The sequence below is a fragment of the Stenella coeruleoalba genome (genome assembly GCF_951394435.1).
Source record: "Stenella coeruleoalba genome assembly, chromosome: 17".
NCBI lineage: Eukaryota > Metazoa > Chordata > Mammalia > Artiodactyla > Delphinidae > Stenella > Stenella coeruleoalba.
In genome coordinates this window covers 19764077-20340792 of record NC_137163.1, presented here as the reverse complement: position 1 = coordinate 20340792, position 576716 = coordinate 19764077, and the positions used below count along the sequence as shown (strand labels likewise).

Here is a 576716-nt window from a genome sequence, read left to right as displayed (position 1 = left end):
AAATAAATGCTCAGATACTTGTCAAGGAAAATATCAAGTAAGTATTTATGGGGTCTAGTTTTAAGAACTGCTAGATACATCTTGTTATGACTTTGAAAATTAACTTGATCCTTACTCAATGGGCAGGATTATATATTAGTGATGTATATATTATAGCTGAAGTCTTGATTCCATACATTGTGTATAGAAATTAAAAAATAACAGCTGCCTGAAATATATATTTAATGTGTGATATTTAATATCCACTATTATGTCTATGCATGCATTTTTACTATCTCAGAGGTCTAGAGGGTATTATTTACAGTTACTTATATACATGGATATTATTCACCTTTTGATTCATTCTTGTCCCCTGAGACACTATGCTCTTTTTAGATATTTGCAAACAGGTCCACAGCTACTATGAGACCTTTCTGAAGTTTAGAGGCTCCCACCCCATATAATTTCAAACATATAAAAATACACCCATGTCACGTGTTAAACATAGGCTCTCTAAAAATTTTTTGAAAGGTTTTTAAAATTTTTATGAATTTTTTTCCAGATCTTAAAAAAGCTATTGACAAGCTCATATACTAGTCTATGGCAACTACTACTAAGGCTGTAGTGCCTAATGGATAAAACTGCCATTTGGTTACCACTAACGATGCTGTCTTCTCATTGTACTTGGTATAAAACCAAGTTTTGTACCATGATCTATAATGCTCTATATGCATTTTAATAATCTTCTCCTCTGACCCCACCTCATGTACTATTCCATTTATTACTGTGTCCAAGTCACACTGGCAGTTTTTTTGTTCTAAGGACTCATCATGCATTGAAAAGAGAGAGGATAGCAGTTTAAGAAAGTATGGGTGTTGAGGGAAGGGTTAAGAACTGAGCATGCCTATAGGCAGGCAGGAAATAGCTTTGGAGAGAAAGACAATCAGAAGAAGGAGAAGAAGAAAGGACCTGTCTTTTTTTTTTTGGCTGTGTTGGGTTTTCGCTGCTGTGCACAGGCTTTCTCTAGTTGTGGTGAGCTGGGGCTACTCTTCGTTGTGGTGCGCGGGCTTCTCATTGTGGTGGCTTCTCTTGTTGTGGAGCACGGGCTCTAGGCGCGAGGGCTTCAGTGGTTGTGGCTCGCAGGCCCTAGAGTGCAGGCTCCGTAGTTGTGGCACATGGGCTTAGTTGCTCCGTGGCATGTGGCATCTTCCCAGACCACGGATTGAACCCGTATTACCTGTACTGGCAGGCGGATTCTTAACCACTGCGCCATCAGGGGAGTCCCAGGACCTGTCTTTTTTGATTTTTGAATTACTGCCTAGCGCAGTGCCTAGGTAGCCCATGGCAGGAGACCTCAAATAAATCTTTCTCTGAGGACACTGTGGTGCAGTGATGCCCTGGTATCAAAGAGACTGTGCTGGTTTCCTACTGCTGGGAAAATACCTTCTTCCAAGCTCCCTCACAGGCTTGATGATAGGATTCGGTTCCTCACAGACTATTGGACCAAAAAGCCTCACTTTCTCACTGACTGTTTGCCAGAGGCCGTTCTCAATTCTGTGTCACATGGGCCTCTCCATAAGGCAACTCACAACCTGACAGCTGGCTTCTCTCAGAGCAAGCAAGTGAGAGAGCAAGAGAGGCTGAGAACCCAAGACAGAAACCAAAGTTTTGTATCACCAAATCTTGGAAAGGTCATCCCATTCCTTGTGCCACACTTTTATTCTTTAGAAGTGAGTCACTGGCGCCATCCTCAAGGTCATATTAGGACAAGCAGCCTGTGCCTAGTCCTGACGATCAAGACCAGTCGGAAGTGGTGGCGTTCGCAAAGCCATTCATATCCAAGTTTCACCCTTCCTTTGAGTACTATACCCATTCAAATCCTTGGTCCTACAGCCCATTGGTGGCTGGGTCTCATGTCTATATCCCAGTGATGATGTCCAAAGGTGAACCGATGGAAGCCCAGGACACATAATACAAAGCTGAGTCTCTCAGAATGCCTTTCTGAATCCATTTGATACATCCACATGACACACTCCTTGGGTCATCGGACATAATGAGGTGAGTGTTGGCTGAGCCACATTCAACATCACATCCATTGTGGAGAGAAAGGAAATACTTTCATAAAGTATTGGGGCAATTCTGCATTTTATGTGGCTGAGTTTGACACAAACCATTAATACAATGTAGGAAAAGATAATGCTCAATGAATCTCCTATGTATTAACTTGATTACTAGAATTAAGTTGGATAGTTTCATTCTGAAATTAAAGTTTGTAGTTACTTATTAAAATTATAATTGCACAGTGCCGTGACTGGGGGTCTTTTAAAAATCAAATTATTATTTACCAAAGTGGCTCTGAGATTTTAGTGTGTGTGCGTGTGTGTGCGTGTGTGTGTGTGTGTGTGCGTGTGTGTGTGTGTGTGTGCGCGTGTGTGTGTGTGTGCGTGCATGTTTTAACAGCACAATATTTAAGACATTTTTCCTCATTAATCTGTTCTTGAAAAAAAAAAGAATGAGCTACAGCTGCTTAGTTTTAGTGGCAGGTTTGTGTGTTCTGTCCCCAAACGCTCTCCTATTAGCTTTTTCTCACTCTTCAGAAGCACCACTACAGGACTCTTGCTTACCTTCTCCAGATCCGAAACATCACACATTTTACAAAAAATTATGCATATTCCATCAGTTTCAATGTAGTCTATCCACTTTAACTTCACAGTTTGAACCAAAGATGTGTAATTCCTAAAAAGTGCCTAACACATTAATGCTGTCTCCTGATTGCTTGTCCAGTTAGACACTGTCACAAACCTACAATGGTTCCAACAATGACGGTAACTGAAGGAAAGGGGAACTGTGAATTTTAAAAAACTGTCTTCAGCATATACATAATTTCTCTTCCCAGCAAATGAAAAAAAGGGAAACATGGGTATGTTTTCAACTGTATGAAAAATAAGTGCCCCTAAAACAAGAAAATACTTTAAATGATGTAATGCGAGATAACCACTGGATGGTGGTGGAAGCTGAATTCAAGCAATTCCCTCGGTTTCACACTCTATCCAAAGCAATTATGAAAATTTGCACATTTCTTTATATTTAGACCTGAAAAATAATATAATAGACCGTAAAAGTGCATTTATTTAACTAGCTTTCCCTTTCCCTTTTATTCTTATTTAGTTGACTTTCCCATTTAGTTGACTTTTCATAGAAATGTGCTTGCAAACAAATTTTGATTCCTTAAGATTTTCTATTAATGCTTGAAATGCACCAGGATATATTTTCATCTAGATTCAACCTGATTGAAACACTATAGTAGACAGAGATTTTCAGTAAGAAATACCAGTAAAGGAATTTCTCAACACTGGAAATAAACTTGTCTATTTTATTCACTAATACACACCTAGAACACAGCAAAAGGCCTGGCATCTTGAAAGCCCTCAAAAAAACATTTGTTGATTTAAATAAATGAAGAGTGAATGAATGAATGATCAGGCTTCATAAATGAAACATGATCCTGTGTCCAAAACAAGTCAAGGAAGGGAGAGTAGATAGATACTGAAATTAGAGCTACCCACTATGGCCCTGGACAGCTGGGTGGCAAGGCCAAAATGAAGTGATAAAGTGTTGAAATGTACCAGTATAGGGAAAACAACCTGAAAATCCCAGAAAGATCAGGATTCCTTGGAAGAAACTCCAAGATGTGATACCAAATGTAAGATGGGTTTGCAGTGCTAAGGAACAAGGAAGGACAAAGGAGGCCAGTAACAGTGCATATGAATGGGAACCAAGGGCAAGGCTCAGTGGATCCCACTCTGAGTGAGCAGACTCAGGGAAACCAACCCAGTGTTTTCAGTTTGAAACAGAAAAGGGATAAAAACAGTATATTTCTGTTCATGTCACTGTGAATTAACTAGATACTTTCAGGAGATAGGAAAGCAAACTATGTAACATGTTAATAAAACCCAAATCACTTGGCTTTTGATTTCTGTCTAGTCTTCATTTCTATTAAAGTATTGACTACAGTACCAACGTGAGTTTGAAGCATCCACTCAATTAGAACGTGATTCTCAGCTTATAGATGAGGCCATACGAAACTTTCTTGGGGCATCTCCCCATTGGTGGCCCCATAACAATTCTCTTTCTGAGGACAATAGAGATTTTGAGCTAGAAGGAGACTCTCAACTACTAGAAACACTGTATTGTCAACTTGTTACCTTTTACTTTCCACCTTTCTCTCCAAGGCCTCTCTCACAAAAACAAGACAGTTCCAAGCCTTTCCCTAAGTCCTCCTACCTGTGAAAGAATGCCCAGAGTTACATAAGAAATGTTTACTAGCTATAGCACCCTGGGCAATTTACTTAACTTCTCTAAACCTCAGATTACTCATGTGTATAATAAGTAGGATGAAAATAGTACTTATATTGGTAGAATAAAATGAATAAAAACACATTTTTTAAAGTGTTCTGTAAAATGACTACCATCTGGTAAATACTCCATAAATTGTCATGATTGTTATCACTTCTTTTTTTTTTTTTTTTTTTTGCAATACACGGGCCTTTCACTGTGTGGCCTCTCCCGTTGCGGAGCACAGGCTCCGGACGCGCAGGCTCAGCGGCCATGGCTCACAGGCCCAGCTGCTCCGCGGCATGTGGGATCTTCCCGGACAGGGGCACGAACTCATGTCCCCTGCATCGGCAGGCGGACTCTCAACCACTGCGCCACCAGGGAATCCCTGTTATTACTTCTTGATGAAAACATTTCACCACAGTGAAAAGCTGCTGGAAGTCCAAGATGAGAAAGTAGATAAGAGACGCATTCCTACCAATGAGATGACAAAACCTCAGTTTCAGAGAGATAACTGACTGACCCAGAGGACAACAAAAAAGTCTACGAAGAGATCCAGAGGAACAGTCTAGCACCCAGATTGGGATAAACTGGCCCAGGGATAATACCATGTGTCCCAAGGTTAACTGAGAGGAAGCAGGGCAGTGTTATCCAGTCAACTTCCTACTTCTGCAGTCCTGAGAAAACTAGCTTCAAAATCATTTTTGCTCACATTAGTTGGTTCAGGGGTATCGGGCACAATACTAATGTAAAAACTTGGATTGTGAAATATTTGGATGTTTCAGCTCATTGGGTTGCAAGTTAACATGAGTCAGGACCATCTTTTAAATCACATCTCTCAAATACCAGCTTTTCTTCCCACCAATGATCTCAAGGCCTAAGAAATATTAAAAATGTTCCCATACCTCAAAGGATCAATGACATTTAAACTACCTTGTTTTAAGCTGAATTCACTCCCAAAGTTTTATTTTCATCTGTTGCCTTCTAACCTTCAGTTCTCTCTTGTGTTTCCACATCTCATTTATCATTGGGAAAAAGGGAGTTTTGGATGAGTGATATCTTCAGTCAACTGAAACTACTCCCTAAAGTGTTAAAACATTTATTGTAATTGCATTTGACTTATTTATTTTCCTACCTTAATAGAAGACATTGAAAATAATAGAAACTTTTGGATAACTCAGGAATATGATTTGAGATTTCATTATTAGAAATAACAAAATATATTATAGAATATATTGGATTTGAGTCAGAAAACCTGGATTTCAGATCTGGTTCTGCCACCTATGACTGTGTAACCTTAGCCAAGTTACTTAACTATTGAATACTCTGAGATCCCAATTTTCTTATCTGCAAAATTGGTAACAATAATTCATAACTCATGGTTGTTGCGATGCTTGGGTGAAAGAATATAAGAGACTGTAGTTCATGATTTCCTATTACTATATGCTTACTTGGTGTATATACTGCTTATTGATGTAAATTTTTTTCACAGACAGATACTCCATTTAATATACTATGTTTAACAATGGGGATGGTACCTTTTTTTTTTTTTTTTTGTGGTATGCGGGCCTCTCACTGCCGTGGCCTCTCCCGTTGTGGAGCACATGCTCCGGACGCGCAGGCTCAGCGGCCATGGCTCACGGGCCCAGCCGCTCCGTGGCATGTAGGGATCTTCCCGGACTGGGGCACGAACCCGCATCCCCTGCATCGGCAGGCGGACTCTCAACCACTGCGCCACCAGGGAAGCCCCGGGATGGTACCTTTTTAAGAACCAATGTAATGAGCTAAGCACAGGATTATGAGATGAAATCAATTCTAGCAACAACTAGCTTGTTAACATGTTGGCCTTGGTCTCTTCACCTTGAAAAATTAAAGACCTGAGAAGCTGACCCCTTCCAGTTTTGATTTTTCCCTGTAAAAACAATACTATTTACTATGCCTTTATGTTATGTGCCAACATGGTTTTAAATTTTTTAATCTTCCTCTTAACCAACTAAAATTTTGGCAATTAGAAGGAAAAATCAAAATGCACCTGGATCTCTGCCAAGGCACTCAGTCTTCCCTCCTCTTCACTCTGGATGAACTGCCCATCCTCTTATCCAAGGACAACTCCTCCACTTGTGCACTAGACTCCAGCCCTTCTCGCTCCTTTTGGCAGTAATTTTCCCCACTCGCTCCTGCACCACCATTTCTCTCTCTTTATTGGATCATTTCTAGAAGCATACAACCATGTTGTAATTTCTCTCATCTTATTAAATTAAAAAAAAAATCTCTTGACCTTACAGTTGCCTCCAGCTACCCACTATTTCTCTGCCCCTCTTTTAGAGGAAAATTCCTGGAAAGCATTCTCTATACTCACCAGCGACAGTTCCTCTCTTCCAATCATCTCTAAAATATTTTGTGACCAGTCTTCACTCTAATTAAACTGTTTTAATATGATCAGGATCTCCAATGACCTCCACGTTGCTGTTCCTCACCTTATTTGACCCGTGAGTAGCATCTGACATGCTGATTGCTCACTTCCTTGAAATACCCTCTTAATTTGGGTTTTAGGACACTCTCCTCTCCTCGTTGGCCTCCTACCTCACTAGCCTTACCTTCTCAGCCTATCGTCCTTATCGATCCTCATCTCCTGGATCTCTTAATTTTACAGCACTCCAGAAATCAGCAGCAATCTTAACCATCCTCATGGTATTAAACATCACCTATATTCTGAAAACTCTCACCATTATATCTCTAGTCCAACTTCTCCCCTAAACTCTGCCTTCTTGTGTTCAACTGCCCAGTATTTGGGTGTCTAATGGACATTTCATTCACACTTTACATATAGTAACTATATTATTATTTTTTCATAATATACTCTTCTCAAGGCCCCCTCTCTCTCAGTTACTGATGATTACATTGGTCCTGGTGCTCTGGCCACAATTTTGGATGCATCCCTGACTTCTCTTTTGCTCTCATGCCACTCAGCAGTTCCTTCCAGCTCTCCCTTCAAAACAAGTCCGGTATATGACCGCTCGTCACCTCTTCCTCTGTCGCTACCCTGGTCCAACCTTTCAGGATCCTGCCTCTGAATTATTTTAATCACCTCCACTGTTTGTTTGTTTTTGCCCTTCTGATCTGGGTCTTCTATAGTCTATTCTATTCAGAGAAGTCCTGCTAAAATCAAAGTCATACCATCTCCCTCCTCTGCTCAAACCAGCCCTCCACCCCCGTGTCTTTCTAGAATAAGTGCCTTACATGATACAGCAACCTCTGTCCACCAGCTCCGCACCTGCGGTTGCAATGTGCGGGCCCCATAGGCCTACTTGCTGGGTCTTGAACGTACCAGGCAGCTCCCTTCCCAGTGCCTCCCTGCTCAGGGTCCTCAAACCATTGGTCACGTAAGAGAGATGACAAGCTGTCACTCTCAAGCCATCTGGAATGTTTTTACTCAGTACATCAGAGCCTGATTCCTCATCTCCTTCAGGTCTTGACTCAAAGATTATCTACTATGTGATGTCTTCTCTGACGAGTTTAATTAAACAGCATTGTCTATCTCCTTTCTCTGATTTGTTTTTCTCCATAGCCCTTATCACCATTGACATAGTATATATTTCCCTCTGTTGTTTGTTATTTGATTCATTTATTAGTTTATTGTCTGTCTCCCCCACTAGAAGGTAAGCTCGTGTGGGCAAGGATGTTTCTCTATTTTCTTCACTGCTTTAGCTCCAGGGCTTGGAACAGCATCTGGCACGTATTTGGCGCTCAATAAATGTTGTTAAATGAACAATGAATGAGTCATAGAAAGAAAAATCCCTAGCCTTTTCAGAAATAACCAGGTTCACAGACACAAACAGAACGAAAATGTTAGGGAAAGAAAAGAACTCCTGGACATAAACCCCTATGTTTTTAACTCTGAAATATGTTAAGAAATGTTAAGAAACTTCTTAAGAATGCATAAAACTTCCCTGATTTTGGTATGTTTATCCATTAGTCCTCATCTCTTGTGAAGCAGAGCAAGAAAAAAAATCTTGTAAGTGAAAAGCAAACCATTGATCATACAAGACAGAGAACAAGCTGTTAATGAGTTTCAAGTTGTTACAATGTATGTGTTAAGGCACAGTTGAAGGTGCTAATAGATCTTAAGTTGTATATGATTTTGTACTGGCATGGTTATTTCCATGATTCACTTAATCTCCCTAAATGCTTTTCCAAGGACTCAATTCATTTCAACAAGCATTTATTGAAGGCTTGTGTGAGCAAATACCTGGAGTGTACTTTTTGATTAAAAAAAAAAAAAATGGGAAATGGGACTGGCCTTCCCTTTGTAATGCAAATACAGAATTTTCTTTCGGTTCCCAATTTTTGTTTAGATCTGGACATACCTTGCATAGATGGTAACCCCTCTGGGAGGGATCAACAGCTCCCTAAGTCAACAAAAGAAAATGATGCCATGTCAAAATAACAGGGAGAGGTAGAGACACTAGCACAGAATTCAAGCTTGAGAAGTAGGGTGATGAAGAGAAAGCGACAGGGCTTTGGTAACAGAAAGAAAAGGATTTGTGCTCCACTACTTCTAAACTATGATCCAAAATATCTATTTTGCGATGCTTAGGAAAACTGTGACCCTTCTGATCTCTCCCTCAGCCACGTCCCCAGCCTCCCAACTTCTGTTCGTCTCCTGTGTGCCCTTTCAGTTGTCTCGGCTATGCACATTCACGTAGAAGCAGAAAGAAAAATGGTGACCTGATCTCTAAGATCCTGCTCTGGCTCTAAAGAGACTGCAGCAAGGAATAAAAGAGATAACAGCAGATATGGTGGAGTTCCCCTTCTGATATGGTGGTGTATCTCCCTTACAGACCAGTCCTCCCACTTATAACAATTATAGACTCTGGAAAAAAACACTTAAAGATTTTGAAGAGTAAACAAAAGCAGGCAGGTTATGGAGGGAACTAGAAATCTGGAGCAGCAACAAGCATGGGGGTGAGTTTTGTGTTTTCCTATGGCTTTGCCTCAAAGTTGGGCTGCAGTAACAGAGTTTATTGCAACTCAGGAAGCTAAAACTGTAAGAGAAGCCCCACCATCTTTCTTGCTGGAAGACCAAGGAAAGAGCCTGGACAACAGCCACCACTGGAGAGTGGGAAGAGAATCCCAGAGGGAGAAAGCCAGAGGAGTAAATCCCCTAATTCTATGCATGAGAACTTTTTAAAAAGGTTAAGGATGACCCTGTTACCATGCATATGTAGGACAGATTTAAAGCACTACAGCAATGGCTTAAAGAATTGAACTAAAATTTAGATGACTGTCCACAGAAAGTAATAAAAGAGTTATAGCTTATGTCTTACCAGGTTAATTGATGGTGAAAAAGGAAACATCAAAAAAATTTCTCAGAGGACTATAATAGAACCCAGAGTCTATACAACAAAACTTTCAGAATGCCCATGATAGAATCCAAAATGTCTCAAAATACAAAGAACCAGAAAAATACAACACATTCTCAATGACCTAAAAGTCCACCGCAAGAAGCTAAAATCTGAAAATTACATCAAGCAAAGGACTTGAATCCGGAATATATAAAGAACTCTACCAACTTGCCAGTTTACAAATGGGCAAAAGATTTGACAGACATTTCACAAAAGAAGATACACAGATGCATAATAGCACGTGGAAAAAAATGTTCATCATTTGTCATCAAGAGAAAAAAATTAAACAATGATATACCTAAATTAAGCACTTTTCAAAAGAGCTAGGATTAAAGACACAGGTAATGCCAACTGTCAGGGGTGATACGTCCTCATAAACTGCTGGTAGGAATGTAAAATTGTACAGATGCTTTGGAAAACATTTTAGCAGATTTTTAAAAATTTAAACATACACCATGTATAACCCAGTGATTACACTATTACCCAATTCCATATGAAAACATGTTTACAAATGATCGTAGCAGCTTCATCTGTAATATTCTAAAAGTGGAAATAATGCAAATAGCCATCAGCCGTGAACAGATAACCAAAATATGGTATGACCATACAACGGAATAGTATTCAACAGCCAAAAGGCACCACCTACTAAAATTTGCAGCCACACGGAATGACTTTCAAAATTATTATATTGAATAAAAGAATCCAGGCAACAAAAAGTGCATGTACTGTATGTTTACATTTTTATAAAAGCCTATAAAATGAAATGTTACCTATAACGATAGAAATAGATCAGTGATTGCATAACATAAGGAATAAAGTGAGACATGAGGTACAAGGGCACATAGAAATTTCGGAGGTGTTAGAAATGTTCAGTACCTTGATTGGGGTAGTTTTGGGGTGTAAACATATGTCAAAAGTCATCAAATTGTACACTTGAAATATGTGCAGTTTATTGTATATAAGTTTTATTTTAATAATAAGTGAAACTAAATAAACACTACTTGCTTGAAAAAAAGAGGATATGGTGCCTGCTCTCGAAGACTTTTGTAAGCTAGATATGGAGATGAGATAAAGACGAAACAGTAAAATTTTTACTAATTAAGGTAGCTGGGTCCAAAAAGTAGAACGAAAAGCAATACTTAATGAATGTTGAATTCTCAGGCTTTAGGTGTACTTCCTTTTTTAGATTTTTTTGGTTCTCTGCTATTTTTACCATACTGTTTCATTTACATTTCCTACATGCTTTGTGCAAATGAAATAAAATTTCATTATACATAAAAAAATAATTTTATGCTAGTAAATGTTAAACTCTAATTTTTAGATGAATCAGCGGGGCTTTCTCACCATTTATGACTTTATTCATGCAAAGGTAACCAATGAATCTGATTATTAACATTCAAAGCATATGGGCTTCCCTGGTGGCGCAGTGGTTGAGAGTCTGCCTGCCGATGCAGGGGACACGGGTTCGTGACCCGGTCCGGGAAGATCCCACATGCTGCGGAGCGGCTGGGCCCGTGAGCCATGGCCGCTGAGCCTGCGCGTCTGGAGCCTGTGCTCCACAACAGGAGAGGCCACAACAGTGAGAGGCCCGTGTACCGCAAGCATAAAGCAGGTCTCAGTTGTCTGTTTAAGTTTTAATTAAAAAACATATTAGGACTATGTTTGTAAATGGACTTTAAAACTTCCCCTGTGCTTACTCTAGAGCTCTGCATCTGTGGGCCTTTAATTCTCAGTCATGAGGACAATGACGATGGAAAGTACAGTTCCTCTCCTGAAGAGCTTTTCCTAATGTGTGAGACTTAAAAGTAAGTCTCTGGAACTTCAGAGCACCCCACATCTCCATCTTATGGTGCATTCACTGAAAGGGACTTGTTTTAGGTTGCCAACTATTTATTAAATTTCATAACGTGTCTGGTACTGTGCTAGGCACTTTGTGGAAGGAGGGGATACATGGCACGAGACACTGTCCCTGCTTTCATCAGTGGATAAATTAACCAAGCATGCATAAAACAATTAAGGAATAACAGATGATATAATAATAAATGTCAAATGTGCTTGTAGTGGTTAAACTATAAATGTAATTAAAAGATAGGAGAAAAAAGCAGCACTGAGATAGAGAAAGGAGTGAAGGATCTTATGTCTAGACTTGAGAAAGATAGATGGGAATGAGAAGTAAGGGAACCATTTAATGTAATTCCTTCCTTCCTTCCTTACTTCATGCATTGGCTATTAAAAATCTACAATGTCCTAGGCACTGAGCTAAATGCTATGCATATACTCCTTACCCCATATGCTGCTTACAGACTACTGGAAGGAGCAGTCATCAAATAAATAAACGTGCAAATTAAAAAAATAATTGCATAAAGACGTAGACAATGGACTTGAAGACATGGGGAGGGGGAAGGGTAAGCTGGGATGAAGTGCGAGAGTGGCATGGACATATATACACTACTAAATGTAGGAACAGATAGCTAGTGGAAGCAGCCCCATGCACAGGGAGATCAGCTCGGTGCTTTGTGACCACCTAGAGGGATGGGATAGGGAGGGTGGGAGGGAGGGAGACACAAGAGGGAGGGGATATGGGGATATATGTATATGTATAACTGATTCACTCTGTTATACAGCAGAAACTAACACATCATTGTAAAGCAATTATACTCCAATACAGATGTTTATATATATATATATATATATATATAATTGCAAAATATGGTTAGTGCTATGAAAGGATGGAATGGGAAGTACTATGAATAAAAGAGGGATCATATTTCAGTTGGGAGGGTCCAAGAAAGTGACATTTCACCTGGGATTTAAATGAAAGGAAGCCAGCAGGGAAATAAAAGGGTTGGGAGTGAGTGGGATGGGGTAAAGCAATCCACAGAGAGAGAAGAACTTGTATGAAAACTCAGAGGACAGAAAGTACTTGGTACCTTTGAAAAGCTTCAAGGACAATGTGACAATGCACGGTGCATGGGTGCAAGAGAGGCAAGAGCTGAGGAAAGGTAGAACATGGACAGGATATGCAGGACCCCACCAGGCATGTCCAGGAGTCCAGATTTCATGCGCAAATTTGTGAGCAAGTTGTGTAAAACAAGCATGCCCTCTGAGGTCAAATAAATTACAGTAGAAAGATGGTACATGAGGTTATATGGTCCTGAAGCATAAGCTTCCTCCAATCACCCCTCCCAACACCGCCAGCCTCTCTCAGTCTCTACTTATCTTTGGGTTCACTTCTAAAGCTCTCAACCATCCTGTTCCCTTTGATTATTGCCTGATTCACTCTTTCTTTCCCCTTCAAAGTCCTGAGAAACACTTTCTGATCATCCCACTTTATTACCTTCATCCTTGTTTGGGCAGAGCTTTTTGTACCAAGCCAGCGATACACTGTTGGCCAGTTTATAAACTGGTTGCCCTTGGGTCACATCCCTGGTAGCAGGATGGACGAGGAGTCATATGGTCCAGAAATGGCCACCTAAGTAGGAAGAGCAGTTTCCTTCAGAAAGGACCCTGAGGATGGCAAGGTCCATGACTGATCTGCTCAAGACAGTGAGAAATAAGGTTGCTCAAGCAGAATAGAAGTGAAAAATGGGAGGCCTTCAGAAGTCAGGGAAACTGAGACTTTTTATGGAGATGACTGGAATCATATGAAGGACATAGACAGAGACTAACACGATGGAAGAGTAGTTTCAGGAAGACAGGGGGTTTATCTTAATTCTCTACTTCTTTTGCAATTAGACCATACGTTGAGATTTAAAGGCCATAATATTGCCTTTCTATTGCCTTTATTTTAACCATAATCTGCCTTTCTTTTAACCATACAGATCAGATGTGATGAGAAATACATACAGAACAATCAAAGGGACGAAGGTAAGATATCAGCCTTATTCTTGGTAAAGCTAGATAATAGAATATGCTTTCGCTTTGCCCTTCTCTTGTAACATCTGCCAGTCCCAGGCAGGGTAGGGGCAGCGCCTGAGGGAGAGGAGGTGAGGACACTGCACTGTGGGAGGGTTAGCCTAAGGGAGAGAAAGAAGATAGGGGGTGGGCAGGGGGGGGGGGGCGGGCGGGGGAGACTGATTGATTGATCCCAGACCCGGTCTCATCACACAATCACCTCTCTGACCTTGTGAAACAGTGAATCAAAGTAGGAGCTGTTTCTCGTAATTGGTCCTTTCCGAAAATTTGGCCAGTGACAAGAAAGTACTTTCTTCCAACATTATTTCTATCCTGAAGATTTGTGATTTCTCACCCCTGATTTGTCTGTTTCATCCTCTGCCAATACACGAGATGCCTCCCTCCTCTGCTGCTGCACCATTACCTGTTACTCCTCTCTCAAAAATCTGCTCAAAATTCAGGCTGTACATGATGTCCCCCTAAGAGAAATGCCCTGACTTACCATACCTTTATTTTTTTGCCCCTCAGAATGTGTGTAAATATTTTTAAATGTAGGTATTTTTCACTTTACATCATCATCCTAACTAAATTGGTTGTAAGATGATTCTCGCTAAAGCAATTGACAAAGGGCTCTCTTTTTTAGATCAGAAGTTCTCAATAGGGTAAGGTGGGAGGTGGGGGAAAGAAATTATATCAAAATACAAATGGAAGTGAGAGGCTAAGGGAAGAAAGAGTAAGAGAGAGAGGGAAAAAAAAGGTGTAATTTTAAATAGTTTTCCAGGCATCCCATTAGATACTGAAGCAGTAGATGTTATGCAGTTTGGGGCAGGGTGAATGTAGTCAACACTGGTATTTTTAAACAAGTATCCAATCTTCTAATATATTAAGAAATCTGAAGACCATGCTTTAGACCATGAACAGCAATGCAGAAGGCTTTCCATCCAGTACTCTATGAAAAAGTTTGAAACAAAAAAACTTCAAGAGAAGTCGTAGTAGACAAGGGTACAAGAAATTCTGGCAGGTGAATTATTCACTTTACTCTGCCTCATTTACTACTCACCATGAAGTATCAATGATCACAAAGCCCTTATAGTTAGTTTTTACTAGTTTGTTTGATGACCATAAAACTTGAAAAGGAGGAGTAGAATATTTGCTTCTAGCCCAAAAAAGGAACAACCATCATCAGGACATGTGGTTGTGAGACAATCAACCACAAACAATAGGCAAATTCATACACAGTTTGAGCCTTTTCATCCCAAAACATGTTTGTCTCTTTCAAGCCTCATGCTCTCATTGACGGTGTTTACAAATATCTCCTGATCCTGGCTAAGTGTGTCTGAATAGCAGACTTTGGTTGGCAATAACTGTGACGCTTAAGGAAAAAAGACATTAGGCACTTACATTCCCAAAACAGTTGACCAGGGCATACAAATTCTCTAAACCTGGGGGAGGAACCATTCTTTGGTGTGAAGTAGTGATTTAATTCATGCATTTCTTTATTTTTCCCCCCATACCCCCTCCCTCTTGAGCCTCCCTCCCACCCTCCCTATCCCACCCCTCTAGGTGGTCACAAAGCACTGAGCTGATCTCCCTGTGCTATGCAGCTGCTTCCCACTAGCTATCTATTTTTCATTTGGTAGTGTATATTTGTCAATGCTACTCTCTCACTTTGTCCCAGCTTCCCTCCACACCCGTGTCCTTAAGTCCATTCTCTATGTTTGCATCTTTATTCCTGTCCTGCCACTAGGTTCATCAGTACCATTTTTTATTTTTAGATTCCATATATATGTGTTAGCATACAGTATTTGTTTTTCTCTCTCTGACTTACTCTGTATGACAGACTCTAGGTCCATCCACCTCACTACAAATAACTCAATTCCATTTTTTTTATGGCTAATATTCCATTGTATATATGTACCACATCTTCTTTATCCATTTGTCTATCGATGGGCATTTAGGTTGCTTCCATGACCTGGCTATTGTACATAGTGCTACAATGAACAACTGTAGCATGTGTCTTTTTGAATTATGGTTTTCTCCGGGTACATGCCCAGTAGTGGGATTGCTGGGTCATATGGTAAGTCTATTTTTAGTTTTTTAAGGAACCTCCATACTGTTCTCCATAGTGGCTGTATCAATTTACAGTCCCACCAACACTGCAGGAGGGTTCCCTTTTCTCCACACCCTCTCCAGCATTTGTTGTTTGTAGATTTTCTGATGATGCCCATTCTAACTGGTGTCAGGTGATACCTCATTGTAGTTTTGATTTGCATTTCTCTAATTATTAGTGATGTTGAGCAGTTTTTCACGTGCCTCTTGGCCATCTCTATGTCTTCTTTGGAGAAATGTCTATTTAGGTCTTCTGCCCATTTTTAGATTGGGTTCTTTTTTTAATATTGAGCTGTTAATATATTTTGGACTTAATCCTTTGTCTGCTGATTCATTTGCAAATACTTTCACCCATTCTGAGGGTTGTCTTTTCATCCTGTTTATAGTTTCCTTTGCTGTGCAAAAGCTTTAAATTTCATTAGGTTCCATTTGTTTGTTCTTTTTTTTTTTCATTACTCTAGCAGGTGGGTCAAAAAAGATCTTGTTGTGATGTATGTCAAAGAGTGTTCTTGCTATGTTTTCCTCTAAGAATTTTACAGTGTCCAGTCTTAATTTAGGTCTTTCATCCATTTTGAGTTTATTTTTGTGTATGGTGTTAGGGAGTGTTCTAATTTCTTTCTTTTAATGTTGCTGTCCAGTTTTCCCAGCACCACTTATTGAAGAGACTGTCTTTTCTCCATTGTATATCCTTGCCTCCTTTGTCATAGATTAGTTGCTCATAGGTACATGGGTTTGTCTCTGGGCTTTCTATGCTGTGCCATTGATGTATATTTCTGTTTTTGTGCCAGTACCATATTGTCTTGATTACCGTAGCTCTGTAGTACAGTCTGAAGTCTGGGAGCCTGATTCCTCCAGCTCCATTTTATTTCCTTCAAGATTGCTTTGGCTATTCGGAGTCTTTTGTGACTCCATACAAATTTTAAGATATTTTGTTCTAGTTCTGTAAAAAAATGTCATTGGTAATTTTTTTTTTTTTTTTTTTTTTTGCGGTACGCGGGCCTCTCACGGTTGTGGCTTCTCCCATTGCGGAGCACAGGCTCCGGACGTGCAGGCTCAGCGGCCATGGCTCACGGGCCCAGCGCACGAACCCGTGTGCCCTGCATCGGCAGGCGGACTCTCAACCACTGCACCACCAGGGAAGCCCGTCATTGGTAATTTGATAGGGATTGCATTGACTCGTGTTGTTTTAAGTCACTATGTTTGTGGTGATTTGTTAGAGCGGCAATAGGAAACTGATACAAGTCATAATTTCACTGAAACATGTTTTCCTTCAGTGTACCGTATCTTGGTAAATGGCATAAACATCAGCTGTTTGTTTAAGGCAGAAACATGTGCCATCTTCTTCGTCTCCTCACACTCCCAAACCAGCCAACATCAAGTTCTCCAGATTCTACTTACCAAATACTTATTCAAAGTTACCCACTGTACTACTTCTCTAATACAGACCATCACCATCATTATCACCTTCCTTTGGCAGGGAACAAGGAGACAGTACATACTCACCATTCTCCATTTAGCCGCCACAATAAACCTTCTAAGTTGACTATTTCTGGCAATTATTCCTGTCTCCCGAAACTCTTCAATGGCTTGCTCTTTCACTCAGAATAAAGCCCAAACTGCTTGACATGCCTTAGAAGGTCCTCTGAGGTTTGCCTCTCTTCAGCCTTATTTCCTGACCCACCCTGATGCTAAACTTCTGACCCTGGAAGCATCTGGAGGTCCCCTTGCCCCATTATCCTCTCACAGAAGAGGCTCCAGTGTTCTGCACCCTCTGCCATTCACCATGAGGGCCCAACTTATTCCCTTCAGATTGTCCCTGATCCCCTAAATTGTTAGCACCTAGATATTAGGACCTTGAACTTTTGCTTCTAGACACTCATCACAATATTTAGTAGTCTGTCCCAGGAGTGCAGAGTTTTTGTCTGACTTGTCCACTACTCTATCGCCACTTCTAGCACCCATCACATAGTAGGTGCTCAGTAAATATTTGTCAAATGGCAACTGCTCACTAAACAGCTGTAAATCACTATGCTTAAAATCTCCACAATGGCTCCTATGTCATTTTTAATAACATTTTCCTGTGAAGTCCTTACCAATGGAGTGTCCACATACTATTTAAAACACAGTAATTTAGTGCCTATCACCAGTTTTCACATTCTGGACTTTCCTCCTCCTTTGGAAATGGACAGGAAGTGGTAGGAGAGAGAATGGCTTTATTCTAATTTTTCTTACATTTATAATGTCATACCATGTATTTATCGAGCACCTTCTATGTGCCAATCACTAAGCATTGAGAATACAGTAAGCGAATAAAACATAGTCTCTGTTTTTACAAAGTTTGCATTCTAGTGTGTGTGAATAAGGCGAGGAGAAGTCTGAATGTAAACAAACTGAAAATTATATACAACATAGTGCCAAAGTCAGAAAGGGGATGGGGGTGGGGGGATAGTGTATGTGAGAGAGAAGTGTTAATTTTATACTTCCGGTGATCGGGAAAGCTTCCCGAATAAACCGACTTTTCAGCAGGGACCAACAACAAATGGGGAGTTGGTGTCAGGTTACAGTGAAGCATGAAGATCAAAAACTCAAATTGCAGGTTATCAGTTGCAAGCTGTATGCGACTAAACATGTCAAAGTAGTCCCTCTGGGCCTGCCTTCTAGTTGTGAAAGAACAATACCACTACACACTTCGTACGCTTGTTATTAAAAAAAAAAATGATCAGCAAGGAAATTAAGACGAAGTAAGCGTTCTATCAAGAATTCTAACCATTGGCTGAGACTGGGAAACCAAGCGGTGGAAAGCCCACCGGCCTTCCACCACGCGCACCGCCCCCTCTGGCTAGAGTACAGCTGGTGATTGGCTACTCAACCCGCCCGTCCCGCCCCTCCCGGCCGTCCAGCCCAATCCCGGCCGACCTTGCGCTAACACAGGTTCCCAGGGACCCCGCCGAGGGCGCGTCCCCGTGACGTTTGATGACGTGTTACGTCACCGTGGCGGAAGTCACGGCAGCTGTGTTGAAATCAGTTCGCCCGGTCTTAGAAGCTTCTGCTCACGCCGAGGCCAGCGACGGTCGGGCGGACCCCCTGACGCCTACTCTGCAGCACTGCTGACCTGACGCCGCTGCCACGCCATGTCCACCCCTCCGTTGGCTGCGTCAGGGATGGCGCCCGGGCCCTTCGCCGGGCCCCAAGCCCAGCAGGCGGCCCGGGAGGTTAACACCGCATCGCTCTGCCGGATCGGGCAGGAGACGGTTCAGGACATCGTGTACCGCACCATGGAGATCTTCCAGCTCCTGAGGAACATGCAGGTGGGAAGGAAGGAGGGCTCCGGTCACGGCCGTGCGTGGAGAAAGCGGGATGTTTCTGCGAGGGAGGGGGCTGCTGGTTTAATTGTTACGTGGGGTCCCTGGGCGTCGACGCAGCTGCCCTGGCCAAACCTCGAGTATGTGGTCTCCCCCATTTACATTCAGAAGCGTTCCCCAATAATGTGTCTGTCCCCAAGATGTGGAGGTGATGTTTTCCAGGCCGGATTTCTGGAAGATTGAAGCCACATTTTCTAGATTCGACCAGGTTCTCAGGTTTCTAGGCGAACTCTTGTATCTTTCAAGGTAGAGGTGAGTCTCATTCCGCCATGCTCTTGGGATTATTTTAATCTCATCTTTTTCCACAGAATACTTTTTGAGGGTCCAAGGTGTTGAATTCAGATTCTGCTAAGCATTTTGTTAAACAGCTTTATTTTGGTATAACTGACGTACAGTACAATGCATTTAAAGTTTTGACACATGTGGACGTGTGAAACCATCCATCACCCCACAAAGTTTCCTCGTGCCCCTTTTAAATCTTTACTTCTGGCCTTCCATCCACAGCCAATCTCTGCTTTGCTTTCTGGCACCGTAAATTAATTTGCATTTTATAGAGTTTCATATAACATACACTATGATTTTTGGTACAGGCGGGCGGTGTGGCTCCTTTCACTCAGCATATATCAGTAGTTCCTTCCTCTTCATTGCTGAACAGTGTTCTACCGTATGAATATAACACAATTAGCGTATCCGTTCATCTGTTGATGGACATTTGGGTTGTATCCACTTTGGAGCTCTTATAAATAATACTGCTATGAGTGTTCAGCTACAAATGTTTGTGTGAACATGTGTTTCATTTCTCTTAAGAAGATAGTTGCCTGGGAGTGAAATTGCTGGGTTATAAGGGAAATGTCTGTTTAACATTTTAAGAAACTTTTCCAAAGTGGCCACACCATTTCACATTTTCATCAGCAGTGCTTGAGCCTTCTAGTTACTCCTCATCCTTGCCAGCACTTGTTATTGTACGTCTTTTCTTTTTTTTTCTGTATTGTATGTCTTTCTTTTGTCTCCCAGTCTGTGGCTTTTCATTCTCTTCATATTGCCTTTTGAAGAACAGATATTTTAAATTTTGATGGAATCCAATTTATTGATTTGTTCTTTTACAGATTTTGCTTTTAGTTCCATATCTAAGAAATCTTCGTCTAACCCAAGGTGGCAAAGATTTCCTATGTTTTCTTCTGGAAGTTTTATAGTTCTAGATTTTACATTGAGGTCTATGATCCACATGGAGTTAATTTTTTTATATAATGATAGATATGGATTTTTTTTTTTTTGCATTTGGATATCCAATTATTTCAGCACCATTTTGCTTATCCTTTTTTTTTTTTTTTTTTTTTTTTTTGCGGTACGTGGGCCTCTCACTGTTGTGGCCTCTCCCGTTGCGGAGCACAGACTCCGGACGCGCAGGCTCAGCAGTCACGGCTCACGGGCCTAGCCACTCCGCAGCATGTGGGATCTTCCCGGACCGGGGCACGAACCCGTGTCCCCTGCATCGGCAGGCGGACTCTCAACCACTGTGCCACCAGGGAAGCCCTTGCTAACCCATTTTTAATGCTTATCTTTACTACTATGGGATGTGGATATCATTCTTGTTTTATGGATGAGGATTCTATGATTCTGAGAGGTGAAGTGACTTGTCCAAATCTAGTCAGTATAGGGTAAATTTGAATCCAGGCCCTCAGACTCTTAGAACTTTAGAACTCTTATTTCAGTTGGTGCACTAAAGAATGTTTTATTGCCTTTCTTTTTTTTAATGGTTGAGGGGTTTTTTTCCTATTGATTCTAGAAGTAATATAGTTGTATGGAAATATTTTAAGACCATGTCAATAAAGCCAGCGTGAAATAAAATACAAAGGGAATCCAAGAGAAGATATGAAATCTTTGGCAATTGTTTTAAAAATTAATGGATTAATATATAAGATGATTAAAGTATGGGTTAAATGATCTCAGAATTTAGCAAATATTTCTTTATTTTCAACCTGCTGTATTGGACTAGTAGAGCTAATAGCTAATATCTATCAAGTACTTTCCTTGGTCAGGTATACTGTTATAAGAACAGTTCTAAGAAGTATTTTTATCTCTATTTTACAGTTAAGGAAATTGAGGCTTAAAGAGAGAAGACTTTACCCAACATCACACATGACTGGTAGCTCGTCCTACTAACCTCTTTATAATACTAACTTGCTGTCAAACAATTTGTACTATTAACAGAAATATAATACACATCCATAACTGACACTGAAAGAACTGAACTCTTTCAAAAAAGTATTATTAATAACTAGATTACCTGTGGACATATATTCTAAACCAATTTGTAAGGGACTACAATAGTTATTTCTTTGTGCTTCTTATATTGTGAATCCGGTGATTTAACTCCTCTAAGACCCTGTGGGCCATATCATAATTGGCTGGAAATGAAGCAACAGTGTGCTCCTTCATTTATAAAAAGCTGAGAGAAGTGGTACAAAGAAGACGACATATAAGCTATTTATTAATGCATTCTTTTAAGTATTTAAATTTTTAAAATTATCTTCTATATTATTAATCTAGAAGGATGAAGTGCCATAAATATCGACTGCTGAGGTTATTTCTGAGCATTTGTTTTAGAGAAATGGTTCTTTATTAGTTGTCCTTTAGCCTCTTGAAAATCTAATGAAAACCATGGACTCTCTTCTGAGAAAAATGCACATGTAAACATTTTGAATAAAATTTCAGGGGGTTAACAGATGTCTCCCTAAAGATCGCTAGATCCCAGATTAAGATTCTCTGCATAAGAAAGTATTGCTTTGGTTCTATTTGTTATGCTTTAAATCTTAAAAAAAAAAATTGTTTTGAATATATAATAGAATATATTCGTATATTCTGAACATATTCAGAATTCAGAAATAAAAAAGGACATTACAGTGAACATTCCCCCTCCCATCACTATCTGCTAGCTAACTTCTCTCCACAGGTGATGATTATTATTGATTTTTATTACTATCCTAATATATCCTTCCACATAGTCTGTGCATATTTAAGCAAATGTATATTCTTTCATTTCCTCCCTTTTTGCACAGATAATACTGGTATATTATACACATTTTGCACCTTGCTTTTTTCATTTGGTACATTTTGGAGTTTATTCATATCTATACAGAAAATACTTCCTTTTCCTTTTGAGGTGTATAGTATAGTAATCCACTGCATGGACATACTGTGCTTTATTTAGCCAGTCCTCTAGTGAAGGGCATTTAGATGGCTTTTAATCTCTCACTGTTATACTGTAGTGAATACCTTCCTACATAAATGCTCAAGTATACCTGCAGGATAATTCTTAGAAGTGGCTTTGTGCTTCTGTAATTAGATAAATTATGATGAATTGCGCTCCATGGGAGTTGTACCAGCTTATGCTACCATTTCCTGACCAACAATCAGGCTGAGACTAACAAGCAAATTATATTTCTGGATCTTTGATCATTTGATAGGTGAAAATCTACTTTACATTTCTCTTAGTCTTAATGAGTTCCAGCATCTCTTCATATTTTTATGAATCATTTCTGTTTCCTTTTCCGTTAACTGCTTGTTCATATTATTTGCCCATTTTTCTATCTTTTTTTTTTTTTTGGTCTTTTTTACCCTCTCCCCCAACTTATAAGATTTGGCTATTTACATATTAGAAAAACTTGCTCTGTATGATATAACTTGCAAGAATTTTTTCCCCCAGTCTGTTGTTTACCTTTTGCCATACATATATTTGTTTAAGGTAGCTGAATTTATCAGTCATTTTAGGTTCAATGTCTAAGTCAGGAAGTCCTTCCCCACTCCAAAATCAGGAAATATTCAGTTTTGTTTCAATTTTTATACTTAAAACTTTGATCTGTATGGAATTTATCCTAGTATGAAGTGTAAGGCATGGCCCCAGCTTTACTTTTTCCAAAAAGTTGATTGAATAATTCGTTTTCCTCCTCCATTGATTTCAGATGCTACTTCATATAAATGAATCAATTTATGGATGCTCTGTTCCACTTAGCTGCCTTCTTTTATGTAGTAATGGCAAACTTTCTTACATTTATTGAGGCTCTATAAAGTATTTACACTTATTTTTCAAAATCGCCTTGGCCATTCTTGCTTATCTTTCCACATATACTTTAGAATCACCTTAATAGTTCTGAGAAAATCCTGTTAGTGCTTTTATTCCATTGATTTAACCTAGAGAGACTTTATATTGGTATGATGTTAAGTCTTATTAACCGAGAACACAAAATATCCTTTTTTGTGTCTCTATGAAGTATTTTAAGTTTTCATATTTATCTTGACATTTTTTAAGTCAAATATTTTATCTGGATATTTTATCTTTACTGTTGCTGTTGTAAATGGGGTCTTTTTCCTTTCTCATTTTCTTTTGTTTTTATATATGAAAGCAGAGCTATGGTTTTCTGTGTATTACTTTTGTACCCATCTCTCTCTTGACTTCCTTTATTGATAGAACTTTATATCATTTGTAAATAGTGACGATTATGCCACAGCTTTTTAATATTTCAACTTTTTTTTCCTTCTCTGATTGCATCGGCCGGTACCTACGGAACAGTGTTCACTGGTAGTATTAGTGGTCTTAGTAGACACATCCTGTTCTGTTCCTGACTTTAGTGCAGATGCTTGTAATATTTCCAACATTCATCGTGGTGCTGACTTTTTAACTGAGATAAATGTATTTTATTGTGTTGGGGAATTTTTATTAGGAGTTTTATATTTGTTTTAAGAATGGATGTTGAATTTAGTTGAATGCCTTTTTAGTGTCTAGCGGTATGATCACATATTTATTTACAGATATTCAGTATTCATTAGTGAGATGGTTACTGATGAGCTTGTTAGCTAAGCATCTACATTATATAGTATATCCCAAGAGCTCCTAGGCACTATTATAACTTATACTCTATGGTATAGGAAACTTATCTCTCTCATGTTCACTGCTCTACCTCAGCTTCTAGAACAGTGCCTGACAACATGAAAAGTAAATTTTTTGAATGAATTAATTGCTCCCTTCTTTGAGAAGCTGATGCTCTATGTGAAAACTAATACCCAAACTTGCTAAGAGGGTGAATTTGAGGAGGGTGGTTCTTTGTATTTCAAAGGATTTTGTTTTCCTTTATGAAAGGATTTATCAAGAGTTCTTTTGCATAACACAGAATTCTTAGTGAATTTTAAGTGTCCATTTATGGAAAAAATAATTCATGAAAGTAAAATAATCCAGACTGTACTTCAAGACTTTCTATGTGTGTACACTATACTAAATACAGGGATATAAATGTCAGCTGCTTCTAGTCTTTATTAAGTACAAAATATGGGCAAAGTACTCAACGTAGTCAGTACCATAATAAAGGTAGAGCCTCCTTCTGTATGCAAGATGTAATCATTATACTTATTATCACCCAAACAAGAAAACAGTGACCCTTTGAAACTTTTCTCTTATTTGATAATGTTTGTGAAAGTTCATAAATTGAAAGGTCATGAGAAATCCTATGTTGTATTGGGGGGTGAACTCTTATAATGCTTTTCTCCTTTAAACTGTTTTGACTAATTCAGTCCTTGGTACTTTTATCGTATTTCTTTGAGATATAATCCTCAGAATGTTTTAATTCTTGAGAATTTCCAAAAATCCTAATAAAACTCATTTCAAAGAATTTCAGAAGATCTGTCTCCTTAACTTATAAACATAACATTACAGGATATTTGGAAATGAGAGAAAAGAAGAAAATGAATTATTAAGCCTACCTTCCTATTACATCTTTTATCAACTATTACACCTTTTAACAACTACGTATAGGCCTTTACAGTCTTTTTTTTTTTTTTTAGTGTTTATGGTTTTATCTACTTATGACAATAGTGTGTCTTGTTTTCTTTCTTCTCTGAACACTCTACCAGGCTCTTCTTTTTTTTTTTTTTTTTTTTGCATTCCTACCTCATCTGTTTAGAAAAGAAAAAAAGGATGAACTGAGGTTTAGAAAGACTGGACTGATCTTCTAGCTATTAGACAGTAGTTTGGGTTTTGGTTAAGTCACTTTATTCCCCAACGTAAGTGTATGTATGAGTGCTTATAATGAAATTACCTCGTATACTAGAAAACATGGTACAAATTTTGTTAATTCTAATTTCAGGATGATTTCACAGATCAAATTGTGGGAATAAAATACTGTAAAGATGTACAGAGAAAGGAAGATTTTGTTTGTGAGTTTCAGCACTGCACAAAAGGTGCATTTAGTTCTAAATAGGTAGTAGTTTTTCCATTTATCTGTGATTTTTGTCATTTCAGTATATATTTTTGGCTTCTTTTGATAAAATTCCTGAATTAAAAATATATAAGCATCCAACACAGAGTTATGATCATAGCAGTTACTTGTAATAATTTATTAATGATATTCAAGTACAGATTGATTTGCACCTATCTCCTGCTATTGATTTCCTTTTAAAGTAAAACTTCTGTACGCGGGCCTCTCACTGTTGTGGCCTCTCCCGTTGCGGAGCACAGGCTCCGGACGCGCAGGCTCAGCGGCCATGGCTCACGGGCCTAGCCGCTCCGCAGGATGTGGGATCTTCCCGGACCGGGGCACGAACCCGTGTCCCCTGCATCGGCAGGCGGACTCTCAACCACTGCGCCACCAGGGAAGCCCTTAAAGTAAAACTTTTGGTGACAGCTTTATGTTTTAATGCATACCTTGAGTATCTTAATTATCTTATCATATTTAAGGTATTTTGAGATTATTTTTGCAACAGTGGCAGCATACTCTTCTTTTTCTTCTGCTGAAAAGTCTTGATCTTAATTTTTTTCTTTTCTTCTTCTTTTTCTTTATTGAGAAGCTGCCAAACGGTGTCACTTACCATACTGGAACATATCAAGACCGGTTAGCAAAGCTACAGGATCATCTTCGCCAACTCTCTATTCTCTTCAGGAAGCTGCGATTGGTCTATGATAAATGCAATGAAAACTGTGGAGGGATGGATCCCATTCCAGTAGAGGCAAGTTTTAGTGGTAGAGGGAGGATGAGTCTAAGATAGTCTCAGGACATTTGTAATTTTTTCCTTTCTCTCTTCTGTTTTCACCATATTTCCAGATTATGAAACATACTGGTTTTGCTTTTGACTAGAGAAGATGAAATTGTGATATATATATATATATATATATATATATATATATATATACACACATAGAATTATTACTGTCTTTTCTTGTTAATAATTTCTAGTAGACTTTAATATCCAGGCTGATAGTAAATTTTTGTTGTTGGGAGGAGAGGGTTGTCTGTGGCAATTTTTATTATTGCTTCCAGTGTCTCATTTTAATTAAATCAGTGCATGTTTTAGTAGGCATATTAATAGTATTGTAAAATCCTTTTAAAGTGGTTTTCATGTAAGTTCTTTACAGATAAAAGGTTATAACTATTTTTATCATTATTAATTTAAATTATCTTAGTGGAATCACTCTAGTTTTTAAATATTTTTTAAATTTAATCTCGGATCATAGATATATTTTAGTTAATTAGGTATATGATGTTTTTATAGGTGCCCTTTTCCTGTTGACAAGTTATATGTCTGCCACCAAAGGTAGCTGGGAAGGTTTGGATGTTCTCTCATTACATATAAGGAACAGTTTCCTGTGATCAGTGCTTTCTTTTTTGAGTGATCAGCATGTAAAGAGTGCACAGAGAAAGAGTAAACTGCAATACAGCCTGAAAAGAAGGGGTCAGAGATGTGGAAGATGGGAAATGTGGTTGACATTGACAGATGCTGCAGAGAAGTTAAGGAAAATAAAGAATGAAAACTGTCCACCAGATTAATTGTTGGTATATTTGAGCAGAGCTTCTGTGAAAAGGTAGCAACAAGAAGTCAGATCACAGTGAGCTGAAGATTAAACAGGAAATAAGGAACTGAAGCCAGAAAGTGGATATCCATCTTTCAAGAAGATTAGATTAAAAGCAAGAGAAGAAAGCAGTAGATGGAAGGAGGGATAGAGTTGAGGGTTAGGGATTTTTTCCTCCAAATGGGAGAATATGTTTAGATAAAAAGGAAGAAAATGGTAGGGTGAGGTTGGGGAAAATAAATAATGAAGACAGGAGGGCAGAGGAATCAGGGCACAGGAATGGAGACAAAGTGTCTTCAGGAGGAAGGACCACTCTGCTTGCGTTAGGAGAGAGGAAAGGAAGAAAGTGGCTGTGAATGTGGGCAAGTTTATATTTGTCCCAAGAATTCATAGAAGTTTGGGCAGATTGACTCCTGATTGTACCAGTTATTTACCTCTGTCCTGTTCCTGCATTGGTAATATAAGATGGAAGGACTAGATAATTCCTGAAGTCTCTGTCACATCTACAAGAGGCTTCATCAAATAAACTTCATCACAAATCATACGTATTTAATTATAATCCTGCTAGAAGTTTCATTGCTATATAAATTTTCTTCTCTTACAAAAAAACTTTCTCCCAACTAAAAGACATCTAGAAATCTGCACAGATACTAGATAGTAAGTAAATGACATTTATATAATACGCATCCATGAACTTCCTTTCTTTTTAGTATAGATGAAGGAAAGCCTGTTCCATCTCAATGAACTGTAAATTTCGTAAGGGTAGGACTTATTTGTCATTTGTCTTATTTGTCATTATTTTTGCAGTGTCTCCCCAGCCACTATCTGCCAATTAAATATTTGCTGATTGACTGAGTAGGATATTACTTAATTACATGTGACAACTAATTTTGCTAAAAGGACTATTTTGCAAAAGAAATCTGAAAAGCTAATGTGTAGAGTGCACTGAAATGATAGACTTCTAAGGCTTCTAAGGCTTTTATTTTAGGCTGTCATTTGAATTAAAATATATTTTTGTACTATTAAGAGAAAAGTATAAAAAGTGATCTTAATCGGATGCATTATCTATACCAGTATAATTGGAAATTGTGTGTCATATGTTTGACTTTTTTAACTTTTGTCTGTCACTGCCAGCAACTTATTCCATACGTGGAAGACGATGGCTCAAAGAATGATGACCGGGCTGGCCCACCTCGTTTTGCTAGTGAAGAGAGGCGAGAAATTGCTGAAGTCAATAAAGTGAGTTGCTAGTCTGTATGTTTTATATTTCCGAATTATTGATACAAATTACAGGGGAGTCTGTGTAACTCAACAACATAATTTGAATTATAGAATTACCTGAAGTTGTTTCTGTGACAAATTTAACCTACTTAGAGTACAACCCAGGACTAAAAGGTAAGCAGAAATGCCATCTGAATAGTCAGAAGAGAGACCACAGAATTCAGGCAGTAAAGCTCTTAGAAAAGCCTCATAGGCACTCAGTCACAACCCATTTACTTTCTTCTTTTCTAGGCAGAATTGTAGCTCTCTAGCTTAGAGTGTATTTGGAGGAGCAAATGATAAAAATTTACAAGTAGGAGAGGTGAATGTCTCAACAGCTGAATAAGAAATTGAGTTATCAAAGCACTACCCCATCCCACCCTCCACCCCACAAAAGTTCCTAACTTGAATTTATTGCTGAGTACTTTTAGAAGTTTAGAAGATAATGTTCAGATAGTTCTCTAGAAACATAGGGAAATAAGGAATGTTGTCAGTTCATTCTGTGGTGGAAACAGTTCATTCTGTGGTGGAAACATGGTTACCAAAACCTAACAAATAGCACAGTAAATAAAACTACCAATCTCGCTCCTTCACTTACAAATACATGCTCCCACCTCCTGCCCCACTCCTGAAATTCTTAATGCTAGTTAATAGAATTCATCAGGGTATTAATTAATCCACCACAGCCACAGAGGGTTTTCTGAGGTAGAGGAGGATGACTCAGTTTACATATAATATCAGTAGATTAAATTGAAAAAAAGAATGCTTAAAACTATTAACAAGATAGTCTTTTTTAAAAAAAAACTTATTTCAGATAAGTAGCCAACATTTTTCATTGAGATGAAATATAGGCATAAAACAGGATGCCTTACACCACTGTGTTTGATACTATTTTAGAAGTTATAGCCAGTGAAACTGAAATAAACTTTAGGAAACGGGTTATAATATTATGTACAAATCTGTTAAGTTCCTTAAGCTTGTACATAACATTTTAACTCAAGCTTAAGCTCAAAGAAGCTCATTGATGAGAGTCAATAAGTGTTTGAAAGAAGAGCTTAATACAAGATTGATACCATTTTTCTATAATGCCATAAAGAAATTAGAATGTGAGATCCTATTCACAATTGCAGCAACAAATATTAAGTAGTTAGGAATTATTTCCATGATATATGTAACTAAACTTATTAAGATACATAAAAGAAGTTTTGAATAGTTGAAAGAACACATTAAGTTCTTATATGGGCAATAACTATTCTAAACAGTAACAGTCCAAATCCAAATATGAATTCTCTTGAAACTGCACAAAACTAGTAAGATTTTAGCGCAATACCAGTCAAAAAACAAATCCAAATAAAATGCAAATTGGATTTTCTTGAGAGCATACTAAAATACATATATAAAACAATTCCTATAAGAGTAATAAAATAAAGAACTCTTTGCTTCAAAAACTAAAACGTGATATCAAGTATATTGTAAAAACAATAATTAAGTGTGAAATACCGGCACAAGAATAGATTAGTAAAATAATAGCCAGAAAAAGTCTTCCTATTGTATATGAGAATTTAATATGACGTAAGAGGGATTGTGTGGAAAATTAGTCTTTCAAGAGAGACACTTTGGGGGAAAATTAAGCTAGCTTTTACATTACACCATGTGTCAAAATGAATTTCAGAGTTGAAAATAAGACTTCCAAAACAAAGTATTGGAAAATTAAAAGAAAAATGTATATCAAAACTCAGGAAAAAAGAAAAAGATGGATAGATTTTTCTAAAATAACATTTAAAACAGTTTTTAAGAGGTGAAATATAAATTAAGAAGAATAGTTCCAGCAAATTTGACAGTAATAAACATAAACAATTTACAGTAGGAAATTACGAGGGGATTGGGAACTTTTAATTTAGATCTTGAAGAATAAGTGGTGTTTGGTAGTACAGAGATACAAGACATTCATTTATTAAGTGTTACATGTTTCTGTTGATAATCTATGTATTAATTCACAATGGTTGTGTTCTATTATTTTTCTCTATAGTAAGGATATTATTTATAAAATACAATGAAATGTATATATAAATAAAACACAATTGTGATGGTATCTTTGATTTCAGAGTACCACATGTGACATACATATAGTTTGTTCTCTACCATAGAAGATATTATGATATTTGCGGGGGGGGGGGGGGGGGGGGGGTCGGGGGAGGGCGGGGGTAAGCTTGTGTAACTTCAGAAAGATGTAATTTTTCTAAAGGTAAGTTTCATTTCACTTTCCATTTCTCTAAGTTCCTCTTTTTTTCCTAATATGATGGTTTAGTCATAACCTATTATTGATTTTTTTAAAGACCTATCATATAATCAGACTATAGTAATACTTTGACAGTGTGTAATCAAAAAACTCTTACTAGCTATTGACGTAGAATTTTGTGAATTTTAAGTAAAGGATGTAATTGATATCAAGACTGTGATGTATAAGAGTATTTCTTTCTCCACATGAGGATGTAGCTCTCTGTACAGTCTCTCTCTGTCCTGGACCCACCTACATACTTTCCTTCCCCCAGTCCTTTCAATGCGGTTGTCGTAATTGGGGTTCAATAAATATTCTGTGTTCATATTATTATGGCACGTAAATACTGCTTATTGCTAAGCCACATAGTAAACTAGAATTACATTTCCTTGAATAATTATTTTGTTTTCCTAAAGTTAATAGTTCTGTAATTTTGAAAAATTTTGGTTAGTTCTTTATGCATCTGTGGCCGCTCCTCAGTACTGTTTTCCAACTTTGCAGAATCAAATTATCAGACGACTTACAGGTTTCCCCCCCACCCCCACCCCAAGTCCTCCCATCTCCTCAGGTCTTGGTTGAATGCTCCCTGGGCCTGCTGTTCATCTATTGCCCTGGGGCTTTCCTTCATCTCTTCTGTTGGTTTCACTATTTCTTCAATCTCCTATCTTTCTCTTTCTTGGTTTATTTCTCCCTCGGTAAGGTCCATGCGTCAGTGGCTTCTTTAGGAGGAATGCAGGGACTTTCGCCTTCACGTATCTGTCCAGTTGATCGTTTGGCTAGATATAAAATTCTATGTTGTAAATCAAGTTCCCTCAGAGATTAGAAGGTATTCTTCCATAATCTTCTCATACAGGGTTTGGCAAACTTTAAAGAACCAGATAGTAAATATTTTAGGCTTTGTGAGACATGTGGTCCTTGTTCATTTTTTTTTTAAATTATTTTATTTATTTATTTTTGGCTGCGTTGGGTCTTCATTGCTGTGCATGGGTTTTCTCTAGTTGCGGCTAGCGGGGGCTACTCTTCCTTGCGGTGCATGGGCTTCTCTTGCGGTGGCTTCTCTTGTTGCGGAGCATGGGCTCTGGGCGCACGGGCTCAGTAGTTGTGGCTCATGGGCTCTAGAGCACAGGCTCAGTAGTTGTGGCACACAGGCTTAGTTGCTCCGCGGCACATGGGATCTTCCCGGACCAGGGCTCGAACCCGTGTCCCCTGCGTTGGCAGGCGGATTCTTAACCACTGGGCCACCAGGGAAGCCCATGGTCCTTGCTCTGATGTAAAAACCATCCTTAGCTCGTGGGCCTTACAAAAACAGGTCACGTGCCATAGTTTGCCAACCCCTGTTATGTTTTGTTGTCTTTGCAGATGGAGGCTCTAAAAGATCTGGTGAGCATCTGATGCTTAAACGTGAGCCATTTATATTTGGGAGGGAAGCACTGGAAAGCCTATCGCAGGCTTTGTGAGTTGGCTTCATCATAGCAAGATCTGGAAGCAAGTTGGCTCTTCTCTTTGGGGGGAGCCCCAACTATCATTTACTGAGGCTTTTTTTCTTTAGGGCTATTCCATTTCTTCAGAGGAGAATCTTCCAGTGCCCTAAATAGAGTGTAGTCTCATGTCTTCTTGCCGTCTGCTGTGCTGGTGGCACTGAATCCCCAGCTGTTCTGGTTCAATTTCACAGGAAACAAACCTCTCGCTCCCTGAAACGTGGGACAGGACACGGGAGAGGGTACTCAGTCCCCCGTTGGTGAGGAGTGGGAGAGAGCACCTGGGCTCTCGCGCGTCCCTGTAGCTGTTTCCCTCCAGTTTCTGTCCCCGGGGCCTCACGTGCTGACTTTGCGATGGCACCTGTCTCCAGGTCTCCGTGGCGGATCAGCACGTTCTCACTGTCATCCTTCCTGCATCCATCAGGGTTGTACAGTAGTTTCCTCCCATGTCATTTATTGCGCCCCTTCTACTTTCCATTCTTAACATGTGCCACCTGACATCTACTGTTGTCTCCTTTCTGATCATTTTTCTCCACATGGATTTATATAGCTTTTTCATTCCTCTCCTGCCATTTTATTAGGGTTTGAGAAAAAAGAAAAGATAAACACATGTGTTTAGTCCACAGTGTTTATCTGCAACAGGCTTACTTCAATGAACAAAGTAGTATTTCTGAACGTTCATCTATTTATGGAATAAAAGCCCATATTTTAAATTCTGTGTTCCCATTTATACTTCAGGCATTTGAGAACTCGTTTTGATTTTGAATAAACCATTTGAATCTGTTGAATTTGCTGTTGTACATACTTCTAACTTTGGCATAAAACTTGTTTTAGTTAACATAGTATTGAACTGAAGATTATTACAAAGAGGAAAGAATCCATTACATGTTTTAAATTAAACAGATTTAAAGCTTAGCCCTGTATTTCCATGGGAATTTTTTTTTTTTAAGAGAATTTAGAGAGAAACTATCTTCTCTTGAATGGCAGAGGAAGTATTCATTTGATTGGCCTCATGGCTCTCTCTTACTTCCTGGGAATTGTTACTGTAATTTGAGACAGTACTGGAGAATTAAGCAGTAAACAGAAACCAGAAAAAAAAAAAGAGGGAGAGGACTAAGATTTGGTTAACTCAAATTGAAATTCCCCTAAAAAAGGCAGAAGAGAATAAAGTTAACAGCTGAAAACCAAAGTGGATTTTTTGACCCAAAGAGATTTTTGACTCATTCCTTAAATAAAACATCATAAATGTGAATTGAATATAATACATATTCTGACTGTTAACCAAGTTATCTTATGTATAATTAGTGGTACTAAGGTATTTTATTTTTTCTTTTCCCCCACTTCTTCCAACTTTGTACCTCCCTTCTAGAATATAAGATTAAAATATAATTGAAAAATTTTAAAACACTGAGTAAACTCATGATCAATTGATATATATTTTTCTGCCTTAATGGCACACATACCTGAGTGTTTCTGTGAAAAATATGTTTATTTTAAATAACCACCTTCAGATGGTAAAATGTTGGCCTAATTACATAGTCACACAGATGCTATTAAAAGTAGTTTAAATTAACTGAGTTAATTTTTCAACTACAGTTGACCCCTGAACAACACAGGTTTGAACTGTGCAGATCCACTCATATGCAGATTTTTTTCAATAAAATACTCCTGTACTACACAATATGCAGTTGACTGAATCTGCAGAAGCAGAACCATGGATACAGAGGGCAGACTGTGGGACTTGAGCATCCTCAGATTTTGGTACCGCGGCAGGTCCTGGAACCAGTCCCCCACAGTGTTTAAGGGTCAGCTGAGTATCACTGTGTACTTGAGATTGTACAGAACATACTGATGATCAGTCCGGTTTCTAACAACATATATATCACTGATGTCTACCATAGTGGCATGAAACTTTGGGGCATGAAATTTGTAATCAGTACTTGATATAAATCATCAGATGAAGAATGGCCTAATTTTAATAGTCAAATTTTTGGCTTTTTAAAATACTTCATTTTCTTTTCATATGTGCTTGAATCCATAAGCCTTAATACCCAAGTAAAGGATGAACACTTGTTTGAGACTGTATTTTAAGGATATCAGAATGAGTTCTATTTTGCTTAAAAGTATTCTGTTAATGGTAAAATGAAACTGAAAGAGATATGTGGGTAGTTTTTACAGAGTTGACATATAATTGAGTTCAAGCTAGAAGTTAAAGCATTTTTGACCAATTGTCACAGCCTCTGTATGAATAGTAAATTGTATGAATAGTAAATTACATGGTATGACTTAGCATAAACATTTTTTTAAGTATCTACTCTACTTACACATTCACCTGTTAATGTAACAAATTAGGCACAGATGATGGATTTTGATAACAGCAGCTGTCAACCTCTGTTAAAATCAATCAGTGGCAAGATTGTATATATCAAATCCTATATCATGTCATGAAAATTTATTTACAGTTTAACCACTAATAAGCATAACTGTCAGCTTTGCTGTTGATATTTTCATGATGTGTTTTGGCTCTAGGTATTTTACTTGTATGCTAATTCTTTTAATTTAAAACTTTGTGGCCTCTTTGAGACAAACTGTCCAAATGCCTTATGACATATCATACTTAAAAAAAGTTTTACTATTCCCTAGAGTTGAATATTACCTTGAAAATCTCCCACATTTTTTAGTTCTCTTACTTTAAGAGTTAATGACGCTAAATTTTTTAAATGAGTATATCAGAATTTATATTTCCAAATGAGTATTCTTGAAAGTAGCATTTATTCCAGTGATGTAACCATTGTGGGAGCCATCTGTAACCTCTGTTTGGATATTGATTTGAAAGTCTGTTTCTAACCACTCAAGAATATAATTTTATTACTTCTAGTTACTCCTTAATTTATACTGAAAATGTGATCACTAAGCTTCATTCACCAGACTTGGCCTCTGAATGGTCTTCAACTGTTTCAAAAACTTAAATACCTCCTCTTTCTCCTTTTCCATGGATACAGATTTGTCACTATTGAAGTTATTTAGGAGAACCCATTGCACACATCTGCCCAGTTAGCCTTTTTCATTGCAGTTTAAATCATATTTCTTCTTCAAGAATTTTAATAGATCCCCATTATCTACTAACAAGACCAAATTTATCCTTCCTTCCACTCTTTGCTCACCACCAACTTTTCTAGACCCCAAACAAAAATATTTTCCTTGTTTGCTGACCCTACCAGTTGGGGTTCCACAGCATCTGATATTTTTCCCCTGCCATCTGCCTTAACCAGGTTATGGTCTAGTCGTTTGGGCAGTAGCTTCTTCCTACTTCATGTGGAGTTTCTTCAAGGCAACGGACCGTTTCTTAACTCATTTTTCTTCCCTTACAGTGCCTAACCCAGAGCTGGGCACATAATATACCCTCAGTAAATATTTATGGAACAAAATGTGTTACAGGCTAAGAATTCCATTCCAAAGAGAAGTTCTGAATTTTTTTTAAGTGACCATATTCAAGATATGTTAGAAGGTACTAATTCAAATAATTTTTTAAAAATCAACTCATATCCTTTCTCTTCCTTTTATTCAGTTGCTCTTCTCTACTTTCCTCCTGAAAAATGAGAATTGAGCAGGGAATCATGGTAGCTGAAGTCTCTCACAGCTTAGGGGAATGATGGCTTGGTGGAAAAGGGCAGCTGACTGAATCATTTTGAAGCCTTGAATTAGTTCCCTGAACTAAGCTTACTGGTTTTCATTACATGTGTCTGTGTAACTGATTTTCATCTTATGTATGGGTATAAACAAATTAGAACTGGCAAGGGCCTAATAGATTATATAATCCAATTTCTTGCGGAAGAAAACTGAGATAAGGAATTTGTCTAAGATCAAATAGCAAGTTAGAGGCAGAGTCAGAACTGGAACTGAGGTTTTCGACCTCCCAATATACACCTTTATTCGTATATTCCTGTTTTGCTGCCACCCTTGATTGCTGGCAGAAGTTTCTTGGTCTCTAGGATGACAAAGACTTAATAGGCAGCTACCACATACTTATGACAACAGAACTTAGAAGATCGGGCGTGTGAAACTGAACAAGGAGACTGAATACCTAAAGTACTAATAGTATCTCTTTCCCCAAAACTATGTTAAAGTGAGCTTTATGGTACTGAATACTGTATGCTTACCCTGTGTACTCTACGGTCATATGTTTTAATCTGACTGTGTTAATTCTCTTTTCAAATATGAATTAAATTTAATTAATATTGAAGTCTCTTTAAATTGCTTTTCTGTTTTCCAATAAGAATTTCTTCTTCCCTTTTACCTTCTTACCTCCTGTTACCTCTCTAACTCTAGATAGAATATAAGCAGTTTATTTAATCTTAGTTTGCTCTTTAATGAAATCAAGATTAAGATTTTTAGGTCTCTTTATAATGAACATGTACTACTTGATCTGGAGGTATTTTAATATAGTATCTTTAAAATTATCTAACTAAATAATATTACTTCCAAATGTAATGTTTCCAAGAGGTTACTTAATAGTAATGATTATTATAATAACTAGTAAGCACTTTGAAATTCTCTATGTTTGTCTTGTTTTATCTACATAGACATTTACTACATAGGATTTGAAGAAAGGATGCTTAAAAAGAAGTTAACAAACTGTGGTCTAGTAGAAACCCAGATCTAGAGATACAGGGACACCTGCCACGTGCATTCAGGGCATCCAGCAAATCTCAGTTACGAAGACGCTTGTATCAGGGCTGTGCCATCTTGTCTTCAGTTTTCAGCATTAGGTCGCACTTCATGCTGACAGCGAACAGTGACTTCTGCCACATGTTTGAAAGACCAATTGCATCAGGCATTGCATTTTTATTATACTTTCTATTCTATATTGACGGTTTCTGTTCTGTGGCTATCAGTAACATTTGCTGAATGCTTACTTGTATGCCAGGCACAGTTCTGACACTTGACATGAATCAAATCTTTTGATCCTCATAAAAACTCTTCTGAGGTAGGTTCAGTTATTATCCCCATTTTTCTGTTGTGGAAACTGAGGGACAGAGAGCTTAAGTAATTTGGCCAACATCATATATTTAGTTAGTGAAGGAGCTGAGTATAAACCCAGAGAGTTTGGCTCTAGAGATTGTGTTCTTAACCATTATGCTACACTGCCTCTTGGAAAATCTATGTACTTAGGTTTTATAACAAGTAAATATTTAGCTTATTTTCTTTGGTGGTAGAAGTGGAGGAGTGAAGGGAGGTGGGGGATGGAGCTGTAGGCCTCTGGGGGCTGAATTAGACTTCCTCATGCCTTGCAGCGAATGTTTGCTGCCAGAAAAGGATTGAGACCTTCTGCCTTAAGGAAATTAGCTTAATTTGGGTCTGGATCACTGGAGTTCTAACTTGTGACATTTTAGTCTTCTACCTTCATGGTATATATTTCATGAAACGTTTCTGATAAATTCTTTTGTTTTCACAGAAACTCAAACAGAAGAATCAACAGCTGAAGCAAATTATGGATCAATTACGAAATCTCATCTGGGATATAAATGCCATGTTAGCAATGAGGAGCTAAACTGATATTGAAATTTCCAGCATTACACGTTATACCATCTTTTCCCCCTCAAGTATTTTTTCCCTTTAAAGAAGATTATTTTATTCTAGTCTCTAGAATGAAAGTTTCTTTCTTTTTTTTTTTTTTTGCGGTACGCGGGCCTCTCACTGTTGCGGCCTCTCCCGTTGCGGAGCACAGGCTCCGGACGCGCAGGCTCAGCGGCCATGGCTCACGGGCCCAGCCGCTCCACGGCATGTGGGATCTTCCCGGACCGGGGCACGAACCCGTGTCCCCTGCATTGGCAGGCGGACTCTCAACCACTGCGCCACCAGGGAAGCCCTCTGGCTATGTTTTATTCTAAACTCTAACCTGCCTGAGACAGACCCGGGTGGCTGATGGCTGCCCTTCAGAAGGCTCTGCTCCCAGCCTTTCCGTGTCACACTCTGGCAAATCCAGCACTGGCTTTGCCTCTTCCTCAACCTGTATGCCCTGTCCTCCCTTCCTTCTGTCTGGTTAAATCCTTAACAATCCTTCAAGGCTCCTGTGAACCCACTGCTGGCCCTCACATCTTTCCACACTGATTTCCACCATCTCTGAACTCTGCAGACTCCTGGGTCAATCACACCCTACCTTCTGCTCTTATGGTCCAGCTTCATGTGTGTGCTTTGTCTGCCCAGGTAGACGGAAAGCTCCCTGGGATTCAGATGAATTTTCCCTCTTCCTCCACCCAGCGCAATGCTATAACCATCACAGATATTCAGTTAATAGTGTTCAAACTTGTTTGAATCAAAATTCATTTTACTTTGTAAATTTCTACTGATTAGGAAATGATCTTTTTACTTTGTACGTTACCTTAAGCAGTTATTTCTCTTTTCTTTTCACTATTCTTGATGCAAGAAACAATACTTTTGAGGTCAAAATATTTCCATATTAATGATTAAATTTATACATTAATGAATGCATTATTATTAATGATTGGCACCCATAAAATTAAAGATAAACCAAAAATCTCAGAATAAGCTTCTATACTACAATATCAAGAGGAGTTCAAACTCCATCACAGATGGAGTGCCATCTATGAATAGACAGTACAGAGGGTGATACCTTCTATACATTAAGTCACTAAGTCATTAAAACAATCATATGAATAAGATATTATCCTTCCCTTTTTACAGGTGCTAGAAAGGGGGTGAGGACCGAAAGCAAAGAATATATTTTCCTTGGAGAATTAATCATAGAGGATCAACCAAAATGATAGATTTTGTGTGCCAGGCCCTGTTCTACACGTAATAACTCATTTAACCTTCACAACTTCGTGAAATAGTAACTATTAATTCTCCCACTTTACAGATCAGGAAATGGAAGCCCAGGGATAAATCACTTGCCCCAGGCCACGCAGCTAGAAAGTAGCTGAACTGGATTCAAATCTTAGTCTGGCTCCAATGTCCTCATTCTTAACCAGTACACGGACTAGAAGATTCAAAAACATGGGTAAAACATAGACAGATGCGCGTGGTATTCAAATCTGAATGGCCCTGGAAGATCTAGACCTTGAGCTCCTCTTAGCAATCAGGTGACCCCTCACAGACACACACACACACACACAATGAGATGATATCAGTACAGCCCTTAGCGTGGGCCTGGTCCAGACAAGCGCTTGGTAAATGTCAGGCACTCCTGCCATGGCCACCACTGTTTTCCCTTCAGGGGCAGTGGAAGGACCAGCACGACTTCAAGACTATGACTTCCTAGAACATGAGACTGGAATCTTGCTTGCTTTCACAGGAGGAGATGCAGCACCCTTTATCTTATTTTCTCCTTCTGCAGTGTTATAAAGGACTATTTGAACAGGCAGGTCGTGGAAAGGAAAAAGAAAGTAATATTTGAAAAAACAGAGTTCACATCGTCTTCCTTTTTATTTCCTGCCCCAGATATCCTTTGCACTTTCTTTCATCTATTTTCCTTGTCTCTAGTTACATACTTGTTCCGAAGCCACCAGGCATTTCACCATAAGGAGAATCCAAATGCATCCAGCAAATCGGACCAGTACTTTGGCTGAGCACAGCGCTCCACTCTGAGGCCTGTTAGCTAAAATTCAAGACCACCTGTGCTCCAAGGGCTCTTGGCGGAGTCCGAAATGCTCTTACAAGCCACAGTTGTTACAGAGCACAAAAGCTGGGCAAGAGGGGGGTTTACTTCCTGGCGGGGGGGTAGATTGCCTTCTTCAGCCAGGGCAGTGCTTTCTGGAGGAATCTCCTGAAGAAACAGCAGCATCTCAGAGGACATGAACAACTGACCCGTGATGGGGCTTGTTGGCCACGTGTCATTCAAGGTGAATGCATCATTCTGAACATCAACAAGAAGGGAATCTTCCTGGCACATAATAGGCACCCAATAAATATTTCTTGAATAAATGACTCATAAGGTTATAAAGAATTTATGAAAATAATACACACAGGTATTAACTTTTGTGCCCTGTGGTTTATAACCACTGCCTCACCTAATCCTTATAGACACTACTATGAGGTAGGTTTTATTAAAACCCTCATCTTACAAATGAGGAAACTAAGGTGAAATAGCTTGCCCGGGAGACATTCAGATAATCTTAGATTGAAACATATGCTCCTGGGACTTCCCTGGTGGCGCAGTGGTTAAGAATCCACCTGCCAATGCAGGGGACATGGGTTCGAGCCCTGGTCTGGGAAGACTCCCACATGCCGCGGAGCAACTAAGCCCGTGGGCCACAACTACTGAGCCTGCGCTCTAGAGCCCGCGGGCCACAACTGCTGAAGCCCGCGTGCCTAGAGCCCATGATCCGCAACAAGAGAAGCCACCACAATGAGAAGCCTGTGCACTGCAACGAAGAGTAGCCCCTGCTCGCCGCAACTAGAGAAAGCCTGCATGCAGCAACGAAGACCCAACACAGCCAAAAATAAGTAAATTAACTAAATTAGTTTTTTAAAAAAACAACATATGCTCCTAAGAATCATGCTTCATTGCCACTCTTGAAGGAGCAGCTTTGCTTGACTATGTTCCAGAATGTTCTGGAATGTAAATACAGAACTTTCTAAACTTCTGTTGGGGTTATGTCCCAGATAAGCCCATCACAAGTTGAAAATATTGTAAGTCGAAACGGCACTTAATACACCTAACCTTCCGAACATCAAGAGCTTAGCTCAGCCTACCTTAAACTTGCTCAGAACCATTCCATTAGCCTAAAGTTAGACAAAACCATCTAATACAAAGCCTATTTTATAGCAAAGTGTTGAATATCTCATGTGATTTACTGAATACGGAAAGTGACAGAATGGTGGTAAGTGTATCGGTTGTTTACCTCGTGGTTGACTAGGAGCTGGGGCTCGCTGCCCCTGCCCAGCATCACAGGAGAGTATCGAACCACATATCCCTGGCCTGGGGAAGAGATCAAAATTCAAAGTACAGTTTCTCCTGAATGCCTATCACATTCCATCATGAAGTCGAAAAGTCATAAGTCAGGGACCGTCTGTACTGAGCATCTGCCTCCAGTTCACACTACTCATGAAAGGGGCATCTTGAGCAATGTTTTGGTTCTGAATCTGGTGAGATGTCACAACCATATGACCTCAGCCTGCAAGGTAAATGTGGGTGTGGGGACCAGGGCTGCCTTCCTTGGCAGCTGGTCCAATTCAGCACCAGCCTATGCCAGATGGGCCTGCAGCCACTTTTACCAAAGACATGGGTCTCTGCACCTCGCAGTATAGTGTACTGCAACAAAGTAGATAAGAGGAGCATATAAGAAGTTGTCCACTCCAGCACTTGAAAATTTCCAGTGAGGAAGGGCCGTTCTGTACACTTCCTTGAGAAGGAAGGAAGACACAGGGGTACTTTAGTCAGGCAGTTCAAGAACCGAGCCTTGGGCGCTTTCTGGCCCTTTGGAAGTGGAAGAGACCAATGCCTTTTGAATTCCACTTGAAGACACAGAGGAGGCTGCAAGAGCCATTGTTGGCCTGACAATGGAAGATGATTCTCATAGACAAGTTGATTGCTTTCTAAGAAGCAGACAAATAAAGCCAATTTCAGCAACCACCAAAGAGTCTGTGAGAACAGCTACTTCTGAAATGACAAAGAGATGAGAAACAAAAGAGAGGAAGCTTTACCAGCCAATGCATTTCCTCCATCTGGGAGGAAGACGGGTTTCACAGTGATTTCATAGTAGATCAATGAGCATCCTGTCCAAGGTTCTGGTCAAGTCTGTAGCCTGCTGAAGCTTATACAAACTTGGAAAATGTTACCAGGAAAATCTGATATGATGAGGCTTAAACCAGTCTAACCAGCTGTAGAAAGAGTTCTTAAATGGAGAGGTATTGTTAAGTACTCAGACTGTTTTCTGAGCCTTTGAACTCTACTGTGATAATCTCCCTTCCTTCCCAGAGAAGGGAGAAATAGTCCGCTTCCCAACTAAGCAGTGAAAAAGATGTTAGGAGAAAAAAGAAACATGTAAGTGTGGGTATGCATATTTACACATACATGATATTTACAAAGTAATAATATAAAGCAATGTAAAGCAAAAAAAAATCATTGTACTGTTCACTCTATACATTCGAAGGTTCATAAAATAGCTGTAGCAATATTCATATTCAGCCCAAAGCAGTGCATCACACTTCCAATTTTTCTTTACATTTAACTAAAATGTGCTGAGTATCTATTCTGAGATGGCATTTTGTCAGGTGACTTACGTAGATCAAATTATTTAATTACCCCCAATTCTCCTAGGTGGTACTGACCTCACTTTTTAGATGAGAAAGTTTAGGTTCAGAGAGATCACATAACTTGTGTCTCACTTAGGATGCTTTGAATCTCAAGCAACAGAATACCTAGCAATGGCTTAAACAAAAACACTTCAAGTTATCCCCCAGAACAAGGAGTCTGGAAGTCTGGGTCCCAGGGTTGGGTCATTAAATTAACAACGACATCAGGGACCTTAGCTCTATCCATCCTTCCTCTCCTCCATCTTTGGCATGTTGGCTTCAGTCTTTAGGCCTCGTGTCTCATGGTTGTGTGATGGCTGTTGTAGTTCCAGACACCACATGTTTACACCACCAGACCACAAGCAAGATGGAGGGGAGCTGGGACTTCTTTGGCTACAGCACCGTTTTTCATCAGGGAAGAAAATTTTACCCTGAACTCCCTAACACACTTCTCCTTAAATCTAATTTGGCAGGAATGAATGGCATGACCACCTGTAGCCATAAGGGATACTGGGCAAGTGGGTATATAGCATTTAGTCATTGGCACTGGATGCTGGCTTTCCCAGGAAGGAAGCAGAGAAGAAGAAGAATTGGGCCAACATACACAGTGTCCGCACACTTACAAAGATTAGAGGTTGACAGAGCTGACTCTCACTTCAAGAAGCATGTACCGTTTATCCCACGGTATGCAGAAGCATAAGGAAGGAAAACCCTTCCTCAGATGGGAACAGCCCACAACTTTTAATACCAGTGCTCTATTCTTAAAGGAACAAATGGAAGGCTACCAAGAAGACTGATGGTGCTGTGGAACTGAGATTCCTTCTCCAGAGCGTGGGTGATCCGACTCCCTTTCCCGAGTGTCCCTTGAGTTTGAGGTCTGTAGGGAGCCAGGCAGACCTCTGCTTGAGAAGGCCTTGCCAGAGTTGAACCCACACTCCTGGGGTCTGAGAATGGGTGGGGATCTGAGAAGGGCATCTCATATCTGGCTTGATGCAGACTTTTCACTAGGTCAAGGCACTTGCCAGGCTTTTATTTTTATTATTATTTTTAAATTTTTATTTACTTATTTGCTATGTTATTGCTACCCCAACTTTCTGATTCCATTTGCACGGACTATCTTTCTCCATTCCTTCACTTTCAGTCTGTGTGCGTCTTTAGATCTGAAGTAACCTGTGGACAGTATATAGATGGGTCTTGCATCCACTCGGTCACCCTGTATCTCTTCATTGAAACATTTAATCCATTTACATTTAAAGTAATTGATAGGTATGTATGTATTGCCATTATGTTAACTGTTTTCTGGTTGTTTTTGTGGTTCTTCTCTGTTCTTTTCTTCTCTTCCCTTGTGATTTGATGACTTTCTTAAGTATTTTGTTTGTATTCCTTTCTCTCTTATTTTTTGTGCATCTGTTACAGGTATTGGTTTGTGTTACCATGATTCATATATAAGAACCTATATATAGCAGTCTATTTTAAGTTGATGGTCACTTCAACTCAAGCACATTCTAAAAGCATTACATTTTAATCCCTCTCCAATGTGTTATGGTTTTGGTATCATATTTTACGTATTTTTATTTTTTGTATCAATTATTTTAGATATAGATCATTTTATTACTTTTGTCTTTTAAATTTTGTACTAGCTTTATAGCTGGTTGATCCACTACCTTTACTATATGTTTGCCTCTACCAGTGAGATTATTTTCATTCATAATTATCTTGTTTCCAGTAATGGCCTTTTCTGTTTAAAAAAGGTCCTTTTAAGATTTCCTGTGAGGCCAACTTAGTGTTGATGAACTCATTTAGCTTTTGCTTCTCTGGGAAATACTTTATATCTCCTTCAATTCTGAATGATATCCTTGCTGGGTAGAATATTCTTGGCTGTAAGTTTTTTCCATTCATTACCTTCAATATATCATACCATTACCTTCTAGCCTGCAAACTTTGCAGAAAAATCAGCTGATAGTCTTATGGGAGTTTCCTTTTATGTACCTATTTTTGTTTTCCTCTTGGTGCTTTTAAGATTCTCTCTTTAATTTTTTCCATTTTAATTATAATATGCCTTGGTTTGGGTCTCTTTGGGTTCATCTTGTTTGGAAATCTATGCTTCCTGGACTTGTATATGTTTTCTTTGCCAGGTTAGGGAAGTTTTCAGCCATTATTTCTTCAAATAGGCTTTCTGTCCTTTTCTCCCTTTCTCCTCATTCTGGAACCCCTATAATGTGAGTGTTAGTATGCTTGATGTTGTCTCAGAGGTCCCTTAAATTATTCTTTTTAAATTTTTTTTTGCTATCCCAATTGGGTAATTTCTACTACTCTGTCTTCCAGATCACTGATCCATTCTTCTGCATCCCCTAATCTGCTGCTGATTCCCTCTAGTGCATTTTTCATTGTATTCTTCAATTTTTTTTTAATATTTTCTCTCTCTTTGCTGATGTTTTCACTGAGTTCATTCATTCTTCTCCCGAGTTTGGTGAACATGTTTATGATTATTACTTTGAACTCTTTATCTGGTGTTGCTTATCTCCATTTAGTTTAGTTCTTTTTCTGAGGTTTTGACTTGCTTTTTCTTTAGAGGGTATTCCTGTCTCCTCATTTTGCCTAACTCTCTGTGTTTGTTTCTATGCATTAGTTATTTCAGCTAAGTCACCCAGCCTTGAAGGAATGGCCTCATGTAGAAGGTGTCCTGTGGGGCCCAGTAGTGCAATCTCCCTTGGTCAACAGAGCCAGGGGCTCTAAGGGTATCCCCTGTGTGGGCTGCATGAATGCTTTCATTGTGGTTGGGCCACAACAGCTGCAGACACTCTGCTGGGCGGGGCTGGTCCCTGGCCCAGCTGTCTACGAGGTCTGGCTGTGGCTGCTGTGGGCGGCACTGGTGAGCAGCACTGATCCCCCTAGAGTGGGAGCTGCTTTGGAGGGGTACCAGTGCTGTCTAAGGCTGCCCATCAGGTGTGATGTGGCAGGGGGACACTTTGGAGGAGTGTCAGCTGGGGCAAGTCTCCAGGTGAGCAACAGGACAGGTGCTAGCAAGGTAGATGGCCAAAGTCAGAAATGATATCCACCAGCACTGGGCCAGCTAGGTAGAAGGAGAGCAAAAAGAAATGTGACCTGCCAGTGTCTCCATACCCAGAGGAAGTTCCAATAGACCCTTGTCCCTCTAGCACATGCCCTAAAATTAGTCAGTGACTCTCCTTGTACGAGCCAAGTGCTTTTCAAGCTGCTGCCTCTGCACTGGGACTCAGGGAGGGTAAGTTTGTGTGCAGCCCCCTTAAAAACAGAGTCTCAGTTTCCCACACCCCTCCAGCTCTCCCAGACATAAGCCCCACTGGTTTTCAAAGCCAGATATTATGAGTGTTCATCTTCCCAGTGCAGGTTTCCCAAGCTGGGGAGCCTGACGTGGAGCTCAGACCCCTTGCCCCTCAGTGGGGACCTCTGTGGTTGTGATATCCCTCCTGCTTGTGGGTTGCCAAACCGGGGGTGTGGGTTCTGATTAGACCACATCTCTGCCCCTCCTACCCATCTCAATGGGGCCTTTTCTTTATATCCATAGGTATAGAAAATCTGCTCTGCTAGTCTTCAGGTTGTTCTCAGAGACAGTTGTTCTATACGTGGTTGTAGTTTTGGTGTGTCTGCAGGAGGAGGTGAGCTCAGGATTCTCCTCCTCCATCATCTTGATCTGACCTTGCCAGGCTTTTCAATGTCTTTCTCTCGTGTGCCCACTGCGACGTACAGAGCTTCTCCAGCTCCATTCTGCTATTGGGTCTGTTAACTTCTCCTTGAGCGGTCTGCATGTGTGCTCATACCATACCACATACACACTTTCTTGTACATTATTAGCCAATTCTATCAGTTGCATATTGAAAACTATATACAATAATTATCGAATAGTTTGGAATTATTTGTAACACATTGACTGTGTGAACATATAAGCATATAAATAATGTGGATTTCACATTTTCATTTGCACAGTTATCAGTCCCCAAGAGCTCCAAGAAACAAAGCATTGTGTATAGACTTTTTGTGTATATAAACAACAGACGCACACAGACACAATCCTACCTGGGTATTCAATGATGAAATAAAGAGAGAAGGCATAATCCTTATTCACAAAAGTTTACAGATAAGACGCAAAAAGGACAAACATACACAGCAAATGCAGAAGCAGATTTGGGTTCAAATTCTGGCTCCACCACTTACTTGCCCTTTGACATCAGGCACATTGAATCATATCACTGTGCCTCAATTTCTCACTTGAGAATTAGGACAGTAATATCTTCCCTGTATAACTGGCGGAGGACTTGGAAAAAAAAAAAAAAACAGGCGAAACACTAGCACAATGCTTAACACCCAAAAACACTCAAAACACTCTATTCTTGTTCAAACGGAAGAGAGATTTATTGTCTCACTATCAAACTTGGTTTTCTTAGCCCCAAGAGCCAGTCCTAATCCTTAAAAGATTGTTTAGGAACCCTAAAGTGGTACATATAAAAGAGGGACATCAGGCAGAACCCCTCATTACAGTGGATGTCCCTGGTCCTCCCAAGTCCAATGTGGCCTCTATAGGCAATCGACTTATCATGTCTGCAGGCATCTTTAGTAAAGCAGATTTCAGAGTCAGCTTTTGTTTATGATCCCTATTTTCAGTCACACAGACAGGCAGGGAACTGCCCTTTGATTTTGGTCCCTAGGCAAAAGAAATCTTTCTACCCATTCCAATTACTCCCTTCCTGAGGAAGAACATTGTGGAACTGGTTAACCAAACACCAGGACAATTTTTCTCATGTTTGGAGCTCTCCATCTCTGTTTGCGCTGGTGCTAACTAAGGTATGACTTTTCAACCCCTTGGAATATAAGTTTTGAGGCTTTGATTTGCATTCAAGGGAAAGGGGCAAAATGAGTCAACTTGCTTTGACTCTCGGCTGACATTCTCAAAACATTCTCAAATCATCACTGCCTCACCTGGAAGCTTGTTAGAAACACAGACTCTCCGGCCACGACCCACAGCCTATGGAACCAGAATCTGCATTTTAACAAGATCCAAAGGTGATTCAAATGGACATTTTGGGAAGCACAGCCCCAGGTGTGTAAACTGGCTTCAGGTAAAGAAACCTTGCACCTAGCCCAACCTAGCTATCTGGAACACTGCAGTGGGATTTCGTATAAATGTCTATGTGGTTAAACTATATTAATTATATATATATATATATATACACACATATATATATATATACTTTTTTACATTTATATATATAATTATATTTAGATACATAGCTACATTTATATCTAATTCCTGTATGTACTGATAGCATTAACTGTTCCATGCACTTACATTTTCCTCTGGGACTGCTTTGTGAGGGGCTGCCTGTGGTCAGCTAGAGCCAGCTGGCACAGGCTCATGAGAGCCAATTCTTCATGTCCCTTCCCAACTTCCCATTCAGTGATGACATGTTGGTAGCAAGAAACTGGCCATGATGGGAGTATTTGCACCACAGAAATAGGGAGACACTACAAGTCATAGTATTTTTCCTCCCAGAGAACTGGCTTACAGGACAACATATGGACCTGGTCTAAGTCAGGGGTGCTCTCTCACTGGCATGATACTGTCATTCAAGGATCTCAATCCTATTGTCCAACACGGTCTCATTCTTTTTGCAGCAGATTAAGTGCATTTCTTTTTACTCTATCTTCAGTAGAAATGGAGAACAATCAGCTACCACCTAGCATTATCTCATTGAAATGCTATTGCCCTACAATTTTATAAATTATATAAATATAAATAATTATATAAATTATATTTATTATTATAAAAATGATCTGGAGTGTCTGTTAAAATTTCTTCATAGCTTCATTCCCTGGATTTTTATTTAACAGATTTGTAATCACACCTGGGATTCTGCATTTCAAAATACACTCCAAGCGATTTTAATGGAGGTGATCTTTAGACAAAGCCTTGAAAATGGTCAATTCTGAGGCACATCCCCAGGGAAGCAGCTCACTGCATTCACCTGGGGGTTCCGAGCCCTCCCACCCTCTACCACTGCTCACTCCCAATGCCTGGTGTCTCCCTAGAGAAATAAAGTTCTATCAATCAAACACCTCAACTCTGAACTCAGTTACATAACACCAAATTGCAAAGCTTATAGTAGCCACCTGTTCACATAGCAATGGATGGTTAAGTAGCGTGTTTTCCAAACCCTTGGATTCACCGTCAGAAAATCGAGACCCCGTAAGAAAACGGCAGGTTTCCAGTTTTCCAAGGGATATCATCTCCACCTGAAACCAGCGATGTATGCTCAGAGCCTTTGGCTCAGGTCTCCCAAGCACGTCATTATTATCCTCATGGATTTGGGAAATTACATGTTCTCTAATAATAACCCATGAAAGGAATGCACAAATAGAAATAGAGAGAAGTGACTTGCCACAGCCCTTTTAAGCAGTTAGTGACTGTGTAAGCTCAGCTGTTATTAGCTGATAGAATTAGATTTAGTCTACTGGGCCTCACTGAATAAAAATGAGAGAATTTCCCATTAAAATGTATGTTCCAGGCTCTTGAAAAAGTCAGAAGGTCTGACAATGCTGGGCCCACATTTCTGTGTGGCAACCGTCCAGAGCGGAGCAGTGATGGCTGTGTTTGAAAGCGGCACAAATTCTCCAGGTCGCAGTAGTTCCTATCACGCCCACTTTCCTTGTTTCCCATACTGGCCTTGTCCATGGAAGCATGTGAGTTTGCAACCTTCACTAAGCTTTACGTCCGTCCCTGCTTCTCCTTCCCTCTTCCTTCCCAGCTCCTCTCAGCATAAAATCCTTGGAAACTCTCCTTTCTGTTGCAAACTGGCCTAAACCAATCTCATGCTTCACAATTATTGGATTCTTTTTGGTATCAACAACTAGAGTCAGAGGTAGGTGAAGTCTGTAACAGAATGTGCATGAGTCGCCTGGGATCCCATTAAAATACTGACTTTGATTCAGTAGGTCTGGCGTGGGCCCGATTCTGTATTTCTAACAAACTCCTAGGTGATAACTACGCTGCTGGTGGCATCCACCACTGTGAGTGGCAAACATGTAAGTTTCTGCCCCCAAAACTTGGCTCCCAGGTTCTATCAGAAACAGGCCTCAAACCAAAGTCTGCAAAGGAACAAAAGAGGCGTACAACCTGCTCTATAAACTGGATGAACTCCCCAAACTTTGCCCTCTTAGTTGTTCTGACCGTGCCCTTGCATACGCCAAAGTGACGGTGTTCTGGAAGCGGAGATTCTGTTCATTTTAGAGGATGAATCAGGCTATCGCAGGACCCACCGCCAGATAAAGGGCAGTTTCAGAATCAAGCTTCAGGCACCACTGTGAAGAGTACAGACTGCTGAGTTCCCTGGACTGCAGTGCTCTATGCAATTACAAGAGGGGTTTTTATAATATGAGATTTCTAGAATCCACATATTTTGAACACCAGTAATCTCAATGGTAACCCATTATAACAATATGCTAATATCTGAAGCTCTGCCGCCCACTGGCGATAAAGAAAGCTGAGCATTTACGGCAACCATCCCTGCAGGGAACCAGCCCTGCAATGTGTGTCCCAATTACGGCAATTAGCAGCACCTATTTTTATCATACTGTCTTTGGTAATATACCTTAAATTATAGACTACATAGCACACTCTTAGTAAGAAGTAGGTGCTCCAAACCGGATTCTTCCTGTAATCTAAAGTAGGAGGAATTAATTTTGCATTTGAGAGAGACCACTGTGTGGGGGGGTAGGGGAGAACGACCCCTTCCAGCGAGACGCAGACCCTTCCTCTGCCTCTTCCTAAGCAAGCCCTGGGGGTTCCCTCAGCCAAAGCCCTGGTACCCTCCACACACTCATTTTTCCAATTTACTTCTCTCTGGGCCTTTTTCCCGCCGTGTGTTCAGCACACGGTACTCTCATGTCACCTCATGAAAAACAGAAACAGAAAATAAGAGGCAGAAGCAATCCTAGAGATGGCCGACGCCGGTGGGTTTTCAATCTTAGCCTTGAAAAGCCTTTCGCAGACCTAACATTGCCCTGCAGTGCAAACAAACAGTTCATGCAAGAAAAAGCTGTTCTCCACGGTGGCGGCGGGGCAGGGGATGAATGTGGATGTAAGGAAAACTGAAACACAACCTTTTCCCACTCTCCCTGTCCCAAAACCTTTGTCCTTGAAGCGCTTCCAAAGGACACCATTTAATAACACTAACCTGAGCTGAAGGCACTCTTCCATCGCCCGTTTTGCAGATTAGGAGGCTGAGCTGTTGAAGGGGTAAGCAATTTGCCCAAGTTCACATGGTGAGATGGGGCAGAACCTTACCTCTCCTTCGGCCGCAGGTCAGGTTCCAGGACCAGGATGTAAGCAAGCGAGAAGACGCACACTCCGGTCGGGAGACGGATGAAGCACCCTGGCGCTCAGTGGGATGGTGTGAGTCTGAGTCCCAGCCTGGTTGTCCATTTCCCTACCCCTCTCCCAGCCAGGGAGTCCATCCCTTTATCTCTAGGTAATGGCTCAGTTTTTTCTGGGTTTCAGGTCCATCTCCCCAGTTCCAGAAGAAAACGTCTCTCTCTGCAGTCCCTGGCGTCACCTAAAAACCAAAATAAGGATTCTTCACTCTCACCGATGCCATCCAGCACTGTAAAATGTACTGCCAGCAAGACATACTGTAGCTCGTCATGGCCAAGATGACACGGCTGCTGCCCAAAGATGGAGCGTTTTCTGACTTTCCTCCTGTGAGTCAGTGCTCTTTTTATCTACCTCAGATGCACCCCATTAGCTGATATTGTATCAACCTGCTCAGCCATTTCCCTAAAGCTTCCAATGTTCTCTTGGTCTCCACCTCCCACTCCATTTTTACATCTTCCCAACCTTTATGGTGGCCCATAAGGGCCTCATTCGTACAAAAGCAGGTTTTCCTGATGCATGTATTTATGTTGAAGTGTTAACTGCAGTAGTGCTTATAATCAAGGATAAATTATCCCCATGATAAGACGGTAAAGCACTTCAGGAAATAATTCATGTTTATGTTCTGTACATTGTGGGTATTGTCCCCCTCGGGATTTTCTGTGGCTCTTCTTCGCCCTATTCTCTTTCCACCTTCCCCCTCTGTCCTCCCCTTTCACGCCTCCCCTCCCTCGCCCCTTCCTCCACCCACCTTCCTTCTGGGCCAGGGATTGTAAGAGGGTGTGTTTATTAGCCTCTGTGTCATCTGTAAAGTACTAGCATTGACTCCGCCTACATTCCACTCACCATCATGCTGCCATATTATTTGCCAAAATCAAGTGGGTCTACAGCCTATTCTTGGGATACAATAACAATAATGACAGGATGAAGATTAATGATGGTAATAAGGGAAAAGAAGAAACAAACAACAAGAGAGAAATCTTAGAAGAAGGAAGAAGAAAAGAAAAAGGGGAAGGAAGGAATTAAAGAAAAATAACCAAACTATAAGCTGATATCACTAATTATATGAATAACTAGCATTAAGGAACTCTTTTTATCACACACCACTCTGTGTGTGTGTCTGTATTTACACTGAGCTCCTACAAGTACCCTATTATTTTCCCTCATTTTATGCATGAGGAAATCTAGGTACATCCAAGCCCAACCAGTAAATACAGAGCCAGGGTTCAGTGCCAAGGTCTAAATACGGGCAGCTCGATTCCAGAGTCTGGGCTCTGTAGACCCAGTTCCTGTGTTTCAGGACTGAGAATGACGATAGCAGAAGAGTCGAGGTATCAGGACTGTACACGTTGGTGGCTCGGAGATTCAAAGGTCCAAAGGTGTCGTAATACGAAGGGTTTCTCCACATCAAGGCCACAGTATTGGGAGGATTCTGAACCGTTAAAAGCAAAGCTATTCCTAATCAACACTCCAGAGACCACGGTTTTACAAGGAGAGCAACAAGAAGCAAAAGGCCAGAGCAAGGCTTGTGTTAACCTCCCAAGATCATTATATCAATAGTTTGCTAGATACCTGCCTATTTTAGGAGGAGGCTCAAGCCAATTTGTTTTCTTTTGAAAAATCGCTTAAAAAGCTTTGGAGGTTGTTCATCAAAACTGCTCTTTTATCTGTTGTATTTCAGTCGCTTGTTACTCACCTGTGGATTACCCACTTTGTGGGCCATTTCTAGGAAGTTTTTAATACTGGTGTGGCTTTCCCAGGCCAACCACTGGACTCCTGCCTCCTTTATCTATTGCCCTGCCATCGACACTAGTTAATTTTTATATGACTTTTTCAGACATTAGTCAAACAAACCCCTGCTTATTTTGAACTTTCTATGTACAATTTCTCCTCCTTTTGTATCCCCACAGCAGAGAGGGGTTGATGGACAGCTATCCTATCGTGCTTGAAAGCAGACCTCTATTGTGTAGGAATTATGTTCACTTAAAATCTGAAGGAATGTAAACACACCTCTCCTACAAGGTACCCTCCTCTTTACTGGCTCCTTTTCTGCACTAATGAACTGTTCCTTTTGGAATGTTTAGGAATCAAACATTCTGGCCTTCATCTTGGATGAAATGATACTATTAAAACATAAATGAGAAGTGAGACTTTTTCTCGCAGAAGACAAGTCAAGCTTCCCTGCCATCAAGTCCCGCCTGCTCTGCTTCCTGCCTCTGTCTGATCTTATCTCCTGCATTTTCCTTCTTGCCCTCTCTGCTCTGACTACCCCAGCCCCAGCCCACATCCCTCACGTGTCTGCCTCAGGGCTTTTGCACTTGCCTTCCCATCTCCTGGAATTCTCTTTCCCCAGATACCTGCTTGCTCATTCCCATCATTCTCTGATCAAAGATCATCCATCAGAAAGCCCTTCCCTGACAGCCCAGTTTATAACAGCTATCTCCAAACATTTCCTATGTCTTACCCTGCTTACCTTTTCTCCACACCATAGCCTGGTATTTTATTATGTATTTCTTTCCTTGTTTGTTGTCTGTCTTCTCTAGAATATAAGACCCATGAGCTTTGTCCACATTAAAACAAAAGAAAACAACAACGAAACACTATCATTTCCTTAGCACCTAGAACTCCACTTGGCATGTAGTAGTATTTGTTGCATGAATGAATGCTGAGCTATGGTAGGGGAGGGGCACATGCATTTGTGGGAAAGACACCAGATCTCCAGAAATGTATATTAGAAGTTCCTGGATCCAGCCCTGTTCCAAGGATGCAAATTGTTTAATGGCACATAAGAGGTTTTTTTCCCACCTCTTCAGTGTACCAGTTCTGCAGCTCCTTATATTAAGAGCCCTGATTCCCCCTTCTATTCTTCAGCTGCCATCTTTTTCCAGAGGGATTCTTCCCATTCATCCTTGACAAAAGAAGACTTTTGCTGAATGCACTGTGGTTCTCACAAGCTAAGTGACTGCCTGGGGAATCGCAGCTGAAGGTCAGGAGCCAGTTCCCACTTTCTACCTCCCAACACGCCTGGGCCAATCTCCCTCACTCGGGGCTTCTCCCTTGGGCTCCCTGTGCACTGAACACGATACTGGTAATTCAGACCAGTCCAGAATGGATACAAAAGCAATATATATTAGCGTCTCATTGCAACCACAGTGCCAACTTAAGAATTTAATTTACTCTCTTAAGTTTGGAATCTCACGTGAGCATTTGAGCAGTACTTGGGACACAGAGCTACAACTTTTTCGCATCTCTCTCTCTGCTTCGATTCTGCTTTGCACCACAGTTGCCTACGTTATAGTTGAGTTTGGGAGCAGGCGTTGGAGTCTGAGAGTACTGTGTGCAAATTTCAATTCTGACAATACTAGTGCATTCCACAGAAACTACTATGAATCCCTCTCAGGAAGGGGATAAATCAACATTTATTGACCAGTTACCTGGTTCTGGGTCAAGCACCTTTGAATCCTCACAATTCTAAGAGGTAGGTAGCATACCTGACCAAGTTTTACATGTGTAACGAAATCACCTGCTCTACCTTTGTTTAAAGGAGCCAGACTGTGTCCCACCTGTATCACTGTCAAGGCTCAAAACTGGCTACAAACTGAGGAAGAGTGGGCTTTCCATCCTGCAACCTTTTTTTCATAGGAGGACACTGTGGAATGAAAGACGAAGGCTTTCTGAGGGTCTCCTACTTTCTTGGGGGGCATGTCCTTAGGAAAAGTTGATCTAACCTGACCCCTCAATGTTCTCAACTATTCAAGAAGGCTTTGGACCAAAGTCTCCAAAATATTCATAAATGAATAAATCAGTAACACTTATTCTCCTACATTCAATGCTTCTGTAATCAACAGCCAACTTCCGATGGTTTCAGTTTCTGTAACCTCTCTAGGCTTCATTTGCAGGGCTCTGTTGACCCATTTCCTCCAGCACAGAAGTCCTCATTCAAAGCTGTGACACTTCACTTCAATCAGACAATATCGAGTCATCTGGTCACCCAACTGCCTCCTTAGATAAAGTGTAATTTCATCTCTCACGTTCTTGCTGATCTTTTGAATACTGCCACAGCTACTATGACTAAAGACGGCTAACACTCTTTGGGTCACACATCCTTCTCATCACCTTCCACTTAATTAATAACTCCTTTAATCCTCACAACAACCCCATGAAGCAGTGACTATTATTAATACCCAGCAGACGAAGGAGAAGGAATCGTCATCCCGAATCATTCGAGCTCTTCTCTTGCTGAACTTTCTCAGCCAGCTTTGGCTGCTGGCCTTGGCATCTGTGAGGGCCTTTGAAATTAGCAAGGGAAGGGGTGGGGGAAGGAGGGGCTGCCCAGGTTCACAGGGAAACTAGGCGGGAAGGCCTCTTCCTAGGTTCCCTGCAAAAAGAGGCTGCCCAGCTGCCGCTCAGGGCTCATACGTCCTTTCGGCACCGACAGAGCCAGCGGCTGTTTCTCACCGGCCCTGTGTAATCTAAATCTGCCGCAGAACACTGCCGGCCTCCTTCCTGCTACACTGGAATCTTCTCTCCCTGGTGAGATGCCTTAAAGACTCTGAAATGTCCTTCTGTTCTGCAATGGCAACAAAAAAGGCTGCTGCTTCGATTTTCTTGTTCTCCTTTTCCCCAAACACTCTGGGGGAACGGGATGCATCGGCCCACCTGGGGGTGGGGACGGGGATGCCTCGAGTAGACATTAGGATGTGCTGGAGGTACTGATGGCAGAGGCGGTAGCTTTCTAGAAGTCAACAAAGGTGAGAAAATGCACCGAGAGGGAGCTGTTCTCAGCCTCGCTCTTTAACCAGCTCCGTCATCTTATCACTTGCGGATGAATTTTCAGGCTCAGGTGACAGAAAAGGGGCTGGCTATCGCCAGCCACTCACAGAGCCCTGGGGACCTAGTCTTAAGCGAGCTTTGCCTAATGAGGCTTCAAGACGACCTACCCTTTGTGTTTACTTCCTCAAGACAGTACAGGTTGCTACTTTCCTGCCAGTGAAGGCAACTCTCACAGTTACATTATTTTTGCAACAAGAAGGGCCAGAAATTTTTCCAAAGTGATGTAAATTTCACCTTTAGCTCTGTTCAAGGGGACTGATTTTTCTTTCTTTAAAAAAATGTTTTCAGTGGTTTGGAAGTTTCTTAATCTCAGCAGTTTCCAAGTCAAGCTGGGAAGAGTTCACATGTTTGGTCATTGCACTCAACGACTGTAAATATGCCCCCTGCTTAATAAAGCCGTGGGTCTGCTCCTCACAAGCGGCACAGATGTCAAACTTTGGCGAAGAAAGTCTTCTCCTGTTAACTCACACTGCGTGCCAGAGCTGCTTTATCTTATCTCCTGAGAAATCAAGGAACAGCAGCAACTCCTAGCTTTTTAGATTTAAGTATCTCTTCTTTTGATCTTCCCTAGATTCTTGCTAGAGGTTGATATCTACTAAAACTTCAGTGTACCAGAGGAGGCTGCTATTTAAAGGAATTCTCACAAACACTTCAAAAAAACAAAGGAATTCTCCTTAATGCCAAAAAATCTCTTCATAATTTATTTGCTTTGTTAGTTTGGATTTAGTTCAGTAAATCTTTGACATTCATAGGGATATAATCAGAGATCTTCAAGAATTTCCAAATGCAAAAAGGTCATTATAACATATTCTCTGCTTCCTGCCCCAATAAAATTCAGCAAAGTATGACTGAATAGTCTGACATCTTCAGATGCTTGTTTGTTTAAAAATGCAGCATATTCCACTTTTTAATTGATCCTGGACTTCTATGCCGCGGATAAGAACCAGTCATCAGTGGCATAGATCTATTCAATACCTTTTAAAAAAATTTTATCCATGCTCTTTATTTTTAATGAACTTTGATTTTTATCAAAGCAATACATAAACATCGTTAAAAGCCAAATAGTGGAAAAGGGCTTAAAGAGAAGTATCTATTCTCTTTCCCAACAGCAGCTACTTTTGACTGGCTTAGCTGTTTTTTCTAGAATATACCTGCTTAATTTCATAATGCACTGATTTTATTTTTTCATGTTATCAATTTGAGGCACTGACTACTTATATTCCAGCAGTAAAGGCTAGCATCCCTCCTCACAGACACTAACACACAAAGTCTCACTCATAAGCCTGTCCTTTAAAATTATTTCTATCCACATTTTTGGTTAAGTCAGACTGTGTGTTTATATTTTATGACTATGTGAATATTGTTCTCTGCTCAGCAAATTTTCCATTCTTTTTATTTTTCCTGGAGTGTATATTGTCTTTTTTTTTTTTACTTGATTAATTTTCTTATGTGCTGATCAGTACCTCTTCCCTATGGCTCTGAAAGATCTACTCTACCACCCCTTCCCCAACACACACACACACACACACACACACACACACACACACACACAATTCTCCACGTTGTCAAATGCATCTGATAATCATTCAGCTGCAACTCTTTCCTGGAGCCCTCATCTTCCTGCCCAAATCTGAGCTTTTGCCTTCTAGGCCAGGTCTCTCACCGTTCTGGGACTTCTCTTCATCTCATTTTATTCTCAGTGGCCTATTTCTTGGTTTCGTGTCTTGAGCTTTCTTGTTTACTACCTTGTTTAGCAAGAGCACATCTTCCAGTACTTTTCTGAGTAATAGGGCCTAGGAGGTAAGCTTTTTGAGTCCTTGCATATCTGAAATTTTTTTTTTTTTTTTTTTTTTTTGCGGTACGCGGGCCTCTCACCGCTGTGGCCGCTCCCGTCGCGGAGCACAGGCTCCAGACGCGCAGGCTTGGCGGCCACGGCCCACGGGCCCAGTCGCTCCGCGGCATGCGGGATCCTCCCGGACCGGGGCACGAACCCGTGTCTGCTGCATCGGCAGGCGGACTCCCAACCACTGCGCCACCAGGGAAGCCCTGAAAATATTTTTAATGCTACTCTCTCACTTGATCAAGACCTGGGAGGATGGGACTTCCCTGGCGGTCCAGGGGTTAAGACTTTACCTTCCAATGCAGGGGGTGCGAGTTCAATCCCTGGTTGGGGAGCTAAGATCCCACATGCCTCGCGGCCAAAAAACCAAAACAGAAAACAGAAGCAATACTGTAACAAATTCAATAAAGACTTTAAAAATGGTCCACATTAAAAAAAAAAAAAAAGACATCTTTAAAAAAAAAGACCTGGGAGGATTTGGAATTTGAAGGTGAAGACATGCTTCCTCGGAATGTTTGTAATGTCCTTTTGTTGTCTTCTGAGCCAACTTCATTCTGATTTTAGGATCTTCTCTGTATATCCGGTATCTGAAATTTTATCATACTGTATTTGGTGTGGGTTTTCTTTTATTCACTGTGTTGGGCATTGTCCATGAGCCATTTCAATCTGGAAACTGATGTTACTCAGTTCTGGGCAATTTTTTTGTATTACTTCTTCATTTACTCACTTTTCTTCTGGAATTTCTATGTGTTGAATTTTTTAAATGTAATATTGGATTTCTAATTTTCTTATATCTTTTTCTTGAATTTTCTTCTCATTGTCCTTTGATTCTGTCTTCTAGACTATTTTCTCAACTTTATTTTCAAAACTTTGAATTGAATTTTTAATTTTAGCAATCATTTTTTTTTTAATTGATTGTTCCTGTTCCCAGGGCAGGGAGGCAATATATCCTTATATCTCCCTGAGGTAAATGTGTGTGTGTATATGTATTTTCTTCAGCATTTCTTTTTCCACTCACATCACTCTCATCCCAGTTCCTTTCTTCTGTTTGTTATACTGGCCTCAGTCTTTCATGTTGAAGATTTTCCTCAAATGTTAGGCAATATTTGGAGGAGGCACTAAAACTTCAATTTTGTGTAAGTAGGTGGGGCTTGTAGACTGGCAGTCTTTACCATAGGGTGATTGAGCAGTGAATTGAGTGAAAACATTTCAGGGTCTTTGTGTACCAATATCTGTAAGACTTTTCTCTGTAGCTGTTCAGTTTCTTTACTGGCAAATCCTTGCATCTCTTACTTGGCTGTTTGCTTGTCTGTGGAGATCTAGGACTGGGTCTCTCAGTTCTGCAGGCTTTCACTTAGCTCCCCTGCCCCAAAGTCAGCCTCACCTACGTCTACTTTTTCTGCTATGCTTGGTTCCACTTTGTAGTTCAGTTCTGTTTTGCTTGGTTCTGTTCCTATGGTTAAGTTTTTCCAAGGAATAAATTTCTGTCTATGGGGTGTGTGTGTGTGTGTGTGTGTGTGTGTGTGTGTGTGCGTGCACGCGCACGCGTACACTGGGGCAGGTGGAGGAGAAAACACCTGGTTGTAAGGACCCGGAAAAAAACCTGGGAATCCAGATGCCTAGTACAACATTTTCTATCAATCCACCTGCTTTCAGTCCTATGCCTCTCTCCTGCTTCCCAAGATACGGGGTGTCTAACTCATGCAGTGAGACATCTGCGGGCGCACACCACATACAGTCCTCTGCTTTGCTCAGTCAGTCACTACTCCTTAATCCACTCCCATTTCTCAAAAATCTGTTATCCTTTGCCTCCTATTGTCTCTTCTTTTGTTCTCTTGGTTCTTATTAGTTTCCACTTGATAAATTCCCTTCCTCGGCTTCCTCGGTTTCAGTGACATTTACAACAGGAAAGAAGGTACACACTTTGTATGTAATCTTCCACATTTAACTCGAAGTCCTCTTGACTTCCTCTCCGTTGCCATTTTCAATCCAGCAAATGGATACATTTCAGGACTTCCTGTTTCCAACAAAGAAATCAAGTCATGATTCTACCTTAAGCGCCGCTGTTCTTCTACAACAAAACTTCCCCGTGATGTGCCTGCTGCTCCGGCAGTTAAGTCCACTCAGCAGGTGGTTCAAACTTTGCAGGAAAAAATGTAAATGTGTGCTTCAGCCGAAGGGCAGATCATCCCCTCAGGAATCTTCAGGGGTTTGTGAGTGGTGAACACCTCCACGGCGAAGCCCCGAATGCGATCCTATAGGCCCAGTTCAGATGTGGAGAAGCACAAACACTAGAATACTTGTTTTCTCTAACAAGCGAGATAGCATTTGATGACATGTGTGAAATACACTGAGCTCTGAAACACCAGTGTGTGTGGAGTCGAGGCAAGCTTGTTAAGGGCTTATAATACACACACACACACACACACACACACGCACACACACGCACGCACACACACACGCACACACACACACACACGCACACATTTGTCCTAGGACCTAATAAGTAAAAGGTACACAGAAATCTGGTTTTGGTTCCCCAAACTTCTGAGAGGGAGGTTCCCTTTAAAAGACAAGGCACTTATTATCTACCCTGGGCCTGTCAGTTCTGTCTCTGTGGCTCGTAACCTTGCCTCTAGACATCTTTCCTGATTGTTGTTCACCTGGAAGGTGTCCTTGCCAAATGGGACCACATTTGCTTTCTACACCCTTCTTCCTCCGCCAAATAAGGATGCAGCTGCAATCAATAACAGGCTGCTTTCCAACTTCTGATGCGGTGCAGGCTTCCAGACGATGAGGCGCTTCAAAATCCAAGTGCCATGAAGCATATTTAGAGCCCTGAGGGGAGGATATAGCCCTCACATTGCTCAACCATCAGAGCACTCCCACCTCTTCCAGCTCTTTCTCTGGCTGCATTCCAGGGTCATGGATACACCTGGAGCCAAGGGCAGCTGGGGAGCAGTGGCAGAGAACTGCAAACAGGAGCCTACGGCTGTCAGTGGGGTGCTTAGAAAAATCACCTTGACCGCTGCTTCAGAGGATCATATTCCTCTTGCAATGAATCTTGTCTATTGATTCTAATGCATATTCTTTCGTCTTTCAGAAAGGAATTGGAATCATTCTTTTTATTTGCAGTTATCAAAGTGGGAGACAAAGAATGGACATGGTCCAGTGTTGAAATTGAGAAGAACTTTCAACTGGACACCAAGAGTTGAGACAGAATCTCCTGGAAGCCAGGAGCTGGGGAAGAAAGATGGGGAGGGACCTTGTCATCTGCTCAAATGGCCAAAATCAGGTGTGTTTTATAGAAAACCATCATAAAATGCTTTACCGATGAGGTTTTTTTCTCTGTCTCCAGTCTTGGTGACAGAGGTCTTTTTTTTTTTTTACAATAGTTTCAGTTGCCAGCCATTTAAATGGGATGATACATTATTTCACCATTGCGTTACCAATTCAGACTGAGTCAACAACAGCTTGATGAGGTACCTGATTTTACATACAGAACACAGCACCCTGAACTCTCTGTACTTTGAACATGCGGAGGAATCTCTTCCTTTGTTCATCAATATTAGGTGAAGTACCAAGGGCTCCATTTTAAACCATGTTTAGTAGCTCCTGAGACACACTGGAAATTAACCGGTCAATTAGACATGCAGCCTGGATGTATGTCCAATTGACAATGAATACATTTTGATCCTATATCTGCTTAGCAGATTACCTACAAATTGCTTTATGCACTGGACGGCTCCAAACTGTTATACATGCCATTTACAATGACAATTTTATCATTAACTGAAATCATGGCTTCACCCACCTTATTATTCTGTAAATTTCTAACTTTCTCATAAATACCTGGCACACAGTGTGTGTATGTGTGTGAGAGAGAGACAGAGAGAGAGACAGAGAGTTTTCTGGGGTGAAGGATTTCTGATGAAATGTGTCCCATTCATTCACCCAATAGAATGTAGTTGTCCTTGCTGTACATATGTATACTTTGCCTAAATTCCTGTCCTCATCTGCGTACCTAGGCTCTGACAATTTAAAGCTAGTTCAAGAAGTTCTCCTGGTGAAGCTCTCATGTGTTTGTGTAACAGTCTTGAGATACCAGAGAAGATCATCAGATAAACCCATATTAATAGATATTCTGCAAAATATCTGCTCACTACTCCTCAAAACTGTCAAGGTCATCAAAAACAAAGTCTGAGGAGCTGTCAAAGTCTAGAAGAGCCTAAGGAGACATGATAACTAAGTGAAATGTGGTATTCTGGATGGGATGCTGAGAAAGAAAAAGGGTATCAGGCAAAAACTCAAGAAATACAAATTAATTATGGAGATTTAGTGAATAATAATGCGGCCATATTGGTTCATTAGCTGTGAAAAGTGTATCATACTATGTAAATGTATCAAACCAATGTAAGACGTAAACAGCAGGGGAAACTGGGGTCAGGGTATAAAGGAACTCTCTGTCTTATCCTTGCAACTTTTCTTTAAAAGTATTCTAAAATAAACACTTATTTAAAAGCAAATTTTTAAAGAGATCTCATAAAGAGGGATTTCCCAATTCCTTCTGAGAGAGACACTCATCTCTAGGTGAAAACTGTAACTCTCTAATTTAATTTTTGTGCTGTTGTTGAGAGTGCACACCTGGTCTTAAATCACTCTGAAGAAATTAATTGCTCTGAAGCTCTTCCTCCTTATCTGTAGAATGGGAGGAACGATGTCTACCTCACAGACACCTCCAGAGAATCTATGAGACAAGGTTTAAAAATGCTACCACAGTGCCTGCAAATAGAAAGTGTTCACAGAAATGTCACAGGACCCTACAGGGCCTTCCCAGAACAGACCCCTCCCCTATATCCTCTGCTGTAGCTCCTGTCTGAAGTACCCAGGTAACAGTATCTGATGCACTTATCCTGGGTTGGTTTACTGATGCTAAAACCGCCACCATCGGAAGAAATTAACTACTTGATGATCATGAGCAATAGCCCCCAGACCTACTGGCGCCTAAGGATAGATAATGTTAACCCCACGACATGGCCCTGTTACCTCACCATCAACCAACCGCAGAACTGCGCACGAGCTGAACACGTACCCTGTGACCCCGCTCCCTCACCTGGCCTTTATAAGTGCTTTGCTGAAACCCATCAGAGATTTGGGGCTTTTTGAGCACTAGCCATCCCGGACTCCTTGCTTGCAGCCCTGCAATAAATGCTGCGCTTGCCTTCACCACGTCCCCGTGTCAGCAGGTTGGCTATACTGCATGGGCAAGCGGACCCAAGCGTGGTTCCGTAACAGAAACAGTAGCCGTTGTTACAAATAATAATAAAAGAAGGCTGGATCTTCCTATTGTGCAGCCACAAGCTTCCAGGTGAAGATCTTAAAAAATAGCACTCAGTTTTCTTGCCAACAGAGCTTCAGGGTTACAAGAAGCGGTTGGAAGGATGAGCCCGTATGTAAATGAGGATGACAGGAGGGATTCTGTGAAGGGAGGGCAGTTGTTGAAGGCAGATGCCTCTGCTAACTGAAATAGAGGAAACGGCTTAGGAGCTGCGTACAGATTAGTCACAGGTTATCACTTGACTTAAATTCACGGACACATTTCAATGACAGGTCAGGGTGGTAGGAGCAGGAGGCAGAGATAAGAAGTGGGTCAATAAAGCCACCCTTGTCTGTTCTTCCTCAAGCATTTCCTTCTCTGCAACGGTCTACTCACCATGCCACGGCCATCTACATGCTTGTAACTGTGATGGGTCATTGATTTTCACATTCAGTTTGATGCTTGCCTGGTGGTTTGTAATTTCGAAATCTATTCTACTCAGAAGGAAGCTACCAATGACTGTCAAACATAACAAATCTTGAACTCTACCCAGAAAACAACAGCCTCTAAAATTGATGACCTGATGGTCAAAGGCATTTTGTCTTCTGTTTCCAAAGCTCCAAGAAACATCAACTCTTTTAAAGGAAGAGTGGATATATCTTTCATTTTCCTAATCCACTGACAAACGGCAGTTCTTCTTGAAAACCTCTGTTTGCCTTTTCTAAAAGTCTTAGGAAGTACAAAATTTTTTTAATGCATCTATTACAAAATGATTACTCATCTGGGTTAGTACCTCACATCTGGTGGCTGGCTTACTGCACATCCAAATGGTCTGCTGTATCAATAACATAAAAAAATCAGTTGTTAGAATCAATATTTCAAAGAGTAAGTCAAAGCCAGTGGGCATCTAACAATCTACTTCCCCCCATTTTTCTATCGTTAACTAGTTGAGAGGCTCAGTAATTGGCCATTTCAAGATGATGCTGTCACCTGGGTTCACCAAACCTAGTCAGGAATAGCATTACATTGATTGATCTTTAGTTCAAGTTCATTCTAGTAAAAGCATCCCAAGAATACAAGTGACCTTTACAGATAGGCTAGGAAGAAACTGGTATGTTTCCTAGCTGAGGAAAAAGATACTAAAAATCCACAAAACTGATGCAAATCAATACTATTACTTTTGAGTAAATTAGAGGGTGGCCAATTCTATAAGAACACAAGCACAGTAGTCATAAAAGACGGAGTCAACTTATCAGTTAGGGTGAGCTAGATGGCTTATAGGTGAGAACCCATTTTTAACCAGCACCCATTGTAACAGAAACCACCATCTCATAAAAAGACTCCCAAGCTCCAAACAGTGTCCAATTATTTCAAGTCATCATCCATTCAAGAAAATTCCATTAAAGGGAAGAGTCTATGATACTCATCGGGTGTTTTATCAAAAACTATCAAGGGAAAAGAGGAATTGATTTGCAGAAGGGAGATTTTCAAAGACATTTTAGAAACATACCTATTACATGAGGTGAAATACACTTCATGCAGTTGCTGCTTAGGAAAGGATGACCCTCTTTTTCCCTTGAACTCTCTCTAGGTCACCTTCTCCTTTTGCTATGGGAGAGGAATCAGATGGGAGGAAAGGAGTAGTAACTGCCATGTTATCCTCAGTAAGTACCAGCTCACAGTTCCCTATAGCCTGGGCACCACAGTTACATTCTCTACCTCTCTGTACCTCCACTTATTCCACCTTAAGTGGACATCATAAAGAGTATGTAACTTCTGGTTTGTGGCGAGGATTACCCGTGTTAATGTATGCAAAGCCATTCAATAAACATTTACTATCATTATCATTACTTCCTAAACTGGAGTAGATAATGAGGTTGCCCCATGCAGTTCTAGCCTTATGATGAAGACAGAAAGTGTCATTTAGATAGTGAGACACTGGGGACAAGGGAGAGCTCGCCTCCAAAATATCAGCTTTGCTGGATGGCAGCAGGAGTCATTCAAGATTAACCTGGCTAGAGAGCATATCCCAATCCTCTGAACAAAGCAACGGACTCAGGGATACACACTCCATCTAAGTTCCTCCAGTGAGGTGCCAACCAGCAAGGTCAGAGGCTCCACCTGTCCTGCCCACTGCTGCATCTCCTACCACTTATTTGAGGAATGTTAAATGAATCTTGGGACTGAGGAAGAAAGAAGCACTCCCTTTCCATTGGGGTTGCTAAACTGGAATGTAAGTATTGAGCTACTGGTGGCCATCTTCTTCCCATGAAGGGAGAACCTGCTTGAAAATAAATCCAAACCAGAGGACAAAAGAGCCATATGAAAACGCTGTTGCAGCCATATTAGCACCTGGATACAGCTGTGCCTGAAGGAAAATTACTCTTGTACTTTTTAGTTACAAGTGACAATAAAATCAACCTCTTTCTCTCTCTGTTGCTCTTGTTATGACTGTTCTTTTAAAATCAGTTTGAGTAGGGTTTCTGAACTTGAAACTCAGAGTCCTAACTTTTACTGTCTCTGTGCTTGGGTCCACTCAAACACTGTGGATTAGATTGAACTGAGAAGCTAAGCAGAGTTCATAATCACAGTGGAGATGGGATAGGTGGTAGAAGAGGCAGGTGAGGTCTTTAGAGACCTGCTTCAGCTGGAGTCGCGAATGTCTACTTCCTCTGGTCTCAACAGGAGCCACAAAGAGAGGGAAGCTCACTCCCTACAGCTTCCGTCACAGAGTCCTAGTGGCCGGGATGCCTTCTAGGTGGTCAAATCCTACTCCCAATTTTTACAGAGAAAGAAGGACCCCAAGTAACCTTGCCCAACTTTACCTGGCCAGACAGTCTTTGCACCACACAATTTTTATTCTAATCCCTGCAAGGTGGCCATATTTGGAAACACATAGGTCTGTTTCTAAATAACACCTTTTTGAAAACCTTTATTACTTTCTGTTTGTTTCTTAAGCCGAGGTGCTGCTTTTGAACTGGCCTCAGTCCCTTCCACTTTAGTGGGAGGAAAACCCCTCAGTGGAATTGCTAAAGCTGAGGACATCTTGCTTGCATTTTAATTCCTGTTTGGCAGAGTACCAGGAAGCAAGAGCCTCCTTTAATCAATTCCTGCAGTGGCCAAGCCAGACATATTTCATCTTCTGATTGGGCCCTTAGGGCTGAATTTACAAAGAATGCACCCTAAGCCATTAAGCCAATAAATGAACCTATTTTCAAAAGGACCATTTAAGTAGTTAGTTCAGTTTTACTCACAGGGAATTGGAAGGTGTGAAATCACTAGTTTAGGAATGGAGGAGAGGAGCCACAGATCAGAGCTCCTCTGCCATCCGTACTGAGCTGTCGCAGCTCCAGCAGCCCCGAGAACAGTCACCCTGACCAGTCGCTCTGACCAGTAGCAACTGGAGACACAAAAAGACGCCCATGAGGCATCTGTCTCAATAGCAATGTATCTAAGTAGACGCTGAAGCTGAGGATCCTAGAGCTGCCATCACATGGAATTTCAATGGAAAGTGAGCGGTAGTTAATTTCTGCAAGAAAGATGAGAATTAAAAGGTCTGGTTCCACCCTGTTAATGTAAAAACAGATTACAGTCTTCTATTCTTCATGAGAAAATCCTTCTGACCTTACGCTTATTATAATTAAATCCATATTAATTATGATTCAATTAATAAACAGAACCCGATGTCCTGTCTTCTCTCTTGCACTGTTGGGAAAGTCAGGATCTCTTCACTGGGCTGTGTCTCGGCTCTCATTTCAAATCTGCCTCCTAAGGCTCTTGGGTGCCTGGAGTTTTCTTTCATGGATGCCCCCTTCCCCTACACAAGAGTCGTGTTTAATGTTCATGTTTCTCACGCAGAAATCGTTCGCATTAATTTATACTTCTCACCAGTATTCTCCAAAATGTATTCCATAGAAACTAGTCTTACAGATGCCCTGAAAAAAAAGAGTGGGGATTCCATGGTCAAGTAACTTTGGGAAACGTTACATGCTACTCTCTCCCCTCCACGCCTGGCATAGCATGCCAATGACTCAGAGAAGTTTAGCAGAAAACAACAACAATAAAAAAGCCCCTGTTTAACTGAGTCTCACCCCGTGTTTCAAAAATCAACTTTGTCAATAGATATTTTCCTTCATGGACCTTTATTAAGAGTCCACAAAGATCACGGTCTGGAGACCCAGGTTTGGTTGGATCTAGATTCAGAGACACATGCTAAAGCTTCCTTTATGCCCAGAGCTGAGGAAAAACAATTTAAAAGTGTATTAATGGTATGTCAGCATTTGTGCTTCAGGCCAGACTACTTTGGTTTAATTAAGACCGACTTGATTCAGAGGTGTGTCAGGATTGAAAATGACTGGCCTTCGTCGTTTCCTGGCCTTAAGTATAAGACCTTGGCCAAGACATTTGTAAGTGCGTATTTTGATTTACTAGAAAATACAGTTTTAGAAAATAGTGCTGGCAATACAAATAAGAATGCAGTTCATAAAAGTTCTTATCATTGATTTCATAGTTCCTCTCGGCAGGATCTGTGGTGGACTTCTTGGGAAGACGGAGTCTAACTGTGCCCCCCACCTTCCAGTTCAACCTGTATCCCCATCCTTATCCTCCACAGTCACCAGTCTGTGGTTTGGGTTTTGAGGGAGAAGCAAGGAGGCAACAGGCAAAAGATGGGAGGGCAGAAAAGGAAGGCACTGAAGGAGAAGTGAGAACAACGCAGGAGTAGGTAGATGGGATTAAAGTGGCAGGTAATTAAATTAAACAATCAGTTAATTAATTAATTAATGATGCCAAGTAATACCTCACAGGGGGAAGGACTATATTTGGCTCCTTACGGTATTTTTGATGCTAAAAACTCAAGGTCTTTTCATAAATGTTATATATATATATATATATATATACACACACACACATATACAATTTATTTTATTTTAAAATATCTTTTATGTCTAAAAGACGCCTGTCCCATTTGGGTGTGAATGTTAGTGTCCTCATTCGGTCCCTGAGATCACAAAGCTTACTCACTGAGTCAACAGTCCAAGGTTACAAAGGGAGCCGCCAGAAAGGGTGAGTCTCCCAAGTCCTCCTTCTGACCCGATATGCTAAATTCTATTGTTACATGCAAAATAAAGTTACACATGTGGCTTTAAAGTGCATTCTTACTTATGAGTGTGTGAAGTACTTGATGTGTATCTGTTTCCAATACGCCCTCCCTTTCTCCTGCTTCTCATTCTCCACCCCACACTCTTAAGCGATCATGTGTTTCTGAAAGAAGTAACAGGTTCGTATCTGTACGATACCTTCAATGTCTGAGGGCATTTTATGTAACAGCAGAAACCCTCATACAGAGCAGAGGAAATTCAATCTACGACTTGTTGTTCTGTCTACAAATGTCAAACAACCGAACACCTGGCTTGACTGATTTTCTAGACTGTGCTGATTGAGAGGACTGGCAGTTTCTATGTAATCAACGAGCCACCTAGTCCTTCTCTTTCCTAAATGTAGCTTTGTGTTCAGCACCAAACTCTATTTTCATGGACTAGGACGTCCATGTTTGAAAATATTCCCCACTCAGAATATGTTACTCCATTGTGGCAAGAGGCGTCTGTGTGTTTGGTAAACAGATCTGGGGGCTTGAGAGTCTCCGCACGACATCGTGGAAAAGACAAAGGTCAAACAGATGTGGCCTCTGCCTTAAGAACTGCAGAAAGAAGAAGATCCTGACGCGCAACTATCTTGAACAAGAGAACGATCATCAGAGGGCTTCGTGGAGACGTGGCATTTGACTTGAGCCTAGATGTATGCAAAGGATTTGAACTGGGTGAGAGGAAGGGAACAGTGTAAGCAAAATCAGAGAAGAGGCAACACCGTGGTCTGTTTGGCTGAAACGTGCGGCACATAAGACACCGTGTTTAGAAAGTTAGGTTGGGGCCCCGGCTCGAGGAGTCTTGCATGTTTGCCTTTGGAGGCTGAACCTCATGAGGTGCCCATGGAGGATTCCAAGTTCTCACACCTCTCTGAGGGGCATGGAGGAGAGTGGCTAAGCTGGGGTGGCGGGGGGGCGGCTCAAACCCCAGTGCCACTGCTTGCGGGGATGATTGCTTAACCTCTCAAAGTCTAAGTTGTTTCATCCGAAAAACTAAGGAAAACAATAGTCCCTTGCCCCTAGGGCTGATGTGAGAATTAGGTGAGTTTACTCATTATGCACAAATACTTACTGAGCACCTATACCATGTGCCAGACACTCTTCTAAGTGCTGGTGATACCACTGTGACAAAGAGAGACAAAGCCCCTCAGGGACTTACATTCTAAGGGGGGAAAACAGACAGTACACCAGATAAATTAAGCATGTAAATCATGTTAAGTGCTATGAAGAAAATCAATCAATCAAGAAAGGAAGATTTGAGTAACAGATTGGTAAGGTGTCCAGAGAAGACTTCATTGAGAAGGTCACTTTTGAGTACAGACCAGAAGGAAGTAGGTCTGTAGCCAGAGATATCTGTTGTCAAAACATTCTAGGTGTGGGGGGTAGGGAGCATATGCAAAGGTCCTGAGGCAAAAGTGTGCCTGAGATGTCTGAGGAAAAATGAGGTGGTCCAGTATGTCCAGAGCAGAGTGAGGGATGAGTTCATGTAGGTTACAGTAGGGTAGGTAGGAGCCTGGGTGGGAGAACCATGCAGGGCCTTTGAAGTTCATAAGAAGGACTCTGGCTTTTATTCTTTTGTTCTAATGGAAAGCTTTTGAAAAGTTTCATAAGCAGGTGACACAATCTTATGATTTAAATGATCCTTTGGCTACTGGATAATGCATATAAAGTGGTTAGACAGGTCTTGGATAGGGGATGGCCTCAATAAATGTTAGCTTTATTCTTATTATTTTTCTTAGTTCTGGTGTTATAGGGTCTAGGGAATACCAGGATCCACGGGACAAATCCTCTTCTCGGCCCTATTTTATGAGAAGGGCTGGCATGACTGACAAATGGGTTGCCCACATCAGTAACAGAATCCGACACACCTGGCTGCTGGGCACGCCTTCCTTGGTGATGGTAGTCCCTGGATTTGCAGGGCGAGGTGATCATACGTGTAAATATCAGGCTATTGTCAAGCTGCCATGTGCAGACCCAGTTAAAGTGTGTAGGTGGGAATTGGCCAGGAAAACACTTCTAGAAGTGCCAGAAGCTCTAGGATGCTGCACTGGGTTATTCCTAAGCCAGCTGATGGTAGCCTGCCATCACCAAGTAACCATCACCAAGCAGCCACCAACAGCTGAAAGCCCAAGAGTTACCTAGGGGTTGGGAGGGGGCCGCCTCTAGGATATGCTGGGAGCCTATTTTTCCTCCCTGTTCCCAGAAACTAATGATCGTATAATGAGTTAATAATAATAGCAACTTTAAGGTACGTCCTGTCCACCAAGACAGTCACTTCCATACACAGCCAAGTGTGTAAACTGGAAGTGTAAATTGGTAAAACTTTTCTGAAAGGTAATTTGGGTAATAGGTATCAAAAGTCTTCACAAAATTCATACCCCTTTCCCCAGCAATTGCAAGTACAGACAGAAATGTAGTGAAGTGATCTACGCATGTAAAAAGTAACCTAAAATATCTACCCTGGTTCTCCGTCACTTAAAAGAAAAGGGCTGGATTTTGTGTTTTTCAAGACGGTTTCAAATGCTTATTCATCATGAATATAACAATCAGTGTAGTCAAGTAGCCAATGAGTGGTATGAGCAGGAAAGAGATGTGGCTCTGGGATGGGGTCACCAGAGAAGCCATCATGGGCAGGGAGGATCTGAGCTGGGGCTTGCAGATAAGTGCCCAGCCGCTAAATCACCAGCTGTCCTCTCACTTGCTTGCAAGGCTCCTGGCCTGCCTTTTCCAGGCGAGTCCCACGTCTTTCTTTTCCTCTCGTTCCATAATTAGAGTTGCTGGGTCACATTTGGGAAACCAGGTTTAGGGAATGAAAGCCTTTTTCCTATATGAGTACTTTCCAAAATGCATCCTACACAATGTTAACAGATGTTAAAGGACACAATAGATGCTACTGGAAAGAATTCCACAGGCAATTACTTGGGGTCATGTGGTTGAAGTTATGCAAGCATCCCGGCTGCAGAGCATCTCAGAACTTTTATTATGCACCAAGAAACTCCTAGAATGAGGCATCGTGGGCCTCCTGTGTTCCAGACGTATTTGACTACAGAGTTCTTTCCTGGCACCCATTAACATTCTGCAAACCACGTGTCCTGAGGAATGCAATGTTAGAAACTTCTAGATGAGCCAGAATATTGGACCTTGCCAAAGTAGAGAAAAACCTCTCCAGACCATCCTTTGTTACTATGATTTCAGGAATTAGTGCCCTTTCATCAGCTCTGGTCAGAGAGGATTCATTGGTCAGTGAAGAACCCAAACTTACAAAGAACTCTGATGGTACAGGGAACCAACAGCTACGAAGAGCCCTCCCACTCGAGATCTTAAACCCTGTCTATAAACAATACATGTGCCAGTTGCCAGAAGACTTACATATTTAGATGACAAGCCTTCTGTGCTGTCAGTCAAGAGAAGCCTGGAGAATTCTCAAGAGAGTTTTAAAAAAAATGCCCAGGCAGAGGCACACCTGGAACAAAATCCCACATTCTATTCTCACCCTGAACGTTGTCTTGAGGCAAAGGGCCACATAGCTAAGAGGACTGCAGGGTTCACCTTGTATTGTCAACAGTAAATATGTCAATCACAACGAGAGAGTGCCTGACAGACTGTGATGCACATTTGCATCAAGTCCAAAATACCTGCCTACAGCTCGCCTTTGGATTAGTGTCAGTCTCAGGGACCACAAAGAGAAGCCTCTCCCAATTACGTAGTCCCTCTCCCTTGATTTCACATCTTGGGGATAGTGCATGTGGCAGTCATGACATTGGAAACTTGAGCCTCGGGTTCGGCTTCCCATATCAGAGCATCGCATGGCAGGACACTCCACCCAAGAAGAATGACAAGACACAATGAGAATAGCGTAAGTCAGCCCAGCCAGCCCCTTCCCCAACTGTGAACAAGCAAGGCTGCTCGGACAGGCCCTGCCTGCTGACACACCATCAGATTTCCGCAGAGTTAGTACCCATGAGCCTTGCTGACTACCCAAGGCCAACTGAGAGGATCTGAATTTGCAGCTAGGGTGAGAGCAGTCTTTCAAGTAAAACTTAAACTTCCATAAGAAGGTAAGCCCAGTCGACACTGTCAGGTACACAGTAAGTTCTCAACACATTGTTAGTCATTATCACAACTCAGTGGAGAATGTATATTTTTTTCCCATTCGAAAGACTGTAAAGTCAGGACCCCTGATACTTTCTCCAAAACAGAAATTCTATTTCTGAGCCAAGAGTCAAATGGAGGATTTTTCTTTACAAATATTTTCTCTGCTTCTCCCTCTTCCCCCAAGTACAATCTTCACAAACAGATATGATTCTCATGGATTTATGAATATGGCCAAACTCATCAAAATATATACATTAAAAATGTGAAGTTTTTTGCATATCAATAAAAAATAAAATAAAATAAAATCTGACTCATCTCTCATACAAAAATGATTCTCTGTGGACAAAACAACTATGCTGGCTTATTCCCTTTTCTGTCCAAAATGCATTTATAAACCATATGAAGTAGATAAGAAAGGGTTATACATATGGAAAGTTTCATGCTATTTCTGCATTTGGCCTTCCTGGTCCTTTGATTCCTGTCAACCTTTTACAAAGAGTCATTTCAAGGACTTTCATAAGCATCTCCCATGAAGTATTTGCTTCAGTTCAGTAGGGTTTTCTTGGGGGTTCGTTTCCAGAAAGCTAGTTCATTCCATCCCAAAGAAAAAGTCCATCCCATTAAGATAAAGGGATACAGTAAACAGAAGTCAGCCATGGCCAGAGGGGCTTGGTCATTCAGGGTGGGATCTGACAGCGAAGCCTTGTCCCTGGGGCAAGTGGAGACTGAAGAGACAGCCTCTGTGCCAAGGAGGACCCCAGAGAAGGCTGGAAAATAAATGCTGTGTCATGGGGATCGAGCCCAGCATCACAAAGAGAACCAGAAGAAAATGAGGAGGCACATGGAATCCAAAACAGGGAGACAAGGCTAAGTCATATAAGGTAACGCACGGCCAGTGCAGTGGCTGGAGAGTTGGAAGGCTCGGCGAGGTCAATGCTGAAGGAGCAAGAAACAGCACAGGCAAAAGGAGAGTGCAAATCTGTCTCAGGACAGATTATGAGAGCAAAACCTGTGGAAGTGGGAAGTATTCTGTAACACTTCTCCACAATGTGGAGAAAAGAGAAAAGCCACTCAAGATCAAGACGTCACAGAAACTGGGCTGAGACCCTGACCTCGAAAGGAGAGACTGGCCGCCCAAATCAGGATTACACTCAGGTCCTGAGTTTTCAACCAGTCATAATGCTTGACTTAACTATTTAGTAAGATGGGTAACGTTTAATTTATAGCATACAATCCGTTATTCACAAAGAGAGAACTCTTATTTGAGAGTAGGTTTTCAGTCCCTTTTGGAAATTTCCAGCTCAAGAGACTGAAACAGGGCAAATGAGCGTGAGCTCTGCCCACTTGTGGAGGCTGGAACATGGTCCACAAATGAGGCCACCTGGGGCCTCTCTGCACTTCTTAGCCAGATGGCTTCGAAAAGTCACTTTTATCTCTTAGTTCTCTGTGTTTTGAAATCTGAAATGCATAAACAATCATTAATCAAATGAGATAATGTATGTGAGTGCTTTGGAAATAGCTAATGAAGCAGAACCACATAAAGAATGGAGTGAGACTTTGCTGGGGAACTTTAAATTCTTATCCATTGTATGGATTAAACTGTGTCCCCTGCTCAAATTCATATGTTGAAGGCCCAACCCCGAAGGTGACTGTGTTTGGAGATGGGGCTGTTAGGAGGTAAATAAAGTTAAATGCTGCCGTAAGAGCAGGGTCCTAATCCAAAGGGATTGGTGGCCTTATAAAAACAGAAAGAGAATAATCTTTTTCTCTCCCTCTTCTTACAAGAAGGAGAATATATACATGCATTGAGGAAAAGCCATGGGAGGGCAGAGCAACAAGTAACCTAGGGAGAGAGTCCTTATCACAACCCAGACATGCTGGTACCCTGATCTTGGGCTTTCAGCCTCAGGCACTGTGAGAAAATAAACATCCGTTGTTTAAGCCCCCCAGTCTATGGTATTTTATGTCAGCCTGAGCTAAGACATCCATGTATGGTAATACCATTATCCATGCTTCCATTTCTATTTTTCCAGTTGAGGTAGGGCATTCAGAAATGAAAGCTGGCAAAAACACGAGAAGAAAACTACTCTTGTCATAAAAATACTCGGTGGGAACAAAACTGGATTTTTGAGAAGTGAGAGAGAAGATGAAATGCATAGAAAAAAAATTTTTTTAAAGAAAAGGTCTCCAGTGACACAGTGACCCCTGGATAGAACTCAGTGTAAGACTTCTAAGATGCAAAGTGAGGCTGGAAAGAAGGCAGGTGCCAGCGGGAAGAAACTGTGTGTAAAGCTACAGAGAACAACCTCTCTTGTACCAGTGCCAATTCAAGAAAAGTTAAGATTGATATGCTTTATATTTTCTCATTCAAAATAAAAATAACTGTTTTGAGACTCATGTTAAAAAAAACTATATTCCTAAATCTAAGACTATTTTACTGAGTATAAAATTATAAGTGAGAATATTGGTCAGCGTGTTTAACTCATTCTTTGAGAAATAGGCCAAGAGCTCTGAAACTACAGAAAATTTCTTATGATGGTAGTCTGCATTTTTCTTTTCTTAATTCTCCCCTCAAATTATAGGTTAACTTCATCTCCACATATACAATAGCATGAGACAACTATTGTTTTCATGCACCACTTTTGCTAGGAAAGATTCTGGTGGGCACATTATTATTATTTACTGAGGTAAAACATATGTAACATATAATTAAGCATTTTAAAGTGTATGATTTGACAATAAATGCTGGAGAGGGTGTGGAGAAAAAGGAACTCTCCTTCACTGTCGGTGGGAATGTAAATTGATACAGCCACTATGGAGAACACTATGGAGGTTCCTTAAAAACTAAAAATAGAACTACCATATGACCCAGCAATCCCTGGGCAATATACTGGGCATATATCCTGAGAAAACCATAACTCAAAAAGAGTCATGTACCCCAATGTTCATTGCAGCTCTATTTACAATAGCCAGGACATGGAAGCAACCTAAGTGTCCATTGACAGATGAATGGATAAAGAAGGTGTGGCACATATATACAATGGAATATTACTCAGCCATAAAAAGAAACGAAATTGAGTTATTTGTAGTGAGGTGGATGGACCTAGAGTCTGTCATACAGAGTGAAGTAAGTCAGAAAAACAAATACCATATGCTAACACATATATATGGAATCTAAAAAAAAAATGGTTCTGATGAACCCAGGGGAAGGACAGGAATAAAGACGCAGATGTAGAGAATGGACTTGAGGACACGGGGAGGGGGAAGGGTAAGCTGGGACAAAGTGAGGAAGTGGCATGGACATATATACACTACCAAATGTAAAATAGACAGCTAGTGGGAAGCAGCCACATAGCACAGGGAGATCAGCTCGGTGCTTTGTGACCACCTAGAGCGGTGGGATAGGGAGGGTGGGAAGGAGGGAGACGCAAGAGGGAGGGGATATGGGGATATACATATACGTATAGCTGATTCACTTTGTTATACAGCAGCAACTAACACAAAAATGTAATGCAATTATACTCCAATAAAGATGTTTAAAAAAATAAAATGTATGATTTGATAAATAAATAAATTTTTAAAAAATTATAAGGGCTTCCCTGATGGCACAGTGGTTAAGAGTCCGCCTGCCAATGCAGGGGACACAGGTTTGAACCCTGGTCCGGGAAGATCCCACATGCCTGTGCACCACAACTACTGAGCCTGCGCTCTAGAGCCCGTGAGCCACAACTACTGAGTCCACGCGCCACAACTACTGAAGCCCACATACCTAGAGCCAGTGCTCCGCAACAAAGAGCAGCCCCCGCTTGCCACAACTAGAGAAAGCCCACACGCAGCAATGAAGATCCAACGCAGCCAAAAATAAATAAAAAATAAAAAAATAAAGTGTATGATCTAATGGCATTTAGTATATTCACAATGTTGTGCAACCATCACCTCTGTTTCCAGAACCTTTTCAACACCCTCAAAGGAGACCCTATACCCATCAACAGATAGTCAGGTAGTCCCCAATCCTCCTTCCTCCGAGCCTCTGGGGCAAACACCAATCAGCTTTCTTTAATTAAGACAATTTTTTGGAGCAGTTTTAGGTTCACAGCAAAACTGCAGGAAAGGTATAGCAATTTCCCATCTATCCCCTGCTCCCACAGGTGCTTAGCTTCCTCCACTATCAACATCCCCCACCAGAGGGGTACCTTTGTTACAACTGGTGAACCTACATGGACACATCATCATCACCCAGAGTCCATAGTTTACAGGTCACTCTTGGTGTCACACATTCTATGGATTTGGACAAACGTAATGACATGGATCCACCACTGTGGCATCATACAGAGTACCTGCACTGCCCTAAAAATCCCCTGTGCTCTACCTGTTCATCCCTCCCCCTGCTCCACCCCCTGGCCACCAATGATCTTTTTACTGTCTGCATAGTTTCGCCTTTTCCAGAATGTCACATAATTGGAATCATGGAGTAAACAGCCTTTTCAGATTGGCTTCTTTCATTGGTAATACCCATTTCAGTTTCTTCCATCTTTTCAGGGCTTGATAACTCATTTCTTTTTAGTGCTGAGTCATACGTCACTGTCTGGATGTACCATGTTTATTTATGCATTCACTGGGGAAGTATTTTAACTTCTCTATGGGTAGCTGACTCAGTGGCTTAAGAGGATAAGTGAAACATCACTTTGGAGGTCATTACCCACTTCCTCCCACCCTCTTTCTTATTAATCCATGATACTAATTCATTGGTTCATTCACTGATCCATTTTTTCAGTAAATACTTATTGTTCACATTAGTTCCACAGAACTACATGGAACTCGTAGTATAAAGGAGAAGGGAGATGACCATCAGCTAAATTATATAATTAATTTTGTTTAAATACTATTATGATAATGGCTACAAAAGAAATATCAATTATTCTGAGAGTGTAAAATGGGATAAGCTCATCTAGCCTAAGATGGCTCAGAAAAGTCTTTCCTGAAAACATACTGTTGTAGCCGGGAATGTGAGGTCTTAGAATGTGGTAGGAAGAAAGGAAAAGACAGAAGGGCATCCCAGGGAAAGGGCTCAGATGTGGGAAGGGACAGGGGAATGTGGGAAGCCAGGAAAAAAACACGAAAAAAACAATGTCTCCAGCGTATGGAAAACAACTGGGAGTTTGACACAGGAAAAACCTGGTGCTGGAGGCAAAGACCAGATAATTTACGACCTTGTGAGCTTTGGCAAGAAATTTACACCTTAAGAACAAAGGGACGCCACTAAGAGTTTTAAGCTGGGAGTAGGATAATCATGGGGTAATCTTCCCCGGCTTCCTATAGCATCTCCTATGCTATCAAAGCTTTTGCTCTTCAAAGCATCATAATCTTGGTTAGAGAAAAATGGAAAGTGTTGTCTGGCATTTGATGATGTCACGTGATTGCCAATTTGGGGATTTTGTTGTTCTTTTCTGAACACAGTTAAATATTTAAAGGCAACGCGCTGAACAGCTATCAACTCTGATCAGAGAAGAGTAATTAGTTAATGGCTGCAAAGTGCTTTGCGGATGGAAAGCAAAACGGAAAATATTATTTAAATGACCCTGCATGAGTAGTGGCAGGTGATGGAGCTTCAAGGCAAGCATTTCTTCTGTGGTGTTTTCCCCAGGCCAGGTCATTTAGTCCTGCCTGTTGCTATAGATAAACACAGACCATTCTTGGGGAAGAGAACAACAGCATGAGTAAGGGTTTATTTGCTTCACTTTAATTTCAGATAAATGTTGTCCCATGGAGGACAGTCAGGATGCATACTCATACATAGTCATTAGATACCATGTAACTGACCTGCCTTCCTAATGCAGTCATTTCCTGGACAGTATAGAGCAGTAGGGCCAGGAAACCCTCAAACCACCACTAACTATGTGAACTTAGGCAAGTGGCCTTAACGTATTTTAGTTAACTGGACTTAATTAATTAAGCCAAGCCCTAGATTCCCCGAAAAGGGAGATTCACTCGCTCATTCATTCATTCATTCATTCAAGTACACATTCAATAATTTGACAGCTCTTTGCTGAATGCCAGGTTCTACCTGGAGATACAGCAGTAAGCAAGACAGGGTTCTGGTCCTCAAGAGGGAAAGATACACAAACAGTAGGTTAAGTCATACTGAAGAAGTAATGTAGTTCCTGTAAGAGCACATAGATAATACGAATACATTTAAAAAAATATTTTTCATTTTGAGTTAATTATAGTCTCACGGTAAGTTTCAAAAATAGTACAAGAGAAGTCTGGTGCACCCTTCATCCAGCTCCCACCGATGGTAGCATCCTATATGAATATGGTACAATATCAAAGTGATGACATTGACACTAGTACCATCCATGGAATTTATTCAGATCGCACCAATCTTTGCATGCTTTCATTTGTATATGTGTGTGTATGTATAGTTTTATGCAATTTTATCACATGTACACATTGTGTAACAACCACCACAATCAAGACACAGAATTGTTCTATCACTGCAAAAGAACGTTCTCATGCTATCCTTTAGAATAATACAACTTCAAAAAAAAATTATATGTGAAGCCAACTCCAAAGACACATAGAAGAAAAATAAAAGTCTTTGCCTTCAAAGAACCCACAGTTGAGTTGTCTGAATGACTGGGCATTTTAAAACTTTTAATTAGTTATATTGGGACTAAAGTTGATGTTCCTGAGTCTCAGATGAGGCCACTGCAGGAAACATTTGCTCATGTTTATCCAGCAAATCTCTTCCATCTCTATGGCCCTGCCCATTGCTGAACTCAGGAATGGACTCAGCCAGTTCTCAGCGTGAGGCCTTTTGTTCTCTAGACAATCAGACTCTTAGTGAAGGTCATGGAAAAGTCACTGAGGAGAGATGGGACATTGAACTCTTTAGCCAGAGGCTCAGGTTCTCAGACTCACTCCTAAACACCACCAAATTATAAATTCTTCTCTGGCAGGGACTGCACCATAGACATATTCATACCCTCAGTGACCGATAACCACGGTGTACGCCAACAGGGAGACGGCCAATGTAGATTTGCTGCTCTCTCTTACCCTGGCAGTGATTCTCAACCAGAACTGTAGAGTCAACCTTTTACATGCAGCCAAAGGGGTCATACGGGATGGGGTGATGCAGGAAGGAACTTTGCTATAAATCTACTTTTTGCCAGGAGCAGCAAAGAATCCATCACATTACCTTCTTGGATTCTGCGTTATCTTAAAGTATATATTATTACTCCTATTTTATTGATGAAGGTATAGGTGGCTCAGAGAGGTCAAGTAAATTCCCAAAGCCTACGCATCTCCTGAGCAGTTTAGTTCCATCAGAACCCATATCTCAGACAGCAGAGCCCCTGCTCCTCCACAGGGAGGCAATTCCAGAAGGACACTTCCTGCCCAGCAGCAATTCATTGTCCAATGCCTAAAACTCTACACCTGGCACTCCATTCCTTTTGGTTCACGCCATGAAAACGCATAGTGAGATTCCACGCATTTTGCCTTTAGCAGTCATTTTTACCCCCATTTTTACAAGCTTCTTTGCTAAACACTGCTGAAGGGCAGATCTGGAAAGTGAAAAATAGCTAACAGATAGATCAAAGACAGATGAGCAGAGTACAGAAACTCTGCCTATGTCCGAGAGTGACCACTCTACAAATTCAGTTCAGGAAGAACTGACACAGAAGTATTGATCCCTCCTACAAAGGTCTACTCTGATTTTGACTGGCTTATCATGAACCACTTGGTAAACAATTATCCTTTCACCTGGAACTTTTATGCACAATTGAGTATGGTACATTGACTGCAAAAATGGCTCCAATTCTCCATCCCTTTGTGATTCCGTGCCCTTTACAAGTGGTCTTGAAGCTCTTCCCACCCCCTTGAATCTGCGCTGCCCTTGTGATATGCTTCAGCCAAGAGCACACACCAAAGATAAGCACCTGCCAGTTCCAAGCCTACGCCTCTGCTGTGAGCTGTGAGCGCCTCCCTTTGCTCTCTCAGACCTTGCCTCCCCTGGCAAACAATCGTGGATTAGTCTGGGGGAGGATGAGAGGCCACATGGAGCAAAGCCAAGGCCACCTCAGACATCTAGCCCCAGACACCTTGCCAGTTGACCACAAGCACTGAGTGCGCCCAGCTGAGCTCAGCCAAGCTCGACCCGGATTCTTACTGCCACCTCACGACCCGCAGATGCGTGAGCAGAACGAAATGTCTATTAATACATGCCACTGAGGTTTGTAGTTGTCTTCAATGCAGCATTACTACGGCAATAGATGACTGATAGAGCAAGAGCAGTAATCCCTTTCCTATGTTGGGGCTCTAATTTTCTCTGCCTAGATACAGAGTCTAGAGCTTTATCTGAGTAATACTAGATTTTTGCCTTGTGAGAGCGAGCAACACCCCTCTGGTAGAAAGACAGTGATGTGTTTTGCTCCTGTGTACGATACAGCCCACAAATCTCTTGCAGGCTGCTCTTTGGCAGGGCTAGAAGCAGGTTGTTGCCATCATCCATCAACCTGAAAGAAGTTAAATCGAAAACTAGCTCCTGGGCCCGACAACTTCCCAGCCAATTCCCGGCAAGAGTAAGAGCTGACTAGGGAACTTCGGCTCTAGGTTTCTAGTTTCATAGGCCAAAGCCACAATATTTCCACGTGCAGAGATCTGTTACAGATATTTATGGGTGGGGGAGATAACCTCTCAGCACAGGCTGAATTGTGATACTCCCCACCGTCAGTAGATGTCATGTAACTCCATAGTTTCTCTGACCCTGATAGATTTTTTTTTTTTTTTTTTTTTTGGAAAAACATGCTTCATACAGAATATTGATCTTTCTAAATTCCTTTTCCAGGGCTGAAATTTTCTCCAATAGACCAGGAAAGAATGCATGATGATGATCTATTAAGAAGCATTTCACCAACTAATTCTCATTCACACTTTATGGCTAAGTGTAGCAAATCAACCAACCCTGTGTGCTCTAGTTACCGATTCCAAACACAAAGCCATCAGTAACTTCGATGACTACTTGCTTTCATTACCCATCCTCACAATAATCCAATAAAAAGCTTTCATTGCAAGGCAAGCCACAAATACAACTCAACAACTCAATACTGCCGCTGCCACACATCAGCTGACTCCAACTCGCCTTTAACAATCAATATAAAGACGGAGCTCTCTCTCCCTCCAGTGAAAACAGAGGCCAAGGACTCAGAATCAGCAGATCAGTCTGGGCTTGAACAAAGCTAAGAGGGCTTATTTGTACGTGGGCTCTTAAAGAAGCTAGCATTCCCCCCACCCAAAGTCTGCCCACTCCAGGGCTCAAATTGCTCCACATAGGCTGCACTTAAAGAAAAATGCAGATCAGTGGGCCTGGCTGGCACCTATGAAAATTTGGTACACTAGATTATAGACACCTAGATCCAGCTTAAATTTTACATCCAGCTACATGCATTAGACCTATTCAGAAGAGTCCAGAAACGGGCACCCCTGCACTCATAATCTGTGTTCTCATTTTTTAGAAACAGTAGTTGTAATGTGCTAATCTTAAAAATTAAACTGAAAAAATTTTAAAATTAATTTCAATAGAATAATATTCAACGCAGCAGTTAGGTTCTGTTTAGGCTAAGTTGTGACTGAGAAAACAGCTATGTCACACCTCCCACCTCCTACTAAGCTCAGGGAATGCATTCGCTGAGTTGCTGTTGGGCAAAACAGCCCATCCTATCTAAATTGTGAAATCTTTTTTGTTCCGAGTGCATATAGTTTGACCGGTGTTGCTTAATGCACACACAGTGCAACTCCATTGAGATGGTGGGGCAGTGATTTCCCCTACTAGGTTGTGAGCCCCTTAAGGTCAGGGACCACATCTTCCTATTTCACTGCTGTATATTCAGTGCAGAGAGGGGCAGTGTCTGCCATATAACAGGCATGCAATGTGGACTTGCTGAATAAACGCATACGTGAATACGTGAATGAATTAATGCAACACCAGACTAACTAGCACATCAAGGATCATGGTCATAATACTCACTCTTCTCAGGCACAGAGTCTGAGGCTCTCCATATTTATGGCAGCTCCTTTGACCATTCAGCCTGCAGAGACCTCTCTCACTACAACAGATTCATTGGCACCTTGCCCAGATCTCTTTACAAGGCTGGTGCACCCGTCCTCCAGCTTCTGCAAGTGTCAGCCTCTAAGGGCACATAGCTGTACCGTCCTCTAGAAAATTGTCCTTGGCTGACAAGAGCTGCCTCACCTGTAGACGTCTGGGAGGTTACATAACTCCTCCCTGGGAGTGGCAGACAGCCAATGACACAATGATTCAACGATACAAAAGTCTGGTCCCCTTGCCTCAAGGTGGAGCAATTCTGTGTTGTCAGTCACCACAGCTCCCTGTGGACACAGGATTAGACTCAATCCTAGCGGAACCCTCATCTTTGCTTGGCTTCGTCCCTTGTCCTATCCTGCATCCTCACGTCTCTATAGGTTTCTCCTGGGAGCACTTCTTTAATAAATTAATTACACAAGAATCCCATTTTCAGCTCTGGATGGTAATAAAAGCCCCATCCTCAGAGGTAGATAGATTACTGAGAGTCTTGGCATCTACAGCTGTGTACTATCATTTTTCACCTAGAATGAACTGGGCTGTGATATGGGCAGAAGGGCATGCACAGGTTTCTGGGTAATATCCTTGGCATCTTAGAGGTATTGAGGAAGTAGTAATCATAAGGACTATAGAATTGGGTAGCTGCGTTGTAAAGAGAGAAAATGCAGATTTAGGTGGATTAATCATCTGTTGAAAGCAAGGTGTGAATGTCAGAAAGCTTCTTGGGTGGTGTTTAAAAAGACCCCCATCTCCTGTCTCTGGAGGGCCAATTATGCTGGAAATTGAGCCCAGAACCTAATTGTAGGAGTTGGAAAACTTCAGAGGAGATTGAGTATCAGCCTTGACAAGGTGTCCTAAACCAAAGTCAGGATACTGACAGGGGAAATGTTAGACCCTGATACAGAGAGTAAGCCTGGGAGGTGAAATACACAGCTGGATAGGGATAACTTATCGATAGAGGGACACCTCTCATGACACAAGACTTAACATCTTGGTAACAGCCTGAGCACTGTTTCTGATATAGGGCAGGGATGGCCCTCAGAACCTTGGGAAACGTAATGTATATATTAAGTGCAGAAGAGACGCCAGAATTTCAGTGGCAAAGTATAAAGGAAAGGATCAAACAGCTCAGAGAAGTGCGCATGCAAGAAAGTATCTACTCTGTACGACCAGGAATCCATCAGCTGACTACTGGGAGGGCTCAGAGAAGAATTCGTTTTTTTCCAAGGCTCTGATGATGGGGAGAGCAGCATTGTTGAGAAGCTCATTAGTATCTGTCTTCTGTAGATCAGGACTGACAGTAGGACATGCTGTTAGAGAACTGGGCTTCCTCGAAGCAATGGGGATGATATCGGTACAGAATGACAGAGGCCAGGTGGCAGCACTTAACCATCAGAAGGAAGATGGGCATAACTGCCTTAATTGGCACTCAGGTTGATTCCTGCCAGGAGGTTCACAGGACTGCAGGGATCTAGAGATATGGCTAAAAGAACATGTGTTATTAATGGCAAAATAGCTGGACAACCAGCAAGGATGTTGCTTTATATAGATAATCAAACTAAATCAAGGATGGATAAGCAGAAGGCTGAGGTCAGCTGTCTCAAAGAAAAATCAAAATCCTTTGCCCAGTTTCCAGAGCACAGCCAGTTCTCAAACCTAGACTGCAGCAACTGAAGAAGGACCCTATGACACCACACCAAGAGTACACAGTCCTTCCCCAATGTGATCTAGAGTTATTTCCTTGAGTAATAATATACTGTGGAAAGGAAAATATCCATATCTTTTGAGGGTTGTTGGTCTGAGTTCAAGTTGATATACCTGGAGATCCAGAGCACTATCATAGTCCACATAACAGTGTAGGGTTTCCCAGGGAACCAAGAATAAGTGAACTCTTGGTACAGGGCAATTTCACAATGTGTCCACTGGAAACATGGAACCACACAGTGCTATTTACCTGGTTCTCAAATGTATAATCAGAATAGACGCATTGAGCAGTTGGCAGAAACCTCTCAGCCAAGAGAGCAACTGAAAAACAACATCAAATCCCAGGGCAAGGGCAGAAAGAGCTACAATGCTTTGTGTCCAACCAGTAGAATATACATGGGTACAGGAACCAAGGAATGCAGCATGAATGGTCTTGTTCTCCATCACTCCCAATGAGCTAGTTAGGAATTTGTGCTTCTCATCCCTGTAACTTTAGTTTGTGTGGTTATAGAGGTCCCACTTCCCAGAGAGGGGATGTTTTCCATCAGGGAAACATCAAGAATCTCACTAAACTTAAAACTATCGCTCCCGCCCACTTTGGGCTCCTTGTTCCAACAGACCAACAGAAACAGAAAGGATTCGCTATGTGACAGAGAGCTGACCCTGATTATCATGAAGAGACAGAGCTGCAGCTACATAATAAGAGCAGGTAAGAATATGTTTATAACTCAGAGGACAAACTGGGCACCTCTTGGTACTACCATGCTCAATTTTAGTTGTAAATAGGCAAGGACTGCAACCATAGCTAGATAAGGGCCTGGGAACCCAAGGCTTAGAACCCCCAAGCATGTAGATCTAGGTCACCCTACCAGGTGCCATCTTGACCAGCAGAGATGCTAGGTGAGAGGGAGGGGAATCTAGAAAGGGCAGTGGAGGAGAGATGACGTGTGCCAGTTATGATCTTGGGATATTACCTTCACTAACTCTCAGTCTATTAGTTTCCCTAGAAACTATGATCAGTCAGAAACCTAGAGCAGCTTTGCATGAGTGGCATAAACATAACGTGAGAATCAAGTGGATCTGAACAATGCAAGCAGGGGACTGGTGAAGACGATGGGGGTCCCACTTACATCCCCTTCATAGGAGCAGTGTACTCATCTCCCAGAAACTGTGAATGATGGCTGTTGATAATTCCTAGCTATATCCTTCTCTGGAGGACTGCCATTGGTCAATGGGAGCCATCTTGCACAGGAATGTCTGGAAAGTTATATACCTCACCTTGGGCGATGGTCCACAGTAATGACTGACTGATGCCTCAAGGTGGAATAATTCTGTGGTACCATTCATGCTTCAGAGCTCTCCATGAGATCAGATGGGGCTAGACTTCCCCTGAAACCATATCTTTCCTTAGCTTCTTCCTCTGCTTTATCTCGCTTCTCCCACTTCCTTACAGGTTTCTTTAAGAGAATAGCCTCAATAACGCACTTACACAAGAATCCCCAGTTCAGACTTGGCCTCCAGGGAATTGGACCTAGGCTACTCACCTCTCAATTCCTGTAGTTCTTATTACCACTCATCATGAACATCCATTGCTAAGACTTTTTGTACAGTTGCCCTGCCCTCCTGTACAAAATGAGCTAAGTCTTTGCTCCAGTGCCCTTAGTGTCTGCATCTCCCTCTACCTTAACGCTGGTCCTTTTACACTGAAATGAGAGGCTTGTTTATTACCAGTATTCCTACTACACCTGAATCTTAGATTCAAGACAGCTTTGTGTTCTTCATATAAGCAAGGGTATGAAATGATGAAAGGACATTTTGAGGAGAACAACATCTCTCACACTAAATATTATGACTGACCAGCCTGTAAGCAAATACTGTGAAATGCCTACATTTTAATCAAACCAATATTTTGGCATCACAAGAGTACAGACACACACACACACACACACACACACACACACACACAATTGAAACCATGGGTTACTTGATAGTGTTCAAGTGCAAACAGACTCATTTTACTCTCTTATGTTAAACTGTCTTCTGTTTGCAAACAGAAGCTGGAGGACACCCTGCAGTGTGTTCTTGTATTCAAGGCAATAAAGCACGACCTTGGAACCATCAGATATGTTAGAAAAATATTTGATTTTAGATCCTGTCTTGTGGAACAATGGCCGTATTAGTCAGGGAAGGCTAACTGCTGTCACAAATATCCCCAAATCACCATAACAGTCTGTTTCCCATTCACATCACAGGCGGAGGATCGTGTGTGGAAGGTTTTTATGGGCCAGTGCAGGAAACGGCATCCCTCCCTTCTGCCCACACTACGGCACGTGGCTCCACCTAAATGAGAAGGGTCGGGAAATGTCATTTAATACTGGGGTCAGAAGGAAAGGGAGAAACAAGGATGCTGGTGAGTGCCGCTGCCTCTGCCAGTGTGAGATTTCCACTCAGGCATCATGGCTCCGTGGTGCCTCCAGCACATTCACATGGACAGCTGTAGCAAGGAAGCTGACTCTCCTTTCTTCTCCAAAATACACACTGTCTTTACCAGTGGCAGTGCTAAGCAGCGGAGACAAACAGGTCTCAGCAATAGGTGTTTCTAACACTCACCATTCTGGAAACAAAATAGTACCGGTTAACTATTTAGACTCTCAAACTTTGGCAGTACGTTACTTTTTATGGTGCTTTGATCGTAATACAGGCATACCTCGCTTTACTGCCCTTCACTTTTTTGCACTTCACAAATAGAGTTTTTTACAAATTGAAGATGTGAGGCAACCCTGCGCTATCAGATGATGGTTAGCATATTTTAGTAATAAAGCACTTTTTTTTTTTTTTTTTGCGGTACGTGGGTCTCTCACTGTTGTGGCCTCTCCCGTTGCGGAGCACAGGCTCCAGACGCGCAGGCTCAGCGGCCATGGCTCACGGGCCCAGCCGCTCCGCGGCATGTGGGATCTTCCCGGATCAGGGCATGAACCCGTGTCCCCTGCATCGGCAGGCAGACTCCCAACCACTGCGCCACCAGGGAAGCCCAATAAAGCACTTTTTAATTAAGGTATTTATATTGTTTTTAGACATACTGCTATTGCACACTTCATCATAGAGTACAGCAGAGTATAAACATAACGTTTATATGTACTGGGAAACCAAAAAATTTCATGTAACTCGCTTTATCGTGATGTTCACTTCATTGCAGGGGTCTGGAACCAGACCCACAATATCTCCGAGGTGCGCCTGTCGTTGTTAATAGTGATAAACACGATTCACAACTGTCACACTGAAAATACCTCTGCTATTCTCAACACCTCTGGCTCAACACAGCTGGATATGAAATAAGTTTCTTTTGCTTGAGAACAGTCTGATTTAACTAAACTGTCATTTCTTTTTCTCTGGCCGGGCCTTTACATACACCCATCATAACCATGTCTGCCATCACCAGAAGGTAAGGCTGACACCCTGCATCTAGCTCAGGAAATACCCTGACAATGTATGCCCAGCCTCCTCCTTCACTGGATCCCCTCTGTCTGTCTCTAATTTGGTTTTATACCTTCTACCCATCTCATTGCCTACCCACACTAGGATGGACAGCTCAGTCACCAATTAACTACCTGGCCCGGACTCTTCAGCCTTTGTGTGTTAAAAGAATGGAAACTGTGTGTGAAACTCTCAAGAATATATTCAGCTTATTTACTGAATGTCTAACATATGCCAAAATATAATGATAAACAAAACGGTCATAGTCCTACCATCACAGAATTCACAGCCTATGAGGGAAGAAACACCCCTCCCTCAGAAACGTTAAGCGCACAAGTGAAAGCACTGTAAGTTATGATAAAGACTATAAGAGAAACGCACAATGGAACATCATTTGGAAATGCCCAGAGGCTAGGAAAAGCTTGGTATATGTCTGAGGAACTAAACCCAGAGGAGTATGGCTGGAGCATAATGTGCAAGGGTGAGGGGAAAGGGGTATTTCATGTGGGTGGAGGGATAAGCAGGGGCCAGTTCTCACATGGCATTTCCAGACATAGTTGGGAGCCTATAACCACTAAGTGTCTAGTTACATCCCAACTATTACCACCTGGGAGGGTGGACAATGGCTGACACGGGGCATGCATGTCACTCTCACTCACACACACACACACACACACACACACACACACACACACTCAAACTTCCATTTGTCATCATGACCACCATGACTCTGGCTCCCCTGGCCAGCAAGTCCCTTCCACCAGTGCATTCAGCACCTACTGACTGAAGACAAGACTCACTCAAGAGCCCCACTGAGATCACTGTAGCATATCCAATACTTCTGGCAATGCTAGGGAAAATTCTGGAGAAAATTCACGAGCTGCTCCTCAATGCTCAATACTCCAGAGCAGGCTGTTCAGAATTCATTTAGCTAACAGTTAGGTGAGGCTGCCATGTTGTTGATCGAGCATCTTGGGGATAAAGAGTTGGACAAAGCCTTTCCCATGGAGTTGATACAGTGAAAGTCTGGGGGCAAGTTTTGGGGACAAGCCCAAATACTCTATCAGCAGCCCATGAGTATAGCACCTAAGTACCAGGGACCCACCTAGCCTACCAGTGGCTGGACAGCCCTATTCCAATTCTCAGCCCAAGTTCAATTCTGATCACAGCAAACGGTGGTTTATGTCTCGGTGGGACCTAGAGGGGACAATCTTGCCTGTAAGACTGTCAGGCTTTAGAAGTTTCTCATCTGATTGAAGCAGACAACTGGCCTGCCCTCTGGGGCAGAGACCAGTCCCCATGAGAATGACTGCAGCAAATTAAGCATGGGGATACACTCCTTGTTGGTTATCCTCACCCTTGTACTGGCCTCCCCAACCTGCAAAGCATATCTTGAAATAAATATCCATAATATTTACCCTTCACATCAGGGCCTTCACTACTATTTGCAAGAAATTTTTGACATTTGCTTATGAATTTGCGTATGTGTTTACTGATGTCCCTCCCAGTACAGCCTTTGACATTGTTATTGCTGTGGAGGCTTCCTTCTTCAAATAGACTGGAAAATCCCAGTTGACTGCCTCAGTTATTAACCTCAGGATGGCTACTCGGGGCTAGAGCCGTATCACTCTTCCTCTAACACGATCACTGTGTGTATTCTCTCTATCATTTCTCCATACTGTGTCAAAAAGAAAGATACTTTAAGATGCCTTTGTGATAGACACCTCTAGAGCGGGTCCCAATGAGCCCCACCCCCTGAAGTTCGAGCCCTTGTGTAATGCCCTCCCTTTAAGTGTTGGCTGGGCTTTTGGACTCACTTCTAATGAAGAGAATATGAGTTCAGATTCTAAAAAGTTTAGTTTCTTAAAAGACTGTGGCTACCATCTGGGTGTTCATCTACTCTCTCTCACTTGCTTTAAGAAAAGCCGGCTGCCATGTAGTGAGCTGATTTATGGAGAGGCCCAAGTGGTAAGGAACAGACAGGGAATTCCAGCCAACAACCAGTGAGAAGCCGAGGTCTTCAGTCCAACAACCAATGAGGCACTGAATCTGCCAAGAGCCACACGAATGAGCTTAGAAGCAGATTATCCTCCAACCCAGGCTTCCAGTGATTCTTCAGCTCCTGCCCACAGTTGCCCTGAACACTCACGAGAGACCCCGAGCTAGATATACCCACCATTCTACTTCTGACCAATGGGGACTATGAGATAACAACTGTTTATGGTTTTTTTTTTAACTTTTTATTTTGAAATAATTATATATTCATAGGAAATTGCAGGAATGGTACAGAGAGGTCTCCTGTACACTTCACCCAGTTTCCCCCATGGTTATATCTTACATAACTATAGCACAACATCAAAACCGAAAACAAAACCAGGTTCCATGCTATGCAGAGTTCTATGCCATCTTACCCACTGTGTATGTGGTGTCACCACCACAGCAGTCAAGATGCAGAACTGCTCTATCACCACAAAGATATACCTCATGCCATCACTTTACGGTCACATCCATCCTGCACACCATGCCTAACGCCTGGCAACCACTAATCTGTTCTCCATCTCTATAATTTTGTTATTTCAAGAATGTTGTATGATTCAAATCATATACTATATGATCTTTTCAAGTTGCATTTTTCATTCCTCACAGTGTCCTTCATATCCATACGTTTTCTGTTTTAAGCCATTAAAGTTTGTAATTTGTTACACAGCGATAGGTAACTAATACAATCACTGCTGTGAGAAAAATTAAATCCTGATTAGAGTACGAGCTGAAAGCAGATTTCCCATTTGGGTATAGGAACATGAACACTTACTGAATGGCTCTTACAAATGTCCATCATACCTCAGAAAAGAAATTTACAGTAACCTCAAACTCCTATTTCTGTTCACACAGTGGATGAGCCAGAGGAGTTTGAAACTGCATAAATGTAAACCAGCAATTCTCAAAATGTGTTTCACTAAACAACAGTGCCATGAGAGATATCTCCTTGGAGAACACCCCCATTACGTTAAGCACAGAGAACAAATTAAGACACATTGGTGGTTATGGTTGGTTCCTAAAAGTGCATAAGAATATCTTTAGGTTCTTGGGGGGAAGTGAATACCCTAATATCCTGGAGCCCCACATCTAGAACTTCTATTTCTGTAGTTGAAAGTAGTAAGACCTGGGATTTTTCATTTTTAACAAACTTTTGAGGTGATTCTGAGGCAGGTGACCCAGGACCATACTTGGAGAAATACCGCGGTATAGGATTTTTCCCTCCCCTTGTTTTTTCCAGTCTCAGAACACTTCCCTGTTTCATTTCAGCCTTGATAGCTTAACTTGCTCTCTCAATAGTGTTCACTGAATAATAGAGAACAAATGGGATTACGAGTCACACAGATGTAAGACATGATCCCAGCTCTGCCACTCCTGCCTGTGCAACCTTGAGATGGTTACTTAAGCTTTCGCGGCCTCAGCTGCACATTCATCTCATGCAGTTGGTGTGAGGCTTTCAAAATACTGTATGAATTACACTGGTACGTGGTAGGAGCACTATAAATCCTAGTTGTTTTTGGTCCCATTCCCTTCCTTCCTTCTGTTTAATTACAGATCTTCCTCAATTTACAATGGGGTCTCATCCAGATAAACCCATCGCTAGTTGAAAGTACCATAAGTCAAAAGCGCAACCAAACATCATAGCTTAGCCTCACCTACCTCAGACCTGCTCAGAACACTTACGTTACCTAACACCTACGTTTCCCAGTTGGGCAAAATCATCTAACACAAAGCCCATTTTATGATAACGTGTTGAATATCTCATGTAATTTACTGACTACTGTACTGAAGGTGAAAAAACAGAATGGTTGTGTGGGTACAGAACGGTTGCCAGTGTACTGGTTGTGATCGTGATGCTGCCCAGCATCGTGAGAGGGTATCGTGCTGCATGTTGCTAGCCCGGGAAAAGATCAACATTCAGAACTGGAAGTATGGTTTCTACCAAATGCATATCACTTTCACACCATCATAACATTGAGAAACCATAAGTCAAAACATCATAAGTTTCGTAAGGGACCATCCATATTTGGAAGCCTAGCTGCTCCATCTTATGGTTCCCCAGCAAACCTGTCTCTTTTCTCAGCTGCTGGCAGCCTCTTGCTCCGCCATTGTGTCTGGGACACTGATACGCAGAATGCATTTTGTCATTGCTTTTACCAGTGTTCATGCAGTAGCTGCATGGTGAGACATTCCTCCATATAAATCATTATGTGTGGGCCAACTGCCAATAAAAACAACCACAAAGTACCTACAGCCTGATTTTGTTTTCTAATGTATTCTTCCCCTTTGTAAAACATTATTAAAACATTTTAACAATTTCTGGGACCAGTTACCTCTTTACAAGAGTCTCTGTTTGGCAATGAAAGAATGAACATTCAATGCTTTTACATAAGTGGCTGGGGGAAAAATAGCAATAGCTATGTTAAGAAAAACAGTTATTTAATTACGAGCATTTTATGGTGCCGTTAAGGTATCAGAACCCCGCAGGTTGCTTCACCAAACACTGCTTTTCTAAATGTAGCTTGTGCTGTTTTCCTTCCATTTTCGACATTTCGTTTCCTGGGCAATTTAAACACAGCAGGCCAGTTTAGGGATAAACATTAAAATACAAATACTTAAGCTCTAGTGATTTTGCAAAGTGGCCACACAAAGCACCTGCAGTTTTAAGCATATTTTTAAAAACACATATTGTTTGGGGACCTGCTGTGCCATAATATCTTACCCTGAATAGGCTGTTGACTCCCGGCAACACATTCAACGTCAATGCCTTTATTACTGTACATGAAATTCGGGCAACGGACCTGGCCCAGATTCAGCGGAAGGGAAAGCTGACAAGCTCCTGTCTTGCTGATAAGCTGCTTCCCTTTCATGCAGAACCTGGGTTTGTAAAACACAGAGACTTGCCACTTGCTGGGGCTTCCATGAGACCTCCTCCTTTGATGCAAGGCAGTTGTTAAGAGCTGTTTGTTAAAGCAATTATACTCCAATGAAGATGTTTAAAAAAAAAAAAAAACAGCTGCTTGTGTCACTGTGGTTATTACTTTTGCCAGTACAGTTACGGCCAAGTGTACTAATAAGCAGGTCTCATGTCCACTTGCGGTTTACAAAAGGTTTCCCCTTCATGTACCAGCTCAGTCCCCACAACAGCACAGTGGGGATGAATGCTGCTAACTTTATGCAGATGTGGAAGCGGAGGCTCAGACGAGTGCAGTTACATGTGCAGAGCTCCTGACTGGCGGAAACAGAACTTGAACTCAGATGCCTGACCCCGTTGTAGCAGTCCACTTATTTTGCCTAGTAAATATTTCTCCAAAATGTCAAAATGATTACACAATTCAGGTAAACAAGGGCTCATGTGGTAGCAACAAGTCAGACAGTTTAGTTTTTTGGGGAGCATGCAGTTGGTTTTAAAGGTTCATATATGTGTTTCCTCCATTGAATCTCCCTGTACCTTCAAACCCAGTTCCTCCCCTGTGGACCTTTCCCCAGTACTACTAGGTAGGACCCTCCTCTTTTATGCTATAAACAAACAGTTACAAAGTACTTTGGTGCTTGGCATTGTGCTAAGCATTGAAGACTTAGCAGTAAGAAGGGAAGACATGGTCTTGAGTTGTAGGAGGTTACTGTCAAGTGGGATGGGACAGGTATTAAATTGTAAATTGCAAAAATATATTTTTGAATTACAACGATGGGGCTTCCCTGGTGGCGCAGTGGTTGAGAATCTGCCTGCTAATGCAGGAGACACGGGTTCGGGCTCTGGTCTGGGAGGATCCCACATGCTGTGGAGCAACTGGGCCCGTGAGCCACAGCTGCTGAGCCTGCGCGTCTGGAGCCTGTGCCCCGCAACAAGAGAAGCCGCGATAGTGAGAGGCCCACGCATCGCGATAAAGAGTGGCCCCCGCTCACCGCAACTAGAGAAAGCCCACGCACAGAAACGAAGACCCAACACAGCAAAAATAAATTAATTAATTAATAAACTCTTACCCCCAACATCTTAAAAAAAAAAATTACAATGATGATAAAGGCTACAAAAGATAAAAACGTGGGGTTAGGGGATGTACAATAAAGATTCCTAAACTAGGTGGAGAAAGAGAAGGGAGGATAAACACGGGAGTTAAAAAGCCAAAGACGGGTTTCTCTGAGAAAATAATATTGTTCTTATTCTTTGGATTATAGGCAGTGGTTTATGTGTTCTTTCCTTCATTATTTTATATGGGACCTTGATGACAGGAACTATATTTGATCTATATTTCTTCCATCTCTGAGCTTATAGCAGAGGTTCAATGATATCTGTAGCTATACTGTTGTGCCCACTGAACCAGTGAGTCAACTACCTTCTGCCCAACCTCAAGGTAAAAGCTAGATAATGCCAAGTTTCCAGCTAATTGTTACCTGGTGTTCTAAGGAGATTAAATAACCCAAAAGATTTCTTGCAAGTATTTCTTCAATCGCTGCCTCTAGTAATATTACTATTACCGTTAACAATCTTATGTCATATTTATGTATCGTGGAATATGTGTTGAAGCATAATAGCGTGTCCATCCATCATTTCCTTATGTCAACAGGGTTTTCTACATTTACACAATATTAATTAGTCTTAGTCATTAGCATTGGTTAATAATGTTAATATTTATAGGGCACTTATTTTGTGCTACACCCTCTTTTGAGCCCTTCATAAATATTTCCTAATTTTATCCTTACAGTGTTCTGATGAGAGGGGAATTATTATTCCTATATTTTACAGAGAAGGAAACTGGCACAACAAAAGGTTAAATAACTAGTTCAAAGACCCAGTAAAGGATGATGCCGCAATTTAAACTAGTCCGTCTACGTGTGAAGCCTGCAACCTTAGGCACTGCTCTAAAGCACCTTTTCTCATGATTCGTCTAGCCTGGAGCCTGCCTAGTTCCGTGCTCTTCCTTATTCAATACAGATTACTGCCAAATTATACCACTTCATCTAAAAAAGTCACTCTGCAGATGTACCACACGAGTCAGTACATCTCAACATCATAACCTAAGAGGACTAGCAGGGGAAGCTGGCATTGCCCAGAACCTACAACTGAGGAAACACAATGGCTATATTCATCATATCCCACCAGTTAACCATCTGGACTGAACTGACCATTAACAGAATGGTTGACTAGTTGGCTGGCTGACTGAATAGGCTTCATGGACAACCAGAGGGCTTGAGATGTTTCCACTGGTCAGCCTATCCCAGGGAAATCAAAGCTATTCTCATATGACTCAAACCTTCAGCAATTATTGATAAGCACAAAGAGAAATTTCCATTATGTTTTCAGTTCCATTGATTTTTTTTTTTCTTCACATTAGAGAAACCCTATGCAGACTCAAATCTCTGGACCCAGCTCAGATGCTCCTCATAACGGTACATGTGTCTGATCTCTAATGGATTTAAGCCCATGAGGATCACACAGACGCTCCCTCTCCTTTACATACCTCACCTAGCTCAGTACCAGATTTTCCAAGACAAGAAATATCAAAACAAAGAAATCTTTGGTCCATTCATTCATCTCCTTTGAAGGCCATCAGTGTTCACTCCTTTTAATATCATTAAAACATTAACAGACTCCTTTAATTTTTACTTTATGCACATGCATATCAAATTCTTTTTTTTTTTTTTTTTTTTTGCAGTACGCAGGCCTCTCACTATTTTGGCCTCTCCCGTTGCGGAGCACAGGCTCCGGACGCGCAGGCTCAGCGGCCATGGCTCATGGGCCCAGCTGCTCCACGGCATGTGGGATCTTCCCGGACCAGGGCACGAACCCGTGTCCCCTGCATCGGCAGGCGGACTCTCAACCACTGTGCTACCAGGGAAGCCCTCAAATTCTTTTTACTTCTTAAAATTGTACTCAGTCTACAAAAATATATCTTGCTCAGACTTTAACTTTGCAGGCTTCTCCCAGTTTCCTTCATTCCTGCTGCTTGACTCTACAACTTTGGAGCATCCTGCTTCTCAAGCTAGGAATGCTAGAAAATACTTTGGCCAGGATGTCAAGAGTTTGGGGCTCTAGTTTGGTTCTGATCATAAGCCAGCTACGTGATTACATCCCTCCCAAGTCCTTATCTTTTTCATCTGTAAAATGAGATGTGAATAGGTAACTGGATCATCATAATGGACCTTGCTAGCTGTAATATTTTTTTTTCTGAGTTTAGTTAAGTGCTGGGGTTACATAAGGTCAGAGAAGGTGGAGGAAGACCTGGGACAAGGTAGATGGATATTTCCTTGTGTGACCTGACCAAATTGCATTAAAGGGTCAAGAGAGAGAAACTGTCATCCTAGCTCACAAAGACAGAGTCTGAGAAAACAAATCTCCCATCCCTCTGGGATCCTTTAAATGACAGAAAACTGGTAGCAAGGATAAACTGGAACTCAACGTTCGCCATGGCCACATTGACCTGGTTGGCGTATTCTATTCAAGCGGCTGTGTCTTTTTTTTTTTTAACATCTTTTTGGAGAATAATTGCTTTACAATGTTGTGTTAGTTTCTCCTGTATAACAAAGTGAATCAGCTATATGTATACCTATATACCCATATCCCCTCCCTCTTGAGTCTCCCTCCCACCCTCCCTATCCCACCCCTCTAGGTGGTCACAAAGCAGCGAGCTGATATACCTGTGCTATGCAGCTGCTACCCACTAGCTATCTATTTTACATTTGGTAGTGTATATATGTCCATGCCACTTCCTCACTTTGTCCCAGCTTACCCTTCCCCCTCCCCATGTCCTCAAGTCCATTCTCTACATCTGCATCTTTATCCCTGTCCTGCCCCTAGGTTCATCAGAACCTTTTTTTTTTTTTTAGATTCCATATATATGTGTTAGTATACAGTATTTGTTTTTCTGACTTACTTCACTCTGTATGACAGACTCTAGGTCCATCCACCTCACTACAAATAACTCAATTTCGTTTCTTTTTATGGCAGAGTAATATTCCATTGTATACATGTGCCACACCTTCTTTATCCATACATCTGTCGATGGACACTTAGGTTGCTTCCATGTCCTGGCTATTGTAAATAGCACTGCAGTGAACATTGTGGTACATGACTCTTTTTGAATTATGGTTTTCTCAGGGTATATGCCCAGTAGTGGGATTGCTGGGTCATATGACAGTTCTATTTTTAATTTTTTAAAGAACCTCCATAGTGTTCTCCATAGTGCCTGTATCAATTTGCATTCCCACCAACAGTGCAAGAGGGTTCCCTTTTCTCCACACCCTCTCCAGCAATTATTGCTTGTAGATATTTTGATGATGGCCATTCTGACTGATGTGATGTGATACCTCATTGTAGTTTTGATTTGCATTTCTCTAATGATTAGTGATGTTGAGCATCTTTTCATGTGTTTGTTGGCAATATGTATATCTTCTTTGGAGAAACGTCTATTTAGGTCTTCTGCCCATTTTAAGATTGGGTTGTTTGTTTTTTTGATATTGAGCTGCTTCTATATTTTGGAGATTAACCCTTTGTCAGTTGCTTCGTTTGCAAATATTTTCTCCCATACTGAGGGTTGTCTTTTCATCTTGTTTATGGTTTCCTTTGCTGTGCAAAAGCTTTTAAGTTTCATTACGTCCCATTTGTTTATTTTTGTTTTTATTTCCATTTCTCTAGGAGGTAGGTCAAAAAGGATCTTGCTGTGATTTATGTTATAGAGTGTTCTGCCTATGTTTTTCCCTAAGAGTTTTATAGTGTCTGGCCTTACATTAAGGTCTTTAACCCATTTTGAGTTTATTTTTGTGTATGGTGTTAGGGACTGTTCTAATTTCATTCTTTTACATGTAGCTGTCCAGTTTTCCCAGCACCACTTATTGAAGAGACTGTCTTTTCTCGACTGTATATTCTTGCTTCCTTTATCAAAGATAAGGTGACCATATGTGCGTGGGTTTACCTCTGGGCTTTCTATCCTGTTCCATTGATCTATATTTCTGTTTTTGTGCTAGTACCACACTGTCTTGATTACTGTAGCTTTGTAGTATAGTATAGTGAAGTCAGGAAGCCTGATTCCTCCAGCTCCATTTTTCTTTCTCAAGATTGCTTTGGTTATTCAGGGTCTTTTGTGTGTCCATAAAAATTGTAAATTTTTTTGTTCTAGTTCTGTGAAAAATGCCATTGGCAGCTTGATAGGGATTGCACTGAATCTGTAGATTGCTTTGGGTAGTATAGTCATTTTCACAATATTTATTCTTCCAATCCAAAAACATGGTATATCTCTCCATCTGTTTGTATTGTCTTTAATTTCTTTCATCAGTGTCTTATAGTTTTCTGCATACAGGTCTTTTGTCTCCTTAGGAAGGTTTATTCCTAGGTATTTTAATCTTTTTGTTGCAGTGGTAAATGGGAGTGTTTCCTTAATTTCTCTTTCAGATTTTTCATCATTAGTGTATAGGGATGTAAGAGATTTCTGTGCATTAATTTTGTATCCTGTTACTTTTCAAATTCATTGATTAGCTCCAGCAGTTTTCTGGTAGCATCTTTAGGATTCTCTATGTATAGTATCATGTCATCTGTAAACAGTGACAGTTTTACTTCTTCTTTTCGATTTGGATTCCTTTTATTTCTTTTACTTCTCTGATTGCAGTGGCTAAAACTTCCAAAACTATGTTGAATAATAGTGGTGAGAGTGGGCAAGCTTGTCTTGCTCCTGATCTTAGAGGAAATGGTTTCAGTTTTTCACCACTGAGAATGATGTTGGCTGTGGGTTTGTCATACACAGGCTTTATTATGTTGAGGTAGGTTCCCTCTCTGCCCACTTTCTGGAGAGTTTTTATCATAAATGGGTATTGAATTTTGTTGCAAGCTTTTTCTACATCTAGTGATATGATCATATGGTTTTTATCCATCAGTTTGTTAATATGGTGTATCACATTGATTGATTTGCATGTATTGAAGAAACCTTGCATTCCTGGGCTTAATCCCACTTGATTGTGCTGTATGATCCTTTTAATGTGCTGTTGGATTCTGTTTGCTAGTATTTTGTTGAGGATTTTTGCATTTATGTTCATCAGTGATATTGGCCTGTAGTCTTCTTTCTTTGTGACATCTTTGGTTTTGGTATCAGGGTGATGGTGGCCTCGTAGAATGAGTTTGGGAGTGTTCTTCCCTCTGCCATATTTTGGAAGAGTTTGAGAAGTATAGGTGTTAGCTCTTCTCTAAATGTCTGATAGAATTTACCTGTGAGGCCATCTGGTCCTGGGGTTTTGTTTGTTGGAAGATTTTAATCACAGTTTCAATTTCAGTGCTTGTGTTTGGTCTGTTTGTATTTTCTATTTCTTTCTGGTTCAGTCTTGGAAGGCTGTACTTTTCTAAGAATGTGTCCATTTCTTACAGATTGTCCATTTTATTGGCATATAGTTGCTTGTAGCAGTCTCTCATGATCCTTTATATTTCTTCAGTTTCAGTTGTTACTTCTTTTTCATTTCTAATTCTGTTGATTTGAGTCTTCTCCCTTTTTTTCTTGATGACTGTAATGGTTTATCAATTTTATCTTCTCAAAGAACCAGCCTGTAGTTTTATTGATCTTTGCTACTGTTTCCTTCATTTCATTTATTTCTGATCTGATCTTTATGATTTCTTTCCTTCTGCTAACTCTGTGGGGGGTTTTTTGTTCTTCTTTCTCTAACTGCTTCAGGTGTAAGGTTTTTTCTTGTTTGTTGAGGTAGGACTGTATTGCTATAAATTTCCCTCTTCGAACTGCTTTTGCTGCATTCCAAAGGTTTGGGTCGTCGTGTTTTCATTGTCATTTGTTTCTAGGAATTTTTTTATTTCTCTTTGATTTCCTCAGTGGTCTCTTGATTATTTAGTAGTGTATTGCCTAGCCTCCATGTGTTTGTATTTTTTACAGTTTCTTTCCTGTAATTGATATCTAGTCTCACAGCATTGTGGTCAGAAAAGACACTTGATATGATTTCAATTTTCTTAAATTTACCAACGCTTGATTTGTGACCCAAGATATGATCTATCCTGGAGAATGTTCCATGAATACTAGAGAAGAAAGTGTATTCTGCTGTTTTGGGATGGAATGTCCTATAATATCAATTACGTCTACCTGGTCAAGTGTGTCTTTTAAAGCTTGTGTTTCCTTATTTATTTTCATTTTGGATGATCTTTCCATTGGTGAAAGTGGGGCGTTAAAGTCCCCTACTATGATTGTGTTACTGTCGATTTCCCCTTTTATGGCTCTTAGCATTTGCCTTATGTATTGAGGTGCTCCTATGTTGGGTGAGTAAATATTTGCAACTGTTACATCTTCATCTTGGATCGATCCCTTGATCATTATGTAGTGTCCTTCTTTGTCTCTTGTAACATTCTTTATTTTAGAGTCTATTTTGTCTGATATGAGTATTGCTACATCAGCTTTCTTTTGATTTCCATTTGCATCGAATATTCTTTTCCATCCCCTCACTTTCAGTCTGTATGTGTCCCTAGGTCTGAAGTGGGTCTCTTGTAGACAGCATATATATGGGTCTTGTTTTTGTATCCATTCAGTCAGTCTATGTCTTTTGGGTGGAGCATTTAATCCACTTACATTTAAGGTAATTATTGATATGTATGTTCCTATTACCATTTTCTTAATTGTTTTGGGTTTGTTATTGTAGGTCTTTTCCTTCTCTTGTGTCTCCTGCCTAGAGAAGTTCCTTCAGCATTTGTTGTAAAGCTGGTTTGGTGGTGCTGAATTCTCTTAACTTTTGCTTGTCTGTAAAGGTTTTAATTTCTCTGTTGAATCTGAATGAGATCCTTGGTGTGTCGAGTAATCTTGGTTGTAGTTTTTTCCCTTTCATCACTTTAAATATGTCCTTCCACTCCCTTCTGGCTTGCAGAGTTTCTGCTGAAAGATCAGCTGTTAACCTTATGGGGTTTCCCTTGTATGTTATTTATTATTTTTCCCTTGCTGCTTATAATATTTTTTCTTTGTATTTGATAGTTTGATTAATGTGTGTCTTGGGGTGTTTCTCCTTGGATTTATCCTGTATGGGACTCTCTGCACTTCCTGGACTTGATTGATTACTTCTTTTCCCATGTCAGGGAAGTTTTCAACTATAATCTCTTCCAATATTTTCTCAGTCCCATTCTCTTTCTCTTCTTCTTCTGGAATCCCTATAATTCAAATGTTGGTGCATTTAACGTTGTCCCAGAGGTCTCTGAGACTGTCCTCAATTCTTTTTGTTCTTTTTTCTTTATTCTGCTCTGCGGCAGTTATTTCCACTATTTTATCTTCCTGAACTTATGTTCTTCTGCCTCAGTTATTCTGCTATTGACTCCTTCTACAGTATTTTTAATTCCATATATTGTGTTGATCATCACTGTTTGCTCTTTAGTTCTTCTAAGTCCTTGTTAAACGTTTCTTGTATTTTCTCCATTCTATTTCCAAAATTTTGGATCATCTTTACTATCAATACTCTGAATTATTTTTCAGGTACACTACTTATTTCCTCTTCATTTGTTTAGTCTGGTAGGTTTTTACCTTGCTCCTTCATCTGCTGCATATTTGTCTGTCTTCTCACTTTGTTTAACTTACTGTGTTTGGGGTCTCCTTTTCACAGGCTTCAGGTTCGTAGTTCCCGTTATTTTTGGTGTCTGTCCCCAGTGGGTGAGGTTGGTTCAGTGGCTTGGGTAGGCTCTCTGGTGGAGGGAACTGGTGCCTCTGCTCTGGTGGGTAGGGCTGGATCTTGTCCTTTTGGTGGGCAGGGCTACGTCCAGTGGTGTGTTTTGGACTGTCTGTGAACTTAGTATGACTCTAGGCAGCCTCTCCGCTAATGCGTGGGGTTGTGTTCCTGTCTTGCTAGTTGTTTGGCATGGGGTGTCCAGCACTGGAGCTTGCTGGCTGTTGGGTGGGGCTGGGTCTTAGTGCTAAGATGAAGATCTCGGGGAGAGCTCTCTTCGATTGATATTACGTGGGGCTGGGAGGTTTCTGGTGGTCCAATGTCCTGGACTGGGCCCTCCCACCTTGGAGGCTCAGGCTCGACACCCAGCCGGAGCACCAAGACCCTGCCAGCCACACAGCTCAGAAGAAAAGGAAGGAAAAAAAAAAAAACAGACAGAGCCCTAGTACAAATGGTAAAAGCAAACCTAAACAGACCAAATCACACAAAGAAGCATACACATACACACTCAAGAAACGAGAAAAAGGAAAAAAAAAAAAATCAAGTGACTGTGTCTTATCCAATTGACTGTCGACTAAGAACAGACAGAGGCAGAATTATGCATGTCTCTGGATTTGGGTGGTTCCCCCTGATATTAATCACTTGTCAGTGGATTTGTCCCTGAGCCCAGAGCTGGCACTGTGTATAGTATAAGAAACTAAAAGGACTGGTTTCATTTATTTAATATTTTTAAAACTTTACATATCTCCTGGCACAGCTGTAACCCTTGCAGGATTGAAGGCAACCCTTGATACAACCCCTAGAGACTCCTTGGCTGTTAGCTGTGACAGGCTTCTCATTTCCTTCCATTACTGACTCTCCAAAAATACCTATCCTGGAACTCAGGGACAGCACATCAAAACAGGCACTAATATCTACACTTCCTGCTGTAACCATAAGCATGTATTATAGCAGCTGGATCCATTCTTTCCAAGTCTTCCCAGTAATCTGAACCACGGGAGAAAGTTTGGCTTTGGAGCTGACAGCCAAAGTCCTCTGACCACTAGTCTATACCCTCAATTAATTTCTTGACACTTCTTGAATTTTAAGTTGTTAGAGTTTTTAATTAAATATTGAAGAATTTTTGTGGCATAACATGACATAATTTACATTATCACATTACATTATTTTTAAGCACTTTCCCTAGTATACAAAATCCTCTGAGACATGCCACCAACCAAAAGAACTAGGATTTTCCATAAATCAAATTTTAAGAAAAGATACTTGTAATTTTAGGTAGTATTTCTCCTTCTAAAGGATTCCAGAGAAAAATCTTTCCTTAGCATTTTTATTAACATTTAACAGTTCAACATATTTGAGGAATTTTTTTCTTTATATAAACATGTACTAAGCTACTGAACACATTTTAATACACTATCTTATTTAATCTTTATAAAAATTCTGTAGCACACTAGTTCCCCTTGAAGAGCTGAGAAAACTGAGACTCAGTTAGTATAACAATTTGTGTAAGGTCACAGACAGAGAAACTGGCAAAGCTAGGAATCAAACTGACTTCAATTCAGAACTCTTTCTCAAACTCTAGCCCTTTGCTTCTTTCTGTTAGACTGATTAACACCTTTAAATGTCACTTCTACGAGGCTTTTTGTTTGATTGGTTGGTTAGACTTGCTCTATACTCAGACTTTTTCTTGAGTTTAAGAGAAGGACCAATGATTTCACAAATTTCCTTCCAGTCTTATGATCCTATGCCATTAACTCCCATCCTCCCTCCTTTTCTTCCTTCCTTCCACTACATTTATTGAACACCTATTATGTGCTACATGCCAAGTATAAAAATATGAAAATACACTGCACCCACCTTGGAGTACCTTAAATATATTCTTTCAGTTCTATGGTTTTCTCTGGCATTTATCCATGTATCTGCTCATTCATTAAATGAGCAAATATTTTTGAACATCTATTCATGTATTATTCTAAGCCCTAGAGATTCAGCAAATAATTCAAACTTTGTCCCTGAACTTATGGAGCTTATGCTCCAGAGCATAAGAGAAAATCTCTATTTTCTCTTTCCTCTCTACATGCTTATTCTATAAGCGTTTTGTTCAGTCATAAGAGATCTGTAGGCTCATGAGTTTAAGGTGTACGTGTATATATATATATAAAATATATATATATATATGTATGTTTTTTTATTTTTTGCAGTACGTGGGTCTCTCACTATTGTGGCCTCTCCCGTTTCAGAGCACAGGCTCCAGATGCGCAGGCTCAGCGGCCATGGCTCACAGGCCCAGCTGCTCCGCCACATGTGGGATCTTCCCGGACCAGGGCACAAACCCGTGTCCCCTGCATCGGCAGGCGGACTCTCAACCACTGCGCCACCAGGGAAGCCCTAAGGTGCATATTTTTAGGTGGGAATTGAGTTTATGAGATGTTCTGTCAGCCACTCATTACCACTTATTTGATAGTAGCTATAGAAAACATGTTACCTAAAGATATTTTCACTTGTTTTCTTTGTTTTCATCTTCGTTTATTTTTATTTAACCTTTTATATGTGCAGTTCCCACCTCCTCAACCTGTCTGTAAGGTCCTTGAGTCACTCCATGGTGACTCTACATACAGGCTATAAAAATATTCATGGAATAAATTCCCAGTCCATTTCTTTGTTCGTTTTTGTTGCTATGTGTCTATAAATATGAAATAGCAACCCTAAAGCCTTGTTATAACAGCTGAGCCATGTTAGTCTAGTAACCATGAATAATACAGACATCCCAAGCAAGTTCTCCACCCTAGGCAGCAGATACTACCAGTGACTACAACTTCTTGATTAATACATCAAGTGCGCCACCAGAAATCACACAACTCTCCAAAGTGGATTTTAGACTTTTCTTCCTTCTCAATAAAAGCATTGTAGAGCTACATATAGAGAAGGGGCAGTAGAACAAAAGTTGCCACACTTGTATTCACCTGTGCCTTGGTTTCCTTATTTTAGATACATTCTTAATAGTAAAAGATGCTCTACCTGCATCTCTTGGGATCATTTTAACTATCCAATGAGATAACATGTTAAAGTGCTTCATAAACAAGAAACACTATTTATATTGAGAACAAAGTTTAAATCATATATTATGCTACGGACAAAAATTAATTTTTATTCCTTTATTTTTCATTCTGGGCCTTCAACTAACCAGGTTTGTGATCCATCCTCTCATCTCTGATAACTGTATTACGTCCAGATATTCGTGCTTCAAAACAGTTTAATTATCAACTATCTTCAGATACTAGGAATGTTTAATCACTAGGTATCAAGACTTTCCCAAGTAGGGGAAATATGGTAGAACAGAGAATAGGTGACACTATCCTTCTTGCAACATACAGAGAGGTGTCTGATTCACCTAATTACTCCTAAGGCCAACCTTGTTAGGAGATCAAACTTTGGAATGCTGCAGGACATTCATTCAATTTACTGATGTTTGAAAGGGAATGCACAAAACAGTTCATGGGTTTTGTTTTTTTTTTTTTTTTTTTTTGCACTGTGACACCTATGCTAGATATTGATACAATTCTCAACATCTTACGTGGATGAATTAAATCTTCACTACAATCCTGGGAAAGAGACATCCTCAGTTTATAGATGAGAAAACTGATGCCCAGGGAAGCCAGGTGCACTGTCCAGTGGCACTCTACCAGCAAGAATAGGGAACCCAGGCAGTCTGACCTCTAAGCCTACCCAGTTAGCTACCATGCCATACTGAGAACCACTGCCATGGTGGCTATAGAGGTGATTCAAAAGCTCTGAACTCCCCATGAGGAAAACCAAGATCCCTTACTGTGTAGACTAAAGGGAACCTGACCAGTCACATTTGGTTTCAATTTTTTTCTTCCAGCTCCACCACTTCAAGCCTCTTGTGTCCTCTCGTGCCTTCCTTTTGTGTGCACTGTGTACCCTCTGCAATTATACTCTCACCTTCACCTAAAGCTTATTCATTTTTCAGGAGTTAGTTTAAGGCTCACTTCCTATAGACAAATGTAGATGCTTCCCATCACAACCCTACAGGTACATTTCTCTTCACATACTGTAATCACTCCTCTTTCTGTCTGTCCATCAGTCCGTAAAGTTGGGATGAGCCTTTTCATCTCCACTTCACCAGTGTCTAGCATGCTGTCTGGCACATGTGGAAAGACTCATATGAGCCCATCAACTCTGAGTGGAGATAGAAGAAACAGATTTTCTATTAATGAAAACTACATCCAGAATCAGATTCACTGACAAATTTATTTCCAAAATTGAAGCAGAATTCTGAAAAAAAAGAATTCTGGAAAGCATTAAACTTTTTTTTTTCTTTTGTGGTTTTCCAAATCAGAAAACTATCTGGGAGGCATATTAAATGATTTTAAAGTTAAGAAATGAGAAACATTACTCGTTTCTTGTAATCAACACTCTGCCATGTGCAACCACGAGAAGCTTTAGGGGTGTGTGTTTCCTGCTTTCCCCCCGTTCCACCTCTCCCACTCACAAAGGGTGTCTTTTCCAGCCCAGGTACTAGAACATTTGTGATGCCGAATCTGGGGTTTGGCTGAAGAGGGGCGGGCCCAGAAAGAGAAGGCAGGAGGAAGGATTAAGCCAAAGCAACTACACTGATCGGCACAATAAAGAGCAAGGCTAAAGGGAGGAGGCCACAAAGAGGAAAACAAGTAGCCTGGACTGGGACAGAGAATATGGAGAGCTGCCCTGTGAAGGAACAGCTGTGGGATGAAGGAACTGGAAGCTACGAGAAATAAGATATGACATGGATATTCTCTCATTTTTATGAGACGTATGAGTAAAAACATTTTTTTTTTTCTTATTTGTGATTACTCAGCTGGAGTTCTCAACTCTGACTCCTGGAAGAAACAGCCGCTTAGGTCTCCAGGATGTTTAGCATTCTGAACATCATTTAATTCCAGAATTTGGGCTATGACTGCATGGGTGCTTTGCAAAAATGCTCAAAAGACAAATTAAAAAGTTTCCGCTTTTAATTTCACTTAAGGTCAATGTCTAGGAGTGAGATAAATTCACATTTTTTCAACTTAATTCAGTAATGTCTTAGTATTCCTTGTAGAGGGCACTCCAGGAAGTTGACTCTGTTCTACCCTTTAACCTTGCTTTGCCTAGGGCTAGAGACGTTATGGATCGAGAGAGATTTGTGCCATTCACTATGGGGCAGTATATTCAAAATTTTCCATATCCTGTATCCCTTTGAGAATCCAATAGAAAGCACGAACATTCCTCAGAAAAAATAAATGCAATAAGGAAATACAAATAAAATTTTGCTTATACTTTAAATAGACTCAGGAATATTCTGAAGTCTTTCCATGGACCTTCCAGGTATCTGTCCATGGACCCAAGTTACCATGGGTCACTACGTGAACCCAAATGGGGACAGTTATAACCTGCTGCCCCAGATGAGTTCATCTGCCCACGAAGTTTAACCATGTTAGGACATTTCATCTTACTTCCTGTCTCAAATAAGCAACAACTAGAACCCAATAAACTCTGGGAAAATCTGGACATTTGCTTAACCCTAGTGTGATTCTGCTATCTAGAAATCCTAAACTTGTGACTAGAGACCACCAAATCACTCGGTGATTTAACAAAGACTAATGTTGGTCTCGATCATTTCCAAAACTAGTGAAAGTCACTGTCCTGCACTGGACATTGTTTAATAATTGATATACAGTTTTGAGTTGTAGGTCTGTGAGAAACAGGTGAGGTCTGTAGGTAAGAAGCGTCACCCGTGAAGGAAGAGGTGATTTGAGGAGGTCAGAGATAACAGGCTTCTTCAAATTTCCTGGACAAAAGCCTTCAAGGGTACTCATGCTACTATGCCAGGTACCATCTGTAATTGATGAGTGGTTTTCAAAACCATCCCCAGCTGAAGCGTTTTGCAGTAATCCACTCTGGCAATACTTGCTTGCTGTCAATAAGTCCCATAATTCAGACTGTCCACCCGAGTCATCCCTCAAGGAGTGTAAGTAAAGGCTTCTTCTCCCTCTCCACCCCTCCCTCTCAATCATCCCTCTCTCTCAGGAACAGGCCAACACTACTGAAGGCCAGTTAAATTCATCTCCAGATCTGACTGCCAAATGAAACGTTAAAATTCCCTCAACTCCTCCGAAGAAACTTTGGACAATCAAATAACATAAAAATTCCAACCAGATGTCAAATACTTTTAGAGTACAATTTCTCATATCTTTTTACTTTCCTCTAATCATTTTTTTATGGGGGACATTTATAAAAATAAAATATTATGCTCTTAAGAATTATATGATACTGCTGTTTTTTTCCTTAAGCGAGGCATATCTTTCTTTTCCAATTAGATATTAGGAGCAAAAAAATTATTCAATGCACGAACAGCACTTAACACAATACTAGGCAGAAGTAACACCTCAATATTCTATTATGTTATATAATTACATTTATATCACATACTAAAACAAGGTCTGAGTGAGAAACAAAAGTATGTTGAGTCTCCGCTTTGCACTAGATGCGGGACCAGGGCTGAGGACTGGGTTTTCCTCTTGAGAGACAGGAACTGAATATCTTCTGAAGCAAAAATGGCAACCTTATATAAAATAACCCAATCACTTTTACAAAAAGAAACAGAAGAAGGGAAAATTTTAAAAGCCTGTGAGAGAGAACGAAAAAACAAATCAATGTTCAGAATAAAGACTACTGAGAATAAAAGCAATCCAACTGAAAACAAAGGGTCCAACTTTTCCATGTAATGTCAGAAGGTTAAATCTCATTGAGGATAATTTTCCATATTGACCCACACTATGAGTGTATGTGTGAGTTAGGACCCAACATCTGTGAGTATTTTACTCCTTCCATGTTGAAAGAAATACATTTTCTTTTGCTCCTACCCTTCAACAGAACAACACCCAGAATGTATTTTGACATCCTAAGAGACAGAATTGCAAACACCACCTTGCAATGGACATCTGTCATTTTTGTGGGTTGTGTGGTGTCTGAAACCCACTCCTTCTTGAAGAATCCCTCCCTCTGTGGCAAAGCAGGACTTGTGTGTCACTCTAGAGACTGAAAATTCCTGATACTCATTTTTACAAGCCTAACTGGTGCCTACGTAAAAGCCTGTGACTTGGGCTCTCTCAGTCTGATTCCTGCTGCCCGGACTTTGAAATTGAAAGTGAAGCTAAAACGCAAAGGCCCTGGAGACAAGTCCCTAGCAGTGGTCACCGTAGTAAAAAGACTATCTGCCTATGAATGGATAAAGAAGATGTGGCACATATATACAATCGAATATTACTCAGCCATAAAAAGAAACGAAATTGAGCTACTTGTAAGGAGGTGGATGGACCTGGAGTCTGTCATACAGAGTGAAGTAAGTCAGAAAGAGAAAGACAAATACCGTAAGCTAACACATATATATGGAATTTAAGGGAAAAAAAGGTCATGAAGAACCTAGGGGTAAGACGGGAATAAAGACATAGACCTACTAGAGAATGGACTTGAGGACACCGGGAGAGGGAAGGGTAAGCTGTGACAAAGCGAGAGAGAGGCATGGACATATACACACTACCAAACTTAAGGTAGACAGCTAGTGGGAAGCAGCCGCATAGCACAGGGAGATCAGCTCAGTGCTTTGTGACCGCCTGGAGGGGTGGGATAGGGAGGGTGGGAGGGAGATGCAAGAGGGAAGAGATATGGGAACATATGTATATGTATAACTAATTCACTTGTTATAAAGCAGAAACTAACACACCATTGTAAAGCAATTAAACTCCAATAAAGATGTAAAAAAAAAAAAGCTTATCTGGGGGCAGGAGCAACTGTGCTGATGGTGGGGAGAGCGTCAAGCACCAACCCCAGAAGCAGCGCGAACTACGATGTCCAGCAGCACATCACGGAGGTGGCGGTTCTGTCCACAAGGGCTGAGCTCCATGGAGGGATCTGGAGCACTGTTACTGGCTCTGAAGCCTTCTGGCCCGAACCTCTTGCAATCTAGGCCACTCTCGAGCTATTCACTAAATATCTTCCCCATTGTCTTGAGCGATTTATTAAAACAAGTTGCCGGACTTGATACAGCACTGAAACCTTACCTTGTATCTTTTTGCCTCATTAAAAGACAATTTTTTAATTGGATATGAAAACCTACACAAAAGTCACAAGAGTAGTTCAAAACATTCCTGAATACCCTTCAGCCAGTTTCCCTATTTTAATATTATTAGACACGGCTTTATCCTTCTGCGTGTGTGTATTTTTCCTAAACTGTTTAATAGTAAATTGTAGACATGATATCTTTTCCCTAAAATGTCATTGTGTATTTAATAAAAAGAAATTCTCTTACATAATCACAGCACAATTTTCAAAATCATCAAATGAATACAAATACGATACTATTATCTAATTTGCAGACTTTATTCAGAATTTGCCAAGTGTCTCCATGATGTCCTTTATAGCAGAAGAAAATTCAGGATCATTCTGAACTATTTAGTACATTTTAAATAAATTTACCTCCTGCCTAAATCAGCCAGAGTTGTTTTCTGCTGCTTGCAACAGATAACCCAAATTGATAAAAACACTTGGAACCAGGAATGAGGTTCTACAAGTAATGGACTTTAAAATGTGCAATTGCCCATGTGGGAAAGGGTAGAGGCAGAGGGAAGAGAGGACCTGGGATGCTGGGCTGGTAAGCTGTTGAGCTATTTACGCTGAACTCTTGAGACCATCTACATGCCTAAGGAGGCTGTTGTATGAATGGAAGGCATAGGAATCGTTCCAAAGGTTGCAAGCTAGTGATTTCTTACAGTTATCAATAGGATCCTATGAGAAAAAGACACGAGGAAAAATGGCCCTTCTTTCTCTAGACATGTAATGCCTGGGACTCTACCAGCCCTTTTGTGACCAGAGAGGGACAAGTCTGAAAGGAAGGACTAGCCTCTGAGGATGCCATGGCATAGATGCAGAAACACTGGATCCTTCAGAACGTGGCTGAGTTTATCCTACCTCTGGAATCTGAGCTTTGTGAGATACATTTTCTTATTACTTAAACAAGTTTCTGTCAGTTTTCTATTACATGCAGCTGAAAACACCCTAAAGATAAACATACTCAGTTAAATGACTCCAGCTCCACGTTGACATTTTGTTGGATGGGTTAGCTGTTCTCATAAATATAAAACTAGAGGAGGTGTCATTATCCTCTACTATATCATAAAGCTAGTTTCCTAGACGCTTCCACCATGGTATCTCTTTCTTCAGAGCACCAGAGAGGGTGGAATAAAATGTTGAAACCACCAACGATGTGCAAAATACCACTGGTGAAGATAACAACATGAAGAAGCCTCTTAAAACGAGCTTCTCGGTGTTCTTGCATAACAGAGACAAAATATCCCATCAACGTTTATTAAAGACTTAATAGTACTAAGTTAGTAAATAATGCTAAGTAAGTCCTTTGTGTGAATTAGTTCATTAATCTACACAACAGGCTACACAACAGTAATCAGTCTCATTTTGTAGATGAGGATCCAGGATTAGAGAGATTAATCAGTTTCATCAAGATCACAGAGATCTTAAGCAACGGAATCAAGATTCAAACGGAGGTAGTCCAGCTCCACAGCTGGCTTACTATCTTTTTGACAATTAAGCCAAAGTGATGACTCCCCCTGAGGGAAAATTAGTTTAACAGGTCAATTTGAACTGAAAAATAGGTGTTTGTGTTGAAGGAGGGGTACGGTGAAGGTGTTATTTCAAAACTCGAGATGAGATGCCCTCAGAGGGGCGAGGGGGTGTCAGTTTGGAGGAAGGGCGCTGCCCCATCTCCACCGGCGCTGACTGCCTACCCGACTCCAGGGTGGCCACTGCCACCCCACCGCCTCCACAGATGAAAGTGGCTGGCACAGAGGGACCATGAGGGGAACTGTAACCGTTTCAGAGGAATTGTTACGTTTGACAAAAACCTCTCACAGAGCAGCCAGGGCTAACGGCCTCATTTTCTGGAAAATGAATCCGAGACCCTTGCTCAATTATATCCCTGACCCATTCTCTTGGGCTTCAGAGGATAAGATAGGCTTGGGAGCTGCCCGAAGGTGGGGAAATGCCTGCTTATTTTAACAAAGTTCATGACCCCCTCTCGGCTCTGCACAGGCCCCTATCCCTACTTTATCTGCTCACTGGCAGCTTGACACGCCGCCAGGCCTGGATAATTCTTCGCAGAGAAGCACAGAGGTACGTTCCTATCATTCCATCTCTTAAGACATCACTTATCTGAGTTTTACACGTCCTGACTCAAAAGGACGAGCACGTGGGAGTGCGGGCTGGAACAGCAGGAGGCATTCAATACATAGTTGGAGTGACTGGCTCCTATCCTATTGCAACAGTGTGCAGACACTACCTCTCCAGCATCATCCTAAAAACAACCAGCAGCTCGTGTTCGCAGGATTACTCAATAGTGACCCATTTCTGTAATTAGCCGATCAGTATCTGGGGAAAAAAATAATAAAAGCTACCATTTGTGATCTAATTACATTTTTACCAGGCACTGAGCTTAGTGCCTTGTATACATTATATTAATCAATTCCCACAGCAAGCCTCTGATATGAGTACTGTCATCCCCAGAAAACAAGTGGAAACCAAGGCTCTGGGAAGTTAAGTAACCCTTCCACAGTGAGTAAGCAGTTATCACCAGTGATGTCAATGTTGGAGCAGAGACCCAAGTGCCTCGTTAACCAAGATACCACTTCACCCACTTCTTAATATAATTGACCAAAAGGGAATCATATTACAAACAATTACTATTCCATAATTAGCCTCCTTTCCAGTAGGATCAAATGCTAGAAAGAGGGGCATGGTATTGTGGGTGCTTGGGAGAAATATTAACCAGGAAGCTGGATTAGGGCATTTCATCAACTTGCAGCACTTGACTTGCTTCTCGCAGAAATACCTCTGCTTGGTTTTCACACCACCACTCACTCCTGATTTTCCTCCAACCTCAACTTTGCTCCTTCTTAATTTCCATTTCTGGTCCCTCCTCCTCTGCTAACCCTTAACTCTGTCGTCCACCCTCTTTTCTCTTCGAATTCCTTTTCTAGGTGAACTCATCCTCTTCTATGGCTTAAAATAACACTTTTGTACTGATGACTCATAACTCTCTATCCCTAGCTCTTAACACCCCCTGGGCTCTAGTTTTATATATCCCACTGCCTACTTGACATCGCCTCCTAGCTGTCTAATAGATATCTCAAATTTAGTGTGTCCAAAATAAAATTCTTGATTTACCCCTAGCTGTCTTCCTTATCACAGTTAATGATATCACTACCATCAAGTTTCTTAGGCCAAAAAACTTGAAACAACATTCATTTTCCTACTTTTCCTCATGTTTCTCAAACAATCTATCTGCAAATCTCACCAACTCTCGTCTCCAAAATATGTTCAAGATCCCACCACTTAACACCATCTCCATTGCTACAGCTCCAATCCAAGTGACCAGTGTCTCACACCTTGGCTGCAGTGGGCTGTTTCCACTCGTTTCTCGCCAGAGTTCATTCTCCAAACAGCCAGCCCGGGTGATCTTAAAGCATAAAACAGATCAAATTGATCTACTGCTGAAAAGTCTCCAGTGGTTCCACTGGGCTTAGAGGAAAACACCAACTCCTCAACATGACTAACAAAGCTGTACATGATACATCCTTGGCCAACCTTTCAGACATGACCACATACCTCCCTCCTCACCATTCTCCTCATTCCCAGGCCTTCTTTCTATCCTCCCAACATGCTGAGCCCATTCACACCACTGGCCTTTTGAACATGCTGTTCCTTCTACATAGAATGTTCTTTCATCAGATCTTCTATGATGACCCCTTTCCCCTCATTTGAGTCTTGGCTCTAATGTCACCGCCTAGAATGATTTTCACTGGCCATTTTAGCTAAAATATTGCAATATCTTCCTCCATTCAGTCCTCCAAGTTACACTACATCCCATCACCCAGGTTTATTATTTAAAATGCACTTGCATTATGTCCTAAGTATTATTTCGTGTTCACCATTTGTTGTTTGTCTCCACCTCCTAGAATATAAGCTACAAGATGAGATCCCTGTCTGAATGTGTCCCTCTCTATGTAAGTGCTGAGCTCTCTTGTGATACAAGGGAGGTCAAGCTTCTATAGAGACTGGATGAATTATTCCACAATGATATCCACTCATGATCAAGCAAGCAATCCATTAACACTTAGTAACCAAAAAACATTCAAATTAAAGTAATGGTTTCTAGAATTTCTTGACTCAGAATAATATGTTGTGGTTAGAGAACACAGATATTTTAGCTACTTAAATAGACTTTCAAATTTAAATTAACAAATCAACAACTTTACCCATCATCTTTTATCAATTTGAATGTGTTTTCCATTCAAAATGGGACAAAATCATTTGATGACAATAAAATTTCAGGGACCTACAAACTCTCTCTTATTCTGGTCAATACAAAATAAGTGCCTAGAACAGGAGTAACAGCATAGCAGTAAACTAAGGTACGTGGCATAGGATGAGTGGTCAGGTGACAGGCAGCAGAGCCTTTAGTTTGCAGCTAGAAAGATAACAATTTATGCACAGATAATCTATTTTGTGAAAATGTCACCTGTGGTAATTTGAAAGGAAGGTGATAAACTTTGTGAACTTGTAGCTTTACAGGAAGTGATTGGGAAACAGAACTTTTCTAGCAGATGTCGACTGTTGTTGGCCACCTTTGAAAAGGTACTACAATAAAAAGAATGAGCTAAGGACACAATTAACTGATTTGCAAGCAAGTATGGAAGGTAACAGAGATGGTCCAGAGAATTTGGAAAGCAGACATAGAAGAGGCAACTGTTTCTTATCAGCAGTTGGTGAAAGGCTGGAAGATTAAAACACAGCCTTGTGTCAAAGAATAAATCAAGGGTATGGTTTTCACACCCACTCTTAAAGTTCTGAATGAGTTACGATGGCAGTTAGCCTTTCATTTGGACAAAAGAGCCCGAACAAAAAGAGCCTGAAGTTGTGGCTCTTCCAATGAAGCCTGGTTGGTTTAAGATAACTGCAATAGAGATGAAACAGAGAGAGGGATGTCTCAATAAAGAGCTGCGTATGTGGCTATTAGCACGAGGAACTAACCAACATCAACTATAAAAAAAAAAAAAGTTGATAAAATTTTTTAGAAAGTTGTACAGCCAAAGAAAACTAAGAGCCTTCCAAAAATGCTGGTGACAGTTTTTTGTAGTCTAAAGACAGAAACTTTAACAACAGTTGGGCTTGTGAGCTTCTGAGAGCATTTTCAGGCTAAGCTTCTCATCCTGGAAGGGGGGCACATTCTGTAGTGCACTTTTCAGATGGAGCAAAGGCAAATAATAGAAAAAGAAAGACCTCTAAAGGGCAGATCCAAGGGCTACATGGAACAATGGATTGGAAAACCCTTTCCCAGGAGCCCAGTCCAAACCTAATCATGAAGCGTTCCTTATCTCCAGGGGATTGGGACCTGCAGTTAGATTTCAGGATTGATACGGACCAGCGACTTCCCCTTTCCAAATGGGAGTGCTGTGGACACCCTGCCACTCTTCTACCATTCTGTACTATGAGTTTCGGGGAAGAGATAATCTATTTTTTCAATTGGTTTGAAGATCAAAAGGAGCCGTATCCTGACCATCAGGCACCACCCAGACGTCACAAGCCTGGACTTTGATGCCCTGATTGGATAGGACTTTTGGATTGTCTCCCCAGAGACAGACAAAGTGAGCTGAATATTGATACCATAAGTGGTATCCTTAGTGCTGCTCACCAAACATTTCTAATTCTCTCACCCCAATTACACGGGAGGATTATAATTCCTTGCTCCCTTTTGGGTGGGTGGGACATGTGACTAGATCTGGCCAATGAGTTGTGAGCAGAACTGTCATCTTTTACTTCCATGTTACAGCATTTATTTCCCAGTGTGAAACCTTCCAGAGGTCTCTTCCATATGGCACAGTGATCAGCACTGATTGCGATGCTTGCTGCATTCTGGGAACCTGAGCAGCTATGATGAGCAGAGCTTCCCTGCTGATTCACAAAAGCCAATTGGCTACATAGTTATTGTTTCAAGCCACTAAAATTTTGGAGTTTATAAGGCAATACCTAAGCCTCCGGTAAACTCCCTTCTTTGACATCCTTTTAAAAATTCTTAGTTTATCATCTTATAACAATGGAGTAACACTCTAGGCACTGTTTTATGACCTACTTATAAAAGTCTCATGCATTCTTCTGTATCATTTATATACATACTTTGCAACATTATCACTTGTGGGTGTGCAATAGTCCATAGTAGGGATGTTATGTGATTTTTACTAAATCCCATAGTGTTAAACTTAACTGAGCTGTTTTGAGTTTTTAGTATGATAAAGAACAACAGAATGTATATTCTTATAGCTAAATCTTAACAGTAGATTCACATGATTTTTAATTCTTATAATTAAAATTTGGGCATCAAAGCATATGCAAAATTTTAAATATTTTAGGATTTATTAATTTATCCATTTATTCAAGTTGAATTTTAGGCACTACAGATTGAGTAGTAATCAAGATACACAGCACCTTCACGGATCATATTACCCAACTGCTTCCAGAGAGAGTCAACTGATATCCTCTGATACACCCTACTGCCAACAAAGTATGAGCGCCCACTTTCCCACACCCTTAGCCACACTGAGGATGATCATAGAAGCATCTTATTACCATCCATAATATCTATTCAGAATGTCCTGCCCCTATTTGAAGATGAGGAGAATGATAGTAACCTCATGTCATGGTCTAAAAATATGCTTATTTTCAGAAGAGTGTGCATCAGAAACTAAAATGAGTAGTCAATCTTCTTTATCAACTTGGAAAAGGGGGCAAATCTCACATGTGCTTTCTTTAGTCCACTTTATAGCACTCCTTCCATTGTACAAGTTGTCTACTCATGTCTGTTTCCCTCATTAGATTATCAAGTCCTTGATAAAGAACAAGGAACAACGTTTAAGGAAGTATTAAGGTAGCCAATTACTCAAGCCAAGCCTTCAGGAGATAAAGGATAAATCACATCCATGCTTATACTCTCCAACTTCACTTTCTCAGTAACAACAGGCAATGAATGCCCATGTTTTTCTTCTGTTCCTATCATTCCACTTCACTGAAAGGCAAGTTATTTATGCAGATAAAGGCAGCAACTGTTGTGCAGTTGAAAGAGCCTGATCACTGGTCATCTTTTGCAAACTCATAAAAAGAGTTGGATAAATAGCTGAAGGTTGGCATTATTTATGTATATATAAATTTTCTACTCACATTATAAGAAACAAGAAAGAAACAGAAGTAAAGAGCTATAGATTGTTTTTCCATACCAATTCCACATGTAAATGCAGTGGCAACGCACAGTGATGACACGGAACAGAATCTGGTATGCCGAACCCATGGCAGTTAAAATCCAAACCAAAAACTCCTGCCCTAAAAATTTACCGGCAAATTTGTATGATTAAGATTTAGGCATGATTATTTTTTAAGCTTCTCAAGGGAAACTTTTGGAAAGAGCCTAAACGGAATATGATTCCAATGCTTTACAAGAAAAAATATTATTTTTCAATAAGATATAAAATATTTACTATCTGCCAGTTATGGTGTTCTGAGTGATTTGTAGATATTACTGTGAAAATGTAATGTTCAAGGATGCATTTCATCCTATCTAAACCATAATTTGAGCAGTATATCAAAACCTTAAAAAAATCCAACCCCAGTGGAGTACAAATTGACTATTTCTGAAAGTAAATGTGTGCATATCCTTAATGTCATTAGTTTCCAAATATTCTCTTTTAGATTTTCCCACCAAACTAGTAAATTTTGATCAAACACCAGGAAGTGGTATGCAATATAAAGATATGAGAAAGGAAACATGATACACTTACTGCCATATTTATTTAATTTGCCAGAATGATTTTCTTTCCTTTTGGGTTTCTTGCTGGGCCCTTGAGGAATACTCTGTCTTTCTCTAGAGTGGGAGTGCAGTGTATAAATCTTCCCAAAACCTGGCTTACACTTTAGCCTCTTGCTAATAGAAAAAATTTTCTCCAGAAGGCATTCAACCTTCTAACATCGATGCTCTCACCTCACTGACCCAACCTCATATCACCAGCTTCTCCACAGTGGCCTCTGCTCCACACAAAGCCACCTCCACCACTTTTGTCGACTCTTGTCTAACCTAGTTGTTTCTCTTTCCCTTCTCTTCTGCTTAATTCCTCTCCCCTTGCATTTGTCTCTTTTGTTTGTCTTCTGGAATGTCTTCTCTCCACCGTTTATGATTCCAAGCTCTGTATTTCCTTTAAGTCCAGCTCCACACCCCACTCCACCTTTCAACCTTCCTTTCACCTTGATCAATGTTGGATATTCTCCAAAGCCCTATAGATCAGACTCATCCAGTGATCCCACACTTGCTTACATGATGACCTGGAATTATTTACTCTCTAGCCTTTTAGGTATATATATATATATATATATATATATATATATATATATATATCTGACTTACCCAACTGGTATCAGTAGAAAAATTATTAGACTAGGAACTAGGGTTCTGTGGCTCACCATACAATTCTTTGAGTATTACATTACACAAATCACCTAACAATTGTTTCTTAATGCGAAAGAGGCAGTGTTGAATTACAGTAACGTCATCGTCACACCTAGCATTCTATGAATCTTCTTAGATACATAGAATTGTCTTTTGTTTCCCTTGTATCTCCCATAACACCTACTACAGAGCTGGACAAATAGTACTTTAATAAATGTAATTCAATAAATTTAATAAGCAGCTGCTGGTAGATTGATAAATGAGTGGGTGGGTGGGTGGATGGATGGATGGACAGATTCAGCTCTATGATCTTATCAACTTTATAATCTCTCATTTCTCTGGACCAGCTAAAGTAAAAATTATCAAATATTTAATATTCTCTTTCTATACTGATCACATATGTTACTAATGAATATTATTCTCATTCTTCTTTTGTTTGCTTCCCAAATATGCTCTAATAAAAGAAAACTCTCTGCCTCCCTTCAGAAAAGCCCTGTGGAATCTACCTGCTCCAAAGAATATATCAAGTTGCTTTTACAACTTTAATTACTCAAAAAGAAAAGATTCAATTCAACACTGAGAAATGTTATGATTTTTAAAAAATGACTGGTTCTTATGAGATGAGATTATGTTGCATAACCAAGACCTGAAATTTGATTCTCATCTATGGTAACTCTGGATGTTTCAATTTGGTAAAATCATTTTCATCAACAATTTGACAGAGAAAAGCAGAAGAAAATGATTTTGTGCCTTCTAACAGCTGTAGATTTGTGAGCAGAGAGTAAATGACAGGAGTATATTTGGATCAAAGTGTGAAGATGTACTTAACTCTCTTCCAACACTCATTCTCAGCGCCATTTTTAAGATCTAAGAATTAATTCCCACGTATGCAAACCAATTCAGATTTCCACGTGATTTACTGCTTTACATTTCCAGGCAAAAACTGCCTGTAGGAAGCCTGTATGGGAGGAACCTACAGAAAAGTTGAATGTAGGAATCCTTTCTGGAAGATCAGGATCTCTTGCAAAAAGACTGAAATATTGCCTTCCCGGGAGTCTCTTCTTTGTTGGTCTTTAGCCTCCATCATCACTCTGCCCTCTAGTTTTCAGATTCCTTTCTACAATATCAACAGAGCACACATGGAACAGTAAAGGTAGTTATGACCTAAACCCTTAATCCCAAATATCCAACCTTCGAGACAGTTCTCTTTCTCACTTATACAACACTCTATCCTATTTCAGGCATAATTAAAATATCTCTGTCTACTCCAAAATCAAGATATTTCATGATGATGCAAGTGGGGACCATGTATTCTGGGCTTTTACAGGGTGTTCCAATTTTAAATGTTGTATATGACTTCTGTCCAGTTACATAACTACTTATCAGGTCATATTTCAATTTTTAGTTGTAGTCATATGGTCACCACAGCTGTGGGTTATAAAATGATGCTAGTGATGATCCTGCCAATATAATTCTCAAACTTGTATTCATTCAACAAATATCTACTGGTTAGACATTTATTTACTCAGCAGACATTTACTGAGTGCCAGGTATTGAGCAATGATTTGAGATACAATGATGAATAAAACACAATATCAGCCTTCTAGAACAGAGGTCAGCAAACTTTTCCTGAAAAGGGCCAAGAGTAGATGTTTTAGGCTTGTGGGCCATATAGTTCCTATCAAAACTGCTCAACTTTGCTGCTGTAGTGGGAAAGAGCCATTGAAAATATCTCAGTGAATGAATCTGGCTGTGTTCCAATAAAACTTTATTGACAAAAACAGGTGGCAGACCAGATTTGGCCCATGGGCCATAGTCTGCTGACCCCTGCTCTAGCTGTTTATAGCGTCTAGACCAGTACCATCCAATAGGAAAAAGATGCAAGGCACAAATATGAGTCATATATATATACTTTTAAATTTTCTACTAAGCACGTTTTAAAAAGTAAAAAGCATCAGGTGAATTTCACTTTACTAATGTATTTATCTGACTTGATATATCCAAAATATTATCATTTCAGCATGCAACCAGCGTTAAAAATTAGTAATTAAATATTTTGCATTTTTTGTACTATGTCTTTAAAATATGGTATTTTACACTCATGGTGTCTCAATTCATCCTAGCTACATTTCAAGTGTCTCATATCATGGGTACTTAGCGACCACCATGTTGGATAGCCAGGTCTAGAGAGATGAATAAACAGGTAGTTGATAGGGATAAGTATGAGGTACTTAGTACTTGTTATCCCTAACAAGAAGGAGGAAAAGCCAACCTCATCTCCATAGCGGTTGTGGCTGATGGCCAGGGAGGGTTTGTCAAAGGACAGGCATACCGGGAGCTCCTTAGTTGAAGACAGGGAGGAGGGGGGAAGGAGGATTCTGGACAGAGGAAAGATATGCATAAAAACCTGGAGACGGGGAAAGGTGCAGCTTCCTCAAAGAACGTAAAGTAGCTCGGTATGCACAGAGCCTGGCGGGAAGGGTGTTGACCCCCACCAAGGCAGGGGGAGTGGAGTGAGGTGAATTAGTTGTGAGAGAAATTAATGAGACAGAATTGACGGAACCTGGAGATTGATCGGACACGGGATGAAGAAGAAAGATGAGGAAAGGATGATGTTGAGGGTTCTGGCTTATACAAAATGCAAAGACAGAGACATCATTTGTCAAGATGGGACGCTCAGGAGCAGGGGCAGACTTGGGGAAAGATGAAGAGTTTAGCCTTCGACACTGAGCTTTGAGGCTTCAGGGAGGCATGCACAAACATAATAGGAGACACACACAAGCAGCCCCCACGCACAGAATATGCCTTCACACTCAGGAAAGCACTTCATGTCAGTAGCTGCCTTCATTTTGCGATCAACAGTCTCTCCCTTCCCTTCAATAAAGATTTTTTTTCTAGTGGCTCTGCCACGACGTGAAGGGGATGAAATCCTGTCTGCCAGGAACACTGACTCTCTCCTCTCCTCTTTACCTAATTAGCTCCTGTTCATTTTCAGGTCTCAATTAAAATGTCACTTCCCAGAGAGACTTCTCAGATGCCCCCAGAAGAGGTCAGACCCCCTTGTGAATACTCCCTATATCTTTTTCCTCAGTGGCAATTTCCACACTTGTAATTTTGCATCTATCTGTGTAATTAGTTGATTAATGACTTTCTGCCTGAAGGTAATATTCAGCAAGACCTGTGTCTGTTCTTACTCCACACTCTAATACTAGCCTCTGACTTCCCTGGCACATGGTAGAGAGATGCTCGGTAAATATTTGTTGAATGAGTGAATATGATATTAAAAGTCCCCACTGAAATCCAAAATTATCTGGAAAGGATTATAAATCTTAGCATGAATCAGTGCAGTGGATTCCAATTATTTTTCTATAATTTAACTGAATTTTTTTTCAATTCCTCATTCACAGCTGAGGTGGCAGAAATTTAATCACAGTCATTTCCCAACATTGCTAAAGGCATTCCCTGCCCAGGAAGCCTCTTCCGACTGGAGTGGGTTATGTCAGGAGTCCTATTCCCTCCTTTCAGGGCACAGGCTTTTAGAAACTAGAGCCAGAAAGACTGATCCTTCCCTCAATTTTCTGCCCTGTAATATCCTTCTCCTTAGGCAATGTGTGGACCAAAATTTAGCTGCATGAACGGAGGTATGTGGCAGAAGAGAGGGATAAAAAATAAAAGCGAGGGAGGGGCAGAAATGGGTCAATAGTTTAAAAATGTTATCCAATCACATTAGTTTATTTAAAAATTAAGAGATCACATAAATTAGGAGTTTGGGATTAACATACACATACTACTATAGATAAAATAATCAACAAGGACCTACTGTATATCACAGGTAACGCTACTCAATAATCTATAATAACCTATATGGGAAAAGAATCTGAAAAAGAAAGGATTTATGTCTAACTGAATCCCTTTGCTGTGCACCTGAAACTAACACAACATTGTAAATCCTCTAGACTCCACTATAAAATTAAATTAAAATAAAATTTTTTTTTAAATTAAGAGATCGGGCTTCGCTGGTGGCGCAGTGGTTAAGAATCTGCCTGCCAATGCAGGGGACACGGGTTCAATCCCTGGTCCGGGAAGATCCCACATGCCGCAGAGCAACTCAGCCCATGCACCACAGTTACTGAGCCTGCGCTCTAGAGCCCGCGAGCCACAACTACTGAGCTCACGTGCCACAAGTACTGAAGCCCGCGTGCCTAGAGCCCATGCTCTGCAACGAGAGATGCCTCTGCAACAAGAGAAGCCACCGCAATGAGAAGCCCGTGCACCACAATGAAGAGCAGCCCCCGCTCGCCACAACTAGAGAAAGCCTGCTTGCAGCAATGAAGACCCAACACAGCCATAAATTAATTAATTAATTTTTTTAAAAAATTAAGAGATCACAAATAACTATGAATGAATGGATTTCAGATCAGAGATGTCCACTGCAGGACAGAATATATACAGCAGCAAGAAACATGAAGAAGAAAACAAAGTTTTTCCCAGGGAGTCTAACTACTGAGCAGAACAGAACCACGTCTTCACTTTTGTGTCCCCCGTGGCATGCAGCACAGCCCAGGATGGAGTAAGCCCTCAGCTCATAGTTCCTGAATTAAACAGCAGTCTAAACTTCTCCCTCATAATTACTCATTAAGTGCCTGTTGGGTTGCCACCTCCAGCTCCGGATCACAAGTTGGATGAAGGCATGGATACTGAACCAGTGATGCTGTGCCCTTCTTACTTCCTGCTGCATCTCTAGCACCCACCACAGTGCCTGGTGCAAAAGAAGTGTTGGGTAAATATTTATGCAATAAATAAATATGCTGAATAAGAACAGGGCAGGTGAGAATGTGCAAAGCCAAAATCCCCCTATCTTTCAAGCCCTAGCTCAAATTTTAAGCCTTTATCATAGTAGCACTTCCTCCTAGACAGAAGTTTTCGCTCCTACCTCTGACTTCCTCAAGTATCTTGTTTATCCCTCTTGGAGCATTTATTAAGTAGCAGTACACATAGTGGTTAAGGGTGCAAGCCCTGGAACCAGAATGCTGTTGTTTAAATAGAAGCTCAGGCATTTACAAGCTATAGTACTTAGGGAAATGACTTAAGGTTCCTGAGTTCTGCTTCTCATCTACAAAATGAAGAAAACTATACTATCAGTGTATTAAGGGTTGGTGTAGGGCTAATGAAGTAATACATGAAAAACTCTTAGTTCAATATCCAACACATAGTAAGCATTCAAAATTATCTATTATATTTATCACTCTACTTTTATGAGGATAGTTTTTAAAACTGCTACGTTTATTGAATACATAATATATTCTGAACATGGTAGAAAGCATTTTATATGGGTTTTTACAATGAAGCCATAAGTGATCCTATGCAGCATTACTTTACCTACCATTACGAAGTTGAGGCTCAAATGGTTACACAAACTGTCCAAGGTCACATAACTAGTGATAGATTTGCTGTCATTTGAGCCCAGCCAATAAAGCAGCAGCCCTGCTCACTGTCTTCATGAATGTACACATCTTAAGTCTTACACTAGGTTATAAATTCCATTGCGGGCAAGGATTTGATCTGATTTATTTTTGTATCCCCCAAAGCATCTAGCTTAATGCCTTATATGCCAATGATCGGTAAATATTTATTAAATGACTGAACACAGAGTGAAGGGATCCCACAGTCTAATTTTATCAATGTCATCATTTTGTCCCAGCACTAGCTCTGCAAAAGTTGCTCCCATGCATTGTGAATAGAGGGAATCCTTTCCATGTTTAAGCAGCACCTACACCAACATACACAGTAAACAGAGCAGTGTTCCCCTAAAAGAAACGCCATGTAAATAAGTCCTTTGTACAACCAAGTCTAACTGCATGTTGGCTTGATTCATCAAATATGTAGTATCCAAAAAAGTTTGCTTTAAGCCATGTCAGCAACATAGTGACATATTTCATTAGTGCCCTCTATACACATTTGAAATTTTAAAAAGCATTTATACGTTCTGTACGACTTTGTTTGTACTAGACAAGCTGCCTTTGACAAGGGCTGGGGAATGGTGAGAGCAACAGCGATGATGATACAGTCTTGCTCAGAATACACCAACAGCAACCATCACACAAAATAATGCATGGAGAATTTGTGGCCCTGCAGACCCCAAACAGGAGCAGGTAGGCAGTGAGTCGCCAGCTCGGCACAGGAAATGACCTAAATGGGAAAGAGTCTTAAGTGTTTACAGGATCTTAAAAATGCTAGAGCAGCAGTTCTCAAAGTTTGGTCTGTTGACTATCAGCATCAGCATCACCTGGGAACTAACTCCACAGTAATGCAAACTCTCAGGCCCCAGCCCAGCCTTCACACTCAGAAACTCTGGTGTGGGGCTTTAAGAAGGCTTCATGATGATTCTGATGAACGCTAGAGTTTGAGAACCACCAATAAAGGGCATAGATATTCACACCCTTCTTTTCCAGAAATGAATGCTGAGGCCATAATTTTTCCAAGATCACACTACTGGTTAGTAAAGATCAGAACATCTACCTCCTGGTCCACAGGAAGCAGGGCTGGGAGAGGTGAAGGCAGATGTCCTTGGAGCCTAAGTTCCATTTATATCTGAAGATTGTGAAACAATTTAGCAGGGGTCTCCAGGTGAAGACTGCAGAGACAGGTTCTGACAACCACTGGATTAATGGCTGGAAGCACTGGAGTAAACAGAGTTAAGCCGGTGTTCTTTACTGTAGAACATTTAACGTGACGATAGGTAATATTCATCATCTTCCAGAGGATGGTAAGAGTATGTAGTAATTGCCAAAATTGTTTTACCACAACCTCTGTACTAAGTTATAAAAAAAAGTGTGAAATGCCAATCTATATTATGTCAAAATGGTAAACAATATTTGTTAGATAACTGATTGGTTCATTTTGTAAATGCAATCACATCAGTCAGACTCAAAGATGCTTAACTTATAGCCCATAGGTTCCTAAATGCTCTCTGGTTCCCAGGAAATTATAAGCAATTCCCTGGAATTATAAGCAACATTTTTATGAGTATGTGCAAATATGGTATTTTTCTGGAGGATTTCCAGAGATTTTTATTAAATTTACTAAGGGATCTATGGCTTATTCAATCACTTGATATGTTAGCTTCATGGAGACACAGCCAATGAAATCTGAGCATTTCCTTTAGCTTAGATTCTCAAGATTTCTCACTTTCACTACTACAAAATGCTCCTGATTGCTAATTCTACTTCCCTTCCAGTCTTTCTGGTCCACCATTTAATTTTCTTAAACGTCAAACCTATTAACATGCATGCTTAAAAACCACTGCCTACCAATTCGAGTATAAACATTTCAGACATCCACAATACGGCTCTCTGTTCCTGGCCTCATCTCTCACTCTCTCATGTATCCCACAGTCCGACAACTTGTTCTTCCCAGACACACTCACCTTGACCACCTCTGTATTTGGAACTACCAACCTCTATTTCCTTCCCAGACACTTTTTACACACTTCTCTAAAGCTGTCTCTTCCATGAAGTCTCCCTGATTCACCAAACATTCAGATTTTCTCCTTCAATCATGTCTCCAAGGCAAATACATGTCAATCTGTTATGATATGAATCATACTTGGAATATAAAGAATCACTACCGGTATGTTTCTCATCCCTCCTGTGCTTGAGCACAGTAACTGTTTTTACTCTTGTCTTTAATTTGTTTGTCTCTGGATGTTTTTGCTGGGCCACCCCACTCTGGGCTATCACCAGGAAAGCAATATTGACCTGTCATATATTTTTTTTTTTTTTGATTCTCAAGAGCTTTATCTTTTTATTTTTTATTTTTTTGCGGTACGCGGGCCTCTCACTGTTGCAGCCCCTCCCGTTGCGGAGCACAGGCTCTGGACGCACAGGCTCAGCGGCCATGGTTCACGGACCCAGCCGCTCTGAGGCATGTGGGATCTTCCCGGACCGGGGCACGAACCCACGTGCCCTGCATCGGCAGGCGGACTCTCAACCACTGCGCCACCAGGGAAGCCCGACCTGTCATATGTTTTATCCTGAAATGATTCAGATTTTTGTCAGGGAAAAAAAGCTCCTTTCAGTTCAGAAACAAATTCTTATACATTTAGAAACCAAGAGAAATTTAGATTTTTTTTTTGTACGATTTTGTTTGTATTAGAAGAGGCTGCCTTTAACAAGGGCTGGGGAATGGCAAGAGCAATAGGAATGACGTAGATTCAGAAGCATCCACCTATCCAGCAGGTACAAGCAGAAGCTTCTGCGCAAGCTTATTCCTGAGATAAAAGAATATAATTAAGGAAGATCAATAAAACAACAAAGATTTTCTCTTTCTCTTTGTTCATCTTTCTCCTAATGTTGAAGAACTATCACATATATTTTCAGAAGTCATGAATCAAAAATAATCATTTTGGGTTTTGATACATTAATCAACCTCCAGTAGTCATCATTCCTTATTCCCACTTTCTTTCTCCTTCAGTAGAAATGACTTTATTGGAAATAAAGGGATAAAACAAGATGTTGGGGGTAGAGAACAGGAGGCCAGAAAGACTTAATTCCATGGACAGAAAATTCTAAAATCAAAATTCCAGCCAAAGTTGGAATTTCACAGGAAGAAGTGCAGAGGATTAGAATCCTATTTATAGACTTACTGGCAGGGCCAAGTCTGAAGAAAGAAAGTATGCCCCTCCACAAACACAAACCTCAACCCAGAACTCTTAAGCAGCCTGCTTCAGCCAGAGACATAGGTCTGAAATCACAGCAGAGTTTGGGTTGGAACAGAGCAGTGGGCAGCCATGACCACGGACACAGCACAGAAAGAGCTCAGAGTCATCTCTGTCTATGTATGTTAGGGGTGTGGGGCATCCCAACTGGGAGACTGAAATCCTCTGTGATCTAGGATTCCCTTTTATTCATTCCAATCAGAAAAGAAGATTGTAAATAAACCCATTGGCTCTGGGTTTACTGACACAACCAAAATATAGAACTAGGCACGGAACTTTGAGTTTCCACATTAATTATCCATATCCATTAATTTATACATTAATTTATTAATGTATAATATGTATATTTAATTTATTAAATTAATTATTAATTTATCCATTAATTTATACACTTATAAAAGATAATCTGGGCTTACTACTTCCCTTTCCTGTCTCTCCCTTCTCTAGTTGGCTAGTGACAGACACCAATTGGCAGAGACGGACTGAGAAATGCAAACAGAATCGTAGCTAAGTAAATACAGGAGTTTAACCACCACCCCTCCAGGTGTTTATGCTTAAGCATCACAACTACCATTCCAGAGTTCAAAAATTAACTCTTCTTTTTCTCAATACATTTTATTTCTTCCTGATACATATTTCCGCAGCAAATTCAGCTTATGTACAGGTGAAAACGGCAATCTACTAAGGATTACCTAACTGGGTCCTACCTAATCTCCTTTCAGTATTTTCTGTCTGACTTTGAGCAAGTCTTTCTCCTACCCGCCTGTCTCGGTTACTCTCTCTATAAAGTGGGAATGTCTTGCTCTTCTCATTAAGTCTAGTGTCTGCTCTAAGGCATGTGATGCTATAATTCAATAAATGTTAAATGATGCTAACAATTTGCATCGTATCCTTCAAAAGCACCTTGAGTGCTTAGGATGAATCTAATAAGTAAACTAAAATAAATTTGATTCCCTAAAACTGCTTAATAGAGTAACTGAGATGCCCTCAAGTTAATTACTACCGATCGGTGGGTGCAAGAGATGATTCACTTTTTTCAACTTCAATTTGAGGGACTGATTTTATGGCTCCTCGGGTCTCTTTCACTGTTGAAATCCCATAAAATAAATGAAGAATCAAAAAAAGAAAAGTCTGCTGTTGCTTAAGCCTGGGTTACTGTTCCTTCCACCTTTTTTTGTTTTTCCAAAATCAGTGTTGCCATCATGATACACATCCCTCAGATTCTGTTCTGATCACAAATCCAGGTGCACAGTTTTCCTTTTATAATACAAATATGTGTGCGTAGTGATATTCATTACCATTGCCTTTTACTGTGCTGCACACCACCCCAGAACACCGAAAAGCTACACATGCAAATATCAAAACAGATGCCCTACTTGAAATATATTCTTATTTTCATTTGAGTGTATCTATTTAATAAGCCATTTGATCCAGAAGATCCTTCCGTTACAGTGTCTGAAATTTGGCTAACGTGCTGCCTTAGGAACCACTATAAAAGTGGTGATATTGCAAAAATAGTATTATAATTTTATTTTATAATAATATAGAAAATATGTTCTCCACCATACAATGGCAGACTCTGTAATACAGAGTACTGCCTCGTTTATCCAGGATGGTTGGGTAATGAGGTAGTCCACTGTGATTTGTCCTGAGAACTGAGGCTTATTCCCTCTGTACACCAAAAGGTTGTGTCTGAACTAATTTTTGATGGAAAGATTTCCCAAATGTATTACACCATTTCTGGCTCAACCAAATACATACATATTGTTAATGATGAAGTCAGCACATGGCTATCAGCCATCGCACTGCGCAACATCACAGTCAGATGGAGGCCTGGGAGGGCAAGGCTTGCTTTTGCTCCTTTGTTAAACGTTCTCAGCTGGTTCTGCTTTCAAAGTCATGTGTATGAAAGGCTTTATATTTCCCTTCTCACTATTAGTTGCCCTTTTATCATTTTCAATGTTCTTGCTCCAAGCAATTTTCATTCCTTTAAATTCCTGTTTTGAATTTGTAGAAAGCTCGATAACAAAGCCCTGCTAGGAGTCACTGCAATTTCTGCATATAAGCTAAAGGGGGCACAATGAGGAATCAGTCAGAATGAATGAGGAGCCCTGGGTGGTCAAGAAGTAGATGCTCCAACTGCCTGCTTCTTTCCCAGGACCCAGAGAGTGAGGTTGCTGAGAACTGTCCACGAGAGCAAGTACTCTTGATTCTGCCTCATATTTTTATCTCATTATTTCACCCTGATGGTGTCTCTTTAACTAGATTACATAAAGTCCATAAGGGCAGGAAACATATTGCATCGTTCATCTGGTTTGTCACACTACTTACTATAGTGCTGAGGACATAAAACGTTTTCGCGTGATTTGTCTGTGCAAATCCATATGTAAATGTTAATACAATATAATACTAAAATTTCTGTCATTTAGGATTAATTTTGCCAAACTTTCCCTCCAATAGGGTTGACTGACTTGCCCTAGACACTGCTGTAAATAAAGATTTCTTGTTTAATTCGTGGCACCATAATTAGAAACCAACCTCCATATTAGTTACTCTCTTTTCCTGATTCACAATTTTTTCACAGAGAATTTTTGTCTGTCTGTGTAATTTGTAAGCAAAATTTCCAGCTCTGGACTGACGCCCAGCTGTAGCCTTTATTTTCACATCTGCATGTCCAGTAACTCATTAACATTTCTTAAGCTGTACCTGCATCAAACTTTTCTTGGCTTGTCAAAGGATCGTTCCTTTGATCATGGCAGCAAAAAGAACTGTGAGCGGAGACTGCTCCTTGAAACAACATGCAAAGGCATCTCTGGCCCATTTAGATATTTATTCAGAAATTCTCATTTAATGTCCTATGTTATTTCAATTCTTTTCACCCTGCAAAAGTCACTTCAGGAAATCATCTTTCCTTATGATTACAATTTTCTCAGGATCAAGGTCGTGTTTGGCCCAGGATGTAAAAGTCCATACTCTCTTGGCCACACTGCAAACAGGTCTTGCCTCTGTCTATAATGTTTCAGTTGCTTCTGAAATCATTCTCTAAACCTGTAATGTGTCCATGCCACTTGTGTGGAGACACCTGGGAAGTGGGGTCACTAATCTAAATACAAAATTCTAACACCAAACATTGGTTATTATTCTGCACCTGCAGAGGGACTTGTAGAGTGACACAGCCTTATATATGCTACCTGACACCAAATCCTCCTGGGGACAGTAAGGTCTGCTCAGATTCTAATCCTACTGCAAGAATTCACTGAGTATCTCCTTTAACATGCCCTTGTTTTCTTAAAGCTAACTTTTTTTTTTTGTGGTACACGGGCCTCTCACTGCTGCGGCCTCTCCCGTTGCGGAGCACAGGCTCCGGACACGCAGGCTCAGCGGCCATGGCTCACGGGCCCAGCCGCTCTGCGGCATGTGGGATCTTCCCGGACCGGGGCACGAACCCGTGTCCCCTGCATCGGCAGGCGGACTCTCAACCACTGCACCACCAGGGAAGCCCATAAAGCTAACTTTTTAAAACACCATCTCATTTAGCTGTGAGAAAGCAGGTGCAAAAGCCACTTTTGTGCTCATTGCAAACATTTATTTTTCTTCCTGACACCCTTGAAAATCCAGAACGACTGAAGCCTATCCTGATCCTTAAGCCGTATTCTCTGTAAGCAGAACATGGGACTGACACAATATAGTCTCATGGCTGGATATATTTTACAGTATAATCTGTATATTGAAGCATGAATAAACATATATACATACATCTTACAGAGAAATAATAAAATGCTCATGTACTCACCAAAGACTTGAGATATTCAGCATTACAACCCCCTCAGTTCCCTGTGAACCCACCCCAGTCATATTTTCCTTCCTCCCCTCCAGAAGTGACCACCATTCTGGGTGGTCTTACAGACGTCTGTAGAACACTCAATGCAACAACAGCAAAATACGTTCTTATCAACTGAACATTGAACATTCTCCAGGACAGACCATATGTTAGGCCATAAAACAAGTCTCAGTAAATTTAAAAGTACTAAAACCATACAATATGTTCTTAGAACACAATGGACTAAAAGTAAAAATAAATAACAAGCAATTTTGGGAAATTCACATATATGTGGAAATTATACAGTACAAAACTAAATAACCAACGGACCAAATAAAAACAAATCACAAGGGAGATTAGAAAGAGATTAGTAAAAGTGGGAACAAAACATACTAAAATTTATGGGATGCAGATAAAGCAGTGATTAAAGTGAAATTTACAACTATAAATACCTATACTTAAAAAGAAAGACCTCAAATTAATAACCTAACCTTCCACCTTAAAAATATAAAACAGTAAAGCCAACTAACCCAAAGTTAGTAAAAGGAAAATAATAATAATAATGATGATAATAATAATAAAGAATAGAGTGGAAATAAATGAAACCAAAAATTAAAAAGAATAGAGAAAAATCAATAAAACAAAAGTTGGATCTTTGAAAAGATCCACAAAACTGACAAAATTTTAGCTAGACTGACTAAAGAAAAAAGTAACACTACAACTACTAAAATCAAGAAAGAAAGGACATCACTACCAATCTTACAAAATTAAAAGAATTATAAGGAAATTCTGTGAATAATTGTGTGCCAACAAATTAGATAACCTAGATAAAATAAAGGCCTAGAAAGACACAAACTATCAAAATTGACTCAAAAGAAAAAGTCTAATAGAGCTAAAGAAGTAAAAGGATTGAATTAGTTATCAAAAAATTCCCAAAAAGAAAAGCCCAGGGCCAAGATGATTTTGCTGGTGAATACTACCAAATGTTTACAGCTGAATTATTAACAATCCCTCACAAATTTTTCCAAAAAATAGGAGGAAAGGAACACTTCTCGAGTCATTACCTGAGGCCAGTATTATCCTGATGCCAAAACCAGACAAAGAAATCACTAAAAAAGAAAACTATAAATCAACATACCTTATGAATATAGATGCAAAAAGTATCAACAAAATAGTGGCAAACTGAATCCAGCAACATTAAAAAGGATTTATCCCAGGAATGCATAGTTGGTTCAACAAATAAAAATCACTCAAAGGAATACACCAAATTAATAGAATAAAAGACCAAAAAAAAAAATCATCTCCATACATGTAGAAAAAGCATTTGACAAAATCCAATATTATTACAATCGAGGATAAAGACACCCAACAGTAACAGAAGGCAACTTCCTCAACAAGATAAAGGGCATCCATGAAAAACCCACAGCTAACATTGTATTTAACAGTGAAACAGTGATTACTTTCACTCTAAGATCAGGAACAAGACAATGATGCCTATTCAACATAATACTAAAGGTTGTAGCCAGGAAAGTTTTTAAGGATGGCATCATCTTGCATGCAGAAAATCCTAATTCACTAAAAAAAGCTATTAGAGTTAATGAAACTAGTTCAGCGAGATTGCGGGATACAAGATCAACATACAAAAATCAACTGCATTCTTCACACTAGCAATAAACAAGCCAAAAGTGAAATTAAGAATGCAATTTCATTTACAGTAGCATGAAAATAACATTCTTAGAAATAAAATTAACAAATAAGTACAAGATGTGTATACTAAAAACTACAAAACTTCATCAAAAGAATTTAAAGAATACCTAAATACAGAGGAAGACACCTGTGTTCATGAAAGACTTAATATTTTAAGACAGCAATTCTTCCCAAATTATCCACCAGTTCAATGGACTATCAAAATTTCAGCCACGCTTTTCTACAGAAAGTAACAAACTTACCCTAATATTCCCATAGAATTGAAAGTGACTAAGCAAAGGCAAAATAATCTTGAAAAAGAAGAGCAAAGTTAAAGGACTCTCACTTCCCATTCTCAAGACTGGTGCTGGCAAAAGGATAAGACAAACTGAACAATGGAATCGAATTTTGACAAATAGACCCATTTATGGTCAATTTATTTTCAACAAAGGTACCAAGAAAATTCAGTGGGGGAAAACAGTCTCTGCAATAAATGGTGCTAAGGCAACTGGATGAAAAGAATGAACTTGGACCACTATGTCATACCATATACAAAAATTAACTAAAAAAATGAAATACCTAAATATAAAGGCTAAAATTCTAAAACTCGTAGTATAAAAACAGGTATAAATCTTTGAGATTTGGATTAGGCAACGGTTCTTAGATATGACACCAAAAGCACAGGCAACAAAATAAAAATTAAAGAGGTTGGACCGTGGAGAGAGCGAGGGTTGGGTATATCTTCCAGCTGAGGCGGGGCCCACCACCCATACTGGTGGTTCCTCAGGAGTCAAAGGGCCCGCCATCCCTCTTGCTCCTGTGGCAGGGCGCCGCCCGGCTTCCCTGATGTTCCCTGCCCGGGGTGGCTGCGGCCTTGACTGCGAGAGCGCTGGCGCCCACCCAGATGGAGCAAGGGACCGCTACCACACATACACCGAGCTCCTGGCCAAATTGCAGCGCTTCAGGCAGAACCCTAAGGAGCTCAGGATTACCCGGATCCCGCGGGTGGGTGACCGGAGGGGCCCGACCCTGTCCCTGAATTGCGGGGAACTGGAGCCGCTGGGTGAGCTGACCAGCGACGCTCTCAACTCCTGCTGCCAGGCCCTGAGGAATGGCTGCATGACGCGGCTTACCTGGCGGCCGCCGGCCTGGCGCCAGGGCTGGGAGGCCTTTCGACTTCGGGGCCACGGGGCTGCCCTTCCGCTCCTGCAGCACGCTGGGGAAGGGCATCCGGCACCCAGCTAGCGCGCAAGCCGGGCGTGCTCCCCTGCATCTACAGTGAGCCGCCCTCGCCCGCCTCGCCCGCCTCGCCCGCCTCGCCCTCCTCGCGCTCCGCGCTTGCTGGGGCACGTGACCTTCACGCTGGGCCTGCGGCGGCACCGGCTGCTGGCCACGCCCTCTGAGCTGCAGTTCTCCACGGTCAGCCTGCTGGTGAAAGGCCTGACGGCGCAGGAGGCGGTGATGTAGACCTGTGGCATCGCCAACGTCAGTCTGCTCTGGTTGCTCTGGTGCCAGAGCCAGCACGGCCGCGACAAGCTCACGCTGAGGCCCAACCCGACGTGAAAGGAACTCCCAGGCTGTCTCCCGAGCCTCGGCGTGCCCGAGGACAGGATGAGCGAGCAGCCCACCAAGGGCCTCCTGGGGCTGTGCATCAGTGAGACTGAGCTGCACCCGCAGCCATGCTGCCCACGGGTTCCGGAAGGAACTGCCGCCGTGACCCCCTCCTCCAACAAGGCCTGCGGGGAGGGGCAGCCGGTGCACCGTGACTAGGCCTCCCCTCACCCCACCCCCGGGACTGTCCATTGGCACTGGATGGAGATGGGGGCTCTAAATTTTAGGGGAGACCACAGGGCAGAGAGCTGGGGACATTGTAGGGGAGATGCAATGCCTCTGCCAGTGCCCCCCCTCCCTGAGCACCCCCAGGATGGACTGAAGGACTGCCCACCCGCTCTCCAGTCTAGAGTACGTGTTTGAGGAGTGTGGACAGAAGAGGCCCATTGGCACGATGGGTGGGCCCAGTGGTGCACCCACTCTCTGCCACACAGGCCCCAAGGCACTAGAGCCAAGCAGGGAGACCCCATGGCCCATGACGTGGAAGCATCCTGAAATTTGTACCCTTTGGCTTAAGGGAATTTTTGATGTAATATTTTTACTTAATGCTTTATTTTAAGCATACACAACACTTTGGTTTTAGGGGTGCTCATTTCCCCTTTTGTAATAGTTTCCCTCTTCAGATTTTTTTTTTTTTTTCAGTGTCTTTACGTTTTAAAGTGTACTTTCCTGGGGAAGGGGCGGGCAGTGTCTTCTGGTTTCTCTAGCTGCATAAAGTGGTCTCCAGCCGGTGTCTTTATACCACATCTGGGTTAAGGGTGTTGGGGCCAAGAATCACAGCTTTGTGAGGAGGGACAGAGGCCTAGCACGCGGTGCTGGGTACACCAACTCACATTAAATAGTGTGCACATCCAAAAAAAAAAAAATGTTAAGTTGAACTTCATCAAAATTAAAAACTACTTTTATGTTGCAAATGATACCATCAGTAATGCAAAGGGGAAACCTATAGAATGGTAGGTATTACTTTTTAAGTCATATATCTCTTATAGGTCTGTATCCCGAATATTATAACGAACTCTTCCAACTTAATAATAAAAAAGACAACCAGGGGCTTCCCTGGTGGCGCAGTGGTTGAGAGTCCGCCTGCCGATGCAGAGGACACAGGTTCGTGCCCTGGTCCGGGAGGATCCCACATGCCGCGGAGCGGCTGGGCCCGTGAGCCATGGCCGCTGAGCCTGCGTGTCCGGAGCCTGTGCTCCGCGGCAGGAGAGGCCACAGCAGTAAGAGGCCTGCATACCGCAAAAAAAAAAAAAAAAAAAAAAAAGACAACCAAATTTAAAAATGAGCAGAGGATTTGAACATTTTCATAACAAGATATACAATGGGCCAATAGGCACATGAAAAGATGTTCAACACAATACTCACTGGAGAAATGCAAAACCACAATGAGATACCACTTCACACTCACTCTGGCTATGATAAAAAAGACAGGAAGTAACAGGTGTTGGTGAGACTATAGAGAAATTGGGACCCTCATGAATTGCTGGTGGGAATGTAAAATGGTAGAGCTGCTTTGAAAAACAGTTTGGCAATTCCTCAAAAAGTTAAACATGGAATTACATAAGACCCAGCAAGTCTACTCCTAGGTACATACCCAAGATAGTTGGGTATATGTAAGTTTAAACATATACACCCTTATACACCCTTGGATATATACAGATATAAGCATATGTCCATACAAAAACTTGTTTATGAATGTTCATAAAACCACTATTCATAGTAGCCAAAAGGTTGAAATAACCCAAATGTCTATCAACTGATGAATGAAAAACAAAAGGTAGTATAGCCATACATGGAATATTATTTGAACATGAAAAAGATTAAGGACTGATACTTGCTACAGCATAGATGAAGCTTGAAAACATTATGCAAAGCGAAAAAAACCAGTCTCAAAAGGCCACATATTGTATGATTCCATTTATATCTAACGTCCCGAATAGGCGAACCCTTAGTGAGAGAAAGTAGGTTAGTGGTTGCCAGGGGCTGAGGGGAGGGAAACGTGGGGCATCACTGCCAGTAGCTGCAGGGTTTCTTTCTGGGGTAATGAAAATGTTCTGGAATTAGTGATGACGGTTGCACATATTTGTGACTACACTAAAGAAAACTTAGGTGAATTGTCCACTTTAAAATGGTAGACTTTGTGGTATGTGAATTATATTTCAATTTTAAAAATCAACCTTTGGCTTATTGATCCTCTCTAGTGTGTGTGTTTTCTATTTCATTAATTACCACTCCAATCTTCATTCTGCTGTTTTTATTCTAATTCCTTAAGTTAGAAACATAGTTCGTTATGTCTGGGCCCTCATTATTATTTTTCCCTCCAGAGCATTTTATTGATTTGATTTATATTTACATTTTTATTGGATTAGAGTTGATTTACAATATTGTGTTAGTTTCAAGTGTACAGCAAAGTGATTCAGTTATATATGTATTTTTCAGGTTATTTTCCATTATAGTTTATTACAAGATGTCGAATATAGTTCCCTGTGCTACACAGTAAATCCTTGTTGCGTATCTCCTTTATGTATAGTAGTTTGTATCTGTTAATCCCATACTCCAAATTTATCCTCACCCCTCCCTTTCTCTTTTGGTAACTGTAAGTTTGTTTTCTGTGTCTGTGAGTCTATTTCTGTTGTGTATATAGATTCATTTGAATTACTTTTTAGATTCCACATATAAGTGATACATAATATTTCTCTTTCTCAATACTTCACTTAGTATAATATTCTCTAGGTCCATCCATGTTGCTGCAAATGGCAATATTTCATTCTTTTTTATGGCTGTTCTTAAGCCAGTCATCTGTGGATGGGAACTTGGGTTGTTTCCATTTCCAGCTATTATAAATAGTGCTGCTATGAACATTAGGGTGCATGTATCTTTTGAATTAGATTCTGTCTTTTCCAGATATATGCCCAGGGGTGGGATTGCCAGATCATACGGTAGCTCTAATTTTAGTTTTTTAAGTCACCTCTATACTGTTTTCCATAGTGGCTGCACCAATTTACATTTCCACCCACAGTGTAGGAGGGTTCCTTTTTCTCCACACCCTTTCCAGCATGTATTATTTGTAGACTTTTTGATGCTGGCCATTCTGACCAGTGTGAGATAATACCTCACTGTGGTTTTGATTTGCATTTCTCTAATAATTAGTGATGTTGAGCATCTTTTCATGTGCCTGTTGGCCACCTATATGTCTTCTTTGGAGAAATGTCTATTTAGGTCTTCTGCCCATTTTTTGATTGGGTTTTTTTTTTATATTGAGTTGTATGAACTGTTTGTATATTTTGGATATCAATCCCTTGTTGGTCACGTCATTTGCAAATATTTTCTCCAATTCCATAAGTTGTCTTTTATTTTTGTTGATGGTTTCCTTTGCTGTGCAAAAGCTTTCAAGTTTGATTAGGTCCCATTTGTTTATTTTTGCTTTTATTTCTTTTGCCTTGGGAGACTGATCTAAGAAAATATTGATATGATTTATGTCTGAGAATGTCTTGCCTATGTTCTCTTCTAGGAGTTTTATCGTGTCATGTTTTATATTTAGGTCTTTAAACCATTTTGAGTTTTTGTACATGGTGTGAGGGAGTGTTCTAATTTCATTGATTTACATGTAGCTGTTGGCTTTCCCAGCACCACCTGTTGAAGAGACTGCCTTTTCTCCATTGTATATTCCTGCCTCCTTTCTCCTAGATTAATTGACAATAGCTGTATGGGTTTATTTCTGGATCCCTCACTGTTTTTAATGTTAATATTTAAGGTGATATTTTTTCCTATAAATACTGTTTTAAGCTGCTAGCACACATCTTGATAATTAGTATTTTAATTATTATGCAGTTTTGAGTACATTCTAATTTTCATCATTATTTATTCTTGTTACCTGTGTTGTTTTAAAAATGTGTTTTTAAACTTCCGAGCTTATAGCTTTTTTCTCATTATTATTACTTATGCTAAATTTTTAACCTAATTGCAATTTTGTCAGAGAATGCGGTTTACACAATACTATTTTAGTCAGCTACTTGATAGGATGAGAAGCTTTAAAATCTCAATGGCTTGACACACACACACAAAGTTTCTCACATCAAGCTACTGGTCAGTGGACTCTCCTGAGTGGCTCTCCTCCAAGTAACAACTCAGGGATCCAGGCAACATCTAGTAGCTTTGCCACCCAGGGCCTCACTGGACACCCTGCTACACTGAGCTGGCTGATGAATAAAGAGAGAGTGGGTAGAGGTCATATAGGATATGTACAGGGGTCAGGGCTGAAAACAGCATAATCACTTTCACCTACTTTTCTTTGACCAGAGTTAATTCCATATTCCCATCTAGGTACAAGGAGACTGTAAAACGTCGTTTAGCTGTGGACCCAGGAAGAGGAAGCATACTTAGCGAACATCTAGCTAATCTTTGCCACAGATGCCCATCCTTGGAAATCTGTTGAAACTAATTTTGTGGCTTAGCCATGGAAAATTTCATCAATCTTTTATGTTTAATTGGAAATAATACATATTCTGCAGTTGTTGGATACAGTGTTCTATACCTGTTCTATCAGGTTTCATTCAGTCTTCAGCACCCTTACTGATTTTTTTTATGTGCTTGTTCTGACAACTGAGAAAAAATATTAGAATTTCAGACTTTGTGAAATTGCCACTTTCTTCTTATAGTCCTATTGATTTTTTTGCATATATTTGAGGCTGTTGGGTGTGTACAAGTTTAGAATTATTACATCCTGGTAAATTGAATAATTTATCATTGTTTAATGGTCTTTATCTCCAGTAATACTTTTTTCTTAAAATGTATTTTGTCAGATATTAATATAATTGTATCAGCTAGGTGAAATCATATATATTTTCAACCAACACTGTAAGTTTATTAAGATTCTTTTACACTTGATGTACCATTGTTATATCAATAATAATAATTTGGGGAATTTAAAAATTTTAAGGTGAAACTTTTTAATTTTCATTAAAATATTTTATTCAAGAGCATCTGATCTTGCTATAAGTCTCTAAAAACCTCTAATAATTATGAATTGCTAAGCAACACACAATCATGTTCGTGTCTTGAATGTCTAAATTGAATGTCTAAATATGCTGACCTTTTTTTTTATTGAAGTACAGTTGATTTACAACATTGTTAATTTCAGGTGTACAGCGAAATGACTCATTTATGTATGTTCATATATGTTCTTTTTCATAGTCTTTTCCATTATAGGTTATTACAAGATATTGAATATAGTTCCCTGTGCTATGCAGTAGGACCTTGTTGTTCATCTATTTTATACATAGGAGTTTGTATCTGCTAATCCCAACTCCTAATTTATCCCTTCCCCACCCCCTTTCCCTTTTGATAACCATAAGTCTGTTTTCTATTTCTGAGTCTATTTCCGTTTTGTAAATAAATTCAGTTGTATCATATTTTAGATTCCACATATAAGTGATATCATATGATATTTGTCTTTGTCTGACTTACTTCACTTAGTATGATAATCTCTAGGCCCATCCATGTTGCTGCAAATGAATGCTGACTTAATTAACATCACAAAAAGAACCTTCTTAACTAATCAGCTGATGTGATAAAGTATTTTAGAAATTAGAATTACATAGGTATAAAACTAGGTTTAAATGTTTTCATTGTAATATTTTACATGTGCTTTGATATAGACATCAAATTAAGCCACTGATTTTCTTTTAATCTTTTAATTTTATTTATTTATTAAAAATTTTTTTTTAAATTTTTGGCTGTGTTGGGTCTTCCTTGTTGCGTGCGGGCTTTCTCTAGTTGCAGTGAGCAGGGGCTATGCTTCCTTTCGGTGAGCAGGCTTCTCATTGCGGTGGCTTCTCTTGTTGCAGAGCATGGGCTCTAGGCACGCGGGCTTCAGTCGTTGCTCCGCAAGCCACTGATTTTTAACCAATACTTACTTTGGACTTATACTTACTCTGCAAAATATAAACCTTGATCAGTACTTCAATCTAACAGTTGATTATTTTGTTACTTTTCTCTTCCTTGCCTGATCTTGTTGACCTGTGTTGTCTGTGCAATTTCAAGTATGGTGCCATAACAACAAAAATACTCCTCCTCTCATATGGTTCATTGAAGTATGCAAAGCACTTTTAGGCATATTAGCAGGCGCTCAATAATTATTTTTGGAACTGAATTGTCCTACTTCTTCCTGATTGCCAAATAGGAGTTTCATAAAGACACAATGAAGAATTTTCTGTGGGTGGCATTGAACACCCTGAAAGCTGAGTTTGTTCCCCATCTCTACATTGCATGTCTCCAGCCCCATGCACTTGAAACGTCTCCTCCACTCTCATTCTTTACTGTGTTCTAAGAATGCAGCCATGAAAGACTGCTCACTTCTATGAAGTACATCTAAGCCAAGGACGTTAAATTCCATCTTTACTTTTGAATACAGATTTCTATGAAAAGACCAATCCTTTTTTTTTTTTTTTTTTTTTTGTCTGTGTTGGGTCTTCGTTTCTGCGTGTGGGCTTTCTCTAGTTGCGGCGAGTGGGGGCCACTCTTCATCGCGGTGCGCGGGCCTCTCACTGTCGCGGCCTCTCTTGTTGCGGAGCACAGGCTCCAGTCGTGCAGGCTCAGTAGTTGTGGCACACGGGCCTAGTTGCTCCGCGGCATGTGGGATCTTCCCAGACCAGGTCTCGTGTCCCCTGCATTGGCAGGCAGATTCTCAACCACTGCGCCACCAGGGAAGCCCCCCAAGACCAATCCATTTTTAAAAGCTGAATAGATAACCTGAAAGTAGCTTACAGCTGATTAATATTTAGGGACCAAAAAAAAAAGCCAAAACCCAACACAAGAATTTTCCCAGTTTATTGAATGTTAATTTGATTAGGACTTGATTGAATTTTCATTCACTCAGTTCTTACCTTTCTTGGTTCTTAACTAGTCAATAGAATGTCACTGGCCATGTTGAGCTCCGCAATTCTGCCACCCGTATTACAATGATCTATTTCTATGGCAAGACTGACAGCTTGAGATAGTCTTTTTTCCTGCTGAGCCATTTTCAGTGATGGTTGATACAAGGAACAGTAACACTTTCCAATTTGGCATCTTTTAGGTATTAACTGGGTCTTTTATTCCACATCCTTTCAGCCCTACCTTTATTTTTCTTTGAGCTCATTGACTTCTAGACAAGAAAATGACACATTTCCTTAAGGAATCTCCCTTAGCTAGGAGTTGATGTCATTTTTTTTTTTTAAAGAACTTTTTAGAAAAGACAGACTCTTCTTCAATCTAATGTTCTTCCATTGGAAACAAGGTGGAAATTCTGTTAAAATATGTGAACAAGTATTTCTTTACCTAATAGAATATACTGAGTAGAGGGAACCACCGGAAACTTGAAATAGGGCAAATAGAGCATTTTATAAAAACTAAAAGAAAGTAAAAATTTACAACATTTGTAGTAACTTTATATCAATGATGGTTGCTGTTTGCCAAATATTTTCATTTTTACTTTCCCATACACAGGGCAGAATTGTACTTCTTAGCTCCCTTATACTTGGGTGAGGCCATGCAGCTAGTTCTGCCCAGTGGATTTTCTGGGGATGCGAGTGTATCACTTCTGAGCTAGATCATGCAATGTGAGAGCCTCAAGAGCGCTCTTCCCTCTGGCTGGTGATGGTGACTATCTTTTCAATCTGATTTCCTGAGTTCCTACCTTGAGGATTTGCAATAGACAGGTAACATGACCAAGAAATAATCTTATGCTACCTTAAACAACTGAGATTTGGGGGTTCTTACTGCAGCATAGGCTAGTTTTATACTTATTGGATAAGACATTGTAGAACTTGCTACCGCCAATAGCTAAAAATTACAAATAGGCTCTGAAAACTGTTTAGGTAAATTTAGAAATGAACCATCTTTTAAGAATTTCTAAGTTTTTGAGGTTCTTAATAAGAAAGGACAACCTCACCTTCTCATAAAATGCTACTTAGTGTTGATGAACAGAACTGTATGTTTTGGACACTCCAGATGTGGGTCCACTAGGGACACTTGTAACTTCTGAGAAGTAATGTAGATAAGAAGCATGGATTTAGGAGCATATGTTTTATATCTAACTATTCTGTGTTAGCTCTTGTTCTCTAACCTCTTGAAGCCTCAGTTTCCTCATCTGTAAAATGGAGGTAATAATAATAGTGCCCCGTGTGGCAGTTATAAGGAAAGCACCAGTGTGAATGATAGAGCCCCGTTATGAAAAGGAGTAAGTATTTGCTCCAGGGCTTGATAAATAGTAGTTCTCTTGTGTTGAAGGGATAACAGCACAAATCTAAACCATCTTACCAATACCGCAGGGCTGTTATACCACTTGACCACCTTCCTTGCTTCCCTTTTCTGTTCTCCCTGATTCTTTCTGATCCTGCTTCATTTTTCAAGGGAAAAATCAGCCTGAGTAGCAATCATCCCGTGGCCTCTGTACGCAATAAGTCATTGGTAAGAAGAGCATGGTGGTAATAACAACATCTCTGTCTCTAGTAGCGAGCAGTTGCTTTGTGTACCTGGTCCTTGCTCTGGACACTTTCCATACATTTTTCTCCTTACAAAGACCCAGAGAGGTAGGCATTTTAGCTCTCAGTTTGCAAACAAGAAGGTTGAAGGTAGATGTCTGCTTATAGTCATGCAGCTGTTCATTGATACAGCCAGAATTGGGTCCAGGATGATCTGAAGATCGGTCTCTTAAATGCCACGTAGGGGAAGCATATATCCAGGTTGGCCTTTATTTATGTCTCGTATCCTGGCACTCCATCTGCTTTACCATGTACCTCACGTTTTTCATTTTCATAAAAGTATTATTATTAATAATTGTATTAAAACATTCTGAATTTTCTAGGCTTCCACTTTTACTTTTAGCTTCTGCCAGGGTGTCAGCTAGTCTATATGTGAAATGCACATGCCATAAAAGGACTTCTCAATTTAATACTTGGTTGTGTTCGAAACCAACCAGAGGTGACCTTTCTTTCTTCTCTTGATCCTGTCTAGATGCAGTATAATAATACCTCTCTTGGAAGGAAATAGAGTGATCTTGTGCACTAGGCTTTGGGAAGCAAACTCCTTCAGTCTTTGGTGGCGTTAGTGACAGAAGTGTTCAATACCACTGCCCCTTCCAAGCTAATGAGCACATGTGCAAATGGTGCCATGGCCAGTGCTAACAGGCTGCAAGATGCATGAAGCCACCGGAGTACCAAGGCACAGAGGCAGGGGAAACTTGGGAGACTGTAGGTTTGGTGTATGTAATATGTATGGGAAATAGAGACTGAGAATCCTTCTATAGAGTATGTAGAGAATAATTTGTACTACAGCGGTTTTATCATTTATTACATGCTCTAAATCTACAACTTTTTATTTATATTAGTTTTTGGTAACTTTTTAAAAATTTTAAGATAACTCTTTAGCAGCAGTGAATTCTAGGGGAAAGAAATCACATGTTTAATAAAAATTTAAGTACTGAATTTCTTAAGAAAGTTGATGAACACATAACTTGCACAAAATGTTTGCCGGCATTTGACATCTAACTTGGGAGCCATAATGATATCTGTGACCATGTGAAACTGTAAAGTGCTAGTCTACTGGAGAAACGTCAGCATTGATTTCAAAAGCTAACAGTTACTTTTTGTAGGTTTTGCAGAAAGTAATTATGTAAAGAAACATCACTAAACTTATCTTTAAAATATCGAAGAAAGAAGTGAACAAATAAAAGGATGAATCCTCCTGCTGTGTATAATATTTAAATTTGAAATTCTATAATGTAGTTTGGAATGTTTCAACTTGTGGTGAGACTCTCGATGGACCTCTTACTTTTATTGGATAAATTTATATTCTGAACTGGAATGGAGTGAAAGTAACAATGCCTATGATTTTGCAGCATCTGAGTTTGGAGAAACATTCAAAAGAATCATAGAGACAACTTAATGGAAGAACTTTGATTAAAATATTTTTCTAAGAAAGATATTCTGAATGGAGGCAAAAAAGAGCATCCATGAAAATATTTGGGCTGACGTATTTACACATTTTGATTTTAAAAACATAAAGTGCATGTCCTTTGGTGCTTAACACCTTGTCAGGTAGATAAACAGTAGCTGTTACTATTTACAGCCTACATAGGAAATGTGAACACGTATGAGATCAGATCTTAAATACAAGTTCCACACCTCCCCCCCGCCATCAACATACACACACCTTTATTCCAGGAAGTTCTCTGCAGTATCCAGAATTTAAGTGATTACCTTAGTTTCAGGGTCTCTGTTAGTTCCTGACTCATTCTATTTCAAATGGGTTTAGAATTCTCAGTTTGAGGATCTGAAACTCAGAGGGCGAAAGAGAAAAGGATATAGGTATGCGTGGAATTAGTCTGCCTAGAAGACAGAATACTAGCCCTTTAAACAACTAGATAGAGGCTAATCCAAGTCCTAGTGGATTCTTCCAGAACCCAAGGAGCCCCACAGCCATCCTTTTAATTAAAGGAATAAATCCTAACAGCATCCAATGGCCTACTACCACAATTATCACGTCTCTTAGATACATCAGATATAGAAACACCCCACTGCTCTATCATTGTTCTATGTCTGGAGATTGCAAATAGGTTTCATTTTAAGTGCCAGCTTGGATCAATCGGCAGTGGTTGCCTGGAGTGCTGGGTGCAGAAAAAGTCTCAGGCCAAGTGCAGGCTCAGGGGGAGAATTAAGTGTTGTGATGATTAACAGCGTCTGCTACAGACAAGGGGTGAGGGGGAGCTCTCCCACACTTGCTACGTGTTTGCTGACCCTGCAAAAAAGTATTAAGGGATTTTCTGGAAGACAGCAGAATGGGCTGATGGCATCCCAGTGACTTTCACTGCTTCGTAACTAATGATACTCTTCTTTGCACCCTTCTCATGGAGAACCAATTTCAAATAAAAGGTAATGACTGAGATTACAGATAGATTTTCTCGTTTGGATCTTTCATCTTTATGTGCATTCGCATTCAGCAGTGAAATTATAACATGCATTTGGTATCTGTTGTAAGCATCTGGGGATGTTTTATATTAAATAAATTCAAGAAATAGAGCTCTCTACTGGACAGTGATTCCGTCAAAGATGTTCAGCATAGCTCACTGAACTCATCTCATCAGTGATATGTTCACGCAGCTAAAGGTAAATGTTTAAACATTTAGTTAATGCACCATATGTCTTAAATGTTTTAGTTCCATCTGACATTTTTTTAAATCCATTTTAGTGGAAACCTGCCAAGTAAATTTACTTCTCTGGAAGATGATTATTCCATTCATCTGAAACTCAATCCTCCTGGACCTCTCAAACGCAATGAACTCTTAATTTGTAGGCTTCCCAATCCAAAGGCAATGCTGTCTTCATGTCCTGCTTCCTGAGGTCTGGGAAGGTGTCAGGCCAGGTGGCTCCACGTGATAGGGTCTGTATCCTGAGGGCCACACAGCTTGGTGCAGGCAAATAAGGCTTTGAGAGGAACTGATCATCAACCATGGGGGCTCATTGGAGTGATTAAAAAAAGGACAAAATAGAGGACTAATAAGATAAAAGGGGCAAAATCAGAGAGATTAAAGAAGTAGAGGGAGGAAAAAAGGAGAACAAAGGACAAAGGCAAATAAAGAACATTTACGACAGGATTTATTTATTTATTTTAACATCTTTATTGGGGTATAATTGCTTTACAATGGTGTGTTAGTTTCTGCTTTATAACAAAGTGAATCGGTTATACATATACACATGTTCCCATATCTCTTCCCTCTTGCGTCTCCCGCCCTCCCACCCTCCCTATCCCACCCCTCCAGGCGGTTACAAAGCACCGAGCCGATATCCCTGTGCCATGCGGCTACTTCCCACTAGCTATCTACCTTACGTTTGTTAGTGTGTATATGTTCATGACTCTCTCTCGCCCTGTCACAGCTCACCCTTCCCCGTCCCCATATCCTCAAGTCCGTTCTCCAGTACGTCTGTGCCTTTATTCCTGTCTTACCCATTACTCGGCCATAAAAAGAAACGAAATTGAGCTATTTGTAATGAGGTGGATAGACCCAGAGTCTGTCATACAGAGTGAAGTAAGTCAGAAAGAAAAAGACAAATACCGTATGCTAACACATATATATGGAATTTAAGAAGAAAAAAAAATGTCAGGATTTATGTTTTAAGGCCACACCCTCCTATGGATGAAAAACAATACAGAGGCTAAAAATACCAGCCATATAACTCTGAGGTTTAGGTACAGGAGTGAGAACCACAAACTTTGATTCCAGATAAATTAAAGTCTTGGCTCTGCTAATTGCTAACTATGACCAAATTATTTAATCTCTTGATCAAATAATTGGATCTCTCTGAGCCTAATTTCCTTACAGGATTGATGAAAGTATTAAACAAGTACAGTAGATGAGTATAAAAACTCAGATTTGAAAAAAAAAAAAAGTACCTTTTTTTGAATCAGCAAATCCAACTTAATGTTTAAACTGCCAGTCTGTCTATAGCAAAAGATATATTTTATCACATTCTGGTACACTCCATTCTTATTCAGTGATTTTTATAAACCCAAATTAAAGTATAACTTTCTCAGTCTTTATCCCATTCAAATCGTAGACCCTTTGGGTAAGAATTAATTCTTTCTAAGCTTCCCCTTACTGCACCTCACCTTCTATCTGAGGGTCAATAAGTGTGTGGAAAGGAGTATTATATCATGTCCTAGCTTCTAACCCTTGCTGGTTTGCAGTTGAGGCATCTCATTATGCATGACCTTTGGGGGCTGTCCTGTTTCCCTGCTCATCTGTTCTGGCAAAGTTGGATCCACCAAGCCCTGGGCATCCTGATCTGGCATCCATTCAAATAGAGCTGGTCCTGCCTGAACTTTGTGATGTCTTGCTGGCACTCTCAGCCAATGCCTCTGTCAAAAGATCCTTGCCGGGCTTCCCTGGTGGCGCAGTGGTTAAGAATCCACCCGCCAATGCAGAGGACACGGGTTCGAGCCCTGGTCCAGGAAGATCCCACATGCCGTGGAGCAACTAAGCCCGCGCCACAACTACTGAGCCTGCGCTCTAGAGCTCACGTGCCACAACTACGGAAGCCCACGTGCCTAGAGCCCGTGCTCCACAACAACAGAAGCCACCACAATGAGAAGCCCACGCACTGCAACGAAGAGCAGCCCCCGCTCGATGCAGCTAGAGAAAACCCGTGCGCAGCAATGAAGACCCAACTCAACCAAAAATAAAATAAATTAATTAAAAAAATATATCCTTGCCTTCTTCAGCTTCTTTCTCCTGACTCCAGACATTTTCCTGTCCACCAGTCCTTTCTTCAATTCTGTAGCCCCCTTGAGAGTCTGAAGAACTCTTAGCTACTTCATTCATACCATACTAGAGCACATAAGACCCTGGGAGGCTACCTGCTGCTCTCCACCCACGCCCATCCCTTGGTCACTGCTACTCCACCCTTACTCTCCCATATTGGACACTGGATGTTGCCAATAATGGGATTTCTCTGAGAAAATGGCAGTCTCTGCAATCTCTCCCCAGGCAGTGAAGCAGGGACTCTGGACGAATCACAACCCTACACCACTCTCTTTACCTATTGAGGAACACTGTACAGAGGTAACCAAGAGAAAACAGAAAAGGATGAGCAGGGGAGGCAACTTTGAAGTGGATTTCTTGCAATCGAAATCTTTGAAAGAACTAAAACCTTTCTTGGAAAGGGAAGGGTGATGCTAGCAGCTGCAAGCCATATCATTAGTTCAGTGATCTGGACAGGCTGTGTCTTAGGGAAAGAAACGGATTCCAAAGTCAGGCTGGAAAGACAACCAGTAATTTGGGTTAAGTTTCAGGTTATGGCGTGGAGGCTGATCTCTCTCACTCTCTGGTGGCCCCTGTTCAGCCAGTGCCACCTTTTGGCTTCCTGAGACCAGAGACAAAACAGCAACTGAGGCTGGGAGGTGATGGAGATGGGGGTCAGAGTGACACGCTTCACTTTCTCTAGATTTTAACCAAAAAACTTGCTTAACACCCTCTAGTAACTCAAGGTCATTTCAAGGCTTATCTCTTCCCCCCAAAAGTTCTGCCTGCTATTGCTGTTTGAACTCGGTGGAGAAGAGGGGGATCAAAACAGAACCTAGAAAGACCTTAGCTCCCACTTTCTTTGAAGGGAGGGGCAAGATAAAGGCAAAAATACTTTGTGGGGAGGGGTTGAGTGTGGAAAGATTTACTAACAGGAGAGTACAGCAGCGAGAGTATTTTGAAAATATTTAATCAATGTATTGTCTTTTCTTTTAAACCCTTAATTATTGCTCATTTCCCTGTCACCCTGAGACAGTCAATATTTCAGGGGGAAGGCAGACTCTCCTAGATCAAATAAGTCATTACTTGGCTTTGAGCTTTAAAATATAGATTTCTTGTTGTTGTTCACTGTAGGACGACAGGCTAAAGGCAAGTGCCTTTACTTTTCAGAATCCAGGGTTTTGAGGAGGTGTTTTCTTTGAACTCCGAAAGCTGAGCTTTATAAATCGAGAGCCAAAGCTAGAAAGACCAGAGCCCAGGGTTTTAGCGCAAGCCTTGAGGTGGGAAAGGGAGAGGGCCGGACTGAAGGGCCGTTTCTGTAACTGGAGTTGAAGTGGAAAATGAGCAGATAGAGCCTGAGAACGGGAGAAGAAAAGTTGGAGGACCCATATAAGTGAGCCCATTTCCCTGGCCATCTGAGGTTAATGTTGGGCGGAATATAAATCCTTTAGTTCGAGTCAAGGGATACAAAGCAACATTCTTACTCCCTGCCTCCCCAGAGCTCATGGTTTTACAGATGACCTGAGTTTATACGGCAGCAAGACCCACATGGCGTCTAGATGTTGGAGTAGAAATGACCTAGGAAAGCACCAGGTGAAAGTGCTTGAGAGACGATTCTCCCAGCCTCTGCCCACATCCCTGCCCCCACCTCATTCCCAAGGTCGGCGGGGGACCTGACGTTCCCAGGAGACCTAGTGATGGGACAGGAGTCTCAGCCAGCCCCTAAGGACCAGCAGCCCCAGGGATAGCTAAGGTGAGACCCAGGTCCACCACGGAGGGAATCACCAGGCCCTAACTGTGACATACAAACAAGTTACTCCACTGCGGACACTTCAGCAGTGCATACAGCACAAACCCCCTCCCAGGAGAAGACCAGAAGGACCTCTTGCCCCAACACCTCAAGAAGAAGTAAGAGTCGCTGTTGGTGGGAATGTAAGTTAGTGCAGCCATGTGGAAAACAGTATGGAGGTTCCTCAGAAAACTAAAAATAGAGTTACTATATGATCCAGCAATCCCACTCCTGGGCATATACCCAGACAAAACTATAATTTAAAAAGATACATGCAGCCCTATGTTCATAGCAGCACTATTCACAATTAGCAAGACATGGAAACAAGCTAAATGTTCATTGAGAGATGAATGGATAAAGAAGATGTGGTACATATATACAATGGAATACTACTCAGCCATAAAAAAGAATGAAATAATGTCATTTGCAGCAACATGGATGCAACTAGAGATTATCATACTAAGTGAAGTAAGTCAGAAAGAGAAAGACAAATACCATATTATATCACTTATATGTGGAATCTAAAATATGACACAAATGAACCTATCTATGAAACAGAAAGAGAATCACAAACAGAGAACAGACTGGTGGTTACCAAGGGGGTGGGGGGGATGGAGTTGGAGGTTGGGGCTAGCAGAAGTAAATTTTTATGTATAAAATGGATAAACAACAAGATCCTATTGTATAGCACAGAGAATTATATTTAGTATCCTATGAGAAACCATAATGGGAAATAATACTAAAAAAAAAGAATGTATAGGGACTTCCCTGGTGGTCCTGTGGTAAAGAATCCACCTTCCAATGCAGGGGACACGGGTTCGATCCCTGGTCAGGGAACTAAGATCCCACGTGCCGCGGGGCAACTAAGCCCACATGCCACAACTACTGAGCTCCTGCACCTCACCTAGAGAGCCTACATGACACAGACTACAAAGCCCAAGCACGCTGGAACCCACACGTCACAACTAGAGAAGAGAAAACCCTCCGCCACAACTAGAGAGAAGCCCTCGCGCGCCGCAACGAAAGATCCCACATACCTCAGCAAAAATCCCGCGTGCCACAACAAAGACCCGATGCAGACAAAAATGAATAAAATAAATAAATAATAAATCTTTAAAAAAAGATGACAACATATCACATGACTCAGTTTAGTAACTGGATTAAATCAAAATAAACATTTAAAAACAAAGAATGTATATATATGTATAACTGAATCACTTTGCTGAACAGCAGTAATTAACACAACATTGTAAATCAACTCTACTTCAAAAAAAAAAAAACCCTCAGGTTTAAAAAAAAAAAGTGTCCATCTGCTCCCAGATGCTTTAATTGGCAGGATCAAGTGTTCTTCCCATCATTAGGGTAGGCAAGCAAGTAAAGTCACAGAAAATCAATTGAATTATGGAAAATAAAGGATTTGGGGGAAGGGTTGGTTTTTATGTCTGCTCAGGCTGCCAGACAGAATACCATCGACTAGGTGGCTTATACAACAGAAGCTGGTTTTCTCACAGTTCTGGAGGCTTGAAGATCAAGGTACCAACAGGGTTGGTTTCTAGTGAGACCTCTCTCCTTGGCTTGTAGACGGCGCCTTCTCACTGGGCTTTTCTCTGTGTGAGCAGAGAGAGAACTCTGGTGTCTCTTCTTCTTCTTGTAAGGACACCAGTCCTTTCAGATTAAGGTCTCACCCTTATGACCTCATTCAGCCAATTACCTCCTTTAAAAGCTCCATCCCCCAATATAGTTCTATGGGACGTTAGGGCCTCAACATGTGGATTTGGAGGAAGAGGGGGAGGGTACAACTCAATCTATAACAGCATATAAACTAAAGTTGTGGCATAAAGATGCTGTCTATATCACACAGATAAAGACCTACGTTCAGCCCCTAGACCTAATATAAGTGCTTAACAAGCGGGAACTATAATAATAATATTATTACTGTACTATATTAATAAAATTAGCTAATCTGTAACAGTTAAGAAAGCAAATGGAAACACAGAAAATAGGATAAGAAGAACAGTACTCAAAATGGATTAGAAGTTAGGATTATGGTTGGCGGTACAAAAGATAAAATAAAAAATAATTTTGGATTAATGGATATGCTGCAGGTGATATCACCTAGCGCCATAAATGTTCTTCTGGGAACTTAATCTCAAAGCACCTCACAGCTTTTGTGTCCAATGGTCAGTTGGTGAGTAGTCAATACCTCTGCAGATTTTCCCTGCCCTTCAAGAAAAATACACTTTAAATATGAAGTGATAAAAATTTTATTTGCAGATTTCACTACCTTTCTTTTTTCAGCCTTATTGGATATGAAGCTGCCATTCTTCTCCGAACATACCAAAGCCCTGAACTTAAAGGGAGAGATAAATCGGCAGCTCATCTTCCCACAGGTATTATTTTGTCGGGACTCCATTTGATGTCTCCTAGATAAAGCAGTCAGCCTGCAAAGGAATGAGCAGCCCATATACTAAAAAGTGACATATCATTATGATCATACCTATTGAGTGACTAAACCAGCCTGAGCCCAATTACATCTTTGCAACATACAATGAAACACCCCTTAAACGGTCCTTCAGCAAAGAAATAAACCTGTCATACAAGAAAAATTTGCTCTACATCAAGGCTGTGTATTGAGGAAGTAATGCCGGTGTCAGGGTCGTGCTGGCTATAATTCAATGTGCAATTAAGCGGAAATTAGAGGCAGTCCTCATTACATATATTTTACACTTTGTTTATTGTCCTACAAATTCTGTAGTGGAACCACTGACTTGTAGCAACAATAGCTCATTTAGTGGAAAATTAGAATGTGAACAAAGGATGTTTGATGGCTGGGGAGCAGAGTACAGCAATTTACATTTCTTGCCATGTGTCCCTTTTCTAAAGCCGGATCTTTGGATTGAGTTGAGCACCAAGTAGCCACAGGCAGAGCCAATATGACATATCTGAAATTCTTCTTGAGGTTCCAAAGAATAGCAAAAACAATTAAGACAGGAAACAAAAGTACATTGATGATATTTAGACCAAAGAACAAATTTCCAATCAATCAATCAGTTCACAAAGACCCAGAAAGGGAGCATACGGAAATGGCTAAGACACAGCTATGTTGGACTGAAACTCATCAAGAAGAAAATGCTGGTCTCTATACATCACTGTTGAAGGCTAACAGTTCCTTCAGGGAATACTTAATGCAAATTCTGGGGGCTTCCCTGGTGGCGCTGTGGTTGAGAGTCCGCCTGATGATGCAGGGGACACGGGTTTGTGCCCCGGTCCAGGAAGATCCTACATGCTGTGGAGCGGCTGGGCCCGTGAGCCATGGCCGCTGAGCCTGCGTGTCCGGAGCCTGTGCTCCGCAACGGGAGAGGCCACAACAGTGAGAGGCCCGCGTACCGCAACAACAACAAAAAAAAATTCTGTAAATCTTGATGTCTTACATATTATGTCTCAAAACCCCACAGTTGTGTAGAAGCCTGATTTCTACAAACTTCCACTGTTCAATCACAGGCAAACAGTAGAAATTGGAGCTATAAAAAAATGAATTGGAGGGTACTAGTGTGGTATTCAGATGAGCACCATGCTGGGAACCTTGGGCTTGCGGGGAAGGAGAGTAAATTGGTCACATGGAGTGTAGGTTCATAAACTGGCCCCATACACAGAGGGCAAGGAAAGACTAAAGAAAGAGGCCAGTCTGGATTGGTAGGTGGCAGTCTTAATAAGCAAGGGAACTCACATACAAGGCTTGTCTTGGGCACCACAAGATGCATAGATGTTTGTGCCCGCCCAGCAAAATCTTGAAAGTTTATATAGAGGCCTTAACTGGGTTCAGTCACATATACCGTCCATATGGTTTCAACAACACCTTACTCTCTCAAGGTTACATCCTCGGAACAGCTCCCACTGTGGCAACTGCTGGCAGAACAGACATTCCAAGAACAGGGGAGTGGGCGAGGAACCTCAGGTTGCTTGCCCAGGTCTAGCTCCAGTGTCAATTGGCTCGCACGTCCTCTTGATTCCTTCCTGCAGCACGGAAGCAGGTAATCATTTTACCTGCCTCTTGGGTACTGGATCACTTCGCAGACCTCAGACAGAGAGTGCGTGTTGGGTTACCAAAGTCAGATACAATTCATGGCTTCCCAGAGCCTCACTTATATGTCGGAGCGGAAGGCCAGGACTGTGGCAGTGGTACCAGTAAGGACAGCAGAAGAAATGGGACGAGGCAGGCTTTGGAAAGCCTCTTACAAGAAATAAAAGTCTAGGATTACTTCTGAATGAAATGTGTGCATCTGAGAAGTTTGAACTTTCTCCTCCCTGGGGCTTCTGCGCTCCCTGGCACCTTGAGGACTAACGCTCTCTAAACAAACCAGACATATGCATATTTGATGCTAACTACCCATGTAATCAGACTATACAGTTAACAGTGTTTTCTCTCAAGAAAAATTAAGAATGGCCCAATGACACTGGAACGCCCCTTGCCCCTGTCGCTTAGAAACTCTTCAAAAAACGGTGCCTGGAGCCTGAGGTCAGGCAAACCCACGTGCATGCTTAGTGAACGCACAGATGTGTGTGGGGTAGAAGGATGGTGGGGAGGGTCGGGAAGGCTGCAAAGAAACAACAAAGCACCTAAATCATTCCCCAGTTTCTCAAGGCGGGAAGGCTGGGCTTCTGAGCAATTAGAGGCATCCTCTGAAGTCAGAGCACCGCCAAGCTGGGGAAGAGGGGCTGTTTAAAATTCTGCTTCTCTTCCACGAGGAGAAAAGAGACAAACACATCCTTACCCCTTCCCCGGCCTCACAGAAACATTTATGAAATAATGATTTTTAAACTGTGTGTTTTCAGACTTCCTATATGCCCCTCTTTTAAAAGTTGGTTTACATTGCTGGCAAATTTTTCCCGTAAGTACTTCAATGTCTGATCTTAATTGGTTTTTTTTTTAAATTCATCAGAGGGAGTGGGTGTCTAAGGTTACCGGAAAGACTGAGTTGACCAAAGTGTCAGGAATTTTGTTCCACTTCCTCCCTACACTCTTTGGGCAAATTACTTAGTAGATATTTTCTATAAACACGATTTGGAAGTCTTTCTCCCAATAGTCCCTCTAGATGTGGCATACTGTCTGGCTCTGCCTTCAATCTTGGCTCTACCACTTTTTTTTGTGGTACGCGGGCCTCTCACTGTTGTGGCCTCTCCCGTTATGGAGCACAGGCTCTGGACGCACAGGCTCAGCGGCCATGGCTCACGGGCCCAGCCACTCTGCGGCATGCGGGATCTTCCCGTACCGGGGCACGAACCCGTGTCCCCTGCATCGGCAGGCGGACTCTCAACCACTGCGCCACCAGGGAAGCCCCCGGCTCTACTACTTTTAAGCTGTATGCCCTTAAGCCAAGTTATTTAATCCTTTGTGCCTCAGTTTCTTCACCCATAAAGTTAAAATAATAATAATGTTCTTTACCTTACAGGCTTGCTGTGAAGAATAAGCTAGTTAAACCATGTTAAGTTACTTGGAACTGTGCCTGGTGCACAGAAAAGTGCTCATTACATATTAGTTATTGTTTGGAGCACAGAGAAATGTGTGATTAATTATATCTTGGTTCACCAGAGAAGATTTTACCAATGAGTTACCAATAGAATTGTGTCTGGAACGTTAAATCGAAGTATGTCTGACAAAAAAGATGGGAAATTGCTTTCATGGTGGGGTGATCTTCAAGGGCGGAGATATGGAGGCTTAATCAGCAGAGCATATTCAGAAAGTAAGAAGAATTTTCAAAGAAAGAAATCATGACTTCCAGTCCCCCAACCTTGCCTAACTTCTAACCACTTTTCTCCAACTTTTAACTTAGGAGGATGTGGCAGATAATATTTTCCAAAGATGACAATAATACCTACCATCTAACATGCTCATCTTACAATGTGATCTTAAAACTTCCCTCATCAAGTATCCTCTACCTTGAGAGCTTGAATAGAACTTTGTAATTGCCTCAAGCAATAGGATAGGACAGAAGTGACCTCCAAGGCTAGATCAAAAATGTCATGCACTCCTGCTGTCTTGGAACACTCAGTCTTGGAAACCAGACACCACGTGGCAAGGAGACCCAAACTACTGCATGCCAAGAAGACCACATGGAGAAGTGATCATATGTAAGTGCCCCAGCCAACAGCTCAGCTGAGGTCTTATCGACAGCCAGCATCAACCTCTAAAGATGTAAGTAAAGATGCTGCCAGATGATTCCAGCCTCCATCTATATCACTCCCAGTCTTTAGGTCTCCCCAACTGAGGTACCAGACATAATGGACCAGAAACAAGCCACCCCTGCTTTGACTGGTCCTAATTCCTGACCTACAGAATCTGTGAGCAAAAAGAAAGGTTGTTGCATGTGTATGGCTAAGTCCCTTCGCTGTGACCCTGAAATTATCACAACATTGTTAATCGGCTATTCTCCAACATAAAATAAAAAGTTTAAAAGAAAAGTTGTCTTATGCCACTGAGTTTTGGGGTGGTTTGTCACTTAGCAATAGTAGCTAGCACAGGAGATATTCCTCTTTCTCTTACTGTGGGGACAGATGTTGCTTGCCATGACACCATTCATGGTCAGTTATCACTCCCATTCTAAGGGGTCATCTCTACCCAAGAGCTACAGAAGAAGCAAACAAAGGCAGGCATCATAAGCGTCCCTGGAATAAGAGGCTTATCCAGGTTAAAAGGTAGGGAAAGGAGGAAGGGATGGGCTATGCAGTCAGTCCTTAATGTCCTTCCCTTCGCCTCCTGCTGTTTCACTATCTTCCATTTATACTGCTTCTTCTAACATCTTATTATCACAGTTTTAATAATCATCCTGTCAACATGTTATCTTTAAAAACAGTGTTTTGAATGCATCCCTTTTGTAGAATGTACTTCCACCTAGAAACACACCACCTTGGTGTTCTTCCCAAGGACGCTTAAGAGCCTCACTCAGTGGATAGAAGTGAGGAAAGTGATAGATCGAACTGCCTATTATGTGTCCACTGCCACAGAGAACCACAATTAATAGTATGTGCTCACTAATATTTGCTGACTGAGTAGATGGTCAAGGCACTGCTCTTTTTGAACTAATGTGCTCTTTCTGTCCCTTTTCACCCAGGTCTCTAACTGGTCCAGAACACAAGTTCCAGAGGAAAACACAGAGAAGAGAGAAAGGCTGTGGAGAGGTCAAAGGTTGGCCAAGCCACAGTTTCAAGAACATCCCTACTTGGTGTAAACTGATGCTTCTACAGTGTTCTGAAGAAGACCGAGCAGTTGGGAGCAGGGGTCTGGTTCGGTCTCAGCTGTCTTCTGGGGGAGCCCTTTGTGTTTCATCACAGCTGGAGCACAGCTGCCAGTAAGAGAGCTGATTTCTTGACAGAGTCTAGACTTGGAAATCCCTGTATTTCACAGCTGTGCCCACCAGCTGCCTTAGCCAACCCTCTACTTTTGGGGCAAAAGCAGTTCGACTTCTGGTAGAAACTTGCAGACTAAGACAAGAGCTTGTCTGTTTAGCTCCAGCATACAGACATTCCTTGGAGGATTACTTGAGATGTGTTTGCATAAGGGTCTTGACTCTTAGCCAGACTGAATAACTTGTGGTAACTCAAGGTATGCCTAATAATCTTGAGACCCTTTGCTCTCTCATCACCACTACAGGCAAGAAAAGGCTCTGATAAGAAATGAACATTGGTTCAGTACTATTCCTGTCACTACAAAAACAGCCATAGTCCCTGCCCTCTAAGTACTTAATCTCTTAATAAATTCCTCACGCTGACTGACAACCTTCTGTGGACACAGCAGGAAAGGATGGAAGGTTTTCATCTATATCTTTTATGTGTCCATTGAGAAACCACATGAGTTTTATCAATGAAGATGCAATGATCCCTGAGTGGTAGGAGAAATGGAAATATTGGCAATAACATATTAATGGTGGTATTCTGAGAGGAGGATGGTACACTTTGCCTTGATCTGTGTATAAGAAGACCTGGTAATTCTAATGTGATTGATCTAAGAGTGGAGTGATTAGTCATCCCAATTTGCCCGAGACTATCCCCATATTAGCACTGAAAGTCCCACACCCTGAGAAATTCCTCAGTTCCAGCCAAATGCGGACGCACTTGGTCACCCTAGGAATCAGAAGACTCCTCTGGAAAAATAGGTCCTCTACCAACCTGTTAATAGAGGAATCTAAAATTCCTGCCTGCCCTTTTCTAATAAAAGGCAAACATTCCTAAAGGGCAAGACATTAACATCTGGGTACAGATTACTTTACTGAATCAGCACTCTTTTTTTAATCAAGTCAACAAATATTTATTGAGCACCTATTACACTCCAAGCACAGGATGGGTTACTAGGGATATGATGATAAATAAGCCACAGTGCCTGACCTTAAAGAGCTTAATGGGTGAGAAGGACAAATAAATGGGCACCGACAGCAGAACATGATAGTTCCATACTTCTGTTACAGACACAGTAATACTGGGACACACAGGAGGGCAACTCCTGGCCTTGGGGGACACAACAGGTGTCTAAATGAGGTGACATCTGAGCCATGAAGGCCACCAGGAGTTAGTGAGGTGAAAGGTAAAGGTGCTGGAGGGATATTCTAAGAGGAAACAGTGGGACAATGGCCTCAAGGGGAAAGAGATCTTTGTTTTTCCCACAAATGAATCACAAAGGAATAGGACAAAGGAAAGACTGGTTTTCTTGGCCTGGGATAGAACAGGGAAAGGATTACTTCTCAGTTTTATCAGAGAAGTAATTTATCAGAGAAGTAATTATGAAAAAGGATCAGCCTTTTTCATAATTTTTTAAGTTAGAAAAAAATGTTAAACATGCTATGAATATGATTCCTTGTTTTTCACAGGGAAAGTCAATTCTAGCCTTGAGAGAGAGAGATAGAGAGAGAGAGAGAGAGAAAGCATTTTCCACTCTGCCTTCAGATTTCTCAGTATTTGCCTTTGTCTTGGTCACGAAGGAACACAAACCCATGTAGCAACTCATCACTGCCACCTTTCCCCACGCTTCTCCACTGACCTCCTTAGTTTTCGGGACTAATCTCTGAGGTTAGGTCACAAGTTAGTTACGTATTGTTGAATGGATACAGAACACATTTGTGTTTTGTTTATCAGCGCTTAGGCATTTCTTGTGGATTTTCTTTTTCCACCAGAACTCACAGTATTTTAAAGGTATAATGACACAATAAAAGCAATGCTCAAAATTAGAGCAAATACCTGAAATAGAAAATACTAAAAATGAAAACTTTTCTCGATATTTTTATTATTAAAGTAACCCATTTTGGTAAAAAATTCAAATAGTTAAAACATGAATTAAATACTAAGTTCCTCTTCTCTCTATTCCTCCTGCCCGCAGCCAGAGGTACCTATGGCTAATAGTTCTCTACATATCTTTTCAGATATTTTTTACATATATACAAGGAAAGATGGATGGATAGATCGACTGATAGATAATTTAATTTTTATTTATTTATTTATTATTATTTTTTTTTGCGGTATGCGGGGCTCTCACTGTTGTGGCCTCTCCCGTTGCGCAGCACAGGCTCCAGACGCGCAGGCTCAGCGGCCATGGCTCACGAGCCCAGCCGCTCCGTGGCACATGGGATCTTCCCGGACCGGGGCACGAACCCGTGTCCCCTGCATTGGCAGGCGGACTCTCAACCACTGCGCCACCAGGGAAGCCCGATAGATAATTTTAAATGCCAATCATATTGATTATGTTGTTATGTAATTAACTCTTTTCATTTTTTCAAAATGTTAGCATATCCCTGACATTTTTTTTCAACATTAGATATATCGGGCAGGTTTTGCTGCAGTAATGCTATATAACAAAGAACCTCAAGATCTCAGTGGCTTACAACAAATATTTATTTATTGCTTATGTTACATGAGAGCAGTAGATCGGCTGTGGTTCTTGGGCTCGGCTTAACTTATTTGGGTTCATCTGGCTCTGCTCTAATGAGTTCTGTTCAACTAATTTTCTCTTTGGCACCCAAGCTGATAAAATAGCCACTATGTGACATTATGCTCATGTGATAGAGCGTTGGAGCTGAAGAGTCCCAGCCAAGCTAGGCAATCACATTTGAGAATGTAGGAAATATCATGCCCATTCACATCCCATGGGCAAGGTATGTTATCTGACCAAGCATGGAGACAATGGGGCAAAGAAATACAGCTAGGAAGAGAAGGAACTGAATTATTGCAAAGAAACAATGCCATTTACCACTTTGTACCTACCCCATTCTTCTGAACGCCTGCATAGTATTCTACTGAGAGATATAGAGATCGTAACCTTTATTTTTAATTTTTAAATTATTTTGCAATCAGTGTATTACAAAATCATGCATATCCTTTAAATACGCATTCTTAAATACTTGTGGAAACATCTGTAGATGTTGAATTACTGGGACAAATGGTATATGCATTTAATTTTGGGGCGGATACTTCTAAATTGCCCTCCAAATTATGGTATCAATCTATACTTTCCAAGGTGAATGAGGTTACATGTTTCCACAATTCTTCCCCAAATTCTTTGTATTATCAAATTTTAATTCAAAAGGTAAAACACTGGTGTTTTAAGTTGTATTTCTTTCATTAGTGATGCAGTATTTTAAGTGTCCTAAATTTGGAGATAATTTGACCACAGCTGCAGACTTCAGATTAGCCTAGCTCTCTTGGAAAATACCTTAATTATATCAATATCAATCCACCCCGCCCACCACACGTGCCCAGTTTCTCTGTACCTTTGGTTTTACTCTGGAGGAAAGCAGGGTAGGTCAGCTTGCTCTAAAACAGAGAAGGTAAAACGTTTTCAGCTGCAGAACCAAGTGCTAAAATTTAATCGTGGCTATGTTCAGTGCCATGATGAGAAAGACTGTTAACTGAGAACAGACTCAACAGGGAAGAGTGACGTGATCCATTGGTGATGTCTGCCATGAACTTGAGAATGGCAGGTGGCAACATGTATAGCATTTATTTCCCTTCCCAGCCTTGAAGCTGCTAGAACTCTGCCACCATTTTAATCTTCTCCTCTACCATTTCATTTGTCTCCAGTCACAGAAGATAAGTATTGAGCAAATACTTCGTTAAAAAGCCTACTTAGCGGCTCTTTCCCATGCCTGTACTACCTGTCTGGATCTTGTGACGCTTTCACGAAAACATCTCAGACAATGATTTTGAAAAGACGTACAGCCAACATTTTGGTAATATTTTGGCGTGGGCTTTGTTTGGCCTTTTTATCTTTGCTGAGCTAAGTGGCTTAGGCTTTTAAAGACACTTTTATCATCAGAGTAATATTATTTTGATAACTCACATCCTGATGATGTTTGAAACATGGTTAATTATTGTGGGGAGTATAAATACAGTGTTAAAGTAAATCACAGCAGGATTCTCTGGTTTGGCTCAAGGTTAAAGGCGACCACATTTCCCAACAACAGAGCAACATAATCATGCCTTTTCCCACAGATAGCTGTGGTCTTCCTGTCAGCCTACAGGAATCCCATTCCCTTTCCCCCAGTGTAACCAGACTCCCTGCCACGGAGAAACAACACTCTCCTCCTTAGCTTTGCCACAGGGCAATCAGTCATTGCTCCCCAGCCCATCCCCAGTGCTTCAGTCACTACAGAAACCACACAGAGCTTGGATGGAGCACGTGGTCATGGACACAATCATCATTTTTAACACAGAGAGACGAAGTCACTCAATCTTCTCTCCGATGAAAATAAAATATTGAAATACAACATCAGAAACAAACACTCTTCCTCCCAATGGAGACGTGGGTGCTGCAAAGACAAGACTCCATCCCAGGTCCCTGAAGAGAGAAAGGGAGACCCGTGGGACAAATTCCGGGAAACCATTGAAAAGTGGAGTGCTCCGGTCTCAGAGAAGGTAAGGGGGAGGTGACACTGCAGGGGTAAAGGAGATTGTCATCTGCAGGACAACTAGGCATGTTATCCCAGAAGAGAGAAAGATGAAGTCGCCTCAGTTGCAAAAAGGTGGGGACCCCAAAGGAAGAGAACAGCGAATTCAAAAGCACTGAAAAATAACTAAGCAAAGCAAAGCTTGGCTTTAAAATGGCAATTTTTTCTGGTGCCTGAACAGTAATCTTCTAAGAGGAATAAATAGCAAAGCCCCTTCCCAATAGACTGTTAAGCTTCAGCTGTAAAAAGGCTATTCTTGGCTCACCATCTCCGCTGATTTATTCTCACCTTGAGGCAACTCTCTAACCTTACTTTCTACCTCAGCTTCCCAGTCAGCCAAGTGGGACATCCTACCTGCAATCTGCTTCATTTGCTAAGATGTCATGAAGATTAATTAACAGCATTAATACACTAAAGGTTCTTTGGGATGGTCAGGGAGAAAGTGTGATTATGATCGTTATTGCTATGGATTACTAAATAGAATGTTATTGGAACTATTCCAGATGAGATAGTTGCAGGGATTATATTTGAAAGTAGAAAAAATAGACCAAATGGTGATCATTGGATGCTTTCAAATGTCCCTGGACCAAAAATACTTCTTTATATTCTTGCCCAGGGACTTAAAATGTCCATGAATATGCTAACAGAACGGAAAGTGCAATGGACTTGGAGTAAGAAAGTCTGTCTCTGCCACTTAGTAGCTGGGCAATCGTCTTTGTCAATCCCTTTCTAGAACTTGAGCACTAGGGATGATGGTACACAGTGTCACCCCCGTGGGGGGGGGGGGTGCAACCTCCTTAATTGCCCCAAATCTCAGTTTCCTCATCTGTAAAACAGACATACTGACACCCCCAACGTCGATGTGCCTCACAGTGTTTCCAAGAAGTCCACATGAAATGTATTTCTGAAAATTGGGCCAACTATACAAAGATTAAATATGATCATCTCTAACCAAAAAAAAATGCTTTAGCCATTACAGGCTATTTATTCCTTACTGCTAAATTAGTTTATGAGATGCCATCTACCAACACAGTACATCTAAGACAGATGATCTTTGACTCTGGAGAGGAATCAGAAAGTGTGATATGGTTGTAAAACTGAGGGTTTTGCTTAGCCAGGAATCTATTAGGGGTGCAAGTGCCAGTGAGTATTCAGAGATACACCAAACAGCAACTGTACCTTTTACTCTTCCTGATGTCAAGCCTCCTGATGGAGATGAGGGGCAAAGTTGTAATGCCTTAAAATCTTCCTATTTTAAAATGTTAGGCCTGGAAAGGAATTGGAGACTGTTGTACTTCAATTCCTTTCTTTCATAAAATAGAAAACTAAGCCTCAACCTTGCTCTGAAAACCTCTTTATTCTTCCTGATGTTTAGACCAGGGTTATTGCCATTACACACTATCTCCAATATGCAACTAGTTATTAAGTGCTCTGGGTGCAGTCACATTGGATTATTCCTCATACCCGCATCTTCCATTCCAATCCCACCACCTCTTCCCAGGTCCAGACCCCCAACATTACAAGTTTGGGATAATACAACAGTCTCATATTCTACCACGTTCAAATTTCTTTTCTTACCCCCAATTTTCTCTAAACACTGCTCTCAGATTAACCTTCTGAAAATGTCCACTGAATAATTCCTCCTCTGCTCAAAACACATTAATGGCTATTGTGTACAGGAAGAGCAACAGCCATGTCTGCCTACCCCACCTGAGTTAGAGAATACTCTCTGTTCCTAAGGGGGTGGCACTGTGTACCATCATCCCTAGTGCTCAGGTTCTAGAAAGGGGTTGACAAAAATGATAAATGTACCACTTCCCTGGGTTTGCTGTTCATCTTAAAAAGAAATCCAATTACAATTGCATTTTGGTGAAACATAATGAGCTCTCTTTGGAGTTGTCTTATTCAGATCAAATTACTTCTTGGTAATTTCAAGTACATTACGTTTCCCAGATACCTCTCAATATACCCACAGTGTTTGAGGCCCTGTGTATCTATTACACAAACATTGGCCAGTCAACTCTGGAGGAGTTCATAACCAAAGGACCATTTTGTGGTTACCCACACTCTTTGTTTCCCTTAGAAGAGAGGTCAAAAGTCATGTAACTTTTTTGTTTTGTTTTTTTTTGCGGTATGCAGGCCTCTCACTGCTGTGGCCTCTCCCGTTGCGGAGCACAGGCTCCGGACGTGCAGGCTCAGCGGCCATGGCTCACGGGCCCAGCCGCTCTGCGGCATGTGAGATCGTCCCGGACCGGGGCACGAACCCGCATCCCCTGCATCGGCAGGTGGACGCTCAACCAGTGCACCACCAGGGAAGCCCAAGTCATGTAACTCTTAAGGAGCAAGTTAATTCTCAGGGACTGCAAATAGGAAGTTAGGGAAAGCTTACTTCTAAAAAAGGTTATGGCAGATAGGTCTCAACCCTCGTGTATAATGATCCACATTATCAGTCAATGAAATTTCTTGCTCAGTTACTTTCATATATTTTGACATAAATGACACGGAGCCATCTGATGACTAACAAAAATGACAAACCCTGAAAACATCAACCAAAACTCTCCAGGATGACATTTTCTAAAGCATTTCATTTCAAAAAAAAAAAAAAAAAAAGGGGGCAAAGAAAAAAATAGGTGTGATCAAAAGTTATGACAGTAAGCGAGAAGTAGAACTGAAACTTCTAATGGCATGTTGTCCCCTGATTTCTCCAAGGAAGTTCAGCACATAAAACGTCAATAGATCTGAGTATCATTAAAATTTTCTCCACTAATTCTGACAGGCCAGAAAGGTCATCTAAGAGATTTTAAAGTGCAGCATGACCTGATTTTTCTGCAGTATTAGTGAGTCAGGAGTCTCATAAAGATACGTTTTCCCCCTTCCATACAATGAGAGCAATAGCCTTTATAATCTTTTGTTCTTGACATTTTTATCTTCATTTCAGAGACTGCGTGCTATTGAACTATATGAGCTCTTATATTTATCTTCTGATGACTTATCTTCTAGTTTTAAGCAAGAGTCTAAGGTTTAAAGGATCTTAATAAAACAGAAGCAATTTCCTCTCAACTCCTGGAATCACATTTGTACCATTTCTTACAGATAATCACAATATTTGAATATGAACGAATATTTTCAGTGGTGCACAGCATACATCACTGGACAGTGGTCCTTTGGGTAGAAGATCTCTGTGATTCCAAATTAAATTTGTGCTCTCTTTTGTCTACTGAAAAGACAGTAAACAATAAGTTAGGAGTACAAGAAGATGGAAAGCCACAATAAGGTGACGCCCAGCAACAGAAAAATAGATCTTCTGAGAGTCAGATTGCAACATAAGAACTCTTGGTCAGAACACACATATGTAGAGACCTTTGATGGAGGCAGGATAGCTTCTAGAACTTTGAGGTAACCTACTAGAATGTACTATCATAGCTTGGAGAGTATGTCAGTCTTGGGGTTGGGGATGCAGAAAGGGGGAAAGGTGGCCAATTATGAAAACAAACAAAAAAGGAAGTCATCAAGACCAATGTTGGCAGTGCCCAGACAAACACTGTCCGGGGAGAACAGAGTCTCGGCCATTGGACTCAGAGTATTCTAGTCTGTAGGGTAATATAATTCCAATACGGAGCTGGATAGAAACAATAGATTTTAAGTGGATCTCAGTTTCAACTTACTTATGATGAAATAGAGGCCCAAATATCATACAGCTGAATGGTATATGATATCCATAGCCCCCTGCTCCCTCAACCAGGGCCGCCACTCCAATTTATCGCCATCTCACTTTTGACTAGCTAAGGACTTTTTCACCTTCCGGTTTTAGATGAGAAGTCATTTCCTCCTAGAAAGCTTTCTCCAACATACCTAATGTAGATTTGATGCCTCCCTTGTAGGTTTGTATAGCATCCTGCACTTCCTTTATCATTGCCCTTCTTATCCAGTTTATTATCATCTGCTCCTCAGTATTTCGATACCTCCTTAAGATTTCTATATGAGAGGTCAGGTGTTTCTTTGGTCTCCCCTAGCCTCAGAACCCAGCACAGTGTCTGGCACATTATAGATGCTAAATGAAAAAGTGTTGAATTGATGAACACAGTTTGACTACAGAAAGGAGACGTGTCGATCAGGCCAGTGGTAATTATTCTGGTTGTGGGTCCGCCTCAGATTCCAGAGTGACTTAGTTGGTACAAATATTTTTTAGGCTTAGTCATCCCTGGGGCAATGATCAAAATAAATCTCTCCTTGGCCTTTTAAGCGTATCAGATTCATCTGGCCTCTCCCTTAGATGGTGTCATTTTTATACAGCTTAAACCTCCTTCTAACTTCCATTATCAACTCCTATGTATACCAGAAGCCCAGTCTGTATTTGTCTCTCTCAGTTTTATAACCTCCATGATAAACAACTTGATTTTTCTAAATTCTGTTTGTAGCTTTTACAGAAAGAGCTCGTGGCAACATATGTGTGTCTGTGTGTATGTGTGTGTGTGTGTGTGTGTGTGTGTGTGTGTGTCTGTGTGTTGTGGTGGGGACGGGTACAGTGGAGTGGGCAGGGGGAGAATTCACTAATCTGAGCAGCAAAATTATGAAAAAGAAACTGTTTTAGGGACCTTCAAAGTTCATGTTGAAGACTTAACTGCATTTGCTATTTATATAATCTGTTAGAGAAGAAAATGAATGAAAGGGTTGGGGAACGCCCTTCCACAGTACCCTTATAGGAGAGGGTGAGAGATTCTTAAAATGGAATGGTAGAAAGAATGCAAACAGAAAGCAATAAAGCAGTCCCCACCAGTAAGGAACAGAGAAACGAATGGTAAGGATTAGGAGAGTAGAAGAATGAGAGACTGAAGGAAAGATAAGTGGAGAAAATACAATAGAGTTTTCTCTTGGAGATTAATTTCAAAACTCCTGACGAAGACCATCCTGTACCGACTGCTAAGAAGAATTCAAAGGTTCATCCTTTGGGGGAGAACACAGCTAGTTCCTCAGAAAAGCAAGAGACTAATCAAGGTGGTTGGCAATTCCCTTCCTTCTGTGGTGCTCAGACCTGACCACCCAAGTGTAGGTTTGTGGTCTTGGAACATACATCCAAGATGTGGCAGAGGGGCTGAAAAGGCTCATCAAGCCCACAAATTGCTACTAACTTGTGAAGATTAACTGTGGGATAAGTGACAAAATTGGGGGGGAAAAGACAACTGAAATGTGTCTCTAAAAATTCTACTGTCCCGGTTAGAAATCTGAAGATGAGAAAACTCTAGTGGTTTTCTCTCTTTTATCCCTTTTTATTCCTTCTTCTAGTTATTTTTCGGACTGAGGAAAGAAAAGTTTCAATGTTTCACATAAGATCAAGGACAATGTCCATTTTGGTCATAACCCCCAGAGCCTAGGATAAAGCCTGGAAAATAAGTACTTTTTGGATTGAATGAATGGAGAAAGTGAATGGATGGCTACATAGATTATATAAAAGAGGAATGAGTTAGTTTTCTGATTTAACTATGGTTCAAGTTTTTAGAGTACAAGGGTGGAAATGCATATGGGGTGGAAATTACAACTTAAGATATCAACGAAGACAATTTAAAATGCACCTCATTCATTTAATACATTTGAATCAACAATACAAAGAGAACTACATTACAGGATGCTAAAGAATCTCATAGGTACAATCTCAAAGCTGCTGTTATTAACATTCAATCAATTGTGAAAAATGGAAGAGGCTTCAAAAGTCAGAGATGGGGAAATATTTAGAGTTTTAGAAGTGGGGAAAGGTGGATACTGGAAATAACATATAAGTTTGATGCCAACCCACAACCAAATTAACAAATATCTAGTTTCTCGGAATTTAGAAAAGATGGTAGTAATTATAAGAAGCCATCAGTAATAACCCCCCAAAGGTTGTAAGATTAAATAGAAAGAACAAGAGTACTGTCATTAAAGAATATTCTTAAAAGAACCATGACAAAAGATGAAATTTACGAGACTTGTTTTAAAACTTATTTTAAGCAATAATAAGGGAACCCATATGGTAATATTTCAAAATTAGAAAAGTTAATCCATGGAACATAGTAATTTAATATATGATATTAAAATACTTCCTATAATACTTCTAAAACAAGAAGAAAAAAGCATAATATATGGGGCTAAGATAATAGTATGAAGGAAAAAAAAGATACCTTCCAGTAAAACTAAAAAACCTAAATGTTTTCATTTAATCAAATAATCTGGGAAAAAGCAGCTTATAAAGATTTATGCCATTAAGAAGAGATGGTTACTTCAAAAGATTTGAAGCAATCAAATATATTTTTATATAATAAACATTTATTAATTTAATACTGCCAGGCACTACATTGTAGGTACTAGGGAGTCAGTGGTAAGCAGGCCACCCAGGGCCCGTGCCCTCAAGGAGCCTGAATTCTAAGGAGAAGAGCCGGGCACTAAACAGGTAAACGTATCAGGAAAGAAAACAATTCTGGTGAGTTGTGATCAAAAGGCCGTTATAAAATGTACATAAAATGAAAAGGAAACATAATTGAAAAGAAAATATTTCCATCAGAAACGACAGAAAGGAACGATTCCTTAATGATCTCAGAATGCATACATATATTTTTAGTAACTACCCGTAGGACTCCAATAGCTAAATGATCAAGTCTCAAACAAACAAAATATACACAAGAGAAAATACAAATAGAAAACAAATGTCTGGGAAAATGTTCAAGCTAACTTGTAATCAAGAAATGCAAATTTAAGCAACTTTGTAACATCTGCTAAGTTTAAAAAAAAAGTTTGAAAAAATAGAAAACAGACTTACAGGAAGGATGACAACATAAACACAGTCTCCACTCCTCCCCAGGGAAAATCACTGAAATGACCATGGAGGAGGAAGATGGGGCAGGGGTAGGAACATAGAGTCACCCACTGTGAACCAGGGAATGGTGCCAACCCCATCTGAACCACAAAGTGAGGAATGCCTGCCAGCTTCAGTACCAACTGTGAAAAGCAATAACTACCTTTCCGCTAAGGCACTTGCAGGAAGGAAAAGAGGGAAATTATGATAATGCTCATGAGCAGGTCATGAGCAGATGGAAGGAAGATGGCCACACCTGGAGTCAATTTCTCTATAGCTGGGCCAGGCCACAGCTCCACTGGCAATTAAGGAAAGAGAAATCATTGTGCCATTCCTAGCCATTTATCTCGTATTTGGCAACTTCATAGTGACACTAGTCAGATGACTATAGGCTTGAGGGGGAAAATTCTCCCAATTTGAAGGAGTAAGGTCTAGAAGCAAAGGCACACTGTGAGAGAGATGGGGATTAATCAACTATAAATGACAAAGAAAGGCAGCTGTTTGGGAGAATATATTTGTAGCCACATCAAGCAAAAAACCTATAGGCCAAAGATTCTTTTCTCTTAACTTATTTCTAATAGTGTCCCTTTGCCCTAAGCCTGAGCTCAATACATAACTGGAAAAATTCTCCCCAAGGAAATAGGTTCTCTCCCAGCTCTGTGAAGCCACCACTTCTGCAGTAGTTTCAACAGGGAAAACTTATGCAAAGTACCCAGGTTTCCAATGTCCTTGGCTCATGGGGCCTTTCTCCCTCTTTAGATTGAAAAAGACTTACCTGTTCGTATGATGTTGTTTCATCCAGCCTTCTGCTTGTTTCTTTGGGGAGAAACCAGGTAGCACCCAAATAACCACAAAAGGAAGCTTACCTGTGCATTATTTAGGGACAGCAGGTCTGCATAGAACTTCCCCCTTTCAAAGATGAGTAAGGAGAAAACCACCACTCCGAATCTAAAAAACAACACAAAGTAGGAAGCATTTAAGCATGCATGTTCTAGAATCAGAATCCTAGCTCAACCACTTTCTAACCATGCAATCTTGGACAAGACACTTGCTTTTTCTATGCTTCATTTATAAAATGAGGGTAATCATCATGAAGAAAATGAAGACTGTGACAATTAAGTGAGATAAATATGTAAAATACGAAAATGTTTGACACATGGTAAATGTTAGGTATTATTATGTCATCCCTATTTTATTATGCCTTTGCAAAAATTTTGTAACTAGTAAAATAGAAATAATACTGGATGCATCATTACTGTTTTTACTGAGTGTTTCTGGTTGTTCTCCCAGGCACATGTACTTCCCATCTCCTTTAGCATTAGGCAGGATGGTGTGAGTTGTTTTGATCATTGAAATGTGAGTGGAAGTCATATGTACCACTTCTGGGAGGAAAATTTAAGAATTAGTGTGTGAATCTGCCAACCTCTTTCTCCCTCTACCGGGAATCTTCCAGATGGTGGCTTCCCCATCACCTTATATCCTGGTGTAAGAATAACTTGAAGCAGAGCCCCAGCCACCTGCTGTATAGCATGAGTGAAAAATAAAACCTTGTACTAAGCCACTTAGAAGTCGACGTTTTTGTTACTGTAGCACAACTTAGCCTCTACTGACTTATACAGAAGTAAAAAGTAAGTAAGGGGAATGTTTTTGAAAACTTATCCCCAGAAAAAAGCAGGAAGTAGACAATAGTTGTTTTTTATACCTAGCGACATTAAAGGTCAAACAGGTCTGAGAAACAACAGTTAAAAGATGAGATGACAAAGCATCTGCTCTAGACTGAATATTTGTGTTCCCCCCCCCCAATTTTGATACGTTAAATCCTAACCCCCAATGTGATGGTATTTGGAAGTGGGGCCTTCGGAAGGTGACTAGGTCATAAGGATGCAACTCTCATGAATGGGATAAGTACTCATAAGTACTCATGCACTAGTATACCCATCTCAGGCTCTGCCTCTAGGTAGCCCTTTTAACTTTTTCTTTCTTTTGTAGTAACATAGTTCCTTGAATGTACCACATTTATTTATCGATTACTGGATATTGTGGTTACTCCCACTTTTCTCTATAACAACGCTGCATGGGACAGCCTTCAACAAGTCTCCTTATGTGAAAAGACACATACCTAGAAGGGAAACTGCAAGGTCAAAAACACTCAACTTTTTAAACATTTAAACCTGTATTACTGATATACATGTTTGAAGATGTAAAACACACATTTATCAAACTTGCAGATGACACAAACTCAGAAGGGAAAGATGATATGATAGTTGACAAAAATCAATGTTTGAACTTTACCTAAGTTAGAATTCGGGGCTATTAAAATCACCAAGATGGAATTTAAGAAAGATAAAGATAAAATCTTGCATCTAGTCAACTGAATTAAATGCCCTTTGCAGAAAGGTAGAGATAGAACTAGAGAGCAGTTTATCCAAAAAGTACCTGGGGGTGTTAGTTAACCCCTACTTTGCTGTGAGCTAACAGTGACACTGTTTAGACTCCAGAAACGTATACTAAAACAGCTAAATTAATAGAAGAATAAGTTTTACAGGGTCTCAACTCTAAACTTAATTCCACTCTACCAAGTCAGAACTCCATGACATTCACATGAAACCAACTCATAGTAACATAAGCGAAAAAGAGAGAGCAGTGACTGCACATGCTACACTACAGAGAAGATGGGGTTGGGGTGAGGTTGAAAGAACTCAGATCAGGGACTCAAATGCTGTTCTGACTCCATCCCTCTGCTTTACTATCTCTCATCAAGGCATCTCTCTGCCTGCTGGATTTATTCTCTAAGCCACCGGCTGCATGAGGCTGGTCGTGGCTGTAACAGATACGGGTAATCTTCATCTGAAGTTTCAATTCAGAAACTCCCAGGAGAGGTCTTTACTTGACCAATGCAATGGACTGAATGTATATGTCTCCCCCAAATTCATATGCTGAAATTCTAACCCCCAGTGTGATGGTATTAGAAGGTGGGGCCTTTGGGAGGTAATTAGGTCACGAGGGTAGAGCCCTCGTAAGTGAGATTAGTGCCCTTATAAAAGTATCCAGAGAGATCTCTCATCCTTTTTTTTTGCCATGTGAAGATAGGAGAAGTCAGCCATTCTGCAGTCTAGTAGAGGGCTCTAGAACCAGCCACACTGGTACACAGATCTTGGACTTCCACTCTTCAGAACCGTGAGAAGTAAATTTCTGCTGTTTATAAACCAGCGAATCTATGCCACTTTGTTATAGAAGCCCGAACTAAGACACCCAACATGGGTCTCGTGTCCACACCTTGGACAAATTAGAATGGCAGCCCCTTAGAATGGTTGGAGCAAGAGAGGAACAATTTTTCCATAGCCCTAGGGGGATCACTGTTGACCAGGAAGCCAATCTGTATCTTCTAAAGTTATTGTTTTTCACCCTGGAGTCATTGGGCATATAGTCTGCAAGCATGTTTAATCAACTTACTTGCTTTTCATAGAACTTTCCCGATTTTCTTTGTCTTACTTAGGCTGTGTGGACAACATTACATAGACAATGAGTCCGAGATATATGAGGCAGGTAAACCAAACTACGTGATATTTTTATTCACTATGTGATTTTTCTTCACATTGGTTTTATATTTTTAAGATTTATAAAAATAGAATAGTTACTGATTCGTCATGGCTAATATCAAGAAAAGTACTCCTATCAGTTGAAGGGAGACTTTCTAAATGACCGTGGCACGTATAATGAGAATACCTTCTTAAACTTTGTGTCTGGATCATTACTGAACTTGATACTTATTGAGCTCTGACTGTGTACAACCCCATAGGTATGGGTCTATACCAAGGGATTTATAATCTCACAGGGCAACCAAACTGTGCAAATAATAACCAGGGAAGATGAATCATATGTAGGGGAAAGATTTAATCAGCTGCTAGTTTCTGAGTATTAGTCCCTGATCAACTCATATCTTAAGAGGGAGACTCAATAGAATCCAGACAAGAAAAAGATGTTTGGAGAAAATGAGATTCTAGTAGGACAGAATGGAATAAAAGCATTGATTAAAAAGGGAGATAAAGAGACTTAGGACCCAGACTCACATTTAAGAATACTTCACTCTATGTCAGTGAGTCCAAAACAAGACCTAGAAACAGAATCACCTGGAAAGCAGAACAACAACAAAGAAGGATCCTGAGCCCCACCTCCAAAAATTCTCATCCAGTCCATCTGAGCAGTTTCATGATTTATAATTTTAATAATAACAACGGCTAATAATCTGTAACACTTACTACTTGGCAGACACTCCTTCTAAGTGTTTTATGTATAATACTAACTCTCTAAATCCTCATCCTAACTCTATGAATTAGGAACTATTCCCCTTTACGTTGAGGAAACTAAAACCCAGAGAGGCTAAGTAACTTGACTAAGGCCATGTACTGCTGGGATTTGAACGCAGGCAGTCAGCCTTCAGCGTCTGCCTTTAGTCACTTTGCTCTATTGATTCTCAAAAACAGAAAATGGTGGCTACAAGGCCCCCTTGGTGATTCTGATGAATCCAGCTGGACCGGCATTTGGAAAGCAAGGCACGGTGAAACATGTAGAAAAGGTGAAACATTTAGAAAACGATCATTTACCGAGCTCTACTGAAAAGAAGGGACTCTGTATTATTCAGTACCTGGAACATAGCAGGTACAAAATGTTGTTGAGTATATTCTGGGTTGAAGGATTCCATAGAAGCAAGGGTTTGCGAGGAAAAATCTGTCGAGCCTGCTACAGCAGGAAGAAAGCGGAACTGAGCAAGTCACACAAGTTTTCCCGTCCCCATTAAAGGAAAGTGCCAAGAGGGTAAGAGATGCGTCATTCTGGCCCCACCTTTAATGTCCTGCCCAGCCCCTTAATCTTGTGCTTATTTAAGTCACATGCTGTCTTAATTATTTGGAGACGCAAGGCTTTTCTCTTCTAGAACATCCTTCCTCTAGTTCTATCTTTTAGAAACATCACAGGATACTAAGGGGATACAAAACTCCAAGCAGCTAATTTCCCTGCTTGTTTGGAAAGTCCGTACATTGTCTGTACATAATGGATACTTTTTGGATAGATGGATGCATGGATGAAAGAATGGACAAAGCGATGGATAGATGTCTAACCATTATTCATGTCTCCTATGGATTTGGCAGGAATGGCTCTTCCTCTGGTGAGATACAATATGATGTTATGATTAAGTGCACAGTCCTTGGAATCAGGCAGCTTAGGTTCAATCCTGCTTCCACCCTTTACTATCTGTGTGACCTTGAGTAAGTGATTTATCCTCCATCAACCTCAGTTCATTCTTTTTTAAACTGGAAAGAATACTATCACTTAACCTCAAGAGAATAATAGTGCTTACTTCCAAAAGATGTTGTGAAACAATGTATGTGCTAAGCACAATGTCTGACACAAAAAAAAAGCTCAATTATTAATAAGGATTTCACAAGGAATGATATCAGATTTTGTTATTTAAAATTGCCCTTCTAATATCATTTCAGGGTAAAAATTTGAATTTGCAGGTGTTATTTCTTTTGCAAGGCAAGACTTATTTTGGAACATGAAAGGCAAATGATAGACTTTATTCAGATTGGCATAGCAGGAAAGAAGGGAGGGAGGAAGGAAGGAAGGAAGGGAGGAAGGGAGGGAGGGAGGGAGGGAGGGAGGGAGGGGGGAGGCGAAAATATTAAAGAAAACCACATCAACATTTCTTTATATTTATGTAATTCAGAGCGGCTACCACTGATGAAGTTACCCAAATTATAATTCTCAGCAAGGAAATGGAACAGTCGATTTCTGAGAAAATAGTTTGAATCTCTAGAATGTCCGAGCATTTAAATAGTTCACGTTCAGAAGAGGAAAAAAATCTCAAGATTATGTAACTGAGGTCACCTCAACCAGAGAACTCAGTTAATATCCTCAGGGTTAAGTTTGTTCTAGATATGCATATATTATTTATCTATTTCAGTATTTATGTTAGTGCATCAGAATCAGTATTTTATTTTATTTTAGTACTGTATTTTAGAGTTAGACAAACCTTAATTTGAATTCCAGCTCCAACAATGAATAGTTGCATGGCCTTCGGAAAATTGCTAGCAACAATACACTTCAGTCTCTTCGTGGATAAATGGGAAATCATGATATTACCTTTTGCATCTCCACGCTGGGATTGATTAAACAAAGTCATATGTGCAAAGCACTTGGCCCAAGATCTAGTATATGGTAAGCACTCAGTAAATATTGGCTATACTTATGTTCATTATTACTGCTATTGCCACAATATTTCCCGTTCACTTTCTTTATGAAGCATGTAATAACTCCTGGGCCTCAATATAAATGCAACATGACCTATAGTGGGGGAGCCCCTGGTTTTTGCTTTGCTTAGGATGGACACAGAGCCCACCAAATTCACCATTTCTTTCTCTCTTATCTTTCTTTTTCCTTTATTTATTTATTTTTTATTTATTGGAGTAGAGTTGATTTACAATGTTGTGTTAGTTTCAGGTATACAGCAAAGTGAATCAGTTATACATACATGTATGCCTACTTTTTTTAAGGTTCTTTTCCCATATAGGTCATTACAGAGTATTGAGTAGAGTTCCCTGTACTATACAGTAAGTCCTTATTAGTTATCTATTTTATATATAGTAGAGTGTATATGTCAATCCCAATCTCCCAATTTATCCCTTCCCTCTCTTTCTCCCCGGTAACCATAGGTTGGTTTCTAAAATATATAAACAGCTCATGCAGCTCAATATCAAAAAACCAAACAACCCAATCAAAAAATGTGTGGAAGACCTCCATAGACATTTCTTTCTCTCTCATCTTAATTTTTCTCTTGCTCTACATCCTGTGACTGGAAGATTTTTCTCTTTGCCAAAATGCCTTCAGGCCTTCTCTCTGCCTTGGTACAAAAGTCCTTAAAACGTCGCTTTTCCCAGAAATATTTTCCTCCAACTAACTGGAAATGAGAATGATTCACCTCCCTTAATCTAGCACTGATTTTTGACTTGTAATTCCACTTCAACAAAACCACTTACACTAATGCTTATACACAACGTAAATAATTCATTAGAAATGTACACTTGTTTGATCTTGACATACTTGCTGTGTGTCTGCAGAGTCTATTCTATCTATCAAGGAAATAACAGGACTCTCGGTCACCAAGGGTAAATGGAAAATCCTCCTCTTTAAATAGGTAAAAATGTAAGGGACATGTAAATCCGTCTTGGAAACTTGACTTTAGTATCTCCTGAGACAGAAGAGGGATGGAGTGGTTTGTTCTCTGCTGAGTTTCTCCAGTGAACATGGGTGCTAGTAGCCCTGGGTTTCCTGGGCCCAGGTCTCAAATCCATGTCAGCTGTGGCTGCACATGGAGTGCCCAGGGCTGGCGGATACCGCTCAGGTGCAGGCAGCATTAGTGCACCATTGTCCTCTCCACACCTGGCTGTGGAAGCCCCAGGGCAGAAACAGCGAGAGGGACTTGGGAATCCAGAGCAGAAAATTCTACGACGTGCTTACCATAACTTGCTTTCCACACAGCTGGCAACCACACAGCTGAGTGGAACTTACGTATGGAGCACTGTGGGAGTGGAAAGGGAATGTCCCTGTCCCTCTGGGAGAGGGACAAGCATTACTCCCTGGAATCCAGAGGCTAAGAAAATCCTATACCCTAAGACCTAAGTTGGAGAGAGCGGAGAGTGGGCAGAACTTGCCCATGGACTATGAGGGAGAAAAAAAGTAAGAAGAAAAAAGAAAAGAAAGGAAATTCCAGGCCCGAATGGTTTCACTGGTGAATTCTATCAGGTATTTAAGGAAGAATTTAAACTAACGTTACATTGTTTATCAACTCATTCCACGAGGCCAGCATTATTCTGATAACAAAACCAGAAAAGGACATTTCAAGAAAACTATAGACCCATATCAATATTTTGAAAATAGATACAAAAATTCTTAACACAGTTTAGCAACAAAACTTTATGGTTCCATAGAGCTATTGATCCAAAGGGGGTGGAGAGAAGAAGAAAATCCAAGAAAGAAGCAGCAAAAAGGAAATGTGAGAAACTCACTCCAAAGAAGGTTTGAAGCAAATAATGAATAATACTGCCTATAAGAATTTCCCAAACATTTGACTGCCGTGGAGAGTGTCTTATAAAGGGTCCTTATAGCCTAGCTCATGAAGTTTTTTACGCTGGGCTACCTAGAGGCAGAGCCTGAGATGGGTATTCTAGTGCATGTGATTTACTAAAGGGACTGCTCTCCAGGAAAAACGGATAAGAGAGCAACGAGAAAAGAAAAAGGATAGAAACATAGCAAAGATATGGTCTCAGATAGGCTACCCTTGGCCTGATCCAGAGTGTGCTGGAGTCCAAGTTGCATCACATAATTGTCCCACCTTGACATGAGGAACTGGACATAATTGAACTCCACGTCAGTCCTCAGATGCTTCTAGGGATTAAGAGGGTCTAACCTCCCAGCATCCCTCCATCAGCTGGATTGTATGCCGAGGATAATGCTTTGCAGAAGTCCACAGGTGTAAGCTGTTAGCTGCAGCACTCACTGAACTCACCCAGAGCAGCCATCAGGGAGCTCTGAACATGGCACCAAAAACATCTACCACAGAGAACGTCAGACAGTCACCCTACCCAGGACATTTGGGGTCTGAAGGAAGTATGGTAGTGGAGGTGGTTAGGATGGGATGTGTTCAGGAACTATTTAGATGATAGAATTGGGAGGACATACACTAATTGTATATGGAGAGCAAGGGGAGTTTAACTGAGGGACCATAAGAAGTATAAGACCAGACTAGGGTTTCTGGCCCTGGTGAACTAAAGGAATGACGGGACCATTTTCAAAGATAAGAAGAGCAAGGAAAAGAGCAGAACTTGGGGGAACATATCAATTCAGCCTTGGGGATTTTCAGAGTGAAAAGGGATAGATAGCCCTTGGATAGCATGCCTGGAGCTCCATAGGAGTTTCAGGCCCCAGCTGCATGAGGAGGCTGGGGCCAGGAGCAGGGGAGAGGAGAAAGCCAAGTGGTCTAGCTCTGGGCCCCTTACCCTGCTGTCTTGATTTGGTGCCCCCAGATGCAAACTCTGAGGAAAGGATTAAGACACAGGCAGTATATTGAAAGATGATTCCAGGAAGTACAGGTGGGGAAGGAGAAACTGGGAAGGGAGAAAAGCCACCGAAGGGTGTATTCATAAGTACATTATCTCTGAGGACAGCAGGGAAACAATCTGCTGGAGACCCTCCGAAGATTTGTGTAGAACTCACCTCAAATATTTACCACTGAGTGATAGAAAACTGGAGTATTTTTCTTCCATGTCTGGAACCTCATTGGTTGAGGGTGGCCCCTAGGGCATCACAAACCCCTCAATTCCCTGTGACCCTGTGGGCCAGCTGAAAGAGCCTCTATAGAGGCTGCAGAAGAAAAATCCTGGACAGAGAAGGAGGTACACAAACTGCCCACCCTGGCTGGTGAACTCAAGCTGGGCCAAGGCAAGATGGAACAAGGCATCAATGGCTCCGGCTACATTTGCTCATCTGTGTTTCATAAACTGAATTTTCATGGAGGATTTTTTTCAAGAGAAGATCATCTGTCTAGAAGAACAGACTGGTTACTAGTCCTACAATCAAAAGTCCACAGCAGAAGGCACTTTGAAAGGGGGGCTATTGTCTCCTCTGGCCTCACCTCCAATTCTCCATGTAATATTAATAGTGGACTCTGGGGACATCCCTCCTATTATCTAGTCTTGGTAAAAAGGGACAATGATAGAAGCAGGATAATCTCTGCCATATTGACCTCCTGTGCGAGTGCCTCATGCCTCCAGGGAGACATCACTGCTTTCAGTGCCTATTAGCAGTTGTGTCTTTTAACCTTCCGGTCAGCCCGGCAGTGGGAGTCCAACAGAGGCTCTGGCTTCAATTACTTCACGGGCACATAGCCTGGCTGAACCGGAGCTCATAGCCCCACACGTTGAAGATGGAAATTGCGCCTTCCACCAGTGAAAGGACAAACAAAGAATGGCATTCCACGAAGCTAGAGCCCGGTATGGCAAGGAGGCAGGAAGGACCACACACCGATTAGCCAGGAAGCTGTGGCCATCAATCAAGTGCAACCTGGGCTTTCAGCTGTAGGTCAAGCCTGGACCCTGCCATGGAAATCACTCTGAAACCCTGTCCCCAGAGGAGAATTGGGACAGCTAACCTCACAAGCGGCAAAGGCTACTGTCCAAGCAAAGTAGTTCAATCCAACAACCTGGAGAGGAAAGACCATACAACCAGCATATTATTAAAAATATGTACTAAGTATAGGAAAGAATTCTTTCCTTGAATTCATTTCTAGGAAATTCTTGGCAAAGACTCAACTTCTCAGGGAAATTAGACATGGAAATGGCAACAAAATGTATTGGATATTTATCACCTTTAGTGATACAGAGCCACCTTACCGTGGCTGAGACAAAGGGTCCCTTTCAATACTTTAACATTTCCTTTAGGTTGGCCTCAGGCCCAAGGGGAAGCTGTAATAATCTGCCACTTGTTTGTGTTTGGTTAAAAAAAATTCACAATGGAAATTTAGCTCAGTACTTACTGTAGTCCTTATTATGCTCTTTGTATTAACAGGCAACATCCTTGTTAACTTGTGAATTACGATTAACCTGCACCTTCCCCACTATTTTCAGTGCTTTGGCTTAGACCTCAGAAACACACCCAAAACACATGCTCCTGGGCCTATACTTGAGGCTTTCTACTGTGAATCTCCATTAAGTGTGATGTACATGGTGCTTCAGAGCAGGGCTCTGGAGCCAGACTGCCTGGGCTGGATTCCTGCTCTCTCATTTATGGACCATGTGACATTAGGCAACTTACTCAACCTCTCTGAGCCTCAATTTCATCATCAGTTACATGAGGATAGTAGTACCTACCTCATAGAATTGTTGCAAGGGCTCTCAGAACCATGCCTGGCACTGGGCTAAATTTTATCTCATTACTCTACTTCTCAGCTTTTTATGGCCTGTGGTTACAGGCATAGTTACCAAAGTACCCTTAGACATGAAGACCTCATCAGCTGTTCCGTGAGTGGGTGATGCAGAGTAGTTGGACCATAGTGCAAGGAGAAGAGTGAAGATTTCTGGGAGGCTGACAGGAAAGGTAGAATATGCCTCAAAGTTCAAAGCAGCCCACAGCGGAGGTGGCCCAAAGTACCCACCACACAATGGAGCAAATGAGTCCTTGCTTCTGGAGAGAAGAGCACAGTATCCACAGGTGATAGCAAAGGTGGTAAGCACGACCCTGGACCAGAGGAGCTAGGTAGGAACCCAAGCCAGCTAAGACTGCTTTTTGAAAACCATCATAGGGTCAGGACAAGTCATGCCATTCTCATTCTCCTCTTCCAGCCTGGAATCACCCCCACCTCCCTGCCCCAGCCATGCTGCTCCTAGAGCCTGCTCTCTGGGGAGGGCTTGGTGGAAACCTGGTCTTCTGGAGCAGGGGGAAACAGCCCAGTTATTTCAGTGCCTGGATACTTCCTCTTTCCTGACTTCACATTTCCAGAAGCAGGTCCATTGTTCAGTCCATTGTTTCAGATCATTGAAAACAGTGATCACGAGAGGGAATTTATCTTAGCCCAGCACAGACTAAGAAAACACTTAGCACAAGAACATTTGGAAGGTTCACAAAGTGTTGAAAAAAGGAGTCCCCTCTGCTAGGGTAGCTACAGGGGTTTCTAGCTTTTTTGGCAGATGAACTGTTTTTGCAAGCGAAATTTTACATGGAGGCCTAAGGTGTAAAAACACAAATTCAGGGCTGTTCTGTTGAAAAGGGAGGCTGTAGACCCATTGGTTTGTCCTCCTCTGGCCCCTGAGGCAGCTCCAGGGAAGCTCCCATCTCCAAGCAACACACTTTGGAGAAAACTGCTCTAGTGCATGAGGAACAAACAGAAGAGGAGCCATGGGCCATCCTCTCAGGTTCCCTGTATTAGTTTCCAGGGCTGCCATGAGAAAGTGCACAAACTGAGGAGCTTAAACAGTAGAAGTTTATGGTCTCGCGGAAGTACGAGATCAAGGTGTCAGCAGTGTCGGTTCCTCCTGAGTTACGAGGGAGAATCTGTTCTCTGCCTCCCTCCGAGCTTCTGGTGGTTTACTGACAGTCTTTGGTGTTCCTTGGCTTGTCAAAGCATCACCCCAATCTCTGCGTTCATCTTCACATGGAGTTCTGTGTGTGTGTGTGTGTGTGTGTGTGTGTGTGTGTGTGTGTGTATGAGAGAGAGCAAGAGAGAGAGGAGACTATCTCTGTGTCTACATTTCCCTTTTTTAATGCGGATTAGGGTCTGCACTAATGACCTCATCTTAACTAATTACACCTACAATGACTCAATTTCCAAATAAGATCAAATTCTGAAGCACTGGGAATTAGAACTTCAGCATATGAATTGAGACATGATTCAACTCATAACAGTCTCCTGCTTCGACTGTACTATCAATGCTTGTGTCTCATTTTCTCCTTTGACATCCTCCTCCCATTCTACCTCTATGGGATGGGTCAAGAGGAAAAGCCACAGGAGTGCTGGAAGCCAGGTCAGAGGGTAAAAGACCTTGAAGAAAACTGAGCCAGCCACCTAATATGGGATTGAAGAACAGGATGGAAAGAGGGAAGTGTGGTGGGGAGGTGAAAATAACATCCTTAGCTGAGAAATTACAGGATAAATGGATCAAGGCAGGCTTAAGGCTTTAAAGCTTCTTTCCCAACAAGAAAGCAAGCAGCAACTCTTCATAAAGGACACAAACGGGGCCAAAGTGGAACCATCTGTACAAAGAGCCTGGGAAACCTAAGGTTCAACAGGCTGCCCCTTCTGCTATCAGCTGCACATGAAGATCTTTCTCCTGGTTAAGGAGGCTTGTACCGCCACACGCCCTTTTCAAACTGGCTAACCATCTTAATAGGCTACCAGATGCCTGACAGGAAATACTAATTCTATGCTGGTTTGGAGTTCTGATATTTTAGCCAGCCAGGTAAGGAGCTATTTGGATGTCTTCCCCTTATAATGAAGAATAATGAGACTAAGGAGAATCCAGGTGCATGAAACGTGAACTATCCAGACACAGCACAGGATTCCTTTCCCATAAAGTAAAAATACAACCTCTCCACACTTTTACAGAAAGTATCCCCTAGGAGAAATGATAAAGGTCATTATCCGGGCAGACTTTGGAATTTTGGATGCCCAGGTTACATCCCAAACCATTTAAAGCAGAATTTCTGGGGGCAGTATCCAGGTACCAGTACCAGTGCACTACCAACAACCAGTACTGATGCTTTAGAAGTTAAGGAGGGAACCAGCTGCCCCACTAGGGCAGCACCAGTGCAGCACATCCTGGGACCCCTGTCCCATGCTTGGTCCAGCTCCAGCCATCCTACCAGAGTGGCACTGGCATGTAGCACCAGAGTACCCCCAGCCTATACCTGCTCCAGGTCCAGCCATCCTGCCAAGGTAGTCCAACATGACACATCCCAGGGGCCTCCCAGCCTGGGCCTGCTCTAGCTCCAGTTAGCATGCCAAAACCACCCAGCACACAGTTACACAGGAGATGATCCTATACAGGGCCATGTCTTCAAGATCAGGAGAGGTAACTGTTTCACCTATTTCATAGAACCAAACACAGAAAGTCAAACAAAACAAGGAGACAGAGGAATATGTCCCAAATGAAAGAAAAAGATAAAACCCCAGGAAAATAAAAACCCTAAAGAAACAGACAAAAGAAGTAATATGCCTGTTAAAGAGTTAAAATTATGGTTATAAAGATGCTCATTGACTTCAGGAGAAGAATGAAGGAAAACAGTGAGAACTTCAACAACAAAAAAAGATTTATAAAATATAAGACAGAACCAATCAGAGCTGAAGAATATAATAAATGAAAGTAAAAAGTAAACTAGAGGAAATTAATAGCAGATAAGATGAACATATCAGCAACTTGGAAGAAAGAATAGAAATCACCCAATCAGAACAGCAAAAAGAAAAGGAATTTAAAAAAATTCTTTTAAATTAAAAAAAATTTTTTTAAATAAGGATAGTTTAAGGGGACTTTGGGACAACATCAAGCATATTAACGTTCACATTATAGGGGTCTCAGAAGGAGACGAGTGAAAGAAAGGGGCAGAAAACTTATTTGAATAAATAATGACTGAAAACTTCTCTAACCTAGGAAAAGAAAAAGATACCCAGGTTGAGGAAACACAGAAAGTCCCAAACAAAACGAACCCCAAAAGATCTACACCAAGACATACTGTAATTAAAATGGCAAAAGCTAAAATAGAGAATTTTAAAGGCAGCAAGAGAAAACAACTAGTTACATGGAAGGGAACCCCCATAAGACTATCAGCAGATTTTTCAGCAGAAACTTTGTAGGTCAGAAGGGAGTGGCACAATATATTTAAGGTGCTGAAAGGAAAAAACTTACAACCAAGAATGTGCTACCTGGCAAGGTTATCATTTAGAAGTAAAGGAGAGATAAAATGTTTCCCAGACAAGCAAAAACTAAAGAAGTTCATCACCACTAAATAGGTCTTACAAAAATTGGTAAGGATCTTCTTTAAGTGGAAAATAAAAGGCCACTTTTCCAGTATAACGTAGGAACAGTAAAATAAATAAAAGGAAAAAAATCTCACTGGTAAAGGCGAATATAGAGGAAAGGCAGTGATCAGCCACTAAAAAGCTACTATGATGGTTAAAAAACAAAAGTAGTAAAATTAACTATAACTATAATAAATAGTTAAGGGATACACAAAATAAAAAGATGTCAAAAACATAAAACATTGAGAGGGCACATATGATACATGTAGTGCTTTTAGAACGCAATCAAACTTAGGTAAACGTCAGCTTAAAATAAACTGCTATATTTATAGGTTGATATCTATGAACCTTATGGTAATCACAAACCAAAACAATACAACAGATACACACATGAAAGAGAAAGAAACACAAACATAATACTAAAGAATATTATAAAACCACAAGAAGACCAAGAGAGGAAAAATAACAGAGAAGATCTACAAAAGCACCCAGAAAACAACTCACAAAACAGCAATAAGTATATACCTATCAATAATCACTTTAAATGTAAATGGACTAAATGCTCCAATCAAAGGACATAGGGTGGCTGAAGGGATAAAAAAGACAGGACCCGTATATATGCTGCCTATGAGAAATGTGCTTCAGATCTAAAAGGCACACACATTCTGAAAGTCATGGAATAGAAAAAGATATTCCAGGGACTTCCCTGGTGACACAGTGGTTAAGAATCTGCCTGCCAATGCAGGGGACTCGGGTTCGATCCCTGGTCTGGGAAGAGCCCAAATGCCACAGAGCAACTAAGCCAATGCACCACAACTACTGAGCCTGTGCTCTAGAGCCCACGTGCCACAACTACTGAAGCCTGTGCACCTAGAGCCCATGCTCTGCAACAATAGAAGCCACCGCAATGAGAAGCCTGCACACCACAACAAAGAGTAGCCCCCACTCACCACAACTAGAGAAAGCCCGCATGTAGCCATGAAGACCCAGCACAGCCAAAAATAAATAAATAAATAAATTTTAAAAAGAAAAGAAAAAGAAAAAGATATTCCATGTAAATGGAGAAAAAAGAAAGCTGGGGTAGCAATACTAATGTTAGACAAAATATACTTTAAAACAAAGACAGGAACAAACAAAAAGAGGGTCATTACATAATGATAAAGGGGTCAATCACAAGAGGATATAACATTTATAAATATTTGTGCACCTAACATAGGAGCACCTAAATATAAAAAAGCAAATACTAAAAGATGTAAAGGGAGAAAGTAATACAATAATACTATGGGACTTTAATACCACACTTACATCAGTGATTAGATCATTCAGATGGAAAATCAATAAGGAAACATTGGCCTTAACTTCACCTTAAACAGGATGAGCTTAATAGATATACATAATACTTTCCATACCAAAAGTGCAAAATACATTTCTTTTCAAGTACGCATGGAACATTCTCCAGGATAGATCACATGTTAGGCCACAAAACAAGTCTCAACAAATTTAAGAAGACTGAAATCACATCAAGTATCTTTTCTGACCACAGTGGTATGAAACTAGAAATCAATTACAATAAGAAAATTGTAAAAAACAAAAACATGTGAAGACTACACAATATGCTACTAAATAATCAATGGGTCAATGAAGAAATCAGAGAGGAAATCTTTTTAAAAACTTTGAGACAAATGAAGATGGAAACACAGTAATCCAAAATCTATGGAACACAGAAAAAGAGAGAAGTTCATGGTGAAACAGACCTCCCTCGAGAAACAAAAAAGAATTTTACCGAAAGTAACTAGAAAAATAACAAACACATGAAAAGATATTCAACATCACTAATCATCAGAGACATACAAATCAAAACCACAATGAGATATCACCTCAAACCTGTCAGAATGGCTATTATTCAAACAACAACAGATAATAAGTGTTGGTAAAGATGTGGAAAAAAGGGAACCCTTGGGCACTGTTGGTGGGAATGTAAATTGGTACAGCCATTATGGAAAAGAGTATGGAGATTCCTCAAAAAATTAAAAATAGAACTACCATACTATCCAGCAATTCCACTTCTGGGTGCTTATTAGAAGAAAACAAAACACTAATTTGGAAAGGTATATGCACTTCAATGTTCATTACAGCTTTATTTAAAATAGCTAAGACTTGGAAGCAACCTAAGTGTCCATCGATAGGTGAATGGATAAAGAAGATGTGATATATGTGTGTGTGTATATACATATTAGCCATAAGAAAGAGTAAAATCTTGCCATTTGCCACAATATGTATGGACCTAGAGGGCATTATACTAAATGAAATAAGACAGAGAAAGACAAATACCATATGATTTCCTTTATATGTGGAATCTGAAAGACAAAACAAATGAACAAACATGGCAAAGCAGAAACAGACTCATAGAGATAGAGATATAGTTACAGAGATACAGAGTACAAACTAGTAGTTCCCAGAAGGGAGGAGGGCTGGGGGAGGGGGAGGCAGTAATAGGTGAAGGAGATTAAGAGGTACAAACTTCTAGTTATAAAATAAATAAGTCACAGTGATGTAACTTACAACATAGGGAATATAGTCAATAATATTGTAATAACTGTACGGTGACAGATGGTCACTAGCATTATTATGGTGATTATTCTGTAATGTATTAAAATATCAAATCACTATGTTGTACACCTGAAACAAATATATATATTATAAGTCAATTATACTTCAATTAAAAAAAGAGGTTAGGTAGGCCATATATATATAGAGAGATAGAGAGAGAGAGAAATATATGTGTGCATTTGTATAAATGTATATTTTACTATATATATCATTATATATGTGTATATATACATAGCATATATAACACTGTATGTAATATATATAGTACATACATATACACATATATACATATGCACAGGTATAAAACATCAGTGTGTGTGTATCTTCGACACTTGGAAAAAAGAAAGTATGTCCTCGTCAGTGTCATACTACAACACTGCTTCACAGGCCTACTCAAAGATTTTTTAATTACCTAGAACATGCCTCTATTTGACTTGTTCATGCTATTGATTAGAGTGCATTTTCACAAGTTAACCTGTACATTTTTTTTTTTTTTTTTTTTTTTGCGGTAGGCAGGCCTCTCTCACTGTTGTGGCCTCTCCCGTTGCGGAGCACAAGCTCCGGACGCGCAGGCTCAGCGGCCATGGCTCACGGGCCCAGCCGCTCCGCGGCATGTGGGATCTTCCCGGACCGGGGCACGAACCCGCGTCCCCTGCATCGGCAGGCGGACTCTCAACCACTGCGCCACCAGGGAAGCCCTAACCTGTACATTTTTATATAATACATATGCAAATGATTTCTGTCCAGTAGTATAGATAACCCCTAAGGTTATGGTTATATTGCCCTATAGAGTATTATGTAGTTTTTTATTTTATCTAACAGTCTATTTCTAACCCAAATCCATAGTATTTTTTTTTTTTTTTTTTTTTTTTTTTGGCTCTGTTGGGTCTTCGTTTCCGTGCAAGGGCTTTCTCTAGTTGTGGCAAGCGGGGGCCACTCTTCATCGTGGTATGCGGGCCTCTCACTATCGCGGCCTCTCTTGTTGCGCAGCACAGGCTCCAGACACGCAGGCTCAGTAGTTGTGGCTCATGGGCCTAGTTGCTCCGCGGCATGTGGGATCTTCCCAGACCAGGGCTCGAACCCATGTCCCCTGCATTAGCATGCAGATTCTCAACCACTGCGCCACCAGGGAAGCCCTCCATAGTATTTTATATGAAAGTCTTTTTAAAAACTTCTTAACAATCATGCTTCGAAAGTAGGCAGCCACTTGCACAGTCTCCACTGACCCCCTCAATTTGCCTCTAATATGAGCACCCTCTAAAAAAACTTCTCCAAACAGCTCCCCTGATGCCAGAAATTCTCATATTGGTAACTCACTGTTAAGTCTGCAATATTACAGCACTTTAGGTGAACGGTTAACCAGACTGGACAGCGAGTCACTCATCAGCGTTCTGTGGGAACAGAAACAGGGAGGGGTATGTTTTGGAGAAGTAGCAAGAGTCAAGAGAAGCAATGCAATGTTAGAAGGAAGGAGAGAGCAGATATGATGGCCCTTAGCACCTGAGAATGGAGGGAAGAAGCAGAGCACTTCAACTAAAGAGGAGGTGATAGGCCCAAGAATAATTAACTACCTACTTCACAATTTGGTCCGGGGTTAACCTGGACCTGTTACATAAAGATGAAAAAATGAATGAATGAATGAGTAAAACAGATCTAAGTCGTTAGAGACTGGATCAAATAGGTTGTACTGATCTCATGTTCCACACGTTTCTGACCTGCTGGAGCTGCACAACAAGCAGCTTCAAGAAGAACGTCTGCCGCCCAGTGTATGCTCGGCTGGTATTCGGCACCCACGGCTAGACCCAAAGGTCATTGATCCTGTCTTGTCCATTGACTATGACCTTGACAAAGCCATTTGCAGGCTGATTCAAAGGAACCAAGCGTCAATTTGGAAATTCACCAACCTCTCTTACCATTTTCCTACTTAATGGTTGCATGGTATAATTTACCACGGAAAGCAACCCTACTTCCTCCTTTACTATAGCTAGGAGACCTCATTCCCTTCTACATTAGCTTCTGACTAAACTGAGCAAGCAAATTACAGGTCTGAAGTTAGGGATATGTCCCACTCCCATCCTGGACAGTTCACACACTAAGCTGATGTCAGCTTTTTTCAGATAGTTCATCAGCAATACCAGGAGATCTTTGCAGCAAGGCTGTTTGCTGTAGCACTAAAGCAATTGTGTGTGTGAGTGCCCCCAGCCAGACTGAGTAAATTTAACATGAACTAATCAGAGATAAGAAAAAGCCACAGGAGTTATAAAAATATACACATCAGGTATCCTTCCTGGGGAGGAAGGGGAAGTTTACTGAAGGTGAAGGGAGTGCATGAAAATGATTTAAAAAAAAAAAAAGTGAAGCAGAGAATAAAATGAAGATTTTATGAGATAAATAATAGAACTTTTTTTTTTTTTTTTTTTTTTTTTTTTTTTACTGTAAAAGGAATAAGAGATGAACTAAGGCCTCAGCAGGGTTTTGCCAAGATTGGAAGGAAGGTCACTTGCCAGAGGAGTTGGATGTTGCAGGAAAGATGGATGACTGTGTCTTTTCAGCATTCACCCGGGAGCAAAATACACTGTGAGTCAAGGCAGAAGCGCTCTCCTTAAGGAAAGAAATGCTATAGTGACAACCACTGGGGCAGGAACATCTCCAGGAAGAAGAGAGTCTGGAAGTCCACGGAGACTGGCTCTCCTGAAGAGGAAGAGAAGAAGTGATGGGCACAAAGGCCATGGAGAGAGACTTAATCTTCCATCTTCTGAGTCTCAATTCCAGGAGGTCAGGGGCCAGACACCCCTCTAAGAACAAACCTTCTTAGACATGATGACAGGACCTCAAGCATGAACGTCAAGGTTGGATATAAACCCCCTGCTTACTGCTGGTTTCATCACTTCTGCCTCTATTACCTGTTCATTCTGGGAGCATAGCTGGGATGAACACTTGGTCCTACACCAAGAATAACTAGTCAGAGCCTCTTAGGCTTAATCTATTGGCCTCAAAAATATTGGGCAGTTGCACTGACCGTCTACCTCCTCATTACTATAGGAATCGGTTATATTCTCTTACTTGGAATAAACACAGTGAGTGCCTCCCCACTCAACTCATTCATACAATCACAAATAATTATGTTAAAAATCAATAGCAGAAGAAATATCAAGAGGAGGTCATTCCAACATTGAGATATTCCTATTAATGGAGTAAAGCAAAAGTTCTTTCTTGCAGCCAAAGAACTATACACCAAAAATTGAATTGTATGTAGACTAACATCAAACATTTATTATAAGCTTTTGACCCAATACTTTTGACCATAATTATTTTGACTATCTCTCTGATTAATACCCAGTATTAAAATATATTTTTTAAAAAAATGTAAGTTGAACTTCTCTTACGTTAAGTTCCATTAATATTATAAATATTGTAAGTGTTCTCAAATAGTAGTTAGTTGAGACACAACAAATACTGCATTATACTAAAAAAAAATTAAAAAGCCTGTTCTCTCAACTTCTCTACCCAGATGGGTACCAAATAGCAATTTCCCATTTACTCTGGCCTCTGTAAGCCCTGGTGGTCTATTTCAGTGACCGGTATTGAGAAAACTCATTAGCCATTAGGAAAAGATCATATTATATTTCTACCTTATACCAGATAGGAAAATAAATTCCAAGTCGTTTTTTTAAGCCATAAAAATATTAGAAGAAAATAGGAGCAAATGTGGGAGACCATTTTTCTAACTCTGTGCCAAGTCCCAGGCAGAATGAAGCAAAAGGTAATGTTGTAGATGCTCTTGGTACTTGGTCCGGGTCCCCGGGATCTTTTCTCCCTTGGGAGTGCCATAGTCCAGCTTCTGCAGGTACTGCTACACAAGAGTCTCTGGAGAACTTAACTGACTTAACTGACTTAACTGACCTTTGTCAACTTAATCCAAAGTTGCTATGAGCTCCTCTTCCCATCCCCTTGAAGTTGAGGCTAGACCTAACCCCAGATCACATCGTTGCTTCTTCCCCTTCCCCATCCTAATTCCCTCACTGCACTTGCAGTTTTCTCCTGAGAGTGTTTCTCTAATAAAGCACGTGTATACAAATTGCCATTTCAGCCTCTGTTTCTAGGAGACTCAACTGTGACAACTGATTTAACTAAATAAGCATGTAAGTAAGTGTTATGCAGAAAGACATCATGAATATATTTTTAAATGTTTTTATTTATGTATACATGCATATATGTATGTGTATATTTTATATATCTATGTATATATAAAATATATCTATGTATGTTATGGGTGGAATTGTGTCACTCCACCCCCAAAATTCATATATTGAAGTACTAACCCCCAGTATCTAAGAATGTGACTATATTTGGAGATAAGGCCTTAAAAGAGATGATTAGGTTAAAATGAGGTTGTTAGCATGGTCCCTAGTCCAATCTGACTGACATCCTTATAAGAGGAAATTGGACACACGGAGAGACATCAGGGGCACATTTGCACAGAGGGTTGACCATCTGAAAACACAGCGAGGAGGCAGCTGTCTAGGGAAGACTCCCAGTGTTTCTCCTTTTCCTCAAACACAATATTTCTGACACCAGACGTGTGGGATTTTTTTCCCATACCAACCAATTCTCTGACACTAGCTGTGTATCCTACAAATCAATTCAATTCTGACACTAGATTGAGTTAGATTAGACCCCACAAGTTAAGGGCTCAGTCCCACAAGACTTCCCCCGACTTTAGATCCCTAATAATATGTCTCCAGGTTACCCACAACTTCGGTTTGACTTGGCTACAAACTGGAGGTTATCATGACTCCTCCTTAGATTTGACTATTTGCTAAAGGAGCTCACAGAGCTCTGGGAAACACTTACACTTAACAATTTATTATATAATAAAAGATATGAAAAGGGTAAAGATGACCAGCCAGATGAAGAGATACATAGGGCAAAGTCTGGAGAAGTCCAGAGTACAGGAGCTTCTGTTCCCATGGAGCTGTGTGTCACTCCCTGCACACAGATATGTTCAACCTGGAAGCTCTCCAAACCCCCTACCTTGGGGATTTTTTGTGGAGACTTCATCACGTAGGCATAATCAATCATTAACTCAGTCTCCAGTCTCTCTCCCCTTTCCGGAAGATGGGGGATGGAGCTGAAATCTCTGAGTTTCTAATCATGGTTTGGTCCATCTGGTGACCAGCCCCCATCCTGAAGCCATCCAGGAGGCCACCAAGAGTTGCTTCTTTAGAACAAAAGACACTCCTGTCACCCAGGAAATTCCAAAGGACTTAGGAGCTCTGTGTCAGCAGCCAAGGTCGAAGACCAAATATTAGAACAAAAGATGCTTGTAGTACTCTTATCACTTAGGAAATTACACGGGTTTTAGGAGCGTTGTGCCAGTAACTGGGGACAAAGACCAAGAATATATTTTTTCTATTATTATACAGCAGCCGTCTGCAAGCCAAGGAGAGAGGCCTCAAGAGAAACCAAACCTGCAGACACCTTGATCTTGGACTTTGAGCCTCCAGAACTGTAAGAAAATAAATGCCTGTGGTTTAAGCCACTCAATCTGTGGTATTTTGTTATGGCAGCACCATAACAAAATAGTTGAATCCTATCTCTATATAGATTTCTTTGTCTCTCTCATACGCATACAACAAAACATTTCAAAACATCATCAAAATGTACAAAGAGTATCAATAAGTATTAAAGTAAAAAATAGAAAAAAATGGACAAATGACTTAAATGGGCAATTCACAAAAGAATAAATCAGGGCTTCCCTGGTGGCGCAGTGGTTAAGAGTCCGCCTGCTGATGCAGGGGACAAGGGTTCGTGCCCCGGTCCAGGAAGATCCCACATGCCGCAGAGCGGCTGGGCCCGTGAGCCATGGCCGCTGAGCCTGCGCGTCCGGAGCCTGTGCTCCGCAACGGGAGAGGCCACAACAGTGAGAGGCCCGCATACCGCAAAAAAAAAAAAAAAAAAAAAAAAAAAAAAAAGAATAAATCCAATGCCAATAAATCTCCAAGAAGATATTCAGCCTCATTATGTCCTCTTCTTGGGTTGCATCTGCTGTACAGCCCAAGCCTTGTCTCTCCATCACTCCTCTGCACATTATTGTCCAATCCAGCTCTCTCCCATCATTATACACAGACCAAACGCTCAGACAGTTCTGTGCACAAGATAGGTACTAAATAACCATTGGTGACAATGTAATAGTGTTCTGAGGTAGAGAGAAAACTAGTTTTAAGATAATTCAAGAAGCTATCATAATGGTTCTAAAAAAAAAATCACATAAGAGGAAGAATAACTAGCTCTAGAAAGTAAAAGAGAAAACTATTCATCACAAAACTATTCATTCATGCAAATCAAAAGGTTATGTTTTGCAAGTCTGCATGATATTTATAACCGAAAGCTAGAACGCCTTGCTACCTAGAGTGCGGTAAAATGTATTTTCACCTTGTTGGTGGCGTTGTCAGTTGGTAAATGCAATTTGGCAATTAATTTCTGGTCCCAAACCCTAAGGAATAAGTCAAAATATGTAAAACACCATGTGAAAACAATGTTTACAATCATGCTATTTATGATAGCAAAAAATTAGAAACATCCCCAAATGTTCAATGTTAAAAGAATCATCACAGAAACTACTGGACATTCACTCAAGGCAATACTATAGAAACACCAGAAAGGCCAAATATAAAGACAAAATGTCAATATAAAATTAACATAACTGCATAAACTAGGGTTCAAATTATATACATGTGATGATTATAGCTATGTGAACACATGCAAATAAAGAAAGACTAGAAAGAATACAGAAAAGAATTGCAGTTTTGGATTTCTTTTTCTCTTCCTTTTTCTCTATTTTAAACTTCTAAATTTTTGTCGTGTACATTTCTTGAAAAACTAAAATTTTATTAAGGAAAACAAGTCATCATACATATACAGATAAATGAACCACAGATAATGCCTACAATCTTAAAAAAGGTGAAATCCCAACATAGGCTCCCCAAATAAAGACTTAGATATTTATAAGAACACCTGACACTTCCTGAGATCTTACTATGTGCCACCACTCTGCACAGAGCATTATAAGAACTGTCCCATTTGGTCTTCCAACAAGCCAGTGAGGTAGATATGATTATCTTCTCTAAATGATTATCTTCTCATCTGACAGATGAGAACATGGACACATAGAGAGGTGAAGTAACCCATCCAGGTGCATACAGTTTGCAAGTAGTTGTTACAAAGATGGCTCCCTGCCCCCCAAGACACGTACCTCCTCTTCTATAATGGAGAATCTTGGCTGGGAAGCAGTTGCTAAGCCAGGAACACTTCTGTCCTGCCCCCAGCCCCCAACTCCTTCACATCTAGGTGGAACCATCTTACTAGAAGGCACACAACACATCCTGTCATGTGTCCTCAGCCGGGCAATCCCTGATCTATTAAGAAAGATCAGGTCTATAAAGCAGACAAAAGTCTGAAGCTAAGGGAGTGATGAAAAGAAATGATGGCCCTTTTATTTTAAAAAGAGTGTTAAAAGATGGCAATACCATTCTTCAGCGATCCAACTTCCAACATTTAAAAAATGTTACTTCCCAGGCTTGAACAGAGTGCCAGGAAATGGGCAATTTCTGGTGGTGAAAAGTAAGATACTCCCTCTGTGGGAAGATTTATTAACATGTATCAAGAGTTCAAGAACTTCAGAATTCTGTAAAATCTTTGACTCAGGAATTCTTTTGGAAATTATCTTAATGAAATAAGGGATGTGAGTAAAGACATATAGCAGTAGCATTGTTTATCTCAGAAATTTGTATAAGACTAGTAGAAACCACCTAAATATCTAATCATAGGGAAGTAGACAAATTATACCTTGGCTACACAATGAGTTATTATGCAGCTACTTTAAATTATGTTGCAAAAGAATATGTAACAGCATGGGATGATCATGATACATTATACAGTGTGACTCCATTCCTTACTGGGTTTGAAAAACACATCTATATCAGGCATGAATTTGCTCCTTCCATACAGATGCAAGAATTACCACTTATCTTTATTTTTCTAAATCGGATGAAATCTGGCTTAGAGTCCCACCCTACCTGGCTGAAAGGAAGAACCATGTCAGGGACTGTTGGTTCATACCCCTTCCCCTGCACCCACATACACACTTGCCCTTGGACCTTCCTACTAAGCCAGGGCTAATGTGGTACTAAGAAGTGGAAGAGGTGCCTATCTCTAGATCATGGTCAAGTGCCTCTGTTGCCACAGTTCCTCATAGGACATCTTGATATTGACAAGGGCTGCAGTTCTGGAGATGGAAAGAGGGGGGTCCCTCATAGCCCTGGACTTGTCACAGGCTTGGCTACAGGAAGTTTCTGGCCCTGATCTCAAAGCAGTGATGTTCAGTGTTCTCTCCCCAGGGACACATCACCAGAGGTTTTGCCACTCCAGGGTGCGGATGGGAGGGGTGCAGATCTCTGACCCTTTCAACCTCCAGTCTCTCCTTTCAACCTCCTTTGGACACATCAGCTCTCTTCTAGGGCTACTCTACCCTTTATACTTAAGCTCCAGTTGCTCTCTCTCCTCCCCATGGAGCACATTTCTGTCTTAATTCCATGACAAGCCTAATCTTCCAAATTAAAGCCTTGGTTGGTTATTTCTTTGAAGACCCCTAAGACCAAATAAACTCTCAATCTTCATCCTTCCAACCCAATTCACATACACATGCACACTCAAGACGTACACAAACCCAAACACAAATGAGCTTAAATCTTGGAAGACAAAGGCGAGAGTGTTTTTTGATTTTTTTTTTTCCTCAGAAGAATATGAGCGTCTTGAGAGAAGAGGATAGAAATGGAAGGGGTGGAATGGGAAAGATGGGGAAATTAATTACCTTTTTATTCTCTCCCACCTCAGCTGTGATAATGAGTCATCTAACCTGCCACATATGTAGGTATTAAAAAGCCTGAAAGATGTTACAAGTGTTTTTCATTGTGGCTGGGATTACAGGAAAATTCTTTTTTCTTCTTTGTAATTTTTGACATTTCCTACGATGAACATAGGTTGTTTGATCATTTAAAAGAATGCAATTTATTTTGTCATGCTAAGATATCAACTGTATTTCTTTTTTTTCTATTTCCTTACCACCCTTCCTAATATGCAAATGTATTTTCAAACAAAGAAGAACTAGAATTATTTTACTGAGGAGCACAAATCATGGCTGTAAAGGCATTTTGAAGAAAATAAGAAAGATTCCAAAAATCCTGTTTCAGTGGTAGCTACATAGGAATTGGTGTGTAAATTTCTGAGGTGTCTAAGTTACTGGTACCACTGATTTTAGATATAAACATTTGGATTGATTGCTTTGCTTGGTGGATTTTATTTTTTTCCTCTCCCCCTACAGATCTTCCGAACTGGATAGCACTCTGGAGGTGTGCACTCGCAGTGTAACTAAAAGTTTCTATCCCTAAAGAAATCATTGTTAGTTCTTTCCCCAACTCAAAACACAGTCGCATTGAGATGGGTTAAAAGAAGACCCCGAAGTTCAACAAGAATTACTATTACCCTCCATTTTTCCTCTTTCAGAATCAGAGATTCTCTTGTCAACTGTCAACAGCCCAACCATCAAATAGGAATAGAGACAGTGATCATTCCACTAAAAAGCCAGCAGGTCCATAGAGGTGCCTAGAATAATGAGAATTCCTGCACCCTCTCACTTCATTTTCCATTCTAGAAACGTTCTATTTCAGGGCTCTCTCTTCCTTTTCATACTTTTTTCCACCTGGGCATCCATCAAGACATTAAAATTCATATCTTCTTTCAAGAAATCTCCATGAGGAAGCCATCCTCTCCCTTGGCTGTAGCATGGATAACTCTTAGATAGGTGGTTCAGAAGTACACCCTGGAGGGAGGTAGGAGGTGGAGGGAAGAACTGAAAAGGCAAGAAACAGAATGTATTCAGCAACATTCCCCCGATGTTGGGCCCGTCGGATTCAGGAATGTCTTGTGTTCATTACCAAATCTATGGATGATTTGATAGAGATGTGTTTAAGGGGTTCTTGTTCTTTTATTTCTTTTTTCTTTCTCGAGTTGCCCTTAGTCACCCTGAAATCACGGCCAGATATTTAGTACAAAAAGGCAACCCCGACAGGCCAAGGAATGAACTCAACTGCTAGTCACTGGCTCTATGCTCCTGTCCTGTTTCTTGCGTGGGTTCTGCATGTGCTTGGTTTTTAGAGCAGTTGCTACTCACAGGGAGCTCAGAGAAGCAGAGTGTACATGGGAGACGTTGAGAAGACGGTCCTGACTCTGGCAGCTCTTCACACCCAGCACATCTAAAGACAGCCTTTCAGTTCACAGCTGTAGCAAGTAGCATCCCTTCCCACATTCACATTGTTCTGAATCTGAACTAATAGACCATGAAGTCCCTCCCTGAGGGTTATGTCTTTAATTAATTCAATATTTATTGAGTGCTGCTATATGCCAAGCATTGTACTTGTCTTTATAAAACCAGTCTTAGTCATAATAGGCATACAATAAGGGTTTGTTTCAATGGATTCAATGGGGATTCAATTTCCCCACCGAGAATGTGAGCAATAAGAGGTCAGAGACTTGAGCCTGACACATCCTGGGTGCTTAAAAAACTTTTGTTGAAGTGATGGATCGATTAATTAATTAGTAAGCAAATAAAGGAATCAACTCACACCGAAAAAGTTGTAGCTGACAATGGTGGGATGTAGCGTGTTTGTACCATAGAAATACTTTGGCTTTTGGTGTTAGAAGTAAATTCAAATTCCAGGCTTATTTTCCCAATTTTGGTTTCCCCATATGCAAAAGGAAATAATATTTATCTGTCTGAATTGTGAGGACTTAATGAGTTAACAAACATTAAATGTTGGGCATATTTAATGAATATAAAGTGTCTGATTCTTTCTAATGGGTCAATAATGCTAGTTCCCCACCTCTATATCTTGTTTCTGAATCTCAGATTATTGTTTTTAAAGTGGGGATAAGCATGTCTATTTCATAATGGTGGTGTGAAGATTAAATTGCTGCAGAAAGTTCCTGGAACAGTGTTCAACAAATATTCTCTCTCTTCTCCTTACGTTTTCCCAGTTTCATAAGGAGGCTAATGGGTGGGGCTGGAAAAAGGAAGAAAATGGATTAGCCCTTGTTAAGGGTTTCAGTGCATGTGTTTCTTAGTCTTTAACCCCTCAACAGCCTCCTGGAAAAGGAAGTTGTAACAGAGACTGGTTGTGTCCTAATATTTATGCTTCACTTTTCCTCAAATCTAGAATCCCTGGGTTTTAACACACAGGTGCTCAGAATAAAACTACATTTCCCAGCCCCTCTTGCAGCTAGCTGTGTCCATGTGACTTGAGTTCTAGCCAGTGGAATATGAGCAGTAACGATGAATGCACTCCTAAGTCCTGCCTTTATAGGAGAGGGAAGTGAGTCCCCTTTCTTCTTTCTCACTCCCTGTATGAGATTCAAACATAGTAGTGAGCCATCTTGAACAACGTGGACAAGGGCACTACCCTCGAGAAAGCAGACGACAAAATATTAGAAGCTTAATTTCCTGAGCCCTGGAGAAACCACGTCAGCCCCCAAAAGCTTATGTGCAGTCATCTGAGTGAGAAATAAACATCTCTCTTGTTTAAACCACTGATATTTTAGGTCTTTGTTTTTTTCATCCTTGTAGATGAAAGTAAACTTGATCTAATATGGAGGTGTTCGGAGATCTCTGAATATCCAGGCTTTGTTAATGACAAATCCTCACCTTAGGATCTCCAGCCTCCCCTGAAGGGCTTCTAGCCACCAGAAAAGACTGATCTTCTTGGTTGAGGCCACCAGTACACCCTCTTCCTGATTTGCCTATCCAGATTTAAAGTCCCCAGCTGCATCATGTGCAACAAGTAAGAATCCAGCCTGGTCCTGAAAGCCCCTTCCAAGGCTAACATTTTCCACGAAGTCCTCCCGGATGAATGGTAGTTCTCTGGGATCTCTCCCTTGTCTAAGCTCCATAGCCACTGACTATACCACCATCCACTGGGTTCCAATCCCACACTGTTTTCTAGCATATGAGTTTTCATTTTTGTTGAATGCCTTTCCTTCTTATCTTAACAGCAAACTCAGTAACAGCAAGAACCATGTTTTAGATTTTTGTATCACTATCCGATTTTGGAAGTAATCTTTAACCATGAAGCATTATGCTCTGAACTCTCAAAACATTTTGAGACTTTACTTTAGTGATTTGTTTATAGGTCTTCCTAAATTGTAACGTCCTCAAGGGCAAAAAAGAATGTGACATAATAACTTCTGCCTCCACAGCATCTGATTGATGCATGTACCCCAGTCATGCTTATTGACGGATACTTAAATGAATCTTAGTAGCTGCTAACATCTAGAATAATGCCCTGTACTTAATGCCTAGATGGCTCTAGACTGAGTTAATGTGTGTATTGCCAAGTGGGAAGCTTTTTGATCTTTGGACTTGGTATTTATATGAGTTAAAACACTTTCAATTGCAACAAATAGAGGTTTGACAAACTAACTTATGCAAAAAAAGAATTTTAGTGTCTATAACAGGGAAATCAAATGAGTGACTTCAGATGTTACTGGACCCAGAGGTTCAAAATAAGGCATCAGGGCTCGGTCTCTCCCTCTCCATGTTTTAGGTATGTCTTCTATGGTGTCTCTTCAATGATGGTTTCCAAGAGCCCAGGATCTAGCCTAGCAACCCCAGCAGCCTAAAAAGACATGTTCCCTGTTAACTAGGTCAAAAGGGGATCAGGGAATGTTTTGATTGATTGGTTCAGCCTGGGCCATGTATCCATTCTTGAATCACTATGGCCAAAAGGTTTGGGTACTTTACTGGATGTATCTAGGTCACATGCCCACCACTGTGGCTAGAGCAGAGGGCCAGATGGGTTAGCCCTACTCAGGCTCCAGAGAAAAGAAGAGTTATATTACCAGAAGAAGACAGAAAGGATATAATGCAGACAAACCAACAGATGTCCATCACCATCCTACAGCTGGTACCTCAACCTCAATTCAGCCTGCTCGAGGCTTTTGGCTGAGATTCACACCATTCTGTATGCCTTCTTATCATTGTTATTATCTTGCAGTGACCTTAAAACATTTCCTCAGCGTCTCCCCCTGCCCCAGCCCCACCCTGCACCATCAAAGTGTGGTTAGGAGTTTACCAAACAGAAAAGGAGTAGGGATCCTAAGACTTTGGAAGTTGCTTTGCCTCCTGACTGCCTCAAACCTAGGGTCTAGACTAATTGGAGCAAGTCCCTGGAAAAGCCATACAAGGGGACTCTGCTTCTAGTCATTTCTTTCTGGCAGGAAAGAAATTTAGTTTGACCTTAATGACTGACCCCATCAGGCTGTCAATAAAAATTTGGTAATTACCCTAAGCAAGCAATTTGCATTTTTATTGAGATCAGTTATTCTCTAAAATCTTCAGAAGCACTGGATTGCTCCAGCCACGGTGAAAAGATGGAAACCTTGAATAATACAAGAATAGTAAGGTCTCTTTGTTCTTAGTTTGCCAAATTTTCCAGCACTTGTTGAACACAGGTGATTCCCAGGAGGAGAAAAGCCATTTAAGGTTGTGCACTAAATTGTTCAAAAACAATGAATTCTGGATATAATTCTGCCCCAAAGCCACCCCACCCCTTTCCATGCCCTTGCTGCCTTTTATCAAATCACACCCATGGCTTCTTTGAAATCGCAACCCAAGCCAGACTCTCTAGCAATGTCTAGGGTTATCTTTAACTAACCCTTTTGTTACTAATATGGACTTATAACTTTAGTTTGCAAATTGCTTTTCTCAAACATTTTGTATGAGTGTCATAATAGCAATGAGAGATAAACACTACCATTATGCCCCAAGAGATGAGCAGACTGAGGCTCAAAAATGATTATCTAATAGCTTAAAGTCATATGGCTAGTAAGTGGCAGAGCCAGGTCTCAAACCCAGATCCTTTCATTACAAATCCATTGCTTTAAGAATTCAGAATAATGATAGTGAAGATGATCTAGGGCCTCGGAAAAAGAATGGAGGCAAAGATCGAGAAGATGCAAGAAATGTTTAACAAAGACCTAGAAGAATTAAAGAACAAACAAACAGACATGAACAATACAATAACTGAAATGAAAACTAGACTAGAAGGAATCAATAGCGGAATAACTGAGGCAGAAGAATGGATAAGTGCCCTGGAAGACAGAATGGTGGAATTCACTGCTGTGGAACAGAATAAAGAAAAAAAATGAAAAGAAATGAAGACAGCCTAAGAGACCTCTGGGACAACATTAAACGCAACAATATTCGCATTACAGGGGTCCCAGAAGGAGAAGAGAGAGAGAAAGGACCTGAGAAAATATTTGAAGAGATTATAGTCGAAAATTTCCCTAACATGGGAAAGGAAATAGCCACCCAAGTCCAGGAAGTGCAGAGAGTCCCATACAGGAAAAACCCAAGGAGAAACATGCCGAGACACATAGTAATCAAATTGGCAAAAATTAAAGACAAAGAAAAAGTATTGAAAGCAGCAAGGGAAAAATGACAGACAAAATACAAGGGAACTCCCATAAGGTTAACAGCTGATTTCTCAGCAGAAACTCTACAAGTCAGAAGGGAGTGGCATGATATACTTAAAGTGATGAAAGGGAAGAACCTACAACCAAGATTACTCTGCCCGGCAAGGCTCTCATTCAGATTTGATGGAGAAATTAAAAGCTTTACAGACAAACAAAAGCTAAGAGAATTCAGCACCACCAAACCAGCTCTACAACAAATGATAAAGGAACTTCTCTAAGTCAGAAATACAAGAGAAGAAAAGGATCTACAAAAACAAACCTAAAACAATTAAGAGAATGGTCACAGGAACATACATATCGATAATTACCTTAAATGTCAATGGATTAAATGCTCCAACCAAAAGACACAGGCTTGCTGAATGGATACAAAACCAAGACCCATATATATGCTGTCTATAAGAGACCCACTTCAGACCTAGGGACACATACAGACTGAAAGTGAGGAGATGGAAAAAGATATTCCACGCAAATGGAAATCAAAAGAAAGCTGGAGTAGCAATACTCATATCAGATAAAATAGACTTTAAAATAAAGAATGTTACAAGAGACAAAGAAGGACACTACATAATGATCAAGGGATCAATCCAAGAAGAAGATATAACAATTATATCTTCATAGGAGCACCTCAATACACAAGGCAACTGCTAACAGCTAACAGCTATAAAAGAGGAAATCGACAGTAACACAGTAATAGTGGGGGACTTTAACACCTCACTTACACCAATGGACAGATCATCCAAAATGAAAATAAATAAGGAAACAGAAGCTTTAAATGACACAATAGACCAGATAGATTTAATTGATATTTAGAGGACATTCCATCCCAAAACAGCAGATTACACTTTCTTCTCAAGTGCACATGGAACATTCTCTAGAATAGATCACATCTTGGGTCACAAATCAAGCCTCAGTAAATTTAACAAAATTGAAATCATATCAAGCATCTTTTCTGACCACAACGCTATGAGATTAGAAATCAATTACAGGAAAAAAACGTAAAAAACACAAACACATGGAGGCTAAACAATACATTACTAAATAACCAAGAGATCACTGAAGAAATCAAAGAGAAAATCAAAAAATACCTAGAGACAAATGACGATGAAAACACGACCATCCAAAACCTATGGGATTCAGCAAAAGCAGTTCTAACAGGGAAGTTTATAGCTATAAAAGCCTACCTCAAGAAACAAGAAAAATCTCAAATAAACAATCTAACCTTACACCCAAAGGAACTAGAGAAAGAAGAACAAACAAAACCCAAAGTTAGCAGAAGGAAAGAAATCATAAATATCAGAGCAGAAATAAATGAAATAGAAATGAAGAAAACAATAGCAAAGATCAATAAAACTAAAAGCTGGTTCGTTGAGAAGATTAGCAAAATTGATAAACCATTAGACAGACTCATCAAGAAAAAGAGGGAGATGACTCAAATCAACAAAATTAGAAATGAAAAAGGAGAAGTTACAAGAGAACAAGAGACACCGCAGAAATACAAAGCATCCTAAGAGACTACTACAAGCAACTCTATGCCAATAAAATGGACAACCTGGAAGAAACGGACAAATTCTTTGAAAGGTATAACCTTCCAACACTGAACCAGGAAGAAATAGAAAATATGAACAGATGAATCACTAGTAATGAAACTGAAACTGTTATTAAAAATCTTCCAACAAACAAAAGTCCAGCACCAGATGGCTTCACAGGTGAATTCTATCAGTGGCTTCACAGGTGAATTCTATCAAACATTTAGAGAAGCGCTAACACCAATCCTTCTCAAACTCTTCCAAAAAATTGCAGAGGAAGGAACACTCCCAAACTCATTCTACGCGGCCACCATCATCCTGATACCAAACCAGACAAAGATACTACAAAAAAAGAAAATTACAGACCAATATCACTGATGAATATAGATGCAAAAATCCTCAACAAATTACTAGCACACAGAATCAACAACACACTAAAAGGATCATACACCGTGATCAAGGGGGATTTATCCCAGGGATGCAGGGATTCTTCAATATACACAAATCAATCAACGTGATACACCATATTAACAAACTGAAGAATAAAAACCATATGATCATCTCAATAGATGCAGAAAAAGCTTTTGACAAAATTCAACACCCATTTATGATAAAAACCCTCCAGAAAGTGGGCATAGACAGAACCTTCCTCAACATAATAAAGGCCGTATATGACAAACCCACAGCAAACATCATTCTCAATGGTGAAAAACTGAAAGGATATCCACTCTCACCACGATTATACAACATAGTTTTCAAAGTCCTAGCCATGGCAATCAGAGGAGAAAAAGAAATAAAAGGAATCCAGATCGGAAAAGAAGTAAAACTGTCACTGTTTGCAGATGACATGATACTATACATAGAGAATCCTAAAGATGCTACCAGAAAACTACTAGAGCGAATCAATGAATTTGGTAAAGTAGCAGGATACAAAATTAATGCACAGAAATCTCTTGCATTCCTATACACTAATGATGAGAAATCTGAAAGTGAAATTAAGAAAACACTCCCATTTACCATTGCAACAAAAAGAGTAAAATATCTAGGAATAAACCTACCTAAGGAGACAAAAGACCTGTATGCAGAAAATTATAAGACACTGATGAAAGAAATTAAAGATGATACAAATAGATGGAGAGATATACCATGTTCTTGGATTGGAAGAATCAACATTGTGAAAATGACTCTACTACCCAAAGCAATCTACAGATTCAATGCAATCCCTATCAAACTACCACTGGTATTTTTCACAGAACTAGAACAAAAAATTTCACAATTTGTATGGAAACACAAAAGAGCCTGAAAAGCCAAAGCAATCTTGAGAAAGAACAATGGAGCTGGAGGAATCAGGCTCCCTGACTTCAGACTATACTACAAAGCTACAGTAATCAAGACAATATGGTACTGGCACAAAAACAGAAACATAGATCAATGGAACAGGATAGAAATCCCAGAGATAAACCCATGCACCTATGGTCAACTAACCTATGACAAAGGGGGCAAGGATATACAATGGAGAAAAGACAGTCTCTTCAATAAGTGGTGCTGGGAAAACTGGACAGCTACATGTAAAAGAATGAAATTAGAACACTCCCTAACACCATACACAAAAATAAACTCAAAATGGATTAGAGACCGAAATGTAAGACTGGACACTATAAAACTCTTAGAGGAAAACATAGGAAGAACACTCTCTGACATAAATCACAGCAAGATCTTTTTTGATCCACCTCCTAGAGTAATGGAAATAAAAACAAAAATAAACAGTTGGGACCTAATGAAACTTCAAAGCTTTTGCACAGCAAAGGAAACCATAAACAAGACAAAAAGACAACCCTCAGAATGGGAAAAAATATTTGCAAACGAATCAATGGAAAAAGGATTAATCTCTAAAATATATGAACAGCTCATGCAGCTCAATATTGAAAAAACAAACAACTCAATTGAAAAATGGGCAGAAGATCTAAATAGACATTTGTCCAAAAAAGACATACAGATGGCCAAGAAGCACATGAAAAGCTGCTCAACATCACTAATTATTAGAGAAATGCAAATCAAAACTACAATGAGGTATCACCTCACACCAGTTAGAATGGGCATCATCAGAAAATCTACAAACAACAAATGCTGGAGAGGGTGTGCAGAAAAGGGAACCCTCCTGCAGTGTTGGTGGGAATGTAAATTGATACAGCCACTATGGAGAGCAGTATGCAGGTTCCTTAAAAAATGAAAAATAGAATTACCATATGACCCAGCAATCCCACTCCTGGGCATATACCCAGAGAAAACCATAATTCAAAAAGACACATGCACCCCAATGTTCATTGTAGCACTATTTACAATAGCCAGGTCATGGAAGCAACCTAAATGTCCATTGACAGACGAATGGATAAAGAGGATGTGGTACATATATACAATGGAGTATTACTCAGCCATAAAAAGGAATGAAATTGCGTCATTTGTTGAGACGTGGATGGATCTAGAGACTGTCATACAGAGTGAAGTCGGTCAGAGAGAGAAAAACAAATATCGTATATTAACGCGTGTAGGTAGAACGTAGAGAAATGGTACAGATGAACCTGTTTGCAGGGCAGAAGTTGAGACACAGATGTAGAGGACAAACGTATGGACACCAAGGGGGGAAAGCAGCGGGGAGGGGGTGGGGGGGGATGAACTGGGAGATTCAGATTGACATGTATACACTGATGTGTATAAAATTGAGAAAAAAAATAAAGTAAAATAAGCAAACAAAACAAAACAAATCCACTGCTTTTCTTCCCATAACACACTGCCTCTAATTATATTCCATTTGATGATCTTCACTTGCCAGTAAGTCAGCAACCTTCCTGAAGATAGGAGGCATATCTTTCAGCTGCTGGGTTGTACCTGCAGAAAGGCTAGCACAGCACTGGACTGGTATTCCAAAATAATTTGTTGGCTTAGGAAATGGGCATTTGGCTGCTGTCGGGTCATCTTGGGAATTCAGGCTTGCAGGCAGGGTGGCACACACACAGATAGGCTATATGCTCACTAGCATCTAGAGGGTGTGAAAAGTGTACCCTTTGTCTAAGAGCGGTTAGAACTGATCGTTCACATATTCATTCATTCAACTGATTCTTGTTTGTCTTCTGTGTACCAGGCAGAGTGATGGGTGCTGGCTATATAGTGGTAAATACAAGACACAATCTCAGCCCCAAGGAGCCTACACTTCTGTGAGAGTCTTAGAATCAATTAGGTACAACCTCATGATGAATTGTTCGTTGTTCTCATGTATATTCGTTTTCCATTCATGCAGAATGAATTACCAGAAACTTAGTGGCTTAAAGCAACACCCACTTATTAACTCCCAGTTCTGGATTTCAGAAAACTGGGCAGATTCAACTGAGCTCTCTGCTGAAGGTCTTGAAAGGCCAAAATCAAGGTGCCAGCCAGGCTGAGCTACTGGCTGAGGAGGTACTGAGGAGTTACTATCACACTTCGAGACTCCAAGTCCTGAAGACCCTCTGAGGGGGGTCTTCTCAGTCCCCAGCCAGCTATCAATCAATGTGTTTGATGTTCGTGTTTTTATGGGATTTTGTCCATCCCACCACTATAGAACCTCATCCGTACTATTAGTCTTAGTCATCAAACTGTGAGATCTCTGACAGCAGAGTTTATGTTTCATTCATCTTTGCTTTCCCAGGGCCTCCCATGGATCTTGGCACGTAGTAAGTGCCTGGTAAATGTTTGTGGAATTGAACTGAACCAGACTTTCAATCCTCTGTTGTGGGGACTCACGATTGGAAGAGCAGTACAGACTTGAAACCTGGTTTAGGCATGGAGTAGAACATCTGGAATTTTTGCCTCCCCAGCACACATTCGTTCAGGTTCTGCTTGCTGCACCCCAAGTTGCCATTAGGGAACCATCACAACATTCACTTTCATTCATGTTGCTCATATGGCAATGACCCTATTATCCCTTTCAAGGACAGACTCATCTGGGACTCAGGCTTTGCTAGTAAGAGGCACCATGATTGGTTCCAAGAGGTACACATGGCAGTTTAACTGATGAGGGTCCTTTACACTGAAACCTTTGAGAAAGGAGTTCCCTCTTTAGGCTGGGCTTGTGGAAGCTAGTAGAATAAAGCCTTAGAGCCACTAGTGGCTTTCTCTGCCACCTTCTGGGGGAAACCTCCCGCATAAAGAATAACATAGAAAAATGTAAAACTGAGGGATAACGATAGAGAAATACTGAGTCCTGAAGACATCACGAGCCTCTGGATTGAGCCATGTCCAAATCTTGTCATCCTCTGAATTTACCAACAAACAAAATCCCTTTTGACTTAAAATTTCACTGACACAAACAGTTTCTCATTTATTCATTTGAGTTGGGCTTTTCTCATTAACCCTAACCAAAGAAAACAAAACAAAACAAAAAAAGCCTGAAAAACATAGGGTGGTAATCCCTGGGTACGTAAGCAATTTAAAAATAGCAGGGCCTTGGATCTCTTAACTTATTATTAGTCTTCTTGAAAACCAAACAAATGGGGCCATCAGACCATGCATGCCTGCAAGAGGAAACACCACTCTCTATACTAACTTACTCAGTCCTTTGTACTCTGTTTTGGAATCCAGTGACCAAGTGTCTTGGGGCTGGTACTGTGACAGGTGATGGGACAGAGAGTAATTATTGTTCACAACCTTCAGAATCAGCAATCTAAGTCTTGTGGCCAAGATCTTCTGAGGGACACCACGTGGGCAATTTGCAAGCAAATGACAATCGATGTGACTATTGATTGCTCTGACCAGCTAATTATGAGCCTGTAATTTCTCGGCCCCAGGAGTTCTCCCCCACTGCCCATATTGGAAGTCTCCCACAGGATCTCATGTGTCTTCCCTCAAGTCATCCATAGAGAAGAATCTCTCCTCTCCTCAGCCTTCCCCATGCTAGTCTCTCAATAGCTGTGTCACCAGATTTCAAAGCAGCTTTCAGCTGATTGCAGAATCAGCTCCTCCTCTGAGTCTTCCACCACCCTCATCATTACCTCAGGGTGTTGGAACTTTGCTGTGAGCTGCTGACAGATCATTAAAGATCCCAGCTGTTCCAGGTCCGTAACAACCCCTTTCAACTGAGTCTTCCTCCAGGAACAGCTGCAAAAGCTCCAGAAAGGAAGGGAGGAGACGCTTTTAGCATGATAACAAATCAGTAGGGAGTGATCAGTTTACCCAGAAAAGCTGTGGTGCAGATGTATCCCCCCCCACAGCAACTCTCCCTACCCCCCAGGAGAGAAGTAAAAGGATGCTTTGCCTCCGTGTGAAAACTCTTCATAACCAGTGGAATGAGATCAAGAATCCCCACCCCGGGTCCCAGGAGAGGAGTTTGGAAAAGCTTCTTGTTTTCCCCATAATGATGTACAAAAAAGACCTGTCAGTGGTTACAAAAAGTTCATTATCTTGTACACCCATGCAAGTATTCTGTACTCATTTCTACCAAATTAACAACATGGAAGAAGTACTAGGGGCTGACATTTGGTCACATATAGGCACTGGGCAAAGTACTCTACATACATTTTCTCCTGTATAATCACAGCAAGTATTGATGGATGAGGAAACCAAGGCACAAAGAGATTGAATAACTTGCCCAAGTCTGCACAACTCCAAAGTAGTAGAGCTGAGATTTGAACTCAAGTATGTCTGACGCCAAAACCTATGCTCTGAACTTCTACCCAGTTCTGCTGCCTGCACGCCAGCCAGTCTGAATCCTTGCAGTTACACGATCGGTCCAGAGTCCGGCGATTAGTGGGAACTCTCTAAAGGTGACTGAATGAATTTTTTTTTTAATGAATACTGATTCACACCACTATGCTTTTGCACATGTCTCTTTTTGAAACACTCTTCACTCACAACTACTCTGTCTACCTGGAAAATATCGACTGATTCTTCAAGACTTATTTTAGTCATTACAGACGGTATGAAAAGACTTTACAGAACAGTCCCCTTCCCACATCCAGTGGACAGTCTTAATCATTTCTCAGTCATTTGCTCCACATTTTAGAATATCTTTTTGTGGCACAATTCCTTTATGTATCGCAGATTTTAATTATCATTATCTCCCTACCCTGTGAAAGCTAGGCAAAATTGTCTTGAATTGCCACTTGCATGGCCTCAGGAAGTGCCCCCTCAATATTTCTGCTAATTCCCAAGCATATGATCAGGCCACTAAAGATGACTATTCTCTTGCTCTCTGTACATCCCCGCTTGACCTGTCCCTGCCTCACCTATACCCTACTCACATGACTGACCTTCCCTCTTAATCATAGATCCTAATCAGTAAATGCCTACACACTTGCCCCCAGCCCCAGCCAGTGATTTTTCCAATCTTTAGATCAGAACACCCCCACCAGGATAGCTTATCAAAGGGGCAGTGAGAGGCTTGCTCCTCTGCTGGTTTCCCTGGTAACTGATGAGCCAACCTGACTTCAGTTTCCCCTATAACTGGTAACCTCTCTCTCCACTCCCCAACCCGCCCCAGGGAAGACTGTTGCCATATCTTCATGTCCTGCCTGTTATCTGCCGCACACAGCCGGGGTATCACTCCAGGACCTTGCTTCAGACATGTAAGATCCTCCTTATCCCTTAAACCATTGATGTCTCTGTCACTAACTCTGGGCTCTTCAGTCTTGAGGCTGGGCAAGTACAGGGCTTGCTAGCCTGTGGGGTGCAGCCCAACTCCAAGAGTTTTACGTCTCCTTCTCTGCTCTATCTCTCAAGCTTTAACTTCCTCCATTATTGCTTTCGTCCAGCATTAGACCACGCTGGGATGAAATTCAACACTTTGCTTTCTATAATCAATACCTGATACTCGTGAGTCTCATAATTTGGAGAGAAGGGCATCGAAAGGAGTCAAGTAGTGTAGCACTCTGCCTCTAATATCTTCTTTACTCCAACCCCTACCATTTTTCCCCTCTCTCTTATAAGTAGAATAATGCATCGAATTCTTCACACAGTCTATGGCAAAGCAGTTTTCCCCAGAATCCTGGCACCAACTATTATCAAAGCCTTGGAATGAAAGGACCACAGGAGAATGAGAATAGAGTATGGGGGGGGGGGGTGCCCGCCGGTCACATCCTAATCTAACCCCTCATGTATTCAACATCCACTATATGCAATGAAATTGGAACATAGAAATGAAGAAAAACAGATTTCTACTATTATGAAATTTACATCCTAGTAGAGGGAACACAAAACAAATTAATAAATGAGATGATTTCAGGTTGTGGTAATATGAAATTTACTTGGTGGGGTGGACAGAATAAAGATAGAGTGGTCAGGTGTGGACTGTCTATGGACATGCAATTACCATAGAGTTGAGGGTTGAAGATATGAAGGAATCAGCCTTGTGGTGAACTTGAGACAAATGTTGTAAACTGAAAGAACGATGAGGGCAGAAACTCTGAGGTAGCAATGAATTTTGTGTGTCCTGAGACAAAGCTATGTGAGAGAGTGGCCATAAAAGATGAAGAGAGAGACAGGTAGTGGCAGATCATGTCAAAGGTTTAGATTTTTTCTAAGTCTAATGGAAATCTATTGGAGATTTTAGAGACATGGGTGACCTAATCAAACTACCAAAACATTTTTCTGAATAAAATGAGAACTTCTTCATATGTTTGTACAGATGTTTTGCCTACTAGACTATGAGTTCCTTGAAGCCAGGAACTATGTCTATCTTATTTTCGTCATTTTATATTAAGCAATTAGCCCGGTACCTAAATACATGCTCAGTTGATGTTTTACAGATGAATGAAAAAATGGTTGAATAAATTATTCTATAAAAAATACATACTTAGCAAGCATTTCAATAGTTCTGTAGTAGTTACAAAAGATCTGGCAATTAGGAGTTTCAAGGAGAATTCCTATCAGAGAGGTCTTGGCCTTCTGCCATCTCACTAACTCCTGTTCCACCCCCACTCTCCCTCTCTTTCTTCATGTCCTCCTTCATCAAGCATTAAGCGAAGTCTTTACTTTGCAAGTAACAGAGTAATTCTGCCCCCACTCAGACCTCAAGCTTTTACCAGAAATAATCTGGTAACAACTATTAATATAAACATACATATTAACTATTTAAATTAACAACAATAGTAATGTCTTGTGGAGTCTATAACATATAATGTATTTACAAAACACATACTTGATTAATCTAAAAGAAGACAGGAAAAAGAAATAAGGAAAAAACAGATGTAATAAAATATAAGTAAGATGGTAAGCCTAAAATCTATATCAGCAATTACATTAAATGTAAATGGTTTTTAAAAGTCAAATTAAAAGGCATATATTTGCAGCCAATTTAACCAAAATTACATATAAGAGACAGACTTAAATATAAGTCCACAAAAAATTTGAAATTAAAAGAATTTTTAAAATATATACTATACAAACCTAATCAAAAGAAAGCTGAGGTTGCTACATTAATATTAGGTAAGGTAGACTTCAAGACAAGAATTAAAGAAGAGCATTTCATAACAGTAAAAGGGACAACCAAACAGGAAGATACAGCATTCTGAAATTTATATACAATGAACACAGCATCCAAATATATAAAGCAAAATTGACAGAACTAAAAGGAGAAGTAAGTAAATCTGCAACCATATCCAAGAGTCAAAGAAAAGTCATAAGGAAAATTAATTATTTTGAACCAAATGGCAATGAGACTACCATATGTTAAAATGTGGGGTATAAAGCTAAAATAACGCATGTATTAGAAAAAGATTTAAAACCAATACTTTAAGATTTGATTTTTCAAGAAGTTAAAAAATTAAGAAAAATTAAACCCAAAGTAAGTGAAACAATTAAGTAATAACAATAAAATTAGATATCAATTAGATAAAAATGGACATCTTTAAATAGAAAAGAGAAAGGCAATTGAGAAAAATCAACAAAAGCAAAAAAAATTTTCTAAAAGATTAACAAAATTGATATACTCCAAACAATACTGATCAAGGAAAAAAAAAAAAGAAAAAAGAGAGAGCCATCACTACAGCTCCTACAGAAACTATAAGGACATTAGATATAGATATAGACATAAGTATAGATATCAAATACTGTATAAATAAATACTATATACTGTAAAATACTCATAGTCAGGTGTAAAGAATTTCTACAAATAATAAAAGAAACAAATAATAATTCAACTTTTTAAAAGGCAAAATTCTTAAAAAGCAGTTCACATAATATATGAACTGAAAAAGCAGTTCGCAGAATATAAAAATGTCAATAAACAAATAAATTTATTAGTCATCAGGGAATGAAAATTAAAACCATGATTAACACCATCACACCTACATGAAGATGACTAAAACTAAAGAACTAACTAACAAAACCAAGTTTTAGTGAGAACGGGAAACTGGAATTCTCAAACATTGCTAGGGCAGGATACAAATTGATATACTTTGGATAACTATTTACCAGTACCTACTAAAGCAAACATATGTGTCCTTATGACCCAGTGATTCCAATTCTGTGTATAAGCCCTCAAAAATGAGTGCATATAGCCAACAAATGCCTATACAAGAATGTTCACTGTAGCTCTATTATAAAGTCCCCAAAGTAGAAATAACCAAAACATTCAAGAGTAAGATGGATGAATCTATGGCCACACTCAATAACATCAATCTTACAGACAATATTAGGCAATAGAAGCTAAACACAAGCAGGTTCATGTAAGTCCATTTCTATGAAATTCAAAACCACAAGACTAATCTATCTTGTCAGAGGTATCCTTTATGATGGTGCATATTGACTAATAAGAGGAATGATTAAGCCTTCTGGGGTGCTGGAAATGTTCTATATCTTGAACTGGGTGATAGTCCCACAAGTGTACATGTAAAAATTTATTGAGCATTATACCTAAGATTCGTGGGCTTCACTGTATATGAATCATGTCTCAGTTAAAAGGTACAAAAGTTGTGCATTACTCAGGCATTCTTTAAGTGAACCAAAACAAGTTACCTGTTAAAAACAATAGTCACATAATAATAATAGGCCTATTTCTCCCCTACAAGCTTATGGGCTCCCCCAGCACAAAACTGCAACTTATTCATAATTATACTCTTACTTCTTGGCACCTAGTATATGTTTAATATGTCATTGTTGAGTGGTACAGAATTACAGTAATGTGAGGGCATAAATTTATCGTGTTTTCCCTTTTGGAGTACTCAAGCTCATGTGATGGTGCAGTCCAGATGGTAAATCTCTAGAAATCCATTGTTTCCACTGTGCTGTGCCAATACATCATGCCAGCTATCACATGGAGTTAGTCAAGCTTCTGAAAGCACCAACCCCAAATAAGCCCAGGAGCTGGCAGATAACCTGGGAATGCTGAGATGTAAAAGAATGTCCAATGATGTCAAGTGGCCTCAGTAAAGGTTTGAAGGGCACAAAATATAACTGGAAATCAAAACAGGGAGACAATTAGTATGGGCAAAAGTCAGGTGACTTAAAAAACTTAAAAACAAGGCTATTCTCTGAAAATTAACTACTAATATCTTTCCCTCAAATATGACCCAAGCCATCTGTCAATGTAAACCAATCAGTTCTTAAGGAGTTTGGGGAAATGCTCAAAATTCCAATCAAGGTGACTAGGGAATAGCCTCAAGGAAGCATAATTTATACTAATACATCTCCAACTGCATACACATAACATCAATTTGGCACATCAGGGTGAATCAATGTAACAGAGAAAAAATTGATTCTTGGTAACTTGGTCAGAGCTTCTACTGTATCAACTGCTTTGGATCTCACTTGAAGAATGGCTGTGCAAGCACCATGGGGATGATGGGCATGCCACCTCTAAAAGGCTACTCCAAAGGGAACAAATGTATCAATGTTTACCTAGCCCTGTCTTGACTGGATCAGAAAGTAGAAGCATGATGGTCAATGCAAGTTCACTGTTGAGGAACAAGTGGGGTTTGTATTACTGTTTGTCAGTTGTCAGTATCACTGTTGCCTAGATGCAATTGCTTTTGGGTCTAACAACCACGTCCCTTTGTTCTGATTCCTTTGCTCATAAGTGTTTTGAGAAATGTACAGAGGCCTTATTTAATTTCTCATGTGGAGCCACAAATGGGGAGAGAATTGTGACCATGAGCATCATGGTCTGATTGCTGACGATGGTTATTAGCTGACATTCGTTGATCGTTTTGATCAGCCATATACTGTACTACACACACTAGGCTAAAAGTCCTGTTTCAAAAACCCTATATCTCAACAGCTTAACCTAATAAAAGTATTAAAATTTCTCCCTCACTTATGCTGAATTGCGGGTTTTAATTGGAAAGAACAGGGAGGCTCCAATCTACACTTTTAATCAGGAAACGTGGCCTCTTCTATCATTGGCAGTCTTGTCCCCTAAGTCTTCAGAGATTATTAAGGCAACTGGTGGATAGAGAAAAAGAGGAAAGATTGCACATGGAGGTTTGTTGAGCCAGTCTGGAATTGATGCACGTCACTTGTGTTCACATTCCAATGGCTGGAACTGTCACATCATCACATTTAACTGCAAGGAAAGCTGAGAAATGTCTTCCTGAGTACTCAGAAAGGAGAATCTAGGAATTGACATGTCTTCTTAGTTTCTGCCCCATGTACTAAGTGCTTTACATGATTTATAACATGGAATCCTCATCACATTCCTCAGAAGGAATCCTAATCTTACAGGAAAGGAAAATGAAGCTCAGATGGGATAAATAACTTGCCCAAGAACAGGCAGCTATGTCTGAGCCGAAGCTAAGTTAGAACACATCCCTGGAGTTTATACTCTTAACCACTACACTACACAGTGGTTATATTTTTTTGTGGCAAATTAATAAATCAGCCTTCAGATTTTTAAGTTTCAGCGCATTTAGGAAACTGGGGGTCTGAACGTGTAAATGGAGGACTAGACTCTAGAACACCATGCCCCACCAAGGTGCTTCGTCCAGTGAAGCTGTGATGGATAGCCAGTCAAATCATCCAGAGGACAGTACACCCTGACTGGTCACACTGCAATGAATAAGGATGAGTTAACAGTAAATACGCACTTACCACCAAGCCAGGCATAACTCTTAATGTCTTACATAACTGAACTTTTTAAATCTCTACAACAACTTTATGAAATAAGTACTATTATGAAGAAATTGCAACACTGATCAAGAAACTTGCCAAGGTCACAGCCAGAAAGAGTCAGAGGCAGGATTTGATCTAAGGCAGTTCTAGTTCTAGAACCCATGCTCTGAGCCATTATGTTAAAGAAATGTCCAACAAAGATGGTATCAATACCATTGTTGGTATATTGTTTTCCTCCACAGTGGCGCCCGTAACCACCCACATAGAACTAAACTGTGATGTATTTCAGTTATCACTTCATCTTCTCGGGAATAGAAGGCACTGCTTCACACAAAGTGGGTACACAGGAAATATTTGTGAAACTCAAATTATTTGAATGGTGTTAAATTGAAGGTTTCAACATGGCATCTTTTTTCCCTTTCGTCTACAGCCATAAAATTAGAAGTAGCTAAGCATTTAATATAAATTATCCCACTTAATCCTCAGAAAATCCTACCAAGGATGTAACTTTACTCTTTTTTATGGGTCATAACAACAAATTTTAACATAAGGAAACACAGTCCAATAATATCTGACAGATATGAGTATAAATCTCTTGGTAACACTTTCATAATGAGTTCTGAACAGCTCTCTCAATGATGAGAAATATCCTATCCTGGCATTCCAAGAATATAGGCTGTTGAAAATTCAGAACTTTGCTTTCACAATTATATCTTTTTGACTTCCAGGGAAGTCATTTCTGTAATGTACTGGTGTGAACAACAGTCACAAGTGGGAGGAGCCATGGGACAAGGAGGAGGAAGAAGGAAACGGTCCCATAATTCTAGAAAGAGTGTAGAAAAGAGAAGTTAGACTTCTAGGTTCTATTTCTGGCTCTGCCTCTGTTTTCTAGCCAGCCAGCCAGCCATCTCTCTACCCTCCTTTAATTGCAAAAGGTGGAGAAAAATACAGACTGGGTATAAAGCACCTTGTCATGCTTGGTTGAAAGATCCTGCTTTATGGCCAGCACACACCCAGAATTGATCATATTGGGAAATCCGCATGGTGTTGCAATACACTGGTTTCAAGTTTCACAGGAATACATTTACTCTGAATACATAAGGTCAGAGATGGCAAAACTGCATTTTGAGGTGGCAACACCAAAAATGGATGTAGCACACTAAAAACTGAGGATGACTGTGAGCAAAGCTTGCCCCACACCAACTTGTGATGTCAGTGAAATTTGTGATTGGTCCCATCCTTTCTCTTCCTGCATTCTTTCTTTCTCATCAAGTGCCCATTCCACTAAGTCCCATTTTTTCCCTATCATCTTATGTCCTCAGCATTAATGACTAAATAGTTTACCCATCTCAGGAGTACTGCATGATAGAGGAGAAGAATCCCAAGGAAGGAAGAGACCATGTGCCCAACACTGCCCACTTACAATCCCTCCACTTTACTATTCACATCAACATCCTCCTGTTTGGAGAGGATGGTGAAGAAGAACAGGGCTGAAGAAGGCTGAGGTCCTTCTCGATATTGTGATGTTCTCAATCTGTGTAGAACACTTGTTGAACTTAGATAACTAACCTCTTCCCTCGACTATCACCAGCAATGGTCATCCTAAATTGTATTGATTCTGGTGATTTTCAACCTGGAGTTTTATGAGACACCCTAAGAGTTTCCATGAAAGAAAGTGTGAGCATGGTGACATGCTGAGTGTGGACTTGGTCCATACAGTCTTGTCCAAAGGATGGAGTTCTGACTATAGAACATTCATTTGTCACAGTGTTCTAAGAATATCTGGTCTCTATTGAGATCCTCCTTTCTCTAACATAAACAAGTGGTCCAGGGGCATATCAACACTGATATCCATGACAAGGATTAATTCCTTGTGATCCATAAGCAAATCTTTAAAATGTCAAAGCAATGTCTTTCAGAAGTAGGAAGCTACCTCTTTTTCACAGTTTCCATCATATCATTATCTCATATTTCCCCCAAACAGGATTACCTTCTTCTCAAGTCTCACTGGTAGAAACGGGTCCTCTAACTTCTAGCAGAGCATCCCCTCTCCCCACCTCCACCCCACCCCACCCCAGGGCACCAATATGAATCCATGGGTCTGGGTTCAGACACTCCAATGTTTCCTCATGTCCCCCAATCCTCTTCCTTTCCATGGAGCGAGGCATCTACCTCTTTTTAAAAGAAACTGTCTAGCTTACCCTTCCCCCCATGAAGTCAGAGAGTGGCATAGACATATATACATTACTAAATGTAAAATAGATAGCTAGTGGGAAGCAGCTGCATAGCACAGGGAGATCAGCTCGGTGCTCTGTGACCACCTAGAGGGGTGGGATAGGGAGGGTGGGAGGGAGACGCAAGAGGGAGGAGATATGGGGACATATGTATAGCTGATTCACTTTGTTTTACAGCAGAAACTAACACACCATTGTAAAGCAATTATACTCCAATAAAGATGTAAAAAAAAAAAAGTACAGACACCTGGCTCATAGAACTCAGTGTCCCAGTGTCTTCCCAATCCTTTCTTATGTTAATTTCTAAAATATCTAAATATCTTAAAATATCTAGTATGTAATAAATAAAATTTTAATGTATCAATATCTAAAAAAATCTAAAATTAAAACAATTTTCAAAAAAATCCCTGAGAACCCCTCTTTGAATACCTTAATATGCTTTTTTTCTCTTTGCTCTACATGCAGCAATTCTCTACTCCCCAAACATGTGGATGTGGCTGTCTTAACAACTAAGCTTCCCCTCTTAGGACTCTTACTACTGTAGTGTTTTGTCTCAAATCTCTTAATAGTCTCCTGGTGGCTTTAAGAAGTGTTAGCAGACAACGTCTGCATTTTCACCCCTGCTTTGATGCTGTTTGGTCATGTCTTGGGGACTGACACATTTCACTGATCATACAGCAAAGAGAAAAACATAGTTTTTAGTTTAAACATGAGCAGTTGTGTCATACATCCATGTGTTTTGGGAAATCCATCATTAGAAAAAGAGAGAGACCTCAGTGGAGTTCAAGCCCTTTATCTTGTTATGTAGCATGGAAATTCTAGGACTAAATTAGCTGTGTAGCATCAAGTTCATGCTGGTTCCATGATCTCATTATTTCTGGGTCCTCATTAAAAGCTGGGCACTCGTTATTTTAATTTCCAAGTGTCTCCCAACACACACACACACACACACAAAACCTGGGTTAAAAAATAAAAAGGATAATCTCATTCAAATACACATGAAGAGGTTAGTCACTTTGGTTCATTATTTGTAAACAATGCAACAACCCCCAGAGATATTTTTGTAAACTTAGGATGGTTCTGCAAACCTATGTGGACTCTGCTTATCTAGAATCATGACTTCCTATTGTCTCTCCCTGGATTATTTAGGGATAAAGAGGTATTAAAATATATACTCATGGGGCTTCCCTGGTGGCACAGTGGTTGAGAGTCTGCCTGCCGATGCAGGGGACGCAGGTTCGTGCCCCGGTCTGGGAAGATCCCACGTGCTGCAGGGCGGCTGGGCCCATGAGCCATGGCCGCTGAGCCTGTGCGTCCAGAGCCTGTGCTCCGCAGCGGGAGAGGCCACAGCAGTGAGAGACCCGCGTACCGCAAAAAAAAATAAATAAATAAATTAAAAAACAAAATATATATATATATATACTCATGGATTATTTGGAGAAATACAGAACGGTAATGATCATGGATTAACTTTAGTGATTCAGAACAGTATGGGAGCTACACAAGTACCAGCAAAGACAGAGAGCCTCCTAAAAGCTGGAATACTATGAATAGTATCTCATCATCTTCAGATCCTGACCACTTTTTCTTTTATGTGCATATTTATTTAGCAAATATTGAGTATAAAATGTGCCCCCCAAATCTTCATAGACCTAGAAGTTATGACAGTGGAAAAAACGTGGTCTTTCTTCCAAAAAGCTCAAAGACTATTGGGGGATACTGAGTCATAAAGAGATAATAACTGTCTAGTAATATAAGGGATATAAATAATGTAAATACAAGGTACAATGGGAAATCACCATATTAATAGTTCAGAGGAGGAAATTCTTAGGATCCTCTCCACAGGTGCTAATAGGGCATGTGATAACATTCAGCCTCCTGGCCTCAAGGGGAGAAACCTCACTTCTTTTCCTCTAGAAGAGGAGCTTCTGTTTCTTTCCAATAAGGGGGGTATATGAAAATGAGCACTTAGCCCCCTTATTCCACCAACTGCTGCTTTATTCTATTCCCCAAAAAAAGAGGGAGTAGCCAGGCTAGTTAATCAGTTGCCATTCTTTAAGCCCCCTCAAAGAGGCCCCTTGCTCCCTTGGGCATTTGGGCTCTCAGGCAGAAAGGGTCTTTCTTCTCTGCTGCTTGTCTCAGTGTGGGAAGGGCCTCCCCACCATATAGGATCACTCTTTCCCACTCTCCTTATGTTCTCTCCCTCCCTTCTCTATCTCCATCTCCACCTACATCTCCATCTTCCTCTCCATCTCCACCCCATCTTGTGCCAGTTGCCAGATGTGTGAATCAGGCCCAAGGTTCTAGGTAGGCAAGCTTCTCTAACAGGGTTACCAGGAGCTCTGAATCACAGGAGATGACTGACTCTTGCTTAGCTTCATTAAGTAGACACTCTGGTCCTATTTGTCTGGTGATCCTTGCATCTCTTCTCTGCAGTTTAGTACACAGAACAGAGGAAGGAAACGTCTTTCCCTCTCCATCTCTAACCACTCACACAGGCTCACCAGGCCAGTCCTCTTTCCTGAGTCTTTCTGGACACCTTAATTATCCTGTCACCTCTAATCATTCTGGAATTTAACTACTGTCAACATTATTCATCCATTCATTCAACAGATACCTGAGTATTCACTTAGTATCTAGCTCTGTAAAATGTTCTAGCAATTCAGCAGGGAGCAAAACAGATATGGTCTCCGTCCTTGTAAACTCATAGCCTAGTCTGGGCAATTGTTAGTAAATAAATAATCATATGGAAAATGTATCACTTTTGATACATTCTGTGAAAGAAAATTTGAGTGAGCACGACATCATAAGCAGGACAATTTTAACCCGTTCAGTGGAATGAGGGAAGGCTTCCTCTGGAAAAATTGCATTTAGAGTGAGATATGAATTATCCAGATTGAGAGTAGGGAAAAAGTCCTTGAGTCGGGACAGAATTTAAGTAAGAGAGAAACAGGAGTTGAGGGTGGAGATTTATATCATAGGGCCTTCTAGATCTTTAGAACTTGATCCTAAAAGCAACGGAAAATCATTGAAGAATTTGAAGCAGGAAAGGGATGCAATAAGTTCTATGTTTATAAAGTTCACCTTGGCTGCCATGTAATGAGTGGATTGCAGAAAGGCTGCTGAGAGTCTAGTTGTGGGGCCACTACTTGCCCTAGTGTGGGAGCAATGGAGATGGAGAAAAGCAGACGTCTTCAAGATACATTTGTAGGTAGAATCAACAGCCCTAAATAATTGAAGAGATGCAGAGAATGAGGAAAAGGAAACTGACAAAGATGATTCGCAAATTTCTGGCTTGAGCAATTGCGTGGATGGATGTGTGCCTTTTAGAAATGGGAAACTCTGCAGAAAGAGCACATTCAGGACCTTAGAGGAGGATCAGGTGCCTTCTTCTAGACAAGTTGAGTTTGTTTGTTTGTTTGTTTTGCGGTACGTGGGCCTCTCACTGCTGCGGCCTCTCCCGTTGCGGAGCACAGGCTCCGGACGCGCAGGCTCAGTGGCCATGGCTCACGGGCCCAGCCGCTCCGCGGCATGTGTGATCTTCCCGGACCGGGGTGCGAACCCGTGTCCCCTGCGTCGGCAGGCGGACTCTCAACCACTGCGCCACCAGGGAAGCCCCTGACAAGTTGAGTTTCAGGAGCCAGCTACGGGAGCTGGCAGCAGTCAGGTGGATATCTGAGAAAAAGATGACTGAGATGAAGATATAAATTTGGAATTTATCAACGTTTAGGTGGTATTTAAAGACCTGTGAGTGAGGAGATCCCGTAGGGAGAGTGAAAATGGAGAAGAGAAGAGATTGAAGGGGAGAGATCCGGTTACAACCAGAATTAACTACTGTTAACTGTCACTGGGAGAGCTTGGCTTTGAGTCCTCAAAGAATGATGGGCAGATTTTCTTTCAGTTAAAATGATGGGATTAGGATGTGGGAGAAGGGAGGATGCCTATGACTTTTCCAGGCCATCTCAGCAGTTGCCATCTCCTCTCTCTCCTGAATCCAAAATTCATCCACAAAAGCACAGCACACTGGGACATAAGAAGACTTGTTAAGTGAGAGCAGAGAAGTACCCTCTTGGATGTGTGTTCTTTACTTCTGGGTATTAGGTTTTTCTCTCCACGAATGCCATCTGCAAATCCGTAGTGTTAATGCTCTCACTAGCCCTTTAACCAAGTGAAATCTTCATGCGAGAAGCCAGAGTAGCGATCAAGTCCTATCAGTCAGAAGCTTTATGGAAATTCAGTAAGTTCATCACAAAAGGAAGAGCCAAGTTCCAAACAGCACACCCGTCCCTAGGTTGGTATTTAGGCAGCAACCGGTGTCTTCATTTCAAAGACCTCTGGGTCTAGGACGTTTTCAGAAACTTTTCAGAAATCTATCCAAGGGTTACTTAAAACTTCACATCAAGAGCTAGTGGGTCTTTGTCATTCAGCTTGTTTCAAGTATGCCAACTTTAATATGTACTTATTCCTGTTCTCTCTTTTTTTTTTCCCCTATGACTCATAAATGATGCCCAACTCACCACAGGTCAAGCAGAAGGAAAAGAGGTCTCAGCGTGAGAAGAAATACGTGACAGCTGGTGAAGTAGGGCGCCAGCCAGGGGAAGAAACAGAATAAGACCAATTTCAACTTTTCCCACAGTGCTTTGAAAACATTGCCTCGTAAGTCAAATTTGGGTGTAATCCTGGAAAGCGCTTCATGGCACAGAATTATTATGTGCCTAAAACTCAACTCACTCAAGGTTATAGTATAACCTCCATTTCCCATTTACTCTTTCCTTTTAAAGGCCCAAAGGAACCAGAGTTGGTAGAAAAATACACCCAGCTTTTTGCTGTCCATGGGGACTAATTCTAAGGCATATACTATACCAGTGGTTCCAAAAATTTAATATACGTAAGAATCACCTGGAGCATTTGTTAAACTAGTTTAATGGACTCCATTCCCCAGAGATTCTAATATGGTAGGTCAGAGGGGAGCCTGTGAACTTGCATTTCTAACCTGTCCGCAGCTGATGCCAATGTTGCTGCTCCTAGGACCATATTTTGAGAACCACCTTCTACCCAGTCTCCCAGAGGTACCCAGTGAATTGAGCCCCAGATGCTCACAATGGTAACCTGCTCAAGAGTGCACTGTTTCTTGACTTCTTTCCCTTCCCTGTTAGGTGTTCCCATTCCCCTACCAGTGTTTTCAGGCATCGTCTCCCTAATAAAATACTTGCACTCAAATCCTAAGCTCAACATCTGCTTCTGGGACTAACCAAACCAAGACAGAGGCAGAACCAGAGGGCAAAAAAGCAGAAAAAATAATAATCAGAAACATCTCAGCAGGATGGCTACCTCTCCTGCTGACTCAGGGGTCCTGAAACATTGCAGAGGTGCATTGCCTTTGTGCCCCTAACTCCAGATTTAAAGTCTCAGAATAAAGTACCAGATGGATTCAGCATTGGGCACGTGCCTGTTTGGGCAAATGCCCAAGGCTAAAATCTTGAAATAATCTTGGGTTCCTCACTCTCCATTTACCTTCCTCATCCAATTAACTGTTAACATCTTGCCACACCAACCTCCTCGTTTCAAAGATGTCTCCTCATCCGTATTATGTACGTCCAGGTCAGGCCCTCATCCATTTTCATCTTAACAGGCAAGGGTCAAGTGACTGCTCCTCTTATCCTTAGTCGGCTTCCTCTTCTTTGCATTCTTCATATTGGTGCTACAGTGAGCTTTATAGAGTGAAAATGTGACCATCCCCTTAAACCCTCTAAATGGTTCCTCAGGTTAAAGGCCAATATGAAAGAAGGCTTTCTATGATCAAGTCCCTGGTTACTTCTCCAGCCTAATTTCTTCTTTCTTCAAAGCATACACTCTGTGCGTAAGCCGTATCAATTTACTTTCATTTCCCTAAATAGATGTTCTCTTTCACCCTTATGCTTCTGCCCATGTGCCTGCAATTCATTTATTTTACCGATATTTATTAAACTCCAGTCCTATGCCAGGCACTGTTCTAGAATCTAGATGGTAGTTACGAAGCTGTGAACAGACTTAAGAAAAACTCTGTTCTCCTGGAGCCTACTTTCTAGCAGACAGTAAACATAATCAATAAGTAAATTGTCAGATGGTGCCGGGTGCCAAGGAGAAAAAGAAAGAAAGGAGATAGGGTGTAAAAGAACGAGAAGTTCAATTTTACCCAGGATATGGGTGGAAGGACTTCATGAGAGAGAAGCAAAATTTGAGCAAAATCTCACTGGAGGAAGGCAGTGAGTCTCTCAGAGATTTGGGGATGGTTGTTCCGGCAGAGGGAACAGCAAGGCTGGAAAGTCCTCCTTGTGTCGCTCACTCTGCCCAGCTTCTAAGCTTTCATCCTTCAGGACTCCTATCGGGGTCTCTCCCATTACGGAGAGCCTTGGCTGATTCCAACTGTCCATCCTCCATTAAGGATCCCATCTCAGTGCTCTCAGAGCTTCCAAGCATATTACGACAACGTTTAAACATCGGTGATAATAAATTTCAGTTAACGTGTGTAAAGTGCTAACTGTATGCACTCTGCTGATATCTTACTCGGACGCTTTCCTTTCAATTGTCATCAACCCCATAAGAAAACATGTATTTATATTACCTCATTTTACGAAGGAAAAAAAATGACACAGAGAGATTAATTAACTTCTTTCAGATCACCAAGACTTCTAACATTTGCTCCCAGAGCCCTTGTATAATGGAGGCTGTGTGTCCCTCATATTTGCATGCCCCATAACGGGTTGGCTCTAAAAAAAAGGGCCTCCATCTCGATGCTTTGAATCGACCTTAGCGCTTTGTTTAATAAAATGGAACTGCTCTCTGTATCTTACCAAGTCATGCAGAAATGGCCAGATGAATTGGAGCACTTCTGGTGAGTACGTTTTCTGACAGTCTCACTTAGAAGTGAAATTCATTTGGTGAGACTCTGGGGTCACCTCACAAAGAAAGGCTAGGAGATTTCAGAGAAGTTCACATGGAATGTGATGCAAAGCGGGGTTTGGCTGCCAACTGGGACAGACCTACTCCATGTATGAAGATTCCACAGACTAAGGAAACCAAAGGTGGTTTCAGTTATGAGTTCCAAATGGAGAGTCATTTGGACAGATGTTCTGAATTGCAGGTGTTAATATCTTATCAAGCTGTTTCTCATACTCCACATTGCTCTGCAGGTGATTAGCAGTTCTCCAGATGAATAGCTTCAAGGAGCTATTTATATAATAGCTCAAGCTATTATATAAATAGCTCCCAAACAACCCCCTGTAGGCATCTCGTGTCTAATATTTCTAAAGTTCTGCGAACCACCCTTACCATTCTTCAGCTCCAGAATTGTTCCAAATGTCTTTCTAGCTCAGCATTTCGTTTTCTTTTTCTTTCTTTCTTTCTTTTTTTTTAGCATTTCTTAATTGAGGGTAATTTTGCTCCTTAGGGGACATTCGGCAATATCAAGAGACATTTTTGAGTTGTCACACCTGGTGGAGGTGAAGAACCACTGGTGTATAGTGGGTAGAGGCCAGGGTTTCTGCTAAACATCCTACAATGCACAGGACAGCCCCTTCATAACAAAGAAGTTATCCAGCCCAAATGTCAATAGTGCCATGATCCTATCTTGTTGCCATGTACAAACCCTAGTGTTTATCTTTGATTCCCATCTAATATGTCAGGGAGCCAATGATACGTCAAGTACTGTCCTTGTGGTTTATTTTGGAGAATCCTTGTTGCATTAACAAGAAATTCCCTGATATCATACTGGGATGAATCACTGGAGCAAAAACGCCCTCCAAGCCTGTCCATGAGAAGAACACTTAGTCCTCTTTAAAGCTCCAAAGTATCACTTCCAATATGAAGACTTTCCTGACACCCTATAAGAAGAACTGACCACCCTTTCCTTTGCACACCAAATATAACATACATATTAGTTACATGCCTCTGTCCTTTCCAGCCTCCCCATAAGCTCCTCATTGGAGCACAGTGACTCCATCAAATTTTGAATTTCCCAAGTCCCTAGTACAGCACCTGGCCCCTAGGAGTTACTCAATACAAGTCCTTGAAATGAATGCAGTTTCAGGGGAAATGGTTCCAGCAATTGTTTAACATTCAGCTACTCTAACTTGCACTGCGAATGTGACTTCTTCTCCAGTTTCCCAATAGGATAGAAGCCAAGCAAACCGCATGGTCCAGCCCTCTGCCCTCAGCCTCACAGCCCACCAACATTATTCAAGTTCAGGAGACATTACTCCAATGTCCTCAAAACAACATTATGATGTCCTGGTAATGATGGGAAAGGATGATAAAAATAGGCTGCTTAAAAATCAAGCATTTTGCCCAGAAGAAGGAGATGCAAACAGCCTCTGGCACGTTCCTGTGAGTAACAGAAGTTTCTATTTTGAAAGAAAGGCAGTCAAATAAGAAGCAACTTTATCACAATGCTGCTTCCCTAGATTTCTTGGCCAAGGCACACATCAGCCTGTATCAGGCTCTTGGCGTTCCATGACAGATCTGGCTCCAGGGATGGTGCATAGCTGCCATGTGAGGAATGAAGGTTTTCACAGGAACTTTTGCCCCATTAAAAAAAAAAAAATGCAGTCCAGTAAAAGGCCCAGCTCTGTCAATCATGTGTGCAGCACTTAGCTTCTCTCCCTGGCAAATAACAAGGTAAGCGATGAGCCTCGCCAAAGGCATAGCTTTCCAGCGATTCTGTCTTTCTGCTCTCAAGTAGCTAAGGATGTACATTTCCTCTCTTGGCTCGGATGTTCACGTCTCCCAAAAATTTCATGAACACAGAGGAGAAACAGGGTCCTCATCTTTTTTCCTCCTCCTTAAACTTTCTTTGGCTTTGAGTCCTCTGTAGGTTCTGAATGAACTTCGTGTTAAGGAATTTAAAAATAACTGTCATTACATCATCTTGACTTCCACATGTTGGGATTTCTTAGTGTTTATGTTTTCATTAAGTTAGGGTTCTTATCACCGTCTGCTCTTGATAGGATCCGAGAAACAATGCTAACCGTTTAAGAATAAAACAGAGGACAGTTCATCTGAAGGAAACAGAAGGGATATGTGCTATTCGTAGCCTGAATTGAGTTGATTATCATTCTTGGGCATAATGTTGGCTTCAAGTTTTCCTGAAGCTAAGCCAGAAGAAGGAACAGATTGCAAGTGTGTGCGAGTCAGTGCTGAGGAATTCAAATATTGAGAAGCTGGGAAGCGCCTTTCAGCATCTCTTTCCTGAGAGAGCTTTACGGGCAGTGAAAGGACTCTCCCGTCCAACCTGGGAGTGGGCAGGTCCACCGGCACTAAGCCTTGGAGAGTGACAGGATGAAGTCACCCCTGGGGTTTTCCTGATGATGATGGGTGATGCCAAACACCTCCGAATGTCTGTCCAAATCACGTGATTGAGGGCTTGGAGCCAAGAGAGGAGGACTAGAACCCCAAACTCAGGGCTTTGCGGCACGATGAGCAGTGTATTCTTTAGGTCCATTATGGTTGATTTCCAAAAGCAGTCCCATCACAGAATTTCTAAAATTCAGACAATTCCCTTAAATAGTCCCAGTTGCTATTACCAGTAGCTGTCACTTATGAAGCATGTCTCATAGGTCAGATGCTGTACTCAATTGATGATAATAAGAAGAGTAAGATAATGATCATAGAAATTATGGCATTTATTATTATTTTTTACATCTTTATTGGAGTATAATTGCTTTACAATGGTGTGTTAGTTTCTGCTTTATAACAAAGTGAATCAGTTATACATATACATATGTTCTCATATCTCTTCCCTCTTGCGTCTCCCTCTCTCCCACCCTCCCTATCCCACCCCTCCATGCGGTCACAAAGCACCGAGCTGATCTCCCTGTGCTATGCGGCTGCTTCCCACTAGCTGTCTACCTTACGTTTGGTAGTGTATATATGTCCATGCCTCTCTCTTGCTTTTATGACATTTATTACGAGTTTACGGGCTCCAGGCACTGTTCCATGCTCTTTGGGTACTTTAATGCATTCAATCCTCTCAACAACCCCATGGAGTAGATACTTTGATCCCAATCTTGCTGGTGAGGATGCTGAGGCATAGACTTATTTAATGACGTCACCATCGCACGGATATTGACTAGGAGAGGTCTGATAGGAACCAACAAGGCTTCTGTCCCCCTGACCACACTCTTTTGTCTATAACAGATTTATTGAGATATAATTCATATACCATACAATCCACCATTCAGTGGTCAATAGTATATTCACAGAGTTCTATAACCATAATCAATTTTAGAACATTTTCACCACTCCAGAAAGAAACCCCATACCCTTTAGCTGTCACCTCCCAATCTTGCCCATTGCCCTCAGCTCTAGGTAACCACTAATCTACTTTCTGTCTCTATAGATTTGCTCCTTCTAGGCATTTGATATAAATGGATCATATAATAGGCGGGCTTTTATGACTGGCTTCTTTCTCTTAGGATCATGTTTTCAAGGTTCACCCACGTAGTAGCATGTATTATTACTTCATTTCATTTTATTTTTCAAATAGGTCACAATCTTAACCATTACACTGTGCTCCTCTCTGAGGCTGGTATTATTATTCTTATTCTGTATACAAGAAAACCAAGGCTTAGAGAAATGAAATAATTTGCCTAAGGTCAGACAGACAACCAAAGACAGATCTGGCATCTGCTGATCCCAAAACCCTGCTCTCAAAACCTTGCTACACTGCCTCCAACGCAATGCATGTCTTTCCCTGGAGACATTCCTACACAAGGGAAATTAGTCTTCGGTGCCCCAGTAACTTTCTCCTTACTTCCATGAAAGGCAAAAAGGTAATGGTTGAAAAAAATGGACTTTAGAATTAAGCTCAGAACCAAGCTGTGTGACTTTAGACCAATTAACCTTTCTACATCCTGATTTCCGCATTTGTAAAAGAAAAATAATGACATCTATTTCTTTGAATTGGGAGATACTGCATGGAAGTAGCATTGCCCAGTCCCAGGCACATCGTAAGTGTTTGGGACCCACTGACTGAAACCGCCCACCCTGGCCAGGCAGGATAATAACCGCTTGCATGAGTTATCTCACAACAGGAGGTCCCAATAAGGAACACAGAACTGACAAGCCACCACCAGCCGAAAGAATTCAGGAGGGGCCAAAGGAAGGAGGAGACACCAGCCCATAATATGTCCTACCAACCTCCCAGAAACCCTTGTGCTGGAAATCATCTTGACTGAGAAATGCGTGCACCACCAGGAAGGGCCTTGAATCAGACCAAATATGGGCACAAGCAAGATGATTGGCCAGAGACAACCTGGAAAGCTAACCCCATTACCATAAACCCTGAGACTGCAAGCCATGTGGCAGAGCAGTTCTCCTGGGCTCCCTTATCCCACCGCTCTCCACCAGGGTGCCGCTTCCCATCGAAGTCTTTTGCTTTGTCAGCAAGTGTGTCTCCTCGGACAATTCATTTCTGAGTGTTAGACAAGAGCCCACTCTTGGGTCCTGGGATGGGTCCCCCTCCGGTAACACAAAGGCTTAATCGATAATACCATCTTTTAGAGTAACATGTATTGAGGCAGGACTAGGACAAAGAAGGAGGTTCAGCTGGAGGAAAAAAGGAGAAAGCAACACAATTTTGATTGTGTGGAAATGTTACAGTTGTTTTCATGCCTCTAGCTCCAGGAGAAATCGGCATGGAACATTTGCAAGCACTCCTTCATCCACACAAAGACATCCGGAGAGGACCCCAAGGGAGAGTTGCTCCATCCTTCCCTTCCTTCAGCCCGCCTGTGGGTGCCCCACTTGCTCTCTGCATGTTTCCACTCCTAAACCATTTGATGCCAAAAAATTCAAAAGCTTTTGGTGGGAGCAGAGACTTCACTACATTCCCTGGGAAGCATAATAGGCTAAAACAGTAACCTTAATACAAGCATGCCAACTACACATTCAACCAAATACATTTCTGCATTCCTCTTCATGCGAGAAGGTAAGTATTAGGTTCAGGATTCACAGTAGGTTTCTAAGTTTTGAAATGAAATCATTTATAATTAATTGAAAATTGTCTTTCTCAAAAGTAATGCAAGCCTATTTTTAAGATCTTACTAGCAGTCTCTGTATCAATTTGGAAACTGCAGACACAAAACAAGGGATACGGGAAAAGACAATTAAAACACGCTCTTTTTAAAAGGGGAGAGAAAGGGGGAGGTTAATTAATACTGCAAGCTATAAAAGAGCAAGTTGTTTCAATCACTAAATGGATTTTTTTTCACTTGCACATAAAGACTTTTATTTGTTTATCCAGGTAATGAGCACCTATCACTAAAATATAATGCTGCTGGTTTCAGAGAATTCATTCCTTTTCAATACAGTTTTTAAAAAAGTTGTTCATGCAGGGTGAACAGGGGAAGGTGAGCGACATTTTTAGATGGTTCAGCTCAGACTCACAAAAACTGCACATATTAGACCCAAATCATTGATCCACCCAGCTCTGGACTCCTTGTACATTAATCTAAAACATTTATAAATATTTTGGAAAATAAAGGGTGAAGGAAGCAACATATTAGCAAAGGCTGTTGGCGCCTCCCAGGGCTATTTGAAGATCACGTGTGCATTGATCCAAAGAATACTTCATAAGAATCTGTTACAGTGAAGAATAGAAGCTAGTGGATAGAGACTCTGCTCTGAACTCACAGAATTTGGGTTGTAAATTCTTACATCTCACTTTTTTTTTAAGTGAACCTCACTTTGGTGGCCACTAACAAACCATGCATGGTGGCATCCATGACTTGTGTCACTCCCTACTTCCTCCACCCCTTCACTTTCCTGGCCTTGGTCATGCAACTGGCTTTGGCCAATGGGACATCAGCAAGCTTGGTGTAAAGAGAGGTTTATCCTCTTGGATTGCATGCTTTGGGGATACACGTTCTCAAAACCCAGCCACCATGCTCTGAGAAGCCCAAATTAACCACACAGAGGAAAACAGAAGTCCTCACTGAGAGTCCCAGCCAAGCTCTCCACCAACAGCCAGCATCAACTCACTAGCCATCTCGGCTGAGTGAACCATCTTGGAAGAAGATCCTCCAGCCCCAGTTGAGCCTCTCGGGATGAGCCATGGTAGCCAATGTGACATGGACCAGAGATGAGCTGATTCTGCTAAATCCTGTCCAAACTGCAGAATAATGAAAATCATTAAATGTCATTTTAAGTCACTGTTTTGGGATAGTTTGTTATGTGGCTTTAGAACACCAAAACAGGAGTTTGGGCATAGTACCCAGCAAAGTGAACTCTGCTTTTCCAGTCCAATATCCACCTTTCTGAAATATCAAGAGGAAGAGAGCCTGCCTCTTCCTCTACACTGAGAGTTTGAGAAGGCTGGCTCATGCCCTGCTGTTCCCAACAAGGCTATCTTTTAGTCATAACCACAAAAGCATCATTTATTCAGCTCTTTCTAAGCCAGAGACTGTGCCAGGGGTATACACGCATAGGTATATAGCATATCGTTTTGTCCATGCAACAGCTCTTTGAGAAAAGAAATAACTCTGTAGAATAGATGAGGAAACTGAGTCTTGGAGAGGTTATGTCACTTGTCCAAGATGTTCCAGCCAATAAGTGGTAGAATTAGGCTTCCGACAAGTCCTCTACCACTAAAATCCCTTCTACCCAGGACATGCTGCCTCTACTCCAGGAAGGCATTGCTGACCCACCTTCACAGATTGGACCTTGCATTTCTTTATTTTTCCCCCTTTGTCTTTAGGCATTTATTTATTTTAAATTTTATTTTATTGTGGTAAGAACACTTAACATGAGATCTTCCCTCCTGAATGCTTAAGTGTACCAACATTATCGTTGACTACATGTAAAATGTTGTACAGCAGCTCTCTAAAGCTTATTCATCTTGCTTCACTGAAACTTTATGCTGATGGATTGGGCCTTACTTTTTTTTTTTTTTTTTGCCAGCAGGGATAAAGGGATTCTATTAATCTTTCCAGAGTCTTTAGACATTATCTTCCCAACCTCCCAAGCATACCTTTTTTTTTTTTTGAAATATAGATGCCAAGTACTAGGCAACATCTCTTTTCTGGGAGGGAAAGGAAAAATAACCGATTCTCTTCAACACATCACATTTCATAGGCATTCTCATCCCTGGTTTATCTCTCATCACAACCCACCCACTTCTGCTCCATTAGAGAGCTGGTGTCCCCCCGGGGGAAACACTCACCCCTGTCCTGTCATAGCCATACTAATTGATGTTCATAGATGACGGGGCCAGGAAAAGGCAGTGTTATTACTGGTTGAGGCTTGGTCCTCAGGTGCCAGTACTCACTCTTGGTGAGCTGGGCTAGATCACATGACATGTCAAGAATGTGCCTGTGTTGGCCTTAAAGTCCCTTAGAGTGTCCTCTTTTCCCCTTAGAACCACACCTACCACTGGCTGTGTGTTTTACCAGTGCTTCTGAAGGAAGAAAAAGAAGTCCAAGAAGAAGAGACCAAAGGAAAATGGAGCCCAGGGTGGGACTGGTCTTTATCATCTACTACCCCCACGTTGGCTCTGGGAATGCTTTGAGCAATCGAATTTCTACGTCCATTGAAATGTGTTATATACTTACAAATATTAAAAATTATAACTACAAAGAGACAAAAGAGGGCAAGACAGGAAGGAGTGGAGAATGGGGATGGGGTTTTAGGAGGGAGACTTTGGAGTTCTGCCTAACGGTTGCAACATGTTACAATACTCCTTTTCAATACAGCACTCCTCCCACTGATGGTAAATATTCATTTGTAAGTCTACTTGCCCTGCTAAATAGTGAGCTCTTCGACAAAAGGGATCCCATCTTAGGTAAATTTGCAACTCCATTGTATTCAGTGCCAACATATATATTTTTTGAATGAGTGAGAATGGATGAACAATTTTTCTTAATTGCTATGGTTCTCCTAGTTGCTGGCATCCTCGCCTTGTGTCCAAACTCTTTGTTCTGTCTCTTCAGTTACTGTGGGCCATAAATCATGACATGACAGGAAGACATTGAGAAAATTGTATTTGGCCAAGATACAGAATCCCAAATTCTTGAATCCTGCCCTCCTACAAACTCCCTCCACAAGGAACCCAAGAAGATATATACAGAGAAAAAGAGTAAAACACATACATTTTATTACATGAGAATTTAGTTCCAACATCAGTCTCCATCTCCAGTTCCCAATGAGCAAAACTGGACAATGTGAAGCTTGTCTAGGATAAAGGCGATTGTCTCCTCTTCTCCCCCTGGGCCCACAACCATGAAGAGGTAAAGCAAATCCACAGAAAATCACAGCAAGGCCAACACAAGCCAGAGTCAGCATTTGTCGTGTCAGCTGGTCTAGTGGTCAACTCCAGGGTATTCCTAGAGCAGGGCAATCACTGAACAGATAATTCAGGCCTTCTTTCTGCATATGTCTTAAGAAAGAGAGGAAAGAAAATTCCAGGAGATGCTAGAGGACTCCAGAGAAACTCCTGTCACATGGGACCTGGGACTCATCCCCTTTATTTGTTAGAAAAGATGTTTCAACTTCTAGCTTGAGGCACAGCAAATGATCTTGACCTTAATCCTTTACCAATATTTCTCCTTGAGGGTAGCATTTGAGGCTTAGAGTAGGAGAGGTGCTGTGAGCATCTCCTAGAGGCCAGGTGCCTCTGAAGCTACACTTATCCTGAGACCTGCTTCCTGGTTTTGATCTGTGGCACTTTTGCTCTACAATTTCTGGTTTATCTACCACATGTTTGGTCCCATTAGTCTTCACCTTGACTCTTGGTGTGTGTGCCTCATACAGTGTCCTCTTTAGGTCCAGTCTTGGGAAAAACTGGACTTTTCTTCCAATGAATTCTGGAATCTTCACATGTTCACCTTCCTTTCTCATGTTTTCCTTGCTGGAGGGTGGATACCAATAAATAAATACGCACGTATACAAATAATCATCAAAGCTACACATATCCTTTTGCCTTTAGTTGATAGTTATGATTTTTGGACTCAGAGCTCATTATTCTCTTGGGCTCTGCCTTTTTGTGATCTTTTTTATATGAATATAAAGTATCCTTGAAATCACTTGAAAGTTTTGAAACATTTACGCCTTCAAGGGAAGAGGCAAGGTGCCTCTCCTTGCCCCTCACGCCCCTCTCCATTTCAAGCACCTGGGTAAGGCCAGATGTCTAAAACTGATGTTTAAATTGTTGGGAAGTAGTCCTTACTGTAAGACCCTTCTCCAAAGCAGCGTCAGCCCTGTCTCCAGAGCACTGACTAAGAGCCAACAAGACTGAGCATTGAGTTAATACCCAACGTTAAGCAAAGTCAAAAATCAACTACATCAATTCTTAAAGCACATTTCAAAGGAAGACACAGCCAACTGGATAGCAGTCCTGAGCAAAGCTTGCCCTGGCGGGTGTCTGGTGAAGACACTGCTTTGTAACGCTTCCAAAGTCCTTCTAAGCAGGCAGCTTGGCAGTCCACAGTCTTATTGTAGAGAGATGCCTCCGGGTCCAGGAGACAAAGCTGAGGAAGGGGAAGGGAGACCACTCACAAGCAGAAACACTATGTCACACTTCCCTAATGCCACACCCACACTAGCACATTGATCATGCCTTTAGCCTTTATAGAGCTACATAAGGATCCCCCTGCTACAGTTGAAAAAACAGATATGCCTTTTCCTCTCACACTCAGTGGGTCAGCTTTGCCTTTGCATTCTTGAGATCTGGAATTCCCACCCGCTGGCCTCTAAGTCACCAGTGTACTCATCTCCTGTAAAGCAGGGCATTGTTGCAACTAAGAAATTAAGAATGAGGATCAGGGGGACAGGAGGGTAATGGTGCCATTGATACTTCAAGGCCTCTTTCATGCAGACATCTTCGGTGTTTTATATGCTGCATCGTTTCCCTCACCACGTCTTCCAAGGATGTTCTCATCCTGTGTCATCAAGAACCATCTGAAGGGGAGGATAAGTGAATGCTTTTCCTGAAGCCACAGGGTAAGCTGTTGGTGGTCTTGATTTGCTCCCCCAGCCCCACTTCCCAGACTTACATCTGAACTGTTTCATCCCAGTGGTCACACAGAGGAACAGGACACTTGATTGTGAAACAACAAAATACACCTTCTCTTTCATGAAGCAAAGCAATCTACCTCAGCCACAAAGACTGTCATGATGCTAAAACACAGTGCTAGAAACAAGGACAAGGAGAAGAGCCATAAGAAAGAATTTGAGAGATTATAAGGACTCTCAAAAGGAAGTATTATCCCTTGAGATTACTCCTATAAAGAATATATACCTGTCACTAAAGGATGCCCAAGTCACCCACCCTACAACAATTCCCATGTGTGGGTCTGCTGTAACCAGGGAGGGTCAAGATATTCAATTCCGTAAAAAGCAGCTTTTAAAAATAAAATTCAATTCTTGGCATGTGTTGCAATACTTCCTCTGTTCCAAACTTAATACTGAAGCCACCCACGGTACTGCTGTCTTAGCCAAATACAGTAAAGGAAATAAGCCTTCTCACAGAAGGCCCACATGAAGGGCATTAAACATGCAGGGTCAGGTAACACTTTAAATGGGCTGAGAAGGCTTCCATGATGCAGCACCATTGGAGACTGCAGGGAGGTAGACCCTGGCACTTGGACCTTCTGACTCCAGGGAAGACAATGCCCAGCTTTTACCTGCGAATCCAATCCGTATAAAATACAGAATGATGACAACAGAGGAAAAGACCTCTCATACAATCTCTATACAGTCCACATGCCCATTCCGTTGCCCTTGAGTATCTACTTTTTTATATAATTTACTAATATTTTTCATATATATGTAATCTTTATCTTCTCAGCTAGATCAAAAGTTGTATGAAGGCAAAGACCATCAGCTCTAGGTAATAACTTTAAGCCATTAGGACAGCTTCCTCCAATATGCCATACATTTGGCTTCAAATAAAAGATCACCTTCATTCAATGTTTTGCATTATTCGCTACTGAGTCCTGAACCGTTTGCTCTTGCTCATCTCATGTCTTTCTTCCTGAACTATTTCTCCTGGTTTTAACCTTCTAAACCTGGTTGTGGACCTCTCCTTGCTCCTTGCATTTAGCCTTGAACTCAAGACCGTCTTCAGCAGTGGGTAAGAGCACAGACTCTGGAGTCAGCCTTCCTGAATTCAAATCCTGACACCATTTACTAAGAGTATGACCCTGTGCAAGCCATTTAAATTCTCTAAACCTTAATGTTCTCAACTGCAAAGGGGTGCTCCTAATGGCACCTACCTCCTGGAGCTGTTGAGAAGACAAAATGGTTTCTATGAAAAACAGTTAGAACAATGCCTGACACCGTAGAATTGCTCACTAAACGGTAGCGATTTTGAGGCATTTTTCTGTCACCTCTATGGCCATGTGGACTCTTTAGTCAAAACGGTGCAGTTCATCCTCTCAGTGCTGTTCCTCTCCCAGGACCTTTACATCTGACGACCCACGCTGGGTTCATTCCAGCAGACAGAGAAGAGAGTATGCTCTTCCGTTCTGTGGACACATCGTGCCCAATGCAGAGCACTGCATTTTAGCGACTGCTAAAATCCAGTGATTAAGTTCTTGCTGGCTCCAGCTTATTTAAACTGAGCTCCACTGAGCCTTAGTTAAATTAAACACAAAAGGTATTTTTCTCCTTTTTAACTGGTTTCCTATCAGAGAAACATGTGCCTTGCTCCTCACTACAGAGTTAAACTCACAAATAAACCACTGTATGTCTAACATGTCCATTCCTGGTCTCCACACTTGAGAGAACACCAAGAAAGCAAGACTCATTCAGTCAACTAACATTTATTTGCCACGGACCCTGCCTTTAGATAGTTAACATCTGATTTTTAAAATAAGACCAACACATATGACATTATCAAAGAACAAGTATATAATTAAGTTCCAAGCCAAGTGAATGGTGCTGATTATAAATACAGAAGTTCTGAAAAGGGCGTATCAGGCAGTGGGTCACGTAATTCACTTAATTACTCAGAAAGCACTCATTGAGCCTCATCTAAGTGCCAAGTTCTGTACTAGGCTTTGGACATGGGTGAAGGACATCATGATCTTTCTTCCCTACAGTCCTCCGTGGGATAAGAGCCATATGGCTAGGGGAGCTGGTTCATCTAAGCCAGTCATGGTAAACTCATTCATCTTGATTGATTCCTAAATGGCCATTGAGACTAAGAAGGGTTGTCTGGAGGCTTCTGGGAAAGCTCTTCCTGGGTCTGAAGAAATCATCACAGCAAGACACTTCCCTTTTCCCTTGGTTATGGCCATGTATGGATGTGAAGTTCATAACTGCTGCTCACACCTCGCCACCAGATTGAAGATACAAAAGTGAGGGCCAAAAGAACTATAGGGAAACAAGGTCAGTACCACCAGATTACCTCAGCTTTCTGCTCTATGTCTGGGTTTCCAGTTATGTAATCTAGCCCATTTCCTTAAGTTTAAGGTTGAGGTTTTTTATTTTTTCTGTTGCTTGTGTGCTTACACATTCCAACTCATAGAACAGTTGAAGATAAATGAGACATGAACAACCCTCAAAGAGTTCACAGCCTAGCACTGACAAACATGTAATCATATAGCACTGCAATTTATTAGTTGAGTACAGCAGAAGAACGTTCCAGAAATAAAGGCAGATCAGAAGGAGGAGGAGTTGGCAAAGACATAAGAGAGGCAGCTTCACCAAATTTAATTAGTCCTTGAAGGGCAGTCAGCGAATGACGGTAAAACAGTGAGAAACTGGCAATATACCCAACCTATCACTATGGAAGTTGGCTTAGTTCTCATGTCTTCACCACTTTTTGTCATTATTCCAGACATCTGAAAAGAGGGAAAAGAGTACATCTTTCTAGAATTAAGAGTTAATGTGCTAAACGTGTAACTTCACATTGATTCCTGCTCCTGGAATCAGCCTGGAAGTTTCCCCCTTAAAGGCTATTTTTGATCTCTGAAGATGTGACTGGCTACACAATTACTGAAAATCAGAACACATTACCCGGTGTGCACAGACCTCGGTAATTATGTGCACATAAGAAAACAATTCTCCTTCTTTGGTATCAGATGGCTGAAACTACGTGTTCAGCCACCCTTCTTTAAAAAAGTGTTTTCTGTCAGTTAAAAAAGCCAGATACCCCTTGACTAGACTTGTCATTATTTATTTTACAGATGGTTTGGGCTTCACTGTGTGCCTGTAATGTTGGTGAATTCCAAACCAGATTTTGGAAACAACATTAGAGTCTTGCTATTGTTATGGATAGGAGGATCCACAGTATGGAAGCTTTGTTTAGCTCAGATCCTCAAATTAACTTCCATCTTTCTTCAATTTTCATTGAAGTCATTCCTAGCAGTCACGCTTCTGTCCTGGTATTATCTGAGGAGGCCTCTCGGGAGGCCACTCAGTTCCCCAGAACTAGTTAGCAGCTCCCTTTACAGTGTCTGGTATGCCTGGAAATAAATGTAAAGATGTAAAAGACACCAGAGTTCAGAACTAGACTGACTTGGGTTTAAATCCTAGTTTTGTAGCTTATTTGCTATGTTACCTTGAGCAAGTTACTTAATCTTCCTGAGTCGCTATGTAAACAAATATCGACTAAGAATTAAATAATGTAGGCAAGGTTCTTAAAATTGTGCCTGACATACAACGTCTTTCAACAAATGTATTGAGCTGGAGACATAAAGAAGACAAAAGTTCCCCCACAGATCTCATGTAATAAATATCCAGTACATAATCGCCACTGTTAATTTTAATAATACCTGTTCCTCTCCCATGATACATCCATTCTCAAGTACTGAGAGAGAAAAAGCAAAAAGTAATTCTAGATTTCTAGTTTGCCTCACGTCCCCCTCATCACCTCATATCTACTCCGACCTAAGTCATACTGGCTCCACTGTGACGTTTTCAGAATGCACCCTCTTCTCCCTACTTCTCCTGCTGCCACCTAGCCCAGTCACTATCATGCCAGTCCTAGCCCTTCATCTGAACTTACGGCCATCTTGGCCAGTTACAAAGCGTCAAGGTGGTTAGTAGTGGGATTCTCTGTGATGTTTCCAAGAAATGCACTAGCCCAGCAAACATGAAATTAAATATAAACTCTTCTCATATTTCTGATGATCTGGGTGTTGCCTACTTTTTCTAGCATCTTGGTTTCTCCATACCATCATGCTCTAGACACAGCAGGCTTCCTTCTGCTCCTTAAAGAAACCAAAGCCTTTGTTCTTATTTTTCACTGTCTCCCATGTCTTCATATAGCTGGCCCTTGTCATAATTAGAAAATCAGCTCAAATGGACTTCCTCAGACAAGCTATTCTTGACTTCCACGGTCGGTTTCAAACATAACATCCTATTTTATGTTCTTCATAATATGAAATGAGCTGTCTACTTATTTACCTGACTGTAGGTTCTATAGCCCCACAGAATGTAAGCTGTGTGAGGGCAGGAACCTCATCTGCCCTGTCAGCTGCTACATCCTCTATGCCTTATCAGAGCATGCGGCATACGGTAGGTGCATAATGAATACTAGTTGAACAGTACAATACTAAGATTCCAAATGCTGCTTCAGCTTATTCACAATTTTCCCAAGTCATTTCACTTCCTAGCAGAGGGGCATTTAGCACCTTAGTGTCATGAGTTGAAAGAACCATGGGAACCTTAGAGAGAAGCTACGTTGTACCTCATTTAAAGATAAGGAAATGGAGACGCAGAGATGAGATGAGGCTTACAGAATTAGTGTCAGACCCTGGACAAGAGCTCAGAGCTCCTAAGGTCTGGACATGTGGACACTATATGACCCTTCTCTGATGGACTCACGCCTCCTCTGACCCTCTAGATTGGCAGGAAGAGACCAATGATGTTTGAAATCACACCAACCATTTCACAGGAGTTAGACTGGGACTGGAGTGAGAATGGGAACTACGTTACTAAAGCCAAGGAAAGAAGAGGCAGGGCCAGAGGAGGCACTAGAGCACAGGATCACACCAAAAAAATAAATTACTTCTCAGATGCCATGAGTGAATGAACCTTAGATTAGGAGCCACAAGTTGTCAATATCAGAAGTATGTACTGAACTCTGTTCTGATTAATAGAATTATAGAATCTCAGCATGGAAAGAGACCTCTATGGTTCATCCAACCCCCTTCAGATGCTTGACATCATTTACAATATATCTGCCTAGAAGTCATCAGCCTTATTTTAAATATCTCCAGTGCCGGATAACTCGTTGCCTCCTAAGGAAGCTCATTCTGTCTTCCAAAAGCTTTGACTATATGAACATTCTTCATTCAATGGAGCTACAAGTCCACTCCTTTCAATTCTGTTGATTCTACTTTTGCCATTTTTTAATATCTAAAGGCATATTAAAAAGGCATATTTGGGGGCTTCCCTGGTGGCACAGTGGTTGAGAATCTGCCTGCCAAAGCAGGGGACATGGGTTCGAGCCCTGGTCTGGGAAGATCCCACATGTCGCGGAGCAACTAAGCCCGTGAGCCACAACTACTGAGCCTGCGCGTCTGGAGCCTGTGCTCCGCAACAAGAGAGGCTGCGACAGTGAGAGGCCCACGCACCGCGATGAAGAGTGGCCCCCGCTCGCCGCAACTAGAGAAAGCCCTCACTTTCTCTAGTAGAAACGAAGACCCAACACAGCCATAAATAAATACAATTTTTTTTAAAAAAGGCATATTTTTAATATCTAAAGTCATAGCATCCCTGAGTTTTTCTTTTGCCAGTTTATATGGAATGACCTTACACTGACACAGAGGATTTTCTTACGGATCTCTCCCTCTCCACATTGTTAAATGTAACAACATTCTTCCAAAGTATGGCTTCAGGTATAGGGTAAACAGCTTAGAAGCCAGAACTTTCCTTGCTCTGGAGATTATATCTGTGTGGTGTAACTAAAGTTTTTGGCCCATGAGTGCTAACAGCCACCCCCAGTCCACCTCCAGCCCCTTAAAAATAATCCTGAATTGCCTGCTCAGTTCCCACTCCTTCCCAATCCTACTAAGAAAGGACTTTTGCTTACTGAGAGAGAAGCTGAGATGACCTACATAATAAAGTGATAGAAAGAGGGGTATGGAGATGAGAGATTAAAAAACTTTGTAGCCTAGTTATCCAGGAAGAGTTTTTTTGGCGTTGAGGTTATAAAGAAAGAGACACTTGGGCAGCGACTGGGTGTGAGTGATTGGGAGAAAAAAAGGAAAAGTGATGTTACAAAATGTCAAGGTGGCTTAGTAATGGGATACTCTTTGATCTTCTCCACTAAATGCAAATAGAAGATTTCTATTGCTTTTAACTGCCTTTAATGTAGGACTGTGTAACCCTGGATGTGACACACAACTCTTTGACTAGACCACGTGCGCCACTGAATTCATTAGGTTATGTGCATTAAAAGTTAATCCTCTAACAATTATAATGATTTTTACTCAGAGTGATTTACCGTGTACCATGAACTATACTGAGGACTTTAGCTTCTTATCTTAATTCTTACAGCACCCCTTTGAGGTATATGCCATTATAATTCTCATTTTTCAGACGAGGCTATAAAACAGAGAGAGGTAAATGAAATTTTCCACAGATACACAGGTAAGTAATGACATAGTTTTCGGACCCACATTTTTCTAAATCTCTAAATCCCATACATTATCTTTTAGGGTAGCTCCTGGCAGAATGGTCTCCATGACTGTCCAGAAAGAAAAAGAAACAGCCAGAGTGGCGAGTCTGGAATCTCGGAATCTTCTGATGCACCCAGGAGATTCTACGACCTAAAGCTTGTCCCACAGCTTGACAGTCAAGCACTCATTCAATGCTGAGATCAGAGCCATATCCAAATGATGGTTGAGATTTCTGGCACATTCCTTAGAAAGAGACCCAAACTTGCAAAAACTTCAATCTCATTTCCCACAATGTTGATTATACAATTTTAGCCCATGGGTATTTTTTTTCCCTTGAGCACATCAATTCAAAAACCTTAAAAAAAAAAACAACTGGGTTTACAAAAAATGTAATTGATGAAGCTAACTCTTTCGTAGCTGACTTTATGGTTTTAGCTAAAATGCAAGCTAAACTGAATTCTGTAATGGACTAGCCTTCATAATAACTGTAGTCTATCTGTATGCAAATAACTGAATGGCATTTCTCAATTTCAGGCTCTGGCTGTAAACTCACATCGGTTTTGGGTAGATTCTAATTATGCATCTGGTATCATAGGTACTGAATCCGTGAGAAATTCTGACACCAGTTTTGAGAGTTTACATTCATTATTCACTATTCGAACCTTGGGTTCAAAAGGTAGGTCTTCATAATAAAATGTGTTGGGTTGTACCACTATTTAGTAACTGTTTAGTCTGTTTAGTAACGGGTTATTTAATTTTCTGGGTCACAGTGTCATAAAAATGGAAATAATAATGACTCCCATCCAGGATTATTGGATAATTAAATAAGATAACGTACACAAAGTACTTGGAATAATATTTGGATCAATAAATTACAGTTTTTTCTGTTCTCCGCTGCCAGATCTCCCTCAAGGTCATTTGGTATTTCAGGGGCCAAATCTTAAAGACTTCCTCGTAATTCACTGGCTTGCTTACAGGCATCCTACAAAAGGAGTTCCCCCCATGACTCCAGCCTAACCTTTAGTAAAAAGACAAAGACAACATTCATTAGGAACCGAGGGAGCAGGAAGCATTATCACAGGGCAGGGCCAAGTAGACACATACTACATAAGGTCTGTTCTAGGCCTACAACCCGCTCACCTAGTCTCACATGACATCCTCAGGCATGAATGATGCCCACCCAGCCCTGTATGTCTGAGGACAAGGGCCATGGAAGGAAGGACCCATTTACAGGAGATGTTTCTTTTCCCATTAATAAATGGAAATTACTTTGTTGGTTGGGAGCCCAGATTTGAAAATTACTCCCAGGACTGCATCTAAAACCAGTTCAATATTTTAAAACTCAAATGTGTTTGGCATGATAGACTTGAGGATGTCATATCTTATGACATGGTCAGCCATAAAGTGTTCCATGGGGACAGAAAGAGGCATACTGGGGGGAGTGGGAAGAGGAAAACTGTCATCATGTATGTCTGGAGGGGCATAGTGAATGCCTGGGACAAACCCAGCTTCAGAGAACAGGAGAACATTCATCCGAATGGGTGCAAGACGCTTACACTATTTGTTGACCATATAGTGTGATGAAAGAAGGTCAGGCTTTAGGTTGGCTAGGCAGATCTTGGCTAAAACCAGGCTCTGCCCTTGATTCTCTGGGTAATGTTGGGTAAGTTACTGACCTTGCTAAACCTCAGAGTCTTGTCTGTGAAACAGGAATCACAGTATTCATTTATCCTGGAGAGTATTCGGCTCAATGCCTCCCACATGATAAGTGCTCAATAAATCATAGCTATTGTTAGTGTCATTTTGTTGTTGTTGTTCATGTGTTAGCAACTCCTATGTGCTAGGTCCTCCAACATATTTGTCTATTTTGACAAATACAGGATGTAACAGTCTGCTATGCTATTACCATCCGCATTTTATAGATGAGAAAATTGACCCATATGTCTAATGCCACATAGTTAAGCAAAAGCTGAGCTGAAATGGGAACCTAGGTCTGGTTCATTTCAAAGCTCACCTTGTTTCCATCACATAACCACCCCCGTGGAAGTGAAAAGCCTCATTAATGATATGCAGGTTGTATAAAAAAAAAAAGCTTTTGACATGTGAAAGGAAGAGGTAAGAGGACATCCTGACAGGTGTTTGTAAAATCCAGTAGAAAAATCATTTTAGAGATCTGGACAAACAGGGTGACGATAGGGCATTCAAGAACATCCGTAAGGTGGATCCCAGCACTTAAAGGCTCAAGGCAAAAAGACCAGACTTGGACAAGAGCTGGCTTAGATGGTGGGCGGTACTAGGTTACACAGAAGCCCACTAGAGTTCTTAAAATCTCTGCTGACAGCAGGAAGGAATAGGCTCAAGGTATGGGGTGGCACCAGCTGAGCTGCAGGTGGGACTCAAGTAGTTCCAGCTCTGGGGAAGAACAGACATGAAGCAGGAAGTCAGGCAAGTCCGGACGTCATCAACCAGTTGATTGATTGGCACTTTTTTCGATCATCTAGCCTCTTCAAATTAGCAGGTACCTTCTCCATAAGCATTGGCAATTCTGCAAGTTATGTAACATTCCTTGGCCTCTGACTTGCATCTGTGACCCATGACCTCAGGGTCTATACAGAGTCAGCACATAGGGGGAACAGGTTAAGTCACAATCCTAACCATGTCCTGGGCAGACATCACTAATTAATCACAGCACTCCTTTCCATTTGGCCTAGAAAATCCTCACTACCGTGCCCCAGGTGGTCAATACCAGTGGATTAGATTTAGCATGTTATAAAATGTACTGACCAGAGAGACCAAGCGGTCTACCTTTCAACAAGTCACTTAATTAAACATAAAGCTAAATAACAGAAGATTTAAATTGACCTCCCTGGTTAATTGTATAAAGAAATGCCCAAAGTACATTGCAGTCTCGTGACAGGTTAAAAAAACAAAAACAAACAAACAAACAAAAGTCCAAAAACCTCATGATATAAGAAGGTATAAGGAGCCTTGGATTCTCTCTCTACCCATCTCTGAATTCAGCTATGTGAGTACCTACTATGTGCTGGCAACAATCTAAGAATTTTACATGTTTTTCTATTTAATATTCATAGCACATTAAGTAGGTACTCTTATTATGCCTTTTTACAGATGAAGAATGGAATATTAAGAGGTTAAATAACTCTGTAAATGTCACGTAAGATCATGAGAGGCGGTAATGAGATTCAAACCCAGGTCCACCTACTTGTAGGACCAGAGCCCTTACCCTCTACATTTTATGTTCTCTTATCTAGATATATGAAGCCAAAATAAAAACAGAAAGCTATGTTGGCAAACAATGAGTATACGCTAGAATATTCTTAAGGCTTCCTGTGAGTCTGCTGTCTTGGCGACCAGAGAAGAATAAAGAGTCTTGACAACATAGGACAATCACTCTCCACAACCCCAGTGGGGCCAGGACATCAGAAAAATTCCCCTTGGGAAATGTCATTACAGCAGTTGACTAAGAGATGAAAGAAAGATTACATGGGCAAATAGCCCGTTGATTCCCTCTGCGCTGTCAGGTTCACTGATTTAACAGAACCTGTCTTTTCTCCACAGCCATGTGCACAGCAAGCTCCCACAGCCTCACCAGATGCCCTTGCCATGGTGGAGAGGTCGGGTTATGACAGACAATGACAGCCCATCAATTATAATGTAGACATCAACCCCAGCGGCCTTGTCCTCCATGAGATCTGTTTCAGCCACCACCCTCTCCTTTCCTTGGCCCTTGGGTGGTTCGAGAGGGCATGGGAGCATAGCCCCAGCCCCACAGGGACCCCTCTCTGTCCAAACAGCAATTTAATCTCCCAAATCTTCTCTTGCAGTGAGAAAATCATGGCCACCCTAGCATGAGCTCCCATGACTTCTCCCCATCTCTCAGATTTTCTCCATTATTACCTTCTCTTCCTCTACTGTGCTCTCAAAGGAGAAGTATCTCCCATACTGACCAGTGCTACTGCCCCTTCTGGTGCTCTCTTCTGCGTTTCTGCTGAGACCTTACTCCATTGGTTATCCTCTCCCCGTCTTAAAGAGAAGAGAGGTAACTCAGGCAGTTAAAATTCTCCTTTAGCCTGAAAAACCTACCTTCCTTTGAGCCTGTTACCCTACTAATAAGATTTGCTGTTTTTACACCACCAGGACACAGCTGACACCAAATGTGTAGGTTTTTTCCATAACAACAACCAATTCTAAGTTCACCAACTGGGTGTCCGATGATTCAACTCAATTCTGACACTACCTGGAATTAGCTAGACCACGCAAGTTAAAGGGCCCAGTGCCACAAGACTGCCCACACTTCAGATGTCAATCGCAAGGCCAGGCCTCCTGTACTTCTGACCAACCAGCTATAAATCAGGGGTTCCCATGACACCCTCCTTGGGCTCAGTAATGTGCTACTACAGCTCACAGATTTCAGGGAAACACTTTACTTACTAGTAGTGGCTTATAATAAAAGATAATAGAAATGATACAAATAAATAGCCAGATGAAGAGGTACAAGGTCCAGAAGGATCTCAAGTGTAGGAGCTTCTGTTTCCATGGAGTTTGGGGTGTGCCACCCTCTTGGCACGGGGATGCATTTCACCATCCCAGAAGCTCTGAGAGCCCCTTTGTTTAGTTTTTATGGAGGTTCCATTTTGTAAATATGGTTGATTAAATCATTGACCATTGGTGATTAACTCAATCTCCAGCTCCTTTTTCTTCTCCAGAGGTCAGAGGGTGGGGCTGAAGGTCCCTGCCCTTTAATCACATGGCTGGTTCCTCTGCTAACCAGCACCCAACCTGAAGCTACCGAGGAGCCCACCAAGAGTGACCTCATTAGTACAAACCCAGGTATATATGTATTTTTTGCGGTACGCGGGCCTCTCACTGTTGTGGCCTCTCCTGTTGCGGAGCACAGGCTCCAGACGCGCAGGCTCATCGGCCATGGCTCACGGGCCCAGCCGCTCCGCGGCATGTGGGATCTTCCTGGACCAGGGCACGAACCTGCGTGCCCTGCATCGGCAGGCAGACTCTCAACCACTGCGCCACCGGGGAAGCCCTACCAGGTATATTTTTAAAACTCTATTAAGAATAACAAAAGACACTCTTCTCACTCCTGTCACTCAGAAATTCCAAAGGTTTTAGAAGTTCTACGCCAGGAACTGGGGAAAAAAGCCAAATATGTATTTCCTATCGTATCACAGCATCACATCTGCTATTGCCTGACCTCTTTCTTTCCTCTCCCCACCAACAATCTAGCAAGAGTAATTTGTACCACCAGCCTCTACTTAATCACACCCTGTGCTCTATTACCCACTGTGACATCACCTCTGTTACCAGAAGTCTGAGACAGATGACGTCTTGTTGCTCGTCTGTATGGATGTTTGTATCAGGTTTGTAAGGACTTCTGTTTGTGAGTGACATGACCTTGGAAAGGGCAGGAATGCACGGGCTAGAACATCTTCAATGATTTATATGACTATCCATCTATCTTGCTTCCATAGCTGTGTGCCAACAGGGAAACTGGGCTGCATAACACTCTGGCCTCACATTTTTTCATCGTGTTCAGCAGTTTGTTGGTAAAACCTAGAAGAAGGACAAAATTGGCCTCCCTTGAGTCACCTGGCCACCTCTTGAGCCATTTACTATGGTGGGGGAAGCTATGGCAGTTGGGGTAGCCTAGCACAGGGCTGGCTAGAGTCGGGTAGTGTCTGTGCTAGAGGAAGCTGGGGAAACACATACATAGCTGCTGGGAAAATCATGAACTGTGCAGCCACTGTGATTTGTGTCTACTGAGCAGACTTCTGTGTAATGCTGAGAATGGTGCAGAATGAAATAATAGATGGCAACATTGAGGCCATTATCAAAATCACACAGTCATTAAGGCTGAATAGAAATATTAAGCTATACTTGCCTTTCTAACCAAATATGCAGTTAAGACCTTGGATCAAATGGACCTCACAAATGTATGGTGCCTAAGCTGTGTGTTTGAAAGGTACACCCAGTAGGGCCAGTGTCTCTGAATATTAACTCCATCCATCTATTGCTCTTTCGCCTCTGGAAAGCATTTTGGTTTCAGAATCTTTCAATTGAAGCGCAACCCCCTAGGAGAGGGCTGCCACCACAGTTACAAGTTAATACCACTGGAAGGTGTCGCTGACAAATAACTCTGAACAAAAAGACCCTGCCGCACCAGAACCAGAAAACTCCTGGGAAATTGGGGCCCATAAAGCGTCTCCAGCTTGAATGTAGCACACAGAAGTGCTGTATGGCAGGACAGTGCTCTGAAGTCTTCCAATATCCCAATCAACAGTAGAGAAAATGGCTCAGAAAGAGTTGCTGAGGTCTTGCCATGTGTCGGGTGTGCTAAATACTCCCTCGAATTTAGTTCAACCCCATTTTACTGATGAGAAAACTGAGGCTCAGAGAGGGTTAAAGTATCCCCCCACCCAAGTTTACACAGCCAGAAAGTAACAGCTTTGGAATTTTCACCCAGCTCTAGCCGCACGGTTCCAAAGCACTGAAGATGGGTAATTAATAAATAGGAAAATTTGTGTCAGAAACGGGGTTTTCTGATTTCCAGGCTAGTGCTCTTTCTATGGAGCATACCACCTTGTTTTTGTATCCCATAGTGTTGAACAAAGCGTTTTGACAAGAGCAACATTCTTTTTTCTCTGCCTACATCGTTGTAGGCAGGAGGTGGGTGATTCTCCCTGCTTAACAGCTAAACGGACCCAGGCTCTGAAAGGAAAAACTTAGCCCAGTAAGGATGTCATTCTAAACCCAGCAGGGCTGGGAGCCCTGGGAACACCTTGCTTTTGCTTTTGGTCATCACACTCCCACAATTCAACTGACCCTGGAAGCAGCGCCAAGCTGGCTGTTTTCGAGCAGATTCATCTCTCTCCGTTTTTAGCTTCAATTCCTCATGACTGTTTTATATTCTGAGCCCTGCCCCTACTTTCAGTTTCTCATAAAGAAAAGTTGTTACGTTAGAATTGAGTGACTCTGTCCGCCTCGTTCCTCACCTCGGACTGTATTTTTACATTATCAAGTAAATTAAAAGCCATACATTATGTGTACGTGCATTACGGAAACTCATTTAAAATTCTGTTCGGCGCACATTTGAAGAACTTTTGCTGATTCAATGAATGCCACATTTACTAATCAGGTGTAAATCATCACTTTGCTGTGAGGAATACTTTAGACCTGGTCCACCTGACAGGGTCCATTTTGCACTTTGTCAAGTTTCAAGGTATCTCTTAGTCTCTTCATCGGAGCAGATAGAGGAGAGAAAGCTGAGTCTCAGAAACCAAGGTGGCCTGGGGGCTCTTGGCCTGATGTCACACTGCAAGGAGAAGGGGGAGACGACCATGCCTGGGTGGTGAAAACATCTACCACAGAATAACCACAATAATAGTAATACTATCAATACCCAGGGCCGCCTTTCCCAGGCATGCAACCGGTATAATCACAAACGGTCCAGCTCTGAGAAGGGCCCTTGGTTTAATACTCTTTTGTCACCACCTTGAAATTGTTAGTAATTTTTTTACTAACATTTGCATTTTACACTGGGTCCCACAATCAGGCACCCGGTTTTATCAATAGCTACCATTTAGTGAACATTTTCCCCAAGTCAGATGTTGAGCTAATGTTTCTCTTGTGTTATGTAACTTCACCATAATCATATTCAGTTATTCAACACATATGGAGCGACCCTTTAGGTGCCAGGTACTGTGCAAAGTCCCAAGAATATCAAATATCAAAGAAAGGCACAGTTCCTGCCTTCATGGAGCCTACATTTAAACAGTATAGACACTAGTAATTTCAAGCTGTAATAACTGCTCTCATGGAGAAACATAATAAACTGAGGTGAATGTCATAGGAAAGATCCATGTGAAGTCAGGTAGCCGGGAAGGGCCTTCCTGAGAGTCTAAGAAGCAAGAACTCTTGTACCCATTTTACAGATATCTCCGGTAGAGCAGGTGACTTAGCCGAGGTCACAGAGTCAGATGACAGCAGAACCAAACTTTGAAGTCAAGTCTGCCTGACTCAGTGGCCAGTGTTCTAGAACACAGCTTCTCAAACTGTAATATGCATAGAGATCACTGGGGAATTGTACGAAATGGATTCTGAGTCAATTGATCTGGGGTGGTGCTGATTCTGCTAAGCCCAGAACCACACTTGGAGAACAAGATCTTAAATGTCTGTGCTAGGGGCACGTGGTTGGAGGCGGCCGCCACAGACTCACGGGCACAGTGAGCTGAAGGACCAGCTCTCACCACAGGAAGTGTGATGGGACAGGATGCCTGAGGACAGGCCCAGATGGGCAGAGCAGGAACTCAGGGGCTGCAGGACCTCAAGGATTTCACGGCCCTGCCTAAACCTTGGGGAGAAGAATGAAAACATAACTGGCACAGTTTCTGACCAAGAACTTAGAAGGAGAGAACTGACCAACAGGAAAAGCTTTCCCCTCCTTTACAGACTCTGCCCTGATCCTCAAGTCTAGGTGTACCCCCTTGAGCGTTATGAAAGGTTTCCTTAAGTCCAGCCGCAATCTCTTCCATTGTGCCTTAAGCTCATTTTCTTTTGCAAAGTTCTCTATGAAGACAGAGCATGGCCAGTGAACATTTTCCCATATTCAAGTTAGTTTCAAGTCATCCTTAAGTTTCTAAATTCTAATTTGAGTACCTCACGCCCATTTATTTTTGTCCTTATAGGAATATAAGAGTCATTTTAAAAAATCGCTATAATAATCTTTTTTTCTGATTCGTCAACAGTTTTTATGAGCCAAATGTGACATTATAAGATCTGACTAATTCATAGCAAAAACAACCACCTCCCAGCCCTCATAGAACATATTCCTTTTATTCCCCCACAATGTATTGAATGTGTGGTCAACTCTGAATGCCGGATCTTTTTCTACCAGATATGTATGTGTTGAGTCTCTCTGTTCTCTGTAATTGTCTGTTTTGCTCATAACCATGATCATAAACACAGTAACTGGCACACAGTAGGTGATTAATAAATGTCTGTGGAATGGATGTATGAGCAACTTTGAACTAGTCTTCACTGAACTATACCCTGTATTTAAAGAGTATTCATCTTTCAGATTATTAGGAATCTCCCTGAAGGGGAAGGTGACTTCACTTAGAGCAAAAATGTGGATGTAGGATTGGCTGGTGGCATCTAATAAATATTTTTCATGAGTAGTGGTTGACCAAAGAAACTGCAGAACCTGTAATTGTTGAGAAGATATGGAGAAAAGAGAGACTGGAAAAGAGCTCTGCACTGGGAGACATGCAGCCAAGCTTCTGGCCTTGGCCCGACTCCAAACTAGCTGTGTGTTCTTGGGGAATTCATTAGATCTCTCTGGGCTTTAGTAATCTTAGCCAAGAAATGACAGGGTGGAACTAGGTGATCTCTAAGGATCGCTTTATTACTAGCAATCTGGGAGTCCAATCTGTGAACCCTTGGATTGGGTTTTGAAAACAGAAACCAGTGCCAAAAGGAAAACATTTGTGTAAGAATACAAGTGTCTGTCAGAAAGGCTCCTTGGACCAAAACAGCGCTTGCTCTCTACCCTGGAGTCCTATTTCCTACCTGGTGGTTACTGCAATGGTCTTTATACACACAGTTTCCTCTTTTACCATTTCTTTCTCCTTCAGCAATGTCTAGATGTACGCCGCTGTCACATCATTCAGCTCAGCCTTTGTCCGTGTCTGGCTGGAAAGTTCACAGTTTTCCTAGTGGTGCATTTGATCTGCCCTCAAAATTCCCATTGACTTTGCACATTAAACGCAGGATCAGGTCCATTTAACCCGCACAACCATTTGAAACAAAGATGGGTAATTAAACACCCTGTGGGTACCATTCTATTCTCCAAGATATTCTCTCCCCGAATCCCAGGTCTCCTTGTCATATCCTTCAGACAAACTACCCTTCTTCCCAGGGGGCAACTACTCCACTTGTACCTGGGCTGTGGTTGCCCGTTTCAGCCCCAGAAGAGTAACCACCAGTCAATCTCCATTTGCCTCTGTGCCTTCCTGCCTACCCTCCACCAGGAGCCCATTTTTGCCAAGCGATTTTGTTTTTGCCTGTTTCCGATCCAGCACCGAAGCTTCCCACAGGTACCTAACGTGCATCTGCATTTTAGCGAATATCATCCCTGCACTGAGACTGAATCGAGGGCTTTTCTCTCAGCATCTGGAATTTGTAGGTCTGCTGGGCGCACTGGCAGAGCAAACCGAGAGCCGAAACAAAACAGCATCTGTGAAATGGGATTATCTGGGGAAAGAGGCCAAGGAGCTTTGGAGTAAGCAAAGGAGAAAACTCCGGTTGTGATTAAAGAAAGAGAAGCAAATCAGCATGGATTGTGGATTGTGGTCATCTGCGTGCCTAGCAATGTGCTGAATGCTTTAATAATGCCACCTAACCATCTCAATGACTCTCTGTAGTGTTACTTATAATTTACAGATGGAGGAAGTGAGGCTAGGAGAGAAAAGAGAACTTGCCCAAAGTCAAGTTACTAATAAGTGGGTTTAACCTAGGGCATCTTACCTTCAAAATTCATGTTCTTTCCTTTTTTCATCCAACTGCTTTGGGTGGAGAAGAAAGAAAGAATGTGAGGACAAGTCAAGACAGGAGAAGGAGGTTCAGGAAAGGAGAGGAGATGAAAGGAAAAGAAAACAGGAAGGAAGGAAAGAGTGGAAGGACTTCTACATCTGCCTCAAGTGAACCCAGGGGGTGTCATCAATGCCAGAAACCACCTACTCCACACTTGGCAATTTGGTTCCAAAACAGCAAGAGTTATTATGCGTAAGTCTGTTAAGAGTCTTTCCTCATCAGGCCTCTTCTTGGGGCATTCGCCAAGTGTGGACAAGTGTCTGCGCATCACCTATGACCTACTCCATAGCTCATGTCTGGGGTGGAGATGACCCGTGGTTAATTTCTAGTGTGCCCACCTATGTACAGGCACTGTTATCCGTCACTGTGTGAGCAAACACCCCCAAATGTAATCGCTTACAACAACTACGTTTTCTTATCATCTCTCATGGTTTTGAGGGCACACTGGGCTAAGCTGGGCAGTCCTCTCCTGAGACCGTCTGCCAGAACATCTGTGACTCTTGCTTCCCCCCAGAATGGGGCTGGTTCCAAGAGTGAGCCTTCCAAGAGACCCTAGTGGAGGCTGCGTTGATTTCTATGACATAGCGTCCAATGTCTCAGAGCATCCGTTCTGCCACAGCCAAAGGCCTGCCCAGGTTCAAGGGGACCGAATACAGACCTCACTTCTCGATGAAAGGAGTGCACTTTTCACATTGTACAAGGGGCACGTGGGATGGGAGATCTCGTTGTGACCATCTTGGAAGCTACATTCCACCAGAATATGCTCTCTGACCACATTTCGCCTCTGTCTCACATACAAAATATATTTATCCCTTCTCCTAAGACCACCTAGTCTCATGCCATTATGGCATCTGCTCAACTCCAGGAGCTCATCAACTAAAAAAGGTGTAGCTGTGAGTGAAGCTCCTTGCTGCCTCTATGGACACCATTCCTCTATCTGATGATGTGTAAACTAAAGAGACAAGTTATCTTCCCCCGAAAGACATCGTTTAGTAAACATTCACTCTATATTAGGCCCTGCATCCAGCATTAGGTGAGTTATTGCATTTAATCCTCAGCAGGCCTGGGAAGTAATAGTATCCCTAATTCCAGATGATGAAAATGAAGCCCAGAGAGGCCAGGTAACTAGGATTTCACAGCTGCTAAGTGGGGAGCTTTAGCTCCCCAATTAAGCTAATTTAACAACCATTATACGAGATAAATTATGAACACCTGACCATATACTTAAACATAATTTATATTCAGTAACAATTCTCAAAGTGTCCACAGACTTATGGGTATCCCTGAGACACTTTCAAGGAGTCCAAGAGGTCAAAACCATTTTCATAATAAAGTTAAGACTTTAGTTGCCCCTTTCACTTGACATTGGCACTGATGGTGCAAAAGCAATGGGATCTAAAAGGCATCAGGCTTCCTTGAAGAAATAGCTGAGTCAGGGACTGGGCCAAGGTAGGTACAAGATGAGCTGAGAACTTATGCCAGAAAGTAAGAAAGTTTTTGTTTTCCCTGGTGGCACAGTGGTTAAGAATCCGCCTGCCAATGCAGGGGACACAGGTTTGAGCCCTGCTCCAGGAAGATCCCACATGCCGCAGAGCAACTAAGCCTGTGCGCCACAACTACAGAGCCTGCGCTTTAGAGCCTGTACACCTAGAGCCTGTGCTCCACAACAAGAGAAGCCACCGCAATGAGGAGCCTGCGCACCGTGACGAAGAGTAGCCCCCGCTCACCGCAACCAGAGAAAGCCCGTGCGCAGCAATGAAGACCCAACACAGCCAAAAATAAATAAATAAAATAAGCTTTTAAAAATTAAAAAAAAAAAAAAGAAAGTGCTCAAGAAAAGAGAAAGTGATTGGGACATGTCACAAAGACACAGAAAGGAGCTCAGAGGGCTCCCACTGGCAAGAGCTGGGACAATTTTAGCACCCAAATAATTAAGTGCAGGAATGTATTGTAAACAACTGGAAAAAATAAGAATGCATGAGTTTATATCAATAAAATGTAGATACATAGAGGAGATCTATAGAATAGGCATATACATATATATTTTGTAACCACCATAATAAAGGTTAGATCAAGCAAGAATCACCAATAGATGCAAAATCTCATCAATGGATAAGAAATAGGATATTTGCATGGTCTTAAGGTGTCTCCCCACAGATCACTAATTGAGGTAAAGGAGAAAAATAAAGCACAGTAATTATACAGTGGAAACCACACCCTAACTGGTGATCACAATTAACATTACCAGCAAAACACATATGGCTACAGTGAGCCCCAAGACATGGCTCCTGAGAAGGACACCTATGCAGGATTCAGGCCTAGAATGTATAACCGTGATCTAATCACAATGAAACATTAGACAAACACAAGATAAAGATCATTCTTTTTTTTTTTTCTTTTTAAAGGAGGCGTAGAGGAGTGTGGCCTTTACTCTCAAAAAATGTCTGTGTCTTCAGATGTAGAAAACAAACTTATGGTTACCGCGGGGGAAAGGGGAAGAGGGATAAATTGGGAGATTGGAATTGACATATACACACTACTATACATAAAATAGGTAACTAATAAGAACCTGCTGTATAGCACAGGGAACTCTACTCAACACTCCGTAAGGACCTATATAGGAAAAGAATCTAAAACACCATGGTATATGTATATATATATAACTGATTCACTTTGCACAACATTGTAAATCAACTATACTTCCAATAAAATTTTTTTTTTAAATGTCAGTGTCTTAAAAGAAAAAAAAAATTGTGGAAGTATATTCCAAATTAAATGAGGCTAAAGAGATAAGAGAATTAAATGCAATACCTGACTCCACACTGGATCTTGTGGAGTCAGGTATTGCATTTCATATTTGACTCCTCATTTAATAAACGACCTCATCAGGTCAACTGACAAAACCAGAATATGGGCAATAAAAACACGGTATCAATGGAACTTGATAAAGCTGATAAAAGTACTGTGGTTATTCAAGAGAATATCCTTCTTCTTAAGAAATGCAGACTGAAATATTAGGGATAAATGACAATTATATATGTAACTTACCCTCAAATGATTCAGGAAAAAAACAAAAAGGAGTGGGGGAGAGGGCAAACGATAAGGCAAAAGGAGCAAAAGACAAACAAATGGTGAATCAAAATAAAAAGTATATGTTCTTGGTATGATTATCAGTTTCGAAATTTTTTGAATTTTAAAATTACTTCCAGGTAAAAAGCGACCGCCCCAAAAAGCAATAATAAGTCAAATCTCTGGTACTTTGATATAAATTCAGGCACTGCCACCAAATGATACTAGTAGCCATTGTATTACTTTCTTCACCACCACATACTCACAATTCTTTTAAAAGCCAGTTTCATTTTAAAATATCATTGAAGCAATACAAATTATTAATTTATTAAGCCTTGGCCCCTGGGTACATGTCATTTTAATATTTTCTAGGATGAAATGGGAAGTCTGCATAAAGCACTTCTGCTGCGTGCAGAAGCATGATAGCTGTCTTGAGCAGAAGCACTTGTGCAATGGCTTGCGTACGAGTGAGCTGGATTAACTGGGTTTTTTTCCCCCACAGAATTCCCTTTTGGCTGAAAGGATGACAGACAAACTGTGGTTATTCAGACCTGAATACTGGGCACTTTCTCAACAATGAATGAAATGAGAATGTCATTTCAGAGACAATAACTGACAGTATTTTTGCTACTAATAAAATTTAAGTTTTCATGTGAAAATTAAGATAGAAAACTTAGTGTCTGCCACCATGAGCTGAACAGTGTCCCAGTGCTTAAATATTTTTCTGAAGAGATGGGTGGTGATATCGATCACTGATTTTGTATACTGTCAGTGAAGTGTGGGAACATTTGGAAGATCTGGGTCACTCAGGAAATCAATATTTCCCAAATGACCAGTGCACGACGATACAAAAATCATGCATGGGTAAGAGACAAAGTGCAAGAGATACTAATGGATCTTAAAGTATCTGAGCATGAAAATTTATGATCAAGTTTTCAGATTTCAAAAAACTACTACTTGTTGAGTTTGGGCATAATATCAAAGAAGAATTTCCACAATTATCTGAAAGACTTTTAAATACTCCCCCCTTTCCTACTTCACATCTTTTCTTCATTTACTTTAACCAAAATAACATATTACAACAAAGTGAATGCAAAAGCAGATATGAGAATCCAGCTGTCTCCAATTAAGCCAGATAAAGAGAAAGTTGCAAAAATATAAAACAACACCTGTCTTCTCACTAAGGTTTCTGGTTTCAGAGAATACAATCATTTTCATTTTTAAAACATACCATTTATGTTCATATGAAATAGGTTTCTTGTGATATTTAAATAAATTTATAATTTTTTTAATTTATCAGTTGTAATTTCTAATAAGATATCTACATAAACCAAAGCTCTTTGAGGTCCTCAATAATTTGAAAGAGTTAAAAGAGGGTCCTGAGATCACTTTGCATTCTTGGTGGAAAGGGTGGAAAGAAAACCCAGGTGCCTGCCCTCACACTTCGGCAGCCAAAGCTGCCCATGGAAGCTACCTCTACAGATGCTTTCATTAACCACTCCAGCCCGTCTAGGGCAGGCACATGACCTAAGCTGGGCCAACTGAACTTTCTCTTCTGGAGTTTTAATTCTCAAATGAAATGAAACCATGACAGACTGGAGTTTCCTGGTTCCTCTCTCTTCTAAGTCTGATTTCTCCAGCCCTCTTTTCCATCCTATAAAGTACCTTATAGCAGGACAAAGCATTTCTTTTCCCCCCTCCCGATTTTAGCCAGCATAGGATTCTGTTGCTTGCTACCCAGAATACTCAGTGATATATTAATTTCTCACTTTACCTTTGTGTTTTCTCCGTGCAGAAGTTCCGCTTTTTACATCGAATCCTTTGTGTCCTGATTCTGAAAGCTGTTCTTCGCCTCAGGGCAATGACCAAGAGCGTTGCAGCCTGCTCCTCTAGTCAATCTTAACGAGTGGGATCCAGGCTAAAAAACAACCAGCGTTGGTGAGAAACATGGCTGCTAAGGCACTTCCTGCTCATCACGGTTAAATGCTGCTTCACCTGGAGGAGCCCAGGCCATTTCCTGTTTAGCCAATTAAAGCCCGTTGTTCTGTTTTAATTTGAAGTATGTGGAAACATTCTCAAAACCAAAAGAGGCTCTAAAAACAACATGATGGTTTTGTTGTTATTATTATTATACAGTAAATGGAGAATCAATGGGACCTCCTGGAATCAGAAAACCAGAATTACTGTTCTAACGTTTCAACTCGCTCAAGGTATGTCATTGAACAAGGACTAAATGATCTCAGGAGCCCTTCCAGCTCTAAAGTTATATAATTTAAAGATTAGTAGAGCATCACTAGCTATCACTTCCCTCTCCACACCTCCCTAAACAAAAAATCAATGCCACCTTTTCCTAGCGGTACTGCTGGGTTGTTAATAGGTCCACGCAGAGCCCCAAACCTGAGCAAAGTGCCCTCACTTCTCTGAGTGTCAATTTTCTCATCTGAAAAATGGGAATGATGGTATCAAGGCATTGTTTTGTGGATAATGAGGTAGCGTGCATAACCCATTTAACACAGAACCTGTAATAGAACAAATGCTTAATGAAGGCTATCCACAATTGTACTATAGCTACAGCAGAACGTAATCTCCAGGGATTAGTCATCCTGTCACTGAATACATTTTTGCAGACAGCTTGCTATTTCTTCTTCTGTAATTCTAAATGCAAGTTACCTACAACTCGGAAAGAGTTAGGCTAAATTTATCACTTTGCATAGAATCAGCAAAAACAGTAATAGGATGTACTGTCAGTGAGTAATGGCATGTATTTGTAAAGGATCAGAGTTTCTTGCAAAGAAATGGAAGGATTCAGAGCCCCATCTAGAAAACCGCGTTTGCTGCTGAAAACTGATCTGTTTGCAAACCTTCAGTCCATCACTGCACTGAGAGGTGGCTCAGGAAACAAACCAAGAGAGCATCACGGGCAAACGGCTCACATTCAAAAGGAGCTGCCTCTTTGTCTTTCTTTTCCCCTGTTATGGACTCAATTGAGTAGCCCTGCCCTCCCCCCCAGATTCATATGCTGAATCCCTAAGCCCCAGTATTTCAGAATGTAAATATATTTGGAGATAAGGTCTTTAAAGAGGTAATTAAATTAAAGTGAGGTCTTCAGGGGGAGCCTAGCCCAATATAACTGGTGTCCTTACAAGAAGAGGAAATCTGGACACAGACACGTACACAGAGGAAAGACCACATAAAGACAGAAGAAGAAGATCGCCATCACGGAGTGAGGCCTCAAGAAACCAACTCTGCCAACCAGCCCCTGATCTTGAACTTCCAGCCTCCACAACTGTGTGAAAATAAATCTGTTGTCTAAGCTAGCCAGTCTGTGGTTTTTGTTATGACAGCCCTAACAGACTAATACAATCCCTAAGGCCTAGAAAAGTGTCTGGCACACAGTAGGTGTTTAATAATTATTTGTTAAATGAATACAAGAATAAATGGAACAGTTGGCAGCCAACATCCAGGTTCTAAAGAAAGCTAATCCCAGAGCACATCCAGCTACACTAGATATTTATTTACAGCCAGCAGAAAACAGCCACACAGGCACGTCTGGAAGTTCATCCAACTTCCAGCTCTATCCTTCCTGAGACTCAGAACATACTTTGCACAAAAAGTCTCCGGGGCAAAGGCAACATTATTCCAGCAGAAGAATTTGTCTAGCATCCACTGGCGTCAGGACCAGGGCAGTTTGGGAATCAAGAACATAAAAAGAAGCAGCTGCTTCTCATCTCGGAAGCAAAAGATGACAATTTTATTGTCATGTCACTGAGTCTTGTCCAACTAGAAACCTCTCAAACTATTTGGAAGCAGCCATGGGCATCAATGGAAATGCAGCATGAGAGCAGTCAACTCTGATGACTCCCAAAAGCACCACAGCTCAACTGGGAGATTGCCATCTTTTCTAAAAGTCTCCATTCCTTCTCATTTTCCCTTTCATGGATGTGGACCCTGAGGCTAGTACGGTGAAGCAATCGGCCTAGGTCCTAAATTAGTTAGCGGGGGTATCAATTAAGCTGCTTTCACAGGCAGATAAAAGCAGCAATGATTCAAGCAGCTGTAAACAATTAGGAAATTTACTAGTTCACAGAACTGCAAGTCCAGGAGTGATATATCATTTAGGATTACTCTATCCAGAAGCCCCAAAGTATGCTCAAGGATTCAGATTCCTTCTGTCAGCCATTCATGGTTTCAGTGTTACCCTAAAGATAGCTCCTTTCATGGTCGTGAGATGGTGGCTCCCTATTTCACGTTTAGTAGTCAAAAAGAATCACTTTAAGAAAGTGTCCCTAAAGGGTACGCAAGAACATTTTTAGAATTCCCAGCAGACTTCACCTCATTTCCCAGTGGCCCAGTTTGGGTTCACATGATCAACCAGTTCTTGGCAAAGGAGGATAGGATTGTCTTAAGCCAAACAGGCATATTCCTAAACCAGAAAGATGCTGCTCTCTTAAGGAGGAAGGTAGAAAGTATGCGAGATAGGCAATCAACAATGTCCACGAGGGTGACCCAACTGGAGTTTGAACAAGGTCTATCTCATACCAATGGCCATGCTCTTTCCTGTCTACCATGTTATTTCTTATCTGAAAAAACTTTAAAACTTACTAGCCTAGTAAATGAAAAAATGGTTAGTCCCATTGTTAAACAACTTTTTTCTCACACAAGAATGGCAGCATGGTTTCTTTAGTGAATTTCTCACTATTAAAAGAGGCTACAGGGCTTCCCTGGCGGCGCAGTGGTTGAGAGTCCACCTGCCGATGCAGGGGACATGGGTTCGTGCCCCGGTCCGGGAGGATCCCACATGCCGCGGAGCGGCTGGGCCCGTGAGCCATGGCCACTGAGCCTGTGCGTCCGGAGCCTGTGCTCCGCAACGAGAGAGGCCACAACAGTGAGAGGCCCTCGTACTGCAAAAAAAAAATAAAATAAAAGAGGGTACAGTATAGAAAGTTCTGATTCTCCTAGAGCTTTCAAGAATAACTCAAGATTCTTCTTATAAAAACCATCTCCTCCCTTGCCCCAACCTTGTGTACATTAAATGTAATTGGGGCGACTCTAGAACACGAGAAGCCACTATTTTATTACAAAGAGTATTTTGCTGCTCAGTAAAGTAGATACAGAACACTTAAGGAAAGCTCAGTAAATTATCGGCCCGGGTTCTCAGGAGGAGACCATCATGACTGCCAACCTCGTGCTCTGACCTGAGGGGCAGCCCTGGGGGTGTGATGGGGGCGTGCTGGGGAAGCTCTGGCTCCTCCCTCCAGAAGTCTTGGCGCTGGAGGCTGCTTCCTCTGAGCCCAGCACTCCAGGAAACTGCCTGATTGTTTGGCTCAGACAATCATGATCCTCTTCAGAGTTTGCAGCAGCTGAGAGCAAGTGAGACAAATGGAGAAATTAGAACCATACTCAGGCTTCACCAACCCTTGAGACCCAGCCCAGAAGGGTCCACTGCGAGAATCCCATGTACAACCCACAGCACTGGAGCACCTATCATATCAGGTTAGTCTCAAAAGTGTGGGCTTCCGTAGAGCAGAGGAACACGGTTCAGGAAGGAGAAAGGGCAACGTCCCCCCAAAGATAAAGGTGCCACAAGCAATCCCAAATCCAGACAAGAACCTAAATCCAAATTCCACCCTCAAAGCAGCTTCTTCCCCTCAGTTCTTTTATTCTATGGATGGCTTCACCATCTGCCCATCACTCAAGCTTGAAGCCTCACAGTCAGGATGAGGGAGTCCTGTCTCTCGTCCTCCAATCCTAACCAGCTGTCAAGACCTGTCAGTTCTGTCTCCCTGACACCTCTTCTTTCTGCCTCTTCCTCTTCATTCTATTTGCCGTCACCCTAATTCAGACCCTCATTAACTCTTGCTTGGATTATTGAAGTGGCCTCACAACTGGTCTATGCACCTCCCATCTCTCTGCTATTCGAGTCACTCTCCTGATTGCTGAATTGATATTCAGACAGCACAGCTCCAATTCTGTCATATCCCTGCTTGAAAGACTTCAGTGAGTCTTCTTTTCCTACAAAAATAAACCTCAACCCTTATCCTAGCATTTGAGATCCTCGGTGTTCTGACATCCCCAACTTCATCTTCGAACCCTCCTCTGTTTATAATCATTCATGCAGGGCTTGTCAGGATTGCTCAAGCATGCTTCCCATTTCCGTCTCCAGCCGCTACCCAGGAATCAGCCTGTACCTGGAACCCTTCAAATTCCCATTTCCAGCTGCCATCCACCCTCTGAGATCCAGCTCCAATGCCATGGCCTTTGAGGTCATTTACCAGTTGTGACCTTGCCATCCTCTGAAAATCCAGAAGGTGCTACCTTTCTCTTATTGAATTCACACTTCTATTTTTCAAATATAAGCCATAGTTTTCCCACTGTATTCAACTTGTTTATTCATTAATTCAACAAATATTTATTGAGTAGACTATTATTGTTGCTATAGACACTAGGGATACAATAATGAATGCACAGAATAGGCAAAAACCCTGCTTAGAGGTTACATTTTATTAAAGGGGAGAATAATAATATTGAAAAGAAAAATCTGTAATATATTAAATAGTGGTGAGTGGTAAAGAGGAATGATAAAGCAGAGAACCCTTCACAGGAAGGGTTTGACATTTTAGATATAGTTGTCAGGAAAGCACCAACTATGATGGTGACTTGAGTGAAATTCTGAAAGAAGTGAGGGAACCAACCATGCAGATATCTTGGGAGACGAGCACCCAAGGCAGAAGGAACAGAAAATGCGAAGCCCTTGAAGCAGAAATTTGCCTGGTACGTTCCAAGAAAAGAGATGAGACATGAATGGAATGAATCAAGGCTGAGTAACAGAGCGTCCCTGAATACAAAGATTGTGTTTGAAGGAAAAGACGGAGATACAGTAGAATCTTCCTCCAAAGTAGACATGAAATGATATTGACTGAATTAATGAATATCTTCATTCATTTTTTCATTTTTACACTTACACATGGACTCTTTTTTTTTTCCTTAAGAATTCTCATTACTTCTTTTCACGGAGGCCTACAGGAAATCAGCTTCCTCCGTTTTTTATTTGTGTTGAAATGTCTATTTCATTGTCACTTATAAAGGATATGTTTTTCAGGGTTAAGTATTCTATGTTGCCATCATCGTCTTTCAGAGACTTAAATCTCCTTTCCATCGCATCCTGGCTTCTGTACTTTCTGTGAAGAAGTCAGCTGATTACCTCATTGAAGTGATGCTGACGTTTGATCCTTTCAACTCTGGATGCTTTTCAGATTTTCTCTTTTTCTTGTTCTTTCAGAAGCTTATCCTGAAGCGTCTAGATGTGCTTTTCCTTTAGATGTGTTCTGCTTGGGATTCACATACATTCTTGCATCTTTGGGTTGATATCAATTATCTACTTGGGGAAATCCTTAACCACTTTCTCTTCAGATATTGTGCTGCTCACTTTTTACCTCTCCTTTTCTTGTAAGATGGCAGTTATACATATATTTGGTGTTTTCATTGCCTCTCATGTCTTTTATGCTCTTTCCCATACTTTACATTTTTGTTTCTCTCCACTCTCAATGAGAGGTTTTCTATTTATTTATATTTTCCAGTTTACTAATCTCTTCACCTATGCTCAATCAGCTGCTAAATTAATTTTTTAAATTCTTAAATTCAGTTATTGTGTTTTTTGGTTTCCATTTGATCCTTTTTTTTTAAATAGATTTCAGGATTTTGGTGAAAGTTTCCATACTGTCATTTATTTTCTTGAACACATTAATGACAGTCATTTTAAAGTCTATATCTGACTAGTTCCAATTTTGGATCACCTGTATTTCTGTCCTATTATTCATTTTTCTCTGTGTCCTATTGTGGGTAGGACTTACAATTTTTGTTTTTTTTGTTTTGTTTTGTTTTGGTTTTTGCGGTACGCGGGCCTCTCACCACTGCGGCCTCTCCCGCTGCGGAGCACAGTCTCCAGACGCGCAGGCCCAGTGGCCATGGCTCACGGGCCCAGCCGCTCCGCGGCATGTGGGATCCTCCCGGACCAGGGCACGAACCCGTGTCCCCTGCATCGGCAGGCGGACTCTCAACCACTGCGCCACCAGGGAAGTGCGGACTTACAATTTTGATTGAATGCCAGATATTGCATATGAAACACTGTAAACACTTTGGATGATGTTATTTTCCTGCAGAGATGATGTTACCCAGTCATATGGCAGGTAGCCAAATAGGACATGTTTCCATTAATTATTGCTGCTAAACAAAACCACTCCAAAAGTAAGTTGCGTAAGAAAACAAGAATTTATCATGTTCATGATTCTTGGGGCCAGGAATTCAGGCAGAATCCAGCAGGGATACTTAACCTCTGTTCCATGCTCTCTAGGGTCATAGCTGTGGTGGTTCAGATAGCTGGAAATGATTGAGATAATCAAATAGAACCATATGTCTGGGGCCTCTGTTCTTCTCTATGTGGTCTAGGGAGCTGGCTCCTTTACTCACATGCTTGTTCCCTGGGCTGGGATAGCTGGTACAGATGAGAGTAGCTGGAATCACTTTCCATACATTGTGGTATCAAGGTAGTAGGACATCTTGAGAAGCAACTGGCTTCCCAAAGAGTGGGCATGCCAGTAGAGAACATTCCAAAAGGCCCAGGTGGAAGGTACAATACTATTTTGTCTTAGCCTCAGAAGTCCCAGAGAGGGACTTCCCTGGTGATCCAGTGGGTAAGATTCTGCACTCCCAAAGCAGAGGGCCTGGGTTCGATCCCTGGTAGGGGAACTAGATCCTGCATGCATGCCGCTACTAAGAAGTCCACATGCCTCAACTTAAAAAAAAAAAGATCCCACACGGCCCAAAGAAGATCCCATGTGCTACAACAAAGACCTGGCGTGGTCTAAATAAATAAATAAATAAAAATAAATCTTAAAAAAAAAAGTCCCAGAGAGTCACTTGTATCTTTGCATCAATTGATGGAGCCGTTTCAAGGAGAGAAGAGTGGTGAAATTGGTGAAGTAGATTGTCTCAGTCCCATTAGCAGTCTCAAATCTAGATTTCAGACTTTGATAGTCTTCTCGATTTCTGTTTGCCTTTAGTCCTAGAGTCTAGCACTTCAGGGGTCCTAACTAAGAATCTGGGATATTTAAGAGGCCCCCCCCTTCCTTCATTGTGCCTGGATTATAATGTGTGTCCCCTCAGTACTGGGAAGCTACCAAAACTTGGTTTTCATCCTGTGAATTTCACTCGGTTTATTACCTACTGTCTCCTCCCTTCAGCATCTTATCTTCAGATTCTTGTTGTCTCAAGTCATGACTGCCTCCATGGTCCAAACCTGATTTTTTTCTCTGTAACGCCATGAGATTTCCAAGAGCTCTGCCAGATCTCTGCTTCTTCTGGCATTTCTCTACCCAGCTTCTCAGCCCCTTACCCTGCAAAGCTTAATGAATAGGCAAATGCTCCCCAGGGAAAAGTGGGGCACAGAATTATTGTGCTTACCTCATTAATTTCCCCTTTCCTCTCAATCTAGGCCCCTCACCCATTTTCTTGAAACAGATTTTTTGTGCTTTTCTAGTTGTCTTGACGGTAGGTTTGGGCCACTACCAGCTATACCACCATAGACAGAAGGGAAGTCCATAGACTTATTTGAATGAAGTGTCCTGGTTCACCACTCATACCACTGTATGTTACGTTCCTGATTATCCTATTCTCCTACCTTCTGACATATTTTCATAACATGGAATCTTCTTGTGCTTTCACTCACTCTCCAGTTGTGCCATGGACCACAATAGCTCTGGTCCACCAAGACCATGATGTCCCTTGTGCATGATACGGACACTGTCTATGCTTCTTCTGACCTCCCCAAACAAATACCTTGCTAGGAGACAACTAGTCCCCAGCCTTAAGTTAAGATAGAGATTCCTTCATAGCTCACCATGGTAGTGAGAGCAGGATGAGGGTATAAGCCACCGTCAGTGTCCTTCACGTCCCACCCATGGAGGGAGAAAACAATGAAACGTGTCCCAGACTTACCTAGAAGACTGCTTTGTGCTCTTATACTCTGATTCATAATTCACTGCATGGTTTTAAGGTTGCTGCTTTGCGTAACTACCCAAACAGAAAAAAATCTAACCTCTCTAATAATAACGAATTGAGTTAAAAAAAATACCATCCATACTCACCCCCTCCTCTCTCCAGAGTACAGTCATTTTTGTTCTAGGTTGCTAAATATATCAACTGATGAACCACTACCCATCTGGTGGTATGAAAAGGAAAGTAACTGTAAAAAACAGAAGAGGCAAAGGAGCCTCAGCTTCCTGCTTCACCTGTTAGCACTCTTCCCTGAGTGCCAGGTTTGCCAAGATTGATGTCAGAGGCAGCCTCAGAGCTCTTCTACATTAACAGAAAAGCATCAGGGCCTCAGAGAAGGAAGTCTTTCCTTAGTGACACCTCCTGCAGCCAGATCTGGTTCATGTGTGTGTGTATGTGTGTGTACTAGTGGTTTGGCAGATGGGAAAGAACTTTCTGGTGATTTTTAAATTAATTTTTGTAGCTTAAGGGCTTTTTCTAGAAGAGGGTAAGACTTAAGTTAGTCAAGGGTTAGTGCTAATGGACACCTCACAAATAAGTTTTGAATGAATGAGTGTGAATAAATGAATGACTAGTAGAGCTATGCATGCCCCCTTTAATGGAAATCAAAACACAAAACAAAACATCAATTCTCCCAAGACTAGCACGGAAAGGAGACCGTCCAGTTGGGGAGTGTGGGAGGGTGGAGAATATCCATTTGAACCTTTTGCCCTAGTTGTAGATTCTGCCTTTGATTTCTCAAAGCACAGTAGAAACAAGGGCCAGTATGATTAGAAATGATTTTACTGAAGTTGGGGGACAACAGAAGAAAAGTGAAAGAAGCATGAGATTAGGTATTCTGATTGGCAAGACACAGTGTTCCCTCTGCTTTCAAAAGTTCAGTTAACATTAACACACGATCCTCACCAAAAAAGTGCTTCCAACTACCTATTTTGCTTCCATGTTATAAAGGGCATTTTTAACCACTCCTACCTGAATTTATCTTCCCAAGTCTTCCAAATTTTTCCCAGATATTCAGTCAACAAACATTCATTGAATGCTAACTCTGGGTTGGCACTATCTAATGACTAGTTGACAAAATGACAAAGACACCCTCTCTGCTCTCACTTATCTCCCCATCTTGTGCCAGACAGGCACCTAAACAGAAAAGTCCAGCCTAGCATGGTATGTGCTATGAAAGAAATATGCACAGGATGCTATGATGGAACAGGTGAAGAGGACCCAATACACTTTGGGAATGGGACTAGGGAGAATGGATCAGAAATTCTGGAGGAAGGATTGCCTGAGTTCCATCTTCAAACATCAATGAATAATCACCTGACATAGGTTGGAGAAGGAAAGAGAAAAGGATCCCAGGCAACAGGCACAGCATGAGCGAAGGTAAAGAGGTTAAATACAGCAAAACATGTGAATGTAGCTATAAACAGTTCACTTTGCTTTAAAAAAAAAAGAGGAAACTTGAAAGGACACAACAGGCTGCAGGGGTAAGGGGGTCTTGGGAGACCGAGAAAGCCATGTAAAGGCGTCTCACCTCAATCAAGTATTCGAGAATCATTGAATGCTTGCAGGCAGCAGAGGGATGTTATCAGACATATTATTTAGATAATCCACTCCACATATCAATTCATTTTTGGGGGGTATATATGCATTTCTCTAAGAAATTGGCCCATAGCTTTCATCAGATTCTGAAAGGCATCAGTGGTGCAAAAGGATTATGGACACTGGTATAAGAAGTAATACTAAATATGAACATGCATCAGAAATGTCTGATCATATTTTAAAATATTCAGATGATAGGACTCACCCCATGCTTCTGAATCAGACTCTGGACGTGGGCTTAGAAATCCATGTATATTTTAAAATCTCCTTTATTAGTGCTGATAGACAGATAAGTTTAAGAGCCACTGGTCAGGTCTACGAGGGCTAGACCTTCACTTTTACCTACCTAGGACTCAACCACATGCTTCCATTTTCTGTTTCCTTTCACTTAGTCACATCATAAGTGACCTCAGCCCTCAAGTGAGGTCCTAACTCCACCTAAGGATGTGGCCTTACTCTTGAAGATTACAATATAGTAAACATAATTGAATAATTTTCATGCAAGAGCCATGACCTACCTTGAGTAATGCAATGGAGTTATCCTCCTGAGTGACCTGTGACCCATGCTAATTAGCAAAGGGTACTCAGCTTTTCAGTGACCAACCTGGAAGTAGTTTCAAGCATCCATTTCTAAGGTGTTCACCTAAATAACATGAGGACAGTTGTTATTGTAATTAAAGATTCGGGCATATAGTGCAGAGTCACTTAGTTGAAGCAGCTTGAGGCTGTATTTTTATAGACACTATAAGTAGATGGGTGAGGAAAAAAAGGGGCCTCAAAATAAAGTATTTAGACAATGTTATGCAAAAAATAGCTGAAGGAATTTGTTTCTGCCAATATCTTGAAGCTATAAATAAGGAGTTAGGAAGCAAAAAGAAGAAACTAGGGTGTAATGCTTCTGAAATGTGCTTAGCTTAAAGAGATTTTTTCTTCAAAAAAAAAATCTACATAGGTCGTAGATATAATATTCAGTGAAAAATTGGAATGTTCTCTTCCTTACCTAAGGCAGGGGGTGGAATACATACTCATTTATTGGAAAAACTAGGTCAGATTACATCCATTCATAGATAGTCTAAGATAGAGCCAGGCCAATGGTTTGGGATCATGAAGAAAAACACATTTTTCCCCACATCTACCAAAAATACAAATGTCTACTCTCCTGTAGCCCTGATCGTTCTTCCCATCTTCAGGAGCAGTTTTACACACCATGACATGCAGGCAATTACTTCTACCAAGTGGTTCATGGCATGAATCATATTCTTGGTAAGGTCTACACACTGACTGATCCCTTGACACAGAGCGGCTTGGATTCAGAGGTGGGTTCATTTTCCCACTAAATTCCCTAGGCCAATGACTTCAACCCCGTTTTAGGACCACAGGAAATTGATAATTTTCATCAGCCACTGGCACTCCCAGCAGTTTGGATAGCAAACAGTAGCAGAAGGTTTGGTGGGATTTGACATACTATAGTAGTGGAAATGTTGTATAAACTGGAAGATGAAATGTTCTTATAAAACTGTAATCCAATATTTGGAAAGACCACCTAAGAAACATGACCATCTTAATTAAACATTTTTAAAAAGTTAAAAAAAATAAACGTGACCATATTCATCGAAAACAGAAAAGTCTCAGAAATAGGAACAGCCAAGAAGAGCCTCAGGAAACAGGACAACTAAATGTAATGTGGTGTCCTGGATGTGATCCTAGGGTAAGAAAGGGACACTAGGTAAAAAATAAAGAAATCTGTAACGTATGGGTTTTCGTTAATGGTAATGTGGTAATGTATCAATGTTGGTTTCATACTAATGGAAGGTGTTAACTGGATTTGGAAAGTATGGGAACTCTCCTTACTAACCTTCTCCCTTTTTTCTTTTATAAATCTAAAGCTGTTATAGAAAAATACTATTAAGAAACATGACCATCTTATTTAGTAGTAAAAGGTAGGTTCTTGGTGCTTAAATTTCTATGGCTTTGAGGACTTAGAAAAACATTTCTCATCCTGGTATCAGTGGAATCCCAGGAGTCCATGGATAGCCTCCAGGGAATCCATGAAACTCCCACCTCCATGAAACACTTTTATACTACATCAAATATTGTGTGCATATAGCATATATATATATATATATATATATATATATATATATACACACACACACACACACACATATATATATACATATATATATGTGTGGTGTATGTATGTGTGTGTATGTGTGTGTGTATATATATATATATATATATATATATATGCCAGAGACCATAACTTTGATGGAATCTCAAAGGCATCTGAGACCCAAAATAGTTGAAAACAATTGCCTTCTCATCCCATAGTAGGATAAAACCTACATTTCTAAGTCCCAAATGTCTTACTATGGTGCACTCATTCTACTTTTTGTAAAGGTGCTGCTTTGTCTTCTTATTGGCTAATATTTGAGGTCCCCATTAGCCAGGGTTGGAATCTTTGCATGTTATTTAAATTATTTTCAAAACTGTGTTTCTCTTATTGTTAGTGAATTTGCATATACTCAACATTTTTTTAAAACTGAGGTATAAATAACATACAATAAAATTCACAAATATTAGGTATACAGTTCCTTGGCTTTTGAAAAGTATACACACTGATATACCCACCTCCCAAATCAAGGTGTAGAAAGATTTCCATTACCCCAGGGAGTTTCCTCATAATGCTTCTAGATACTTCTCACCTGTTCCCCAACCCAGAGGCAACCACTATTCTTAACACCATATATTAGTTTTGCCTATTTCAAACTTGACAGAAATATTTTCCTAATGGTGTCTTTTCATGAACAGAAACTTCCAATTTTGATGAAGACCAATTTTTTTTATAATTAGTAAATTTTTTAATCCCCAGAAATTTTTGCTTATTCTAAAGCCAAGATCAAAAGACAGTCTCCAATCTTTTATTTTTTTAACACCTTTATTGGAGTATAATTGCTTTACAACAGTGTGTTAGTTTCTGTTTTATAACACAGTGAATGAGCTACACATATACATATATCCCCATATCTCCTCCCTCTTGAGTCTCCCTCCCATCCTCCCTATCCCACCACTCTAGGTGGTCACAAAGCACCAAGCTGATCTCACTGTACTATGTGGCTGCTTCCCACTAGCTATCTATTTTATATTTGGTACTGTATATATGTCCATGCCACTCTCTAACTTCATCCCAGCTTACCCTTCCCACTCCCCATGTCCTCAAGTCCATTCTCTTCGTCTGCATCTTTATTCCTGTCCTGCCCCTAGGTTCTTCAAAACCTTTTCTTTTTATTCCATATATATGTGTTAGCATATGGTATTTGATTTTCACTTTCTGATTTACTTCACTCTGTATGACAGACTCTAGGTCCATCCACCTCACTACAAATAACTCAATTTCGTCTCTTTTTATGGTTGAGTAATATTCCAATGTATATATCTGCCACATCTTCTTTATCCATTCATCTGTCGATGGACACTTATGTTGCTTCCATGTCCTGACTACTGTAAACAGAGCTGCATTGAACATTGTGGTACATGACTCTTTTTGAAGTATGGTTTTCACAGGGTATATGCCCAGTAGTGGGATTGCAGAGTCGTATGGTAGTTCTATTTTTAGTTTTTTAAGGAACCTCCATACTATTCTCCATAGTGGCTGTATCAATTTACATTCCCACCAACAGTGCAAGAGGGTTCCCTTTTCTCCACACCCTCTCCAGCATTTACTGTTTGTAGATTTTTTGATAATGGTCATTCTGACTGGTGTGAGGTGACACCTCATTGTAGTTTTGATTTGCATTTCTCTAATGATTAGTGATGTTGAACATCTTATCATCTGTTTATTGGCAATCTGTATATCTTCTTTGGAGAAATATTTAGGTCTTCTGCCCATTTTTCGATTGGGTTGTTTGTTTGACATTGAGCTGCATGAGTTGCTTGTAAATTTTGGAGATTAATTAATTTCTTGAGGTAGGACTGTATTGCTATAAACTTCCCTCTTAGAACTGCTTTTGCTGCACCCCAAAGGTTTTGGGTCATCATGTTTTCATTGTCATTTGTTTCTAGGTATTTCTTGATTTCCTCTTTGATTTCTTCAGTGATCTCTTGGTTACTTAGTACTGTATTGTTTATCCTCCATGTGTTTATATTTTTTACAGATTTTCCCCTGTAATTGATATCTAGTCTCATAGCGTTGTGGTCGGAAAAGACAGTTGATATGATTTCAATTTTCTCAAATTTACTGAGGCTTGATTTGTGACCCAAGATATGATCTATCCTGAAGAATGTTCCATAAGCACTTGAGAAGAAAGTGTATTCTGTTGTTTTTGGATGGAATGTCCTATATATATCAATTTAGTCCATCTTGTTTAATGTATCATTTAAAGCTTGTGTTTCCTTATTTATTTTCATTTTGGATGATCTGTCCACTGGTGAAAGTGGGGTGTTAAATCCCCTACTATGATTGTGTTACTATTGATTTCCCCTTTATGGCTGTTAGCATTTGCCTTATATATTGAGGTGCTCCTATGTTGGGTGCATAAATATTGACAATTGTTATATCTTCTTCTTGGATTGATCCCTTGATCATTATGTACTGTCCTTCTTTGCCTCTTGTAGTAGTCTTTACTTTAAAGCCTATTGTCTCATATGAGAATTGGTACTCCAGCTTTCTTTTGATTTCCATTTGCATGGAATATCTTTTTCCATCCCCTCACTTTCAGTCTGTATGTTTCCCTAGGTCTGAAGTGGGTCTCTTGTAGACCACATATATACAGATCTTGATTTTGTATCCATTCAGCCAGTCTATGTGTTTTGGTTGGAGCATTTAATTCATTTACATTTAAGGTAGTTATCGATATGTATGTTCCCATCACCATTTTCCTAATTGTTTTGGGTTTGTTATTGTAGGTAGGTCTTTTCCTTCTCTTGTGTCTCCTGCCTAGAGAAGTTCCTTTAGCATTTGTTATATGCTGGTTTGGTAGTGCTGAATTCTCTTAGCTTTTGCTTGTCTGTAAAGGTTTTAATTTCTCTGTCGAATCTGAATGAGATCCTTGCTGGGTAGAGTCATCTTTGTTGTAGGTTTTTCCATTTCATCACTTTAAATATGTCCAGCCACTCCCTTCTGGCTTGCAGAGTTTCTGCAGAAAAATCAGCTGTTAACCTTATGGGGATTCCCTTGTATGTTAATTGTTGTTTTTCCTTTGTTGCTTTTAATATTTTTTCTTTGTATTTAATTTTTGATAGTTTGATTAATATGTGTCTTGGCATGTTTCTCCTTGGATTTATCCTGTATGGGACTCTCTGTGCTTCCCGTACTTGACTATTTCCTCTCCCATATTAGGGAAGTTTTCGACTATGATCTCTTCAAATATTTTTTCAGTCCCTTTCTTTTTCTCTTCCTCTGGGACCCCTATAATTCGAATGTTGGTGTATTTAATGTTGTCCCAAAGGTCTCTCAGACTGTCCTCAATTCATTTTTTTCTTTATTCTTCTCCACGGTAGTTATTTCCACCATGTTATCCTCCAGGTCATTTATCCGTTCTTCTGCTTCAGTTATTCTGCTACTGATTCCTTCTAGAGAATTTTAAATTTCATTTATTGTGTTGTTCATCATTTTTTGTTTGCTCTTTAGTTCTTCTAGGTCCTTGTTAAACGTTTCTTGTATTTTCTCCATTCTCTTTCCAAGATTTTGGATCATCTTCAGTATCATTACTCTGAATTCTTTTTCAGGTAGGCTACCTATTTCCTCTTCATTTGTTTGGTCTGATGGGTTTTCACCTTGCTCCTTCATCTGCTGAGTGTTTCTCTGTCTTCTCATTTTGCTTAACATACTGTGTTTGGGGTCTCCTTTTTGCAGGCTGCAGGTTTGTAGTTCGCATTGTTTTTGGTGTCTGTCCCCAGTGGCTAAGGTTGGTTCAGTGGGTTGTGTAGGCCTTCTGGTGGAGGGGACTGGTGCCTGTGCTCTGGTGGATGAGGCTGGATGTTGTCTTTCTGGTGGGCGGGTCCACGTCTGGTGGTGTGTTTTGGGGTGTCTGTGACCTTAGTATGATTTTAGGCAGCCTCTCTGCTAACGGTTGGGGTTGTGTTCCTGTCTTGCTAGTTGTTTGGCATAGGGTGTCCTGCACTGTAGCTTGCTGGTCGTTGAGTTGAGCTGGGTCTTAGCATTGAGATGGAGATCTCTGGGAGAGCTTTCACCATTTGATATTCTGTGGAGCTGGGAGGTCTCTGGTGGACCAATGTCCTGAACTTGGCTCTCCTACCACAGAGGCACAGGCCTGACCACTGGCCAGAGCACTAAGACCCTGTCATCTACATGGCTCAGAAAAAAAGTGAGAAAAAAAGAGAGAAAGAGAGAAAGGGAGAAAGAAAGGAAGGAAGGAAGGAAGGAAAGAAAGAAAGAAAGAAAGAAAGAAAGAAAGAAAGAAAGAAAGAAAGAAAGAAAGAAAGAAAGAAAGAAAGAAAGAAAGAAATTAAAACAAAAAGAATTATTAAAAATAAAAACAAGGGCTTCCCTAGTGGCGCAGTGGTTGAGAGTCCGCCTGCTGATGCAGGGGATACGGGTTCATGCCCCGGTCTGGGAGGATCCCACATGCCGCAGAGCGGCTGCGCCCGTGAGCCATGGCCGCCGAGCCTGTGCATCCGGAGCCTTTGCTCTACAACGGGAGAGGCCACAACAGTGAGAGGCCCGCGTACCGCAAAAAAAATAAAAATTAAAATTAAAAAAATTAAAAAGTAATAAAAAGAAAGAAAGAAGAAAGAAAGAAAAAGAAGAGAGCAACCAAACCAAAAACAAATCCACCAATGATAACAAGTGCTAAAAACTATACTAAAAAAAACAGACAGAGAGAACCCTAGGAAAAATGGTAAAAGCAAAGCTATACAGACAAAAATCACACAAAGGGGCATACACATACACACTCATAAAAAGAGAAAAAGGAAGAGAGCAACCAAATGAATAAACAAATCTACCAGTGGTAATAAACTCTAAATACTAAACTAAGATAAACATAAAACCAGAAACAAATTATATGTAGAAAGCAAACCCTAAGTCTACAGTTGCTCCCAAAGTCCACCACCTCAATTTTGGGATGATTCGTTGTGTATTCAGGTATTCCACAGATGCAGGTACATCAAGTTCATTGTGGAGATTTAATCCACTGCTCCTGAGACTGCTGGGAAGGATTTCCCTTTCTCTTCTTTGCTCACACAGCTCCAGGCAGCTTTGGATTTGGACCCGCCTCTGCGTGTAGGTCACCTGAGGGCGTCTGTTCCCACACAGACAGAAGGGGGTAAAACAGCGGCTGATTAGGGGGCTCTGGCTCACTCAGGCCGGGGTTGGGAGGGGTACAGAATGTGGGGCAAGCCTGCGGCGGCACAGGCCGGTATGACTTTGCAACAGCCTGACGCGGGCTGTGTGTTATCCTGGGGAAGTTGTCCCTGGATCACGGGACCAGCAGTGGCGGGCTGCACAGGCTCCCAGGAGGGGAGGTGTGGATAGTGACCTGTGCTCGCACACAGGCTTCTTGGTGGCTGCAGCAGCAGCTTTAGCATTTCATGCCTGTCTCTGGTGTCCACGCTGATAGCCACAGCTCGTGCCCGTCTCTGGAGCTTGTTTAGGCGGTGCTCTGAATCCCCTCCCCTCGCACACCCTGAAACAATGGTCTCTTGCCTCTTCAACAGGTCCAGACTTTTCCCCAGATGCCCTCCCGGCTAGCTGTGGCACACCAGCCCCCTTCAGGCTGTGTTCACGCCGCCAACCCCAGTCCTCTCCCTGGGATCCGACCGAAGCCCAAGCGTCTGCTCCCAGCCCCCACCCGCCCCGGCGGGTGAGCAGACAAGCCTCTCGGGCTGGTGAGTGCCGGTCAGCCCTGATCCTCTGAGCGGGGATCTCTCCGCTTTGCCCTCCGCACCCCCGTTGCTGCACTCTCCTCTGTGGCTCCAAAGCTTCCCCCCTCCACCACGCGCAGTCTCCACCCGCAAAGGGGCTTCCTAGTGTGTGGGAAACATTTCCGCCTTCACGGCTCCCTCCCACTGGTGCAGGTCCCGTCCCTATTCTCTTGTCTCTGTTTATTCTTTTTTCTTTTGCTCTACCCAGGTACGTGGGGAGTTTCTTGCCTTTCGGGAAGTCTGAGGTCTTCTGCCAGCGTTCAGTAGGTGTTCTGTAGGAGCTGTTCCACATGTAGATGTATTTCTGATGTATCTGTGGGGAGGAAGGTGATCTCCATATCTTACTCCTCCGCCATCTTGAAGGTCTCTCTCTCCAATCTTTTCTTAAATGTGGTTGATTTTGATATGTTGACCTTCCCCCCCGCCAGCTTTATTGAGATATAAGTGACATATAACACTGTGTAAGTTTAAGGTATACAACATAATGATTTGATATATGTAATATATTGCAAAATGATTACCATAATAAGGTTAGTTAACACATCCATCACCTCACATGGTTACAATTTGTGTGTGTGTGTGTGTGTGTGTGTGTGTGTGTGTGTGTGATGGGAACTTTTAAGATCTACTTTCTTAGCAACCTTCAAATATAAAACACAGTATTATTAGCTATAGTCCCCATGCTGTACATTACATCTCCAGAACTTATTTATCTTATAACTGGAAGTTTTTACCTTTGACTACTTTTCCCCATTTCCCTACCTTGCAGCCACCTCTCTATTGTCTATTTCTATGAGTTTGTTTTTTTCTTTAGATTCGACACATAAGTGAGATCATACAGTATGTGTCTTACTCTGACTTATTTCAGTGAACGTAATGCCCTCAAAGTTCATCTATGTTGTTGCAAATGACAGGATTTCCTTATTTTTCTAAGGCTGAATAATATTCCATTATATATAATATCTATATATAGAGAGAGATAGATACAGATATGTAGATATATATTTCATTTTCTTTATCCATTCATCCATTATTAGACACAGTCGTTTCCGTATCTTGGCTAATGTAACTAATGCTACAGTGAACATGGGGGTGCAGATATTTCTTTATGATAGTTGATTTCATTTCCTTCAGAAATAGACTCAAAAGTGAGATTGCTGGATAATACGGTAGTTCTATTTTTTTTTTTTTTTTTGCGGTACTTGGGCCTCTCACTGTTGTGGCCTCTCCCGTTGCGGAGCACAGGCTCCGGAGGCGCAGGCTCAGCGGCCATGGCTCACGGGCCCAGCTGCTCTGCGGCATGTGGGATCCTCCCGGACCAGGGCACGAACCCGTGTCCCCTGCATCGGCAGGCGGACTCTCAACCATTGCGCCACCAGGGAAGCCCGGTAATTCTATTTTTAATGTTTTGAGGAACTATACTGTAGATTGAGGTCTGCAGCTGCAGTTGCCCACCATTTCAAGATAAAAGAATTGAGTGTAAGGACCACTGTAAAAAAAAAGAAAAGAAAATTCATAAAGCTATCACTGCAGCTATGCCAGCAGGTGTCAAAACCTTGCACTTTTTATGACATATCTTTTTATCTTGTATTGAAAATGCCGCTTCTCTGTAGGTGCAGGATTGCTATAAGAAAGGCATACCTATAGACTCAACACAATCTGAGAAAAAACAAAGTCATTACATGGTAACTTAAAGCAAAATGGAAGGCGAAGGATCTAAAGCTGGAGAATTTAACGCCAGCAAAGGATGGTTTTAGAAAGAGGTTTGGCTTAAAAAAAAAAAAAAAACAAGACAGGAGAAGCAGCTTCTGCCAACAGAGAGGTAGCAGACCAGTTCCCTGACACCATGAAGAAAATCAGTGAGGAGAAAGGATATCTGCCTGAACAGGTTTTTAATGCAGACGAAAGTGCCCTGTTCTGGAAAAAATGCCACAAAGGACATTGATTAGTAAGGAAGAGAAGTGAGCACCAGGATTGAAGACAGGAAGGAATAAGAGAAGTCTGCTGTTTTGTGCAAACGCAGTTGTGTTTATAATCAGGACTGCCCTTACTTACAAGGCTGCTAAAGCCCCAGTCTTGAAGGGAACAGGTAAACACCAGCTTTCACTCTTTTGGTTGTACAAGGCCTGGACGAGAAAACTTTTTCTGGGTTGGTTTCATCGATGTTGTCCCTAAAGTCAGGAAGTACCTTGCCAGTAACAGATGGACGTTTAAAGTTCTTTTAATACTGGACAATGCAACTGGCCACCCAGAACCCCAGAACATGAGTTCAACACCAAAGATGTCGAAGTGGCCTACTTTGCCCCCAAACACTAGGTCTCTAATTCAGCCTCTAGATCGGGGGTCATAAGGAGCTTTGAGGCTCATTTCACACAGTACTCTATGGAAAGGACGGTCAACATTATGAAAGAGAACCGTGATAGGGAGAACATCATGCAGGTCTGGAAGGTTTACACCATTGAAGATACCATAGTTACTATAGAAAAAGCTGTGAAAGCCATCAAACCTGAAATAATAAATTCCTGCCGGAGAAAACTGTGTCCAGATGTTGTGCATGACTTCACAGAATCTACAACAGAGCCAGTGGAGGAAATCAGGAAAGAGACTGTAGATGTGGCAAAGGGGGGTCGGGGGTGTGTAAAGGCTTTCAAGATACGGATTTTGGAGAAATTCAAGAGCTAACAGACACCACACCAGAGGAATGAACAGAAGTCAACCTGGTGGAGATGGGCACTTCTGAACCAGTGCCAGATGACGAGGAAGAAGATGTAGAAGAAGCAAAGCGAGGAGACAAATGGACATTTAGACAATCCGGCAGAAGGGTTCTGGTTACTCAAGACTGCTTCTGACTTCTTTTATGACACGGACCCTCCCATGATACGGCACTGAAATGAAATCAGATGGTGGAAGAGGGACTGGTATCATATAGAAATATTTTTAGTCAAATGAAAAAGTAAAAAAGTCAGACAGAAATTAGGACGTATTTCCGTAGAGTTCCACCGAGTGTGCCTGCCTTTCCTTTCTCCCCGTCTGCTCCTGAATCTCCTCCACCTCTGCCACCACTGAGAAAGCAAGACCAACCCCTTCTCTTCCTGCTTCTCCTCAGCCCGCCCAGGGTGAAGGGACGAAGACGAAGACCTTTATGATGATCTACTTCTACTTCACGAGTGGTAAATAATGATCATACCATACAGTTAATAAACGTATTTGTGTGTGTGCGTGTGGATGTCTTCATGTGAAAATCTAACAAATGTTCGGCAAGGACTGGATGAGGTGTTTCTGCGTCATCATCATCACTGCCTAAGTATCCATTTGAACATATGTGCAACACTTGAAGTGTGTGTGTGTGTGTGTGTGTATATATATATATATATATATATATATACACTTAAAAAAAAAGAAAAACACTTACCTGCGATGATAGGCTGATACGTAGTTTCTCCAATTTTGAGAGAGAAGCATACTATACAGTGAGGTGATTCTCTGAAAGCCAAGTTATAAGGCAGTAAGAAAACTAACATATTAATTTTATATTAAATATCACTTACCTTATGTCTACGCAAGGATCTGCGGAGTTGCCTTGCGCTTGGTGGGGGTCCCATGAACCTGAGGGAGATTTTTCTTAACTTTCTTGTCTCGCCTCTAGCCTTTGGTTGGCCACTGCCGTGCACTCGGTGGAGGTTCAGTGGATCTTGAAGGGGGCTCTCTGTGTACTTCAGGAGGGATCTCTCTCAGCCTCCCTGCTTTTCCCTCCTACCTTCAGTGGGCCACTGCCTTGCACTGTTATGGTTCTCTACATCTCAGGATGGAAGGGATTCTCTCGGTGTCCCTGCCCTTCCCTTAGGTATTGGTGGGCCACTACCTTCTACCCAGTGAAGATCCAGTGTGCCTTAAGGGGATTTCTCTCAATCCTTCTGTTCTGTATTCAGCATTCAGTTTCCTGCTACATACAGCTGGTGAGGATCTCATGGTAAAGAACTGGTAGATGGGCACAAATCAACACGTGACTGGGTCCCCTAGGAGTCTGAACCCCTCATACCAGCCCACACATGGCCACTAAAAGTTTATGAGCAGCACACCTGGTTTCTCCTTACCCCACTCTCTGATGGAGTAACATTCTGGTGTTGCTAGAATGAAAGCAGCCATGGGATACTCTTCTTCTAGGAACGGATTATCTCTTCCTAAGATTTAGTTCATTTAACTTTCTTTGCATCTTCACCTCTCTGTCAGGCTTTAAATTACCATGATATTGTAACTTATCGGACTTGTACTCATTGCAAAGATGAGTGTGACAATCTTTTGCAACTTTCTACGTCTTAACCAGAAATGAAAGTTAATTTTTCCATTTCAAAAGTCTTTAGAGCCAGATCTTTCCTACAGATTTTGAAAAGCACATGCTTTCCGCTACCCTCTGCATACTTTCTCTGGTAAGTGCAGTAGAATCAGATATGACCCTCAATTCCAGTGTTTTGCACTGAAACTTTTGCATTAGGAGCAAAGAAAATGCGACTCAAGGGAACTATTATTATTACTTACGTACTTTACTTTTTGCTGGGAATACATGCTGTTAGCCAAGCAGTCATCCTGAGCTGAACCAACCAAATCTTTGTGTTACGATGATGTCTTTCATACAGATCTAGGCTCTCATTTTCCCTCTGTACATACTTCGGATGGAAGGTGTTTAGGTCCATGTCCCTTTGTAAGTAGTGCCCTTTCTACTCTTTTCTGTTAAATTGCTACTTATTTCTTAAGATCTCACTTAAATGCACATCTTCAATGAAGTCTCCCTCGAGATATGCTAAACGACTACTCTCCAACACATCTACCCTTGCTATATCGTTAGTGTGATCCTTACTGAAGTATATTATGCACATAATGCTAAAGGAAAGATGGTACCTCCTTCTTTTTTTTTTTTTTTAAGATTGTTTGATGTGGACCATTTTAAACTTTTTATTGAATTTGTTACAATATTGCTTCTGTTTTATGTTTTGGCTTTTTGGCCGTGAGGCATGTGGGATCTTAGCTCCCAGACCAGGGATTGAACCCACACCCCCTACATTGGGAGAGGAAGTCTTAACCACTGGACTGAAGGGGAAGTCCTGGTACCTCCTTCTTAAAAGTGCCAATACACGATCTGGAACTGGGTCTCAATGACCTGACGGGTACATAACTCCCCTGGAGTCAGGATAAAGGGTGGGATCAGCGTCATACAAATCATAGAACCTAAGAGGGAAAGAGGGCTGCGTTCCCCTAAAGAAAAGCAAGCTGATACTGGAAGAGAAGACTCGTCAGCTGCCAGGGAGAATGATATTTAAAATGCTTTTTATTAAAACTTAATTGATGTGGATATTGCCAGAAGGAAGAAGCCAATATTTGAGAAGGAAGCTTTATTTTAACTCCCTGTTTCAACCTAAAGACAAGATATAAGGCACATGTCATCTACAACAAATTTTTCCAACATCCAACAAGAGGGCTAGTACCAATAAATTTGTCCCTCCAGAAGAATAATATTCAACTTTTTTTTTAACAACTGAAGATTACCCTTTGTTATTTTGCTTCCATGGACCCCATTTTCAAAAACATTTTAGCTGCCAAATTGCAATTATTATGATTTTTTTTCTAGATAGTTTTTATTGGGTTAATTGAAATTTGCTTTCAGTAGCCATTATCATATATTGAAATATCTTGTGACTATGCAGCAAACATCTCTAAAATGTTTATAACATTTGACTTGCCAGTTTTATGTCTATGATTTATCCTAAAATAATGGTCATGGGTGTGAACGAAGATTTGTCTTTAAGAATATATACCACAGCATGGATGACATTGATCAAATGATGTTTACAGTATTTACCACATAATTGTAAGAAACTTAATACCTAAATATCCAACAGTTAGGAATTAGGTAAAAAAAAATATGGAATAGTCATTCAATGGCGTTCTATGCATCCATTACAATTTGATTATTTGAGATGATTTAATGCATGGAAATATGTTCACTATATATTAAATTTTTAAAAGCATGTTATGAAACAATGTGTATATATGGATCTTTGCGGAACAGTTAAAATAGCCTCCAAGTCCCCTCTTCATAGTTTAACTTTTTTCATCTACTCGAAGATGGAATGATCTGGTCCTATCTGATTAAATATGCATTTTAAGTTTGTTTCACAAGTAAATTTAGCCAAGGAAACCAGGTTATTTGCAGTTCAGTTTGGAACAGAAATCCAAAGTTGGCAAATAATTTACATATTGGCAAGAGCATGTTTTCTTTCTTAATATAATTGAAGCCACCAGGAAAAAAACGATAATAATTGGCACCCAAACTTCATTTTTGTCCTGAGCTACCTCAACTATATTCCATTAAATGAGAATAAAAATGATCCCTCAAAGTTCAGCCAGAAAATGAAAACTCAACTTTGCATAATTTGCACTGATGGATTGCCCATTCCCGGATGCTAGGATGATTTCATGATGATAGACATTAAAACATGATTGCAATCGAAAACAAGGGGTGCCTGTGACACTAGAAAAACAAGTTTGTTAGTATTAACGTCCTAAACATTAAACTAAGAACGTTTCCTCTTTAACAGGCTAAGGAAAAGATTCCTAAAATAAACCATTTTGGAAAAATATTGACTAATAATAATAGCTAAGAGTTATATCCTTCTTCTTATATACCGTGTGCTATTCTAAGAACGTCTTATTGATTAACGCACTTACTCCTCATGAGAACCCTATAAGGTATAGACCAGTACTAATCTGAGGAAATCAAGGCAGAGAGGAAAGGTAATTTCTGTAAGGTCACAGAACTACCAAGAGGCAGAATCAGGATTCAAACCCAGGTAGTTAGCTGTGTTCCAAAACTGAGACCTTACATAGCACACTTGGGCAGTTCGTCTAAGTGAGATCAAAAGGAAATAAAAACCTTGAATCCACTGCAGTAGGGACGTGTCTTCACTGTATCCTCCAAAGCATAGTTGAGCCTCAAACAGTAGGCAACGTAGCCTAATTTGTTCCCCCTATGTTCTGAGTTCCTGCAAATCAGAGAGTCAGTACAATGTTAGGGGAGACCAATGCAGAATGACTCAGGTGTCCACAAATAACTTCTGGTTTTCTCTTGTCATGAGTAGACCTGGTGGAAATGCTCAGATGATAAAGCAACACCATCTTTGATTTATCAAGTAGGTTTGCTCAAGGTATTTTTGCACCCTATGGCACGTGTTGAAACATCTGTGAGGCTGGGTTGGACCGAATTTAAAAGCTGCTTCTCATTTGTCCTCACACTTGGGAATGATTTTTACACCATCATCCGTCACGTTGTGAGGCCAGATTGTACAAAGTAGCGCTGTCACAACCAAGTTCCAGTTTGGAACCTGGGACTTGGCAAACCTCTTTCTGAGTCTCCTCTGCTGACTGGCCTTAGACATGCCTTGTCTGACCTCAGCCTGACTTCTTTCTCTCTTGCTTGGGAACAAGAAGTAGGATTTCTTCATCGTCATTCCTTCGGATGCACATAGAACAGTGTTCTATATACAGTAGTTATTCAGAAAATATTTGTCAATTAATATTCTGAAGTCACCATTTTAGCCACCATTCAGATGGACAAACTAAAATATTGAACATATAACCTGATTGATGTCTTAAAACAAATCAACACCCCCAAGCGCAATTTGGAATTTGCTTCTCTGCAAATACGTGAAGCTGGTGACTGATATCCTTTCTCTAAAAATGTCCAAAGAAAGAGGGTGGAAGGAAGGGGAGGAGAGCCCCCAAAAGGAGAGAGGATAGAGTGGAATGAGGTTTATTACTGTCATAAAATCTTACTACAGCGGTCCTGAATCAGGGAGCTGCATTCACACCTGGAGCCATTTGTAAATTCTTTTGAGAAATGCTAGTCTAATAAATGCTTTGCCAGCCAGTAATTCATGAGCCCTATGCAGCAGTTGAAACCAAAGGGGGTAATGGCCACAGCTGTCAGGCTCCAGATGCTCTGGGTCCTGGCCCTGCCACGTTGTCCCAGCGTCCATGTGGAGGAACACTGAGAACTGGGCATATCACCACTTTTCACCCTGGCCTGCTTGCAACAGTACCAGCTGCATGTGGCCTGGGAGATGGTAGCTGCTGGCAGCACCATGTTCCCCAGGAGGCTGAGTGCTGGGCTGCAGCCAGGCTGCAAGAGTTGGACCTCCACGCAGCGCACATGGTCCAACCTCATCTTCCAAACTCCCCCAGAATCTCCACACGAGCTTTGTGTTCCCCAGCACATCGAATCCTCCTTAGAACTGACATCTTTCTGTAGTCAACAGAAAAGATGAAATGAAAACCACGCAGATGAAAAGTCATGTCATTTATTAATAATGTCTCTCTCTTTTTTTTTCTTCTATAAATTGGAAGGAAAAATTCTTTGGTGACACTCTCTATAAAATAATCTATCTCGGATGGTAAAACCCAGACATAAAGTTACACAGGTCAGTGAAGTAAATCAAGATCCATGGCTTTGTATTTTCTCACAGGCTCTCGCTCACACACACTTCAGGGCTTAATTGCACTAACTCATTAATTGTCTGTAACAAATGGGGAAAGCACTTCAGAAAAGACCTGTGGTGATACTACAAAAACATTGGCAACATATTAGAAAACTGTCCCAAATGTACATCGTATACAAAATAAGGTATACTTTTTCTTTTCTTTACAACTTGCCACCTAAAATAGTTCCAGTTTTCCATATCTTTCTTCCACCCCTCAACATATCCTATACATATTTTTCTCTCAAAATAAATATACAAGGTTCATTACATGGTAACCAGGTCATCTGCATGGCCCTAATTTTAGTAATAATTACAACCAAAAGGAAAGGGATGTATTCCTATAAGAGGAGAACAGCGAACTATTGCAGAAATCAAATGGCCTTTGAGGTCTAAAAGGCAAATCATTACAAAAATAGAGTGACGGAAAGGCTAGCTTGACTTGATTTTAAACAAGGGTGAGACCCTGCTAATCTGCCGGCTTTCTTGATGGTTCCCACCCGTTTCTTTCCCAGAGGGTATTACAGCCTCCCTCACCTATTTAATTGGGCAAAATCTGGGTAGCTCTTGATATGGAACATCCTGGAACTTCATATTAGTGACAACTACAGTCAATCCCTGCTAAGTAAAAATCATGGAAATAAAATCCTTTGATTTTTGGAAAGGGGGAAAAGGGGAGATGGTTTTCAGGAGTCACCTTTATTATCAAGAATATATTGTAGGGACTTCCCTTGTGGTCCAGTGGCTAAGACTCTGCACTCCCAATGTAGGGGGCCTGGGTTAGAGCCCTGGTCAGGCAACTGGATCCCACGTGCTGCAACTAAGGTTCGCATGCCACAGCTAAAGACCCTGCATGCTGCAACTACAGATCCCACAGGCTGCAACTAAGACCCAGCACGGCCAAAAAAAAGACGATACTGTAAATAGCAGCTTTTCTAGCCACAGTTTCTGGACAGCGTTACTGAATTGACGGGTGAGATGGTGTTCTTAGGATGCTCGATCCCATTCTTTTAAAGTAGGATTGGAGTCAAGGAGTAATTGACTGTGTACTTGCTGAAGTTCTAAGACAGAAGGAGGCAAGTTCGGCACAGTCTGGTATTAATACCTATTCACTGAGAACTCAAGTCAGAACAACTATGTCCCCCTCAATCATGCCTGAGAGAATGAGGCCAGCAGTGAAAGCTTTCTTGGTTAAATCTGGCCAAGAATGACAAAGCCACCCGAAAGGTTCTTGTCCATCATCACTGCCAATGGAAACAAGGTAAAGGAATTCAGCAACTGAAGCCCTGTACTGGCTGTGCAGCAATGACCTTAACTATTAGAAGACAGGACATTTTAATTTGAGAGTTCATGGTAATAACGGGTCCTTTTTAAAACTGGAGCTCTCAGAGACCTAAGGGAACATAAGACACTTTCAGGTCTGGGAAGTTTGCCTCGGCTTTTGCATCCATAATTCAGCTGGTCCAGCAAGTCTTATTCAGATTCTAAGCTGCTGGGCTGCCTTCTCCTTACTCCCACTCTTTAAACAGGTTTGATGAATATTTCTTTACTTCTTAAATCAAGAGCTCTTTTTTCCCCCCCAATAGTATCTAGATCTATTCACATTCATTCAGCTCACCCCTGATAATTAAAGTTCAGTAACCTTTATGAAAGGCTACCAGCATAATATCCCTTCAAGTACCCAGGTTTCCAGAATCGTTGAAGTAAAGGCTAACATAGCCTACTACAAATGGAAAACAAAAATCACTCCAAAAGAAAAATTGAAGGAAGCAATTGAATTGATCCTTCTTTGAGCACCATCTGGAACAAGAAAAAATTAATGTGTAATGCACATAAAATTCCACCTAGCAGATATTCCACTTCTTCTGAAGCATCCTATTGCAAAGTGTGCCAATATGATGTGTCCAGGTAGGCCTACCTAGCTAGGTTATCTTTCGTGACATGACTACAATGATTATTTCATGGATTTTTCTCTACAGCCTCAATTTTGGGTCATTTTGTTGTTTTCAACAAAGATGATATGGTTCATGTATATGTAAACTTGACTTGTACAAGCCGTTTTGCATGAACACCTAAGTCAGCTTTAAAAAAATTATTTTTAAGATCACACATCCTAATGTGGAGCTGGAAAAAGATATTGTGCGGAAATCGTAAGTGGCCGAGTCCTCTATGGAGTTTCTGCATGAAACTCATTACATGGTTGGCAGGCACTGTACTCTCTGGTCTTGGCTTCTTCACAGCTCACGTTGGCTGACTTCGGGACTCCTGGTTATCATTGAAGTTGACTGAGATATAACTCCTGACGTCCTACAGAGATGGCTATGATTTGTCAACGTGCTGCAGTGAAATACAACTCTTGCCTAAGTGAATTAAAATTACATCTTACTGTTGGGCCTTGCTGATTTGCTAAGCATTGTTCTATTCCCAGACGTAGGTTCAAAATGGGAAAAGAACATACTGGCCAGCATTCCAAAGAGATGTGCTCTGAGAAGGACATAAAATAAAACCTTGGAGATTTCAAGTGGCTGAAAAGTATGTCAGACCCTGTTCTCATTTATAATTACCATCTTTTTTTTTTTTTCCACATAACATACATTGTTTGTGGAGAATATGCCCTGTGAGTTTTGTGATATCTCAAAACAGTTCCCTGAATCCATTCATGTGACTGACTGGTACAATGAAGGACACAGATCTGCAAGCCAAGACGACAACATGAGTCGCAAGTCGGCTTGGGGGTCATTTAACAAAAACATCACATTCATTTTTGCAAAGGAGAAAGATACAAGAATAATTTGGCACACCTAAATAATTAAATACAAACTTGCAAAGGCCAGATGAATAAGGATTAACTGCTAACCTTTTAAGTTGCTGAGTGTTGCAACTTAAACAGCATGAAACCTATTTGGGCATTTTATAGAAGGAAACGAGTGCAAGCACCATGGACCTAAGAATTATTTTTCAATAAATACTTAAGAGATAGTCATATCCACTTAGCAGAAAATGTCACATGTACGAGAGTGGGCTAAGGCTGGGTCAAATTGGATAAGAGAGAGATTTAGGGAGCTCTTCTGAGTCACCAGGCTGCAGAGAAAAGCCCGTCTTTCATTGAAGTTCATTGCCTGTGTACCACTCACAACACAGAATCAGGACATGTGGGCTCTGGTCCTTGCTGTCACTAGGTAGCATATTGAGTCACCTCTCCAGTGCTCAAAGCTCTCTCCCTCCTTGCATGCTCTTTGAAAGTTCCTTTCTCACTTCCAGATGTCTATAAAACAAGGATGAGTTAAAGTCTCCTGGATTTACGGTTTCCACTGACCTAAGCCAGGCACTTGAACATAATTCTGTGATGAGACTTTCTTCTAACCCAATGCTGGAAACACATTTATGAGATGCATGAGAGTTTAGGGGCAAAAAGAAAAAAAAAATTAAAGTGCTTCTTGTTTATTCAGCATAAGAGGACCCAATAATGTCTTTCTCTTCTTTATTCTCTCTTGCCTCTTCCAAGTAGAAGCAGTCTAATCTCAGAAGTCTCCATCTTTTATAACGGAGTTAAGGGATATATATTTTTTTTCAGTTTGTAATTGCAATTTTATAATGATCAGAAGCTGAAAGCAGCATTTCCAGGGATAGAAATGTTCTTTTTAACAAGAAGCACGACTAAACTACAGATTCTACAGATATAAAAATTAAAATGAAAGAAAACAGTATTCACATTTGTTTCTGATTATTTTGTTTGCCAGATTCTCGTTCAAAACACTGTTTGGCTAAAAGTGGTATCAGGGTCCCAACGGTGAGATACACCCTCCGTTTACTTCTCAGCAATCCTCAAGTTCAATGGTGGGAATGTCAACATTATTACTTCTTCTTCAATAGAGAAGCTTCTGAAACGAGGTTTTCACAACCATGAAAAGAGCTTGTCTTGTGACTCCTGCCGAGCCAACGATACACTCATTCTTCCTTTGCCTTGAAACCAAAGCCTTTCCCCAGCCCTAAGCAGACGTGTGTCAGTGGTTGAATGTGTAATCGAACCCACCCCCGTGAAAAGCACTAGGTTACTATTATGGGTCAATACTTCCATCTCACTAATATGCTGGTAGATTGTTTGCATGGTTCCTTGTGTAAACTGAACACTTCTTAAGTACACTAGCGTTTTCTTGGTACTAACTTCCCGCAAGCCCGCAATGAAAAAGATGATCATCTTTATCTCAAACATAAAGTTTTCAGTTAGAACCATCTACCTGGAGGTCATTATACTTCTTCTCATGCAGCAACATTTTAGAGATAAAAGTTCAAGTGGATCTGCAAATTCAAAATGGAAAACAATTTGCTCTGGCAAAGCTGAGTCATGAACTCGTCTTAGTTATGCTTGGCTATTTCTTGACATGGGGTAGAGTGACTTATGGTTTTTTCCATGAAGTCCGAGCTTTTCGAAACTGCAGGGCACCCCGCGTGACCGACGGCAATGCTGTCTGTGAAAGAGGAGCAGCAGCTTTGAAATATCCACAACCAACACAATTTTGATTAAAGAAAGAACTCTGGTTTTTAATAGTTTTGATCATTAAAAAAGTTTAAACCTGCATAGCAATCATTTCAAAAATAATTATTTAATGTTCCATAATTAAACTGTACACAACCTAGTCTTGGGACATAGAAGCCAGTGAGGTGAGTCTGGGGCAGTCCTGTGCAGTCCCACGAGTCAGGAGTAGAGTTTCCATTGGCCTTTTCATTTTCCTTTATATTCTTTTTTTTTGTCACTTTGATCATCTTAGTTTATTTGGATACTTGGCACAATCTAGCTCCGCTGCTGAGCGGATGTGCACGGGGAAGAGAGAGCCGCTGACCCCATCCTCTGGCCCTTCTTGCTCCCCTCCCCCGACTCGGCCAGGTTCCTCAAAGTCGCTCGATGTCTCGGTATTTCTTCCGCAGAATAGAGACCTGGTCTTTAAAGAGGACGGGGTCGAGCCTCATCTGAGAGTGGATCAGCGGCATGTAGCCAAACCAGCTGGCAAACGTATTCATGCAGCTCTGTCGCTGGGCAAAGTGGTCAGGGTCAGCCCAGCGGGAAGCCCGAGAGGTCTGGGGAAAGGGAGAGAAAGAAGGAAGACGATGAGACAGGTGCCAGGTGAGATGGACACACGGCCGAAAACGAAGTCAGGCTTAACGGGCATGCAGTAGGGCTCAGGGTCTGGCCTGGCCACCACGCGGCCCCGTCCACGTGCCTGGTGGAGACGCAAGCATGGGTCCGGATTTTCAGCCTCGCCAGAAGATTTTCCCGAGACCTGCCATGTTTCCCAACGCCCCAAACATACAAAGATCCATAGGGACTGACACATTCTCTGGTCCATGAAACTGCTGTGGTCACTAAACATAAAACTTTTCTTCGCACTTGGGAGCAAATGCGATGACTAATAATGTATTTATGGTTTCACAGATAATTTTCTGAAACCCTCCTGTTAATTTGGTTGATTCTGGGTAAGAAGAAAGATGGCTGCCGTCTCTTCAGCTCTCCATGTTGACCCTAAGGTTGGTTAAATATTTTTAGACCATTTAAATGACTGACATTGATTTAAAAGAATGCCTTAAGTGACTTGATTGCTGAAATTTAAATAGATCAACTAAGCATAATGTCTTTAAAATCGTGTTTTTATGAAACAAGGAAAAGGTGGGCTGCCCAATTATGTCGAAAAAAACCCACAAACTCATTTATGTCAATAGGCCGCTGTTGAATGGTGTATATATATGTATGTGTGTGTGTGTGTGTGTGTGTGTGTGTGTAATGTGTTTGCATCCTCATGCATTGTTAGAAAATACTTTCACAGGAAGGTACATTTTGCTGTGAGAATCACTGAGTCACTTCAAAACCACAAGTGTCAACATGCTTGAAAGAAAGCATCGAAGGTAAATACAAATGTCAAGTTATCTCGGAGCAGCAGAACAACAAACAAAACACTCTTTGTAAAGTGCTTTCATGAGCTCATTTGAGCTTCGCAGCAACCTGGTCGAGTTATCTACCCAGGTAATAACATCTCTGCCGTACAGATGAGGAAGCAGGTTCAAGGAAGTTAAAATTGTTTGTTCAGGGCTAGAAGGGGCAGAACTCAGGTTTCATTCTTTACCTTTTGTACCAGAGGAACTTTGCTTGGTAAATCAGAGAGAGCATCAAATTAAGCTGACCAGTTGAGTCCATATCAGAGCCGGAAGTCCCAAAGGTACCTCCATTTTTCTCCTAATTTGGGATGAGCTTGCAGGCCATTTCTGATTGGTCCACTTATTCCCAAAGGGCTAGACCCACTACATCCCGGTGAGTGTTCACATCCTCAAAGGGAAACACTGTCAAGAGCCTAAGCTCATTCTTATTCTCTTACAAATGAAAAAAAAAAAAAGAGTCCAAGTGAATCATTCAAGTCTCTTTTTTGCCTCTTGATTTTAACATTTATTTTGGGTCAACCAACATATTACAGAAGATATCTTTCCTGTGTTATAAAGGCGTAATTTTAGAGCACGATATCCATTTACTTCACCAGTCACACAAACATTCAATAAACTAGTGTATATGATGGGAAAAAGGGGGCAAATATAGCACATATCTAGCTAGATACGTCTAGTTAGACCTAAGCCTAAATTTAGATTTGTTCCAAAAGATGTGTAAAGTCACTAGAAATATTGGTTTGGTAGAATTAGGCAAATCTATGAAAAGAGTAAAAAACCAACCCCTAAGAAACCATACGTTATGAGTTCCACCCCTAATTTGTGTATAACCTCAGGGGAGTCCAGAGGACTCTGAGTTAACAACATTAAAGGAATGGTGTATCTTTAAATGAGATCATAAATATGACTATGCATGGGTACTCAATACATTTTGCTTGAATTTGCAAAGTCTTTCAGTCTTAAAAATGACAAATTCTTGTAAATCCTCTCGCCTGTCCTTTTAGTAGTTAGAGGGAAATAGAATTTTCTACTAGATTCTTTGCTTTGTCCAGTACCTAGTACCTAGACCAATGCCTGATAACCTGTACATATTTGGTAAATATTAAATTATTAAATTTTATAAACTTAAAATCCTGTAAATTTTTTGCTTTTACTAAATTCAGTGAATGAAAAACCATCAATTGTGTTAACATGAGGCCTGGTTACATTTTCCTCTGCAGAAGCTGGATTTATATGTGATTTTCAATAACTGTTAGAACAAGGTACATGGAAAACCCCCCAGATTGAACTGATATAACTACGTAAGTATGTCCTTTTAGGCTGACTCAAATCCTGCTGGATTCTCCATGATTTCACTTGGGTAGATCTAAATGATCTAATGGTTTTTGGTTTCGTACATAGAGTACTGGGCTCTGTCCAAGATGAATAAAAGGACGCTGAGCTGTAGAAGAATAAATAGTGGAAGAAACAGAGGCCGGGATTCAATTCCAAGTTGTCTCTAATCCTGGGTGACTTCTGGCAAGATGCTTAAATTCTCTGGGTCCTAGTTTTCTTACTTGTAAAAAGAGAAAGATTATATTTTGCTGAAAGTATCTTTAGCAGTAATCGTTTGTGACCCAACACTGTATTTTACTTTGGCAAATGCTTTCATACGTCTGACCTCAACGCTGTGAGGTAGACTTCACCATTTCCATTTTAAAGACGAGACAATTGAGTTTTGGAAGGTAACTGACTTGCCTACAGCAATGAAGTGCTGGCTCTAGAACTGAAAACCAAGTACTATGACTCCTCATCTGCCTCCACAATGTGCATCCGACTCAAGAGCAGCCATTAGGAGGCTGTGTTGAGAGCATTACTAGCCACTCAATAAAACACCTAAAATAAACTTGCATAAATTCTCTTTAGGTCTTTAACTCTGGAGAACAGACGTCTTTCTTATGCCACCTGGTAGGTCACATGAGCGCTTTTATTTCTTTATTCAACTTTTTTGAAGTAAAAATGTTGTGTTAGTTTCAGGTGTACAGCAAAGTGATTCAGTTATACAGATATATATTCTTTTTTAGATTCTTTTCCATTATAGGTTATTACAAGATACTGAGTAGTGTTCACTGTGCTAGACAGTAGGTCCTTGTTATTTACCTATTTTATATATAGTAGTGTGTATCTGTTAATCCTAAACTCCTGATTTATCTCTCCCCACACCCACTATCCCCTTTGGTAACCACAGTTTGTTTTCTATGTCTGTGAGTCTACTTCTGTTTTGTAAATAAGTTCATTTGTATCATTTTTTAAGATTCCACATATAAGCAATATTATATGATATTTGTCTTTCTCTGTCTGACTTACTTCACTTAGTATGATAATCTCTAGGTCCATCCATGTTGCTGCAAATGGCATTATTTCATTCATTTTCATGGCTAATATTCCATTGCATATATATATATATATATATATATATATATATATATATATATATATATATATATAAAATGTCACATCTTCTTTATCCATTCATCTGTCGATGGACACCTAGGTTGCTTGCATGTCTTGGTTTTTGTAAACAGTGCTGCTATGAACATTGGGGTACATGGGTATTTTCGATTTAGAGTTTTCTCTGGATGTATGCCCAGGAATGAGACTGCTGGATCATATGGTAACTCTATTTTTAGTTTTTTAAGGAACCTCCATACTTTTCTCCATAGTGGCTGCACCAATTTAGACAGCTTTTATACTCTTGACATAAAGATACTCTTGACTTACATCTTCCCAATTACCCACGCCCAAACATACACTCCCTCAGAGCTTTTGCATGTGGTTTGTTTCCTGATATCTTCTCATTATGCTTCCTAGAGGAACACTGAGTCCTCATTACCTCAGACTGAGTCACCAGTGAGCAAAGCAAGGGGGGAGAGTTCTCCTTCTCTTACCTGTCCCATCATTGTCTCCTTATACTGTTTCTTCTGGGTCACTTTGATTGGAGGCAATTTTGTCACAGCAGACACCAGGAAATTCATGAGTATGTCCTCACAGTTGGCCAGCTGGTCCACCATGTTCTTCAGGCTGGCTGGCAGGTAATGGGTGTAAAGGTAGTGATAATATCTGTACAAACCAAAGACAGGTTTCAGCAGGGGCCATCATTATAAAATAACAGGTGGTCTTCTTTGTCAGAAACCACATACTCATTCTTTGAATCCCTAAACATATCATGGTTGATGATGATGATGATGACAATTGTCATTTATATGGTATATACTATATACCAGGTAATGTTCTAAAGTACTTTACAAGAAATGCCTCATCTAATCCTTAGAAGAAACCTATGATGTAGGTACTACAGATAAGGAAACAAGGTACAGAGAAACACACAGATGGAGCTATTGCTTGCCCAGGCTAACTTTAATATCAGGCTGGTTGGTTAGAAACCGAATACTTAGATGGCAGGAGAAGTTACTTACATGTGATCCACATATCATTACAAGTTGCTTTACAATTTTAATTATTGGTTTAATCAGAACTGTATTCAATACTATCCCATAACTCTGAGTTCAACAGTATAACCATTCCATTTTTTCTGGCCTGTAAGCCATGTGTTTCAACACTGTTAGAGCAAAACCCCAATCAATCTGGTGGTCAATCATTATGGAGAATCCACAATTTATTTGAATTATTTCTCACCCTAGTATTTTTTTTGGAGGAACATATAGCATATGTTTATTGGAAAAATCATTTGAATGAATTTGATTCACTGAATGGTGGTGGCGGGAAGAAAGAGGTGGAGTCTTGAGATCAAAATTCAGTCACCCTAAATGCTTATACCTTGTGCATTTCCAACTCCATCCTTGAGATGACAGGATTCTCTATTTTTTTACTAAAAAAGACCAGGTTAAGATTGGTGTGTTCACCTGACTAAGGAGGGGATTTCAATAATGATTGAGTCAGGACCATCAGCCTTCTACACTCATGAATTTGGCCATCTTACCTGAGTCTCCTAGCTTTAAAGACCAAATCTATGCAAGCAGCTCCCAAATTTATGTCTCCATCCCTGACTTTTTCAACACACTCTTTTAAATGTCCCTACATGCCCAAGACTGAACTCCTATATTTTCCCTAATACCTATTCCATCTACGCCTTTCCCCAACTCTGCTGATGGCTTACTACTCTATACTTCTAGCTCTTCAGGTCAAAAACCCTAAGAGTCATCAAACTCTGTACCCAATCTGTCAGGACATCATGCTGGAGCATCTTCAGAATATGCCCACAATCTGATCACTACCTTCCCACGTCTGTTGCTCACTTCCTGACCCAGGCTCCATTATCTCTTGCCTAGATAATGTCAGTCACCTCCTAATAAGTCTCCCTGCTTCTCCCCTGGCCCCCTTATAGTCTATCTTCACCACAGCCTTCACAGTAGATGCCTAAAACATAAGAAGGATTGCTCTGCTCACACCCCTGCACCGGCTCCCCACGTAACTTAGAAGACTGTCAAGTCCTCATGATGGAAAGTAGGGTCCTGCATCTGGGATCCCATGACCTCTCTCACCTGCTTGCCCCTCACTCCACTCTGGTCACATCGGTCTTCTGGATATTCCTCCAGCATCCTGTCTCAAGGCATCCTTTCACACTGTTCCCCACGCCAGAGCACTCCTCCTACAGGTGTTCTCCTGGCTGACTTCCTTTCTCCTTTCAAGTCTCCACTCAAATCTCATCCGTTCAGTGAGGATCACCCCCAACCTGCCCCTTCTCCACCTTTGCCCTGCTCTGCTTTGTCTTATCTCCTAAGAGATATATATTTTAATTTATTTATTTTTATTTTATTTATTTTTGGCTGTGTTGGGTCTTCGTTGCTGCACGCGGGCTTTCTCTAGTTGCAGCGAGTGGGAGCTACTCTTCATTGAGGAGCACGGGCTCTAGGCACGCACGCTTCAGTAGTTGTGGCAGGCGGGCTTTGGTAGTTGTGGTTCGTGGGCTCTAGAGCGCAGGCTCAGTAGTTGCAGCGCACGGGCTTAGTTGCTCCACTCCATGTGGGATCTTCCCGGACCAGGGCTCAAACCCCTGTCCCCTGCATGGGCAGGCGGATTTTTTTTTTTTTTGCGGTACGCGGGCCTCTCACTGTTGTGGCCTCTCCCGTTGTGGAGCACAGGCTCCAGATGCGCAGGCTCAGCGGCCGTGGCTCACGGGCCCAGCCGCTCCGCGGCACATGGGATCCTCCCGGACCGGGGCACGAACCCGCGTCCCCTGCGTCGGCAGGCGGACTCTCAACCACTGTGCCACCAGGGAAGCCCGGCAGGCGGATTCTTAACCACTGCGCCACAAGGGAAGCCTCTCTCTTAATATATTATAGAATTATTATGTATATTGCCTCTCCCCTTGTTAGAATACAAAACCTGTATGGGCAGAAAATTTTTTTTCTATTTTACTCAGCAGTAAATCCTAAGCACCTAGGACAGTGCTGGAGGTGCTCAATTAAGCGTTTACTTTGTTGTTCTTCTACACATTCAGTTACTCAATACACCCTGAGCACGTCTCCACACCTCAGAGTCGCTGAAGATGCTGCTCTACCATAGTTTCTAAAGATGCCATAAGCCAAGAGGTTTTACTGATTTCAAAGATACACGTTGGCCACATCAACAGAATTGAAATGGGGATTTTCCAAACTAATTTCCATTAAGGTTGTTAACAAGATTTGGCCCAAGTTCCCATCTCTGCAGCAGCCAGAAACTCATATAAAAAGCAATATAAGTCGTCCAAACTCCTCACTTGTGGTAAAGAGCAGCTCCCGTCAACACCATGGAGTAGTCGTTCGTCCACTTGGACGTGTAGCCCCACCGCTCTTTCGAGTTGTCCCAGAAATGGCTGCGTGCAGGGTACCCTACGATCCTCTCGGGGAAGCTCTGCCACACGGTGAACGCAAAATCCACCTGCAGGCAGAACACAAGCCAAACAAGCAATCAACGGTGTTAACAAATGTCAACAAAACATCCCCTTCCCCCTGCTAATTCGTAATGTGAAATCCCGGGACTGTTGCGAAACATTAATTCCATGTCTTCATCAGCAAATTAAACTGACTGCTTGACATTTGGCCCCGTAATTATGCACATGTTAATGTTTTCTGTTAAAGAAACTTCAGATTAGTGTGGAAATGAAAGAAGGAAAAAAAATACATTGGTGGATATGTCCTTTAGAAATCCAGTCTACTCAAGCTAAAAAGTCAAAAAATCAGTTGCTTCCCCCCACCAACCTCCAAAAGATAAGTGACCACTGATTGATGGCAGGCAGAAACGCATCTGTTTTATAAACAGGAGCAGATTTTCTATATACATCTACAGTATGAATACAGAGCATACACCATCACCAGCACACAGCAAAGCCAGAGTGACTAACATCAAAGCATCCACTTAAAAGCCAGAGAAAAGATGTTTAAAAAGCACACGGGTTCTAACAGGAATAAAAAGCAGATATCATCAAGAACAGTCATTCAGGCCTCTCAGGTGTGAAGATGCTCAGTGCGAGGAAATTCGGAAAACACATCCACATTGAAGAATCACTAGGAATAAGTGGGGACAGGCCAAGATTATTTTTAAAGGAAAGGCAGTGAAATGACCTCCTAGTGCTCAAAATAACCCAAAGCAAGTACTTCGGAACCTGCTACAAACTAACATGTGTAATTAACAAATAGTCTGTTTTCAAATGTATAAACTCATTTTTGACTTCTATGATTTTTTGATGAATGACACATAAAACAACATACAGAAAGTAAAAACAAAACAACCCCCCCCCAAAAAAAACCAGTAACAGCAAACCATCATATAATGGTCATAATTGTGTAATGCGTATAATACAACAGGCATGGTTGTAAGAACTTACACATTTTAACTCATTTCATCCTCACAGTAGCCCTGTGAAGTAGGTAATTTTAGAGTGTCCAGTTTACAGAGAGGGAAGCTAAGGATATGGAGGTTCAAATAACTTTTCTGAGTTAGTAAGTGGCAGAGCCGAGATTTGAACCCAAGCCATCTGGTTTCAGATTTGGTGTGTACTGTTATCAGCGCTTCCCTTCTAGCTCTGTGGCTACAGTGTTGAAAACAATTTATCTTATACAGGTTACACGTGCACCCAACAACCTTTGCCCTGTCTCTTCTTGATAAGCAATGCATACGGAATTTTCATTTATTCCACAGATATTTCAAGTCTTGGCACTGTGATGGTGGCTGGATGGCTGAGTGATGTTGGCAAGTCCAGTTCCTGACCTCCCAGGGGTTCAAAAGCAGAGCAAATAACTGTGCACAATAGCCCAAAGGTGGAAACAACCCAAACGCCATCAACTCATCAATAAATAAACCAAACGTGGTATATCCATTCAATGGAATATTATTCAGCTATAGAAAGGAATGAAACACTGATGCGTATGCATGCCACGACATGGACAGACCTTGAAAACATTATGCTGAGTGAAGGAAGCCACACACAAAAGGCCCCATACTGTATGATTCCACTTCCAAGAAGTGTGCAGAATACACAAATCCACAGACGTGGAAAACAGGTTGGCGGTTCCAAAGGACAGGGACTGACTGATGAATGGATACAGGGTTTCCTTTTAGGGTAATGAAAATGTTTCAGAATGAAGTAGAGGTAATAAGCATACAACACTGTGAAGGTATTAAACGCCACTGAATCCTACATTTGAAGATGGTTCATTTTATGCTATGTGAATTTTACCTCAATTACAAGACAAAGCAAATAAGCCTAGATCAGTATTTCCCAAGCTTTCACCATATGCATAACCATCATCGCTCCTTTTCCCACATTCCCACCACATATTCGATAACTTAGTTAATATTTTTCTTTAAACGGCATACTCTTTTTTTTTTTTTTTTAAGCCTCATCCTAGGTAAACATGTCAGTGAAATCCTAGGTTTGGGAAACACTGGCCTGGGTGATCCGTAAGGGTCCTTTTATCTCTGAATTCTTGGGGCTTAGTTAGAAGACATGATTTTTGTAAACAGCCATGAATTTAAATTTTTATGGAGATTTAGTTTGGTGCCCTGACTCAAGATAAGAAAGCCTTAACAATATAGGTTTTTCCCCAAAGCTATAATACCTGGGGGGAAAAAAAGTAGGGTGTTGGGACACACATTAAGGAAGCGTGGTGGGGTAAGGGGCGTCTCAAAGTTAAAAGATAGCAGGGGAGTGAACAGTATTTGCCAAAAAACTGAAAGCAGGTCATGATAACCTGCACATCATCACTGGCGTTCAATACTAATGGTGCCAACTGATGGGATAGTACATTATGCAGCCCGGCGTCAAAGAATCAGCCTGGCTGTCAGCACTCTTTGGCGTTTTCCATTATCCTCTGAAAAGGAGACGCATACACCGATGGGGCGTTTTCATCACATGAATTCCTTACTATCTCAAAGCCATTTCAAGTCATTTCAAAGCAACTCAAAAGTAAATTCCAATAAAACTATGATTCTTGTGATAGTTCTGCTTTCACACAGCTCATTAACACATCAAAGGAGGCAAAGGTCAGCTTATGGCCTCTTAAAAACTAACATCGGTTTTCTTTTGAGAATTTGAAGCAACCCAGATAAATGTAAGTAACTATAAACCAACTCTATCTAATACCCTTTATAGGACACTGTTTAAAAATCTATCCTTAATACTACAGAGAGGCATTTAAACAAGCCAAGAATCCTTAGAAAGGAAATAAAATGAACCAACATCTATTCACCTAAAAAAAAGAGAAACCCTCGTCCTCCACGATGTCAGGCAACACGACTGCTCCACTGTTCAGCCGGAAAAGTAAACAAACCAGACGGCCAGCCTCTTAAATTTCCATCTCATGCTCAACCCATGCTGACTTCTAATTGCTCCACATACAGCACAAGTTCTTCCCAGCATGCACTGAGAGGCTGGAATTGCTATTCTTTGAAAAGAAATTCACCAGCACGTGGCTACATCACTGCAGCTGAAAGTTATTTCACCGTGGGACAGAGAGAAACAAATCCGAGTGTGAGATCAATTGCTCTGTGCCCAGCGGAAGATGAGAGATCAATCAATACTTCAGGTCACGGGGTAACGATTGAGGTCTATGCTGCAGTCTTGACTATACGTCTCACGTGGCAACGTGCTGCCTTTCCTCTGTTTGCTCTCCGAGATCCACTCTCCGCTCTTCTTGCCATGCCCTACGCCGGAACTCTGTGGACTGCATAACCTGGTCCTCCTTGCCAGCTGGTGGCTGATTGGCTTAGGTCAATGCGCGTTGCTGGCAGGAAAATGGAGGTGGGACAGAGAGAGGACAGTATTTCTCCCCTGCTTCCCACCCCAGCTTTGGCCCCAGAGTTCCGGTAGGTGCCACACCCCTCCATGGTCATAGCTCTTGTAGGGCAGCCTCTTCTCCCTAGTTCCCCCTCTCAGGGACACCAGAAACACTGTTTCCTGCCTTCACTTCTTCAGGCCTAGAAGTAGGAGCTGCTTCCAGCTCGTGCCACTCCCCAGGTGCCTCTCCCTCTCCTGTGTCGTCCTTTAACCCCACTCACCTCCCTAAGTCGTACTAAATCCCTTCATTTGAGTCACCTGATTTGAATTGTTTGCTGCCAGGACTCTGGCGGCTACAGGCAGGAACTGTGCAATCAAAGTACCTGGCAGAGACCAGAACAAAGACATCCCTCAATAAATACCTGTTGAATGAATTTGCTCCAGGGATGCCAGCCTCCCTTGCAGGAAGCAGGAGAAAAAACGCAGGCTGGAGCGACCCGTTCCTTGTATTCCATTGCAGTCATTCTCTTTGAACATTAAGCATCTCTCCCCTTCCCCCCACCGCTGCTTTCTCCTGCCGACTCACACATGACAAAACTGGCTGTGTGCTCACACTTTAATCTGCACAGCACGCATCCCTCCAACATCACTCATTCACCAAGTATTTATAGAGCTTTGGCTGCATAGAAAGCCTTTGACCAAGGTGAGGTGCAGGACATGTTGTCCTGGGGTGATTTTGGTTGCCCTTACACAGAACGTCTGCTGAACTCCATCTGATGGAGACTTGAAGCATCCACGGAATTTGAAGAGACACAGAGACTGCTAGCCCAAGTCACCACGAGTCCTGGCTATGTGGGCAGCGGGCCGTTAGAATCAGACTGCCAACCAGGAAAACGCCTGCTGGTAAGCGTCGACATTTAAATCGAAAAGAAAATGATTACGAATAAAAAGGAATAAAAGAAGGGGAACAGGATAAGTAGCTAAGTCTCCAAGCTTTTTAGCAGCTACCATGAATAATGTATTTGCGATCTACTACATTTTTGTGTAACTGTCTTTGGTCCCCTCTACGGTTTTAAGTGCGGTTTCAGAGATCAATACTCATTCGAGTTGTAAAAATTGGTTTTCCAGCATAGCTATCTTTCCTCTTCTCTCCCTCTCCCTCACACATTGCTCTGTGCAATCTTATTTTGGGGCACAAATACCTGAACATCTGAAATAGCAGGGATCTCCATCTCAGCCTTCAAGTGAAACCGTTTGCTCTCGTGTGGGTTGAAGAAAATGCACACTTCCAACCCAGATGGAAAAGCTGCCTTTAGAACCCAGAATAGTGTGTTCCCCAACAGAGTCAACACACGCCCACACAGGCGTTAGAAGAATCAGGAAAGATGGGCTCCCGGAGCGTGGTTTCAAGAAAATGCTAAACAGGTGCCCCTGCCCGCCTCCCCTGGGTCCCTCTGCACACCTGCCTGCACCTGCACTGTTTAAAAACAAACAAACAAACAAACAAAAGGAGGGAGGGATGAGGTGAGGTGCAGCCTCGCAAATGAGGAACCGATTAGCAGAGGAAACAAAGGGGAAAATGCCCTCATCAGGGCGCCAGGTGGCGGCAAGGTGCTCACAGGAACCGGGTGGATTCAAACCAACTCTGCAGGAAGTTTTGAAAAACGTTTTGGGCTTGGCCAAGGCAAGGGCAAAAGAGGCGCCGGCACCTTGGGGTTTGAGGCGACTGCCCGCAAGGCACTCCGCCCCTCCTTGGTGAGGCTGCTTACCTCCGTGGTTGAAAGCACAGTGTCCTCGTCAAGGCTGAGCACGGCGTCTGTGATGATGTTGTCATAGGGCAGAAAACGGCTGCTCATAACCTGGGAGGTGGGGGAGAGCAGGCAGGAGGGAAGGAATTGGGGAAAAGAGAGGTGAATGGACAGTCTTGTTTTCAGGAAAATTTCCCCCATCGTCAACTTCACAAAGGACGCTCCACCACCATGTCACCTCTCAACATAGAAGGCTTCCCTTTCCCATCCGTGGAGATTCATTTGGTCCCACCATTACTGGGCACCTACTGTGTACAGACACCTTGCTAGTCGAAGGGAGTACAGAGGTGAGTAAGATACATGCTCTGTCTTGGAGGAGTTCATAGTCTGCAGGGAGACCAAGATGACCAAGAGAACAAGACGCGAATGATTGGTCCTCGCCTGATACGAGAGATGCCGGGAGACCAGAGGATGCAGCCACCGGCTGCTTGGAAGAGCAACGAAAGCCTCAGAGTCACATTGAATCAGGACCTTGATGGCCAGGAATCCACCAGGGATAAACAGAAATGAGGCCCAACAGAAAGAGGGCTCAGTAGATGCAAAGGCACAGAGGGGAGAGCCAGCACTCTGAGGCCAGGGAAGAGTGGATGGACGGAGCAGTGATTCCAAGTGTGCGACACACACCACTGGAAGGCCAGGTCCTTTTAGGAGGTGCAGAGACAAACATCTAAAAATTCTACTCTTTATTAATTTTAGCTCAGAGAAGCAAAAATATATACACATATATATTAGTAGCTATAGCAATAAAAGGTACTAGTAGAATTATTCAAAAATAGTTTCATTAAAGTGAAAAGTAAGCTGATTTAAAGAAAAATACTAAACAATAGAACACGTGGTCCATGGATTTAGGAACATTGTGAAGGTAGTATGAAGTTTGGGCAACACCAGGATAAGGCATGGTGAGGTGAGTGTACGTGTGTGTGTGTGTGTGTGTGTGTGTGTGTGTGTGTGTGTGTGTGTGTGTGTGTGTGTGTGTGTGTGTGTGTGTGTGTGTGTGTGTGTGTGTGTGTGTGTGTGTGTGTGTGTGTGTGTGTGTGTGGGTGGTGTGAGGGTCTGGGGGGTGAGGGGATCAGTTGAAAAATTGAGACCGAAGAGACTACCCTATGACAGTCCCAGCATGAACTTCTGTGTTGAAGTTTCTGTAGAATACCTAATAAGAATAACTAACATTTTGTAAAACATTTACTCTGTGTCAGGGAATGTTCCAAGTTCTTATTTATTTACTTAGGCTGTGCCGGGTCTTAGTTGCAGCACGCAGGATCTTCATTTTGCGACATGCGGGATCTAGTTCCCCGACCAGGGATCGCACCTGGGCCCCCTGTATTGGGAGCGCGGAGTCCTACCCACTGGACCACCAGGGGAGTCCCGGAAATGTTCCAAGTTCTTTATGTACATCATCTCATTTCATCTGTATAACAAACCCGTTTTATAGGTGAGAAAACTAAGGTACAGAAAGGTTGTGTCTTGCTTAGGACGGACCCACCATCGTACCATCCCAGATGGTGTGATTCTATAGAGCACCTCAGCCCTATGCTGTACCTGTCTCGGGGTTGAAAGGACCTCAGAAGTGAATGTGGGCACCCATGGCAATCTCACATTCACCACTTCCTCTGGAAGGTATGTTAACTGTTGTGCCATCCTCTCTCAATTCCTACGCGGAGACTGAGAGAGGAGACACTTGCCATCAACTTTCAAGGCACAAAGGCCAGGGAATGAAGCAGTTGGATGCTAGAGACAAAGGGAAGAGGGAGGCACTTAGCCCGGCTGCCACGGCTCACAAATCTAAGGACCCCTCCCCACACCCCCCCAAAGAAGCCCAAGCTATATTTACATCAGGGAGCCAGCTCATCTGCGAGCCTCATCTCAGATTTGGTTTACATGCCGCAGAAGCTACTGGAGGGCTCACGTCATTAAAGGATGGAAAGTGCCCACTAGAACCCATCTGTGGGAGCTCAAGGGATATACCTACACTCCAGGCTCTGCTCCTACACATCTGCCACCTGGGTCCAGTGTTTCTGTCTCTTTCTCAGTCTTCCAAAGTAAAATACAAAAGCGATCAGCAATCCCGCATACACAGGGCTCAGAAATCTCAGCCTGAAGCAATTCTCCTGACACTGTTTACATGTCCACTAACTAAGGCAGAAGTTATTAGTTGCCAGCTTAGGGATGCCCTGACCTTTCCCTTGTTAAGCCTACAGGGGAGAGCTGCAGTGACAAGGCCTATAAATTCAAAATAGAATTTTCCAACCAAAGCAGCAAACACATCAATTTTAAACTCAAGGCTAGACATGGAAATTTAAAATGCGGGAGGAGGAGGATATATGACTTCTTTCGCCGTTATGGGCCCAACCACTGGGTTTAAAAGGATCCATTTCCTTTTTCTGAACTTGCTCCATCAATAAGAGTTAAGAGCCCATAAGTCAGCCACTTCTAAATCTAGTGTAGAAACCAGAGGCTCTCTTTCAAATACCCTGCCTCAGCTACGTTCCAAAAGTTCAGTGGATTAGCATGAAAGGAGCCAACGTCCTTACAAAGTCAATCCTGAGGGAGCTGGGTTTTCCTTGTTAGCTCATTTAAGAGCTACTTGGCTACCATGTAACAGCCCAAACCCTTCTAGAATGAACAAACACAACTAGGAAATGACCTAGGCTCAAGAAGTTCCCTGTCTAGTAGGGAAGATAAGAAAGGTTCATAAGTAATAATACAAAGCACCATGAGAGGTGACGTTTTTCAAGCACCTGCCATGTGCGTCCACACTCCTAAGCAGCAATACGTTTACATGGACAGGAGCAAACCCTTTGATCCTTTTAGCTGACCTGTTAGGTGTTATGACTTCTTCCACTTACTGAAGGAGGGACGGAGGCACACAGAATTAAACAACTTGTCTTAGGTCACATAGAGGAAGTCTGACCCCAAAGCCCGTAATACAAACCATCACTTTACAATGCCCCCCGCCCAGAAGAGGAGCTGACATTTACTGGATCCTGAGTGTAGACCAGGTACAGGGCTGAGCACCTGTAATGCAGTATCTCATTCCATCATCAAAATGGGCCCAAGTCTTAGCCCAGGTGCCCTAGAATACAGTCTAAAGCAAGACTTAAGTGCAAATGCTTTACCAGGCGGCGCGGTCCCGACGAGGGAGAAGGAACCACGTGACCGACTGGATTCAGTGGCCAAGGTGAAGTCTAGGACTCAACAAATGGCCAGAAGCCCAGACATAAATACGGCTGCGAGAATGGGAGGTATCTTATAAGACACATCTGATAAAGCCTACAAGAAAGGTACTATGATTATCATCTTCATCTTAGAAATAAAGAAACTGGGACTACTAGCTGGGAGTGAGAGTATAAAATCACTCAATGAGTCTGTGCATAAAAATGCAATACTAACCATAGGAGTCAGAATGGATCCTATTTGAATATCCTGACATATTCACAGAGAGGCTTATCTACCAGAAGGAGATCTAGTCACCCATGGAAGCATAAAAAAACAAAGAATTTCCAAGTGCAAAGTGAAGAGAACCCATCTGAGGACTGTTCGGGGCTTCAGGCATTGGAACTGGGGAGACAGATACATGGGGTTATAGGCAGGAGATTTTTCTGTGCCAGTCCCTTTTGTGAAACCATACCTATTGGTGAGATGAATTCATAAGGGTAAGTAAGACCGATGCCAAGAGGCATGTGATTATTCTCATTAAGTGCTTACCAATCAGCTCTCTGATAACCACACTGCTTGACTCCAGTCCTATGAAGGCTGTGACGGTATCTGTCACATTCACCACTGTGTTTCCTCATGTTGCCCAGCACACAGTAGGCAGCCTACACCGAAACTCAATAGATAATGCACGGATCACCTTGTCCACGCACGTGACAGTTACAGTTCTCAGTGCATCCTGCTGAACATATGAAATGGCCACTTGTAGCCACCCAAATGATGATTTCAAACGGTGCAACCTAATGCCTTGGTCGTTCTTATTCTGGCTCAAAGAGGGTTTACTTAGTGTGAGACAATCTCTCATGACCTAACTCTCTGGGGACTGACAGAGGAAGTCTCTTAGATGACAATTGCAGTGTCACTTAATAGAGACTAATTTCCTCACAATGGATAAGATCTATAAGAAAACCACCAGCAGAAGCTTGAGAAAAAAGAATTCACCTCTGGCAGCAAAGAGTGGAAGATATTTCAAAGAGGAGGGAGCATGTGAACCAGGGCTTAAAGAATATATGGGAATTTCAATAACAGAAACGAACAGCTGAGGAAGGATGTCAAGACTTACAGCAAATGGGAAAGACAACACTTAGGGGTAGGAAGGGACACAGTGCTGTTAACTGTGACTGATGAAATCTGTAGAGGAAAAGCAATGAGAGAGAAGATTGGGAAGGCCAGCTAAGGCCAGATTATACACGGCCTCTGATGTTAATTGAAAGCATTAGCAAAAAGACTCCCTTAAGGGCCATGAGATGATTAAGAAGATCATTCCGTTCTAGGCAAAATGAACTGGAGAAGGGAAGCAGGGGCCAGCTAGGCAGCCAGCACCCCTGAGAGTCTCTGATGGACACCTCAAAACAAAAGTAAGGTGGAAATGTCCTTTTTAAGATAAATGTTACGAAGAACCACTACTCTCAAAGACACAACTAACTCAGATTAATCAGCTAAGCAAACCTCATGCACCACCACCACCATCAGCAACCTCATGATTATCTTCATCACGTCCAGAAAGGTTACCATTGCCAGGCCCTGAATTTATTTACTCCTCAGAGTACCCCATGTGGTATGTGTTATTATTCCCATTTTGTAGATGAGGAAACTGAGGCTCAGAGAAGGAAGGTATAGTCAGGGTCACACATCTCCTGAAGAGTTAGTATTAGGACCCAATTCAAAAGCCTACGGCTGTCACTATGGAAAACAGTATGGAGGTTCCTTAAAAAACTAAAAATATAGCTGCCACATGATCCAGCAATCCCACTCCTGGGCATATACCCAGATGAAACTATAATTCAAAAAGATACACGCATCTCTACGTTCATAGCACTATTCACAATAGCCAAGACATGGAAACCACCTAAATGTCCATCAACAGATGAATGGATAAAGATGTGATTCATGTGTGCACACGTGTGCACACACACACACACACAATGGGATACTACTCAGCCATTAAAAAGAATGAAATAATGCCATTTGCAGCAATATGGATGGACCTAGAGATTATCATACTAAGTGAAGTCAGTTAGAAAGAGGAAAACAAATACCGTATGATAACACTTACAAGTGGGATCTAAAATACGACACAGGGACTTCCCTGGTGGCGCAGTGGTTAAGAATCCGCCTGCCAATGCAGGGGACACGGGTTTGATCCCTGGTCCCGGAAGATCCCATATGCCACGGAGCAACTAAGCCCATGTGCCACAACTACTGAGCCTGCGCTCTAGAGCCCACGAGCCACAACTACGGAGCCTGTGTGCCACAACTACTGAAGCTTGAGCTCTAGAGCCCATGCTCCACAACAAGGGAGAAGCCACCGCAGTGAGAAGCCCGCACATTGCAACGAAGTGTAGCCCCCGCTCGCCACAACTAGAGAAAGCCCACGCGCAGCAATGAAGACCCAACACAACCAAAAATAAATAAATAAATATCCTTTAAAAAGTTAAAAAAAAATGACACAAATGAACTTATCTACAAAACAGAAATAGACTCACAGACAGAGAACAGACTTGTAGTTGCCAAGAGGGCGGGGCGTAGAGGAGGGAAGGAATGGGAGTTTGGGATTAGCAGATGCAAACTACTATTTATAGGATGGATAAACAACAAGGTCCTACTGTATAGCACAGGGAACTACATTCAATATCCTGTGATAAACCATAATGGAAAAGAATATGAAAAAGAATATATTTATGTATAGTTGTGTCATGTTGCTGTACAGCAGTAATTAAAACAACACTGTAAATCAACTATACTTCAATAAAATTAAAAAAAAAAAGCCTATGGCTGTCAAAGCAGAGGACATTCAGAAACAGGTATGGTTTTGGAAAAACAGTCCAGGCCAGCACTTCCCAGGAGGAAGATGGCTAAGACCGACACCCATGGTGCCCCACTGAAGACACGAAGATTCCACACTGATTCCACAGTGAAGTCCCCTCTGGTCCTACCTTGCTTTCTCCTTCAATCACGATGACAGGCACGGCAGTGGCAGGCCAGCGGTGTTTGGCTGGGAGAGGCTTGTCACAATTCCATAGAACTATGATCTGAAAGGGACAGGGGGTCGTGAGATGGCTTGGTAGGGCTAGATTTACATCGGCCTCCAACCCAAAGTTTCTTCTTACAGACAGAGAGAGAGGAAATGGGGATATAAGCAAGGCAGGATGGCAGACCTCAAAACTGAATTTAAAGTGAGTCCACTCCCCTCTGTACACCCGAAACTAACACAACATTGTAAATCAACTATCCTCCGATAAAAATTAAAAAAATAAAAGTGAGTCCACTCCTACACAACCCTCAGAACCCGATCACTCTAACAACCAAAGAGAGGGGACAAAAAGAGTAACCTAAGGAAAACTGTGTCAAGGGGGTAGGACAAAGCTGGGGAGGAAAAAAGTCATTTCAGGGTTGCTGGTTTTTAACAAAGTGTTTTTCTGAATTCTGATGTCTTATGATGACGAGTAAGATAACAACGCCGATCCAATTGAATAAAAACGCACACTGAACGTCTGCGATGCATTCACGCTACACCAGGCAACATGGGAGAAAGAAGAGAATTCAAGATAGGACTGGCGTGAGCTCATGTTCTGGATTCTCCAGGATGGTTGCTGATTTCCTGTGATCCTGTTATTTCCAATAAAAACGTTTAGCTCCAAAATGCATACTTCCACGTGATTCCATTCTTTTGTCATGTGTAAACCTTCTTGTGTAATTTACAATTCAGAAAAACCACCGTTAAGAGTACGAGAGCGATACTAATTTGGAAAACATGATTACCATAGGTATCATCTTCCTTTCCCAATTTTATAATTAGTCACGGTGGCCGTGAAAGAAAAGTTGATGCCTCCTGACACCAACAAATTGGTTTCTGCTGTGGAATCTGAGTTTTCTGGGTCCTCTCAGTGGCCTTTCTGATGTTCCTTTATCACTCTGACACTTAAGAATGAAAGAATGTGCCTATGTATTCTTTAAAGAGTGTATTGGTATATATCAGGCTGGACAAAAAGTTCGCTCAGGTCTTTCCGAAAGATGTTAGAAGAACCCGAATGAACTTTTGGGCCAACCCAATATTTAACTTTACCCCAGGGCCAAGATCTCTTTGTAACCCACCCCTTACCTGTACCAGATTTCACTTCCAAGAACCTCTAAGCTGCTGAAAAGGGCGTAACGAGGCGTGACAAAGGAAAGGGGAGTAACGGGGCCGACGTGGGGAGCACAGTGTGTAGCCAGGAAGGCACAGGGAGGGCTGGGGGGCTCTGGTCCACTGAGAAGGAGGGCGCAGGCGCCGTGGTCAACACTGCCACTCACCTGAGCACAGTACTGGGATTTGGCGGCAGCCACGAGGAGTTTCAACACTGGCTGGGACTGAGAGACCAGGGGGGTCACCGCGTGGATGACTGCAGTGAATTTGGAGGGGGGCTTTAAACCTGAAACAGAAAGGGCAGAGAGGCCTAATGAAGCACTGAAAAACAAGACTTAGAAAATTCCTCCTCTCTGCTCTGCCTCGCCCTGGAGCTAATGTTCCCTTCCAGCGTATTTTTCCTCTGCCTCTTGTGTCCTGACAGAACAAAAACAAGGTGAAAAGCTGCTAGTTAACTGCCGCCTGAGTCTAGGGACCTGGATGATTTACAGTTCAATGCCCATTTCCAGAGTCTTCCTTTGATAGTCATTTCCTTCCTCCCTTGGGGAGGCATCTTTGATCTCCCTTCTGTTTTTTAGGCACCCAAAGTCTAATTATGCACACACACCACTACTCACCACTCTCTACCCAAGAAAGGATCTAACTCCAGTCACTTACGTCTTAGGATGGATTTTTGTAAACAGTGCTCTCTCTTCCAGGCTATGTGCATCTGTCTTACTCTTAATTATGTAGTTAAGGGGTTTTTGCCTGTTTGATACTATTTCAGATAATAACTAGCAAGTGGTAAGGGTTAAAAGAACAACGTCCAGAGCATGAGTGTCTATGTCTGAAGCTCAGTTCCACCACTGAGTGGTGGTGGGATCTTGGAAAAATTACTTAACCCTCTGTGCTTCCACAGCTGTGAAATGGGGCTGATAGCCACAGTATCAAAGTTACGGAGTTGTTATGAGAATTAAATTAAATGAGTTAATGCATACAGAGCACTTAGAACAGGACCTGCGGACAGCAAGTACTCAGCATGAGCTTACCGCTATCATAATCGCCATCATCACTATTTCAGAGTAGAAGCTGCTCTACTCCCAAGAATCTCTTCTTTGTGTACCAGTGACACAGCTGAGAGGAAAAGTATGTGGTCCAGACCTCTGCCAACTGTGCGCTCTAAGGCCCGAGGTGGAAAGGTACTATAAATGCACAAAATAACAACTTCCACCAAAGAGAAAGCAGCGAGATGGCTTCTCCCGCAAAATGAGTTTTTCCATGAGAACACACTAAGAAATTGGAGACAGGTTAAAAAAAGGCTCCTTAAGGGCTTTCCTGGTGGCGCAGTGGTTGGGAGTCCGCCTGCGATGCAGGGGACACGGGTTCGTGCCCCAGTCTGGGAGGATCCCACCTGCCGTGGAGCGGCTGGGCCCGTGAGCCATGGCCGCTGAGCCTGCGCGTCTGGAGCCTGTGCTCCGCAACGGGAGAGGCCACAACAGTGAGAGGCCCGCGTACCGCAAAAAAAAAAAAAAAAGGCTCCTAAAACTTCATTAGTTTAGAGACACTAATTTCACATTTTAGTAGTTTAAATATGAACAAGACAGTGCAGGGACATTCAAGTTAAGCTTTGGTAGTGACTGGACAAAGGCAAGAATCAGACTATATATATCTCAAAGGATTATACGAACGTTTTGCAGGGCAAATTATACCATCCGACTAGTACTTTAATTGCATGTTAGAAAGAAGCTAGCTTTCCCACTATCTAGATACACATTCAAGGCTTTGCCAAGTAAGAAGAATAAATATGATAGAGGGGGTTCCCTTTTTTAGCAGTGAGGACAAGTCAGTGCTTTAAGACTCTCCTCTAACAGTTTAAGAAGCATCAATTACACACTTCTAATGTGCTAACTCTGCTAACTCCACACAAAAATCTGGAGTCTTTTTGCCATATCGACTTGAAAGATGCTTTATTATCCCAGGGTTTCTCAAATTTGGAACTATGAATGAGGAGAAGTGTCCAAGATGTTACTAACACTAGAGCGAACGGGGCTCCAAATACGTATATGTCTATGGCGGTAACAGCCTTTTGTAAAGCTTCGTCCCTCTGCCGGTTCCCTTTTCCCCGTTATGACTAGACTAAAAGCTGCTTGAGAACAGAGCTTGTATCTCCTTTGACTTTTTATTTCTACCACCTAGCACTGCATTAACATGGCAAAGAAGATGAGCACAATAAATGTTGAATGAAGTGAATAAGTTTCTCCCCTATCATATATTCTTAAATCTTTTTCTTTTCCGTTTATTAGTTTGGTTTTTCTTTGGTCTGAGACAGAGAAGTTGGGATTGTGGAGAAAAACAAAAAGTAGGGAGAGCTCTCCTAACTCCATTTTATATAAGATGAGACTTAAAATTATAGTGAACCCCTTGTCGTGTTCAAAATGATCTGTAATTTGGGAAGCCTATTTCTCAAAAAGAAATGACCCTGCTAAATGCAAAGTACAGCGGCTCAGGTAAGAAAGGAGTTTCTCACTTTGCAATGCTCTGCTGGATTTATAATTCTTGACCTTGATACACCGTTTAGGACAGAGCTCTAGAAAGCAGTCTCCAACACAGGATGTTGCAAAGACACCGCGGTGGAATCGAAAAATCAAGGGACTTTAGTTCTGAATGACACCTGGCAGGTAAACCAGAATAACTCCCTGGAAGGCACTCACTTACCTAAATTAGCATAGTAGTAAGGGAAATCTCCCAGATAAGATGAATACTGTGGTAGGACGAACAATCCTCCAGGATGTTTGTTCCATATTAAACTGTTACGGGATATGTGCTTGAATATTCTGTCCTGAATAATCTAGAAAATGAAAACATGGCACATGGTGAGAGGAGACTGACGGTATCAGACGAGGAACACAGTCAATCCAAATTTGAGGGCTGATGGCACTCAAAGTAGTGAGTCTCCTCCCCCACCCCCAACCTGATTCTTCACTGAAACAGCCTGATTCTTCACTGATTCTCTGACACAGAGTGACAGAGCAATGGAAAAGAGTGAGAGAGAGAGAGAGAAGGAGATGAATAATGGCTAATCCAATTTCCTAATTAAACTGCAGTTTCACCATAAATTCTATCTTGTCTTTCTATAATAATAAGTCCACGCTCATGTCAAATTAGAGTGTGTAGAAGAGTTTCCCTGATGGCTGAGATCTAGCAGTGCTTCCAGATCCACATCAGGAAGATCTGTTCTCAGGGCACAGAGATGTCCATATAGAGACTGAGCTGGGAGCATATGGAATCCCGAAGCAGCTGAGGTTTTGATCTGTTCCTTTAATTCAGGAGGCAGATTTATTTGCTTGACATATCTCATTGTCCTTTCAAATTCAAGTATAGGACTTTGGGGTACTAGTTAGCTGAAGTTTTTCTACTTTTCATCTCAAAAAGTAGTGACTTAACAATTGCTCAAAACATCCTACATAACAGGACAAGAACCATGGCATACGGAGAATAATGATAGTCAAGCTAGTTCATTAGTTTCTTTGGACTTGAAGACCTTGCAGATCATTAAATTCTACATTTAGAGTCAAACATTCTCCCATCCCAAATCATTTGTCAGATGAATGTGATTAGTCCACTTTACAGTGGACTTTCAAACTCTTGTAATTATACCATCCACCCATTAAGATATGATTTGGCAAATAATTAACTTGATACAGAATTTCATGTTTTCAGCAATTTTTTTGTACTTAAAAAAAAAAAAAAAGCCTGGCATATATCTTTAGAGATTTAAGACCTAAACCATCATTTTCCAGGTCCCCATTTAATGCAATGTGATTTTAAGTACAGACCATTTTAAACGGAGTTGTATTATTTGCTAAAGTTATTACCACCCTCATCTCATCCCACATGGTGACTACACAAGTAATAAAATCAGCTGCATTTATCTTTGCAAACCTGATTGTGTTTATATTTCTTAATGAGAGAGAAGGAAGCAAGGAGGAAATTTAGAAGAACTCAAATATCTTAGTTCAATGATTTCTGCATTTTCTCTTTTCCCCAGATCAAAACTGCTCATTTTATATGGATTGGCAGAGGTTTCTAATTTGGGGAAGATTTTAGGAACCTTGCTCAAGCGTTAATGTTTGCTCTTTGTGGTTCAACAGAGATGTGTTAAAATGTTATTGTCTACGCATTAATTGTAAGAAAATTGTCATGGTTGTGCAGGGTTTTTACATGGCTAGCAATTTCACTTTGTACACCATTTATTCCAGTTTTTAATTATTTGTACCTTCCAATTCTACTGTCTACTTATTTTCCTTTATAGGTTTCCATTTAGATCCTCCCTTTTTTTGCTTTCCAAATTCATGTCCCTTCTAGCATGTGGCTGCTTAAATAAGTTTGGATATCAAGACACAGAAAACATTGACAATGGATGGTGTCATAAATCCGACTTACATACAAGTGACATGGAAGTCAGAGATGTCACAAATTGGGTCCCTATTCACTTTGGGTCTCTGGGTGGTGTGATTCTCAATGTCATTGACTCTTTTTGATTCAGTATCACAACATTGTCATCTTTTTGAAGACAAGGATATAAGTTATAGTATTCCTCGGAAGTTTCAAAAAGCATTTTATATTCTCTTCAAACAGGGTGATATCAGCAAAGGTATAAGAGCAATAGCAAATGTGGAAGTTAACTCAGGTTAAGCAATTTGCCACCTTTATGACTAACTAGCCTCATATGTAATAAGCAGTAATATATCACATTAATTATAACAATGTTTCAGAATCTATTAGGAAAAGTTGCCTAAATCTTCATACTTAAGACTTGAGTTTTTAAAAAAATCTCATTCCTGTGTTCATTTTCTAGGCATGGATTTTTCCATTTCTATTTTTACACAGCTATACTATCACAGATATTATACATTATAGATCTTTCCATATTATTCATAGCATTCATGGTTTACTTATCCTAAATGTCCAACAATAGTGCAATTATTTCCACGCAAAGCAATGAACATATTTATGAGTTAAAACTTTCCACATTTAGGACTGATGCTTTAGGATTTTGTCAAAGGGTATGAACACTTTAAAGGCTGTTCATACGTATTACCAAATGTCTTTCTGAAATGTTGATATCAACTTGCCTTACCAAAAGACTGACAGAGTATGGATCTCATTTCACCAAATAGAAAGGTCATTTTGTCCCTCTCCTAATGTCCAATTCTCCCTATTGCTACACTGGACAGCTCCCAGGAGCCTTTCAGGGCCCTTAGTACTCACTCTCAAACGCTGTGAATGAAGACATCATATTGAAACGTTGGACACTATAAAGAAAATCAACACATACATACACGCAAACACAGGCACAAAAAGTTTACACAGAATTTTTTTCCTTACAGCCCCAAATGGCACCCTCAATAAGGATGATATTTCTTATTAACATGAATTCAAAGGGAAGAATGACAGGCTCCTTATTTTTCATTTTTATGTGCCATCTATTTTTAAAATAATGGACAATTGATTATAGGTTCCAGTCATTCTAGGTGGCCTTGACTCTGTCTCTCTCTTTTTTTTTTTTTTGCAGTACGCAGGCCTCTCACTGTTGTGGCCTCTCCCTTTGCGGAGCACAGGCTCCGGACACGCAGGCTCAGCGGCCATGGCTCACGGGCCCAGCCGCTCCGCGGCATGTGGGATCTTCCCGGACCGGGGCACGAACCCGTGTCCCCTGCATCGGCAGGCGGACTCTCAACCACTGCGCCACCAGGGAAGCCCTGACTCTGTCTTTTGACCAATACAATGTTGCCTAATACACGCAGTGCCACCATATGCCACCTCATTCCAAACCAAAGCAAAATCTCCTATTTCTATTCTCTCACTGATTTTAAACTTTCCTTATACAACGGCATCAATAATACTATGGTCTGAATGTGCATATGGTTAGATAAGTGAAGAGAGAAACAGACAACCCTTCATAAAACAGCACTTAAAATTGTGTTTCCAAGCTACTGTGAGCTGTTTTCATATGTCATTACCATTGCATGCCATTTTCTTTTGCTCACCCTGATTCTGACTGAGCTCCTAAGGTTCAATCCTTAGTGCCAGGTTACTGTTGTGCAGTATTCTGACAAATAATGGAATCCAAGAACACTGTCTTTGCAGTATTTGATCATTGTCTCTATCATTACTTCTCAATTTGCACCAAAAAATGAGCTCCGAAGAGCCTAGCTCTTATTAAATAGCTCCTTAATTCCAAGGTGCAGAATTAGGAAGTTTCAAGCAGACTAGAAATACTAGGCAAATCCCAAGCAGGAGAGAGTGCAGCACAGCTGAACGTACTAACAACTTGACCCTGGCATTGGAAAGAAAGATGAGGTGTCCTGTTTCCAACGGTATCTAAGCACTACCTACAGCTCTAAGGCTCATAATCACCAAAGAGCAAGTAATTCCCTTCCCGCGACTCAGAATACAGCACGTAAGGAAGAAAGAGTCTCCGGGTAGAGCATCCCCGAACAAGGGATCTTCAAATGTACGTTGTCCAAGGGTAATGCTGCATTACCCTGACCATAGGCACTCCAGCAGGAACTGAAGGACATATTATCTCAAGTAGGAATTTTTGATTTGTGATAGTTAAATCGTTCTTATGAACATATTGGTTGTTTATCTGGGTATGTGGATGGCATTTTCTGGTATTTTTCTCTGCTTTTCTGTTTACATTGGATCCTGGGGTAATCTAAGCTCTGGATTAAAAAGGGAAACTGGATGGTATCTCTCATGCAATTCAGCTGAGAGGTCAAATTGTTAAAATCCAATTTTGGAACTATATGAGGAGTTTTTGTCAGTTGCAATAAATTTGAATGAAGTATATGGTTAGAGTGTTCTAAAAACAACTGTGCTCCAGGCCGCATGGGTCCTTGGGGGCATAGGAGGGCGTTTGCCCCGCCCACTCGGGCCTGGGGAGCCTGCTGAGCTCCCAGGCTGGTCCCCTGCCCTCCAAGATCCCCCCTCCCCCCAGCCACATTGGTCCTGGGGGCATAGGGGGGAGGCCAGGGGAGATCAGGAGAGGTAGGCGGGAGGGGCTCTCTGGGACTGGAGGAGCAGGAGAGGAGAGGAGGGCATTTGCCCCGCCCACTCAAGCCCAGGAAGCCTGCTGGGCTGCCAGGTGAGGTCCCCTGTCCTCTGAGACCAGGGTGGGGGGCACAGCTGGGTCCCTTCTGTTCCTTCAGCCTGAGCCCGACTTCCCACAGGCCCCAGGGCCTGTGGGTCCTGAGCATTGGCCCCGCCCACCACCCAAACCTCACCCTTGCTTAGGCCCCACCCCGCACAGCCAAGGCCTCCCCCGACTTTTTTTCCCCCTCCTCCGCTTTTTCACTATTATGGTACTGCTGTACCTTCCGGTTGTTGATTCACCTATATTTTTATTTTCATATTCTTTCTAACATATCTGTTAGTTTCCTAGTCTAATTTTATTTTTTACTTTATGTTCTCTCTCTCTTTTTTTTTTTTTTGCCACCCCACATGGCTTGCGGGATCTTGGTTCACAAGAAGGGGATTGGGCCGAAACTCCTGCGGTGGGAACTCTGAGTCCGAACCACTGGACTAACAGAGAACCTCAGACCCCAGGGAGTATTCATCGGACTGAGGTCTCACAGAGGTCCTCATCTCAGCACCAAGACCCAGCTCTACCCAATAGCCTACAAACTCCAGTGTTGGAATCCACAGGCCAAACAACCAATAAGACAGGAACACAATCCCACTCAAAAAATAAAGAGAGAGAGAGAGAGGGCAAAAAATTATGTCACAGATGAAGGAGCAAGGTAAAAACCTACAAGACCAAATAAATGAAGAGGAAATAGGCAATCTACCTGAAAAAGACTCCAGAGTAATGATAGTAAAGATGATAAGGATCTCGGAAATAGAATGGAGGCATGGATTGAGAAAATACAAGAAATGTTTAACAAAGATATAGAAGAACTAAAGAACAAACAAACAGAGATGAACGACACCATAACTGAAATGAAAAATACACTAGAAGGAAACAATAACAGAATAACTGAGGCAGAACAAATAAGTGAGCTGGAAGACAAAATGGTGGAAATAACTGCCAAGGAGCAGAATAAAGAAAAAAGAATGAAAAGAATTGAAGAAAATCTCAGAGACATCTGGGACAATGCTAAAAGCACCAACATTCAAATTATAGGGGTCCCAGAAGAAGAAGAGAAAAAGAAAGGGTCTGAGAAAATATTTGAAGAGATTATAGTCAAAAACTTCCCTAACATGGGAAAGGCAATAGTCACCCAAGTCCAGGAAGCACAGAGAGTCCCATACAGGATAACCCTAGGAAAAATACACCAAGACACATATTAATCAAACTAACAAAAATTAAATTTAAAGAAAAAATATTAAAAGCAGCAAGGGAAAAACAAACAATAACATCCAAAGGAATCCCCATAAGGTTATCAGCTGATTTTTCAGCAGAAACTCGGCAGGCCAGAAGGGAGTGGCAGGATATACTTAAAGTGATGAAAGGGAAGAAACTACAACCACGATTACTCTACCCAGCAAGGATCTCATTCAGACTTGACAGAGAACTGAAAAGCTTTTCAGACAAGCAAAAGCTAAGAGAATTCAGCACCACTAAACCAGCTTTACAACAAATGCTAAAGACACTTCTCTAGGTGGGAAACACAAGAGAAGAAGACCCACAAAAACAAACCCAAAACAATTAAGAAAATGGTAATAGGAACATACATATCGATAATAACCTTAAATGTAAATAGATTAAATGCCCTAACCAAAAGACACAGACTGACTGAATGGATACAAAAACAAGACCCATATATATGCTGTCTACAAGAGACCCACTTCAGACCTAGGGACACATACAGACTGAAAGTGAAGGGATGGAAAAAGATATTCCCTGTAAATGGAAACCAAAAGAAAGCTGGAGTAGCAATTCTCGTATCAGATAAAATAGACTTTAAAATAAAGATTGTTACAAGAGATAAGGAGGGACACTACACAGTGATCAAGGGATCAATCCAAGAAGAAGATATAACAATTATAAATGTTTACGCACCCAACATAGGAGCACCTCAATACATAAGGCAAATGCTAACAACCATGAAAGGCGAAATCAACAGTAACACAGTAATAGTAGGGGACTTTAACACCCCACTTACACCAATAGACAGATCATCCAAACAGAAAATAAATACGGAAACACATACTTTAAATGACATAATAGAACAGATAGATTTAACTGATATTTACAGAATTTCCACCCAAGAGTGGCAGAATACACTTTCTTCTCAAATGCACACGGAACATTCTCCAGGATACATCACATCTTGGGTCACACATCAAGCCTCGGAAAATTTAAGAAAATTGAAATCATATCAAGCATCTTCTCTGACCACAACACTATGAGACTGGAAATCAATTACAGGAAAAAAAACTGTAAAAAACACAAATACATGGAGGCCAAACAGTGCACTACTAAATAATCAAGAGATCACTGAAGAAATCAAAGAAGAAATTAAAAAATACCTAGAAACAAATGAAAATATGACGACCCAAACCTATGGGATGCAGCAAAAGCAGTTCTAAGAGGGAAGTTTATAGCAATTCAATCTCACCTCAAGAAACAAAAAAAATCTCAAATAAACAATCTAATCCTACACTTAAAGCAACTAGAGAAAGAAGAACAAAGAAAACCCAAAGTCAGTATAAAGAAAGAAATTATAAAGCACAGAGCAGAAATAAATGAAATAGCAATGAAGAAAACAATAGCAAAGATCAATAAAACTAAAAGCTGGTTCTTTGAGAAGATAAAAAAAATTGATAAACCCTTAGCCAGACTCATCAAGAAAAAACGAGAGAGGATGCAAATCAATAAAGTTAGATATGAAAAAGGAGAAATTGCAACTGACACCACATAAATACAAAGGATTATAAGAGACTACAAACAACTATATGCCAATAAAATGGACAACCATGAAGAAATGGACAAATTCTTAGAAACGTACGATTTTCCAAGACTGAACCAGGAAGAATCAGAAAATATAAACAAAACTATCACAAGTAATGAAATTGAAACCGTAATTTAAAATCTTCCAACAAACAAAAGTCCAGGACCAGATGGCTTCACAGGAAAATTCTATCAAACATTTAGAGAAGAGCTAACACCGATCCTTCTCAAACTCTTCCAAAAAATTGCAGAGGGAGAAACACTCCCAAATTCATTCTACGAAGCCACCATCATCCTGATACCAAAACCAGAAAAAGATACAACAAAAAAAGAAAATTACAGACCAATATCACTGATTAACATAGATGCAAAAATCCTGAATAAAATACCAGCAAACAGAATCCAACAACACAGTAAAAGGATCATACACCATGATCAAGTGGGATTTATCCCAAGGATTCTTCAATATACACAAATCAATCAATGTGATACACCACATTAATAAATTAAGGTATAAAAACCATACGATCATCTCAATAGATGCAGAGAAAGCTTCTGACAAAATTCACCACCCATTTATGATAAAAACTCTCCAGAAAACGGGCATATAGGGAACCTACCTCAACATAATAAAGGCAATATATGACAAACCCACAGCAAGCATCATACCCAATGGTGAAAAACTGAAAACATTTCTGCTAAGATCAGGAACAAGACAAGGATGACCACTCTCGCCACTATTATTCAACATAGTTTTGGAAGTCCTAGCCATGGCAATTAGAGGAGAAAAAGAAATAAAAGGAATACAAATTAGAAAAGAAGAAGTAAAACTGTCACTGTTTGCAGATGACATGATACTATACACAGAGAATCCTAAAGATGCCACCAGAAAAATACTAGAGCTAATCAATGAATTTGGTAAAGTTGCAGGATGTAAAATTAATGCACAGGAATCTCTTGCATTCCTATACACTAATGATAAAAAATCTGAAAAAGAAATTAAGGAAACATTCCCATTTACCATTGCAACAGAAACAATAAAATACCTAGGAATAAACCTACCCAGGGAGACGAAAGACCTGTATGCAGAAAACTATAAGACACTGATGAAAGAAATTAAAGATGATACAAACAGATGGAGAGATATGCCATTTTCTTGGATTGGAAGAATCGGTATTGTGAAAATGATGATACTACCCAAAGCAATCTACAGATTCAATGCAATCCCTATCAAACTACCAATGGAATTTTTTACAGAATTAGAACAAAAAATCTTAAAATTTGTATGGAGACAAAAAAGACCCTGCATAGCCAAAGCAGTGTTGGCGAAAAAAAATGGAGCTGGAGGAATCAGACTCCCTGAGTTCAGACTATACTACAAAGCTACAGTAATCAAGACAATATGGTACTAGAACAAAAACCGAAATATAGAACAATGGAACAGGATAGAAACCCAGAGATAAACCCACACACCTATGGTCAACTAATCTATGACAAAGGAGGAAAGGATATACAATGGAAAAAAGACAGCCTCTTCAATAAGTGCTGCTGGGAAAACTGGACAGCTACATGTAAAAGAATGAAATTAAAACACTCCCTAACACCATACACAAAAACAAACTCAAAATGGATTAGAGACGTAATGTAAGACTGGACACTATAAAACTCTTAGAGGAAAATATAGGAAGAACACTCTTTGACATAAATCACAGCAAGATCTTTTTTGATCCACCTCCTAGAATAATGGAAATAAAAACAAAAATAAATAAATGGGACCTAATGAAACTTAAAAGCTTTTGCAAAGCAAAGGAAACTACAAACAAGACGAAAATACAACCCTCAGAATGGGAGAAAATATTTGCAAACAAATCAACGGACAAAGGATTAATCTCTAAAATATATAAGCAGCTCATGCAGCTCAATATTAAAAAAAACAAACAACCCAGTCATAAATGGGCTGAAGACCTAAATAGATATTTCTCCAAAGAAGACATGCAGATGGCCAAGAAGCACATAAAAAGTTGCTCAACATCACTCATTATCAGAGAAATGCAAATCAAAACTACAATGAGGTATCACCTCACACCAGTTAGAATGGGCATCATCAGAAAATCTAGAAACAACAAATGCTGGAGAGGGTGTGCAGAAAAGGGAACCCTCCTGCAGTGTTGGTGGGAATGTAAATTGATACAGCCACTATGGAGAACAGTATGGAGGTTCCTTAAAAAACTAAAAATAGAATTACCCTGTGACCCAGCAATCCCACTCCTGGACATATACCCAGAGAAAACCATAATTCAAAAAGACACATGCACCCCAATGTTCATTGCAGCCCTATTCACAACAGCCAGGTCATGGTAGCAACTTAAATGTCCACTGACAGACGAGTGGATAAAGAAGATGTGGTACATATATACAATGGAATATTACTCGGCCATAAAAAGGAACGAAATTGGGTCATCTGTAGAGACGTGGATGGATCTAGAGACTGTCATACAGAGTGAAGTAAGTCAGAAAGAGAAAAACAAATACCGTATATTAACACATATATGTGGAACCTAGAAAAGTGGTACAGATGAACCAGTTTGCAGGGCAGAAATAGAGACACAGATGTAGAGAACAAACGTACGGACACCAAGGTGGGAAAGTGGCAGAGGGGTGTGGTGGGATAAATTGTGAGAGTGGGATTGATATATATACACTAATATGTATACAGTGGTTAACTAATAAGAACCTGTTGTATAAAAAAAAATAAAATTCAAAAATTAGAAAAAAAATAGAGAGAGACATGTACCACAATGTTCACTGCAGCACTATTTACAATAGCCAGGACATGGATGCAACCTAAGTGTCTGTGGACAGATGAATGGATAAAGAAGATGTGGCACATGTATACAATGGAATATTACTCAGCCATAAAAAGAAATGAAATTGAGTTATTTGTAGTGAGGTGGATGGACCTAGAGTCTGTCATACAGAGTGAAGTAAGTCAGAAGGAGAAAAACAAATACTGTATGCTAACACGTATATATGGAATCTGAAAAAAAAAAAAGGTTATGAAGAATCTAGGGACAGGAGAGGAATAAAGCCACAGATGTAGAGAATGGACGTGAGGACACAGGGAGGGGGAAGGGTAAGCTGGGACGAAGTGAGAGAGTGGCATGGACTTATATATACTACCGAATGTAAAATAGATAGCTCGTGGCAAGCAGCCGCATAGCACGGGGAGATCAGCTTGGTGCTTTGCGATGACTTAGAGGGGTGAGATAGGGAGGGTGGGAGGGAGGCTCAAGAGGGAGGGGATATGGGGACATACGTATGCATATGGCTGATTCACTTTGTTGTACAACAGAAACTAACACAGTATTGTGAAGCAATTATACTCCAATAAAGATCTATTAAGAAAAAAAACAAAAAACAAAAACACTGTGTCTCTAAAGAACTGCATGGCTCAAATCGAAGGGGAAAACGGCTTTCCAGTCACAGAGATGAAAACAGCTTGACTTAAGATCCTATGCTGGTGAATATAACACATCCAACTGTTATTATAAGATAATTGAGTTCTGCTAACTTAATAGGCAAGAGACCAGAGCTATGCAATAAACCATACTCAAAAGAAATGTAATTAATGAGACACCATCTTTCATCTGGCGAATTAACAAAGCTGTGTGTGTGTTTTAATTATGATTCTGAAGGCTGACAAGGATATAGTAAGAGAGGGTGTCCCCCAGATGGCCTGTGAGAATCTAGATTGATTCAACCTCTTTGAAGAGTAATTTGGCAATACCTATCATGAGTCTTAGTCATGCCTGGACTCTTGGGTTGAGTAATCTCATTTCAAGGACTCCATCTAAAGAAATAAAGACATAGTCTAAGATACATGTAGAAGGGCATTGGTTGGATAAAGATATCTCTATCTCTAAAAAAGAAATAATTAGAAATAACATTAATAGTCAGCAATAGCAGATTGGTTAAATAAATAGAGGTTCACTAAGGGATGGAATATAGGGTGAAAAAAATGAAAACATGTGGTCTGGATGTATAGCCAAAAATGCATAAAAGTGGCATGTGAAAACACTGAGGAAAGAATCACTTAAGAAATATATCAGGGGAATTCCCTGGCAGTCCAGTGGTTAGGACTCTGTGCTCTCACTGCCGAGGGCCTGGATTCAATCCCTGGTCTGGGAACTAAGATCCCATAAGCTGTGTGGTATGGCAAAAAAAAAAAAAAAAGAAGGAAATGTATTGGAGCAACGGCAGAAAAATTTGTCAAAAAAAAAAAAAGTTTAGCTTTTTCAACACAGACCATATATAAAAGTAAATTGGATTAAATAGTTAAATGTAAAAAATTAACCATGAAAGTACTAGAAAATACTAATGTGTACGTGTGTTGCACATAAATAAAATTATGGGTCAAAAAGTCCTTTCTGAACAGTAGCAAATGGAAAAGCTGGAGATGAAAAGATTGCCCCATGATAAACAAAACAGAAAGCATACCACAAATTGGGGGGAATATTCGCTACAAAAGAATCAAAGGTTAATCTTTTTAAACCTAATAAGCTCTTAAAAATTAATGAGAAAAGCGGGACAACGTTGTGGCCATTTCTATTTCTTTCTTTGTGAGCTGCCTGAGCAAGAAACATACAAGAAATATTCATTCTTACTAAGATCTCAAGAAAATAATGACTTATCATTTTTAAGGATATAATGTCCAATATGGTGAAAGTGAAAAAAATAAATATAATTAAAATAGGTTCTCTCATCTAAGCTGGAGGGAATATAAATTAGTTGAATTCTATTGCAGGAAAATTGACAGTTCATATTCGAAATCTTAGCATTTGGCATATTGTTTGAGCCAGGACTTTGAATTCAAGGAATTTATCCTAAGGAAGTAATCTTGAATCTGCACAACAACTTGGCACTGAGGCTATTAGCTTCAATGATGTATATAATAATTGAAAACCAGAAACAATTTTAATAGCCTCAAACTGGGGATTAATTAACGGAATTAAGTGACATCATGAATGGAATATTATATAGCCATTAAAATAACTGTAGTAAAATCTAATGAGATACTAGGAATAATTATTAAGCAGAAAAAACAGGTTATAAACTAAGTATAGAAAAACTCCTCTTTAAATTAAAAATGACAACATATTTATGCATTTGCATAGAAAAAAATGAATATGTTTATATGTGTGTATATATGTCAATAGTGATTTGTATGGGTAGATTATTTTATTTTTGTGCTATAAGTATTTTCTATTATTTTCTAAAAGGAATATGCACTTCTTTGATAAAAAGCACTCATTCCAAAAAGCAAACAAACAAACAAACAAAACCCAAAACAAGTGACATTCAACTTTCCTTAAGAAGGACCTAGGAAGGGTCTTAGACGGAAGACAGGATCAAAGAAAAGGTTCAAATTTATTACGTATTCAAATCTGCTGCTATGTACAGAAGTAAAAACCCAATCAATTTTCATTGAGGAGAGTGCTTTTGGAGGAATAAGAGAAATTTGCTTGTAATAAGGAAGCCCTTGGAAGGCATTGTACCCTATCCCCTTTCAGGGGGAAACCTGGGTCCTAAATAGCCCTTTTCACTTAGTTCCAGGATGAAAACGACACAACCCATTTACAAGAGGACACTGGGATAGAGCCTGGCCCCGCAAAAGCAGGAGGCCCAGGCTAGGCTCAGGGTAGGTAAGCCCCACAGTGTGCCTGGGGTATGACCAGAGTTGGCTCTGGTACCCAGGATGGCAAGACAACAGCAATGGCACAAAACAGGATGACTTCAGTTTTCTTGGTGTTTTTCAGACTTACCATAGTGTATACTGCCAATTACATTAGCTTTTGGAGCAGTAGTAACTTTTCCAAAGAAAATATTTCAAAAGTGAGGCCACAAATGCCCCTACTTCTCGCGGTGGACCCCTCAGAATCACCTTGATGCTGTGCTTCACCTGAGGACCTCTGCTCTCCTTCCGGTAACTCATGAGTGTGCAGATCCAGAAATCTTTTCTCAGCTCTTTGTGCTGCTTTGGTGTAGCCTCAGGCCATCGCTATCTGCTCTACTTCCAAAGGTTTTAATCATCTCCATGCTTCCCTTTCCTTTTTTCCTCCTGCCTTAAAAAAGGCAACTCGAAGATGGGCACCCATCTGTCTAGAATAGTTTCTGATCTCATAAAGTTTAACACTTTCTGTACCAGATGGGTGTAATCCTGATTTTCTTCTCAACACATCCTTGCAGCAATGATGCTAGCTGGGCTGCATATGTCTTGAGAATAAATTTGGCTGTATCCTAATGCCATTGGATTACAGTACCCAGTAAACTATTCATATTTTTAGAATGGGAGAAGATTTTCCCCTACTTGGTCACTATCTGTTTCCTAAGTGGGCTCCAGAAATATGCTTTCAAAGGATGCCATTGAGTGTGAATGACAGGAGGACAGTCATTAGCTACCTGTCTCTGAAATGATGTAAGACAGAGCCCATCTCTGTGTCAAGGAGTGTAATTTCTCCTATGTCAGCTTTCCTCATTGGAGTCTGTCAAGAATGGAGGTCTTTGCTTGGGCACGGCAGAGCAGGTAAAAAGGGGTTAACTGACACATTCAAGTACAGAAGGTTCGGTTTCGCCCCATTTGACCAATTACACATCACTAATAGCAAAAGAGAAGGCTGAGAGAAACATATAAAGGACCATTATTTAAGACCAAGAACCAAGTGGTCTCACTTACCTCTAGTGTAGTTAATACAATCTTCTCAACTGAAGAAAAATAAGCCTCCCACAAGAATTGTGTCTGCTGTCTAAGTGCTAGGATTTTATCCTGATGAATAGACCTGATTGTAGAAGGAATCTGTAACACAAAGTGAACACATAATAACTATAACCGGATAACAATAAGATGCCATTTGATCAAAATAACCCACTTGGGTTAGGCTTTTATTCTTCATAACCTTCAGCTTCTAGCATACAGATCTACTAAAAATCACCAACCCCTAAATTGAAAGGCCCTTCAGAGGTGTCAGCTACAAACAGCACTTACTGGGAATCAGCTTTAAGGACCTTAAATGCACGGGAGTTAGAGCTCGCTTCTAAGATTTGGTAGCAGCTTATCAGTTGCTTAGGGTGTTCCTACAGTAGTCTTTGCTGTTTTCTCTTCTCAGATTCCCACACATCCTTGATCCTGCCCATGGACAACCAAGTACTACAGAGAAGGAGCTACGGCCTTGCAGCAAGGCTGAGAGACATCATCCCGCAAGCACTTCTGAGGCACACCACGCCAGGGACTACAAATGATCTACGGAAAGGCTTTTTAGGGACTGTCTCTGAGTCTCTCCATTTAATATGCAGCTGGGGTAGTCATTTCTATATGCATGTATCTCCTGCCTGTCCCTGAGAGCTTTCTGCTCCCCAGGCTTCTCTTTGTGGCTGCAGCTCTTACACCAAACTAACACAATCTGTCATACATGTTTAACCATCACTGCTCTCTACCAGGCTGCACAATTTTTAAGGGGGGATCTATGCCCTGTCCATCCTGCTACACATTTTATAGCTAGGAGAGTGGCTTTTATGTGTAGGTACACCTCAGAGACACTGTGTGTTCAGCTCTAGACCAACACAATAAAACAAATATCGCAATAAAGCGAGTCACACAAAACTTGTGTGGTTTCCCAGTGCATATAAAAGTTACGTGACACTACAGTCTATTAAGTGTGCAATAGCATAATGTCTAAAAACACAAGGTAACTACCTTAATTAAAAATACTTATTACTAGGGGCTTCCCTGGTGGCGCAGTGTTTGAGGGTCCGCCTGCCGATGCAGGGGACGCAGGTTCATGCCCTGGTCCGGGAAGATCCCACGTGCCGCGGAGCGGCTGGGCCCGTGAGCCATGGCCGCTGAGCCTGCGCGTCTGGAGCCTGTTGCTCCATGACGGTGAGGCCGCAGCGGTGAGAGGCCCGCGTACCGCAAAAAAAAAAATACTTATTACTAAAACGTCCCCACTAACCATCATCTGACAACACAGGGTTGACACAAACCTTCAATTGGTTGGAAAAAAAAAAAAAAGCATCTACGAAGCATAAGCGAGGTATGCCTGTTGTAGTTATTCAATAAATAGAAGTGGAATTGAACGTGGCCATCTGAAGCCACCAAAGGGATATCATTTTCACTAGCAGTATAACTCAGTGGTTAAGCACAGGAACATGGGAGTTAGACCACAGTGGGAGTCTTGGCTCTGCCATTTACTAGCCCTGCTTCCCTGGACAAGTTACATGATCTCTCAAAGATTTCATTTCTTCACTTATAAAATGATATAGTACTAACATCATAAGGATATAGTACTAACATCATAAGGTTGTTATGAAGATCACATAAGTGCTTTGCACAATGCCTAGCACATGGGAAGCTTTATTAACAAAGTAATTATTACCACTACTATTATTATTGACTTAAGGGTGATGATATTCAAAGACAGACCAATTGCTTAATGTCTGCATGTGAACTTGCTTGGGTCTGGAGCTCTGAAATGTACTTCCTGGGTATCTGGTGAGTCTCCTCGGTTTGCTCCCTATCTTCACCTATAGCCCAAAGGCTATTTCATTTATGGAGTCTATACTTAGGGGAGATTCCTTGTGATTAGCAACTGTCCTTTTGTGCTCACCTCTTTCTGCATGCTTGCCTCCCTAATGTGTAATTAATCAGACAGGCATGGGAGCCTGGACGGAAGCAGGAACGCTCTGCTAGCTGCTTTAGTAAGAAAGTTACCCATGGCATTGTGACTAAGACTACATCTGAATTTCCAGTGGTGGCGAAGGAAGTAGGAGCAGTTTTTTTTATTTTATTTTTTTGCGGTACACGGGCCTCTCACTGCTGTGGCCTCTCCCGTTGCGGAGCACAGGCTCTGGATGCGCAGGCTCAGCGGCCATGGCTCACGGGCCCAGCCGCTCCGCGGCATGTGGGATCTTCCTGGACCGGGACACGAACCCGCGTCCCCTGCATCGGCAGGCGGACTCTCAACCACTGTGCCACCAGGGAAGCCCTGGAGCATATTTTTTGATTCAAGACCACACTTACGGGAAGCCACAGAACTGCTTCACAGTATCTACATGAGGACAAGTTCACTTCCTTTGGCAATGTCCAGAAGCAGATACTCAATGTGCAGCCCCAAAGTGTGTATCTGGATTCCCAACACTGAAGCAGCATGGAGGCAACAGGTAAAGGAGAAACATTAGCCTGAAACCAGAGCTCAAGGTCAAGTGGAAATAAAATATCCTTGAAGGAGGTAGAGAAACCATTCAGATCATGGATGCTTCATAAGCCAAAGAACATTTATTTTTATTTACTGAGAAAATTACTCAGATTGCCCAAGAAAGACTAGAAAAAAATTACCCTCCTCAATTTCCATAATCATGCCCTCTTCTGAATGTCAGTGGTATTTTCTAAGAGTCATACAGGTAGACTGTTTCATTATGATCATGAGGAACCAGTCCATTAGAAAAATGTCAAAAGCTATCATCACTGTGTGCTCTCCAGAAAACTGAGTAGGCTGTGGTTATGAAGGCAGAAAGGGACAGCACAGATAAGCCTACCAATACAGCCCCTCTCTTCTATTAGCCACATCTTGATGTTACTACATCAAGTGAAATATATCCTACCCATTTGTGCATACGATACAAGTGTCTGACAGCACTCTTCAAAGTGCTCTGGAAGATAATTCCAATTGATTAAAAAGACAGAGTTCCAAATTTTAATGGCATTTGGCTACTGGTTCTTAATCTGCTTGTCCCAAGAGACAGGTATGGGAAAGTGATAAATTAATTCCAATTTGGCCAGATTGTTCAAAGTTGCAGAACTCAGTGCAGTCTTAATAAAAGGTCATGCATGGTAACGGAACTAATGGAATCTACCAAGATAGATATAGGAGAGCAACAGTAAGCTCTCTTGGTGACATGACAACAAGAATATATGCAAATAAAAACACCTGAGCTGTTCTAAAACAGGAAATGAAAAATGGTAACATAACAAAAACATTTCCCAGGGCAGACATTTGGGCTGGGTGCCAGTTCTTTAAAACCATTGTCAATGACAGTGCAGTCATCATTCAATATGGAGGCAGCTGTGCAAAGACAGACTGCATATGAGAGAGGAAAATGCCAGCAAGTTTGAGTAGGTGCAGAATGAAAAACGAAATCCCCAGCATCAAGCCAAAATGTTGCCTCAGAAGGTGAAATGCTTCTGGGGAATCAACTCTGCTGAAAGGGTAGAGACCAGACAACCACAATTCAGTATCCTGGAACACGCTCCGTTCTCAAAGACAGACTCCCAACTTAGTCACATCAAATTCATGGGAGCACTGGTACATAAATGGAGAAATTATGGCTGGTATTTTTTATTCCCTTTCTTTCCTAAATTTCCTTTAATGAGCATGCATTAGTTTTTAAAAATCATAAGAGAGGGCTTCCCTGGTGGTGCAGTGGTTGAGAGTCCGCCTGCCGATGCAGGGGACACGGGTTCGTGCCCCAGTCCAGGAAGATCCCACATGCCGCGGAGCGGCAAGGCCCGTGAGCCATGGCCACTGAGCCTGCATGTCCGGAGCCTGTGCTCCGCGACGGGAGAGGCCACAACAGTGAGAGGCCCGCGTACCGCAAAAAGAAAAAAAAAAAAAATCATAAGAGGAAGGAAAAAGGCAACATGGAAAAGAACCACATCTATCACTTTTGTTTGGCCTGTCGTGAGTGAATGTTTTAGGCACAACACCATCTCTGTGTGGGGAGAACTATACTAGATCACTTGTCCTCCTCTTGCTTCTGAGGTCCCAGGGGCCTTGGAAATCACAGATCTGAGTACCAGACACAAGGCATGTTTTAGGAGCTGCGTTCAGCTTGGCTTGCCTAATTCATGGTCCTCTTGGTTACAGATATTCCACTGTTACTTTAGGGAGAGTACTGAGTTATTTCACCAGCCAGTTAGCAGACTGGCCAGCAGCACAGAAGTAGAATTAATGAGAGTTAGAAACTGAATTTCCTGCATATTGAAAAAAGGACATTAAAAAATATCATTTTACAAATATTTGTGATAGTTCAAGATAAAGTACAAAGCCATGAAATAAAAGCATTAAAATATCCCATCATATTAGAGAAAGGAGTATGGCAATTTATGTTGAAGCTAAAACATTATTGCACAAAGGGTCTTTAGAAATCCTCAGTGACTGAGTATTCCTGCCCCAGGATTTTTCTGGGAGTATCATATCCCCCTTCCCAGGCAGCTCTTGAGAAGTTTAAACTTTTATTAGGCATCCTTGTGGAAGATTGGTTGATGTATATGTGTGGATTTATTTCTTAGCTCTGTATTCTGGTCCATTAGTCTATATATCTGTCTTTATGCCAGCACCATACTGTTTTGATGACCGGAGCTTTATAATATATTTTGAAATTAGGGACTATAATTCCTTGGTTTTGTTCTTTTTCCTCAAGATTGATTTGGCTATTTGGGGTCTTTTCTGGCTCCATATGGATTTTAGAGCTGTTTTTCTATTTCTGTAAAAAACAAATGCCGTTAGGATTTTGGCAGAAATTGCCTTGAATCTGTGGATCACGTTGGGTAATACGGACATTTTAATAATTAGTAAGTCTTAATTCTGCAATAGAAGACAACATGGATGAACTTTGAGGACATCATACTAAGTGAAATAAACCAGTCACAGAAAGACAAATAATTCATGAGTCCACTTATAAGAGATATCTAAAATAATTAAATTCATAGAATTAAAGAGTAGAATGGTGGTGACCAGGGGTTGGGGGATGGGAAGTGAGGAATTACTAGTAAGTGGGCATAAAGCTTCAGTTAAGCAAGCTGAATAAGCTTTAGAGACCTGCTGTAGCACACTGTACCTACACTCAACCATAATGAGTACACGTCAAAATTTGTTAAACGAGTAGATTTCATATTACATGTTCTTACAACAATAAAATTAAATGGAAAAAAATCTAAATGGCCAAAAATACATTTTTAAAAAAACATACATTTTCCTTTGAGGCTGCTCTTTTAAATATACATCTTAAAGATAACACTCACTCATGTACCCAGACTAGATCATTTGAGCAATGATAACACTAAGTATAAGAATCAGCCCTAGAGACCTCTCTCTTTCTGAAAATTAATCTGAAGGCAGATACGGAACTGGGAAAGGAGTACAAAGTGGCAACAGGATGGTACAAAAACTCTCCGGTATAATTTCTAAACATTCTGAATATTGAGGGGGGTAGATACACACCTCTTCTCAGTATCAGAGTTCAGTGTGGTCTACCTGCAACTTCTCCTTCTCTGAATATATTCCCTGGACCTGAGCAGATTGTGTGTTGGGAAGTGAACGATGTCGTGTTAAATGACTTCATATTCACCATGACACAGGCAATTTTCTCCTGATAAAATTTCTTTTACAGAGCTGATCTTTTGGATTCATCTTCTTTGAAAGTCTGGACGGGGGCAACAATAATCCACTGATCTGTTGAAGGCCACCACCACCCCTTCCTTACCTGTAGTAACAATCTCTCATCACCTATGACGGCAGCTTGGTTCCAATTAATCACTTCAGAGAATGGCAACTCCCATCCATTGCTGAGCATCACAGGGACACAGGCGGCCTGTGCAAAGAAGGGGACTTCGTGAGTGTGAGGAATATGGCAGCAGGAACCCTTCCAATCAGAGGTGAAATGGGTACAAATTCTGCATGAATCCTGGACTGCTGAGGTCAGAAGAAAAGTGGGCTTTTATGAATTATCAAGTCACATGAAGTCTGTCTGTATTCAGCTGAGATTTTGCTATTTGCAAGTCTTGCCCTAGAATGCGAAAACCCCATTTCTATTCTTGTACATGGTTTGGCTGACCTTACCTCTATGCAGGCAACTGGCCTCCGTTGAAGAAGGTTTATTGACGTAACAAAATCGTTCACCAGTAAAATCCTAGCGTAAAAGCCACCTTGAACATGAACAGCCTTGTCAGTGTAACTGCCATAGCCCACTTGCAAAGTGGTTCACCCCAATGTCCTGAGCAACAAAGAACAGTTCGGCCTTCCTGATAAAGCATTTTGTGGACTAAACTGTTACAGGGTGTTCACCTTTCCCTAGCCATGTAAACATCTGAACTTTGTTCCCTTCAGTGTGGAGGGATCCCAACCACTGTCGTACCAATTTACTACCCACACAGCGACCTAAGAGCCAAGAAACACCACGCTAATGACAAAATTCTGGTTGCAAATAACTCAGAATCCAAAGCAGAGAACAATTTGCTCCATGCAACATCCCAAGAGGCTAGGGGAATGTCAGGAATGGTATGGTTCATAGAACGTGCCAGAAAAGACTTTCAAGAGAAGGAAGCTCTCCTGTCAGAGGACACGACAGAATGACGGCAATTAAGAAGCACTGCGACAAAAGCACAGATTCAGCCGGGGCAGAGCACAGAGGAAGAAAGGACACAGTAGCAAGGCGTCCAGGAGCTGAGAGAGGTGGAGAGCGTGCTTTCTAGCCAACAAGCAAGGCTGGTTGCAACTTCCAGGTGGGAAGTGTGGAGAACTGTCTCAGCAGGTGAAGGCATTTCTGCAAAGTGAAGATTAATAGCAGAGACCCAGCAGCTCCAGGACCTCTGAACTTCAGAGCCTGGGAGGAGCTGGGCTGAGTGCGTGCCTCTATCTTGCAGGGTATCACGCTCAGCATTTAGAGGAACTGAGTGATGACTGAGATGGGGACAGAACCGACGATTTTGCTTTTGGGAAATACCACCCATCAGCCATTTTCATTGCTCTTGAGACTGGCTTCCAGGAGGAGGGCTGAGTCTCCGTGGAGCCCAGGTCGGCTGCCTGGTGGGCAAGCAGATCTGCCCTCTGTTTGTAAACACGTCTCTGAAGAACGCACCCTCCCTTGAGAGTCCCATCGGATCTCCTCATGTCCAAAGGCAGGGAGTAAATCCTCCCTCCGCCCGCCCCCCTCAACTCATAAAAATGTTGCAGATTTTCTTGGGAAAACAGATTTCAGGTGTTTAAGGCAAACCACACGTTCGGCTTAGACCCCAGGAGAAGTGCTACGGTTAAACTCCGCCCCAGTCTGACGTTGAGTCCTCAGCCCTATTCTGGGGAGGATCAGGGTCTCTTACCTGCAGAGCCTCCAGGAACCTGAAAGACCCAAGCCTGCGACCACGAGGAACCAGACAGAAAGTGGCATTGTGCAGCATTTCCCGATAATCATACCTAGAAAAAGAGGAAGAGCCATGAGCAAGTAAAGGCGCGTTAGGAATGGGGCAGGGGAGAGGGTCGGGGGAGGGGTGAGTCAGCACACCTGGGGTGGGTGCACACCTACCAGAGATTACCCAGAGCAACTCGGGCGATACACAGGCAAGCCTCACTTTTCCAGGGCGGGAGGTGGGCAGGGTTGTTGCATGAAGGAGAAGAAATGTGAACCATCACACTGGACAAAGCAATTACGGCCTTTTGCAAACAGTACATAAAAGACAAGTCTGATGGTCCCAGCAAAATTTTGGCTTGCCCAGCCTTTGCTTCCCAAATCAGATTTTTGTCTCGGATGAAAATAGGTTGCCCCCATAAGCTTAAAAAATACTCACCGCTAGTTGTTCTTTTTTAATGCCATGTCATTCAATAAAACGAAGGCTGTTCTTGTTTCCTACCCCACAAACCCATGCTACTAAAACCTACTCAGGAAACCTCCATTCTAAGCACAAAACATTTAGTTTCTTCTTCAGGCTGGAGTTTCTACTTTTAACCAAGAACATTTTGTTACCCCAGACAAACACTCCTGTATAAGAATGGTTGGCATGGAGGTGAGAGAGAAGGAGCCAGCCCAAGAAATGGGGAAAGAGGAATAACAGGAAAAAAAAACAAAAAACGGTGGGGCCTGTGGGAACCTGGGCAGCAGAAGAGATGATTTCTTCCTCAAACACCATTTAGTTGTATCACACTGTTTCTACACTTGAAAAAATGCAAAATGTAATATGAATGTCACCTGTCTCTTTATACCGGTGAAGTGCAGGAAAGGTAACAAGCCTCTCATTTTATTCAGGGCTAGCACTTTAAAAATGATTTCCAGGGACTTCCCTGGCAGTCCAGTGCTTAAGACTCTGCACTCCCAATGTAGGGTACACGAGTTCAATCCCTGGTCAGGGAACTAAGATCCCGCAGGCCACACAGCATGGCCAAATTAATTAATTAATTAAACTAGAAATCTTTTAAAAATAAATAAATAAAAATAAAAATGATTTCCACAAATACGTTCCTAAACACACAGCTGAAATTTCATTTGGAGCTTAAGAAAACTTGGGAAACTGGAGATGGCTCAGGTCCTGTGAAGGCCCAGTTTCTCAGAGCCAGGATGAAATCACTCTCCTTTTTCAAGAGCCTCCCAGGCTCAGCAGACAGGTGACTTTGACAGTAGCATATGTCACCAGCACTTTCTGACTCTAATAGTCTAATTTAATCATAGCCTGAAGGCATTGGATTCTTCCCTCCTCTTTTGGGGATACTGATATATACATTTATATTTTTCAAGTCCACATCTATTTTTATATTCTCACACAAACTAGGCATATGGGAATAAGCCAATTTTCGATTATAAGCCCATCATTAAGAAGAGACGTCATGCAAAGGACCATTTACTTAAACAAGCGTGTACAATTAATTTGCACAAGGAAAGGTCACTGTGAATGGATTATCTCCATTGAGAGTAAAATTTAAAAAAAAAAAAAGAAAAAGAAAAAAAAGAAAACCCTTGCTACATTAATTAAACTGCAAAATAGACCTCCAAGTAGAAAAGATTTTTAAGAGGGTTCAAATCTAGCTAGATGAAAATAATAATAAATTATGATAGCAATGGCTTCTCTTCCTTACCAAACATAGGGAAATAATTGACAAGTATCTTCAAGTTCAACTGTTGATAATGTCTGAATATCTACCTCATCAGTGGAGAAGAGTGAACTATGTACATACACACAATATATATGTATAAAGTTTAAACTGAAACTTTTTTTTAATATAAAAAGGTCAAATATACTTGAGGCTACAGCAAAGTTTAATAAATGCCCAGAATCGAAACCCCTGAGGGGCTGGAACAGAAGGCCCCACCTCCTTATCATCAGGCTGCTAAAATGTAAAACCCTGTTAATGTGCTGGATTGTAACAAGTTTCAAAGTTGCCAGTTGCAAAATTTACTTTAGGGAAGGAGTGGGCAAGAGGAAAGGCAGAAAACTTGTAGGAAAAATTCAAATGACAGCTATTCAAGCTATTGATTTTTAAGGGGTTGTATAGGAAGATTTGCTGATGTAGTGAATAAAGCTTCATGATTGAAACTTGTGTTCATTCACATAATAGGTAACAGAAGATGAGGGACAATCATTCCTGCTGGAATCAGGAACCCACTAGGTAAACTGTGAGATTAAGAACAAAACGATGGGCTCTCTGGGCCTCAGTTTCCTCATCTGCAAAATGAGTCAGTTGGGCAAGATGACTAAAGATGGTTTTGAACATTCCATTATTCTTTATGTTATCATTTTTAGGTAAGAAAAAAGAATGTCCCTTTGAGAGTATCCCACTGTTCCAAAAGTTTCCATAACCACTGTATGTATGTGTGTATATGTGTCTACAGAAATCTGCTCGTGTACACAATGTGTAATGTGTGTATTTATATTGACACACAAAGACGTATAGAAACATAATCACTCATAACCTGAAACAATGATTTTTGGATTTCTAATCATGCTCAACCCATGGACCAGCCTCATTCTTGGGCTCTAGTGACAGTGAGCCTATGAATTACTGTGTACTACAATTGAAGAAGTAATGATGCCTGCAAAGGGGACAATCTTTCTAATTGGGCCACGTATGTATTTGGTACCCTCCCACTCAGCTCTCTGATGTTCTCCCATGCCCCATGTCTACCTCCTTCTAGGTGCTTAAACTTGTTCATTTATTCAATCATTCTTTTAAGAAATACTATGTTCCAGGCACTGTTCTAGTCTTGCAGATGTTGTGTAGAGAAAATGCTTCTTCAGCTGCTAGATCTACCAAAGACTCATTGGATAACTAGAAAAGACTGATGAGGACTTCAGGTGTAACATCTCCTGAGGGCATTTGTATCAAGTACACTGTGGAAGCCTGGCCTTCCAGAATGACACACTAGGGAATTCTGAGGACACTCTTCCCAGCAAAACAACAATTTAACTGGTACAAATTATAAGAGCATCATTGAAAGTTTCTGGAAATTGTCCTAAGGTCATGATGACAAATGGAAAAACATTCATTCAAGAAAATCTACCAAATCTCAGCAAGAACTGAGAACGTCTGGAGCATCGGAGCCGAGATCTGCTCCATCACCAACCCCCATCAGCTCTGCCTAATAGAAGTTCTAACGTAGGTGAGTACAGCTGAGAAGACCGGTCTCCCTCTACCCCCAGCTTCCATTGAGAAAGTGAAAATACAACCTATAGAAGAGAGAAAATATTTGCAAATCATAAATCTGACAAGGGACTTTTATCCAGAAAAGGTAAAGAACTCTTACAACCCAACAATCAAAAGACAAATAATCCAATTTAAAAACAGGCAAACGGGGGCTTCCCTGGTGGCACAGTGGTTAAGAATCCGCCTGCCAATGCAGGAAACACGGGTTTGAGCCCCGGTCCAGGAAGATCCCACATGCCGCGGAACAACTAAGCCCGTGCGCCACAACTACTGAACCTGAGCTCTAGAGCCCGCGAGCCACAACTACTGAGCCCACGTGCCTAGAGCCCATGCTCCACAACAAGAGAAGCCACCACAATGAGAAGCCCGTGCACCGCAACCAAGAGTAGCCCCCGCTCACCGTGACTAGAGAAAAGTCCGCACACGGCAACAAAGACCCAATGCAGTCAAAATAAATAAATAAATAAATTTATAAAAACAGGCAAAGGATGTGAATAGACATTGTTCCGAAGAAAATATACAAAGTGCCAATAAGCACATGAAAAGATACTTAACCATTAGTCTTTAGGGAAATGCAAATCAAAACAAGGAAATATCACTTTACAGCGAGTAGGACGGCTATAATCAAGAGGACACATGACAACAGGTGCAGATGTGGCTGCAGAGACACTGGAACACTCGTGTACTGCTGGTGGGATGGTAAACTGGGGCGGCCGCGTTGGAAAATGCTTTGGCAGTTTCTTTTAGAACTAAAAATGGGCTTAGCACCCAGCAATTGCACTCTCGGGCATCTATCCCAGAGAAATGAAAACTTGTTTTCACGCAGAAACTTGTCCACGAATGTTCACAGCAGCTTTCTCCTTAATAGCCCCAAACTGGAAACCATCCAAATATCCTTCAGTGGGTGAATCATTCAGCCAACTGTGGTGCATGTATAGCTTAAAATACTTCTTAGCAATAAAAGGAAACGAACTACTGATACACACAACAACCTCAAGAAAATTATCCTAAGTGAAAAAGCCAATCCCAAAAGGACATATTCTGAATTAGTCCATTTATATAGTGTTCGTGAAATGACATAATTACAGAGATGGAGAACAGGTTGGTGGCAACCAGTGGATAGGGACTGGGGAACAAGATGTGGAGACGACAGGTCAAGTGAGGGGGACAGTCTTTTTAGAGACTAATTCTTCCCTATGACTTAAGCTTAGAAATATAGATCACATCAAAATCATAAACTTCTTAAAAACAAGAAATAACGAACATATGAGATCTAAGCAAGAAGGTAAGTAGACGAGGGAGGCAACTAATCTCAGAGAACTTTCATCTTTATTAATAACGGTTTTGGTGCCCTTTTCAGATGGCCCTTAAGTCCCCTGCTGTATAGGTGATGACACAGAAGACAGAACAGTTTCCATAAACTGCTTCAATGAAAAATGCAATAAAAATAACATGACCCTGTATTTAACCTAGAAACCAAACCCGTTCTACGGCCGAAATAATTCACTACAACAACCTTAAAGTTGCAGTGAATAATGTCTGGGATACACCCCATTTAAAATGGGCCATACAATAATGCAGAATTGAAGCCCTTCCCCTTCATATGAAACTTTTTTTTTGGGGGGGCTGGGAGCAATTCAGTGCAACTAGCATATGGGTGGAGGGCGATGTGGCATTAGTGCTGGGGTCCTCAAAGTACACTCTTCCAACTAGTAGCATCATCTGGGAAATTGGTAGAAATGTACATTCTCAGCCTCACCCAGGCCTGCTGAATCAGAAACCCTGCGGGAAGGGCCCAGGATTCTGTTTTAACAAGCCCTCCAGATAATTAAGATGCGCCCTAAATTTTGAGAACCACTGGCACGGTGGTTAAGAGCCTAACGATTAAAAGCTTAGTTGTTAAGCAGCTTTAGACCCAGCCAAACCTGGGTTCCAATTTCACCTTGGCTATTCACAAGCTGAATGTTCTTGGGAAAGTTGTTTTTTTTTTTTTTTTTTTTGCAGTACGCGGGCCTCTCACCACTGTGGTCTCTCCCGCTGCGGAGCACAGGCTCCGGACGCGCAGGCTCAGCGGCCATGGCTCACGGGCCCGGCCGCTCCACGGCATGTGGGATCTTCCCGGACCGGGGCACGAACCCGTGTCCCCTGCATCGGCAGGCGGACTCTCAACCACTGCGCCACCAGGGAAGCCCTTGGGAAAGTTTTTAATTTGTCTAGATCTTAGTTTCCTGGTTGGCAAAATGGGGATAATACTTCTACTGTGAGGATGAAATGATACATTTTAACTAAGCCTGGGCACATTATAAGCAATCCATAAATGGTAGCTATGATTGGAAGGGAGGTGACCGAATATAATGGAAAATACAGCCGGTTTACGTAGGAAAACCTGGGATAAAGAACTTGGCTTCTGGATCTACCACTTTCTGTGTGCCCCTGTGCAGACTGTTTAGCTTCTCTGGGCCTCAAAGATGTGAAGATTAAATCAGATCGCGTGCGTACAGCAGAAACTGCAAGGCACTGCGTGATCGTAAATTTTTGTATAAACTACAGCGGTTCAAGAGGAATACAAACATTTCAAAAACGTAAGAAACAAACGGAAGAGGAACGGATTCCCGAGACAGAGCCAGGGAGCCGTGTAGAGCAGACCCTTGAAAATAAAATGAAAACAGAAGCTGTGAACCACAACAGCAGTTTCTAATTGAAAGGATTTTGCCTTATTATCAAACGCTCCATAGCCACGAATGATGCTGGTGCAGTGTGCCCACAGGTCCAGCTGTGCTTCCCACAATTCCCTGGTAGGCTCAGTTCCACGTGAGCCTGCTTTCTGCTAATCAAAGAGGATAGAGAAGACGTGAGCCAGGCCCTCCTCCCTGTAGCCACACAATTCTAGTGTCCCCCTGATGCCGCTACAGTGTGTCTCACGTATTGATTTATAAAGTGAACATCTACAGCTGATATGCTCCCTCTCAGCTCCCATCCTCATAAGTACTCAATCTTCTTTGCTTACCCCCAGGTTAGAATCACATCCCTGAAAAAAAAAAACAAAGAACGCAAAAACAACTTCTGACTGTTGTAGCTGCACAAAGTGCTCTGGGATAAGGGAAATAAAATAGCTTCCTTGGCACCTCCTCTGTGCTTTCTTTCATTCATTCAACAAACATTAGTTGAATGCCTAATGCCTAGTAATGCCTAGTACCACGTGTCAAATACTGTTCAAGGAACTGATGGTCCAGGGAGAAGGCAGATGTGTTATCAAAGGATCGTCATTCGTTGAGGGAAATGGGAGGATGGAGGCAAGGGCTGGGAGTTATGTAGAGAAGAGAAAAAAGCAGGCACAGCTTGGCTTCGGTGGGGAACGTGAGAAGCAGGGATGCCTCTTGGAGGACGGGAGATTCTGAGCTAATATTAAAGGAAGAGCAAGAATCAGTCCGGCAAAGAGCTGAGAGGAGGCGACAGGCGTCTCTGGGGGTAGAGGTAGCAGAGCAGGAACAGAGACACCAAGGTGAGACACACTGCCCAGAGTCTGGGGTGCACCAGACGGGGAGGAGAGATGAGGCTGCTCGTACAGGCAGGGTCCCCCCTGGGAGGATCTCCTGGACCTCAGACATGACCCTGTGCGTGTGGTCGTGAGTCCCTGAGGGCTCAAGCAGAAGAGTGACATGTCACCAAAGGAACGCTGAGGACTTGATATAAGCCAACTTCACAGGCAGATATGAAGTTTGCACAGCCCGATAGCCTTGCCAACGTAGGTCACAGCTGTGGAGCCACCAGGGCTCCAGCTCCAGGCTTTCTGGTTCTAAAGGGCCTTTGCTCTGTCCTACACGATACCGTCTCCTCGGCAGCTCACACGAATGGAGTGTCTGAAAGTTATGTTTCTTACACGGTGAAGTCCTAAACCTTTCACCTACTTTCAAGCATTGACAACAAAAGGCTACCATTTAAAAGGACTCTTTCTCCCCTACTCAAAACTCCACCCTGTGTCACACCAGGAGCTCAGTCCAAGATGGTGCTCTGTTATTTAATATCTATGTTGCCTTAGGCCCTTTCTTGGACTATCACAGATTAGATGCTTAAAAGTTCAATTATTTTTGAGAAAACCCCAAAATCCATAGCATGTAATAAAATGAAATTGGCCCAAGGCACAGATTTGAACTGAGAAAACCATGAGTGGGAGCCAATCTTTTAGCTGGAAAATGGGTCCATTGGCCACCATTCTATTTGTTGTCTACACAGAAAAGTACAGGCCCCAGTGGTCTCTGTGAATTCACGGGATTCACTGAGCCTCAGTTTCTTCACGCCACCTGCTCATACAGCGTCTGTGCCCACGAATGAGCTACTCTATGTTCCGGAGTCAGGGAAATGCAGATGGATTATCTAGTGTGTGGCGCTGGTGACCAGAGTGACTGCAGCCTCAGGGACTCAGTAGCTCCCAGCGGGAAGGCCCTCGCTATTTGGAGATGGTGAGATGCCTAACACAGGCCACTCTGCCCTGAGCACTGCCGGCTGCTCGAACCTCTGGAGCCGGTCAGGCCAAGGATTAGGAAATGATTTCTTTGTGGTGCTCCTCTGAATGACCCTGCCGATCCCAAGCTGTCCACCCTTTCACACTTCCTGGCTTTCCACTTAAGACCATCTTCTTTTTATGCCCATTTAAAATCCATTTCAACATCGGGAAGGGAGGGAGGAAGAGTGTGTGGGCTCTGGCTGGGGCGGGAGGCCCCAGGGGAGGTACTGACTCTTTCGCACACATTATCTCATTTAAGCCTCACAGCCACCCCAGGAGGTGGATATGGTTATACCTGCTTTTCACAGGGAAGAAGAAAGAGTCGGCTGAATCCTTGGAATCAAACCCTGCATCTGAACACACTGGATCATAATCCCATATCAAGTCTAAACTCCCTCACCCCATCTCTACCCTAAACATCCACTGACAGCTAAGAACTGTAAACCTGGACCAGGTGGTAACCCTCCCCTGCACATATTAATGAACTGAACATGTACCAGGTACACCATAGAGAAGACCATGTCGGTTCCCGCCCATTACATAGCAACTCAATGGCTAATATGTAAAAGCAAGTGACAAAAATAGGACAGCCATTGACGATAACAATTATAATAATCATCCCCCCACTGATTACATGTTTCCCGTGGGTGGGGCAACAATCCGTGTTCACTCCTGCCCTTTCTCTCTACAACCACACATGAAATGGCCCCATTTTACAGGTGATGAAGTCGAGTAGCAGAGTTGTACTTCGTGGGGCTTGTACAAGAAGGGCTCTGTTGTCTCCCAGAGCTGCCTCGAAGGAAGGAGTAACTTCCCCACAAAAGGGGAAAATGAAAGATTTTGAATATATTGTGCCAGGGGCCGTGAACCTCAGGAAGCTATCGGAAGGAGGCGAGATTTTGGAGCACCGGCTTTTCTGCTCGGCAATACCAAATTTCAAAGTGCTCTGAGATAAATGCAATTCCAGGACGTATGGGTCTAAATTCTCTGGTTGGAAATAAAGCATTTCTGAAAGTGCTAAATAAGGGGCTCTCTGGGTACAGGGGGGGAAAGGGAAGGGAGTGACAATTAAGGAGCCAGCAGCAGCTGTGACCTCAGATCGATAAATGGGTCCACAAGAGGCACACCAAGGTCCTGACTGCGGGAGCTAAATGTCTGGGACAGACCCAAGGGCAACTGGGAAGCTCAAGGTCATTATCTTACCATTAACCTTTCACCAGGCTCTGCGCCACGAAGACAAGCCAGCCAAGCGCAGCGGGGCCAGGAAGTGTGGACTGAGGCTGCGGGGCCAGAAGCGTGGGGTGTCAAGCCTCAATGGTGACTCCTCGGGGACAGGCCGAGTCCCAGGGAGCAGCCTGTGGACAGGGTACTTCCCCACACACCCTTCTTCCCTTCCACCCCGGAGGAAACCTTCCCCGATCCCTAAGTCTCACCCAGAGGCCCTCTTGCTGCTCACATGGTACCCAGGATTCCCTGTCTACTTCTCCCTCTGCATCCAGTTGCCCATTTTCTTGTTTCCCTTCCACTGGGCTCCAGGAGGGAGGACCACGGTCCTACTTTCTGTTGAACCAACACCTACCCCCAGGGCCTGGCCTGCAGGAGCCACTCAAAACATAGGTATGAAATAGATGAAAAGTACTCAGTATCCACTGGTTTGTAGGGGGGCGGGAGGGGCTGTAGAAACAACAGAGACACAAAGAAGAGACATGAGCCCTTCGTTACAACCACCTCTGCTTAGCTCATAACAATACGTCTGACTCTTGATTATGCCAGTCCTTCCTAGTATGATGTTCACTCCTGTGTTTAGGCTGAGCACAACTGACTTAGAGAATGGAAAAGAGTGTCTTTTATATATAGTGTCTTCCTTTTGTACATTTTGTATCCCTTCTCTGTCTTTATTTCCAAAGGCCTGGCATCTTGTTAAAAGTTCTGTCCTCTCTGCACACTGATGAAGGGTGGGGGGGCGGGGAATGTGTGTTTCACCAGCCCTGCTAAACAGCATTATTTGCAAATCAAGTTAAATGTATGCACAGCGCTATTCAAACTGAACTGTCTCCTGGCTTTCCTCCACATCTGAGCCAAAGAAAATAAAACTGGAGAACCTCTTCCCGGCTTCTGCCATGATAAACACTGCATCGGTGCAAAGGCGAAGACTCCTCATTCCCCAAAGAAAACTGGGCTCACCCCAATGTTCTGACCCCTTCCCTTCTTGAACCAAGACGTTCTTCCCTGCACAGCCAGCCTCCGTCAGCACTGGGATTAGGAGGATGTCTGGAATTCCTGCTGGGCTGTTCTCGTCACCAGAGTAGACACTGCGTAGGGGCCGTCCAGTGGCGAACCTCACATACCCTGCATTCTCGGTCAGTGCTGGAGCCCTTCATCTGCTCCTTGCACTTAAGTGATTATAAAATACCTTGAGAATCCAATTACACACAGCTAAGGAAATGATGCTGGTTTCAGCTACCCTCATTTCCCGTCTCCTTTCCCACCTTTACCATTCCTGGGCTCCACCTTCTGACTTGGACAGTCAGGGCCAGCTCACCGCTGGGGCTTCTGCACTGAACAAGCAAATGAGACCTCAGAAATTTGCATGGGCAGCGATGGCCCATCCTCAAAATTTACAGGACGCCAACATAATATGCAAGCTGCATGAAGCTAGTTGTCTAAGGAAAGTTTCATCTCTCTCACCTGGGTATGTGAGTATATAATTGTACAGGTGCATATGTGCCTCCATGAGACATGTACCAGGTACATGGCATCAGATGAACAATCTGATGCCACACATGGCTTACTGACCACATCAGCCTCCATGAGGGGTCTGGGCACTGGAGGTTGGGAAAGCCCATAAGTCTAGATTCTGCCATTTCCTTTGCAGAAGCACAACAGTGCCCTGGGAGAAAGAGTCTGTGACACTGAGTCACCTCTGCCTCTCCTCCAGCCAGCTCTGCTCAGCACTGTTCCCCTTGAGAAGCAGCTGCTGTGTTCCCAGCACTCACTGTCCCAATTCCCCATTTCGTCTCTGTCCTAGGATTTACCACTGTCTGAATTCACGCACATATTTGTCTTTCTGGCCAACTGTTCCTATTCACTGCTGTGACCCCAGCCGCTAGACTTGTGCTTGGACCATAGTCATTTTTTAAGAAATAGTTGTTGAATGAATGCCAGATCTCCTTATGCCTCAGCGAATAATGCCTGTGAGGTCATAAAGTGTCCAAAAACGCCGGCCACATTCACAAGGGTAAATCTGTAGGACAAGTTTCTAAAAGGATATAAGACAAGTTCTCTCTCATCTCTGCTTTATGCAATATCAGCCTGATGTCTCTGGTTAACATTAAGATTCATCAACTTCTCCAAACGCCATCTGCTATGAAAGCAAGATCCCATTAAAAATGTCTTTAGAAATTTTTTTTTTTAAAAAAGGAATGTCTTTAAGAGATGTTTATGTAGAGTGATAGGATGAAGCCTACATAAAGTAACACCTAGAAAATATAGGTTCTGGTCTTAACTTTGTCACTGTTTGATTTTAAGCAAGTTATACTCTGGTTCTGAATCCATGCTTATATATAAAATGGGACAAACATACTAGTCTTGCCTACCTAATAGTGAAGTCTACTGAGGATGTAATGAAACAGTATAGATGAGAGTATTATGCAAATTAAAGCACATATGAGTATCAATAGGGATTAAGCAAGCATATTTTTGGAATGGACTTTGTACATACGAGGCATAATGTAGAGGATGTCAAAGGCCTGTTTCTTTTTCTTCTTTTTGAGTCTCAAATTGTTATGTCCTCTCTCCCAAATCCATTCAATTCTTCAGATGTGCAGATCATTTTCCAAAAGAAGCATCTGGAATAGCTAATTTGTTACCAAAGCCAGCGATGAAACACACATGATCCTGTGGGGCTGAAAGGCCTGCCATGATTCCCAGTTTTCCACTGTGTTAGTTTTCAGCTGTTAACCACTCTGTTTTCAGGTGATGAATTTGGAATGAAGATGGCTCAGAACTCTTGGCTACAGGGCCCTTAAAGAGAGAGCAATTCTGTCACACGGAACGTCTTGTTGCTTGGTTTCCATTAAGGAATCTTGGCTTTTAAATAAACTGTCAAGTAAAACTTGGCATCAAAACACAAAGTGGTAACCTCCTTTGCAGAGGAGCTGACAGCTCAGCTGTGTGTCAGATAGATAGCTGCTAAGAGTCAGCTCCAAAGGTGACTGCATCCGCTCTGGAAGGGAGAGGGTACCACAAACTGCCTTCCTCAGGATTAAGTCAAAGCAAAATTTAGGGATGATCTTAATGGAAAGTGGACTCAGTAACGCCGATTGACCATACCCCTCTCCACGAGCGCTGGTTTTGGAATTATAAAAGTTTTTGACGTGCGAAAACATAATTGGAAAACTTTTTTTCCCTGCTTAAAGGGCTAATTGATTTCACAGGTGTTTAATTATCATTTGCTGTGAGATAATACCTTGTAGTGCCATAAAAAATGGATTTAATTTTCGAGTGCTCGCAAAACCATTGCCAAAGCCAAGTTAGACCTAAAACTAGATAATTATTCTATAAATCAAACACAGTGCCTCCTTTCTTTGAAATTTTTAATACTTGGGGATAATGATATCTGACAACCTTGAAACTAACACGAAAAGGATTTTCCTGCCAAGTGCCAAAAGGCAACCATTGGAGCATGGCAGGCAGTTTGGTTCATTAATGGTGACTCAGGCAACCTCAGGACCCTGCCTGTGGGCTTCCGAAACATGCCAAGGGTTAAGGCATTGGTGTGTGTCAAGACACAGTATTCTCTACCAAGATCAAATGGCCAGACATCCATATAAGGTCTACAGAAAAACAGAAAAGAAATCCAAAACCACCCTTCACACAAAAACTGCCTAAAAGCCACTGTAACTCTCTGAGCCCAAACTCAGAGCCCTGGAATGTGGAAAGTAGAGGATTTTCACCTTGATCAATAAATGCTTTCCTATCTTAGGCTTAAGGCACAACACTTGTGCTTTCTGTAATAATAAGGGAGAGAAATCATGAAATCAAAAGAATGTTAACAGCTGGAAGGTACCACAAAGATCGGCCAGCACAAACACCCAAATGAAGAAAGCAAAGCCAGGAGAAGTCAAGTGACTCTCCCAACATGACACCACCAGGGGCAGAAGCAAGATAAAAAGGACTGTTCTGAGCAAGCAGAACAAGGAAGAAATAGCCTAAAAATTGATGTGGAGTCCCATTCTCATCCAAAATCTAAAAATAAAAGAAGGAAATTTTTTAAAAAGAAAAAAGAAAAAAAAAAAAAAACAGTGAGGTTTCATTCTGTAAGAGGAGTGGCTATTTCTCCAACAGAGCCCAGTTTCCGTGGAAGTGCTTCAGCTGCCTTAAATAACTGTATGGGGATTTTAGTTGTTGCCACGTTTCAGATTTTTCTTTCCTCCAACTTTTATTCAGAAGCTGTTGAAGTCATAACACGTTCCATTAGATTAAGTGTGCCTGAATGATTTAAGAAAGCTGGGCAAGCTGGCTGGGCGCACACACACAGTCAGCATTATTTACTTTATTTAATGCCTGTGTACAGAGTGTGTGCACCGCCCAGATCACTCACTGCACAGTGCGGATTTTCAGGCAATTTGAGTTGGCCTTTACAGGTTAAGGTAATATAAGGCAGGATGCAGTATAACGGGTTCCATTCCTGGACACCGTACTTCGGTCCTCCTAGTAAAAACCTAAGCCAAAGGCGTGCTGGCAGAAAAGGCAGGGGAAAATGTGGGTCCCAGAATAGTGTGAAAGGGATAGGATGGAAAAGCCTTCATAGGGACTGGCTTGGGACTGCAGTGGAAACTCCTGCAACCAAGAAAAATGGGGATAATAATTACAGCTAACATTTATTGGGCTTATTGCACGCCCGACATTCTGCAAAGCACTTTACATCTGTTTGGCCATTTGCTCTTCCAACAACCCTGTGAAGTAGGTAACATTATGTCTCCTACTTTATAGAAGAGGAAATTGAAGATTATACCTAACTTATCTAAACTTACTTAATTAGTAGGCAGGTGGGATGTGAACTCGGGCATTCTGACTGCAGGGCCCAAGTTATTATATATTATCGTATGCACACTGCCTCCTTTCTATAATGCTTCACGGAGATGTCCCGGGGACTAGCCAGTGAGCTCCGTCGTGAGGGACACCATGAGAACCACTATGGAATCTACTGGACTGATTTATGATCTTCTAACCAGAGATATGCCTGGTATATCTCTGAGCCGGATCTTTTACCCAGCTCAGAATCAGAAAGGACAACCTTCCCAAGGTCAGCCCACATTTAAAGTATTACTCCCAGGTCCTAGGGAGTAGGTAGAACAGGTGAGAAACAAATTGCTGTTCATAAAATATTTGCAAATACCCTGAAAAATGCAAGAACATACAATGCTACACATATCTGGTCTGCAAGAAGGTACTTACTTATTTACTTAGGGAACTAGATTGAAAGATGAAATTAGTAGCCCTCCATGCCATAAAAAAAAAAAAAAATTGCTGTTCATTTGCTATATTTTATCCCAGGCAAGACCACTTTTGAACACAGAAACCTTAAGCCCTCTTTCTAAGAATTTATATAATTTTCACTTTCCCAGTCCATTGTGGGGCTTTGGCACCAAGAACTATATCATGCCTTTTGGTTATCTTAGAAGCTTGAGTGGAGCCTGTACTACATGTATGGGTCCCTGAGGCCACATGAATAGGACAGGGAAGAGAGAAGTCCTGTCAGAGACACCGGCGTTTCATTCATTCACTTGTGTACTCATCCAGCCAGCCAGCCACCCATCTAACAATAATACTTATTGTGAACCTGTAAGTACCAGGCATGCTACTGTCAGGAGTGGGGAATTCACTGGTGAGCAAAAATAAGAATAATAACTTTAATAAAGATGACGATGATGTTTCTTTACCTTATGGAATTGACAGTCTTTTTTGGGAGACTGATATTAAATAATTAACCATAATAATCAACAGCTGTGGTGAGTGTTCCAGGGAGAGACTAATTGTCCTATGGGAGCACATGAAAGAGGAATCTGACCTAGTCAGGAGAAGGGGACTAAGCTGAGGCCTAAAGAATAAGTATCCGTCAAGCAGGACCGGGGTGGAGATGAATTACCGCGAGCGGTGTTGATGACAAACTGTCAAAGACCATCAAGAAACGGAAAATACCTTTGAGCCAGCGAAGTACACACAGCACAACTAACTGTTCCAACAGGTGCAACACAGACGAAATCCATTGGATGGTGCGTAAAACACAGGTTGGGGCTGCTTGCTGGCTGGAAAAAATGAGTATTCAAGCCTGGATGTCTGGACAGATACTCACTTCCTGTTGAGCACGTTGATCGTATTATTAGCATCCCAGATTCCACATACCTGCCGAGCAGTAGCTGACTGCAGCAGACCTTAACCCACGTTACAGGTAGGAAAGCTGCGGCAGAAGGGGCTTGACACCTTGCTTAGAGCTAAGCAAAGATACTCAGGATCATGCCAGTTCATTTTACCTGCTCTGCCCTCCACCCCCAGGACCTGCCAACTCACCTGTTTTAGACTTATTTAGGAGCCCTTTTTCCTGTTGTCTCAACATCCTACAGGCTCAGTAGAGATGGTGCTGAATCCCTAAATGATCATATTTTCACAGTAATTAAAAGCCAAATTCCCCAACTCCCTAAGTGCAATGAGCAGCTTGAATGCCTGTGTTTTGCCCTAACACTGAACATCTCTAAGGTGAAGGAAAAGCCTGAGAGAGAGGAATGAAATGACTTAATTGCAGAAAGAGGCAGCCTTAGGATGCGGTAGAAGTGGCCCAAGAGGAAAGGAAGCTGGAGCTTCTGTCGGGACGACCTGCTCAGGAGCACCCAGGAGCTCTGGCTCCCGCCCGTCCTCAGGTGCTGACCACTGTGCTGGCCCGGGACCCACTGGCCCGGAGAGACCCTGAGAGGGCATCTCTCTGCCACAACGATGAGTCCTTCCTGCTGAATTTAATAGTTTTTAAGGTGAGAGGGGCGAACGAGGCAATTTCAGTTATTAAGGCATTAGTTTGGATTGGAGCCCGGAACAAAAGAAAAGCCACCACTGGGTTCACCCAACAAAGACGCTGTTTCCATCCATCTGCCTCTTAGGCTAATTTAGGGATTACAGCGCTTGCCCACAACCTCCGACAAAGCAAACTGAAGATCGTATATTGAGGCCAGACCGGAGCAAACCACTGCCACCTGTATCTTGAAGGCTGCTAATTCCTCAGAAAATAAATTAGAAGAAAAAGTTGGAGGAAATCTATATATGTATATATATTTAAATATCACAAAACACATTTCCATTCTTTAAATCATAGTCTCTCCTAGAATAAGAAAGCTGACGTGAGAGTCCAAGGAAAGGCTCTTAGTAAAAAACATAAAATATATTTATAAAATAGTACCTTCACATGTAGAAATAACAATGGTGATAACAACTGCCACAGTTTTTAGCACACTCGTATGCTAAGCCCTGTGCTAAGCACTTCACATACAGTCTCACCATCTCAGGGTCACAATCTGAGGTTAATACTATTATCCCCGTTTCACAACTGAGCACGGAAGCTGAAAGAGTTCCAATAATTTGCCCAGAGCCACACAGCCAGCAGAGGAGGACGATTAAAATCCAAACATGGTCTGTCTGCACCTGAGAAGCTGCCGGGCTTCACTGGCATTTTGTAGTGGCAGCTCTTGATGTCTTAAGAAGAGGCATAGATGAGATCTTTCAAAGTATTGAGCACTGAAGACCTTTCGGTGCTCACTCCAATGGGTAATTCAAATAACGTACCACTAGACCTTAACATACGGAATTGACATGTATGCAGACATTTGAATGGCTGACTTCTAGACTTTTCGGATTGTTATATTCCAGATAAGTTAATGCATTCATAGTCTGCCTTTCACTTCTGTTCTGATAGGGTGCTAGGTACATGTGCTCAGTTGTCTGAAATCATCCTGAATGGAGAAAAGCCAAATTAAGCTGCAGGTCCATCCAGTTTACTTGTCACTGGGAAATCCTCTAGTTGTAAATAACTCAGTAATCAAACATACAGGCACAAAACCCAGCTACCGGGCTTCCCTGGTGGCACAGTGGTTGAGAGTCCGCCTTCCAATTCAGGGGACACGGGTTCGTGCTCCGGTCCGGGAGGATCCCACATGCCGCGGAGGGGCTGGGCCCGTGAGCCATGGCCGCTGAGCCTGCGCGTCCGGAGCCTGTGCCCCGCAATGGGAGAGGCCACAACGGTGAGAGGCCCACGTACCAAAAAAAAAAAAAAAAAAAAAACCCAGCTACCTGTTCAAGACCTTCCCCTTGGGAGGCTGAGTGGAAACTCTGTGGAATAATAAATTAGCAGCTACTTCATTTTTTTAAAGAAAAAAACCCTGTTATTGAGAGTGATTGACCTTAAAATTTAAATCGAATTAAGATGGTTTCATCTTCTTCTCGCTACTTCTGATGTTGAAATCTGGAGGGGGTGGTGAGGGGAGATTCTTTTGGATGGAGATGCTAGATGAATCCTTGTAAAGCAGCACCTTACAGCTATACCCACCTGAATTTATGTTCAGACATCTGCATCCCCAACACAATAGCAGCGGAAAAGCAGCAGAATTAAAGAAGTGCTACCCACTTAGCGCTCAGCCCAGGGACCTGCTGGGCACCCTTTGCTAAATCTACTTACAAGTGAATTTATAATTCACACAAGGTATCCAGGCATGGAAGCTAAGACATAAATCGTTTATTGACAAAGGGACCATTTGTCATTTAAAAATAATTATGTTTCTTTAAGCAGAGTGACAAATTCCATCTTCCCCAATTTACTTATTGAGCCTTACAGGCAATGTAAGTCCCAAGTTGTGTGTGTGTGTGTGTGTGTGTGTGCGCGCGCGCGCGCGCGTGTGTGTGTGTGTGTGTGTGTGTGAGAGAGAGAGAGAGAGAGAGAGAGAGAGGACCACAAGGAGATTCTATTTTCTCCCTGAAACTTTTATCTTAAGAACCCACGATCCCTAAGGGCAGACTGAAAAATGGGTGCGGTGCCCACAGCTCCTCCAGTTGTCTCGCAGGGGAGGTATTCTCTACATGCTGCAAATCTGGTCAATATAATATTCACAAGGAACAACTAAACAGTGAACACTGACGTTAAACTACAGATTTTAACCTTTGGACACAAGTGTGAAACCCTTCCCTTCAAACTTGCAAAACCCACACAACAGAATGTGTGTGATTCTGATGCAAATGTAGACACTAGAGATGAAAAATGTGTGCTCCACACGCAAACCATGCTTTACCGTTAATGCTCTTGCCAGCAGGATAATAACGTGTGGTGGAAACCCCAGTCTCAGCTGCTTTTAAAGAGACTGGAGGCAAGTGTTCACTGCACAGGGCATCACCACCCATTAAGAATGTAGCCACCCGATTCAACCAGTAGATGGGGCACGTCCACATGCCAAGTGTCCCCACTCAACTCCCCTGATCAGGAAGAATAGGTCCTGGTTCCTCCTCCTTAGCTCCCAACCAGATGGTCAAAATGATACCAAAGAGGGAAAAGGAGGCCCTATCTCATCTCTAAAAGAGCCCTTTGATTATTTGCCTGACTTCTCTTTCACTTTTATTACAATATAAACAAAAGGGGTAGTGACTAGTGAGATGGGGGGCGGGGGGAAGGGAGTTGGAGTTGGCCAGCTCAGAAGAAATGCACTGCCCACAGCACCTTGGATATAATCTGAAGAAGCTCATCAGTCGGCCAGTCACTTATTTTGGAGCAATATTTACTGAGTGCCTATCGTGCTGGTCCTGCACTGGGTAGGCTGCTGGGTCTACAATGGTGACTCACTCAGAAATGAGATGTGCTCCGTGGAGTTCATCATCTACAGTGGGATACAGACCCTGAAGAAATGCAAATGGTCATGCTATAAACCCTGACGGGGGCTAAAGAACAGGGAGCATTAGAGTGACTACGGGTAGGAGGTCAAAACTGAGTCAAGGTTGGGTGGTCAGGGAAGCCCTCTCTGAAGAAGCAATATGGACATGGCCTGAGGGCTGAAGACAAGGCAGCTTCCTAAAGGGGGTGTGGGAAGAACAGTTCTGGAAGGGGGATGCATTTGTGCAGAGCTCCAATGTGGAACATTCCTGACACACTCAAGGAACAAGGGAAACCAAGCCAGTCTGGGTGGGGTGGAGTGGGGTGGAGGGGCAAGTGGTGGTAGAGGAAGGAAGGTAAATGACACAACCAAAGGCATTTTTCTGACAGGGCAGCGGGTGGTCCCGGTTGTGATCATACTCATATACTACACACACACACACACACACACACACACACAATTATATAGTGCTTCATTTTCCAGGTGCTATTTTAAATCCCTTACATATATAAACTCCATCTACTTCTCAAAATAACCCTAAAAAGTAAGCACTATTGCTAACATCCCCTCTTTAGAGATGAGGAAACAGAAGCACAGAGAGGTTAAGTGACTTGCCCACAGTCACACAGCTACTTCTGTGCCAGAGCCTAGATTGGAACCCAAGTCACCTGACTCCAAAGTGCATACTCTTAGCTTCTATACTCTAATGATTCTCAGAAGCATCATTTTATTGTGATATTTCTGTATGACTACATATATTTTGCTATGAGTATGATAAGACTGGGTTTTTTTTTTTTCCTTTTGTATTTTTGGGATTTTTTGGTTTTGGTGGCAGGGAGGACTGACATGGCCCCAATAAGAAATCTACAATTTGGCAATGAATATAAGGCCAGACAGACTTATCATATCCTGATAATCCAGCACCATTGTGTACCCCGACTCCTGCCAGATGCCAGCTTCCTCTCGAGTCTGGGTTCTGTACACAGGCTCCCCAAAGGGCTGTAAATCAGCGGCGCTAGATATCTCCACAAAGTTTCAAACAGATGTTCACCCAGTGCTTACTCGCCCAGGCTCCAGATGGCTCCGGATTCTGGCTTCTTCCTCCCGCAGACCCTCAAATCACACTTCAGACATGTCAGTAAGGCAGGCTGAAGAAGGATGAAAGAAGTGGATCTAGCGGAGTTCTTTAAGAAGCCCCGTAGAACCCGGCGGTATTTCATGCATGCAGAGAAGGAGTCGTAACCTGAGGCAGCATAAATCACTGCCAGCCTTTACTACCTGGGTACGATCTTCCGAATGAAGTTGTCATAGGTGTTGCGGAAAAAGTTTCTGCGGCCAGTCAGCCTGGGTCTGTAACAATTTATTCCAACCTCTTCCATAGGCAACCAGTTGCAGAGAATTTTACTACACTGGCCTCATAGCAAGATGATTCCATACCTACCCATCCTCTCAAAAGGGAGAGGAGTAATGCTGAAAAATGTGTTCCACCAAAATGTTTAAAAAAACCCGAAAAATCCTTAAGAACATGTTTCAGCCCTACCGCAAAAACCAGGAAAAAATTTTTTTTAATTCCATTCTTTCTCAGTCCAAGGAACAGGTTACATGCTTTGCTTTCTCCCCAAATTAAAAGTATCCCTGACGTTATCTAGTAATTGATGCACATGGGTGATGAGAAAGCCCAGAGGACGGTGCTGGGTTGCCAAGCCTTGCAGGTTTTCTTAGGGCCGTCTGTAGAGATTCCCTACTTTCCTCTCACTTCTCCAGAGACAAGGACTTTTCAGAAGACTAGAAGCTGGGGCTTCTTTTACAGATTTCATGCCTCTAGCATTAATTATTCATTTGCATAGAAGCTGGATTACCATGATGGAAGCCCAAACGAACATCTGAGAGCCAGCATGAGTGCCTGAGATGGGCTGGTCCACCCCATGCAAACCTTTGTGGAGTCTGTCGGAATCCCTTGTAAATTTCACTTCCTATTTATGTGACTTTTCATGGAGGCCAAGAGGCTCAAATCAAATCTCCCTCTATCCTCAAGCAGTGGTAAACACAAGCCTATCAGATCATTTTCCTTGCAGTGGTGTCTAGGCTTTGGGATTACGGAGCAAGAAAAACATCTAATGGGCTTACTCAGAAATGACTTCCTTCTGTCTTGTACTTTACGAAAACTTTTTTCATCCCTCTTGCACACTAGGAGGATGAGTATTTCATACCCATTGTTCCCTATCTACCACATTCTACAGACAGAGATAATTAAAGGTACGATTATTTACTTCTGACTGTCAAAACTCACAGCAAGGCTTACGAGGAACACGTATTCGAAATTCATCCTATCTAGAAATGACGCACTAATGGTATAAATCATGTAAATAACCAGGTGTCTGCACACACTGTATGTCTATAAATGCATTTGGGCTGACAAATGTTTACACTGGGTTATACGCTTTAATTTACCTTCCGTGGCGGGGGATGAGGGGGTGGGCAATGTCACATTAATAAAGGAAGGGGTATTACTGGATTTCATTACATGGAAGTTTCCCTTCCTTATGTAAAACCCAAATGCACCAAAAGTTAAGTAATTTAAAACTGAAAGCTAAAAACACGTTATTTAAATATAAAATATACTTTTCATTTAAGCAGAGAGCCTAGGGTAAGGATGGTTGATTAAAAAACTGAGGCCCAGGAACGTTAAGCGATTACTCAAGGTCACACAGCCGGTGAGGTTCACATAACTGCTACCAGGTGCCCCTGCTTGCCCAGCTAGCCGACGGAACAGAACACTGACCAAATGGAGGGACTGCTATCAATCTTACTGCCCCTTAGAAATGCCCAGAAAATCAACGGAGCCCAGAGGTGGTCAGTGCTTGCTTGGTAAAGCCAACTTTCAGGTGTAAAGGGTAATTATTTATTCAAAACCCAGCTATCAATCAAAGTTGCATACACCCGTATTTTTATCCTTTTTGGGGGGTATTTCTCAATAGTACATGATTAGCCATTCTTGGAAATGATTCTGCGGGCTGGTAGGTTTTTGTGGGTCGGTAGATCTTTCTAAAACTATTTCTAGGCTGTATGAATCTTTGTCTGGGAATTTGTTTCCCTGGCCTTCCAAAACATGAATTGCATTTTTGTTTTGTCCACAGATAACTTTTTTTCTTACTACCCTTGGCAATGAAGCCTACTCTGAAAATACAAATGACCCTGAAAATGTCCCAAGGGCATTCAGTTTACTTTCCTTACCTCGAATCCACTCCTTCTTTTAAAAAGAAAGCTTGGGGAAATTTAGAGCCCAGAAAAATGGGTAGACAAAATGATGTTATTTAAAAGCAAAATCATTCCAGTGCTGTGCGTGCGTGCGTGTGTGTGTGTGTGTGTGTGTGTGTGTGTGTGTGTATGGTGGTGGTGGTAGAAGAGAGGAGGGAGAGTTGAAATGGGGGGGTGCTGGGTTGAGGGAAATGTCCATATCCATGGGCAATTCAACTTGGGGCTCCATGAAGACAAACCAATTAGTATGGATTGTCAAGGTGTTTTGTATGAATTGGCTACCTGCCCATTATGAATTGGAATGGGATTAACTAGCTCATTCCAAACACTCCACCAAACAGCAAATGGTCATATGATAATGATTTCTAGCCACTAACACCCTGGCTGGATTGGAGACTTGGAGTTTTACCTGTAACAATCTTCAGAGAGACTCATTCCTTCAAACCTACCCACTTTCCCTAAACACGTTTTTCTTTTTTTTTTTTTCCCTCTCCTAGCTTTTATTTTTTAAAAAGCCCTCTTGCTAATTGGGAGGCTGTATGTTCTTCTGCACATAAACATACCTATTAACCAACCAACCCAGTAATAAGCAATTTGCATGCTCTACTATATAAATTTGTCAGTCCCCTCTACTCGTGGTCTTCAAAGCCCCATGGTGAAACACATGACCACCCACTTTGCAAGTCTAATTCCACCCGAGGTTCTAGAACCAGTCTACCTCTGAGAGAGAAGGCCTGAGCAGCTTGGATTCAAGATTCAGGGATTCAGCACATGACCGATGCCATTCGCCCTTTTAATTATTTGTCTCAACTTCTTATAACTGGACTTTTTCCCTTGTTCCAGACACCAAGTCCATACTTTATCTTCCTGGCGGAGGTACCTGGCTCCAAGGACTATCACTAGCCAATGGCATCTCTGCCCACACTCTTCTCCAGGCAAATGGGGCCCTAGACTACAGTGAACAGCCTCATGGAAAAGAGCCCAAGGTGGATTTCAGCCCGAACATACGTGGCATCTCTGGGTTCCAACATTGGGTAATTGTTGCATCCTTCCCTGCAGCCATTTCCCCTCTGGGGAGCTACCCACTCCCTTTGGCGTGGATGGGACTGATCCCCACTTGCAGCCTTAAGGCAGCATGTGATGTAAGTGTAAGCAGAGGAGCCCAGCGGGAATCACGGTAGTTCCCATGGTAGCGGGAACCAGTACAGCGGCAGCAGCTGGACTGACCATTGCTGCTGCAGGATTTGCAGGTCGTTACGCTTTGCAAGCCATGAAGCATTATGAAGCCTCAAGTAAAACAAGTTTTTCAAAGTCTACCAAAATCTGCCTTCAGTGGTGGCTATTACAGAGGTGGGTTTGAACCCAAAATGACAAAATGGGAAGCAGCATTAATACCAGGTGTAAGCCCTACTGCCAATAAGGGAAAAATAAGAGATGCTCATCGACGAATTATGCTTTTAAATCACCCAGACAAGGGAGGATCTCCTTATATAGCAGCCAAAATCAATGAAGATAAAGATTTACTAGAAGGTCAAGCTAAAAAATGAAGTAAATATATGATGAATTTTAAGTTCTTACTCATTGATGTATATGAGTACCAGCTTTTTATAATAAAATGCCTCAAAGCTACATATTTTAAAAATTAGCATAAGCTAAATCAAAGCCTAGGTATAAATTTGAGGATTTAAAATCGGATTATAGAATATTTGTAGGTTAATACTCAATAATTATGGATAAATGCGTGCCACTTGAAGTGTTGTTTATTACTCATTTGTCAAGTAATTTGGTACCTATTTCAAGACAAAGTGAACAAGATAGTCTCTTCCTGAAGGAATCCCCAATCTGATGGGAGACTGATTAACTGACAGTTAAAATACAGTGTGATAAATATGATGGAATTAGCACAGGCTGTTATAGTAGGGGCTCATCTCATTGGGACAGAAGGCTGTTCAAGGTACAGAGGATGCCCCCAGCTACTTAGAACCTTGAACTTAAAAGTGAATTTAGCCACAACTTACCTAAGAAATTGATCTAGGTATGTATTTATCACTTTGTCAGTGATAAATCTGAACTGTTTCAGATTCCATACATTAAAAACTATAACAGTATGATAAAAAAAAAAAGTGTAACACATCAGCACATTCCCCAGGCCACAGTTTTTTTACCTAAGGCCTGGGAACCACTTAAGCCAATATGGCTGCTTCCTCTGGCCACGTTCTTTTGATTAATGTGATAGTCTATGCGACGTAGGCAGTTAAAAACTATCTATCAAAAAAAAAAAAACAACAAAAAAACTATCTATCGCCTTCCACACATCCTCACTACCAAGTGGTACGTTACAATAAAAACATGTTTCAGGGCAAATTCTAGAGTCCTGCCAAAATCCTAGCCCAAGAAGCAGGGCCTGATACCGGGGTCAGACGGCATTAAAGCTCTGCCGACAGGTGTGCTCCACGCACCTGCACCTGCCCTGGGGCCCTCAAGACCTCCCCAGTGCCAAGTACCTGCCAGAAAAGCTCACTTTTTGCACAACTCTGTGTTCCCTGCTGCGTGAGTTCTGCCTGGCGGGCTGGACTTCTTGCCAGCACTCGCAGGCTCCCGCCCAGCGTCTACCCCCCTCCAGTGGGTAAGGCTTCCCTCCAGGCCCAGATCCTTCCGTCTGCTCCGTGAACCCTGGTTAACCCATCTGTGCCTGCTTCCACACCCAGAATGGGGAAGAACTTGAGGAAAGGAACGCGGTCTGCCAAACCACAGTGTTTGTATAGAAATGCCAATAGGTGAAGAAGCTGGGTCTTGCCCATAAACAGCAGTTTGTCTCTTCAACTCAGAGGATTGGAAGGATGAGCTATAAGCTCACCTCCAAGTCAGGGCTGGCTGAAGGGCGGTTCAGGTCCTGGAGTAGAGGATGTATATGGGGATATTCTGGTGTCAAATGTTTGATGGAGTCAATTCCCAGAAACTTTTGAAATCCTTCAAAACATATACCTCCCACTCGTAAACCATGCCTGGAAACTAAAATAAAACAAACTTAGTAAATTTCTTTTTTTTTGTAATGGAAATATTGGCTCTTACTGAAGGGCAGCTTAGCAAGTACAAAGTCCATTTTCAAAATAACATTTCACTTTCTGGTATCTCGACCTCAGTGTTGAACATTAATACCAGTATATAGGTTTCTGATTTAAAAATAATCCTATTTGATTAAACTACATTTTAACGAATTCTGTTTGGAAAAGGAAGGTAGAGTTTAAATTATTTTGCCATAAAGATTCATTTTCCCTCACACTAAAAATACATATATATATTTCTTTTTTTTTCTCCTTGAAATAAGGTTATGGTAGGTGAATAATGCTTTTTTTTTTTTTTTTTTTTGCGGTACGCGGGCCTCTCACTGTTGTGGCCTCTCCCATTGAGGAGCACAGGCTCCGGACGCGCAGGCTCAGCGGCCACGGCTCACGGGCCCAGCCGCTCCGCGGCATGTGGGATCTTCTCAGACCAGGGCATGAACCTGTGTCCCCTGCATCGGCAGGCAGACTCTCAAGCACTGCGCCACCAGGGAAGCCCAAATAGTGCTTTTAATAATGTTGTTCTGAGAAAATCAAATCAAATATAATAATAATTTAGACTATGAACTAATTTTTTAAGATTTAGGAAAAAACCCATTTACCATGGGATATAAAGCAAGGAAATACTATCAAGTGATACTGCTACCCCTATTACAAGAAGCAATGGACCCCAAGCTTGAAACAGTACTAATTTCGAATGAGAATATCATTTCTTATCATTTCTGTACTTTTAAGACTTTGTCTTTTTTAAAAAAAAAAATACAGGTTTAGGACATGAAAAAACTTCGTTTAAAGATGACCCAACTATTCATAAGTTATTTCTGTGATGGTTCACTTTTCTTGACATGTAAGCAAAACTAAAAGGGAAGCAATTTGTTGTGATAATGCAACATATCTGTCAGATTCCAGGGTAAAATGGCATGCACAGTCTTATTAAAAATCCATCTTGGGGGCTTCCCTGGTGGCGCAGTGGCTGAGGGTTCGCCTGCCGATGCAGGGGACACGGGTTCGTGCCCCGGTCCGGGAAGATCCCACGTGCCGCGGAGTGTCTGGGCCCGTGAGCCATGGCCACTGGGCCTGCGCGTCCGGAGCCTGTGCTCCGCAACGGGAGAGGCCACAACAGTGAGAGGCCCGCGTACAGAAAAAAAAAAATCCATCTTGGGAAATTCCCTGGTAGTTCAGTGGTTAACACTTGGTGCTTTCACTGCCATGGGTCTGGGTTCGATCCCTGGTTGGGGAACTAAGATCCCACAAGCAGCTTGGCATGGCCAAAAAAAAAAAAAAAAATCCATCTTGGACCCCTAATCTTCCCCTCTGATTTTCCAGGTGTCGCTCTTTTATTTGAACATCTGAGAACTGCTCCATTGGCGCATCTGCTCACATTCAACATTTGCTGTCAGTCTGTTCTTTGCAAGGGACTCTTCTAGGTATAGGAGACACAAAGGTGTCCTCTGGGAGCTGACAATCGATGTAACAAGCGGGCATCAAACAGAAAGAGGGAGGAGAGACCTAATACTGATATTTCCATCCTGAATACACTATTTGTTTCCAAATTCTAACACATTGCCCAATGGTCGACACCGGCTCCCAGAGAGTGGCTCCTGCCGACAATGAGTTCATGTAACTATGAACACATGGCTCACCCATAACCAACCTTTAACGACATTTATTCTCCTGTCCTGCAAGTTGCTCCAGAGTGGGCTGCCTCTTCCCACTGCAAGTGCTAGGAAATACACAAACCAAATTCACCATTCCACAAAGCAGCAATAGATCACTGAAAGCAGGGACAGTGTCATTCTCTTCTGTGAAGAGAAAAAGCATCCATCTTAGGACCCAGTGGGTCCACCATAAAAGCTTCATTAAAAAATGAACAGAGGGACAAAATGGAATCTACTCCAATGATCCAGTTAGAAACGTCACGTTAGTATTACGTGCAGTATTAACGGGAATGCCCACTGAGTTTCCATTCTACAAAAGGGTAAAGCAACGGAGGGAAAAAAAGGGAAAAGGACAAATATCGGCTGCTTTTGAATTCCAAGGCTTGAGCTCAAGCTCTGGCTTTTTTATGGTGTTTTCATAGGCACTGCCCGTGTCTTACGGAAGTATTTAGAAGTATTCCCTAATTTGATCTCCTTTAGTTGTAACTGGATTCCCATATGGTTTCCTGACATAATCAAGAAAGCATCAATTCCAATAGTGCTTTATTTTATAGTACAGTTATTTGAACAGACGACCACTTCTGAGTACGCCCCTATCACAATTAACTCCAAGGCAGGAATGTAGTACTACTGCTTTCTGTGTCAATGCATATGTTGGAATACTCTGGATAGGACAGGACTTTCCTTCAGAAAGCTCAGTAAGAAGCCCTCATCCTCAGGTCTGTGTGGGGCTTTTGCACAAATCTGTTTTGGATCAGTCCCTCAGAGATGTCTAAAATCTAATTAACCAATTAATTTGCAAATATATTCTAATTTATTCAAGGGAGATTTTCTTGGGTGTTAAATTATCTGACAGTGAACCATATGCAGGACACAAGAGCAGGACCTCCCTGAAATACCACAGGTTACCCCAATGCAAGAATGACTATGCATACTCTGTCTGGTCCACACAAATTTCTATCCCCTAATGAGAAAATGAGTTGGCATTTCCTCCATCCTGATTAGTTTGTGGACACTTTGGTGAAGCATTGCTAAATGCAATTGTGAGGCCAGAGGGGTGTCCTTCCACAGTCTCCACTGGGGTAGGGCTAGGGTGGGCATGGTTGCCTGGGGCTGAGAAATTGGAGAAAGAGGATAATATGGACAACGTGTCTATCTTAATCTGTTTTCCTGGGGTGGGTGAAGGGACGTTTAAGTTATAAGAAAAATACCCTCTGTCATACTGGGAATTACTAACTGTTGGTAATTTGCATGCAGAACTCTATTCTCTAGCAAAGCAGCCACAGCAGGTAACATGGTTTACTCAGACAATCAACTTGTAATTTACTGAACTTGTGGATTAAAAAAAAAAAAAAAAAGATGTTCTTAATTGCTACCTTGTGACATTTTATTCAGCTCAATGACTGTATAGCTACAGATAAGAACTGAGAATAACACTATCAAATGTTACCAGGATTACCTAATTTACAAAATGAAGAGTATCTCGATGCACATATTGTTACCCAAAAATATGGAGTGTGGATTTTAATATGTTTACCATGAGATGTTTGGATAGCTGCTAATTGCGCAGCATTAAAAGAAAAGCTGGGTGGGTTTGTTGTTGTTTTTATTGGGATTTGATTCAAAAGATAATTATTTTTAATACTAGCAGTAAGGAAATGAAAGAAGTGGCAATATCATGCGACGCAGTCTGGTATCTAATTTATATACCAGAGATTCTTCTATGCACGCAGTTTCTAAGATCTCTAAAAACCTGCAAATCAAATAATGGGCAAAGAGAGAAAAACTAAAAGGAAATGTATGTCCAGTTTAGGGATCAGGAAGCCAAGATGGAATTTTATATAATAGATTCTGAATTTTCTACAAGAATTAGGGAGAAGTTAGAGGGAGGGCTTCAGAGTTCTGAGAAGAGACACTTCAGTTGGTGAGTTCAAAACAGTTCCCTACAAGAGTGATCTGTGAATGCAAAACTCTTTTGGAAGGGAAAACTATAATTTCCACTAAAATTGGGAGTTAAGGAACTGGAAAAAATAGCAAGCACAGTTTGGACCAATACTGATCTCTCTTCTCTCTCTCTCACTTGTAAGGAGAAAACTAACGGTATATTTACAGATGTGCCAATAGGATCAGAGTGATTCTTGCCACTCATACAGAGAACAGCTCATCAATATTCAAAAGAGATTCATTTGGTATTTCTGGTTTGCATATCTGGTTTGTTTCTTTGTTTAGCATGCCACCAAAACTTAACACACCTAGACTATCTTCCTTCACCCTGAAAGACAGGTAGCATGGCACATAGAAGGTTACAAGTGGCCTGGGAGAATTTCTCAGGTATCTCCTTTGCTTGAGACACCTTAATCCTCTTCACCCTTGTCAACCTCAACCTCAGCATTAATTTAAGTGTAAGTCAGTAGGTGAGTAAATTTGGATATAATGAGTCAGTCCAGCTTGTGAGAAATTCCTAAATTTTAAATAATTACTTCTTTTAAATAAGAAATGAGCAGAGAGGTACAAAATGGTTTTGATAGATTATTGAATAAGCATGATGTGAATGGATATATACTGTCGAGTTTGTTTGACAATTTCATTTTTCAATGCTGTTTCCACTACAGCCTTAAAAGGAGAACCCTATCCTTATTCCCCAATTATCCTGGGCAGTTAGCTAAATGAGCTCTCATATAGTCCCACCAACTGATCTGCTAACTTTCTTACTCATGTGTCCATAAAAATGTAAGCAGTTCTTCACTGACAACATGAACTTCAAAAAAGTCTCTCATCCCAAAAAGGGGACCCTCCTACACTGTTGGTGGAAATGTAAATTGGTGGAGCCACTATGGAAAACAGTATGAAGGTTCCTCAAAAAACTAAAAATAGAGCTACCATATGATCCAGCAATCCCACTCCTGGGCATATACCCGGAGAAAACTACAATTTGAAAAGATACATGGACCTCAATGTTCACAGCAGCACTATTTACAATAGCCAGGACATGAAAACAACCTAAATGTCCACTGACAGAAGAATGGATAAAGAAGATGTGGTACACGTATAAAACGGAGTATGACTCAGCCATAAAAAAGAATGAAATAATGCCATTTGCAACAACTTGGATGGACCTAGAGATTGTCATACTGAGTGAAGTAAGTCAGACAGACTTATTAATAATACAAATACAAATATATGATACTGCTTTTATGTAGAATCTAAAATATGACTTAAAGAACTTATCTAAAAAGACCTTATCTATCAAGGATGTGGAGAAAAGGGAAAATTTGTGCACTCTTCGTGGGAATGTTTATTGGTGCAGCCAGTATGGAGAACAGTATGGGGGTTCCTCAAAAAAAAAAAAAAAAAAGAACCTATCTATGAAACAGAAACAGACTCACAGACATAGAAAACAGGCTTGTGGTTGCCAAGGAGGAGGGCTGGACTGGGAGTTTGGGATTAGTAGATGCGAACTACTATATATAGAATGGGCAAACAACAAGGTCCTATTGTATAGCAGAGGGACCTATATGCAATATCCTGAAATAAACAATAATGGAACAGAAAAAAAAAGGTCTCTCATCCAAATGGGTTCCAATACTGACGATCACAGAAACTAATAAATATCAATACATTCCTTCTCCATCGGTCCCGAGTGTCACATCACAGATTCAGGTGACTGCATATTAAAATTTACTTTACCCAGTTTTCAACATTGCTTTATTTCCTGAATTCCTTCTTTCCAATGGTCCAGTACAGATCTGACAGCAAGGTCAGCCAGCTGTTCTCTTTCCTACATACAGAAGCTACTAGAGGGAAAGATTTTTAAGCTGCAGCTTTGTGGAAAAAAGACTGTTAAGATGTTGGTCAGGTTTCTTAGGCATGAGACATCTGAAGACACTGTCAATAGGAATAGCTGTACTCTTCCCTATGCTTTGCTATTAAGGCTGGGAAGAATCAGCTGCCTCGGATGTTTAGCTAGGGTTAGGGAACAGAGGAGGAAGAAGCCTCAGTATCTGGCCCCTCCAGCCTCTCGCTTCTCAAGCAACAGCTGTGATTTCAGAGCCCTGATGGCTAATTCCACATGTATAACTGTTTTAGGCAATGCTCCAACTGTGTTCTAGTAACTTGCCAGGGTCATCCTTTTATTTGCTACATTTCCATGATGCTTAAGTGAGCAAAACAGTCAGTTGCCAAGTCCTGCCTTTAGGGGAGAGGAGTTGAAGGGAGCAGAAAAAAGGACAGGGAAGAATGTAATAGGACATTGAGAAAACACGGGATTCCAGAACCCGGGATTCCAGGATTCCTGCTCAACAAATGCCCTCTGGCCTTTCTTCCCACACAGAAGTGGGCAGTGGGCATGGGCTCTGCTACAGCAGGTTGAACCAGCCTTAAAGTCAAACCTCCCAGGCAGTGAGAAGGGCAACTGGCTTGTGTAAAAGATGTCAAAGACTGTAAGCACCTACCTGAAGCTTTCTTTAGAACAAAAACAATTAAATTCATGCAGTGAATATTCTGAGCACCTACTGGTGCCAGGCACTGTGCCGTCTCGGCCCACCAACAGAGAGGAATGATATTCCTGCCTTGTCCTAGAGGAGTTAAGAGTCCGACCATCTACCTGTTAATCAGACGGTAACAATAAAGGGTGATTAAGCACTATATGCCGGAAATGTGCTCAGGGCCCATCAGGTGCTTTGAAGGAGAAGCATCTAATTCATGGCAGTGGCGGGGGTGGGGGGCCGGGGGGGGGGGGAATGTCCGTATCCGGCGGAAGTGACACTTGAACTTTAAAAAATGATAGGATTATTGGGACAGAGGCAGGAAGAATATGCACATGCAGGGAGGCATGTGGAAGGAGAGTGCAAAAAGAGCACAAGAAAAGTGAGAACTCTGCAGCAGAAACAGGTAGAAGCAATGAGCAGTTTACCTCAGAAACATTCAAATTCATTTTAAGAGATTCTAGACCCTAGACCCCTAGGCTAGGGATGGATTCTTTAAAAATGCCCTACACAGATGGCACAATGGGAATTTTGAGAAATGCATTCCATTCCTTGTCTTGTTGCTAGAATTTAGATTGTTTGCCATTTTGTAACCAAGCAGGACCCTATGGGGCCTTCCCAGGACAGACCCTTCCCCCCATCCTCTGCTTTAGCTCCTCTCTGAAGGGCCTGGATAATAGTATCTGATGCTCATTTACTGAGCTGTTTTACAGATGCTAAACTCACCACCAAATGGAAGAAGTTAACTGCTTGATGACCACCAGGTAGCCCCCAGACCTACTGGAGCCTAAGGATTGATCATGTTAACCCCTGTGACACCTCCCTGTTACCTCACCATCAACCAATCAGAGAATTGTGCACGAGCTGATCACACACCCTTCGACCCCACCCCTCCCTCACCTGGCCTTTAAAAATGCCTCCCTGAAAGCCATCAAGGAGTTCAGGTGTTTTGAGCACCAGCTGCCCTGGACTCCTCGCTCGGTGCCCTGGAATGAAGGCTGCATTTTCCTTCACCACAACCCGGTGTCAGTAGATTGCCTGTACTGTGCACAGGCGAGCAGACTCAAGTTTGGTCCAGTAACAATTTCTTAAAGAGAATTTTCTATCTGCTAGTAGAAGTGAGGGCATGGGTTAAATAATAATAATGAAAATAATAATGATGAATGTGGGTCATGTTAAATTGCAAAAAGATTTTAACATTTGGAACTTTCTCTCTGGGTCTTTTTCCCTGATATAGAACCCAATAGGCAGTAAAATACTAAACTCTGCCACAAAATTAAACAATTACTGGTCACCAGGTATACTGGAGATGCTCTTATCAGTCTGTCATTCATTCTTCATTCAACAACTATTTATTGAGCATGTATTAAGTCCCAGGCACTGTTCTAAGGTATCAGATCTATAGCAGTAAAGAATAGCAACAAAAACTGTGAAGGAATGTCACAAGCAAACATTCACAGAGAAGGGAGCTCCTAGGCTGTGGGAAAGAGGATAACATTGAAATAAGAAAACTACACGGCAGTCAGTAGTCTACTTTGCTATATATAGACGCTCTGCGTGTGCCACAAACTAACCAAGGCCCTGGGCACGTCACAGAGGCTGGGTTTAACCAGCCCTAATGACCCAGTGAATAGAAGACCCTGGATCTTAATTACAGAGCCTCTTTTGTGGTTTGTTCTCCTTTTAGTCACTTCCCCTTTGCTCAGAGCAGACTTCACTGTTTGCAATCACCAGAGGCCAGGGTAGCTCAACCAGCTAGACCTTCCTGGCCTCCTAGGGGAAGGTCAGTGAATTAATGAGGAACTAGAGGTAGAGGGGCGAAGTTGGACCCACTGTCCCAAACAAAGCCCCACGGGGGGGATGGGAGGGGAGGGGAGGAGAAGCAGGCCGTGGCCAAGTCGACACAGAACGTCTGCAGGATGTGGAGGGCTCACTGGCCACATTCTATAAAACCAAGACTTGTTCTCACTATAGCGCAACTACGGCTAAGCTGAGGTGAGAAAAAATAATTAGGTCCCCAATCTGCATTAAAACATTTTTGCAGGATTCTGTTCTTGAAGTGGAAAACTGTTCCCACAAGGTCTATTTTTAACCGTTTTATTTTAAAGAGATCAGAAAACCTTTTCGTGTTGAAATTTCTCAGTGGGCAATTCTACAGTAATGCTACCTAAATCCGGCCTGACAACGACAAAGCAGAGGAAATGAGTGAATGTGCTAAGTGTGCGGAAATACCCTCACCCTGAAATGGGGACAGGGCTCAGAGAGGCCGTGAATACAACAGGGTGATGTGTTTCATTTCTGGTCCAGTTCAGTTATCGGAATACTGAAGTCAAGCAGAATCTCCTATTTTGGGAAGCTACTAGTTCATAACCAACTTTTTCATTTAAACTACAAGTTAACTTTTCCGCCCAAAGGAGGCAAAGGTAGTATTTCAAGTAATTGATGACACCTTGGTTATAATAAAGTGGGGTCATGACCCCTGGTGATTTAATCTTGTGGTATCAGTTAATTTACTACGAGAAATATTCAACCTATTAACCAGAATCTGATTTTCTATGAGAGGCACAGAAACATAGTTCAGGAATGTGATTATCCTGACTACATGCTTCACTAAAAAAATCAAAAGAGAAACCCACTGGAAAGAAATCATTATTGTTCATTCATTCACCAAATATTCGGTAAGCATCTACTGTGTGCCAGGCACTTGAGATACACCATTGAAAACAAACTCTGGCCCACAAGGAGGCTTTATTCTAATTAATGATGGACAAGCTGCTTGTGATTCAGTTTAAAGACTCTCAAAGGGCAAATCTGAGGAGAATCAGGAAAGGGGAAAGAGGATTTTGAAAACAATGATAACTGTAGACAGAAAAATCCATCGTTCTGAAGGTAATTGGTCCAGAGCTCTCCGTTCCTCTCACAGTCACACAAGTGAAGGTTTACAACCTTTCAGTGAATCCATTTTAGAACCAGAGAAGTATGAACTGGCACTAGAGTATGGTAAGTGTGGGATACTAGTCAGCTTGGCTAAGCTATGCTGCAGTAACAAACGACCCCAGCACCTAGATCAATGGCTTTCAACAACATGGCCATGGGCCGTCAGCTCTTCACTAGGCGACCCAGGCAGCTTGCCTCTAGGATGCCATTACTGCCTTCAGGTCAGAAGGAACAATGACAACGGTGGAATCATTCAATGGCTCTTAAAGCTTTTCCTCATAAGTGGCACAGGTGACTTGAGCTCACATTTCATTGGCCAAAACAGGTAATACAGCTAGAGGTCAGCAGGGCAAGAATATATTATTATCGCACAGGCAGGAGTGGCTAACAAAACAATCAGTGATGGGTTGGTTGTAGCATTCATTAGTGCAGCTGATGACTCAGAAAGACGTAGAAAATATTTGCAGCCCTTCAATTTTCCCAAACTTGTGATTACTACTAAATAGTGACCAAATCTTCTAAAGGGAAATAACTCCCTTGCACATCATAATTCCTCACCAGACCAGAGGCACACAGATTGTAGAATGAAACAAAAACAGACCCTGGAGAAGTTAGAGGAGACTAATTTTTCCTTCTTTGGTTAGATGTCAAACAATTTCTTTTCCCCCTCAATCATTCCTTTCCACATGAAGGAAAAGGAACTCGAGAAATTACAGCGTGGACGACGGCATTTTACTCTGCAGCTGGTAAATTCTTCCTGAGACCCACGTGATACTTCACACTGACATGTGGAAGGAGACAGGGCTGGGGTAACACAGACCTCTTGAATTTTCATTCTGCAGCAATTAAATGGAATTCTAACACTGGAAAGACATAGCTTAGCAATTCAAAAGGGCATCCTGGGCCTTCCAGTTTCTTAGCAACACAAGAAATAAACTTCAGTATTCGGTATTCAGCCACACTGGTTCATACTCAGCATTAAAATTTTTGATGCTGATTTCAATTCCTGTAAGGCTTGGCAATGGTGAGTCTATGACACTAAAGAAATCTAAGGTTGTATTTAAAAAAAAAAAAAACTCTTTGAAAGTGAGAACGAGCAAGTTCAAGAGCATGTACAACCTAGAGCTACAGGATATTTCATGGTTTTTCCTAAGAAACACAAAACAGAACTAGAAATGGTTCATTTCAGTCTCTGGTCACTCCTGAAAAGATGTGGTCCTAAATAAGATTTGAGCTGATATCCTTTTACTTACTTTGTAAACAGAGAGCCTATCACTTATTAAAAATTCATAAGCCATATAGGTGTTCATTGGACAATTCTTCCAACTTTTCCATGTGTTTGAAACTTTATAAATGTCAATTTATAAATAAAATGTTAGGGGGAAACTTGTAAGTAGGCCTAGAACTGAATCAGCTTTTGAACTCCAAAAGCAACATTCTCTATATAGAATCATGAATGAAATCCCCTTGCTATGCAGGAATCTGAGCAGTTCTCTAACTTAAACAATTAATACTATTCTACGAGCAAGTCTGACCATGCATGTATTCATAATGCATGCAGCCATCCATCCAAAGAGCATTTTGAGTCACAGCTTGTACCTAGAACCATGCTCACCTGTTCTAGGTTCCTTTGCCAAAAGTCAACATGCCTAGCTACCAAGTCAGTGAATGGCCAATTCACCAAAGACAGCATACTCAGTGAACAACTTTCTGCATTCACCAGACTTCTAAACGACTTGTTTCTTTAAGCTATTTATGGAGCCTGCAGTAGTTCTGACGTGATGGGATGGGGTGATCTCCCAAACTTTAGATTTCTGAAGCTGGTGACAAATTTCCATCTTGTCTTCATAGCATTAAAGGAATGGTCAATTCATCAAAAGCTACAGATGATTTAGTTTTCTTGTGGATGTTTAATATCTAGGAATTATATTCCATAGTTACTAACCATTATTAATAATGAACTAGTAAAAAAAATGTGTTTTTTAAAATATTTTTTAAAAATATTTTAAAATAAGACATGATGAGTCTTTTTGTTTGCTGGTTATACTGACATCTTAACCTCTTTAGGAGTCTTTTACCTAATGAACCTAAGCTTTCAAGTTTTGAATTTTTTGTTTTGAATTAGGTGAGGCCTTTAGGAACACACCTTCCGCATAAAATATAACTACCTGGTAGAAATTAAATGCAGATTACTAGAACGTACACCCAACAAGGGCAAGAATATTATGGTCTAGTTTAGGGGTGGTGAACTATGGGCTACATGTTACCTGTTTTTATAAATCAAGTTTCATTAGAACGTAGCTAATAGTCATTTATATGCTGCTATGGCTACTACTGTGCAAAAATAAATAAATTTTTTTAAAAAGGCATAGTTGAAGAGTTGTAATAGGAATAGTAAGGCAAAGCCTAAAATATTTGCTATCTGCACTTCAAAGAAAAAGTTTGCAACTGCGGGTCTAGTTCATTACTGTATCCATAGCTTCTGGAGCAATGCCTGGCTAATCTGGGGAATTCCATAAATACTAGTTGAATGAATGAATGAATGACTTGGGTTTTAATGCAGGCTGGCCAGTCTTTACCACTCATTTCAACATTCACTGTCTCATAGCCTCATGGGCTGGTAAGAGAGGCTGGTTCTTCATGGTGATACGGAAGCGAAGCAGGATGAGTCAACCGGTAGAGCAAACCACTTCTGTGGTTCCAGGACAGAGGCCAACCCTAATGCAGAGGATTGGTTTGTAGCAACGTAGAAACCAACCCACATTTCTGCAAAGACTATATTGGGGAACTCCAAACACAACTCAGCTGTCTGGTCTCTAAAAACCCAAGTCACTGCTTGTCATTAAAAAAAGAAAAGAAAATGTAGGTTGGCCAATATTTCTTTCCCCTTCTGAAGGTTGGCAGTGATTTTGTGGTTGAAGTGATGAGGAGCCCTAAAAAGAGGGAAACCACAAAACCCTGCCCAGTGCTTCTCCCAAACTGTAGCTGCTGCTGCAGGCAAAAAATACAGGTCTTCTTCCAGAGAGTCCCTGGTATTGTCCTGGCATAAAGCAGCCTCCCCAGACATTATTCCCATGAGATATACTATTAAGAAATCAAACACTGATAAATCTAATGGGAATTTTTTGCCAGGTAACACTTACCTCAAGACCTAAGCCTATAAAGGAAACTGTAACGAGACAAAACCAAGTGAGTTGGATTTACACTGTTGTTATTTAGCTTATTTTAAGTGGCTAGTGGCAGGTTTGTTTGTCTGTGGGGGCAGGGGGGAAGGCAATATCTAGCAGGCTGCTTTAATTTCCTATTGTCTTAATGTCACTGCTATTAAAACCTTCCACCCTAATCGATACCCAGTTCCACCAACTCCCAATTAGCCTCAGTAAAATCCCCAGAGTAGAAAAAAGGACATGGATCATTACTCTGCAGCTTCAGAGGTTCTGTAAGTCAACTCATTTCCTCTAAAGCAGGGTTACTCAATCAGTCCTTTGTGCCTATCAGTGTGCTAGGTGCTCTGGGTATAAAAATATGATATGGCACGACACATTATAATTTTTAAAGAGGTTTTGCCATCTGGGAAATATCAAGAAATAAAGCAATAAAGGTAAAAACACTGAATATTCAGTGAAGGGTTCTAACCCAGTTAACCCACTCCAAACGCATGCATGTTGTCTTCAATCACTATATATATATTTTTTAAGGGGTGTTTACTGATGTGATTTTGAATTTTCCTTTTAAGTACTAGAAACATTTAAAAGTGGTCCTGGGTACCCAGCATTTGGAAAAAAAAAAAATCAACTCAAGGTTTCATTTGTTTGGCATCAGCTCGTAGTCAACTTCTACTTCCTTTATAAACTTCTATGTGGCCTTTGTGCCACAACTCCTGAGATTACAACTCACTTACAGATAATCACAGGAATTGCTCTTCACCAGACAAGTGCTTATCCTCATTGCCCCTGGATGGTGCTGCCGGTGAAAGCAACAATAAAAGCTCATCAAAATCATCACAGCCATGAAAGACCCATTGGCAATTCTCAATGGCTGGAGCTGATGCTTGAGTCAATTCAGTCCCTCTTCTTGTGATGACCTAAAGGGGTAGGATAGGGAGGGGGGGGAGGGAGGCTCAAGAGGGAGGGGATATGGGGATATATGTATACATATGGCTGATTCACTTTGTTGTACAGCAGAAACTAACACCGTATTGTGAAGCAATTATACTCCAATAAAGATCTATTAAAAAAATAATAAAGGCATTTCTATTGATACCACTTCTCTTTCTAGCTTTCTGAGATCCCTTGTTACCTTGACAGTACACAACTAGACAAACCCAAACTAGAGCTATCCTCAGGAAAGTCCCCTACCTAAGCAATGGTTTCAGTGGAGCACACCCTGGAGAGGTCTTTTGAAGGGCAGGGAGCTATGTGAAGGGCTTTATGTGGTTGTCTTTTCAGAGACCACAGACCAGCTGGAGTCTGGGCCAGATGCTACTTTCACAGCATTAGCAGGTAAACTGCAGTCAGACTAGAATGTTAAAATTTTGAATTACACAGGGTAGTTTCTCTGTAAGATGACATCAAAGTTTTCATGCCATAAAGGTGCATATCTGCTTCTGTCTTCACAACTGTGAGCTTTACAGCCTCTCAGCCAGCTTAGGAGTAGCATTGGGGATTCTGAGAGGGTTGGAGGGAGGAAGGAAATCTTTGCTCTGTGTCTTCAGAGAGACTCAGGAGCTTCTGTTCATGGAAGTAGAGGTTAATCAGTGACTCTAATTGAAAAATGGCCATATACTTGACACAAGATTCTGCTCTGAAAATTCCTTAAATCTGTTTAAGCATGAAATGAACAAAACTAAATATTAGCATATACCTCCCTCCCTCTTCTCCATCCCATTCCCTGGCATCACTCCTTGTTCCATAGCAGGTAACAGGAAGACAAAGAGGAGTCTCATATCCCCAAGAGCCCCCCGAGAAAAATGATGGGGGGAAGGGATCAGCAGTGCCTCTTTGGTGTCGTTGCTTGGTAAAGAAATGAAATCAGCTGCAAGTCAAGCCTACCCCCAGCCTGCACAGCTGCTGGCATTTGTACCTACGTGGAGGCGGCAGAGGTAGATGAGTGTTTTTCTTAGATGCAGTCATCAACGCCAGATGTATTGATACAAGGCGCAGTCAGCTTCGTACCACCTGTATTAAGCACATCTTTATGCTCGTACTTTTGGCATCTGGGACCTGGCGGACACTGGAGGGATTGCCCCTCCCAGAGCTAGCTAATTCCTAGAGACAGTAAAACAATCAGCCCAGAACCCACACCTCCAACGCCCTCCTCTATTAGGCTCTTATACCCTATGCCACTATTCCCAGGCCCTAATCACTCCAGGGCCAGGTACCAGACAACTAGAGACAGCCCATATGCTCTGGAGTTGGCTGAAATTATTCAAACTAGCCAATCCTAAGCCTGTTTACTCTGACTCACCCTTTCCTTCCCACCAAAACCACAACAAAAACCTCTTGTCGGGTTTCCCCCTTGTTCCCTCTCCCTCCTAACCGACCCGGGTGCTTCCCCACATGGCCCTGAGTGGCAAGGCATGGCCCCACCCCTTGGGAACTGTCAATAACAAATTATCTTTTCAACAGCAATCATCTCCTGATCTGTGGGCCTCACCGTACCTGAAAAATAATAAAACCTACATCTGAAAACACCACCCAAAGATGAACAGCCGCTAATTACAGTAAACACGCACAGCCAATTCACACCATGCTTCAAAATTACGATGTGTCATTGATGTACACCAGCCCGCACGCTCTCCTTTAATAGCACGCTGGACATGGCCCCGCCCCCAAATTCCCCTCTGTTCTCTCTACTGCACTGAACTGAAACTACCTGAATTCCACTAACACTTAAATATTCACCTGCTGGGTTGCTTTATTAAATAAGCACTCAGGAGCGGTGTTTGTTGGGGAAGGGGGTAGGTGTGGCACCAAGCTATATGCTGTATGATTAATAAAAAAGAAACTTGCCCTTACATCCATTCTTCTCTCCAGCTTTCCACAGTAACAACATGGCTCAATTTCCCGGGATTAGCACAAGGATTTAGATTCACTTTTCAAAAAGTGCTAATCAGGGGCTTCCCTGGTAGCACACTGGTTGAGAATCCACCTGCCGATGCAGGGGACACGGGTTTGGGCCCTGGTCTGGGAAGATTCCACATGCCGCGGAGCGACTGGGCCCGTGAGCCACAACTACTGAGCCTGCGCGTCTGGAGCCTGTGCTGCACAACGAGAGAGGCCGCGATAGTGAGAGGTCCGCACACCGCAATGAGGAGTGGCCCCCGCTCGCCACAACTAGAGAAAGTCCCCGCACAGAAACGAAGACCCAACACAGCCCTAAATAAATAAATAAATAAATAAATTTAAGAATAAAAAAAAAAGTGCGAATCAGCTTCAGCTTAAACAGATCGAAATGCAACACAGAAGGGGCTTCCCAGTTATTGTGGGGTCTGCTGAGGGTTTTTTTTCCCTTGAGTGCTACATTAGAGATGAATCTAAAAACACAGCTACAAATAGGGGATTTTGAAAGCTACCCGAAGTTCAGAAAATGGTGTCAAGGAATAGACTACGCATCAACGTACTTTTCAGACTGAAGAGTTAGCTGATGTAATGACCCCCTTGGTCCTTAATCCAGTGCCGGGAATGGTAGAATGAACTTAAAATTTTGAGTCCATTGGACCTGGTTTCAAATACCAGTTGAAAGTTGTGTGACCACGTACACATTCAACTGTGACCTCTGAGTCTCAGTTTTTATGTTACATGATGGATCTAATATACACCTCATGAGGTTGTTATGAGAGGATTATATTTGTTCAATACTAGGCATTTAATATAGAGATTTTTTTCTAAATGGCAACATTATATGTAAAATTATAACTTTCAAGTGAGCTGGCTTCAGAATAAACTTACTTTGATGTGTCAGCAGTTAAACCCTTTTGGCTATAGTACCAAATGGACCACCTTATACTGCACTGAATTCAGTTCGCTGGTGAATGCCAGTCACTCGAGTTTCAGTGTTAGTTTCTTTCCACCTCAGCGTGAGCTCTAGTAGAAATACCACCCAAATGACTTGTCAGTCGATTTGATTCCACAAATATTTGGTGGCTACCAATCGTGTCCTCCATCTAAGAATGCTTGGAAGCATTCCTACCCTCAGAGACAAAGCAGCTAGGCTGCTGACTTAGCACATTTACTAAGCCAGCGCCATGCCAACGGATGTGACGGATTCACCTGCAAACTGGCTGAGCACACACAAAAAAGTCAAATTCCGAAGGAAAGTTATCCCTTAGAGACAGAAACTAGATATTTATCCAGTCACTGGGCAAGACCCTGTAGATACACCTAGGTCACCGCCTTTTGCTGTGTCTTCTCATTCTGTGTTCACGCTGACCAAGCCAATTATGTTCATCTCACTTCCCAGTTTCAGAAGGTGGGCTTCTTACATGCTCACCTGGATTAAATGGGCAAAATTAACTCAAGGGTTTCAATATTTCTAGTTAGAAACACCATATGATATAGGATAGAGGTTAAAACTCTGACGGTTAAAAAAAAAAAAAGCTTAGGATCTGAAGTTGCTTCACCAGAGTTTGAATCCCAGTTTTGCAACTTGCTAGTTTGTGACTTTGAGTGTGTTCATTAATCTCTGTGCCCCCACTACACACTTATAAAATAGGAATGAAATAAATCACTGGAAGCACGCTACCGAGAACACAAAAAATATAATCTTTGCTTAACCGTTCAACCAAGAAAGCTTCCTTTTCACGAAAAGTGATCATCTTTGTCTTACCTTTGTAATGTATAAGAAATACTGATACGTTTATTTTCCAGGGCATACCTTAATTTTCTAAGACACCTATTGGCTAATAATTCTTTAGATAGAGCTACAGGCTCATTCAGAATGATATTTATACGACTCAGAGACGTTTCTTTATCTTGCCTCTACTAAGAAAGACCATGTTACATTCAATCTTCCAGAAATATTGTAAGGACTTACCACCAAGCAAAACATGTTTTCAGGGACATCTCCAATCCCTTTCTTATTCATTTCATTCAATAATTTCTCTCTCATTGCTCAACTGACTTCTCTTTTTGATTAGATATCCACAGTTTGAAGGATAGTGTCAAAAAATTGATAACAATAAGACTATTCTACACAAATATAATGCCACTTCTCAGAATACTTATTTTTAAGAGTACTAAAAGCAAAAATTCTGCAGACTTGTGATACCTAGATAAACATATTAAGTTAGTAGAAATACATGTCATTTTCATGGAGGTTATCATTTTATGCTGTAATGAACTATCTCAAGATTACAGTGATAATAAAAATAGATGATATAATAATAGATTAAATAATACAATTACATTCATATAGATTCATGATCCTTGTAGATGGAGAGAGCATGAGTCTCAGAGTTTTTAGTTGCTTTAACAGCTTGGGAAATAGTTTGAATAAGGTTATATTGGGTTGGCCAAAAAGTTCGTTTGGGTTTTTCTGTAACATCTTCCGGAAAAACCCGAACGAACGTTTTGGCCAGCCCAATATAATATTTCTCATTCTGCAAAATCCTAAAGGCCATCACCACATATAGTCACACCACCATATTTATATATTCTAAAGGGCAATATAGGTTAGTTAAGGGTGCTGTAAATGGTCTAGAGAAAACTGAATGCTTGCTGGAACCCAAGGTACCCAGCCATTCTTTGTTCTCAGGTCTTAGCTAAATGCCCTTGAACTATGGCTTCTAAGGAAGACGGAAGCTGATGTCTCTCTTTACAGTGGACTCTGTTTGGTTTCCCTATTTCTCTGCTTATCCAAGCTCTGTCTTTCTATCAGGGCCTGCTCAAGTCCCAACTCTTCCTCTTTGCCTTCCTTGACTGCCTTGGACCCTGATATCATGCTTTGCTTAAATTCTGGTACCATCTGTTGTCACTTAGCACTTGCTTACCTTCTGTTCCCTAAACTACTAAGTAATGCAGGCTGCCTAAGCCCATCCTCTTTCCACTAGTAATGACCCAATCCATCTCCAGAAAAATGTATGCAAAGAATACTTTGCACTCAATGGTCCTGTATTATAGAAGGAATGCAATGTGCCAAAAATATGAAATCATCTTTAGGTCTAACTGCCTAAGAAAGTTCAAGCAACGTCACCGTGCTGCTTGAGAACATACAATGCCCAGACTCTTCAATTACTCTGCCAACTCGGAAAAAACCTACAGCTAGACTCTGTCACATGATGTACAATTTTTATATAACAAAATAGTGATTTCTCTTCGAAGACTGTTTGAAATAACTTTCAAAGAATATATGATTTAAAATATGAATTAAAAACACCGTCTCACCAAATTTACTATGAAATTTGGGATGCATCTTTCACACTAACAGGTACTATATGCTATTCACAAAAAGTATCTTATTTCAGTCTCTTCCGTGCTGACTTACACAGAGTAGAGACTCATTACACAGTTGTTAAGTATACACCAAGAGCCTGAGTTATTTGCCAGTGATAACGTAAAGTGTGAATCATGAAGAGTAGCTGATTTCGCCTTCCACAGGACCTTTGGTACTATCTGAACACATTTTTGGTTGTCACAACTGGGTGATGGGAGGGTGTTATTGGCATCCATGGGATAGAGGCCAGGGATGCTGCCAAACATGCTACAATGCACAGAGCAGCCCCCATAACAACAAATTATCCAACCCAATATGTCAACAGTGTCAAGGCTGAGAAACCCTGTCCTTACCTTTGCCTGAGGTTATGGATATTAAACTCTTGAGCTTAAGCTCACAGGAGGCCAGGTACTGTTGACTTTACAATTGACACGGTATCCTGAGAGCTCCATAATAATGAAGGGAGTGTGTAACTATCAGTGAGGACCAGAGAGTATAGTGAAGTTTAGAATAAGCTGGGTATACCCAAGGTTTAGGTCTTTCCATTACTCAGTTAATTACAACAGCCCCTCACCTCCACCAATGAAGCTGAAGGTGTGAACAAGTTCAAGGTAACAGGTCCTCCACTGTCTTATCCTGTCCCATAAGATCCAAAGATTCTATCTAAGCATTAAACTTCTTTTTCTTTTTATACAGATTTTCCTTTTGTTTCACTGCAGGCACTACTACAGAAAACCGATAGCCCTTAGCTTGAAAGAGAACCAGACATCACAGAGGGCAGTTATTTTTTCCTCCTTACCCACAGCTCTCCTTCCTCCAAGCTCCTCCCAGCGCCATGCTGCACACACATCCTGACCTCACGCCCACAACCTCTTCTATTCCCAGACTCCATCAAGTTTCTCAGGAAGATTTAGCTACTTGGTGCTTATTTGCACACCAACCGAAGTAAAGAAATGTCCATCCTCACCATCTTTCTTGAGCTCTGTACACACCAAAAAGCCCTACTTTCTTTTGAAAAGAGGTTGGTTCTCCTAATTAGAGTCAGCTTTGCTAATAAAAATGACGATAAGGCATTACCAGCAATGCTGAAAGAGGAGGCACTTAAGCAGGTCAGTAGAGGTTTTCCTAAACATTTTGATTACAACTTTAACTGCTCTAAGACACATGTAAAAGTCTTATCATTAAATTTAAATAGCCTGATGATATGCTGAACAAGATGATGAGAATGGCAAATAAATTGCTGTAATCTGCCACCCTGTCACTTACGCTGCTCTTCAGCAGCTGTAATTGACTAATAGGATAATAAGGTGGCAGTTTACAAATCTGAAAGCTATACTCCTTTGCTGGAAATGCCCTTGAGGGAAAAAAAAATCCAAGTCAGGAAGACAGAGTGGGTGTGATCAACATCATGGTCCTGGATTCAATATATTTAAAGATGCTTCTCATAGGAAGTCAGAAGAAGTCGCTGAGCACTCTTGTATGTAGCAGAAGCACCAAATGCCACAGTGTCTATTTTGCTTTCCACGAATCCAGAGATAGAAAAATATTCAGAAGGGCTTTCCCCTATCCTGGGGACCCTGGCTGAAGGCACTGTCCTGAGCAGGAGTGAGGGGCAGGGGAGGCCTTCTTGGCACGAGGTCACTGATGGCAGAGGCTGACCCCTGACAGTGCCTTCTGTTTCCAGTTTAATCATCTCCTGAGCTTTGGACACTCAGTGGAAGATCCCAGTAACCTCAAAACTGCACAGCCCACTACTAAGTGAGGCTCCAGGACATGTCAACAAGGTCTCAAATGCACCCACCTAGGAAAATGCCCAAAGTAAGTGATTTTTTTTTTTTTTTTTTTTTTTTGTGGAGCAGAGAAAGTTTTATTGCAGGGCCAAGCAAGGAGTATGGGTAGCTCGTGGTCAAAAAACCATGAACCCAAAGTAAGTGATCTTATAAGGATACTTTTGATGGGAGGATTCTGGCCAGCAAAAGCCAGCTTAAGTCCGGTAAGAAAATTACTTCTACTACTACTCCCACTTCTACTACTGCTACTGTTGTTCGGAGAATACGTGTCAACTGGGAGACAAGTGAGGAAAAGAAGTGTTAGGAGATGACATCAGACATCATCTTGTAGGCCAGGGAGAGGATGTGGACACTACTGTGAGTGAGATGGGAAGCCATTAAGGATTGTGAGCAAAGGATGGGAAAGAGCTAACTTATCTTTTAAAAGGTTTCCTCTGGTGGCTGCTGGGTGGAGAAGAACTGGTAGTGGGCCAAAGGTGGTGGAAGGAGCAGGGAGGATAAGTAGGCGGCTGCTGTGGTCTGAATGTCCGTGTCCCCCCAGAATTTTTGTTGAAATCCTAATGCTCAATGTGATGGTATTTGGAGGTGGGGTTTTTGAAAGTTGAATAAGGTCGAGAGGGCAGAGCCCTCATGAATGAGATGAATGCCTTTGTAAAGAGGCCCAAGAGCTCCCTTGCCCCTTCTGCCACATGAGGACACAGCAAGGAGCCTGTGAGTCAGAAGAGGGCCCTCACCCAACCACGCTGGCACCCCGACCTCCAACTTTCAGCCCCTGGAACTGTGAGAAATAAATGTTTGTTGTTAAGAAGCCACCAAGTATGTGGTATTTTGCTCTGGCAGCCCAAACGCGCTAAGAGGCCACTGCAAGGGTCATGTGGGAGGTGACCATAGCTGAGATGCAGAAGGAAGCCGTGGAGATATGAAGTGGATGGATTCTGGATGTCTCCCAAAGCTACAACAAACAGGATGTTCTGGTGAGTTGGATGTGGTTTATGAGAGAAAGAAAGGAGTCAAGAACAAGATCAAGGTTTTTGGCCTGAGCAAATTAAGAGAGAGTTGACTTGCTTTTTTACTGATGGGAAGACAGCAGAAGTGGCACATTTGGGAGGGTGAACAGGGGCTTGGCTGGAGCCGTGTTATTCCAAAATATAATCTTCTATGTTTATTAGTTAGTTATTTATTTGGCTACTATTCTTTTTCAAACTCTTTTCCCATTTAGGTTATTACAGAGTATTGAGCAGAGTTCCCTGTGCTATACAGCAGGTCCTTGTTGGTTATCTATTTTAAATATAGCAGTACATGTACATGTCAGTCCCAATCTATCCCTACCCCCGACCCTTCCTTACTGGTAAGCATAAGTTCGTTCTCTAAGTCTGTGAGTCTGTTTCTGTTGTTGTTGTTGTTTTTATTTGCTGTGCCACACAACTTGTGGGATCTTAGTTCCCTGACTAGGGATCAAACCCGGGCCCATGGCAGTGAAAGTGCCGAGTCTTAACCACTGGGCCACCAGGGAAGTCTCATAATCTTCTATGTTTGAAACTGTTCCCTGCTTCATTTCTGGACATTCCTGGAATAGTATCTGACACATTATTGCCACATTTATACACACACACATATGCATATATACATATGTGTAGATATTTATATGTATGTATATGTATTTGTCTGTCTATATTAAAAATGAGCATGGATTGATGGATGGTTGACATACTCTTCTTTCCTCTTTGGTTGAGGCAGTCATTTCTTTCAGAACAAAAGTGTCTATGATATACCATCTTTCTTATCTATGTGAACTTTCTGCTAAATAAGTAAGAGCAGAAGTATGATGAAGTAAAAGGAAAAACATTAGTGTTTTCTAATCTTTCGAGAGAGGCCGCACAGAAGAGCCATTTGGACAGAAGCAAAGGTCTCTGAGAACGACCAAAGCCATGTTGTTAATACCACGGGGTTAGGTCCACCTGTTCCATGCCAGGGCCATATGGGACGCTTACCGGGAGAACGGCACGAAGAAACAAAAGGTCTCTGGGATCCTCTGAGGGTTGCTGGGTGCAAATGGAATTTGGGCAGTGAGGCAAGAAGCTTCCAGGCTGACCTCCCTGGGGTACAGCAACATCAGTTCAAGAGACTGGCACTCATGCGGGCCGATCAATCCCTACGGTGCTGCCTAACATCTGAGCCTGTCCCTAATCCCTGGTGCCTTCTGCTCTCACCTCAGCATGGAACTAACCACACTTTGAAGCCGTAAAACTCTCGCCACGTTGCTGTACTTCTGGTTCACGTTTGCTGAGAGCAGACAGTGAGCAGTAAACGCCTCTCGGACTCCCTCCCTCCATGGCGGGCGGGCTGGAGTTCTGGATGAGGCTGGCAGGAAGGAGAGCAAAGCAATCGATCGCAGCACAAGGTTACCAATTCTATCTTTTTTTCACAATGCTGTTAAAATTAACAGCCTCCAGCCAGAGGGACAAACACAAAGACGACAGCCCTATCTGTACTTACATTCCTAATACTGCCTGCTGCCTTCATTCCCGCCTCCAAGTCCTTTGTAAGTAATACAGGAGAAATATGTTCCTGTCTGGAATGAACGTAAAGTGACTCTGAATTGGTTATCCTTCCCGCCATGACCAGGGCCCTGTTTCAAAACACAGACCGGACACTGTATGTGTCTCCTCCCCAAGGCTGCCACTTCTGTCCCTTGTCGTTAAAGAGACCTCGGCTGATCCTGACTGGGGCACATTAAATGCATTATAAGAAAAACGCTCCAAGTGATGCTGCCCCTTTTATCATGGCGTCCAGTTTAATCCCCGCACTGCATCTGCGGAGGGGAACGCCAAGGGAAACGACAGGAAGCGATGGAGAAGGGAGCTAAAAATAAACATGGAAATGTGTAAATATGAACGTTTAACTGAATCTAAACAGGAAGACTGGATCAAGCATCAACCAGTGAACGCAACGTCTAGAAGCTTCGTGGGCTTGCTGTATCAAATTGGCAAAACCTCTGGGTGGGTGAACTAATCCTCTGTTGACGGGAAATCTGAGATGACATGATCAAAATGGTTGTAAACCAAGGAAGGCTGTGAAGTTACAGGGAGCGATTTGTTGTTGGTGGTGGTGGTGTTCTGGCCGCGCAACATGGCATGTGGGATCTTAGTTCCCCAACCAGGGATGGAACTCGTGCCCCCTGCAGTGGAAGTGTGGAGTCTTAACCACTGGACCACCAGGGAAGTCCCACAGGGAGCGATCTGATAACATCCTGGCTGGCGTGGCTCGGCTCTCATAGAGACCTATGTGGAGGTTTATCTGTGATTTGGGAAAAGCGCCCCACAATCTCCCTAAATATCAGATGTTGTCTATGGACATAAACCAGTCATGACAACAAGAGTTACACAAAGGCTCCCATGTTTTGGTTAACGCATATTGTAATCACCGCTATCATTACTGAGTGCCTGCCCCCGGCCAGGCATTAGTCTAGGGTGGAAAGAATCAAGCCAATCTGACCGGCATGGCCAATGCAATCAGATTACAAAACGTAGTGGGCCCAGCAGAGTCCACTCACAGCCAGAGTGAACCAGAAGTGGTTTCCAGCACTCAACGATCAACCAGTAAACAACTTCACGCAAGACTGGAGGGATGTCCTTAAGACCCATTCAGGCCTGAGTGTTATATGAAAATGTCAGTGTCGTTAACTACCTTCCAATAATAACGCAAATTACAGCAAATAATGAGAATGTTTACCCACCACACTAATAGGGACTGGTATTCCAGAGTCCCCCGGAATAACCGAGGCAACAAGAAATCTCCCGCGTCTGGCTGCTTTGCCTTTCCTTCTTTTCCTGCTGACCCACTTCAAAGGTTTCATGCTGGAAACACTAATCAAGTTCTTGTTTGCTCGAGTCAGTCACGCTCCTTTTGCTTCCGGTCTGGTGCCTCCACTCGCACCCGAAGTAATGCTCATTGCCTCCACACTTACACCTGTAGGGGTTCACACGGACATGCCGAGACACGGCTGTTTACGCTACCCTGGGCTGCCTGTCTTACAGATCCCATGGGTTTCAGCCAGACATTAGATGGGCACTTGGGTAAAGCAGTAAGATTTTAAGGTATGAGGAGGGTCCTGCATTTATATTGTGTCTGGAACATCCACAAGAATTGGTAACATTTGTTGGGCTTTATTCTTACTTCCATACGAAAATGCATATTCCAAGGGTTTAAATGGAAAGTCACATTCACACACATATATGCAGGAATGTACGTGCGTGTGAGCGTGCACAGAGAGCCACGCCAGTAACAGTCCAGTTTTAAAAATTTGCACCCCCCAAAAAAATCCCAGATCACTTTGTAATGCAAATAACCATCTCATATTTTATGACAGTCTTCTCGTTAGGATATTAACATCTAAGCATCTTTGATGCGTATGATCACATACCTACAACTCTCTCTTTGACACATATTTGATGGTAAAATTCAGATTCAGAGAAGGGGTTAAAAAATGGCTGAAGCGAAAAGAAAAAACAAACAAACAAAAACACCTCGGGATATGGGAGAGAGTATACTGGAGCAAAAGGAGAAAGCCATCTGGTTAGCTGGCCTTTTAAAAGGTATCAGGGAATTAGGCTCAAGGCCATTAATCCTACAGTTTTCACTCCTATGCCAACTCTCACCGCTTACATTACCAAGCCGTCATCCAGATTAAAAAAAGGTTTTCCACAAGGATTTCTGCTGCTCCAGGAACCCTCCTCTCTACCCTCCCCGCCTGCTGCTCCTTACACAGCAGCAGAGTGGAATCCAAAAGAAAAGTTTTTATGCCAAGGGAAAAGGATGAACTCTGTGCACTACTTCTTCCCTCCTCTGGTCTCAGCCCACTAGTTCCTGCCCCCGTCACCTTCGAGGACGATGTTCCGTCTCCTCCCTGCTCCAGGAGTGCCCTCACTTGCCAGCTCTTCCAGTCCTGCTGGGCTACCACATGATACTTTTTCAACGGGGAAGAGACTGTGTTTCTACGGCACCAAAGCAGCAGCCAGTTAAAAAAAGTTCAGCCGGGACTAGTTGTTCTCTCCACAGTAGACAAACCTAGCTGCAAGTGGCTTTTTCGCCTGTCACCCACAGCCTGTCAAAATCCCCCAACAGAGAAACGAGAAGATTAAACCGTATCCAGCAGGGCACAGGGCACACGCATCACCCACCTGAGGGCAGCTGATTTCAAAAGTAGCTGGTCACCAGGTAATAGGGTGTGGTGATCTTACGTGCTACATCCATCACATTCCAAGAGTGTCACCTTGGCCAGTCGCCTGGTATTTTTAAGTCTCAAGTCGCTACTCTTTGAATGTAAGAAGCTATCTCCTAGGGTGGTTGTAAGAATAATGTTGAGCGTGGGGCTTGGCACAAAGGAAATGGTCTCTGAGTGGCTATTGCTGTTGATATACCCATTTTATAGGTGAAAAGTAAAGTCATTTTACCCAGGGAGCTAAGCCAAGAATGGGCTCCCGAATTTGTCTCGACCCCAAAGCACAACACCCTATTGTCTCCCCACGAAGCCATATCGTGAGGAGAAAGACCAAGAGTGGAGGTATCTAGGTTTTACAACCAAAGTTTCAGATGAGCCAAGTACACGCAAGTCTACTTCCGTGATTCCATTCTGGAGTCTCTCCTCTGATCTCCTTCTCAGAAGCAATGCGTGGGGAGCCAGTTCTTGGGAGGAAGTGCCTCCCTAGGGGATGCCAGGCACACTGTCCCAGACAAAGCCATCTTGAGGATGTTCTCAACATCTGCTCTATTTTCTAGTTGCAGTCTTGCAAATTTGTTGGACAGAAGGGGTTAGGGACTTTAAAGCCACGGAAATGCCGAATTCCATAGAGGTGGCCCGGAAGTGCAGTCTGTTTAGCAGAATCTTAGTGTCCTCACGTTCGGAGGTGTGATTTTAATCCCAGCTTTTTTGATTCTGCTATTGTTAAATTATGCCTCTATGTCAAGTTGAATTCGAATTCCCTCCCTCTCTGCCAGCTTTGTGGGTTTCGTAAAACGTGTGAACGGCTGAAGGCCGCATGAAACTTTTTAAGTTAGAACATTCAACATCCTGAAAAACATGTTACAGGCCTTTCCAGACAGAGCTGGCTTGAAGGGAGGAAAAAGAAAAAAAAAAAAAAAAACCCAGGCAAATGTAAGCACGGATTCCAATTCTGTTTGTTATCTTGCAGCAATTTATTTATGGGAGATGGTTTCCACATTACCTACTAAACTCAGTCTGTAGAAGTAAAATAAAAATGAATGAATACTGCTCTCCCAAGCTCAGAAAATGATACCAATCAGGTCGGTACATAGTCAGGAAACTACAGTGTTGCCAATTCCTGATTTGTTTTGATTCAAGAAACTGGCCCCCAAATGCTTTCTTTTCCTACCCTCCAAATCTGTAGGTGGAGAAAAATGAAGTGATTGATAAATAAAGCTTTTACTATTATTTTAAAAAAACCACACAATTTGAATAAAAGGCCATTTACTCTCCTATTTTTTTGGACTACATTTACTCCATACTGATAAGCACACGTTTTCACTGGAGAGAAGATGGTCTTCAGAATAAGCACTTACTGGGATGAAATTTACATTCTCTGTCTAAACACACAACACACCCCCCATACACACACTTATTTTAAACTGACAGTGAGATATGTTGTGCTCACATTTGCAAACACTAAAAAGCGAGTTTTTGAAAGAACAGTTTTGCATCTGTAGAAGCTGGCAGAAATAGAATTTTCTAATGCCTGCTTTAAGATTTGGGGAAACGTAATAGAAAATTGACCTATTTTAATAATAAAGCATTCATAGCATATCTTCCTGTATTTAAGAGTCAGCTCAGTCTCAGCCTATCACTGGAAAGGAGTGCGATCTGGGTGCATAAATAATTAGGCAATCTCAAAATGAGTCTGCAGCTGCTCTGAGACGAGCTTGCTGACGTGTTCACAGGGCATCAGTTTCTCTTAAAAGTTGCTTTCGAAAGGATCAGCTGGGGTTCCTACTGGGTTAAAACACAAGTGTTCTGAGGCAGCGTGTGTTCAATAGCTACATAAATCAATTAATCCAATCTAGACGGATGGGGGAGACCAAAGATGATGTCTCAGAGGTAACACAGGCCCGTGTTTTGAAGAAGCAGCGAGATACATGCAACCAACGTAAAATCAAAGCTTATCAGCTGTTGGGATTTTGTAGTTGATGCCTCCTTTTGGGGTTAGAGAATCAGAAAAGCATATGTCTGAGGAGAGTGGTCCCCTCTACGTGGCAATTTGAGCACAGAACACTCTATGTCAAAATATCTTACCTTGTACTCTGGGTGCACTCCCTAAGACACAGTCTAAATTCAAACTGGAGCTACAAGAAGAAGAAAGCCCTTAAATGCACTGGTGAAGTTCAGGTCAATCACAGCAAAATGGATCAAGTTTCCCGCTCCATGACAGGTGTTGGCATAGGAGACGGATGCACCGTGATGACTCCAGGAAGGTCCTCGCCTTCATGGGGCTCAAGTCTTATCAGGATAAGCCAACACAAAACCCATTCATTTCTACACAATGTGGCGGGCGCTTTGAGAGACGTGTTCTATAGGAGCATGAGGGGGAGGAAGTTCCACCTGGAGATGAAGAAAGATGGCCAGAGATGACACCTGAGTTAGGCGCTGGTTTTGAAGCACGCAGCTAGGCAGAACAATGTTTGCTAAGGCAACATCAGCACTGTCATTCTCCAAAGGCACAGGATTCGATAAATGGTGTATACTTCTCACACATAAAAAGCATATGAGGAAGCTCTTTGTTTTTAAAAGCAAGTTCAAAACACTTGCATTGTGTTGTTATCGTCTGGCAGACAATACCTGGGCATGGCTGTTTACTGAGTTCATTCCAATTCAAGACACAGAATGGCCGGGATACAGGGCTGAGCGGTGTGGCTGATGCCATGAAATTCATTGCTGTAGGCTGGTCTTCCCCGCAAGTCTAATTCTGGGGTAGGAATCCATTCTACCCTGCAATCACTCCCATTGCTGACAAACAGGGAAAACCACCATATATTGCTGACTTGCAGCGGCCGAGGTGAATGACCTCAACAGCAGACGCCTAGGTTAGCTGGAGCGCCAACCTCCATGACACGGTCTGCTGTTTCCAAGCCCCCTGCTCTCACCATCCCTGTGTGATTCCTTTCCGCAACAGATTCGATGGCTCCTAGAGCGAGGGGTTAGGAAAAGCAGGAGAAAAGTAAACGTTTATATTAGTATGAACTAGTAGCTATTATTTATTGGTAGTTACTTTTCCTCAAGTCATTGTTGCTTTAGGAAGTAGGTAATACCTTCCCCAGATTTACTGATGAGGTCCAGAGGTTAAGGAGCACATTCAGGACATATAGCCAATGAGCAGAATATCCACGGTTCCAGCACCAGTCCGTCTGACCCCAAAGCCTCCTATGCCATTGGCAGCATCCTCTGATTCCTACCGAGGCAGACACTGTGTAAACTCTGCAACGACTCAGTCCTGTGTGGAAGCCCAGAGGGCCCAGTAAGAAGTCTCAGTGAAGCCAGAATTCTGATCTGCAATAAATGAGATCTAGCAGGGTTGGGTCCAACATTCTCCAGGGCACTGCTTAGCAAGACCAGAGCGTTGATTTTTAGAGTACCTGGCCATGTGCTCTTGTGATAACTTAGCTCCCCAGCAAAGGAAATGGCAAAACATATCGAGAAAACACTACAATAGCCTGCTACAGCCTCCAGTCACCCTACGCAAAGAGGGTGGGGGGAGACCCCATGGGTGACACAATGCATTTTGCATCTTCTCCCACTCGTGTTTTCCTTTCTCCTCTATTACGGTCAAGAAGCCTCTCAGCTTCTTGATGTAGCACACAAATCTTTAAATAGAGTCCTTGTTATTGCCAGACAGGGAGAGGGACCTTACAGATACACTCCACAATCTGGGTGCAAGGGAGCTCTTTCTTTAACCCCTTAGGTGTTCCTTGATTTTCCCATCAAATCTCTAAACGTATAAAGGAAAGTCCATTTTTTAACTCTACAAACAAGAGAGATGGATCCAGGATCAGTGTACATCACTACTGAGATACACAATCTTCACTGTCACAAGTCATTCATTCATTCCATCCATATTTATTTAAGCTCTTAATATGAACATGACACTGTGTTTGTCTAGAAACCATGCCCTGCACAAAGAAAGCATCAAACCATGTATCTTTCCTTCCGATATTCACCTATTTGGGGAGTGTTTTATTATGTTCAGGTATATTTGAAGGCTCAAACTAAAGAGAAGCAGCAGCAGGAAGTTGTCAAGGCAAAAACTCCAGTATTCCTGAAGAGATTAAGGAACGGACCAGGGGAAGAGAGACGGTGTTAATTTAGCTCCAAGGATTCCCCAGATACCAATAGAACACACTCCCTTGATGAGCCCAAACTCCCCGATGAGTGATGGGACGAAAGCAAATACTCTCATTTTTCACTTTAAAAACTGTGTTTATTATGAATATATTAGAGCATTTTAGAAATTTCCCAGATCACCCCCGAGTTAGAACTGACTCTCAGAAAACATGGAAACAAAGATTTATCACGGATTCAACTAAACATGAATCAAAATGGCATTCTTGAAAGGAGTCATACAGTGCAAAAAATTATTTTCAATCTCCAACGACCTGTACTGAAACTCTCTTCTCCTCCTTGTTGGACACTTGCTTGCACAGAGAAGTCAGTCTTAACACACTTGACATAAGACACTCTTTGTTGAAATACCAAATTAAATGGCGCCTCTAATCAATAATCTAAAGACAGGCTCAATCCCAACATGTAAGTATTCCTGGGTTTGGAAAGGCATGAGAAGGAACTAAAAATAATAAAGGAGACTCTCACCTCAAAAAAAGTCAAGTTGTAAGAGTTGTTCTAATCACAGAAGTTGTAAACAAATTCTTAAATAATGCCCTTCTCTTGAACTGCATTTGTGTCATTCAAAGGGCATTTAAAATACTTCCTAGGGACATGGGTTACTCGAGGGACAGTAATTGACCTGAGGTTCTTAGAATTTGTTTTTTTGAACTAACTGATTTATCTTGTTCATATCTCTTCAGGAACTTCTGGTTCTAAGAAAACCAGGTGCATCAGCTTTAAGCCAACAGTATAACTAAACAAGCCTGCAGAGACAGGCTCTTACAGAGATCTGGAAACGTGAGAACAGCTTCTCAAAATATGAGACTGTCCTATTTCCAGGACTGCAATTATCTGGAATCAGAGTCCTTATTCTAAAAAAGAAAGGGAGGCAAAAAAGCAGTTTCTGTAACAAACCTGGTGTGCCTAGGCCCTTTTTCACTAATTTAGTTTTATTTTTAGTCATGCAAACTTAGTTTAGCAAAGAGTGAAGGTAAAAGCAGGCAGCTATGAAGCATTTTAAAGAAGAATGGATGAGTGTAAAGAAATCTACCATTTACTAGGTGGTATGTAACTTTGCAGAAGTCACTTAACCTCTTTGAATTTTAGTGTCTTTGTATGCAAAATGGGCATATCTCTGAAGATTGGCATGGATATATTCTTTAAAATATCTCAGCGCCTGGTACATTCTAGGTATATGAGAAAGTGGCTTGAACAGAATTAACTCAGCACTCGACACTGCTGCTACTTCTCATGGTCCTTCTCTATAGCTGATGTGATTCCCAAAAGACAGGCATCATCCCCTCCAACCCACCAGGTGGTTTCAAGGGTGTCCTTTGGGACAAAGTTCTGTGATCAAGAAGTTCAAGGGAGCATTTCAGCCTGGAGGAAATGGGGGGAAAAAAGAGGCAGAGGAGAGGGGCCTAGGAGAAATGGGGAATAGAAGAGGAAGAAGGAGGGAGGGAGGGAGAAAGAGGAAACGTGCAAAAATGAATGATCTCATGGTCAGTTTCCGCTCACTTTAAATAAGTGAAATGCACTCAGTTCCTCTAGGTAGTGGTTATGAGGGGTTCACTTTGTGAAAACTAGTCAGGTTGAAGATTTATGATTTGTGGACTTTTTTGGTATGTATATTATGCTTCATTAAAAATGCTTACTTTAAATGTCTTTCAAAAAGAACTATAAGAACATGCTATCTCCTAGCTCTGGGCAAAGGAGAAATAAAATAAAAAGGCCCATAAATATAGCACTTGATCAAAGTGCACTTGTAAGAACTCTGGGGAACAGAATTCAAGTGCAAAAAAGACCTAGATGCTAATCCAGCTCTGCTGGGTGACCTTAGGCAAATTAGCATTTCTGAGCCTCTGTCTTCTCTTCTGTACAATGGAGCGAACAATGAGTTCCTTAAAAAGGCCTGCAGGTATGAATTGGTAGACATTTCCTTCCCTATTCCTACTCCACTTCGAAAAATCCTCCAGGCCAGAGTCCAAACCAAGTCTTGTCATCTTAAGATGGTGCCTGACATATGGTGGACCGCTTAATAAATCACTGATGAAAAGGTGACTGGTAACCAGTTGCTTATCTTCTAGGGACCTGTAGTCTAGAACAAAGTAGCAAGAAGAAGAAAACCATGAAAACGATCCATTTCTAAGGCCCTCTACCAGCTGGTGGCTCCCATTTTCTCCAAATCACCATCTTTCCAAATAGGCTGGAGTCCTCCATTGCTCTGAAAAGGCTACACTCCGTGCTCGCTACCTTTGCTTTTATAAAACCACCTCTCCCTGCAGGGATGGCTTCCCCTTTGCCATTCTTTATTATCTCTGATGCTCCTGACTCTCTTCCTAATTCTTGCAGCGGTTATTCTTATCTGACCCTTCCCCACCATTCAGTGTCTTACCTTTCAATTTAACTTTGCATATTTGTTTTCTTCATAGCATGTAGCACGTGGTAAGAGCTCAACAATGTTTCAATTCTGATTGACTTAATTCTTGGACTTGATTAATTTTGAAACGTTGGTTCAGAACCCATCTAAATAGTGGTTTATACTAAATCCCTGCTCAGTCTCATGTCAGAGGAGTATATAAACCAGGAATGGCAAAACAAATGACAAGACTGATGCCTGTGATGGACATAAGAAACAGACTTCTTTCCCACTGAATTCAAAAGTCCTCAGAATCCTTCTCAACACAGCGTTCAGTAAGCCACTACCAATTAACATGAGTTGCCATCCGTTGAAATCCATTAGTCATCCCCAGGGATAAATATCCTCCCAAACGACAGCTCTCCAAGATCTTATAACCTCAAAGCACATTTCCAAAATCTGTTCTATCACATGCACTATTTCCTATGTAATTCTTTAGAGCCCAGAACATTCATATTTTATGTATTAAGCGTTATACATTTTATACATACAACTGGTATACCTCAAAACCAAAAAGAAAAAGAAAAGGCAAAAAAACACATGAGCATCTGAAAAATTAATGAATGGCAAATATTTTACTGGGAAAACACTTGTCTCCTTGGGAAGGAACAGTGTACGTATGTTTTATATCTATTTTAAGGGGAATGATGGTGATGTTAGGTGTCAGATCTATTAGATCAGAAGGCAAAGGTCATGTCACACAGGTCTTACCCGAAGCCACAAACCCATGCAATATTATCTGGCTAACACAGAACTATTATTATCCAAAATTTGGAGAGTTCCACGTGCAGGAAACAGAGAAAGAAAGAGAGACTGCTTGTGTTAGCACATCTCCTTCATACCTCAGTCTGATGACAACCCAGACCATGCCTGACCCTGCACACTCCCCCATAACAGCCCTGAATTCTCTGTTAAAGGACATAGCATTCCTCACGGAATTCTTTCTTGACATCCTCCACCCCGCACACTCACTCTCAAACAATTCTCAGATCAAACAAGGCGGGCTTAGTGAAGCAAATGCTTTCCCATAGGCAAGTCTACCAACATCCAGATTCTTGCCCCAACACAAGCAGGTAACAGTGAACCGTTGGCATTTTAACAGCTAAAACAATCAGTCCATGTAAGGGTTTAGCAATTTTCACCGTCAACAAGTTTTTCAAGCTTTTGAACACCATAAAATGCTTGCTCTAGGTACCTGCATTAGAGTCGTGTGCAAATAGTTGGGGAACAATCCACAAAGCCTCTGTCTGTTTCAGGATGGTGCCCATATCTGATAATAAGAGTGTTTCCTGCCCATCCTCTGACTTTTGTTGTTACTGGGAACACCATTACCTTAAAATAACATTCTGTAATCGCCTACTGCTGAGCACACTGGCACTGTCAGTAGTGACACTTAAAAATGAAAAGCTCTATTAATTATTAATAATGGAAAATGAGATACTCTGAATGAGAAATATTCTCTCGCTTTGCTGTTTTCAGTAGCCACTCATTCTGCCATATTACATATGAACTAATAAAATGTGCTGTGAAGTTTACTGTCATACCACACTTCATGTGGTAAAAATCCATCCTAGGTCTTCTTGATGAAATTCACATTTTAAAAACACATGAACTGGGAAGTATTTCTCCACTATTAGGAAGCTCTCACTTTTTAAAGCAAACTGTAAAGCTTGCTGATCAACCTGTTAGTAAGTTCTGGTATTTATAAGCCTAGAAAATACACCAGTTGCCTATGGGTTCTTTACATTTGAACAGTAAGATAGCATTAGCTAGAAAACATTTTGGAAGAAGGTATATACCTACTTCCTCATCATCTGTAACATCAAAGGACAATCTTACCAACATGGATTACATTTCTTTTCCTGAAATATGGTCTAAACTTTAAAGAAATTACTTTTTGGTTAATATTAGCCAAACAATGTTTCCACTGATTTAGGCAGCATTTATATGGTATCCACTAAATACTGTGCACGAAAAAGTCTCTTTAAGCAAATAAATGGTATCAATAATATGGCATTAAGGGTAATGATATTTGTTCTTTTAAGAGAACTGCTTTCCAAAACTAAAAAAAAAAAAAAAAAGATATTTAAAGCCACTGTACGTCTCTTACAAATCAGTTTCTTAAAAAATTCATTATATAGGGCTTCCCTGGTGGCGCAGTGGTTGAGTCTGCCTGCCGATGCAAGGGACGCGGGTTCGTGCCCCGGTCCGGGAAGATCCCACATGCCGCGGAGCGGCTGGGCCCGTGAGCCATGGCCGCTGAGCCTGTGCGTCCGGAGCCTGTGCTCCGCAACGGGAGAGGCCACAACAGTGAGAGGCCCACGTACCGCAAAAAAAAAAAAAAATTCATTATATAATAGGGTCAGACAAGAATAATAACTTCGAATTAGTTAGGCAAAGGTAACTGGCCTAAAGACCTATTTACTGCCCAAATTCACAAATAGCTTAGTTGGTGACAGCAAGGGGCGCAGGCAATGCCCAGGCTTCCTGGGTCCATATCTGGCCCTGCTTTTCAAGGAACTCTTGCTCAGCCTAAATTTGGTTGTTTGGTGAACTTGAAATAAATATAAAACCAAGTGGGAACAAAAGCCAAAAAGCCTTTTTTAGAACCTATTCATCACTCATCCAGTTCTTCACTAAATGAAACTAGTACAGTGCCTGCTGCTCCACAAGCAGGATCAAATACATTTACGTTTATAATTTCTTAAAGACTCGGTTCACCTTTTATTGCCTACTACCTGATCTCCTGAAATTCCAGCGTCCTCATCAGTAAATGGATTGATACCATTGTAAGGATACTCTGCCAGAAGCCGTTGTTGCTGTTGCTTTTTGTTTTGTATTTCTAATGGCATCTGAATGGCCTGATTTGGCATTTCTTAATGTCCTACTCGGTGTAGGATAGGTCACGCTAACACGTTTTGTTCATTCCTAGTCACGACAGCAGGTTTATCTACAGCAGCCTCTGTAATTCGTACCAAATGAGTTGGGTAAGGAAACTTCATAAAAGCCAAAACACATTTTTAATAAAAGCCTGCCTGGCTCTCAAATCAAACAGGTCTCCATCTAGATCTAACAACATAAAGCGTAGCCACGGGTGCGGCACAGGTCTTAGAAAGGAAGCCGCCATCCTTTTGTTTCAGGCTGGTGAACCCAGAGGTACCAGTCAGCACTTCCGTTCTTTTGATCTGCTGGTAAAGGCCCTTTCACAGCCCCTCAGGGGCCCCTCCAAAGACAATAGAGTAATAACCAAGTTGTGAAAAGTAATAGAAATGTATTTAAACCTTGGTATTTTATTATCCTTTAAAGACTCTATAGTTCTACTCCAAATGTTTGGGAAAGAGGTATCTTATAACACCTTTATGGGAAGCGGTGGATTTCTCATTGAACGGGACCCACCAAAGGCCAAGTGGCAGAGCTGACTTTGATTTAAAGGTCTTTGAAATGCTCATCTTTTTTGCTCTCTGTCCCTTACACTATTGAAGTTAAACGGGGGGGGGGGGGGCAGATTTAACAAAGCCCTATTGTGCTGGCCAGGGAGATCTCCAATAAATTCCTGTCGACCAGGTGACCCAGGAAAGATGCTTCTCACAGGCTCCAGAAGAAAGGGAAGGACAGATTTCTTCTTCCTGTAACCACAGCTCTCAGAAAATGTACTCACTCGGTCCACAGATACTTACTGAGCTATTTCTCAGATGCCAGGCACAGTTCTGGACCTAAGGGACACAGCTGTATCCTTACAGGATGAGGTCCAAGAAGCTCACATTCTACTGGGGACAGCAATTCAGGGAAGACTTACTAAAGCAAACTGAACATATCAAGGTCAGTTTATGATTAGGAGAGACAGCAATGCTTATTGTCTAGCTAATATTTTATCATTAAAATCACAGATTATCATGAGAAGCTTTTAGGAAAAATCAAAATGGAATCGATAATTTTCAAGAGCGGGCCCCTGATGTGGGAGGGAAGAATGAGCTTGGAGTGTTTCAGGAAGAGGGACCCGTGTGGCTAGAAAATCATGAAGGTGGTGCAGGAAGAGTGGAGATGAGATGGGGAAGGCAGGCTGAGGTCAGGTCTCTGAGGGCCTTGTCGACACAGTAATGTGCCTGGATTTAATTCCAACTGCAAAAGGAAAACTTTGGAGATTTTAAGCAAGGTAACCACATGACAAGGTAAGACTGGGGTTCTCCCCTAACCATCTGTGTGTCCCTAGCACATCCCCTTACTCCTCTGCCCTCCGTTTCTTTATGGTCAAGACAAGAGTAGTTAGAGAAAACTATCAGAAGTCCCTTTGCTTGTTCATTCTGTGACCATTAAGCTTTTAAGAACTGAATCACTAGCCAAATCCTGAAGTTTACTGCAGAGAGAAATTCCAACCACTTAATATGCCATACATTGAAAATGTCTCATATCGGGATGCTAAATGCAAAATTTAACTACATTGGATAATGTTGACTATAAAACAAGTTAGTGATAATGACTGAAAAGCAGCATTAAAATGAATAACCACTGTCAATGTCACGAGCGATAAGGAAAGACTGAGGACAGTCACTGATTGGCGGAGACTAAAATACATTAAGACTAAAGACAGTGTGGGATCTGGGATTGGATCCAGGCACAAAGAGAGAAGGAGGGGGAGGAGGCTGGAGCTGATGGAAGGACTTCCCTGGTGGTCCAGTGGTAAAGAATCCACCTTCCAGTGCAGGGGATGCAGGTTCGACCCCTGGTCGGGGAATTAAGATCCCACATGCCCCAGGGCAGCTAAGCCTGTGTGGTCACAACTACTGAGCTCACACGCCTCAACGACAGAGCCCGCGTGACGCAAACTGCAGAGCCCACACGCTCTGGAGCCCGGGCACCACAACTAGAGAGAAGCCCAAGTGCTGCAAGGAGGAGCCCGCATGCCTCAAGGAAGATCCTGCATGCCGCAGCTAAGACCCAATGCAGCCAAAAAAAGGAAAACAAAACAAAACAACAACAACAACAACAACAAAACTGATGGAATCCAAATAGTCTGTAGCTCAATTAATAGTATTGTACCAATGCTAATTTCTTTGAATAATTACACTACGGTTATATAATACGTTAACTTTAGGGAATGCTGGGTGAAGGATACACTATTTTTGGAACTGTTCTCTAAGTATAAAATTATTTCAAAATAAAAAGTTAAAAAAGGAAAGGCTGATCTGCAGTCCTATACTTGATGGTGACTTACGTCTCAAAAACTTATTTTTATTTCTTATGTTTATAACTTGAGTCTGTTAATCATTTAGAAAGAAAGAAAATATCACAGTTGTATGCTCCATTCATTTGCCATCATTCGTACATTGTCACCATTTCTGAGATCATTTCCCTTTCCTGGAAAGTCCTCCTAGAGAAAGTGAAAAATTGGATTTATTTACGACCTAATACGGGTTTCCCATGATAAGCATAATGTGCATGCCATTTCCTCTAAGGAGGGTGTCTCCACAGTGGATTAAATGCCTTGCCAGACTCATGTCATTTTCACAAGCCCCAGAAAGACCTCACAAGTCAAGTCTTGGGAGGTCAAGATGAACTGCTGATGAAGATAAAATCACTCCCAGGAGAAAGAAATATCAGAACGAGAGTGTATTCCACTAGTTGGCCACCTCCTCCTGTGACCCATTTGTCTACTAACAGGCTCTCTTTCCTCTCCAGAACTCCAGGGAAGACGGTCCACCTGGTGTGGGATCTGACCACAGCTTCCAAAGACAACACACTCACTCTGAGACGGCGATAAACACATCCACTTCTGCTTTCTTGCTACTTGGAACTACAGCCCGGCAATAGATACGTTGAATGATTGTGCCAGCAAGGGAGAAAAATCAGGAAATACAGAGAGGGAGGAAGAGGAACTGGTGGAGGTCAAGAAAAGGAAATAAAATGAACGGAGAACCAATTACGTGAGAGCCCAGCCAGTCTCTGCTTCACGTCTGTTACACAGTTCCACTACCACAACCTTATCAAATGCCATTGTCCTCATTTTATTGATGAGATGTCTGGGGCTTAGAAAAGTCTAGCTACATGACCAAGTGTTTTGACTCTCCGTTGAGAACTCTTTCTGCAGGATCGTGGCAAGATTCACAAGACCCTGGACTAGTGAAACAATACAGTCCACGAGTGCTCTGGTGTGTGTTTGAGAAATAGCTTTGCTGTCAGGTGCACGTAATGCAACGACAACAGCCTCATGAGGCTTACCTAAATCTGTGACAAGTCAGGCTACAGGGATGGAAGGTACTGGAAGGGACCGGGGAAGAGCTTGGACTCTGGAGTTCAACTGCCCGAGGCTGATTTCTGACTCCAAGACTCACTGGCTGAGTGACTGCGGCAGTCACTTGTCCTCTCTAAACTTCACCTTCCTTATCTCTACAATGGGTGTCATAGTAGTGCTTGTCTCTGGTTGCAAGAGGGTGCTCAGGCCACTGTGTAGCACACGGTAAGTTCTTTATAATTATTAAGTCCTTTCATGATTAAATTTCCCCCGTTGTGTAATCAAACCAACAGCAGGAAAAGATCAGAGAACAGATAAGCCTTAAATAAGCCTTAGACGCGGGCCAAGCCTTCGTATTCCCTGGTATATGGTGGGGCAGTCAGGAAGCATGTTCCACTGACCATCAAAGAAAGCAGAGACTCTGACCCATGATCATCCACCCACAATAACATGAGAGATGAAACTTGCTCAGTCTGGGTGGCCTGTTCAGACTCCCCATTCAAGGAGTAATTGAGTCTAACGACCACAAATGAAGCACTTATGAGGACAAGTCTACAACTCTAAGAGGGAAGAGCTAAATCGGACTCCATGTTCGATCTGTTTCTTTGACTTTAATCTTTACTTTTCCGTTGCTTCTGTTATTATAATCATTCATAATGGCCTGCCTCAGGGTACCCTGCCCCTGGGTCTGAATGTTAAACTAAATGTCTCTGTTCAGCTCACAGGGAGACAATCTGACCCCACCCACCTGTGGAAGGCTGCAAGAAAGAAATTAACACATCCCCTCCTGGAAGCTGGCCATTCCAGGGGATATTTGCAAAACTTACAGCCTTTTTACTTTACTACCTCATCTCCTCCCCCTAGAACTAGTCTGCCATCTTCTCTGTCTGCTGGCTTTCCGAATAAAGTCGTATTCCTTGCCTCAACACCTCGTCTCCAATTCATTGGCCTGTCCTGCGGCGAGCAGAGTGAGCCTGGACTTGGTAACACAACTACCATCAACAGAAAGCAGTGAACACTCAACAGCCCGAAGCCAATCAAGAGACAAGAGCAAATAAAGAAGCTTCTGAGAAAACTGGCCTTGGGGAGAAGGCAAATGGTGGGTCCAAATTTTACATTTCTCATATACTTTTGGGGGGAGCTTGTACACAGCACCCTCTTTAACATCTCTTTCTTCTTCAGAACTCAGTAAAGAGTACCAGGATCTAGTCAGGTTCCAGGATACCCAGCATCCCTCAGATTGAATCCAAGTAGGACCCTGCAGAGCCTTCCTGGGTACAAGCCCCACTGTGTCCCCTGCTTCTAGTTTGGCCTTCCCTGGAGTTCCAAAGAACAGACTAAAGCAGTTATTGATTAGAACAGTAGAGTCACAGGCCTCCTGGTTCTTCCTGAAGGGATATAGATACCAATCATGCATATCTTTGAGCTGTTCTATAGAAACTAAGACCCCCAGCCGGTGGAGGATAGTGACCACATACTGACCACAAGCAGGGAGACCCCAGCCCAGCTGGAATCAGAAGGTTGATGACTGAAATTCTGGAAACATCACCCTGTTACCTCACTACCAACCAATCAGAAAAATCCAGGGGCTGATGCTGCACCCTGTGACCCTCACCCCTAATGTACAACACGGCCACCAGAAAGTATATAAATATAGTGTCCCAAGTCAAGTCCCATCTTAAGAAAAATTCCTTCCCAGAATTTATATAAAGACCAAAGCTGGTATTTCTATTGCTAATAACCTAGTGAAAACTATGAGATAAGTTCCAGATAATTACAGCCACAGCAAAAGAACTAAGACAGATAAGAATAAGTGTGGGTGGTAGAGTCCAAGCTGGTAAACTCAGCATTTGTTAGAAGATGTCAGGTCATCCAAGGGACCGCCTGCCCACATAAGGGTCCTGGCCTCCCTTGCCTGCTTGTCCCCTCACCAGGAGTTAACACCAAACAGAGGGAATACCTCGGTAACTACAGCTTGGCCTCACTTCCAGGGGCCTCAGCACATGGTGGACATTCAGGATCTCTCTCTCAGATGTTTCTACCATGCAGGGACTCTGGGCAAAATCTCCGCTTCTTAAACCACATGGAGGATCCTTTTGGCTGTTGCCATGAGTTGAGTATAAAATCCATCCTGGAGACCCTTTACCCAACACAGCCCCTTTTCTGAAGGACACCAAAGAAATCCCTACATAATCTGGCCCTAAACTGGTTCCCAGCCAATTGATATATCAAAGCCAACAGTATAGCAAACCACTATTTGAGATAAGGCCTGAAATATTCCGTTTTGGCTGAATGGAAAACCTAAAGCAGAGATGCTGTGGGCTGTTTCAAAGCCAGTTTTATAGCCAGAAACCACTGTCTTCCGTGGATTTCTTTGATAGAAACGGCTTTTTTTGGCATTTTACTTTTGTCATGGAAAAGATGTTATTCTGGACGGACTGAATGATACTACATCTTGACACAGGAAAGTTATTTATACATAAATTACAGTAACTTCACCCAAGTTAACGAGGCTGTCATCCTCTTGTGTGATTTATGGCAATCTTGTAATAGAAAAGCTTCATTTCCTTGACACTTGGGTGCTAATGGGACCGATAATTCCATGCTGCAAATGTTTTCTCCTCTCTTCAACTGGAGACGTGTTAAAATCTAGAGTGCAGTTTTAGGTCAGAGTAATTCTGATACCAGTCTCCAGGGCCTGGAGCGTCAGCACATGTGCACGTACACATACACACACACACACACACACAGAGGTACATCCATTAACCAGGCGCACGCGCGCACACACACACACACACACACACACACACACACACACACACAAAGACACAGAGGTACATCCATTACCCAGGAAACCCAGGTAGGCCTCTTCTTTCTTTTTCTTTAAGAGATTTATAATTCTCAGGATAGAAGCCTGCAACTTAGCTTTTGGAATGACGATATATACATAGTTAAAATGGCATGACAAGGTAGAGAGAAGTCTAAAATGACAGAACGGAAACTGGAAACGGCACTTTTAACAAAACTTCAGATTTCTGTCTTATTAACAATATTGTTTAAGAGAAAACTATTTCAGAGCATAATGGCTAAGAGGGAGTACAAATAATTCAAGAACATGTATTCAAGAACTTGTATTCAAATAATACAAGAACATCTATCAAAATCAAATCCTTTCTCTCTGGACATCACCAAAATAGTAATATTAGTAATTGTACTGATGGCAAGGAACTAAAAGGAGAAAAAGAGGATTTTCATAAGCTACCACGCTGTAAAGACATCTTTTCATAAGTAGCTTCCTACTGCTACCATCATTTTTTATCTTTATCCTAATACTCCTAGAAAAATCTAAAAGCCTACCTATGCTTCTTTAATATTTTCATTGTTAAGATGCTTTCGTAAAATTCTCACCCCAAATTTTGGAGGTGGATGGTCTAATACTCATTTAACAGAGCTAATGGGACAGCCTCAGAGACTCAAAGCTCTCCTTGGACCTGGCATGATTAACATATTTGCACATTCTCATGAGCATATAATACCAATGTCGCTTCTGTCTGTCCAGCAGAATGGGCTCTAGTAGGCAGAAAAGAGAGAACAGGCGATGAGGGCGTGCCTGGACAAGCAATCATGCATTCCATCCCAGAGGTATTCTCTCGCGGGCACTGTAGGTGTACAGCACCTAAATTCCCTCATTTCTTTTCCTCACTCACTGTCACTCACTAACTTGGCAGGCAATGAGTGCCTAACGTGCTCTGAGCCCTTGCAGACATGCACAGACGACCACAGCTTGGTCAGCACAGTGTGAGGGTCCGGCAGCAAGGATCCTGCCCTAGTGAACGTTAGTGTGGGAGTCCTGAGCCCTTTCCAGGATGCTCCTTAAGCCACCAGTGAACACTGCTATCTGCCAAACGACTTCCTTTCTGAGCACCAGAACCTCCTGTAACATGGCTTTTAAACAGCCTGAGATGGTGGAACACAAGAGACTTCCCTATGCTAAATGTGAAGTTGGTATTTCCTATTTGCCAGCAAGGTTACTTCTTAGGATGTATATTATACTCAACTTTCTAAAATTTCACAGTGTGTTCTTTCATTCAACGATAGTGAGCGTCTGCCCTGCATCACACACAGTTCCAGGTCCTACAAGTAACATTAGGAACACTATCGGTTTCTGCCCCAAAATAGCTCCATCTATCTTCACCTAGAAATATGGTCCAGTGTATACAGTAACGACCATGCTGCACAGGTATAAGGAATGTGCTGGTCTCCAGTGATGGCCTCCATCAATGCCTCCCTTCCCTGAATGCATATGCTGACTTTCCCTTCTGAAATAAAGTCTATTTCCCCTCCTGTTGAATCTGGGTGGCCTTGTGACTTGCTCTAACCAGCAGAACTGCTGCAAATATGACACCGTCTGTTTTGAGTGTAGCCCGTAGGGGGCCTGGCACTTCTGCTTTTGCTCTCTGGGAATCTGCCTCAGGGGATTCAGCTGCCATGTTGTAAGGAAGTCCAAGTTCTCCTGCGGGAGAGAAAGGCTCCTTGCGTGGAGGTGAACCAAGGTGCCCCAGCTGAGCTACCAGTTAAACACAGATGAGTGACCCCAGCTGACACCCCTTGAAGTAGGTAACAATCCAGTCCAATGCAGAGGATTCTGGGAAGTTATAAATTGTTGTTTCAAGCTACTACCTTTAGGAGCATCTTACTACTCATGTGAATAATCACCGACATAATACATTAGGTACACTGTGGAAGCAGAATATGAGAGTAACATCCATCCTTAAGTGAACCATCTAAAAATCTTGAGGGAAAAAAAATCTGCAGGTTTGCTAAATTCAGTGCAGCTACTTCTATTGTGGAGAAGACCCTTGTTTTTGCCCTGCGTATGCTTGGAGAACCAAGAATTCAACTTCATAGAAAAATAATAAAATACGAGAACTTCTCTTGACTTTCATGCTCATTAAAGTGAAAATTAAGATGACACCTGACCTTTAGAGGAATAACCACTTAATATATATTTCAAATCCAAATTCCGAATCATGTTAAAATGACTCGCTCTATGTTATTTAGAAGGTCAGCTAATATGATCGTTTATAAACCATGAATGTAGGTTTTGCATATTTACTACGTGTCAAGAAGTGTTTTTAAATTCTGGTTTATTTCTCTCAGATTAATATGAGGCAAGATCACTCCACCTAATGCTGACAGTTAACATGGTGGGGGTGATGAGGGAGGAGAAGACACTGGGGCCCTGAGGTGAATGGGTGAAGGGGAGAGGGAGAGAAGACAGAAGAGGGAAAAATCTAATTGCTATTTTTTAACAGCATCAGTGAGATTTTAACAGCAGAATTAATCACCAATTACTAACACACTCCTAAATCCTAGAGTGTTCTTTCCCTGCATCATCTCCCAAGCATGGGCCAGCTTTTCACTTAACAAAGAAAACACTACGGAAAATCATCATCATACAAAATCTCCTGGGAGTAAGAGGGACTGCTGCTTTCTTGTTCCTTATTGCAGTTCGTGTTTCCAGCATGATTTCATATACTCCAAACGCCTTTACTTTACATTAGTCACTCTTTCCAAATGCCTGAGGAAGTAGGGTCAGCATTATTATCTTAGGGATTACTTGCCGGAGGAGGAAACAGACCTATATGGCTGTTAAGATGACTTGCCCACGGCTGTCCTGGGGTACCAGAAGTGGCTGGTTCAGAATAGAGTCCACTTTGCCCCTCCACAAGATTAAGCAACCCCCCACCTCTAGCATGGCTCTATAGGGCCCCCCCTCCCACCATCCCTAAATCATATAAGATGTAACGTTTGGAACAAACATGTATCTTCTAATTTGTGGAACTCAGGATCACAGTAACAGTAAAGGTCATCCTTTAAAGTGTTACATCACAGAGGTGATTTCTATTTTCCTTTCTCTGTTCAAAAAATGCACTTACACCTAGTGAAGTAACATCCTGGTTGAGGTACATTTCCTGATGGTAATGACCACTAAAGACAAAGCCCAGGAAGCAGCAACCCCTCTGGCCAGTGTCATTAACTACACAGGAGCAGCGACTCAAAAAGCCTTGCTCTTTCATAGTAAATACTAAGAGCTGTTCCTCTTATCTGAGGATTCTGGGGCACCTAACAGACACGACTCATTAAGTCTCACGAGGCTGCTCTATGAGACGCACAAAGGAGCATCCCATTCACAAAGAGAGAGGACAGCCACTCGTTGTTATATACTTGACAGAGTAACAACAATTGCACTGGAGGATGTCATTACGAACATTACCTAGAAATCGCGCATCTGGATGCCTTTGTCCGAGCATCACTCCCCTCATTGGTAAAATGAGAATAATAACGCCCATTTGGCCAACTTCATGGGCTCAGAGTGAAGATCAAATGAAAGAACAGACGTAAAGGTGCCGAGTGAACCCTGATGTTTGGACAAATCAAAGCATTATTTCTATCAGCTAAACCAAACCTAGATTTCAGGCAGAAAATGCCATCTCCAAACACTGTGCCCTAGACAGGAAGCCTTTCCTCCAAACAGCTTGGGCATTATTTATACCAATGCAAATCCTATTTCTAAGTCTGTGATCACATTCCTATAGGGTACAGCAGAAGATGAAGAAGAGAAAGCAAAATGAGAGTCAGAGCACACAGACACAACAATTAGCCTTGATTGGAATGTTTGCATATACTCAACATTCCAAAAAGTTTGTTCATCTGCCTGGAAAACATTCATGTTCAAAGAAACCGAACTATATGCTCAAACTCCGTATAGGATTATCTCCCTTTATTCAGATCTGTTTTCTTTTTTCTTTTCTTTTTTTTTTTTAACCCCAGTTACAAAAATTGCAGCTTCAAGAGTTTCACTTAAATCCCTGTAAGAACTTCAAATGTTCAACTGTCAATTGGATTTGCTGCTGGAGGAGATAATCCATTTGGTTCAAAGGCAACAACTCCTGGAAAGGAGACATGCCTTCAGGAAGCTCACAGGTGACCTAAACCAGACAGCCCTTAGCACTTCCACGCCCAGCACCCCTACCTGCAATTCCCAAGGTCTCCCTTCCTAAAGAAAGGAGATGCCTTTCTAACATCAATTAATAGCAATTAAAAGAACAGAGGGCCATGATGCTGTTACTAGAGTTGGTAGGTCGCCAAGTTTCAGTTTCATTTGGAAACTTTTGCTAAGTAACTTTCCATGAGCATGAAAGTTATGGTGGACAGCTACCTCTTTGGCTGCTCCAATAACTGGATCCCCTTGTCTATGATCAAGGAATTCTCCACTGTGAGAATCTCTGGGATGGGGGCAAGGTTTGCTTTTCATTATGGAAGCAGGAGAGGGCCAGCTTCTCTCTCCCCTTGCCTTCCTTGGCCAGGTAGGGCTAGAAACAGAACCTAAGGTGGCCAATCAGATGAAGATTTCAGGATCCAGGGATGGCACTGCCTAGCACCCAGTGTGTCTCGGCTGTCTCTGAGAAGGACGCAGTCAAGGTTCCAACCAGTATTCCCAGCCGAGTCCTCACCACCCTGTCGATGTTGTGAACAGTCCAGTATTCCTCAATAATGTCTTTTTCTGGTGAATTCAGCCCCAGTCAGTTTCTATGGTTTGCTGCAAAGAATCTTCACTGGACTTATATCAGAAGATGGGCCTTTGGACGATCGATATGTTTAGCTGACTTAGAGAAGCAACAGGGAGTGTAAGGATGACCCCTTCTCTGCTCCCTCCCCCAAGTATGATCTGAAATAAAATTTGACTCAATTGGTAGTTCGGGCATGAAGCACCCCATTAGAAAGATTCTGATGTTGCATCTTGGGGGTTCAGAGGGAATGAGTTCGACAGTCAATCAGTTGTAGGGGCCACGTAAGAGGAAGAAGGAAAATTTGGGAGTTGCATTCGCCATCAGTGATGTCCCGGAAAGTACTCCCAGAGTGGGAGTTAAAACAGCTAGATTCTGGTCCCAGCACTGCCTAACTTGTACTCAAAGGAGGCTCTGGGATCAGAGGAACTGACATCCCATGGGAGCATGTTAGAAATGCAGAATTTTAGACTCTACCTTAAATCTACTGAACCACAACGTGCATTTTAAAAAAATAACGAAGCAATTCACATACAGACTGCTTTGGCCACAATTCTTTTCTCTATTTCTACTGTATTAGTGACATACTCATTGAATGCCCCCTCCCTGCATGGCACTGGGCTACAGCTACTTCAAGAAACTGACCGATCCGATCTATAGCTCACAGATAATTAAGAGATTTACTTTATATGTCATCAGCTACCCTCCAGTGTATTATACTGGGGCGGAGGGGTGGGAGGTATTTTTGGCTGCTATAAAAACCAACGGGAGGGCTTCCCTGGTGTGGCAGTGGTTGGGGGTCCGCCTGCTGATGCAGGAGACACGGGTTCGTGCCCCGGTCCGGGAGGATCCCACATGCCACGGAGCGGCTAGGCCCGTGAGCCATGGCTGCTGAGCCTGCGCGTCCGGAGCCTGTGCTCCGCAACGGGAGAGGCCACAACAGTGAGAGGCCCGCGTACCGCAAAAAAACAAAAAAAACCAATGGGAGCAATGCTAAATGAGTGGAACCCCTTTAGGTTGTATTATTAACAGAAGCTAAAAGGAAATTATCTGCTTACACCTTCATGCAACACCTTTCCAAATCTTCTGAGCACACAGACAATCAGCAGCTGTCAGTAATTATGGTGCCACGTGGGTACTACTGACCTCACGTTGGCCTCATGGTCACATCATGTGCTTCAGAGAAAAATCATTATCACTACAGGCCAAAACAGTAGAGTAAGTAGGAAATCCAGAGAAATACACTGTCTTCTACACAACAGACTTAGAGGGAAGAGAAGCAGGGGGAGAAGGAAAAATCTGGTCCCGTATGGCTCAGAAGGACACGAAACCTAACCCAAGTTTGATAAAGATTAGGCAAAAGTAATATCCCTTTATTCTGCATGTTGGAGTCTGCCAGTTCAAAGGGGATTTTAATATCAGAGATAGGAGTTATTAATAAAGTATATAAGTAAATGGCTCTTGAAATGTAACCAATTTTTGATATGTAATGGGCTCATTAAAGGATGCCTAAATCTCAGCAACCTATTTCCTTCATAAACTCACAAGTAGGTGTTCTGTTAGTTTTTGACTCTTAAATGATTTTCATTATAAATATAGAGACATGTTCCCATGGAGGAATATATCCCAGAAGACAGATTTGAAATCCTTTAGGTAAGAAGGGACTATGTTAATGCCATCCCAATGCCATAGTGGATAGCTTTAGACTAGAAATGAGAATGCTTTTGAAATGTTTTACGATGTCCCCCCCCTCCCCCCAAGCTACATTCTACAGATTTCCCCACATGACAGGAGAAGGCTCTAAGAGTTCTGAGGACAGGAGCTATATCTGTCTTATTCGTCACTCTTTCCACGGCATTTAATATAATGCTTGGCACATAAGTGTTGAAAGAATGAATGGATCAATGAACAAAACAAAACATAACAAACCCACAACTTATTATCGCAAGGGGAGACTTGATGGTGTATTTCAAAGATGGAGCGGAAGTTTGCAGAGAAGGGTATCATTTCTCCAAAACACAAACGGTACCATAACCTTGCAGCCTTTTCCAGTTACAGAAGGAACATTCCTCCAGGTCTATGAGAATACATCTGAGGTAGTTTTGTAGCTTAAAAACAAGACGCTGCTTTCAGCCCTAGTATCCTGCAATAGCCACGTCACACGTTGTTTCTTTGAGCTTCTTCATTTCAAAGTTAAGGAAGCTGAGACCCAAGAGGTTAAGTGATCTGCCTCAGGTCTTGGTCAAGTTCACAGAGGAGCCTGGACTAGACCCCATCCTGGCTGCTGCTGGTTCCGTCTTCTCTTCACTCCAGCATGTTGATGCCCTCACTCTAAGAGGCACCTGTGAGCCTCTTCATAGGAACAGAGTTTATAATCTTGATACAATCCCAATGCAACTGTCAGGGCAAACTTCGATCTCTTTCTTTAGATCACTTGCGTGGTAGAACTTCTCTTTCTCTATTTAAGGTATTTTAGGGACATTTTTTGGTCCCCAAATGGATCTAAACTGACCACTGCTTTATGCTTTGTGATCCTAGGGATGAGAAGTCAGGTGAGTTCTTTTGAAGATGGACCAGGTAAAACCCCAGACAGGGCCTCCACTTCAATGCCCACCTAACTGACTGCTCTTCAGACAAGTTTCCCCTACTTTCTTGTAGATGCCATTTCATCATTCAAGCTTCAACACTAATGCAGAGAGTCACGGCTAGGTGCAGGGATGGGGTGGTGGTGCCTGAGCATGGACTCCATAGAAAGTCATTAATTGCCAAACTTACCGAGTAAATTCAAACACCTAAATACGTCAGCTCATACATACAGCTGGCCTCTACAAAAGCTGGGGTGGGGGCAGGGGAGACAATGGGGGGCCACTGAAGCCAAGGGGACCATATAGAAGGTCAAACAGAATGAGGAAAAGCAAGGGGGTGGACAGTCCAACTCCACAGATTTAGAAGATCTACACCCAACAAAAATACTTAGACTAGGCTTTGCCCATAAACATCTTTATTTACCTTCCATTTGGATGCATTTCTAAATTTTCCCAGAGTCCAGGTTATTGAAAACAACTGCACTGCTGATGTCTCTTGGTTAAAGACCTGCCAAAAATTCTAGAAGAACACAAGCAACTAAAGCCCTGAATGTCATAACGTATTTCATCAATCTCACCTCAGAGGCTCTACCAACACGCAAAATTCCAGCTGTTTACATGTGTAATTTATAACTCCTTCAATGAGCCCTCCTTTGGATTCTCTGCCATGTGGGAGATGTAATAAAGATATGATAGCCACCATCCCCTTCATAAGGACACATTTATAAAATCACACAGAAGAAGTGCAGAGTTACAAACACTGCAGGCCTGTGAATTTCACTCCCAGGTTTTCTTAGCTCTACCCCACCTGGCTATCATCTTCCATGAAGTCCCAACTAGCGACAAAAGCACTGATGTGTGTTGCGTCCAAAAGGTTTCAAACAAAGCCAGAACAAATCCATCTCATTGTTTTAGGGGTCTTCTCTCTTCTACTGCTCGGTTTTCCTTCTGAGCAGCTCAGGGAAAGGCTCATCTTAATTCCCACGTTCACCATATTAAATGTGACTCTGAATTCTTTAAGCTGGATATTTGAAACCCATTTCTCTGGAAAAAGTGCTCTCTGAAAACACAAATCACCATTTCTTCTTACAAGTAAACATGGCATTCACTGCATTCAACAAACATACCATGCCAGGTATCCACCTGGGAGAAATCATACATTAAGTAAACTGTAAGCCCTGTCTCAAGGAGTTTATCCTCTCACAAGGGAAGATGGGCCGAGGGAACAGTGTCATTTAGCATAATGATTATAGTCATAATAACAAAAAGAATTTATACATTGTGAAACAGTGGAGTATCCTCTTAATCTGCTTACGAAAGGGGAAGATAATTCTGTCTGTCATCGGATTCATCTGCAGGGAGAGCTCGCTTCACGAGCATGTGGCCCGGGAGGTGACACGGGAAGCCCTGTGCTCTCAGAAGGGTCCCGGGCTTGGTTTAATGCTCTGCTGTGCCTTAAAACTCGTAAGAATTTTTGAACAAGGAGCCTGCATTTTCATTTTGTGCTAGACCCCGTACATTATGTAGTTGGTCCCGCTTGCAGGCTAAGACCTGCAAACATTTGTCTCTCTCTCTTACGAACAGCTCCCTTTCACAAGAGCTGCCGCGGTCAAATGACAGAAGGCGTGTCTGGGGCAGAAGAGGAAATGTTATTTGTTCCGTGGAGCCTCCAGTGGAGAAGCCAACTTCCTCCTTATGGAACAGGCTTGATATGCATGATGCTGCTGGTCTGAACTGAGTGGGCCTAGCCCTTATCATAAATATCGTAGACCTCTGGAGTTGATAGAGAACCTCTAGGACAGCGGCCTCATTTTGGAGGTAAAGAGCCAGACGTTGGGGTGACTCACCAAAGAATGAGCAGCTAGTTCCAGGAAGACAGGATAAAACCAAGGCCGCTGGATGAGAACTGTTGAACTGCCTGGCACACTGTTGGCAAGTAGTAAATATCTGGTTGAACACATGTGTGTATGTATGCATGCATGAAGGAAGGAGCAAACAAAAAAGGCAAGAAAATCAATTATTTCTCAGGAGGCACAGAATCTAAAAATTCTGATGTTTCCTTTACTCAAAACTTTCTTGAAAATCTTGTGTTGTTGTCTTTTTTTTTTTTTTTTAACCTTTCAAGGAAGGAATGCCTCTCTGGAAGAATACCAAACAGGGACTGTCAAATAATAATGATGATCATAAGAGTAATAACATTTATTTAGAACATGACAATTGAGGGAGGCAGAGAGATCTCGCTGATAACTGGCTCTGATCTCACATCCAACAGAATTTAGTAGTAAGTCTCCTTGCCTGGTAACCCTCAAATACGTGAAACCTCAGGCCAGGGCCTGAGTGTCTGCCAGACGTGACAAGAGAAGCGTGTGTTGTTGACACATTGATTGATATTTCAAAAATAAAAAGATTAAACCAATGCATTACAGAGGAGGAATTTTTTTTTTAAGAGAAAAGTACAAGTGATACTATTTCTTTATGGAGCAAGTGCTTGTGACGTTGACTAAAATGAGCGTGAAAAGGCCAAGGACTTTGAGTTACGCTCCCATTAAAACAACCCAAAAAGCCCAAGGCCAATTCAAAAATTGAAATAGCTGAGCCCCAGGTCGATTAAAGAAGCTTCCTTCGTGGTAGGTCACTTGAGCAAAGTCTGAATCCTTCCTGTTCCTTGGCTTCATCAGTTGGGGTCCTCGTGGACACCTATACCTTGTACATCACCGGGAGGAGGAAATGAGCTCATACATATGCAGTGCATGGAAGAGCGCTGGGTATACAGTAAGTGCTCAATACATGTTGTTTGTTTATGGGGTAAGCCCGGCCAAGTAGTGTTCTGTATTGTAGTGCCTCTGATGCTGAGCTCAAGAGAGAGTTGCTTCAAAGAAGGTGGAGAAACACACACATAGTGGAGACATCAGACACAGGCTCAAAAAAGATGATCTACAGGCAGGTGACCTAAACCTAAGAAGCGTCCCCTTCTCTGAGCATCTCCCCCGATCACTCCACGCACGAAATAGGAATATGAGCATCGACTGCATGCTATGCAATGTGGGAGATGCCAGGGGGCACAGCAATAAACCATACACATTGTCCTCCCACTGTCATGCTCACAGACTAGCCAGTAAAGAAGTCAGTAGACATGGAGCGGGAGTATTTGCTTAGTATTTGCTGAATGAATGAACTGACAGAAAACAATGACCAAAACTAAAAGAAAAGACCAAAGAATTATAAGTAGGCTTAATGGATTTTTCTGGTAAGATTCATGCCAGATTCCTCAGAACTGCTCCTATCAGGGTCAGAGGGGGCGAGGTTGAAGCAAGTGCACCAGAGATGAAGATCTGCCCAGCAATTCCTAACTGCAAAGCTTGGACAGCCGTACGCTTCTTTTAAGATGGGGCTCTATCTGTAGCTACATGTTTGATAGGAGTGTGGAAAGCTGGCCAAATGGGGGATCTTATCCTTAATCCGGAAGTGCAAGACTGTCTGTCACTCATTGTCACCCCCACCAGTGGGCCAGTCAACATTTTTCTTGAGATGCTCACACACCCGGAGGAAGAGACGGAGCATCAAATGAAAGGTGGGGGGTAGGAGGGAACCAGGAGTGACAACCACCATTTCTCCCCAGGCTACGAAGACAGATTTGGGCAACTGAATGCAAATTAATTCTTTTACCCATATGTTCAAAAGAGTAGAACATTTATCCACACAATCAAGGTGTCAAAGACCACACAGACATCTTCATTTGGAAAATGGGTAGACTTATCTCTGAAGAGACACACCTGGTCCACCCCTCAACCAAAAATCACTTCCAAAAGTGGATTAGGGCTAGAAGATACGGGAGAAGAGAAGAGACGAGAATATGATGGCAAAAAGTCTATCAAGTTTTAAAGATATATTTCTATAAGCAAATGACAAGTTGACAAAGTGTTCTCCAACAATCAAGCAGACTGATATATGGATGCATTTCCTGGACACACAGCAGAGGAGACATGATTAGGAACTGGGTAGACTGAGATATTAGGAATTGATAAATCTTTAAAGCTACATTGAAATACATGGGTGGGGGGGTGGCTGTTGTGTGCGTTGTGTAAGGGAGGGAAAGAGCCGGGGAGGGTGGGAAGGAGAGAGAGAAAAACCAAACGCCCAGGAGTGGTTATTAGCTAGATATTAAGATGAATTTTTACCAAGTTTACTGGTCTTTCAGAAACAAACAAACAAAGGTATGGAGAGGCTGAAGACAACTGTTTTCAAAAATATGCTTCTAAAGGGGCCTGACCCTGGATATACCAGTGAAGAACGGCTACCTGCTGCAAAATCCCATCCCTTTGTCATACCTCTTCCTTTATTAGGACATCACAGCAATAATGAATAATAGTATTCATCCCTCAAGGTTTCCTTGGGGGTTGAAGTCAGGATCCCAAAGCTCTACATCACCCCATCTGGGCCCTAGATTTTTGACCACTTGAAATGCTCTGTAGCTAGTTTGTAAACCGGAGCATTGAATCTCAAACTTAAGTAATATGGACCACATTTGAAGAAGGCAATGCCCCCGTGGAAAATGCATTAAGTAAACGCGTTCCCTTAAATCCTTTTAATTGAAATGTTACTCCTTATGCACAAATACAAGATATTAAAAACCAAAGAAATTTTAATTATTTTCATTTGAAATCATGTTTTGCTAAAACGTGATTGGTCTATGGTGAGTTTTACAGTAGAAAGACAGAGCTCTGGTTGGGTTCTGTATTTAAGGCTTTTGGGGTGCTTTAACTTCCTTTTACATAAGCAGGTTGAACAAAACGTTTTTGTTGAAGACAAAACTTCAAAAGAACAAAAGGAACTTCAAAGTTTTGTTGGCAGGCTCAAGATAATCAGACGTCCACTTCCTCAAATGTAGACCAGAAATCATGCTGATTTTTCTGAGCAGTCACTTGGGTAAATCTGAAGAGGTGTTTTGTTCAGATGAAGATAAGGCTAGTTTCGAGGCATTGGAAGATGCATTAAATGGTAGCTAATCCAATTACTGAGTCTGGGAGCAGAGGGAAAAAAGCTAGAGCAGACACCAGCTAAGACTGCTTCTAAGAAATGAGGCAAACTGCTATGTAAAAATGGGAATCCCACTCGTAACGCATACATGGTACTGACTGCCTGGATTCAACTGTACAAAACAAACATAAATAGTTATGAAATCCACAGCTTTGCTCAGTCCTAGGAGCATCATGATGACCCAGAAAATGCTTTTATGACCGTTCTCAGATTATGATCAAAATGAAAAAATGAAATAAAGGAACTTGGGATCACATATGTGGACACCCAAAATCCAGTATGTGAGACTGAGAGCTGGGGCAACAGCACAGAGAGGCTGAGGAGTTTGTTCAAGGACACTTTGCAGGGATACAAAACTAATACTCCTAACACTCTTCCCCTTCCCTTGCTCACTCAACCCCAACCACACTGGCCTTCCCGCTGTTCCCTGACTATACTACTCTCTTGTCTGCCTCAGGGCCTTTGCACTGGCTGTCCTCCCTCAGTTGGTATGTTCTTCCTCAAACTTCACAAGAGTGGCACCATTCTACACTCATGTTCCACATCAAAAGCCCCCCTCAGAGAGGCCTCCTGGCCTTAGTAGATCTAATCACTTTCTAGCACATCATAAACCTATTTTAATTTTCTGTATAGCCTTCATTACTCAGGTATTTTTTTGAATTCTGGAATTTTATTTATTTATTTTATACAGCAGGTCATTACTCAGGTATATTTTAATCTAAGCATTGGCTAGTTTATTTATTCTCTGTCTACAGAATATAAGCCCCATGAGAGCTGGGCCCTTCTTGGTCTTATTTACAGCTGTGCCCCATGTGCCTAGACCAGGTGTGACCCATTGTAAGTAATCAATGAACACTTGTTAAATGAACAAATGAAGGAAGGACTGCACGGCACACGGCATAGAAAGATGATACACCTACATACACCTTCTATTCAACTCTGCCCACATCCCCATGCTAAACGTGTCACATCACACTTCTCATTTTGTTTTCAAATGACCAACTCCAGACTCCCGCTCAGAGGCTCGGTGGGGAGGGGGATCCCCACCACCTGGCCTTGGCTGCCCCTGGAGCTGCCCTCTTCCCAGTGCCATGGACCCTCCCTTCCTGGCTCCAGCTCTGAGAACCTCTGCCACAATCCTGCCAGCAAATCTGCCTCCCCCAACTGGAATTCTGGACAAAGGTTATCTTTTCCATCCAGAACAGTCCGTGCTTTCTCCAACATGCATTGCTTCAGCACAGCATCTTGCAACCCCTTCAGTCTGGGACACACCTGTGCCCTTTCAGAGCCCTCTGCCCGCCCCCCGACACAGGAAGAGCAGGATCGTGGGGGCCTTGTTTTGTTTTCCTCCATCTGTTTGCCCAAAGCGCATAACATCTTTAAAAAAAAAAAAAAGCTCTTCTACTTGCCTTCAGGGAAGAAGGGGTCCAGAGAAGCAGAGGGATAGGGTGGAACAATGCAGGGGATGCGGGCTCGTGCCCCGGTCCGGGAAGATCCCACATGCTGCGGAGCGGCTGGGCCCGTGAGTCATGGCCGCTGAGCCTGCGCGTCCGGAGCCTGAGCGGCTGGGCCCGTGAGTCATGGCCGCTGAGCCTGCGCGTCCGGAGCCTGAGCGGCTGGGCCCGTGAGCCATGGCCGCTGAGCCTGCGCGTCTGGAGCCTGTGCTCCGCAACGGGAGAGGCCACAACAGTGAGAGGCCCACGTACTGCAAAAAAAAAAAAAAAAAAGCTGGCTTTCTAAGAGAAGAAGGAGGCAGGCAAGCCCCAGCCGCTAATAAGGAGACATGGAAGAGCCTGGGGAGCTGCTCAGGTGCAGGAAGAGGTTCCCAGGGCTTCAGTGGAGACCAGGAAGCGATTGCCCCATAAGCTTCAGTGGGGAAGCTCTGGAGGCAGTGCTCACTTGGGAAATTCCCTCCAAGGAATGTCACACTCCACTTCCCTTCCGTCTCATCTTGATGACGCTCTTTGCTTTCGTCTATCTCTTCAAAGGGCTCATGCCTTTCAGCTTCTGGCTACAGAATTAAAGTTGGGAGGCAGTCAATTCCCAGCGAGTAAGCCAGCTGGGCGCTTAGAAAACCCAGAGCTCCGAAGGGGCAAGGCAGGTGTGGGGGGAGATAAACAACGAATTTGGGATTAACATATACACACTATTACATATAAAATAGATAAACAACAAGGACCTACTGTATAGCACAGGGAACTATATTCAATATCTTGTAATAACCTATAATGGAAAAGAATCTGAAAGAATATATATATATATATATGTATAACTGAATCACTTTGCTGTACACCTGAAACTAGCACAACATTGTAAATCAACTGTACTTGAAAGAAAGAAAAATAAAGAAAGAAAGAAAGAGAAAGAAAGAAAAAGAGAAAGAAAGAAAGAAAGAAAGGAAGGAAGGAAGGAAGAAAGGGAAGGAAAGGAGGAAGGAAGAAAACCCAGAGGTCTTCCCCACTACAGCTCCCTCTGCAAGTAAAAGGGTACTCGAATCAAGCACTGAGGGACGAGACAGTGGTCTGCATGCTTTTACTTATTTTGTTATTAATTTTTAAAACACATAACCTTTTCCTCCACAAAAATGTTAAAATTCAAGATATAAAACCGACTAAGAGCAGAGGCTGGGAGCTGCAAAGCCACTCCGGTCCTTTCCTCCTGACTTGATCCTACACATGCATCTAACCTGGAGATTCCTGAGGATTCAGCAGAACACAGCCTGCAGAGCATCGTTAGGGTGAAAGCCTAGGAGCTTTGTTATCAAAACAGATCTGGGCTTGAAAATCCACTTTGTTGCTTACTAACCTCTGGCTGCCTCAGTTTCTTCATCTCTAAAATGAAGACCTGCGAACCTCCTAGGATTGCGGTGAGAATTAGATGGTCCTGGGCGTTAGGGAGACCCACCCCCCAGGGCAGCTCTCAGGAAACAAGGCAGCAGTTGTAAGGGCAGGGGGCCAACACGTCACTGCCACCATTAGGCCCCCCCTTGGGTTTGTGAAAAAACACAAACCCAAGTGTTTTTTCTGCACAAAATCCTGTTTAGTCATCTATCACTCCTACAACCCCAGGGCACCCAAACTCTGTTTTCTTGAATATCTCAATGCAAATATGTATTTTGGTAACTCATAGCTTTATATTTTTTAATGTTTAGACCTCTGCAACAGTCTCTTAACACAGGAAATCACAGGTACAGAGAGAACCTGGGTTGTCAAAATACGAGGTTGTAAACTTTTAGGGCAGGTATTTAAATATTTAATGAAAACCAACCTCTACGTTTCAATGCTATGTTCAAAGCCCCATTTCCGATTTACAGAACACCAGGCGGAGGGGAATGAATGAACCGCTGTTATCAACTCTTGCCTCAGACAACAGAAGGGCTAAGGAAAGAGAGGGCTAGTTCCTTCTTCAGTTCAGCCCATCACCCCACAAAAACCGTGTATTTGGAAAACTGTGCACCATATTTGTTCAAGTAGAATGGTAGTCTGACTCGGCAACATAATTCCACTGAGACTTGTGCGAAGGAAACGAAATGGATGGTTGGTTGATGCGGGGAGGGGATTACCTTCAGGACTGGAACTTCCCTGATTGTCTTCTGCTTGGAGTATCCTCTCAACTAATGCCTCCAATGGAGAGTGGATCCGGAATCTCCAAATCCCACTGCCATAGATGCCACACGGATTTACCTGGGATTCCTCACATCCCAGCCGCCTTGTTAGCCTAATAAACCTCCACTGATGAAGAAGAAACTCCAATGGAGAAACAAACCTCCATTTGGTCCACAATGACCAAATCTAGAGAAAACCAAGCTCATCCCCAAAAAGGCAACCCAGAGCCCTGACATCACGGTGATTTGCAAACAAGACACAACAACAAGAAACGCCACTTCAGAACTGTCTACCTTCTCAATTCTTTTTCTGTGAGATAGTCAATTTTCTTTATTGTTTAAACTGCTTGGAGTCGGACACTCTCTTGTGTGTGGCCCAAAGCGTTCCAATACACTCACTTGAGCCAGCGTCTGCCACATAGATCAATAAACAGCACCTTGACTGTAGTTATGACTACTATCTTCCTCCATCTCTTTCTGTGTCTCCTTCCCCCACCGCAGCTCCCTCACCCGACATCCCACCAGAAACACCCCGTTTAGCTAATTCAAAACCCTTTTTTAAAATTTATGCTTGTTTGGCGGTTTTTTTTTCTAGAGCAGCTGCGTGTATTTAATATGATTAACAGCTTTTAGTCATTAAACAGCACTCTCTTTAAGAGGATTGCACGAGATTACCCTTAGGGTCTTGGGCTGCACAGACTCATACACAGCCAGGGTAATGGAAGTTCATCATAATGTAACAACTCCACTCAGTACTTAATACAGTCGACGACACAATCCATAAAAATATTCTTCCTAAACTAATCAAATCATTAAAATGTCAACTTCCACGGCAGACACTCCGTGGCGTGCAGGTCCCTGGCCCAGAGTCAATGCAAATGCAATCTTGCTGAATCGTCCTGATTTATGAAGCCTGTGTTTCTTCACGCTGCCCCCTTGCCGTGGCTCAAGTCTGCCTGCCTGAGTGTAGCCGTCCCAGCACGCAAATCAATGGGCTGGAGGCCAGAAGCCCCCACCCTAAGCCAGCTCTTGTCATGCGGCTCCCTCACTAGCTGTTCCCGCACAAGAAAGGCTGTAAGGTTTCCCCCCATACTCAACGGGCTTCAGAGCATTCTGCCATTTGTTTAAAATCTGAGGCTGCGACGAAAAATAACTCTCATGCACTCTGTGCCAGACTGAGCACTGCAGAGAGAGACAGAGAGAGACAGAGACAGAGAGAGAAGCACACATGGCTTGTGGTCTAGTTTATTAACAGAGCCTGATTAGGACAACTGCTTCCTAGGGGCTCGGTAATCAGCCTCGTATTTTCAAGGCTCTCTATTGCAGCACTGCTTACTCTAGTCAGAGACTGCCTATTTCAGAGATTGACTCTCTGAAACAATACTGATCAACATAAACAGCTGGTTTAGTGGTCCTTCTCTTCTGGAATGACAGTACCAGAAACCTCCACAGGAAACATCTCCCTTGCTCCATGCCAATCCAAACCCAATGCTTGGCATTTGCACGCTGCCTCTGTGGATATCCAAAACAATTTCTGGACTGTGGTGCCGTGCAGTCTCGTTGCCCTCGGCCACCTGGGGCTCCTTAAATTAAATTAATTAAAATTAAAGAAAATTAAAAACTCAGTTTCTTCATCAAACCAGCCATATATCAAGTGCTGGGTAGCCACATGTGACTTACAGCTGGTGCGCTGGAGATATTGGGAGCAGGCCAGTCTCTGGAAATCCTCTATCTGTTCAAGGAGGTACACTCAGAATTATTTTTATTTGTTTTTTTTTTTTTTCTTTTTTGCGGTACGTGGGCCTCTCACTGTTGTGGCCTCTCCCATCGCAGAGCACAGGCTCCGGACGTACAGGCCCAGCAGCCATGGCTCACGGGCCCAGCCGCTCCGCGGCATGTGGGATCTTCCCGGACCGGGGCACGAACCCGTGTCCCCTGCATCAGCAGGCAGACTCTCAGCCACTGCGCCACCAGGGAAGCCCAGAATTATGTTTATTTCACAGTAAAATAAATTTGGACCCATTGTCCACTGGCATCCTTTAACCTAAATGAATGTTAACGCATGAGCACAAAAGAGTAATTCAAGATCTACAGATCAAAGAAATTTGGGAAATATTTATTGAGGTCTCATCATCTGCAAAGTCCTGGACTCTGCCAATCTTACAGCTTCAGCTCCCAGAGAAACCCATCAGGTATTCATCAGTACTACCCAAGTCCAAACTACTTGCTAATTCCCAAAAAAACTATCCCCTCATTTTTCTTTTCTCAGGCTGTTTCTTCCCATTGGAAGCCTCTCTTGCCTGTGAAAAGTCTAGGCCTCACTAAAACAAAACCTATTCTATGGACCGCTCCACAGGAATTAGCCCATCAATAATAATAGCCATAATAATATTGATAATATTTATCAATTCTGCCAGGATATATACTTTACACGGATAATCTTATTTAATCCATACAAACTACCCTGTGAGGCGGGTACTATCGTTATTTCCATTTGACAGATGGAAAAAAGTGAAGCCAAGAAAATTAAACTACTTGCCCAAAGTCCCAACGCTAATAATAACGGAGCTGGGATATGACCTCCGGGCACTTGAACTTCAGAGACTAAATTCTTCACCAATACCCTAAACACTTCCTTCCTTGTGGTACCTATCTCAAAATTCCTCTTATTATTGCAAGCTGTGTACATACCCGTCTCAGTCCCATCTCCTTCCCTGAATTATAAATTCCTCAAATGCAAAAACCACATCTTACTCATTGTTCCCCTACCCAGCGCACAAGAAATAGAACACAAGGAAGAAAAGATTGTGCAGTAAGTGAATGAAGGGAGGAACGTTTCCGTTTGACTACTGGATTGTGAATGCAACTTTCAGAATCTAGTTCTAAACTACGAAGTGGTATCCCTTTTCGATCGCCAGAAATGATTCTCGGGTCGGCCAAAGATGTCTCAGCTGTCCTCTGAACAATTTTCACGGTTGCACCAATGAGCCATGACGTTCAATGAATGACACGAGCCAGGATTTACCAACTGCCAGATTCTGGGTGCGAGCCCAAGACATGATGCTTGTTTCAACTTCATCTCCCTGGGGGCCCGGCCCAGGCAGGGAGCAGATGACAGCAGGCGACCTGCCTGGGCTGACTAGGGAGATGAAGTCGGGTGACATTCGGGGGGGCAGGAGGAAGAAAACACGAGCCCAGAAAGAAAACTTAGATCGGGTTGTAAAACCTCAATGGCTGTGGAATTTTGGGGAGAAAAGAACAGCAAGGGGCTTCCCTGGTGGCGCAGTGGTTGAGAGTCCGCCTGCCGATGCAGGGGACACGGGTTTGTGCCCCGGTCCGGGAAGATCCCATATGCCGCGGAGCGGCTGGGCCCGTGAGCCATGGCTGCTCAGCCTGCGCGTCCGGAGCCTGTGCCCCGCAACCACAACAGTGAGAGGCCCGCGTACCGCAAAAAAAAAAAAAAAATGGAGAACTGGAGAAATAGTCCCTTGGGGTCAAAGCACAAGGCAGCCTGGAAGAATGTTCCAGGTCATTTCAATTCAGATGACCTTTACTAAACAGCTACAGAGGGACAGTCCCGGGGTCTGGGGAGCAGCCCTTTAAAGGTGAATTAAAACATACTGTGTCTTCAAGAAGAAACCCATTAGTCTAGCAGGGAGCCCCACATTAAGCCAACCCACAGTGACACAAGGTGGATCTTGATAAGGCTTCTAATAAGGCATAAAGAAAACGCAGAGATGGTAGATAACATCATTAGTTCAGAATGAGGACTTCTGGGCTGGGGAACACTTCACGCAGGTAGCATCTGTCTGGGTCTTGAAGGATCAATAGGAGTTTGATTGGCAGGTACAGTTGAAGTTTCTGATGGTCTGATCAGATCCCCTTTATGTTGGGCCAGTATAGTCATCCCTGTGCTGTGAGTATAGGCTGCTAATGAATGTCCACATCCCTGCCTGCACCCCTGGACAGTCTCTCTCCCTCGTCTGCTGTATAGGTGGTATACAGGTGAATATCAAATGCCCTTGTAGGAAGTCTGGATTTTTATTATGCGGAATGCAAAGCCACTGTCGAGTTTTAGAGAAGGAGAGGGAAATTGGTGTCTAACTTGCCAAGTTTGAATGCTGAGACTTGGCCACTATTACCTAAGGAAGGGAGAAAAGAAAGACCTTGGGCTGGGCTCATCATTTAAAAAAACTGGTGGTCTGGGCAAACTCCAGGAAGGCTGGATCTAGGGTAGCGGCAAGGGGACCAGTAAACAGGTTGGATTCTTAAGGGTCAGCTGCGGAAACAGCAACATGCCTTGCAAAATAGTCACTACGGTGGCAGTAAGCTAAGGCCTTCACCACACACAGCGCAGAAAGGGTTGATCATAAACCACCCTTTTTCAGCCCAAACCCATACAGCCCTCCTAAGAGGGCTGGCACAGAAGGGCTCTGTTTGTCTCCATTTCACACCCTCATACTAAATCCTCCCTTACTGCAGAATGGGTCATTCAGAAAGCTTCACACACAAAACTCACTGTCCCCTTTCTTCAAGGGACCCCTCATTTTATAATGAAAACACAGGGCAGAAATCACAATGTCAAGTCTCCTGCCATCTGATGGATGACACAGGTAAGAAAGGTCACAGCGGCTGAAGAGTCTCAGTCCTCCCCTGCCCTGTCACTCACACTGCTAACGCCACCCCTGTCACACCCACTAGCTCTGCCTGCCATTTACTCTGCGAGGCGCTGTGCTGATCCTACAACCCCAATTCCACACATTCAATACATCTTATCATCCTAGCTCCAGATGGGACAACTGAAGCTCACAGAAAGTAAATCGACTGTTCAGCGGGTCAGGACACAAACAGAGGGCAAACTGCTCCACAGCCCATCAACTTTCCACCTCCTCACTGCTATGCCAACTTACTAATTTTAACATGGAGGACACATTGATCCCTTAAACCCCAAGGGCTCATCTCTTTAAAACTCAGCTCAAGGTTCACTCCTTCTATTAAGTCTTTAGCCCAAGTGAATCACACCTTTCTCTTCATCCTCCCTGTGCACTTGTGTCCAGACCATAATCGTACTACCTGTATACTTGAGGCATTTATTCATTTACTATAACTCTCCTGAGTCTCTTCCCTATGAGACTGTAATGGCACGGGTCAGACCCAGCCACGTCTTTTATATCCCCAGAGCCTAGCATGGTGGCTGATATGAGTAAATGATAAGAAGACTTCTACACTTAAAAATCCACCAAGTTCTGCTGATGTGACAAAATTTACATTTGCTAAAATGTCAGATGGCTTGGGGTCTACTCCTAGCCCTGGGCATATAGCAGTCAAGTGATCCTGGGAAAATATGCAACATCCCCAGATCCGCGGATCATTAGAAAATGAGTTTACTGAGTTAGAAACTCTCTGGTAGTTACAAAGATCCTTTCCAATCTATAGTCGATATACACATCTATGTTAAAACAAAACAGTCCATATGTAATTCTCTAGCAGCTCTCTTAAATGTGTGAAATATTCATGGAGTAAGGAAGCATTTATCCAGGCAATTTTAAAAAATGGTCTTGCTTAAACCTTTAATGCAAACATAATATTCTGCCCTGAACCATCCACATTTAAACTACGAATACCCCGACATGCCACTGTAACTGCTTTGCAGATATAGCTCTCTTACTCCATCTTTATTTAAAGGTAGAGGTAGAAAATTCTCCGTTGCTCTTAATGTTCTAATACTAAAGTAGAAACTGTCTTCTCTCAAGTTACATTGGTTGAATACAGGTAACGACAACATTGAAATATTCACTAGAAACGTACCTTCTTTATGGCAACCGATCCCTAAACAGCCCCCAAAGTAAGGCTTCCTATTTCTGAAGAACCAAGGGATCTGCTGTACTTGGGTTTTCTTTTTCTCCTGTTTCCAGAGTATCATCCTATGCCCAGAATATTCTCTTTCCTGGAAGATCACCTCCTTGTCATCAGAAAATTCTGCCAAGATTTATGACCAACAGGGAAAATAGACTGAATGTGTAGAAGAGTTCTTATAAAATAAGAAAGATAGAGCCACAATAATAGAAAATTAGGCAAAGGACATCAGGAGGTCCTTCGCCAAAGAAAAAAAATGCATATGGTCAATAAATATAGGAAAAGATTTGCAATCTCACTAGTAATCACAGACGTACAAATTAAAGCAAGGGAACTTTTTCAGTCTAACGAACAGGCAAGAAATTTTTTGCTTAAGCTGAACTACTTGATACCAGCAAGGGTCGGGGTAAACAGAAATTTATAAACTGCTGGAAAGAAAGTGAATCGGGAGGTCATTTGTGGAGAAATAGCCAAGGAGGTGCATAAAAAAATGGCTCTGTTTATTATAATCCCAGCATCGATTATAGCAATGCATACCTCAAATAACCAAATGACTGACAATAAGTGCTCTGATAAATTCTAGTTCATCTATGCCAAGGAATACTACATAGCCACATACCAAAAAACAGCTTATAGATGTATATTTAATAGAATGGAAAAATATCTATGGTAGACTGTTGGGTCAAAGAAGCTAGGAAGCAGTGATGAGATTCTTGCAAAAGAAAGTACTCGTGTGCACGAGCCCACGTACAGTGTATGTATCCGCATATGGGCACACGGGTCACAATCAACAGGAATATCTGAGTGATAAAATGACGTGATTTTTATTTTTACTGTTGATATTTACTACATGTGTAATAACATTTGGTTTCTAATTTGCCTTGTGAAATAACCTCTCATGGGCCAGTAACTGAATAGCTAGGGTGTGATATCCCCATCTCCTTGGACAGTCAGCTGGTTCTTCAGGCCTCATTTTCCCAGTGTCATTCCTGCTCTGGTTGCAGGGAAACCAATGCTGAAGCTCCAGCAGCTCCAGCCAGCAAACCTCACCAAGCTACATGGCCTCACCTCCACTGTCTGTTGCCTAGCTGATTGTCTCATTAAACTGGCTTTTTAGTTCCAATTGCATTTCTCAGAAACTGTCTTCATTTTTGTATAAGGGAGATGTAATAGATCTAAGAGAGATGGGGAGGGGGCGTTGTTTTTATTAGTTGATCTTCCCCCAATTCTACCTTTAACTACAGGAAATGAAATGGGTACAGGGAATAGAACGCCCCCAAGGCCGTATGTGGTCCTGGCACTGAGTTACTTTTAACTGTTCTCTTTCTACTCTTCAGAGCTATTGATTTGGTATTTCTTCCCCACCTGATAAAGGTGAAGAAGTGAAAATTCAATAGATGACAGCTTTGCCTTGCTACAGCTACTGTGCACCTAAGACTCTACTTAGAAACGACACACAGGATAGGTTTTAAGACAGAACCGATCCACGACTTTTCAGTTGGAAAAATTCAGATCATGGTTGGAATGCCTCCCAAGGAAGAACGCACATATGAAAAGAACCCGCAATTTTTATTACTGATACTGTTTTTGTTTTTAAACCTGCTCCCCCAAATTCAAAGTACAACAATTATTATTGATTTTTTTAATGACAAAGATAACAAAACCAGCAATGATATCACCATTCTCTGGGCCAGGCCTATGGGCAGGGCTCTAAAACAGATTATCTCGTTTATTGTCCCCACTTGATTGATAAGGAAACCAAGGCGTGGAGAGGTCACGATGAGGCACGTTGGCAAAGTGAGACATGGATGCCAGCAGTCCCAATCCCTGTATTTCACCTTTCCTCAATCAAATCATCACCCTCCCTCTGGGAGCTCCGATAGCCCTTAGAGACCCTGGAGATTTTCCCAAGCTGGACTCCATGGCTTCCCCTCAGAGGCCATTTGGACAGAGGGGGCCACGTTTAATGGATCTGGGGGACCCCATCCTCCTCTCTTAGATGTTGGACTTCCCCAGAAGATTCCAGCATCACAGAATATTTGGCAAGTGTCAGTCGATGTATAAGATTCCCATGTCATGTCTGATGAAACTGTAATCGAATATTAAAAAGTGTGACTGGGGTTTAGAGGGAGCCCAGTTTAATCTGGACCTGTTTGCGAGGCACATGGTTTTTTTTGTGGTACACGGGCCTCTCACTGCCGTGGCCTCTCCCGCCGCGGAGCACAGGCTCCGGACGCGCAGGCCCAGCAGCCATGGCTCACGGGCCCAACCGCTCCGCGGCATGTGGGATCTTCCCGGACCGGGGCACGAACCCACGTCCCCTGCATCGGCAGGCGGACTCTCAACCACTGCGCCACCAGGGAAGCCAGCGAGGCACATTTGAGTCGCCTCTCTCTGTTTCCCCTTTGGCATTAAAGTGCAAGTAATGATTTTTTTACTTGACATCAGTGCTCTGAGCAAGAACCAGTAAAAGGGAATGCAAAACACAAGAACACAGGAATGCCTTACAGAAGTGCTGTGCGGTGCTCAATCCCAGCACCCTCGTTGCCCCCTGGGGCCTGTGCCTGAAGCCAGTCACACAGGAGGTTGGTATAGACAGGCCAGGGCCTGCAGAGACACAACCAGGAACCCGAAGAACCCACAGGAGCCAGCATGTAACTTGGAATCATAAGGGAAGCAGACGAAAAGCTTCGTCAACAAAAACAGCCGAGCCCTGGCACGAGGACCAGAAGCAGGCCTGCAGCTTGTCTCAGCAAACAGGCATCGATCCAGGGGAGGATGGGAGGCCTAGGGCTTTTTAATTATTAACGTCTTGTGTTCCCATGTGGACTCCGCCATTGGCCCTTAGGCCACCTGGCATGGTCCTGAGGGAGTTTCCCTCCTCCACTTTGGGGAAAGTGAAACTTATATTGGGGAATAAAAAAGAATTGACTCCTGGTCCCTCCTTGAGAATGCTTCCTTCTTCCACATTGCTTTTCACGGAGGACACAGTGGATGCCTCTGAAGCCAATTTCAGGACGTTTATGGGACGTATTTTTCAGAAGTACACACAAGGCTACCTGAGCCAAGCACTGTTATAAAGGAACCTCCTAAGCTTTAAGCAGAGATCTGTTCTGTCTTGTTTAAAAGGACCATAATAAGTGATTAATTCCCCTTAGGATGTGCAGGAGAGGAAAAGGCAGACATGATTATACACACAATGCACATAAACTAGGAAATAAGCCACTCATAATGGGTAAATACACTTGCATGCCAGCGATAGAGGGGTAAAATGTTATGCATTCAGTGGCCTAAAGATCTCGCAGTTAGTTCAGGGTTTAAACAGATAAATTATACTTGATATTTTTCCAGAGTCACCCTTTTCTCTCATTCGATTTCTTGTGAGATAATGTTTATAGGAAAAATACACAACTGCACCTTATAATTTTCAACAATCAGCTACTACGAGTTAAACTCCATCACCTCTATTTAGAAGGGAACGCTTCTCCCTTCAGCGCTGGCACAGTCAATTGTCTTAGGAAAGCACAAATCATCACTAAGTTCTGAAACTTTCTGGAAGGTGATGACACGTTTACCACAAACCTCCACATGATGTTTTCAGGATCCTCCACGAAGCAGTGTTAAGGTTCCCAGGTAGGTGTGTCCTGATCATTAACTTCAATTGCATGTTGCCTTCTATGTGAGAAGTACTGCCCAAAGATCATGATCAACAGAAAAGGAGTGAGCGTCCCCATTCTTAAGGAGCACAAAGTCCACTGGGAGAGACAAGATGAACCAGCAAGAACACAACCCCTACTGGAACCATAAAAGCAAGTAATTACGTCTGAGTAATTAGCCTAAGTTGTGCTAGGAAGGCAGAAATTATCTTAGTTTCACTTCGGAGGGTAACCAGAGTCCCCATTCCTCCCTTCCTGGGCCTCTCATTTGAAGAGGACTTTTCCCAGCTGCCCTCAATAGAACAAACCATTGGAGGCTGTTTCTCTGTCCCCCGTGATGTTTGAGGGAACACCTACACCCTCCCTGTAATCAATCAGCCAGCACTCTAAGATCCTGGGGAACCGTGTGTTTTATCAGATCCGACCTGCTGCCAAAAAGGATTTAAGGTAGCTTACGACAAAAACTCAGATGCCCAGGGCATTTTTTAAAAAAGAAAAGAATAAAAAGAGATATCTAACTATGTGTATGGTAAGAGGAAAAAGAAGAGAAAGATGCCCTGAACTAGTGACAAACGCGTTGGTCTTTCTGGGAAGCACCAAATTTGGTTGAAAGCATTTCCCCACAGTGGGGTGGGGAAAAAAATCATTCCATTCTTCCTTGCCTAAAAAACAGAAGCTATAACAGTTTATGAGAGGCAACTTTGGTTAACCTTAAATGACAGAGAACAACGTCAACAAATGTCCACGTCGCTCAAGCAGCAGCTTTGAATTCCTACCTTTTCGGATTGTGGACTCCAGTGAGAATCTAAGGAAAGTTCTAGACTCCTTCCCCACAGAAGCTCATAATCATATGATTTTTCATATACTCTCAGGGTTCCAGGGACATAGACTGAATACTTGCTATGGGAGTTCTCTAACACTTAAATTCACGTAAGAAATGCTCAATATTTATTCTTCACTGAATGCATAAAAGGGCCCTTGAAGCCAGACATGTTGAAGTAACCCTGTGATAAATGTTTTCTTCCACCTGCCATGTCTAGCCAACAATAGTTTATAACGATAAATCAGAATCGTTCTGCTTGAAAGGAGCCTTAGTAAAACCCGAATAATTGGTCTTGATCTTGTTTTTCCCCCTTCTCTATCTTGGGACCTGCTTGCACTCATATACTGAGATGTTTTTCCTGTTTAATCTACTTATGTTTTTGAGTTGCTGGTTTTGAATTCTTGGCTCCCACATATTCTGCATCTTAAATTCTCCTAATTTACTGTGTAATTAAAACACCCATGCACATTTGTTCTCAATTAATAGAGACAAATTATTCCCCAGTGGAAGACAACACCACTACAACTTGGAACTGGAAGAGCAGATACGCCTGAATTTTAAACACTGTCTAACGACACTAATATACTTTGTTGAGTGTTTAAGAGATAGGTTAGTGTATCCTTGGGAGATAAAGATCCCAAACTCTCATTCTCACCCAGAACGAGATGATTCTGCAAATTCCCAATCAATTTCCCAATTCATATTATCTTAAATGTCAGCAATTTATATATAATACCATCCTCAGAAGAAAGAGAAAATTAATCTGGATGAAAGAGAAGTTAGTCGGGCCTGGTTGAACAATATTTAGGTTGAATAACAAATATCCATTTGAAGTCAGCAGATCCATCATAAGTCTACACACTTATAGCTTTAGAAATATTTGAGAGCACCTGAAAAATCACAGTGACCCAAAGAGACAGCTGACATATTTATAACTTGAGGGTAAATCTAATGTCAGTACCTGTTTTTTTAAAATTGTATATGTATTTTATACATATATATATACATACATATATATACTTGGTATATATGCACTATATATATATATATATATATATATATATATATGAATGACAGAATTATCAAGGTAGAAAAACCTGAATATTTGGAAATTATTCTCTTGGGCTTGCTTATGAGTCATTTGTGAAAAAAATTACAAAATAAATGGATTGAGATTAAACTATTTTATACATAATAACACCATAGAAAGTGCCCAATAATATAAAATTCATGCTAGGTTATATGGTAAAGATTTCAACCTGGTAAGAAAGAATTCTTTACTAATTAAGACTTTGGGGGGATTTTAGAAAAGAGAAGAAGTAGCAGTAACAGTCACTTATTCTTGAGGATCTGCTGATCTGAGAAACTGTGTTAAGTACTGTACTTAAAATACGTCTTTAAGTCCAACCAACATCACAGTCCCAATGGGAAATAAAATTATGTCCATTTTGTAGACAAGGTAACTGGGGTTCAGGGAAGGGAGACCAGATGGCACCTAAGTATCCTTCTAAAATTACTACCAAGGATATCTCTAATAGGCTCGTCATACACTCTACATGTCCTTGGAGAGGCCACAGACCTTCCAACCAGCAGGTCATTCACATCCCTGGTTCTAAGCCCACTGGTTGTAAAAGGCCAAATGGGGATTTACACCAAGGACTTTGTTCAGGGTTCAATACACTTTAATTACATCAGATAATGCCTGCTGTTCCCATTTTTCCCAGAAATGGGGGTATGAGTCCAATTCCTGTTTATTTAAGCTCCTGTCTCAATGAGCCTTCACTGTGTCAAAACATCACAACACAACAGCTAAACGCAAGTGGCCACAATAGGAACAAAACTGGCTGGTGCCAGCAGCACGTCTCAAGCCTGAATTGTCCCTTTGAAGCTTACATCAGCTTAACCTGATAGAACCAGGGATGAGCACACTGGAGTTAGGAAATGGTTTGAAAAGACAGACACAGAAAAAGGCAACAACAACAACAACAACAACAACAACAACAAATCAGTATATTGGAACATTAAATGGATGGCCTATGAATTGTGCTCAAAGATAACATACAAATTCACCTTGACTGTTTTAGTAGAAACCATCCCAGAGCTTTTAACCAGACAGGAGCATAGCCTTTCTCATATGTTTAATAGGAGAGTTTTACTGGCTCTTTCCACTGTATCCATGGAGAAACAAAAATGGAAGATGAAAAGATGTGGGTTTTTTTTAACTTTTAAACAAAGGGGGCAATTGTATTTTGGGGGAGAAATCGAACTTTAGACCTTAATTAAGGGTCAATTAAATCAACATCAGAAATAATAGTATCAGTACACATAAAAAGATGACCCCTAGTTTAAAAAATCTAATCTTATTTGAAATTATTTCCCTCTGGAAACCCTTCCTGAGGGTTAAGCAGTCCCTCTGTAAAGGCGAAAAGCAGAAGAGGTAACATTTTAGAGTATCATTAATGACCGATCGTTTTAAGGGAAGAACCGCAATGCCTTGGCAACCACGAGTCCACAGGAATGGAAATCTTTCTAAAATGATTTGCATGTTTCCCTCCTTACACAGCCCTCCCTCACAGTCACTCTTCCATATGTTACACAAAGCCAATTTAAAATGTTTAGTGTCTGTAGGCAAACTGATAACAGTGCCGTGGGCCTCTGGTTTCTGTGTTTTTCTCAAAAGAAATTTCATCCTTTGTGATCCAGTAACCTAGCACCTACTGTGACATGTACGTTGGATTGATTCTTTTGTTCATTCATTCATAGGCACTAGACCCTTGGAATACAGAGAAGAATGGGCCAGGGCTCTGCCCTCACGGGGGATACCTACCGCCTATGGAAAAAAGACATGCAGCAAAAACCCGTGGAATGATGACTGTAAGAGACATGTGCAAATGGCAACCCGCAAGCCATTCTTCTGCCTACTCCTGATTTCTTTCAATTATGCTCTTTATATAGACCACTTCCTCTGCTGACAGTGCACTTAGTGGATGACTAGGGTCTACATCAGAGATCTCCCAATTACAGCCCAGGGCCTGTCTTGGAACAGCCTGCAAGCTAAGAATGATTTTCATGTTTTTTAAATGGTTGGGGGAAACAAAAATAAGAAGAAGAATATACGAAATTCAAATTTCAGTGTTCAGAAATAGTTTTATTGGAACACAGCCATGCTCCTTCGTTTAAGTATTTTCGGTGGCCATTTTCATGCAGCAAGGGCAGAATTGAAAGAGTTATGACAGAAAACATTTGGCCCACAAGACCAAACATATTTACTACATGGTTTATTAAAGAAAAAAGTTTGCTGACCCCTGATTTGGATGGTTTGGACCTTATCTAAGATAAGAGTAAATTAAATCAATATCAGAAATTATTAGTTTAATTATTAGAACTCATAAAAGTGGGACTCGTAGTGGCTTCCGATGGAGCGTATTTGGTAACCATCCTAGAACAAATATCCCCCCTAAGTCAATCTTAAATAACGCTTTGAAAAAAAAATACCCATCACCACATTTGGTCTTGGTGAAGTAGCACGAGCATTAGTTGTATAGATTATAAAATATGAGATACGAAAATGTTATTTGAATACAAAATTAGTGTCATATTACCTTTACAATATAGTTGGTTCACACCTGCAGCACCTAATCAGCAAACATTTACAGAATAAGTACTTCATTCCAGATACTCTGCTAAAGAGTAAGGATAGAAGATGAGGTTGACACAGTTCCTTAAAGGAATTTATAATTTATCAGGAAAACAAAGCCAACGCAAAAAAAATGTGGGTGAGAAGATGCTGTACAATAAAGCCTCAGGATCCTTTTCCCTCATTTCAATTCTGCATTGGCTGAGATCTTCCTTGGTGGTCCAGCGGTAAAGAGTCCACCTTACAACACAGGGGACGCGGGTTCGATCCCTGGTCAGGGAACTAAGGTCCCACCTGCCGCGGGTAACTAAGCCTGCACGCCACAACTACTAAGTTTGTGTGCCTCAACTAGAGCCCACGTGCCACAAACGATGGAGCCCACATGCTCTAGGAACCCGCGGGCCACAACTACAGAGCCCACGTGCCTGGAGCCTGCACGCCACAACGAAAGACCCCACGTGCTCCAACTAAGACCCAACACAGCCAAAAGTAAAGAAAATAAATCAATCTTTAAAAAAATTCTGCATTGGCTGAAATGAGGTAAGCCACCAAAGACAGATCTGTCTGCACCAAAGAGGTTCATCAATTTTACAGTAATATAAAGGTTATCCCTCAGCTGACATATCACAAGCCGTATTTAGTAAATGACTGAATAACACAGTTAGAAAACCAAGGATGTAATCGCTTTTAATTCTGGCAAGGATGTGTGTATTTTAATTAATTTGCCTTTCTTCTTGTCACTCACTTTTCCCACTGTGTCCCAAATAACAATTCCTTCTTGTTTCCCAGGACATCCAAGGATTTGTAGACTATGATCTTATACTGAGTTGTAACCCAGCTGGCCCTACAGCTGTCACTTAGCCCAGCTCTACAAATATATGTACAAATATAAAACCGTCCAACTAGCAAAACTGGGCCCGGGTCCCCAGATTATGGGGAGAAATGGTCATTCTGCTCCCATGATTCTGTGAAAGGTGTTTTCCAGTGCTGTGAACCCCCAAAAAACTTACAACCTAATCACTGCCCTGGGTTCCCAGCTGCCTGCTCTCTCTAGCTCCTCCTGGCTGAAATCCATCCGGTGGCCCATACGTCTGGTGACAATGGATCCAGAAAGCCCCGAACGCTCACGGCTCAATGTGACAAATGACCAGCCCCAAACGATGCAGATGAAGGATGTCTTTGCTTCCAGTTCAGACTGTAGCTCGTTATGCAGCCACGTAGGGGGTCATTCCCTGCACTGGTTTATCACCATTTTTTAATTCAACATGTATTACAACACTGATGGACTGTAATGCTTTCATTATTGTAATAATAACAGCTACCACTCATTGTATGTTTATTTTGTGACTGGACCTCTCTTAGGTGCTTTATAGTATTAACTCATTTGAGTCTCATAATCATCCCATTAAGAACCACTGTTGTCCTCATTTTACAACTGAGGAAACTGAGGCTGAGGTTGGCATCTTCATTATCACCCCAACATCCATTTCGGGCCTCCATCCTCCTTTCTAGAAGAATTCCCACTGTGTGTCTACTCTTATCCCCAGGCCATTTGCTTTGGGGGAGACTAATCAGCTCCAGCTCTGATTCCCCTCAGAGGATGGCTCACGGCTGGGTTAGCCTGTCACGACACTGCTCTTCTGCTCTCCAGTGACGGAAGTCTTTTAAGGGGCTCCAGGAATGGTCTCCTTGCTCCTAAGAGGAGAACCAAGGAGGAAACTTCCAGAAGTTGCCACGTCCTGATGAGAATCAGCTTGTGACCAAAACAGGTGTGCTGAGATGGCAACATGGAAAAATGTCAAGTACCTAGAATCCTAGAACATGCCTGAGCCACAGAATGAACTGGACTTCCTGTTAGGGAGATTGATATCCATCCTCGCCAAATGATACAGACAATGACTAGACCAGAGGGTCAAACGCAGGACTGAATCTGGAGCCTTACTTTAAAGCCCACCACAGTGCTCATCGGGGTTATAATTCAAAGCTCCATCACCATGCTGCACACTCCCTGCATCTGGGAACTACTGAAAACAAATGTGCTACCAATAGCATACCGCAGCTAATTCAGAAGCACATCATGATAATGTTAGAATATCTGCTGTTTACAGATGATCTGAACCCCCCTGCATCTCTTTTAAGTGTGGTTATTAATAGATAATGATGCTACAGAAGAAGGTCCCAAAATGACAAGCATGGATTTTTTTTAAATAGCAAAACAGAGAGTAAAAATAGTATTTCCTTACTACTGCTGAAAGACCCCAACTACCATCCCGTGAGCGGGCACAAGGGATTGCAAGGAAGTATTTTAAGACAGAGAAAAGGGTTACCTTTGCTTTCTCACCTTCAGATTCTAAAGTGGGAGGCAACTGCATTCCAAGCTAGGGTTCCTTACCAATGGGCATCAATATACACGTATACAGAGAAAGAGAAGAGAGAAAGAAGACGGTCAGGGGGCAGAAATACACTGAAGAGCTGGCTCACAATACCTGCCTCCCTGGGGTGGGCACCATTGGCTGAGAATCGGAAACTGTTGGCCAAATTTAACCCTACAACCAACACAATTTCCACCCCGGCGAAGGAAGTGGCAAGTTTGAAGCATGCTGTTTCCCTTTTCCCAGGCTGTAACAACATAGTCATAATTTGCGTTTTAACTTTCAACCACCTGACAGTTCTGGAAAAGCAGTTCTCCCTGCTTTGTGTCTCGGTGACAACACTGTGTTAACAGTCACAAAGACTTAGACCCAGAGTACAGAGTACGAAAAGCAGAAGATCCCAGGCGTGCATGTCTTAAGAGTATTCTGCATCACCTCATTACTGCTAAGATGCCAGGATGAAAGCGGAGGAACTGGTTAAATCCATTACTTCTGAAAAAATTACAAACTCTTCAACCAACAACATAGTGGCACTAAATTAAATCGACGCCAGGGCCTCCTGATAAAAAGCCAGTAACTCCTTCAATGACAATGAGTTCGCGCTGCCCCCTGCCCCCTGCCCAGAAGAGAAAGGCTGCTCTTCCTCAGCTGCAGGCCTTTCCCTGCAGGGGCCTCACACGGTAGACAGACCTTGAACCTTGAAATGGGAAACGAAGTACCCTTGGCACAAGCTTGGCCCTGCCCTGCGGAAGTCACTTCCACTCACTTGGCTTTAGTTTCCTCCCCCAGGAGATGAGGGATCCGGTTCACTCTTACCAATCTGTGGCTCTGGTATGGACCATTACCAAAGTTGTGGAATGAAAAATCCAGACTTTTATTGAAAGGGTAAAGGGGACAATTCTTAACAGCCGCCACGCAATGTCTTAATCAGGACTGTGTCTTACTGTAAAATTGTGCCTGCAGGGTCCTACTCTTATCTGCAAAGGATGGGGGACTTGACCTAGACAGGTATGTGCATGTGTGTTTAGGAATGAGGGGTGAGGGTGTTACAGAAATGCAGATTCCTCAAGGTCCCCCCAGGTAAGTCTTTAAGACAGCAAAGCCCTGTTTTGCTTATATACTCACAGACATTTTAATGGCGCACTACAGAATTTCAGCAAATGTGAGAATATCTGTACTTCTTTTTAAAATTTTTAATGGAGGTTATGGGGTGGAGGGAGTGAAAAAAGTCCATTCTTTTCCTTCTCCTTTGCCCAGTCTTTAAAGAAGATAAAAATACTCATTTCCAGCTCAACATCAAAAGCATAACTGTGCAGTTCAAGATACTTAACTGTGTTTCTGTTGAAATGGGCTTCCTTAGAATAACGCCTTTAGATGCTGAAATGATCTTATCTTAACCGACTATTACAGTCAGCTCATTCTAAAAATAAGAACTAGTCAATGTGGAGCTCAGTGGTGATTTTGGAGAGCAGGGGAAGGAATTTTGTTAATTCCTTTAACAAAACCGACCACTACCTCAAGAGTTCCTGGTAACAAGTTTCTTAATAGATGCATTTCATATTCAAAAGTTTAGAGACATTAAAATGGGGACTAAGTTAAAGCAGAGGGGAAGCATCCCTCAAGCCTTTTCTCAAGTGAAAAGTTCTTTGTGAGCAATAGCCCAAGCTCATAGGAACACATCCAGATTTTCAAGTACGCAGGAGAAGGAGTGGAGGAAAGTGAGAAGCAGTACTGGGGTGTGTGGATAGGGCTCAGGAAATGAAATACAGAGAGATGTCTTCACAGTTCTCTACATGACCCTAAACCTCCTACAACCTCCTGACTTCCAAAAGGAACCAAACCTGTGTCAAGTGTGTGTCTCACACTTGAATTAAACACAGATCACTGGGCTTCCCTGGTGGTGCAGTGGTTGGGAGTCCGCCTGCCGATGCAGGGGACACGGGGTCGTGCCCCGGTCCAGGAGGATCCCACATGCCGCGGAGCGGCTGGGCCCGTGAGCCATGGCCACTGAGCCTGCGCGTCCGGAGCCTGTGCTCCGCAACGAGAGAGGCCACAACAGTGAGAGGCCCGCGTACCAAAAAAAAAGTAAAAAAAACAAACAAAAAACACAGATCACTGCCCATCATCCCCAAGAGTTAGTGGAGAAACATCGAAACTGAATCCACATAAGCCAAAACAAAACTCGGTCATCAAAATAGTTTCTGAATCAAATCTGGACTAACACTCATATTTCCTTGTATTTAAATCAGTAATTCTAATATAATTATCAGACTGCTTACCTGCTTTCCAAATTAAAACAATAAAAATAAACTCTAAAAATAATGTATCAGAGCAACACAATAATCTTCGAGTTCATTGGTCAGCAAATATTCCCTGAGCATTTAACTATGTACCTACAGGCTCCAGCTTTAGTCCCTGCAAGTAGAACTGAACCCCTTTTTTAAATTTGACCAGTCAAAAATAAGTAATTTACTGGAGTTTAAATTATTCAGTTAAAAATAGATCCAAAGATCCACTTTTTTTCCTAAATACACCATTCATTTCCCTCCACAAGTCTTGCACTTACTATCTCTGGCTTCTCTATTAAACATCCTCATTTTAGTCCACGTGGAAGTCTCTTCTCTGAAGCCACCAAGAACCAGAAACAGGATGAGTTCATCTGAAGTCTTCTGTTCCCCCATTACTGCCTTTTATCCAAGGGTCTAGTTCTAACTATACTATTAGCTGGGGCCTATCAGCCACAAGGCCCCAGACGAATGCTGAGGACATCTAATGTTTGACACCTCCTCCAACTAGCACCTCTTTGCACCCGGGAAACAGATTGTGCCTGGAGTGAGGGCATGATGGCTGAAGAGGGGCTCATGCCTGGGAAAGTTGCTCTCACTAGGGAAAGCCATCAGGGGGCAGGCCATTTTCCTGGAGGAGATACAGAACTCTGGTGCCTGTACACAAGCCTGCCTGGGCTCCTGCCTCCTTCCCTGGCCTCGCCTCTACCCATCGCGGCGTTGGGCATGGAGCATCCATCACTCCGCTCTGCTTGAGGCTCCCCCCAATAAAGATGTCGCATCCTCTGTGCTTTTGGGAGGCAGTTACCTACACCGTCCTCACATCTTCATGGCTGTCATCACCATCACCTGTGGATGCGATGCTGCTTAAACACCTTCCATTATCTTCCTTAAACTTCCAACCACCCTCGTGGCAAAGATTCTTCATCTCCATTTCACAGGTGAGATGCTAGAGGTCATAGAGAGCAAGGGAAAGAATGAGGTTGAACTCCTATGTGTCTGATTCCAGAGCCCAAGCTCGTAATGGATGAATCACAATGTTTCTTCATAATACAGTTGTCCAGACCACCCTGCATCAGGCCCCGGAGGCTGGTGTTAGAGGTTAGGAACCACACTGAGAAGGCTGAATGTCTAAGTTCCTCTCCCACCTCTGCCCCAGAAGCCCAGTTTCGCTACTTACTTTCTCTATAACCATGGTTAGGTTACTTAACCTCTCAAAGCTTCCACCTGACCTCACAGGGTTGTTAGGACCAGTCCGTTCGATAGAAGACTACATTTAGCACAATGAGTACACATAATAAATACCTGATAAAATACAAAACGTAACTTATGGATTAATTTGCAAATTGAATAAAACTGGCATTTTTCATGGTAAAACTTAAAGCTATTTGGTACAAGTAATCTAAACGCACTCACAAACATTTTACCCTCACTACGCCTTTACTTTCTTCAAAAACTTACAAAAAGCTCCAAACCTAATGGACTCTTCCGGCTTTTACTCACCTAGACCCAACACAAATTACTGACCACCATCACCATCTCATCTTAGAGGTACTCAGCTGACGTGAGATAGAAAAGGAAACGAGATGAAAGAGTGAACCTTAGGAAACGGTTCTGTGTCTTTCGTACACCATCATGAGTATGTGCATCTGTGCGGTGAGGAGTTTTCACCATGCATAATAACTGGAGAAAAATGAGAAGGCGGGTGTGTAAAACTAAAATCGTTTAATTACAATTTGATTTCGACTGAATGGACTACCCGAGGCGGCCATCTTGGAGAAGCGATAATGGGCATCCCAGATGCCGCGCCAACAAAGGATGTCGAAGCAGTGAAATTAGACATTTAATTTTAGATACTGCTGCTTATGAGAGGCCTGGGGCAAACTATGCAAGTGTTAGTGCACCAAAGGGCTGCAACGAATTCTTTGCTTTTTCAAATAATAATGAAGAAGAATTCCACAGTGGTGAAATCTGCCTGGGATGTTCTATGCTCCGCCCTGGCCCTGGTGATTCTAGCAGTGAGAAAAACCAAAAAAAGGTGCAAGACTCTGCCTGACACTCACAAACTTTTTTTTTTAATGGGGAAGTAGTCTTTTCTGTGGTACTGAAGACGCTCTAATTCTGACCAAATTTCAGGGCGTTTACTTGTCCAAAGCATTTCTTGATTTTGAAGCAGATGTCAAGGAAGGAGCATATGGAGTTGAGGGGAAAAAAAAAAAAATCCTAGCATACAGGCCTGAGGATAAATAGTTATCTTTGATATTAATCACTGACTTCAATGTGCTTCGCAATTAAGATTTATAGTGAATTTAAGCAAACCCAGCATAGAGAAATCTGGATGTACCAAAAGAATCATTATGAGATGAGTTGACATGTTACGAGTCTACACCTGTGAATTCCTAAAAGCTTTTAAAATGAGTTTTTCAAACTGGATGCTACTTGCAAACATGCAACCTACATGCACTTATTGCAAAATATCCCATATAAAGAGATTCTTCAGCAATCTTCTGTTGGGAACAAATACTGTTGCAGAAAATAAGCGTCAGTCTTGCACCCGAAGGATGGCTAGAACTTTCTCAGGAGTGTATCCAAGAGAAGCTGCAGGTTCCTTACAGCAAGATGTACCTGGACTAGTACCTTGATGTGGTAGGCTGAGCTGCTACCTCAGCCTTAAAGGGGTCTTAGCGATCAATCTCCTAACTCTTTGTGTGAACTATGAATTTCCCACTATCATCCAGAAGTTAGGAAAATCTGTCTTGGCAAGATCTCAGGTATTCATTAGGAATGATCAGCGCAGAGGGGAAAAAAGCTAGCAAGGTAATCATTTCCTTCTTTCCGTTGCCTCGGAGTCTGTCCATTTATATAGTGTCACGTCAAAGTCCTTATTTGTCAGTTTTGGTCACTTCTTTCTCCCTCAATCAATTACCAGGTAATCTTGGTCAGAGGATCAGCTTCCTGAATTGAAAGAACTACCACCTCCTGGTAGAAGAAGGTACTGCAGGCCACACAGTGGCTATACTAAGCCATTATCCACTTGGAATACGCTTCTTTCTAGTAATCTATGCTATGAAAAGCAGAAACTGCTTGTGTTGCTTCTGTGAATGTGGCGAATCAAATTTAGCCACTGCTAACTACTTTATTCCCAAGAGTACGAGGTGTGTGGCTGTTTACCCCCAAATATAAATTCATTTTATTATATGCAACCCGTCTCCCCTCCCCACCCCTGCGAAGTCAGGTTCATTCGATGAAAGTCTCAATAATTTTGACGAAATGGTTATGCTGATTAAAGCTGGTGAAAGCTATTAAACATGGAATATTAATTTTAAGTACAAACCACTGTTCATGCTCAAAGAACCTGCTGTGGGGAATTCAAGTGCTCTTTACCATTTGTTTACTTATATACTTTAAATATTTCCCCTCTATCCTTTTAATGTACATTATCTTTGAAGATAGCAATGTAAAGCAAAGATAAGCTTCCATCTAGACAACCCTCCCAGTTGATCAGGGATCCAGAATTAGTAGAATTCCAATGAAGTGCTTATAATTCTTGTCTGCTAAGTTTTTATAAGGATCCCCTAAGGACAGCTATCACACTGGCTTCTAAAGTACTGTACGTGAAAAAGAAAGAAAAAAATAACGACCGTAATCATACATTCTTGGAGAAGGTAGAACATTTGGTGCCAAGAAAGTTGAAGAACTGTCCAGTGGGGCAACAAGGAGATAGTCAAAGCTGATTCTATAAAATGCCAATTACTAAGACTGGGAGACTGAGTTATACAGACCTTTAGTATGATCATAACAAACACTGCCCTGCACAACAAATTCTATCTTGCTTTCCTTTCCTCCTCCCAGAAAGGTGTGTATGTGTGGTAGTTTGGGGGGCAGGGGGTAGAGGGTAAGGAAATAGATGTTAGTTCACCAAAACAGGATTTGTACTTTGCCTTCTGATTTAATCCTTCTTTCCAAATGTAATGAAAGGAGGCAAAGGACTCCTTAAAGAATCCCAAACCCCTCCATTCAGGCAGGGTGTGAATTTCACACAAATAGAAATCTTGGTTTTACTCACTGGTACATTCCAGGTGCCTAGGAGAATGTCTCCTGGCACATAGTGGACATTTAATAAGTATTTGTTGGATAAACAAATGAAGCAAAAGGAAGAACCAAAAATAAATGATTTCACGCTAACTAACTCTCAGTACCCTTCACGTCGGGCTTGAGATATGGGGTGTTTGACAGTTAACTAGACCACGGAAAGATCAACAGGCACATCCTCTGGACCTTGAGGATAAAGAAAAAACACGGTCCAAGTGATGTGTTGCTTTCTTCAGTCTTGAGTACAGAATGATTTCGTAGTGCATTACCTAATGTCTGATGTCCTAGGCATCAGTCAGCAGCGTCAGAACATTAAAGATCATGCAGGCTGATTGCTACTGTTCAATTAACAACCTGGAACCAAATGGTGAGGCCAATTTGAGGACTCCCTCGGCAGAAGAGCACTAAATATCTCCATTCAGTTCTTTAATGGATACATGAAAAACAAGGGGACATTCGCTCTAAAGACCACCAAAAATGATGCTGGCATTTTGGGGTCAGAAGCCTCTGGTTACATAAATAGTCTCAAGGTCTTGCAGATTGATAATCATGCAATTCAGAAGCCCACATACAACCTTTGGAACTTAAAGGATAGTTTTCTAATACATATGGAGCAAGAATCTTTTTCTTCCTCTTCCCTTCCAGTTATTCTTAAGTTTGATAGAAACTGTGAAAGCGCTACCACATTGCCAGCTATGTAATTGGATCAATAAATATGAATCAGGGCTTCCCTGGTGGCGCAGTGGTTGAGAGTCCGCCTGCCGATGCAGGGGACACGGGTTCGTGCGCCGGTCCGGGAAGATCCAACATGCTGCGGAGCGGCTGGGCCCGTGAGCCATGGCCGCTGAGCCTGCGCGTCCGGAGCCTGAGCGGCTGGGCCCGTGAGTCATGGCCGCTGAGCCTGCGCGTCCGGAGCCTGTGCTCCGCAACGGGAGAGGCCACAACAGTGAGAGGCCCGCGTACCGCAAAAAAAACACAACCAAAAAAAAAAAAAAAAACCACAATAAATATTAGTGAATCTCTTGAACATTTTCTCTAATACCCCAAAAGAAGTTACTTTATTAGAATTAAAAAAAAAAAGGATTTTCTGTAACTAGTTAATTTTTAATCCTCAGTATGTGTTAACTGTTCACACAGATAGTTCAGATATACGGAGTAACTAGAAACTTCTTCAACCATGAACAAAAAGGGCAATGTCCAAATTTCCTACTGGAGGAATAACCAAGAAAATTATTTCTTTTTCCCCAAGGACAGGTCTGTGGCAGGAAAATCTTCGCAGAAATCACCTATTTTGCTAGCCAAATCGTCATGAACAGGTCTATTTCATATTAATTCTCTCCAAAAGGTAAAAAAGTAATGATCCAGTGGGTGACGCTGAGAATTCTCCACATCAGCACATTTGTCAACTTCATATCATCCTCACCATCATAGTTCCACAAAGCAGCATCCAATTCCAACATGGAATGAGATTTCTACCTTATATATACTACATGTGTTCAGAATTCCAAAGTTCAAAAATTTTCCCCTTGCTATTCAGACTATTTTCAATCAGTCATAGCCCCAACTGACATGATAATGACATCTAATGTTGATTTACCACTATTATACAATAAACATGTCTCGCTAAGGGCTTTACTTACATTATCTCATTTAATCTTTACCACAAGGTGTATTATATTAACAGCCTCATTTTGCCGATAAAGAAACTGAGGGTCAGAGAAGTGAAGTAACATGGCAGAAGCCATGCAGCTAGTAAGTATGCGGACTGTATTTCAACTTTGGCATCTGTCTGATTTCTGAAGTCAGGCTTTTGACTACTCTCATATACTAAGGCTAACATATGCCTTTCCCTTCTTACATAAGACATTTATTCTTTTCTGTATTTAATCAAATCTGAAATATACCAACTCCATTGCTATTTAAACACAAACAAATCATCCTCTATTTGGATCAAGGGAAAGACTAAAACAGTAACTTTTCTTTAAGACTGAGGATAATATCCACTGATAATTTTAATGATAAAATCTATTTTTCTTTTCCTTAACTCTTTTTCATTTTTAAACCTAATACAGTTCACTTTGTCCCCTTAAATAAGGTGTTCTACTGCTATTGGGAAACCAATTTTCTCTCAAGACTTTATTGCAATATTATCAGGAAACTGGCTACTTAAACAGCAGGTAATCTTTTATTTCATGCATAATTACCGTGCACTACATTTTGATTTCATCCTAATGGCCCTAAGTACATTTTAAACAAACCCTCAACCTGCCCAGATGAAAAACATTTTGCTTCCTCTGTTGCACTTGTGTGGCAATGATAATTAACACATCTTGGGAAATTCGAGCTACATCTGATTAAATCATAACACATCATAAAGGTCTTTACAAATAATCCTTTGAAGAAACCAGCTGAGAAAAATCATGAAAAGAAGAATTATGAGAAAGGAAGCTCATTACAGTTTTGTGCTTGGCACTTAAAGGTGACACTGCCAAGGTGAGTGTTTTGAATTCAGTTAACTTTCCCAGAATGCACCTGAATGTCTGAGGGAGGAGGGCTGTCTGAGTGACCAACTCTTCACTCACAAACTCCACACTTCTGTTCAGGGACCAGCTCCTATTGTTACGTCTTTGGGCCAACAGCCAAGGAAATGCTGCCCTTTCCTCAGACCAAAAACTTAAGAAACATCAGTTATTAAATTAAAAACAAACAAACAAAAAAGGACCCTTTCAGAAAAGGAGACCTCTTCAGGCTTCCATGCTTAAAATTTCAACGTGGTTAACTTGGGGTAATATGATCAAAATGGAAACATCATAAAATACAGATAGGAACTGAAGAAACCTAATTTGGGGCAGCGGCGGGGGGGGAGCCTAACCCAGAAATTATGCCTAGATGTTCCTGCCAAAGTTCAAAAGTCAAGTAGGATGAACACTTAGATAATTCAATAACGGACTGACTACTATTGTTATGGTTCTTGCTAATTATAATAACAACAACAGCCATTGCACTTGTCAGTTACTGAGCGCCTACTCATGCAGTCTGCTATTTAATCTTCAAAACATCACTGAGAGTTACTATTAACTCAGAAGAGTGAACTAAGGCAGAGTGGTGGTAAGCAACCTCCCCAAGATGATACAAGGAGCAACAAGCATCATTGCTGGGGTTCAAATGCAACCTGCCTCATCCCAAAGCACATGCTCTTAATTAAACACTACCCGTTCTGCTTTATGTAAAGCAATAAATATTTGACTATACACTACCTACCGTATACAGCTGTGTTCAGTAATCTGGATGGAGCGTCATTATAATATTGAGCACAGAAGGTGCTCAATAATATTATGTGGAAAGAATAAGTATGTACTCCTTCTCGTGCCCAAAACTATTAAGCAAAAATAGGTTCTATGCCATGATGGTGTATAAAGAAAGAAGCAAAATGCAAAAAGCAGACCTGGTACAAAAATATTTACCATCTTTCTCCGGCAGATACGACTCTTACAAATGCAACAATTAGGAAACAAAACAAAGCAGCCACATTTACTACGGAAGGCCTTGGAGCAGGGTCCAAGCCTTCTAGGAGAAGCCCCACGATTTGGGCTCCAAAGTAAAATGCAAACAAGCAGGATTTTGTTGCCAACAAGCAGGATTTTGTCTCCTCCCCACGGACCCCCAACCAAGAAGTATCTTTCGCACTATTCTATGAGAACTCATAAATAATAAACAAGTAAATTTTACTCAGGGATGTTTCTTAACTGAATTGAACAGTTTTCCAAAGCAATCTCTTCCACCTTTTGTTCGTCCAGAATTGTCTGGTAATCGGTGTGTTCAGTCCTACAAACTCAAAATGTCAGCCATCGTGTGAGACCTTCCTCATGACATAAAGTGAAATGCGGGCTTCCCTGGTGGCGCAGTGGTTGAGAGTCCGCCTGCCGATGCAGGGGACACGGGTTCGTGTCCCAGTCCGGGAGGATCCCACATGCCGCGGAGCGGCTGGGCCCGTGAGCCATGGCCGCTGAGCCTGCGCATCCGGAGCCTGTGCTCCGCAACGGCAGAGGCCACAATAGCGAGAGGCCTGCGTACCACAAAAAAAAAAAAAAAGTGAAATGCCTCATGTTAAAATATGCACATGAATCCCAGAAACACCAATTCTCTTCCTTTTGAGCCCACGGTGAAATTCCAGCTTAATCTTTATGGAAGTTTAAGAAATCACCTGCAAATACTGAAAAATCCATGAAAATCTTGCCTAAATTATGCATGCTTGCCAGTTCCCACCCTTCATATGTTGTGACAGACCCAGGCTGTATGCGGCTCTGTGTGTGTGTGGGTGTGGGGGTGTGTGTGTGTGTGTGTGTGTGTGTGTGTGATGGAAACCTTTTTAGCTAGCTTATTGAATCTTTCCACCTCCTACAGAGAACTCTGAAGAAATGCACAGTTTTTTTCAACATTCAAATGAGTGTGAATCAGAACGGTTGTTCTCCCAGGACTCATCTTTTATGTGGAGTGTAGGGTCACTGACAGGATTGAAATGGATCCAAGTTTCCTTGATTAGCTGATTTTTAAAAGGCTGGAAGCAGCGAGCTACAGTGTGGAGAAAGAAGAACTGGTCCTAGTCTCTGCTTTACTGCAAACAAGCCAGGAGAATTTTAACCATTACTTAAACCCCCCAAACCACAATTTCCTTTTGTGTCAAATGAGGAGATAGAGCCAGATGTTCTTCAGGCAGAATTCACATACGAGTTGCCTGCAGACATAGTGGTTTAGCCATCCCTATCCCTAAGACCTTTTTATACTGCAGCGCTATAAAGAGGTCGTATCCCAGAGCTCTCAAATTTTGGGCACAACAGAAATTCCCAGAGTGCTTATACCTGGGCTCCACCCTCAGAACTTGGGATCCACTTGGTTGGAGGCAGGGCCCAGGAATCAGCATTTCAGCAAAGGCCCCACATGATTTCAAGGTGTGTGGTCCACGGACCACACTTTGGGGAAGAGTGGGTTAAAAGAGATGAAATTGAGTTATTTGTAGTGAGGTGGATGGACCTAGAGACTGTCATACACAGTGAAGTAAGTCAGAAAGAGAAAAACAAATACCATATGCTAACATATATTTATGGAATCTAAAAACAAACAAAAAAAAATAGTTCTGAAGAACCTAGGGGCAGGACAGGAATAAAGACGCAGACGTAGAGAATGGACTTGAGGACACGGGAGGGGGAAGGGTAAGCTGGGACGAAGTGAGAGAGTAGCATTGACATATATACACTATCAAATGTAAAACAGATAGCTAGTGGGAAGCAGCCGCATAGCACAGGGAGATCAGCTCGGTGCTCTGTGACCACCTAGAGGGGTGGGATAGGGAGGGTGGGAGGGAGATGCAAGAAGGAGGAGACATGGGGATATATGTATGTGTATAGCTGATTCACTTTGTTATAAAGCAGAAACTAACACACCATTGTAAAGCAATTATACTCCAATAGAGATGTTAAAAAAAAAAAAGGACTGGTTTAGTTGAAATTCTTCATGATCTGGGTGCATACATCATGATTTAGCAATTACAGACCTGGCTGAGATTGATCAAAAATTCCTTGCAAGTCAGATTTAAATGAAGTGAGAACACATACAAGAGAGGGTACACGCAGAGGATTATACTTGGAGAACAAGGGCTCCAATTCTGCCACTCTCTGTAACTTACAGGCAGTGTAATCCTGGGTTATCTCAGTTTTTCCAACTAAACAAAATAAAGGTGGTAAGGCTTCTCTCATAGGATTCTAGGAAGGAAGGATGAGGAAACTTGAGGGATTACCTAGTGTGGTTCTGGGTTAAGAGAAGCTCCTCAAATGCTGTTACGTCCTCTCCTGCCCCAACTCCCTCCAGAGGCACTGTGCTGCAGGGACCTGGCCTGTCTCAGCCCCCCAAGTGTTCGCCCAGCTTGCCCTCAGCTCCCAGAAACAGCAGAAGGATCTTAATTCATCTTGTTTCCAAAGTGAGTAGCCTGCAACTTACCTGCGCTTATTTCAAACCACAGGACTTCACTCACTATAGAAATTCAAAGGGAAATGCATCTCTTCCACCCCTCCCACAAACACTACTCCAACTCCTCTGCCCCCAGAGCCTGAGTAACTGGGGCACATTCCTGGAGTGGAAATTACCTGATAAACTTTGGCCAACCCGTAAAACATAGCAGGGGTCCAAAGTCACAAAATAGTTCCTGAGGCATGTTTCCTGATCCAAATCATACCAGGGCTCCTCACCCTTCTCAGAGTTAAGGGAATCACAGAAACCTAAAGGGAGAAAGGCAGTTCTGAGGATACATTAGAGAAAAGGTCTACTTATATTCAAAGGATATCACTCTTTGAGTTTTATGTATCAATGAAGATTAAATCCAGAGTTTATAAGCTTTTCATGATTATTAATGGTTTAACTGCAAGGAAGTGAAGAAGCCATTCGATTAATATCAGTGATGAAGAGCTACAGAAGGTGCAGCATCCTTCCTCCCCCTGCCCTCCACTCCAGAGAAGCCCACTGAATGAATGGCGGTCCTGTAGATTACAGATGCCTAATAATCACCTGGGTTTGACTCGTTCTGCAAATGCTACCCCCTTTCTTGATTTTTTTCCCCCAATAAGACATTCTTGAGGTCTGTGCCAACGTGTTCAGAATCACCAAGAGGACCATTCGTAACTTATGACAACTTGAACAACAGAAAAATGAAATCGAGTTTGGCACTGGTAGAGGCTCCTGGATTTCCAGAGAGCAGCTGAAGAATCCACTGTGCCAGATGCACGTTTTATAACCTCTGCCCGTTTATTTTGCAGAGCAATAAACATTTTAGAGGAATATTTACTGTTGTTTTTTTTTTAACACTTGAAAAGCAAATTTGTGGCAAGGGTGCCGGACACAAAATTAGTAAGTAATAGGTAGACACAGGAAAGGTCAATTGCTGGAAGAGAATATATGAAACCGCTCTCGCTCAGATGGTAGGAGGAGGTGAAGGCATACCAGGAGAGCAAGCTCATTACAGTCTAAGTGCCTCTTTTCCATTCTGGGCTGGGAAGCACACTCCCACACAACACACACGTGTACACATATTATAGTGGCAAATGTACAATCAAATGCCGATAACTTTTCTTCAATAGTTTTCATATGTTTCACCGGAAGCCAAAGAAAGATTCTGAAAACCAAGAACAGACCTTTTCCGATAACAGTTTTTTTTTTTTTTTTTTTTTGCTGTACGCGGGCCTCTCACTGTTGTGGCCTCTCCCGCTGCGGAGCACAGGCTCCGGAAGCGTGGCTCACGGGCTCAGTCGCTCCGCGGCCTGTGGGATCTTCCCGTACCGGGTCACGAACCTGTGTCCGCTGCATCAGCAGTTGGACTCTCAACCACTGCGCCACCAGGGAAGCCCTGAACAGTATTTTCAGACACAAACTATGTGGCAGCATTTGGGGAACTTGTAGGGACACCGTAAAATATTTTCTTTCCATGAGAAATTAAGTGCTGGTGCTTCTGTACTGAAGTGTGAAACCTCTCTGGACACTTCTCCTTGAGTCAGTGTGGACATCCTCAGGAAACCGATGCCCACGCAGGATGCAAGATAAAACGACAGGGGAGTGAAAATCGCCAGTAAGCCCCTCCCTTTCCACTGCAACTGCCATATTGGAAACCCTCTTGGCCCGGAGGGCACTGGTTGATCCTAACGTGGTTCTAAGCCAAACTGTATGAGAATATGTAATGTGTGTGGATAAATAGGTGAAAACTATGGCATCTTTCAGGATTTCCATCCCCAAATGCGTTTATGGCTATCTGCAAATCAGTGGTGGTTATGCTAGTTTAATATGGGGCCTTTACACCCTGTCTACAAATACATCTGGAAAAAAAGATACAGGCAAAAACTGATTTTGGAACCTAATTACCCATAGGCACGTGGTATATGTGGCTTTATTTAAGCCACATTAAAGATAACTCACATGAACTACTGGAACAGTGGAAACAAATAAGTCACCCGACAGGACCCTAAGTAAGCTTTTAGACCAGTGTAGACCAGCTCCAGTTGTTTACTTCCTCATTAAATAAAGTCTTTACCTAAAGATAAAAAGCTGATCATTCTTCCTTTCCCCTCCCAACTCATTGGGCCACAAAACTATTCCCACCTTCAAAAACAACTGGCATTGATTAACTAAATACATGAGAGATAACAGATCAGATCTACATTGACACTAGGAAGGCTTTTGGTTTATTTTTGCTCACATGTCACAGGAGTCAATGAACTCAAAATATACAGCTGGAGGCAAGACATTTAACTGATGGTTGCCTGAGCTGGGCCAGCTACTTTGACTCTCTAGATGCCACCTCCCACCTTCCCGAACCCTCTTCTCTGTCCTGCTGTCCTCCCCCACCTTTCCCCATCTGCTCCATGGCTTCATGGATCTGCCTTTCTGTTACTCCAGTTTGGCCGACATCACAGACAAACATCACCATGATGTGGCTTTCACTTCTCGATGCTATCTCCCAGATGACCCTTGATTCCATGGTCTACAAGCCAGTTTCACCAAATCCAGGGCTAGTTATAATGTTACAAGAATAGATTTCTTCTTCCAAAAGCACTTGGGCTTGTTATAAGGCACATCCACTAACTCTCATCATACAAAGTGATCCAATTTTGACATAAAATCTCTAAAATAGAAACTTGGTTAAAAGCTGAAAGTGAACCTCAACCGTAGGAGGTTATAGATGTGTCCCAATGATAAGTGCTTTTTACACACAACTGGCCTCTTGGTATCGATTTCTGAGTTCTGAGGCACACCCAGTGTTTGAATGTTCTCAATAGTGGTAAGTCTTAAACCTTCTGAAGACAGACTGTTTTGCTTTGGAATGAGCCAAAAGCATTCAGGAGACAAATCTGGTGAGTATCCAGCTGGGGAATACCATGTGGGTCAAAGCTATAAAAGTATCAAGAGTGATTTTCTGGTATGGTTTGAAAATTAGCTCTGAAAGTCATTCCAAAAGAGGCATTCCAGAAATGTATATTGCAATAGCATCATCAATGGAATAGAACATGTTTTATCCCCTAAATTGGCTACTAGATGGATAATACTATTTCATGCCTCCATTCCTTTAAACATGCTATTTGGTCCCTTTGCCTGGAATACAAGCCCTTGACTCCACCCTATTTCCCCAAAATCTCTAAATTTTTCTCTTCCTTCAAAATCTACTCTAGGACGCCCTCTCCGAGTCTCAGTCCGACTCAGATGCCCTACATCCGTGCTCCCATGTTGCCACCCTCTCTGCCTCCATCCCCTCCCACCCTCCCATCCTCCCCTGTAACATGCAAAGCAATATTTAAAGGACATTAAAAGCACTGGTTTCCCTTTCTGCCCCCCACTACCTAACTGTCAGCTCCTTGCAAATAATGGCTATATTTTTGGGTACCTGACAGTGTGAGGGCTTCACATGGTGCCCCATAAATGCCTGCTGCCCAAATACATCCATTTGAAAACTTAACCTCCTCACTTTAGTTTTAGTTTCACCTCATGTAATTTGGGAAACTTGTCATCTGTAGTTCAATGTCAAGCCAGGAGTAATTTTACAAGAAAGACTCTGACAGTGTTGCCCCTGAACCCATATGTTACTATTTTTTCAAAAATAATCTGTATGCTAGAAAAGAGAAAGTGGCTAATAAAGAAAATAATAACATGAGCTTAAAGCAGTGGGCTCGGGGTTAAAACACACACACACACACACACACACACACACACACACACACACACACCCCAAACCCGAATTCATTTTCAAAATGGCATTGGTAACTTGGAGAAATAGTTTCTGTAAGAGTATCAAGCAAAAAAATATTCAGACCTCTATCAGAGCTATTTTTCAACTCATGGAAAAAGATACCCCATAAGGCTTACTATGAAGCATAATTCTCAGTATCAAATTCAATCTCTCCCATTAAGAATCTCACGCGAATCACCTACTACTATTCCTCGTGTGGCCGTACAGCCAACAGAAATAAGTGTTTGCGTCAAAAGATATGTGTAAGGATGCTTATACGAACTTTATTCATAAACAGCCTCAAACTGGAAACCACCAGAATGTTCATCCACAGTAGTCGTGGGCAGACACACTGTGGGACGTTCACACAGTGGAATACTGCTCGACAAGTACAAAGAATGAACCACGGTAAACACAACTTCATGGACGAATCCCCACAGACACAATGCTGAGTTACTGAAGTCAGACCGAAAAGGTATGAAGATACATACAGTAAGATTCCATCTGTGTGAAATGTAAAAAGTTAGGATTTGGCACTTGATGTAAGTTTATACTTCAGTGAAGGTTTACATAAGTATAAGTTTGTTTAACAAACTCAAATGGGAGACTTTACCCTAAAATAACGCAGTAGGAGAAGGGCTGGCAGGAAGAGGGAGTTGATAAGAGCTCCTGGTGGAGGTAAGGAGAGAAGGATAGCGAGCCTCTTGGATGAGCTGAGGATTGCCATCCGAAAAGGCGATGTCAGGGCATTGGTATCTCAGGCCTGATCTCTGAAGGAAGAGTGGCCCCAGATATTGAGGTTCTAGTGTCTGCATCCGTCGGCAGAATCTTTTGGAACTGGTCACTCATGGAACTCACCGTTACATGGTACATTAAGGTTTCAGAGGACCCTTCATCCTGAGATTTTTCATACAGATGATCATATATCCAAGTGCCCCTTCAGTATGGCAAAGAAGTAAAAGAAAGTGCTAGTGGGAAAAGAAATTACTTGACGCTGAGATGAAGTTCGAATGAGTTAGTTAATTTGAGAGGTAAAGATGATGTGGGGCTCACAGTAGACCACAAGCCATTTTAAGTCTGGAAACCTGATACAAAGAACACATAAAAAAGGGGCAAGGAATTGATGGTAGAAGGGACAGAATAGTCCTTGCCTGAAATGAAACACTCAGTTGGGTTTTGGGTCCTTTCAATCATTGACTGGCCTTGGTCATATGGAGGACCAAGTGAGAGGTCTGAGATCTATGTAAACACCTCTGTACTCAACATTCAAGACCAAAGGCCTGGTAGGTACATAACAAAGAAGACAAATTTAAGGACCCAAACAGTGAAGCTAGTCCCTAGGTTTTCTTTCTTCAGCAAACTTAGCTCCCCTTAAGCTATATATAACCCAGGCATTTAACTGAAGAGTTAATGAGGACATAGGCAGAGCTGATAGGGTTTCATTTCAAGGAAAAGAATTCCTGACACAATAATTAGTAATTAATAGTGAAGTTGCCTAAACTCAGTATCTAGGATCTTTAAAGGAGTATCTGTTTGGATGAAGCAGGCAGAACACATACCCAACATCCACTCTGTCCCATGATGTTAGGAGCCTCTCTGCCGATGAAGGGTGTAGGTACGTTGTACCTTACTTCACGGGGAATGTTGCCAGGTTTGATAACAATACAGGACGCCCAGTGAAGTGTGAATGTCTGGCAACCCCTTGCTTACCTATTTCTGAACGACCACATCTGGCTCCAACTAAAACCACATCATTATGCTGGCATTTTACATGTATACTTATTCTAAGTCGTTACAAAATAAAAACTGAGTAATGAGTTAATGACTTTTTCCCATCACCTATCTATCAGCTTCCTTCAGCCAGTACCTCACCCCTTTGGAATTTTAATGCAAATGCTAGGACACAAGAAAGAATCTAGAGGTCACATTCCACTATGTAAAAGTACTTCTTATCTGGAAGTTTCTTCCTTAAAAAGAAGAGTCACAATTTATCTAAACGAATGAGGGAAGTAAACCAGACTGGGTTTCTGTATGAGGACGTGGTAGGCGGAGTGGGGAGAGATTTCCTCCTCTGGATGACATATACAGGAAGGATCAACTAAACATTCCCAGGACATCCCAGAAAGGTTCATCTGTCTTCAAATGTGTTGTAGCTGCATGGTTCACACTTTCGGTTTTGACCCACTGGTCCTTGTTTGAAAGCAGTGATTACCCCCTAGAAAAGAGAGATTCTGGAAAGGCTCGGTTTCGTTTGGGATCTACCTAACAGAACCACGATTGGTCTAAAACTAACACTAACATCCACAGATGGTGACACCGTGCTGTGCAATCAACCAAGCCACTTCGGGTCTGATTATCCCCCTCCTTTGATTTTCACACCAATCTGTGATGGAGGCAGGATCAGTGTTGTTATTACCATTTTCCACACAAAGAAACAGAAGACCAGAGCTGACAGTTCTGCTGCGGGTAACCAGCAGACCTCGGCATGAACCCTGTGTTAATTACTCCAAGAGACATGACTCCCCCCCCCCCTCATGCAACCGTCCCCCAGGCCCTTAGGCCCAAGAGAAAGACATTATACTATGCTGGGTTAAAAACCAAATGGGATCATTTAGTCTCCAAGAGTCCCATCCATTATTTATTTGTCTTCATTATTGATAACAATGGCATATTATTATGATAACTGGGGGAGGGAGGTGGGGAACAGTCATGGTAAGGCAGGTAGCAAAAGTTCTAGAACTGAGTCTGCTTCTTGAAGAATATTTTAAAAAGCACAGGGACTTCCCGGGTGGCGCAGTGGTTAAGAATCCGCCAGCCAATGCAGGGGGCAGGGGTTCGAGCCCTGGTCCAGGAAGATCCCACATGCCCCGGAACAACTAAGCCTGTGTGCCACAACTACTGAGCCTGCCCTCTACAGCCACAACTACTGAGCCCACGCACTGCAACTACTGAAGCCCGTGCACCTAGAGCCCGTGCTCCGCAACAAGAGAAGCCACCGCAATGAGAAGCCTGCGCACCGCAACGAAGAGTAGCCCCCGGCTCGCCCCAACTAGAGAAAGCCCGCGCGCAGCAACGAAGACCCAACGCGGCCAAAAAAAAAAAGAAAAGAAAGAAAAACGTACTCTAGCCAGTGGAAGCCCCCAGAGTATCCTGGTAGAAAGATACTGAAAAAAGGAATAACAAAAACATGACAAAGACAGCTCCCCTCCACAGTTTAATAACTAGACCAGGCAATGCACAGTGAACACTAAATGCATAATCTTCACCACAAAATGTTCCAGATTTGGATCCTAATCTCTATCTTTGAATGGATAAAGGGACTCTTTTCACCTTTCCAAAGCTCTGTAATAGAACAGTGCCACGGGGAAACATACATACAAAACAACATTTATTTGGACCATTGTACCTTTCTTTAGTGAGTGACATACAAAAGCTAGAAAATAAATTCCCATGTAACTAAATTGTTTCATTCTACATATGTCTATGTCCCAATATTCTCCCCACCCCTCCCCAAAGCCCCATGGGTTAATGCACGTGTTTTCAGTGGTGCATTGGGACAAAAGTCTTTAAGATACCAGGGACAAGGTAGCAAAGCTGTAAGGAAGAGACCCCCATGGTGTAAATGACTGGCTTCCCATCTAAGATAGCTTGGGTATGTTATTAATTCATGGCGAGCCACCACTCCGTACCAATGTCCAGAGGGCTCAAGATACTCCTCACAGAATTCCAGATTGCTAGATTCTGCCTTGACTGATGAAAGCAACTGTCTCACAAGCCTACTCTCATTTTTCCTGCGACGGTAAAAGAGGAAAAGGGCAGGGCAAAGGAGAAAAGGTGGAGGAGGGAAATGACCTGGGGTTCGTCCTGGTCCTTCCCCCTTACCTCTCCCCATTCCCCACTCTCAGGATGCAATCCACTTACAACTCCTGCTGAGCCTTCCTCCAAAGTGCTACTCCAATCCATCCCCATCTGCCAGTGCTGTCACTTCCCACTTCCTGTCACCGTTATTGCTCTCCTGTCCTGCAGAAAGAGCCGTCAAACTGGCCTTCCCACCTGCTCCTTCCCTTCTACCGACCACTCTCCAAAAAAGCAAGCAGAGAGGGTTTTGTTTGATTGAATTAAATATTGAGGTTGTTTTGAATGTTTTTATTTTATTTTATTTATTTTTTATACAGCAGGTTCTTCTTAGTTATCTATTTTATACATATTAGTGTATACATGTCAATCCCCATCTCCCAGTTCATCCCACCACCACCACTCCCGCCACCTTCCCCCCTTGGCATCCATACGTTTGTTCGCAGAGAGATTTTTTTTTTTAGTATAAATTTATTTATTTATTTTTGCTGTGTTGGGTCTTCGTTTCTGTGCAAGGGCTTTCTCTAGTTGTGGCAAGGGGGGGGCCACTCTTCATCGCGGTGCGCGGGCCTCTCACTGTCACGGCCTCTCCCGTTGCGGAGCACAGGCTCCAGACGCGCAGGCTCAGTAGTTGCGGTGCATGGGCCTAGTTGCTCTGCGGCATGTGGGATCTTCCTTGACCAGGGCTCAAACCCGTGTCCCCTGCATTGGCAGGCAGATTCTCAACCACTGCATCACCAGGGAAGCCCCTGAGAGATTTTTTTTAATGCACAACAGAGCATGGATACATCCCCTGTTGTATAACCTTCAATGGCTCCCATGCACCCTGACACTAAAGTAAAACTCCCTTGAAGATCCCATGCAAGAAAGCCCAGCTAACCTCCCCATCCCCGTCTGGTGACACCCTCTAATGATCACCATCCCAGCCACTCCACTGGAGGTCTCTGACTACCCCAAGCTCCTTCCTAACCCAGGCTTTGCACATGTTTTCCCCCACTGGGAATATTCTTCCCCTAACTCTTCATAGGTCGACTCATCCTGAATTCACAACGCTGCTTAAATATCACTCCTCTAAGAGGCACATTTTAGTGTCACTGTTCTTCCCCCACAGTGTCCGTTGCTAGCGCTTTTCGTATCACTACACCGGTGAGTTTCTTGGGTATCACAGCTGAATTTCTAATGAGAAGGTTAGAGTGTCCGATTACTATGTTTAAATTCCAATTTAAAATGATTGGTATTTTCTAGCTCCCCCAGGACAGCACGAGCTCCATGGAAGCTGAGACAGTGGCATTTTCCACCAGTGTTTCACTGCGAACCTAGCCTGGTTCCTGGGACATGGTGAAGCCCTTCCCGAATTTTAGGCCATACAAAGCCAGATACCGAGCGCCTATTTCACTTTGGGGAACACCTTCAGAGATGGGGGTTCTTTAACCAACACGCACATTGATCCCACCGCTGAAATCTTCACTACAAACTGAACACACTGCTTTCCTGTTTCCTCTGTTTTCCACCATTGGGCCCTCTACCAACTTAATACATGGAAATCCCACTCGGAAACTTTGCTAAACAACAACTCTTCTCATTATGTTTTTCCTGTCATCTGGGTTCTGGGCCACTGGTCTGTGTTTTAACCCAGATGGTCTTTCATTAAGGAAGGTTGGTTTTTTCCAGGGTGAGTTCTTGAGTGGAAACTTCGCTCTGGTTTTCCAACACTGTTTTCACAGCAGTTGGAGGACAGAGGCTGCTCTCCTCTCTCTTGTAAACAAAAAGGCCAAACCGCAGTCCCCAGCCAGCAGGACAAACACACACTCCTGCCGGGAGGGCAGCCCCATGCGGCGTGTGCACCAGTGGCGGTAGTGGCCGAGGGAGCAGGCGGCCACTTTCCTATGACTGCGCTGTCATTCATGCAAAAGCCAAACAGCCCGCGAATGCCTTCAGGGCTTCCTTTCAAAAGGGTCACTCGTGTGAGTGTATTGACTGCACTAATACAGCTTCTCGCGTAAAGATGCTTCACTCACGTCTCAGGAAGGAGACCTCATTTATGCAAACCCACTTTAAAATCTGCCTTTATAGAAAAACATCTGTGGACATCACAGTCTTCAACCAAGGCTCTCTCTTTATATGAAACCAGCAGCACTGGGAATTTTAAGCACTTTATTTTTTTTAAGACTATGAATTCCAACTCTACTAATTCAGAAACTACAGTCTTCTGACAGGAGGAGGGCTGGAACTAATCTCTGTACTGTCTAGGAAGAAAGGATAATGCATGAATAAGGTTGTTCCAAGAATAAATAAAACACTTGGCAGAAACTATTTTAGGCCTCCTCTTGTACTTTGGAGCTACCCATTAATTTATAAACACTTGATTACTAATTACCAAAACTTTCAATCTATTCATTTAGCCAGGACCCAACAGAGCAAGGCAATCAACTCAGAGCTTGATCCCATCAGCTGTGCATGTTGGTGACTTGGACCTAAAAGAAGTACTTTCCTTCAGAAGGCAAACTGCATTTCATTTTTAAAAGTTTCGTTTCGTTTTTTTTTTTTTTCAGACTTAATCTGAATGAGAGTTCCCTCTGCATTAGTTTTCTATTGCCACTGTAATAAATGACCATAAATGTGGTGGCTTAAAAGAACCAATCTATCAGCATGTAGTTCCGTAGGTCAGAAGTTCGGCCCTGGCCTGTGTTTTCTCTGCTGAGGGTCTCACCAGATGTCAGTTGGGCTACATTCTCATCTGGAGCCTGGGGTCTGCTTCCAAGCACAAATGGCTGTGGCAGAATTCACTTCCTTGTGGTTACAGGACTGAGGTCCCCCTTTCCTTGCTGGCCATCAGTCAGGGGACATTTTCAGCCACTAGCCACCAGGCCATCTGCATTTCTTGCCACACTGAGAGGGGCATTTCTTGTCCCCTACACCACCTACTCCCTATCTTCAAAGCCAGCAAAGAAGGAGCTCCCTCAGGTCGAATCTCTGTCATGGCATGAATCCTATCTTGAAGAAATGTCCAGTCCCTGTTTAAGAGCTCATCTGATTAGGTCAGATTCACTCCCGATAATTTCCCTGTCTTAAGGTCAACTCTTTAGGACCTTAATTGCGTCCGCACTTATCTTTTCAGAGCAGCACCTCCATTAATGTTTGATTAGATAACTAGGATGAGATATGTGTATACCAGGGTGTGGAAATCTTGGGGGCCATTTTAGAGTTCTGCCTAACCCCACTTATTCAAAAGTAATGATGCTTTTCACAAGATGAAAAACAAACTTAAATTTGCTCCCCAGTCAGCACCATTCTCCTGCTCTTGACTTAAATGTTCTTGACACTTCAACAAGGCCAATAAAATAGTTTTAAGACACCACTCCCACCCATCAACCCACCACAAACAAGATTTGTAGTCTCTTTGAAGGCAGCTGACAAAGCCTGTCTTTCTTTTCTCTTCTCCACATAAGTAACACCAGTCAGGATGGGGAAGAAGGAGTAATGACTATCAGCCTAAACTATCACAATAAAAAATACCAGAAAACTCCAAATGTCAACATGCAAACTCGGTAATAGCAGACCCCATGGTACATGCATGTTCTAAACATCTCCCAGCAGTTATAACAGCCTCCCTTCCCCTCAAAAAAACCAGAGACAGTCCTACTACAAAACAAGCTCAACATTATAGCCGTTAAAAAAAATCAACACCATTTTAATAAGACCTTTTAGAGGAATCTAATGATTTAATGTATGTGTTTACTGCAAAAGGCTACACAAATAGATATGTTATTTTTTTCAGAGCTAATAATATTTAAGCAGAGGTATTCTGAGTCATGATGATACATCCTGCCTCGTTCTCCATACTCTGAATTTATCTATCTTTATTCCATATATGGTGTCTGTCTGTCTTCTCTGGCTCCCCTCCTACCGTTATTTTCAGAGAGAATGTTATTGAGAAATGGAAAACTCACAAACCCACTAGTCACCATGCAATGACTGAGCCCCTATTATGTGCCAGGCCCTGGTCTCGGTGGTAGAGACAGATTAATTCACATAAGAGAGAACTACCCTACTTTTATGGAGCCCATGTTCTAAAGGGAAAGAAAAACAATAAGCAAGTAGTAATTAGGAAAAAGGCACGGGTGGTGGCAGCAGGGGCTGGAGATGTTATTTTAGATGTGCTCTCCCCACGCTTCCCTTTTCCTGTGCACACAGGTGCCCTTTCTGTCTGCCTGCCCCATGGTACCAGGGAGAAGGCCTCTAGCAGGCACTGATCTTGCCTGTGAATGCCCTGTAATTCAGTCCCTCAATTAGGGAGACTTCCCCACATAGAGCACAGGCACAGGACAATATTCACAGATTTCGCTATTGGTGGAGATCTCTAGAAATAAGACCCCAGGAATAGAAAGTGTGTCTGGTGTGGCGAAATTGTCCAAAGAGAAAACACATTACAAGTGCATCTATGCATTCAGAATGCTCCAAGGACACAGGGATCCTAGGCCTTCAGGGAAATGGGCGAATGGGGAAAAAACTGAGATCGTTTGAAGGAAAATATGAGAAGAACTTCAGCTGAAAAAATAAACAAACTCTGTTCACAAGCTACTTTTCCTAACTTTATAAACTACGTAAAGATGAAGCGATGGGGTGGTAGCCACATTGATTACATTTGTTTTGTGTAAGTCAAAATTTATGTCACATGAGATGACATCAGTTGTTGGTGCCTTGGCTACACACATGTGTCATTTTTATGATTGAAACAAATCTCAAATGTTCGAGTCGACTCACAAAGCACTTTTCTATGATGTTGGAATAAGTTCTATTGGAATCAGCCTACTCTTCCTCAGCTTGAACAACAGAATTTGATGTCATATCCTAATTTCAGTGATTCTGGACTGGGGATTTCTTTTCCAGAAACTACTGTAGGCTTGTCTTGTTGAAAAAGGATAGTGGTGGCTCCTGAGTTTAGGCTACTCCTTTCATGGTGGTACTAAACCCTTTAGGACTCTTCGTAACCCTAAGTATTCTCAGTGAAAATGAAAAAGGAACCAATCCATAGTTGAGTCAATATCCCACACCAGCTGCAGGAATAACAGGGTAGCAAGAACTTTCCGTGATGCGTAAAACGAACCCTACAAGTAGGTATGTACACATGTACACACACACACACACACACACACACACACACACACACTTTTCTCAAAGCCTCTTCTTTCTGCCCTTTATACAAGGCCTAGAAATGGGTCTTTCTCTGTGCCCTGCATGCCACTTTTCTACAAAGTGCAAACTTCCTGGTGTCCCTGGCTCACCTCAAAAATGTCTGTCTTTACCTCTTCTTTTATGGAGAATAACTTTAGGACTAAAAGCCAAAGTCCATGAATACAGGCCACACTGGAAATATAGTCTCTACGTGGCCATGTCTCTCCGGTATTGTGCGATCGATACCCAATACTTCAGCGGAGAGGAAACTCTCATGAAAGATGAGACACTAGTTTCAGAGAAAGTTGTACATTGATCATAGGCTCGTCTTCTGAAAAACTGGACACAAATTTTTATTATCAACAGCTGGTAAAATGCATCCCAACAACATGGAAACATTTGGCAAACGGTTAATGGGACAATTAGTCATAAATCTTGAAATTGCCACAAACAAACCAAACTTGCAAATGTTTAGGATGCAAGACCACTATATTTTTAAAGTACTTTTTCATAAAGATTAGGCTTTGGATTTTCAATGTGATCACAACTCAAGTAAAGCTAAAACCAACAAAACTGCTTTCAGAAATGCAATTTTGAGCAGGTTTGGGGCACAAGGAACACTTTCTTTTTTTAAGGTTTCAGAACCTGAGATGCAAGGATAAAATGTTAGTCACAACCTCTCCCCACCTATCCTATTCTAAATAATAGTCTCTAATAAACTTAAAGTCTATACATATTGAAAATCTCTTTCCACCTTAAGTGATGTATGAGGTTGTTTTTTTAGCAAATTCCTCCCTGGAGTTGGAAGCAATAGGAATCTGAAGTAAGAAAGAACCATGAATGGAATGATTGATTATTTTGTTTTTTTGTGGGGTTTTTTTGCGGTACGCGGGCCTCTCACTGTCGTGGCCTCTCCCATTGCAGAGCACAGGCTCCGGACGCGCAGGCTCAGCGGCCATGGCTCACGGGCCCAGCCGCTCCGCGACATGTGGGATCTTCCCGGACCGGGTCACGAACCTGTGTCCCCTGCATCGGCAGGCGGACTCTCAACCACTGCGCCACGAGGGAAGCCCCAGGACTCATTTTAAACTAAGAAGTTTCATTGATGGAATAGCACTTACTTAAGGGAGACTGAAAAGAGCGGAAGGACAAGAGCTGGGGATCTGGGATCAGATACTGGCTCTTTCATCAGTATCTGAGCAAACTGCTTAAATCCTCTATGCCTCAGTTTATTCACCAATAAGACAAGTATATAACTAGGATCTATCCGACATGGTTATTGCATGTAAAACACTGAGCAGCATCACATAATAAACCTACAACAAATAGTAGCTCCCACGATGACTCCAAAACCAAAATCAAATTTTCTGAATGAGAGATTCTCAAAGTTTAGAGTATACAAGGCAGGCGCGGAGGGGCCATCAGTAAGTGTGGATTCCTGGGCCCAGCCCCGGTGTGCTGACTCAGGAGATCGGGGCGGAGGAACAGGAGTCTGCAGGTCTAACAAGGATCCCAGGCGGTTCTGTCGCCAAAGATACTCAGACCACACAGAGACCGGCTGCTCTCCAGGGAGATGTGGCAGCTGCCAGGAACTGGGAAAAGGCAGGACGACCAGACAGAGGGACACCAGTGCAGGTCTGAGGCTGCCCTCCTCCCCACTCCCTGTTGCTCACTTCCAGCCCCACCACAGAGTCAGGAGCAGTCCCTCCAGAGGTGGCAGCAGGGACAAGCGGCCATCCGAGGGGCTCCCCCGAGAAAACCAATGTGAGGTGCTTGCTCGCATATAACTCCCTCAGTAACAACGAAAAAAAGACATGCATTTTTTTTAACATCCTTATTGGAGTATAATTGCTTTACAACGGTGTGTGTGTTTCTGCTGTGTAACAAAGTGAATCAGCTATACATATACATATAATCCTATATCTCCTCCTTCTTGCATCTCCCTCCCTCCCTCCCTATCCCACCCCTCTAGGTGGTCACAGAGCACCGAGCTGATCCCCCTGTGCTATGCGGCTGCTTCCCACAGGCTATCTATTTTACATTTGGTAGTGTGTATAAGACATGCATTTTTAACCACTACAACTCTGTGAAGTAAGTTTACCATGGTCTCCCTTTTACAGAGGAGAAAAATGAAGGTTTTAAAGAGAAGTTAAATAACAAACCACAGCAAAGGCAAGACCTGGCAGGTTCCATTGGATCTACCACCAAACTATAGACAAAGAGCCCATCTCCCCTGCTCCCACCTAGCTCTAAGCAGCATTACTATGGTCCGGAGAACATCAAAAGCCTCGTAAGGGGTCCCCCCGCTTCCGCTCCCCTCTCCCGGTCTTATTTATTTATGTTGGTTCATTTTGGCTTCCATGTTTGTTGTCTATCTGCCCCCACTAGACTATACAATCCCAGAGAACAAAGAGCCGGCTCTATCCAGTTCATCCCTGTGGCCCCAGACCTCAGAACAGAGCCTGACACATCATTCAATAGTGCTTTTGAACTGGCCAACTCCAAAGCCCATTCTGTTTGGTGACCATTCCTCTTGTGTGGAAGAACCACTTAAAGAAGCCCTGTTGAGCATTACTTACAAACCGCCAAGTCACCCACTCAACCACTCGAAAGAGAAAAGCCCAAACAGGAAGTCAGCTACCCGCATCGAGTCATCAATCTGGGTGAGAGTTGCCTACTCACATTTGCAGTGCCCAAAACAAGGGACGCCAGGCCCCGCCAGAAGACGAACGATGTTTTCCCACCTCCACAGCTCACGTGACACCAATGATGTTACAAATCAAACACGTATGCGCAAGGGAAAAATGGGCAAAAAAATCAAAGGGCCCCTTGGAAACCAGCTGGGGTCTCCCTCTCTTTCTGTAGAGGAAGTAATATTTTCCTGCCCTTGAAGACGGTAACAATTAAGAAGAGGAGAGCGCTTCTGTTTCAAGACAACAGATAAGAAACAACTGGCTTTATTTTAAACAAATTCCAGAGAACTGAGACCACCTGACAGCTGGACACAGCATCCGTCGAACCGGATTTAACCATAAAGGCTGGAGAAGGAAAGGAGACTCCTCAGCAGAGGAGATATCTTGACACATTCCAGCCTCCTAGAAAGTGAGTGTTTATACATATTCACCTAAATATATGCTTCCCCTGACAGCAAAATGCTCAGTAGCTGTTGTACCCATTCCAGCAGCTAGTTCTGCAATACTGAGATGGGGGAACTTGAGTTAGATCTACAGATCCAGCCCTGGAGGATGGAGGATCCATTTGTGTCTTTGCTGCCCACAGCCTGATTGCCTAGAGGTCTGGGGCACATTCACATGCTGCATCACCTCCCCTGCACCAGGCGGAACCTCCCCTTTTCTCATCTCTCATTTGCTGCATCACCTCCCCTGCACCAGGCAGAACCTCCCCTTTTCTCATCTCTCATTTTATGGGATAACGTGACTCCTGAGTGACTACCCAATTTGACTTGTTCGGACGCAATGAACTGCATGGAGAAAAAATTCTGGAAATCACTTCAGAGGCCATTTTTATCCAACCTGCAACGTGAAGGTGGCCCTCGGGTGTTGAAAGGCTCTAGAGGTGATGTCAGATTAATAACCACCACTCCAACACAAGGGTCCATCCTGGTCAGGAGCTAGACTCGCACTTTCTCTAAATGTCACTCCAAATATGTGTGAGTGATGTTTATTATGCCTCTTTTACAGATGGGAAAACCGAGGCACCAAGAAGTTAAATGATTGACCCAAGGTCCAAACACAGGATGGATGAAGGTTTCAAATTTCAGTGTCTTCAACGTACAGACAAGTTCTTCAAGCCTTCTCTTAGTAAGACTCACTAAATCTTGAGTCTAATAAAGACATGGTTTGGCCCATCACAGAGGAGGGACTGAGCCAGAAGACCACTATCAGGGTCAACAGCCCAGTCTGCCCCCCACCCACCCAACGTGACACTTAAGTCCCACTACGAGGAAGCAGTTGTAAGTTCTGACTTGCCTGTTATTCCTACTCAGAAAGAAAGGATGGTGGCTGGCACAAAACTTTTGGCAAAGACAAGGGTCTTACCTATAATACATGTTGGCAGCTGCCCAGAGCAACGCCTCCCTTCTCTAGAGTTTCATCTCCTCACTTCGCTCCAACAACAGCATCTAAGGTAAACCTGGCTGAGGTCTCTCAAGAAGGAAAGTCTTATAGAGGTGCAAAGAATTATTGCCCCAGCTTCAGAAGCCTCCCAAACACATTATAGACTTTTCCTTATGCTATTGTGGATATGAAGGTGTGCATTAAACATTCAGGAGAGCCGCTCTGGGTACATAATTAGGGAGAGCAAATATTTGTTCAAGTCAGCCTCAATGGGACCTTCTCTTTTTGAATAACTACAAAAAATTTGTTTTAAGTAGATAGATCTAGGATACAAAGGCTTGGACCCAAATCTTCCCCTAGCCCTGATGACTCCACTCCTCAGAGACCCAGGAATCTTTTCAACAAAGAGGAGGCTTCCAGGACTCATGCACTAGCCCTGCATTTTTTCCCCAGAACTTTGGATCATCTCGCTTCCTGCAGAGCCACTGTTGACACTCTTCACCGTCACCTACGCTGCAGACCCTTTGTCTCCTGACAAGATAATCGGTACTAGCCAGATAACCACTAATGCAGAGGAATTGGAGATGGTGCTCATTCCAAGGTAGTGGGGCTGCCATGACAATGAGCCTGGATGGACGTGGGGACAGACAACTGTAGACCCAGTGCCTGCAAGTCTCTTCTTCCCGGAATTCTTTCTTATCGCACAATGGTGACATTGTCAAGCAGAAAAACACTTTTTGCTACTTGACTGTCATATCATAAAGCTCAATATTTCAACTTCACAACAGACAGCACCTTGCTGATTTCACTTCAGACGAGTGGTGAAAATTCTTCCCTCCAACCAGAGGGGGACATGCCAAGATCAGCAACCGAATTACTTTTATTCTTGGGGAGATAGATGTTTTCTACAGATAACTCGCTGGACAATTTTTAAAGAGAGAGGGAGGAAAAAGAGGAAGAGGAGGAAATATTTCTCTTTCATTTTCATATTTCTTGCTTTTCCCTTCCTTTAGTAACTCACTTGATTAAATGAACAGGGTGCTGTGATCTGCTCGATTTGTCTCCTGCTGGCTGATTAAGTTATTTAAAAAAAAAAAAAAAAAAAACTTGGAGAAAGAAGTATGCATGCACTCACATGCAAGTCTATACAAGGAGAGAGAAAAGAGAGAATAATCACTGATACAGGAAACACCAACATTTCTCCAACTACAAGAACTAATCCTGACCACTCAGAAAGTCAGTAGCAAAGGCACGGTACTGTGGAGGTATAAAGTCTCACCCTTTCCTAGGAGAGGAAAGAAAAAACTACATTGAGGCCTTTGGGGCAGGTGCCTGCTAGCTGTTACAGCCCTGGGCTCAAGTAGCTAAAACTGTCCAAAGCAGACCCCTGTGCCTCTGGCCTGTAGGGCGTACAACCTAGCCAGGCCAGCCCAGATATTTCTGGACTTGAAGAGTTAACGAACAATGCACACACAGAGAAGGAAAGACTGGACGATCAGACTCACAGCACAAAAGCGGATTTTCAACGCTGCAGAACTCCAGAAGATGGATAGATTCACTGCCTATAACAGACCTTAAATTTATCAGCTATTGTGGCAGAAAGTGTCATGGCTTAAAGCAGTATTTCCCAAAGCATTTCATAGAATACATTAGAAAGAGAAACAGGGATCAAATATATTTGGCCCTGAAGCCTTATCTGGAGATTCAAAATCCATAATAGCATATTTAAGGCTGAGAAAGCTTCAGAAAGAACCTGTGTAATTGCAATTAACCTGGCTTTCCCCAAACTTCTCTGGCTACTGAATCTACTACCAATACCCTGGTTATCTTGCAGAGAAGCTATAGGGAAAATGAGTGTCATGACTGGCCTGGTGGCCCTATCCCTCCATTCCCATCCCAAGCCTTCAGTCTGCTAAAGGCACCCCATTAGCATTGCTTCTTTCCATGGATTGCTGCTAGAGGAAAGACCTGACTCCTAAGGTAAGATACTGTTCAAAAACTAGAAAGTTAGAAAGCTTTCTGGCTCACCTCATCAAATACCATTTTTAAAACAGATCCTATGACTGTGTTGCCCGTTGGGGTAGCCACTAGCCCTATGTGGCTATGTACATTAAATTAAATGCAAGTTAAAAATTGAGCTCCTCGGTTGCCCTAGCCACATTTCAAGTATTCCACATCCACCTGCAGCTAGTGGTTACCATGCACATTCAGAACATTTTCACTGCAGAAAGTTCTATCAGAGAATGCTACTCTAGAAGGACAAACGAATCACAGGTTTCAAAGTAACAGAGCAGTTTCAAAAATCTTCAATTAAAAGACTCTAGATCAGACTTCATTGAAAAGAAATGATTGAACGCAACCCAGCCTTATCCCTGGAGCAATAAGCTATTTTAGTCAATCTAGATCCACAGAGCTAGCTAGTCTAACTTGCTAAAGATAAACACTCCCTTTCCAGTATTTCATACATCTGGTAGTGACGGAGATATTTCTAACCCAGTCGACAGTCAGATGCAATCAGTTACAGCCAGAGCATTTTTCTACCAGTTTAAAAAGAATACCCAGCAAATGGTCTGAATCCTAAATCTGAACACTACTGAACATCAACTGTTTGGACATTCATATTCAATTAAGTGAATTTTGCACACAGAGTTAAGAAATAGTCACAGGTCCAGAAAAGCGCTATGCAGAACAGGAGATAGAGAAGGACAATCTAAGACCTGTGGCCAGAGTAACAGAGGCCAGCTCGGAGAAAGTGCCGTAGCCCAGGCTTGGGTTCTAACCAGCCCTTTTGCCCTTCCACCCGCTTAAATATTTCACCCTCATTTTTGAGATCTTAAAAATAGACGGAGCTTTTATTCTGGTCAATCAGCACAGTTAATGGTTTTCCACACCCCAGCACTTTTTGACATCAGACTCTAACCCACTCTAGCTCGGCTCCCCAGCAGGGGCCAATCAATATTTCCTTTCAATGCTGACCATGTGTTCAGGCATCTTCGTTCCTCTCTCAGAGCCAGACCTTCTTTAGAAAAGCCTGCATGGTATGAGGATTCTCTAATCCAATCCATGTTTCCTGCTGACAGGCAACTTGTTGGTAATTCATCAATGATACCCCCTTGGGCTTATGGATTTTTCTGGACTGGTGACCTGCTGGGTGTGTGGCTGGTTCTCAATATGCATGGTGTGGGTGGGGACACACACAAGGGAAATGAACGACGTGGCTGGCAGGGCGACTGTACAGTCTTCTTTCTTGATCAAGCACTGTAGAGTTGAGGCATCCCCAGGAAAAGCTTAGCTTTTCACCTTTCAGATTTTCAATATGCTTGTCCTTTTGCCTAAATGACTGGTCTCTCTCGGGCAAACTCCTTAGTCAGTCTAGCATGACTTTAAGACCCAGTTTCCATGTTGCTTCTTCAAGGAGACTCCTGTGTCTCAGCGAATCTTCTCTACTTCCTACATGTTATCATGGCACATTTCACACTGCCTTGGAAACACCTGTGAGTGCCTTCCCCACTCACCCCTTCTACTTTGTTATAAGCTTCATTACTTTCAACTGCCGTCTCCCCTAAGAAACATAACGCAGGTACAGAGTAGGTGCTCAATGTCTGCTGTATGAATAAATGAGTGAATGTACTGGGTACCTGGAACACCAGTGGCAGATTACATTTACGAGAAGTAACTATAGCAGTATTTCCAGTCCTAATGCTCTTCCAGAACCTTGCCACTTGTCATCAATAAATGGAGTCTACTGCCCCTCCTCTTGAACCTGGATGGGACTTTGTAAGCACCTTGATGACTACATCATGGTGGAAGCAACACTGTCTACTCCACTGGTAGGTTCCTTGGCTCCTCTTACGAAGCTCAGCCTTGGAAACCAGCCACTGTGTGATGAGGAAGAGGAGACTACACGGAGAAATCACACAGAGCTATTCAAATGGAGACAACCCCACCCAACGAAATTCTCAACTACTGGCTAGTGGCTGCCATATTGGATAGTACATATCTATACCTAGCTACGTAAACAAGCCTTCAGATTTGTACTGTCCAATATGGTAGCCACAAGCCACCAGTGGCTATTTACATCTAAATTAACGAAATTAAAATTTTAGTTCCATAGTGCACTAGCCGTATTTCAAGTGATTAATAGTCATGTGTGGCTAGTGGCTGCCATATTGGACAGGGCAGATATAGAATCTTTCTATCACTGCAGAAAGTTCTATGAGACAGCACTGTTTGAGATGATTCCAGCCCCAGCATTTAAGCTCTTCAGCTGAGGCCCCATATATCAAGGAACAGAGATAAGTCATCCCTGCTCTGCCTCGTCTTACTGTTTGACCCACAGAATCCGTCAACATAATAAACGGCTGTTTATGCCCGTACATTTTGGAGTGATTTGTGTTGCAGTCATAGTTACTGGAAAAACAGTCTTTCTTATTAGAACTTCTGAAACCCTTGGCAAAACTCCATTACTCCTGCATTTCTTAATGCAGGACTGAAAAGGGGAAAGAGAAAAGTAACAGGTAAGGAGCCAACAGTCATTGTTGAAATGACTTATTGTAACATAACTGAACACTGAGTCTCTGTCACTGACCCTCAGCCTGTTCTGAGAAGAGCAGTTAACATTTTATACGAGAAGCAGCTAAAATTTCCAGCAACCTCTGCAACCTCTTCTGGCTGCAGACCTGCAGAACACCACTTGCACTCTGGCATACTTCTCTGTGGTCATATCCTGCTCTTGCACACGCCCAGAGATTAGGATGCTGACATGCCTTCAGCTGGCTCTCCACAGTCTGGATTTAGGCACTGGTCCTTCCCGGTGTGTATGGTGGTCATTTGCGGTTTTTTGGGTTTTTTTTCAAATCAGCATAGCCTCATGGGATGGGATAATCCCCTTCCCAACATGACCAACTAGGATACACTGATAGATTATACGTAGATATCTACGCCCACCTTTGTTCAAGAAGGATTTGCAGTTTACCATAAATGCACAGATACAGTAAAGTCATATTCATTAATATAGATCAAGGTCGATACACTTCTCCTGTTAAGGGCCTGAGCCATAGTCTGCCAACCCCTTATACCGACGAAAAGACAAAGGGTTAACGCCATTCCCTCAAACAGAAATTGCTTTGGGAAAGCGATCAAGAAAAATTAAAACAAACAAACTGGCTGAACTGACATACATGTTTTCCATCATTCAGTAGAGGCAGAGAATAGTAAACAGCCTATTCTGGCCTTTGAAAGCATTGGCTCAGATTAGATGGTTCTGATTATCATTTGTAAGTTAATAAGCACAATTCCTGTTCCATTAATATCCCAATGCAGATGAAGCCACAAAATTACAAAGTCCTTTCCCCTCAGGTTGTCAAGTCTATAAAAAGAAAAACTGTTTGGATGGTTACTAGGTTAATCAAATGTCCAGACTGTTTTTACCAGAGAAAGGGAAACCTTAGGGTCAGGTGAGAACTTTGACAAGTGATCTGGGGCCAACCCAATGTCCTCACTTTGAGCTCGTGGTCTTCTCCCAAAGGTACACACTGGCCAATCTGTGAATACAGCCATCCCAGCCTGATGCTGTTTCCGGGACATCCTAGTGGCCTGTGTGATCACACAGGATCCGAAGTCACAAAACAAAATGCACAGGAAGCACCGTTTAGCTCATAGTTCTGTACTCGTCCAGCTCTTTCCCACGGTAAAGCTTATGCCCTCCACTGATGGCTGTTCTCAAGACCCAAACTTAAAATTTTAAAAATTCAGTTGCAGTGATTCTCCTCCTTCCATGCAAGGAACTCCCCAGAATGTAGACTCGCATCAGTGAGTCTTCCCAGGTTGCACAGAATCTCACCTCCCGCCTCGGTTTCCCTCCCCAAGCCTTTCCCGGGCCATTTGGCACACTGTCAAGGTGGAATTATTCCAGAGGGCTGTTCAAATGACACACGCACACTGCCAGCCTGAAATGCCCTGCTTGGTAAAGCCCACTCTTCATTACTGCTGAGTTTGGATTCCACAAATAGCTCTTAAAAAGAGATAATAAGCTATTCCCTTAACAAGCTAATAAGCAACTGTCAGCCAGGATGGGTGTTTGTCACTCCCCATCTCCCACCCCCTTGCCCTGAACCCCCTGTGGTTTAATACAAAGCTCTGTTTCCCCAGGGCACACCTCTACTCCCCAAGGAGCTCCCAGGACCCCCTATCCCCACTGATATCATCCTGCCTGTGCAGCCCTTCCCTGTAGCATCCTCTGTGATGGGCAGTCTTGTGTTTTTGCAAAGCACCTTCTTTGAGAGCGGAAACCCACTGCCATTCATGCAGACGGTAAATTCTGCATTTTTAGGAGGGAGTTTGTTCCCGTTGGTAGAATCATGCTGATCTTGCAAATAAGAACCATAAACACGAAAGCTGTGCCCTTCACACAGATACAAGACAGCTGAACATGGGTGAAGGCTCCTGGGCCTTTGTTACCAAAGGCCAACTGGTGAAACCCCAAATCAGTCCGAATGAGCCCATTTTCATGAAACCGAAGCAGAAAGATTACAGGCAGAGAAGTCAGCACTGCATTCCGATCCCAGCTCCACTCCTGCCTAACAGGGTGGCCTTGCCCATCATCAGCTAAACCTCTCTCTTCACTTGTTAAAAGGAAGGTAATATGACTAACACCCCAAGGGTTCTGAGAAAGCAGGGTACATCTGTCTTGCACAAAACAATGCCCGAGGGCTTCCCTGGTGGCGCAGTGGTTGAGAGTCCGCCTGCCAATGCAGGGACATGGGTTCGTGCCCCGGTCCGGGAAGATCCCACATGCCGCAGAGCGGCTGGGCCCGTGAGCCATGGCCGCTGAGCCTGTGTGTCCGGAGCCTGTGCTCCACAACGGGAGAGGCCGCGGCAGTGAGAGGCCCGCGTACCTCAAAAAATATATAAAATAAAATAAAACAATGCCCGAGACATAGCATGTCCCAGGGAAATATTCATTCACTTCCGCCTCATCCTTTCAGAAATTCCAGAAGGAGAGACTGCCACACAGATTTTGAAGGAGAATGTGAAAAACCGACAGTAACCGAACAGTATCATCATTTATGAAGTTGGTTGTTCTACTTCAGCGTTTCACAGAATTATTAATAAATAACAGAGCGCCTAACTCTAGCGCTGAAAATAACCAGATTCTGCACAAAACGGTCCCCATAACCTGAAAGGATGAAAACGTAATCAAATTAGGCCCAACCAACAAACAAGTCAATATTTGATTCCCACTTTAAAGAGGGATGATGCTGGGTAAACTGATATGAGATGTCCCACAATTTAACCCCTACACGTGGACTGTGCAGGGACAGGAGCTGCAGACGGTACAGGTGGTCACAGAGCTGGGTAACCCCACCCTGGCACGCCTTCTTAACCCAGACTCACACTATTCATCGCTCTTGCACATTCATTAAACGTGATTAAACAGTAGAATCCAAACTATATCTGTGCTTTCGTTTTAGATCCTCTTTTGAACGCCTAACGCCATTCGGATCAACCCTCCCACACACAAAACATATCCTTCACTTGCTAAAAATTTCCACTCTAAGGCGAGTGGTTAGAAAAACACATGCATCTCAAATGTTGTGAGGCTCGCACCAGCCTAATCCTCAATGCTATTTCAATTCAAAGAACCAAAGTGTAAGGATTATTTCATGGGGCGGTAGGCGGGGGGCGCCACTAGGTTTTACGCTTTCGGGCCTTTTCATCTGCATTCCTATTGTTTTCCTTGCTCCAGCCTTCCTGCCTCAGGCAATAGTTCACCCAAATAGTACTTTTGACATCTAGGAAGAAAAAGGAAAGGAAATGTTCTTTAACAACTTCATAAAATTTTTTTATTTTTCACAGCCAGAACATAAACCTCAGAGCTGAGCTTCACAACACAACGTAAAGCTAAAAGGAGATTTTCACTACATATTTCTTTTATATATATATGTATATATACACGTATATATATACGTATATATACATATATACGTATATATATACGTGTATATATACATATATATATATTTTTAACAGAGTTTTATTTTTTTCCTGAATAATGCACCTCTGCGGTTCTATACTCATCCAAGCACATGCAAACTGTGTTTGTATCTCATCAAATGTTATCTGAATCTCTCCTGTCCTTCCCTCATTCAATGCCAAATGATATTTTCAAAAGAGAGAAAATTATAAATAGGTTTGTGTGTGTAAAGATAGATGATAGTGAGATAGAGATATTATAGAAGTGACAGAGAGAGATGTAGATAGATAGATGATATATAGATGACTGATAGACAGGTGATAGATAGATGGATAGACAGACAAAAAGAATAGGTAGATCAGCTTTGGAAACGTGAACCGTTACATCCCACCCAGCAAAACCTTGCTTGCAGTGAATTTGGATGTACCAACAGAGGCTTCAAAGTGAACAATTCCTGTCCGCCTTGAGGATGGCTGAGTCAGAAAACGCTCATCATCATGGACGTGTCCTTTCTCCCAGGACCAAACAAGCCGAAATTCTGGCAGACACACGGATGCCTAGAGCTGCTAGCATCGCGTCCGTCTGCACATCTGTCTGTGTAAACAGAAGTGGCCCGAGGTGATCTCTTGTCTTCCTGGCTCAGAGGCAATGTCTTAGCCGGTGTAGCCAGGCGCTGTTTAACTTCTGATTGGTCAATAACATGCCCCAGCAAGCAATAAATACGCCCTGACCCTGCAGCTGCCTTTCGCACGACGTGCATCATTGATCTTCTGGGGCCTTGGAAAACAGCCAATCTGAATAAAAGCTAAGCAGAGGCCAAGTGCCATTTTCCAACGCCTCCTTACAATTCCTTAGTAACTGTAACTAGAAATAGAGCACTTGGCAAGTCATCGTATCATGGATGTTGGAGTTAGGTTATTATCTTCAAGGAGGGGAAGGTCGGGGAGAGGAGAGAAGGAGACACTGACTGAGATTCTATACACACAAAGAAGGCGATCTGACCCACACACAGCAAAATCCCCCAGTCTACGGGCTAAAAACTGGGAGTTCAGCATATCCTAGAAGGGGATCAGAAAGGACGGGTTAAGGAAGAAGAAATAGAACACACAACCCCCCAGATAGCAGAGGCAAAAACAAAACAAAATGTGGAGAAACACACAACAGTCCCAAGAAGAACAAACTATATCTTTTACTAAACACTTTTAAAAAAAATGTTGTCTTCCTCAGCTAAAATGTAAACCCCACAAAGGGAGGGATTTGCGAGCACGTGTGTACATATGTGTGTGTATGTGTACGCACACGCATGTATGTGTGCGCGTGTGTGTTTTACTGTTGCATCTCCAGGACCTGGTGCACAGTAGAAGTGAAATAACTATTTATTGAATGAATTGGCAAATACAGGCAAGAAAAGACAGGGTGGGAAGAATTAAAGCAAAAAATGAAACTGTTTTTGGCTGGGGGAAGAAGGAGCGCTGACCTCCAAATTTTTCAGCCATTAAAGGAAGGAAACTGAATGTGAAGCACAGTGTAGACAGCCAGCTAAACTCGGCCCATTGCTCAATCCCTCCACCACTTTTGCAATCACTATTCTTGGTCCTTGCATCTGGGGCTCCTTGTTCCTGGCTATTCTAACCACCACCATGGCTGTGAACTTCCCTTACATCACAAACCCAGGAAATTCCTTTTGATTTAATCTCAAGCAAGTCACCCCCTTGCCTGGATGCAATTAGTTCACCCACATTCTCCAAGTAATATGCAATCTACAGTAGTTATTGCTCCAGAGATGCTGATGATTGTAGGCAACAATCTCGCCTAAGGAGTTAGGGTATTTTGATTTATGGGATCTGAGATCAGAATTTTTCATTCATCACAATACTGAGAGCTGCTGCCACTTCCTGAGCGCCTCCTAGGCCACCACACTCTGCAGGACCTTTACCAAACACTATCTGTTTACTCCCCACACAGACCCTGAAAGACGATATTATTATCCCACTTTTAAACAGAGTGGAGGAGACAAAGCCCTAAAACAAATGTGATTTGCATAAGATCCTAGAGCTGGAGTGGTGGAGTCAAAGCTTAAGGTCAAAGCCTACGGTCCCCCCCAAGGTCGGGGGGATGGCTGTCTTTTGAAAGCCAGGGGTTTGTGTACAGGTGGCTGTCCCAGCCTCACAGACCATCAAGCACTGAATAATACTTCTCGTGATGGAAGGGTATCCCGAAGACTCTTGGAGATTAGTCTAATGCCCTCACAGGAAGGCTCAGGAAAGGGAGCCCCAGAGGGTGCTCAGTCCCAGCATCTGTGCCCACCCGTTTCTTGGCTCTAGATCCCAAGCTCTTTCTGCTACAACAGAGCAAGGCAGGAAAAAGCATCTCAAGAATGATAAAAGCGGCAGCCGCCAGCACCTATGCTCTAATAAGCATGGGCCAGACTCGGTCCTAAGTATTTTTCACACATAAGCCTGACTTCACAGTAATTCCATGGCATATGAATTTTTTATTCTCTAGGTTTTACAGAGGAGAAAACCAAAGCAATAAGTGGCCAAATAAATGAATGATCTAAGGTCACACAAACTGGTAAATGATAGAACCAGGATATTTTTTGAGTGAAATTTTCTTGATTTTAACGTATTTTATTTTTGTTTTTTACAAACTCAGTCATTCTAAACAAAGCAAATAAAATTCACTGTCCAAGTTTTATCCTTTATTATTTCATGTTCTGAGACAAACTAATACTTTAGGTCAGCCGTTCTCCCTCAGGGAATTTGTGAAGTCAAAGCTATTTTCACAATATTCCAGACCTTATTTTTGTTAAAATGTACTGTGTTCATCGTTGCTATCTAGAGGAATTGACAAATATGTACTTAATGACTTTTAGGGTTCACATTTTCAACATGGTAAACACTGATGGTTATAACCCACATAAACAAAAGCTCTGCAGAGACTCCAGTAAGCCCAAAAGTATAAAGAAGGCTGGAGACCAAAGAAGCCTGAGATTCAAAGGTGTAAAACAAACTGCTCTTATTTCCTTGTAAAAGAAAAGCATCTGCATAATCGTCTTCCTCTGTCACTACTGCTCCTAGTATAGATCCAACTACTCATATTAATTAACTTTAGCCAGGTTAACTAACTTCTATTTCACAGAGAAAACCGAGGAGTAGGGATGACAAACTGAGAACTGTCTGGTATACTCAAGCACTTGGCAGACGATTAAAGCTGTGAGCAAAGGTAACCATCTCTACAGCTACACATCCCTTTTTCATCTTCTTAAAGTGACAGAGCCAGGATTTAAATCCGGCAGGCTGGTCCTGAGCCCAGGGTCTTCACCACTAGACCTACTGTCTTTGAAGATATTGGTCCTCTCTGCACCTTTTCTTCTATATTACGTGTAGGTGAAGATCGTAGGCTGAGTGCAAACTCGTCAATGGGTAAAGAAACATCCAGAAAAACAGCACACCCTACGTTTCTTTGTTCATGGCAGAGAACCTCCACCTTACAGATTTCGTGGCTAATACACAGCACAAATGAATATTCTCCAAATGATATCACCATACAATGGCCTACAACAGATCTCCCTCAAGCAGCCATCCCTAACTGACAGCATACAACATCACGTCCCTTTTACGTTGTAGGTAAGAGCACAGTTAAAATAATGTTAACAGGTACTTATTGAGGTGTAGCCTTTGTACAGGTGCTTTAAATCCTTTCAGGTGTGTACAGAGAGGTTCCCCATTAAAGATCATAGGACTCTGGAAAGCAATTTGTTATCCCTCTTAACACCTCTCCTACTTTTTAGCCATGTGCTACGACTCCCAGACCAGTTTGTGTCTTGCAAGGAATGAGCCTTTTACAAGTTGTGGTCTGATTAACCCCAGGAACTTTCCACCAGTTCTGAAACAATGTCAACAATGGAGGGGGGTCCCTCCACCTTTCCTGCTTCTGTTTGGAATCAAATATGTTAGAATCATTACCATCTCATCTCGGCTGCAGAGAACCTCAGAATTCATATAGACCTCTGTAGTCTGCAAGTACCTACAACTAAAACAACTAAAAGGGTGTAGTGTCTGGATTCAGAAAACCTGGGACCAGATGCCAGCTCTGCCCTTGTGGGATGTCACCTTCCTTTGTCAGAGCTGTGCCAAGTGTTGGTAAAATGGATACGATACCTATTGCCAGAAGTGCTAGGGGTCTCAAAAAAAAAAAAAAGGGAGACAATTGCGGTTCAATGGAAGAAGATATTAGAAAAGAGTCAGATGATCTGAGTTCAAATCTCATGTTCTCCTAACCCACATCAATGTGCAACATGCGGTGACGCCATTTAACCTGAGTCTCAGTTTCATCCTCTGCAAAAAATGATGCACATTGTTTTAAGAGTTGCTTTGGGAAGAAGGAGACTAAAACCCACTTCTCTTCAGGTCAAGCCAATGCCATTTAGACTACAGCTGGCCTTGAAGTTTGCGGTCTGAGGCAAATTAGAGAGCACACGCCCCATTAAAGGGGCCCCACACAAACGAACTTATCTACAAAACAGAAACAGACTTACAGATGTAGAGAACAGACTTGTGGTTACCAAGGGCGGGCTGGGGAGGGGAGGGATGGATTGGGAGTTTGGGGGTTAGTAGATGCAAACTATTACATACAGAATGGATAAAAACAAGGTCCCACTGTAGAGCACAGGGAATTATATCCAATATCCTGGGATAAACCATATGGAAGAGAATATGAAAAAGAATGTATATATGTGTATAACTGAGTCACTTTGCTAGACAGCAGAAATTAACAGAGCACTGTAAATCAACTATACTTCAATAAAAAATAAATTTAAAAAAATAGTAAAGGTGCCCCAGAAGACTACTGCCACAGCGAACTGCAAGCCCAGTGCTGGTAAGCCTTCCAATTTTTCTACCGAAGCACTGAATCCAGATTTTTATGTGAAATCTCCCAATTATTAGAGTTTGCAATTAATTCAATTTTTTAAAGTATTGAACAGACATAGAAAACTTGTCTGCAGGTTACAGAAGAATCACAGCACCCTCTGAGGATAACAGCCCCAAACAACCTCAGGAGAGCCTGAGCATCTTTGATAACTTAGATTAAAACTGCCCCCCCGACTCAAGGAAAACACCCCCCATGCAAATCAATACTCAGAAAAGTTTGCCCCCGGTTCCCTGGAGCTGCGTAAACCCCCCAAAGCCCATCCACATCCCCCCAGGTTAGGACAGCATTTTTCCAGTGTTCTGAATCTTGCCCAAACAATCTAGAGCAGAAAAGCCACACTAAAGGACTCCCTAGTCTTACTCTTAAAAATAAAGCCTCAAAGGACTAAAGACTAATTCCAGAGAAGCATTCATTTTAGAAAACACTAGCAAGAGAATCTCATAATTTAAGATTAAACACTTTAAAGCATCACTAACTCATCACTGAGCCCTCACATTAACCTGGTAAAGTGTATTTTTGTAATTTGCTCCAATGAATTGAACTTCATTTGCCCAGGTTCCTTTTCTAATAATAGATGCAAAGGGTCCACAGAGACAGAATGAAAAAACCTTCAGTGGGCTTTAGAATCAACCAATCCGCATGTCAGAGCCGGGCCTTCAGGCAACAACTGTTTCTCATGAGCCTCAGTTTCTCACCCGTGAACGGTGCTAATAATAACTACCATGCAAGAGTTGGTAGAATTAAATCATGTATGGCAAGTAATTGGGTCAGAAAACATTTGTGGGGCTTCCCTGGTGGCGCAGTGGTTGAGAGTCCGCCTGCCGATGCAGGGGACACGGGTTCGTGCCCCGGTCCGGGAAGATCCCACGTGCCGCAGAGCGGCTGGGCCCGTGAGCCATGGCCGCTGAGCCTGCGCGTCCGGAGCCTGTGCTCCGCAATGGGAGAGGCCACGGCAGTGAGAGGCCTGCGTACCCAACAACAACAAAAAAAAAAACAAAACATTTGTGATGGTTGTCACTTTCCTGTTGTTTTAACTACAGACTGAGCTGGTTCATTTATGTTTCGCCCATAATAGTGCTGTTGAAATTCTTATTATTATTTTTACATTTATTTAGGTAATCAAATAGAAAATGTATTCACATGGTTCAAAACTATCCTAGTGGGAAAATAATTCCTTTCCAATTGTGTCTCTCATCTGCCAGTCTGGCCCTTCCCACCATGGGGAATCACCACCAATCGTCTCTTGGATATTAGAAAAAATATGTCATTTTCCCTCCAACCAATCCCATGACAATTATAGCATATTACACTCTAGATACAGACTTACTTGTTTTCACTTACTGTATCATGGAGATTTCTACAAATGAATACATGATGATATTCAATACCATTTTTCCATGACTACACAGTATTCCACAGTATAAATGAAGCACATATACTTACTGAGACACACATTGAATAGGTTGTTTCCAATCTTCTGTTGTTAAAAACAAAAGTATATTAAAAGAAAAGTTGTTTTAGTCAAGTTACTTAATTTCTTCCTGCCTCCACTGTCTTGTTTAGAAACGGAAACACTATTAATCCCACCTCACAGAGTTGTTTTAAGAATGAAATGAGTTGAAAATATACAAAATCCTTCGTTCCTGAAATCAGGTAAGGGCTCAGCAAGTGTGGCTTTTCTTAATTACATAGGTCATCTCATACCTATGTAAGTATATCTGTAGGATAAATTCCAGTAGTGGAGCTACCAGGACATTTAAAAGGAAATGGGGAATGGATGTTAATGGTGAAAATCCCAGAAGATTGGGGAAATCAACATGAGAAATGAGGTGTCCACTGACTTCGCTGGAGGAGAAAAAGGCCAGAGGTTACAACAGGGACTTCAGAAGTCTACAAGTCCTTTCTCGGGGAAGTGGCTCTTGAACTGCTTTGGGAAAATAACCTCACGTCTCAGATTCTAAACTCTTCTCCATTCTTTGCATAAACCACCAAAGTGTCCTGGAAATGCCCGATCCTTGGCAGCCAAGCTACATTCCCCAGATTACCTCTCAATCCTAGAGGAAACATCAAAAACTTGGCCAAGATCACATGTCCCTATTTTCAGTACTGGAAAATGAGGCTGCAGGAGTTTGGTGGCTCTGGGCCACAGAGTTCGAGAAAAGGACATGGAGAAAGAGAGTCAAAGCAAGTAATGGCCAGACGCCGGCCAACATTTGCAAGCTCAGCAACTGCAAGGCATACTGTCTATGCCAACACTGGGTCCACAGCTGCCTACACCAAAAGCACATTTAGTCCAAAACAAAGGGAGGGACAGGCTGATGAGAATATCAAGTTCTAGGAGTTGCAAACAGGCTTCAGAACTACTGAAGGCAAACCCCTGAGCAAGAGAAGCTATACGAGAGTTAAGTTAGAACAATCGCTGCTCCATTGTGTTTTCATCTGCCTATCAAAAGATGGATGTCAGAGGCTTCCCTGGTGGCTCAGTGGTTGAGAGTCCGCCTGCCGATGCAGGGGACACGGGTTCGTGCCCTGGTCCGGGAGGATCCCACATGCTGCGGAGCGGCTGGGCCCGTGAGCCATGGCCACTGAGCCTGTGCGTCCGGAACCTGTGCTCTGCAACGGGAGAGGCCACAACAGTGAGAGGCCCGCTTACCGCAACAACAACAAAAAAGATGGCTGTCAGGGCTTCCAGTGGGCAGGATCCGTGTACATTTGCAGACTTGGCTTCCTTTACTCCACCTCCTGCCCGCCCTGCTCCTAACCTCTACTTCACCTCCCCCCAGATCTCAGCAAAATAACAAGGGAAAAACAGCACTTGGACCACCAGCTGGGAAGAATTCCAACTTCGGCTGCTGACAAAGAAAACCAACATAAATTCGCTTTGAACGTGTTACACAGACATCCCGAAATCCATCTCACCTAGTTAAAAGGAGGAGCTTTAGAGCAGTTACTCCTGACGTAGCACTGAGGACCTTCAGGAGGGTATTTGCAGAGCCCGTCAGCTTGCAAGGAGCCTTCCACTGCCTTGGGCTGAAGGCATCAATCCTCACGAACAACGGAGGGGCCTCCAAGTGTTCTCGCAGGCTCTATGGAACCTCATGAAAGCTTTAAGAACTCTCTCAGCTCACATCTCACTTTTTCTCACCCTGTCGCATCTCAGGCTTCAGTTCCTCTTGTTTCCAGAAGTTACTTCCACAGCCAACTCTCACGGTGCCAAGGCTTACAGTAACACCCCAATGGAAGAGCCACGTCGATGAAAGCTTTCTGTGGGGTAATTCAATTCTGCCCAGTAATATGATGCTGGGAGGACAAGGTAGAGGAAGGGAGAGAGGAGGGGTAAGGAAAAGAGAGAGCCATAAAGATGCACGAAAGAAAGTGTATGCACCGTGGGGGAGAGACTTACCCACCCAGTCATGGCTATGTGTCATTTCAGCATGGCAGCCACTCACCACAAGACAGTGTTATGATGCTCAAGTATCACCTCCTCAGAGAGGCCCTCACTGGCCACCACAGCCAAATACCCTCGGATTCCCTTCCCCGCCTGCTTTGTGTTCAACGTGCTACCTGACATTAAAAGTACAATCCACCTGACTTGCCTGTTCACCGTGGCCCTGCCTAGTGTGGAAGCTGCAAAGGGGCATGAATCGCGCCTGTCCCATTCATACTCTATCCCCAGCGGCTTGAAGAGTGCCAGGAACAGAGGAGGCGCCCAGAAACATTCATGAATGAACAGCTGAAATTAGACGACAGCTATTTTATTCATTTAAAAAACTGCCTATACAAGGAAACAGATTCTCCCCTGAAGTCTCCAGAAGGAAACAACCTTGCTGACACTTTGCATTAGATTTCTGACCCCCAGAACTGTAAGAGAATATATTTGTATTGTTTTTTTTTGTTGCTGTTGTTGTTGTTGTTTTTGCGGTATGCGGGCCTCTCACTGCTGTGGCCTCTCCCGTTGCGGAGCACAGGCTCCGGACACGCTGGCTCAGCGGCCATGGCTCACGGGCCCAGCCGCTCCGCGGCATGTGGGATCTTCCCGGACCGGGGCATGAACCCACATCCCCTGCATCGGCAGGCGGACTCTCAACCACTGCACCACCAGGGAAGCCCTATTTGTATTGTTTTTTAAAAAATTAAAAATTAAAATTATAAAGCTGCCTATAAAGTGAAATTTCTATAAATCAAAACCCATTTTCCCACTGCCATATTATGATGTGGAGAGGGGGAAAAAAAGCACTGAGCCAATACTGGGTCCAAGTCAGCCTGGCCTTTCATGTGAAATACTTCACGTAATTCCCAGGACTCTCTGAGATAAGCATTATTAACACTGTTGCAGATCAGGAAAACTGAGGTTCTGAGAAGCTAAGACAACTTATTACAAATGTGGAAGGTGACATTTCTTGTGTGATTCCAAAATTCCCTGTACCTCTTACCTCCCACTTCCCCCCTTTTCTGACTCAGAAGGCTTTCTTTTGCATTTCAAAGGATCTGGTTTCCCTCTGCCATACTCCGGAGGCACACGATTAATATTCACTTAAGGATAAATTCCAAACTGCATCTATGATCTCACTATTTCAAGGAACCCTTTTAATCACTTCAGAAAATGGGAAGAGTCTGTTTTTATAAATGATTCTGGAAGGGAGGACACGTGTCCTCCTCAGAGTACCAGACAGGACAAGAGGACATCAGCCGCTGGTAGCCCTGGTGCAAAGGGAGATGCTCACGGACGCAGAAGCAGGAGCACAGGGGACCGCTTCAAAGACCCGCTCTCTGTCTCCACATTTCTCCTTCACACAACTGCCCCCACAAACATTATTTCTTGTCTTCAAAGCGCTTCGTTATCATTTACCAATAAAGGAAAACTCATAGATGTAAGTTTTCAACAACTCTGGCCTAAAAGCAGGGAACCATTATTGAAGTGCACGCCAGATGCTGGTTTTAATTCCAAAGCAACCCTGCAATCATCAAGCGTATTAAGAAGGCTTGCTGGAAGCTTCTGCTGCACACAGAAGACGTATGACAGTGTTTTTCCTGGGCTAAGGTCTAATTCCTGAAGAAGTCGTGACCTCCCAGTGTGCCACAGGTATCAAAAGGCACTTCGGGAGTGACCCTGCTCCTGGGGAGCTACTATGTCTAAAGCTAGAGGGAGTAAGCTGCTGGTGCCTGCATGTTCAGTCCTGAGTCCTCTGCTAGCACATCGGGCGGGGCCCACAGCATCCTTCAGGGCTGTGGGCTTCCCGAGCCCAGAGAACAGGTTCCTGCAAGGCCACCTGACAAGGCAGTCTGCAGTGGAAGAACTGTGCCCAGCTGGAAACTCTAGCATCAGTGGCAGCACAGGGCAATGAAGAACAGGGCTTGTAGGGTAGAGACAGCTGGCTGAAATCCCAGCTGTATGTCACCACTGTTACACCTGGGGCTTCGTACCTCACTTCTCTATTGGCCTCCTCATCTGTAAAATGGGAAGATAATACTTACTACCTCATAGGGCAGCCTGTAAAAATGATGTATAGAAACTGCCTGCCAAATAACAAGCACTCAATCTAACATTAACCAAAAGAATAATTATTTTTCTCACAAAAATTTTATCCCAGGAGCTATTTTTTTTTTAACTTACCCTTATTGCTCTGACTTCAATTATACCCCAAATAAAAGCCTTTTCCTAAATCTGATGTAGCAGGTTGGTGGCCTGATTCTTTCTATCATTGCTAAGAAGGTACCTGACCCTGGTTCTTACTCTTGTCTCTAAAATTACCCTGGTTCTTACTCTTGTCTCTAAAATTAAGCAAATGAAGCTATCCATGCTGTGGGTGAAGAAAGTGTAAGCCATCTCTTTGTGTTCACTGGTTTGAGACAGACCCTATTCTCACCTGAGCTAGGCCTTACTGACCTAGGAAGAGAGAACTAGGGTAGATAAGCCATTCGCTAGACCCAAAGACAAAAGCAGAGAACATCTGATGGTAGGATACGATATGGCACTTAGAAAGGAGGGAATGGACTTGGAGTCAGAAGTCAGGAGAGTGTAATCCTACAACCTAAAACCCACGAGCCACATACAGGGTTGCCAGTTTAGCAAATAAAAATACCGGATGCCTAGTTAAATGTGAATCTCAGATAAACAACATGTTTTTTAGTATAACAATACCCACTAATTCTTTTTTTTTTTTGCCGTACGTGGGCCTCTCACTGTTGTGGCCTCTCCCGTTGCGGAGCACAGGCTCCAGACGCGCAGGCTCAGCGGCCATGGCTCACGGGCCCAGCCGCTCCGCGGCACGTGGGATCCTCCTGGACCAGGGCACAAACCCGCGTCCCCTGCATCGGCAGGTAGACTCTCAACCACTGCGCACCAGGGAAGCCCCCCACTAATTTTTAAAGTATAAGTATATCCCATTAAATTTTTAGTATATCTCAAGGACTTTATGGGCCAGACTAAAAATATTCATTGTTTATCTGAAATTCAGATTTAACTGGCCATCCTGTATTTTATCTAGCAATTCTAGCCACATAAAGATCTTGAATCTACCTGATGTAGTAAAAAGGTCACGGATTTTGGAGTTAAACAGAGCTGTGTGTGAATCCCAGCTCGACCACAAACTAAATGTGTAATTCCGGCAAGTTATTTGAACTACCCTACTCTCACATTCCATATCTGTAAATGGCAATGCTAACATCTCACAGGGCTGTTCTATAATGCACATGAAATAAAGATAATGATAATAACTACTAATATGGCTACTGCTTCACTGATTAAGTGCTCAACCAATGTCAGTTTTCTTTGCTCTTTGAGCCTCAAGTCTTTCCCTCCATAAAATGGGCTTAAGGGTATTGGTAATAGAATTCATATATATTTTCTGGTAAGAATGATCCTTTGCCTTCCTCCCACAGATCTCCAGAAATCTTAATAACTAATTTGGGGGCGCTTGACAAAATATCCCCTTTCCCACTCAAAAAAAGTAACTTTTGGTCCACCTGGTTGTGATAAATGTATTTGATGGGAAATTGTCTTGAGCTTCTTGTCAGAAGTTCCCGTATTCTCCCCCTCACATCCCCTAAACCAGTATTTCTTTAAAATGTGGTGTGAGAACGTCAGTAGAAGAACCACCAGTGGTTACGAAGGACTTTCCTGGGTCCCAACCACAGTCCTAACAAATCAGAGTTTCTGGGATGGACCCAAAAAGCATCCTTCCTAACAGCCCTCTTGGGTGATTGTTAAACACACTGAAGTTTGGGCACCATCACCCCAAAACCTCAACCCTGAGCCTAGGAGCTCTACCAGCAGATTCATCTTTCCCAAAGTTTACATGCTCAAGGAAAATTAACAGGCCCTGAACATTCCATGAAGGAGGGCAATGGAACATTCTAGAATGACACAGGAATGGAAGTTTCAAAGCTTTTTTATGAGGAGCAGATCAGCTCATCTAACACTCTGTTTTGGAGTATTTATGTCAAATTGACATTCCAATTTCAAAACCATATATAAAACTCTATTCAATTATTTAGCACTGTACAGATTTTACATAATTCCTGAAGTTACTGACTCCATTCATTTTCCTTCGGTCTACGAGACAGATTAATCTAAAATGAATTAAGACAGGCAACCAGAAGTAATGTTACCGTGGCCAGTAAAGCGTCTTTAAACTGTTGGATCAGTAAGCTGCTTAGGGTCCTGGAGAGAATCAGAAGCCACATCTGCTCAGCAGTCGTATGCTTTCAAGAAAAGGATTTAGAAACCGTGTTCGTCCACAATGACAAAAACTCAAGAGAAGGGGTGATGCTTAACCCAAGCTTTTGCTTTTAGCGCTTCCTCCCCCCAAAAGAGAGACGATGAAGACGACTAAGGTACCAATATTTCAAGTTATCTCAAAATGAATAAATGCTTCCACATTACTGTAATGTAACACTTCCAATAATTCAAAAACAAATAGTTCTAAAATACTCTAAATTATCCCTGACATCAGGTTGCTTAGGGTAGAGCAGAGAATGAAAATAAAGAAACAATTATAAGATATGCTAAGAAGTATTAAAACGAGGGAGTTGTGGTATCAAAAGGGACAGCAAAGCTGGACGCTGGAGAAAAGGAACATCACAGAAAATTTCCTGGGGAAGGTGACATCTAAACCAAGAGGGAGGGAAAAGTAGGTGTTATGGGTTGAAATGAGTCCCCCAGAAAGATGATGAAGTCCTAACTCCAATACTTCAGAACGTGATCTGTTCAGAAACAAGGCTGTTAGAGATATAATTCGTTAAAATGAGATCATACTAGGGTAGGTTGGGCCCTTAATCCAATATGACTGGAGTCCTTTCAAGAAGAGGAAAAAGACACAGAGAGGAGAATGCCATGTGAAGGCAAAGAGACACAAGACACAGTGGGAAGATATCCATGTGAAAATCATACAAACCAAGGACACCTGGAGATACCAGAAAGACACAAGAAAAGAAGCCTAGAGGCTTCAGAAGGAACATGGCCCTGCCAACACCGTAACTCTGGACTTCCAGCCTCCAGACCTATAGGAGAACAAATGTCTGTTGCTTAAAGCGTGTGATACTTTATTATGACAACCCTAGGAAACTAATAGAATAGGAGTGAGCCAAAGGGGATGGACGGGCTCCTGGCAGGGACAACAACAAAGGTAAGACATGGAGGTAAAGGAGAAGATGGCCTTGGTTCCAAGGCACCACAGGAATTCAGCTTGGTGGGGGGAAGCAAAGGCAGGCAGTGGCTGGAGGACACTGCCTGGGGCAGTAAAGTCCGTCTTCTGCTCTGTGTCACACCAATCAGAAGGCTCCACTCTAAGGATTAAACCCAACCTCCAGGAGGGTGTACAAGAAGCATGAAAATGCTGCCAGTAAAAATTAACTGACAACTAGAAAACAACACCAAGATGGAAGTGTGCTCTCAAAAATCATCAGTACTGGGACTTCCCTGGTGGTGCAGTGGTTAAGAATCCGCCTGCCAGTGCAGGGGACACGGGTTCGAGCCCTGGTCCGGGAAGATCCCACATGCCGCAGAGCAACTAAGCCCACGTGCCACAACTACTGAGCCTGCGCTCTAGAGCCCATGAGCCACAACTACTGAGCCTGTGTGCCACAACTACTGAAGCCCACACGCCTAGAGCCCATGCTCCACAACAAGAGAAGCCACCGCAATGAAAAGCCTGTGCACCTCAACAAAGAGTAGCCCCCGCTCGCCGCAACTAGAGAAAGCCCACGCGCAGCAATGCAGACGCAACGCAGCCAAAAATAAATAAATTAAATAAATTTTTTTAATTAAAAAAAAAATCATCAGTATTTACTGCTGATAAAAACAAGTTTTCAACACAATCACAAAACCTGGAGTGAGTGACTGGAAGAGACACAGCAGCCTTTCCAGGGTTCTGTCTCTATCTGCGTGCTGGTTCCACAGATGAGTTCACTCCGTGAAAAATCATCAAGCTGAGTCCCTGTGACTTGTGAACTTCTCTGTATGCACAGTATGTTTATAAAATTTCCAATGAAAGAGGGAAAATGCAATACGTAGCATCCTGTTCCCCCAGATGGACTGGTATGATCCTATTTATAAGGACAAGATGTCCACCACCTTGAACTTAAGTTACTTCTATCCATTTGTCTCCTTGAATCCAAATCTCATCACCTTAGGATAAATTTTAAACCTCCAAGACATTACTAAGTAAAATGGCCTCCACTCTCCTTACACATTCTCCTCTCTTTTGTAGGCTAATTAAAGAGCATGTCTTGGCTGGCCTGGGTAAATAATAGAATATGACTTCATATTTAAACAACAGATCTCACTTTTGAAAGGCTTTGTCTCTTGCAAAACCTCAGGTTTTGGATGCAGTGGAAGAGTTATTTGATACTTGTTTTTACCTGGGTTGCTAAAGTAAACAGTAATAAAGCCAAAATTGGGTCCTCAAGAAAGCTGAGGTCAGGGCCAAAGATTCAGGATTCTGCCTCTATCCCCGCTCACCTGGATGGCAAGCAAACACCCTCACCATTGCTTTAGAAAGTAGATGAAAAATACTTGAACTGAGCCTGCAGTTTAACGAACAAAACAGGTAACAGCTAGAAAACCTCCTAATTGGAAGATTACATTTCTAGTTATAACCCCAAAACGTCTTTTGCAAATTACCAAAGCAACTCAAATCTGCACAATCTTAATTTAAAGCAACATAATTTGAGACCGCGAGGAACCTAATTGCCAGCTAAGCGACTGTTTCCAACCATAATTGGCTTCACACAACCCTGCACACAATAGTGTACACACATGCCTAAACCACCGGAGGTGGAGGCCTCTGGACTAAGCACAGGACTGCCAAAAGAATCTTTGGAAGAATGCAGCAGAAGGAATGATCACTCGCACGTGATTTTCCATGCATTGGCTTAGAGCAATTTCACCTTCCAGAACGCTTCCCTGAAATGTCAAGAAGGAAATTAGTGCAGTTCATTGCACAAGGAATTTTTTTCTTCTTGCAACTCATGCCCACGCTTCCTGGAAATTCTCAACAACTTATAGCAGAACATTATGATATACACATATACCAATAAAGACAAGTCAGTTGAATAATGTCCCCCGAAACACATACGCTTCAACCCCAGTACCTTAGAATGGGATCTTATTTGGAAATAGGGTCGTTGTAGATGTAATTAGTTAGGTTGGGATGAGGTCATACTGGAGCAGAGTGAGCCCTTAATTCGGTGTGACTACTGTCCTTATAAAGAAGAGGAAATTTGGACACGGACACACACACAGACACACACACACAGACACACACACACACACACACACACACACACACACACAGAGAGAGAGAGAGAGAGAGAGAGAGAGAACACCATGTTAAGATTAAGGCAAAGATTGGGGCAAGGCTTCAATAAGCCAAGAAACACCAAAGGTTGCCAGCAAACCACCAGAAGCTAAGTGAGACACATGAAACTGATTCTCTCTAACAGCCCGCAGAAGGAACCCTGCTAACACCTTGATCTTGGACATCTGGCCTCCAGAACGGTGAGGTCTATGTTGTTCACACCATCAAGTTTATGGATCCTGCTATGGCAGCCCTAACAAACTAATACCATGTACGTCTACCAAATGTTTAACTAAAAATCTTCGTGTGCCCCTGTGTCCTATTTGTCTGTGCACGTATATAGTTACTCACCAGTGAATAACCTTAAGATTACTAACCCCTTGGTTGTCTGATCTGCAATAGTTGTGGGTATATGAGGTTAATCACAGGACTGGGGAAGTTCTGACTCACAATTCCCAAAGGCTGAAGTTCCAAATTTTGTCATGCAGCCCTGAATTCACTTCAGCTCTGGGAAACCTCAAATCCCAAAGACAAACATGATCTGGTATTCTCTCGCTTCTTTCCAATACAGGTGCAGGTATAATTTAATAACAGTGCCCTGCTTCCCAAGTGCAATTAAAAATGGCCTTCATTACTCCTCTGAATGTGTTTTATAATACTGCAATCTATGGTTCAATAAAAAAGCAAGTACTGCACCTATCATGGCAACGCTGTAAAAAGTGATCAATGTGCTTTTGGTAGCTCCAGAGGCCGAGGGAAAAAAAAAAGACTTAAAGAAATATACACAAAATAATCTAGTCCAATATGAGTGGCTTTAGAAATCCATGTTTCTTCATTTCTGAAACCTATGATTTCCCTAAATTTAATTAATTCCTTTCTCTTTCACCTAGGAAGGAGTAAGGTCAGGCAGTAACAAAAAAGGGAGATGGAAATGGGAGAAATAGATTCAAATGTCTATACAGAGGGGGCCCCAAGTCTTGAGTACATGTAACTCCAAGGAGTTCTCTGAACTGCTATGCTCAAAAAAAAACAAGCATGTGTGCATGTGTGTGTGTGTGTGTGTGTGTGTGTGTGTGTGTGTGTAGAAAGAGAGAGAGAGAGAGGAAGAAAAAGAATGTGAATCAGAGACATGCTGGTCAGAAGAGGAATAATGATTAATAAGAGTAACCCAGCATTAAATTGTTAGCAGAACCGCAAGTAAATGGTGGGTTCTACTGCAGGAAAGATTCATTTCCGTAATTATTCATCCCGCATCCCCTCGACCCAGAAAAGGACTCCCTACATCTTCATAGGGATGGAATGGTCATCTCCCAGGCCTTACGGTCCCCAGAGTCTTTATCTTTCTTTCCCCCATCCCCAACCATTCTTAACAAGGTGATCTGAACAGCCTGAAGGTTTCTGTGTGTCAGGCACTATTTTAAGTACTGGATATGAAATATTGTTAACATCCTCTTTTTAGATTTGCAAAGGTTGAACAACTGCCCCAAATTACTTACCCTGGTTAGTAAGCGGCACAGCCAGGACTGGAACCCACGCATCCAGGTTCCAGGTTCTGGTCTCTTCACCACCACCAACACTGCTTTCTAGTAAACAGTGGTTAAATAACCAAAAGTCATACATCCAATGCTTGAGGAACGCTTTTTATAGCCTCGTGTTTCAGACCTCTGACTAGTCCAACATGGAAAAGATACTGCAGCAACGCCAGCTAGTCAACCCAGTTCATCAATTTGGGGGGTTATTCACAGTCTCCGATTCTCTTCCACCTCTATCGGCACTTATTATTTTAGTGTTCTCCCAACAGCTTCAGGAAAAAAAAAAAAATGTATTTTGTTTTTATAAAGGAAGAAAACCTAAAATCTCTATTTGGGGCTTTATTTGTAATCCTTATAAAACCGCTTGTCTGGAGAGAATCTTAAAATTTTATATGGAGATATTCAACAGATGCAATCATCTGGTCTCAGTTCCTACAGCCACAGAAAATGGAAACATTTCGCTCTAACTATTGAGTTTACTCTGACACTATTAGAGATTCTATTTACAAATCTCCCCCCTTGCTAGATTTAGAAAGAGACAGCTCGAGGTCTTTTCTCTATACACCTTTGCTTTTAACTTTTGCGCTACATTTTGATCCAGACCTAGTTATTGATGGAGGTGTCCAAGGTAGAGGTGGTTTTAAAAGCATCGAGTGAAATCAGAGCTGTTTTAATTGTGTTATCTAAAACACACTGCAGATGCTATGATAATCCTCTATAAAACAATGCTTGGCGTATTATCTGATCAAAGACACAAATATAGAGCATCTTCAAATTTTCAGCTACCCAGCATCATACAAAGGAACGAGGGCAAGCTGAGCCTGGCTGTCACAGTCTTCTTTGATTAAAACACAGCGTATGTCCTTCAGCATTAAGCACTGTCTGAGGTTATTTCGGGAGCATGCCTGATCGAATAGTATTATATTATGGGTTAGCGTGGCTGAGGGGAAAGAGACCTGGATTCGTGAGTCACAGAATCTGTGTGTTCTTAGGTCCTCACTTTGCTGTCTCGGTGACCTTCCAAGCCACTTAGCCTCTCTGCACCATAGCTCCCTTGCCTATAAAACACGGATGGTAATACCTACCCTCCTTCTGACTTGAGGGGGTAGTTCCACAGCTCAAATAAGGCGATATATGTAAAAAGTACTTTGCAAAACGTTCAGCATCAAAGTTATTACTGAGCCATGTGGGGAAGAAAGAGTTAAACCGAATCTACACCCTTGAATGTAGCCTAACTTTTCAGTGATAAACATTTTACAGCTTCCAGGATATTTCTGTATGTTAGAACACTATTTATGAGTTCACTTCAAAGCTTCTAATTTCAGTTAGACTCGGCGGAAAGCTTACACATTAAAATTTCTCTATAAATCATTTATTGTGAAAATATGAACTTTTATTAAAAAATTTTTTAAAAGAGGGAGGCTTTAATTGGTAAGGACTGCCTAACTATACACTTTGGGTTGCTTCTACGAACATCTTTTTCATACGGCGGGCAGTTAATAATGTATCACAAAGGTTTTGTTATGGCCACTAAAATATGAGATCTTTAGGTATCTCTCCCCGAAGTCTTATGAAAGTACTTCCAATCAGAAAATCCTCATTGGGTTAAAGTCATTTGGTAGCTAAGGTATAAGATATATATATTTAATCTCTCTTTCGGACTAAACATTTAGCTAATAATTGTCAGGAAGTTTTCGACATGAAAAATTTATGACTCAAATAAAATTTCTCTGTTAGAAGTTCAGGTACTGAGATATGAGCACAGTCAAATGGACACTTCTGGAAGATGGCCAATTTTAAGAACATAAAAATTGTCACCCTGGGTCAGACCAAAAGTCTCGTTTCTATCAGGCTGTATGGCATCCAATGGCAGACAATGGCATCAAAACCTACTTGTACAACAGAATTGTTTGCCCGTGTGATGATGGACTCAGAGGCTGGGGTGCTGTCTGGATGTTGAGAAGCCATCAATGGGCTTTGCCTAACGCATCCCTGAACACACGCCCTGGCATTTCAGACAGCACATGCACTTGGGAGTAATGAGCTCGATATGCCTGCTACCCGGTGGGCAAAGCCATTCCATTTCCCTTTATTTGAACTAAAACTACCTCCTTCCAGCTTAAAGAGGTGCCCTTTTGTTCCAGCATCCTGGGACTTGGTAAGAAAGTCCACATTCCACCTGTCCATACCCTACACATCTCCCTTTATCCTACCACTCTCCTCCTACCGCTCTCAAGTCCTCATCTTTTTGCTCTTTACTTTATCTGGAAACCACACCATCCTCTTGATCACTTTAGTTGCCCTGATCAACCCATTTTAATGAATGTAGAGAGAGATCTGGGTTTTCCACCTGAAATCAAATAGACACTTGGCTGAAAACCAAGAATTTCCGTAAGTCTCCCAACTCATAAAATTCCAGGTAAACTGACCATCAGTGAAACCTCAGTCACGGCTTTCATATTAGGTACAGATTGTGTTAACTAAGGGCAATAACTTGTTTGGTATCTGTGAAGCTGATATATATGAATATATTGATACAATGGGGGAAACAGAAAGAAAGAAGGATGGGGGGAGGAATATAGAAAAAAGGATACATGCTTAATTTCCCTTAAGATTAGCTCCCAAGGTTAAGCCAATAGTGTCTGTAATTGTTGCTCATTATTTCAATAATTTCAGAGATTTATTACTTTCCGGAATGCAGCTGGGTAGATTAAAAGAAACAACTAATTACTTTTCATGGCTGAAAGAGTGTCCTATCATTTATGGAGGTAAACGCATGTGGGAAACAGTGAGGGTCAAAGACTTTGAACCCTGGATCTTTCATAGCATGAGGCTTGGCACCCAGGCATATCTTGATATGTGAGAATTGTATCTAAAGTCAAAAGTCAAATGAATGAAGGGAAGGAAAAGAGGAACAGATGGGTAGGGGATTCAAGCCTGTCGCTTCCATCTGGTGTCATAAACCAAGTCATAAGCCACACGAAATTTCAGGGTAAGGTCCCATTATTTCCTGGAAAGTAACTGAATGTGACATAAGTGTTCGACATGTTTCATAAAAGAGCAAAATAGTTTCGCTACTTAGGATGAGTTAAGGTTAGGTTGGCATTTGTGATTAGCTAAGGAAAAAGGAAGTTTGTGGGCAATAGGGTAAATAAGGAGAAATTTACTTAAGAGAGATTTTCAAGCACTTCAAATACGATAACAAACAAGCAATGGGCTAAATTACAAATAACTCAAGAACTCTTATTAAGAAGGAATGTTCCTGACCATTGGCGATTAAGTACGGTGCTGCCACGATCCACACAATGGGAGATGGCAACAAATAAGCCTTCTCTGGCTCTGGCGTAGAAGAAAGTTCAGTCAGCAGAAGGGGAGCTTCAGATAGGAATACCTTGGCCATCTGAGATGCAAGAAGTGGACTGATGTAAATGTAAACTGAATCCCAGCCTACGACGAAAATAGGATGGTCAACCTTCAGAAATGAATGAGCACCAAATCCAGATGCAGAGCTGTACCTAAAAATTCATCACTCCATCTCTGCCCCAAACACTCCCTATATTTTCAGTCATTTTCAAGACAAAAGATTTAAAACTCAAGAGTTAGAGGAAAACACTAAAAAGGAAAAAAGTGATGGTAACTTTGAAAGAAAAAGTGGGTGTAGCGTAAGTAATATAGATCTCCAGTAGCTTATTAGACTCAAGACTTTAGCAAAGAAACAGAGCGGCTCATTCATGATAATGTCAGCTCCGGAGTTCGCAGTGCCATTTCTTCCTTTCTGCCTGCATGTTTGTTCATCGTCCCACTGCGGCTCCATATCAGGTACTAAGCACTTAACTTGTGCCAGATGTTAGGAACACAGGTATCTGACATGAGTCTCACCTTCAGTGGACCAGAGGTCCAGCATGGAAGTCACTCCTTTCCCTCCTCGTCTCTCTAATCTACCCTTATTTTCTAGATGCCTCATTAAGAAATGACCACGTAGGGGCTTCCGTGGTGGCGCAGTGGTTGAGAGTCCGCCTGCCGATGCAGGGAACACGGGTTCGTGCCCCGGTCCGGGAAGATCCCACGTGCCGCGGAACGGCTGGACCCGTGAGCCATGGCCGCTGAGCCTGCGCGTCCGGAGCCTCTTGCTCCGCAACGGGAGAGGCCACAACAGTGAGAGGCCCGCGTACCGCAAAAAAAAAAATGACCACGTGGAAGAATTTTCCAAATAAAAACAGGGGTGTAAATACCCTATTTAACCACCATGGTTTTTCTTGACTGCTTTATGTCAACCTTTCTAGGATGGCTGACTTCTTAGGAATTGGTTAGAAACAAACAAACAAAAAAGAAAGTGCCCAGCGTCTACAGATAAAAAATGTGTTTGATAGTAAAGTGCAACTGTTTTCCGGAAGGCAGCATTTCCTTCCTACCCAAAGGAAGCTTCCACCTCATACATTCGTCCATCCAGCCAGCCATTTGTTTGTCATTCATTATGGATTCATGCAACCGTGATCTATGGTGATTCTACCACATATGTTTCAGGCAAAGCACAGTCTCCACGGATAAAAGGACTTGAAAAAAAGGAAGGGAGGGAGGGAGGAAGGAAGGAGAGCAAAGCAAAGCTTCCCGTCTTCATGGAACTTGGAGTTTAGCAGAAGAGGAAAGATGTTATTCAAATAGTCATACAAATATAGAATTTTAAAATTCTGATGCATGCTATAAATGAACAGGCCAGGAAACTATGCAGCACAGAGCAGGGTAACTGGGCTAATGTGAGGGAGCAGGGAAGGCTTCTGTTTGAGGGACTAACAGAAGAACGGGGGTGTGTGTCTGGAGAACCGAGAAAGAGGAAGACTGGTGCTAATGAGCTGCAGAGTCAGAGGGGAACCAGGTCACACGGGGCATGTCCTTGCAGGACATAAGGAGGCTGTCTTTCATCTAAATAGCAGGAGGGAGACGACAGATATTAATGTGTTTTAAACAGTACCATGAGAAGTCCAGATTTATGAGTTCAAACTTTATCTTGATGTTTGTATATGTATGTGCGTTTCTATGTATGTGTATTAATGAATCCTTGTATGTGAGTGCAATATCTCTAAAAGGATACAAAAGAAACTGGTATTAGTGATTGCTTCTGGGGAAGGAAACAGAAACTATAAGCTAGGGTAAAAGAAAGGCTTCTTTGTCATTGTACCCTGGGGACAGAGTGGGAAGGAAAAGAAGTCAGTTGCTATAAATATTTTTCACTGAATTAGAGGCACAGGACTGAGGTGGGCAAAAATAAAACAAAATAAAATGAAATAAAACAGAAAAGAAAAGAAAAGAAAAAATAACCAACAAAATCAACTCTATATACGAAGGGACCGGATCCATCACTGACTGATGTTTGCTGCCTTAACTATGAAAAGAACGGCAAAGTGCAGAAGCAGATTTCTAGGCTGTGAAAGCAGCCAAGGACCTGAAGAGCTGACATTCCAGCCAAAGCATGTTGTGGAATAAAAACAAAAACAAAATAAACCAACACCAGGTTTAAGATAACGGAAAGAGCTTGATACTATCAATGCAAGCCTCACTCAGATGTGCCTTGAAAGACGTCTGACGGAAAAGCTTAGAAACTTTCTCTGAGGTGCTACTTTCAACAGCTTTTACCCTCTGGACCAGAAAAGGCCCAAATAAGCAAAATACGAGGCGCGGTAAATGCAGGCAGAAGACTGTAAAAGGAGAGCGAGGAGATGGGTTTGCAAGGTCAGCAAGTCACTGAGTGGCTAAATGATGGCGCTGTGAACCTCCAGCAGAGCAGTTTGGGGCTCAGAAAAAAAAACTGTGATAAAGGAGCCCTGTTTTTTTCTTTCTCCCATTGTTGCTGTTTTCGCAGAAACATGACTTCAATCAAAGTTTTGACAATTATGAAACATGTCAGCTGATAGTGAGAATTCATCAAATGTGCCATAAAGGACAAGAAATGAGAAGCCGAATCCTGAAATTGGACGGGCTTCAAAAGTCCCTGACAATCACTGCCATAAATCATCCAGGCACATCAATCTTTGGCTGGAAGAAGTTTTCAGAGAACAAAAAATGCAAGACAAAAGCACATGCCAAAAAGAGATGCCACACTCTGGACGGGAAAGGATGACACGTTACGGTCAGGATCGTCTCGTGAACTGCAGAGGCTACAGTCATGCAGAGGCTAAGAGCTACCACTTGTCCCCATCACCGTAATGAAAATACACGCAGGTCTCCACCTGTGCGCAATAGGCACAGGGACCCCTTGTAGCCAAGCCCTACAGTCTTCTCAGGATCCACGCTGGCTCTGCTAAGAGAATTCAGCCTCCAGCTCAGAGAGGATGCCCACTCCCCTGTCCAGGACACCCTCAGTGCTCAGTTGAAATGAGGACTGGAGGAGAAAACAGTACATCCACAGTATTTATTTCATTAGCACCCCAAGATGAAAAGCTTGGGCTATCACTGTTTATTTACTCAGTCTATAGTATAATCTTGATAAAGACTTTCAAAGGTAACAATCTCTTCTAGACTCTTCTCTTTCAACTCTGCTACTTTTATTTCTTTGAATGCAATGAAATATAACAAACCTGCCTCCTACTTGTAGGTTTTTAAAGTATTCATTTAAACTGTCAAATTTTCAAAAGGGTAAAATAAACTTCTGAGATCTCTCCTTGAAGGACACGATACATTCATCTTACTCCTGATCTTGAGGGGTCTAACCCGTGTTAAGCCACTAGGAAAGAACGCCTTGAAGAGTAGCAGCATCTTGACTTTCATTTGATTTCCAGCTCTGCCATAAATGCCGTTACAGTCAACTTAATTGTTGGGGGGGGAGGGTCTTTTATCTTTGGGGGGAAAATGGTGAGAGCTACTAAAGACAACAGTTAGCCATTGATTCATCGGATTCTTGGGCTACGTCTAACACCTTCAACAGCCCATTAGTCACACATTCTAGACAGTGCCTTTTCTAAGCCCAAGAGGGTTTATCTGGAACACAGAGAACGAGATCTTCTCAGGCATCAGATTGCCCAAAGTAATGACCCAACGCACGCCACAGGAATCTGGGTTACCAAAAAAAGGCACTTCCAGCCCCAGACAGTAGGTCATAAACTGACTTTTTAATAATTTTTTTTAAAGAGAGAAACTACAAGCACTACTCAGGGGTGGTATTTTGAAAGAACCTCGAGTATAAAGAATAGATTTACAGTGATGCATCCCCTGGGTCCACTTGTCTCATCAGAAAATTAAGAAAGGGCAGGTATCTAGTTTCCTCACACTTAAAGAGTTTACAAAGTGGTGTTTCATATCCTACATTATCTCATGGAATGCTCATAACAGCCCTAACAAAGGAGCTACATTCTACAAATGTCAAAGAACTGAAGTTCAGTGAATTGAATGGCTCTGGTTCAGGGCATTCAGCTAAGGGACAGAGCCAGCCTCAAGCCCAAGTCTTCTGATTTATCCACATCCTCTTCTCCTTCTACAAGCGTTTGCTTTGAGTATCGGCTTACGTGAAATGTGGATCCAAAAGGCAAGCATACAAGGTTTGACCGTACAAGGTTTCTGCGGGGCTGCAACCTTCTGAGAAGCACTTGCCACGGCATTCTGAGCCCTTAGCAATTATCTGAAAAAAACATCTGCCCCATCGGCAGTCACCCTGTCCCCATACTGACACAGTCTCCAATCTCCAATCACCCTTACTTAGTCCAAAAAGACTTCCCAATGCATTATCAGCTCTCAGATCAGTTCTCGCTCACTTAAACGTGGCCAAACGTGGCAAAACTGCAAGAGCCGAATCTGCAGTCATCCTCAGCTCCCTTCCTGGCTGTCTTGGGAATTATTACCTTTTATTAGTGCAATCTCAGAGTTTACAGTTACCAACAATATGCAATTAACAACACACATTAGCCAGGCTGTTGGATGCTGGAGCCTACTCTTCCATTAATAGAAACACTGCACTTTCTAAATGAATTATAGTGGGAATTCGTGGTTGCCAAAGTGAGTTTCCACCTACAAGTGAAAGCTTTACAACTAATTATACAGCTGTAACGGGAGAATGAGAGGGAGAGTTGTGGCCCCAATCCTCAAAGGCCCTTGCGGCGAGGACAACATCTAAAGCACGAAAAGTCTACAAAAATGGACAGATGGTGGCTGCCCCAATGCTGGGGCCCTGAAGCAGCCGCTCTCTTCCCAGAGCTACCAATACTCCACTCATGGCCCAGAGCCGCTCAGATAAAGGGCAAGGTCGCATCTGGCCTCGAGGAAAAAGAAATCCTTAATAAAAGCACACTTCCAGGTTAACTGGGAGAGTACCAGGAAGTCACCAGAAAACTGATGCATGAGAGAAGTCTCAATGGAAAATCTAACATGCTCCATTCACCAGATGCTGTGCTTTTTACAGAACATAGGAATCTGCCTACTCTATTTAGGTGGGAGTCTGAAAACCTAGGGTCTTCCAATTTTCCTAAATGAGAGAAGAACTTAAAATATTTATTTCCCTATATATATGGCTGGTTGGTGGATAAATCGACTACAAGAAGGAAAAAAGAAAAAGAAAGTGAAGGCATAAAGCTATGTGTTATAAAGTAAGAGGAACTCACCATAATATATACATCAATATTCATTAAAAATCAAAATACGTTCAGGCCATGTCAGATAGACTGTGTGTGCTAAGCAATATCTAAAAAGCTTTATGAAGCCAGTTTAAAATAGTAAACTTTTATAGAGATGCATTTGTAGATTCAACACGCATGAGTATAAAAAATACAACCTACAAGAAATCCTCTTCCAAGGGCAATGACGTATACAGATAATTTGTGATGGCAAAGGTGGACTCAGGTAAAGCTGCATTCAAGGCCTGGCACCCCTTCACACGTGAGTTGCGAGACCACCACAGAGTAACTGATTCCTCTAAGGGTCAGGTTTTCCATCTCACAAGTGAGACTCCTGACAGTGCTAAATTCCTGTATTATACCATGTGGCACAAAGTGAATGCTGAATAAATCCCACTGATTATTCATCTGTGGATAAACTTGACTTGAACATCCTAAGACAAGGAGCCAGTAGCAGTGATCCTTAGCAAGTCAACGTGCCCAACATCTCTCCCTGCCCTTGACAAATGCCACCCGGTACTACCTTTAGCTGAAAAGTAGGGCTCTCAGAGTGCAGGGCAACCTACTGCCTGTTCCTTATTGATTTTGAGCACAAATATTTTCCCACCAGTATTTGTTTACTCCCCCCTCCCAGGTTAAATTACAAGTTCAACCAAACTCTTGAAACATATCATTTAAATTTCACTGAACAATTTTGGACTCCGCACAATGTGGGTGGCCTAAATTCTGCACACTGTCAAAACTTAAGAATGATGTTTATCCAGAAAATTCCCAGGGATATTTCCTCACGAAAGTTGCCAAAGTATTTAGCTCTCAATCTGATAATGATCAGATTTAAATCCGGGCTTTTCTGTCTGAGACCCTTAGAACATCTTCCTCACGCTATCACCCTCAAATAAAATAACTACAGTGTGGTTCAGGCAAGTCAAAGATTTTGTGAGAAGGATTTTCTTCTGCTCTGTGTTTTCCCATACTCACAGAAGCTAAGGATGGAAAAACCAACCTGGGCAGGGCAGATTCAAGATGCTGAGAGAAAATGGGAAAAGAAACACTGAAGTGACCAATAATTAGCAGGATTCAAAAAAGTGTTTATACCATATAAACAATAATTAAACCACGGAGGAGCAAGTATTCTCTTATCAGGAATATCGTCATCTAGATCCCAGGTCTATAGTTTAGAAAGAGAGATTAGAGGGTTCTCTGGGTCTTAGATTCTGTTTCTAGAAAGTATAACTCCGCTTTCCTCCTCTCCCGCTCCCCAACTAAAGGGACAGCGGGGGGATGAAAACACAGAAGAAGGAGCAAAAACGAGATACCTGACCACTTTCACTTTTCAATTTGTAAAGGTCCTTCAAGGTGACCAAACGCTCCCCTTCTGCCCACTGGCATTTGTACCCATGAAGGAGGATGTATCTTCTCCTGGGTTTGCGTCTTCAATTTGTAAAGGTCCTTCAAGGTGACCAAACGCTCCCCTTCTCCCCACTGGCATTTGTACCCATGAAGGAGGATGTATCTTCTCCTGGGTTTGCGTCTTCAAGTGGTGCAGAGGGCATAACTAGCCAGCACTAGTCAGTATGAATGTCGATGGATGAGGAAGGTCCAAGGGTAGCATAGCTGAGAGCCTAGGGAAAGGATGGACTGGAAAGGTCCTGCCCAGTCTACATGGGGAACAGGCAGAGGAGGAAGCAGCAGCTAAGCAGCTCCAGCTAATGGCTGATGAGTAAGAATCTGGGCCTGGAGTTGCCACAATTGCTAACTTTTCGTCCAATAAAAGATAGAAATTTAGACTTTTTTATATGCAAAATCTCAGTAAGTCAGCAAATAATTCAAAATTAAAAGGCTCTAGAGCCAATAAAACTCCTCTGTGGACAGCCCATCTATGACTTTTGAACTATAGTGCCTACCCCCCCTCCCCCGCCAACTAGAATCATCTTCATCGGACCACCCAGGGTGTAAATAAGAATTTATTTTTTATACCTCTCCATACCTGACCCTCAAAGAGATGTGAAAAGTCTGTCTCACGTAAGGTTAAATTAATTTTCTTCCTCCCTTCCTTCCTTTTCCTTTTTTCACGTATGAACCCTTTTTTGCTGGGGGCGGTAAGAAGAATTGGGATCTACTGTCTTCACAACTCTCAAGTATATGATACACTACTATTAACTATGGTCACCATGCTGCACATGAGATCCCCAGAACTTATTCATCTTATAACTGAAAGCTTCTACCTGTCGACCTGTATCTCTTCATTTCCCCCCCAGCCAGCCCCTGATAACCTCAATTCTATGTACTGCTTCTGTGAGTATGACTTAGTTAGAGTCTGTGTATAATGATACCATACAGTATTTGTCTTTCTCCATCTAGATTATTTCACTTACCATAATACCGTCGAGGTTTATCTATGTTGTTGCAAATTACAGGATTTCTTTCCTTTTCATGGCTGAACGATATTCCATTGTATATACATAGCACATTTTTACCATTCATCCGCTAATGGACACTAAGGTTGTCTCCATACCATGGCTATTATGAAAAATGCTGCCACGAACATACGAGTGTAGACATCTCTTTCAGGAACTGATTTCATTTCCTTTGGGTATATACCCAGAACTGGGATTGCTGAGTCATAGGATAGTTCTAGTTTTCATTTTTGAGAAACCTCCGTACTGGCTGTTTTCCATTATGGCAGTACGAACTTATATCCCACCAATAGCGCACAAGGGTTCCCTTTCCTTAAGGTTAAATTTCAGCGTGACCTTTGACACTTCCTTATGATTCAGGGCTGTGCTGAAGATGATTGTTAAATTTTCAGAAATTTTACACAAGATGATTGTTGTGATATTGGTAGCTTTAAACTGACCAAGATGGGAGTATTTGCACCACTCAAACTGGCAACAGTACAAATTAGGGCTGCTCCTCAACCTTAAAGCCAATTTTTCAACAAAGACCAGCCACCACTGCTTGCGATGTTCTACCTAAGGGCCACAGTCTTCAAGTGACTGGCTGAGCAAGTAGGTTGAGGATAAAATAAAAGTACCAAGTTAAATGGAATACTGATATTAAATAAAGTAAACCGTTGGGTTTCCTTTAATTCAGTGGTCCTCAAAGCACAGCTTCTAGGGCAGCATCAGCAACATCTCCTGCAAACTTGTTAGAAATGCAAAATCTCAGGCTCCACCCGATACCCAGTGAATCACAAATTTCAGAAATTTCAGGGCGAGGCCCAGCACCCTGTTGCAAGAAGCCCTCCAGGTGATTCTGGGGCCTGCTGCAGTTTGAGAACCACTGCTTTCGGACAATACAGATTTGTTTCAGGGTCTGTGCTCACTTTCGTGACTCTAAGAATATAAGTATCTTTAAAATCCCATCAAAGTTTCATAGTGTCTTTCATAGACAATGAGAATTGAACTTTTAAACTAAGATGAAATTGCATTCCCAGGTATATAATTTAATTAATAACGAGGCATCAGGTGTAAAAGTTGCTCTCAAGTGAAAGTTCTATGTACACTTCTTTCCACTTCAATGTCTTTAATTACTAAACATATCACTTCAGAAAAATACAGCACAAATTCAGTTTTCAGCTTATTATAAGAAAGTTTAAGGCAGGGGCTGCTACCCATCTGGCTGTCAAGAGTCCTTCCAGAGGTTAAGTAACTTCAGGTATTTGTACCCACTGCAATTTACCAAATACCTGCCCACTTCTTGTTCTTTTATAACAGACCAGTTTACGTATTTGTAAAGACTGCCTGGTTGCTGTAACATGTGAGGTTGAGACTTTTGCATTCAGGACTATCCCAATCCTTCTGCTGTTTGTAAATTCAGTATTTTTTTTCCTGTTGTCCAGTACTCAGAAATCTTTTGTAACAAAAAGCAATGTTAAAATGGTATTGGTGATCATACTGCATGATCTGTACCAATAATGCTCAGGTCTTTGTGTCAAGAACATTACCAAAATGTGTATATTCAGATTCAGGGCGTGACTTCTGCCTCTAAGTAACTCTTCCTTGATTCAGTTTCTCATTTGTTGAAAGAAAAGTTTGTATCTGATTATCTTCTAAATCAACTCCAGTTTCTACGATTCTACACAAGACGCATGTATTAGCAAACTCCATATGCAAGCTGGGTAGGTGCTGAACTGAACCAACACTCTATAATTTTAATCACTGACATTTACAAAAGAGGTGGAGAGAATCTAAAGATTAATTGGGAATAAGAGGCAAACGAAGAAGAAGAAGAAGAATACAAATAATAAGGCATGAGCAGAGGAAAGTTTACTCCAGTAAGATTTATGCAATATCTGCTATAATGGATGTAAGACTCAGATTATTCCAATGCTAGAATATTACACCCACAATGTATTGGGTTGTTCTTCTAAACAGCGCATTTTTAAAGCAGCAGTTCTTCATGTACTTTGTTAATTCTTGATACAGTTTCTGGAAGTGACCTAGTTTAATTTCAAATCCCTTTGGAATCTTGCTGTGGGTGATTCTGAGACAATCCCCCAAAGGTACTATCGTTTTTTTAAAGGAAGCTTTGCAACAGGGACATGTTTCCTTGGTTACCAGCATCACAAGCATATGTGCCATTTCAAACACTTCCTTCCAGCTATCTTAAGACAACATTTCTGGAACCTGAGCAGAGTCTATCTTCTCCTCAAAGAGAAGAGTTATAAAGGTCGACAGCATCTCTCAGAGTTCTAGATGGTGGGCTGTTTGGGGCTACGTTTTTAGGCACAGAGCAAGAGCAGCCCTGACAATGATGGAAAAGCAAAAGGGCATTTAGATCACACAGATATGAATGTGACAGTGCCTCGGCTTCACATACACTCCCAAAGTCACGGCAGTCCTGATGACATGCAGATTCACGGAGCAGAGTGGCACTGGATAGAATTCTTGCTGGGTTCCTGATGGGGTCTACGTTTCCAGGCTGCTGTGACATTCAGGATAACTACCAATTCGCATAGGGGACTATGCCAGGGACCCCTGTGATTCTATCCTTGCCACGGGCCGCAGAGGCGGGAGAAATAATTGCACCACCGGCCAAAGCATGACACTCATCGTGCTCTGTTTGGACACAGGGAACTCACTGCTGAGAGAGCAGAGATCCAGCTGCCACCAGAAAAGGAGAGATAGAAACCAGCCCCGCCCCCCAGCCATAATCCTTAGCAGCAAAAAGTGAGTTTATAAAGCTAAAAAGCTTTCAAGTTTTAATGAAAAAGCTAAGTTAGAAATTATAAACTACACCATATGCTTTGGGAAACATGGTTTCTGGCAATATATTTAGTATCATGTTAAAATAGTGTTACAAAAGGAACTTAACTGAAACAGAGAATGAATTTTTGGGGGGGGAAGGAGAGAATAGAAAGGGAAGGGACATTTTTTGAATACCAACGCTGGGCAGGTTAGAACTGGGCTTGGGTGTTCATGCAGAGTGTAACTTAATCCTCAAACCATTCCTTGCAATGTGTGTTGCTATCCTCACTTGCAAACAGGAGGCTAGAGCCCAGAGGCCCTAAGTCACCTCCAAGAGTCTGTAAGTGGCAGCACTTGGAAGCAAACTGTGTCTGAAGCCATGAAAAGTCAGTGTATTTTCCAAAACCACACTATTGAGAATCTGCCACAAATCCACTGACAATACAGCTATTGTAAATTTTAAAAATAAATTTGCGTTTTTTTTAAGCTCCAACTTTGCAAACGATGATACAGTGCTTGTCATTTCTTCCTACTCTAGAATATTTAGAGGAATAAAGAGAAAAAAAATTTATTTCCAAATGGAAATGCCCTCCAGGAGACGAATGATTTCGGATATAACTTCTATGAACTCAATTCAAACACACACACACACACACACACACACACACACCCAGCAGCAAATCCAAAACTCATAATAGTCACAGTTTTTCAGTGCAACATTTAAAAATGTATCCTCATCAGAAACATGATTTCTTTCACCACATAGCTATGGGAATGACCATAGCTGGAATCTAAACTGAACATTTCTCTAAATTCGTAAATATTCTGTATTTGGATTTCGTTCAAGTTTAAAAACAAAAACAAGAAAGTTGACATGATAGCTCCTTTAGGAATTTTCTACTTTTTCAGCATGAGAAGTTAAATTTGATGAATTCATGAGAACAGATCCTATAACCTCTTTGTGACCTAGGGAGATAACTTATCCACCCCTCTCCACCACCGCAATCTGAGTGTGGCCCTTATCTCATAAAGCCTTACAAACAAAAGCACTTAAGCAGTTATGACCCATTTTACTATTGTTTCTCTTGCCTCCCTCACTCTGTATCTCTTTTTTTTTTTTTCATGTCTCGGTGGCTTCCAAATCCATATTCTTAAATCCCAACTCACTCCTAAATTCCACTTTCACAATTCCAGAAGGCTAATGGACATTTTCATCCCCACATCCCCCCTGGGCACTTTGAAGTTGACATGTCTCCAACCATATGATCCGCCACCAAATTCCTAAGTGTCCTTAATGACACCACGGCCCAGCCAGTTAACCCAGCCAGAAACTGCAGAGGCCCCTCTGATTCCCTCCACCTTTTTCACTCCTCCACGGCCTTTCCATTCCACTGTCTACATATCTCTTGGTGGCCTCCCCTTTTCTGCATCCTCCCATGCCTTAGTTTAGAGCCTCATTCATCTCCTGCCTGGGGTACTGAAATGGCATCACATCTTATCTCTAAGTTGGAGGCTTTCCCCACTGCATTCCATCCTATCTACCACCAGAGAGATAACTCTAAATCACTCATCTGATTCACCAGACACTTTACAACAGTAATTTCATTGGAGTTGGACAGGGTAGAATTATGGGAACATTTCCTTTGAGGATCAATTTATTATAAAATGTTTCCATTTTTAATGGACAAATATTACTTTTGTCATCATCAATAAGGACAAAAAATGTACACATTGAATAAGGGAGTGGGTCCACAATGAAGTTAAAACTCTTGAGCCTTACTTACCACCCCACACCAGTCAGAATGGCCATCATCAAAAAATCTACAAACAATAAATGCTGGAGAGAGTGTGGAGAAAAGGGAACCCTCTTGCACTGTTGGTGGGAATGTAAATTGATACAGCCACTATGGAGAATAGTATGGAGGTTCCTCAAAAAACTAAAAATAGAACTACCATACGACCCAGCAATCCCACTACTGGGCATATACCCTGAGAAAACCATAATTCAAAAAGAGTCATGTACCACAATGTTCATTGCAGCTCTGTTTACAATAGCCAGGACATGGAAGCAACCTAAGTGTCCATCGACAGACGAATGGATAAAGAAGATGTGGCACATATAGACAATGGAATATTACTCAGCCATAAAAAGAAACGAAATTGAGTTATTTGTAGTGAGGTGGATGGACCTGGAGTCTGTCATACAGAGTGAAGTAAGTCAGAAAGAGAAAAACAAATACGTATGCTAACACATATATATGGAATCTAAAAAAAAAAAAATGGTCATGAAGAACCCAGGGGCAAGACGGGAATAAAGACGCAAACCTACTAGAGAATGGACTTGAGGATATGGGGAGGGGGAAAGGTAAGCTGGGACAAAGTGAGAGAGTGGCATGGACATATATACACTACCAAATGTAAAATAGACAGCTAGTGGGAAGCAGCCGCATAGCACAGGGAGATCAGCTTGGTGCTTTGTGACCACCTAGAGGGGTGGGATAGGGAGGGTGGGAGGGAGGGAGATGCAAGAGAGAAGAGATATGGGAACATATGTATATGTATAACTGATTCACTTTGCTATAAAGCAGAAACTAACACACCATTGTAAAGCAATCATACTCCAATAAAGATGTTAAAAAAAAACAACTCTTGAGCCTTGAACACAAGGCCCTTAACGATGTATCTGTCAATTACCTACTGGGGTTCATCTTCCCCACCCCACCACTCACACCCCTGAGGCACACACCCGCTTCTCCAGGGCTCTTTTGAACCTGCAAGACTTTACCGACTCTGCTCCCTATTCCTGCAATACCTTTCAAGTGAACTTTTATGTTATTCCCCTCTTCTTAACTTCCTGTGTGTCCCAAATCTGCTTTATCATAGCCAGACCAAGTCAATTAGAATCTCTGGGGGAAAAACCTCGCAATCCAAATTTTGCTCCCCACGTGATGCTTATATTCAAGCAAGAGTAGGAAAAAATGGCCTCGAAAACTGCTCACGAGAAATTGGGAAAGGGAATTTAAATTCCTTTCTCAGCATCACTTTACAGGTCAAATTTCCTAACTTTATGATCAGTGCAGATGGCTCTCTTCAGAATTTTCTCCAGAATTACCTGAGTTAAATGCCTGTGAGGAACAACCCCCGCGGACCTCAGGATGTACAAGTGTGTGTTAGGTAAATGCATGAGAGGCGGCCATGAGCTCGCACAGGCACACACGTGAACACACACGTGCACACACATCTCAAGACCCAAAGGTCTGCCCTCAAGCACCTTACGATTTTCAGTTGAAAAGATGCTTAAAAGCGTCCCCTCTTCCAACAAACCAGAAAAAGGAAATGTGTGTTTATTTTCTCTTACACACGCACACTTGAATGATTTGACTGCTCCTAAGCTGCCTGCGCACACATTATTGAGTGTGCTCTACCCAATCTTACACATTAGTTAAAATCAAACGTGAGTTCTCCACCGAAAACTGAAAGGTCCAAAATCTATTCTCTTCTCTGTAACCAACTGGCTAAATACCCTTGGGATGAGTTCGTTTTTATTTAGTCTTTCAATTTCACTCCTTTGAAAGAATTCCAGATCTCTCATTATACTGAGAAGAGATTTTAAAGGAAGTAAAAAAAATAAATAAATAAACTGGAAAAGCAGAATTTGAGTTCTGGGTCCCAAAATCATTTTGTTTTAATGAAGAAGAAGGATAGATAAATCCTAACAGTATTTAAAACATATAATATGTAAAAAAAAGAAACAAACAAAAAAAAACCTTGCTGAATAACGACAAATTACAAAAAGAACGACTTACATTGGAGGCTTATTTGTTCCCTTAATGGATTAAATATGAATTCAGTTTAAACATATAACTAAATTCAGTTTAAAATAACAGATGTGGGAAACAAACTTATGGTTACCAAGGGTGGGAGTATAAATTGGGAGACTGAGACTGACATATTCACACTACTATATATAAAAATAGATAACTAATAAGAACCTACTGTATAGCACAGGGAACTCTACTCAATACTCTGTAATGACCTATATGGGAAAAGAATCTAAAAAAGAGTGGATATATATATATATGTATAACTGATTCACTTTGCTGTACAGCAGAAACTAACACAACATGCAAATCAACTATAATCCAATAAAAATTAATTTTAAAAATTCAGTTTAATAAAAAGTCAACAGTTATCTGCATATTTGTGGAGTGCTTCGTCTGTGCCAGGGCCTGTGTATGATGCCCTAGAAGGGGCTGGACCAGCACGTCAGGCTGGGGGAGGGGTGGAACTCAGAGGTCACCACATCCAGCTGCCCTCTCTGTGTTTGACTCTCTTATTTCAACACAGCCTCCAGGACTTCCCCCTGCTAGCAGCTGAATTAAACCCGGTAGTTTGAGTTTTCATTTATGATCGGCCACATCCCCTTCTTCCAAAGTTGTATTCATCGAGGACTTACCTATACATAGGACACCTAACACTCATAAGAGCACTGACCTTTTACTGAGCATGGGCTGCACCCAGAACCCTGTGCTTGTCTTTACTCCTTTTAACAACTCTGCAGGGCAGAGATTACTTCTCCTTACTGCTGAGAGGACATCTAAGAAGTAAAGCTGAGATTTGAAGTTAGCATTGTCTCATTTTAAGCCATTACACTTTGTTTTGTCCACTTGGGCTGCTATATCAGAATGCCATAGAGTGGGTGGCTTATAACAGTGGACAGTTACCTCTCACAGTTCTGGAGAATGGGAAGTCCAAAATCGAAGTTCTAGCAGGGTTCAGTGTCTGGTGAGAACCCACTTTATAGTTCATATACAGCTGTGTTCTTGCTGTGTCCTCACATGAGCAAAGAGGCAAGGGATCTCTCTGGGGTCTCTTTTATAAGTACACTAATCCCATTAACAAGTGATCCACCCTCGTGACCTAATCACCTTGCAAAGCCACACCTCCAAGTACTATCCCACTGGGAATTAGGTTTCAACATGAAATCTGGGGGGACACACGTTTATAGTACTCTTCTTTGAACTATACCAAAAAGATCCTAGCACATCTGCCCACTCACTGTCCCCATCCACTTCAGAAAAGGACCCTTTGAACACTGACCATGACCTGAACATGCAGTTCCCCCATCTTAGCCTCCTTCCTTTGAAAGGGACCATTTGTTCCTTCCATAGAACTTGCTATAGTCTGAAATGATCTTGCTAATTTATTAAATTATCTATCTTCTCTACACACACACACACAGAGCAAGAAGAATGCAGGCCCCTTTAGGGCAGTGATTTTGAATGCCTAGTTCACTCTCTTATATCTCACTATCTGGAATGCTGGGTTCAATAAATATTTGTAGAGATGAATAAATAACTCATCAGGCTTTGTGGCATTATCTCATTCCAAACGGTGGAAGTGTGTTTATACATATATTTTGTTTTTTAATGTACGTTGGGCTAGATATGCTCAGATAGTTTATGTGCTAATTCTTTCTTTCACTCTAAGGTTAAGCTTATATTCTGTTTTAACATTAAGAACTAGGAAGTACAAAGAAAAGGCCACCAACTGGTAATATCAAGTCAAAATGCCAGAAAAAATGAGAATTTTTAAAGAAAATGATGATGAACTGTTTTCACTGAACACCCAAGCAGGCGCCAGTAATTCACATGAATTCTGAGTGAAGGTGAAAGAGTTTGAAAGTTCCTTCAGTTGGGCTGGTGAGATGGGGCACTGACTAAGCAGGCTTGATGGTCTTTTTCCAAAAATAAATGAACACACCAAAACCACAAAACCCCTCAAGTAGAAAGGCAGATAATAGCACGTCTGCTACTGGTGTTTACTATGTTAGCATTTTCATTTTGCATTTTCATCCTGAAGTGCAGTTACATTTCAAAAATCCTGCGAAAGCACAACAGCCCCCAAAACGCATAGTCTACTAACATTGAAACTGCTATTTGATGAAGAAGCTTTCTGGCTCATGAAAATCTCAAATGAGAAGTAGAAGGAGCCAATGTTTGACCTCTGAAACGTTCCTTCTCGTTATGGTGAGAAACCAGATTTTGGGGGGTGTGTGTGTGTGTGTGTTTTTATCATTATTTTTAACAAATTGCTCTATAGTCAAAAAAAACCTGCTGGCCTCATCACCAGTCCTCAAACCACAGATTCACACAAACCCTTATAGCAACTGTCTCTTCCTACAAATGTCTTCGTTGCCCAGAGATGGGAACCCCAAGTGTTATTAAAGTGATGGAGGGCTGTGGCAAACTATCTTTATGTATCTTTATGAAACTACCTGTTGGTTACCTACATCTTCCCTTCATCACCTCCTTCCCTTTGTCTATGTTTTGCTTTGTTTCCATAAATTGGATCACAAGCCTACTGGACCAGGGCCACATTCAACTCTTATCAATGGAAGCTTCCTTTTGGGTTTCCCTCGAGATCACCCGTATTATGTTGTTCTTTCAGATCCAGGACCACAGAAGAGCCTGTGAGGCAGCCATCCAGAGTCCATCCCTTCTCTCCTCCAAGCTCTTGTAGCTTCAGTTAAAGTTCTTCCCACATTCTGCCCCATTTCCATGAGTTTCACCTCCTCCAGCAGACAAGAAGCTCCCTGGGGCAAAGAACTTTCTCATTTCTCACAGTCCACAGGACAAGGCCTGAGAAAACGTCTGTGGATGGAATGGCCTGTCCTTGCGCAATAAGGAGCAACAGCCAATGTTGACATGAGTTCTGGCGGCTGATCTCCTAAACTTCCAACTGTAGGGCCTGTCCAGACTCAGGCCTGACCCAGACTCTAGGCGAGGGTTCAGGCTCCAAGCCACAAGTTTCCCAATCTGTCAGCTTTGGAGTCAGGTTATTACAGGGAACCCCGTTCTTGTGCAAAAGCAAGCATTGTCAGTAGATGGAAATTAGGAAAAGTGCACACACACGTTGTTGCAAATGTATAAAAAACAAAGCCATTTCTAAACAGTACCTGATTTATTCTAACTTCTTTATCCACATCAAATTAAAGAATGACCAGAAGTATCTGTGTGAGGCATTCCACAGCCAGAACATTAAAAAGGAGACCTCAAGTCTGAAAAACATTGCAATTTCCTCCTTTAGGCAGAAGGGAGGTAGTATTGTGCAGGGTGAAGAATCCAGACTTTGAAGTAATTCAGTAACGGTCTTTAATTCCTACACAGAACCAGTATGACTTGGTCAAATTATGTCTGCCCTCAATTAATCTTTTCAAAATCCAGCATCTACTGTGTGCCAGGCACCTTTCTAGGCATGGGAGATACAGCAAGGAACAAAACAGATGAAGTTCCCGCCTCAAAACAATAGGGTAGGGATTAAAATAGCACCTATCTCATTGGACTATTATAAGAATTCCACACCAAGTACTACAGGTGAAGCCCTTAGAACGGGGTCTGGCACATGAATCACCTCCCTCAGTGAATAGTAGCTGTTATTTAAAGCAGGAAATGTCAATTTCTACAAGCTGTAGGAAGTATGCTGGATGTATTAAAACAAAAAAAAAAAGGATACATTGGCCAAATGTCACGTCTGGCACCGCTGAACCAGGGTTGGGTGAGGAGATCTGGCCGGCTGCATGGATGAGGCCTGTCCTCTCTCTTTCCCCAGTGTTTGCCCTGTTAAAAAACTCACTTTCCCCATTAAGGGTGGGGACACCCCCTACGGTCTTTGATACTTAGGGCACACGAAGGAATTCTGAGAAATTGTGGTCCCTGCATCAACCAACATTCAAAAGCCATCTGCAAAGGTGCTCCGGGTATTTGTATCAATGACCCTTCTCTTGAGCCTTTCACTCCAATCCCAAAGGGCTTGTAAGTGTCCTCCAAATCTGCCGTGTTCTTTAAAGCCACCATGGCTTTGCCCAGCTCTTCCTGTTATGAGGTATGCACTTCCCTGTTCTCCATGCCTTGATATACCTGGTTTAATTCCACCCATCCTTGAAGACCAAGTTCATACAAGCACATCTGAAGACTTCCTGAACCACAAGACGGACAGTTGGTTCTCTCACCTCTTCCCATCTGATAACTTATCACAGCCCCACCTACTGCATTATTCTCACTTGGTTCATGTCCATTCTGTCATTAGACTACTCTGCTCAAATGCCCAATATCAAATTTAGGGCAAAGGGCCCACCTCAAATATTTCTTTTGCTCACTTATTCAGAAAATATTTATTGAGCTCTGACTCTGTGGCACACTCGGTTCCAGTATGCCGGGTATATGGTAATATCCCCAAATGCCCGCCTGGCCTATGGAACTGCCATCCTAGTGGAGAAACTGTTCCTCACCCCTCTTTGCCCATCACCCTTCTCACCACATCACCCTGACCACCCACAACAAGAATTCCAGGCACGAGTACCAGTTGTGTGTGGCATGTTTTCATGAATAAATAAATCACCCTCACTGTTAGGTCCTTTGAAGTGTGAAGCAAACCCAATGCCTAGAGCCATGACTGTTCCCCTGGGCTGTCACCATAAAGTCCCACCCTCTACATCACTGCCTTGGTGATTTGGTACCGTTTTTAAAACGAGGGGACACTTTATTCAACAAAAATCAAACTCAATGCCTGTAGGGAACAGGGCAGAATTACTTCCTAGCAAAGAGATCTTCCCAGACGAGATGAACTACACTCACAAGGGCCCCATCCAGATTTTTCTTCTCGAAGCTTCCACTGGTTAACACCATCGGATAGGACTTTTTTTCTCACAGTGAATTCCCTTGGGACTTTACACGGGGGGAGGGAGGGGGGCTGCGTCACACAAGCCTTCACTTATTTATTTACTTATTTCACTTATTTACATACTGCCTCAGCATTGTGCCCAGCTCTTTCAAACATGGGTGTATATTCTTGCAACTCCACTGGGAGCTCCACGATTACAGAAATGCCCTCTGCAGTCACGACACCTCCCACAATGTGAACATACAGCAGGTGCTCAATAAGTGCTTGTCACATTTCATATTGAGAAATTATTCCTTACACCTCAGCTATCATGGGGGAGGGGAAGCCCAACTCTACATCCCCCAAAATAGGTAAAAGTCTCTAACTCACTTCCAAAAAGGGAATGACAAAATTTCCAAGAAGAAAAACCATTCAAAGAATAAACAACATTGGCCACGTGGAGCTTTCCACGATCTCATCAACTTTTTCTAGTCTGTTAAAAGCCAACATATCACTAGTTTACATCTATTCCTCGTGGAGTTGTGATCTTACACGGCCCTTCAAAAATTGTGCTTCGCTGGTCTCTCCTTCTTACCTTAAAATAATTGCAATCAAACCTCAGGATTACTGTATAATGCGGACTGAAACGGACTGTTTTTATTTCTCCCCCCCGCCTTTAGCTAACATTTTCTATGTCCTTACTATGTCTGGCAACTCTGCAAAACTACTTGTGTGATCTCATTTAACACCAAAATAACCCCCATGAAGCGGTTTCTTCTACTGATCCCATTTTACAGTTGATAATATGGAGACGCAGAGAGGTTAAGTCACACAGCTGAGAACGGGCCAATCAAACCAAGAACTGCTGGCCCTACAGCTCACATACTATGCCAGGCATCAGAAAACTCTGGCCTGAGGACCACATCCAGCCTACCACATGTACTTGTAAATAAAGTTTTATTGGAACATGGCAAAGCTCATTTGTTTATATACTGTCTATGGTTGCTTTCATATACCAACAGCAGAGCTGAGCACTTACAACAGAGGCTCGATGGCCCACAAAGCCTAAAATATTTACTATCTGGCACTCTGCAGAACAAGTTTGCCAACCCCTGGTCCAGGCTACATTGGCAAAGATAAAATGTTTAAGTCATAGCAATCTCCTAAAAGTCTCAACACGTAGGTCACAAAGTACAGAGCTTGCAATAAAAACGGAAGCTTTCCAATGACCTTAAAAATCTCGAGTGGGAACAGTCTTTGCAAGTCATCTGCCTTCTGTTTCTGAATGATAAGTTGAGCCTGGCATTAGTAAATGCCTTACGACTCCAACTCCCATTTAGAAATAAATATACTCGGAATATCAGAAGTATTTATTGCTTGCAGAACTGTCTGGTAAAAAGGAAATTGCCCCGTCGGTCAAATAGCAACAGATTTATCCATTCCCTATGCAAAGTAGTATACTTAGACCTACACAAACCACGATAAGAAAGCACAAGTTCAACATAAAGGACAGATAGCGGGGGTTTCCCTCGTGGCGCAGTGGTTGAGAGTCCACCTGCCGATGCAGGGGACACAGGTTCGTGCCCCTGTCCGGGAAGATCCCACATGCCGCGGAATGGCTGGGCCCGTGAGCCATGGCCGCTGAGCCTGCGCGTCTGGAGCCTGTGCTCCGCAACGGGAGAGGCCACAACAGTGAGAGGCCCGCGTACCGCAAAAAAAAAAAAAAAAAAGGACAGATGGGATGCTAGTAGTGGGATGAACCTGTCTTCATGCAAGATCTTAAACCAGCAGAAGTTAGACAGAGAGAGAGTCTACATTATCCCCAAACATGCAATCACAGCACGAACAAAATAACGTGGAACGTGGCACTGCTTTGCTTGTGATGAAGGCTGTAATGTAACTCTGCCAGGAACCTCATTCACCATCCTTTTCCCCTTAACAATCAGCCTCTCATCCTGTGCTGTCCGTCTGTGAATGTCACCGTTGGGACTGGAAGCTCAGTCCCTCTCTCCCCGTCCACCACATGTAATGCATATCTGAGTCCTTGTACCAAAAGCCATCCCTTCTTTCTATTTCTGCTGCCTTCTGGCTTGAATATCCTTTTATTTTTTAGCCAAGCCAGGTAAGAGAGAGCTGGTAGCTCACACTGACCGAGCTTTCACCCTGGGCCGGTCAGCTGTGTGCACTCCACAGGCAGAAACTAACTCTTGCCTCCCATCAAAGGACTGGAATATCCACTGTGTCAACGAGGGCAGGGGGACTGAGCGGGCAGCAGGTAAGTGATGGGGCAGGAATTCAAACCAAGGCGACAGAGGGACTTCCCTGGCCGTCCAGTGGTTAGGACTCCACACTTCCAATGCAGGGGTACCAGTCCGAGCCCTGGTCAGGGAACTAAGATCACATGCCACATGGCACGGCCAAAAAAAAAAAAAAAAACCCAAGGCAGCACACTACAAAGGTCACCCCTCACTCCACTGCCCCCTGCCTCTGCCACCTCTAAATTCCTTAATACTTTGTCCTCCTCCAAAGTGACTTTTAGAAAAATTAAACCTAGAATTACATTTATATACTTCCCTTCCAAAATTGAAAACTCCTGGAGGTAGTGGTCTAGTTTTATTAATCTGTGGACCTCCTCACATACCCAGCCTGGTACCCAGCTGGAGCTAAATGCGGAACAAAGGGATATTCCCTCCTCTAGGAAGTCTAATGGGTGAATGAAAAAGAAAAGATCACTTAGAAAATCCATCAACAGAATACCCTCAAGAGGTCTTTGTGGTTTGTTTATACCCCGACATATATTCACCAGGACTTCCTGAAAATAATTTTGAGGAAACAAAAAACCATGAAAAATTAGCTGCCAGATTTGGAATGGTGAGTTTCTGTGGAGGAGGAAAAACTAAAGGAACAGGCACACAGAGCGACTAGATGTCCTAAGGAGAGTAATTCATTTCACTCCAAAATGGGCTAAAGCCACTGCTCTCAACCCTGGTTGCACACTAGAATCGCCTGGGGAAGTTTTGAAAGTTCTGAGAGCTGGGCCAGTCTCAGACCATGCAAATCCAACTCTCTGGGGGTAGGCCCCGGTTATCTGTGGTTTTTAAAGCTCTCCAGGGAGGTCCAATGTGCAGCTGAAGTAAAAACTGCTGGAGTGAAGGGAGTTTCACGGGAATCCTGGCTCCATAATTACAAATTATGTGACCTGGAACAAAACATTCCCCACCCATCCTTCTTCTTCAACCCCAAACAATCCCTTAACTAGCTATAGGACCTCAGCTCAGATTCCCCCCTTGTAAAATGAGGGTTGGTACTTAACCCTCGTACGGTTATTGTCGGCACTGAATGAGGATACATCAAACTTCTCAGAACAGTGCCCAGAACATGGAAGGCATTTAATAAGTGTTAGCTATTTTAATCAGCAAAGGTATAAAGGGTTTACAATACAGTCGGCCCTCCATAACCTCGGGTTCTGCATACGTGGATTCAACCGAGGATCGAAAATATCTGAAAATTTAAAAATTCCAGAAAGTTCCAAAATGCAAACCTTGAATTTGCCATGCACCGGGCAACTATTTTCATAGCATTTACCTTGTATTTGTAACTACTTACATAGTATTTATATTGTGTTCAGTATTTTAAGTAATCTAGAGATGATTTAAAGTATACAGGAAGACGTGCACAGGTTATATGCAAACACGACACCACTTTATATAAAGGACTCAAGCATCCGCAGATTTTGATATGCAAAGGAGTCCCACAGATACTGAGGGATGACTGTACCTATCTCACAAGCTGAGGACTAACTACAAGGGATTTGATATTTAAAAAATGCTTAATAAATGGCATTCTCTTTTCCCATTCTTAATTCCACTCACAATTATCTCTGAATACCTGATCTAACTCGGGGGCCCTCAGTACAGAGAAACCTAGCTCCCCAGCACTCACCTAGGGTTGCCAGATAAAAGACAGGGGCATATTCAATATGATCAAATATAATAAATACAGTATAATTAAAAAATCATTCGCTGTTTATCTGAAATTCAAATTTACCTAGCTACACTCTATTTTCATTCATTAAATACTACATTCACCTGTTATTGAAATTCAGGCTAAAATTGAGGTGCAGAAGCAGAGTCTAGTCCATGGGGACACACACACACATGCAAAAAAAATCAGTACCTTGAACCTTTACTGCTTCGCTCCCTAGTAGCCAAAAGACACGTTACTACAATTTATGAGCAACAAGCTAGCTCCCCTACATCGGGCAAGTTAATGCATTGTTCAGATGAACAAAATGCAGGAGGAAACCATTCAAAGGCAAAGGACAGCCACAAGGGAGAAAGCTTTCCCAAACTGACCCCTCTGTTGTTTTCTCTTAATAATTTTTTATTTTTATTTTTATTTATTTTTGGCTGCATTGGGTCTTCGTTGCTGCGCGCAGGCTTTCTCTAGTTGCAGCAAGCAGGGGCTACTCTTCATTGTGGTGCACGGGCTCCTCATTGCGGTGGCTTCTCGTTGCGCAGCACAGGCTCTAGGAGCGCAGGCTTCAGTAGTTGTGGCACACAGCCTCAGTAGTTGTGGCACACAGGCTCAGTAGTTGTGGCACGCAGGCTCTAGAGCGCAGACTCAAGTAGTTGTGGTGCACGGGCTTACTTGCTCTGTGGCATGTGGGAGCTTCCCGGACCAGGGCTCGAACCCGTGTCCCCTGCATTGGCCTGCAGATTCTTAACCACTGAGCCACCAGGGAAGCCTTGACCCCCTCTATTTTGCAGTCACTTATCTTATCCATCAATCAAGTGAACTGCAGATTTGAAGAGAAACCCTAGCCTCCTGGTGGAACGCGCTGCAACCATCCCACAGGGCAAAAGCTTAATTATAAATTATTTAGCCTGTAAATGATGCAATATCAAAACCCAAAGCCACGTTATAGACTTTGAGAGTTCTGTGGAATACAGACCTCTAATGTGTTACCTGTTTTGTTTCATGTTTTATTTGTTTTAACCCTCCCTTTTAAAAAAGCTAAGTTTATTTTACTTTTTCAAAGCATGTTTCTTCTATGAGAAAAAAAAAAAAACAGAAAAAACAGACCCATCAGAAAACAACATTCTTGAAACCCATTTCACAGGTATTTATTTTGAATTCCCAGAGCAAAGTCTCTGCGGAAATGTTAAGTTCTGAACTGTGTCCACTATAATACTGGTGGATGTGGAAGAAACTAAAGATTAAAATACTACAGAAGAAGCTAAGAAGCGTTAAGCGCCAATGAGTCAGCTAGTTCTGTAAGAAATGAATTAAATCAGCCACTAGATTGCTCATTGATGATCACAAATAGCGAAAGCTCTCCTGCAAAGGCATGGTTTCCAGTTCACTTGGCTAATCCCTTCTGAACAAGGATTCAAGGAATGAATATTATTTATCCAATGGCAAGCTGCACAAATTAATCACACCCAAGCACCACGCTGGCAGCCAAACACAATAACTTCAGACCATCATCATAAGCCAATAACAAGAACAAAAGCTCTGTTATCCACACCCCCCAAAAAACGGCAAGTATCAAAAGGTCTGAAATTATACCTCCTTAACCTCTTTACAGCCAACTAATTAGGATGGTAGGTCACATGAAAATAACTTTCAAAGAAGAGAAAGATAGAAGTTATTTTTTTTTTTAACAGTAAGAAAAGTAAAAGGTCAAATGGGCACATCAGTCACCAGTCCGGACAAAATTCACATGAAAAGCCAAACTGTAATGAGCACACAGCATCAGCTTCACACCCAGTTTACTTAGGTGAGTTACCACCTATCCTAATCACCTAAATGAGTTTGATACAATCTGATTCAATTTTTTTTTCCTACAAACAGTAGTAAAACTAACTTTTCCCTGGACAACCAGCAAGATTCAGACAGCGACCCACGGGATCCAGAAGCCAGTGGTTGGCAACGTTCTGACTTCACAAGGTGGCTGATAATAGATTGTACAGAGACAGCACAGAGGGCAAGAAGGCCAGGAGGACAAGAAATGCCCCATTAATGATGCCCTGCATCCCTGGCACAGCCGACTTGAATGCTGCTCTTATGAGGCTGCCAACTTTGAGAGTAAAAGAAAAGGGGGAGAAAATACGTGTAACTTAAGCCAGAAAGAAGGGAGTTCTCTGTTTGCTGTGCTCGCTAAGGGACAGAGGAAGACACTGCCAGAGAACCTTCATCTTCACATGGGGCTGCTCTGTATTTCCTTTTGGCCCATGGAGATACAGTTTATAAGGCAGCCACGTCGGCTTACCATGAAGTGTGTTAACTGGAAAAAAACAGAGCTGGTAGGTGGAGGAGGCCACGTGAGCGCGAAGGGGGCTCCCTGGCGTCCATAGGGGAGACACTGGGCTCCGGGCTCAGCATGTCACTGTCACATGCGAAACTCCCCTCTGGAAATCAATGCTCTAAGTTCCCCTATAACAGTGCTTCCCCTCAAGTTCCACCGACTGGAGGATGCCTGGCGTGCGTTCCTTTCATTCCAGGTCAAGACCAATTCTGTATACCTATTCACTTCAAGGTAAAATGCATTTCGCTGCCCTCAAGGGCTGAACGCCACCAGTTTTGTGGAGGAAAGAAAGACGCTGCGGAATAAAAGAAGGAGGAGGGTGAGAGTGAGAAATGCTGTTTCTAACTCTCCAGCTGCTGTCAGGCTCGGAAAAGGGTATTTTCGGCTACCGTTCTGTTAACAGGTGACTTGGGGTAAGAAAATGAGCTTGAAAATTTGGTAACACTGAAAGGGAAAGGCACAGGCACCAGACTGAGTATCTGCGAGGCATACATATATACACACAAAAATACTATATATATTATTATATGTAATATAGCTATATGTAGTTTATATATATTATACATAATATTATATCTATTATACTAATAGATGTAGATAGATAATATTACAGATTATTCCACTTCACCTATACATATATAGTATGTTTACATAAAGTATTATATATGATATAGTTATATATATCACGTATGTATTATTTTATATCATATATATCATATATAATATATATTATTTTATATACACACACACACACTTTACACTCATTATCTCATTTCATCTTCACCAAAACCCTCTGAAGTAGAACAATCTGTAGTTTTATTGGGTTGGCCAAAAAGTTGGTTCGGGTTTTTCCATAAGATGTTACGGAAAACGCGAACGAACTTTTTGGCCAACCCAGTACCTTTGAGGAAAGCAAGGCATGGACTTCATCCTGCCTGCCGCTAAAGCTTGTGCTCTTTCTCTTACTGACGGTTCTCAATTTTCAATCTGCCTCCACACCAGGGGCAGGCACTCTTCCATGAAGAGACAGAGAGTAAACATTCTAGGCTGTGCTGACTGTGAAGTCTCTGTTGCAAGGACTCCTCTCTACCACTGTCAGGGGAGATCAGCCAGAGAAAACAAGTAAAGGAATGTGCACGCCTGGGTTCCAGTAAACCTTTATGTATGGACACCGCTATTGGAATTGCAGGTAACTTTCACATGTCACAAAACGTTTTTCTTCTCTTGATTATTTTAACCATTTAATAATGTGAAAGTCATTCTCAGGCCACAGGCCAGAGTTTGCCAGCTGTGCTCTACAGCATTCATAGATAACATCTGGATTCATTTCAGAGAAGGTAAAGAGAAAGTGAGATTATACTGCCCTAAGAATTAGATGAGAGAATCGGGGGAAGATGTCCTGTGTTGTTTAATACTGTTGAAAACCTCATTCCCACTTCAAGACATGTCAAGTGTCTTCTCCACCACACCACACAGAGAGAATGTAAAAAAACCCCAGCCGTTGACACTGGCAGAGAAAGGATAATCTATACATGCAGATTTGGTGATGTTTAATTAAAATGAACTCAGTTCATACACTAGCGTACAATTTCGAAATTCATCCTTTTTTTTTTTAATCTCTGAAGCATCCTATACATTCAGTTTGCTTCCTGGGCACAACTGCCTCTCCATCGTTATTCTGGTGGGAAAAGAAGACTGAATAAAACCAGCTGAAAATCACAAAAGTAAGAGATGATTTGGTTGAGCAGGGAAAACAAAGTAGAGAGAAGCTCATGTGACTGGGCAGGAAACCAAAGGCGACCCTGGCCAGAGATTAGCAAGCTCTATTACACTATGTCTAACAACTTTGCAAGTTAGCAAGGGCGGGCTGATTTCCTAATTTTAGAGTGTGGAGTTAACTTACCAACTAATCAATGTATTGTCTCCCATGATTTTTCGCAAAAACAGAGTTCTGCTGGCTAGTTGCTGCAGATAAGCCTAGTCAGCTATAAACACTACCCTAGCAGTATCCGTAAGATCAATCATGCGCTAAATTGCTCCTGAAAATATACTGTCTCCTCCGGCTTTATTTCTCCACGTGGCTGGCCTGCTGTTTTCTGCTATGCATTCCCAACATAAAGTGTAACCACGATTTGAAGTCAGACACGGCCTTGCCATTGGCCTTTGGAAAGGCGGTTACCATACCGCATGCTTCCTGAAACGTAAATGCATGCTAGCGGGTGGGAGCATTTCAAAGTGTCAGAAACAATTGTGAGGAGAATAGAGGAAATGAGACTTTGAAGCGAGGAGTCTTTGCGCTCTCAGTGTCTTTCTAGAACAAGGTCATATGTGAATCATGTCCACTAACCCTTAGCATCGTCCAACCTTTAACAATGGGAAAAGAGGGAAAAGAATCTAAAAAAGAGCAGATATACGTACATGTATAACTGATTCACTTTGCTGTACAGCAGAATCTAACACAACACTGTAAATCAACTAGACTTCAATAAAAAAATTTTTTAATAAAAAATAAAGAAACAAGGAGAAAAGGATTTGCAAGTGAACATGATTAAGGCTACTCCCCAGAACCCAGAGACTAAGGTACCACAAAATGTTAGCCAGTAGGGAATATGGTCAATTTTTATTCTTTGTCTATCAGATTGAAATGATTGGGAAAGACTGTCCAAGAAAAATCCTCAGGACATTCCCTCCTGATACTCGGATTCTGATTTTTTTAATTTTTGCACTTTTTACTTTTAATCAATAGGTCTGAACAACAAGACAGGGACAAAGATTTAGCTTTTATTTCAGTATCTGCTATTCAGATTTTTTCTTTTGGGGTTGCTTGTACTTCTACAGTTTTTCTCCTTCGATTCAGCCCTAACCCCAATAAACTCAACAAGCACGTCAAATGAACCTGAATTCTTGGGAGGATTTTGCATACTTTTAAGACAACTGGGCTCACGTAAGCATTGTACTCACAGAATGCTGTGTGTTAGGCCCCAGAACAAGCTTCAACTCTTTGAGGTTAAAAGAAAAAAATCTTTAAACCCCGTTTAACATTCACCTCTCCAAAGGAAGTACTGAGCCAAAAGATTCTCACTTTGTTTTGGAACGTTTTAAATGATGTCCCAAAGCAGTTTAGATTCATGAGATTAGGTGAGTAAAGAAAGTTAATAAGAAGCAGCAAATGTTATTAAATAGTCTCTATTTAGGACAGAGGAGGCCCGTCTGTCTGTAGTGAAGGCTACACAAGAGCTTAAAAATAATCTGCCTTCCCCGGGGGGACATTAGTCCAGGGCTAGGGTACCTCCTTTGTGTTTGGAATCTGAGGAATTTGGGAGAGAACCCTGGACTGCCGCAGTAGTGGGGGAGCCTTCTTTGAATGTGGGCTACAATGGGGCCAGCTGCCACTCATGACCTTGATAAGCCACTGCATCCGTCATTCTGCCAGGCTCTACGCTTCTCTCGCGTCGCTGGGATGGCGGGGAGGAAGTTCTCATTTGTTGAAGCCTGACACATCTCTAATAGCATTTCCTAAGCAGCCTCTAACACAAGAGTTATAAAAGCAGCAGAAAGCTCTGGCTGGGAAATGGTCCCAGGAGGCAATCTGGCCATCACACAGGGTCTCCACTGTCACTGAAAAGCTGGAATGGAGGCCCTTTCCGAGCCCTTTCGTGATCTGCTTTTGTATCTGCAAAGGTCTTCCTTCAGTTCCGAGAAGGAGATTTCCCTGAGGCCAAGGCCACGCCCAGAAGTTCCTTTCCAGGGCACAGCCACTCACCTCAAGGACAACCATCATGCCCTAGACATCATTTTCTGCTCTGCGGAAGGACACCCGGCTCTTACAAAATAACACAAGGATCTCTCCATGGGTTCGGGGAGGAAGAATCAGCGTGGAGACAAAGTACCGTTTTCCACATTTATCTTGCAATGCCTTCTTTTCAGACTAATTTCTTAACTAGTCTTTTCAAGAGATGGACACTTTAAAAATCAGCTCAAGACGGCTAGAGACAGGAAGACGTCATTGTCTTCCCATAGGTGGCTTTCACACTCTTTTGAAAAACAGAAGAAGTGCTAAGCTGTTTTCTTCAAGCAAATAATTCATGGTTTCAGTTACAAGTTATTTATTCTCACAACCATCCGACTGGAAGGTACTACAATTGCCCCCATTTTACAGATAAGGGAACCGAGGCACAAATAGGTTCTTTGCCAAAGGCCGTGCAGCTTGTAAGTGATGGAGCCAGGATCTGAATCTGTTCTGACTCCTGATCAATGCTCTGAACCACTCTGCTTCTGCTAAACCAGCTACAACGGTTTATTCTATTATTGTACAAGTTCCGATCCTTCCTCCCTTCCAACGTGAAAAAGAAAATATCATCTTCAATGAAGCCTGGTCTAACCACGAGCACAGTGGTCCTCAGTGGTCCCTGGGGATACTTGACAGCCTGGAGATATTTGTGATTGTCATGACTGGGTAGGGGCCGGAGGGCTACTGGCAGCTTGGGTAGGGACGGCGGGTGGTGCTGCTAAACAGCCTACAGTGCGTAAGGCAGCTCCTACAACAACGAACTGCCCAGACCAAAATGCCAATAATTGCAACAGTCACATAAGAACCCTTGGGACACACATCTTTCTTCCCCCCATTCCTTTCCTTCACCATAGCCTTCAAGTCTGTATGCTATTTGCGCCCAAAACTATCTAGGAAAACATCTCTCTTAGCAAGCAGGCTTTCGTGCTCTTCCCACCCCAGCCCCCCAAAACTGATTCATCTAGGGCCATCTCTGCATTTTTTCTCCGCTCATTCCACTGGTCTAACTCCTGTACAGGCTTCAAAAGCTACTTCTTTTCCATCCAGCTTGTGGGATCTTAGTTCCCTGACCAGGGATCAAACTCGGGGCCCCCTGCAGTGTACGCACGGAGTCCTAACCACTGGACCACCAGGGAATTTCCATCAAAAGCTATTTCAGGGCTTCCCTGGTGGCGCAGTGGTTGAGAGTCCGCCTGCCGATGCAGGGGACACGGGTTCGTGCCCCGGTCCGGGAGGATCCCGCATGCCGCGGAGCAGCTGGGCCCGTGAGCCATGACCGCTGAGCCTGCGCGTCCGGAGCCTGTGCTCCACAACAGGAGAGGCCACAACAGTGAGAGGCCTGCGTACCGCAAAAAAAAAAAAAAAAAGAAAGCTATTTCAAGTGAAGTTTTGCCTGAGAAGACAAGCCCACAGCAACTCTTTCCTTCCCCTAGATTTTGCACCTCCGGTTTCCAAGTTACAATGCACCACCAGCTCATAAGGTTGATAATAATGAGCGTTGCCATTACACTCCTACCATGTGCCCCAGACTCTGAACAAACATTTGATATATATTTAGATACATATAAGATAACCCTGAAATAAAGATACTGTTATCTCCGTTTTCTCCACAACTGAAACTGAAGCTAAGAGAAGTTAAGGGAGTTCAAAGGCTTCATCCTAAAGATGTAGAATGGGCTCTTCTACTGGAAGCGCAAGCAGGCTTTCGTGCTCTTTCGTGCTCTTTCGAGCTCTTTCGTGCTCTTTCGAGCTCCTTTGGGCTCTTCTTTCTTCTACTTCGCCGTTCTCTTTACTTTCCCCTATTGCATGTATTTTTAACAGCTTTATGGAGGTGTAATTGACATACCATAAACTGCACATATTTAAATTGTACACTTTGGAAAGTTTGACATATATATCTGCTCATGAAATCAACTCCAAAATCAAGTTAATGATCTATCCATCACCTCGAAAGTTTCTTCCCAATCCTCCCTTTACCATCACCCCCAGCCACTCCCAGGCAACTGCTGATCTACTTTTTGTCATTGTAACTTAATTTGCATTTCCCAGCATTTTATATAAATGGCATCACATGGCACAGACACTCTTTTTTTCCTCTGGCTTCTTTTATTCAGCATAATATTTTGAGACGCATCCATGTTAGCGTGTATCAATAATTCATTCTCTCCTGTTGCTGGACAGTATTCCCTTGTGTGGATTTGCCACAGTCTCCCCATCCAAATGTTGAGGGGCACTGTGCTGTGACTAGTTTAGGTCTACAACAAATAAAGTTGCCACAAACATCTGTGTACAAGTTGCCATTCTCTTTTAAATTCATCTGCATCCAGAGAAAAACTTGGCCAGATCATAAAATCGTATTAAATTTTGAACCCTTTTTCTAGCATAAAGAAATGGAGATGAGAAACAAAACTGTGCTCTCTTACTGAGTGCATGTTGCAGATATAGCTAGGAACTTGTTCTTACAGGTAGATGGCCTTTCTTGTCATTTGGACCCATCGCTTAGTAATAATTTAACCTTATTTCTCTTTCCTGATGTATAAAATTGAGATAAAAGGATTTCCTTCATAGGAAATGATGATGATAATTACATATAATCGTAACCCTGCACCCAATGTATGGTAAGTATTCGATAAATATGGGATAAGATTACTGTTAATATGAGTATCTATCGCAAAAAATGACTAAGCCTCATCACACCTTCAAACAGGAATTCCTATTATTTCTGCCAAATTTCTCTAGACTGATTTTACCTTAAGTGATCACTCTACCACTTCCAAGGCAGACAGAAAAAAAAAAAGATGATCTAACACAGTGCTTCTCAAACCTTTTATAAACCATGTCTCCTTTGGGGGAAAAAATACATATTTAATAAAAATCTCAGAAGAACTGACACTTTGTGCCTAAAAACACATCCAATGGAAGCCTTTTTCCAAGGTCTAGTAGGACAGAACGAGTGAGAACATGTTGCAACCTTCAAACTAGTAGCTCTCTGTGAGTCACCTGATATTCACTCATCAGCGAGCAGGAAATGAATGCATTTAGCGAAACCCACCTAGCCCCTAGGAAGACTGTGATAAACGCTCCTTGCTACTTATTTACTTAGCCTGCCCCCCCTCCCCCGATCTACCCAGCCCCTACCATCCACCCCCTGTACCAGTACGTGTGCAGGCAAGTCTAAAAAAGGAGTGTTCAGAAGAGAGGCAGTTGGCCCCAGGTGAAGAAGAAACACGTTCTGTGATTTGAGCCTGGGCGTCATCTGCCAGGAAGCCAGGAAGGGATCCTGCTCTGGGCGGTCTGGCCCAGGCAGACAGTAAGCTTCCCACAAAGAGAGGACAGGGACCTAATTCAACATCGATGCCATCTGAAAAAATATGGTAGGATACGGCAGATTGTCAAGGAGCTCTACTAGAGAAGAGGGCCTGGACGGGAACGTTGTGTGAGTTTCCAACCTCAGCTGGGAACGTAGCACCTGGTGGGCTTGGCAGGTGTAGCTGGAGAGCTCAGGAGGCCAACTCGGTCAGCCCGGAGGAGAACAGCTCCTTAGACGAAAAGTCAATTATGCCCTGTTACCAAACAGCCCTGGAGGTGCGACTTAAGTTTCCCCCAAACCAGCCCTGGGATTTGGAGTAAGAACATCTTCAAGGACACTCTTCTTTCTTTCTTTCTTTTGTCTTTTTTTTTTAAATTTTTATTGGAGTATAGATGATTTACAATGTTGTGTTAGTTTCAGGTGTACAGCAAAGTGAATCAGTTATACGTATACATATATCCACTCTTTTTTAGATTCTTTTCCCATATAGGCCATTACAGCGTATTGAGTAGAGTTCCCTGTGCTCTACAATAGGTCCTTATTAGTTATCCATTTTATATATAGTAGTGTGTGTATGTCAATCCTAAGCTTTCAATTTATCCGTTCCCCCACCTTACCCCCTGGTAACCATAAGTTTGTTTTCTACATCTGTAACTCTCTGTTTTGTAGGGTGCTCTTCTTTCTGATTACAGCGTGTAGAGGGCTACAGGAACCGCTTAATGCATATGCGGCAGACAGACTAGTCTCTTCTCCCAGTATACTCCACCCCAAAGTCCTGTCTTCTCTAAAAAACCTCTCCCCCGACACCATGCCTACGTTCCCAGTTCGTGCTCCCATCACAACATCTAAGGCCCCTCAGAGCATTTATCATAGCAATAAGTGTATATATTTATTTGTATAATATTTATTTGTATAATCATGTGATTACTGTCTGTTTCCCAACTGCACTGTAAGCTTTGCTCACCACTAAACCTTTAGGACTCAGCTCAGTTCCTAAGGTATATAAGAGATGCTCAATAAAAATGTGGTAAATTAATGAATGTAATGGGCTGAATTCACAACTTCCATTCTTTTTTTTTTCTGCGGTACGCGGGCCTCTCACTGTTGTGGCCTCTCCCGTTGCGGAGCACAGGCTCCGGACGCGCAGGCTCAGCGGCCATGGCCCACGGGCCCAGCCGCTCCACGGCATGTGGGATCCTCCAGGACCGGGGCATGAACCCATGTCCCCTGCATCGGCAGGCGGACTCTCAACCACTGTGCCACCAGGGAAGCCCCCACAACTTCCATTCTTTTGTTTTGCACCTGAACCATGACAATTAGGCACTCTTCCCACTGAGTACCTAGGACGGCCAAGCACCCAGGTCAGTGCCCAGGACACGGAGGAGTTCACTACATCTCTGCTCTCTTGAAATAATCTAAAATGATCTGCCCCTGAGCAAACCACTACCTCTGCCCAGAATGTTCAGTGGCTTTGGGAGAATATTCCTTGAAGATAATCTCTCTCTCTACACTTCTACATCACATAACCCCCCCCCACACACACACACACACATACAGTCATCAACACGCTCCAGAAACATCCAACAACAGGAGGAAAGATGGAGTTCGGTCATTTTTGCCGCAAGCAAGACTGACAAAAAAGCATCTGCCAAATTGGAAGTAGGTGATAAAGGAAGAGTCGAGCTGCAGTTGTAGGAAATAAGGAGGGAAAACTTGTTGCTGTGCACTAGGTAACTTCCAAATTAATGTTCTAAGGTTTGAAAGCAATTCATCTTATCTTGCTCAGCAGTCATCCTACCTACCAGTCGAGAAGTAGAAGTAGCCAACTTTGCAATAAGAAGCTGAAGTATCACCTAAGAGCAGCCCACACTTCGGCAAAAATCGCCAGCTTCAGCCATAAACTTACACACATGCTTCCCCTGACTGCAAAGATGTGATTCTCTAACAACAACTCTGTAGTCAAAGTGTGGACAAATCAGGTAGCAGGAGTTCTCATTTCTCCTCGCATCTCCTCATACGGAGAGAAACCAATTACCTCACTGAATGGTTGAAAAGAGGCTGCCATCTATGACTCTTGAGTTTATTTTGTGTGAGAATTTCTAGAACTAAAATTTCTCTCTTAAGAGGATTATTATAGCTACCGATACAGAATACTTTTAACAGAAGATGGTCGAAGACCCATAAAAGTTTCCATTGAAAAGCTTTTGATATATGTGTTTATAGCAGGATATAGATTAGATAAATATACTGCATATACGTTCAGATAGATAAATATATAGATATGGATATGGGCCAATATGAATAGAAATAGATATTGATGGATGGATGAATGGATTGACTAACTGACTGACAGGCAGGTAGACAAAACTAAGAGGTAGGAAATTTATGTGTATTGGCCCAAGGCAAAAGTGAATTCAACCTGCCTCAACCTAACCTCCAAAGTTTCTGTCTTTCTCCCCTCTGCTTCTCTGCATCATGGCCCCAAATACCCCTCTTTCCTCCAACCCACCAGACTAAAATTTTCCAGGAAGAAAGATCAGATAAAACAACCTTCGTGTACAAATAAGTGGCTCATAAAATGCTGGAAGGATCCTAAACAGAAACATACCTCCTTTGGCCTGGCCAAAGCGGGAACCCCTAAACCTGGTATTTCTGTCCCATGTTTCAGAGCCACAAGTCTTTTAAGGGCAGAGGAGAGAATTCAGCAGTTCTCAATAGCACAGTTCTAAGGATGTAGTCATTCTTAGTCATAGAGGATGATGACAGTACTGCGGTCAACTTGGTTGACTCGAGCTCCAATTTGATAGAATACCCTTCCCCCTATGGTCCAATTACAGCTGGCCGTATGAGGAGCTTGTGTGAGATTTGAAAAGTAGAAATGAAGTCCAGTCCATGACTCTCAGGAAGTCGATGGACAGATGGAAGGTGCCTGGTGGGGCCCGGCTTGTCCTTGCTTCTGCTGTCACACCCTTGTCTTCCCAGTTAATGGCCCTGCTGAGCAACAGTGGCCCCAGCCCACCACTAGGCACCTGACTGCAGACCACTGAGATGGCAACTACACAGACACAGAGGCAACGGCTTTCAGAGAACGCTCTTGGGCTTCCCTCTTATGATCCCTTTTTGAGACCAGGTAGAACTTTCTCTAAACCCTCTGACTACCCACCACAAGGCCTTCACTGCCCCCCAGTTCCTCTCGTATTTGAGAAAGGGCCAATTTCTATTAAAAAATTCCTTAATCCCCTAACACTTAACATGGTTCTGCTTCTTTGTCTGAAACTTGTTTGATAAATAGGATAATACAAAGAAGAGGCCTCAGCCCACAGGCCCTGTGCCAACTACTGATCCACTTATGAAATCACATGCAATCTCATGCACCTGGGACACAGGGCCCAAACAACTATGCATTAAGAAACATGTTTCTACAGCCCCACACATATGACCCATCCAAACACTAGAACCACACTGAACCCCTGCAGATCTTCACAAAATAACATCATCGTCCCCAATGGCTCTCTACCAGGCACCAAGTACCCCAAGACCGCTAAGTTTCTAATATTTTGCACCTCAACAACTCTTGAGTAATAATGCATAAGTGACCTCCTTCTTATGAGTTATGTTCCTACCCAAAAGATAAATCTTTCTCACGTTCCATTTAGTCAAGTACCAATAAGTCCATTCATCAACATGCCTTAAACCAGTGGTCACAAAGTGGGTTCCTGCAAGCTGATTCTGGCCCACAGGAGCGTTTGGTTGGGCCCTCTGACTTTTTCAAATGGTTGAATTAGTTCCAATTTTTGGAACTTGGGAGATTCCCCCTAAAATTCCACATTTCCAACCTCTCCTTGAAAGACCTGATGATCGTGTCCCCCTCCTGCCCCAGCCCCACTTTCCTTCAGGGCTGCCATCTCACCTCCCACCCTGCACTCCACTCACAGCACCTGCTAGGGCCTTGAGAACATTCCAGATTGCAGCCACCGACCTGTATGCTTACGAAGCCAGCACTCATGGGCCGCGGAGCTCAAAGAGGTACGATGTTTGAGTTTTCTCAGTTGTTTCACCCTAGGATGTTTCTCAGTTGGTGACTTACGGTTTTGAGTAGTCGCCGCAGAAAGGGCCATGTACATTTTGGGTTGCTGGAAAGGCCTACAGTTTCCAGGTCCTAGTACGGCATAGCCCTCATGTCAAAGGAGAGGTGATTAAGAGGTACATACCTTGAGCAATTAAGGGGCTGTATCAACACATCCAAGAACAAGATGTACCACCACCCAGCTCAGCTGTTCCAGGTGAAAATCACACTGTCAGAGTCTGTGAAGCATGTCTGCTACTCTTCACGGAGGAGAGCCACTTGAGGAAGATATATGTATACCTGCTTGTTATTATTAAAAATACTGCCTAGTATCATTTTCTCTTTCTTTACGTCATGAGAGGGTGAAAGGAAAAGCAGAAATGGCTACACAACAGATGTTCTCAAGTGAAAGTGATTTGCAGGCAAGATGCCTGAGCCTGAAAGGAGAAAGCAGTGGTACTGTAGACACACACAGAAACTCCACAAAAAGGCCGTTTCTGCAAACTGTGGCCGGCGAACTGGGGGTAATCTACCTCCCTCCTCGCTGCCCTGGCTGCCTCAGCTAAAATCAGTCATTATAAGAGCACTGTAGTGAGAATGAATTAAACCCTGCCTGCAAAGCACCTGTCAGAGGAGCTGGCACACACATTCAACAGAGGCTCAGATTACCGTTATTGTTTTATTATTATCAACAAAGACAACTCATGCCAAAATCAAAAGCACATTCAACCGAAGCAGGGGATTCCTTGGCAGCCACTCCGTGAAACAGAGACATTTATAAATCAAGAAGCTTTAAGCTGGGGGCTGTATGCGATGCAGTTTGGAAATTGTTTGTGTTTGGTTTGGTTCATGAGTAACCAGCAGATACATCTCCTAGAAAATGTGCTAATAAAACTATCCATCTGTGTAGAATCATGGCTCATTACACACCTAAACCCATTTCATAACCCACGAGGCTCAACACCCCAAGCTTTCTACCCAAATGCTCAAACATAAAATAAGGTAAATTCTCCAGGACTGCCTCAACTCACTGTGGGGTGAGGGGTAGGATTGGCTAGGTCTCTGGGGTAGTGTGAAAAGCTAAGAGGGAGCAAGCTAAGTAAAATACTGATATGTTTATAGTTGATCGGCCGAATAACATTCCAAGGTTTTAAAAGCACAGGCTGGTTTCTAGCAAAAAGTCCAATAAACTGAGTTGTTCATCTACACAGACGATTTGGAGATCAAATAATATTTCCATTCTGTCTCCCTCAAGATAAATTAGTAATAGCAAGGACATTATCCCCATTTTACAGGACAAACATCTGATAAAATGCTGCGACTGGATTTTAAGATTTCAAAACTCCCAAGTGTTATTACCTTGATAATGAAAGAAAAAAAATTCCACAGGAAACAGAGAAGAAAAAATAACTTGTAATGGTAGAGCTTTATTAAAAAAAAAATTTTTTTTTTTTCATTTAAAAAACAACAACAGGGCTTCCCTGGTGGCGCAGTGGTTGAGAGTCCGCCTGCCAATGCAGGGGACACGGGTTCATGCCCTGGTCCGGGAGGATCCCACATGCTGTGGAGCGGCTGGGCCCGTGAGCCATGGCCACTGAGCCTGTGCGTCCAGAGCCTGTGCTCTGCAATGGGAGAGGCCACAACAGTGAGAGGCCCGCATACCGTAAAAAAAAAAAAAAAAAAACAACAACAAAAAACAATTCTCAGGTAGCATTCATTCATTCTTAGAGGTTAACTGAAGAGACGTCTACACACATTCACTGAAGTTTTTCTAGCTTCCTGGTCATGATGGTCTCTATATCTCCACAATCCTTCCGTCGTTGACACAGAGTAAACTTGGACTTGCTAAACTACTCCACTGAAGGTCATTCACTGACATGCTCAGTATTTAGGCAGAGGTCTAATGTGGGTCAAGCCGTGGCAGGCCTACAGTTCCAACATTACCTGTATTTGCAGGAGGGAGGCCGACTTGTAGACACAAACTTCCAACACAGTGAGTCACGCTTTACAAAACGCTCCCTCAAGAGCTCAGGAAGCAGAGGAGGAACTGACCAGGTCAGCCTTACCTGGGGCATGATCTCAACCAAAGTGAGGGCATTTGACCTAAGTCTACACGAATCATCAGAATGTTACCAGCTGGTAGAAGGAGGCGATTTTTCAGGGCATTCAAAGCAGAAAGAATAGCATGTTACCAGCCCAGGGATGTAGACATTCATGAGTAAGAGAAGTAAAGGTGACCTCGGGGACTTCGCTGGTGGCGCAGTGGTTGAGAGTCCGCCTGCCGATGCAGGGGACATGGGTTCGTGTCCCGGTCTGGGAAGATCCCACATGCCGTGGAGCGGCTGGGCCCGTGAGCCATGGCCGCTGAGCCTGCGCGTCCGGAGCCTGTGCTCCGCAACGGGAGAGGTCACGACGGTGAGAGGCTCGCGTATCGCACAAAAAAAAAAAAAAAAAAAAAAAGATGACCTGGGAAGAATGGCGCCAATTTAGAAAGAACCATTCCTCAAAGTTTGATTTTTTTTTTCCTACAGGAAAGGGCCAGGCACAGGAAGCTTTTAAATAAGAAGCTAGCCTAACTGGACCAGTGTTTTCAGGAAGGAAGTTACTCTATGTGGATTGAAGAAAGCAGGGAAACTGTATGCTAGACTGTTAAAAATAAGAATGTACAATTTATGCTGCTTACCATTTTTCTGTTACTTACCCATCCCCTCCAGGCCTAACCACCCCATAGCTATTACTAGGTTATTATAAATTCATAAACTCAAAATAATACGGATGCCTAGCTTTCTGGAACATCAAGCGTGCACGCAAATCTAGAAAACAGAAGCAGAAAATGTTTCATCTCTATCTTAAAGGAAAACTTTTCTTTTGCTTTTTTTAAATTTGAGTTACTTTTAAAACTTGCCATCACTGACAAGCACAGATTAGGTAGATTTTTTTTTTCTCTGAAACAGACTAAAGATGGTAGAGATTAAGCAACTGGCAGTTATAGTAAAAAAAAAAAAAATCAAGTTCCCTTTTAAAACAAAGAAGTGCTTATCGGCTTAGTAACTATAGTGCTAATGAAGGCAATCACACATCATTCAAAATGATCACAAACCGGTATTTTCCACTGCAGTTCATGGAGGGTTTTGTATGGAAGGTATACACCTCAGCAAGGCCTGCAATGTTCAATGAAAGCAGCTACTTAGTTATTTTTCTACCTCTCACAAAAGTGGATGAGGCATTTTCCTAAGCTGAAGTGCTAATCACCCCATCACAGTTTGGACAGATTTGAAACATGGCAACTGCTATGACCACCAAGTTCACTACATTTGCTGATGTTCCCACCACAGGCAGATAGATGTTTTGCTCTTCCGGGTCTTGAAAACAAATTGCTTGACTTCTCTGGGGGAATATGGAGGAGGCTGTTAACCAAGACAGGCTAAAAACCCTCTTACAGATAACCCTACAGTATTTGCTACAAATTCTGGCCTTCAGTTTCCAACTGGCCTCCCCTGTGAGACCACAAGCCCGATTCAGGAGACCGTTTTGCTGCAGGTTTTACTTGAAGGATTTACTTCTCAGTTCTTACGTTACTATTATTACATGGAGACAAACAGCATACCCTTAAAAAGACCGAGCTACACGCTTTTAAATATGATTTAAAATATGCCTGCAGACGGAGTCTTTGAAAAGACTCTCAATTCCCCAGGATTCCAGAGACTCTGTAAAGTGGACACAAGGAGCTAAATGGTAGCAACAAACAGACCAGAAAGACCAGGACCACCATGATTTCACAAAGTTGTGTCCATTCTCTATTTCTTCTCCAGCTTCAAGTCAGAATATTTTTAAGAGTTTGAATTCCCAGTCTTCACCAAATGAATCTGAGAATCTGGTACGTGTTATAAAACTGCATACTAAACGTAAGGTAGACAGCTAGTGGGAAGCAGCCGCATAGCACAGGGAGATCAGGTCGGTGCTTTGTGACAGCCTGGAGGGGTGGGATAGGGAGGGTGGAGGGAGGGAGACGCAAGAGGGAAGAGACATGGGAACATATGTATATGTATAACTGATTCACTTTGTTATAAAGCAGAAACTAATACACCATTGTAAAGCAATTATACACCAATAAAGATGTAAAAAATATATATATTAATTAAAAAAACAAAGAAACTGCACACTGTGTTAAGGCATTCAGCGGGGGAAAAAAAAAGAACCTTGACATTTGAACTTACTCCTTGGGGATTTGCTTAAAATAAAAAGGGTAGTTTTAAACACACACTTTGCAAACCAAGCACAGCCGAAGATAAGTTTTTAAGAATTCGAGCATATTGGTGTATAGAGAAAATTAGGAAGATAAAATTTGGTGGGTGGGCCTTTTTTTAATACTTCTCTTGTCCCAATTCTTCCAACTGGACGGTGGAGCTGCAGAAAGGGGCTGAAGCCCTTGCTCTGTCACTAAACATCCACCTGAACTTGGACATGGGACTGAAATCTCTCTAGGTCCCACCTGTCACATTGGGAGAGAAGGAAAGCTCATGAGAAGGAGGTGAGAAGAAACTGGACTGAAAGATTCTAAAGACCACACTAGGTCTACATCTAGTTCTAATAAGGTTACTGTCCTGAACTGTCTTCAAAGTTTTTCTCCACCACACCCGTTTGAAAATTAGATAATTTTATGGATGTGCTAATCACCTACTTGCAGATGGAGCTGAACTTTCTGGAAAAGTTTTAAAACTAAAACCTAATACCGTAGATGCTCTGCCATCTAATATTTGTTGGACAATTGTCTGCTCATAAATGATGAAGCCACGTGGGGAAATAGTAACTACCACCTCTAAGTCTCTGGTAGCTTGTTTTGCGACACAGTCATGAGAATTCTCTCCCTCCGCGCGTGACCTTGAGAAATTTCCTCCTTCGCTGACTCTGGGTTTAGCCAGGTGACTTGCTTGGACCCAAAGAATGTAGTGGAAATGACATCGTAAGACTCTCAAGCATCAGCTGTGAGAAGCTTGCAGTTTCCACTCGTTGCGTTCTTGGGACATTCCTGCCACATGGACCAGTCTGAGGCTTTCCTCCTGGAGTCTGTATACTCCTACCAGCACAATGTCTGGTTCACAGCAAGTGTTCATGAAATGGCAGTTCTGACTTAAGATGTAGCTTAGACTAGATGGAAGAAGCAAGGAACAGAAAGAGAATGAAACAGGCCACACTAGCAGGATGGAAGGAAGCTCTGTGGTCCTTACTGGCTGTTCCCTGCCCGGTGAACTGGCCAGTGTGGACCCAGCACATCACTGAGCCTAGTTTTAAACTAAACTATGCCCATCGCAGCTAAGGAAATAGGACCGAGACAATGGGGTTTCATCTCAGACTAAAGCAGCAATCCGATCAATACTAATTGGAAATTATGGGCATTATCCTCCCCCAATTACTAAAATTGCAAAGCAACTATCCGGAGATCTTATCTCAGCAGGGATAAGGCCAGTTACATGCTGGCTGGTTTTCAGAAATTGCACGTTAAATCAGAGACCTTATCCTGCCATGGGCTACTTCTGCTAAACTCTCTTTAGCTTGCTAACATTTGTGTTGATCACAGTGTTATCATGACCCCATGCTGTAAGCATTGCAGGGCCGGATCAACCGAGTGACAACTAGGAAACGGAAGTAAATCATGTCTTTCCTCAGTGTGGAAGGTGAGCGTAAATCACCAGCTACAAGAAGCAGCCACCAGAGCGCTTTCCGTAACCATAACAATGGCGACTACAACCTTCTGACTACCTGACATGGCCCCCCATGTATTCCCATCTGTGGAAACACACTCTTATTTCATCTTTATAGCGACTTTCATGGAGCTATCAATTTCATTTTGTAGCTAAGCAAATAGGTTCAGCAAAGTTGCATGGGGCTGGACCCCAGGTCTGGTTGACTCCAAAGCCTGGGTTCTTAAACAACGCGGTCAGCCTCTTCCTGGCATCTTGAAAGAAAGCTCAAAAAGGTAGATGCACTTCTGAAATCGTACCTGTCTTAGAGAAAGATCATACTGGTTTTTATCCACATGTTATATAGTTTGGATAATGCAGTAACATTCAAGATAAACAGAAACTAGAAGTGATAAACTTGCATAACACCTGTATCTGAAAAAAATAGTGCCTCTTTTATAGGTGGCAGAATGTGTTCCAAAAACATGTTATTCCTGGTGCATTTGCCTGAAAACCAACAGACACTGCTTATAAAATGATTTTTTAAATAATCTTAAATGGTAAATATTTTTGATATTCCATGGACAAGAAAGAGATTTGTCTCAAATTTCCTAGAAGAGTTGTTTGCATTATTACTATTATTGTTTTGCTGTTGTTATTTGTTCAGTCCAAACCAAAACTACAAGAAGGCTTGCAGCTTCCACTCCTGCCCTCTTGGGACACTGCCACCATGTAAACAAGGCCAAATAGCCTGCTGGGAAGGACTGCCCCACGGATGCCCCCCGCCAGCACTGTATTTGGCTCCTAGCAAGTATCCACTAAATGGCAGCTCTTACTCAGAGAAACACAGGTTGGAGTAGCTGGAAGAAGCAAACAGTGTGATGAAACAAGAGAGAATGAGAAAGGACACACGAGTGGGATGGAAGTAAGCCACGGAGATCTCCCCATGGGAGAGCTTGCCCATGACTTGCCTTGGTCAGGATTTTGTAGCTGGGGTGAACTTCCCACGTGTAACACTTTACACAAAGTGAGGCAGCAACCCATCATCACTTTCAGCTTAAGGTTTCTTCAAACAGAACCAAAGGGCGGTCTCACACCTGTGACCACAGCATCAGTGCCTAACAGCTGCCTGCTAAAGTGATTTTCAGCCCAGTTCCCAGTCTGTTCCTGTTTTGTTATTCTGATTCCATTTCCTCCTCTCTGGACTGGCTATCTCAGAACTCCTGCTGGAGGCCAATCTCGCAAATCTAGCACCCTTTCCCACTTGCAAATCAAAATTTTCCTGTGTAGCTGAAAGGGGAGTGAAAATTACACTTCGGCAGAGTCCAGGTGGTAGAGTGAGAATTTGGAAGGACTACAGATTGGGAGTTAGTGGAGACAGACAGGAAAAGAGGTATGGCAGAAATCAAATGGACACCAAGAAAGGACAACCTATGGCCAAGTTCACTGTCAGGAAGAAACTTCACAGAAGGGTTGAAAGATTCTTTGTAGCGATGTCACGGGCATTTCTGAAAGGGTTATTTTAATCTACCTCTCTGTACCATGCACAGGACTTGGAAATGATTCATGATTAAGACCCAGGATGAAAGTCTACCTCTGGTGATAATGTAATAATTCAATGATCTTTCCCTACAGGTTAGCTACGATCCAGGCCCACTACAAAGGTTTGTACTATATTAGCTAATTTAATTCTCACAAGAACCTTATGAACTAGATGATAGCCTTACATATCTGTTATACCATGAGAATGAGGCTTTAAAGGAAAAAATGATCATTTACATATTGTCACTTTCGTCAAAAGTAGATGTATCTGATTGCTCCTCAAGTTTCAAGTAATCATAAAAGCTTAGGATTGTTTTCAAATTTCAGTAAATTTGATTTATACAGAAACGTAACATTGAAGGTGCACTTTTACTCCAGGAATGTTCTGAAATTTTTAATTTTATTTACTTGACTTTTTTCTGATAGTCCCAAGATTCGTAAAACACATCATAAATTTCTATATGTGTGTTTGTGTGTGCCATAAATGAACATGTGTGTAGGTACACGTACACACACACCTAGAGTAAGCATTACGGTTATTTCAAAAAATATCTACTAAGATATTGGAAGTTCTCTCTCTCCTTCTTAGGATTTTTGTTTATGTAATCAATCCCCTCAAATCAATCAGTGCTTGGCATAAGGATATTTTAAAGCAAATGTAACTTTAAAATTACTTTTCTTTTAGAAATCTTAGAAAGTGAGATTAACTGGGGATTACCTAAGAGTTTGAAAAATCAAAACTGAAAATAACTGATTTAAGAAAAATTGAAACTGATCTCTGAAGAAAGCCATACTTTCGGGGAAAGATTCCATTTTTGGATTCCAGTATCAATACAGATATAAATAATCTCTTAAACTTCAGGACTTAAGTCCAGACGAACTCTTTTATGGCTGCTAAGTGCAAACTCATTGGAATCGTATTTTATCATGTACAAATAATATACTGGAAGCATAAGAATGGTACCTATCAATGCAGTTAAGCGGAGAAAAAGACACAAACGCTGGAACTTTCTGGTAATCTCCCTTGACGTAAATTAAACTGAAATTACTTACTGCAAATGGAGGCTAAGTGTAACTGTTCTCTCCAAACCAGCTAGAAAAGGGATCTCAAGAGGTCCAAGTGCTAAAAAGGGAAAAAAGACTTTACGTAAAATATCCAATCTAAATATAAAACCATATAAAATATTAAGCATGTGATTTGAATGTTCCTGAGGCTGTTTGAAAACCTCCATTTGCAATCTGACCCTTTCAGACTAAATGCTAATTTATTTGTTTTGAAGTAGCTTTTATAAACAAAACTGCCTCTCACGTCAGTCATCTAAGTGGGTGTTGCAAACATACTTAAGGTGTGAAATTCAAATACATAAAAGTAGTGTCAATTAAAAGCTACTTCAGTCTGCCAAAGATCCCGTCACTCAATTCCTATAAATTAGTAGGTAGTGCATTTTGCAGTATCCGTCAGCATTTCCATCTTTAGGATGGAATAAATAATTGAAGAATAAGTAACTGTGCCAGCGCTTGGTCTCAGGGGCCATGTTTATAGATTGCCATCTGATGATAGTACCTTCCTTGAGACAATGTATTAATATGGGGTAAAATTATATAGGTCTTTGTGTGCGTTCACACACTGTGATGGTACAACGTCCTTTACTATCATCTGGATTACAAGGCAGGAATTAATGATAAGGTGAGTTTTTACTGTTAAAATCTCCAAGACAAATCTCAAAGAGACAGCTTTGTTTGCTTGTGTTTTCCCAAGAAAAATAAGTCAGGTGGTGACGATTACCATCACAAATGGTGGAAGGTAAGGCTAAGAAAAGGACTGTTTTGATGAACAAATGATGAGAAAAACTAAGAATAACTCCATTGGAAAATGACACGGCCTCTGCCTGCTACAGGAACGCTTCTGATCCCTGTCCTATTCTGTCCTTCCATCCATCCATTCCACAAATATTCCACAAAGGACTAACATTGTACTTGGTACTGGGGATTAAAAACTTAGCAAGACAGACATGTTCCTTTTCTCTACAATTCTAACAGGTCTCTTTGGGTGGAGCGTGTGATAACGATATTCTTATCATTGCTCTTAATAAACAACAGTTCCCATTCCTTGAGCATCTATTGAATAGAAGGTATTTAAATCCGGAAAACAATCCTGCCCCATTTTACAACTAAGAAGCTCTGACAGGTGAAGCAACTTGCCCAAGGTCCTACCTACACAGTTAAGTAGGTAACTAATTAAAAATTCAGAGTCTCGGGCTTCCCTGGTGGCACAGTGGTTAAGAATCCGCCTGCCAATGCAGGGGACACGGGTGCGAGCCCTGGTCCGGGAAGATCCCACATGCCGCGGAGCAACTAAGCCCGTGCACCACAACTACTAAGCCTGCGCTCTACAGCCCATGAGCCACAACTACTGAGCCCAAGTGCTGCAACTACTGAAGCCTGCAAGCCTAGAGCCCGTGCTCCACAACGAGAAGCCACCGCAATGAGAAGCCCGCGCACCGCAATGAAGAGTAACCCCCGCTCGCCGCAACTAGAGAAAACCTGCACAGCAACGAAGACCCAACGCTGCCAAAAATAAATAAATAAATAAATACTTAAAAAAAAATATATATATATATATATATAAATTAAGGCCCGCGCCCAGAATGCAACCCCACCTGTCACCACCTACCCTCCTAACAAAAAGGAGGAAGGAATTAATCAGAGCTCACTTTGGGCAGGTATGAGCCTCCCCGCCTTGGTTTCCTCAGCCATAAAATGAAGTCAAGAAGCATATCCACCTCAAAGGTGTGTGGAGAGGATCAAATTAGTTGAGACCCGTTAAGTTCTTAGACCAATCTCCTGACATAACAGTAAGTACTTAGAACACGTTAACCGTTATCATTGCTCTGAGAAAGCAGAAAAGTTTCAATGGCAGTGAACAGCCTCAGAATAGAGGAGAGACCCTTGCATGAAACAGTTCTAAAATTCGTTCAAGACATCAGAAATTACATCCTATAATTTTTTCCCCATTCCATAATGCCTATAATCTGCTCTTCATAATTTAGCATTTATTCTATATTACTTTATATTGTTACCTAATTGTCTGATCCAGCAAGACTCTCACTTACACCAAGGAAGAGACCCCTTTTGTTTCTCTCCCTCCTCCCTGGTCCCCGGTGACCAGACCCTCAGCAGTTCTTGACATCACATTAATTATTATTTGCAGTGAAGAATCTTAATTACAGAAAACAGAACGGGAAGAGATCAAAAGCATTGTGGAAATTGGTTTATTCTAGAGACGGATCTGGCTATACATGTTTTCTGTTCATCCAGCCTAATCATACCAACATCTGTTCACAAGCGTGTCAAGATTTCAGCAAGGCATTTGAAAAGATCTTTCCAGTCAGCCTCATAGCATGATAAAGGAACGGAGAGGAAAACACTTAATGGAACACTAACCCAAAGGGACCTACTAATGGGCCTATGTCAACTCAAGGCAAGAAGGGCTACAGAGATGAACTGAAGGGCTCTTACCTACCATTGCTCTGTCAACATCGCCATCAAAGACCTGAGTGGTATGTTGACTAAATTGGAGGGAAGCCTGATGCTGAGAAAGAGGAAACTGATAGATTTCAGGGGCAGAATCCAAAATTATCTCATCAGATGGAATTTGGGGGCTTATCTATTTAGAAGGAATTTAATCTAGAAATGTATGTAGTTAAGTCCACCAAACAGGAAAGAAGAGGATAATTAGTAGTCCTTGTAGAAATCTTTCAGAGATTTTAGTTGATTACAACTACACTATGAATTAGTGAGCTAAGGTTACCTGCAAGTTAACTGATTCAAATTTTAGGTTACCCGAAGAGAAAAGAAGCAATACTCCCATCAATTAAGCACAAGGTGGTAGGCGTTCATCAGAGATAGATAAGCACTTAAGATCCAAGATCTAGTAAAAATAATTCATTCAAGAGAGAGGGAGCCACTCATATCCAAGGCCTGTCATGTGTTTCTAGCTTTTGTAGATGAATAAGCTTCCAGAAGATTAATCTTACTAGAGTTCCCATTCAGTTCCTCCATGTGCATCCGTATGGTTTATGCACTGAACTCATCAGGTAACAATTACCACGAGTCTCCTCCCTGGAAGGCAAACAGAATGATTCTATAAGAGCCTAAGGGCAGCCTAGCACAGACTCCTAAAGCATTTGCTTGGTAACCTTCTCTAAACTGCAACAAATTTTTCTCACTCTGTAAGAAACAACCCCTGGATATCCTAAAATAAATTTGACTTACACACAGGCCTGGTTCCACTATGAGATTTACAAAAAGTTTCACTGGGGAAACTAAAAGATAAATTAGCTATCACTCGGAACTCTGTATTTGCTGTGATGTTACATCTTTTAATAGCGTCTGCAATTAAAATTACGAGGAGGCACAGTGAGTTTTTACTGTTAGACACAGAGGAAGTGGGAGAGGTATGATGACCAGCGAAGTACTCTGCCCTCTGGGCCAGGAAGAAAGATTACTTTTGTGGTTTTATAAAATGTGCTTAGTGTGTAAAATCACATCAAAAAGAACCAAGATTAAAGTCTGATCCAGCAGGTAGAAGGAAGGAGAGGAGAGGCTCAGGATACATGGAAAAAGTGCAAAAGAAAAAGTGAAAGTCTGAAGCCAATAAAGAAAACTCTACGTTCATACTCGTTAGCTTTTTAACCAATGCAAAAAAAAAAAAAAGCTATATTTGTACATGTAAAGGATAAATAGAATCTAGCTCAGTCCCTCTAACATTATTCCATTCTACTAAAATAAATTAAATGGTAAAGATTTAGAACCCATATAAATTTTTGAGACCACAAGGAGGAATTTCAGAAAAATGAGTATAATGACATTAATTATAACATATAGCTGATTTTTATTGAGCAACTACTATAGTCAAATACTACATTAAACATTTTGTATGGATTTCCTGGTCCAATCTTTCAAGCAACCCTTTAGGGCAGGTACCTGGAGATGGGGCATTCAGACAGGCCTGACTTCACTGGGAGGGAGAAGGGGCTCCAGTGCCCTTAACCTTCCCCTGCAGAGAAGGATTTAATTCTTCAGTTCCCTCCGACAGATCCTTGCCTTTATGAGCCTCTCATTCCCCGGGCCCAGGAGGAGATAAAGCATAAAGGAAAAAAGGGAAGGGAAGGAGGGTGGGATGGGGTGAGAACCAAATGGGGAAATTCCCTAAGTAAACGCTGGGATCAGGGGAGGAAGGGAAGGAGGGTAGAAGGATGAGAAATGATCTAAGCCACCAGTAGGAAAAGTGCATTTTTCTGAGATAACAACCACAAAGTTCAGAGGTTGCTCTAGACACGGTAAATCTTTTAGCGTCTTCAAAAGTCATTTTCTGTCCCAGACATTCATCCTTTTTGCTGTTGCAAAGAGAAAAAGACCAGCGACCCGTGCAAGTGTCAGGAATGCATCCAAGGGAGCCCCAGCGAAGTTGCAGGGCAGCTATTGTGCTTCAGTGAAGTTCAAAGGAAAAGACCGGCCGGGGGTACTAGGGGGCGGCTGGTCTGCAGCGGGAGAGGAGGACGCTGGAGGCCTGGCGGAAGCAGAGCCCTACGCACGCCGGTCCCCCGCGCCACCCAAGCCACCGAGAAACGGACAGCAATTCCAGCGGGGAGAGGGGAGAGGAGACCGAAAGAGAACAAGGAAGGGAGAACCGGTGCAGAAAAGGAAAAAGAGAAAAGCCAGTCATTGCCTTACGGAGTCAAGGCTTTGAATTGAGAGAGCCCAGTGCCACTTTGGGATCGGGCCAGGGGTGCGAGGCTGAGATATTTACATTGCTCCTGGCTGGCGAGAGAGACGGGCAAGTCGGGGCGGGGGGCTGGGAAAGAAAGAAAAAAAAAAAACAAACTGTACTCTCTATTAAATATTCATGACAGCAGCTTTGCTAAGACTAATGGAAAGCATATAAATCCCTTTACTACTTTGTTAAATGCAAAAAAGATGGATGAGGGCCACAGCACGCTCTGGGGCAAATTGGGAGGAATATGAAAATCTGGACCACAGGAGGTTGGGCTTCTCGGGGAGAGGAGAACTGGCTAGGCGTTTTATTTCGATCCATTCCAGTAGGTGTGTATACCAGTCCCATTCATTTCCAATGACTACAATAAAACACGACTGGGATGGTGCGGTTTCAATTTCCCCATACTCTTAAAGGGCATTTTTTTTTCTCCTGAAAGTTTTTTTTTTCCTCTCAAATATAATGGCATGGTTAACATTTGACAAATGTTACTGTTTTAACCTTGACCAAGAAAATGGAGCTCCAATCATCTTTTATCTGCAACGTCTTTCCAGGGGCATCTGAAAAAGAATCTTTCACAAAGCACCCAAAGTCTTAGGCTCTGAGACACCAGGCTGTGCAGTGTTTGCATCTGACAAAGGAAAGAGCCAGGGAATTCTAACTTGAATCAAGACTTGGCTGGACCCAAGCGTCTGTACTTTTAGGAACCTCAGTTGTGTTGTGTCTCTACTCTCAGGTTTCCGCCATACGAAAGGAAAAGAAGCCAATCCATACATCTTAAGGAAGCCTCAGGAGTACATGGGAGGCATGGAAATGTTTATAATGAGGGGATGCTGTATACTAAGTAACGGTACTAAGGACCCCAGTTTCTCGTTATTTAAACAAAGTTCCTTTGAAGAAGGAGTTGGTATTTGTACTGTATGCGGCAGTTATTCTGTATTCTTTTACATTTTATACACTGAAAAGAGAAAATAAATACAACTAGCATTATGCTTTAGGTTGGGGGTAGATTTATATATCCCCACTATCATAATTCAGGGTCAAGGGAAGCATATTTCTGAAACAAAACATAAAATCATTCCAAAAGATTCTCGTAGAAAAGTCACCAGTTGATAATACAAGAATTGTAAGATCCCTAAATCCACGAAACACAAACTTGGTCGCTTTTAAATGTAAATGTTAGGTATCCTGCTTTCAAGAACCAATTTCACTTTCTCCTTTACATTCCCCTTCTAGAAGGGAAAGGAAATGGTGTCAATGGTGGAGTTTTGAACCTCATCCACTGTAATCACTTTGGACTTTCATGCCAGAGAAGGTAGAGATGATTGGCTGCTTTGGATGAATTTTAACAACAAATGTAAACATTCAAGAGTTCTCAGCGTGTCCCTCTCTTTCTCTGTTACTTTCAAAGGCTTTGTATGCACTTCCGTTATCACTCAGTAATTATTCCTCCTGTGCATGTGTCTGTCTCGACCCCTCTCCCCACAGCATACTCTCCATCTTTGAGCATTTGGAGGCCGAAAGCTGTGTTATTCACCCTCATGCCCAAGAGCAGTTTGAATGCCTTGTAGATCCTGCAGGAGGCCCAATCCCTGGCACAGAGTAAGTGCTCAAAAAACATGAGCTACTATTATTATAAAGAAGTGTCTTGATGAATGAAGGTCCGATAGAATTTTTAGGAGCTAGAGACACCTCTCTTTTAGAAAAATTAATTATTTCCTGAAATTATTTTTATCTTGCAATTAGATTACAAAAGTGTGCAACCAAAGGGAAATTATACTGTAGTTTTTTACTTCCTATAGGCAGGAAGTCAAAATTATTAATAGGATAATAAAGATAGAATAATAATAATAAAAATAATTAAAGACTTCATATAGATTTCACTCTGGGGATTGTTTCTATTAAAATGTTTGGAAAGCAATGTTCCAATTTTCCCCCTTTTAAAACTAGAGAGAAGGGAAGGGAGACGAAAAATCCATTTCCAGACAGAATTTTCAATTAAAGAAACAACACCTAGAAAAGTCCGAGCCATCGCAGTTAAATAAAGAGGTTCAGTTTTCTTCCAAAAACTGCATTTTCGATTGTATTTTGAAAAATAATATAAACAAGGGATTCCGATGATGTCCGGAATTCCTAAGAGGCAATAAACTGTCTTTCAAGGTCGTATGTTAGGAATGCCAAGGGTTGTGCCACACAAGAAAAAGGTCACCCGTGAGCAGTAAGCTTCCAGCTTCAGGCTTTCACAAGTCGTCCACAACTGCCACCAGGCTCTGCACAGTCCCCTAGGGCCCAGCTCAGAGGTTTCCCTGTTGAAGATTCAGCTGAGCCCACGCTGGGCAAAATCCCACCAAATGGGGACAAAATGCATAAAGCCATAGACCCCAGTAATGCCGTTGTAGATGGAGCTCTATAAACTTTTAGAGCAAAAATAATGAATCCTTACTCATTGTTTTTACTTACTATTCCAGACTCTGTCCTGGGAGAGCCTTAGAAGCAGGGTTACCTTGTTGTATTTAACCACTGTAGCCCTAGTGCAAGGCATGGCACTGTGAAGATGCTCAATAACACACAACTAATGACCAAAGCAAAAGAAATCACAAAATCAAGCAGGATTCAGCAGAAGACTTAGGTCTTAGTTATGCTGAAAAGCAATAAAATCAGAATTAACACAGAGACTCTAGTAATAAATAGCAAACAAAGCGATAGTAAATTTACTTCACAATTTAAAAAAATAATAGGGTCACTTTTCTAGCTAGTATCTCTGTTAGGTCCATACCTCAGAAAATATTCCATATATTTTTGTTAAGAACTCAGCACTGTCACATTAGCAACAATTAAAATCTGTACCTATAGCCTATAATCTGATTTCACTTGTGTTTTCTTTAAAAATTAGAATACGAACGAATACCAAAATGTTTCTGTCATAACATGAGTGTTCATTCTATGCACTACTGGCAACATATTTATAGATTACTTTTAAGTCATCATATTTTGCATTTCTTTATAGTTTTATCACCCAAGGATGCTTCCCAAATCACCCAAGACATGAAGATTTTGTCTTGCCCATTTTTAAAAACAAAATTTGTCAATCTTTTAAGTCCTTTTGACTCTACAAGTTTCCCTTCAAACCCTTTCTGATCTTACTATTTATCTGTTGAAGGATGAGGGGCATTTGATTAAATTTTTAAATTTTCATAATAAGCCTTCCTAGGTCAAGACCATTTTAGAAAAAAAAAAATCTCAGTCCCAAAGGTCATTATGGAAGGCATTTTACATAATAAATAAGTCATTTTTCTAAAAATGGAGGGTAAAGAAGAATGTAAAGTGAACAAATAGTGACCTCTGGTTACAATACACATCACATCAAACCATGCTGGAAAAATTTAAATCACTCTTTCTCATAAATAGGAAATGCTGAGTGATGGATGTGTTTAGCTTTTTTAAAAATTAAGAATAGGAAAGCCAAGCATGATACATTTCCCAATGCATAGAAAAAAACAACTCAGGAGTGAAGTGAAGGACACACTGAAACATGGCTTAGACGCTGAGAACATAAAGAATAGTCCAAATGTATTCAATTCAATGTTAAGAACCTACTATGTGCAAAAATTTGCTGCCAAAACGAGAGTTAAGATTTTAAATTCCATGACGAAAAGTTTTAGTTATGCTAAAAGCACACACACTTACTGATTCCTATTTTTGCTATAAAAGTTGTCATATGCTATAAAAATGCTACTAAAAACTTGTCCCTCGGAGTCAAGATTTTTCGTGAGTAGAATGAACACCATTAGATGTATTGAAGAATCAGGGGACTCAAGTCATTCAAAAAAAAAACCACTTTCATCAAATCCAATTTTACACGGGAAAAATAATTTTATGGGTATTAAAAGCAACATACTGAAAACCTAGGGAAATCTGACCTCTCCATCTTAAAAAACAAAAAACTATAATCCAAAGAAATTGAGCAAATGAAAGATACTAATTTTTCCATCATGTCCACAAGTCTGATGCTAATTTCCCTCTGTGCCTTAAGAGTATTAATTCCTTGAATAAAACTTTTTTTTGGTAAAGCGCAGAATTCCTTTTGATGTCAAAAAAGCAGAAAGTTCAAAGGTTACCCTGCCACTCAACATTATGACTCATCAAAACTCTGAACAGGAAACCCATTTCTGAACTTAGCCATACAAGGGATTGCAATCCCAAAGGGAGAGCCGCTGGTCATTGTTTGGCCCGCTGGTGTTTTTGTACTTTACTTAAGGATTTATTCAGAAGGGTGACAATCACCAAGGAGAAACATTCTTTCGGATACAAAGAATCGTAGCCATTTCTTCTAACACTTCCCCCCCCACACACTCACTAATTACTTTCTCAACATTCTGGAAGGCTAAAAGGGTCTAGTCGAGTTGAATAGCCCTGGGATTTAGCCCACATTATATTCTCTCTTGTACTTTACACCCTTTCAAAAATTAAAAAGGTAAAATAAAGCATGAGCCACATTGGGTATGGGGTTGGGGGGCAGTCAGAGGGGAGTGGGCACAACAAGATTTACGTGGAAATAAAAAATTACTTCAGCAGACAGGAAGAAGAGAAATGGCTAATTATATAAAAATAGTTCCATTTACAAAAGGTTACTAGGGCCCGTAAACTCAGTGAAGCCAGGTTTTGGCAGACAGTGATTCATTCGTTTATTCAATGAACATTCACTACTGCCATCAGGCACCCCACAAGGCACTACGTAAAAAGATAAAAGGGGTCTCTGTCCCCAAAGAGCTGGAGGATTAATAGGAAAAAGAGACGACTAAACAGATGATTTTAGTGTAATTATAATACTGCACGGTAAGGGCCAGGAGAAGCAGCAAGAGTAAGGTGCTACGGAACCCCAAAGAGAGGGGTCTCGAACCCAGTATGGATGGACAGAGGAAGGCAAGAAGCGCTTTCTCAGGGGTGCTGCTATAGCTGAGTCTTGAAAGAGATAAAGGTGAGAAAAAATTAGGTTGGGGTGAGGCGAGCGGCAGAGGCTACAGCAGGCCGTGGAAGGAAATAGCAAATGCTATGATCTGAATTGGAAACATGAATATCAGTGTCTATTCGCCAGAGACCTCAGATAGTCACCAAAGCAATGCAGAAAACTGTATGGAGGATGTCACCACTGGTTCAAATCATCTGTGCGTCCTCAGTTATTCAGCTGATGAATGTCACTCACCTGTCAATGCCATTTATCAACGAGAACTTCACGCCATTCTGAAACCTGATGAAATAGCTATTTCCCTGAAGTACTGGGTTGGCCAAAAAGTTTGTTCAGGTTATCCCGTAAGATGGTATGGTAAAACCATTTAAGCACTGGGACATCTATTACCTAACATCACTTTTTAGATACAATATATCAAGTCTGTAAGTTAACAGATGAATTTTTTAAATAATTGCCTTTTCTTTTACCTCCCCATAAACTGGATCTGGCCATCAGCGAAACACACTGAGGTTCCCTTGAGGAAGGCCTGATGGAGACTGAAACGTTAGTCTTTAAGGGGAGATTGGTTTTAATCAAATACTTGCCCTTTTTTTTTTCTATCACTTGTTTAAATGGTGTTCTGCAGGCCTCGGGCATAATCAAAAAGGATGAGTTTTTCTCTGAAGGTACTTCTTTTAAAACTCAATGATAATACCTTCAAAAGAGCAGGGATTTCTGCCCCCAAAAGAACCTGAGCAATGGAAAACTTAAAACTATATTCTTAAATATATAAAAATCATACCTCATATGTAATAATAGGGGCTGGAAAAGGGGTTGAGGCCAAATGGAGAAGTTCATACAATCCCTATGAGCTGTGTAATACCCAGGAAAATGAGGCAGAATTCAATAGGGCACATACATCCTCCTTTACAAAATACAGAACAGCCTCATACTATGGGAGACACTACTATAGTCCAATGGGAAGCCATAGATTTGGATTCATTTTTCTTTTTAATTTATTTTATTTTATTTATTTTTGGCTACATTGGGTCTTCGTTGCTGCACGCGGGCTTTCTCCAGTTGCCATGAGCACGGGCAACTCTTCTTTGCGGTGCACGGGCTTCTCATTGTGGTGGCTTTTCTTACTGAGGAGCCAGGGCTCTAAGTGCACGGACTTCAGTAGTTGTGGCACACGGGTTCAGTAGTTGTGGCACACAGGCTTAGTTGCTCCACAGCATGTGGGATCTTTCCAGACCAGGGATCAAACCCATGTCCCCTGCATTGGCAGGCGGATTCTTAACCACTGCGCCACCAGGGAAGTCCATAGATTTGGATTCTAATTCTGGCTCTTCTACTAACTAATACATCATCTCTAGGTCTCAGCTTCCTCACAGTCTTACCCTTCAATAGGTAGATGAGACCACTTGTCCTTTTTTCGGGGGTGTGGGGTCCTAAAATTAAATTGATAATAATAGTAGTTGAGTTGGAGCAAGAGCCCATGACAGTGAGTGCATGGGAGGAGAGGAGCCTCAAGATGGCGGAAGAGTAAGACGTGATCACCTTCCTCCCCACAGATACATCAGAAATATATCTACACGTGGAACAACTCCTACAGAACACCTACTGAACGCTGGCAGAAGACCTCAGACTTCCCAAAAGGCCAGAAACTCCCCACTTACCCGGGTAGGGAAAAAGAAAAAACAGAGACAAAAGGATAGGTATGGGACCTGCACCAGTGGGAGGGAGCTGTGAAGGAGGAAAGGTTTCCACACACTAGAAGCCCCTTTGCGGGCGGAGACTGCAAGTGGCGCAGGAGGAAAGCTTCGGTGCCATGAAGGAGAGCGCAGCCACAGGGGTGCAGAGGACAAAGCAGAGAGATTCCCGCACAGAGGATCAGGGCCGACCGGCACTCACCAGCCTGAGAGGCTTGTCTGCTCACCCGCCGGGGCGGGTGGGGCGGGGAGTTGAGGCTCGGGCTTCGGTCGGAGCGCAGGGAGAGGACTGGGGTTGGCGGCGTGAACACAGCCTGAAAGGGGCTAGTGCGCCACGGCTAGCCGGGAAGGAGTCTGGGAAAAGGTCTGGAACTGCCGAAGAGGCAAGAGACGTTTTCTTCTCTCTTTGTTTCCTGGTGCGTGAGGAGAGGGGATTAGGAGCGCTGCTTAAAGGAGCTCCAGAGACGGGCGCGAGCCGCGGCTATCAGCGCAGACCCCAGAGACGGGCATGAGATGCTAAGGCTGCTGCTGTCGCCACCAAGAAGCCTGTGTGCGAACACAGGTCACTATCCACACCTCCCCTCCCGGGAGCCTGTGCAGCCCGCCACTGCCAGGGTCCTGTGACCCTGGGACAACATACCCGGGAGAACGCACAGCACGCCTCAGGCTGGTGCAACGTCCAGCCGGCCGCTGTCGCCGCAGGCTCGCCCCGCACTCTGTACCCCTCCCTCCACCCGACCTGAGTGAGCCAGAGCCCCCAGATCAGCTGCTCCTTTAACCCCGTCCTGTCTGAGCAAAGAACAGGTGCCCTCAGGTGACCTACACGCAGAGGCGGGGCCAAATCCAAAGCTGAACCCCAGGAGATGTGCAAACAAAGAAGAGAAAGGGAAATCTCCCCCAGCAGGCTCAGGAGCAGTGGATTAAATCTCCACAATCAACTTGATGTACCTGCATCTGTGGAACACCTGAATAGACAACCAATCATCCCAAATTGAGGAGGTGGACTTTGGGAGCAACGATGTATATATATTTTTCCTTTTTCTCTTTTTTGTGAGTGTGAACGTGTATGCTTCTGTGTGTGATTTTGTCTGTATAGCTTTGCTTTTACCATTTGTCCTACGGTTCTCTCTGTCCGGTTTTTTGTTTGTTTGTTTTACTATAGTTTTTAGCGCTTGTTATCGTTGGTGGATTTGTTTCTTGGTTTGGTTGCTCTCTTTTTTTTTATTACTTAAAAATTTTTTTAATTATTTTTTCTTTTAATAACTTTATTTTATTTTTTCTTCTTCTTTCTTTCTTTCTTTCTTTTTTTCTCCTTTTTATTCTGAGCCGTGTGGATGATACGCTGTTGGTACTCCAGCCAGCTGTCAGGGCTGTGCCTCTGAGGTGGGACAGCCAAGTTCAGGACATTGGTCCACAAGAGACCTCCCAGCTCCATGTAATATCAAACAGCAAAAATCTCCTAGAGATCTCCATCTCAACGCCAAGACCCAGCTCCACTCAATGACCAGCAAGGTGCTGGACACCCCATGCCAAACAATGAGCAAGACAGGAACACAACCCCATCCATTAGCAGAGGGGCTGCCTAAAATCATAATAAGTCCACAAACACCCCAAAACACACCACCAGACGTGGACCTGCCCACCAGAAAGACAACATCCAGCCACATCCACCAGAACACAGGCACTAGACCCCTCCACCAGGAAGCCTACACAACCCACTGAACCAACCTTAGCCACTGGGGACAGACAACAAAAACAATGCGAACTACAAACCTGCAGCCTGCGAAAAGGAGACCCCAAACACAGTACGTTAAGCAAAATGAGAAGACAGAGAAACACTCAGCAGATGAAGGAGCAAGGTGAAAACCTATCAGACCAAACGAAGAGGAAATAGGTAGCCTACCTGAAAAAGAATTCAGAGTAATGATACTGAAGATGATCCAAAATCTTGGAAAGAGAATGGACAAAATGCAAGAAACATTTAACAAGGACCTAGAAGAACTAAAGATGAAACAAACAAGGATGAACAACTCAATAAATGAAATTAAAAATACTCTAGAAGGGATCAATAGCAGAATAACTGAGGCAGAAGAATGGTAACTGACCTGTAAGATAAAATAGTGGAAATAATTACCACAGAGCAGAATAAAGAAAAAAAAAATGAAAAGAATTGAGGACAGTCTCAGCGACATCTGGGACAACATTAAATGCACCAACATTCGAATTATAGGGGTCCCAGAAGAAAAAGAGAAAAAGAAAGGGACTGAGAAAATATTTGAACAGCTTATAGGTGAAAACTTCCCTAATATGGGAAAGGAAATAGTTAATCAAATCCGGGAAGCACAGAGAGTCCCACACAAGATAAATCCAAGGAGAAGCATGTCAAGACACATATTAATCAAACTATCAAAAATTAAATACAAAGAAAAAATATTAAAAACAGCAAGGGAAAAACAACAAATAACATACAAGGGAATCCCCATAAGGTTAACAGCTGATCTTTTAGCAGAAACTCTGCAAGCCAGAAGGGACTGACAGGACAAACTTAAAGTGATGAAAGGGAAAACACCTACAACCAAGATTACCCTACCCAGCAAGGATCTCATTCAGATTTGACAGAGAAATTAAAACCTTTACAGACAAGCAAAAGCTAAGAGAATTCAGCACCACCAACCCAGCTTTACAAGAAATGATAAAGGAACTTCTCTAGGCAGGAAACACAAGAGAAGGAAAAGACCTACAATAACAAACCCAAAACAATTAAGAAAATGGTGAAAGGAACATACATATAGATAACTACCTTAAATTTAAATGGATAAATGATCCAACCAAAAGACATAGACTGGCTGAATGGATACAAAAACAAGACCCATATATAAGCTGTCTACAAGAGACCCACTTCAAACCTAGGGACACATACAGACTGAAAGTAAGGGGATGGAAAAAGATATTCCATGCAAATGGAAATCAAAAGAAAGCTAGAGTAGCAATTCTCATATCAGACAAAATGCACTTTAAAACAAAGACTATTACAAGAGACAAAGAAGGACACTACATAATGATGAAGGGATCAATCCCAAAAAAAAGATATAACAGTAGAAAACATTTATGCACCCAACATAAGAGCACCTCAATACATAAGGCAAATACTAACAGCCATAAAAGGGGAAATCGACAGTAACACAATCATAGTAGGGAACTTTAACACCCCACTTTCACCAATGGAGAGATCATCTAAAATGAAAATAAATAAGGAAACACAAGCTTTAAATGATACATTAAACAAGATGGACTTAATTGATATTTATAGGACATTCCATCCAAAAACAACAGAATACACTTTCTTCTCAAGTGCTCACGGAACATTCTCTAGGATAGATCATACCTTGGGTCACAAATCAAGCCTTGGTAAATTTAAGAAAATTAAATCGTATCAAGTATCTTTTCTGACAACAATGTTATGAGACTAGATATCAATTACAGGAAAAACTCTGTAAAAAATACAAACCCATGGAGGCTAAACAATACACTACTTAATAACCAAGAGATCACTGAAGAAATCAAAGAGGAAATAAAAAAATACCTAAAAACAAATGACAATGGAAACACTATGGCCCAAAACCTATGGGATGCAGAAAAAGCAGTTCTAAGAGGGAAGTTTATAGCTATACAATCCTGCCTTGAGAAACAAGAAACATCTCAAATAAACAACCTAACCTTACACCTAAAGCAATTAGAGAAAGAAAAACAAAAATATCCCAAACTTAGCAGAAGGAAAGAAATCATAAAGATCAGATCAGAAATATATGAAAAAGACATGAAGGAAACTACACCAAAGATCAATAAAACTAAAAGCTGGTTCTTTGAGAAGAGAAACAAAATTGATAAACCATTAGCCAGACTCAAGAAAAAAAGGGAGAAGACTCAAATCCACAGAATTAAAAATGAAAAAGGAAAAGTAACAACTGACACTGCAGAAATACAAAGGATCATGAGAGATTACTACAAGCAACGATATGCCAAAGCAATGAATAACCTGGAAGAAATGGACAAATTCTTAGAAATGCACAACCTTCTGAGACTAAACCAGGAAGAAACAGAAAATATAAGCAGACCAATCACAAGCACTGAAATTGAAACTGTGATTAAAAATCTTCCAACAAACAAAAGCCCAGGACCAGATGGCTTCACAGGTGAATTCTATGTAACATTTAGAGAAGACCTAACACCTATCCTTCTCAAACTCTTCCAAAATATAGCAGAGGGAGGAACACTGCCAAACTCATTCTACGAGGCCACCATCACCCTGATACCGAAACCAAAGATGTCACAAAGAAAGAAAACTACAGGCCAATATCACTGATGAACATAGATGCAAAAATCCTTAACAAAATACTAGCAAACACAATCCGACAGCACATTAAAAGGATCATACACCATGATCAAGTGGGGTTTATCCCAGGAATGCAAGGATTCTTCAATATAGGCAAATCAATCAATGTGATACATCACATTAACAAACTGAAAGAGAAAAACCATATGATCATCTCAATAGATGCAGAGAAAGCTGTCGACAAAATGCAACACCCATTTATGATAAAAACCCTCCAGAAAGTAGGCATAGAGGGAACTTTCCTCAACATAATAAAGGCCATATATGACAAACCCACAGCCAACATCATTCTCAACAGTGAAAAACTGAAACCATTTCCTCTAAGATCAGGAACAAGACAAGGTTGTCCACTCTAACCACTATTATTCAACATAGTTTTGGAATTTTTAGCCACAGCAATCAATCAGAGAAGAAAAAGTAATAAAAGGAATCCAAATCGGAAAAGAAGAAGTAAAGCTGTCACTGTTTGCAGATCACATGATACTATACATAGGGAATCCTAAAGATGCTACCAGAAAACTACTAGAGCTAATCAATGAATATGGTAAAGTAGCAGGAAACAAAATTAATGCACAGAAATCGCTTGCATTCCTGTACATTAATGATGAAAAATCTGAAAGTGAAATTAAGAAAACACTCCCATTTACCATCGCAACAAAAAGAATAAAATATCTAGGAATAAACCTACCTAAGGAGACAAAAGACCTGTATGCAGAAAATTATAAGACACTGATGAAAGAAATTAAAGATGATACAGATAGATGAAGAGATATACCATGTTCTTAGATTGGAAGAATCAACATTGTGAAAATGACTCTACTACCCAAAGCAATCTACAGATTCAATGCAATCCCTATCAAACTACCAATGGCATTTTTCACAGAGCTAGAACAAAAAATTTCACAATTTGTATGGAAACACAAAAGAGCCTGAAAAGCCAAAGCAATCTTGAGAAACAAAAACAGAGCTGGAGGAATCAGGCTCCCTGACTTCAGACTATACTACAAAGCTACAGTAATCAAGACAGTATGGTACTGGCACAAAAACAGAAATATAGATCAATGGAACAGGATAGAAAGCCCAGAGATAAATATGGTCACCTTATCTTTGATAAAGGAGGCAAGAATATACAATGGAGAAAAGACAGCCTCCTCAATAAGTGGTGCTGGGAAAACTGGACAGCTACATTTAAAAGAATGAAATTAGAACACTTCCTAACACCATACACAAAAATCAACTCAAAATAGATTAAAGACCTAAATATAAGGCCAGATAGTATAAAACTCTTCGAGGATAACATAGGCAGAATACTCTATGATATAAATCACAGCCAGATCCCTTTTGACCCACCTCCTAGAGAAATGGAAATAAAAAACAAAAATAAACAAATGGGACCTAATGAAACTTAAAAGCTTTTGCACAACAAAGAAAACAATAAACAAGACGAAAAGACAACCCTCAGAATGTGAGAAAATATTTGCCAATGCAGCAACTGACAAAGGATTAATCTCCAAAATTTACATGCAGTTCATGCAGCTCAATATCAAAAAAACAAACAACCCAATCCAAAAATGGGCAGAAGACCTAAATAGACATTTTTCCAAAGAAGATATACAGATTGCCAACAAACACATGAAAGGATGTTCAACATCATTAATCATTAGAGAAATGCAAGTCAAAACTACAATGAGATATCATCTCACACTGGTCAGAATGGCCATCATCAAAAAAACTACAAACAATATATGCAGAGAGGGTGTGGAGAAAAGGGAACCCTCTTGCATTGTTGGTGGGAATGTAAATTGATACAGCCACTATAAAGAACAGTATGGACATTCCTTAAAAAACTAAAAATAGGGCTTCCCTGGTGGCGCAGTGGTTGAGAGTCCGCCTGCCGATGCAGGGGACACGGGTTCATGCCCCGGTCCGGGAAGATCCCACATGCCATGGAGCTGCTAGGCCCGTGAGCCATGGCCGCTGAGCCTGTGTGTCCGGAGCTTGTGCTCCGCAGCAGGAGAGGCCACAACAGTGAGAGGCCCACATACAGCAAAAAAAAAAAAAAAAAAAAAAAACACTAAAAATAGAACTACCATATGACCCAGCAATCCCACTACTGGGCATATACCCTGAGAAAACCATAATTCAAAAAAGTCATGTACCACAATGTTCGTTGCAGCTCTATTTACAATAGCCAGGACATGGAAGCAAACTAAGTGTCCACTGACAGATGAATGGATAAAGAAGATATGGCACATACATACAATGGAATATTACTCAGCCATAAAAAGAAACGAAACTGAGTTATTTGTATTGAGGTGGATGGACCTAGAGCCTGTCATACAAAGTAAGTCAGAAAGAGAAAAACTAATACGTATGCTAACACATATATATGGAATCTAAAAAAAAAAAAAAATGGTCATGAAGAACCCAGGGGCAAGATGGGAATAAAGACGCAAACCTACTAGAGAATGGACTTGAGGATATGGGGACGGGGAAAGGTAAGCTGGGACAAAGTGAGAGAGTGGCATGGACGTATATACACTACCAATTGTAAAACAGATAGCTAGTGGGAAGCAGCTGCATAGCACAGGGAGATCAGCTCGGTGCTTTGTGAGCACCTAGAGGGGTGGGATAGGGAGGGAGGGAGATGCAAGAGGGAAGAGATATGGGGATATATGTATATGTATAACTGATTCACTTTGTTATAAAGCAGAAACTAACACACCATTGTAAAGCAATTATACTCCAATAAAGATGTTTAAAAAAAAAAAGTAGTTAATATTTAGGGGGCACTTATCCTGTGCCAGGCACTGTGCTAAACGCTTTCCATTCTGTATCTCATTTAATCTCACAAAGCAATGATAATAAGACATATACTATTATAGAATCCCATTTTACCCATAAGGAAACGGGGCGGGGGGTGGCGGTGGGAGGTGGGATATTCTTAGATAGTTAAGTGACATGAAAAAAAGATGCCAGGTCAGAATCTTTACTACGCCGTTTGATATCCAACACGCTTAACCACTAAACTCAAGCCTTAAAGTTCTAAGTGATACAGGTAATCAGATTCCAACTGATTTTTAAAACACATCATTTTCCTAAGAAAGAAACATTTTTGAAGTTTTTTACATAAGATTGGCAAATACAAAATTCAGTGTTCTTTTGGAGTAAAAAGGTTCTAACCCAAAATTTCCCACAAAACTCACTTGGTTTTATCGCCAAGCAGATTTCTTCTACACAGGTATCTGCTTATAAAGCCTAGTGCACTTTGGAGCACACCAACAGATGGTCCCCGAGGATGCCCTACCTTCATCCCCATTGTCTACAGATGAAAATAGGTATGGGGGGGGGGGGGCTTTACCCTCATGAAGTGTTTTCATCAATCAGCCAAGGTAGGGAGTGAGGGAGCGAGCATCTGAGTGACTGTGGCTCTTCCCTGACAGTCTTTGCACTCCTGAGTCCCAGGAGAAAAACGGAAAGGAGCTTACAAAGAAATCACAACTGTCATGTAATGAATTGACGCAGGCGTGCTTTTAATAGGCCCCATTTAATTGTACAGTGGTATCTTCTGCACAAGCCCTCCCACCACTAATGTATTAACAAGCTCTTACTCTGTCCCTGGGGGATTCCAACTGCTCCATTTTCTCCTCTTTCAGCCCAACCTCTACACTACTTGCCTTCCTCTTAACACTGTCACAAAAGCTGAGAACAAAACAAAACATTACAGGATTCCAGCCAGGTATTACTTAGGTGTATTAAGTGATGTCATTAACTTCCAGGGGAGGGGGGTAGTTCTTGAAAAGAGGAGTGTGATTAGTAGCATAAAAATGATAGAGGGCTGCCATCATAATCCTGGGGACAAGAAATGTTAATTTTTAGTTATTTTAAAACCATAACATCATCAAGTCCGTTATAGAGAAATGAGGGCTATATCTGACCTCAGACTAAGGCAAGTGGGTGGCTTTTCTCATGCGAAAAGAACATGACAGGCCCAAAATAGCAAAATGCATTAAAAATAGTGAATGTCTTAACGGAATCCTGTTGTGTCCAGAGGTGTGTTTATTTCTAAACCTTCACCTCATGCACCATAATACAAGGCAAAAAAGGACAATCTCATGTGGTACGTCTCACCACTGTCCTAAGAAGCATTGTTCTTCACACCTGGCAGAAAAATATCTGTTTCTAAAACTAGACACCATGAGAAGACGTCTTAAGATTACAACTAGAAATCTTCTGACTTTATTATTTGAAACATTCTCCATTTTTTCCCAATAAGACCTATCTGCTGTTTCTCAATCATACCAATGTGAATAAAACTCTCCAGAAAGAAAACCATTATAAAGTCATAGTAAGACTGAGTATGCTAAAACAGGGAGCTTTTGTCAGATGCCTATGGCTTCCTTTAGCAAGAAAAAGATGGGCTAATTTTTTAAAATGTGGGTGTCAATATTCTCTTCAACCAAAAAGTTCCAAACTTACAGAAAATGCAGTGCAAGACCCCATTTGCAGCTAAATGTAATTACAATACTGCATAATGAGCTGACCACATTTTTAAAAATCCAGCTTCAAATAACTTTCTCACAAGTTGTCCCTATATCCACACCACCAGTGACATGTTTGCTGGTTCTCCCAACTTCATTTTAATTTCTCTCACACATTCCAAAGTTCTTCTGAAATTGAAAGCAGAGAACAAAGAATTAAGTTGGTGGTGAAGGAAGGAAACCTGAAATCTCAGAAGAGTGAGGGTAGCACTAATGATTAAACTTCTCTTCCAATCAGTGTTTTAATCTGTGTTACCAGGATATGCAATGGAGTACAGTACTTATGGCTCAAGAAATTTTTGTACCTCCTAGAGCTGACTGGTAAGACCAATCAGTAGTAGAACTGGTGGAATTTGGCAGATGGAGAGAAAGACTTTCCCCCTTACAGTAAGATTATCATTTGATAAAATTCCTTGTGGTATAAAACAATGCCTTTAGCTAAACTCTGAACTTGAGGCATCTAAGAACCAAGTTTGAAATTTAAAGACTTCTGAACGAGCCTGGCACATTGCAGGCTCCAAGCACTTTGCATCCATCTCCCTGACCTGACTACAGGCTCCAAGATCGTGGGGATCAGACCTTTGTTCAGCAGTTCAACAACCAAGCAAGAAACTAAACTGGGCATGTTAAACAGAATTCAGCCATTGTCAAGGCCTGACAGAGCATCAGGGTCACTGGTGAAACCTTCAAGACACAGACGCCCAGAGTCCAGCTCCTTGAGATGCTGAATCCTTGCATATCAGTATTTTGCAAAGTCCCTGGATGACTCTGAAAGCACAGCCCAGGCTGAGACCTGGGGTGTGGTGTTAGTTACGCGTCCAGAGTCCAGAGCCCAATCTGAGCTGGGGTCAAATGCTGACCCTGCCTTATTCTTTGAGTGACTCTGGGCAAATCATTTAACAAGTCTAAGCCTCCCTGTCCTGTAAAATAGAGACTGGCCTAATATATACCACGCGGAGCCTTTGCAAGGATTAGATGAGACGGCGTGTGTTAAGCATAGTTCCCTCCGGATGATACACACTTAGTGTTTAATCCATGTCAGGTATTTAGGCTGGGGGCCCAAAGGAGGGCCTTCTACAATCCACATTGCACCACAGTCGACATTAATTGAAAGGAACTGAGATGAGATTCTATCGCCAACAGTGTGGGTGTTTCAACCACTAGGCATTATGCATCACCCACTAGCACTCCTCACGCAAAGATCTTGGAACAAACTGGTGAAGGGTTAGGAGAAAATGTTTTTTGAAAGAGGTGAGTATATCCAACTTACATCTTCAAGTTAAAACAACACTTGGAGGTCAAGTTTATACAGTACAGAGACACGGATGCTGAGGCTGTTAAAATAACCTATTAGCTTAAATCCTTGGTGACGGTTCTCTCTCCCAAGGGAACAATGGGAGGAAGGGTGAAGAAAAAGGGCAACACCTTCAGAATTGGGATACTACTGTGTGTCACCATTTTATTATTAAAGTCATACACCATAGCTTAACTATGACACTATGACAGTCTATACTTTGAGCATCAGTCAGAAGCTTCATCGGAAAGTTCATGTTTCCTTTATATTTATGGTATTGAAAGGGTTTTTCTCTCTTCTCCCCTCCCCCCACCCCCCGCCTTTCTTTCTTTCTTCTTGGTATTCTTACCTGAGAATACATTACATTCACAGCTGAGTGGAAGACAACACCATTTCTACAACAGAAGTTACAGGGAAAAAGGGTTTGCTTAATAGACATTCACTTTCCTGCAAACTTTAATGAAAGGCATCTATTATATAATTGGCAAATAAAAGACACATGCTCACATACACGTAGCTATACTGTGTTACTCAGGTGTGTATGTGACTTCACTAAGGCAAAAAGCAGTGTTTTTACTTAAATAAAATGAATCTTTTCCGTTGCAAAGCATCTAAAACGAAAAGGCTTATCTGTCCTGCATTTTCACCGCCAACAAATTTTGTGTCACTCTATATCTTCCCTGATGATCTATTTTAAAGGAACAGTTCAATCACCAGAGAAATAAAAGAATAATATCCCTTAGGTGAATCTGACTTGTAAATAAGGAAAGCTATCAAATGCTTAGTGTGTGTTTGGAGTCTATCATACACACTATAAATAATCTCAGAATGTACAGCTCATCTGGCTCTACCCAGTGAGACTGAATTATTTTGTAAGGAACAATACCATATCTGGCGAATTCTCTGGCACCTAACCCTTATCTCTTTAAAAATAAAATACAAGGTGGGAGGAGTGAGGCTGTCAATCAGATAAAGCGTCTAGGAACTTAAGCAACTCTTGTATAATGGTTGTATATTGTTCATTACATGGCTAGTTATGGCTATCAATTACCTAAAATTTTGTGAAAGCACAGAACCAAATTTTTTTTCACACCATCAGTAGTTTTACAGAGTTGGAAGCCTCTTTAGGTAAACCATTTGAAGAGCCAGAGTACAGAAATAATCCATCCTGAAAATGCCTTCTATTCTAAGCTCCTGGCATAAAGCTACTGTGTCCAGTGATTTCATATTATGGCCTTCCACACATAAAGGAAATGCTCTGAATCCTAAGGACTAATTGCACACCCGCAGACTTCCTCTTTCCACAGAGCTTTCTAATTGGGTACTTTAAGTTGCCAAGTATGTTCAAAAATGGTATTTCAAATAAGCACACAAAGTAACTGCCGATCTAGAATTGGAATATTCAGCCTCCCTCTGGATGAGGAACTGATGCTCTTATTTTAAGCTATTCTTTCTCCAGTAGATGACAACAGAGAAACCAAGTATTAAGTCTTTTTAATTCACCTGCACTCACAATAATATGAATGTGTCAGTATAATTTCAGTGCCAAAAGGTAAGGTAAAAAAGGGTTAGAAGTCTAGAATTAGAAATCATTACTCAAGCTGGATATAAGTGTATGTACTATATAATAGATATATGTACTTTACTACTTCCTGTAAGCAATTAGTTTAATAATAGACAGAATGGGATAACTATTTAGGGGCTTAATTTTGTGGTAGACTCAGTTATTTCTGAAGCCTCCCTTCTCCAATAAAACCCTGGGCTTTGACTCAAAAGAAAAGGGTCGATATCACACACAATACTCCGCAGCATCACACAACCACATAAAACTGTCACTGTGAAATACTGCGCTGCATGATTTTGTTACTGCTTCTTTTTTTCTTGCAGCAATGGACACACAACCTCAGAGGATGAATTCACCACTTCAAGGCTCATGCCCAGCAGTGGATAGGAACAATCAAAACAGTCTTGGGAACAGGAGCCCCCAGGGATATAGGCACTACCAACCAATGTGACAGCAAATCCACCTCTGAATTAATAATTTTTATACTTCCCAAAATCTGAGGGTTTTTTTTCTCAGACAGGAGTACTCCTCCATTCCTAGAAAGAAGCCCAACCCTAAAATGAAATCCAATGCTGCAAAACCATTGAGCAAATTCCTTTCATCAGATATTCATATACTGAAGGTAACACTTTAGCTTCAGATATTTTTTTTTTGATGTGCACCATTTTTAAAGTCTTTATTTAATTTGTTACAATATTGCTTCTGTTTTATGTTTGGGTTTCTTTTTTTTTTGGCCACCAGGTATGTGGGATCTTAGCTCCCGACCAGGGACCGAACCTGCACCCCCTGCATCGGAAGGCAAAGTCTTAAACACTGGACCACCAAGGGAAGTCCCTTAGCTTCAGATTATAACTACAGTTTTCAAAATAATTATCAGGCATTGGCAGGGGTCTTTACCCAAAGATCAGAAAATATGCAAACCCTATCAAAATGTATGCAAAAGTTTGACGTGCACTTTTTTGAAAGGAAGGTTTTAGAATCTACAGAGTGGTCTGTGACCTGAAAAAAAAATCAAAAACAAAACAAACAAACAAAAAAACAAACCAATAAAACCCAGTTAACCAGAACACACACACAAAAAAAATCAACACCTGATATAACATTGTTTCTTTAATGATGGGGAAAAAATAATAAATATAGCTATACCAATTGAACAGACTATCAAACAGGAAGTGAATATTTCCTAATATTCAGACCAATGTGTTTACCTACAGAGAAAACTAGGTAAACTAGGTAAACACATGACAAACTTTTGTCATCCACACTATAACAGAAAAAAAAATGTGTTTAATAAAAGATAAGTTGGATTCATGCGTTTAATTGGGAAGCTTTTCTTGTTATTGTTGTTATGTATTAATGTACAAAGGGATTCTTTATTGTATGAGTAGAACTTAAAAAGCTGGTAGAAACAAGCCCATTCTCAGGCTTACAAAACAAGCCTTTACAGATCATTATGTTTCATTACTCTTCATTTTATGGGGATTGTATTATACAAAACAAATACCAGATGTCTATTTGTTTTATTCATTTCAGGGAAAAAAAATCATACAAGTACCTCTGCGAATAGAACTGCTTTTAATTAAACACAATGCACAAGGAGCACATAAAAATTAATACTGTTTGAAGCCAGCAGGTAGAAAGTAAATGCATCGAAAAGCAACTGCAGAAGAGCCCCCTTCCCCTCTTTGCTGAGCTGAGAAAGAAAACATTCCCTGGCTTCTTACTTGGGAGTTGAAATCAGCAACAGATACTACAGCAAGGCCATTCATAGGCTTGTTTGGGGTAAATTAAAGCCAATGTTCACGGAAACATAAACCCTGGAGGTGAAGGGGGGAAAATGGCACCTGTATTAAACCAGACCCCACATTAGCCCTCCTTTTTGAAATCAGGCAGGTCTACTCTAAACCATTTGGGTAAAGCTGTTGAGATGGAATGAACCAGGTTCATTTCTGCTCCACCGGAAAAATGACAAGTGATTTTTGGCACGGTTCTGACTTAATCTACAAACACCACAGAAGGACATGTCAAACAGTGGCTTCTATCTGATTAATACAGCCAAGCTTAAGAAAAAAAAAAAAGTGGGGGAGACAGAGAAAACGACAGTCAAACTAAAATTTGACAGTTTCTTCCTGACCCCTAAGACATAAATCATATCTGTTTAACTGTCAGTTCTAATCAGAAAGTGAAAATTCAGCATGTAGCATTTTAGTCCCACAATGAGAAAATTTTAACTTTTTTTTCCATTTGCTTTGCTTTGTTTGCTTTTGATCAAATCAGAGTAAGACCCACTCTCTACCCTGGTCCCAGACTTTGACATCATCTAACCAGTTATGATTTGTACTCACTTGTGCCAAGAGAGAAAATAAACAGACATTTTGAAAGCACTATGTGAAGTAGTGCTAGAAACCTTTTCCAAATCACACTTATTTAAGGGGTCACACCCCGAATTTCACTGTCTGCAATTCTGAATCACAGAGTAGTCCTCATTCTGGGAAAGCTTTACTCCTTTACATGAGACTTATGTCTTTTCGGTTAATGGACTTTGGTCCTTTAGTTAAATTGACAAACTAAACTGTATATTATTTTTATATTTAAAAAAGCAATTAAAATCCTAAGGCTTTTTAACCTTTAAAATAGATTTTTAAACAGGTATGGACAACTGAGAAAACAGAACATTTAAACTAGTTATCCCCCCCAAAAAAACTCACTATGCTAAAAGTATACTTAGTATATTCCTTTTTCTCAGACCAAGAATGGAGGGTAAATATACAGAAAGACAGACTGTGATCAGGAGTCAAATGCCACATTTTATACTCTACTGTAACCTAATCAAAGAATTATTTTCACAACGGAATACCTTATAGCTGTTAAAATGAGGGAGATATTTATATGTACTGACATGGCACAATGCTGGATATATAATTCAGTGATTAAAAAAAGAAATTACAGGGCTTCCCTGGTGGCGCAGTGGTTGAGAGTCCGCCTGCCGATGCAGGGGACATGGGTTCGTGCCCTGGTCCGGGAAGATCCCACATGCAGCAGAGCGGCTAGGCCTGTGAGCCATGGCCGCGGAGCCTGCGCATCCCGGAGCCTGTGCTGTGCTCTGCAACGGGAGAGGCCACGGCAGTGAGAGGCCCGCGTACCAACCAAAAAAAAAAAAAAAAAAAAATACAAAGAAGGAGATATGTGTGTGTGTATAAAATAATCCTATTTTCAAGAAAATAAATAATATGTCACCTGCCTAGAAAAAAAGAAATATACACCCAACCGTTCAAGATGATATATGAGTGTTACAGGTAAGTTTCACTTTCTATAACCTTTGCACTTTGAACAATGCTCAAATATTACTTCTGCAATCTGCAATCACAAAAAGAAAATTTCCCAAACGTTCACTGGATTATGGTTTACGCTGTGCCCTTGGGTGGCTCTCCCTTAAAAGTTAAATGTAAACTCGAGCTTCTGAGATAAGAACCCTTAAGAGCTAGAACAGCTTGATGTGAATGGCAGTAGGAGGGGTGACGTAGGGTTAGGGAATCAGGGAACAGGAAGAGAGAGTGTGTGCACGCGTGTGCACACATGTGAACACAGCCTTCACAGGAGGGAGGGAGGGTTACTGAAAAAAGACTGACTAAAAGGAAGCAGCAGAGAGTAGGGCGGGGTGTCTGAGACTGCAGGGAGGGCTTTTGTGGACAGCCACAAAGAAAGGCCTCAGATGGTCCCTTGTTAACAGCTAGAGAGTACCCAGGAAAAAGAGGTATGTAAAATCCATCCTCGTCAAGTGGGAGTGCGAGGTGCCAGGAGCTGCTCTGCAGAGACGTAAGTGGCAACAGAAGACCTGTAAAAAAGAACGAAGTAGCCTAGGGATGAACCCTGGAAGCTGCAGCCCACCTGTGGGAAGCTGCAGCCCACCTGTGGGAAGCTGCAGCCCACCTGTGGGAAGCCGCCTCTGGTGGATGAGGCCACAGAACTGTACCCCTGGGCCTCCTCTGTATGGTCCCTGCGATGGGATTAGATTCCAGGAAAGCTGATGGCACCATGAACAGCTGGCTGAGCACAGCATGCAGTGTCCCGTTCATCAACAGACAATGGGGACTGAGGTTCTGGTCCTGGTCCCAGGGACCAGGACAGTTGGTCCCTTTCTTGGAGGGGGCAGTCGAAACACCAAAGGAGTGATCAGAGGGTTCTTCTCTTGTGGAGTTGCCTGGAGGGTCCACCACAAGTCTCTACAAGGACTTCACTCTCTTGGCCTGCACTCCAGGAGGAAGTGAGCTTTGAAGCAATAGAGACTATACCTGGCCAAGAACTGAGGCCTTAGACAATAGAGTGCAGTTCAAGGTCCATAAAGCAGGCTTTTTGGGATATTACAGAATTATGACCGGGAACCCACTCATAGCTAAAGTGACAGTCAAAGGCACAAGTTATTTCAAAGCTGCAAATCGTCACCTGATTTTGGTGAATCTCTAACTTCATTCCTATTATATTGAACCTCAAGTGGTTGGCGGGGGAAGGAAATTCTTGTAAACTTATTTTTTCTATTCAACATCCCCTGTGGGTTGCTTATTCCAAACAAAAGGAAAGAAGTCTATTAAGTTCCAAAAGTCCTTCTTTCTGCACTTACAGGCCACCGTGACCAAAAGACACTCATTCAACAAATATTTCTAGAGGGGCTACTGAATGCTCAGTGTTGTGCTAATACCAGGGAAACAGATAAAAAAACAAATACACAAGTCTTGAGATAAGACTTACGGATTTAGGTCCAAGTAGAACATAAAGTATGAAACATCCAAATAACTTTGTGATCAAAAGATGTTTGGAGTTGGGCTTCCCTGGTGGCGCAGTGGTTGAGAGTCCGCCTGCCGATGCAGGGGACATGGGTTCGTGCCCCGGTCCGAGAGGATCCCACATGCCGTGGAGCGGCTAGGCCCGTGAGCCATGGCCGCTGAGCCTGCGCGTCTGGAGCCTGTGCTCCGCAACAGGAGAGGCCACAGCAGTGAGAGGCCCGCGTACCGCAAAAAAAAAAAAAAAAAAAAAGGTGTTTGGACTCAAATGGCAGAGAAAGAGCCTATCAGGTATTTTTCCACCATGAAACGAGGTGTTATGTACTTTGATCCCAGTAAATTTTTTGGTCTGGCCCCTTGATCTATATTTGAAAAAGACAGATACTAAAGGAAACTAAAACTAAAACACTAAAAACTAAAAAAATTTTTAAAAGATGAAAAATTCCAGAATATGCCATAGTCTTACCTGCATCTGTTTGGGTTCTGGAATTTCTAAACCAAAGAAAGAACTACAATGGGCTAACCAAATGCAGTAAGATTTAACTAAACACCTATCAATCCAACTACTGCAGTGAGGGGTGAGCTCTGGGGTACAGAGGAGAATGAACCAGCTATACCCAGGAATACACCTAGAGAGACAAAAACTAAATAATTATAATGCAAGATCTTAGAATGATCTACGATTTAAAACTGCCCCAATCTAAATTCCAGAATTTCCCCAGGCCCTGAATGACAGGACATAAGGAGGGCCCTCAAAGCTTGCAGACACCTAAAATTATACAGGGTGAGAGAATAGAGGGGGGGAAAGAAACTTCAGAGAGTCCATCCACACGTGATGGAAACAAGCCCTTAGATTACCATCTCATCTGCTGTGTGTGGACAGAGCAATGCTTAATCCAGGCTTCTGCTGGTGAGCCTGGTGATAACCAGGGAATGCCCTGGGCCTGCTGATTTATGCTCCACTATCTGAAAAATCACTAGGCCACTTTTATACCCCCAAGGGGAATTCAAATGACAGGCTTCAAATGACACGTCTTACACCAGTCCTGAATCAAGGAGCAAACTGAGAAAGCTCCCAAGTCACGGTACCTGGGAATTCCAAAAGCAAATGTTTTAGACTTTAATAAGAGACATGTCAAAAAATCCAATTAATTCACCTCATCTAATTAAATGAGTTAATTGGAAATACGATACGGTACCTTTATCTCAACTGCTACCTGAATCTGCAAGTCAGCTTACGGGGAGAAGGAAGGGCAATTTTTATTTTGTGAGGAAGAAATGAGACAACAAGGAGACGGGGACAAAAAAAAAGCATCTGATTCTTGGTAGAAAACAATATCCAACACTGACACAGTAATGTTCCCAGAAAAAAAAAATGGATTTTGAATATTTCCTCCACCTACAAATAAATACAGGCCTAGTGTCGCTATTGTACGTAAAATACACAACTGCTTGCTGTCTGCAGTCATGTTTGAAATTATGGTAGAAGGTCTCACTTGACTTATACTTAATGAACTGTTCCCTAGAGTCTCTTCTGCAAAAGCTGTTAGGGAACACTCTATATGATTCTGTGATTTACGACAAGGATATAATCCTGTTCTAACAGGCTTTTGGGTCGGGGAAATGTGGTAACGTGCCAAGGGACAGGATGCGACTGCAGTGCATCTCCATCACAGCAAGGCTTGCTCCAGTGTGGAATCCAGTAGGAATCAGATCACATCTGGATTTGGTGGCAGAAACGGTTATTACAGAACAGCTCTTACAAGGTGTTTGTTCCTAACTGCAGCTGTGTCTCCCAAGAGCAAGAATGAAAATATAAATTACAATGTGTCTGAAACCTCCCAGATCTTCAGAACACAGGCTAACATCTCCTCCCTAACGTTAACCCAGACTGCTGTTAGAAGTTTATCCTCAAGGGTAGGTAACACACTGCTTCAACTTAGCATGCAGAAAGGGTCCTGATAATGCCCGTCCTAAAACAAGCCATCAATCGTTAACAGCCATGCAAATTGTGGAAAGTAGAAAGTTATTCACTGTTACGGCTTCCCGATTTGCTAAGTACCCCATCGTGATAGGATCGCTCTTTCGCCTCCTTGCATTGCGAGAGAAGAAAAAAATCGTATTATCTTCTCTGTCTCATGCAGGTTTAGCTCAGAAAGTCATCTCAGGTGATGCCACTGGCACATCTGCCACTGTTTTAATGTTTTTTCAAGAGGCAGGAACAAGAAGACCCACGTGACTGCTCAGCTTCTCGGAACAGGTGGGAAACATGGTATGTGCTTTGGTAAAAAAAAATGTTTTAAAGACATAAAGTCATATTAATAATTTGCACCCTCAGTGGAACAACTTCTGGGAAATGAAAATCTATCGTATTTTGGCAACAGTTACAACAGGTGGTTGGAATTCTGGGCACTTGCCAAACCACCTTGAACTTTTATGTGACTAGCAAGCTAATGTATCACATTGCACACTAGAGTTATAATGAGCTGTAAACAGATAGGTCCAATGGAAGAAATGAAATGAAAACAATGATAAACAGACACAAATGGTAAATCTGAAATTAGACAAGACTAACGTGGTTTAATGGAACAGGAAGGTTAATGACAGTAACAATGGTTATTGACTGAGTACTTACTATGGACCAAGCACCGTTCTAAGCATCTTACACGTAATATCATTCACTTAATCTTCACAGTAACAACCCTACGAAATAGGAGTTATTATTATCCCCATTTTATAAGTGAAGAAATGGAAGCAAAGAAGTAAGGTGCCCAGCTAGTGGCAGAGCCACCATCCACGTTCAAGCCCCTCGTTTCCAGAGCCAGGGTGCATGACCTCCATGCCATGCTTGGCTGGAAGTCAAGAGATATGTGCTCCATTCCCTGTTCTGTCGCAACCAGCTACATGACCTTGGGCAAACTGCCCAACTTCCCTGGATCTCTACTTCCTTATCTATATAATACAAGAGTTAAACTAGACCTTTAAGGTCACTTCCATGATCTTATTTCTCCTCCCTCCAGATAAAACTGACACCATGATAGCATGATTGAACACCAGACAAACAAAGGACAGATGCATAGACATATACATGTGTGCACAGACCTGACAGCCCCACGTGGTGAAGAACTCACAGGACTCTGTGCAGGAAAACCAGTTAAGAGAAACTGAGGCCCAGGGAGGCTCAAAGAGTCACCAACACCCCCTAGAATAGCTACTTCATACTTGGAATTTAAGAGTGCTCAATCTCTGAGCTTATTTTTATAGAAACTTAAGATTTATTCTGACAGCGTTATTTACAGTAGCCAAGACATGGCAACAACCTGAATATCCATCAATGGATGAACAGATAAAGGAACTATGGGATATACGCAATGGAGTATTATTCGGCCTTAAGAAAGAAGGAAATCTTGCCATTTGGGACAACACAGATCTTAAGGGTATTATGCTAAGTGAAATAAGTCAGACAGAGAAAGACAAACACCATCTGAACACCACTTACGAATCCAAAAAAGAACCCCCAAAGACACAGAGAAGAGATTGGTGGTTGCCAGAAGTGGGCTGGGGGTGTGTGTGTCGGGGGAGTCAACAGGTGAAAGTGGTCAAAAGGTACAAACTTCCAGTTATGAGATTAATAGTCCTAGAAATGTAATGGTGTCTATAATTAACAAGAGAGTAAGTTTTCAAAATTCTCATCACAAGAAAAATATTTGTAAAAATGTGTGGACATTAACTAAACTTATTGTGGTAATCATTTCACAACATATACATATTGCTAATATATATTTACATATCACTTGCAATATGTATATTTTACAATATATATAACATATTTGGCAATATATATGAGATATATATATATAAAATCATTATGATGTACACCTAAAACTAATACAATGTTATGTATCAATTATATCTCAATTAAAAAAAATTATTTTGATACTGAATCCTTTTTGCCCTCATGTATCCTACTTGGGTTACTCCTTAGACATAGCTAAGTCTAAAATAAGTGCAGGGGCTTCCCTGGTGGCGCAGTGGTTAAGAATCCGCCTGCCAATGCAGGGGACACGGGTTTGAGCCCTGGTCCAGGAAGATCCCACGTGCCGCGGAGCAACTAAGCCCATGCGCCACAACTACTGAGCCTGCGCTCCAGAGCCCGCGAGCCACAACTACTTTAGCCTGCAGGCCTAGAGCCCATGCTCTGCAACAAGAGAAGCCACCGCAATGAGAAGCCTACGCACCACAACGAAGGATAGCCTGGCTCCCCGCAACTAGAGAAAGCCCACGGGCAGCAACGAAGACCCAACGCAGCCAAAAATAAATAAATAAATAAATTTATAAAAAAATAAAATAAGTGCAGGAAAATACTACTCTTTCTTTGAACTGCAGTAAACATTGAGGTACTTAAATTTTATCTTCATATAAAATACTGTTCAATTTTTTAAAAACATGTAATATAACTCTACAATCTAAATACAGAAAATATTATACATTTCCAGTCTCTGAATCAGTAAAAGACTGACTGCCCTCCATTTACAGGTTTGCAACATAACACTTGCATACTTAAAAATGCAGTTATCATAAAAGGTGTTGCTTAAAGGCAGCTTTTGTAATGCAGTGTGAATTTCAAAGGAGCACATAGCATATAAGAAATGGTGTTTACAAGAAAAATTTATTCTCTGCCTCTCAGTAAAGCTAAAGTATTTCGGTATTAGATCCCCTCTGATTAGATTTTCAGATTGGTTCAGATATACAGACCTAGAAATCATTTTGGAAAATGACCTTACCAAGCTTTGTAAAAACATAAAACATAATTGATAGTTAATCAAGCGTCATACGATTGCCACCAAATCTGAATCCATTTTTAAGACCTACTAGGAAGTCAAGTAATTGGGATCCAGTGCATTCTCCTTTTTAATCTATACACCTTGAATACGTTTATGTGATATCCATACAATTCCACAAGCTAAAGAGAGGAGATTTTAAATGCAGGAAATGGAGGCCAATGGGAGAAACAACTGAACACCTTCCCTTTGCTTTTTTTCCCCTTTGCTTTTTAATTAAATGATAAATCTCAATATGAATTCATTAGAAGCCTGATAGCTCAATTAAGCTATGTTACTCTGTTACTATATATAATTAATATCAGTTAACAGAGTTGGGATGTAACCTGAGCAGGAAATGTAAGCCAAAAGTTATATTTGACCTACCATTTGGGAGAAAAATTGCAATTAAGGGGGCACAAAAAGTCCCAATATCTACAGACTGTTAAAATTAGATGACAAAAAGACCGTAATGGTTTCTCCTGTAGCAATAAATTCTTTAGATTCACACTATGCAGTAAAGCCCGTCAGTTCATTTTAATTAGGTTTTACCGATATCATATCCAACAGAACAGGGAAAAAAGAAAAAGAAAGAAAAGAAACTACCTTGGAAGAAAAGAAAAGAAAAAAGGTTATTGGAAGAAACATCCCCTTTGAAAATGAAAAGAAACTCTGGGTAAATCATCAAAAGATGAACTTGGAGGAAACACGGGAAGACCTGGGCTGTAAACCAAAGACAGTGACATCTGCAGAACCCATGCTTTGTATGGTCAACAGTATTTCGATTGGTTAAATAAACGTAATTTTTTTTCATTTATCCAGCAAATACTGAGTGCCCAGTATGGGTGGGTCAGGCATGGTGCTAGGCTGTGAAGACACAGCAGTGAGTGAGTTCAATGTCACTTTCCCCACAGAGCTTTCCTTCCCGCCATATTTAAACTGTAACCACCCCCCCCCCCATTCCCATTCTCACATCACCTGGTGAGCTATTTAAAAACCTGAACTTCATCCCCAGAGAGTCTGATTGGCCAGGAGTAGAGCCCATGCTCCATTTCCAGAAGCTCCCCGGGTTGAAACCCACTGCCTTCACCCCTTTCCATATACTGCTTTTCTTCCCATCATCAAGCACCTTCTAACACAGGCCATAACTGACATGGTAAAAGCCTCCAGTCATTACACTGGGACCATCCTGGGGCAGGGATGTGTGTCTGTTTGGTTCACTGTTGAATCCCCAGTGCCTGGAAAGAGTAGGGGCTTCATAAGTATCTGTTGAGTAAATTTAATGAAAAACAACATGAATTCTCCCCTCAGGGCCCGTAAAATTACTGGGGAGAGAGAAAAACAGAGAGTTAAATAAATGGAAAAAAACCACAGCCATGGGCTTCCCTGGTGGCGCAGTGGTTGAGAGTCCGCCTGCCGATGAAGGGGACGCGGGTTCGTGCCCCGGTCCGGGGAGATCCCACATGTCGCGGAGCGGCTGGGCCCGTGAGTCATGGCCGCTGAGCCTGCGCGTCCGGAAAAACAAACAAAAAAATAAACAACCACAGCCGTGGCAAGTATTAACTGTTCTATAAGAGCCCATTAACAGGAGAATGTGACCAAGTCTGGGGCATCAAGGAAGTGACACGGGAAGAAATGAAATGAAGCTGGGGGACAGTTTTCTGAGAGAGAGAGAAGAGGGCATGTGGGGAAACGGAGGAGGAGGAGGAATGAGGCTTTGCCAAGGGGCTGGGGATGCAAAGGCAGGTAGAGCCGGACCAGCCCCACCTTCATAGCATATGAATGAATTAGGAGAAGCCTCCAGGGTGAGCTCAACTATGTTAGTGGCATGGTCCTATTTTTATCAGTGGTGCTGTGGATGACTTCCACCAATCTGTCAGGGTGCTGGAATACATATAGGACATGCGAAATCCATTCCAGAGCTCTACCCATCAGTTCCCATCCGGGGCATCCCTAGAAATGCAGAAAAAGCAGGACATGCGCCCCAACACACCTACCAGGGCAGCCTCCAAGCAACAGACTAGAGGCTCCTCCTCCCCTTAGGGACGCCTCCCCTGCTCTAATTCCCAGCCTCCATATTCCACACCTGCCGCCACTCTTTCCCGGAGCCCAGGGCCCAAGTCATTTGGAACATTAGTCCGTCAAGAATAACTAGCACCACAGGACCACATGACAATACCAGAAAACTTTATATTTCTCATTAAAGTATTGATATGTATTATAAAACCCCAGAAGTCTGAGTTAGCAACAAATACCAGAACTCTGATGCAGACTCCAAGGATGCTACTACCCCTTGTATCCGGAGCCCTCGGGGAACTTGCTAAGCTTGGTAGATAAGCTTTCAAACGGACAGCTTATCTTAGGGGGCACCAAAATATTTTTATTTTAACCATAGGGTTCAAAAAAGTTATAAAGTTCATTATTTGTTCCTCTACTTTCTTAAACAAAGGCCAGCGTACACAAGAGATGGCTCACGGTCAGCGCTGTACCATGGTACAGTTTATCAAATATTTACAGAAGCTCTGGTTGGTGACGGGCATGGTGTTAGGTGGCGGGACTCAAAGGCACGCTTCTGGGGAGTCCGTAGGACACACTCGGGCTCTGGGCCAGCTGCTCTTAAATTGCAGGGCTTCTTTACTTCTTCTGGGTGTTACATTTTATCACTTTCTGGCCTGCTTCCTTCCCTTTGGGTTGCCAACTGTCCCTTCTTCCCAGCTCTGCCTGCAAGAATCCCTCTCTCTTTAAATTCACTGCTTTGAATCTACTGTGGGCTGAGAAACCAGATTACCACGCTGGTTAGAACTGTCTCTTCTCCAGTAAGATTAAATAAATTCTAGGTGAGAAACACAAGTGATCCCCTATAAATCAATCACACTGTTGTTTATGTGTGTGTGGTCTTCATGACATCAGTTCCAGCTGTGCAGAAGCAGTACGATGCCATGGTGAAGAACACAGGTTCAGAAGTCAGACGGCCCTCGGTTTGTGTCCCAGCTGTGTGCTCTTAGGCAAGTCACTTTTAAAGATTCTCTAAACTTCGTTCTGCATCTCAAATGAGTATCTTCCTGCTAGGGTGGACATACAGATTAAAGAAGATACTGCCCGTTACCCAGCACACAGTACACTCTCAAGAAATATTAGTTGCTATCACCATCATCATCAACCGGGCTCCAATATGTCAGTGCCAACAGGATATGGCTTCAACAGTGCCTGCCACAGACAACTTCCCCTAACCACAGTGCCGTTTCAGGAAGCAACTTTAGGCTGTTCCTTGCAAAAGGATGGCCACCAATTCAATCAAGAATGACAATGTGACAGGGCAGTCTTTCAACTGATGAGGTCACCACCAGACCCAGAGACGTGGCCTGATAGGAATGGCTGTCACCCGAAGGAGTAAGTATCCCCAGTAAAGCCAGTCAGGCTGGTTTCCTCCAGGGCCTGCAGGAGAGAATTCAGGAAAGACTGGCCAGTAGTTGGCAGACACTCCCCGCGACAGAGGTGCCAGTCTGGGGAGAGGTGAAGGTCCAGAGCGGGAAGAAAGGAGCAGACCCAAGTGACTGTGCTGGGTCCTGAGAACTTACTGGAACAGTTCCAGTGCAGTTTTTGTTCCATGTCCCTTCACAATAAATCCTGTGGCTTAAGGTGGCCTGAGTGATACTCTGCTCTTTGCAACCTAAGGGCCTGTCAAACCAGCCCATTCATACGAGGTAGCCTTCCAAAGATCACCCTCAAGCGATGCAGCACAGAAGTCACTTGCAGAAGCAATAACCTGCATTCCTAGAGCAGTCATCCAGGGAACCTGGGGGATGCAGAGTCAACGCAGTGCCTGAGCCCACCCTCCACCTGCTCCCACCTTTGCCCCAGGCCACCTGCAAGCTCCAAGGCCCCATCTAGGTCTTTCCACAGCCCACAGAAATAATGGCTAGCCTTCCAGGGCAGCTACCACAATTTTCTGGGGATTAAGTATCAAGAAAGAGGTGAGCACTTATTTCTGTGGCTTAGTAAAGAGCCAAGTTATGAAACTAAGGAAACCTCTGTGGTTGATTAGAAAATGGCAGGAAGATGATTTTTAATAACCACCACCACCTGGTAGAGCACATGAGCGTTTACAAGGTTTTGCATGACAAGCAGTTACCCACCCTACCTCCTTTCAATCTTTCAACAACCCTGTGAGGTGTTACGATCCCCACTTACAGATGTGGAAAATGAGGCTGAAAGGTTCAGCACCTAGTCCAGGAATGTGTGTGGGTCAGTGACTTCCCTGGTCCAGGGTCATCCCCCTCTCCTAAAGGGCTTCACAGAAGACAAGAGGGTACACAAAACAAGGAAGTATTTCTCCACAAATCTCAATGCTGCTCAAAGCAATTACAATGGCAAAGAAAGTCTAACTAGGCGTAAACAGTTGGCTCACTCTGTTTTCTGTCTTGGTTTTTTGTTTATTTGGTTTTTTTTTCTTTTGGCCACTCAGCAAGGCTTGCAGGACTTTAGTTCCCAGACCAGGGATTGAACCCAGGCCCTTGGCAGTGAAAGCGCCAGGGAATTCCCTCTGTCTTGGTTTTTAAATCACTTAGAATAGTGCCTCATTTGCACTTACAATCCCAGACCTGAACTGGATGGCCCAGAGGTAAAGCCATGTGTCTCAATTCACCTCCAAAGAACCGCAGACTCAACAGCCAAAAAGAGACCAGGGCTTTGAGCAGCTGACACAATTAACTTACAAAACTGACACCCACCCAGGTCAGGCCCACAGATTCTGAGATCCCAGGAGAGGCTGTAGAAGGCACGGAGGAAGCGTCTGCTCAGTAAGAGACACACGAAGGTTTCTGGCTCCAGCAAAAATGAAACTTCAAAGGGAACGGAGCTGTGGGAGCTTCAAAGACCCCCTCCCCCGCCCAGCCCCAGCCGCAGGACCAATTAACACCTACAGATGTTTATCTAAGCAGTCATTTCATGCCGGCTACTTTGCTAAATGGGTGCTCAGACTCACCTCAAAAATTGCTATTCCTCCAAAAGGGACTGGGGGGGTGGGTCAAGAGGGAGGAAGTGCTGTGTTTTCTGAGAGAGAGACCTTAGTTAAGAAGAAAACAAATCCTCAATACAGTGAAATTCATCACAGACTTATGTATAATAAAAGAAAAGATGGGAAACAAATCTCTAAGAAAATGCAAATCAACTATGGAACAGCCATGAGTTACTAAAAAGAACCGTGCAGCCATTAAAAATCCTACTTTAGGGTTTCCCTGGGGGCGCAGTGGTTGAGAGTCCACCTGCCGATGCAGGGGACACGGGTTCGTGCCCCAGTCCGGGAAGATCCCACGTGCCGCAAAGCGGCTGGGCCCGTGAGCCATGGCCGCTGAGCCTGCGCGTCCGGAGCCTGTGCTCCGCAACGGGAGAGGCCACGGCAGTGAGAGGCCCACGTACCACAAAAAAAAAAATCTTACTTTAGTATTTTAATAGGATTTTCCTTTTTAGTAGGAGAGGAAGAAGCTCTGAGATAATGTTAAGAAAAAAGCAACATGCAAAAATACATTTAAAGTCGGACTTTATAAAACCAACAGACTAGAATGGCCAGGAGTTTGTTTTGTTCACTCCCGGCGGCCCCAGCCCCAACACCTGTGTGTCTGGCACAAACAAGACACTTAAGGAAAATGTGTCAAATTCATTACTTACTATTAATTAAATAATAATTAACATATCTATACAAGGTACTTGGATATGCAGACACAATGACATAATCAATCGCAGAGGTGTATATGTGGGTTATAACAGGCCAACTACTGAAGTTTAATAATAGTGGTTAGCTCTCATTGTCGGGACTAGAGAAGAAATTTCTTTTCATATTCATCTCTTTTGCATTTTCTGCAGAGGCTCTGTACAATTTTTATAATTTTTTAACCACTGTTTTTCTACAGGGAGCCTCAGGGCCTAGGAGCAGTGGTATGCTACACTCCAGAAACCTGGCCCGTTCTGTCAGAAATGGAATCTTCCAGTGCGTCTCCCATTTCTACCGGGTCACACCTTATACCTGGGGCAACGGTCACTCCTGCACCACCTCATGGGTTCACTGACATCTAGTACAGGGCAAACCCTGCAAGGTGCTATCAGGAGGGCAAAGGTCACACATGATTCACTTCCTCACTTTTCTGAGAAGAGCTCTAGGGGAACATGAAAGGCAGAATCTACATAGTCAAAGTTATAACGTTCCCTGAACGGACGAGATGAAGGAGTTCGATGTTTAAGTGTCAACTCAGGGCCGTCTTTATCACATCTCTTAGCCAAATTTTTTCCTTGGGAAGCACGTTTATAAAGGAAAGCAGTAGAGGGAAAAAAAAAAGATATGACTTACAAACACCCAAATCACACTAAACTCACTGATACAGAACTGTGAACAGGTAGAAATTCTGTTTGATTCTTTAAGGTGGTAACATTTTTTAGAGGAAAGAGCATTGTCTTCGACATCCAAGATGCCTGGTTTGAACACCACCATTTCCTCACCAGGTGTGACCGTGGCTCCTAACTTAACCCTCTCGGGGCCTGCACTCCGATCTGTAAAGTGGGGACTTTACACACTGCTGTCGAAAGGCTTAAATGAGCTCATAAAGGCAACTTCAGATAAGACACTGGACAAATATCTTGCAGTTTTGAGGGAGTCCCTGTGCATTAAAGGAACCTGGGCACAGACGGAAGAGCTCTGAAGGAAAACCAGTCAGTCATTAAGCTCATGGTGTTCACATCCAAACACGAACACTCTCAGGAGACTGCAGTGTCTAGTGACCGCTGAGCCTGACGGGTTCCCTCCGAAGAGGCTGTGTGGAAACGTGACGGTCATGAGGGAGCAGCGGGCCTCAGAGAAAGGAGAGGAATGGGAACCAGAAAACCTGGACTGTGGCCTCCGTTCAGCTACTTACAAGCTGTGCAGCCTTGCCAATCCACCTCACCCGAGCTGGCCTCGGCTTACAAACCTGTAAAATGGCCTGACGAGACACCTGGCAAGGTGGCTGTGAGCAGAGCAGCCGGGTCCTATCAAGCACAACCTTTGGTGTGACCTTAGTGTGCTCAAGGTCATTGTCAGCAGTTGTTTCTAACAGCGGGTTCTGGGGAGGCACATCCACAGGCCTTTGGACAAAGAGAACAAGCAGCACCTGAGGGCGTGACAGCTCCCCTTTTGGCCAAGTCGGTGCCACCCAAAGCTGCTGTCGCAGTCAGGGGGACCAATGGTGGCTTCCCACTAGTGGGGCCTGCCCGAGCCTTCATAGCAAGCCATCCTCTGAAGGACAAAATCCTACAGGCTCCCAGCTCAGGTCACAGATCCCACTTTCAACCGTCATTTTTTGAACTAGACTCAATCAACTTGCAAATGTCCCTAGAAGTAGTCCACGAAACCTCAACCTTTAGGGATTCCTTGTAAATGAGGCTCTCAGGAGCCCTCCAGAAAGCAAGATCAGAGAAGGTGAGAAACTTGGGGACGGGAGGGGCACAGAAAGAATTAGAACCTCAGTGCAAGAAGACACAATGCTAACTTCAAAATTCGTCTAGGTCTGGGCCTACCTTTATTTTAAAACTGCACTTGGGCTTCCCTGTTGGTGCAGTGGTTAAGAATCCGTCTGCCAGTGCAGGGGACATGGGTTCGAGCCCTGGTCCGGGAAGATCCCACATGCCGTGGAGCAACTAAGCCCGTGCTCCACAACTATTGAGCCTGCGCTCTAGAGCCTGCGAGCCACAACTACTGAAGCCTGCATGCCACAACTACTGAAGCCTGCGTGCCACAACTACTGAAGCCCACACGCCACAACTACTGAAGCCCGTGCGCCTAGAGTCTGTGCTGCACAACGAGAAGCCACCGCAATGAGAAGCCCGCGCACCGCAACGAAGAGTAGCCCCCGCTCGCCACAACTAGAGAAAGCCCATGCACAGCCACGAAGACCCAACGCAGCCAAAAATAAATAAATGAAAAAAAAAAAAGAGCACATATGTGTGTTAAAAAAAAAAAGAAAATTGTGCTTATGTGGCTTATTTTAGAAATGCTTTTGTGCTATCATACACCTGTGGGGGAAAAGGTGCTAATGTTTTACATTTAAAAGCTGAGAAGCACAATTTCCAACTTTCATTCCTCCAAGACTCCCTGTTGGATCACGAACTCGCTCATCGTGTCTGGGAATATAGTTCAGAAAAATGAGGAATCAATACATCATCATTTACTTGTGCACATCTTCTTTTTGCTATAAATACATTTGAATTCAGCTTATCATTCAGTGAATTCACAGCCTATTCCCAAAATTCACTGGAGCCAAACTGAAAAGTCCCCAAAACTCCTACTTAGACTAAACAGCACCGGGGACCTCCACCTTAGTTGGCAATGAAAAGCAATGTAAGCCCTAGAGCAAAAGTTCTTAAGTCTGACGATGCCCTTAGTAGCGGCTGTGTGTCAACCTCTAAAACTAGATGATAGATTATGCATGTATGTGCTCTCTTTTTTCACAAAGTTGGTCCAAAGTCTTTATCAGCTTCCCAAATGATTCCAAGAGAAATCCCATAAGAAACACCATCAATAAGGACCTTCCAGTGGCCGGAGAGCTTTCAGGTGTGTCTCTAATTAAAGATGGAATACCGTAGGTCAAGAAGAAAAAGTCAGAGGCCTGCTTTCTAGGGCTACCCCTGCTACTAAACAGTTTTCTGACCTTAAGCAAATCCCTGTAACAGTCTATCCCTCACTTTCCACATCTATAAAATGAGGATGTTTGGCAGTTGTAATGATCACTTACCTTCAAGACCCTTAAAAACACAAGGATTGTGAGGTACAGCTTCAACAAACACAGGAGAAGGTGTCCAAAAGGCCTGCACAGAATCCTGCCTGTTCCCAGAAGAGCTGCTTAAAATATTCTCCACCGCTTTCCTCAAAGGGGTCCAAGATAGAAGCCACCTCTCATTTCCCTCCTTTTCGTCTATTTCAGAAAGCCAAATTTGAAGTTTCACAATAATGCCCTTTGAAGGGATCTGCACTATGAAGTTCATGCAAAAATACAGTAATTCTGTAAGGGTGCGTAAGAAGCTCAAGAGATGTAAGACAGAATTTCTCTAAAGCCTCATTACACATCATATAATCACTGCAGCAACTTAGTTTAGCCAGTGTCATCTACATCTGTTAATATATGTAACTGATGAAAATTAATTATGGGTGTCATAAAAATGGATGTTTTAATATAATCCTGGAAGTCTGGGTTGAAAATATTGCTCTATTACAAGAGAAAAGTCTTTTCCTTCATTCCATGCAGTTCTTCTATACCATTGGTAGTAAATGTCTGATTTTCACAAAAGTGAAGTGGAAACAGAAGTCCTCAACTAAAAACATTTATTGTCACATAAGGCTAAATTTCGCTAAAAGCAACTTTTTTTTTAGTTGATACCCTTGTACATATTCTATAGTATCCTAACTCGGCCATGATACCATAAATTTTCAATCTAATTATCAGACCCCCTAAGTCCAAATCATAGGCACTTGCTAATAAAGAAAAGAAGTAGATGAAAACTGATCCTGTTTTTATAAGCCATTATCAAATGAACGCTTAGAGAACCCTAAAGCAGTCGAAAACCCATTCCACCAAAGGATAAACTGAGGTTCAAGGCGATGAATCAAAAGTCACACCATGAGACAGTATGAGAAGTCAGACTTAGATGACTTCTATAGACCCAACTGCAATATCCTCCTCTAAAACCCTGGGAAGAGATTAGCATTTGATTGGAGGAGTTCTGCGTCTGACACACGCATAGCTGACTCACAGGAAACATCAGTATAAGTAGCAAAGTACAACAGTTGTGCTTACTTCAGAGCACAAGACAGGTTGCCTGCTATGTGAGCATTCTCACCACATTTCAGAGCTCATTCATTCTTCATATCTTCCAAAGTCAACGGCAAAGGCAAACATGTTTGCAAGCACCATTTCTCAGAGATAAAGGGTTCAGATAACCCAGTGAGAGGAAGAAGTTGAAACTCCAGGTCAAGCAGGCCGATGAATATAAACGTTCTGCAACACCATCCCGTCCCATGAAACAAGGTTAGAGCTGGAAAGTATGCAAAAGAGGAATGAAGAAAATCCAGAAGTGTCTCTGAAAGAAATCCCTGCTCAGGAGAAAGAGGCAACTTGCTTTCCTCACTAAATGCCACTCTTCAGATGAGACTCAGTCCTGAGGGCCTGACCCCTTGTGGTCTTTAAACATAAACCAAAACAAGGGCGTGGGTGTCTGATTTCCTGATGCAACGACAAAGAGGTCAAAAATTAGTGAAATTTAATTAGCAAAAATTAAAGTTTCTTGGAAACCAACCCCTCCTTCCCTTATTGCCAAAAATCTCTAGAAAAACCTTCTGCAGAGAATGTAGACGATTTATTTTGGGACTAGGAGAGTAAAGCAGATATGACTGTTGTATCGGATTGAGGGTGTTTCCCAAATAAACGTGTAATTCAAATTTCTTAAGATCTCCCCTCCAGCTCCTTTAGAGGAATGAAGACCGTCATGATCCTTCTACAGAATTCGGTGAGACTGCTTTAGAAGACACTGAAAGGTCAGACTTCATCTCGAGTTACTCCACCATAAACCAGACAAAGAAATTCCTCAAAGGCTAGGAGCATTTTTTTCTTACAAGCACCCACAGGAATAGGTCAATGTAAATGTCGTGTAAACAAAGCGCCCATTACTAACCACAGTTTGTTTCTTTTGTGAGAAAATTTTAATCCATGGCAACTGCACCCAACATTCACACATAACTGCCCCCAAAGCAGAGGAAAATTTAGATTCATAATTGACCCTACAGCCTCGGGCTCTGCTTGTGCTCCAAAAGCAAGAGGTGTTGGGGTTTGGGGAATGCCAGTGTTTGATACTTTCTCCTTCACTGTCTACGACCAAGTACAGGAGGACTTGAATTTCCCTTCCAATCACTCCTACAGAGGCCCGAGTGTCTGAGGAAATCCACAGACAACAATCAAACCTTTCATTTCAGGGTCCTTTCCCCACCATGCCCCTTCCTGTTCCAATCAGTTCTGCAAAGCGTTTCCCCTATTCTGCATTTCATGAATCAATTGCAAACTCCGCCAACCTCTGCCAGTTCCTCTTGTACTCAGCTGAGAGGTTCCCCTTCCTGCCTGGGTAGCACAAGGCTGCTCTGGTTTTTAACTGGTGTAACGTGGAAATGCACTGTAGGAGCTCACTAACTCTTTCACAGCCAGACAGAAGTGAGAGAGTCTGGGGCTCCTGCCCCATAGACGAGGAAACGGACCCTCCAAGCTCAGATTAAAGCCGATTCCTAGAAACTAGTTTTGACCCCAAGCCCAGAGTGTCAGTTACTGTCACTGGGAAGGAAAAGGAAGAGTGAGAAGGTCTACAAAGTCTCCAACTCAGTTACTTAGCAACTGGACAAAACTTGCTTCACTCCAGAGGGTAAAGAGGCATCTCACAGCGCATTCAGAGAGTAACAGTCTCCGATTTACATGCAAATTGATAAAGACAAAAGGGAAAGGGAAATCTAAATTAGCAACTGGAGTTTACAGCAGAGGGGCTAAGGCCCAGATTTTTTAAAATCAGCTTCTCCTAGGGAGGCAGGATATATACATGCCAACAAACACACATGAATGAATGCATGCAAGCAAGATCACAGGCCCTAACCGGTTTACAGTCTCCCTTCATAAAAGTCAATGCCATCTGGGAGCAGGGAAGAGGCAGGCACAGAAAGTTTAGTAGCTGAAACTAAAGGACTTCCACTGCTAACACAAATTTAAGGTTTGCAGAAAGATGACAATTGAAGGGTGGGAAAATTCCGGGGAGAGCTGCTCCCCCTGCTCGTGAGAAAAGCAAATAAAGCATCAATCTTGGGGTAACGTCCCCGGACTGTGGGCGGATTCAGAGCCTCTTGAGTCCCTAGACCCTCACAAACACCCTCCTGGATCCACTGGTGAAGTGCAGTTTCCAAACTCGGATCAAACCCACACCCTTCATAGAACACACATCACCCTGAAGGTTTTCCAAGCAAGAGGGGAACATGGTCACCTGCTTGGCCCAGGAAAGTGCTCCAGGATTTTCCGTTAGCCCGAGGAGCTCAAACTCTGGGTCCTCAGCTCCAAGCTACACACCAGAAGCAGGCTGCTCAGTCCCAGGCTCAGAGCAAAAGGAAGAGGACCCGAGGGGGGGGGGTCCCCTGCCCCACCCCCATCTCCCAACTTCACACCTGGACCAGGTGGGCAGGGCCCAGGGCTGACCCGCTGAGGCCCATCGGCTAAGCCACTTACTTCTCATACTCAGTGTTGTCTCTGTCACAGCGAGAATCCTTGTGCTTTTGCCAGTCTTTGCCATGCTTGCAGGTGGTGAGAAGCACGACGTCTTCCCCGTTATGGACGTGATATAAGGCATTCCTGGTGTCTGACCCTATCCCTGTCAGGTACCTCTTCCCCTTGAAGACTAGCATGTACTTCCTGAGAGGAGGGATAGTGTTAAACTTCAAAAACCCCCTCTCCCCTCCTGTCCTGGGATGATCCTTAGAAAAGAGGGGAATAGAAACATCAAAGTTGGGTCGGAAGTTTTCAGTACTGATGCTGGCTTTGGCCAGCATCGCCTGGCCGATGTCAAACCCCACATCCTCGGTGTAGTCAGGCCAAGTGCCAGAATATAAATTAAAAATTAAATGATTCCTACCGCTGTTCCACAAGTGGAGACTCTGCACTTTGGATCTCAAGTTGTGCACATACTGAGGTGACAACTGGTCTCTGTCTAAAGTATCCAGACTCAGGACAAAGAGGCACGCCTGGCTGGGGTCCGAGGTGTAGAACCTGGAGCCCTCGATGGCCGCTAGAATGTTTTGGTAACTTTCGGCGATTTTCTCCCCTTTTTGCTGCGGGTATACGTAGACTTTGAAGCCGTTTTTCTTGCAAAGGGTGAAATCGAAGCAGGACTCCATGCGGCACTTCTTGCCTTTGTAGATGCTCGAGTTGGCGTCTCGCTTCTGCCGTGGGGAAATGTGCACACTGGAATCCTCGTTTTCCAATTGATCCCAAGGAACGAAGGGGCGCAGAGCGTCCGGGAAGCGGGGCCAGAAATGATCCGGACTCGGGTGGTGCAAGCCATTCCGACGGCTGTGCTCTTCTCTCCGGCTGTGGCTTCTCGATGCCCTAAACTGCAAGCCTCCGAAATAAAACAAAAGGGCGAGACAAGAGCCAGCTGAGAGCAGGATGAAATAGCGTTTTTTGGCCTGCATGTGTCCTGCCTGGGTCAAGAGGATTGTAAATAAACACAAGAATCACCCAAGTTTCCCAATCAACACTTTCAGCTCCAGTCCGCCATCTTCCCGCCTGTAAAGACTTCAAACTCTCCGCTCCCACCTTCTCTGGATGCCTTTCCCCAAGCCGTGGACTGATCCAGCGCATGTGGGCGATTTCTTTAACTTTCTCCCCTTCGGTCTTTCATCTTTGGGTTGCACAATAGACGGGAGAGAGCGGGGCTGAATATTTCGCACCCAGGGCGGGCGAGCAGCGGACTGTAATTCTCTTGCATGCAACAAGACGGAGGAAAAGAAAGAGAGGGGGGAAAAAAAGCTCCCGATGCCCAATCAATGACAAGACGAAGTGATTTCCTTGCCTCTCGGATTCCTCTCGGCGCCGTGGAAAACGAGCCCCGGGAAAGCAACTTCAACTCATCCACACTCCGGGGCAGGCACTCCGGTTCCAACAAGTCAGCCGATCTCCGGGTTCAGCCGGCTAGTGCATCTTGCAGCTGGGGCGCCGTAACCTCACAAATCCCTGCATCTCTCTTTATTCCCTTCTGCAGCGGCTCCGAGACTCCGGCGGTGTTTACTCCTGCGCTCGCGGGGCCGGCCCCCAGGACGCGCGGCGGCCCGGCAGAAGGCGGCGGCGCTGGGTGACTGCGGCGGCGCGTCCTCCCCGCGGGCAGTGCCGGCCCCGAGCGGCGCTTCCCAGGCCCCCGCGCGGTTGCTGCCGACCGCCGCGTTCGGTCGCCGAATGTTACCCGGTTCTGAATGTTACACTTACACATTCCATTCCCGACACGACAGCGCTGACCTCATCCATCCACGCAGCCCGCGCTGCCATTGGCCGAGCGTCACGTCCGGGGGGGGCGGTGCTTCCGCTGCGCCCATTCATAACCCCCGGCCACCGGCAGAGGCGCCGGCGCGGCGCTGGGGGTGCGGGTGGCGCGCGGGCCCCGGGGTGCGGGTGGCGCGCGGGCCCCGGGGCGCCTCTGCCGGGGCCCGGCGGGCGGAGCGGGAGGCGGCCCAGTGCGAGCCCCGTGGCCCCTCGGCTAGTCCCGGCCGGGACCCCGGCCTGCGCCGCACCGCCTCCTGCTGCTGCGCCGGAAACCAGCGCCTCCCAGAGACGC

The 576716-nt window shown here is 41.9% G+C and overlaps 2 protein-coding genes and 1 pseudogene across 5 annotated transcripts; 2 read left to right on the top strand and 1 right to left on the bottom strand.

The window, feature by feature from the left end:
• Window positions 1-18653: 18653 nt before the first annotated feature.
• Window positions 18654-42551, top strand: MED30 (mediator complex subunit 30). Its single transcript, XM_079901443.1, has 4 exons — window positions 18654-19030; window positions 25922-26080; window positions 28056-28160; window positions 37393-42551. Exons 1-4 carry the CDS (start codon window positions 18854-18856, stop codon window positions 37486-37488), a joined length of 537 nt encoding a protein of 178 aa, XP_079757569.1. The 5' UTR covers window positions 18654-18853; the 3' UTR covers window positions 37489-42551.
• Window positions 42552-264058: 221507 nt separating this feature from the next.
• Window positions 264059-576443, bottom strand: EXT1 (exostosin glycosyltransferase 1). Of its 3 annotated transcripts, XR_013824710.1 has the most exons (13): window positions 574619-576443; window positions 328378-328471; window positions 326766-326873; window positions 320965-321084; window positions 306989-307121; window positions 304462-304580; window positions 303105-303200; window positions 296917-297006; window positions 291650-291810; window positions 288819-288990; window positions 278364-278472; window positions 274848-274918; window positions 264059-264194 (listed from the first exon to the last, which is right to left on the bottom strand). XR_013824710.1 is itself a non-coding variant. In XM_079902303.1 (11 exons), the coding sequence occupies exons 1-11, from the start codon at window positions 575578-575580 to the stop codon at window positions 278458-278460; spliced, it is 2070 nt and encodes a 689-aa protein (XP_079758429.1). In that variant the 5' UTR covers window positions 575581-576443; the 3' UTR covers window positions 277414-278457. The 3 variants fall into 3 exon arrangements, 2 of the variants coding, with proteins under 2 accessions (XP_079758429.1, XP_079758428.1); XM_079902303.1 differs by lacking the exons at window positions 264059-264194; window positions 274848-274918 and having other exon boundaries at window positions 277414-278472; XM_079902302.1 differs by lacking the exons at window positions 264059-264194; window positions 274848-274918; window positions 278364-278472 and adding an exon at window positions 283990-285039.
• Window positions 351467-353091, top strand: LOC307176247 (mitochondrial import inner membrane translocase subunit TIM14-like; annotated as a pseudogene). Its single transcript has one exon. The product of its transcript is annotated as a mitochondrial import inner membrane translocase subunit TIM14-like (transcript).
• Window positions 576444-576716: the final 273 nt, after the last annotated feature.

Coding starts and splice junctions, on each gene's coding strand:
- EXT1 (XM_079902302.1), bottom strand. CDS start 575,580: ATGCAGGCCAAAAAACGCTATTTCATCCTGCTCTCAGCTGGCTCTTGT. Junction 303,201..304,461: donor AATCCCAGTACTGTGCTCAG/GTGAGTGGCAGT, acceptor TGTCCCTTTCAG/ATCATAGTTCTATGGAATTG. Junction 297,007..303,104: donor TGATTGAAGGAGAAAGCAAG/GTAGGACCAGAG, acceptor CCCACCTCCCAG/GTTATGAGCAGCCGTTTTCT.
- MED30 (XM_079901443.1), top strand. CDS start 18,854: ATGTCCACCCCTCCGTTGGCTGCGTCAGGGATGGCGCCCGGGCCCTTC. Junction 19,031..25,921: donor AGCTCCTGAGGAACATGCAG/GTGGGAAGGAAG, acceptor TTTATTGAGAAG/CTGCCAAACGGTGTCACTTA. Junction 28,161..37,392: donor AAATTGCTGAAGTCAATAAA/GTGAGTTGCTAG, acceptor TTGTTTTCACAG/AAACTCAAACAGAAGAATCA.